We start from the raw sequence: 576,716 nt of genomic DNA, 5'->3' as shown, positions 1-576,716 counted from the left end.
CCCCACTTACCATCAGCATCACCGTTCTGAACTCTCCTGGGCAGCTTGGAAAGAGAGAAACACCTCTATTAGACCAAAACCTTATTGAGCCCTACAGGAAACTTTGGCAAGCAGATTTAGAGTTTTGCACTGCACAAGGCTTCATGACATTAACAAATAGCCTTTTTCAAAAGTCCCAGAGCTTTGCGTAGTTTAAAAACTTTTAAAGCCCAAGTTTATTTTGCCACACTGGTAACGAACTGGTTAACTCCTTCTCATCAATTTACTTGTACATTTCACTAGGGCATCAAGTTTGATTTTGGAATGCCAATAGAAGACAATCCCATTGACTCAACTGGAAAAGAAAAGTGCTGTCTTAGCAAAAACTTTTTAAAAAGGAAGTCTCTTAATTCTTCCCTGGGCCACCGTGAAAACAAGTGTGATTAAAGTGATTGTTGTTCCTCAAACTCAGTGAAGCATAAATGGGTTCTATAATCTTCACCAGAAGCCTGCCACCAAATGAGTGGTGCTTTTTTTTTTTTTTTTAACTTAACAAACCTCCAACTCAGGATACCCTGTTACAAAGGATTTCCTGTAATTCTCTGGGAATACGCAATAGAAGAAAAGTCACAGAATCTACATTTCTGAAAATGCACAACTTAACTGCCCTTCTTCAAATTCCTCATTTTGGCAAGAAACATCTTTGCTATTCTGGTTCTCGATGTTCTTTCTAATCCTCTCAATCGTGTTGAAATCACCCCACACTCAATGGAGGTCTTAATTCTACAGCTTCCGCATTTCCCAATGGCTTTTTTCCTATCACAGTAGAATGAGAATATTGAAACCGCAATCATTTCTTTGATTAATCAGTTCACTCCACATGTGGAGTCCTTCAAGCAAGTGTCTGATCAGCACACCTCGTTCAGAGAAAAGCAAGTCTGCACAAGACATTAAACCGATGGAAGCAAGCAGATCATATCGGTTTTCAGGTGTTTCCTGATGTCACCATGAATGACTGACATCCTACGGTGACTAGCATCTTGAGAAGCTTCCTCTCCAGAAGAAACTGCTTCTGACTCTGTTAGTAAACAGCTCTTGCCAAAATGAAGCGTTAGTTGGAAATGCCCAGTTGTTAATCAAACACTAGAATCTAATGTTTATTTGTACTTAAGTGGGGCATCCCGCCAGATGTTAAATATTTTAGGTACGGTTTTTGCTTTCAGAGAAGACGCCTCAGTTGTCAATCAAGTGGTTTGGAAGCTACCATAAGCCACAGTTTGGCGAGGCACTCGAGCAGGACAGTTCAGTGACTCTGACTATACGTGCTCCTTCCTTCTGGAATGCCACACCTTGCAATGTCACCTTCCTTTTCTCTTAGCATGTGAGTTGTCCCCCAACTAGCCACTCTTCTCTTCTATAATAAAGCAATCCTCAATTGTAACCAGACATACGGCTGCCCATACTTAAGATGATATCTTTCCGTGCAATAAGAGAGAAGGAGCTTGGGTCCCTATGAGCAGAGAGCTACCTATTGGCCTTGGACCTACTCAGACCTGTGAGTTCTGGCAGTTGAATCCAACCCCAACCCATATACCAAGCATACTATGTGCATGAGATCTGGAGTTGGTCCGTTGGGCACTGATCCCAGCGCTGCCATCGATTAAATGGGTGTCTTTGGACAAGAGATCTATCTAACCAGTATTAAACGTCAGTTTCCTCACCTACAAAATGGGGATGGTTGTGCACAAAGTGCTTGTGGGCATGAAATTAGTAAATGTACGCAAAGCCTCTAGAACACTGCCTGGGCTGGGAAGTGCTCAGTCAACGTCAGTGGTCATTGCCATTGCCACCTCCACCACCATATCTATCTGTCTTGAGTCTGCCATTTCTCAGTATAACCAGAAGGCAAAGCTTCATACCCATTACCTTGGTTCTTGTACTGCCTCACCCTTCTCCCATGCCGGCTCCCCAGATGCCCTGCCCCTTCCAGGCTCCATATGGCTTATTTAGAATTTCCACTGTATTCCTCACAGCAGACTCCGCCCACTGTCATCCTTCTTCATTCTGACTGTTCTCACAAAAAAAATTCTAGCCTATGTGACTTTACATCTGTATATTTTTCCCACTGTGAGAATTTAAGTACATGCAGGAGTATTACAAAATTTCCACTGGGATTTGGAAAGGGGGAGCACTGCAATGGAGGAGGAAGGAAATCAAGCTGATGCCAGCCCTCAGAGGGTCCAATTGGCCAAACAAGAGCAAACAGAGAATTCTGGATTGTACTTCGGGGTTGGTGTGAGGGGCGGGGGCATAGATATGGAATGCAGGAGAGGGCGCACCAGTGTGTGTTCTGGTAAAGCGATTGGAGTTGGATCTAACGCTTTTGAACCTCTATGTGCCGTAGAGAGAGATTGAGCTTGGGGGTTGTAGCTTATACAAAGCCTGACTCACCTCAGATACCAAGTTACCCCACCTCCGAGCAAGGTGCAGACTTGGAAACAGAGGGCAACTTCTTCAAATCATGAAATCGAGAAGGCATGTGCATGCATTAGATGAATGATGGAGAGGAAACTCATTTTGTATCTAAACTCATTGAGAACCGATTTGCCAACATGTTATTGACAAGACCAGTACGTCCCCAGATTCATTTGGGAGCCCAGTGTGCTTGAAAATATTCTTACTTAGATAGGAATCTAGAGTGTAACCTGGTCGGTCATTCATTCAAGAGAGCACAAACTCTGATTTTCATGCAACTATTTTCCCCTAGTGTTCCCTCAGTGGATTTCTTTAAAGGATTTCTTTAAATCTCACTATTCGTAGTAAAAGCTCTTCGAAGTAATCTCAAAGGGGAGGTGTACTGCCCGGAAGTAAAACGACAATACTGTTTTCCCATTCCCTAGTAGACCAGAGTAAAAGTAAGAAACCCTGAAGGGCTGACCTCCACAGAAGGCGAAAGAGAGTCTGGGGGGAGGGGAGGAAGTCCTGGGGAAGCAGCCCTGGTGAGGGCCAGCTTCCCTTCGGTGGTCCCCTGCCCCCCATCAACCCTTGCTGGCTTTTCTCTCTCTCCTGGGAGCCCCTGCCTTGGAGACTGCCAACAACAGCGGCTTGGTGACAAGGGGGAGATCTCAACTGTCCATTAAGCGGCTGCTAAAGGCCAAGCACTGTGTCAACAATTTATCTGCTATTATTATGTGCTCATGACAATCCGATGCCGTAGTTACAACTGTCCTCCTCATTTTCCGGAAGAAGGAGTAGCTAGGAAGTAGCACAGCTCACAGTCAAGGGCGGTCCGTTCAACTCTGGAAGTATGGACCAGCTATCTTTATTCCCTGCTCAAGGCGACAAGAAATGGAATTTCACATCCTCTGAGGCAAGAACAGCAGGTTCAAAAATGGCCTCTTCTAAGTTAGAACTCATCGAAGACACCAGCCTCAGTTCTCCGGTACATGTAAACATAAGACAGAATTATGCCTCCACTACATGATGAGTCGGGGGGGGGGGGGGCTTTCTTCCATTAGCCCAAGATCGCAATCACCATTTCTAACATTTTTATGGAGTTGTCTTTCAAAAATAAAATTTTAGGATACAATTTCTCTACTCATTCAGTTACATGTTGCAGGGCCTATGATGTACTTGGGATGTGACAGTCAACACATCAGGCAAAAAAAAAAAAAAAAAAAAAAAAAAAAAAAAAGCTCCGCTCCAACAGGGAAATTTAGACGGAATAAGAACAGATATTAATTAAGGTAGGCATATTAATGAATTGGCGGTTAGGATGGAAGAGTGTGCTTATCAGCTGGAAATACATATTAAATATTTATGAGTAAAATAACATGAGAGCTGAGATTTGCTTTTACTACTCCAAAGCAGAGGAGGGAAGTTCAAGGGGAAACAAGACTGGTAAAAATGTTTATAGTCGTTCAATCTGGCAGATGAATACACGGGGGTGCGCTATACTATTTTCTCCACTCGCGTTTATTTGGAGATTTCTTTAATTAGAAGAGGGACTCCTCCCTGAGGAGCTTAAAAGGATACATAGTAATTTACAGCGCGTCAGTCAGACAGATGTACGTGCTATGCAGAAAAATGAAGCCACAAAGGGAGGAGGGAGACGCCGAGAAGAAGGTGCCTCCTAGGCTAGGGAGGCCAGACAGCTTGTCCAAAGTCATGCCAGCTTTACGTGGGGGAATCTGGAGTGGAATCAGGTAGCCTAGTTCCAGAGCCTAAGCATGTAACCGTCATACCACACTGCCTATTTTGATCGGTAGGTAGCATTTGGATAACGAAGGATAAACGAGGAGACCTACATATCAAGCAGTGACTTGATGATGTTCTGAGCGTCTGCTACCTGCGAGAGGTTGTTTGGGGCTGGGCGCACCGTGGAGGAGGGAGGCAGGGTGTGGGGAAGCAACCTGAGTGGAGTGGAGGGCAGATATGGGAGAACAGTCAAGAGTAAGGTTTTCTGGGTAAGATGGGGCTAGAGGGCAGACCTGGCAGGCAACCGGCCCAGGGGGACCTCCTGAGCAAATGTCTTCAGAAGCCCGATGAGCACAGGAATGGAAGAGGGTGGCATCACAGAACAGGTTCTCCACCCCGTCTCTTCCTAAATACCCACCCATCCACTCACCCACATCCACCCACAGCACCTTAGGCGGCTGATCTCACTCTAGAATGTGGTCTAACAGTAACGGACAGCCAGAACTTAACCTTACTAGAGGCAAGAGATAGCAATGGTGAAATTGATTTGTTCAAAAAATGTGTCAGCTTCACTCTGTGCTGGGCACTGTTTTTAAACATTGGAAATACGGTGAAAGCAACACAAAGCCTCTCTTCTCATGAAGAACAGACAAGAAACAAACATCTCCTTTGTTATGTGTTGATAAATGCTATGAATAAAAATGAAGTAGGGTAAGAAGGATATGGCTTGCAAGGTGCGGGGGGTTCCTATTTTATAAAGCAATATGAGGAAGAATTCTTTGATAAGGAGACACCTGAGCAGGGAATTGCAAGAAGGGAGACAGTAAGGCTTTGATACCCAGGGGAGAATTTTCCAGGCAGAGGTCATAAAAACACTCTGAGGCTGGAGCTTGTTTGGTCTATCTGGGAACTGCAAAGAGGCCAGTGAACTGAGACAGAGTGAGCATGTGGGGAAGAGCAGGCGATGGGGTCAGAGAGAAAGAGTGGGGCGGGTGCCAACTGGGGAGGTTCTTGGAGGCTGTTCCACAGATTCGCTTTTGACTCCAAGTGAGACAGGGAAACACTGAGGGAGTCTGAATTAGCCCGCCCCAGCCTATGGCCAGGATCACTCTGGCTGTTGTGTAGAAAAGAGATATTAGACAGCATGGATCTAAGCAAGGAGACGAGTTCCAAACTTATTGGCGCTAATCCAGCGAGAGAGGGCAAATGAATTGGACCCAGTGGGAGCAGCAGGATTCTGGATGTTTGGAAGGTGGAGCCCACGCAGTATGTCTCTTGAAGCTGAGATAGGAGCAGGGGAATGTGACCAGAGAAATACTAAAGGCCCTCTACCTAGGACTTTTATCTGTGCCTTAAGTTCTACCATCAACCCTTCCTTTGGGTTAAGCCATTAGAAGAGGCCCCGTTGACAATGCATTCACCGGTCAGATTTGTGTTCTAGAGATATCAGTGCTGGCTCAACAATTCTTCTAATGGTCTAGGCAAGAGCTGAGTGTCTAAAAGGATGGGAAAGGGGCAAGGATAAGTGCATATGGGCTGAGAACTATTTAGGAAGTTAGCGCGAACTGACTGGACAAGGCAGGAGAGAGAAGGAAAATGACTTGCTGTGACCAGTGGGTTATGGTGCTATTAACTGAGAATTGGAAAAGGCGGGAAAAAAACAATCCCAGGAAGTTAGAGGTGGGTCTGGAAAGAGAGATTAGGAGCCCAATTCTGGGTGGGTGACTTTGAATCAATTGTGCAAAGGCCAACAGATAAATCCCAGAAGGCATGTGAATAAGTGAGAGGCTCAGACAGGCGGACTGCACAGTCTTTCTCTTGATTTATTTTAAAACACAATAGGGCCTCATTACTTGAGCCAGAAAATTTAAATCAGAATATTCTGAAAGAAATTTCATTTGGTTATTTCCTAATAGGCCTAGTAACTAAAACTAGGCTACCAGAATCCATTCCCTTTTAACACAAAGGGAGCCTTCGAAGACCTGTCTTAATAAGTTCAAGTTGCAAATAAGAGGACAATCATTGCACCGCTGAAAACAACACTAAACAATGTGGCTTAGCCATAGTCATTTTTTTTTTTTTCCCAGGGAGAGTGCTAAATTCTGAATATGAGAGTAACAAATACAGGTTTCTGAAACTTGTTTTTACGTGCCTAAGCTCGACGTCGGTAAACTAAAGTTAAGGTTTTCGTCCAAAACCCACGCATCAGCGCTGAACATCAGACTTCTCGATTCCACTTTACAGTGGAAATCGAGAACTGGACCAAACTCCAACCGTTAATTAAAGGTCAATGGCACCTAGTGACTATGATCTCTGCTGGGAATTCGAGGATGAAGAGGACACAGTCGCCATGCCCCAGGAGATTCACGACCTAGCAACAGGCCTGAGGTGCCCTCCCCATGCATTAGAAAGTGTGTTTATGGAGTTGGCATAGGGCTCATCTCCTGTCTGGAAATGCCCAGCGGTCACTCAACTGCTGGAACATGAGAGAGACTTCTTGCCACTCCAGTTTCGCTGAGAGTTGTTTCTATTCCAGAATAAGCACGGGTGAGCTTCCAAGTGCTCTATAAGCCAGTGAAAGGCAGGCAAGGAACATACATATTCATAGAGCACCGCGCTTTCTACAGACCCATGCAACTTTCAAACCAACAGCTCCCGGACGCCTCTTGCAGAAAATCAGTAGAACACAAATGCCTTTCCAAAGAAGCCTTCGTGAAGTGTTCAGTCAGAGCCCCTCCGGGTTTCTCCGGTGGGTCTCCCTCCCCTTCCTTTTCCACGTCTTTCACTTCCTTCTCAGTTTTTCTCCTTTCCATCCTTCTCCCCGTCTCCTTCCTTCTCCGCCTTCTTCTTTAAGTATTTAGCTACCTACTCGAAGCCTCCTTTTTTAAAACGAATTTGTGAAAACAAAGATTTCTGCCCAGATTTCTTAACGCTCACTTCAACCAGTAGAAGGCAGATTATTTTGTTCAAATATTTGCTCTCAGGGAGCTCACCGTTGTGCGAGGGAAGGCAGACCAACGAAACGGTTTTCAAAAATACCCCACCGTACGTACTAGAAGTGAGGTCAACAGGACGCTGAGGAGCTGGAAGGATGGGGTATTTGGCTACGAAGGAGTTTAGGGGGAGGTGAGCTGAGCCGTCGTGGCTTCACAGGGAGAAGCAGCCACTCCTAGGGGAGCCAAAAAAGAAAGGGCGATGGAACTGAAAGATGGAGACTGGGAAGCACATAGGGTGACACAGTAACAGTAGCCACGCTCCTTCCCGATCCGCATACGTTCCTTCAGGGCCTTGGGCTGTACCATCTTGGCTGGCGTTCCAGTTCTGAATCAACCCACTTCCCGCCACCTCCTCGGCTAGCATCCCCTGTACCACTGCAACAGCGTCCCAACTGTTGTACCTGTTTCCAGAACTTTCCACCGAAGTGCTTTCTCTGCACAGCAGCCAGAGTGATGACAGGGCATCAATCAAATTATGTCACTCTCTTGCTTGGAACCCTCCGGTGGCTTTGCGTTGCCCTTTTAAGTCATGGGAAAGGCCTTTGATATTATAAAGGTCTACACAATCCAGGTCCTGCCTACCTCTCCGGCCTCATCATCTCCCACCCACTGCGGCTCTCCTATTTCACACACACAGCCTGCCTTTCTCTTCCTAGAACTCACCAAGCTTATTTCTCTCTTAGGTCCTCCTCCCTTTTTTTTTTTTTTCCCCCTCTGCCTAGAATAGAATGTTCTCCCCTCAGATCTTTTCAGGGTCACTTATTATTTAAACCTTGGCCCCATGTCACCAGCCCCACCCCCACCCCATTTCCCTATTTTCTTTTCTTTAGGGAACTCCTTACAGGGAGTTTCCCCTTCACTCCAGATTTGGTCTGCTTTGTTCCACGTATCCCCAGAATTCAGGAAATTATCTTTGTTGAATAAACTAATTCTAATCGGAATGCTCAAGTATAATGAATATCGTGTCTCCATGACGGTAACACAGACCCAGAAAAATGTGTTCTTCTTCCCTCTCTCTTCACCACGGGCTTTTGTTTGAGTTGTTTTCGCGTGGGCTTGTCGTTCCTGTGTCTGGCAGCAAGGACTAAAACAGAAGCGTGACACCCAGTGAACGTACCAAGAGAGCCACTATTTAGCAAGGACTTATTTACTAGGCACTATCCACACATGGTACCTGGAAATCTCATGACCTCTTCGTTATATGGTTTTAGCCCCATCACAGAAGGCATTTTCAGATAACTTCCAACTGACACACAGAGACTGCCCAATTCCAGGCTATTCCCACATCTCAAGTCTGAGGATTCAGACCTCAGAAAAACAAGTTTATCTTCGCCATGCATACGATTCCCCCCACAACGAATGCCACAGAAACAGTGTTTGAACTAGGAGCATAACAAGCAAGCAAAGAGAGCAAGAAAGTATGACATTTGCTTGCCATATCTGTTATGCATACTGGAGTGCCCAATAAGAACCTTCTCTTTCAAGGGTAGGGTAGATAGCGTCCGAACATTGGCAAAGCGTGTTTATTGTACCTATTAGTGACCCCAATTAGGATAGCCGTTGCTAGCTATTATGTCTTTGCTGGCACAGACGTGAGCTCTCTTCGTCCCTTATAGAAGAAGGTTAAAGCAAACACCGCTTAACTCCCTATTTGGAAATTTCTTGAACTATAGTATTAGAGTAGATGGGATCGCAGCTTGATACGGCAGAGCATAGAGCGAAACAAATCTCTTTTCGTTCCTCAGGGCTCTTCTGGATTTTGAAGCGTGTTGCTATTGCGGCGCTCATGACAACTTAATTTTTAGAACTTCCTAGTGTTTGCTTTCATAGTGGGGTCGCTTCTAAAGAGAAAGGCCTAACACGAAAGATAAGAGTGCTTTCGAATAAGGACACTTTCTGGAAGTCATCTGGATTCTAAGTTGCTAGCGGTAACGTCTTGTGGGGACAGGGTACGGGGTTCCATGCGCCACAGACACATTATTTTCACATTACTCCCCTTAGCATGTTAGCTTCAAGATCAGATATCGTTAAATATTGTGATTAAATGGCATTCCTTAGAGCTTAACCCAAACGACTGTTCAAGGCGAGAAGGGGAAAACAAGCATTTATCTGGTATACACAGCGAAGAGTGGTGGAAAAAAGCCAAGACCACCAAGATTTTGCTCCATAGCTATATTCCAAAAGCCTCCAAATAGCTCCCCAAGCGCTTTTCTGGATAGAGGCAATCCCAGGCAGCCCATCCACGCGCCCAGTTCCCATCACTTCATCACCCTTACAGCCTCACCCTCATCGTTCCTCAGCAACTCCCCACAAGTTCTGATCTATGATGGGAAAGGCATGAGGTAAGGGAAGCTTTTCCTTCATTTTTTAAACATTTATTTTGAGAGAGGGAGAGCGCAAGCGGGGAGAGGGGCAGAGAGAGAGGGGAAGAGAGAGATTCCCAAGCAGGCTCTGCGCTGTCAGGGCAGAGCCCGATACGGGGCTCGAACTCACGACCCACGAGACGGTGACCTGTGCCGAAATCAAGCGTCAGACGCTCGACCGACTAAGCCACCCAGGTGTCCCCGGGGAAGGTTTTTCTTTTAAAACATCAACTTTTAGAGGTTACATCTCCTCCGGTATGCTCTGCTGTCCCCCACTAGGTAATCCTATCTTCCCGAGTCTGACTCTTGGGGTTCATAATTCAGGTGTTCAGTTGAGTCACATTGTAAGAAGTGTGAGACACCTGAATATTTAAACCGTAAGCTGTTTCAGACCAGCTCCCGGCTCCTCCTTGGAGGCAGCGATAATATTTCAGCACAACACAGATGCTTAAACTAATAACAGGTTTACACAGTTTAAAGGGAACAAACACAGGATCGTGTATTTATGCTCCAGATTACAGTCTTCCCTCTCTCCCAGCACATCAGAGAAGCACAGATGCTAGTCTTTGAGGACCGTGTGTCATCACACAGCCCCGGGAAGCTGAACTCTGATGGCCTCGGTTCAGTGCCCCCACCCCTTCCTCGCGGCCTCATGTCCCCCCCCCCTCCCCCCGCCACCAGCTTCTAGTCCCAGGTTGGAACAGCCTTAAATCATCCTCAGGCTGGACTGTGGTTAAGGTGCATCCCTGGAATGCCTACAAATGACCTTCCCTTTGCATCTACTTGTTTGCAAAGACTCATATTTCAGCTGGAGTTGGTATTGATTCTGAAGACCTCCCAAAACATGAGGGCTTCAGTCACAGGAGAAGGTGGAGGGAGGAAGAAGGGGGCCCCGGAAGGGAAACAGGTCTGCACTTGGCTTCCTGCACAAACCTCCTCCTTGGCCAAGCACTGAGGACCCCCCTCCCCCCTTATCAGGCACGGTGTGGAAGGGGACTTTGCTGGGCCTTCAGTCGACTACTGGGAGAGGGCGGGGTCCAAAGGAACAGACTCCAGGAAGGTCTAAGGAAAGGTGTGCTCACCGCGTGCACTAAGGATTTGCACGCCATGTTGAAGTTAAAACCCGAGCCTCACGGAGGACACTTTACGACCGCTAGAAATAGCCGAGTATTGTCAAAACTCTCATGGAGTCATCCATCCAGAAACTGAGGAGTTAAAGGAATCTTGGACAGGTGGGGAGAGCTGGAGAAGGAGAGACAATGAGGCTCCAAACTGGGTACAGAAAAAAAAAAACTTGATGAAGGTTCAGAATTTAGAGGGTGGTCAGAAAGCAAAGACTTAAGCAGCATGTTACCCTCTGAACAGGGAGGAGGGTGGGAAACTGTGGGAAGAGAACATTCCTTGGAGTGTGAAAAGCCGGAGGTTTTCCAGAGGAGGAAAGGGGTTGACTCTATATGGAGTCCCTTCCACTTCATTATTAAGGACGTGCACAGTCAGAACAATGATCGGCCCCTTGGGAGACAGAGGAGAGGAGCAGTTATGTTAAATTAACTCTAGAAAACAGAAGAACGTAAACTCCAGCTAATGCCTTCATTACCCCCTAGAAAGGCATTTATGTGCATTAAAGTTTCACACATCCCTGCAGACAGCTGCCAAAAGGAATTATCCAGATGCAGAAACTGCTCGACTTCACTCCTACCCAAGGTACGTGTAGGTCAATTCCACTTAGACAGGATTCTCTAATATGCTTTGTTCATTTAAATGACCAAAGTGGATGTTTTAAACTATTTAAAAAACACATTAGATCACAAATATCCTACACTGTCTCACAATATTTTAATTTCCTGTATTCTTAACTTATCTTTGGCAGATCTGAGTCAGTCTTTCAGAGCTAGGAAACAGAAGAGAGAAACTCAGTTGGAATGTAAACCATTGGCGCCCAATCTTGTATGCAACCACGGAGGAGCACGAATGTGTTCGATGCACATTTATATAGCAACAAATACCAACAAATTTCATTTGATGTTACGATGTACATTTTTCATAACTTACGGATGTATATTACAGGGGATGGTGTCAATTTCGTTGACAGAATTTCTCCTTTCTTAGTGGAACATTAAAAAATGGCGTATTTCATAAGTATCTCGGATTTGATGAGACAGGAACTCGTCAATATCATTAAAGTCACAGTTCAAACGTTGCCTTCTCTGAGAGGCTTCCTGGAGTGCCCATCTAAGGTGGCCCACCCTTCACCCTGAGTCTTCTCCCTCAGTCATCACGTCTCTACAGAGACTACATCTCTGTGTTCTAGAAGAGCAGCAGGTATCATTCTAGACATGCTAGCCTCTCAATAAACAGCTCTGGAATGGAGGAAAGTTACCGTTTATTGATCCATTCCTACATGTCAGACTCTGAACGGAATGCTTTACGGAGGCAAATCTCATTTATTCCTAGCATTTACGAAGTCGTTCTTATCATGTACCTTAAAGATGGGACGGCAGAGAGCAGCTTAAGTGCAGAAGCCAGGACTAGTCCGCGGCGCATCCTGACTTCAAAAACCAGACCCACAGACCCTAGGCTGTTCCGTGCATCACATACAAAGCCCGGAGACAGTTCTGTACCTGATTCTGTGATCTGTCCAAAGATCTGTGGGAAGATCCCTGAAGCTACAGAGAAAAATAAAACTCCCCCTCATCCTTGAAAAGTACTGTTTGTCTACTCGGGATCACCACATTCCTCTGTCCTTCCAAGTGCTTCGTGTTAAGGTCCTGTGTTAACAGGGAAATAAGCGCAGGTGTCCAAGTCTCTGCCTGGTAAGGTGAGGAGAGGCCCTGTGGAAGTAATGGATATTTAAGCTTTGTATGGAAGGATTCCACCGTCAATGAGAGACAGCACAGCCCGCTCAGGGCTCTGCGAGGTGACTGATAGGGACGTCGAGTACACGTGGGAGGGGCTAGAAGAAAAGTAGGTAGAGGGCCTTGGGTGCCATGCTCGGGGGTCTGAACTTCCTTTCATATCATTAATCCTCTTCATCAATAACCCATTTCAACGTGGGCTTTATTCCATCCCAGCCAAGCATCTTTCCCATTCAGCATCTAACTCAAGGAAGAATACTGGACTTTGGTACTGTCATTCCTACGGGAACTGAAGGCTACGTCAAACAGAGACTTGTAAGGCTAGTGTAAAAAGAAAATAGAGCACAATCAGAAAAAGGCACAACAAAGCAGACTTGATTATAAGTCCGTTTATATTGAGTCAGCTTCGATAGAGCCTATTAAATTCGTTATTCTGGGTCTCTGCAACAACACTGAAGGACAGCACAAACACAGTCTATTTCATTTAGGACCGAGGTGGCCAACTACTGGGACAGGTCAAAGCCAGCACGCAGCCTGTCCTACCCATATGCCACAAAAGGAAAGACTGGCTTTTACATTTTCAAAGGACGGTAACCAAACAACATCCCCCAACCCTCTCCATCAAAGTATATATGGCATAGGCATACAGGGACCAGAAAATACTTTCCACCTGGCTCTTTACAGGAAAATGTGTACCACCTCCTGATCTAGAACAACTTCTTTACAAAAAAAAATTTTTTTTTAATGTTTATTTTTGAAAGAGAGAGAAAGAGACAGAGTGCAAGCAGGGGAGGGGCAGAAAGAGAGAGAGAGAGAGACGCAGAAATCGGAAGCAGGCTCCAGGCTCTGAGCCATCAGCACAGAGCCAGATGTGGGGCTCGAACCCACAAACTGTGAGATCGTGACCTGAGCTGAAGTCGGACGCTTAACCGACCGAGCCACTCGGGCGCCCCTGGAACAACTTCTTATCACTCGCCTCCATCTGTATTCCGACACAAGTCACGTTAGTTAGTGCCTAATGTGACTACCCACGTAGAGAACTAGATCCATTTACCACCTCAAGACTTAAAGCCAATTTAATGGGACGATAATTTATTGAGGTAGTCATTCCTCTTATGTGAATTCTAAATTTTTAGCGATTATTGGACTCACACCAATTTCAACTGTGATACGTTAAAAAGATGTCCTCCTTACACTTAAGTGCCTCCTAGCTTTTGGCCAACTGCTGTTAATGGTTTTACCTTCCTAATACTGGTGGTAAGGAGCTTCTGTGGGCTTCATAGCATCCTGTTATTAAAGCTTACGAAAACAACTTTCTTAATTGAAGACCTGTGAAAACCCCGACTCCCCTCCCATCGGGTTAGAACATCAAGCCGGGGTAGCTCGAATCTTTTTTCAAAATTTAGCCTGGCATCCTTCATGTTCCTTTTTTCTACAGGATCGTATGGGACGGCGGGGGGAAGGAAGAAGAAGGTTCTGGATTTGGGGATCCATGATTACATCATACTTTAGCTTCCATCACCAAGTAATTCAATATTTACCAAACGATGTTTAGGTTTGGAAATTTTTACTTGGCTTATATCTCCTCAGAAAAACATGTTTTTGTTAGTAACCTTGTGTATACAGATTGAAAAGATAGCAAAGCATGACTCAAACACGAAGACTATTCTAGATACACAATCAACTCCTGATCACTGGGATGGGAATCACCCAGGCGTATCTGAAGCTGTTCTGTAGCGTCTGGATAACCTGTGGCCCAGTTATCCTATAACAAACCTGGGCTCCCTTACTAGGAGGATTAGCCTATGTTTCTATTATCTTTGCTAAAACATCTGTCGCTTTTCACCAGCATGAGCAATAAAAAGCTGGACGTGTAGTTATCTCTTAATTACTTGAAAGCTGGTTCTACAGGCATAGGTTCTACTTGGCACAGAGCCCACGGCCCTGGCTGCCCAAATGGTCTGGGGTCAACTTTTCATTTTATGAAGCAAGACTGATGTAGGCTGTGACGAAGCATTAGTGATGCCTAACACATACAAGTACTAAGTTGCTTACAGTCTTTATCTAGAAAATGTTTCCATTTCCATCCCTGCTAAATACATGACCATTTTGCTTTAGACATCATGTTTTTCCTAAGACAAAAGAGACGTGATTTTTTTTTTTTTTTTCTGAAAGAATGAACCATTACACTTGTTAAAAAAAGATATGCCTTGGGGCGCCTGGGTGGCTCAGTCGGTTGAGCGTCTGACTTCAGCTCGGGTCATGATCTCACAGTCCGTGAGTTCGAGCCCCGCGTCGGGCTCTGTGCTGACAGCTCAGAGCCTGGAGCCTGCTCCGGATTCTGTGTCTCCCTCTCTCTCTGCCCCTCCCCTGCTCATGCTCTGTCTCTCTCTCTCTGTCTCAAAAATAAATAAAAACATTTAAAAAATTAAGAAAAAATATGTCTTTATACCACCATCACTTCTAGGTAGTGAAATTTGGGAGAAAGACGCGTGAACCTGGGCTAAATCACACTTGTGCCAGTCCAGAGTAATGTAACCTCCAGCAAAATCACTCACTCCTGGGACTTGGTTTATCAACAACAATCATCTTTACTTTTTTTTAATGTTTATTTTATTTTTGAGAGAGAGAGAGCGTGAGAGAGAGAGGGAGACACAGAATCTGAAGGAGGCTCTAAGTCCCGAGCTGTCAGCACAGAGCTGGACACAGGTCTCAACCCACAAACTGTGAGATCATGACCTGAGCCGAAGTCGGCCAGCCAACCACGCCACCCAGACGCCCCCTAAATAATCATCTTTAAAGCACACAATGTGCCAAGCACTCACAATGAATTATCTCATTAATAATCAGCAATGCTCAGTGTGACTCCACAGGAAAGGGCCATTATTTCCTAAATTTACGCTGGAAGAAATGAGCAAAGGTGAGATAATCCAGAGAGAGTGACCAGCCATAATTGTTACGTTCTCCTGATTCCAAAATAATCTAGGTCTAAACGATTTCCTAAGAGGGGTCAAGGTCTCCGTGCTAATGAGCTGCAGAGAGGCGAACTTCATTCACAGGTCAGTTCATTCCAGAGAACTTGTTCTTCACCACTAGCACCTTCCCAAACCCTTAAGATGTAGCGTCTGAACTAGATCGTCCAGGATCCATCCCAGCTTTAATATTCCAGGCGTCTAACCATCCCTGCAGAAGGATTAAAAGATGACAATTATTTGAAAGACCAACCACCCACCATGAGAGCGGGAGGGGGGAGCAGCCCACAAGAAGCAGATTGCAGCCGTGAAGCATCCGAGCATAGACCCAGGAATTGCTTTTGTTTACTAAGAGCTCAAAAGATGCAGTCGTCCTCAAGCATTCCCCACATGTACGTGTCCGACTACGAACCATTACATCTTAATGAAATCCCTTGAAAATCATGTCCTCGCAGGAGAACAAAAGAGTGCTGGTTTATTCTTGGGTTTGAAAAACTATGTTGCTGCTTTCTATTGTTTCTTGCAAAGTGTCTGTTTAACTTCTCCGAAGTACAGATCGGGTCTCCCATGGAAATAGTGAAGCTTGCACTTGGTGGCTTCATCCCTACCAAAGTCACCGAAGGAACTGGTGCCCAAGAGGAAGCTGGAGATGAGCAGGGAAAACTGATCAAGGCAAGCATGTGTAGGGCAGGCACGGGGCTGCTAGATAACGGTTTCTCACTTTGTGCCTCCACAGGGAGCTTCGGAGAACGGATGCGGGAGAGAAAGGCAAGGTCAAGCAGTGATGGCTGTGGCCGACCCACTAAGGATGAGGTCAGCAAGATGGGACAGACTCTGGGCACAACATTTCTTCAGGTGGTTTGGTGGCGTAGACAGGGGCCTCAGATCGGATAGAAAGGAAAGTGAAGAATTAGGAATCCAGACGGTAAAGGATCAGATGTCAAGCCATCACTTTTGTATCTAAGTCTTGAATATTGTAACGCAAATAAATATCACTGGGTGCAGCGATGAATGTGAAGCTTTAGGGACTATCTGGTTCATGTACATCGCTTTATAATGAGGGAAGCTAAGGGCACACGGCTGTGCTCAGATCTCAAGTCAGAACAGTGTTTTCTTATTCCCCACGCGATGGGCTCGGAAATGTCTTAACAGCGTCTAATCAAAGTCCGAAGCCTATAAATTCTTTAATAAAAGTAAGCCAACTACAGAAACTGACAAGCCAGAAGAAGGCGACTTTAATGCTTGATAACTATTTTCATAGCACTGCACGACCTATCTAGGCCTGGAATTCTGTGAGACGACCAATTCGACCTCGAGTCAACGTTCTGGACTCCTCCCGGTTTAAATCCGAAACACAAGGTGGTTCTGTATCCGATCCGTTGGACCCTCCACCCACCCCCCACCGCCCCCCACACCAACTCTCCCTCTCAGATCGACATTGTCTTCCGCGATGCAGGCTGGAAACAGCCTTCCACGGACTCCCACTCAGCGATTTCAAAAACATGTGCACTAGCCATGCCCCCCCCCCCCCCCCCCCCCGCCGAGGGTGCTACAAAGGGAGCGTTAAGGACCAGCACTTAACGAAACAGGGCTCCGCCGGCGCCCTTAAAAAAGTCACCCACCGCACCGTTTCCGATGAACGGAAAGAAACTTTAACAGCTGAACTTCTCCCCCTTAGAACCTCCTTCGGCTTCAGGTTTGGGAACCAGATTCTCAACAGAGGACACAAAGAGGGGCTGGGCTTCGGGCATCACCCGCAGTCCCCGCGAGGCCAGGAAAGTCGGCGGAGTCCCAGCGGACCAGGTGTTACCATTTACCCCCGTTACGGAGGAGGCGCCTCAACTTCCCCCCCCCCACCCCCACCCCCACCCCCCCACGCCCCGCCGCCCCAAGGGAGCATATTTGGGCGCCGGGACACCAAGCCTAGTTCCTACCAAGGCAGGGATCCCCTAAGCCAAGCTCAGCACCCTGGCCTCCGACTCCCACCGCGGTTCGCGGGTCCTGGGGGCGCGCGAAGGGGGGGGGGCGGCCGCCGGGATGGCTGTTGGGGAGTCGGCTTCGGCCGTCTGGCCGTCGTGTCCCGTTTTCGGACGGTCCCGTTTGAGCTGTGGGGCTGGGTTTGGTCACACGCCCGGGTGCACGCAGAAACCCGTTCTCGAGCGGGCGGAAGGGTGCGAGCGCGGGGCCGGCGGTCGAGACTCGGGGACCGGGAGCCCAGAGCCCGGGCGGCGGCGGCGGCGGGTCGCCCCCTCCAGGCGGCGGCGGGCAGCGGCGGGCCCCGGGTCCCCGGCGGCGGGGGCGCGCGCCGGGACACCGTCCGCCCCCCTACCCCGGAGGGAGCGCGCCGGGGCAGAGGGGCCCCGGGCGCCGCGCTCCGGCCGCCTCCACCTGCGGCTTGGGGTGCCCGCGGGCCGAGGGTCCCCGCGTCCCCTTCCCGCCCCCCCCCCGGGGGCTCCCCACGAGCCGCCCCATCCCTGCAAGGGGACCCCGGGTGGCGGGGCGAGGCCGGCGCTTACCGGGAGGGGGGCGGCTCCCGCGCCGGGGGGCCGCGCTCGCAGGTCGGCGGGGACGGCGGGGACGGCGGGGACGGCGCGGCTGCGCGGCTGCTGCTCCGGCTCCGGCCGAGCTCCCTGCGCCGCCGCTCGGGCTCGCACTTCCTCTTCCTCGGCTCGGCCCCGCCGCTCGGCCGCGCTCCCCGGCTCGGCCGCGCCCGGGCCCGCCCCTCCCAGTGCCGGGATGCGGGCTCCGCCGCCAGCCGCGGACCTTCCGTCCCTCCTCCCCGCGGCCTGGGGCGAGCAAGGTGGGGAGGCGGGGTGGGGGGCGGGGGGGCGGAGAGCCAAGGAGCGCGACGAAGCCCTTGGACTTGTCACTGGAGCCTTGCCAGAGAGCGCAGTCAAATTACAGCCCCCCGGGGGGGGGGGATTTTTTTTTTTTTTTTTTTTTTTTAAATCCCAGCTACCGTTTTCGCAGACGCATCATTTTTCTTCATTTTCCGGGATCCTTGGGTCCAGCTTTCTCCTGGACGTGATAATTTCCCACACGATTTCTTTACGAGAACACCCGAAATAATTTTCTTTAAGTCAACATGCTACTATTACACAGAAGCTTTGGGGTACTACCATGTAACAAGAGAGGGGATCTCAGAGTTTCAGGCATCATTACCCTAATCACCTAAGTTAATGTACCAAATAACCTTTGCTTAGAGAAAGTAAAAGTGAAAAAGGCAAAGAAGACTAACCTTTGTAATAGCCAGATAAATGTTTAAAGGCACCGGCTGTGTAGTAAAATTCTGACTTCAGCCAAAGGTGCCTGGTGACCCTTAAAGGCATCCCGAGTGATTTCTTCACACTTACCCATCCTGGCAAAGGCAGACATACGGTTTGCCTACTGACTCTAGTAGGTTACTTGATTTATAGGAATACGTTCTTATATTGCTTGTTTACAGACCTTCAGCTTTACCAGTGACTAGCTGTGTGGCCTTGAGCAAATTAGCTAACCTCTCCGTGCCTCAGTTCGCTCATCTGTCAAATGGGGATCATAGCGGTAGTGTTGACCTCATAGAGCTGCTGTGTGTGATTTAAATAAGATATGCACCAGGCAGGCTTGGAGTCTAAGCCCGGGTAATAAAGCCTGGATAAGTGTTAGCTGTTATTGTTGTTGACTTTCCCCCTTTTGTCTACTTTTATGCATGTACATGATTACGGAGATCACAACAAAGATTTGAAAGGAAGGCTACGGTGTCACAGCTCTCTCCCTGCAACGTGCAGTTTGTGTTCAGTTTTGCAGTTTATTTTGTCTCCACGACTGACTTCTGTTGCCTAAAGCTCTGAGACTGTTTTATGCTTGGACTACATTACCGTGGAAGATTTGCAGCGGGACTCAAACTGCAAGGTATCTGTCGTGTTCAACGCATTGTTTGCGTTGGTCTCGACATAACCTCGCGGGGTCGGCAGGGCAGGTGCTAGGTCCTGTTCGCAGACGGGAAATGGAGGCCCGGCTTCGTCAGGACCCTTTCCGGTAGGTGGAGCTCACACACAACCACGTGTATCACCCCATCGCTCTATGTCGTTAGGGTGGGAGTGAGGAGGAACACATCACACGTGTGCAGCACGTGTGAACTAGCATCACATCCATGGTCTTTATCATTCCTGTAAAGTAGGTGCTGGTCTCACCTGACACTCGGGGCCTCAGGCTCAAAGAAGCTAACTGGTGTGTGTGTGTGTGTGTGTGTGTGTGTGTGTGTGTGTGTGTGTGTGTGCGTGCGCGCGCGCGCGCGCGCGCGCGCGCGCGCACACCAGATGCGGTTTTGGGGACAACTTGGAGAAGAAGGGAGGAGAAATGGGGTTTCCTGATTCCTAGCTAAATGCTCTCTCTGCTACTCTAGTCCCTGACGGCACATAGTCACACATTTCTTGGCACAGGTGACTTAGAGAAGGAGTGTGATCTGATCGCCAGCTGCAGACTCTTGTCACTTACGAGCGGCTCACCCTTAAGCCCATAACAGTTCTGAACTTTGGTTCTTTATCTGTGGAATGGTTACTGTTCGCTTCACCTCGGCTCATTAATGAGGTAAGAGGTGGGAGGTAGGAAGTAGAAACGGGAACATGAAATCCCTTTTGTTGATACTGAGTGCCAAGTACAGCACCGGGCACCTGATCTGCACTGTTATTCCCGAGTCCCAAATAAAGGCGCTCCGCCCTTCAGATCATTGGAGAGTGATCTCCAAATTACCTGGGCTGTGACCCTGTGTATCTAGTTTATCTGTGTGTGCCCAGCGCTTTGCTCACCTCCTGACACAACAGATGTAAAAAGTTCTGTGGGTGAGCAGATGGCCGGCTGGATGAAAGAGTAACAGCCACAGTGGTGAACTTGCTATTATGTAGCAGTCCGTGTTACAGTCCCCTTCAAGGTAAAGAATAAAATGGAATGACTTTTTTTTTTTTTAATGTTTATTTATTTTTGAGATAGACACAGAATGCAAGGAGGGGAGGGACAGAGAGGGAGACACAGCATCCGAAGCAAGTTCCAGGCTCTGAGCTGTCAGCATAGAGCCCCATGCGGGGCTCCAACCCACAAACGGTGAGATCATGACGTGAGCGAAAGTCAGATGCCTAGCCGACTGAGCCACCCAGGTGCCCCCCCCTCTCTTTTTTTAAATGTCTATTTATGTATTTTGAGAGACAGAGAGTAAGCCTGAGCAGAGAAGGGGTTGAGAGAGAGGGAGAGGATCCCAAGCAGGCTCCACAGTGTCAGCACAGAGCCAGGCATGGGGCTCGATCCCATACACCATGAGGTCATGACCTCAGCTGAAACCAAGAGTCCGACGCTCAACCAACTGAGCCACCCAGGTGCCCCTCGAATGACTTTCTAAAGGCATCTCCTGTATCTGGAAAATTCTTTGGGTGAGGTCTTCTTAGTACTAATTCCAATATAAGTCAAGGTCAAAAAAGGGAAACAGAAACCACTTAAAGTATTTATGAAAGAGAGATTTTATGCAAGGACTTGACTCTGCAGTGATGGAAGGAACCAAGAATCCAAAAGGAGAGATGATGAGACAGTCCAGAAACTATCAACAGCAGAAAGCCATCAGGCTGGAGGGGCAGGAAGAGGAGGTGTTACAGATGGAACCTGTCTTTGAGAGCCAGAGAAATAGCCATTGCCTTAGGTACTTGCAGAGGTGGGGAGGGGCAAAGACCTGGTTTCCCCCTTCCTTCGCCCCACAATCCAATGTGGGTTGAACCCAGCTGACAGGGAACCTGGAACGCTCCTCCTATAGGGTGCCCCATGGCCAGTCCTGTGATAGTGGGCAGGAAAAGGCCCAGAAGGATCCGAGGACAGCCAGCATCGGCCTGGCATATCCCTCAAAGCATACCTTTCCCTTCTCAAATAAGATTGGGTTTACCAAATATACTTCTGCCGAAGAAATGTTTTTGCTTTTTGAGATCATTGATCGTCCCCCACAGCATCTCATACATTCTTCATACAGACCTGCTAAGATAGATCCTATAATCGCTAAATTACACACAAGGTCCCAGAGATTCAGGAAGTTTCAGTGATTCGGTCAAAGCCACACAGCCATATGTGACGGAACAAGTTTCAGCTCTCCTGTGTGTCCCACTAACTCCTGTTTCTACTGAAAAGCTGTGCAATCCGTACACGGTCTTGAATAGGATCGCCTTTCAGGGTCACCCAGTCCATCCCCATATGGGAGTGAATGTTTGCAAGGCTTACAGAGTTAAAAGGCTGGATCACACCTTGCTTTCATTTTATGACGTATGGTGATAACTTTTATGATGCCGATGATGGCTATACTGAATTTATGATCACACAAGATCAGAAACATCATGGCTATTGGATCATAGGGGCACCTCAGGAAAAGACATAGGTATCATTGATTGATTGATTGATTGATTGATTGGTGAAAAGCTATTTCAGTTTCCAATTGGATTTTGGGAGGCTTTCAGAAAATGATCTAGAATATTCGGGCCATTTTAGAGAGATGAGAGGAAGAGAAGGGACTTTGGGCATGGTCTCATGTTGGGAAGACAGAAAACCAAGAGCGGAAGTAGGTGCATGGTAGGGTGATGTGTGCCTTCAAATTCTCTCCAGCCAGGAGTGGAAATCAAGAGTCTGCGTTGGTTGCTACCGGTGATCCTTTCTCTCAAGTCACACATTAGCCAGGAGATTTAAAAATTAGGAAACTGTGCTAGCCTCAAAGAGTGAAAGATACAAATAAGAAATGTCCTTGCTGAGCTGGGTCCTCCTACATCTTTCGTAAAAGACACGTAATCAACATAGGTGGTGTGAGTGTGAATTCATTACCTATCAGAGGATGATATACTGAAGGATTAGCCTGCCAATTATTGAACTAGAACACATCTTCTTAAAAAGTGTAACTTCCTGCTGGGAAAGAAGGTCCCGGGAGAAGAGCTGGGCCCCAGATATCAGCCAGGGTGGGGGGAGGGCAAAGGGACACCAACGAATGCAACATGAGAAATGTGCCTGGATGACAGAAACCTGTGAAAATAGCCGTAAATAGCTCACGGTCAGCATCATAATTTTATCTATTCCTCTAATTGCCTTTGTTTCCTCAATTCTGACTGATACAGCAGAGTAAAGTGTATATGTGCATGCTTTATAAATATTGATATTGATCGTCTTGGTTAAACTTAATCCCATATTATTTCATGCAGATGGCCTGAACATCTTTGTAATAGAGACCACTCTTAATTGTATTATACGAAATGAAGCAATACTGAACAGTTCATGCTTCTGCTTTAAAATTAGCCTTGTTTTCAAGTCTATAACAGTACATGAGTGGAAGCTTGTAAACTTTAAGGTATTTTTTGAGTTGTGTTCTCTAGGTCGGATGTGGTAGAGGGAGGAGGTGCTTACAGCTTTATCTCTCAAAAATATCATATTTAGAAGTTCTCCGCAAGAGTAGTACCACACCCCTCAGTGTCATTTAGAAATGTGTGTGTTGGGGGGTGGGTGTTTTGGGTTATCGTGGGAGGTGCGGTCTACCCGCGGTAGGGTGCCAGGGTTGATAAAGTTCCTGCAATGATAGGATAGTCCTGCACCACGAAAGGTTTCCCATCATAAATACCAAGAGCAGCTCCTTAAGTGCCCGCTGGTGGGGGGGAGTGCCTTTAGACTGGGCACCAGGGGCGCCTGGGGGGGCACAGTCGGTTAAGCCATCCCACTCTTGACTTCAGCTCAGGTCACGATCTCAGTTTGTGAGTTTGAGCCCCACATCGGATTGTGCACTGACAGTGCGGAGCCTGCTTGGGATTCTCTCTCTCCCTCTCTCTGCCTGCTTGTGTGATCTCTCTCTCTCTCTCTCTCTCCCTCAAAAATAAATACAAAAACTTAAATAAATTTAGAATGGGCATCACAAATTGAAATACCTTCTGGGGCTAGGCCAGTAAAAATTTGGTTCAGCAGCGCAGAGCTGTGAGGGTGTGGTGCACGCTTAAGGCGTCTAAATTCAACTTTTCTTAACCACTGCTTTGCACCAAACATACCTTCCCTAAAGCCAGGATCTTCTTGTGGACCTTCCCTTTCACGTCCATTGCTTTGGATAACTTTTCAGGTAAAAATCAAAGGAAGGATCCTTCCTCCCTCCTCTGTCTCCTCCTGCGTCTTTCGTAAAGACACGGAATCAACTGCATGGGGAAGGATGGAGAGAAAATGCTTTTCTCCGCTAAGAATCCAATGCCGTGGATGCTCTAACTGAAATGACAAAATGCGTATGTGTGTGTGGGGGAGGGGAGGGGAGTCAGACTATGTTTAAGCCTGAAAAATTGAGTTAATGAAACGTTTGAACAATAAACTGATGGCAGAGGCTTGCAAGCATGTTGGTTCCTCTTCCTTCTGTGTCTCCTCTTTCCTGATGTTGATAACACACAGCAAATCCTTACAAGTTAGTACACAGAGCAGTGAGTTCTACTGGATGCTGAATATCTACCATGTCCTAACTCTACATCAGGTGTTCTGCATGACTTATTTAATCTTCACAGCTAAGTGTATGGTCTTCATTTTATAAGTGAGGACACCAGGGCTGAGAGAGCTCAGGTGATGTGGTCAACGGTTCAACAACACTAAGAAGCGGCACCAGAATTTGGAACCAGGTCTGTGATCCCAAACCTGTCCTAAGTGCCCCGTGCCACTGAGGTTTGTCGGTACACGATGAGTTTCTACACACATCGGCCATGTTCATTCTGGTCACCTTCTATGAGTTTGCGGCCAGGAGTCATGACTTCTATGACTTCTAGACAGTAGTTCATGGACTAATGCACACACGGGCCCCAATTAGATACTGTGAACATCTACAGCCCCAAATCTTTTCCCCTCAGTTCTGAAATGCAACAGCTCTGCAAATGGGAAGTTTTTCCTAAACCATTTGTACCGACGTCTGTCCTGACCTGAGCTCATTTTGTAAGAAAAACCTCACCTTCAGCGGCTGGAGACTTTGGGTAGTTTTTGCTTTTAATTCCATTGAGTGTGAATTTTTCAGTTAACTGCAGAAATATTAGGGTGCTTGATTTTGGGGTGCCGTCCCAGACGCCTGCAAGGCTACTACATAATATATGATATATGCACTGTGTTGCCTTTCTAAAATTCCCCACCAAAAAACCCCTAAAATCTTGAATTAGAGATTATGGATCTGAAGCTTCAAAAAGCCCACATGATATTGAATGGGTACTATTAAAACTATATTTTCTGAACGGTAAGAAGCAATGGCATGTTGGCCTTGGCTTGTTATTAGTTTGCAAGAGCTGGTTGTCACAGTTTCCAGAATTTGGTAAGCCAGTGGACGTCAAGTCGGTAGCCTGAAATCAGCCAAGGCAGGAATATTTACATCACGGAAACTGGAAAATGCTGCAAATCAGACCTCCCTCCTCCGCCTTGCCCCGAAGCTCCTGTCTTGCCCTGAAGCTCATTGTTAAACATTTACCAGCACACTGTTGAAGTAGGGGTGAGATAAGAAAGGGGGAAAATGCTCCCCTGAGCTCTTCCCAGTCTGTCCTCCCTGCAAGTCAGAAGGTGACAAGGGAGGGTCTAGGATGAAGAGAAAATTATTGGCTCCACTGGAGCAAAATACTTTCCCTGGACCATCTTAACCCTTTTGTCTTGAGGATAATTTTGATGGCGCTGGAACAAGATTGTTAACGCCCTGATTGAAGCTTATCAGGAAATAAGGGCTTGGAGACTTGGGTAATGCGGCCAAGGTTTTATAACAAGTGAGAAACAGAGCAGGAATTTGGAGATGCCAGGGAATAAGGAGTTACGTATTTGAGGTATATTTTATTGGTGCATCAATAAAAGTATAGATCCTGTGGAATTGCCTTAGAATGTCCATCTGAGTTCTTCCCAGGGAATTCAGGATTGTGAAAAATTATTGCCGCCATGATGGGGCAATCTCAGTTTTACAAGTTTTTTGATAAAGACTAAGATGTGAATTTTCTCCCCCTCCTCTACCTCTCCCTTGTAAAGGAAGACATGAAAAATGGTAAGATTAAGATTTGACCGTGCAAAGATGATTCTCCAAAGACCACTTGAAATACAGGGGCTCTGCAGTGTTGTGCCCAAGAGGAGCAAAGACTTCACGATGCTGCCAGCCACGAGGATCCCTGGGTCCCCTCCCTTCTACAGTCAACCAGGCAAGATGTTTCGATCTTATGTGCCACGCAGAGTATATGGATTGAAGGAAGAGCACATGGGAGACTCCGTACATGAACCAACACAAATTTGGGGGGGAAAAGATTTTTAGCCCAAAGAAGACTTTCTATGCTGCTACGTTCACATGGAGTCTCGTGATTATCCAGTTCTCCTTTGTTTACATCTTTAGGCTAACTCTACTACCTGCGAGGAAAGAAGTCTTACATTCAAGATCTGAATGCACATGCCGTAGAAAAGAATAAAAGGGGAACTGAATAATTCTGAAGAACAAAGCGATCGGCAGAAAGGGGGAAAGCCCCATAATTATTCTTACTCATTTACGCCGGGAAAGGTCTTTGAGACTGTAAATTTGCAGTGCTCTTTCAGGCACTATCATCTTAGAAATAATGATTTAGGGCCATCACTGATGACTCTATAACAACTCATCCGAAGCCGTTGGCAAATTTGGAGACTTGGGACAGTCGATAAAATGTCATTGCTTTTTTTCCTTTCCATTTTAAATGGTGGCAGGCAATGTTTCCTGAAGAATAAAACATACTTATTGCAAGCAAAAACTCTAGAAGGAAAGGTTCCGATGAAACCAGGCTTTCAAGGCTGTTCTCACGTCAACTGCAAAATGTTGTTTCAAATGTCTGGTAGTAGAGATACAATGATCTAGGACTGGGTTTTCATATTACACATATAATAAGTTAAACCATGAACTTCGAACTAGCGCTCAACGTAGCCCAATCCTGTAAGACAAATGCAAGATTAAAAAAAAAAAAAAAAATTAAGTCCTGTGAAATTCTAGAAAAAAAAAAGGAAGAATTTATTTTGATCGGGAAACATTGATATTTGAAAATATGAAGACCTGAAATTTAAACAGAGTTTAACGATGAAGGAAGTTATCAGTAGGCTGATAGTGTGCCTGCTGTTTTGGAAGAACAGGAGGACGATATGGGGAGGAAGAGGGAATCAAACAGCCAATGAAGATGAAAGATTTCTCTTTCATCTCTGGGAGCTCCTTGGAAAAAGGTGGATTGGACAGAGTATCCTTCTAACCCCAAGATAGTTTTCTTCAAGTCAGCATGATCAAGCTTTGTAATTTGCTAAGATATTTTGGTGGACTGAGTTTTTGCCATACACACAATTTATAATAAAGATATCTCATGTTTCCCCCCCTCCTAATTTCTTTGTTATGAAACTTGGGAACAATTTCATCCATCACCTTTAGCAGTCAGACTCTGTTAATACAGATGATCCTGGATAAACTTAAGAATTATTAAGAATAAATCAAAGATCCTTACCATATCTTAGTTTCTTCATGCTTGCTCAGTGAACGACACATCCCAAATATGGAGAATCACATTTGCATCAATTAAAAACTGGTGCGATCTAGCTGTTTCACTTGTGTGTATCAACCTCCTCAGAACGGAAACAAAATCCACCTCCCATCACGATCACATTTGCATATGTATTTGTGCCTCTTTGTACGGGTCGTTCTTCCAGGCTTCCTTTCTTTTTTTCTCTTCTTTTCTGAGTCCACTTCTGCCAAAAAGCTCCGCTTCATTCGCATTATGAAAATCCTTACTCCCATTAGCATTTTTCTTCCAGCTGAATTCAGCAAAACCTGATTACATAATATTCACATATTGCATATAAATTCTGAGATGATCCACTTTCGTTGGAATTTTGTGACAGAACAAATTAAACCAGAAGCCAAAGAAACATCATGCTTTTTCTTTAAAAAATCATTCTTTTGGGGCGCCTGGGTGGCGCAGTCGGTTAAGCGTCCGACTTCAGCCAGGTCACGATCTCGCGGTCCAGGAGTTCGAGCCCCGCGTCGGGCTCTGGGCTGATGGCTCAGAGCCTGGAGCCTGTTTCAGATTCTGTGTCTCCCTCTCTCTCTGCCCCTCCCCCGTTCATGCTCTGTCTCTCTCTGTCCCCCAAAAAATAAATAAAATCGTTGAAAAAAAATTTTTTTTTAAATAAAAAAATAAATAAATAAATAAAAATAAAAAATCATTCTTTTAAAAATTGATTTCCTAATTTTTATAATTTCCTTTACTTACTCACCATGGCCGGACAACTGACATATAGGAATGGGAGAAAAGCACCTGTCAATTACCTAGACAAGATCTGATAGCAGGTGGAGAACCCATGAGTTACACGGACTCAGCTGCCTGTGTAGATTCCAGCCTTTTGTAAAGCCATTAACCTCAGGCACTCTCCATATATCGGTTTCAAAGTCACTTTTTTTTTTTTTGGAAAAAAAAGTTACTTCATTGTTTATGAAGAACCCAATTTCATGATCACTTTCCAGCAACCCAATACTTTCCTGAGAGCTGATTCCCACATTCCTAGCAAGATGGTTTGAGCTCCTATTTCTCTTAGGAATTGTATCCTTTCAAGAACTGAAGGGGTCTTTTAAAAGTATCCAGCAAGTAAAAACCAACCAACCAACCAAAAAACCTATCCGTCAAAAGAAGACAGCCTTGCTGTGGGCTAATTAACAAGCATCTGTAATCTTACCATTCCAAACATTATACATAACGTTGAAGTCACTGCATACCGCCTAGGAGCGCCAACATCTGTTTCTTCTTTCGGTCCTTGTCCTCCGGATTTAGTTCAAGTCCTCATCATGCCCCAACTGAGGTTTGTCCACTTCCGGGCTCCACACGCTCTATATAACCTGCTGCCAGCCTGATCTCCATAGGATACTGTTTGCATAGCTGAACAACACATAAAGGGCCCCCAAATGGTTAAAAGCAGAATCAGGCTGTGTGCTCAGGAAGGACTTGGAGAGTGTGACCCAGGGATTAAGTAAACACTCAAAGTCCTCTGAGTAGTGGGGAGTCTTGCCCAGTGGCCCGCAGCCTGTGCGTTTTCTTCTCTGTCCATCCTAACTCCTGGTCACCGTTTTTCCCAGGCGCGTCACACCTCCCCCCCTGCCCCACTCCTGACGCTCCTGTCCAGAAGGGAAGCTGGTCCCTGGGCAGTCACTTGGGGCTGGGACAGTGGTTTTGCAGAGCTCCCATTGGAGGAGAACACCTCTAATTAACTGTCAGTGTTGTCGCGACCCGCACAGGGGTTAAGTGGGAAAAGATGCTAGAATTTGGGATTATTGTTGAAGAAGTTGTTCTGCTTGCACCCTTAGCTTTGAGTAACGGTAGACTTGATTGGGAATTAATCTCCGAGTTATTTGGGTTGATTTCTTTTTTAAAAAATTGATTTATGTATTGTGAGAGAGACAGAGAGAAAGCAAGTGAGGGAGGGGTACAGAGAGGGAGAATCCCGAGCAGGCTGCATGAAGTCAGTGCGCAGAGCACGATGCGGGGCTCGAACTCAGGATACACCAAATCATGACCTGAGCCGAAATCAAGAGTGAGACGCTCAACCGACTGAGCCACCCGAGCGCCCCATTTCACAAATTTCCTAGTAAGGCAGGCTCAAACACTGGGACTCCCGCATACTCTCTGTAGTACGTTGTCTACATTCTTGCTTACATCATTGCTTTTTAAAACTGTATATACGTTATCCCACAATGTGGAGATGTTAATTTCCGACGAATTTCTTGTTTGATGACGTCATGATATGACGTATTCCAAGCATCCCTCAGGATTGTTAAAGAAAGATGCTTAAACCGTGGGGACCCCACTCTCAGTCTGATACTCAGAGTGTACAGGCCAGGTAGGGGACAAATGCCCTCAGGCCGGAGAGGGCGGGGAAAACCTCAGTTACACGCACATCAGCCAGCCCTTGAACAAACTTCAGTGGCTCCCTACTTTAGAATCAAGTTCAAATTTCTTAGCCCAATATTCAAGGCCTATTAATCTAGCTCCTAGCTGACCATTTTGCCTTTTCTTCTTCTCCTTCTACCGCAAGTTTTCAGTCCACAAAACCCACCCGTATCTGTAGCCCCCTATCAGAGCATCTCATTATCATGGGACTTTGTGTTTGCGGCTGGAACGTGCTTTTCTGTGTGTTCTTTGAGATGTACTCTTCCTTCAAAAAGCAGTTCTACTTCCTCGTCTTGTGTTAGGTTTTCCTAAAATCTCAGGGAAAAGTTCCCCACTCAGAATGCCCAAACCACGCCTGGCGGATCTTGTCTTCCCCGCGAATGGCAACAAGGGCCCAAATCCCCTATGCGGTGTGCACTCAAAGTGCAATTATTGACTTATGGAATAAGGCAGGTGAGCCTTTAATGTCAACGTGGTCGGCTTGCATGTACACGAGTTTTTGTTTTTAAATTGATATAATTGAAGGTAGTTAGTCATGTAATAAACTGAGTCACTGATGGGTTCTTTAGGGCCAGAGTCTCTCTCCTCAAGTTTTTTAAAATAGCCAACGGGGCACTTGAGTGGCTCAGTCGGTTAAGCATCTGACTTCTGCTCAGGTCATGATCTCGTGGTTTGTGAGTTCAAGCCCCATGTCGGGCTCTGTGCTGACAGCTCGGAGCCTGGAGCCTGCTTTGGAATCTGTCTCCCCCTCTCTCTGTCCCTCCCCTGCTCATGCCCTGTCTTTCTCTGTCTCTCAATAATAAATAAATGTTAAATTAAAAAAAAAAATAGTCAACTAAGTAGTTGGCAGAAGCATAGGGATTAAATAGGTTTGGATTGGATTAAAAGTAACTAGTGCTTTACTTGAGTCCCTCTTCCAGAAGAAGGCATTCTCTATGTTGCCGTATAATTTTCTGGAATCTGATGCTGTTCGCTTTCATTTTAATGAGTGAGACAATGCTGTAAATCTGTAGCTGCTACATCTGACGTGCAAAAGCACACGATTTTTCAGAACTGGAAAGAACTTAGAGACTGTCGGCTTTTCAAACAATTTTCCAAATAACTCCTGTCAAGAAAATAAGATAAAAATGCCAATTTATTCACGAATGACTAATACAGAGAGCCATTTTTTAATTTTTATTTTTATTTTATTATTTATTTATTATTATTATTATTTTTTGAGAGACAGAGAGGGCACAAGTAAGCAAGGGGCAGAGAGAGAGAGAGAGAGAGAGATAGAATCCCCAGAGGGGCAGAGAGAGAAAGAGAGAGAGAGAGAAGTGGGGCTCACCCAAAGCAGGGCTCAGCTCACTGGAAGTGGAACTCCAACTCACGAACTGTGAGATTGCGACCTGAGCCAAAGTCAGATGCTTAACAATGGAGCCACCCCGGTGCGCTGGAGCTGTTTTTTTATAACTCAATTCTGCTGTGAGAAAGGACAGACCCAATCATGGAACTAATGGTCTACACAGCAGCTTCCAGCGTGTGGCTGGGTTGCAGCCAGTCACCTGGCAGCAATGGGGGTGGCTATCTCTCAGCAGAGAAAATCAGAGCTATAAATATAGGGAGGTGGGGGGGCGCCTGGGTGGCGCAGTCGGTTAAGCGTCCGGCTTCAGCCAGGTCACGATCTCGCGGTCCGGGAGTTCGAGCCCCGCGTCGGGCTCTGGGCTGATAGCTCGGAGCCTGGAGCCTGTTTCCGATTCTGTGTCTCCCTCTCTCTCTGCCCCTCCCCCGTTCACGCTCTGTCTCTCTCTGTCCCAAAAATAAATAAACGTTGAAAAAATATATATATAGGGAGGTGGGGAAAGACCAGCCCCCCCAGCCCATGCAATGGAGGAAGTAATTGGGAGGTACAGGGTGCTTTCCTGTCAGGATCGCAAAGTGTTTTTTAGTTTTGGTTTGTTTTAGTTGTAGGCGCTGGGGATGTAAAATTTTTACTGGAAAGGCCCTACGCTCACTTCTGGTACATGGCAGAGAAATGGTGCGGGCAGAAAGATGCCGTCTCATATTGCCAAAGTGCCCTCACTATCTGACAACTTGGAGGGGCAGTCTTTGACATAATCGCCTGTCTACATAGAGTGGCTACATTATTTCATTCATGAATAAATGCATGAACACACTCACTAATTCATCTGACATTCTCTGAGTCCCATGTCTGTGCCAGGACCGTGCTAGGCACAGGTGAGCAGAAGGGATGCTATCCTAGTCCCCATGGAATTGTCTTATAATGGGTAGGAAAGACGTCGATGACCTGATCCCAAGCCAGTATATATTGCCAAGCTTTGAAACTAAAGAATGCCTGCAGGGAAATTAACATGCTCTAGAAAGTCAGGGGAGCTGTCGCCAAAACTGCCATTTGAACTGGGATCAGAACAATGAGTTGGAGTCAACATGGTTAAGGGAAAGAGATGAAGACAGAGAGAGTGTTCCATGCAGGGAGAGCATTGGCAGCCAATTCAAAGGGCCTGGGGCAGGATGGTTAACCACTAGGGAAAGCCTCGAAGGCCTAGAGTGAGGAGGGGACCCGAGTCATAGGCTGTAGCTTGGACAGAGGCTGTGGGTGCCGGATCTGAGTTATTGGCTGCAGGAGGCAGAGAAACTGGGGTCAGATGGCTGAGGGACAAGGAATTCTGGGTCAGTGGGCTCTGAGACCAGGAACCATGAGGCCAGAAGATTTGCAACCCAGAGCATGTAACTCCATTTTCCTGAGTTTTGGTTCCTTCCTTCCTTCCTTTCTTAATGTTTATTTATTTTTGAGAGAGAGAGAAAGAGAGAGAGAGGGAGACAAAGCGTGAGTGGGGGAGGGGCAGAGAGAGAGGGAGACACAGAATCTGAAACAGGTTCCAGGCTCTGAGCTGTCAGCAGAGTCCAATACAGGGTTCGAACCCATGAACTATGAGATCATGACCCGAGCTGAAGTCGGACTCCTAACCGACTGAGCCACCCAGGAGCCCCTGCGTTCTGGTTTCTTAACCTCTACAAAAAGATTGCATTTGGAGGAAAGACTGGTTTTCCTCTTACTTACTAATCAGGTGACTATTACAAAAATTCATTACCCACCGTGCCCTTCAGTTTGTTCATCCAGAAAATGGGTATGTCCCTGAAGATGAAGGCAGGGATGGGGTGGACACAAATACGAAACTGAGAGCTAATTGTTCTAATCCGTTATGCAAATGAGGTAGTTCTTTATTTCATGTTAATCTTAAAGCCAGTTTTGTTAGAAGGTTAGAAGTTGTCTTATCTATTTGGTTGGAGCCAAATGCAGCCGAATTTGAATCTCAGCTCATTTAATTCATTGCTGTGTTAGTTTTCTTTTGTTTTTTCTTTAATTTTTTTTTTAAATGTTTATTTATTTTTGAGAGAGAGAGAGACAGAGCATGAGCAGGGGAGGGACAGAGAAAGGGAGACACAGAATCTGAAGCAGGCTCCAGGCTCTGAGCTGTCACCACAGAGCCCGGTGCTGGGCTCAAACTCACGAGTCACGAGACCGTGACCTGAGCCAAAATTAAGAGTCAGATGCTCTAACGACTGAGCAACCCAGGCACCCCTGCTTTTTTTTAAATGTCATTTTATTTTTTAATGTTTATTTATTTTTGAGAGAGAAAGAGCACAAGCCAGGGAGAAGCAGAGAGAGGGGGACAGACGATCCGAAGTGGGCCCTGAGCTGACAGCAGCCAGCCCTATATGGGGCCCGAACTCATGAACTGTGAGATCATAACCTGAGTCGAAGTCGGATGTTCAACTGCCTGAGCCACCCAGGCGCGCCCTGTTGTATGTATTAGTTTTCTATTGCTGCATAACAGATTTTCACAAAATTAGCACATTAAAACGACACCCATTTATTGTCCCGTAATTTCCCTAGGTCAGACACCCAACATGGCTCCCCTGCGTCTTCTGCTGAGGACCTCACATGGAAAGCGTTCTCATTTGAGGTTCTGCGGAAGGACCTGCTTCTAAGCTCGACTAGGTTGTTGGCAGAAGTCAGTTTCTTGTGGTTGTAGGGCTGAGGTCCTGGTTTCCTTGCTGGCCATCAGCCAAGGGCATTGTCAGCATCTAGACGCATCTCTCTAGATGCTCACGTGGCCCTTCCCCATCCCCCATCTTTAAGCCAGCAGATGTTCCTCTGGTCTCATGCTTTGAATCTCTCTGATTTCTCTTTTCAGTGGAGGCAGAGAAAGCTCTCTGCTCTTAAGGTTTTATGTGATTCAATCAAGTCCATGGATAATCTCCTTATTTTAAGGTCAGCTGAGCCCTAGGATATAACCATGGGAGTGATATGTCAATATACTTACACGTTTCAGGGATTAGGGTATGGGATCTTAGGAGCCATTCTCAGAATTCTGTCCACTGCAATTTCTCAAGATGACCCTGAGGAGGTTGTTACTTAACTTGTGTTGCTCTTAGTTTCCTCATCTGGACCATGGAGTGGAATCCACGTTGAAGCATTATTATGTTGGTAAGTGAAATAAGATAGATGCTGTGTCTGAAACATAGCAGATATGTAACAAATGTGAATACGTTTTTCCTGGTATTTCACATTCAGTTTTGAACATTAAAAGCCTGGCTAACTCCTAACGCCAAATGAGAGCTTCTATAAGAAAGAGGAAAGGATCCTCTCCCTTACAACTTTGGAATGTTCTTTCAGAGTTGTATGCTACTGTATTACATAACCAGGATTTGATTTCTCTTAAGTAGCTGAAAACTGATGTATGCTGCATATAGGCATAAATTAAGAACTTGGACAAGAGAAGAACTTGCCAGAATTCAACCTTGGGGTGTTTATGTCTGATCTCAGAAAAAAAAAAATTATGTCTTGGCAACAAAAGTAACTTCTTGGTGATGGTGGCAGTTAAGAGGAAAACAGGACTGCATATATAATTGCCAGAGTTTACTTTATCCTGCAAATTTTATGGGTAAATTCCCTCAAAGCCCATTTGCTTTCAAGGCTGCAGAAGCTGATGAAAGAAAGCACGGTTCTACCCTACTGTTTCAGTTGTGGAGACATCATAATCCGTGCCCTGCAATGCTTCGTGCATTCATTCCATGCAACAGCACGTTTTTATAAAGCCCCCTTCTTTATTAATATGAATTTCAACAAAAGACCAAGGGCCCTTAAATCCGTCAACTGGCCATAAATCCAAGCAGCTGTATTATGAGTGAATGGGCTACTGTGTTTGCATGCAGGAGACGGAGCACACCCTCCCTGAAATAGTCATTCTTCCCCAAATCAGTAATATGCGGGCTGGGGGAAGTCAGAGCACAGCTTTTCACAAGTCTTCAAAGACAATATGGAAGGTGATAGGGGATCCACGGACCTAAGTCCTGGAGAAGCCTGGCTCCTGTTATAATTTCAAGTGGCCTTTCAACTGCTTGCTCTCCCTCATTTCTCCAGCAGCGAGAAGGAATTAGTTATCTCTGCATATTAATATTTGCCTCCTAGGAGTAGCTTCAGGGTTAGCGGTATAGCGTGAGCAAAAATGCTTTGAGTGGGGCATATTATCTGGTGATTATGCATTTTCCGTGCTCTACTCCAAGACTGAAGCCATAATGACTAGTGACACAGTCTCGGAGGACAGAGGAAAGAAAGACGATGTATGCTATTTCAGCCACATGCAGCCAGAGACCTTCTGGTGCACACATGTTCTTTGCTCAATGCCGTCAAGTCTGGATAAAATGAAACCTCAGGAGACAGGACGCACTGAATTTTCAGGTCACCGGGACTCCCTTTCCTTTGTAATACGTTATGTAGAAAACTGTCAGACATGTTGAAGCCTAAAATGGTTATCTTAAAATAATCGCTTTTGCTCACTGATACCGATATTGTGTGAGCTCGGAGTTGCCTTTCTGAGTATTTATTCTGAACTGTGTAACGCCAGGGGTGACCGTGCCGAGGGGTGACTGAACTGACACTCAGGCCTCATCACAGAAGTCACTTTAAAATATCTCCACATCTCTGATAGGCTATTTTCCTTAGTTTACTGCTTTCTCCATCCATGGGATGCACGCAATTGATTGATTCAGCTGAGGTCCATTTGGTGTCTGGATGGCTAACATGAGTTCTGACATCCTGTTGTCTTGTATTTTTTAATAATTAAAAAAGGACGGGGGCGCCTGGGTGGCTCAAGCGTCCGACTCTTGATTTCAGCTCAGGTCATGGCCTTCCGGTTTGTGAGATCGAACCCCGCATCGGGCTCTGTGCTGACAGCCGGGAGCCTGCTTGGGATTCTCCCTCTCCCTCTCTCTGCCCCTCCCCCACTCATTCTCTCTCTAGATTCTGTCTCTCTCTCTCTTTCAAAATAAACGAACATTAAAAAAAATTTAAAGAGGACAAAAATACAGAATATGTAAAATTCTGCTACAGAATATGTAAAAGAATGTGGGAGGTGGAAAAGACATTTAACAATGGCTGCTGTTTACTGCGAGATCTCTATGGTGCCGGGCATCACTGCTAGGCACGTTGCTTGTATGATTTCATTAGAATAACAAAGCAGCCCATGAAAAAGGTAACACATCGTCATCACTTTCACTTCTCTGATAAAGAAACGGAGCCCTAGAGGGGTTGGGAGTTTTCCCAGGGCCCCCCAGCTGGAAGGCGCTGGGCTCAGATTTGAGTACAGTTCTGTCTGACCGACGTGCTCTGATGCCTGTGACTTATGTGCTCTGCACTGGTACGCACTCTGATGTCATACGCCGTAGCCTCCTGGTAGAAGGGAAGCTGTGCTCCGCAGGCAGACTGGACTGACCGAAAGGGCTTTTCTTCAGAAGAGGAAACCACACCAGCCAAACGAGGGATGTAATGCCAGTGACTCTTGGGTTGGGCTTGGTTGAGAGCCAGCTCCTGACAGGATGTGGCCCTGCCAGCCTTTGGGGAGTAGAGACACCACGATCCCCTCGCCCCCGGCGGTAGACGCCAAGGAGGGGCCGTGAGGCGGCACTTAGGGTAAGCTCCTGGGAACAGGGTGCCCTTTCGTCCCCTCAGCCGGGCCTGAGGCAAGGTGGGTGGGAGGCTAGGGTGGAGGGCCAGAGCGGTGTTCTTCCCCGGGAAGGAGCTGGAGAAGCCCCGGGCAAGGGCAGTGTTCACGGGGCACTGCGGCACCGCGCCTTCTAAGATGCTCCCGAGGCACACGTTGAATGTGCTTGCCATTCTGAGGCACGACGAAGGGGACCACAGACCCCTTCCTTTCACTCATCAGGCTTACGTCCCATGGAAAGAACTATTTTAATATAAATCCTGAACATTTTAACATGAAGATTTAAAAATCTGGCACAACTTAGACAGTTGAGTGTAATCAACACGCGGTAATGTACGAGGCTGGGGGAACAAGCAATGTTATTGCAGAACAGCACAATGCTCCCTCTTTTAACATATGTTTTCCTAATGCTGCCGTATCAGATGGGACCTCAGATTCCAAGATCTGCATCTCTGTGTCACCACTCACGTGCAAGAGGGCAGCTGGAGGAGGCAAAGGGCCGCCTGACATCAAAAGCAGGTGCTGCCGTTGGGACACTATCATCAGGCACGGTTTATATACTGATGGGGAACCATGTTCGGGGATTAGCAGAGACGCACTGCTCCATAGCACAAGAGAGGCGAGAGGGAAGATCGCTCTCAAGGATTATAAGGTCATGTCAGAGGGGCGCCTGGGTGGCTCAGTCGGTTAAGCATCTGACTTCGGCTCAGGTCACGATCTCACAGTTTGTGAGTTCGAGCCCCGCGTCGGGCTCTGCACTGACAGCTCAGAGCCTGGAGCCTGTTCCGGATTCTGTGTCTCCCTCTCTCTCTGCCCCTCCCTTGTTCGCGCTGTCTCTCCCTCTCTCTCTCGCTCTCAAAAATAAATAAACATGAAAAAGAAATAAGGTCACATCAGAAATAGAATTTTTGAGGAAGTTTGAAACTCAACAGCAGTTTCCCTTCATATAGCAAATCTCAGCAGCTAAGACTTCCAGATTTCGGTGGAAATCCTTTAAAAGAGATGGTGGAAGAAAAACATCGGGTGCACCTGTCCTATCCATATCCCTGAGCTATGAGAATATCCATTTAGTGACCTCAAGTGAGTGGCCTCATGTGGTGGTAAAGACGTGCCTGAAATCCATCAGAGGATCTTACCCTCTTCATAAAACCTGACCCCAAAGCAATTTATCAATTGCCTTTACAGTGAAAGCAGAAGAAGTCTTTGTAATTCTTTGATAATACCCAGTGTGGACCCTGAGTGCCACAGGGAGATAAGGAGGAAGACAGATATCGTCAGGGGAGGATGTGGTACCCTCAGCTTGACCTGTAAGGAAGTCATCACAGGTGAAATGAGCCATGTCACTTCCGGAGAGCCAACCAAGGATCCGTAGTTAATTCATCCAGAGTGAGAGCTGATCGTTGACAACGGGTGGTGTGAAAATTCGTTCTAACTTTCCAAGTTTTATGCTGTGTGAGTTAACACTTTTGGTAGTGACAGGAAGCGCACAAGAACGCAAAAGTGTCAAAATGCTGTGCTTCATCATCCAAGTGAAGAAATCTTCATCGTTAAATTTATTAGTCATTCAGCTAACTGTATCCAATCTATGAGTTATCTGACTTTTCCTGTTAATTTTCTGGACGGAAGGCCTCTATCTGCAAGGATTTGAACCCTGTGTCTCCTGGTATAAGAAGAGATTTGGGGGCACCTGGGTGGCATAGTCAGTCGAGCGGCCAACTCTTGATTTCTGCTCAAGTCATGATCCCAGGGTGGTGGGGTTGAGCCCCACTCTTGGCTCCAAACTGAGTGTGGAGCCTATCAGGGATTCTCTCTCTCTCTCTCTCTCTCTCTCTCTCTGTCCCTCTCCCCTGCTCATGCTCTCTCTCTCTAAATAAAGAAATTTAAAAAATCAAAATAAAAAAATAGATTTTGAATTAAAAGAAAGCAAGAGAACTTACACCATATCACTATCGAACCAGAGATCTAAGCGAGCCGTGGAGATGAACTCCTGCACCCCTGGGCTGAGATAGGTTTTCCTTATCGAAGTGGGGGGTGCAAGTGTCGGGGGGCCCGCAGCTGCCAGTGTCCCTGCAGCAGGTGGGGGTTCCTCCACCCCCCTGTGAGCAGAATGAGTGACGGTCCCATGTGAGTTTCTTCCTCTGCTAATGCTTGTTAGGTGCGCTAATGGTCGCGTGGGGTGGGGCATACGGCAGAGATTTCCCAAAGGGGGTAAGAAATCCAAGCAGGAAAATGCCAGATCAACTTTATTTTTCCACATCTTCCTGAGCATGAAAGGAAAATCCAAGTGCCAAGTGGACAAACGCTTTATTTATAGAATATAAGTTTCCACTGCGGGCGTGCGCTGTGTTCTGTTGACTTTCTGCCTTCAACCCTTTTAAAGTTAATTTTGAAACTACGCAAGCAATACATTGAGGTATATGAACACTAAACATGAGTATCAGTTTTCTAAATATGCAAATACACAGGAAAAAGTTCTGGAGATCTGTCTATCTATCTATCTATCTATCTATCTATCTATCTATCAATATACATTTGGCAGCATGTAATGGTCGACTCAGCAGCAGAATGGGGGAGGATGGACGGAGGAACAAGGTTGGGGCAGAGGCTGACCAAAGGGGACTTTAGCCTTGTCAGCCTCATAACATTTTACTTGGAGAATATGTTTTACTCATGTGCCTTATTCATAGACACTTCTGTAGGCTTGCCGATTGTTCTTAAACTTCAGCTTTCTCCACTTGCGAGTCCATTGAATAATTCAAATTTGGGGAGTGGAAGATATGCTTTTTGACCAAAGGTTTGTGTCATTAATTGTTACTAATAAAAGAAAGCAGTCTATTGGAGTTTGATAGAATCGTTACATCCCCCATAGAGTCTCTCCACAAGTAACAATCCGTTCCCTTCCCCACCTACGGGGAATGACGTCCCCGAGCCTGATTTCTGGTTCTAAATAGAAAGGCATTGTTGCAGGCTCCATGAAGTCTGGTTGCCAGCACAGATAGGAGGCCAGGAAAGTCCCTCCATCCACTTAGTGCGGAGGAACCGATTCTCGGAACCCGGTGGAGAAATGGAAGCGGGACTGTGTGGAAGGCAGCCAGTCCCTTTCACCTTGGCCTTCCTGCTGCGCCATCCAGCCCGGCGCTGCTGGGGGTGCTCACGTCCTCGTCAGCCGGGTCCGGGCACCGCCCTCACTCTGGCTTCTACTGCTCTATTATATGTCCCTTGTGCTCCGGCCAAAGGAAACCACCTCCTGTTTCCTGAATATTCCCACGCTTTCCTGGAGCATGTCTTGTTCACGCCTCTTCTTCCTGCTGAAGTCCTACCTGTCCTTCAAGACCCATCTTCTAATACCAGAGTTTTCATCCAGTGTTTCTGAATCTGCCCAACCGGGTGGCGTTTCCCTCTCTTCCTACCCATGTCATCGTTTGAAGCTTCCCTATATATGCTTAGAAATGCCGAGAGAAGGGGCACCTGGGTGGCTCAGTTGCACGACCCTTGGTTTCGGCTCATGTCATGACCCCAGGGTGTCGGGATCAGACTTTCTGCTGAGCATGGAGTCTGCTTGAGATTCTCTCTCCCTCTCCCTCTCTGTCTCTCTCTCTGCCCCTCTCCCCTGCTCTTGCTTGCTTTCTCTCCCTAAAAATAATAAAAATAAAAATGAAAGAAATGCAGAGAGACTATGTGCCCCACGAAGGCAGGGTGGTGTTTGAGTTACACATTCCACTTCTCCTTCCTTTCCGTGTGCCAGTGCTTATTCTAGGAGTTAGAGAAATAAACGTGCTCGAGGAATTGTCTCCATTCTCTTGGAGCGCGTGGTTTAGACATTCAGATAATTACCAACATGGACGGGTGAGGAAGCAACCCTACGCTCCCAAACTCACGGTTCTGCCTCTTGAGCCATGCTTGGGACACGTGAGCCTGACCGCTTTGCAAATTCCACATCCCAACACTGAGAGGAAGACTCATTCTGCACGGACACAAGGGGCCTGGACAAGACGCTGGAGGGGAGCCCACCTTTCCAGGGGAGGAGGGAAGAGGGCAGGGTAAAATAACAGAGGGGAGCAAGCCAGTCACACGAGCGGCCATCAGTAACTTACCTGTGTGATCACCGGGGGGGGGGGGGGGGGTGATGAAACACAGCAAGTTCTCCGCTCCCTGTTGTTTGTGTTGGTGCACGTGTTTCTGTATGTGTGTGCACGTGCCTGTGTGTGCATGTGCCTGTGTGTGTGTGTGTGTGTGTGTGTGCATGTGGTAGGCAGGCATCTGGCTAAGAGAGTGCACCCTGAAGTCCAAGTGCCTGGGTTCAAATCCCGGTTCTGTCTCCTAATGGCTGGGGGCTCTGCGGCAGCTAATTTAACAACTCTGGGCCTCGATTTCCTTATTGTGAAATGGGAACACTAAGTAGACCTTCCTCACTGAGTTGCTGCAAAGGCTTAAGGGTGAAGTGCTTAGAATGGCACTTGGCATGGAGTAAGTATTCAATAAACGGTAGCCGTTTTATTGGACTAGGACACAATAAATATGAGATCGTATCTCCTACTTCTTTCTGATGTAGTATGACCAGGCCAAATTCAGCCCCTGTCATTCTGCCCGACAATCTGCTTTGCCTATCTTTGGGCTGACTCCAAATCCTGTCCCCCTGCCCCCTGAGCTGCCCAGGACCTCTGCTGTCTACTTGGCCGGCCAGGTAAAGTGCTCCCCCTGGGCGTCCAGCCAGGGATGCCCTCACAGGGCAGAGCCCTGATTCTGGAGTCAGTGTATCGGCATCTATCTGCCCTCTCAGAATTTTAGAAACTCTTTGAGGACAAAAGCAGTGCCTAATAAATCTCTTTTCTTTGTTGTTGTTGTTTTCACAACCATTTTTAAACAGCTCCCTCTTCTATGTCAAAGGCACAAACAGTTGTTTTTCATTTGTGTCACTCTCTAGGAAGCTATTCTTAGTAAAGAGCTAGGGTTCAGTCATGCTAATGATATAACGAAGTTTCTCATTTTAGCCTGGAACTTTTGCCTTATATGAAGTGAAGGTGGCGTTTTAGGAATCAGGTGCTGGCTAGCGAGAGGGCACGCATGCCAGGTTTCTGGGTGGGAGGTATAGAGCTGGGCTGGAATGATTCCTGCTAGCACTGAGTCACCCCACAGAGGCGGCCTGCGACTCTGCTGTCGTAAAAGTCACCCTTGGTCTCAGGTCTGCTTGGCAAGCCCCAGTTCCCGCACCCACCGAAGGTGATTTGAAATAAAATGAGTGTGACCGCATTTCAGTTTTAAGTAACTCCTGTTTTTATATCCTAAGGGGAGGCTGACGGCGGCTAACATCAGCATCCCAAGAATGGCAGTTTACTGGGAAATGTTTTGTAAGTATTTCGTTGGAGGCGTGGGTCGGGGATACATTATCTTACCCATTTTGCAGATGGGAAAACTGGGGTACGGGCCTCTCGTGGGAGCCTTGAAGTTTTGGAGATGCTGCATGTAGTGCCTATTGGCCGTGGGAGGTGCTGGGATAAAGGTGGACGGGAGAGGGGTGCACGTGAGCCTGAGGTGACTACAGAGGGGCACTGGCATTGGCCCGCAGGGGACAAGGCCAGCACAGCTGTGGCGATGACGCGCCCCTCCCCGACAGGCTGAGCAGGGCGGGCCCCCTGTGTGCTCTCCTGGTCTGATCTGCCTTCAGACCCAGGCTGCAGCCGGCTCTCCGAGGACTTGACCTACAGCACAGCCGCCCCGGATCAGCCCCCTCGCGGGGGAAGCCGGACCCCGCGCTGCTGCTGCTGCCGCTGCCCCGCGGAGAGGCCTCTGCCTCTGCTCCTGCCTCCTCCTCTGAGGTTTTCAGCTCAGAGGCCACCACGCAGGGCTGCCGCAGACGGTCTGGACTGCCCTGTGGCCGCTGCTCCCCTGCCCTGCTCCCGCCGGCTGACGCTGCTGACCGCGCGCAGCCGGAGAGGCCCCCACCCCACCCCCGCCCCGTGACGCCGGGAAACGGACCTGTGACCCCTGCCTGCCGAGGGTCGCTGAACTTTCTGGCGGCGCACAGGTCAGTCAGAACAATGTTGGCCGGCCAGCGGGGAAAAGTGCTGACAGTCGTGGACATTTGCCCAGCGGGCTCCTCCCACGAAAGACCGATCGCGATCAGCCCTTACCTGAGCTTCCCCACCTTCCACCTGCCATCGGGGCCCTGGGATGAACAGACTGCGGGCGACGTCATCTGAAATTAACCGATCACACTCCCCAGGGCATTTTCTCAAGGAGAGGGTTTAACCCAAAGAAAGGGGTGTACTCTTTGCTTCTCTTGGTGTTTCCCTCCACATGTCTCTCTTCCCTCTGTTATTTATGGTCTGATGCCTACCCTACCTATCCTATTCTTCCTCTGGATTTACTTTCCTATGCATGTATTTAACCGCATGTGCAATCGTGCTCTTATACATATAAAGACTACTCTACTTGTACAATTATGATGTGTTTAGACGGGTGCCAGGTGCTGTTACAGATACAAGGAGGTCTCTGCCCCCGGGAGAGTGCAGTCTGATCGGCCCCTCGGATACATGCATAAGTAACCACAGCACAGCTAGGACACGATGAAGGTCATAAAAGTGACACAAAGACACTGCTATTGCGGCATAGAGGAGAGTAAGCCCACCTGCAGGCAAGTGACCAAGGTCGCTCGGGAAGTGTGACGTCGGGTCCTGGGACCGAGACATGGCATTGATTCCTGTGCAGCCTCCGGTGCAAAGTCGATGCTCCACAAATTCTAGGCAGAAAGAGCGGCATGAGTGAGAATGCAGAGACAATAAGTGATGAGCAGCCTCACTCTCATTTGTTGGTTGATCTGACAAATGCTTACTGACCATTTACTCTGTACCAGGCACGGTTCGAGGTGTTGGGGATGAGAGAGTAAACTAAGCATACTAAGTCCCCACTCTCACTGAGCTCCCCTTCAGTGGCAGGAGAAAGACACCCAGCAAATGGGACCGTAACACCAGGTGGTGTTAGGCACCGAAAAGGAAACTATGGCAGGGTAACAGGTGGGGAGTGACAAGGGAAATGTTCTTTTAAAGAAGGTGCGGGCGCGGAATCCCTCTGACAAGCGAAAACCCGACGGAAGTGAGAGAGGCGCCATGCAGATTTCAGTGGCCGAAGCACCCCATCCAGGGAGCAGCAGGTACCAAGGGCCTGCAGACGAAACATACCGGGCGCGTCGGAGGAGCACAGGTGACCCAATGGGGCAAGCGCTGGAGGAGGTGAATTACAGGCTGTGAGGCTAGAGAGAGTCTTGGGACCAGATCACGTGATGTTTGCACACCATGTACTTCAGTATCTTATTCTGAGTGCAGTGACATCTCACGTTTCTAAAAGATGACCCTAGCTACTGAGAGGGGGTAAAAACATAAAATGCGCTGAAGCTAGGAGATGAGCTAAGAGTTGCATGGGGTCTCTTTTCCTGGAGTCTGGTGTCCAGATAAGGAATTGCATAAGGAATTAATTGCTTCAGGAAATAAAGCTGGAAAAGTAATCTGGAACCAGGCCATGGTGGTTCCACCTCGAGAGCCAGGCTAATGACATTAGACTCTATTTTGTAGACAGTGAGGAGATTGGAAGATCTAAGTGGGTCCATTGGAAGGTTTAAGGGGATAAGTGACGTGATTGTTGTTTGGCTTACGATTGTTGTAAGCGAATGCGGGGCTCAGATCCTGGGACTGGAGGGACACGGGTCCTGCCCCACCAGCTACTAGCCCTGAAATCTTGGACCGCCACTGAACCGTCCGAAACTTCAGTTTCTTTATCTGCATCTCTTCTCTCTGTACTGCGAAAGGTTATTATGAGGCTGACATGACAGGGATATATACGAAAGCCTTCAGTAAGCAGGGACACAGAGCACCATAGCAAGGAGGAGGAGGAGGAAGGGGAGGACGGTGGATAGAAAAGGGCAGCTGGGACGAAGACTGGTTGGGGAGTTTTGCCGCTGTCCGGGTGAGCGTAGAGTGGGCCTGAACTCAGGTGGTAGCAGCAGGGAAGCGAAGGAAGAGGCAAGTATCGGGGACATGGCCAAAGAAGGATCTACAGCTCTTACGGATGGGCAGCAAAGGATCTGTGAGGGTTACAGTTGGGGTTCAAACACAGGCTACTGTGGCGGCATCCTGCAGGGAGACTTGCGAGTCCCCGTGCAGAGGTTACAGCTTGCAGTAGCCACTCGAACTTACTGCAGTGATGCCAGAGGGATGAAGATCAAGGGCCGTAGCGTCGGGTAGAAGCAGCAGACATAGAAATAATTGTCAAAGAGGAAAGCAACCAAAAGCAAATGGCAGCTGGGGAGCGGGAGCGAGGAAAGACTGTATGAAGAGACCAGTTGAAGTGGGAAACATGACAGCTTGGGTATGCAGACTGGGGAATAGGAAAGAGTCACATGTCAGGGCTTTTAGCCTCAAAGACAGGAGGCTGGATGATTGGGTACCGGAAATGGAGCCGCCGAGAAGGGCAGGTAGTTTTAGGAGGGGAGATGGCAAGTTTGGGCATTTTTGGCTTCCCAGGTCATCAGGAAAAATAGTGAGAGCTATCTTGTAGGCAGTAGGACCCATGAGACAGGTACCCAACAGCAGCTGAGTGGGTTGGACGGACTGTAATAGGCATGTAAGGGCTCAATATTGAAGGTGAGGACTTTGATGGAGCTAGAGAGTTGAATGAAAAGTCTTGGGAAGAAGCTGGCGAGGGGAATTAGTGTCTACACGGTAGAGTAGAACGTAGTCGCAGGTAAGGGGTGGGAGGAAGAAGGAAAATGCAAAAGTGACATCTAAGAACTTAGAAGTCAAAGGAATTATTTTTTTTAATGTTTATTTTTGAGGTGGAGAGATAGAAAGAGAAAAGAGGCAGAGAGAGAGAGGGAGAGAGAGAATCCCAAGCAGACTCCATGCTCAGTGCAGGGCCCGATGCGGGTCTCAATCCCACGAACCTTGAGATCATGATCTGAGCTGATATCAAGAGTTGGATGCTCAACCGATTGAGCCACCCAGTCGCCCCAAAAGAACTATTTTTAAAAGGATCTCGTGGTCGAAAGTGTCCAAGCTCAAAGGGCTGACAAGAAGGAGACATTGACTGGTGCACGGCATTTGAATTTGGGAGAGAGGGTAGGGGAGAGAGCGGGGGGTGGGGGGTGGGGGGGGCAGGTGGGGGGAGATAGAGAGAAAGGAGGAGGAAGGACAAGTGGAGGAGGAACGTGAGAGAGAGGGGGTCATGGCGGACTTTGAAAGGCATGATCTCATCTGGAGGTGGAGGTGGAAATTTCAGGTGTTGAAGAGGGGACCGAGTGGACGGATATAGACTTGAAGATTTTAGTGGGAAAATGACAGTGGCTGGGTAGTAGGTAGGTAGACAGGGGTTAAGTTTCGGCAAGGGAGAGGTTTTGGGATCCCTGAAGACGTCCACAGAGGAAGGAAAGAACGACTACAGGCTTCCAGCAAGTGGCTAATGCTGTTGACCACCCACCTGAACCATTCAGGCTCTAAGCAAGGCTCATTCCCTACGGGCCTTGTGTTTCTGGCCTCCTCCTGATGTTTAATAATAAATTATGCTAAAATATCCCAGGTAACTAAGTGTTCCTTTTCAGGTAAACGGACATAAAGAAATATTGATTTCTGACCAGAAAACAAAAACCTTAGCCTCACGAAACAATTTTTCTTTCATCCTTGTGGCCACATGGGTTACTGACAATTCCCCAAACTCCGTAACGGGCTTCTTATCTGGGCCGTTCGTCTCAAACGGCTCCCACCAGCCACCTCATTCTTCACAGCTTTCATGAATCCTGCCTCTTGACATCTCCTGGTTCTATGGCCCCGTAGATTCCCCCTTTCCAGAAACGGGGCATCTTGTTCTCATTACCGGCTGGCTTACAAAGGAACTGACTTCCGAGCAGAATACACCCACACTCGCTCACTCTACAGTTATTTGGGATCAACCCCTTGTCTGCTGCTCCACACCAAGGGACACAAGAACATTTTAGAGTCTCCCGTAGTCTGCAACCTTGAAGTGGTAGCCACGATACAATAAAAACCATACAGTTTCCTCCTTCAGTTATGTGAGGTCGTTTGGAGTTGCGCTTCTCTGTGTGGTGACACTCAAAATCAGTCATTGTCGGAGATTCTGGTGTGTAATCTGAGGATGAACGTACTAGGAAGTTTAAACACGTGTTGTTGTTGTTTATAGTTATAGTCAGTTATAGTCCGTTAAGGGTTCCTGAAACAAAGTCGTCATCCCCGTCTACGGGTTTGAAAGAAAGCGGCACATCCCTTTCATTGGCCCTGCGGAAAGGACAGGCCGCACAATAAGACAGGATTGCTTGGCTCACCTACCAAAGCACAGCGACTTTTTCCCTGAAACTACCATGAACGCATTAGGACGGGTGATTCATCCAGGTCCTGGGGTGGCCAGTTAACCCCACAGTACGGGTGCTCCAACATACCGAGTCAGACCACGATTTTGAGTCCCATCCTGTGAGCGATCACCCCTCCCCCCCACCCCCCGTTCCCTTCTTTCTCCCTCCCCCTCACCCCCAGCATCCTGAAGCCTCCAGAAGGACTCTACGAGGTGTCTAGGAACTTCCTGTCCACGCCTGAAAAAGACTCATGCCCATCAACAGGGCCGCAGCTGTCTTTACCCCAGCTGGATGCGAGCAGAAGGAACCTTCCAGCCTTTCACCTGCTGGCATATAAGACTTAGCCTCCCTCCCCAGCCCCCGTGCCTGTCAATACGTCTGATTGATAACACGCAGGCCGCAGGTGAATTGCGTTCCTGTCTACTGGATGACAGCTTCTGTCACATCCCGGGTGGCAGGGTCTCTATCATCCTCCCTGCTCCTTGGGGCTAGAGGGTGACTCCAAACTCACAGGCAAACTCTTTTTCTGCCGGCTGAACCCTATTTGAGGTGCCACAGGGCTCTCCATTAGAAAAAAAGAGAAGCGTCGATTCTGAGATCATTTATTTGGACAAGTTTCTCTCATCTCTAGATACAGGCTAGGGAATACTTTGAATTTATAGACACAAAACTATACAGTGTTTAAAGTATCTGCTATCCTCAGAAATGAAACCCCAGCCTTTGCGAACTCACTTTATGTTAAGAAGCAGTGTCCAGAAACACTGGAGCTAGGCCAACACCATTGTTCGCACTGCCTTTTAGTGTCACTGGAGTCAGAGAGAAATTTGTTTGAAGGATAATGTACCACGATTTTACCACAGGGCTTTCACAGCGAAGCGTGGGAAGGTGGAGGTTTCGTGCTGTTCAGGACAAGCCCTTTCGCTCTGTCTTGAGGGACAGAGCTGTGCCTGAAAAACTTGTGAAGGCTGCAGGATTTTAGTCTGTAGAATACTAGCATTTATCTTTGACTATGTGACGTGATAAACACATTCAAACTGATAAGGATTTATATCTACGGTGGAATCTTAAGAGTGTCTCAGATAGCAAAAGTTGTTGGAACCTCTAGCTTGCTAAAAAAAAAAAAAAAAGATTCTGGATAAAATCTCATGGTGGGGGCAGGGAGATGAGGTTACAGTTTAGTTTGGAAAGGGGAAACAAACTTCCTGAGGAAGGGAAACCAATTCTTTGAACGTTTCTTTTTTCCAACCATGATTTTCTTAAGAAAAGTTAAGGAATAAAAGAACGAGTCTTTTTGCAAATGAGAATCAACCCAACAGAACAGGTTGGTAAGGTAAGATATTAATAAAATAAAGATAGTTTGGGGGTGCCTGGGTGGCTCAGTGGGTTAAGTGGCCGACTTCGGCTCAGGTCATGATCTCACGGTTCATGAGTTGGAGCCCCGCGTCGGGCTCTGTGCTGATAGCTCAGAGCCTGGAGCCCGCTTCGGATTCTGTGTCTCCCTCTCTCTCTGCCCCTCCCCTGCTTGTGCTCTGTCTCACTCTCTCAAAAATAAATAAATGTTAAAAAAATTAAAAAAAATAGTTTTGTGTTGGAACTGGAACTATAAAGTATAGGGAAAGATGAAAATAATCTTTTAGGGAGACACTTACTTGTTACGAGGATGGGCTTTCCCCCTACCATCCTGTTTCTTTCCTAATACTTATCATCAGCATTTAAAAAGTAGCCCTCATTTCTCACCATTGAGTATGGAGAACAGAAATGTGGACACATAATTGAGAGACATCACAGAAAAGGGATGCGGCTGGGGGTTGAACCCCAACAAAGAGCTGGGGGAAGGGACAAGTGCTGCTTCAAGATGGCAGGTAGCTTCCAGAGCCAGAAAAAAACCCCAACATACTCTTGGGCCATGCTGAATGAAGGTGGGTTGCAGAGCCAAGATTTTGAGCCTTGGAAAGGCAGACCCAGACACAGGGGTTGACAAGCCACGCAAGTGCCTGTTCCACGCAAGTAGGGGTTACGTGCATGGTTCCCCTACTGTTCCACGCAAGCAGGGGTTACGTGCATGGTTTTGGTGCCCACTTGCCTGGGTTTTAAATCCTTGTGCCCTCACTCATTAACGCAATTTTCTTGGCTTCTCTGGATCTCATTTTCCCTGCTATCAAACGAATAAAGTAGAGCCTCCCCAGAAGTTGTTATGAGAATTGAATAGGCCAACATACGCCAGGTGCTTAGAACAATGTGTCACACATCATGGGTCATCAGCGTCAGCTATTTTGAGTTTAGACATGGCTGGGTCCAGGCTTGGTGGCGTCACGAGAAAGCTGCCGGGCAAGTGTCTGGTCCATGAAGGTGCCATGTGTCTGGATTCCATCATGGTCTGAAATGTAAGGCGGGTTTAGCTCACAAGGCCGTTTGGTTTAACTGGCATCCAACACTCAGAGGCATCGAAGGGTTTTGAATATGGGCCTGCAGAGGTCTAAGCGTTCATACTAAGAAGACAAGTATGGAAGGGAGAGACGGGAGACAGAGACCCCGCCGGGAAGCTGGTGGTGCGGGTTGTCTCTGGTAGGGCCTACCCCGCAGGAGGCTGACTGGGATGGACCGTGAGATGGGAGAACATCATCGGAAGGAGGAATAACACGTTTCCTAAACCAGTAACGTCGAGCTCTCCTGGGAGTGTGCCAATTAGCACAACCAGAAGTGTGTCCTTTCTAAATTTAGCTGAACCCCCAATATGGCTCAGTTTTCCTTTCATTTATCTCTTCCCGTTTCCGGTGGTGAATGTGTCAACTTTGATTGCTTTTTTCTTAAGACCCTAAGCCTGATTCACAACGTCTCAGCATAAGATTTTGCTCTGTTATCAGATGCAACCCCCCTCCGCTTCATTCCCCGAACTTCCCACGCTTCCTCTATCCTTTTGTAGGTCCCCATCTTTAACTTTTTTTGAGACTCCGAGGGGGAAAAGTCATTCTTGTAAAAGATGAGCGCGTCCACATATATACCCCCTTTGCTCTCTCAGAAGTCCCTCCTTCAGAAACTTTTTAAAGCAGTGCTTCCTCATTGTAACCATTTATTTCCTGTAGCATTCATGTTTTCCCTTCACTGGCTTTAAAACAATCAAAATAAGGGCACACTCAAATCCCTTTAATCCAAAAATATCTCTCGGCAATCTTAACTACACCCCAAGCTTCTTCATTCTTTGCATTCTTCCTTTTAGCAGTGAACTTGTTGACAAAGAGGTCTACACTCCTACTTCCTTGGCTTCCATTTATTCATAAATCCCTTTAAAATATCTTTTTGTATAAGTGAATATAGAATACACGCAGAAAAAGGCACGATGAGTCATCGTGAAGTGAACACGCTCCAGTAACAACCTGGGTCATGAGATAGAAGTTGTCAGTGTCCTAGAAGCTCCTTTCATGTCCCATTCTGGCTGTTGTCCCTTTCTTTTTTTTCCCAAAGAGAACGGCTATTCTGATTTCCAATGTCCTGGGTGAATCTTACACCTTTAGTATTTTATATAAATGGCATCATACAACATGCAGACCTTTGTATCTGCCTTATCTCCCTTAACATAAAGTTTGGGAGACTCGCTCATGTTTCCTGCTTATCAGAGCAGTTCATTCCTTTTCACTGCTATATAGTAGTCCGTCATATGACTATAGCACTAATCATTCTGCTAGTTAAGGTAAAACAGGTTGTTTCCAGTTTTTTGCTATTGCTGCTATGAGCGTTCTTTTGGTGCATGCACGTACACGTTTCTGTTAGGTATTTATTTAGAAAAGGAATTTCTGTGCGTCAAAGGTTACACATATGATGAGCGCCAAAGAGTTTCCCGGAACGATTTTATCGGTTTACACACTCATCGGCAGTGGATGAGAGTTCAGTTGCTTCCATACTTGGTAACACTTGGTATTGTCGGTGTTTTTAATTTTAGCCATTCGGGCACATGTGCAGCAATATCTCAATGTGTATTTTTTTCCTCTTTTTAATGCCACCTTATTGAGGTACAATTGACCTTTAATAAAATGCCCCTGTTTTAGTTCCATGTGTTTCAGATGTATACATCTGTGTAGCCACTATCCAATCAAGGTGCAGAATATTTCCATCATACCAAAGTTCTGCTGTTTCCCTTGCAGTGAATGCACCCCATTTTTGGTACGAGGCAACCACTGATCAGCTTCTTGTCGCTACCTTGATTTCGCCTGTCCAAGGATTTCATAAAATAAGACCAGATGGTATATTTTAAGTCTGTGGCTCACTTCTTTTGTTCTCTATAATGCATTTGAGCTTTAAAATTTTTTAAAAATATTTATTCATTTTTGAGAGAGACAGACGGAGCATGAGGCAGAGAGGGGCAGAGAGAGAGAGAGGGAGATGCAGAATCCGGAGCAGGCTCCAGGCTCCGAGCTGTCAGCACAGAGCCCGATGCGGGGCCCGAACCCATGAACCGTGAGATCATGACCTGAGCTGAAGTCGGACACTTGACCGACTGAGCCACCCAGGAGCCCCTACTCATTCCTTGTTGCTAGACATTGGAGTTGCTCCTACTTTTTGGCAATTACGAGTAAGGCTTCTATCAATATTCATTCCAAGTGTTGTTGTAGACATGTGTTCATTTTTCTTGGGTAACTGCCCAATTGTAGAATTTAGAGAACAATGTTAAGTGCATGTTTAGCTTTGTAAGAAACCACCGAACTGTTTTCAAAAGTGATTGCATCATTGGCATTCCCTGTAGCGATGTATGAAGGTTCAAGCTCCTCGCCACACTTGTCAACACTTGTATGGCCAGTCGTTTTAAGGTTAGCCATTCCGGCAGATATTCACTAGTGTCTCATTATGGTTTTAATTTGTATTTCCTCCAGTGATATTTATCTTTTCATTTGCTTATTTTCTATTTGTCCATCGTCTTTGGTGGAGTGTTCGTCAAATCTTCTCTCCCTTAATAAAAAAGTAGGTTATCTTCTTATTGTTGAGTTGTAAGAGTTGTTTACATGTTCTGAATACAAGCCCTTCATCAGATACACGTTTTGCAATACGTTCTCCCCAGCCTATGGCTTGGATTTTTATTTATTTATATAATTTTTAAGTAGGCTCCATGCCCAATGTGGGACTGCCCAATGTGGAGCCCAATGTGGGACTTGAACTCACAACCCTGACATCAAGACCTGAGCTGAGATCAAGAGTCAGATGCTTATGAGAAAGAATGAAATCATGCCATTGGCAGCAACATGGATGGAACTGGAAGGTATTAGGCTGAGTGAAATAAGTCAGTCAGAGAAGGACAGATATCATATGTTTTCCCTCATATGTGGATATTGAGAAACTTAACAGAAGACCATGGGGGAAAGGAAGGGGAAAAGATAGTTACGGGGACAAGGGTTGGGGGAGTGGGAAAATGGGTGATGGGCATTGAGGAGGGCCCTTGTTGGGATGAGCACTGGGTGTGGTATGTAAGTCAATTTGACAACAAATTATATTTAAAAAAAAGAACAACACAAAAAGAGTCAGATGCTTAACCAACTAAGCCACCCAGGCATCCCTTGGATTTTTTCTTCTTAATCATGCATTTAGAAGGGCAAAAGTTTTAAATTCTAGTTTCTGTCTAACCTATCACTCTTTTTTCTTCTATGGTTTATATATTTGTGTCCTATCTGAGAAATCTTTGCTTAACATTATGTTTTCCTGCTTTCTCCTAGAATTAAAAAAAAAAAAGTTTCAGCTCTTACATTTTGGTCTATAATCCATTGCAAATTAGTTTTTGTGCATGATGTGAAATAGAAGTCAGGATTTATTTTTTCTCCCTGTATGAATAGCAAGGTTTTTCAGTACATTTTGTTAAAAAGACTAGCCTTACCTGGGGCACCTGGGTGGCTCAGTGGTTAACCATCTGACTTTGGCTCAGGTCATGATCTCACTGTTAGTGAGTTCAAGCCCCACGTCGGGCTCTGTGCAGACAGCTCAGAGCCTGGAGCCTGCTTCAGATTCTGTGTCTCCCTCTCTCTCTGCCCCTCCCCTACTCACTCTGTCTCTCTCTCTCTCTCAAAAAATAAATAAACATTAAAAAAAATTAAGAGACTAACCTTTACTTATAGAATTCCTACAGTACCATTGTCAAAGCCAACTGACAATATATATATATGTGTATAATATTTTGAGGCTCTCTTGTATGCCATTGACCTATTGGTCTCTCCTTAGACCAGAGTTGGTGTATGGTTTTGATTACAAGTCTTGAAAATCCATTGTTGTAAATTCTCTACCTTTGTTCTGATTTTTCAAAATTGCTTTTTGAAACAATATTCAATAGGCCAATATTCAAGGACCAATTCTAGGTCCTTAGCATTTTTGTATAAATTTTAGATTGGGCTTGTCAAGTTCTACAAAAACTCTACTAGGATTTTGATAGGAGTAATATTAAATGTGTCAATCAATTTGGGAAGAATAGATATCTTAACAATATTGAGACTTTCAAGCCATGAATATATGTCTCCGCTTACTAGTTCTTGAAAAATTTCTCTCTGCAATGTGCTGTGGTTTACCGGGTTCAGGTCTTGCTCATATTTTTGTTAAATTTATATGCCAAGTATTTTATTTTTTTGATGCCAAAATAAATGGCATTGTTTTCAAAATTTTCTTTGCTGCTAGAATATAGGACTAAAATTATGTTTTGTGTACTGACTAAATATCTTGTGACTTTTCTAAATCCTCTTATTAGTTCTGGTATTTTTAATAAAATTTCATAGAACTTTCTATGTACATATTGACATTATCTGTGACTAGAGAGGGTTTAAAATTTTTCTTTTCAAACGTATTGCTTTTTATTTATTTTTTCTTTCTGTATTGCATTGGCTAGGGCATCCAGTACACCGTTGAACAGAAACTGGGAGAGGAGACGTTTTAGCCTTGTTCTCAATTGTAAGAAGAAAGTATTCAGGCTTCTGTCATTAAGTTTGATGGGGTAATTGTAAGCTTTTCTCCATCTCAGAATGATGAAGTGTAAGCTTTTCCCCTGTATCAGAATGATGAAGTTTCTATTTTTAGTTTGTTTACTAGTTTTTTAGTTTGTTTAGTTAGTTTAGTTTGTTTGTTATCATGAATAGGTATTGAATTTTCTCAACTAATTTTGCTACATCTATTAATGAGGTCATATGGTTTTTCTCCTTTATTCTGTTACTATGATACCTTGCATGGGTAAATTGTTAAATGGCAAACCAATCTGGCATTCCTGGAATAAATCCCCATTTGTCATGATAATAGTATTCTTTTCATATATTTCTGGAAATTGATGTGCTAATATCGGATTAAGGATGTTTGCATTTATGATCATAGGGGCTGTATGTCTGTCGTTTTCTTTCTTTGTTATAGTTTTGTCTAGTTTTTATAACATGGTGATATTGCCCTCATAAAATGAGTGTAGAAGTATTTAATACTTTTCTATTTTCTGGGAAAGATTTGTAAGAGAGATATACTACTTTCTTCCATAGACACTTGTTAGGATCTAGATATGGAGTTTTCTTTGTAGAAGGTTAATGGGCTAGTCAGGCTTTTTATTTCTTCATGAGTCAGTATTGATACTTAGTGTACTTCAAGGAATTTGTCCGTTTTATCTAGGTTGTAGAATTTGTCGGACTAAACTTGTTTATAATGTTATCTTATTTCCTTTTAATGCCTGTATTGTCTGTAGGAGTTTCTTTTCTGTACACTTCATGTTGATAATTTGTGTCTTCTCTCTCTTTTAAAAAAAAATTTTTTTTTTTAACATTTGTTTATTTTTGAGACAGAGAGAGACAGAGCATGAATGGGGGAGGGGCAGAGAGAGAGGGAGACACAGAATCGGAAGCAGGCTCCAGGCTCTGAGCCATCAGCCCAGAGCCCGACGCGGGGCTCGAACTCACGGACCGCGAGATCGTGACCTGAGCTGAAGTCGGACGCTCAACCGACTGAGCCACCCAGGCGCCCCTTCTCTCTCTTTTTTTGAGCGATCCAGCTTGAGTGTATCAATTTTGTTGGCCTTTTTAAAGAACCATCTTTTTGTGTAATTGATTTCTCTGTTGTTTCTCTATTTTCTATTTCACTGCTTTAGCTGCATATCACATTTTAATTTTCAAATATTTAGAGATCCTCCAAATATCTATTTGTTATTGATTTCCACTTTTCTTCATTATGGCCAGAGAACATAGTTTGGATACTTTAATTATTTTGGATTTATTGACTTTTTAACAGCTCAGCAAAGGATCTATATTAGACAATGTTCAATGTGCGCTTGCAAAACATAAATATTCCATAGCTGTCAATTAGGCCAAATTGATTGATAGTAATGGGCATTTGTTCTTTCAACAATTGAAGGAGAATGTTAAAATATCAACCTGTATTTCTGGATTAGTATATTCCTGTTTTTGTCTCTGCCATTTTTTGCTTCATGTAGCTTGAAGCTCTGTTAATAGCTGCATGTATCATTAACGTTGTTATCTCTTCTCGATGAATCGATCTTTCATATTTATGAAATGCCCCATATTTAAGACTGCCACTTTGCTATTTGTTTTCCATTTATCAGAAAGCATTATTTGTTGTTTTCTTATTTGCCTCCCTTCTTTTGAATTAATTGTATATTCTGTAATATTGTGGTTTTTTTCTCGTCTATTGGCACATCACCTGTACCTCTTCATTTTATTTTTTTAGTCATTGCCCTGAAAGTTTCATTAGGCTTCTTTAAATACAACCCGCCCTGAATTAATATTATACTACTTCATGTATAAAAGCCTCAAAAGAATATAACTCATTTACCCCCATTTTTTAATGTCCTGTTGTTTTACATTTTACTTCTTTATAAAACCAACAGGATGCTGTTACTATTTTTGTGTTAAATAGTTCAGTTATCTCTTAAAGAAATTAAGAGAAGACAAAAAAAAATAGTTCTAACAAAGTTACCATTTCTTGTGCTCTTTATTTCTTCACGTGAATCCAAGTTGCATTCGGATGGCTTTTCCCTTTAGCCGGAAGAAATTCCTTCAGTATTTTCATGGTGGAGTTATGTTAGAAACAAAATCTCTCGGCCTTTTAAACTCTAAAAATATCATATTGCTTTCTTTTTTTATTGTGGTAAAATACACGTAACGTAAAATTTACCATCTTACCCATTTTTAAATGTACAGTTCGGTGTTGGGAACTATATTCACATTGTTAGGCAATCCATCTCCAAATATCTTTTCATCTTGCAAAACCGAAACCCTGCATTCATTCATCTCCCCATCCCTCTCCTCCTAGCCCCTGGCAACCACCATTCTGCTTTCTGTCTCTATGAATTTGATTACTTTAGTCACCCCAAATGAATGGAGTCATGTAGCATCTGTCTTTTTGTGACTTTCTTATGCCACTTTGCATAATGACTGCCAGGTTAATCCAAATTGCAGCATGTGTCCACGTTTCTGTCCTTTTAAGGTTCAATAATATTCCATTGTCTGTATACACCACGTTTTGCTTATCCATTTATCAGTTGATAGATTCTTGTATTGCTTCCGCCTTCTGGCTATTGTAAACAATGCTGCTGTGCGCATAGGTGTACAAATATGTTTTTCAGACGCTGCCTTCAATGCTTTTGAGTCTATACCCAGAAGTGGAATGGCCAGATCATGTGGTAATTCCATTTTTTATTTTTTGAGGAGCTGCCATACTCTTTTTCATAGCAGTTGCCTTGAATTTCATTCCCACCATTAGTGCACAAAGGTTCCAAATTTTCCACATCCTTGCTAACACTCATGGTTTGGTTATTTTCTCTTTTTTGGTTGTTTGTTTGGCAGCCATCCTAATGAGTGTGAAGTGATATCTCATTGTGTGGTTTTGATTTGTATTTCCCCAATGATGAGCGATGTTGAACATCTTTTCATGGGTTTGTTTGCCACATGTGTATCTTCTTTGGAAAAATGTCTATTCAATTTCTTGCTCATTTTTAATTTGGGTTGCTTTTTGTTGTTGATAAGTTGTAGAAGTTCTTTATATATTCTGGATATTAAGCCCTTATCAGATATATGCTTTGCAAATAGTTTATCTCATTTGGTAAGCTGTTTTTTTAACTCTGTTGCTTGTGTCCTTTGATGCACAGAAGTTTTAAATTTTGATGTAGTTCAATTTACGCATTTTCACTTTTGCTGCTTGTACTTTGGCATCATATCCCAGAAATTATTGCTAATCCAATGTCATAAAGCTTTCTCCTATTTTCTTGTAAGAGTTCATAGCTTTTAGTTCTTACATTTAGGTCTTTGATCCATTATGAGTTAGTTTTTGTATATGGTGTGAGGTAAGGATCCAACCTCATCATGTGGCTATCCAGTTTTCCTAGCATCATTTGTTGAAAAGACTGCCCTTTCCACACTGAATGGTCTTGGCACCCTTGTTGAAAACAATTTGACCTATATGTGAATATTTATTTCTGGGCTCTTTTATTCTATTTGTCTGTATGTCTTTATACCAGTATCACACTATTTAGATAGTGGTGGCTCTATTGCTTATTTTTGATAGATATTTTCTTTGGGTATATCATTTTAAACCAACATGGGTTTTTGTTTGTCTGTTTGCCTTCTTTTTTTGGCACTGTAAAAATGTATTATCGTTGTCTGGTGAGAAGTTGTTACTTGTGAGAATTTAGCTACCATTTTTGTTGCTGTTTTCTTTTATGTAATGTTTCTTTGTTCAGTAAAGGATGTTGGCAGTTCTGCTGAGATATGTAGCCAGCAGTGAAATATTTGCTTGGAGTTGTAGGTTGCAAAATTGATTAAAGTCTCTGTATTTTAGCTTTTTACTAATTCAAGAAAAATTACTTTCCCCAATTTGGCGGATGTGGTGAAAGTTTACTGAGTGTATATTAAGTAGCCACTTAGGATAGATCCTGTTTTTAAAATACATTGAAATACCCGAGTTGATTTCCAATGAACCATATATCTATAGGTAGGTATTTATATGCATATGTCCCCGGCATAAGAACAATACCTACTCCAGAATTATTTGTAGAGCTCTGTTGTCTGGTAGCATTTCAAGAACGGAGCTGAGAACTATTCTCTGGTCTTCGTGGCAGATGGAACATTTAGATTGACAAGACACTATTACTTGAGAGAGGCATCACCAAGTCCTCATGTTCTGCCTTCACACTGCCTTCTGAGAATGATTGGAAGTCCAGACACCCATTCCCTTTAGCGACCCTCCTTCTCCCCGCGACTCATCCACAGGGTATAGTCAGGGCCTAGAGTATTCTTCACAAATATCAGGTTTCACATCTTGTGTGCAGCACCAAATCACACTGGGGCATCTCAACAGCAAGTCTACTGAGGCGAAGAGCTGCCTCTCCTGCATTCCTTCTTGCCCCAACCCCCCCTCTCTTGAAGAATGTTCATACATCCTGCATGTTCACAGAAACAAGCATCAGGTAACAGGCATATGTGAAGTCCAGACGTTGAGTGGCTCATACACACCTCAAAATGGAAATCCTGATTGACCCCTACACTCTCTTCAAACTGCTATTCTTTGGGTTTCCCATTTCATGAATGACACTCCACAAACTCTGTGATGCGTGAAACCTGCCGCTCATTCTTAATTCCTTCTTTCCCTCACCTCCCCCGACCTCTGCCCATCTAACACCTCAGTGACTCCTACTGTATGTTTTCCTTCAGGAGCCAAAGCACCTCGTATCAGTTTATTGGTCATCCCACTGGTCAAGTGACCGTCTCCTGCCCAGACCCAGCAATTACTGCCCCAATGGTCTCCATCATATACCCTGGCCTCCCTCTGACTTCTTCTTCCCAGCAGTCAGTTGTCCTTCCTAGATATAAACTGAACACTGTTGCCCTTCTGTTTAAAATTGTACAATGCGGGAGGGGAGAGAGAGGGTGGTGCCTGGGGGGCTCAGTCGGTTAAGCATCCAACTCTTGGTTGTGGCTCAGGTCACGATCTCATGGTTCACAGGATCAGCCCTGCCTCAGCCTCTGCGCTGACAGCATTGAACCTGTTTGGGATTCTCTCTCTGCCCTTCCCTCCCCGCCCTTCTCAAAAAATAAAATAAAAACATAAAAAATTTTTTTTAATTGTACAATGGTTTCCCATATATTTTTAAACTTTTTTTAATGTTTATTTATTTTTGAGGGAGAGAGACAGAGTGTGAGCGGGGGAGGGACAGAGAGACAGGGAGACATAGAATCCGAAGCAGGCTCCAGGCTCCGAGCTGTCAGCACAGAGCCCCACACGGGGCTCAAACCCATGAGTGGTGAGATCGCGACCTGAGCCGAAGTCGGACACTTAACTGACTCAGCCACCCGGGTGCTGAGGCTTCCTGTATGTTCTGAATGGAATGTAAAGCCATTCCCATGGCTTACACAGTCCTACATGACCCGATCTCTGTCTACCTCTCCAATGTCATGTCCTTCTACCTCACCTTCCACCTCACACACTACACTTCAGCCACCTTCATTTCCTCGAACCAGCAAAAGCTTCCCCGTAACGTCCCCCGCCCCCTTACACGTGTTGTCTCCTTTGCTCAGAACATCCCCCCCCCACACACACCTGCCCGCCATGTGTCACGGGCATATTTTCACTCTTCAGGTCTTCCTTTCCCTGAATAATGAACACTCTGTCTAAATTGAACTTCTTAGATTATTAACCATCATGGATCCTGCTTGTTTCCTTCAGAGCAATTAAATATGTGTTTGATTACTTGCTCATATTTATACTTCAGCGCACCTGCAAACTTCTAGATGGCAGAAACTGCTGTTTTGTTCACCATCATAAGCCTGGAGACTATAGGTTTGGCACTTAGTCAATATTGGACAATTGAATTCATGAACTATTAGTGGCCCAATAAAACAGCTTTTCCCCTAAAAAGAACGCTCGGCCCTGATGTAAAGTCAAGCCCTTACACTCAAAGCAGCACCTGCTTGCAACTCCTCAGGTAGAATTTTTGTTCTAGCTTAAAAAAAATGTTAAGGACTATTCTCCGCAAGACACATTGCTGCTACACTAGGGAAAATAAGACAGATAAATTTCTTGTCTTGTGGGTATGAATGGCCCTTTGGCTGAATTGCCCATTCGTCCTGATCAGAAGCAATCGTCAATATCAGTTAGTGTCCAGAAGGAAGTACTGTGCCCACCTTGACCCGCCCGTGGCGGGGTGTGGGGACATTCCCACTGCAAGGTTTCACCTGCCCAAAGACACTTGTGACTCATCAGCACTAGAGATTCTGCCCAACTGGCTGGAGGTGAGCACGATCAGAAATGCTGTTGTATGTGACCCCCAAAAATGCGTATATGAAAAATGCAATGGTAGGTACACGTTGGATGAAGAAGGTGCTGGTGCTAGTGTGTGTGTGTGTGTGTGTGCGTGCGCTCGCGTGCGTGCCATTAGCACCCTTGAGAAATTTACTTTGGTTCAGAGAATGTTAGAGCTTAAAGGAATTCAGGGAGTGACAAAACCGACGAAATCTGTGGGCAGATTAGAAGTCAAAGGCCAGTCTTTCAGGGAGCCGGCCATATTCGGTGAAAGCAAGGACCTGGGGAAATGAGCGACGGGGAACACCAGGGCAGGGAAGCGGCCACGTTAGGAGAGTTGAGCCCAGGGGTGCGTGGCATCATTGGGAGACCTGATCAGAACCCGAGCAGGGCAAGGGAGGGCGCGAACTAGCCTCTTAGCCTTTCCTTTCCCTGGCAATCCTCCCTCCCACCCACTCTTCCAGACAGGTTCAATGAAGAAGGGCTAGAGTCACCCTGAAAGAATTTTCCAAGGCTGTGAGTGGATCGAGAGTAGTGCACTTAATTAAAGAGAGAGCACCCAGATGGGCTTTCTAGTCACTGGAATGTGAAGAACTTTGTTATAGAGTGTGACAAAAAATTCACATAAACAGACTCCCTGGGAAATGAGGTCATTTTTTCAGAGTGCAATAATACAAAGACGGCTTGGTGGGAGCTCCAGGTACTTCCTCCCTCTCCCCACTCCCCTGTCATGCCTGTTCTTTGCTTTGTCCTCACCCCTCACCCTTTCAAAATCTCTTGTGCAAGCAACTGGAAGGGGAGATGCTGAGATAGAAGGAGAGGTGGTGAGGACCCAAGATGGGAGAAGGGGGTTTATGCGGGGGCCAGCAAGAGGATGAGGGCCGAGAGATGTAGGGGGGAGGGAAGAAGCATGACAGGTATTCCAATAAGGTTAGGCCTACAACGTCCTCCTAAGCAGCAAAGTATCAAAACAAGGCTGTAGCCACCACTCTTCTCAAGGGACACTTTCCTCTGAAAAACTACAGAGAATGCCACCTAGAAGAAAGCTCTCCGGCTAGGCGTGGGAGTCCACCATGGTGGTGCTGGTCCGGCATGATTGGCCACGTGACCCTGTGCAAATCTGTAGCCTCCAATCCTTGTAGAAAAGGACAAGGTTGGATGGGAGAGCTTGCGTGGTCCTCTCAGCTCTGATATCCGACACTTCATAGTACGAGATGGAGGAGAAGCCGGCTGGGAGGGAAGGCCCCAACAAGCATCGTCCTTAGGACCCAGGCTTTTATACTGTAGTAACCCCTGTGCTGTGAAGCAGTCCAGGAAGCCAGAGCCAAAAACTCTTGTCTGGCCAAGACTTGAAAGTGACTAAAAAGCACATCCTCATGTGTCACCAACTCACCAGAGCAAGAAAACCCTGTGAGGCCAAAGGTCTAAGAGGATTGTTGGATTGAGATGTGAGGATGGGACTGGTCTGGGTGGTTTTAGATCCTCTGCCAAGACTTTCATAAGCTTCTGGTAGACTCTTTGGTGGGGTTTTTGAGCCAGGAGTTTCAGAGGCAAGATGCATGGATGTTTCTCAGTCCATGGTTGACCCAGATCTCCACCCCCAACCTCCCCTCCCCCAGGGCTCCAGGCCTTGGGCTGCTGCAAGGTGGGATGGGCCCAGCAGAGCTGTGGCCCCCTCAGACACTGAACAAGAGCCCCTTCACCCTCTTCTGATGACAGCTGCAGGCACCGGTGCAGGCCGGAGGTGGTGCCATGAGGTAAAATGGGCTCGTCCTGCTGACTGTTCAGGGCATGAGATGCCATCTCCATCTATGGCATAGAGTTGGCAATCCCTTCAGCCCCCAGGGCCGCAGAATGAAGAGCTAGGCAGTATATTGGATCATCTCTCTTCGCTCTTCTAGATGCATTTTCTACTATGAATCACCACATGCTGGGTCTCAGGAGCTGCCCCTTATGGACTCACCAACGAGCCCTCTTGTTCATAGGCACCTGCTGGGCATGGTTAAAGGGAGACGTTGGCAAGAACGGGAAGAGAGTGAGACCTGGGTCCAGCCTCCATACTTTCCGTTTGCCCCTCCAGATCCATTTCCCCCCATCTCTAAGGAGATGTCTAATGAGAACATTACTTTAAAATACTACATAGAGACCAGTCACGCATATTGTAAATGACATAATATGTGTACAACAATCAACTCATGGAATTCGGGAAGGCTGATTAGAATTGACATTGACAGGCAGGTTTGAAGAATTCTGTCAAATCTATGATTTGCTGCCCACCCCACGTTCTCATCATAAATACCCCTTGGGTTTTTCCGAGGGCCTCCCTCTCACTGTTCCTGGCCATTTTAGTTTATTCCCTCATTGAATACCAGTCAGCCCAACTTTCGATGCACCACCACAATGGGTGACTTCCCATGGTCAAGGGGGCTTCAAGTTTTGGTTTATATTGAAGGTAAAGTCAAAGGCATGCGTGCAGAGTTTGAGCTTCAGGCCGTACAATTAAGAGTCTCTTCATTCATGCTGCCACTCCTGTACTGAACCTCCCACTGGCCACGCTTACCAGGCACCTGCATTTTCAGCCTGGAAAATATATGTAAGGATTGACTATGAGGCATCCCTCTCTGGTCATGAGACGTCTCACCCTTCTGAAATACTACCTCAAAATCCACCCAAAGTTTAGGACTTCAAACTTGTCCACAGGGATTTCCTTCAGAGCTGGTTTCTAGGCACATTAGAAATTAGTTTCTTGTTTTACAGTCAAACATACACTCCTTTTATCTTTCCCTCCACCTTCAGGGATTCCATGCCCTGTGATGACTCCCTCCCTCCCTCCTTCTCTCCTTCCCCGTTTTTCCCCCTTCCCTTTCTCTCTTCCTCCTTGGACACAGGCCAGAGGGCATGGAGAAATGAGTTGTGCAGTTGTTGGTGTGGAAACGGGGTCCATGTGGAGGACTGGACTGCGGGGTCAGCCTGGTCTTGGAAACGTAGGGATCACTTGACAAAGAGCAGCCCTTCTGAAAGCCGATGGTTACATCTATTTTCACATCTTCCCAAAGGAGCATGAGACTGGCTGTCTGAGACCAAGAACCCAAATCCGTAGAGAATTAGGAGGGAGAAGCTGGACGACGGGCTTCCTCTCTGTTAAGACTACGTGCAAACAGCAACTTCCGGCCAAAAGGAAAGGAGAGAATCCCGGACAAAACACAAGCCATCAAGCCAACCTAAGGGGGGTTCATCCTTGTGCAGGGGACTTTGAACAAACATCCAAGACGCCTGATCACAAATTTGCCCCTCTTCTGGTTGAGCGGTCTGTTCATTTTTGGCCGGGCCTCCATCCAGGCTGAGTGAACTAAGTAAACAAGAAGCAGCAGAGTTTTTACTGCTAAGCAAATACACAGGAAAAGAATGACCATTAAAAGCTTAATTATTGGCTGTAAATTACAGACATTAAAAGCTGTCGTGGAGGTGTTTGGAGACACAGGAGAAGGGGCTGATACCTAAACTCCAGCTGTTCAGTAGCTCTTGACCATGGTCACAAAGCCGTCCCTGAGCCTCAGAAACGTCCAACATGAAATCAGATGGCTCGCAGGTGTAGTGGCATTTTTTTTTCCCCTCTCTTTTTCGGGAGATGTTCTCTTAAGGGGGATAACTTATCTTCTGGTGGCCCATGTCAAGAGAATCAATGTCAGGAAAAAACAATGTTTGTTTCCTTTGTATTTTAAGACTTCCTATTTTTGGCATCCTTCCTTGAGAATGGCTTTATCTCAGTGCAGAGACCAGGAAGTCAATTGTGTTGGCTGGAGCATCCTCTGGGCCAAGCCATGTCTTGGGCTGCAGACGGTCCATCTGAATTCCTGCAACTCTGTCAGTGTGGGCAAGCTCCACTCTTTGTGTCGCTGCGAGCAAACGAGATTTTTTCAGTGCTGTTACTAACAATAGAGCAAACGACATTGTCAGTGTCCAGGGAGTTGTCGTGCAGTGGGTGGATGGTCTGATGGCTATAACTAACAGTACTGTTTCATTTTATTCTCCAAATTCAGTTGTTAACGAAGATCTTAAAGAAATGCCGTTCTTATCAAAATGATTTAGAAAAATGACTTCATCGATTGGTGGTTGCTCTGTAAAAAATGGGTATTTACCCTCAGATTTAGCGCTGCCTGATTTAAATGGTTTTTTATGTTTTTATTTTTGAGAGAAAGAGAGGGCAAGTGGGGGAAGGGCAGAAAGAGCGGGACAGAGAATCCAAGGCAGGCTCTGTGCTGACAGCAGCGAGCCCGATGTGGGGCTCGAACTCATGAACCACGAGATCATGACCTGAGCTAAAGTCAGATGTTCAACTGACTGAGCCACCCAGGCACCCCTACCAGTGCCTTAATTTAAAAATTTTGCTCTGTAGGGGGTGCTCAGTCGGTTAGGTGTCCGACTTCTGCTCAGGTCATGATCTCATTGTTTGCTCAGAGCCTGGAGCCTGCTTGGAATCCTGTGTCTCCCTTTCTCTCGCCCCTCCCTCGTTCATGTTCTGTCTCTCTCTGACTCTCAAAAATAAATAAAACATTAAAAAATTAAAAAAAATTTTTTGCTCTCTAGAATGGTCTTTTTCTTATATTAAAAAAAATTGAGTTCTAGACATAGAAAACAAAGAATAATATCATACCACACATATTTCCATCACCCAGAGTCATCAACTTAATATTTACTGGGTTTGCTTCTGGCTTTTTTTTCCCCCTCCTCCTTGTTTTTCATTTTTTTAAATAACTGAAGCATCACTGAGGCGGTGAAAGTTTGCTTTAACCACTGTTTTGGTCTCCCCACACAACTATGCAATGATACCATAAGTTTGGTGTGTGGGATCCAAGACCATTTTCATATCTGACATAAAATATATCCCCAGAAGATACAGGATACACTTTTATGTGCATTTTGCTTTTTTTCTTTAAAAAAAAATGTTCTATTATACTAAGAACACTTCACATGAGATCTCTCCTCTTAGCAAATTTTTAACAAGTTTTAATTTTAAGTCTAGTGAGTTAAACATAGTGTTGCATTAGCTTCAAGGGTGCAATGTAGTGATTCAACAATTTCATACACCACCCAGTTCTCAGCATGACAAGTGCACTCCTTAATCCCTATCACCTGCTTAAATTTTTTTTTACCAGTCTGATGGGGGAAAATGGTATATTGTTCTTGGTTATACTTCTCTGATTACTACTGGAAATGATGTTTGCTAGCACGTGGATAGCAGTTGGGGCCAGCCACCTTTCAAGCAGTTAATTTGTATTAACTCATTTTATTCTAAGAGGCAGGGAGCTCTTTTGCTAGTTTAGGAAAACTGGACACAGAGGTCAAGTTACCTGCCAAGGTCACTGACCACCACATTTCCTCTACTATAAATTTCCTGTTAATAACCTTTACCCAATTTTTTTTCTATTGTGTTGCTGATCTTTTTTCTTACTGGTATCTAGGATTTTTGAAAAATGGAGTCCAATCAGACAAAGGGTTAGTATCTGAAATCTGTAAAGAACTTCTCAAACTCAACGCCCAAAAAACAACTAATCCAGTGAAGAAATGGGCAAAAGACATGAATAGACACTTCTCAAAAGAAGGTGTCCAGATGGCTAACAGACACATGAAGAAACGCCCCACATCACTCATCATCAGGGAAATACAAATCAAAGCCACAATGAGACACCACCTCACACCAGTCAGAGTGGCTAAAATGAACAACTCAGGAAACAAGAGATGTTGGCGAGGATGCGGAGAAAGGGGACCTCTTCTGTGCTGCTGGTGGGAATGCAGACTGGGGCAGCCACTGTGGAAAACAGTATGGAGGTTCCCTAAAAAATTAAAAATAGAACTACCCTATGACCCAGCAATGGCACTACTAGGTATTTATCCATGGGATACAGGTGTGCTGTTTCGAAGGGACACATGCACCCCCATGTTTATAGCAGCGCTATCGACAATAGCCAAAGTATGGAAAGAGCCCAAATGTCCATCGATGGATGAATGGATAAAGAGGATGTGGTATATATATACAATGGAGTATTACTCACCAATTAAAAACAATGAAATCTTGCCATTTGCAACTACGTGGATGGAACTGGGGGGTATTATGCTAAGCGAAGTCAGTCAGTCAGAGAAAGACAAATATCATATGACTTCACTCATAGGAGGACTTTATGATACAAAACAGATGAACATAAGGGAAGGGAAGCAAAAATCATAGAAAAAGAGGGAGGGGGACAAAACAGAAGAGACTCTTAAATACAGAGAACAAACTGAGGGTGGCTGGAGGGGTTGTGGGTGGGGGGTGGCCTAAACGGGCAAGGGGCACTGAGAAAGACACTTATTGGGATGAGCACTGGGTGTTCTATGTAGGGGATGAATCACTGGCTAACTAACTTGGATCTAAATTAAAAAATAAAAGTAAATAATAATAAAAATGTAGTCCAGATGCTTTTTTTTTTTTTTTTTTTTTTTGGTCTATTACACATGTTGCAAATAACTTCTCCCGGTCTGCCACGTACTCGTGGAGCTTGTTTATAGTGGCGTCTTCACATTTTCCAAAGCATTTTCCACTTGTGCTATGTCAGCCTTTCATTCATTCATTCATTCATTCAGTATTTATTGCTCACAGTGCGTGGCGCCAATGAAGGTGCCATGGGGAGGTCTGACTCGTTCCAGTGGGAGATACGCCCAGCAACAGGAAACTGTTGCAGGAAGTACGCCAGCAACCAAGGAAATGTGGGTCTGCTGGTGAGAAGTTCTATGGCAGAAAAGAAAATAGGAGAAGGGAAGAGAGGCTACTGAACGTGAGTGGGCTAGGGCTGGGGGGAAGGAAGGGGGGAAGTCATTGCTCTTGTATATCAGGTGTTTGGGGAAAGCCTCACCAGTGGAGTGGCACTGGGTGACCCGAGGACGCACGGGAGCGAATCTAGCGATTTCTTGGTGGTGAGTGCTTCCGGCAGAGAGAGGAGCCAGTGCCAAGGCCCTGAGGTGGAAAGCAGCCAGTGTGTCTGCGAAACAGCAACAAGGCTAGTGTGGCTGGAAAGGGGGGTGCAAGGGGAAAAGCAGTGGGAGATGAGGTCCCAGAGTAGAGGAAGGGGGTGCATAGGGCCCTGGAAGCCACTGTACTTACTTCAAGTGAGCTCATGTAAACCTTCTCAGGCTCTGGGAAGTTCTGTAAATTGCCAGGATCACATAGTGGCAGAGCCCAGTGTGAAGTCCCTTCTGATTCCAGTGTTCTTATATCACATGACAGCTGCCTGAAGTCCTACCTTCTTTCTTTGTTACAGAAAGAAACTAGGAGGAGAATGCCTACGTAAATGCAAAAAAAAAACCCAAATTCTGCTGGGTCACCACCTGCCTTGATTTGCTGGGTACCAAGGGTTTCCTGGGGATGCCTGTCTTTTAGTGCTAAAACTGGGACAGTCCTGGCCAAAGTGGGGTGGGGGGGTAGGTGGTCACCCAACAAGTTGACTGAAAAGTGGGGAGCATGTACCAGTTTGTTGCTTTAAGCCTTGGACTCTCCAGAGTGCTATGCCACCGCTTGTAGAGAATGCCCAAGATCTGGAACCTTCCCAAGCCAACCTCAGGTCAAGAACTCAGGGTCGCTGCTGGAACTCTCACTTAAATGTCATTGGATACACAGGGGTTACCTGAAGGTGGTGGGATTACACAAAGTTGTTTTATACTTTAAAATTTGCACTATGAATATCTATTACATTGTTGACCAGGAAAAATGTAATGCGGTAAAGTATTCATCTTTATTATATTTTAAAAGATTTTTTTTGGCAGGCTATCTTTTTTTTCTTTTAAAGTTTATTTATTTTGAGAGAGAGAAACAGTGCATGAGCGGGGGGGGAGGGGCAGAGAGAGAGGGAGAGAGAGAGAACCCCAAGCAGGCTCCGAGCTGTCAGCACAGAACCCGACGTGGGGTTCAGTCTCATGAACCCATGAGATAATGACCTGAGCCACGATCAGTAGTCGGTCACTTAACCAACTGAGCCACTCTGGTGCTCCCATCTTTATTCTCATTATCCTGAATGCACACTTCCCAGCACATAGTAAGTGCTCAATAAAATTTTTCTGAATAGCAAATATAGCTGTATAGAAGAAGACGCTTCGTGAAACACCAGTTATGCGTGCAGCCTCTGAAGGACTAATGTTATTCATGGTTCTCAAATGTTGTTGCACCAGAATTACCTGGGGGACATGTTAAAACTTGAACTGTTGGACCCACCCCCAGAGTTTCTGACTCAGTTGTCTGGGGCAGGGCTCCACAATCTGCATTTCTAATGCGTTTCCAGTCGAGGCTGTTGCTGCTGCCCATGCTGATGGGGTGGGAGGGAGAAAACCACAGTTGAGAACATCCCATCTATATTAATTAATTGGTTAACTAAATATTGGCTAATTGTTTTTCGGTGCTAGTGTGGTCAATGAACCATCGAGTATAACCTTGTTGAAAGGTCTCCACTGATTCATGCAAGAATTCATTCCTTCTTCATTCTTCCAGTGAGCAATCATTTCTTTCCCTCTCTCTGACAGGAGACACCCAGAGGTGTAGGAAACACACGTATTGCCCTTTAGGTGCCGAGAGACTTCAAGACACGTTAAGTTATATTGTTTGGTTCATAACTGCCCTAGTAAGGAATTAAATTAAGGAAGAAAATTAAAAAACAAACTTTAAATAGAATATGTTGTTTCTTGTCAATTCATGAAAATTGACTGGCTTTGATAAATGTTCCATAGGCTTAAATGTACGTGTGTGTGTGTGCGTGTGGTGGGGTGGGGGCAGGTGCCCTTTATGAATTTAGCTGTTTAGAGTATAGGGCAAATGGGGCCAACTCCATGGACTCAGGCCAGCCAATCACATGGAATCACAGGTGGAAAATAACCAGAATAAATGTAAAGTCCTGTGTTTGAGCTTTAAAACGCACACACACACACACACACACACACACACACACACAAATCCCAGAACTCAAGGGCAGCTGATGTGAAAAGACCTGGGAGTTTTCACTGGCTTCTATCCAAAATTCATGTATAGCAAATCAACTTATTTAACTTCCTAGGGATTTATTTTACAACTAGTTTATGTTGGAAGGTTAACAGGGAGAGAGGAGCACTTCTATGGACTCTTTGTGTACCCACGCACGTACACTTCTACGCACAGCGAGCAATCTGTACATTTTGCTTTGACGAAGTTTCTTGGCGAAGTTATCACACACAAGTGCTCTCTGGTAGTGCTTCTCAAAGTGTGGTCTGTGGATCACCAGAGTTAGCATTGCCTGAAAACTTGCTAAGTGTACGGATTCCTAGGTCCCGCCCTTGCCTTCCGAAACCAAGATCCCCAGGGATGGGTTCCACACTCTGCCTCACTTTAACAATCCCAGGTGATTCCTTTGCACGCTGAAGCTTGAGAACCCTGCTCTGGGTCCGAAAGGCAGTCTTCTTAGGAAAATCTTGGGTTTACCCACAGGTATGGGGTCAGCCCACCTGTGGCTAGTCTGTCATCTGACTGGGTTTCTTAACTTCCATGTCAACTCCATTCTTTCCCTTTTCCCTCCCACTCACTGTTAACCATCGACAGAGAAAAGCTGTCTTCCTGATTTTCTTTTTGCTTTAGTTACTGGGGAGCTCAGTCACAAAATTGGAGCCTTGCAAGTGCACCGTCCCCGAGTTTATGGCGAACATTTTGTGTTACAGCATTACTCTTGGTTCCATTCTCTTTTCCCATGCTGGTTTCCCTTTCCATCCTTTCACTGAAAAATTCTCCTGTCCTGTCCGCATGTCTGTAAACCTCCTCACACACTTCTCTTTGGCACAGGATAAGGTAGAAAGGAACAATACAGAACCCCACACGTTAGTATTTATATGTTGTTAGGCAGTTATGTATTGAATAAAACAAGGTCTGCGACTCGTCCAATGAACAAAGAATCACATGAAGATCAAGGAAGAAAAACTGCGTGAGACTGTGATTTGCACCCATCAAATGACTTATTCGTTTTTATCTTCTTCTGGGAACTGGAGCTGAAAGAGAAATTGTACTAAGAGTCCGAGTAACGAGCTTACTCTTAGCAAGCTTGATGCTTATTAGATGCATCATCCGTTTCTATGGTGAAGCCCTATCCCCCCCAAGGTAACTCTATTTGGAGAGGAGCCCTTAATGAAAGAAATTAAGGTTAAATGAAGTCCTAAGGGTGGGGTTCTGATCCAATAGGATTAGTGTCCTTATAAGAGGAGACACCAGAGACCCATCCATGAAAACCCACGAGAAGCATATATCTGAAGCCAGGAAGACAGCTCTCATCAGCAACCCACCATCCTGGACCTGACCTTGGACTTTCTAGTCTCCAGAACTGTAAGAAAGAAATTTCTGTTGTTGGAGTTACACAATATGGGGTTTTGTTACGGCAGCCCAAGCAGACTGATGTGTGTGTGTGTGTGTGTGTGTGCGCGCGCACGTGTGTGTGTGCGTTTAAATGGACCAAAGAGTAGGGGCGTCTGGGTGGCTCAGTTGGTTAAGAGTCTGACTCTTGATTTCAGTTCAGGTCATGATCTCACGATTCCTTAGTTCGAGTCTGGCATCTGGCTCTCTACTGTCAGCACAAGAGCCTGCTTTGGATCCTCTGTCCCCCCCTCTCTCTCTACCTCCCTTGCTCATCCTCCCTCTCTCTCTCTCTCTCTCTCTCTCTCTCTCTCTCTCTCTCTCCCTCTCAAAAAATAAAATGAATCCACATTTTTTTGAAAGTGGACAAGAGACTATGAAAGGAAAATAATATTAGTTTCTTATTATTGAATGTCTAACCAAAGAATTAGGCACATATTGAAAGAAAATGAAACTAAGAGGAAGAATATGCTACTTGTAACAACTCTCAGGAGTTCTGGGTTGAAGTTTATGGAAATTTCCTCTTCCTCTTGTATCCACAAAATAAAAACCAAAATAATGAGCCTATGCCTTTTCTTTAGCAACCTGCAATCCTCATTCAGCCACCTGTTTTAGTGGAACAGGTGCTTCCTTTGGTCTTCTAGAGTTGAATCTGGCCTCTGTCTATCCTTAGATGCCCATTAATCAGACTACATATAAACAGGTGATTGCCTAGAATTATTTTCTTTTTTAAAACAATTTTTATAGGGGCACCTCATGCTCTGTATCTCAAAAATGAATAAATGTTAAAAAGAATTTTTTAAAATTTTTTACAAATGTTTTTTTTTTTTAATTTTTTTCAACGTTTTTTATTTATTTTTGGAACAGAGAGAGACAGAGCATGAACGGGGGAGGGGCAGAGAGAGAGGGAGACACAGAATCGGAAACAGCCTCCAGGCTCTGAGCCATCAGCCCAGAGCCCGACGTGGGGCTCGAACTCACGGACCGCGAGATCGTGACCTGGCTGAAGTCGGACGCTTAACCGACTGCGCCACCCAGGCGCCCCTACAAATGTTTATTTTTGAGAGAGAGAGACAGACAGACAGAGGTGAGCAGGGGTGGGGCAGAGAGAGAGGGAGACACAGAATCCCAAGCAGGCTCTGGGCTCCAAGCTGTCAGCACGGACCCCGACGCGGGGCTCGAACTCACAAACCGCGAGATCATGACCTGAGCTGAAGTCGGACACTTAACTGACTGAGCCACCCAGACACCCCAGAGTTATTTCCTACCTTTGATTTTGACAGGGGAGCCCAAACTAGAAAGTGGGTCCTGTACTGAATCACTTCCCAAGGCAAAGAAGGCCATCCTGGGACTGCTGGCTTCTCGAATCACTGCCAACCGTTGGAGCCACCAACTAGGCTTAGAGCTTTGATCTGCAATCAAGTTGTACCAAACAGATTGGAAAAACGCCTGATCGCTCCCTGATACTCCAAAAACACTGAAAAATGTTCTAACAAGGAGACCACGTTGGGACAAACTGACAGGAACCTCTTTTCGGGGCTAATAACCCCCTATATAGACGTCCTAGAATTCCTGTTTCTGACTCGTGATTAGTTGAACGTCCTCCCGTGGGTGTGCATTTGCTTTTAACTCCTCTGCTCACTCCCCAGATCACTCCAGGGAAGTGTGACTCCCTTGTCAGTTCATGGAGAAGCTAAGGTGGTCAGGGACCTCTGGCCATTGAAGTATCCCTCGGGCTCTGTGAAGCGTCTGTAACAGTCCTAGAGTCCACAGAGAAGGAGCGAGATGAGTCCTGGGAAGGAAAGAACTGAGAGAGAAGGTTTGCCGATGATGCAATCAAGGGAACCGCAATCAGGAGGGAAGTAACTTTTCGCTTTTCTTGGTGTCGTTCTCTACGCCAGTTTCTTATGCTAGCCGTTTGCTGCCTAATGCCCACCCCAACTACCCGATCGTCCCAGGAGAGCGGTAGTGACGAGGTGAGCCCCATCTGTAGCATTCTAGACAAAGGCAGAGATTCTCCTAGTTCTTAATCACTCGCTTTTCTGCCCGAGCACCCCTTCCCCCATCTGTGATCCTACCTCTCCTCAACTTTCACGGAAGCCCTGGCTTTATTTCATATACTCCTCACAGCGCCTGCATAGACACTACTCTTCTCCCTTCTCATAGGGGAGGAAATAGTGACTTGCCCAGACCACGGAGTGAGGCACCTGCACTCCTGACCCAGCCATACCCCCGCCTCGTCACAGTGGGAGCACTGCTCCTTCGACAGGCACTCGTCACCACCTGAATGTTCCCTCCACTGTTCATCCTCCCCTGAGAGGTCAGAAAAAAAGAGGGTGTTTCACCTCTGGTCTAAAACTAACAAAATGCTTTCCCTTGATTCAATCCTTTTCTATTCTATGAAGTGTTCCTTTTTTTTTTGTACCTTTGACCCTTCGTTCTGGACTCGCTCTTTTTCATGAAAAAACATATGGTCCTTTTCACCCCCTTGTGCAAAATAATATTTTCCATTTCAGTGATTTATGTAGCAGAATGCTGATGCCGTGAAACTCAGACTCTGGAAGGGGAGATGAGATATGGATTAGTGTTGCATGGACATTAGATGCATAGAGTTCAAGGAGGGAGAGGGCGCTTATCACCAGAGAGGTGGTAGGTTTTCGTAGAGGACCTGGGCTAGAAGACTAGCCTTCTGGGTGTCTGGGAGAACTTCTGGGAGAACTTCCGCAGGCAGAAATTGGAAAGGGGGCACCGAGCAGGGTGAACAACATAAGAAAAGGCATAGAGGCAGGACAGCCTACAGAATACCTGACAAAGGGTGTGTGACCAGTTTGGGTGGGCACAGAGAACACTGGGGAGAGGTAGAAGGTGAGGTTTTATCCTAGGATAGCAGGTAGGAACGTGGCATTGTGACAATGTGAATTGGGGAGATTATTCTGGTGGCAAAGTTTAGGATAGATCAGAATTCGGTACACTGAAGGTGGAAAGGACTAGTTGAGAGGCTACTGCAATAGTCCAGGTAAGAACTACTAAATTCCTCTTCTGTCCTCGAATAGTAACAACAGCATCGGGAAAAAACCCGGATGTTTGAGAGACATTTTAGAGGTGAAAGTCACTGTTGTTCGGGGCAAAGGGAAGGGGAACTCAAAGATATCTTAGCCTGAGCTCATGTAATGTGAAGATGGTGATGTTGAACAGAAACAGAAAGTCATAAAGATGAGCAGGCTTATAGGAGTAGGGCCCGAGTTCGGTTTTGACCATGTTGAGGTACAGCTGTCAGTGGGACATTCCTGATGAGACTGAATCCAGCAGGCATGTTGAAATCTGGCAACTCGGGAAAGCAGCCAGAGTTGGAAATACACAGTCGAGAACACTTTGCACGTAACCAAAAGTTCTTGGAAAGTGCAGAGCATTTAGTAAGGGTGCAAGTGGGAGAGACGTGAGATTGAATAGAAACCATGTTGTATTAATCCCCTCAACCCAACCCCATTCTTGCTTGCGATGGGGGCTCAAGAAATATCAACGAGATAAATGAATTGTGAGATGCTCACTATATGTTTGCTAAGTTAATAAATGAAAGAAGTAAATAAAAAACCCAAATGACGGATGATGAATTTACGAAGCGCTGTGTGAATGAATGAGAAGATAGTAAGACTCAGGGCATACTATTGGGAATATAATGTGGAATGTATTTTTGTGAGATTTCACCAGAGCTTGAAGACATTTTGATCGGAAAGGAGCTGGCAGGCTATGCCGCAAGCATGCTTACTCGCATAGAGTAGCCAATGTGCCCTCTCTGCCCCTGGGGATTTCTGGGACATTGCAGAAGTTTTCTGGCTTCTGAGCCTCTGTTTCCTGGCTACGTCCAGTTCTGGGCCATCTTTTGTTTCATTCAGTCTCAAATCAGAAGATCCTCTTGGATCCTGGCTCTCAGCTGGGAAATGGAAACTATTTGTGCTGCCATGAAGGAAGCTTTCTGCATCTGGCAGGGTCTCCGGGCTGGAACCAGCATAAAGGGAAAATGAGGAAATAATCAAGAAGGCTGTGCTCTTGGTGTATTTCATTGTTAGTATTCCAGTTACGGGGAGGACATCTAAAGCTCTTCCTGGTCTACTGCCTTAAACATGACACGCAAAAATAATCTCCGCAGAGTTCAAGTCCATCAACACGAGTATTCCAGCAAGAAAATATGTGTAAGTATCTGTGAATAGTGCAAGAGGCATGGGCGATAAACATGGTCTGTCAGGGCGTTTTTCCATTTGCTCACTGCTCTTCTGGCACAGGCCCGCGGGGGCAGAACAAAGACGATTTTGTGCCTCCCCAAGCACCCCTGCTGCACTTTCGAGGGTTTTTCTCTTCCCCCAGAAGTCTGCTTGAGGGATTTTTTAGCCCTTTCCTTCAAAGAACTAAATTAGGCCACTGTTCCGTTGGCATTTGGTATAATGGAGGGCAGTATCTATCTCACATTGATGATCTTTGCATCTTCGGTGGAGGAGGCAGAAATCTGTGCGATACACTTAAGGATGAAGAGAACTCCTGCTCCAAAATGTGTCCCCAACCTAGGTGCTCAAGTACCTGAAATACTGCTATGACCCTTAGAAAGCAGAGGCCTTCTATCCACTGCTCCAGCAGTGGTCCAGCTCATCTCTGTCACCTCCAGTGAGCAGTGACCCGGTCCCGCTTGGGGACCTCCAGGGACAAGACAGCGCCTCCGGAGGGAGCCTGCTGCGGCGACAAACGGGGGTCATTATTTTAGAAAGTTCCAGCTCATAATGAATTAAAATCCACCCCCCTGGTGTACATTTCGTATTTCTTCTACATAACCATCCTTTAAGCCATTAAAGAGGACTGGTGTGTTTCCATTGGCCGAACAAAATATCATCAGCTGTTTCCCACCGGTCATGATCACCAGCCCAGATTAAAGCGGATGCTACCCTCCTCGCTCTCCTTCTCCCTCCTTGCTCCTAGTCCCCTCCCCACCCCCACATGCAATATTCCTGCATCTGTATGATGTGTGCCAATCGCTGTGCTGGACGGCCTTCCCCTCCACTTGTGCACCATGTACACTTGTCTCTTAAAGGCAAGTGGGGCACGCATCCTAGACTGAATGAGGTCACGGACGACCTTGGAGGTACCTGGATCTGAATTCAAGCTCCAGTTCTGTCCTTCCGTTTAACTGTAGGGATCCAGTCAAATTTCTTGACCAGGATGAGAATCAGCACGGGGACAACGGTCTCTGTTTTGTAGGGTTAGAGATAAGATGTGCAAACTGCCGGGCACCTTACCTGCGCTGAGCAGGCACGCGGTCACTGAGAACAACGGGGCCCATTTATGCTGTGCTATGAGGTCAAACGAGCATGGAACAGTGTTGATCGTCCAAATCTATCGGCTACAAACCCAGCCATCTGTGAGCTTGTTCAACGTGCCATCTGTGTTTTCCCTTAAGTTGCTGATAAAAATGTTGACCAGGATGTGGCCTTAAAAAAAAGCCCTGTGACCCTCTGTAGGGACATCGTCCTCTTGTGCCTTCTTTCCTTAACAAGCATTCCTTGGTCAGGGACACAGAGCAAGTTATAAATAGAACTGTGCTCTTTTCTGATCTATGCTTCTCCATCTTTTCCACGTGAATATTGTGAGAGCTTTTGTCAACCACCCTCCTGAAATCCAGAGAGTCTATGTCTAGAGGATTCCCCTGGTATAGTAATAAAAAGATCCCATCTCCCATGCATTCTCTTTAGAAAGGCAAACCCTCTTGGGAGAGCTAACATGTTGTGTTCATTCACACTAACTTGGTGGTGCCCTGACAGACTCATTCCTAGGCTGGAAGCGAAGAAGTCACTGGATGCTGGAAGAAGTAAAGGGAGGGTTGCTGATAGAAGTGCAAAAATGTTTAGTCATAGCAGAATGGAGAATGAAAATACATTTTATTGACTTAGCCGATGAGCTCAGAATGGACCCACGCACAGATCCACGCTTACAAAGAGATAAAGACATGAAACCGACTACATTACCTCTGAGGATTCCAACGCGTGCTCACACATTTTCTCTTCTCTCCCCTTCTGTTCTACGAGTCACCAGATTCAACAAGTGTCAAATGCACTTTACATTAGGCCCCATCAGCGACAGAAAGGCTGGCAGGTCCCTGTTGCTACAGATGTTCAAGTTCAGCCCAACCCTAATATCCCCATTAATGGTGATAATAGCAGCCAGCATTCATGGAGGGCTTACTTACACGTGTTATCTGGTAATCCTCACAAGGGTCCTATCATAGAGGGATTGTCGTCATCCCTATCTCACAGCTGGGGAAACAAAGCCTCAGAGAGTATCGACAGTTTGCTTAAAGCCACACAGCTATCCAAGGAACAGAGCCAGGTCTCTGCCCCAAGTCTTCTTCACTTGAAAGAGCTCTTAATATTTAGACAAATAATTCCTACCGGTCTGGTTTGAGAGATTTCTTATTTGAACAACAGTGGCTGTACTAGCAAGGGGTTAGCCCGGAGAGATGGCGCCACTGAGCTCTTTCAGCTTCCCTCTACCTGCTCTCTCTAGCCTCCTGGATATCCCATGCTCCTATGTGTTCTCCTAGGTGGCCTCGCTGCAGCTCCGATGACCACAGTAATCCAGAGTGGACTCCCCCAGTTTAACTCGTGGCTCACACCCAAGGAGACATCTGCCCTGGAATTCATACTGCTGGGAAGCCGCCCTCAAAATTGTTTTGGAAATGGGCGGTGGTGTCTTGGAACAGCTTGACTGGGGGCTGAATCTCATTACTGACATAATTGTGACCTTTCAGCAGAATATGGAACATGCCATTGATATAATATGCAAAAATGATGTCAGTGCTATGATATGGGAGGGAAAGGGATGGCCCGGGTGGGATATTTATTTTAATGATATCACCATCATTTGTTATGTGGTTCCAATTAAATAGAAGTCTTTGAGTCTAAACGCCACCAGTGATCTCTCAAAACATCCCCTTGTTTTGTCTGGTGTCATTTAGCACCCAATCTGCTGCATTTCCTGGCTGAACAGAGTCCCTGATATGATTTCTTTGTTCTGATGACTTCAACTCAGAAATAAGGGGCCTTTATCCTCAATCAGTTTGGACAGATAATGATCCAAGATGCAGGCATTCTACAATGAGAGTAGGAAGGAATGTGTCTTCAATTAAGGAGACAGGTAAGGTGGAGGGAGCCCAAATTATAGATGACTTAAGTGGTCTCACACACACACACACACACACACACACACACACACACACTGAAGTTGAGATAAAAGTGTTCAGTGACAAACAGATTGCAAAAAATATGAATACGTTTATATGACCCATTGGCAAGTGTCCAACGTGTGGCTGCTGGGTCGGATCTGAAGGCCCTTCCCTTCTATCAGGTGACAGAGCTCAGTGAAGCAGGTGCTCCTTTGTGGGCTCCCAGCTGTTGCTCTCCCCCAGCTGTAGAACCAGCAGGTTTGCTAATAACAGCCCTAACAATAAAGTGAAAACAATAGCCCACATCCCACCTTCCATTTGCAATGGATGTTAATGCTCTTACTCATGCGATCCCACTTGACTTTTTCAACATCCCTGTGTAAGAGACAATTGTTGACATGATGAAGGGCATTAATGTTTCCATTTTACACGTGAAGAAACAAACCCAGAGTGACGGCATTCTCCTTCAGACACGCGTATAGTTAGTGGCAAACACTGGAACCTTGAGTGTTCGGCTAATGCTAATGATGCCCTCCCTCCCCGGCTGGACGGCAGAGCACAGAGAAGCATGCTGTCACCTGAGTCAGGACAGGGCACGGGGGTGCTCTGCACAAATGGCCCATCACGGAAAATCTCATGCACCAACCCCACTCTTAAGCCAGTGATGTGTTGCGATAGGAATTGGCAATTACTTTGGGCAGAGCTCTGTATAAACCTCTCAAGGGTGGGCGCAGGCAGAGGTACATAGTGTATTGGTTAGCTAGGGCTGCCGTAACAAAGTACCACACACTGGATGGATGAAGCCACAGAAACGGATTCTGTCATGGTTCTGGAGGCTAGGAATCCAAGATCAAGGTATCGGCAAAGTCAGTTTCTTCCGAGGCCTCTCTCCTTGGCTTGTAGATAGTGGTCTTTTCTCTGTGTCTTCTCATGGTCTTTCTTCTGTGTGCATCTGTCCTAATGTCCTCTTCTTATAAGGACACAGGCTGTTAGATTAGGATCCACCCTAAAGACTGCATTTTAACTTCCTTCTTTAAAGACCTTATCTCCAAATATGGCTACTTTTTGAGGTACTGGGAGTCAGCACATTAACATACGAATTAGGGGGTAAAACAAGTCAGCCCTTAAGGGCTGCCTGGGTGGCTCAGTCAGTTGAGCAGCTGACTTTGGCTTAGGTCATGATCTCGCAGGTCGTGGGTTCGAGCCCCGCGTCGGGCTCTGTGCTGTCAGCTCAGAGCCCGGAGCCTGCTTCACGTTCTGTGTCTCCTTCTCTGCCTCTCTCCCACTTGCACTCTGTCTTTCTCTCTCTCAAAGATAAATACACATTACAAAAAAAAACAGAAGAAAAAAACAAGTCAGCCCTTAACAGACAGCAAGCAGTACACAAAGCGTAAGGAGAAACAGAGGTGCATGGGGGCCGTGCTTCATTTATTCATTTCGCAACTTTGCCTGTTCTGTGCCACGCTCTTTGCTCCAGGGACTGTTGGCCCGTCACGGCCCAAGAGGGCTCCTCTGAGGGCTATGGGACTTTTACATGTGCCAGCAGACCTCCACCAGTACCGGTTCCACAGAGTGGAGAGAAGACAGACGTAGCACCAGGTCTCTTCGCGGTGCATAAACATCACTTGGAGAACGTGTTAAAGCCCAGATATTCGGGCCTCACCCCAGAGATTCTGATTCCGGGTGGGCCCAAGAATCTGCGTTTCCAACAACCTCCCAGATGAGGCTGATGCTGTTGGTCCACGGACCACGCTTCAAGTAGCATTGCCAAATACCGCACCGGGAATTTGTCCTTCCCTCTCGGTTCGGACTCCACTTATATCATTTCACAGGCGCAGGGTTGCCAACAGTATCCTAAGAGCTGTTTTCCTCAGGTTGAGCCATGGGTGCAAACCAAGATGAAATGTCCATTTTACAGACACGACGGCTACAGTTGTACGCAAAGCATGTGCAACCCGTGACCAGTTCTCCAGAAATGCTTTTAATCCTTTTAATGTTTTTCTACAGGACAAAACAATGAGGAGCTGAAGAGTGCTGGTCTCCATGAAGTCAAAGAACATGTGTTACTGCTTGTTGCACCCATATTTATCTTTTTGCCACGTATCCAATAGGAAGACCGTCAACATTGCTGCTGAAGAGAACATCCCGGTGTTGGCAGGACGCCCTTCCTGAGCGCTTAGTTTTGAGTACTTGGATTAAAAAAAAAAATTTTTTTTAACGTTTACTTATTTTTGAGACAGAGAGAGACAGAGCATGAACGGGGGAGGGGCAGAGAGAGAGGGAGACACAGAATCTGAAACAGGCTCCAGGCTCCGAGCAGTCAGCACAGAGCCCGACGCGGGGCTCGAACTCACAGACCGCGAGATCGTGACCCGAGCCGAATCGGATGCTTAACCAACTGAGCCACCCAGGCGCCCCGAGTACTTGGATTTTAAAGAGGGATCTGTGTTCTGAAACTTCATCTGAAAGCAGGCCATTTTGTATTTAGAACAGCTTTTCCAAAGAAATGGTGATAGTTCACAAAAGCCCACTTAACCTGCAATATGGTTATGCAATATTAACCTGCAATATGGCTGAAGTGTTTACATCATTCCTAAACACTGTTTTAGGAGTAAAACAGATTTGAAGTTCCAGTCAAGAATACTCACAGCAAACATTTCCCTCAGGGCCTTGGGTGGGGGAAGGGGAAGAGAGAACCAGTAAGTGGAACTGAGATGACAGAGGGTTAACTTTTAGTGGAATCAATTGGACATGCCAGTGAGGTGTCCCTGTTTCTGGCCTGGCTGTGGTAGCTTTGCTCTTGGATAGTCCGCATGTTATTCAACTCTAAAAACTTTTAACTTCAACCACTCCTTAACTTCAGGAGGTAAAAGAAATGGTCTTAACTATATTCCTTTTCTGGAAAGGCTTGTTATACGGAAAAGAATGCTAACCTAGAAGTCAGAATACCCGGGTTCTGATCCCTGTTCACTCTCATTGCATGATTAAGGAATTCAATTCACCTCTTGCTATCTCAACTGATGATCTTCCAAGTTTCTTCCAGCTCTACTAGTCTGTAAGTCTACCATTACTCTTTGGAATTAACCAAAGAAAGAATATTAGAGAAAGTGATATTAGACAAATAATATTAGGCAGGGGCGCCTGTGCAGCTTAGTTGGTTAAACATGTGACACTTGATCTCAGGGTTGTGAGATCAAGCCCCATGTCAAGCCCCATGCTGGGTATGAAACCTACTTAAAAAAATTTTTTTTTAAATATTAAGGAAAGGGAAAAATAAACCCATTGTTATCATTTCTATTCAACATTACACTAGAGGTTCAAGTCAGTGTATTAAGGGAAGATAAAGAAACAAAATGTACAAGTTCTGAAGAAGAAGAAGAAGAAATAAAACTGACATGATTACATGCAGATTTATGTATAAATCCAAGAAAACATTCAACATTTAAAGTTTATTTATTTATTTTGAGAGAGAGAAAGAGTGAGTAGGGGAGGAGCAGAGAGAGAGGGAGAGAGAGAGAATCCTAAGCAGTCTCCACACTGTCAGTGCAGAGCCCAATGCAGGCTCGAACTCATAACTGTGAGATCATGATGTGAGCCGAAACCAAGAGTTGGATGCTTAACTGGCTAAGCCACCTAGGCATCCCTCAACAAATATGTTATTAGAATAAATAGAGTTAAGACTGACCTGGACCTTGTGACAAACTACAAAAATCAGTATCATTTCTATATGCCAGCAGTAAACAGAAAATATAATTTAAAAGATTCTACTTAAATTGTGTCAAAACTATAAAATGCTTAGCACTAAATCCAACAAAGATGTGTAATAGTTCTTTGTAAATAAAGAAGCATTATTTTTTTTTTAATTTTTTTTTTCCAACGTTTATTCATTTTTGGGACAGAGAGAGACAGAGCATAAATGGGGGAGGGGCAGAGAGAGAGGGAGACACAGAATCGGAAACAGGCTCCAGGCTCTGAGCCGTCAGCCCAGAGCCTGACGCGGGGCTCGAACTCACGGACCGCGAGATCGTGACCTGGCTGAAGTCGGACGCTTAACCGACTGCGCCACCCAGGCGCCCCTAAAGAAGCATTATTAAGATAATTTTTTAAAAACCTAAATAAATGGGGGGATATACCATGTTCATGGATTGTCGATATTGTAAAGACAATAGTCTTCCTCAAATTGATGTATGTATACAATGCAATCCCAAGCCCAATTTTAAAAATACCAACAAAATTTTTTAATTAAATAAATTTCCTGTATCAAATAGAGACTATAATCCACAGTCCTAGAAGCCTGAAAGTTCAGAAAGGAGAAATACTAAAATCTGTACAAGGATCCCTCTCAAGGTCCCCTGCACGACTTGTCTGCAGACAAGGCGCCAGTCTCATAAAATATCACCTTCTGAAGGACTATCCCACAACTCTTCCCAGATCTCCCCCTGGAGCCTCCACATTGTGAAGTGAAAAAGAGGGTGAAGGGTATAATGCATTATTAGGTCCCTAAGAAAGCAAGGGGTCATGGGATACATCTGAAGCACAGGGGAAGAATTAACCTTAGATAGCCTAAAAGAACTTCTGAATATGTTCCAGGTCAGGAACAACCAGAAATCAGGCTGCCTTCCCAAGCAAAGGACGAGATCCTTTGAGGGGAATCCAAATATAATACTAAGAGGCTGCTCAAAGAATAGAAGCTACTCAATGTTGGCACTAATGGCTCATTTTTTGATTTTTTTTTTTTTTTTTTTTGCAGGCAAGGAGGAATGTGTTCTTCTCCAGAATTACTCTTGGAGAAAAAGCTAGAGGGAAATTCTAACTCCCAAATTATCTTTTGAAATGGGTAAATGGATAAACAGGATATAGTAGACCTATTAAGAGATGAGGTGAAGTTAAACCATTAGGAAGGGGTGGAATGAAATTGTTGACTTATTGACAAAATTCTGCAACTTCAATTTTATAGGAACACTGTGCTTTGTAGAGAACTGCTGAACCATCACTGTTATTTATATCCCTAGGCAGGCACTCAGGGGCACCCTGTGAGCCAAAAGCTATGACTCAACTTCCAGTCTCGACAAGCTGGTCAGACATAAATATTCTCCTGATTTCCACAATCCCCTGCACATTAACGCTCATTCTCAATAAACTCTAGTTGATTGACTGTTTGACCAAAGGCCTGGAGCCCTTCCTAAGCACAGGATAGATTTTAAAAATTAAAATAAGGGGTGCCTGGGTGGCTTAGTCGGTTAAGCATCCAACTCTCGACTTCAGCTCAAGTCATGATCTCATGGTTGGTGAGTTCAAGCCCAACATCGCAGCTTGGGATTCTGTCTCCCTCTCTCTTCCCCTCCCTCCTCTTGCTCTCTATCTCTCTCTCAAAAATACATAAAAATAAACTTAAAAAAAATAAAAATTGAAGTGATATTTCAGAACCTTAGAAATTTTCACACATTTATTAGAAAGAAAAGAGAAGATGCACAATAAATTTTCAAAATGTGCAAATGGTACTAATCATGTTTATATACTCACATGTTAGTCTGAGGATAGTAAACCAGAAAATCACTGGAGACTCAGAGAGTGGCCAGAAGAATAGTGTTGAGTTTGCATGGGGATGTGCCCAAGTTAATCCATACAGGGAAATGACCCTGTCTCATCTGCTGGAACTAGAAGAAACAAAAAGCCAAATGGTAAACATTACTAGGAAGAAAGTGGGAAAACCATGATTGTTCTAGTCTACTTAATTTTCTACACACTTGAAATTCTACAACAAATAAATTTACTTCCAGAAAAGATCAGAATGAACATATAAATATATTTTTACAACTTGTTTTGACTTACTTCTGCAGAAAGGGCAATGGTAAACCTGGAACAGAGAGGTCTCAAGCAAAGACAGTTTGGAAGGGGCACTTCTTGAGGGAGGGCAGCCAAGACGGAGAACCAGAGCCTCGGTTGAAAGGAGACGAGGCACGGGGTAGGAAAACTGTACAGAGCATCAAATTAGAAGGATAAAGACAGGAGGGAAAGACAGAATGGCTGTGTAAGAAAGCACAACCAGGAATGGAAGATGGGAGGAGCTTGGGATCATTTGGATGGAAGACAGGTCAGGAGTAAGGTCATAAACTTCAGTTCTTCTTTATGATATGGACGTGGCGGCTGGCCGAAAGGGTGTATAGAGAATTTCAGGGCCATATTGGATTATTAAGGAAAATAGGTACGCAGTTTATAATCCTAACATTTGAGAGATGATAACCGTGTCTTCCTACAAGGTGTAACTTATAGCCTTTGTCAGACACCAAGCTCTGATTGGATGAGACGAGTCTCTGTGGCCATATGGACATTATTATGGCAAATGGAAATGTGAACTCTTAAGACCTAAGACACACCTTTATTTGAATATGGACAGAAAACATGTTTGAAATAATTGTAAATTCTTTGGCTCTGCACTCATCTGGCTTCCCCATACTCATGCGTCCTTCATAGGACAGGAAAGAGAAACAACTAAAGCTCCTTTTTCTTTCGGAATGATCACATGCTTTGGCCATCTCACATGAAGAGAGAAATATTTTCTCTTTTCTGCTCTGGTGGACAATTGTACAGCTCTCCCTGCTGTCTGGTTGCCAGTAAATTGCATGTAAGGTGAATCGATGAAAGGCAGCCAGACTGGCTCCTAGAAACCCCACAAAACATTCGTTAGATGTCCTCAGCTTGGGGAATTGCGAGGTTACAACTGCTGCTAGGACTTTTCTTTCTTGGTTTATGTCTGTGACCCAAGATAATGGTAAAATGATGTGACATCTCAGTTAAAGTCACATTTTTACATTATTTGGCAACGCTCTGTGTCCTTGTGGCTAATTTCTTCTGCATATTTCTCTTTTAAGCACTTGCCCCTTGTCACATGCTATAAGGAAACAGTCCTGCTCTTTTTGAGATTTTTTTTCCCATTTTATTCCTGCCTCCCAACTGTATTTGGGAGTCAGAAAACCCTAACTTGTCTCTTCTGTTCTGGAATGGCAGCGATTTCAAGGTTTTATTTTATATATGTATATCATAATATTACACATAATATACATATGATATACATAATAAAACATATATATTATATCGTGCCTATTAAATATGTAGTTCTTAATAGAGTAGAAAGAATATTTGTTGATCTCTATTTATTGATTCACTTTTAAAAGTTTATTTATTTATTTAAAGAGAGAGAGTGTGTGTGAGAGGGTGAGGGGCAGAGAGAGAGAAGAGAGAGAGAGAGAGAGAGAGAGAGAGGGAATCCCAAGCAGGCTTCACGGTGTCAGCACAGAGCCCAATGGAGGGCTCGATCTCACGACTGTGAGATCACAACCTTAGCTGATATCAACAGTCAGGTACTCAACTGACTGAGCCACCTAGGCGCCCCAATTATCTCCAATTTTTATAGAAAGAAAATATCTTAATTGTTTTCCAAGAGTGAAGATGACTTCTCTCGGGATGGATATCAACTCCCCAAATCTTTGAAATTAGTGCAAATGAGGGGTTTGGGGAGAGAAAATGACTATATCTCCTTAGTAGATGAGACTTCCAGTATAGAATTGGGAATCAGAATCAATTTCTGAATACACTGAGAAGGTTCCTCAATGTAGGAGAGAGAAGGTTCCTTTCTGGAAAAAGAAAAACAAACAAAAAAAACCAAAACCACAAAAAACAAACAAGCAAACAAAAACCACTCCAGGAGCAGCATCTCTGCCTAGACGTGAGAGCTATTCTAAACCCAGATCTTCTATGACCCCAGGGAAGCAGGAATGTAACTGGCTGGTGTGATTCAGTTCATAGCGGGCACCGCTATGGTGTGAAGAGGCAGCAAATGCATCTGGATACGGATGCCAGCTGTAGTCACAGGTACTCATTATACTCAGGTAATATCCCTTTTTAAAAATTAAATCTGTGTGTTCATATTCCGGGACCCCCTCTGGTGTTTGTGGCTACACATAATTCACACGGGGTCACATGTAACCCACCTTTGTTTGTGCTGTCTACCAAAGCAAGATCTCTGGAGAAGCATGCTTACAGGGAACATTAGCAACATCAAGGAGAAGACATGGGCCTCACGCCATCTGACTGGGGGTCGGGAACAGAGGTGGAGTGCCCCTTGGGGGACTCTGCAGAAATGTGGAATCCTAGGGATGGGTTAGTCAAGGAGAAGCGGGTTCTCGGGATGTTAGAAATCAACATAAGAAGGTGGGAGCCTTGAGGTGAGGCCACGAATATAATGTTTGTTAAAAACAGAGCACTATGAGGCCAGGGGCCAAGTTTGAGGATGGTAAGTATTCTGGGAGACACAAACTAGGATGCTTGCCCTCTAGTTTGGAGACAAAACTAGTGAAAGAAAAATAAGCCCCGTTGGGGAGCACAGAAAACGACATTTTATAAAATGCTAGATTACGTGTCTGATGATTCTGTTTCCTTAATTAAGACTTGCCAGGTTATCCCTCCAAAGTCTTATCCAACCTGGTCCACACCAACTGCGTGGCAACTCCTGGTGGTGTCTGGGCAAAAGCCTTGCGGGCCAGAGGGATTCCTTCCAGACACAGGACTGTAGACATTTTCCACCAATGAGATATGATTTTTTAAAGTGGAAAACAGAAAATAAATTTTTTTTTGTAAACCAACTTGGGTCAAAATTTGATAAAGTTTCTAATTATTGTATTTAAGCCAGAAGACCCACGTATGGGAAGATTTTCAGGGCTACCCGTGGAAGATGTCATGAGCTAGCCTTGTAATTTTCAGCTGTGATCAATTACTGGTCAGGTCAACCTCTCTAAATGTGTTTTGTGTGTTATAGAATGCTTGGGGGATTGCTCCTAGTTCTTGACCTTGTGGGTCCTCCATCGCCATTTTGCTCCCAAAGTGCCCTCAGAAGCTTTCCATCCAGCCTGTGCTTAATCCACCCGCGCTATGGGTGAGGAAGGACCCGTGTGTGTGACCTTGTTAGGGGAAAGCACTCATCTACCCTTGGCCGGTTGCTTCCTCCACCTCTTTTGATCTACTTGGAAGAGAAGGGAGAACTTCGGTTTCAGAATAAAACCTTCGATTTTGCTGTTGTTACTGTCAGTTAAAACAAACGTTTTAGAAGCTCTTGATTAATTCATTGGAAGCCTCCTCCGCTACCCACAAGCATCGCTCAGTATACCAGCTCTCAGAGGGTCCTGGTACATAGAGAATTAGTCAGATTGACATGACTTATATTCAAATTATTAAAAATTTTATTTTAAAAACACCTTTATTGGGGCATCCGGGTGGCTCAATCAGTTAAACGTCTGACTTTGGCTCAGGTCATGATTTCGCGGCTCGTGGGTTGGAGCCCCGTGTCGGGCTCTGTGCTGACAGCTCGGAGCCTGGAGCCTGCCTTGGATTCTGCGTCTCCTCCTCTCTCTGCCTCTCCCCTGCTCATGCTCTGTCTCTCTCTGTCTCTCAGTAATAAATAAACATTAAACAAAATTTTTTTTAATGTACTTTTATTGTAACAATTTTGACAAATGCATGTACCCAGGTCACCTACACTCCTGGGGAGTTAGAGATCACATCTATCATCCCAAAATGTTCCATTTGCCCCTTTGCAATCGTTCCTCAGCTCCCAGACAGCCAGTGCTCTCTGTCGCTGTAGATTAGTTTTGCCCTTTCTAGAACTTCACATGAATGCAATCATGCAGTGTTTACTCTTGTGTCTGGCTGCCTTTGTTCAACGTGCTGTTTTTGAGATTCGTCCATGTTGTATCAGCAGTTCCTTCCTTTTTGTGGCTTTTTGTGTGTATATGGGGGAAAGATGCTTCCTTGCACAACTGCATACTGGCTGTTAAGATTTTAATGAAGGTCTGATTTTTGTCTTTGAAGGCATTCTTGCACATTCTAGTAAAACAGAGTAAAATTCTACGATGTCTCTTTTGCCTGAAATGAATGGACAGTTCCATATGGCTTAAGGTATACTGAAATACCAATTAAACCACTGGCTTAAAATAAAACATATGTGTTGAATTGTAACGCACTGATTTTAGAACGTATTTTTACTGTCAGTTACGGTTATAAATGACTTGACGGTCACGTGAAATCTTTTGATCTCAGAATTACCCAAAGCTACAATTTGTGGGTGCGACCTTACAATCTTTCTCTTGATGTCCTTAGGTTTTGTGTTTAGAGGATTGGGCCCCATGATTTTTGTCAGCAACTTTAAAAGTTTTTTTTTTCCCCCTAATCCATTATAAGGCTTTAGAATGTAATTTTCATGATTTGAAAAATGTTGAGAGGGGAAGTAGAAAAACTTCAACAAATTTTTTTTTAAGTTTACTTATTTATTTTGAGAGAGAGAGAGAGAGAGAGAGAGTACAAGTGGGGGAGGGGCAGAAAGAGAAAGGGAGACAGAATCCCAAGCACCCTCTGTACCACCAGTGCAGAGCCCGATGTGGGACTCGAACTCACGAGCTCATGACCTAAGCTGAAGTCGGACGCTTAACCAGCTGAGCCACCCAGGTGCCCCAACAAGTATTTATTAATCATTTAGTGGAAATACAAACAGTTGAGCTGTTATTCTGTCTCTCCGTAAGTCTATAATCTACTAGGGGCAAAAGCCATCGAGAAAGAGCTGTCACACGGAGGCCTGTAAGCACTGAGTTTGCAGGGGGACCGGCAGGGACCACTAGGGAAATTCATCCAGGAGAAGGACCGGCTCGAACTCAGGGAATAAAGACGATTTCATAGGGAAGGGCTGACGCTAGAACAGAAATCTAATAGGAAAGCAGAACTTTCAATAAAGGAGAGGGAGGCTGCCTTCTACGAGGTGATGACCGTGTGTCAGGACTCTGTCCCTGCCCAGCACAGGTGGCCTGGGCTCTCACAAGGACTCTCAGACTATGTCTTATTTATTAGCCCTGCTTCAGGGATGAGGAAACTGAGGACCTCAAGTCCCCACACACATCCCCATCTCTCCCATTTCCTTTTTGGCCAAATTTCTTGAAAGAATATTCCATATTCTATACTTGACTCTCTCTGTTTCATCAGCTCCTTTATTACTCTTATTCTTTGCCCTCCACTGATCTACACAAAGCATAGACGTAGTTCTTACCACAGTTCCCTGAAAGGCAGCTGGCAATCGACTCAACTGTTCAATAAAAGTTTCATGAAAGCTCGGCTCTAACATATATGGGGATTATAATGCAGGAAAGACCCATTTTATCTGAGTGATCTTCAGCAAGTTACTTAATCTCTCTGTGCCTCAGCTTTGTCACCTGAAAAGCGGGCATGATAAGAGTCCTTTCCCCTTAGAGTTGTGAGCCTTGCACCGCCTGGCTTATGTAAAGTGCTCAGAGCAGCACTTCGGCAGTGTTAGTCTTTATTATTTCCGTTGTCGATGGTAGTTGAGTAGAACTGGTAAGAAAGGAGAACAAGTCAAAATCAGGTATTGCCACCAAAGCCCACGAGCCTCCTACTGGCTGTCTTTCTGTACAAAGGACTCTCCAACTACAGTGGCTTGTCCCTGTCCTGAGTCTCCGCCCCTCCTTGATTCCATTCGGAGGCGGGGGGATACCTACCACCCGCCTGATCCCTGCAGAACTTTAGCTCCGCCCACATGTTAGCGCTCCGGCTGTGTGGAACACCTGCACGTGGGGTTCGCTGGTTCAGGTCTTCCCCAAGGACAGAGCGGACTCTTGCCTAACACTCTCGTGACTAAGGGAGGGAGGATTCTTCACCTCCATCCCCAAACACAGGGTCACTTGCAACCCCCACTCCCAGATGACAGTGGGTCCACCCTGCCCAGACCCACCCACAAGAGTAGGCATCATTGCTCTGAATTTGCAAGTGAGGAGGTGCGGAGAAGTTAAGAATAGCCAAAACCCCAGAGCGGGGAAAGGTGATGGGAATTCCTGTTGTGTCTCTGATGAGAAATCTTTCCATTCTCGGATACCCAGCCCGGCTTCATATCTCATAAATTAGGGTGGAGTTATTTTAAACCAACAGAAACAACTGTGGCTCTCAAGATGTAAAGTTAATGACAAAGGTTGAATAAGAGTGACATTCCTTAAAGGACTTTTCTTGCAGATTTGGCCAACTTCTCAACTAATATTTACACTTACTTTTCTTGTGTCTCCTTCAGGTGAGAGAAGCATGTTCCCTCTCCTCTGTGCACACAGTGTTCCTTAATTGCTGACAGTCCGGAGAGAAGCCTTTCATCATCATGCACAGGTTTGCTTAGATGTCACCCAGCCAGCTCACACAGAGAGAGGAACAGGCATATGTACAGGTATACATGGCCATTTTTTGTTTGTTTGTTTTTTAACATTTATTTATTTTCAAGAGACAGAGAGAGAGACAGAGTGCGAGTAGGGGAGGGGCAGAGAGAGCGGGAGATACAGAACCAGAAGCAGGCTCCAGGAGGCTCTGAGCTGTCAGTGCAGAGCCCGACGCAGGGCTTGAACCCACCAACAGTGAGATCATGACCTGAGCTGAAGTCGGACGCTTAACCAACTGAGCCACCCAGGTGCCCCCTACATGACCATTCTTAAGTCAATGTTACCCAAACCTTCATGATCAGCCAAGACTTTTGCTCTGAATTGTGAAATCCTATATCTAAGTGACCATTTGGCATCTCCCTTGGGATATCACAGTGTCTCAAAGTTAAGGTGTCCAAATGCAACTTCTGATTTTATTCCCCCACCCCCAGAAACACGATCTTCCCCATTGTTTCTGATTTCAGCAGATGGCACCACCATGGCCCAAGGAGACAGTGAAGGGTTTAAAAAATATTTTTTTTAATGTTTATTTTTAAGAGAGAGAGAGTGTAAGCAGGGGAGGGGCAGAGAGGGGGTGACAAAGAATCTGAAGCAGGCTCCAGGCTCTGAGCTGTCAGTGCAGAGCCCGACATGGGGCTCAAACTCATGAACTGTGAGATGGTGACTTGAGCTGAAGTCAGACGCTTAACTGACTGAGCCACCCAGGCACCCCATAATTGGTTTTAATGTTTGTTTAGTTTTGAGAGAGAGAGAGAGAGAGAGAGGAAGCACGAACAGGGAAGGGGCAGAGAGAGAAGGAGATACAGAATCCGGGACAGCCTCCAGGCTCTGAGTTGTCAGCACAGAGCCTGACGCAGGGCTTGAACCCACTGGCCGTGTGATCATGACCTGAGCCGAAGTCAGATGCTTAATCAACTGAGCCACCCAGGCGCCCTGACAGTGAGGGGTTTTTATTAGAGAATGGCATGGCTAGCTTTATCTATTTTTAAGAACATCATCCTGGCAACAAAGTGAGGTCAGGATTTTATAGTTGAGTGGAGAGAATTGAGTTGGTGGCCATTAGGGAGTTACTTTCTTTATGTTAACAAAATATGATATGTAAGAGTAAGATAATGAAATGTGTTTCTAGAAACTGCTATTAGGTTTATCCATATGAAATGATCATTTATAGTCAACAAATGTTGAGCAGCAGCAATTTTGCACGATTCGGTTAATATGTTGAAGCACAGCAAACAGGCATCTAGATCAAAAATACTCGATATCTAGGGCACCTGACTGGCTTAGTCGATAGAACATGCAACCCTTGATCTCAGGGTCGTGAGTTTGAGCCCCACATTGGGTAGGGAGCCTACTTAAAATAAAAAAAATAATAAGATATCTAATTCCAGTAAAAGTGTTGGAAAACAAACATAAGCATTTACTGCTGCTGTAAGTACAGATGGTGGAAAACTTTCTGGAAAGCAATTGTATCCTAAGTCTTAAAACCGTAAAATTTCACAGTTATTTTACTTGAGAGAATAAATACCAATGAAAACACCAGTGTGACAGAATTCACCCCAGAATTGTTTATAACAGGAAAAAATGCAACTTGTCCAAATGTTAATTTACAAGAGACTTGAAATAAGCAAGTGGCATCTGTTTGTGAAATAGCATACAACTATTAAAGTGATGATATAAAATATAAATTAAATGTCATGCGAAGATCTCCACAATATATTTTTGAGCAGAAGGACAAGATATAAAACAGATGTCTAATATGATAGTATTTTCATTAAAAAATAGAATTCTATATCTAATTATTACAATCTGCAAAGAAAATAACCTAAAAAAAGATATTCCTATTAACAGAGACTACCTCCGAGTGGTGGACTTTTAGAAGATCTTTTTAAAATATCACTTCTAGTATTTTATAAAAAGTTGGGGCAACCTCATATTATTATTTTTATTTGTTTTAATGTTTTATTTATTTTTGAGAGAGAGGGAGACGCAGAATCCAAAGCAGGCTCCAGGCTCTGAGCTGTCAGCACAGAGCCCGACACGGGCTCGAACCTACAAACCGTGAGATCGTGACCTGAGCCGAAGTTGGACACTCAACTGACTGAGCCACCCAGGGACCCCAACGTTATATTATTTTTACAATAAACCAAAAGCTACATTCAAAAGAAAAAAGCTTCATAAATATTTACATACGTATAGGAACGAAGAATTCTTAGGGAAAATCCCTGTGTTCAGACGAACCTCCCTGATCTTTGTCATTAGCAGTGACTGATACCTCCCTACCTTTTCCATGATGCCAACATTAAAAGCAGAGAATAAGTCCTTCCACAGATGACATTCCGTGCCTGTGAATGATGGGGGTACCACAGGTTTTCGCGGGTACATGAAGCCTGCAGACCTCGTAAGACATTAGCAGGTGTCTCGATTTCTCGCAGACACGAATCGCTCTGCCGGTTGAAAGCTACACTATTGAGTCTGACGCCATTAACATAAATTCAAGTTCTGAAGAAAAAGCGGCTCGTTCATCAACTCTTTCTCTTTCTCTGATTTCCGATTCCTGATTTCTACTTTAAAAGAGGGTGATGCCGTGAGCCTGGTTTGAGGGCTAAGTAAATCTAGGGGCGTGAGATAACCTATTAATATTCTTCCGCATGTGAGAGCCTATACGTAATTAAAGTTTCTACTAGCCACATTAAAAAAATAGGCGGAATTCCTTTTAATAACATATTTTATTTCATTCCGTACCCAAAATGTTAGTACCTCAACAGGCAATCGATGTACAATATTATTGAACTGTCTTACGTTTTCATTAATTCTTGTTTTATTCGAACATGACCTTAAAAAATGGGTCAATACTTGTTACCGTTTATATTCCCTCCCCTTCTTAGCTAACGTTGGCACGCTGACACGGTGTTCCGCACCTAGCTTTGGAGGGCATGCCATCAAGATATGTAGATACCAAGAACATTTGAGCATTTTCAAAATTTTACAATCACTGGCTGCTGGACAGAAAAAGAACTTTTGAGCTATGTTCCTCTGATGGCAATAACCATCAGAAGACACTTACCTCCCTCCCAGGAGGTCGCACCACCTCCAAGGGAGCCAGGGGTTGCTCTTAGCCTGTAAGAGAGGATAGCTCCCCCTCTGAGTTATCTTCACTCTAACTAAGCTTCTCAAGGATGAGGAACTGTTATGATCCCAGAAAAGGATCTCAAGGAGAAAGATATTTGCCTTTATTTAGTCATTGTACTGGGTAGTCGAGAGGCGGTAGTCTGTAAAAGCGTTGGAAGCTGGAAGACAGCCCACAAAGTTAATTTTAAAAGTTATTTATTGACTCTTTGATGGGCGGGGCCTTGTCTTTCTGTGGTACCTCCCCAGAAAGTCCTGAGCTTACGTCTAAAAACAAAGCTTCAGGCTATCCCAGCTCTTCCCAGCTCGCTGTGTGAAAAGCTAACATGGCCTTGAGCGCCGGCTAGACTTGGCTGGGAAACCTCCTTCTCCTGTCTGGGGTGCGATTCTAGCCAGCTAAGGAGCCCAGGTGATCCCCCATGGTTGGGGACCAAGAAGACGTAGTTTGTGAATCCAGGTTAAGCAGTCACTGGCTGTACCCACGAAAACTCCAGAAAGTGCCGCCATCCTTGAGAAAAATCTGCCTTCAGACTGACCGAGGTGCTGATCGATCCATTCCGCAAAGGAGCTCTGGGAAGTGGGAAACTTTTGCCAGAGGACAGACTGCAGAAGGATCCAAGAGTCACCTTTGCTCAGGTTTCTGCTGGAGTGAACTTACTCGGTAAGTATTCCCCAAACAAAAGGCACGATAGTCACCTTTTGGCTTTATCAGGTGTTAACATTTGGCTGCAAATAGGATAAACCACTTGCACCACCCAGGTTCCTGGCTTCCTCAATCGGAGGGGTTCTTGGGGCGGCAGGTGCTGTGGATGGCTCTTTCCGCATGTGCCCGGGCTGCCAAAGGACAGACAGGTGATGCAAGGGCGATAGAAGGTGCAGCACATTAGCTCCGTGGTCCATGCCGGAGGTGAGCAGTTTCAACAAAGCCAAGGGAGAAAATCTACCTGACGGTGGTACGCCGTCATTAAAGGGATCAGACCTCTAAGGGGAAGTTCGTGGCTGCGGGGGCTTTGGAAGCCCCTCTCAACGAGAAACTTCTGTAAGGATTCTGACCCCATCCTTCACAACTTCTCAAGCAGCTGAGTTCATCAGACTGGCTGAGGCTGAGGACGCTCTTTGCAGGAACATTCTCTGGAAGAAGACTCAGGCAGCATGGTGTGAGAACCTGTTCTGGTCTGATGTGTGGCCCCTGTTCTGATGCTTGATGACACTTCTCAACTCCTGAAGAATAAGGGGTGCACCTTCCCCCCCCTTTTTGTAAATCACAAATCAACAGGACGTAATATTTCCAATGCCACTTCTCTTTCTTTCCAAAACTCCAGCTTCTGTCCCTTCCAGAGTTCAGTCCTAAAAGAGCACTCAGAAGAAGTATTCAGAAAATATGGATTTAGCACAGAACAAAAGTAGCCCAACTCCACCCCTGGGTAGTCATTAAAAGCAGTAAGCCGACAGCTAATCTACAACACTGAACAGTAACAAGTACCTGTTCTGTAAGTAATCCAGGGAGCCTGAGTTGATGTGTGTGATTTGGGGCAATCGCGAGTGCTTTCATTCGGGGAGAAGTTCATGCTTGTGTCAAGATGAAACCTCACGCCCTCGGAAAATGTAAAGAATGCTGGCGTGTTTTCGTTAGTCTGCTATAGTTTTCACACCAAGTAAAGACTGTAGAATTTACATGTATTGTTATTATTCTAACTGAAAGCACACCAGCGCCCTGTTTGATAGGTATTATGCCTGGAGTCGTTTTAAAATACTGGGTCATGTCTGGAAATGGATACAAGTTCCTACATGATCACACTTTAAAAAATCACTTAACTGTTTGCTTGGGTTTTCACTAGTGGGGGAAAAGAGAAAACATGATTTAAAAATGTAATCATTACAGACGATGTACTTGACGGTGGGGAGGTATGGAAACCATACTTCCAGCCAGTTACACTTTATTTTTTTTATTTTTTTTTTATATTTAAAAAAAAATTTTTTTTTGTTAACGTTTATTCATTTTTTTGGGACAGAGAGAGACAGAGCATGAACGGGGGAGGGGCAGAGAGAGAGGGAGACACAGAATCGGAAACAGGCTCCAGGCTCTGAGCCATCAGCCCAGAGCCCGACGCGGGGCTCGAACTCACGGACCGCGAGATCGTGACCTGGCTGAAGTCGGACGCTTAACCGACTGCGCCACCCAGGCGCCCCAGCCAGTTACACTTTAAACAAAATGTAAATACACATACTTTAAGACTCAGAATCCAGACAAGCATTTACATAGCAATGCACCAGGAATTTAACATATGTTAGAGAAAACCCCAGGCCCCAAATGGTGTCACTTAGACCAAGTTCCCAAACCCCAGGGGCTTAAAACCCCTTCTGACCGCAGTTTCCATCTTGCCCAAGAAACGTGGCCTCAACCAGTCAGTCAGGAAAAATTTTCTTTCCATCAGTGGCAACTGGGGGCACTGGGTCCTCTCCATCTCCCAAAGAAAGATCAGGGAATCTGTGTGAGGAGACACCTTGCCTTCCTTCCTAGCAAACTGCCTGGTCTGGAACAATCATTCCTCACCGTCTGTCTCTAAAAACCTTCCATTTTCTACCATTTCTCAGGACTTCCCTCCACTTGCTAGGTGGGGCGCTGCCTGATTCAGGAATGGCTTGGTTGAGCCAATTAGGTCTTCAAATGTCCCTGGTTGAGTTTCATTATTTAGCACATATGATGAGTGATATGTATTTTCTTTCCTGAAGTGGGGTCCCATTTCCTCCCTTCCTTCCTTCTTTTCCTTCCTTTCTTCCTTCCTCCTTTCTTCCTTTCTTCTCTCCTCCTGCCCTCCCCTCCCCTTTTCTTTCTCTTTGTCTCTTTTTGTCCCACAAAAAGACATCATCTCACAAAAATGATCTCTTCTTTTCAAACTAGGCTTTTGGGGGGGGGAGGGGAGGGGAGAGTGGTTACCTTACTTGCTTCTTTCTATCCCCAGGGAACTGTAGGTCTGTTCCCACTCCCTCTTTGTGGGTGTAGTTCGAGCAAACAGATTCCTTTCCCCCCTCAAACTAAGGGCCTTCTAATTTTTACGAATTATAGGAACTTAAGTAAAACTTTAGTAGATTAGCTCATATAAATAAATATAATAAAATTCATATGCCAGACAAATCCATTTGTGTTCTGGAGGGGCTCAGACTTACACAGCAGGTAAGGAGCCTCGAGGCCACACCACCGCATCTGGCCGGCCCGCCTCTTGCAGACAGACCCACAAGCTCTGTGTCCCCCAGTGCCCTTGCAAGCCGGCTGTCTGCTGGGAGGTGCGTTCCACACAGTCCTAGCCTAGGGTGTTGCTCCCTCGGGAAACAAGACAAAACATCCAACCAAATTAAAGGAAAATCCAAACAATAAGCGAAGGCATTTCCTACAATGCTAGTCTCTTTTAACACTGATCAAAAACTTCTAACATTATCAATCCGTTTCCTCTATTAACAACATTGCTTACTATTTATTTTGTTTCTTTTTTTAAAGCCTACTATTGTGTGTGTGTGTGTGTGTGTCTGTCTGTCTGTCTGTCTGTGACAGAGAGAGAGAGACTTGGAGTTTTTCTGCTATAAACACTGCTCGTAACTCACATTTTTCTCAATATGACACTGCTTTTCTAACTTTATAGGATCTTGCACTGTGCCTAAGTTTTAAATTTTTCTGCAATCAGTCCTGAAAGCATAAAAATAAAAAATAAGTTGATGTCCTAGAAGGTTGCAAAAATGGCCACAGGTTTTCACTCCTTGTATCCATTCCCTTTGCAATGCAACTTTGCAGCTTCGCCCACTGCCCCCGTCAAGAAATTGACCTGTTTCCGCACTTGTGACCCGCGCTGGCCAATGGAATGCGGTAGAAGTGACCGTGTACGCCATTTGCTCTTTCTTAAAACCCCACCTCTGCCACGTGAAATGTCCAGGCTGGCCCACTGCTGGATGGGAGGCCGTGGCCTCGTTGCCCCCACCCCTGCCAATATCCAGCCAACCGGTAAACACGTGGGTAAGGTCATGCCGCTCGGTAAGGCCCAGCCCACCTGCCAGTTGACCTCAGTCTCATGAGCGAGCCCCGCTGAGATCAGCCACACCTGGCCCAGAGGGACAGAATGGCCCAGATGACCTGCAGACACGTGACTAACGGTAAATGATCGCAACTTTGCGGCACTAACTTTGGTCTGGGGCCTCAAATACCTGATTCACTTACATTTTCTTTGAGCATGTTTTGTTCTTAACTCTAACCCATATAAAGCCTACTTTTTTTGCATAGGGTGAGGTAGTTAAGGGGCTTTTATTTGTTTTAGCTATATGTGTGGCCAGTTTTCTCAACACTATTGAACTTCCTTTCATCACTGATTTGAAATGCCATGGTTTTCATTAACTAAATCCCCACATGCACAAGGGCTTGCTTCTGGACTGGCTAATGGGTTCTGATGTTTTATTTTCTGTGTCTGAGCCAATAACACAGTGTTTAATTCCTTAATCTGAGAGTATGACTTGGTATCTGGAATGTTCCTGTGAAATAATGCAGGGGCCCAATTATTAGAAGTAAAGGGAGGGGATGTTATCTTAAATACTTTCGTATTTCCTCTAGAATCCACGTAGCTCCTGTGGACATGGTGGTGACTGCAAAAACATTTGGTTTTCTGCATTGCAAATCTGTGGCGTTTAACATACTAGGAATAAATTTGGGAGCCTGTGGTTTACAGAGATGATATTTATGGTCCTGATCTCTTTTTGTCTTCACCAGTCTATCAGGTACAAGGTCAGCAAGCTGAGAAAGGCTATATCACCATGATGGTGGAGGAAGAAGCAGGGAAAAGAAGGAAAAGCAGCAGCAGAAAAGGAGGAGAAAAAAACTAACATCTACCGAGTGTTTACTCTGTTAGTGTCTATACCAAACGCTGTACCTGCCTTGCCTTCTTTTCAACGTTTATTTATTTTTGGGACAGAGAGAGACAGAGCATGAACGGGGGAGGGGCAGAGAGAGAGGGAGACACAGAGTCGGAAACAGGCTCCAGGCTCTGAGCCATCAGCCCAGAGCCCGACGCGGGGCTCGAACTCAGGGACCGCGAGATCGTGACCTGGCTGAAGTCGGACGCTTAACCGACTGCGCCACCTAGGCGCCCCTGCCTTGCCTTCTCTACAGCTTTGTGAGGTTAGTGCTATTTATATATCCAGTTTTCAGAGGAGAAGGTGAGAGTCCGAGAAGTTATGTAACGAGTTCAAAGCCACACAGTAAATGAGTCAAAATTCTCAATGAATGTGAATGCAAGGAAAACAAAAACAAACCTGGAAGAAAATCCACTTCATGGTTAGCAGTTGACTGGGATGCCGTGGGATTCTGCAGTCACACGGTGGGCGGTTTTCTCTCTCACAGCCTGGCTGGACCAGTAACCAAGGGAGGAGGCGGCGGCAAGACATGTTCTGCGATCGGCCTCACGGAGCTGTATTACCCAGCCTGCCCCACGCCCGTCTCGCCTGCCCCGGTCTCCCAGGACATTGCACTCTTGCCTAGGATCCGGCTTCTGGATGACTCTCCAGTCCTTACCTTTATAAGGGGTGGAACCAGATCAATGAAAGAATTTTATACAGAAAAGAATTAATGAGAAATAGGTGACAAGGACGTTTAGAAGGGACAGGAAAAATTCAGTTTTGCCCTTTACTTCCTATTTCCGCTTCTCAGGCTCCCTGTCGCCCAGGTGTGCACACGTGGTGGGTGTTGGCCCTGTTTGGCTGTGTTCGTTATATTGCAACGGTTAAAAAAAAAAAAAAAAAGGTAAAGGTTGGATTATGAATATCGGGACAGAGGTGATAACCTTTTTTTTTGGCCCAATAGAAAAACAGAATAGGACTTCGGCAAAGAGAAGAAAATAGGGGGAAAGCAATAACTTATAAAAAGAAGAATAGAAAGGACAAAAAAAAGTGAAATAAATTAAAGTCACAAAGATGGAAAGAATAACACGGAGTTGCCGGTAGGTCCGTTAAATAGGAATGGACTGAATTCTAGTAAAAGACTCAGACAGGCATTTTTCATTTCATTTCATTTATTTTTAAAAATATTTTTGAGAGAGGGGTGCCTGGGTGGCTCAGTCGGTTAAGCGTCCGGCTTCGGCTCAGGTCGTGATCTCGCGGTCCATGAGTTCGAGCCCCGCGTTGGGCTCTGTGCTGACAGCTCAGAGCCTGGAGCCTGTTTCAGATTCTGTGTCTCCCTCTCTCTCTCTGACCCTCCCCCGTTCATGCTCTGTCTCTCTCTGTCTCAAAAATAAACATTAAAAAAAAAAAATTTTTTTTTTTTTTGAGAGAGAGAGAGAGTGCATGCACACAAGCAGGGGAGGGGAAGAGAGGGAAACAGAGGCTCTGAAGCAGGCTCTGTGCTGACAGCAGACTGCCTGATGCCTATGAGGGGCTCGAACTCACTCATGAACGGAGAGATCGTGACCTGAACGGAAGTCAGCCAAAGTTTAACCAATGAGCCACCCAGGTGCCCCTAGGCATTTTTCATTTTAAAAGACTACACATAAAGTTAAATGAAAAAGAGAAAATCAAGGAATGCATATGTAGCAAATATACGACATTCTTATTTGCTTTTTACTTGTACCTGATGAGGTGAAATTAAAGGTTCAAGGTCAAAGACAAAGGTTAGGGTATTGGGCTGCAACCTAAGGCAGCAAAGGTGAGCATCTGGACGGATGGGTGCTCTTCTCTTTGTTTCGTCTCCTCCTTTTTTTCCCTTTCTTTTTATTTTTTTAACGACAACAGCTAGTTTTTTGTTGAACATTCACATCTCATAAAAATAAGTACTGAGATGATCCAGGAAGCCAGCTTGAAGTGAGTCGCTTAAAGGTAAAAACAATATTGTTCTGCAGGGTTAAGATTGTGATTAGATTCTTAATTGGATTCTGACTACATCCAGTTAAATTTATGCACAGTAAAGTTAAAAATTAAAATTGAGATGTTAGCTACTCTAGGAACAGAAATAGAGTGTAGAGAATACTACCTCTTCCAAACAAGTAGAAGGTAACACATAAAAAAACTAAAATAAAAGCTCAAGCCAAAAAAAAAAAAAAAAAAAAAAAAACACAAACAAGAAAGGAGAAAAAAAATGAATGTACAAATGTAAGATTGTAGGAAAAACACAAATTCATTCATTCAACAGTTATAGTATCGAGGGCCTACTAGAAACCACATATTTTGGGATACAGCAGTAAACAAAACATGGGAAATATCTGCCTTCATGAAGCTTCTGTCCTAGTCAGGGGAAACGTAATGGTTCAGATAAATGAACAAATCATGCGACATGTCTTACGATGATAAACACAAGACAAATAAATGCAATGGATATGTTAAGGGTGGAAGAAAGCTTGTCAAAAATGGCCTCACTGAGAAGGTGGTTTTCAAAAAAAAATATGAGGGAGGTAAAGAATTGAACCATGTGGATATGAGGGGGAGAGCATTTCAGACAAGGGAAGTGCAAATATCCTGGGGCTAGCCTGAGCTTGAGGAGGCTACACAGAACAGAGGGGAGGGTAGGAGGAGGTGAGATCAGAGGTGAGGCAGGATCAGATCATTACAGGACCTTTCACTTTAAGTGAAATGGGTAGTCTTCAGAGGATTTTTTGAGAAGAGGGAGATGATCTTTTTTTGTTGTTGTTTCTTTTTAAGAGGCTCATTCTAGATGCTGCAATGCGAACAGACCACAGGAAGAAACAGCAGACGGTGATTGGGTGGCTCCTGTGTAATCCAGGTGAGGGACCGTGCAAGTCAGAGAGGTGAGGTGGTGGGAAGGGAGGGGAGTCTGGAGAGATTGCAAAGAGGTTATCCACAGGATTCGCCGACAGATTACAAGTGCGGTGCGCAAGAGATGAGTCGGGGTGGTGTTTATTAGGCACTTGGAACCGTGCAAGCAAATTAAGTTTATAATTGCAATTAATCCTAAATCTGAGATATATGCCATTATCATCCCCAAGTGAGCTGGAGGAGCCAGAGTTGCTGGCAGGTCGTTGGCCAGTGCATCACCCTGCGGTGCGCTCTCTCTCTTCCTTCCTTTCAGAGAAACCTCCCAGGTTGCCAAAGCCAGGTTTGCTTGTTCCCTACGACTTTGACCAAACCCAGATGCCCTGGCCCAGAGGGAGTGTGTGTGTTTGGCAAAACTGCCCTGCACTACATAGAAAAGTGAATGTTGCTTAAGAAAAGCCAAATGCAGGGCGCCTGGGTGACTCAGTCGGTTGAGCGTCCGACTTCGGCTCAGATCACGATCTCTCGGTCTGTGGGTTTGAGCCCTGCTTCGGGCTCTGTGCCGACAGCTCGGAGCCTGGGGCCTGCTTCAGACTCTGTGTCTCCCTCTCGCTCTGCTCCTCCTCTGCTCGCGTTCTCTCTTTCTCTCTCTTTGTCAAAAATCAATAAACATTAAAAAAATTTTTTAAAGAAAAGCCAAATGTGATCTCTTGGCTTTTAAGCTTGTCTCGCAGAAAATCATCATGTCACCTTGGAGGAGGTGAAACTGGTGAAGGCAGCAAATGATTTTACTTGGTACCACCTTACAAACGAACAGCCCCATCTTTCACGAATCAATGAACATTTATGATGGAGGAAAAATCAGGGGATGGCACATATCTCATGTTTAGGATTGACTGCGATTGTAAATTTACCTGTCACGATTCCAAGGGCATAATAAGTGCATTGCAAATATTAGCTGTCATCATGACCAAATAAGTAAAATCTTTAACAGGTGTTTTTTTTTTTTTTTTTTTGAGAAGTAATGAACTTGGTAAATGTTAGCATTCGTTTGCAAATTGTCTTCTCCTCCATCAAAGAGACGGGGACTGAGACCTGGAAATACATAAAAGCTTAAAGGCTAGGACCCACCACCGACTGAGAAGCCACATAAATGATGCAAAACTCCTCTAAAATTATCATGTGAGTCGGTGAAAGATAAGAAAATAAAAAAAGTTCTGCCACGTTTTCCCAAATCATTATTTTTTAAATGAAGAACATGTGCTCGATACTCAGAATTAAAGTCTAATTTAGCAAAGAAATTAGAACAGCATCCTATCATCGGAAATGCTTCTAGAGTTCCTTCCCTGTGATGTAGCCTCCTGAGTGGCTTTGCACCTGCCAGTCTATGAATGTCCTCACCTGCTTAAGTGCTTGGCACCTTCCCTTCCTGGTACCTACGCAAGAGTCTCCTTACCACAGCCAAAGCCTTCCCCATACAAGTTTCTTTCTTATCCCCAGTTCACCGCTCATCCATGAAACCGTGTCCCTTCTCAAGCTTCGGCATCGATAAGATTCATGTGAGCAGTCTGTTCAAATGCAGATTCCCGGGCTTCAGCCCCGGACTCCAGATTTAGTAAACAGGTGAACATGGGACTCTGTTTTTTAACAGATGACATTCTCATACACATTGTCCACTGACCGTCCTTGGAGAAACATTGTTTTGAGAATAGTGTGCATCTTGGTGCTCAAAGCGTGAGCCACAGGCCAGCAGCACCTGTAGTGTTTGGGGCTGGTTCGAAATGCAGAATCTGGGGCCCCATCTGAGACCTTCTGAATCAGGATCTGCCTTGTGACAACATCCATAGGCGCTTCACATTCATGTTAAATTTTGAGGAGCACTGATTAGATCAGACAAAAGAAATATGTTGACTGTATGTTTTAGTAAGGGCTTTTTTTGTACTTTGAGGCTTTAATTTTAAAGTGGTTTTTTTTTTTTTTTTTTTTTTTTTTGAGAAATCATAGACACTGTTTTCCACTCCTCTGATTTGGTTCCCTTCTCCAGAACATGAAGATTTCTTACGGAGATTACTTTATCTTTCCCTTTACAAAATCAGTTTTGAGGAATTTCTGGCTCATCAAGAGAAGCAGGTGCTATTTTAAACCTAGTATAATTTTCTCAACCGTGCATAGACAGTTCGTGCAGTTACTAAGTATGTACGTTTGATTTGTTTGCTTCAGCCATGACATTGGGGTCATCCTCCAGACAAATATCTCATCTCGCCTGATGAAATCAGGAAGGTGCTTCTGGTGTCCAAGGGATGAATGTCTCATCTCCTGGGAGGGGACTGAAGTCCTCGGCCAGGGGAAGCCAGAACATCTGTTACAGGCATGATCCAGCCTGCTGGCTGAGCGGAATCTACGGAGGCACTTAGAATAAAGCCTTGGGTCTTCATCAGAAGACATTGCCGTGGTCATCAAGCCATTTGCAATGGAATCCAGGATGCGCTCATAGGGACTAAATACGCTTATGAAAAAATGGTTATTAGTATAATAGTGGGTCCAAAAAGCTCACTGTCTCAGGCACTGACTTTCCTTTGGCTCATTTGAAAAAAAAAGATGGGGCACCTGGGTGGCTCAGTCGGTTAAGCGGCCGACTTCGGCTCAGGTCACGACCTCGCGGTCCGTGAGTTCGAGCCCCGAGTCGGGCTCTGTGCTGACAGCTCGGAGCCTGGAGCCTGTTTCGGATTCTGTGTCTCCCTCTCTCTGACCCTCCCCTGTTCATGCTCTGTCTCTCCCTGTCTCAAAAATAAATAAAAAGTTAAAAAAATTTTTTTGAAAAACAAGTTTTTGTTTTTTTTTTTTTTTTTTTTTACTCACTGGAAACAGACTTAATATTTCAGGAAGAACATTTTCACGAACAGAAATTAATTTTGCAGATTCAACAGAGCAGTTCAGATAATGAAAAAGACTGGAAAGACAATGCAAAAGAAGTTTGACTTTTGTTCCCAAAGCACGGTGGGTGCTCCAGCTGGTACTTCTCTTAGAAATAAAACTTGAGGGGCGCCTGGGTGGCACAGTCGGTTAAGCGTCCGACTTCAGCCAGGTCACGATCTCACGGTCCGTGAGTTCGAGCCCCGCGTCAGACTCTGGGCTGATGGCTCAGAGCCTGGAGCCTGTTTCCGATTCTGTGTCTCCCTCTCTCTCTGCCCCTCCCCCGTTCATGCTCTGTCTCTCTCTGTCCCAAAAATAAATAAACGTTGAAAAAAAAAATTAAAAAAAAAAAAAAAGAAATAAAACTTGATACTTGGCATTTTGCTTCTCTATCCCGTTTTAAATTCTCTCTCCCACCTAGTGGGCTGTCGGGAAGACCCGCAAGGTCATAATCATGAGCAAAGATGGAGGCTACACAGCAGTTGGTGATGTGGGAGTCTTGACCCTCTATTCATGTAGCTTCCTTGAGAAGTCCCCTTCTCTGATCTCAGCTTACCACCATGCTATGACATATTGCTGCTATAAACTTAGGATTTGGTGGACCCAACAACACCCAGCTATGGTCAAGCACTTGTCTTTTTTTTTTTTTTTTTTTTAATTATTTTAATGTTTATTTATTTTTGAGAGACAGAGACAGAGACAGAGAGAGAGAGAGACCACAAGCAGGGGAGGGGCAGAGAGGGAGGGATACAAAGAATCCGAAGCAGACTCCAGGCTCCGAGCTGTCAGCCCAGAGCCTGACGCGGGGCTCGAGCCCACGAACCATGAGATCATGACCTGAGCCAAAGTTGGACACGTAACCGACTGAGCCACCCAGGCAGCCCTCCGTTCACTCTTTCATACTCGTACGAGTCCTAAATAATTGTAAGCATCGTAAAATGTGTAATTTGTAAGTCAAAATTTCTAAATGATTTTTAAAGATAACTAACTCTGGAAAAAGAGAATATGGAACCAATGTGGACGATCTTGCCCCAGGAGTCCCCAGACCACTAGGCAGGACTTGGGGGAGCCACCTAATAGCTGTTGAGGGAGGAAACATTTTATTTCTTTGATGTTTATTTATTTTTGAGAGAGAGACAGAGCACAAGCAGGGGAGGGGCAGAGAGAGAGGAAGACACAGAACCCGAAGCAGGCTCCAGGCTCTGAGCTGTCAGCACAGAGCCCAAAGTGAGACTGAAACCCATAAACCGTGAGATCATGACCTGAGCTGAAGTCAGACACTTAATTAATTGAGCCGGGTGCCCGAGGGAGGAAACATTTTAAATTAGTAACAGTCATCCTTATAGCCGACTCATACTCAAAAGCGGTGCCTTATTTCTCAGACTGAAGAAAGCAAATTCCAGGATACTTTTTCAGTGCTCAGCAGTCCTTCCCATGAACAGCTCACATATCCGGACCCACCACACTCTGTTAGTCCTACAAACAGACGTTCTGAGGCCAGGACATGAGTCACGTGCATGGGGACAGTCTCCCGCCTCAACACTATTAGCTTGTTGGGGCCCAGATTTCGTCCTCAAATGAATGCTGTGGGGGCAGGGGGAGGGTCCTTTGTGCCCAGGCAGCCCCAGCCTTCGCCAGGCACTTACCCCCTCTCTCCTTCCCTCTGGGTTTGCCAAAGTTTACGTTCCTTTGTGTTTCCCCTGCCTATTGTTCAGATCCCTTCTGGGATAGGGTCTTGTGCTAAGCCTTAACCTATTTCACCAGAACCCTTGTGTAAGCCATCAGAGTCATGTGGAGGCCTTATCGGAACACAGATTGCTGGGCTACCCCACCCCCGACAATTCTGACTCAATAAGGCTACAATGAGGCCCCGGAATTTGCATGTCTCAAAATTCCCAGCGGAGGCCTCTACGGTTGGCCCGCAGACCAGCCCCACTGGAGAGCCACGATGAGATTGGCTGTTTGTTCATCCAACAAACACTTCTTGAGGCTCTGCGCTGTGTCACCCACTGTACTAGGGGCTCAGGATAAAACAATCAGAAGAGAAATGGAGTTTATATTCTAGCTGGATAGGTGGATGTAAATAGTTGCAGGCATAATTATTTAGTTACAGTTGTGATGGGCAAAATTACTAGATATTGTGTCACCGAATAACAAGGGACTTAAGGATATCAGGGAATGCATCCATTTCAACTAAGTTCCAAAGGACACATTTATATTTTTCACTCATTCATTCATTCGCCATCTTCACTCAAGAAAATAAAATTTCTGGGGCGCCTGGGTGGCTCAGTAGGTTGAGTGTTGGACTTCAGCTCCGGTCATGATCTCACAGGTCTTGGGTTCGAGCCCCTCCTCGGGCTCTGTGCTGACAGCCCGGAGCCTGGATCCTGCTTCAGATTCTGTGTCTCCCTCTCTCTGCCCACCTCCCTCCCCCCGCTGCTTGTGCTCTGTCTCTCTCTCTCTCAAGAATAAATAAAACATTTAAAACAAAAAAGAAAATTTCTTCATTGAAAAGAACTTTCATGAAATACTCTTAAGCTTTAAACAGTATTGATAATGGGAAATGATTTTCCCCCGGAACCCAGTTTTAGTTTCAGTTGACATGCTATTAGAAAAAAGGAGTAAAAGGAAGTTGGGGGGAAGGGGTGAGCCGAGAAGGCTTTGGGGCCTTGGGTGCCGTGCGGCTGAACAGTGCTGTGGATCTGGTGTCAGCGCTAGAGGGTGGATGTGTAGGAGTCAGCCCTCGAGGTGGGCTAGTCCCGGCTTCCCTTCCGCAGGGGAGGGAGCTGGATCCCAGGGGGCCCCAAGACTCACCCAGCACAGCCAGTGTCCCCAGCTATGACCCCAGCTATGACCCCAGCTATGACCCCCTGCTCTGCAGGACTCTTTGCCCCAGCTGCCTCTGCATGGCAGGGCATGCCATTGGAAGCAGGGCAGGTACAGATGGGCACCATGTGGGAAACCCCACCAGAGCTGAGATGGGCTGGGCTACAATTATATGAAGGACCGGAGAGTCCTTGAAGGCAGGGCCAGTGAGAGGGTGGGGCCAAGCAAAGGGTGGGGCCATTGATAGGGTGGGGCTATTGAGAGGTGGGGCCATTGAGAGGTTGGGGCCAGGGAAGGGGTGGGGCCATTGAGAGGTGGGGCCAGGGAAGGGGTGGGGCCATTGAGAGGGTGGGGCCAGGAAAGGGGTGGAGCCATTGAGAGGGTGGACCAGTGAGAGGGTGGGGCCAGGAAGCACTTTGTCTTAAAATGTATGGTGAACCAGGGAATAGTTTATTTATTTATTTCCTTATTTCCTTATTTATTTACTTTAATATTTATTTATTTTTGAGAGAGAGAGAGGGAGACACAGAATCCGATGCAGGCTCCAGGCTCAGAGCTGTCAGCACAAGGCCCCACTCGGGGCTTGAACCCACGAGCTAACCGTGAGATCATGACTGGAGCCAAAGTTGGAGACTTAACAGACTGAGCCACTCAGGTGCCCCTGGAATAATTTTAAACAGGGGTGTAACAAGTGATCAGCTGTGAGATTTGAGGCAAGTCACTTAATGTTTTTAAAACTCTGTTATCTGGAGGACACAACACCTTTCTCACCTCCTTGGAGAACCTGGAAAATCTCAGGTGAGATTATTAGCCGTAGAATATAATAAATGCACACGAAAGACATTATTCCAGCGGGCTGCCCTGTATCAGCAGAATTGGGTCCCGTTACTAACCAATGAGTCATCTTTCTGGTGCCATTTCTTTGCCTACATAAAATACAGTTTTGACCAAATGAACTGTATGATGCTTTCTAATCCCAGTGTATTCTAATCCTAGGTGAGTTGAAAAAAATGATTTTCAATTGTTTTTATTATTATTATTTTTTTTTTTTGGCTTGTTTGACCCTTGGTATGAAAACATCACGGATGCACACTCATTTCTTAGATTCTGCAAACCCCTCAAGTGCCCCAGGGTCTGGAGCACCTGGTGAGAAGGAGGTCAGTGGCTATACCCTGCTGTCCCCCGATTTTCACACCCCTGAAAAGACAGGCCAGAGGTTTCCCGTCTTGAGGCATTGGCGACGTGATCTCCACTAAGCACGTAAAGTTCTTTTTCAAAAATAACATATGCCGGGCCGCCTGGGTGGTTCAGTCAGTTAAGCGTCTGACTTCAGCTCAGGTCATGATCTCACAGGTCGTGGGTTCCAGCCCCGTGTCGGGCTCTGTGCTGACAGCTGGGAGCCTGGAGCCTGCTTCGGATTCTGTGCCTCCTTCTCTCTCTGCCCCTCCCCTGCTCGTGCTCTCTCTCTCTCTCAAAGATAAATAAATATTTTTTAAAAAATCAAAAACAAATAACATATGCTCCTGAGCAAATGTGATTAGGGGTCTCCAAAGGTTCAGGAAAAGCCGAGGTAAGAGTTCAGACTTTCATAATCTTGTAAGCGCACTTGGCAAACTGGGTTAATAACTAACTGGGTTAAGTGACTCAGAGAAAATTCCCACATCCTACTTGTGGTCACCGTAGTGGTGCTGCTCTGAGGCCTGTGTTTGGTCTTAAAATAGTGCCTTGAGATCTTTGACTAGCCTTATCTCAGAGTTTGAATCACCTTTGGTCTCTTCCTAAGGTCTTTGTGAAATTAGGAGCACTATTTCACTCATTTTGTGGACAGTGAAAATCACTAGAAGTTTCAGGTAAAGCTGAGCTGTGATGCTGTCTCTATAGGGCCTTAGCTGACCCCAGACAGTTTTGAAGCTGGGATGACCCTTCACAGTTGTCCCCAGTTGTGGCCAGGGGATCAGGCCTTTATTCTCCCCCATCTATCAGCCATTGCACGCTGGCCTCTCCGGGAAGAGGGTGTGGCCTTGAGCAGGTGGCTCTCTACAGAGATAAGCCCTCCAGGCAGCAGATGGTGGAAGGCGTCTTTCAGCAGCACTCCAGCGACCGAGACTGTCTTTGGTCCTGTGTCAGGGCATCCCAGTGTCCACCATAGGGAACTCGAGGAGAAGGGCATAATCCTTAGCTAAGAGAGATGTGACGTGCCATTGGTGCCTTCTGCCAGTCGTGCAAGTGCGAGCTCATCCCTGGCGGGGTGCTGTTGGGTTTCCTTCACTGCAGTTCTTTGCAAGGCTTTTCAGTCTAGCTGCCTGTGGTTCCCACACACACTCCCCGGTGCTCCTTTGGAAGGACACTCTTTTCAAGATGACCCATTACTAGGTCCTGTCTCCAGAGTCCACATTCTGTTCCTTGGAAAAATGTCTTTGCTTACTCTTGGTGACCAACCAGCGTGGCTTTGTCCTGTTTTTAGCACTGGAGTCTCACATCTCGGGAGGTCTTTCAGTCCTGGATGGATCGGGACGGCTGGTCACCCCAGAACCTACAGATCCAAAGCAGCTACAGCATCACACATTTAGACTTTTCCAGTGCGAATCAAACACCCATTTCCATGCCCGCCAAACTCTGGAGACTCATGCAAAATCTTCCAAGTGGGCCCTGCGAAGCCTTGGCACTAGGCTTGAGGCAGAGGGGAAGTGTATGCTCCCGTCTCCCTTGAAGTGGGAAGCAGAACACAACAGCTAATGCTCCAAAGAAAGCCTGTCTTGGGCCAGCATTTCCATGTCCCTTAACATCTTCTTATCTAGCCTAGAAGTGGGTCATGAGCTACATCTTACAAGATCTGTTAGCTCATCTGCTTAGGATGGAGTAAGGTAAACTCTCTGGGTAGGAGTCCCCGAGGGACCATGTGCCGGCAGGAGACCATTCCTTGGGGGCCTGCTGGTAGTTTTCAGGAGGTAAGTTGGACAGAAATCCACTTCTCAGCACTAGCGTTCATTTCAATATTTCTTCTTTCGGGCTCGATGGCCTTGGGCCAGAAACTTTAAGAGTTAGGCGCATAAGGCTCACCCAAGGATTCTGTTAAAAATGTAGATTATCTGAGCTTAAACACGAAAAGATGCTCAACTTCATTTATGATACGAGAAATGCATACTGAAACTCACAGAATACCATTCTAACTGTCCAACTGGCAAACACGTGACACTTTCTTTCAGCAACACTAAGGGAAGAATCGGGGCTCTCATACGTTATTGGCCTAGTCCCTGTGAAGAAATGTTTGGCAATATCTAACGAAACTACAGGTGCATTTACCCTTTGATCTAGAAACCCCACTTCTGATCATCTGTCCCACAGAAACAACTGTACACATAACTGACTTACATAGTCATTTATTGTGACATTGTAATAGCAAGAGATTAGAAAAAACCCAAGTACAAAACAATAAGAGACCTGTTATTAAACCATAGTAGATTCATACAATGGAATATCATACAACAGTATAAAAATATATAATGGGAGTATCTGTACACTCCTAACATGAAGAGACCTTTAGCATGTAGTGTTATGTGAAAAAAATTAAATAACAGGTTGCAGATATATATATTTAACTTTTGCAAGAAAGGGGGAAATAAGAATATATTTGCATGTTTGCATTAAGGAAAAAAGGATAATATAAGGGACAAGGGGGAAAGAACGTGATGGGGGAGAGGGACTTAGGAGAGTAGTCTAAATGCTTTGCTATGTTGGGGCGCCTGGGTGGCTCAGTCGGTTAAGCGGCCGACTTCGGCTCAGGTCATGATCTTGCGGTCTGTGAGTTCTAGCCCCGCATCGGGCTCTGTGCTGACTGCTCAGAGCCTGGACCCTGCTTCAGATTCTGTGTCTCCCTCTCTGACCCTCCCCTGTTCATGCTCTGTCTCTCCCTGTCTCAAAAATAAACGTTAAAAAAAAATTTTTAAAAAAATGCTTTGCTATGTTTATGTCCTATACACTTGATTTTTGAACCATGCAAACTGTGTGCTATTCAATAAAGCAGTTTAGAACGATGTGGATTTCCAAACCTATCCCCTTACCCAATTCTAATTTACTGATTCTAGGGCGGGACACAGAATTCTGTATTTTTGTAGAGATTTGGAGGCAGATGAGCCAAGAAACACACAAGGAGAAAGATGCTCTACATGAACCTTCTCCTACGTTATTTTACTAGCATTTGGTTTTAACCATTCAGTTGAACTAAATTAATAAATATTTGATGGCACATCGTGTTCCAGGAAAGGCCACTGGGGAGGGACCAGTAGAATTGACCGGAGGACCCTAATGGCATCAGTGGATGTGTGGTGCAGTATGGAGTGAGGTCGGAAACCCATCTAGAAACCGGTCACATGGCCAAGAAGGCTGTCCAAGTGGTAGACAGCCCATGGGGAAGCTGTGTGCTCCCACCTGTCCTTAAAGAGTCTAAGACATTTCCGCAGGAGTATCTGCGTTCTCAATGTTACGGAAGCAGCAGACTAGAGGAGAATTATTTAAAAAATCAAGCATTGGCAGCTGGGGCAATGTTCTGGGTTGAAGTGTGTCCCCCAAAAAGATGGGTTGAAGTCTTAACCCCTGGTATACGTGAATGTAAACTTAGTTGGAAAGAGGGTCTTTGCAGGTGTAATCATGTTAAAATGAGGTCACAGGGTGGGCCCTAGATTCCACATGACTGGTGCCTACGGAGAGGGAAATTTGGATACTGAGGTACAGCGACACACAGACACGTAGTAAAGAAGGCCATGTGACGACAGGCACAGGTTGGTATGATGCAGCTGTAGACTGAGGAGCACCGGGTGTGCTGGCAACCAGCTGAAGCGAGGACGAGGCAGGGAAGGATTTGTCCCTAGAGCTTTCAGAGGGAGTGTGGGCCCTGCCAACACGTTAATTTTGGATTTCAAGCCTCAGGAAGGATGAGAGAATAAATGTCTATTGTTGTGAGCCCCCCATTTTGTGGTAGCTGGTCACGGCTGCCCTAGGAGACTGATACACTAATGCAGGTGGTGAGGAAGAAAAGTAAAGGCAAAAAGAATTCCAGGCCTCACGAGCTAGAGAACAGGGATCCCTCTAATCCCTGGCTGGAGGGATTAGAAAGGATGGGGAGCTGGGTTTTAACTCACCAAGTTTTAGGCACAAGCAGGCCTAGAAGAACTGATAGATTCTGTGAGGAATTGCCCACGATGTCAGAAGGGGGATCAGCGTGTATTCTGTGCATCACCGTCTATCAACCAAGGGTTCGTCGATGCCTTCTAGCTCCACAGCCCTGCGTCTCTGAGGGTGCTAAGGAGGTAGAAGAATGAAATCCCTCCCCTCAGGAAGCTCATGTCATACAATTGAGAGATGGGGCCTACATATGGGAAGAATAAGTCATCTTAAAAGGAGTAAATACCTCACAAATGGGTATAAGTTTACACTTTAGAGGGAGTGTTGTGCTAGCAAATATTTAACAACTGGCTTTCCAAAAAAGGAAACTCTGATATGTATTGTTTGACACTGTTTTATTATTTTGTTTTATTTTATTTTATTATTTATTAATTTTATTTTATTACTTTATTTTGGGGGGGGGGTGGCAAAGAGAGAGGGAGACAGAATCCCAAGCAGATTCCGTGCTGTCAGTGCAGAGCCCAATACGAAGTGGGGCTTGAACTCATGAACTGTGACATCATGACCTGAGCTGAAACCAAGAGTCAGACGCTTAACCGACGGAGCCACCCAGGCGCCCAGTCGGCCTTTGGAGTCCGTGTGAGCTGCTGTGAGCTGGCTCCAGCACCCCACCAAGCTGAGAACCCTGAAGCCAAGGGAAGGAGGATTGCAGGAGGAAACAGAAGCTTAGCAAGATCTCAAGGACAGGCAGATTCAGGAGGAAGGGAAGAACCTTCCACAAGAAGCAGCTTGAGTGAGATTCAAGAGAGGAAATGGAGAGAAAGGCTCTGAGCCAGATGGGTCTGAGGTCAGGTCCGAGCACAGGCGCTTATTAGCTGTGTGAGCCAGACCTCCGCTTACTCATCTGCAAAATAGTACCCATTACACAGGATTATATGACACAGGCATGTTACTCGGTATATAATAGACACTCAAAAATGTTGTTGCCCTAAGCAGTGAGCTGAATGGTTTTGTTGAAGTGTCGTAGGGATGTAGTGATAAAGCTCTAAACACACACACACACACACACACACACAATTCATATATACATATACATGTATATATACACACATATGAATATGTGTACGTATATATTATACATACACATATGATTACAAACATATAAATATACATATACATAGTTCTCCATTTACTAAGACAAGGCTGCATGGTCAGGCATGGGGAGGTATTTCGTTCTCCTTGAATGTAGGTTAGGAGACCTCCAGAGCATTACCTCATTCCTGTTTAGTTCTTCAAGGACAGCCGAGGGATGAGAACTTAGGAGAGAAACATCCTGCCCAGGCCTTTGAGGCAACAAACAACTCCGGCAGGACCGGAAAAAGTGCTCACGTGAAGACGGGTTCTTTCCAGACTTGTTGACAAAAGGGATTTTAGGTCAGCGTTTATCCTTCAGGAAACAACAGGGAAACAGGACCCATTCTGCATTCTGTCAACGAGGTGAGCAACCATTTCAGAACTGGAGCAAATTCCTGGCACTGAACAAAAGCAAGTGTCATTTGAGGTTGTGATGGAGTTGAGCAGGGGCATCGGAACGTGTCTTTTGATTTGGGTTGAGTCACTGGGTAGACAGAAAGAGCTCCTCTGTAGTTCAGTTGTTTCTAGTTTAGCAACTCGATTCAAAATTAAATTCTCCAGCTACAAGCTTAAGTGCACATCATGGCTCATCCAGGAACTGGGCTAGATGAGTAAATTGCCCTGTACAACCCATCACCACTGCGAGAAAAACGATGGTAGTAATCTTATGTTTGTTGTCCCACTTACTTGTACTCACCTTGTGAGTTCAAAGAATTAAAGGAGACTTTTGGATCTGCATGGCCACTTACGCCAAAACGTGTGAAGATTGGTTGTCCCTGGGAGGAAATCAGAATTGCTGAAAGCCAAGGATGATCTGTGACAAAGAACAAATGAGAAAAAAAGTCCAGAACCAAGCCATAAAGGTCATTCCCATCAAAGATGAGCTGAAATGGCACCTAGGACACAGAGGGTTGACAAGGGAAGGCCCGGGAATACAACAGGATTATGAAGGACACTTAGAATATGAGGGAGAAGAGCATACCAAGCAAATGGAACAATCTGAACGCAGCTAGAAAACAAAAATGGCAAACTCAAAAGGCTATGGGTGGTGTAGTGACGGGCCAGGTAGGAGGCAGGCCAGGCTGCTGCCATTATGTCCAAGCTTAGTGCCTTCAGCTGCTGTCTGAGCTTGATGCAAAGGCTACGTGAAATAGATGTGGGGGCCACAGAGGGACCTCATGCCACCAGCTTTCCACCTGAGATGTGGAGGGAGGTAGGGCTAAGCCTAGTTCATGAGGTAGGAAATGGGAAGACAGATAGCATTTGTGGGACGGGGCTGAAGGCAGGGCTGGGTCCTACAGCAGGGGATGGGAGGATGAGGGAGATGCTGGCAAACGTGATGATTAAAAATATTCCTGCTTCCTTTGTGTTACATTGAAACTATATATTTAAAAAGAATTATGGAAAGAGCCCAGATGTCCATCGACTGATGAATGGATAAAGAAGATGTGATACACACACACACACACACACACACACACACACACACAATGGAATACTCCTCAGCGATGAAAAAGAATGAAATCTTGCCATTTGCAACCATGTGGATGGAACTAGAGGGTATTATGCTATGCTAAGTAAGTCAGTCAGGGAAAGACAAATATCATATGATTTCACTCATATGTGGAATTTAAGAAACACAACGGATGGGGGCAGAGTGTCTGACTTCAGCTCAGGTCATGATCCTGCCATTCGTGGGTCGGAGCCCCACAGCTGGCTCACTGCTGTCGGTCTGTCGGTAGAGAACCCACTTTGGATCCTCTGTCTCCCTCTCTCTGCCCCTCCCCTGCTTGTGCTCTCACAAAAATAAATAAATATTAAAAAAAAAAAAAGGAACACAACAGACGAACGTAGGGGAAGGAAAGGAAAAATAAGACAGAAACACAGAGAGAAGCAAACTGTAAAAGACTCTTAAATACAGAGAACAAACTGAGGGTTGTTGGAGGGGAAGTGGGTGGGGGATGGGTTAAAAGGGTGACGGGCATTAAGGGGAACACTTTTTGGGATGAGCACTGGGTGTCATATGCAAGAGATGAATCACTGGGTTCTACCCCTAAAACCAAGACTACACTGTATGTCAACTAACTTGAATTTATATTAAAAAAATAAAAAAATGAAAAAGAATTATGTTTTCCAATGCAAATGTGTTCAGAGCAGCAAGGTAGGATAAGTGAACATTTGTATACTTTAGCTGGACATTGGTGTTCATCTATGTATTGTTTTGAACAACAGAGGGCCTGATTTTGTTGTCAATTGTGGAAGAAAATGCATACACGTGGGTGCCTCTCTTGAATTTCCCTGATTTAGTCATCTTAAGTGTTTTATACAAAAGGAAGGCCTCAAAACAGACAAAGTGAACCAAAGAAGTAACATCCAAGGCGCCTATTTCAATGGCTTGATTTTTATATAAGGTCATTTGAAAGGAACAAAACAGTTGAATTCTTTCTTTGGGAGTAACAGTTCAAAGGGGGAAGAAGAAGAACTTATATTTATTGTTATACCTATCAAGTACTATTCTTTTGACTACATATTTTAAAGAGATCATTTCATCTAACAGGCATCGTAATTTAAAAAAAATCTATAGATCAGGGAACGAAGATCTCCTGTGTTTTAGAAATTTGCTCAGGATTAACACAGTCTGTGGCAGGGCATGTGTGTAATTGGGACGGCTGGAGTGGAACACCCTGTGAACCATGTAAGAGGCACATGGTTTTGCTTTTGGAGTTTTTGGTCTTGGTCTAGGACTCAATGGTTAACAGCAGTGAAGCCACTGGCTTTTGTTGTTGTTAGTCAAAACTTCCCCTTTGGAGTTTAAAATTTCATGATGATTTTCTTTTGCACCAGCCGGGGTTCTACCAGAGAAATAGAACCAGTGGAGGATGGATGGAGGGATGGATGGATGCATGGGTGCATGGATGGATGGATGGATGGACGGACAGATAGGTTACAAGGAATTGGCTTACCAGGGCAGGAATTGGTAATGCAGTCCACCGATGGAATTTCTTCTTCCTCAGGGAAACCTCAGTTTGGCTCTGAAAGCCTTCAACTGATTGGATGAAACCCACAATATGGCAAAAAGATAATCTCCTCTGCTTAGAGTCAACCGATTGTAGGTGTTAAATACACCTACAAAAATACAGCTGACCCTCGAACAACATGGGTTGGAACTGCACAGGTCCACTTACACGTGGATTTGTTTCAACAAGGGTATCAAAAAACCTTTGTTGAGATTTACCACCATTTGAAAAAGCTCGAACATGACCTGCATAGGCTAGAAATACCAAAAAGCTTCAGAAAAAGTCAGGTGTGTCCTAGACTGGTAAAATCCCCAGTCTATTTTACCATTTACCACCATAAAGTATCCAAAAATCTATCATAAAAGTTGAAACTTACAAAAACGTATGCACACAAATACGTACAGACCGTACCGGGTGCCGTTTACGGTCAAGAGAAATGCGTACAAACATAAAGATGTAGTATTAAGTCACGACTGCATGAAATCAGCTATAGGACATGTGGGACCACTGTAAAAACTTCACACCACTTCTTGCACACCACTCACGATAGCTTCACTGCTATTGTAGTGAGCTCAGGTGTACCAAATATCCACTTAAAACACACTGTGACATCGGGGCGCCTGGGTGGCTCAGTCGGTTAAGATGTCGGACTCTTGATCTCAGGCTCAGGTCATGATCTCGTGGTTTGTGAGATGAGAGCTGAGAGCACGGAGCCCGCTTGGGGTTCTCCCTCTCCCTCTTTCTCTCTGCCCCTTCCCAGGGGCAAGTGCCCCTGCTCGCACGTGTGCTCTCTCTCTCTCAAAATAAATCGATAAACTTTTTAAAAAGTGTTAAGATAACAGGAGAAGCAGCTTCTGTCACCCGAAAGGCAGCAGACGAGTTTCCAGATGACATGAAGAAAATCATTGAGGAGAAAGACTATTTGCCTGAGCAGGTTTTTAGTGAAGGTGAAAGTGCCTTGTTCTGGAGAAAAAAAAAAATGCCACAAATAACATTTGTAAGTAAGGAAGAGAAGCGATCGGTAGGATTTGAGGCAGGAGGGGATAGGCTCACTACTGTTTTGTGCAAATGAAGTCAGGTTAATGATGAAGACTGCCCGTATCTCTAAAGCTAACTCCTGAGCCTTGAAGGGAAAAGATAAACGCTAGCTACCAATCTTTGGTTCTATAACAGGAAGACCTGGACAGCGAGAACCCTTTTTCTGGATTGGTTCCACCGATTCTTTGTCCTTGAAGTCAGGAAGTACCTTGTCAGTAAGGGGTTGCCTTTTAAAGTTCTTTTGATATTGAACAGTGCCCCTGGCCACCCAGAACGCTGTGAGTTCAACACCGAAAGTGTCAAAGTGGTCTACTTGCCCCAAAACACTATGTCTCTGATTCAGCCTCTAAAGCAGGGGCTCATAAGGATCTCTAAGGCTCATTACACATGACACTCTATGGAAAGGATTGTCAACACTGTGGAAGCGATCCCCAGTGGAGAGAACATCATGAAAGTCTGGAAGGATTACACCAGTGAAGATGCCATCACTGTTACAGAAAAAGCCATGAAAACCACCAAACCTCAAACAATCCATCCCTGCTGGAGAACACTGTGTCCAGATGTTGTGCACGACGTCACAGGATTTATGAAAGAGATTGTGGCAAAAAGACGGTGGGGGCGGGGGTGAGTGGGAATGAAGGATTTTAAGACGTGGATCTTACAGGAATTTAAGAGCTACTCGGCACAACACCAGAGGAACTAACGAGAGGGCTTGATGGATGCGAGCGCTTCCGAGCTGGTGTCAGATGATGAAGAAGAAGAAGATACAGAAAGAAAAAAACAGTGCCAGAAAACAAAGTGACGTTACATATTCTGGCAGAAGAGCTCTGCTTATTCAATGGCCTTTGACTTCTTTTATGACATGGATCTGTCTATCACATGGGCACCAAATCTAAAGCCAATGGCAGAAGAAGGGTTGGCAGGGAATGGAGACAATTTTAGAGAAACAATACAGCAAGAAAGTCCGGCAGAAATGATGACGTAGTTCCGCAAAGTTGCCCCGAGTGTGCCAACGTCTCCTGCTTTCTTTCCCTTCTACCTTCCCCACATCTTCTGCCTTTGCCGCCCCTGGGGCAGCAAACCTAACCCCTCTTCCTCTTCCTCCTCCTTCCCAGCCTACTCAATCCAAAGACAACAAGGATGAAAACCTTTATGAAGATCCACTTCCCCTCACCGAAGTCAATAATCAATATGCCACACAGTGAGTAAACGTATCTGCTGTGTGTGCCCGTGTCTTTGTGTGACAATCTAGTAACTGCGAGGCAAGAACTGTATGAGACGTAAGAACATTTTTCTTTAACTGAAGTGTGATTGACACACTATGTTAACACTGGTTTCGGGTATTCAGTGTAGTGATTTGACAACCCTGTAGTTATGCCGTGTTCACCACAAGCGTAGCCACCATCTGTCACCATGCAACGCATAATACCATTGGGTATATTCCCGATGCTGTACCTTTTATTCCCATGACTTATTCATTCCATAACCGGAAGCCTGTATCTCCCACTCCCCTTCACCAGTTTTGCCTATCCCTCAGCCCCCTCGCCTCTGGCAACCACCGGTGTGTTCTCTGTATTTATAGGTCTGTGTCTGCTTTTTGTTTGTTTGTTCATTCATTTGTTTTGTTTTGTTTTGTTTTAGATTTTCTTTTAGATTCCACAAGTAAGTGAAATCATCTAGTGTTTTTCTTTTTCAGCGTGAGTTGTTTCACTGAGCATAACACCCTCTAGGCCCATCCATGTTTTAACAAATGGCGAGATCTCATTAGTTTTTCTACAACTCAATGCCAAGAACCAAATAATCTGATTAAAAACGGGCAGAGGATCAGAATAGACATTTTCCAAAAAAGACTTACAGATGGCCAACAGACACTAATTATCAGGGAAATGCGTACCGAAACCGCATTGGGCTGTCACCTCACACCGATCAGAATGGCTGGCAGAAAGAAAGAAAGAAAGAAAGAAAGAAAGAAAGAAAGAAAGAAAAGAAAGAAAAGAAAAAAGAAAGAAAGAAAGAAAGAAAGAAAGAAAGAAAGGAAAGAAGAAAGAAAGAAAAGAAAGAAAGAAAAAGAAAGAAATAACAAGTGTTGCCGAGGATGTGGAGAAAAGGGAACACTTGTGTGTTGTTGCACACAAGGGAATGTAAACTGATGCAACCATTGTGGAAAACAGTATGACGATTCCTCAAAAAATTAAAAAGGGAAATAACAATTGATCTAGCAATTCCGCTACTGGGTATTGACACGAGGAAAATGAAAACACTAACTCAAAAAGATACGTACACCCTGAGTGTTTATTGCAGCGCTCTGTACTGTAGCCAAGATATGGAAGAAACCCCAGTGTCCATCGATAGATGAATAGATAAAGACGCTCTGGTACGTGTACACAATGGAATATTACTCAGTCACAAAAATATACGAGACGTTTTTGTACCACCATCATTGCCTAAGTATTCATCTTGTAGAACATGGTGTGTGAGGCTTGTATGGAAGCGGAGAGCCTGTCCTTACAGAAGCGTAAAGTGAGTGATATTTAATATAAAATTAACAGTGTTTTAGCTTTCTTACTGTTTTATAACTTTGCTTTCAAAGAATTACCTGACGGCACAGCATGCCTCTTGTTTATAATCGGAGAAACCGCGTATCAGCCTATCATCACAAGAACGTGGTTTGTAAGAAAATGTAATGATGTTTCTAGCACAGTATTATGGCTATGACCGTCATACTGTATGCCGTTAAAATTTTATAATAAGTCACTCCTTAGTGTATAGGCTGGGCTACCTTGAAGCAATGGCATCGACTGCACTAGACTATACCGTAAAGCAACCATATTGCTGCTTCTTCATTACTAATGCATGAATCATTATACCTGTCAATAAATATGAATTTCTTTTTCATGTAATCTTTTCCTTTTTGATGCCTAGTGTTAGTAATACATATAACATCTCCAGTGATTTGTGTCACAGAAGACTATCGATACAGGTACATCATGTACACAGGCGATTGTAGACTTATTGCCACGTTGATAAATATGGTTCTGTCCTGTGAATGTATTTTCTCTCCCTTATGATTTTCTGAAGAACATTTTCTTTTCTCTACCTTACTTTATTGTAAGAATACAGTGTATAATACATATAACAAACAAAACATATGCTAATTGACTTTATCAGTGAGGCTTCTGGTCAGCAGTAGACCATTAGTAGTTAAATTCCGGGGGAGTCCAACGGTATGCGTGGATTTTCCACTTCATGAGAATCTGTGCCCCCAACCCTTGCGTTGTTTGAGGGTCAACTGTATTTTGACAGAAAGCACCGGATTAGTAATTGGTGGAATATCTGTAAACTATAGCCTAGCCAAGCTGACACATAAAACTAATCATCGTATCCCCAAACTCACATAATTCTGTTTTATAATGCAAAGATAATCCTGACCGGGCAAAGGAAGCAGTGATGTTTTATGACACGTAGGGTCCTCTTCGTGGTCGGGAAAGATGTTTGGTTTCTTGCCACTCCGCGTGAGGGATGTTCCCAATGTGTGGCTTAGATGTGCCTTGGCGACCTGTGGCCCGGCCCAGTCCTAGGCTCCCTATCTTGGATTTTTAGAGAGAGGATCTGTAGGTATGCTAGCAGTTATTCTCACTACTTTTCCAGGAGGTTGATTTGGTTCATCAAGGAATCTAGAGCTCTTAGAATTTTCTATCATTGACCCAAATAGGAGCCTCAACAATCACAGCCTGGTTGTAGTGATTGGCTCTGAAAACCGATGTGCCGCCCCCACAGGACTTTCCTTCATAAATACAAATGAACCCAATTTGGAGAGTCCTGATCTGCCGGGACCCCATGCCCCAATGACCTTCAGGAGCTCAGGGGGGGCTAAAGTGGGTCAGTGACTTCATACGCTGATTGCACAGCTTTGAGAAAATGGTCACATCACCCGAATATCTTGTCTAGTGTCTGCTTGACTATAAACTCTCAAAAATATTTCCTAATGATGGTTACTTCTTTTTTTTTTTTTTTTTTTAATTTTTTTTTTTTCAACGTTTATTTATTTTTGGGACCGAGAGAGACAGAGCATGAACGGGGGAGGGGCAGAGAGAGAGGGAGACACAGAATCGGAAACAGGCTCCAGGCTCTGAGCCATCAGCCCAGAGCCTGACGCAGGGCTCGAACTCACGGACCGCAAGATCGTGACCTGGCTGAAGTCGGACGCTTAACCGACTGCGCCACCCAGGCGCCCAAATGATGGTTACTTCTGAGAAACATCTATGACCAGTACTCAGTCAGCAAATACTTCTTCCTGATAGATCGGTATCATTTTAAAATGTGCGTCGAGGCGCCTGGGTGGCTTATTCGGTTGAGTGTCTGACTCTTGATTATGGCTCAAATCATGATCCCAGCGTCATGGGATCAAGCCCCGCGTTGGGCTCCACCCTGAGTAGGGAGCCTGCTTCAGATTCTCCTTCTCTCCCTCTCCCTCTGCTCCTCTCCCCCGCTCATGCTCTCTCTCTAAAATTAAAAATATAATGGTAAATTAAATAAATAAACTGTGCACGTGCCCGGAAGTGTATTCACGAGGCAAAAACTAGTTTCTTGTTCTTGCTTTGTGTTTCTGCTTTCTTTTTTCTTTCTTGCCTTGCTCCCTTTCTTTTTATCTCTACATTGTTGTTCTTTCTGTTAGAGGCTTCTAGTGGGCCGAGGGGGACCGTGTATTCATACACTAGTATTTGTTTATAGTACCTCAGTAACAATTTACATAATTTTATTGAAATTTTTACTACAATGGAATTGTATGTGGAAATGTGTAAATTTCTATGTGGAAATGCCCTTTTAATGCTATTTTATTGACAATATTAATTTTCCTGGATGATGATCTGACAATTATCATATGACGCTTCTCTTCAAGAGCCATCTGGAGTTGCCTGTTGTCTGTGCATTAAGTCTGCACCACCTGCATGGATTTCAAGGCTGGCAATCATCTAACTTCACCTCTCCTGACAGCTCCGTGTCCCATGAGCCTCCAGCATGATTTTTCTCCCCTGCTACCTGCTCACTCATGGCTTTCTTCCTGTCTTGCTTCTGTGGTTTCCCACCTAGACTGCCTTCTCCTTGGCATTTCATTTTATTCAAACCCGAGCATCAAAGCTGCTCTCAATCCTCACCTTTTCTCTGCAGCATTTTCCCTCCCATGCTAATTCTTTCTATTTTCACCTCTTCCTTTCTGACCCCCAAAGTATTTATCGCCTTGTTGTACGAATCTGGTGCTTGATTCTGTCTTTTCTTGTCCTCTAGTCCAGTGCTTCTCAAACTTTGATGGGCAGAAGAATCATCTGGTTTCTCAAAAAATTAAAACTTAAATGACCATATGATCTAGCATTTCCACTTCTGGGTATTTCCCCACAAGATTTGAAGGCAGGATCTTGAAGAGATCATTTGTACATCCAGGTTTAGAGCAGCACGATTCACAATCGCCAAGAGGTGAAAACTGTCCAAGTTTACATAGATGGATGAATGGCTAAGCAAATGTGATGCACACACACACACACACACACACACACACACACAGGAATATTACTCAGCCTTAAAAAGGAAGGGAATTCCTAAACACGCTACAACAGGGCACTCTGCTAAGTGAAATAAGTCAGTCACAAAAAAAGACAAATACTATGTAATTTCACTTCGATGGGGTGTCTAGCGTAGTCAAATTCATAGGCAGAAAAAAGAAGGGTGGTTTATAGGGGCTAGGAGAAGGAGAGGGGGGATTTGTTTAATGGATACAGTGTTTTAGATTTGCCAGCAAAAACTGTTCTGGATGTTGGTTGTATAATACTGGGAATGTAAACACGACTGACCTGCACACTTAAAAATGGCTACGATGGTAAATTTTACTCCATGTGTATTTTCTCATTATTTTCTAAAATAAAAGAATACTCTGGGAAGAGAATATAAAGGTTCTGAAGGTTCTAGGCCCACCCCCGAGATTCCTATATTTGGTGTTTTTGTCTGGGTGGGAGGAGGAGAGGAATCTCCATTTTAATTATCACTGTCAGGTGCATGGAAGCTGGCGGTCTTTAGGACAAGGTCAGAGATGCCTCTGGCTTTGGCACGTATGTTAAGCGTGGTCCCCACGACGGCTGATGCTTCACAATAAAAGGAAGGAAATCAGTATTTCATGAATACCTAGATGTGAAGCACTTAACTTTCACCGAAGCAGTTGAAATTATGTACATTTTGTATATAAGACAACCGAGGACGAAAGCTGTAGTCTGCCCATGATCACCAAGACGAGAAGCCGAAGAGCCGGGAGTTAAACCCAGGTGTGGTGGAGACACTGTCAGGTGTCTACACGTCACTTCCTGTTCTCGGGCACACAGGGATGCTGGGCTTCCAGCCTCAGTGGCACTTGCACTGTGGCTCCCGCCATGTGACTGAACTCTGGCCGGTACAAAAGAAGCTTCCAGACCTGGCTCTTAAAAACATCCTGCTTAGTCCCCCGGACCTCCCTTCTTCCATGGCCAGTGTGAAGGATGTGAGTTCCGGACGGCAGTCCTGTGACGTGGAGAGTGGTCCGCAGACCTGCCCCAGACTGTAAGGTGAGTCAGAAATGGGTATTTACTGGGTTAAGCCAATGGGATCTTGCAGTTTATTTGTTAACACAGCGTATTTTATCCAAGCTAAATCCATCCTTGTCCTTTTCATGGCAGTAGGTCACTTCCTAAAGTCTAGAAAATAAATATCTCTTGTATTTCCCACAGCCCCAAGGATGGTGTTCAACTTACAGAAGTTTCTCCCCGCCCTTAAAAAAAAAAACCCAGGGCGCCTGGGTGGCGCAGTCGGTTAAGCGTCCGACTTCAGCCAGGTCGCGATCTCGCGGTCCGTGAGTTCGAGCCCCGCGTCGGGCTCTGGGCTGATGGCTCAGAGCCTGGAGCCTGTTTCTGATTCTGTGTCTCCCTCTCTCTCTGCCCCTCGCCCGTTCATGCTCTGTCTCTCTCTGTCCCAAAAATAAATAAACGTTGAAAAAAAAAAAACAAAAAACAAAACAAAACAAAACCCAAATAACCTTTTGGCACCGAGGTGGTTTATGAAAGTGACAGAAATTCCAGGTCGTAAGAGGATGAGCTGGAAAACCCACCCCTCTGGCAGTTGGAGTGGCCCATTTAAGTAGTTTGTAACTTCAATTTCCTACTCCCACCTATGTCCCCAGTTCTGTTTCTCCAATTGCTCGTGTCATTTTTCGAAACTCTCAGGAAGCCAGTGTTTTAGTTTTAGCCAACCCAAAGCGAAACAAAACACTTAAAAAAACATTCGTGATTATTTGCAAATAAATTATTGTGGCCAAATGAGTCGGATGCTCAGAGCTGAGCTCATGTAGAGCAAATTAGATACATTCCGGAATAACCAAAGTCATCTTCAAGGCCGTCTGTGGAGCGAGCCTGCCAGGCTGTAGAGCTTCTGATGAACACATGGCCTCACACACGAAAACAGGAAATGGAAGTGGGAGATTTATGTTTGGGCAAGTGGAAGAAATGAGGACAAACAAGGGCAGCTTCCCAAAAGCTGGAGTCCTCCAATGTATTATTTTGCAAAATGTTTTCTGGCATTGTGTCTTCTCTTTGGTATGGGTCCATGTGGCAAAGACATCAGTGAGCCCCAATAGCTATTTTCCCCCTTTTCTTCAGTAGCAGGATCACCAATACTTAGCCGGGCACACGGCCCTACTAAATATAGTTCCCAGTCTCATCTGCCAGCTGTTTGCAGCCACAGAACTAAGTTCTGGCAAATGGGATATGAGAGGAAGTGATATCCACAAGATCTAAGGGACAGGGGCCACTTCTGTCCCTATTACCCATTCAGCATTGGGATAATAGGTCTGATGGCCAATGATCCGTCTTGGATCATAAGAATGAGGACCAGATCTTTGAGCTGGTGGAACAGAAAATTGGAGGCACTTAGGGCCCAGATGATCCTAGAGTCACCATAAAAGCCCTGAACTGTCTACACTCAGACTTTTCACAAGAGAAAAATGGCCTCTCTCCCCCCCATCATGTTTGAGCCGCTATGATTTGGAACCTTAAAGTTAGTGGTAAGTTGGGTCTAACTAATATAGTGAGCAAATTTCTGGCTTGGTTAAATGTCTTGTTTATTGTCTAAAACGCACATACTTGATCCATAATGCAGAAACAGGTAAACGACGCATGTGTGTCAATCTGTAGTTTACATTAAAAAAAAAATAGTCAAGTGCTAGAAACTAGTTTGGAAATCTTGCCACTGAATATTTACACCTGAACACTGTAAACACACATCAAACTCATAGTTTTCATGGCAGTAAATAGTTTATGCCCCAATCAAAATTTAAAAAGGGTTAGGGTTTGTATTACACCGAAAACCAGGTTGTAATTTTTAAGCTATAAACAAAAGCATCTTTGCTCGCAGCACTATTTTGTTTCCTTAATTATTATGAAGTTAATGCTTGACGACAAAAAGTTAATGAATCAGAGGGGGAGTTTCCAAATGCAATACAAGCTCACATGTACACACACACACACACACACACACAGGCATACACAAAATTAAAATTGTGCATTCTTGTTTACATAGCTCCAATTCAGCTGGAGAAAAAAGAAAAAGATGTTGGCCTATGACAGTTTTACTTTGCAGATTCAGAATGCTAAATGCTATTAGCACATAAAGTCTTCTTTGAGCTCTGCTTTTTGTCATGTGAGAACAAATACATGTTTTATGAAAGAATAAATGTGTACATCTCAGCCTGGATTTTTTTTTTCCTCCTTTCTTAACGACAGAATCAGATTCATCTAAATAACGAATTTAGTTCAATAATCGTTCCTTGAATTCCTATGTGTGATGGGCTATAGGCAAGCCCCTGGTGACACGAAGACAAGTGAGTCGTGGCTGAGACCGTGTCCAGAGTGCTCACAGAGGGGCCAAGGATGCAAAGAGCCGTGTATGATACACAGGGTCTCTGCAGTCCAAAACCCATATTACGAGCAAAATGCTCTGGGAACAGAAGGAAGCAGTTGATCCCATCTGGGGTGAGAGGAGACCCCCCAAGGAAGTCTTGCGGAATGAATAGAGTATCTGCTGGCACAGGAAGTGGAGGAGATATTCCCAAGAAAGAACAGCAAGCGTGAAGCAGTGGAGGGTTGTGAGTGCACATCTCTCCTGGGAAAATGGGACGCAGCCAGGAGGCCTCGGCCATCACTGGTGGCCAGGAGAAGGTGCGTCTTGATCCGGAAGGTAGGAGCTGGGCGGCCATCTCCACACCCAGCACCCACTCCACCTAGAGACGGAGCATTTAGAAGCTATTACATGTTAGAAAACATGGTTTTCTGCTTGAGACTTGGGAGGGGATAGAATACATTGATGACAAACCTGTAAGGGCTCTTCATCGTAACCAGGCAAAAGTCTAATCCCACCGTGAAGCCCTCAGGCTCACTTGAATCTGGTGCCAATCTCACTCAGTCTCATCTTCCGCTACTCTCCCTCTCTTCCTTCCCCAGTGCAGCTGCATTGCCAGATGTGGTGTCCTTGCTAGAGCAGGCCAACACAGCCTCGGCTTCAAGGCATGCAGCCATTGATGTGGTGAATGGTTTCTTTTCCATTCTTTTTCCGGATCAGACACGTTGTTATTCATGGTGGATGGACAAGAGTCTATGTTTATGGTGTTGCCCCAGACCTATGCTAACTCTCCTGCCATCCGTCATAATATCTCCACAGGGACCTGAACCACTGGACATTCCACAGATGACCGCTCATGGTCTGTTACACCAACGACATTATTTTAACCAAATGAGCAAGACATGCCTGGCAGATTGGAGGCCTTGGTGTGCTTCTTGAAAGTGGGAGGCGGACTCTAGGAAGATTCGGGGATCTGTCATGTCAGTGATGTGTTTACGAGTGTGCCAGAAAACCCCGTGGAATTAAAGGACAAATCATTGCATCTATTACGTCTCAATACTACAAAGGTAGCCCAGCTCTTGGCAGGCCACGTCTGGCTCCGGGACCGGCACGTGTCACAATTGAGGATGCTCTCTGACCCATTTACTAAGTACCACGAAAGGCTGCAAGGTTTGAATCAGGCCCAGAGCAGGAAAGGGCTCTGAATAAGTCCAGACAGAAGTACGAGCATCCCTGACACGTAGGCTGGTTGCTCCAGAAGACACCATCGTAGTTGAAGTACCTGTGGCGGGAAGAGTCACTTTGTGGAGCTGGAGGCAAGCCCCAGTAGAAGCGTCTCAATGTAGACCATAGAGTTTTGGGGAAAGCTCATGCCTTCTATAGGAGGGGATTCTACAGCAATGGAAAACATCTCTCGGTGTGCCACTTCCTCTGGTAAAGATAGAGCATTTGACCGTGGGACATCAAATGTCTAGGTGTTCAGAGCCGCCCCTCGTGAGCAAGGTCCTGGGAGGCTCACAAGCCAAAAGGCTGGACAGATCCAGTAGCAACCCACTGTAAAGGAGAGGAGGACATTCAGGACTGACAGTGAGCAGGGCCAGAGGGTATAAACAAGCTGTAGGCCAAAGTCATCGAAAACAGGAAGGTCTGAGAAACTGTCACAGCCAAGAGGAAACCAAGGAGACGTGACGACTAAATGTCATGGGATGCGTGGGATGCTGGAACGGAACAAAGACACCAGGTAGACACTAAGGACATCTGAATAAACTAAAGACTTTAGTTAATAATAATGTGGCAGTATTCACTCATTAATTGCAACAAACATACTAATAAAAGATGTTAATGATGGGAAATGGGGGCACCTGAGTGGCTCAGTTGGTTAAGCATCAGACTCTTGATTTCGGCTCAGGTCTTGACCTCATGGTTCATGGGATCAAACCATGCATCAGGTTCCACACTTTTTTTTTTAAAGGGGGATATTGAGTATAGGATATGGGTGTTTTCTATCTTCTCAATTTTTCTGTAAGCCTAAACCTGTTCTAAAAATTAAGTCTATTAATAAAAAAAAGATGTAACAACCAACTAACTAATCTTTGATTCTTATTTCACACCATATATAAAAATCAATTCAAAATGGCACTAAATGTAAAACCTAAAAATATAAAGTTTCTATATATAAAAAAATATAAAACAGAGGAGGACATGTTTGTGACCAGGGGTTAGACAAAGATTTCTTAGGACTCAAAAGGCACAGATCATATAAGAAAAAAAATGATCAATTGGGCTTCATCAAAATGAAAACTCTACTTTCAAAAAATATTGTTAAGAAAATGAAAAGATGAGTGACAGACTGGGAGAAACACTCTCAATACATATTATTAACAAAGCATTTGCATCTAGAATGTATCAAGAACTTTTATAATTCAAAAATAAAACAAACACTATAGTTCAGTGTGGGAAAATGGTCTTTTCAAAAAAATGTTTTAGGGGGCGCCTGGGTGGCTCCGTCAGTTACCAACTCTTGATTTCAGCTCAGATCATGACCCCGCAGTTGGTGAGTTCGAGCCCTGTGTTGGGCTCTGTGCTGACGGCCCGGAGCCGACTTGGGATTCTCTGCCTCTCTCTCTCTCTCTCTCAAAAATATATAAATAAACATTTAAAAAATAATAAATGGTTTTAGGTTAGTTAGAGATCTTAAGGGAAAAAAAAGAGAAACTTTGACCCCTAGTTCACACTGTATGCGTATCTATGTATATCTTCAATTAAATAAAATCTAATAAAATTAAATTAACCAAAATTTTATTTTTTCCTTCAAAAAATTAATGAAAACACAAATCATGAGCTGAGAGAAAATATTCTCTCTCTCTCGCTCTCTATGTATATGTATACATATACATATATATGTATGTATACATACATACATACGTATGTATACATATGTATGTATATGTATATGTACTTTGGATGATATATATACATATATATGTATTTTGGATGATATATACACATATATATGTATGTATACATATATATGTATATGTATGTATATATATGTATATATGTATATATGTATGTATATGTATGTATATATATCATCCAAAATATTTTCCATAGAAATAATATATAAAGAATACGCTGATCTGATGTTTCCCCAAAGCTAATAAACATATGAAAAGATGTTCAGCATTATTAGTCATCAGGGAAAGGCACATTAAAAACACAATGGGATCCTATTACACATCATTAGAATTGTCTGTGAGAATGTTAAAAGGACAATCAGGTTGGAAAACAGTAATTCTGGAGGCTGAGAAGTCCCACAATTTGCTGTCAACAGCTGGAGACCGGGGAAAGCTTGTGGTATGATTCAGTCCAAGCCCAAGGGTCTGAGAACCGGGGAGCAGATGGCAGTTCGAGGGCCGGAGAAGATGAGATGAGATGTCTCCCCTCACAGGATGAGGCCGAAGAAAGAGATGGGTTCTCCCTTCCTCCACCTTTGGGTCTGTTGTAGGCCCTCAACAGATTGGATTTTTGTTCCCTTGTAGGCCCTCAACAGATTGGGTGATGCCCCCCTACACTGGGGAGGGCCATCGGCTTTACTGAATCCATTGATTCAAACGTTCATTTCATCCAGAAACACCCTCACAGACAATAAGGTTTGATCTGGGCACTCTGTGGCCAGTTGGGTTGACACAATCAAAAATGGAAAGTACGTAAAGTCAAGAGCCACAGCCATTAACCTTCACAGGTTTACCAAGAGAAATAAAAATATGCATCCACATGAAGACTTGTGCACAAATGTCCATAGCAGATTTGTTCATAACATAACAGAGACTAGAAACAGCATACATGTCCATCAGCAGGTGAATAGATAAACTGGGCTTATGTATGCAATAGACCATCACTCATCAATAAGATGATACAGGCAGTAACATAGATGAATCTTAAAACCATTGTACTGAGCTAGTGAGAGAAGCAGGGCACAAAGGATATATACATATGGTTCCAATGACAGGAACTTCTAGACAAGACCAGTCTAATCTATGGTGATGCAATGGTTGAAACAGTTCCTACTTCTACCAACATATAAGTGTCCCTTCCTTGGTACCCTCTGTATCTCCAGTCACTGCTGCACCTTTATTTTTTGGCCATTCCAGTGGATGAAAAGCATAATTTCCAAGTTGTGAGATGACCTTTTTTGTATACTATGCAGTAGGAATCGCGACCGAAGACCACACTGCAGACTTACGTCCTAAAAGTCATTGCAAACGCAGCTTTCGCTGGTGAGTCATTAGGGTGATCCTTTTATGCCTTTTCCTGTTTTCCATTTCTAGATAATTATCCACACATTCTACTTTTCCCTAAGAATTTCAACGATTTCAGTTTCGTTCCAATCTCGTAGTCAGTGTTCATCTTTTAGTTCTTTGTTTATTTTTGTCACTATGCTCATGCTTACCAAATCCTGGATCCGTAGAAGGACGGCAGAACTTTAGGGCTGAACTGTGCACGTAGCACTGAGGGTTGCTGTAACCCAAGCACCTGCATCAGAACGCCCTCCCCATTTTTTGACGCGGACGATGGCTGTTTCCAGCATCTTATAAACAGTGTGCTATAAATGCAGCTTCACAACGGGCCCCGCAGCCTCGTCCCAACCCCGTTGCTGTCCCTAAGCTGCTCCTTCCATGGGAATGACAGAGCCATGGCTGATGGTAGTCCAACCGTCGCATAGTCCAACCGTCGCATAGTCCAACCGTCACATAGTCCAACCGTCACACCCCTAGACGACCGCCATTTCTAGTCCTCTGCCTTTTCATTAGCAGCATTGTACTGTGTCTGAGGCCTTCACAGGGGGTGCCCAGACTTGCAGTTCCCCACACGGCAAATCTTTGGGAACTACTAAAAATATGTGATGTCGTGAGCTTAGCCAAAGAGCTTTGTCAGAAGAAAAAAAAAAACGCTTGTGATTTTTTTTTTAATTTTTTTTCAACGTTTTTTATTTATTTTTGGGACAGAGAGAGACAGAGCATGAACGGGGGAGGGGCAGAGAGAGAGGGAGACACAGAATCCGAAACAGGCTCCAGGCTCCGAGCCATCAGCCCAGAGCCTGACGCGGGGCTCGAACTCACAAACTGTGAGATCGTGACCTGGCTGAAGTCGGACGCTTAACCGACTGCACCACCCAGGCGCCCCCGCTTGTGATTTTTAAGATTTAAGAAACAAGGAGATAATGCCCTGGAAGGTTCCTGAGTGACAGCTGTCACTAGGGCGGAAATATTTGTTTGTGTCGTACAATGATTGTACGTCTGCTTAGAACAACCCCGGGTTCTGACTTTATCCTGGCGTAATTTTTAATAGTGTCTTCTTTCCCTCTGAAAAATGTCCTGGCTTGAAAGATAAATTATATTATCACTGTAATTACGATGGGATTTCTAGCTAATAAGCAGTCTTGTCTCATCTGCTAATTTTTTATTACTAGAAATAAGGGGTTGGGGAGAATGGCTTGTATTCAACTTCTAAGACACAGTAAGTTAGAAAAAGATAGCACAATTCTTTTACTATTTTAGAAAAAACAAAAAACAAAAAAAAAACCTCCGCCAACTCAGTAGCTCAGTTTGCTCAAGGATTACCTGAAATGCTGCTTTAGAAAACCTCTATGATTCCGAGTGTCTGTCTATCTATTCTTCATAAACCAATTACAGTTCCACTTTGGAAGAAAATATTTTGATAGAATGTAGTATGAAGGCCCATCAAATTTAACTCGCATGCAAATCGAAGGGTCCCGAATCCTGCTTTCCATGCTGTACGTACATATTTGTGAACTCTCTTCTTGTTAAAATGTTTGGCTGCGTACAGACGAAAGGAAAGCCAGCTTGCAGCATTCTGGGTGCAGTGAACCTCATGCCAAGAGACCAGGTCTGCAGGGAGATGTCCCTCCCGGGCACGCTGTTTCAGGGCACGGAGGTCCTTAAGACGAGGAACTCTGACATTCTCTTCTCTGAATCCCCCATTTATTAACCACGGTGCTTTGAACCAAGATTTCCCCTGAGTGACATTATTCCAGTGAGGGACACTCTCGTTCAGCACATGTTCATGAGGGCAAGGCAGTGAATTAGTTTCTGAGGGCAACCATCATCCACACCACAGGGTGGGTGGCTTCAGCAACAGAAATTTATTTCCTCATTGTTTTGCAGCAAGGTGTTGGCAACAGGCTTCCTTCTGAGGCCTCTCTCCTTCGCTTGTAGGTGCTCAGCTTCTCTCTTTGTCTTCGCGTGGTCTTTCCTCTGTATGTGTCTGTGTCTTAATCTTCTGCTCTTATAACGACACCAGTCATCTGGGATTAGGGTCCTCCCTACGGACTTCATTTTAACATAATTGCTACTCTAACAGCCTTATCTCCAATAGAGTCACGTTCCTAGCTACTGGGATCTAAAGCTTCCACGTATGAATTGGGGGGGGGGGGCACAATTCAGCCCATAACAACAGGCAGCAACTAGGAGTTTTTAATTCACCAACCTGGCAAAGCACTGCGTAACCCTGTCTCATACGCTTCTCACTGGGCACCTGTGGGGGGGGGGGCAGGGTTGTGTCAGAAAAGAGAACGAGTATATTGATTCGCCCACGGTACAGATGACAAGCCAGGAAGCATGATCGATCCAGTGTGTCCCCATGAGGACCATGGCACACCCTGGTGCTCCGTCCAGAGAGAAGAAATGCTCACTAACGCAACACCTGCTTATCCTCCGAGATGAGGCGCGAACACCGTCTCTTCCTGAAAGACACCCTTGATGGCTCCCCTCCTCAACCTCGCCTGTGCCCACGAGAGAGGTGGGAGAGAGGCTCTCCTAGCATCTGTCGTCTAGCGCTCAGCTCCTTCGATCGTCCGCATCACGTCCTCTTGTTCTACTGTACATTTGCTTGGTTGTCTTCCCGACGGGACCAAGTCTTTTCTTTCTGTAGCCCTACAATCTGGCCCGGGGCCGACACACAGTAGACAAGAAATACATGATTGAATCGACAAACAGGTAACTTGCTTTTCCAATACTCTCTCTCAGTGCAGGCGGGCAGACATCCAGAGGATACACGCGTGGAGACAAAATGTGTTCGCTAGCGGAGTCCTTCATCCAACCACGCGATCGTATGCGAAGCTATCCGAAGAGCTGGAGAACATCAAGATCCCGTCTGGACCGCTGCTGGAATGTGTTACACACGAGCCCCCCTGCGTAGCAAATGTGCCCACGGGTCAGGTTGCTAGTTTCTCTGTGATGGTTGAGTGAGGCGCAGGAATGGGCGATCTCAAAACTGTAGCTCAAATTCTGCCGTCCAGCTGCTGGGGCTCGAGTCCCAGCTCTGTTATTTATCGGCCGCGTGGTCCTAGGCAAGTCACTTAACCTCTCTGTATCTCAGCTGCCCTCATTTGTAAAACACAGGTCCCTGTAAGATCTACTTCACAGGGCTGTTCGGAGGAAAAAAAGAGTTAACGTATATCAAGTGGCTCAGGTAGGACCTGCAGTGTAGTAAGTGGTCTATGTGTTTGCCCCTATTGCTGGATTAATACTGTCACTGTTATTATTGAGAAAGGGGACATCATTTAGTTTCACACCGTCCTTATAATTCCAATCAACCCCCTGAGTGCATAGCCCTGCGAGGAGCTTCCCATGGCCCTCCGACCCTGTCCTCGCTGCATCCCTCCCCGGCTTCCCCCGCCTGGGTGCCCACCCTCCAGACCTGACTCTCCACCGGTGGCTGTCCTGGATTGAGGTGGCCGGTAGCTGTCCGGGCCACAGACACCCTGGGCACAGAGCCCGCAGCATTCCTGTGTGTCCTGTGGGGTCGGAGGCAAAAATAGTGGTCAAAGCGGCTCCCTCCAAAAACACAGGGAGGGAGAGAGATAGGAAGTTAAGGAAGAAAGACTTTGTGCTTTCAACATTCAGGCACCAGCCGGGGAAAGAATGGGATGGAAAGAAAGGAAAGGAAGGGAGGGGAGGAGAAGAGAGGGGAGGGGAAGGGAGAAAGAGGAAAGGGGGGGAAATGGGAGGAGGAAGGGGAGGGAGAATAGGAGGGGAGGAGAGGGAGGTGGGAGGAGGAAGGGGAGGGGGAAGAGGAAGGGGGAGGGGAATGGGAGGGGGTGGAGAGGGAGATGGGAGGAGGAGGGGAGGGGGAAGAGGAAGGGGGAGGGGAGGGGAATGGGAGGAATAAGGGGAGGAGTGGTGGGAGGAGAGGGGAGGCAGGAGAGCCCACAGGAGCCAGGGAGGATGCTCCAGGCCGGGTTTGGGAGCTTTTCCAATAACTCCCCACATAAAAACAACTCATGGACACCAGCTTCCCCAGCGCCAGCTGTTTCCACTTCCGTAACATATGTTCACTCACGTAAACTGTTTACTAACTTCACATCCAGCATTTTTCAAAGAGAGGAAAACCCGACGCTTGTCTACACCAACCGCAAGAGTAGAGATAAGGGGGAAAAATAACTCAGCCACACACAAAACGAAAAAGCAGATTGAGACAAGGGAGCCTAAGCTGAACCGGGACGTCGCCTCTCCCTCCACTTTTATGGTTTCCTGAATGAGGCCGAGCCTCGCCTCTTCTGGGGCTGCTGCATCAGGTTGACTTGGCACAGGGTACCGACCTCCGCAGCGAGCTGTGCAACCGACAGCAGAGAAGAACAGAGTTCGTCTACACAACCCGTGGCCAGAGCGTGGAAAGTGCCGTATTTGAAAGCCTGGCTCAGAGCGAGGGAGCACTATAGTTTGTGTTGTGTCCCGTCGAGAGCACGGGGTTCCAGGCCAGACTGGTTCCAAGTCTGAGTCCCAGCACCGCCCCGTGGGATCTAAGTAACTCATCTGAACTCACCTGAAGTGAGTTATTCAAGCCCCCTGCTTTTGCTTTATCCTCTGTCGAGTGGGGATAACGTCAGTATCTATCTCACCGGTTGTTGTGGAATCAAATGAGTACAGATGAGGCATTTAGAGTAATGCCTGTCACTCGCTGATATTGTGTAAGTGGTTGCTGATTTTATTATATATGCTGGCGAACTTTTACCTGATTGTAAAAGCTAGAATTTGTGACCCCTCTCTGATATTCACGACGTAGGATTTATCATAGGATTCTGATCGACTATGCGGTCAGGCCTGATATTTCTGACCTGTCTTGTGCCAACTTCCATGAAAATACTATTGCTTTATCCTCCTACCTCCCAAATCATACAAGCTCGCCCATTTCCTGAATATTAAATGTAACAAAAGGTCACATGCCAAGAGCAGATGGAGTTTCTACAAACAGTATTATCAGTACAGATGAACTGAGAGGTCGCTTCTTGATGCTTCTGTCCCGGGGCTGTAATCAAGGGAAGAGAAATGGATTAGAGAAAGCAAAGGAAAAAATATTTGCTGTATGTTTGCACTAATTATAAAATCAGAAACGTTAATATTGTAAATAGAACGGTGCAACCAGACAATTAGGCTAGATTAATATTTCGATGTGGGGAAATTGGACTATAGAAATAGATACCATTGGAGTAAGACTGACCAATAGGGTCATCTCGTTTTTCTCTCTGTTATCTCCTGTGGAATCACAGGGAGGTACGGTTAATAAACTGTCCTCCAAGTGCCCTTGATGGAGCAGATCTCCTCAACCATTTTTATTGCTGAAATGCAGTGTCTTCGGCAAATATTCAGTGCTTTGGCTATTTAAGGATTGAAGGAATGTGGCTAGAAATGTATTTTCTGCTCATTCCGGGAAGATAAATACTCTCCTAGGGTTTTAGACCAACTGACATCTCACAACACCTAACTTTTGTTTGATTTTCAGCTTTTAGTTTTTCCCACATGCTTTTGAAGAGTGTATGTTCTGCTGGGGGGTTTAGGTATGACCGTCATACACAGCGTTTCTGACCATTTTTGTGGATTCGATGTTCCTTTGAGAACACATCTGTGTTGCGATCGTAATTGAGAATGGTTCGGATCTGACTGCCAAGGGCACTGTCCTCAGGAGAGGCAATTTCTCCCTTAAAGACAGTGCTCGTTAAGGGGCGCCTGAGTGGCTCAGTTGGTTAAGCGCTGGACTTCGGCTCAGGTCGTGATCTTGCCGTTCCCGAGTTTGAGTCCCGTGTCAGGCTCTGTGCCGACAGCTCAGAGCCTGGAGCCTGTTTCAGATTCTGTATCTCCTTCTCTGCCCCTCCACCGCCCGTGCTCTCTCTCTCTCTCTCTCTCTCTCAAAAATAGATAAACATTTAAAAAATTGGGGAAAAAAAAGACACTGCTCATTAAGAATTTACCTATCAAGGCGGGTACCTTTGGAAGGCAAATCAGGGTGTCGGGTGTCCTTGGGTCCCATTATCTCCTGATCACAAAGGGAAAAGAACTTCCATCCACTAGTTACTGATTCATATCAGAACAGGGGTTCACCCATTCGTTCACCTAGAAAGCCCTTGCCCTTGGGAGCCTGGATCCTACTCAGGGAATCTGAAAAAAAAAAAATAATAATAATCAAGGCAATAAATATATAAAATATGTTGTAAGAAGTGGTAAGTGCTAAATCAGCCAATCAACCAATCAATCCTAATAATACATAAATGAAGTAGGAACAGAATGGAGAGTAAGGGAAGGCCAGATGTGCCAGATCTAGTCAGTCGTCTGCCTGAAGTCCCCCCAGGGTTCTGCATTTTGCCCTGGTGCAAAATGCTGTATTCCTACAAGGTCCTACTTGACCTGGCCCTCCCCTGCAACCTCTCCCACTTCGTCTCCTGCTTCTCCTTCCTTCTCTCATTTCACCAGCGACACTGGCCAAAATGCTGCTGCTAGAGCCTGCCAGGGGAGGGGGGTCACTCTATTGCCAGGCGCGTTGCTGCGTCAGGGGGCTAAGCTCTCGCAGATTCCTCAGCTCGGGGCCGTCTTCCCCAGACGTCTGCTTCACGAACTCCTTCAGTCACATCTGCTCACATCTTCTCAATGAGTTCTGTCCTGACCACCCAATCTGATGATGAAGGTTGCTCTCCTCCCCTAGACCCACAATCCCAATTTCCTTTACTGTACTCCTTTTCCCATAACTGATCATAGTCCAGCACCTTTTTTTTTTTTTTTCAACGTTTATTTATTTTTGGGACAGAGAGAGACAGAGCATGAACGGGGGAGGGGCAGAGAGAGAGGGAGACGCAGAATCGGAAACAGGCTCCAGGCTCTGAGCCATCAGCCCAGGGCCCGACGCGGGGCTCGAACCCACGGACCGCGAGATCGTGACCTGGCTGAAGTCGGACGCTTAACCGACTGTGCCACCCAGGCGCCCCAGTCCAGCACCTTTGACAATAAACTTATTATAAGTATTAGCGTGCTTTTGCTTCCACGGGCCTACACCTACCAACCTTCTTCAGAGCCTGCCTTTGGGCAATGGGACTATCCACCACTGTAAATACCTGGGAGCTTGCAACCCCCTGGGCCGTCCTTGGCCAGTGGCTGAGAAGTGCAAGGAAGTGAGAACCTAACTCCTGGGCTTTCAGGCGGGACAAATCCAAGCCCTCCGTGACGCTCCAGAGTTCTGAAGGTCAAACTATGCTCTACGGGATTTTGTCTGAAATTGCACCCTTCTTTGGTGTCCCCTCGCCCTGTTCTGCCTTCCCCCCTTTTCTTACTGGTTCCTCCTTGGAGTGTTTTAACAAATTGCTTAACCCAAACCCTCATCTCAGGGTCTGCTTCTGAGGAACCCAAGCAAGAAGAAGCTGGCCTTGGTGGGGAGCAGGGTAGTGTCCCATGAATGGGAAAGTCATTGGAAAGTCCCTATGCAGTTTAAAATCCATGTACAGGGGCGCCTGGGTGGCGCAGTCGGTTGGGCGTCCGACTTCAGCCAGGTCACGATCTCGCGGTCCGTGAGTTCGAGCCCCGCGTCAGGCTCTGGGCTGATGGCTCGGAGCCTGGGGCCTGTTTCCGATTCTGTGTCTCCCTCTCTCTCTCTGCCCCTCCCCCGTTCATGCTCTGTCTCTCTCTGTCCCAAAAATAAATTAAAACATTGAAAAAAAAAATTTAAAATCCATGTACAACTTTCAACTTCCCAAAAACTTAACTATTAATTGGTCAACTAATTGGTCAATAGTAGTTGACCAGAAGCCTTCCTGATAGCGTTAAACAGTGGATGAACACCTATTTTGTATGTTATATGTATTATGTGCTATATTCTTTTAATAAAATAACCTAGAGAAAAGAAAATCATAAGGAAGAGAAAATATATTTATAGGACTGTCCTGCATTTATAAAAAACCGAAAATCCACGTATAAGCGGACCCATCCAGCACAAACCCATGTTGTTCAAGGGTCCATTATGGTTATCTGGGAGAGTCAGAGATCGAATGTTCTAAGGAACTATGGTAAGAGCGCTAGGCAGTGATGACTAATGTTCTCGAGTCAAGGGAGCTACTTGGGTGTAGGCCTAGAGAAGGTGGGGGTAGGATTTAATCAAAGGTGAGGTTATTTCCAGGAAAGGAAGCTTTAGGGAGAGAGGAGGGTAAAGGGTGTTGGGGTATAAGAAGGGAACGGTTATGAGGAAGTGATATGGAACCTTTGTAGGGTACATAACGAAGTGAGAACATTGGAGGGGTGGCCTAGAAAAGAGGGCAAAGACAATGGATCGTAGATCCTGATACAGCTAAAGCATTGTCAGCTGAGTCACAATAGGCTGTGATGATAGGAAGTGGAGGGCAGAGGGCGGGGAGCCTGGATGTGCCAGGGAGTGGATGGCCGACATGGGGTATAGAGTGAGATCATGGGCTGTTAGAGCTCTATTATCTCAAGCTTAATAATGGAATAGATATTCTATATATTTGCTTTTTTTTTTTTTAGACCCTAGCAAGAAAAGGAGGAGGGGATACAGCAACGCTCAACAGACTTCCCCCAGCCTGTTCTCCCCTCATTGAGTCTGTGCACCCAAGTGCCCTGGAAAGCAGCCATCCTCCCTTCCTCCCTCCCTGAGCCTGACGCCTGGACATGACGTTCAGTTTCCCCAAGAATTGTCTCAGTTTGGATGCTAATTCCTCAGGTCCATGACCTCTGCTTTCTATCGTTTTCTCCAGGTTGGTTTTAGTGGAAGGAGTCAGGAGTCTGTGTCTCCTTCTCAACCCAAATAGCCTCGTAGCAATTACTCTCCAGACCTCTTTGAATGCCAGGCGTATGTCTGCAGTCTCCCTTCATTTCCAGAATACTTCAGCCGTTTAGAAGGAAACTCCTCTTCTCTCTTACAATCGAGTGGGCACTGACAGATGGTACTCAGTTTTGGCCTCCAATGTTCTGGCTAGTTCTGTCTGACTGTGTGACACCAGGAAGGATTTAGAATCTCTTTCCTCTGCATCCCCAAGGCAAGTTTCACTTGCCCCAACATGCACACACACACACACACACACACACACGCACACGCACACAGAGTCTTGTGGGTATCTAGCACAATCCCAGCAATCAGTCTCCAATGTGCAACCACTGAGCAGGACAGTTAAATGGGAGAGCATGGGTTTGGAAGTCAAGAGAAATGGATGCTCATTCTGACTGTCTCTCCTGGTTTTCTGGGAGAAAAATTCATCTATACCATGAATCTTCAACTTCTGTGAGGCAGAAACATACAAAATTCCCCCCCCCACCCAAAGTCTTGAGTCTGCCATATAGAAGGATAAGGCTGTAGGGTCCCCAAGACTGGGTGCTTGGCTTTCCCACCAAGCCAGGAGGAAGGGCCACCATGTGCCGGCAATAGCCAACCTCAAGAGGTCCCTGGTAGTGCTTTGGGCATCTCCATAGATATTCCTCCTGCCCTCCTACCAAGCACGTGTTGGGGATTAGTAGGATGTGGACTGCAAAGATCTTCTTCTTCTTTAGAACATATGCCTATCTAATATGGCTTTAAATGAAAATTTATGTCTAAATGGCTAACGTTCTCGAGAACCTAGTGTGTGCGGCAAATTCCTCGGCACAAGCAACAGTTTGGGCAATGAAGTTATTTAACATGGATCACAAGAACGTTGGAAGAGTTTCTGAGGTGAACTTTGCCCCGGGCCTCCAAACAGAACAGCTGACACCATCGGGAATGACATTTTTCTCCCAGCAGCATCCCTGTATCTCACAGAGGATGACGGAAAAGATGGGGAAAGCCCAATTGTCACTCGAATAAAGAGGTGCCCCACTTCTGTCTTGTCTAAACATACAGTAGACACAGTTCTTTGTGTACCACCCACTGCGTGGCCTCAGCCGTTTGCCTGTATTGACTATAAATATTGTACAGACGGAATGTGTTGTCCCATATTTACCCAGGTATAGGCGTAGCCAACGCCCCATGATCTGCGGTGCAGGTTAACCATCTCTTCATGCCTGAAGCCTGCCCCAAGCCTCCCCCAGTCCCCACAGTGCCATGTGTTGGATGTCTACTGTATCCACTTGGACACACCTCCCCAAAGGGCCAGCCACCCCTACAGAGAGGGTGAGATAAAGGCCTGGGAGGTGGAGGGCAGGAAGAAGTGAGGGCTGGTTACTCACCACCCTGGACCAGTTTCATGATTTCTTCTTCCTCATTATAGATAATTAACATACGAACACATGTTCTTAACATGTTACCTCCAATCTTGTTGAAATTACCTGGACTCTGTGTTATGTTCACATTAATTTCTTCCCAAAACCTGATGTAGAACCATAAACGGAGAAGTACATAGTATGTGTTCTACTCGATGGCGACATTCCGGTAAAACCACGCAGCCTCGTCTGACTGTCGTCGAAAGGTTCGCTTCAAGTTGCATCAATGGAAGGCGGGTTTGGCTCATTTGTACACAATTCCCTTGTTTCCCTTTGAGCGATTGTTAAGTGTGCCACTGCCCTTCAAATACAAAGAGGGTTGGGGTTTGGCCTGGACTGTCAGTGTGGATTTGGCAGCATGAATTGCTCCAAAGAATCCTGATTTCTTATGCATGAACTAATGACCCCAGCCCTGGAGCCTGGAGAGCAGGACGGGAAGGAAGGTGAACTCCCGCTGATTCAGGCTCCCCCCCACCAACGGGCAGCTTTTCCACTGTATCAGCATTTCACCTCACTTCCCTCTCCTCCCTCTTCCGCCCCACCACAGTCCTGTCCCTGGAAGCAGTATTCAGTTGCCAGGAATCATGAACATTGGGAAACAATCCAAAAAGCTGGGTGGCTCCTAATTTTCCATAGCCCACATGATAACATGTGACCCCGGTTTTAGCATCAGGTCATAGGTGTGGACACAGTGTGGCCCAAAGGAAGGAACCAGGCCAGTGTGTGACCGGACAGCCAGCCTTTCCTAATGGCTTGTCTGGGTGAAGACAGAGGAATGTCCTACATGGGTTTCAGAATCTTCTCTAGTTCCATTACTTGGAGAGATGCTTCTTGATGTTGAAGCTGCCGCTCACACATTCAGTTGGAAGACAACCTGCCCCCCCGCCATGGCAATGTCATTTCCAGGAGATGGTAATGAAGCAAGGAGGAAAGTCCCAGAGGTCAACACGCCTGCTCAGAGAGGATTACAGGAAACGTCCTAAAAACCAGTACTGGGGCCTGAGCTGGAGAGACATCTTTGATTTCATAGCATCGCCAATGTTCCACTGCGCAAGAAATATTTCGCTCGCCCCAGTGGGAAAAAGGGCTCCAGAGGCCCACCGGTGGATGCTGCTCTCATCCAGTCCAAGCAGCTGTGCAAGAACCTGCTGTTACACTTCATTAGCTCTCTGACGACAGGGGGAGCTCAGCTTTTATGTCAAGCAAGGAGGAACTCAGTTGTGTGAGCAAGCATCCCTCATTCGCATTTGACAAAGACTTCCTTCATCCGCAAGGTGATGAAACGTTCCTAACTTCTCTCCAGCAGCACATCTTCCCCACCCCAACTGCCTCTGCACCCCTCATCCTCCCAGCCCAGCTCTGTGGCTGCAGAAGCTCTTTGCAGCTCCCCTCTGCTAGTGGCCTTGGTCATCCAAAGATGCCCCCCTAGGTGGCCCACAAAGAGCCCTGTGTGCGAGAGTGCACAGCCGTCACTGATGAAGCCAGTGGGTGGTGAGCAGTTCTTTTCACGGATCACATCCTGTGCCAATCCTGCGATTTGAGTGTGAGGCACCTGCTTGCACGGCCCGCCCTCATCTGAGAGTCTGCCTCTTAGACACCTGGGCAGGTTGAAGTCTTTCACTGCCCTCACTCTCCCCTGCCCTTAAAGCACCAGCTCGCCCCTGAGTTCTTCTCTGTGTCAAGCTGGCACGTCTCTTCTGTTGGCTAAAATACTCACCGGAACTAACCAATCAAATCACCCATGGAAGTGTTTTCTGCACTCTACTTTTAGAAAGGAGAAGCTAGGTGACCGAAAGGGAACAGATGGGTATTATGGCTTTTGAAGAAATAAAGCAACAACAAAGCATCTTCCAGAATGTGTTGGGTCTGATTTCTTACACTCCTTGCATTAACACGTACTCAGTAATCTTTCATCCTTTTTTTTTTTTTTAACTAACCAATTTAGCTATCAAACAGTGACAATGCCACAAAATTAAGCATTGTGTGTTTGGTTATGCATTGAACCCTCTAACTAATGAACAACTTTAATATGATTTCTCCTGACGAAGGAGCGGAAGAGTGCCTTTTTTTTTTGTCATACCATGAAGACAAGTAAACATGTTTGGTCTGAATACAAAGTTATGTTAGCTTCAGATGACAACAAGGTATTATTGCCGTATATCAGACCATAAAAAAAGAAGCAAAAGTCAGCATTAGTCCCCGATGTTTTATGTAACAGGGTTGCAGTGTGGTTTCTAAAAATCATGATGTCATGTGCAAAATGGCGGTAGCTGGGCAGGAATTCTGTAACTGGACCAAGTTATGCGAGCGAAACTGGTCCACATTTCAGGTAGCACAGGAGGCAGATACCGTGGCCCAGAGTTCCCAGAAGAAATTAGTGAGTTAAATGTGTATGTTTATGAGCACTTTTTGGTGCTTTTAGTCTCTCAGAGCACCTGGTATGGGCCTCAGCTGGAGACTACACACAGCATAAACAGGTCATTGTTTGTAAGTACTCAAAAGGATGTTTCTAGAATATGCTTCTGTAAGTGAATAAAGCTGGTTATTGTGGAGCCTTTCTTCACCAAAAAATAATAGCACTGATTTTTGTAGGCAGATTTGGATAAAAGCCTAGTAAAATCTGTTGCAGAGTTAGGATCTACTTTGAAAAAAATGTGTCTGTTTTTAGAGGCACGCTGATGGGGTGTTTTCTTCCTTGAAGTGATATTTGTGAAGCTGCTTCAAGTCTCTTTTGGAATGAAATGGAGAATTTAAAAAAATTTATATAATAATTACATTTCATAAAATATAGTTCAATAATGCCCATGTTCTCTAGTATCCAGAGTACTCGATCTGTTACAAACTTAACAATAGTAACCATTTCTTATGCTAAAGTCTAATCTGTTATGAATCCATCCAAGGAAATAGTAATTTTTATAGTAATGGAATAAAAGTGCTTCCAACAGCACTTATGTAGCTGTGCTTGACCAAAATTAAATTCTGGGAGTAGCCGCGAGTAGATAAGTGGCTGAAGGGAGGCTCATTGGGCAACCTGTGAATAGATTAGCCACAGAAAACTTGGGCCTCGATGGCTGCAAATTCTCATCCTGGCCCAACCGAATGGCAGCATGAAGTTAGGAAGGGCTTGTAAGTGCACCAAAGTCCAGCAGGTTAAAAGTAGACTTTATTTATTTTTCAAATACTTACATAGTTTACTAGGTGCCAGCGCAGTGCTTTGTTGTTAGCGCATTCAGTTTTCATAACACGCTATTTATTTTAGAGATGGGGAAACCGGGCACGCTAAGATTCCGGAGATCACGCATGGCCAGTGCTGGGGCCAGGATTCAAACCCAGGCAGCTGGGTTCCACTCTTCACCCCACCCCCCCACCCCCCCCACGACCGTGCTAAGCACAGCCTTCCGGATTCGCCACTTGTGGGCTTGTGAACACTGACAAACTGGCTTGCTCTCTAGGTACCTGACCCACTCTATCTGGCCGAAGATGCCTCACCTGCCCATCTGATTCACTTCCAGAAAGTTCACGTCAGTGGAGGAAGTATTGTTTCTAGAAGGACACTACTGCAATGGACGTGTATTAACTGGGAGGGAGAATTCCAAGGCCATTAGTATTTAGTGACATTCAGCAGGGAATTGTTTTCTTCTCAGCTATGAGTCATCGGACAGAGGTCAGGGCTTTAAGAAATGAAACACAAGATAACTTTGAAGGTAAAGGAGGCACACGAATGAGCTCACAGCAGGTTCTACCAGCAGGAGGAGGGGGCGGACGGACGGGAATTTGGAAAAGAACTTTGTCCCAATGACACCTGTGAAAAATTTACAGAAGCTTTAGTTTAAATAGTGAGGAAAGCTGAAACACCCAAATATCCATCCATGGGAGATGGATTTTTTTACATTCACAGGATGAGCTAATCCTCAGCATTGAAAGATGAGGTTTTATACCTTAGGCAGGGTAGAAGCCATTTACTAACTATGTATATAAATTAGCATTGCAGACGCATGCAAAAGTCTCAGGAGAACATAGACTAAAAGGACTGTTATCTTTGAGGGGCAGGATTTCTGGAAATTAGACTTCTTGTGCTTTATATTTCAGAATTATTTGCGTTTTTGTAATGAATGTGCATTACTTTTATAATCATAAAGAAACGATTTGTTTTTTTTCCCTAGAGAAGGTAAGTATGTGTGCTAAGCAGGGGGAAGTAGGGAGATTTGCAACATCATCAAAGGGCTCTGTTTAGAACATTTAGAAGTTGCTTCGCTGTCCCTGTTGGGCTTCCTTAACCCCACAAACACTGCTGGGATTATTCTGCACTTTGATGTTATCCCTTCCGCCTCTAGAGGAACATGAGAAACAGGTGCACAAAATTCACCACTATATCTGCTGAAGAAGATGTGGGGGTGTTGTCCCATTACATCCTGGTTCCTCCCGTATGAGAATTCGCAGGAAACATCTATCTTGGCCCTTGTTATCATGGAAAGCTACCTTCCTGAACAGCTGGGCGTCTTCTCTTAAGGATGCTGTGATTCTTGTGAGTAATCTTTTATATCTCTTTGCTTTGGCTGCTGGGAAGCTCAGAGACAAAAATTCTGTCCTTCTGTCCTGTCTAGCAGCTGTATAGAATCTGCTGATACAGAGTTGGGTATGCTCTTCTGATAGCTGACTTTGCTCTGGTTCATTCCTCTCTTTGGGTCTTTTGCATATTATGTACCTTTGCAAGTTGCTTCAAATAAATACATTGCAAAGGGAAGTCGTTGTTGAATGCTCATCTAGTACGAAGTGTGCCACTTTTCCACACCTTTGGAAAGACATTGGCTTGCCATGAGAGGAGCCTCGAACTTCACGCAGGTGTCATAAAGACCACCTCTGCGTGGATCTGTTCTACAGACTGGAATTATGAGTGGAATTTCAGTTCATAAAAGGATTCCGCTTCTTCACAAATAGGCTGAAAAACCTCTGAAGTGGAAGCACAGTCAGATTTTAATACATGAACTTGAAATCTTTTTCATAGCAAATCTCAAGTATTCAGTGTTCCATAATATCCTCTCATTATTTACAAGACCTTCCCTGTTCATCTTTGCTCTTATTGAGATCCCATCCAGAACATTAGTTTCTGATAACAACCTTCCCTACTCTCGAAGATCTCTTACTTCATGACTTAACTATCATTCAAAGCACTTAGCACATATTTTAAGTATACCTTTACTTGTGAGATTATGGGTTAATACTTGTACCCATGCTAAACTGGCAAGCGCCATATTGTAGGGAAAATGCCAGCTATTGTTCATTATGACATCTCTAGGAACCAGAACAAAATTTGACCTCTGTAAGTGCTTAGGGAATATTTCTGGAATGACTGATTAATGAAATAAACCCTGCTTGCTTTATACCTATTAGATATTAATTTGTTTTTTACTAGACGCTAAGCGATACGAAATTTTTTGTTAGGTTCTAGATCCGGTGTCATTTTGGTATGTAACAGGTTATTAGTAGATTTGAAAAGGAGATCAAAGATATTACTAAACTTTAGAAAATTTTAGAAAATTTTAGAAAGCTTTAGAAAATTTGGGATAGCTAAAGCAAATCTTTGAAGGCCAACATTGCCTCATGCTTTCATCTTTGTGAGCAACATTAATTGACTACCCAGCACTTCTCTTCCTAGCCCTCTTCATTTTAGATTACGGGTCACTATATCACCTAGATTGTGTATATCACCTCATTTTTGTTATGGGCATTATAATGGGTGAAGCAGCAAAATAATAGAAAAGGATGATTCATTTGTTATAAAGACTTAATGGTGGCCCTGCTGCTTCTTGTTCTGCTTATCCCAAGTCTTCAAGACTTTGACGGATGGACATGTTATCTGTACAATAGATTTTGAGTTGCTCTGTGTGATTTATTAGAAGACCGGCTTTCCATTTATCTGAGAAAGTGCCATAAGTGGAAACAAAGTACCAAAACCACATGAGAGCCTGGGAGCTGCCAGCCACTGAAACACAAAACTAGTCCTAATACAAAATCATGTCCCATAAATTGATAAATTGAACTTCATCAAAATTAAAAGGCTCTGATCTTTAAAAAGATACTGTTAAAAATGAAAAGAGAAGGCACAGATGGGGAGACTCCTGTTGTGAAATCACAGATCTGATAAAAAAAATTTTTTTAAAAACCCCTTGTATCCAGAATATATAAAGAACTGTCAAAACTAAATATTAATCAAACAGCTCAATTAAAAAATGAGCAAAAGCATTGAGTAGACACTTCTTCAAAGAAAATATACTTGCAAATAAGTATATGAAAAGATGCCTGACATCATTAATCATTGGGAAAATGCAAATTTAAACCACAATGACATATGGGGCTTCTGGGTGGCTCAGTTGGTTAAGCATCAGGCTTTAGCTCAGGTCATGATCTCACGGTTCATGAGTTGAAGCCCCGCATTGGGCTCTGTGCTGACAGCTCAGAGCCTGGAGCCTGTTTCAGATTCTGTGTCTCCCTCTTTCTCTCTGCCCCTCCCTGGCACTCTGTCTCTCTCTCTCTCTCTCTCAAAAATAAATAAACATTAAAAAATTTTTAAACCACAATGAGATACAACTATATTAGAATGGCAAAAAAAAAAAAAAAAAAAAAAAAAGCCAAACCAAATCAAACCAAAACAGAACTGACCCTATTAAGTGTTGATGAGTATGTGAAGCCACTGGAACTCTCATACATTATTGGTGCAAAATGGCACGGACATTTAACAATTTCTTGTAAAGTTAAACATGCACTTTCCATACAACTCAACAATCCCACTCCCACATCTTGATTCAAGTGAAAATGAAACCTTATGTTCACACAAAAATCTGTACGTGATGGTCTATGATGGCCTGATTGGTAAATGCCAGAGACTGGAAACAAGCCAAATGTCCGTGAACTGGTGGATGTATAATCAATCTGTAGTACATCTATACATAAAAATACCACTCAGCAATAAAAAGGAACCAAGAACTGGTACATGCAGTAATACAGATGAATCTCTTCTGTCCTCTGTGCCCCAGGAGGATATCAAGTCAGAAGCTCAAGTTCACCTGGACTGGCAAATGCTCTCAGAGCAAAAGCGTCTTTGGTGCTTCTCCCTACCACTACAGGTTTCAGATTTCACTTACATTTTTGGCCTGATCATTCCTTACTATCTTCTCATTGCTTGGACGCTTTCCAGAAAATACCCCCAAATCCTTTTATGGAGAATTTTTGGTTTTCAGCAGAGGTGCTGATCCCAATAACATAGGCTACCATAGTACCAGAAACAGAAGTTGAGGAGTTGAATTTAATAACAGTCAGAGAAAAGACTTGGTATGGGTGGATTTCAGGAAACTGGACAGAGTCAGGAGACTCTTTCCCCTTTAGGGAAAAGGGATGCTTTGCCTGTGCTCACCACAGAGGAGAGTAGGTCCTCATAGTCCTGGCAAGACAAAATTGCCATGCAGAAGGGGCATCCTTTAGGGAACAGCATCAGAATGATCTACCACGTGTAATGAGCCTGATCCTATAATTTCCATTAATTCATCACCATTTCTCCCAGTTTCTGTAGTCAGCACTATGTGAAAATGGGACCATGATGCCCTGTCTGCTGGTGGCCTCAGTCTGCTTGCTCCAGCTCTGCCACCGCACTGTTCTCGTCCTGGCCCTTCAGACCCAGTTTCCCTTTCTCCCATCTGGAGCTTCTTTTGCCCTGTCACACTTGGTACTTGCCACTTTCTTCCACGTGGCTTTGGCTCCCCTCCCCAGGTCTGTGCTCCCGCTTCCTGGGTCTGCCTCCCTGGGTGTGACTCTTCCGACATGGCTGCTGGTACCTTCATCCGAGCCATGGGCAAGACCCAGATGCTCCATGCGGGTCCCCTAGCCCCTTGCACAAGAATGTTCTATCAAAATTCATATACGAAAGTTAAATAATTTCAATCTCCAGAACCTGTTTTCACTGCCAAGTGATTCATTTCCAGGGTCGGTGGCGTTTTATAGGCTCCTGGAAAGTGTGAGTTTCAATTTCTTACACTTTAGTGCCTTATGTGATTCATTTAAAAATTTTGAATGGAAATGGGTCATATGCCACTCCGACTTTAATGCCTTTTACATGTAGTCTCTACATCTCATCAAAACCTTGCAGTCATCAATCACTAAGAGCTTCAGAGATCAGCTCTGGGGACATCGTACAAGGATAAACAGCTAGAATCATATTTGGTTGGAGCCGAAATAACTGTTTCCCAATAGCTGACGGGCTTATGCAATAAAAATGTATAATATCATAAAGTGCTAAGCCTGGAAGTAGATGGCCACAGGTTAGTTCAGCCTTTCAAGCAGCGTCCCACTCTCCCCAGCTAGGAAGGACATCCTGGGGGCGTCACAGAGCTCTGGGCCCCCAGGCTTCCCGCCCCCTAAGGCAGCAAGAAGGAAATGCCTTCCTGCATAACACAGTAGAAACATAGCAGCACAAAGTGAATGGTTTAAACAATGGCAACATGGCATCTGGAGGCGGGAGGCCAGCAGTCAGGATTCAAGCTGTCAGCGAGTTGGTTCCTTCTGACGTTTGTGAGGGAGAATCTGCTCGGCCTCTCTCCTTGACTCATCCATAGCTGTCTCCTGTCTCCTGCCCCTGTCTCTTCATGCTGTCTTCCCTCCGTGCATACCTGTCTCAGTCCTGATTTCCCCGTTTCATGAGGACACTAATCACCCTGGACTAGAGCTCACCCTAATGACCTCATTTTAACTTGATTACCGCTGCAAAGGCCTTCTCTCCAATAAGGTCAGATCTGAGGTACTGGGGCGTAAGACTCTAGCATGTGTGTGTGTGTGTGTGTGTGTGTGTGTGTTAGGGGGAAACGTTTCAACACAGCCCGCCCCTAAATCAAATACTAGAAAGGGGGAATTGCCCTGCTTGGCTCCAACCAATCAGATTCGTGCCCTGGGGTCAACAGCAGGGCCCACGTTCCCTGACTACGGGGCCACCAGAAAGAACTATTTTTTTATAGATGTGGGGGAAAGGAGCGGCCGTTGGGTGGGAAGCTGACGGGGTCTGCCTTGTGCACCCATGTGGTTTACTCACGAGAAAATGGAGGCCCAGGGAAGCGAGGTGACACATTCAAAGCCACATAACCTGTTAGGACAGCCCAGTGCGTGCTCTTTCTCTGACACCATGCTGAGACATGCTGGATTCATGTAGGAATGACCAGCGCTTTCTTTTCCTGGAAACAGGTTCTCTCTTCCGTTTCCTCCTCCCCGAAGACATCTATACGCAGGGTAGATTAGGGGAGGAAGAGGCCCCAGTTATGCCTTAGTAACCTCTTCAACCTGCCCCAGCCCCCCAAAGCCATCTCACCTCCCCATTTGCTTTTTTCATCCCAGTGACCCCTGAGACATTACTATGATCGAATTCCAAGTTTTGAGACAAAACTCATAAACAAGACCACATAACCTTAGAGTTTCTACCTGGTGCATAAAGATAGAAACGGCCATTGCCTTGATGTCTCCTGACCAGAATGAGGTAATACCCAAGCGAGTAAGAGGGAAAAGTATTGACCAGACTGCAGTGTCCTGTGGCTGAGACATCCTGCAGTGGGGAATCTCTAAAATAGAATGATGCAATCAAGTGTCGCAAGCTGTTCTCAAAAACGAAGTCTTCAAAATTCAGCTGGACCTGCTGATCAGCCCATGCTATCCTTAAGCCAGCTACTAATGTCCCTCCCCAGCTGTCCTGCCTTTCAATGCTCTTTTCCTAAAAGCGGGAAGCACACATGTGCGCAGCTCCCCAGGCTCGATGTGGATTCTCAGGGAAGCCGAACAAAACAGGAGCAGAGGAATCGTATGCGATGTACTTATCTTTATGATTAAGTACAGATGCTTAAATAAGGCAGGTAGTTCACACTATATTGAGTTATCTCCTGTATGTGTGGCACTCCTTGAACTAAATGATGATTTGGTCCCAGAGTATCCTCAAAAACCCTAGTCTGTAGTGCTTCTGAAGTATAAAACTGTGTGTGTATGTGTATATGTGTGTGTGTGTATGTGTGTGCATTCATACTAGTTATACGAGCATAAGAGTATGTATACGTACGCGTGCACACGCTTATTACGTACTGAAGTATAGAAGGAGAGATTAGAGATGCCGGCTATGTGAAGTGGCCCCGTAAAAACTTCTGCCCATGCTTTGTCCCTGGCTGTTCCTCATCATATCCAATCCTGCTCCGATTCTCATCGATCTCTAGTCAGCTGAGTGAAGACAGCAGTTGACTTTCTCCCGTGCATGCTGTCAACAGAGCCTGACTCACGGCCACCAGCTCTTTGTTGTATCTCACGAAGGAACCTGTAGCTCTAAAGAGCATGCAATGAGAGGTTTATTTAGAGGTAAATAAACAACTTAGTGCCTTAATGACTTCAGGCCACTTCTTCGTTATTAATTTCTCTGCCCCATTCCTGACCTATCACCACCAAAATTTTTAATATTAAGATCTGCTTGGGGTTATTTAAAAGGATCGTCTCCTAAAGGAAGACGACACCCAAGATGCAAATAATTGAAGAATGTAAAAGCAAAAAGAGAGTATCTCTCTTACATTGGTATTGTCCATTTTATTTCTTAGGCTTATTTAGAAGTGACATGAATTGATCTCTCAATGTATGACCTCTCGTCTTTGGTGCAATTTTATTTAATTTTATTTCAAAAAATTTTTTTTGGTGTTTATTTTTGGGAGGGAGAGAGACAGAGCATGAGTTGGCGGGGGGGGGGGGGGGAGCAGAGAGAGAGAGGGAGACCCAGAATCCAAAGCAGGCTCTAGGCTCTGAGCCGTCGGCACAGAGCCCAACGTGGGGCTTGAACTCACAAATGGCAAGATCATGACCTGAGCAGAAGTCTGCCTGAGGGGCAGGTGAAAACCTGATTGGAATAGTTTGAGAAGAGAATGAGAGAGGAAGAACTGGAAACATCAAGTATGGATTATTCTTTCAAGAAATGTTTCTGGAAAGCCAGCAGAAGTTACTGCCTGGAGATATCTCTTCCTAGGGAACAGTCCTTCAATTGCTTCCTCTGATCTAAGCAGCTGTTTTCTTGAACCAGGTTCCTCTTTTCTTGTCTGTCCTGCAGCACAGAATAAGACACGCTGAAACTCTTTTCTTTTTGGTGGGTATCTTCCAGACTGGGTCCAAATTAAATAGTAAACGGGGCTTTTGAGTTTACTCAAAAGGGGCTTTATACGGCTCTCTCTTCATAAAGTTTTTGTCCAGCACCCTTCCTGGCCGCGTCATGTTCACTGTCACAGGGCCCAAGGTAAAATGGGGCTGGGTTCTTTTAAACTGTTGTTGGAAACAGATGAGATTTCATCTTAAGTGAATTTAAATACTGTCTTTTCTCAATTCGGTTTGAAGTCGAAATTTGAGTGCAATGCAATGTCTAAACATAAAGTGAGTCTACAGATTTTATCCTCTTTGAGGGGGAAAATGCTCATTGTGCATTAGACTTCAGAGGAAGAATGAAGAGTCTTAAAGCCCCTGCAAATGTTCCCAGGCAAGTCAGGAGCTTGGGAAGTGTTGTCTATCCCGTGGATAAGGCTGAGATCCCTAGTAAGATGAGCAGGGGTAGAGGGACAGGAACGACCACCGTAGGGGGTCCATGCCCCCCAAATTCACCTGCCTCACACTTTTTAAAAATGAAAACAGGCAAGTAAAGAAAAATGAGGCACTCTTCTCATTTTTGAGCCTTTGACCCTATTCGAATAAACCTAAGCATTATTCAGGAATAGATTGGAAAAAAAAAAAAAAAGGAGTATCCATTATGGAAGGGGGGCCAAGAATGCAGAATCAGAGAAGGCTAGAGCTAGGGAGGTGAGCTTCCTCAGCTATCATTCAGCTGACCCCCCTCATTCCACAGTGACAAATGGAGGCTAGATCAGGAAGCTCTGAGCCCGGCCCAGCCCTCCCCAGAGGGCAGCACCTCGGGGAGGAGAACGAGACACCTGCCCGGAAGAGTCTCATATAAAACTGCCATGACTTTCATCTTTCCCTTTGTAAACATTGTTTTTAAAATGTTTATTTTTTTAATGTCTATTTTTGAGAGAGAGAGAGAGAGAGAGACAGGTGGAGGGACAAAGAGAGAGAGGGGGACAGAGGATCCGAAGAGGGCTCTGTGCTGACAGCAGAGAGCCCTAAGCGGGGCTCGAGCTCACAACCGTGAGATCGTGACCTGAGCCAAAATCCAGAGTCAGATGCTTTACCATCTGATTCACCCAGGCGCCCCTGTTTTGTAAATATATTTTAAATTGTGAACTAGATCACATATTGCAAGGAACACTCATGGCCTCTACGCACAGTTCCCTCCTGCTTCTCTTTCTGCATCTTTACTATGAAAAAGAAAAAAAAATCTGGGATGCAGAGAAGGAGCCTTTTGCCCTCCAGTGCTCAGAAGGGAGTGTGGCTAATAGGAGGTGAGGGAGCCCCCTGTTCTTTGCATGTTAATACCGACCCCGGGACCAGAGGGCCTAAGTGCACGAACCACCGCCCAGCGCACACCGGCTCAGCTCCCTCAGCAGCCCCCCGCCCCCGCCCTGCACCCCTGGCAGCTGGCTCAGCAGCGGGCCAGCAGGGCAAGGCTGGAGCAGCCGCAGTTCTTGCCATTGTTAAAACTGTGGCGTCTTCCTGCAGGACGGTCCGGGAGGTCATGGCCTGAAGGAATTCCCACTAATCTGTACAGCCTAATGCAAAAATTTAAAGGTACCGTGCACATATAAATTGGTTATTTGCTCACCGGAAAAAATTCTAGAACCCCGGATCCTGATGCCCAATTCACATGGCAGAAGCCCTTTATTGATTGGGAGCTCTGAACATTATTGATTAAGGGCTCGACTGGTCATCCAATTAAAAAATAATCCAAATAAGTGGATTGTACAATCCTAACGGCATTACAGAAGGTGCCCTTTGATTGATTCTTAACAAGCCCTGTGATTCCCACTGGTAAATGGGGTGATTGTCCCAGGGGGCTGGGTGCCCTCGGCAGCTGCCTCCACACTCCTGGGCCCCGCACAGAGCTTCCAAAAGGACCTTCCGACCAAGACATATCCAGGCCCCGTCTCTCCAACCGACATGTGTCCTCTGTTGCCAAACTCGCCCTAGAATCCACCTGCCGCCTCCGCCCTGATCAGCAAAACCTGCCTTTCTCCACAGGCCTGATTCCCCTCTGGTTCCAGCTTCACGGGCCTGGGAATGGACAAATGATGATGCCTCACACTCCAGCCTTTGGGAAGCTCCCTGGGGTGCCCAGACGCCCTCACTCAGCATGGCCGCCTGGCTCGACGTTGGCCCATCGGCGGCTCCTGCTCCTCCCTGCGGTGCCCCCAGCACCAGGGATGCCAGGGATGGGTCCCTGCTTTTGCCCTTTTGCTATTCCCAGCAGAAGAACAGGTCTTTTAGGTATAAACCAGAACAGCTGTGTCTGGAGGTGAGCACCCCTCAGAACCACCCTGCCAGCTTATTTACAGCAGTCCCTGGGGACAGATGTGCACCACGGCCCAAGGCCTTCCGGAACTTTCTCCATGGGCCAGGGTGTGTGAAAATGAGCTGGGGAGGGAGGCAGAAGCCCTGGTGGGAAGGCCTCACTCACCCTGTCGTCAATCTGGATTATTCTAGATTCTTTGTTCCTCTTGCCACGTGACCACATAGTGGACTAGCTGGCTGGCATCGGGTAGGGCCATGTGAATTATTTCAGCCAGTGAAATGTTAACAGGTAGCCTGACCGGAGGCTTCCCTTAACTCTGGGGTTTGATGCATCCTCTTGCTGGTCTTAAGTCTGCCCTTTCTCTTGGTCCCATGCTCGCCTCCTGCCTCAGTTACCTGCCTTGGGTGCAGGGAGGCGTGGGAATACAGAGGATGACTCGCCTGCTTGCCAACTGGTACCTGAGCTCAATCCCTGGGTAGCCGTCCTGGGTGCCCCCTGGGTAGCCGTCCTGGGTGCCCCCTGGGTCCTGGGTGCCCCCTGGGTAGTTGTCCTGGGTGCTCCCTGGGTAGCCGTCCTGGGTGCCCCCTGGGTAGTTGTCCTGGGTGCTCCCTGGGTAGCCGTCCTGGGTGCCCCCTGGGTAGCCGTCCTGGGTGCCCCCTGGGTAGCCGTCCTGGGTGCCCCCTGGGTAGCCGTCCTGGGTGCCCCCTGGGTAGCCGTCTTGGGTGCTCCCTGGGTAGCCGTCCTGGGTGCTCCCTGGGTAGTTGTCCTGGGTGCTCCCTGGGTAGCCGTCCTGGGTGCCCCCTGGGTAGCCGTCCTGGGTGCCCCCTGGGCAGCCATCCTGGGTGCCCCCTGGGTAGCCGTCTTGGGTGCCCCCTGGGTAGTCGTCCTGGGGGCTCCCTGGGTAGTCGTCCTGGGTGCCCCCTGGGTAGCCGTCCTGGGTGCCCCCTGGGTAGCCGTCTTGGGTGCTCCCTGGGTAGCCGTCCTGGGTGCTCCCTGGGTAGCCGTCCTGGGTGCTCCCTGGGTAGCCATCTGGGTGCCCCCTGGGTAGCTGTCTTGGGTGCCCCCTGGGTAGTCATCCTGGGGGCTCCCTGGGTAGTCCTGGGTGCCCCCTGGTTGGCCATCTGGGTGCCCCCTGGGTAGCCGTCCTGGGTGCTTCCTGGGTAGCTGTCCTGGGCGCCCCCTCCTCTGTCTCTACTGCCTCCAAGGGCAGGACTTCCTGGAGTTTTCCCGTCTCTTGGGGGATTTCTCCTCTGCGGGCTCCTCCCCCACGTCCAGGGCCGCTCCCACCTTCTTTAACCTGATCCCACATCTGTGTTAGCTTTCAAGACCTGAAAGATTTGTGTCATCTACTGACCCTCCGCTTTGTAGCAAAAATCACACTAATTTGTGATTAGTGACTTGTCCTCATACTGACTTGTCAAATAACTTCCAATAAAGCACGTGAATAGACAAAACTTTTGAGTGAAATAGCAGATAGTAGCAAAAAAAAAAAAAAAAGAACTTATGAAAGGAAAAAGCAGCTGAGGAGATGGGATTCCTAAATATCTGAGTGTATGTTCCAGACCCCGTGTATCAGTGGGGTTTTCTGTTTGTTTTTTATGAAAAAGTACTACAGTTCCAAAGCATGTTAAGTCCTGCTCACAGGGGGATATTTGCAGCCACATGTGGTACTCGAGTGGGTCTTGATGACTTTCCCCAGCAGGAGAATATCACTGACAAAAGCCTGAGGCAGATTCGTTCCTCTGCAAGCTGAAAGAAAAATTATTTCAGGACATTTTAATCTTGCTCTCGAAGACAAACTCTTAGTGGGTAAATCAACTCTCTTTGAGTAAATTGGACACATCTCGAAAGCTGCTTTAAACTTCCATGCGTGTGTGACCTGTACAGTTGCCCAGGGCCTGCACTCTGAAGAGCCTTCTCCTGGTTTAAGGCTCTGCTCTCAGAATTCTTAATAATTTTGAACAGGGAGCCCTGTGTTTTTCATTTTGTCCTGGACCCCACAAATTATGTGGATGGTCTTTGCTTCCAGATCATGCTAGAAGAGAGAGGTGCTAAATATTACTTCGGTATCTTTTGTTCTCTGTCCAATTGCTGGTTAATTCACACGCACCCTTGGCATCTACTTCAGTCCCTGAAACCCTCTAGGACAGTAGACTGAGTTTTTTGTTTTTTTTCCCCCACGCCTTTTAATTGTGGTGGGAAGGGTCATGGGGGTTGCTGTGATGTCACTGGTTTTCATGGTCAGTGGACATACCATACTCCCTAATCAATTGGAAACACACACCCTTAGGGTTTTGTACACGGCCCAAAGCCTGCTCTTCTGCGGCTTCCCTCCTCCCAGATGTAAAACGGTGAGAATTTGGGAGAAATGGCCAGTTCGGCCAACTCAAGTTTGCGTTTGTGGTAATAGTTTGGAAAGGAAATTGACAAAGTGAGGAAATACGAACACGGGAGGCAGCGCTGTGGCTCGCAGAGCCCGTCGGCCGGAGACGGGGGTGTGGACGCGGGCCCAGGGTCAGCCTCCACCAGTACGACTGAGGTTCCTCTGCTGAGAAGAGGGAGCCGGCCACCTCCTTGTGGAAGACGGCCCATTAAGGATGTGAGACTGTGTTTATGAATATTTAATTGGTGCCTTTTAATGGGTTGCGGGTTTTATTTTTATCATCTTTCTTATTTAAAAATAAGTCTGACTTCATCCCCTCCCCCGCCCCCCCCTCTAAGATAAAAACGTAAATGAAGGCAAAATAGCGCTGCGAGAGCATGTCATACGGCTTCCAAATCATCGTGCTTGTTTGTCTGCCCGGACACAATGCTCCTTGCGTATACTTGAGGTTAAAGATTCTCTGAAGTGCTCCATCCTTCCTCGCTCTCCTCCCGCACTCCCTGACCTTCGCCTCTCTTACTGGAAGAACGGGCTCAATGATTAATTACCACATACGAGCTGGATTAGCCATGGATCTCTAGTCTCTCCCCGCCGCCCCGCCCCTAAAATATGGGGTGTAACTATCCAGAGAGCTCATCACATGCTCTGGGGCTGGTGCCCTTCCTCGCTGAACGGAAGGGACTGGCGAGAGTAACCTGTTTGCCGAATCAGCAGCCCGGGAGCACGACCACGTGCTAAAAGTCCCTCAAAGAGCGACCCGGAACGAGCTGAGAGGAGGCGCCTCTAGGATCAGTTGCAAAGGGTGGTAAATACCGAATGAAGAAAAGACAACATTTAGCCATTTAAACCGTCCCGCAGTGACCTGGCCCTGATTTGGGCTCAGTTGACCGAGAGCAGCTGGCGTTTACAGGGCGCTCTCCTGGGTATTAAGTGCCTTGACGTACATGATCGTATCTTCAGGTCCCTGCTCTGAGAACGTGCGAAAGAGCACCTTCGCATTGGAGCCACTCATTAGAGACTTGGGAGAGAAATAATGAAGCCGAGACCTCTATTTATACACGCTAAGCGTCTGTAAGAGCAGCCACTGCCGGCTGCGAACGCCTGGGCAGTTGTTCTTGCAAAATTGCCTGATGAGCAGGGTTTCCTCCATCATTCTTTGCTCCTTTTGTGTGTTTTTTGTACTTTTCTTCTACCTTTGGGCCTCCGGCCGCTCAGACTGATCAGTGGCTGACTGGCTACCTGTCCCCAACTTGACCTGAGCGTTAGGCTCTCATTGCTACCTTTCCCTGTTTCCCAGAGCTCGCCATTATACACAGGGCAACCTCCACGCGAGGACCACGGCCAGCTTGATGCTGTTCCCTCGGCCCCATCTCCCTGCCTTTCCCCACCTCACCCTCCTTGCTCTGATAACACTGCTTACAGCAGGTGGCTCAGAGAAGTTTCCACCTGGATGGAAGGTGGCCCCCCTTGTGCTATCTGTCAAGGGCCAGATAGTAAATATCTGAGGCTTTGCAGGCCACACAATTTCTGTGGCAACTGTTCAGGTTGTGAAAGCAACCACAGACAATACATAAACAAATGAAAGTGGCTGGGTTCTAATGAAATTTGATTTATAGACTAGCCTTGGCCTAGCATTCCTGCCCTTGGCTTGTATAAAAACCTCCAACTGCCTGGATTTGGCCCACGGGATGTAGTTTGCCAGTTCCCGACATAGACTAATACTAGCTGTTCACCGCCACGCCAGATGTGGCCTTCGTCAGGAAACTTCTCTGAACGCTGGGCATGTCGGGGAAAAAGGCCCTTCGCCTGGGCTCCCGCGGAACCCAGTTCATCCTTCTTTTTCAGCTCCTTCCATAGGATATCGAAATGATCTGCTTCTGGGTCTGACTTCGTGCTAACAACTGAGTCCCTCGGGGCCGGGCTGGTGTCTCCCTGTTCCCGGGGCTCCAGGCCCTGGCTGGTGCAGCCAGCTGAATCAGAGCCCAGGCTTGGAGTGGCACTGAGCGGAGCTGGGTGTTGTCTGAGCCTTCTCCCCTGATTCGTCTGGGCCCCGAGGCAAACGGACCCCCGGAAGGGAGCGAGGGTGTGAGAATACACTGCGGGCCAGGCGGCTACCTGCCCCGGAGAGAAGGAAGCGGTCATTGTGGAAAGCGTGAGAAGTACTTGGAACACGTGAGCGATCTGGGAAGGAGAGCAGACCCTCCGCAGGTGGGGCATGTGAAAGGGAGGGTGCTTCTCTGCTCTGAGGTTCTTCCAAGGGCCAGGGATGTCCATCCACCTCAGAATCTCCAGCCTCACCTCAGGCCTACAGCTCAGAATTCCCGTGGAGTCTGGGGAGCTGCATTTTCAACCAGCGCCTGGGAGATTCTTCCACACGTCGCCGCGGGATGACCTTGTTGCGCTGCTTGGACACAGACTCTTGGTTGTCCCTGAAGACTGAGTCGGGCTCCATCAAAGTTGGGGCATGTCTTAGTCAGTTGGGGCTGCTATAATAAAATACCACAAGCTGGGTGGCTTTATAAAGAACAGAACTTTATTTCCCATAGTCTGGAGGCTGGAGGACCAAGATCAGGGATCCATTGTAGTCAAGTTCTAGTGAGATCCCTCTCTCAGGTGGTAGGCTTCTCATGGTATCGTCACGTGGCAGAGGGCAGAGAGGGGGAGGCCAGCTCTCTCGTGACTCTTAAAAGGTCCCCGTCCCCAGGACCTCATCTAAACCAAATTGCTTCCCAAAGGCCCACATCCTAATACTATTAACATTGGGGAGGTAAGACTTCAAGATATGAATGTGGGGATGGGGGAGACACATTCAGTCCATAACAGAAACATTAGGAGAAATAATAGTCTCGAACCCATATAGCGCTGGCAAGGAACATGGCCACCACGTGGGCATAAACAGCTGGCAGACAGGCATCAACACAAGTGAGCTGAGCAACAGAGGGCAGGGGTGGAGTGGGCGTTGATGCGGAGGGCAGGACACGAGAAGGTGTGGCCAGGAGAGAGGAGGGCAGAGGGGGAGGGGGGGCGGTCAGTTGCCTATGGCTGATATTGCAGAATACCACAGACTCGGGGGCTTCAACAATAGACACTTATTTTTGCACAGTTTTGGAGCCTGAAAGTCCAAGATCAAGGTGCGGTGCGGTGTGGTCTGGTTCCTTTTAAGGCCTCTCTTCTTGGCTTGCAGATGGCCACCTTCTTGTGTCCTTACATGGTCTTTCCTTTGTGCGCATGTGTCCCTGATGCCTCTTTGTGTATCCAGTGTTTCTCTCCTAAGGACATCAGTCAGATTAGATTAGGTTGCACTCTCATGGCTTCGTGGTGACGTAATCACCTCTTTAAAGTCCCTGTCTCCAAATACCGCCTCGTTCTGAGATGCTGGGAGTCAGCACTTCAGCACATGAAGTTTGGAGAGACACAGTTCAGCCATAACAGGGGGTTAGTAGACCAGCAGATAGAGGACAAACCCAACTTTGTCATTTCAGTAGCCTGGAAAGGTACACAGCCCAGGTTAAGTGCATAGACCGTAATCAGGTAAATCATAAATGTAATCAGCTTCTTGGGCTTGGGGTCCCAGCTTTACCGCTTCCTAGCTGGGTGACCTTGAGGAGGGTACTTCACCTTTCTTTGCTCTCATCGGTCAAATAGCATGACAAATAGCCTGACAATAGCATGACAGTTCCTACCGTGGGTTTGTTGTGAGAATAAAGTGAACGAATACACGCGAATGAGTCAGGATAGGATCTGACATATGGTGAGTACCACACTGTCATTACCATTATTATTATGACCATTGAGAATCCACAGGCTGGGGGTGCCTGGGTGGCTCAGTCAGTTAAGTGGCCGACTCTTGGTTTCAGCTCAGGTCATGATCTCATGGTTTGTGAGTTCGAACCCCACGTGGGGCTCCGTGCTCGCAGCGCAGATTCGGAGCCTCTGTCTCCCTCTTTCTGCCCCTCCCCTGCGTTCTGTCTCTCTCTCAAAAAATAAATAAATGTTAAAAAAAAAAAAAAAGAATCCGTAGGACAGTAAGACTTAAGGGCACGATTTACCAACTTGGAACTTAGTCAACAAGTTACTGAACTGCCCTGAACTGACTTGGAACTGAAAGGTGTGCCCCTCACTGCCCAGCATGTTCCATGCTCCAAAACAGACCTTGTCCCCCTCTTGGGGTCTCTTTCCCAAAGCTGGATTTTGCGCATGCCTGACTGGGTTAGCATTAGTGGAATGGCTCGAATGAAGGTATGAATGTCCTGAGAGACACCTGCCCAACTGGGACGAGAATGAGAGATAAACATTTATTGCATTAAAGCCACTGAAACGTTCAGGGTCTTCTTACTGCGTCCAGCATTTCTTGTCATGGCTGATGCCAAATATAAATCGCAGGTCAATCTTTGCCATCCCTGAATGTAATTTGGTTATTCCAAAGCTGAATCCACAACTACTTTCTTTAATATTTGTGTTTTCTCCTAGGACATACCAATTTTTACATAACAAGAGCACCGAGGCCCTAGTCCCAGGCACAAACGTATAATGCCATAACTGATTACGTGACATCTAGATCAAAAGAACAGAAAGGTGGGGTTAAAAAAAAAAAGGAAATAAGGATTATAAAAAACGCCATACTATATAAAAATTGATCCAGCGTATTCAAAAATTGAAAGGACTCTACTTCTTAATAAATGTCAAAGTGCCACAAGGTTCTTTTTCTATCCCAAGGACAAAGCCAGTAAAAAATAAATAAATAAATAAATAAATAAATAAATAAATAAATAAATAAATAGAACTTCCACATACACTTCTAGAAATAAAGGTCATCTCTGGAGAGCTCAGTAACATACTTATAAATAGATCCTAAAACCTTGTCAACACAATTGAGGGATGTTTCTTTGTCCTTTTCTAGATCCCACCCTTGTTTTGTAGTTTAGACTCTATTATTTTTTACTTTCCCCCTTGTGGAAAATGAGCAGCAAAAGAAAATTGAGGGAAGGCATGCTAACGTGTCTATTCTTACCCCCTACACCTTCCAACTTCTTGGGTCGGCTCTGCTGCCCTTTCCCTAACACCACCCACTCCAGATTCCGTGAGGTCCCACACGCCGGCATTTTTTGAGACAGCACCAGGGACCCAGCCAAGAGGTAGAACTCCCAGCCTCCAGCTTCAAGCCTTTGGGTTGTTCTGGCTTTGCAATTCCCCCAAGGTGCCTCGTGCTGGCCATGTTTGTGGCACTGTGACCTCAGGCTAAATAATTCTCATTTCTCTCTTCTTGCCCCTGAGCCTCTTGCATTAGCTTCCATTGTTGGCTCTGGACTTGCTCCAAATGATGCCCTACTTAGGTTTCCTCTGGGGGCCTGAGTGCGTCTGGCTTTGGAGGGGGTGCTGGCTGGGGTCAGGGGTAGAGTGGGAGGTGGCTCGTCTCAAGTGATCACAGGACACAGTCCCACCAATATGCCTGATCTCGCTGGTTCGGCTTCTGACTGTGAATCAAACGTTTCCTCTAATTTGGCTTCGTTTTCCCAAAGACAACAACAAATAAAGCTGGGTAAAGAAAGCAATTGTTTACTTTGTGTCTTGGGCCATTTTTTTTCTCGTTCCAAAAGCCGGAACTCCCCACCACAGTGCAAAATCAGATGAGCGACATCTTGAAGAGGGCTGGGAGATTGATGTCCCGGACAAGAATTTCCAGGACATTCAAGGCAGCGGTTTCCCTCTCCATCATTATGTGTGCACAGGATCAGCGGTCCGTGCACTGAGGTAACCGTATGAAAGATAAAGGAATGTGTGGCAAAAGAGTCGTCAAAATGCTTGAACTGAAAACAAAGGGAAATGGTCAGTTATACAGCCCAGCTTTAGTCACCGAACAGTTGATTTGAATGACTGGCTCTAGCACGTCTGCATGTACACGATCTGGAACACAGAGGAAAATTCTAGGAGGGAAAAAGGGAAGTAAACTACAGCTCCTCAAATATGTGATGACGCGGTCTAGTGAGATTCATTCTGATCTCTGGGGCGTCCTCATCGCGTCTGGCAACACGGCGCCATCTAGTGGCCGTGCAGCAACGGCCTCCAGAGGGAATTTCATCCGGTTCAGAAATGTGCTTTGAATTTCTCACCGGCTACAAGAAAAAGGGGTTCAGGGAGTATTTCCATGGCACCCGCATCTAGCTATTGCCAAACTGCCGAAGGCAATGGAGTGAAAGCTCATGCACTTCACCCAAATGCCTGATTTCACGCCACTGATTCCATCACGTAAGAAGAGCATCCACTCAGTGCCAAAATGTGTATCAAGGGCTGTGTATTAAAAACATCGACCGGCTCTGTAGATGCAGTCACTGCCCTCCAGAAGCATAAGCGTGGAGGAGAGGAGTTCCAGACTTCTCTTTCCTTCTGTTTATAAGGGGCTGAGAGGTCACAATAGGATCAATAGCAATAAAGATACAGATGAAGAATGCCCAAACCCCGTGGACAGCCTTCAAAAACCGAAGGCTGATGTTCTTTAGGAAGCAGCAACCTTGACCTCCCAGAGTTTCTGCTCTGAAATTTGATAATCTTTGCTAATTTCAGCTTTAAATGGGATGCCTCGCCACACCAGCCTTTGGCTCTCTTACTTTACCTGGAGTCCCTCCTCCCTGTCCTGTTCTGAAAGCCATCAGTACTCGCCTTGGGTTGTCCCCAGCCCTCATATTTCCCCACGTGTGCCTTTCTCTGCTCAGCCATCTACGCTTTGAGCGTGGCGCTGGGATCAGTGCTGACCGCAGGGAGAAAGTCAGAAGAAACTCGGGGAGGAAAAATTAGAAAACAGTGTTCGTAGTTTATTTTCTAAGTTGCTTTGAAACCACTGGGCATTTCACAGAGATCTACAAAAACATAGAAAGGTACAGAAACTAGCTGAGCCAGGCAGGGAGCCAAGCTGGGGCAAAAGCCTCTGGATCCTTTGGAAAAGTTGGGAGAATCAAAGTGTGTCAGAATCGTAAAAACATACTCTCCGTTGGAAACCAGAACATTCCAAACAGTTGCTTTTATTCCCTATTGGTATTGTTTTATTGAGATACGATTCGCATGGCATAAAATTCACCATTTTAAAGTGTACAGTTCAATGCTTTTTAGGTCATTCGCAACGTTGCGCAATCATTGCCTGAAACTAATTTTAGAATATCTTCATCACCCCCTTTTCCCTGGCGGTCACTTCTTACGCCCTCTCCCCACTCCAGCCTCTGGCAACCAATAATCTGCTTTGTTTCCCTATGGATTTGCCTGTCCTAGCTACTTCGTATAAATGGTGTCATGCAGTATGTGGCCTTTGGTGCCGGTCTTCCCCCTCTGAGCATGTTTTCCAAGTTCATCTATCTCGTAGCATTTACGCTACTTTATTCCTTTTTATGGCTATGATATTCCAGGGTGCAGACATATTGCACTTTACCCATACGCTCAGTAGTTGTTGGGAACTTGGGTCGTTTCTACTTTTTGACCATAATGAATGGTCCCGCTATGAACGTTAATGTGCAAGTTTTCACACGAATGTATGTCTTCAATGTCTCTGGGTCTACATCTAGGAGCGGAAGTGATGGGGCACATGGTACTTATATACTTGACTCTTTGAAGAACTACCAAGCTGTTTTGCACAGTGGCCGTACGTTTACATTCCCGCCAGCAATGGGGGATGGGTCTAATGTCTCTATGTTCTCTCCAACACCTGTTATTTTCTTTTTAAAAAATATTGTTGTTATTGTTGTTATTATATGATTATAGCCATCAGAGTGGGTGTGAAGTAGTCCCTGGCTTTTAAGAGCAGGTATTGAGGCAAATATAGACTGGAAAAACACGGATGATGTTTGGGCATAGAGAAGATCTCAACGGGTTAAGGTCAAGTGTGTGCTTTGACCTTACCTAACCCAGAGGAGAATGATCGCACGGCTTGCTACACGCACATTCTGCTTCCAGGGAGCCTATAGAAGCAGAGAGTCTCAGGGTCACAACTGCCACCAGGAGATTTCTCCGCCGGATGCGAGAAAGCTCGCCACAATGTACCTGACAGTTTATTTCATTCAATCCATCCGATGACGGGAAACTGTTTTCTTCACAAGGCTTACCATTTTATTTATAATTTCTGCAATGGTCTTCCTTACGTTTAAAATCGGTTGTCTTACAGCTTCTTGTAAAGTGCGAAACCTCGTGAAAATTCTTTTTTTTTTTTTTTGAAAATTCTTAAACTATGTCAAGCTAACTGCCATGTCCCCGCCCTCAGTATATATCCCCACTAAGCTATCTGTAGACCTTTACCTTTTCTATAGATTCATGGATCCCATTCCTTTACCACCTGCTTCAGTAAAGTGTGTCAATATCCTTCTAAACATGTATCCCTCAAATGTGAGCAAAATGTGCTCGGGGCAGTGGGGAATAGGATGAGAGCATTTTTTCGCTGTAACACTAGGCTTCCTCTAATAATGTACTCTAAGACTATATCGATTTTTTCAACTATGTCATATACTGGCTCAAACTGTGCCTGCACTGATCAGCTAAAGTTCCTGTTGTCAATGACCTGCTGTTACCCCAGTGTTCTCGGGCAGTTGGTTTGTTTTAATGTTTATTTATTTATTTTTGAGATAGAAAGAGAGCACAAGCAGGGGAGAGGCAGAGAGAGAGAGAGAGAGAGAGAGAGAGAGAGAGAATCCCAAGGAGGCTCCACACTGTCAGTGCAGAGCCCGACGTGGGGCTTGAACCCATGGACCATGAGATCATGACCTCAGCCAAAATCAAGAGTCAGATGCTTAACCGACTGAGCCACCCAGGTGCCCCTTGGGTAGTTGGTTTTGACAGTTTGTGGGACTTTGTATCTATCCCTATTAAATCTCATCTTTTACATTTTAGTCTTTAATTCCAGCTTATTAGAATCTTTTGGACTCATGAATGTGTTTCCAGATCAGCTTTATGTCATTTGTATATCAGAAAGGCATTTTTCTTGGTCTTTGACCGGTTCATTGTTATGACCCCTACAAAAAGTGCTCCCTCCCACGTAGTATTTATTCTCTCGTGCAGCACCATGATGCAGTTAAAATACCCCTTCATTTGTCTGCCTCTCTGATGGGACTCTCATTGTTTTTATAAGTATTAGTCACTCAATATGTGTCTGTTGAATCGAAATGAACTGAATCTCTCTTTCAAATGCCAGCTTAGAGCTTAGCTGATAGGACCACTTGCCAAAATGTGAGACCCCTCCTGCCTCTTGCTAAAATCCCACCGTTTAGCTACGTTCAGCCATAGTCAAGGAAAAAATAAAAAGCTGTGCATTGACACATCGCCCATGCTCACAACCAAAAGGAAATAAACAAATGGTTGACAATGAGTATTTCTAAGTTATAATATCTTGAGGGATTTTTTTCAGACACTTCATATATGTTCCAAATTTTCCAAAGAAAAAATAAAAATTTCTTTTACTATATCCTCCTTTGTCTTCCGATGTTATAGCACCGATCTAGAAGTCAAGTGCTCTAACACAGTGTTACCCTGAAACACTGTTAAAATTGCAAGTACTCTAGATAATTAACTGTCCCCCAACTGCGATCAAGTACATCAAGGCCGACAGCATCGAGTGCCTGTTGTCTAGTAGACCATCGTGTCTTTCTTGACTTTGCTTCTTCCTGTTTTTGTCAACTTCTCTCACCTTCCAAGTCGCTATTTAATTTATTGTATGTTGGGAAATCGAATAACTCTGTTTTTTTGACATGTTTGTAAAATAAATAGACTTTGAGTAAAGATCCGAAGACCTATGCCGTGGATTCTTCTGGATCTTTAGAATGGGTTTTGTGACAGCTGTTTAAGACCGCTAGGGGGAAAATTGATCGATTATAGGTTAGAACTTATGAACCAGAGGGTCGAGGTTTTTGTAAATCCAAGCATTTGTCAAATAAGTCATTTCCATATTTGATATAAACTCTACATACTTCTCATTTTTACCTTTTGACAGTGTGTGAAGAAATTATCTGCTTGCTGCTGAAAAGTAGTTCCTTACAAATCAAAACCAGTTGGGAAGACATTAACACTTTTTTCTATTTCCAGACTTTATTGGAGGATTAAAGTCAGTCTTCTGACTTTTTAATCCAGCAATTTATTTGGAGCAAATTCACTTAGCAATTTGCTGTCCAGTGATCAAGTCAATTTGGACCAAGACATAATACATTGATTTTTGAAAAGTACTCTTTTAATATATTAACTAATTAGGGAATTAACATGTTATTAAATATATAACTATGCAGTTGTTGAGTGTTTAAGATGTATGTTGGATGGTTGTTTATATTTTCCCCCAAGGAGCCAATGGTTGGATCTATTGTGTTTTGAAGCTGCAAGTTATTAGAAAAAGCTGTCTTTTGATTTTCAGACTTGATGGGATTATTTTGACTCATTCACTTGCTTCCTTCACAGCAGAGGGCAATGATACATTGATTCCATTTCACAGGAACATACTTTGGGTCATTTTTTGGAGTAAGAATAGTTTGCATTGAATCTCCAATATTTCTGTCCCTACTGTGACTATCACATCCAATATATAAGTGGTGCTTTATAGTTTCAAAATATAAAGGATTGCATTTGAGTCTTACCATGAAAAGGAGTAGGCGTGGTTCTTATTATTCACCCAAAGAGGAAGAACCCAGGGGTTGTTTCCTGCCTCTTGGTATAGGAGGCTTTTGACCCTTCAGAGTAGCTGACAACATGTGTCCTTGAGATAGCAGATTTTCTGTAATCAAAGGATCCTGCCTGACCCATGTTGGCTCTACAGTTTATATATATATTTATATATGTATATATGTGTATATATGTATATAGACATATATATGTATATGTATGTGTACATACATGTATATATGTATACATGTATATATACATGTACGTATACATGTATATGTATATCTGTATATGTGTATATATGTATATATATGTATATGTGTATATAGACATATATGTATGTGTACATATATACATATGTATATATACATATGTACATATGTATATATGTATATATACATATATATGTATATGTGTATATATACATGTATATGTATATATGTATATGTGTATATATGTATATATACATACATATATTTGCTTCTTAATTGTCCGTTGTGATAAAGAATCCTTGCCACGAGGCTTCCTGTTATAAATTAATAATTACAAATAAGGAATAGTGAACCCCACACATGGTTTGTTATCTAGAAGAAGGTCAGTGAGCTGTCAGAATCTCTCCTTTCTAACCTTGGCTTTGAAAAGGATAGATCTTCTGGTAATTGGCTGGCACATATTCCACTTTGCTTTTTATGATCAATCATAGAAATATGGCTCATAAAAAGGAAAATGGCATTTTAAATCATATCTATTTGTATGTAAGGCTTGGGGTTGTTTTAATACTTCACTATAATTCATCATTTTGAAGTGGGCCATTTATCTCAATGGCTCTGATCTATAGCTTTTTCTATGACTGGTATGTCACGTGGCAGATTGAAATTGACTAAGACTCCAGTTTTTCGTGATGAAGGGCAAACCCTAAAGTATTCTTTAGAAGAGGCTTTCCGCATTCAGACTATTTTCAGGGGTTCTTATGTCGAGACAACAACGCAATGTCATCCCCTTCAATTCTATGTATTTGCACCTAAGAATGCTAGAAAAAAATATCTCATTAGAAGATGTCTTTCTTATTGTCTTTAACTTTTCTATTTTTTTCTGGGTGTATTTGTTTGCAAAATAAGTTTCCATAGTGTTAGCAGTTGCTTTAAAGCTTCATTGAAAGTAGAGGTCAAGGGGCGCCTGGGTGGCGCAGTCGGTAAAGCGTCCGACTTCAGCCAGGTCACGATCTCGCGGTCCGTGAGTTCGAGCCCCGCGTCAGGCTCTGGGCTGATGGCTCAGAGCCTGGAGCCTGTTTCCGATTCTGTGTCTCCCTCTCTCTCTGCCCCTCCCCTGTTCATGCTCTGTCTCTCTCTGTCCCAAAAATAAATAAACGTTGAAAAAAAAAAAAAAAAAAAAAGAAAGTTGACGTCATGAAGCAGTAAGTAGGAGGGCTTCACGAATTTAGCAAAGATTCCTATTGTTATCGAGTGTAGACTTGGCCGTGAAAACCGGGCTTTGGATGTGAAGTCTTAAAGGGTTAAAGCTATCGTCTACTAGCTTCGATTTTCATGTCCCGTGTTAGTCTCAGTGAGTGGACATCTGCCTCTTTTAAGCTTTATTTTCTCTCCAGCTTCTCCCCCACCATTTTCCCCTTACAGGTCACTGACAGAGTTCACCCCGGCTCTGGTTTAGTTTCTGCCTCTCAGCTAGGAAATTCTGAGTTTTACATTCAACATGGAAAAAATTCATGCTTGGATGGAAACTGGCCTCGGTTAAATCACGTCATTTCCTTAGACCTCAATGAAGGGACTTGCCGAAGTGGTAATTTAATTACATTTAAACACCTAATTGAAAACCAGAAGTCCACTAACTTGTAGGGACACAAACAGTTTGTGATAAAAGTTTCACAAGTCTCCATTCCAATGAACTGGATCGTCGATACTTGGGAGGTCTCATGTATTTGATACAGTTCTTTTTTTTCCCCAGTGGTTAAAATGTTGAGGATAAGCCTCTGGGATCTCTAGCCCACTTCTTATGTTTCAGGAATTAATACTGTAACTTTACTTTTTTCTTAATATGAGATTTCTTGTCAAATTGGTTTCCATACAACACCCAGTGCTCATCCCAACAGGTGCCCTCCTCAATGCCCATCACCCACTTTCCCCTCTCCGCCCCCCCCCCCCCGATCAACCCTCAGTTTATTCTCATAATACTGTAACTTTTAAATACCAAGAAGCAAGATCGTACAGAAACAGGCTTTGGATGAACAGGCCCCACCTGCCCACCTGGAGAGGGGGCACATGGTAACAGTGCTCTCGCCCCTGCAGGGGTGCTTTGGGCCTCTCAGCCCTCTGGCCTGGCGCTCGGGGGGTGGGGATCCATTGCATGCTGATGCCCGGGGCCCTAATTCCACAGGTGCAGCACATTAACCCTGATTTGCGCCGGGCTGGCAGCCGAGCCTGGCAGGCTTTGAAATGCCATCGTGAGACAAAAGAGGGGTTTATTTTGTCTCTCCTCCTTCCTGCTGCCGGTTTAATTGGGTCCTCACCACTTGACATCTGGCAGGCTGCCAAGACAGCACTCGCCTCCCACTGGTGGAAATAGTGTGTGTTTGATTAAGGGCTGAAAATGGGTGATATCTGATCTCCGAATCCAAACATTTCCATAGGAAAAGGATTGCCGTGGCAGGCTTTCTGTTTTCTGGAGTGCGCCAGGAGACAGTGGAGGACCACAGGACCACTGAGGAATCTTCTGGGGGATAAGAGCTCCTGTGTTGCTTGCCAGTCACTGTCCTAAGGCCCTTAAGTGGGGTAGCTCCATAATCCTTACAATAACCCTGTAAGGACTCCCGTGGAGCCACAGATGGAGCACTCCATGACCAGGTCAACTCTTCCCCAGGGGCACCCGGTCAGGGAGTGGACCTTGAACGTGGACTACGTTGCCCGCCTCCAGGGCCCATGCTCCTGCCCCCGGGCCGCTGCCTCTCAAGTGAGACCAGAATGTTCCCCTGCAGTGTATATGCGTGCTTTGAGTCAGCTCTTCAGTGCCATCAGGGCTATGGGGGCAATATAGTTGTTAGTCTTCCATTTTATTTTATTTTATTTTATTTTATTTCTTTTATTCTATTTATTTTATTTTATTAATTTAATTTAATTTATTTAATTTAATTTATTTAATTTAATTTATTTTATTTTATTTATTTAATTTAATTTTATTTATTTAATTTTATTTATTTTATTCTACTTATTTTATTTTATTTATTTTATTTTATTTTATTTATCTAATTTAATTTATTTTATTTTATTTACTTTATTTTATTTATTTTATTTTATTTAATTTATTTTATTTATTTTATTTTTTAATTTAATTTAATTTAATTTAATTTAATTTTTTGAGTTTATTTATTTTGAGAGAGAGAGAGAGAGAGAGGATCCCAAGCAGGATCTGCACTACCAGTTCGATACGGGACTCAAAACTCAACAAATCACAAGATCATGACCTGAGCCGAAGTTGGACGCTCAACCGACTGAGCCTGGCAGGTGCCCCTACTTTTATATTTTAAATGCGCTACTTTCTTTTTTTAGATGTATCTAGAGAGCTCCAGCAAAGTTTTCCCTGTTCTTAAGTTTCTTTTTGGTCACAAAAATACGGAAGGAAGGAAGAAAGGAAGCAGAAGGGAGGGAGGGAGAAAGAAAGGCACAGCCAGTTGGAAGCACTGGTGAGAATCTGGAGAGTGGGAGGAATGTAGTCAGAGCACTTCCTTGTGGCCGTGTTGCCTCGTGGCACCAGCTGATACCTGGCCTGATGTCCTGTTCCCCGCTTCCTCCAGGTGGTCCCCTGCTGAGTCCCCCACCTCCCACCCCTCAAGCACCCAAGGTGGGGGGCGGGTAGGGGAAGGTAATGCTCATCAACCATTGCCTTACCATCTCCTTTGGTTTTCCAGTATTCCCATTACCTGTGCAACCAATTTCTTATTTTATCCCCTTTATAGAAATACCTAGAATGGTATCTATTTGCCTGGCTGGGCTTGTCCAATACACCCTGTAATGCCTTTCTTAGAAAAATATCTTGTCTCATGCGGTAACCTGGGTGCCATCCATCCCTTCCAAGGGCAGAGGGTGGCCTTAGAAAGAGGTTTTCGATTCCTTTTTTTAGTCTAAAAATTTATAGAAAATGTTGTTTAGTCAGCCCAATGCTCGTGGCTTGTGACCAGAAATTAAACTATGAACTCAGAGTGCCAAAGAGTGAAGAGATTGTGCTTAGTTTAATCCCATCTCACCATCCCACCCTCCAAACTCATGCCCTCGCTCTGCCCACAATTGTGTGGGTTTTGTTATAGCTCGTTTATCTAGCCACCAAATCTGAGAGACTTGGGCTCTTCGTTTTTTCCTAGATTTGTCACCAAAGATGGAGAAAAGACTTTGGTGCAGCCATCCAAACATCTGGTGATAGCATCAAATTGCAGGGATTCTCTGTAGTACTCTGTAAGTACTATCAGCCAGTACACCTATCATGGGCCAGGCTGGGGGCTAGATGTGGAGAGGACTCCGGAAGCTGAGAGTCTAGTAGAGGGCTTGACCCAAGGAAGAGGATGGTGAGTGCCACCGGAAGGGATGCTTCGGACGCTCAAAGGAAAGCTACGGGCCCAGCCTTGGTCTTCCCTAGTGAAGTCTGGAGAATCTGAGGAGACTTCCTCATCAAAGTGACAGGAAGTTGAGAGGATAAAGCCGGAGAAGTATAGAAAGGTATTCTGTGTCTGGACAGGAAGGGCAGCCATGAGGGGTTGACTAAACCCAACCATGAGGGGTTGGGACCCATGAGCGGGACCACCTGAGTGAGAGTCAGACACCCTGGTGCTGGATTCTTGGGCTTGCTCTCTTTCACTCATGCTCTGTACACATGCTTAGTCTAGCATGCTCTGTCTCTCTGTCTCTGTCTCTCTCTCCCCCTCCAAGTATCGAGTCTGGCACAGCTGGTCTTCGGGAACTAGGAGACACTCACTGCTTCAGTGACTCACACCCCCAGCTCCTCTCTGCAACCCCCCCCCCCCACGCCCCCTCTATTCTTCTCCCTCTCCCCTTTCTCCAATTGCCCTTTCTCAACCCCACTTTGGGGGTTTTCTTTTCCATCCCTTTGGTGGCCCCGCTGTTTGCTTGCTTACTACGTGATTGATACATTCCAGGCTAGATCCAAAACAGTGTGGGATGAAAACCAAATGCAAATCAGCTAGAAAGAAAGGCCAGAATAAACACAAACTTAATGACCTCAAACTCACAGCTTCCAAGGCTGTGCATCCATCTGGCCTGCCCGCTGCGCTCCCATGAACTGTCCTCACCAAGGACGTGCAGGGACCTCGTTGCATTCCCTCTTTACCATTTTAAGATTGGTGTGATCTCAGGGCTTGACCAGGGAGCCTCTGCTGGGTCAGCATTCCCTCTGCCATAGGAATGGCCTGCTCCCCACTGCTCCCTCTCCTCTTCAGGGGTCCCCCTACCACTGCAGCCTCCCCACTTCCTAGCGGCTCTGTTCCTGCACACTTGGGCCCAGAGCCTCACTTTTGGAAGACTCTTCAGAAACTATAACTTCCACCTGCACTGGGAGCCTGTGTCTGGCCCACATCAGCCCAGGCACCATGGGAAGTCCCATGGGTTAATGAGGGTGAGCTCATTTCAGACTTTCTTCCTGTCTTCCTCGGGGCAGGACCTTTGGACCACTGGTCAGGGGATTGTATTAACAATAACTGCTTCCTCTTAGTCAGGCTTTACTGAGTCAGCAGCCTGGGCTCAAATCCAAGTTTTCTCGCTAAGATAGTTTTGTAACCCTGGGAAGGTCACTGCACATTTCTCGGCCCCCATTTCTTTAGCCATTCAACAAATAGCCATGTAGCAGCCTCTCTTCTAGGCACTGAGGATATAGGGGTGGAAATGATTTATAAGATGGCTTAGAATGTACAGTCTGGTCACGGAGATAGTCAATAAATGAGCTTAAAACACCAGGGGACAGGTGGAAACCCTTAGGAGAACAATTTATAATATCTAGTTGAAATATGAATGCCCTTTGACTCGGCAATTCTATGCCTAGGTGTATACCTTAGGGAAATTCTTAAACATTTGCACAAGGAGAAAGAATGAACTTGAAAGAATTTAAATGCCGACTCACCAGAGAATGAATAACCTGTAATATATACACAGTCACGTATTGCAGTGAAAACGGACAGTGTGGCTATCTCACAAAGAACCTTGGCTTAAAGAAGCATGTTGCAGGGGCGCCTGGGTGGCTCAGTCGGTTGAGCGTCCGACTTTGGCTTGGGTCATGATCTCGCAGTCCGTGAGCTCCTCGTGGTCTGTGAGTTCGAGTCCCACGTCCGGCTCCGTGCTGACAGCTCCGAGCCTGGAGCCTGCTTCGAATTCTGTGTCTCCCTCTCTCTCTGCCCCTCCCCTACTCATGCTCTGTTTCTCTCTCTCTCTGTAAAAAATAAATAAACATTAGGGGAAAATTAAAAAAAAAAAAAAAAGCATGTTGTAGAAAAATATGCCAATTATGATGCCATCTATGCGAAGTTAAAATATGCAAAATTATATTATATATCTTTAAGTGGCAAAAGTATAGTTTTATTTATTTTTTTTTTAATTTTTTTTTTCAATGTTTATTTATTTTTGGGACAGAGAGAGACAGAGCATGAACGGGGGAGGGGCAGAGAGAGAGGGAGACACAGAATCGGAAACAGGCTCCAGGCTCTGAGCCATCAGCCCAGAGCCCGACGCGGGGCTCGAACTCACGGACCGCGAGATCGTGACCTGGCTGAAGTCGGACGCTTAACCGACTGCGCCACCCAGGCGCCCCAAAAGTATAGTTTTAAATATGGGGAATGAATGACACCAAATCCGAGTTAGTGCTTTCCTTACTAACAAGGTGGCCTGCTGGTCTTGTGGGTGCTGGCTGAAGACATGAGACATCTGGGTCAGACCCCAGATTTTATTATTCATGGCAGTAGGCAGTGCGAGCTCCGTTGGTTCTCCCTGCCCCCTTCCCATGGGCACTGTTCAGAGGTAGAGTCTGTAAGTCTTGCTGATGGCTTTGGATGTAGGGGATAAGAGAATGATGGGAATTTAAGATGCTTTCTAGATTTGGGACTCCACCCAAAGGAGATAAATTGAAGGCCCATGCAAGGGGTAACAAGGATACGTAAATACTACTTGGAGCGTGTAAATGTTGAGATGCCTAAGAGACACCTACGTAGAGAGGCATAGAAACCAGTGGGTGTAAGCATTTAGAGGAAAGGTCACGGCTGGAGATGGAGGCTAGGAGGCACTGGCAGATGGCAAGTACTCACAGCCGTGAGATGGAAGGGTCCATGAGAGAACGCTGTCCATGTTGACCAGACTCACCTAGTCAGCAGAATCACCTGGCGAACTTGTTAAGATCACAGATTCCCAGGTCCTGTTCAGATCTCACATTCTAAAATTTTATGATACATATTTTCTATCGTACATAAATGATAAACATTTATGATATGTATTGCATAAATTCTGTCTCACCCAATACCGACTGAGTGCCTATTATGTTTCAAGCACGGCACTGGGTTGTGATGGGTAAAATTAAAACACATTCCGCAGTCATGAAGAGAGGCCTGGAGAACCACTGAGATTTCACTGAACTGATGAAATTCAATCCACACTGGTCATGACGAGGGAAAGGTAACCCCTATTTATTTAAGCCACTATGGTTGGCGGTTTTTGTTTGTCACTTTCTGTCCAGAACACTCTAAGTTAATACACAGTTTAAATAAAATAAAACTAATCACTTTGGGGAAGAGAGGCTTTGATTGGCCTTTGAATAGTTCGAATGTAAACCATCAGTCTCCTTTGTGAAGATCGTTTGTTAAAATCTCTTCGACATTTTAAATTCCTTGGATAGACCGATCATACTTGCTTTTCTGTTTTAGCACTTCAAATAACTGACCTGGCAAGTTGACAACCAATTAGGCCAAATGTTCTCATACCTTTAAGCATCTTTTCTCAATGTGGTACACTGATAAATATAGTGAATCTGTTCTTTTTTTAATGTATAGATCATTTTAAAAATATTTTTATTAAAGTATAATTGACATACCGTGTTATATTAGTTTCAGGTGTACAATATAATGATTCAGCAATTCTATGCATTTCTCGGTGCTCCTCATGATAAGTATACTCTTAATCCCCTTCACCTATTTCACCCTTCCCCCCACCCACCTCCCTTCTGGCAACCACCAGTTTATTCTCTGTAGTCAAGAGTCTGGTTTTTTTGTGTGTCTCTTTTTTTCTTTGCTTGTTTGTTTTGTTTCTTAAATTCCACATATGAGTGAAATCATGTGGAATGCGTCTTTCGCTAAATGATTTGTTTCACTTAGCATTATACCCTCAGGGTCCATCCCTGTTGTTGCAAATGGCAAGATTTCATTCTTTTTATGGCTGAATAATATTCCACTATATCTATATCTATCTATATCTAAATCTATATCTACATGCCACATCTTCTTTATCTATTCATCTATTGATAGACACTTAGCTTTCTTCCATATTTTGGCTGTTATAAATAATGTTGCAATAAACAAAGGGCATATTTTTGAATTAGTGTTTTTGTTTTCTTTGGATAAATACCCAGGAGTGGAATTATTGCATCATACGGTAATTCCATTTTTAGTTTCTTGAGGGAACCCCCTACTATGTTATAGTGAATCTGTCCTAATACTGCTAGTGAGTAAAGTCAAACTTTCTTACACCTTTCAACTTAAAAGCACGAGCCTAAAATCAATTTCGCATTTTAAACTGGCATCACAAATTGTGTAAAACATTTCAGTCACTTAAATAAGAAACATCCACAAGATCATTCCTAAACTTAACGTGAACGTATCAATATTATGGGTTGGATTTATTTCATCATCTCCATATATAATTATAAACATTCCCAGACATCAAAAATCACTTAGTCAACAAAACCACAGATTTTCTTTTTTTTAAAATTTTTTTTTTCAACATTTATTTATTTTTGGGACAGAGAGAGACAGAGCATGAACGGGGGAGGGGCAGAGAGAGAGGGAGACACAGAATCGGAAGCAGGCTCCAGGCTCTGAGCCATCAGCGCAGAGCCCGACGCGGGGCTCGAACTCACGGACCGTGAGATCGTGACCTGGCTGAAGTCGGACGCTCAACCGACTGCGCCACCCAGGCGCCCCAAAACCACAGATTTTCTACCTCAAGGGAGTCAAAGTTCTGCGGGTTAAAAACTCATGACAGCAATATGGTGGACATCCCGGAGAAGCTGAGGTTGCTAAGGAGCTAGAGTCAGAAGGAAAATGAGCACCATGACCCTTTTTGTGGTCACCATGACGACGGTGGACCCCCTTTGGAGGGGGTTGAACTTAGAACCTTCATGCCCGTTACCTCTTAGTTATTCTCTATTTTTAATCATTAGAGAAGAAAGAAGTCTGCCCCTTCACCCCCACCCAAGTTAGCGAACTTCCTTTGTTACTTCATTGGCTCCTACGTTTACTTGGCCCTCTGTAGACACTGCTGGTGTATCTTCGTGTTGCTCTGAGGGCATTTTAATGCTGTGGAGTTTAATCCTGAACGCTGGCTCCGTGCCGTGACTTTAAAGTCAGGATAATAAAACAAACCATCCCCTTTCCTTGTGCCGTTTTAGGAATTCCCAAACTGAGATGATAACATCTCACATTTCATCAGAACTACTGCATTTAACTGGACAGGATCTCTGCTTCAAGGTCTGTTCTCCTTGGAGTCCGCTGCTGGCCATCCTGTAAGTTAGCCTAGGCCACCCACAGGGGACGCTGCTCCGATCTCAACCTCAGATGCACTGACCCATTATCTCCACTTAGCATTCCTGCCTCCCATCCTCTTTACTTACCTCTCTGTAAAAGGCAGAGAAGTACTTCCTTTTTGAGTGTCCAGCCTTTTTTGTGTGTGAAACTGTGGGCAGCACAGCAGCAAAGCTGGAGCAACGTCTGTTTTAGACCTTTTATTGCTTGTAGATACGTGTGGATTGCAACATCACGACTCTTCCCATTGCACCAAATTACACTGGAGCCCTCTGCTGATAAGTTACATTTCTCAAGACTCTCGGGCAAAATATTCGTTGAATATTTTTTTTCCAGGTTATAAACATTTCTGAAAGATCTTTACAAAAACTTGTTTTTAAATATCGTATCAGCTTGGCTACGCTTTTGAAAACTGTAATATTTACAGGAATCCATTGGTAAATCATCCTCCTAAGGTGAACAGTCACCCCTAATTTGTACATTTGACTTAAAGTGGAGTGTTCTTCGGTGGGTTCTGAACCCATGTCATTTTCCCCCAATTGCATGGACCAGAGAAGACCCTTTGCCTTTCACAGGGTTGAGCAAATAAGAAGTGAAAATGAGGCCTTGGCCTCAGCACTTCTGAGACAGAAGCTTCCACTCTGTGGGCAGAGGCAGGAACATTTAGGAAGAAGAGAATTGTAATTCCTTTCTTACCTACCTGTATTGATTTTCTTGGCCCAAATGGATACTGCATTTGAAAACTGCATATGACGAATAGCAACCAATTTAATGTTAATCGTTCAGGAGAGAACCTCCGTGCCTTTCACCAACTTCTTCAACTTTCCATTCCCACCCTTCTTTTGTTATGTTCAATTTTATTCCCTGAGTTCAAAGTTCCTTGTTCTTGGGGAAGAGGCTTCTACTGCTTATCCACATCTGGGTCTCCTCCCCTTCTTGGACACAGGATGACATTTCCCCACCGGCTGGTCAGGCCATGGGACTCGTCCCAGCCAATGGGCTGTGAGAGTGAGGAAGTCACTCCTGGACCCCGGTGTATGACTGCTGGGGCAAGCACGTCCCTGAGTAAGAAGGCAAAGTGCTGTGGGTGGTGCAGCCACAGCATAGCTGAGTCACCTGATGGAGAATGATGGTCTTGGAGGGTTGCCGGGACCTGCAGGGGACTTTGCCCGCCCAAGAAATACAATTTTATCCTATTTAGTCACTGAAGTGTTGGAGTTGTTCATTGCCACAGCCCCCTGGTTCTCAAAGTGTGGCCCCTAAGCAGCACAGGACATGTGCTGGGAACCTGTGAGCAATGCAACCTTGGGCACCACCCAGTCTTACCAAATCAGACCCCCTGCAGGTGGGACTCAGGGTCTGCATCTGAACAATCCCTCCAGGTGGCCGTGATGCGGGCTGGCATTTGAGGACCACGGGTCTGGCCCATCCTGGCTAACGTGGCTCTCAATTCCAAACCCCCCCTGGCAAAGTGGGAGTCCTTTAAGCGAGTCCTAGCAAAAGGACACAAATCATTTTCTGAGCTTCTTCATTAATTATTCTTTCTCACGGTGATGAAATAATCCAATGATTGCCCCCCGGTCTTAGGGCCTCAAAACCACAAGAGGATCTATAAGCCTTCCAGATCACTCTTTCTACTTTGAACGCCGTCGTTACAGGACCGTGTTTAATGAACACATAAAAGAAAGTAGAAAAAAGCTTGAGGCTACAGAGAGAAGAAAGGAAATTATCTTTATTTTTCCAGGCACAGCCACTGGCTGGGGGCTGGGCTGATCTGCTGAGATTATGATGCAGCAGCAGAAATTCGTGTGAGGTGTGGCTGGGGCAGGAGGAATGCCAGATATAACCGGTTTCCCTGGAAGCCTCCCCAGCCCGGGAGCCGGCAGGATGAAATGTTTTTCCATTTTTCCCCCAAGTTCCTCTCCCTTCCTTCGCTCTCCAATAGACTCCCTGCAAGCAAGTGAAACCTCTGGCCTTATTTCTTCTATGATTCCTGTCTTCCCACCCGAAATGCATCTCCTTGGGGACACTCCAAGATAAGCCAATGAAACAAACATGAGCTCCGGTGCCTTCAGCAAATCTCTAAACCTAACAATGAACTTGGCAATTTTAGACAAATCCTTTCTATCAGTGGAAAAAAATGCCTATTTACATGGAGCATTTCCATTCAGATCTAATTCTGAGTGTTTTTGTTCCGTCATCTTTTTGCTTTGGAAAACTCCAAACACACAGAGAAGTTAAAATAAAAGTATAAGGAAGGAGTGACATCAGCAAGGTGGCCAAGTAAGATGTCCCTCATTGTACCAATTTGGCATCCATCCACGGACACCTTTTGATAGGACTCACTTAAAAGACTCCCACTTTGTCAGGAGGAAGAGAGAGTCTTTGTGGGAGAAGACTCCCACTTTGTCAGGCTCTGTAATCAAGAGCTGCGTTGGCCAGGATGGGGCAGACCAGTGGTCCTCAAATGCCAGCCTGCATCACAATGCCGCCGTGGGAGATGTGGGGACACGCTTTGAGTGGCAAGGATAGAAAAATGACCCTTCTGGGGCGCCTGGGTGGCTCCGTCGGTTAAGCGTCCGACTTCAGCTCAGGTCACGATCTCGCGGTCCGTGAGTTCGAGCCCCGCGTCGGGCTCTGTGCTGACCACTCGGAGCCTGGAGCCTGCTTCGGATTCTGTGTCTCCCTCTCTCTCTGCCCCTTCCCCACTCACATTCTGTGTCTCTCTCAAAAATAAATAATTTTTATTTTTTTAATATTTATTCATTTATGTTAAGAGAGAGAAAGAGAGAGAGAAGCAGAGAGAGGAAGAGAGAGAATCCCAAGCAGGCCCTGCACTATGAGTGCAAGGAACTCAGTGCAGGGTTCAAACTCATGAACCTCGAGATCATGACCTGAGCCAAAGTCAGATGTTTAACTGACTGAGCCACCCAGGTGGGCCCCTAAAGTATTTTAGATTAAGGAATGTACATTGGTTTTTTTTAGACATAATATTATTGCACACTTAATAGACTTCACTATAGCATAAACAACTTTCATGTGCCCTGGGAAATAAAAAAAAATTCATTTGACTTGCTTATTGCAATATTTGCTTTATTGCAGTGGCCTAGACCCAAACCCGCAATATCTCCGAGGTATCCCATATTGTAAACTGGGAGTTAGCTTTACAGGTTTCATTAGTTTCCCTTTGGACGTTTTCGCCCAAAATGCGAGGCTGAACCCTTCATGTCGTATCCCTAAGGGAGGCACTTCATGTCCGTTTTCCTTCTACTGGCGGTGTGTCCTAAGAGTTTGTCACTGCGTCAAGGTGACGGCCCCACCTTCCCGCTGGAAGTTTGAAGTAAAAAAAAAAATGTTAAGGTTAAAAACGCATGCAAACAGACAACCTCATTGCGTATCAAGTTGGCAACATTAACCACACAGAGGGAAAAGAGAATTCCCAGCGGTGGTCCCCACTGAGGAGCTCTGGGAGGGGACAGGGGGTGAGGCGGTTGGGGGGGGGGGTTGTTGGGGGCTGATGCAGCTGCCATAGTCAGGCTTCTCCCCTGAACAGGGGGGTGTCTCTCACCCACGCTTCTTACCTTCGCTTACCCGGATCCCAGAGCAGGGCTGCCTTACGATGACGGTGGTATCTACCACCACCCGCACAATAAAGACACCTCCTGTGTAGGAATGCTGGGTACCAGGGACTGTGCTGAACTCTGCAAGGTAAGTATGACTGCCGCCATTTTGTAGAGCAGTTAAGAGCCTCCATTAACATGGGACCCAGGTGAGCGAAGAAATAAGACTGTTCTCTTGGGATCTCTGGTAAGACGGGGATTATCAACCCAGGCCGTGTGGCCCCTAAGCTCACGTGCTTAACTGCTACGCCCACCGCCACCCTTGTTTCCTAGACGTGACCTTGAAGGTCATACTGCTATCCAAGGCTGCACCAGCTCCTCTCCTCTCCCTGACCGGCTGAGGAAAGCCTCCCCTCACCTGCTATTATTAGGCCTTTCAAACCAGGATCAGAATGATGTGTGCCGGAGGTGGGGGAAAGCCCGAAGGGCTGGAAGGGCCAGCTGGGTGTACAAGGCTGAAAGGTGAGAGAGAAAAACAGACACAGAAAGCGGGAAGGAACAAGGGGTATACGAGGGCCCGTGTAGAGAGAATGTGTGCAAAGCGTTTGAGACGATTAACGAATGGCGAAGATACGGACTTTGGGAGCGGCTGCCCCACTTTGTTGGTTAGACCCGGATTTACGTATTTAGAGGTACGTATTTAGAGACAGGAAGAAGGGAGGGAGGCCTTTAAGTTCTGGAACTTCCTTTGCTGTGTCGTCAAGCGAAGGCAATAAAGATATTAATTGCTTGTCAGGTATTATTGGCTACGCAAGAACCATCGGATGTTTCTTTGGGAGGCAGCTATGCTCACCGCTCTACCACCGACGCCTGTCTGATGTTTCTTTGAACACAGCCCCGCGCGTAACTGGACTCCATGGCCGGGCTGTGTACTCATCACACAGGCATCTTCAGGAGCAGCTCCGGAAGCTGGGCAGGAACGTAAGCGAGGCTCTATGGACTGGGACCTGGGGGGGCAGACTCCAGACCACATTGCGCTTGGCCTCTTTTTTTTCTTTTTTTAATTTTTTTTTTTTTTTTTTTTTTTGCCTCTTTTTTTCTGATATTGATTGTCGTCATGGGATCTTACTTTACGTCCTCGGCCCTCCTCCCTGAAAATGGGTCTTTTTATGACTCGTGAAATGGACCCCTGTCGAGTTTCCCAGAACCCAATCAGACACAGCCCAAGTCAAGCCGAAATGCTTAACACCGCCTAACTCAAGCCAAGATAGCAGATACGTTTCTTCCGCAGTGTAAGACTTTTTTTTTTTTTTCAACGTTTATTTCTTTTTGGGACAGAGAGAGACAGAGCATGAACCGGGGGAGGGGCAGAGAGAGAGGGAGACACAGAATCGGAAACAGGCTCCAGGCTCCGAGCCATCAGCCCAGAGCCCGACGCGGGGCTCGAACTCACGGACCGCGAGATCGTGACCTGGCTGAAGTCGGACGCTTAACCGACTGCGCCACCCAGGCGCCCCCGCAGTGTAAGACTATTGAGTGCATTAACGACGAGATTCTTAAGGGGTGTCGTTTATGTTTTTGCTGAACACTCGCAGCACCTAGTATTAATAATTGTAAGAATACCTTCTCCTGGGGCGCCTGGGTGGCGCAGTCGGTTAAGCGGCCGACTTCAGCCAGGTCACGATCTCGCGGTCCGTGAGTTCGAGCCCCGCGTCGGGCTCTGGGCTGATGGCTCGGAGCCTGGAGCCTGTTTCCGATTCTGTGTCTCCCTCTCTCTCTGCCCCTCCCCCGTTCATGCTCTGTCTCTCTCTGTCCCAAAAATAAATAAAAACGTTGAAAAAAAATAAAAAAAAAAAAAAGAATATCTTCTCCTACCACCTGCTGCCACTGCTCCTGCTGCTATCAGGAGCCAACGATCAAGGCTAAGCACCAAGTGTTCCCTCCCGGGTGCTAGGAACTAAGTGACTCATCACACACAATCGCCCGATATCCCAAGGCCAATGCCGCCTTTGCTGTCATTTTGCAAATGAAGCAAATGAGGCCTGAAAAGAGCCAGTTTTTCATGGCCACCCAGCCGGTGAGTAGAAGAGAAACCAGGTCATCTATGCTATGCTGTCTAGACTAAGAACCACTGTTACAGTTGACTCACGAATGGCACAGCGGTTAGGGACACTGACCACGCACCGCCCCCCGCCATCGCACAGCCCAAAGTCCACATCTAGCTTTGGGCTCCCCCAAACCTTTGCTACAGATATCCTGTTGGCAGGAAGCCTTACCAATAGCATAAATAGCACATATCTGGTGTGGTATATGTTTTATATACTATATTCTTACAGTAAAGCAAGCTAGAGAAAAGAAAATGTTATTCAGATAATTATGAGGAGGGGACACCTGGGTGGCTCAGTCAGTTAAGTTCCAACTCCTGGGATCGGCTCAGATCATGATCTCACAGTTCATGTGTTCGAGCTCCTCATGGGGCTCTGTGCTGACAGCTCAGAGCCTGGAGCCTGCTTCGGATTCTGTGTCTCCCTCTCTCTCTCTGCCCCTCCCCGACTCATGCTCTCTCTCTCTCTCTCTCTCTTTCTCAAAAATAAAATAAACATTAAAAAAAATTTCTTAATCATTTAAAAACTAAAAAAATCATAAGGAGGAGAAAATACATTTATAGTACTGGTGTATTTATCTAAAAAATCCGTGTTGTTCAAAGGTTGACTGTAATTCCATCCTCCTCCCCGAACCCGAAGGGAATGGCTATAGTGCTTCCAGACTATGTGCCTTTGCACATTTGCTCAGCGTCTATGAAAACCAGGGCTGTGTCTCTGGGCACAGTGATCTGGAAGGTTTCTAGGCCTTCGGAGTCTGTTGCCTGAGGGCTCCTGACTGGTGTGGCTGGGCTTTCTCTTTCCTCTCAAGTGGCTCTGTACTTAAACTTGCACCCAGACTCCCACCACTGACCTGATTCCCTCTCACCCCACACTCCGGAGGCAAGATTCCCTTATACACCTCAGCCCTCCTCAGCGGAACTAAAACCAGCACATAGCTCTCTGGGCTCGAACAGTTTCAACACATGAGAAACGGAAGTTTATAAATATAACTTCAACTTCTTTGCATTGTTCTTTTTGTTGTTTTTTAAATATTATTGTTTTTATTATTATTTTTTTAATGTTTATTTTTTGAGAGAGAGACAGAGCATGCTCCCAAGGAGGGGCTGGGGGGCAGAGGGAAAGGGAGACAAGGAATCCGAAGCAGGCTCCAGGCTCCGAGCTGTCAGCACAGAGCCCGATGCGGGGCTCGAACTCACAAACCGTGAGATCATGACCTGAGCTGAAGTCGGCTGCTTAACCGATGGAGCCACCCAGGCGCCCCCCCAATTTCTTTGCATTGAAACGCCAAAGTCTGTTTATTAATCTGATACTTGGAATTCAGAGTATCTTTTCCCTATTTAAAAAAATCTGAAATAAGGTGGTTAGGGTCCCATAGGCTCGCAGCCCGTGTAAGACTAATAAGGCCATAGTTAGTTAAAACAATGCTCATTTACAATAAAGAGTACAGGACAAACACCTGTCACAACACTAATTAAAAAGCTGGAAACAGATGTAAGAAAATTTTCATTTAGTAAAATCTGTAGCCTTGGGGAAAAGCATGTTTAGAGAACAATGAAAACACAGATGGAAGACTTTGGAGATTCCAAAGGAGACTTCTAGATCCTTCGAAGGACTTGGGAGGTCGAGGGTCACAGGTTCTTGTAACATCTAATTATATTTTAAGGGGGGGGGGGGAAGTCCTCCTTTGATACAGGTTTGTCTCCAGCTCTAACTCTTGTCAAAAATACCAAGGGCTTTTCCTAAATTGTGTACTCTCACGTGGAATGAAAAGAGGCCGAAGAGATTTTTCTTGAGGAAACTGAGGAAAAAGAAGAGGAGAAGGGTGGTGGAGGGGAGAAAGAGCTGTGTAGGGCTGCTTGACAAAAACGGATCTGAGCTACATGTGCCTGTGTGTGCAGAGTCCCGGGAAGGGAAGACGGAACGACCGGTGAAAGATGGGGTCTGGCGTTCCCAGCCTAACACCTCGCACCCCACCAGTCCCAAACTGCTTGAGTGCCATCTGCACAAAAAGGATGCGTCTTCTGTGGTCTGGAGCAGAAAAGAAGAGAGACACGGCTCAGTGCAGGGTATGGAAAACAGTGCTCTTCGAGAAAAATTGTAGTATCAGCCAACTGCGGTGGTACAAATACTCCCACCACGGGAGATTCCAAGCAGCAAATGGTTTAACAGCTGGCTCACCAAATTCCTGAATATTGAACAATCCGCTTCCGCAGGCTGGGGCGAGCCAGCTCCAACACACCGCCGGATGACACGACTGTCCCCTTACGTGTTCGCATGGTTGCCAGTTCAGGTTCACCTGCTCGGCGTGCACTCGTCTGTTCCGGGCCTGGGACGCTTTCATTAGTTTGCTAGTTGCTTGCTAAAAACTGGCAGGATGACCATGAAGTCCAGTAAAAGAGTGGATCTCAAAAGCCCATCCGTGGCCTAAGAGCCGCCAGAAATCAGAGGGCAGAGGCCAGTATCTGATTAGTCTAAATGTAAATTCAAGAACGATCACGTAGCTGAGTTCTTGGGGCCACATTAAACTCTCTGATGAATCTTTGCTGTATACGAGCTTTTAGGGTGTAAGAGAGAAAGAATCACCAGGGATTTTTCTGGAACAATTTTAAAATCTTGAAATTGTTCTTAGTAAAATTTGCATGCATCCCCAAAGCAGGTGGGAAATGGAAGACAAGCACCTGTCGTCCTCTTACTATAATATGTTCACCTCGTCACGCTAGGAGCTTCTCAGACTCCTGTGGAAAGGTTTCTTGAGCGGAGGGAGGTGCTGGGGAGACCTAACACCCGTGGGAAGAGCAGCCCGCAGACCCAAGAGGGACAAGAGAGGACCAGGCCGTCGTCTGCCCGCATCCCAGATGGGCTCCCGCCTACACGGTCACCCTGATCTGATCCACAGGCTTCCGTGTTAGGTTGGGCACCGTGGCCTCTTTGCTGGCGTATCCCACAGGGAGGAGCATCAGCAACTTTTCGTTTGTGGGGCGGCCCAGGAGCACCCTCAGACGGGGACCACAGTTGAGAGGTGTGGTGGTGACAGTCACCAGTCCCGCATTCTACGACAGAAGGGGAGAGGATACAGTGTCAACTCAATGGAAGTCACGACTTTGCTTGTGGCCTGGGGACATTCCGGTCCCCATTAGGCCTGCTTGTCCCATCATTTCCCTGCAGCTGGGCAGCAAAGAGCCTGCCAGCTTGGGCAGGTGGACCTTAAACCTCACCTGTTCTCCTCAACCTCCCTAGTCGCCACATGCTTTGAACCAAACAGTAAGAAGCTTCTTGAAGAAGAAAAATACTCGTCCTATTCATCATTGATGGTTAAGACACAGGAATGGTTATTTCATGGAAGGAAATTTGGGGGGGTCCAAATATACCCAAGGAAGGGGTATACCCTCAAACAACAGGGAGTTCCTATGCTTATATAACCAGCAATGCAGGCGGAGGACCACCCCAGCCGAAAATACCTACGTCCAGTGGCAGAGGCTCAGTAGCTTGGCATTACTCCCTCAACCTGTCTACGAGCCCCTCCGGATAATAAACACCTAATAAAAATCACATGCAGCTTCAAGATGCTTCCCAAGCTACCTCCCTCCCCTCTAATTTCCCAATCAGAGGGTCACCGCTAAGCCTGAGCTAGACAGAAGTTCTAGAACTGCCTTTGAGAGTCCTACAGGACAGGCTCTTTGGTCCGGTCGCTATGCGATCTGTGCAGATGGGGGGCATCATCAGGAAGATTCCTCTTTCCTCCCTCGCAAATAGGACCTACGCTCAGAATCATGCCTGAGGCGACGCTAGAGGGCAGCAAACTCAACACTAACGTGACAAGGCTTCTGATTCAGAGCTCAAAAATCTCTGCACCGTTTGCTTCGTCTGGCAGATGAATGAACGAACGGTGCGTCCGCGTGGTCCGACGTTGCACATCACTTCCTTTATCTGCATGCTCACAGCATTAGGGAGGAAGTGAGATGCCACTTTCTCTAGGTAAACTTTTCAAGTAATCTAAAAGCCTATTCCTCTTCTGTGTTAGCCACGACTGTATTTTGCAAGGTATTTTCGCCATATAAAGTTTGCTTCGAGTTAGTGAAGAAGCGTGTAGTTTTTTGGACTCGATTGTCGCTTGGAAGTATGATCACTCGCACTTACCATCTTGTTTGCCTCATTTCTTTTATGTGCCCACTGTCTCTCTCTACCCCAGGACCCCAGTCCCCGCCAGAATGCACACACAGTTCATGAGGCAAGACCTCCCTGGTGCCCTCCCCCCTCCCCTCGGACCTGCCACACAGAAGGAGTTGAGTGAATGAACTGAATCTTGTAAAAGGTATACCTCAATCTGCTCTGTTTCATGCTTAGCATGGCTCCAGTGACCCCCACATACCGCAGAGATGGAATTGTTTAAAGGACATAGATGTCTTTCCAGTGCCAGGCCACATAAGCTCGACTTTCCAGGGAAGGAGCTCTAGGAGAGCCTTCTCTTTATAGCTTTTTAATCACGCCACCGGCTCGGACGACAGCGAGCCCAGCAAGGCAGCATGCCTGCCGAAACCCTTGGAGCTTCGTGTCGTTACAGACGAAGGCAAACGCAGTGGGCATTTTTCTGAGCCTCAAGTGATGTTTCCAGAAGAGGATTCCAGCGCGTTGCAGTAGCATACCTACCAGTCCAGGTTTCCAGGGGCATTTTTCACACCAAGCTACGTGTCTTAGGCGTTCAACTTTAGATGGACAGCTTCCAAGTGTCTCTCAAATAGAAACTCCGCTGAAATTTGTGAATAAGGCCACTGTTTGGCTTTCCAGGATCGCTCCTCTCTTTGGGGCGGGATGGGGGGGTGGGTAACATACCTGAAGAGCAGCCAGAAGGAGGCCACAAGCAATGGAAACACTGATCTCATTGTAGTAGTGGACCTTTCTTTTGCCACTTGCCGCAACGCCATGTACTTGTTTGAAAATCAGAATCAAAACAGGTGCTGTGTCCAAGTACTCCTTAACCCAATTGGTTCTGAAGGGAAAGAAAGATAATCCAGAGACTCTTTGCTCTTAATGAGTTTCGGTCTTTTTTTTTCCCTTTACAACCTTATCTTATTTACATCTAAAATAAAAGCACTTTCCTGTCCTTTATGTTTAAATGGAAAAAAAAGGACTTTCGGTTGTTTATTTGTGTCTTCGCTATAGTGTTCTGTCCAAGGTCGTTCAATTCAATAAGCATGTGTTAACGAGGGCCTGGTGTAGCAAGGCACATGAAATGCAGAAAGGCACAAACAAGGAGCCTATAACCCAGAAGGCAGTGTGTAAAATTTAGCAAGCGAAAACCCGGTAGGTGATATTAAAGAAATATAAGTCAATTGCATTAGGAACTCTCCAAATGAAGTGTTGGTAATTTTGAATAAGAATATTACAAGAGCGTTTCCAAAGTTTCCCTCGAGGTGGGGTGCTGGAGACTGGACGGAGAGGGGCACTGGGGAGGACATCTTAGTGAGTCAACGAGTAAAGGCAGAGTCAGGACGGAGGACGCTTGGCAGGTCGGGGAGTTTCCAGAAGCCCGACAGGCTGGAGGATGCGGTGCGAAGTAGAGCACGGGTGGGCTGGCAGGTTACGCACGGATTTTGCAGAGTCCTGGACTTCGTGTGGGAGGTGATGGAGAGGGACTATAAGCTTCTGAGCAGAAGCATCACGTGATCAGATCTGTTTTAGGAAGAGGTAGATTGGTGTGGGCAAGGGGCAAGCTCAAGGGGGACCAGAAGGTAGACGATAGCAATGGGCCAAGGGAATTCGGGAAGGCGTAGAAGCTGGAGCTGACAGGTCTGGTACAGAAGCAAAGGAGAAGAAGAAGGTGATGGTGAAGTTTAACCAAAATGACAGGTGCAAAGATGGTGACGCTGCCAGCCCAGTGATGGAGAAAAGGAAGTGAACTTTGTGAGAGTGGGAGATAATTCACGTGAGGTATAAATACGAAGTTGAGAGTTTTGCTTGCCAGCTAAGGAGCATATCTTTCTCTATCCCGTTACCCTAATCCATACATTTGGCGAAAGCTCTATTCTAGCTCAGATACTCAAAGTGCTACTCATGCAATGATATACATTAGAATTTTTCTTGGGACACATTATGTCATTAATAAACAGGAGGTGATTTCACCTTAAGCCTAGCTGTGCGTCACTATTTTCAAACATACTAAACTCACTTGTGCGGTTTTCTATGGTTCCTCTTATGCTATTAACTTCTACAGGTCACATTTTCCAAGCTGCCTTCTCACGCTTCAGCCAGTTTCCTCACATTGGGCTGTTACCAATTCTTTGTCCTCGCGGAAGAGGAAGAATGCTTGTTGTTCAGAAAGAAGATAAACTCCGGGAGCCCACGGGTTTTGCCATGCTGGGCAACATGCTTGACCTCCTGTGGCTCAGTTCCCACATATGTAAAACGTGCTGTCACCTCATACAGTGATCGTGAGGGTGATATCAGTCAAATATATTAAGGGCTTAGAAAAGCACCCAGTACACATTGCTGTGTGTGTGTGAGCATTATTATGGTCACCGATATTATCTTGCAGTGAATAATTCAAAAGAAATTAATGTAAGACAGAGATGAAGCAGTGTGCCTTTGTTCAAACGCAGATTAATACTTTTTAATGATTTTTGTACTTATTTTTTTTTCTTTTTGGTCTAAATGCACACTGGTATCTAATATTTCTGGCTTGCTCAGGTTCACAAGAATTTATTATGACATCACATGACCGTGGATAAAAACACGGCAGTGAGACTTATTAATAAAGGGACAACTAGCACCTTCTGCCTAGGATGTCAGGATATATGTTCACTTGCAACTCAATTTAACATTTATTCAACTGCCTACTCTGCAACCGCACTACGCTCGATGGTGTAAGACATTTTTAAACCTGGACCCCTAGCGTTTTATGTATATATGCGCGTGTACGTATTGCCCGCAAAGGAAGTCCATAAGGCTTCTAAAATATCGCCTATGCAATGAGAAGAAAAGCAAGCCAATAAGCAAAATGCTATGTGATGAAATGGCCATTTTAGATGCACAGGAGGTACCTATTAGGGGCTTTGAGCACAGAGACAAGAGAGCGACTAATTCTGCCTTCATTGGGCAAAACGTCAGGGGCCAGCAGCGTTTTGTAAGCACTGTGCACGCATAGAGCAGGACATCTCTCTAAGGGTAGGAACTCAACTTTTATCCATCCCCTTTTTCCCATGAATATGCAGTGAGATTTTTATATTTATTATTAATAGTCTGTGCTGGTTCCAGAGCATGGTAATAAGTTACACTTCCATAAGGGCGTCTCTTTAATTAGGGTTTAAACATCTTAGGAAAGAAAATGACCTCTGGGGCCAAATAAATGAAACAGGAACAGAGCCAAGAGACCCTCTTCCCATCACCCAGCCCTGAATACTCCTCCCTTGCCCCCAGGGCTGCAATCTGGTCGCCTTTTCTTGCTTTTCTCTTATCACAAGCTTGTGTCACACTGGGGTGTCGGATAACACCCCATAAAACCCCAGGACTGGCCACCGAAGGCCTGCGGCTGGGACCAGCGGTGTGAGCGCCCTTGCACTCCAAATGCCAAAGACTAGAGCAAGCTTCCCTTCTCAGAAAGAAAAACCAACATCTCTGCCCACTGTCCCTTCTCACACTCAGCCTCAGAGCGCGCTGGAGGGGAAAGGAAGTGGCCTTTGTGGGGAGGGCCATGCTTATAAAGAGGACTCCGTAAATGACAAAGCAGAGTCTAAACAATGGAAGGTGACGGGCCGTGATGACAAAAGTGACAGAGAAGTTATGGAATGCATCTGAGACATTATGAGGGATGACTGCCCCTCCATGGGCAAACAGGCTCCACGCGTGGCTGGCAGGGGCAGCTATGAGAGAAAATGGACACCTGCAGGGCCTCCCCCAGGGTGCGAGGGCTCAGGCTTAAACCTAGTTACGGTGAGTTTCCCCACGCTCCTTTCCTAGAGATAAGGAAGCCCACACGGTTACTGATGCCTAAGAGATGCCATATCTGCACGGATTGTTTGCTCTTGCTAACCATGTGCTAAGATTACTTGGAAGATGTTATCACTTTAGCAAATGTAATTTACTTCAGTCAAGGTCCCGAGACATCTTTATGCCACGATCTTACACTCTAGATGGGAGAAAAGCGAAGTGAGTCCTCAAAGGTGTGTTTACGACTACTTGGGTGGAAGCCTGTTTGTTTACCTATGATGCCACTTCCTACTTGTCATCACCATTCTATGTGCTTACAAGCAGGCTTGCACATTCAATTTTCATAACGAAGTAAATCCTAGGTAGTCCCGTTTTCCAGATGAGGAAACTAAGGCACAGAAGAGGTTAATCATCCCATCAACTCTTGTACCTTAGTTTCTTCAGGTCTGTAACCCATTGGCGTCCCATCCTTTTCAAGTAGTTTATTTCTTCCTCCTCCTCGATGATCTCCCGAATCTTATGTTTCACGTCCGGGTCCTTCACAACCACAAAGGTCCAGGGCTCCGTGTGGGCCCCACTTGGGGCAGTTCCTATCATCCATAACATTAAAGGCAGAAATGGAAACACGAAAATGTGAGAATGGTCATTAAGAATGGGTATAGTAACTCACACTCGCTGAAAACGAAGTTCAATCACCTGCTGAGCAAAGTGCTTGGTCACAGATTCTGGTATGTGGCTGTCCTCTCTGTTTCATTCTGCATCACTTTAGGGGCTACAAACCAACTAACTGAGGTCGAGGCCAGTGGTTCCAGGGCTATGGGGATTTATCGCCACTTCTCTAAGTATGTGGGGGGGAAAACATTCCTATGTAAGGGAACTAAGGGAACCCAGAAGGGAAATTCTAACAGCCCAAATGTTCCAAAATGTTGTTTGTTTTGATATTATTTTTCTAAGTTGATTTATTTGGAGAGAAAGCATGGTAGGGAGAGGGGCAGAGAGAGAGGGGGAGAGAGAGAATCGATGTGGGGCTCCAACTCACAAACTGTGAGATCATGACTTGCACCGATACCAGGAGTCGAGCACTTAACCGACTGAGCCACCCAAGTGCCCCTTGATATTCTTAGAAAAGGATAGAGTCATGAAGCTCGTTGAAAATGGTAACATTGAAATGGTCAAATAGCTTTTAAATTTTTTTTTTCAACGTTTATTTATTTTTGGGACAGAGAGAGACAGAGCATGAACGGGCGAGGGGCAGAGAGAGAGGGAGACACAGAATCGGAAACAGGCTCCAGGCTCTGAGCCATCAGCCCAGAGCCCAACGCGGGGCTCGAACTCACGGACCGCGAGATCGTGACCTGGCTGAAGTCGGACGCTTAACCGACTGCGCCACCCAGGGGCCCCTCAAATAGCTTTTAAAACACCCATGAAAGGGACGCCTGGGTGGATCAGTCAGTTGGGTGCCTGACTCTTGACTTTGGCTGGGGTCATGATCTCGAGGTTCAGGGGTTCGAGCACGGTGGTGAGCTCTGGGCTGGTGCAGCCTGCTTGGGGTTCTCTCCCTTTCTCTCTGCCCCTCCCTGGCTGGCTCACTCTCTCTCTTTCTCTCTCTCTCAAAATAAATAAACAAACTTTAAATAAAAGGAAAACACCACTCATGAGAAGTAACTCAACTATACATTGTTTGGTACCTGTATCAGGGACGCTGAAGGCAGCACTGTGGGGTTTGTGGTCCCACTGGAGACACATGAGAACTCTTGGCCCTGGGTGCTCAGTACACGAGAGCCTGTCTCCCAGCTCTCATGGGCTACGGGAAGCCTCAGCCCACACTTGGATCAGCCCCAGGATCCTGGTACAGAGCTTAGTAGTGTATCTCAGTGCCCAAGGAACTAGAATCCCCTTTCAGACTCCAACCAGGCCCAGCTTCTGATCTAGGTGTCACCCTGCTGTCTTAGAGATGGCCCGCCGTTCCCAGCCAGAGACCACAAGGACCCACGAATAGGTTATTTCAGAAGCAACTATTCCATTCTTCCTGGTGAGCAATTTAATGTCAGAAGCTCTACACCAGGGGGGTCAGGACTGCCTGCTTGATGGGGCTCTTGTTGTCACCCACACTCCCTACAGTCAAGACAGCATGATTGGATTGTGAAACGCAAGTCAAGAGCTAAACGTAAAGCCCATTCACAATGGCCATGCAATAATCTTTGCAAATGAACTTAAATGTGATTTATATAGGAGTAATACTCCAATCAGAGGAGACTCTCAAATAGGGGATTTCTCTGACATCTCCTTCCCCCCTTTTTTCTATAATTCTTTTATTTTCCTCTGTGGAAATATCAATTCGTGTTGAAAATGGGTTTGTCTTGGGGCGCCTGGGTGGCTCAGTCCGTTAAGCGTCCGACTTCAGCTCAGGTCATGATCTCACGGTCGTGAGTTCGAGCCCCGCGTCGGGCTCTGTGCTGACCGCTCAGAGCCTGGAGCCTGTTTCAGATTCTGTGTCTCCCTCTTTCTCTGACCCTCCCCCATTCATGCTCTGTCTCTCTCTGTCTCAAAAATAAATAAACGTTAAAAAAAAAAAAAAAAGACAATGGGTTTGTCTTGCTGTGGTTTACTTTGCAAATTCATGTAGGTACATTTTGCCAGTTTATTAGAAAACAGTACTAGAGCATGTAATCTAAAAAATTTGGTTCCAAAAAGAGAAATGCACAAATGTGAGTGAGCCTCTGTGTGTGTGTGCATGCGCGTGTATGTGTGTGTGTGTGCGTGTATTTTAAGAGGGGGGTAAACTAAGGGGATGTTTCTCTTCCAATGCATAATAGTATGTTCAGAAATTTTTATTCTTTTAAATTTTTTTTTCAACGTTTATTTATTTTTTTGGGACAGAGAGAGATAGAGCATGAATGGGGGAAGGGCAGAGAGAGAGGGAGACACAGAATCGGAAACAGTCTCCAGGCTCTGAGCCATCAGCCCAGAGCCTGACGCGGGGCTCAAACTCACGGACCGTGAGATCGTGACCTGGCTGAAGTCGGACGCTTAACCAACTGCGCCACCCAGGCGCCCCAGAAATTTTTATTCTTAATAAAAGATCCTAATATTCAATAATTTCAGAAGTTTTAAACTGTTGTCACATCTGGTCTCAGGTAGTTTGTAATAGTCAAAAGTTTGTAGAAAGCAGAAATCATGTTTCTGGCAGTCAGTCAACACCAGGGTAAGATTTTGTAAATAAACAATCACTCTAGGCTTTATTCAGTGTGTTTGAACTTCAGCAGTGCTCCAATATTGTGACTTGCAGCGGACATTCTCAAAAGCACAACGTACAGTTACAGACCTGCTGTTTTGATGACATTATCAATGACTTCCATGGGGACTTGCTCATTACTTATGAATCTCACAGACCGTCTTTTACTGAGAAGTGCATAAAATTCCTGGGATCTCTTCACCATTTCCTTCTCAGGATACCGGGTGTGGGAGAATGGAATATGTTCGACATCTTCCTCTGACTCTTGCCAGTCATTGGCATCTACAAATAAGAACAAAAAAGGCAACAAACTAAATTGCACTTCTTGGTCATGGAGGAGAGCAGACTATGTCACCCCATGGTACGCCTCTTTGGCATAAGGATTATTTTGAGCCGATAATTTTTAAGAAACAAAAGACACAAGAAAAGTGTTGAAAACCAGAGTAGAAGTTACCTTTTTGTAAGAGACGTGTACTTTTGTGAAGGAAATCCCCACCCATAAGCCTTCCCTGTACCAAGAAGGAAAGGATGACCCTGGCAAGAAAGTCTTATCAATGGAGAAGGTGGACTTAAATCTGTACAACCACCTTACACCAGCTTAAAACACTGTGCTTTTCTTGATAACCTCCCCTAACTGGATCCCCTTCCCCTAACGTCTTTCTTTTGTCTTTAGTTGAAAATTGTATTTAAGTAGTGACTTGGGCCATTTCAGGGACTTACTCAAGTTTCCTGGGCCTGTCCCATGTATACGGTAGGTATACATGTGATTAAGCTCCTATTTCTTTTTCTCCTCTTAATCTATCTTTTATTATGGGGGTGGGGGATGGGGGAGGGGTCTCAGCCAAGAACCTAAAAGATAGAGGGAATATTATTTCTCCTCTCCTACAATCGTAAGATGGCCAATGGGGAGAAAGACATAAAGTTCTCAAAAATGTCTGCAAGATTATCAGCTCAAAAGAGTCAATAAAAAATGAAAAGAATTGGTCTACAGAATTCTGAACTCTGGTTTTGACTACTGACTATCCAAATTCCACTGGTTATAAATCAAGAAAAAGAAAGTTTTACCTACACAAAGATGAGGAATGAAAATTTCTATCAATGGTGAACTAGTTTGTTTGAAACAATCTCGCATGAGCTGAAAACCAGTAAAATCATGAAATAAAGTACTTTTAAAGTCTTTAAAAAAAAAAAATCAGTATATTGCTGACAGTGTAGTAAGAAATTCCCAAGCCAAAACTGAAGGGAAATACGAATCTGCAGGTGGGTAAGCACAGAAGCCACATTTCTTCTGACAGTACTTGCCAATCTCTACATATTTGAATTTTTATTTTCATATTTTCAGGGATTGAGGATGATAGGAATCAAAGCCCAGGCCTATACACCATGGGAAGGCTAATAAGCTGGGACCCCAAGATAACATCCTCAAAGAAAGAATGAATCCTAAATAAATCAGCCCCCAAGGGGTAACACCGTTTGGTGGGTCCTGCCTGTAACTTGAACTTGGAATTAGGTGGTCCTGCCTGAAAATACCTCCATTGCCTCGCAAAAGCAAATGTCAATACACAAGTAATTTTAAGTACAATTACCAGCAATTCACCAAATACAATCAGACATAAAAAGAAACAAAACATTTTGAGCAAGAGACAACAGAATTGATATTTAAAAACAGAATCAGATTTCCAATGTCTCCAAATATTGGAATTATCAGACTCAAAAGATAAAACAACTACGATTACTATGTTTAGAACTCATAGATCTGTCGGGTACAGGAAATGATAAAAAGTGACAAAGAAAATATGAGAAACTAAACCTCTAAAACTGAAAAATAAAGTAACAGAATTAAGAACTTAATGGATGGATTTAAAGCAGGATGGATTTAGGATTTATACATACCTAAAGAAAAAAATTAGCGAACTGGAAGATAACTCAGAAGGAAATATCTAGAGCAAGGAGAAACCAATAGATAGAAAACATAAGAGTGAGAAAAAGCAAAGCAGAGTGATATATATATTGGAGGGAGACAAAAGTGAAGTGGTCGAGACACCACTGAGAAGCCAGGGCAGAATGCTGGCCCGGACTAGGTGGGCCACACAAGAACGGCAAATTCTTGGAGATCTTGGAGATACAAATGGTAAGACCTGCTGAGGTGTGTGGTCAGGAGTGGTGGGAGAGAGGGACTAGAGATGAGTCCCAGGGGGTGGGCTTTAGCACCTGAGGAGAGAGTGGGACCATCTACTGAGACAGAGGATGAGCAATGAGCCATCTGGGGGAAGTAGGGGTATGAATCATCAGTCTATCACATTAGAGATGCCTGTGAGTTGTTCAAGCAAAGATGTCAAGCGTGAGGGGCGCCTGGGTGGCTCAGTCGGTTAAGCATCCGACTTCGGCTCAGGTCATGATCTCGCGGTTTGTGGGTTCGAGCCCCGCATCGGGCTCTGTGCTGACAGCTCAGAGCCTGGAGCCTGCTGTAGATTCTGTGTCTCCCTCTCTCTCTGCCCCTGCCCTGCTCAAACTCTGTCTCTGTCTCTCAAGAAGTGAATAAACATTAAAAATATATATATTTAAAAAAAAAAAAAAGATGTCAAGTGTGAAAGTAAAAGTCTGGAGTCCAGAAGGTGGGATGTCACTTTGGGAACCCTCACATAAAGATGAGAATGACAACAGGAACAGAAGAAAAGAGCAAGAGGGAGCCAGTGCCTGGCCCTGAGGGTCTGGGACGTTCCCGGTGGAGTTCAGGTAGAGAATTACCTTTCTCCTTCACTCGCACGCACATACTGTACTTCACTCCTCGCTCTGTACTTCACTCCTCGCTCTCGGAAGACTGACCCGGGAGGGAAAGTCAAGAAGAAATGACTTCAAAGACGCTGAAAACCCCAATGACAGTACCAGCAAGTACTGTGGTTTCCTCACCACTGTTAGTGAGAAACTCCTTTATCTGGATAAAGTTTACTAGCCAGGGCAGTTCACACATTTAATGAGAAGGACCATCAACAGTTGCTCAGTTAAATGAAGCGGGTATGACGGGGGAGGGGCAGCAAACACCTACAGGTTTCTAGCAATCGATTCTGAACCCAACCCAGATGTCATCAATGCCAACCGTGAACTTAGCAAATGTGTAAACAGACTTTTAACGCCCGTGAATCCTTTCACGTCATTTGTTATGAGGTCTGACGACTTCTGTCCTTAGCAAGTGGTAAATGAGTAAATGCATGAAATGCCTCACTAACCGTGTGAGAGACAAGTTACCCACTTTTTTTTTTTTTTCAACGTTTATTTATTTTTGGGACAGAGAGAGACAGAGCATGAACGGGGGAGGAGCAGAGAGAGAGGCAGACACAGAATCGGAAACAGGCTCCAGGCTCTGAGCCATCAGCCCAGAGCCTAACGCGGGGCTCGAACTCACGGACCGCGAGATCGTGACCTGGCTGAAGTCGGACGCCTAACCGACTGCGCCACCCAGGCGCCCCAAGTTACCAACTCTTAATATCCATTCAGCATTTGTGTAAACTAAAGGCAGCCCAGGTTCATGACTTGGCAGTTTCCACAGCTCGTAAAGTCCAAGGTAAACATTCCCACTGTAGCAGAATGAAGCAGCAGCTGCCTGGATGTTATCAGCGAGCAGGGTAGATGAATGGCCAGTCAATGGATTGTCCTGAAAGGCTTGCTGTTCCTGGAGCCTCTCCCAGGGCAGATGGTCTACATTTTGCCGGTGGAGGGGCAGGGGGGAGGAAGGGGGAAGGCTTGGAGAGAAAGCACCCAGGGAGCTGCAGGGCAGTGAACCAATACCAAACGTACCACTTTTTCCCTTCCCCCTGACCTCCTCACTCCAAGAGGAGAGAACAGCCTCTGTAAACTCTAGTCATCCTGCCTCCACGCTACACCAGCCAAGCCTCTCTAGAGGATTCATTCGAGCATAAAGCCCACATATTTCAAAACAAATGGATGCTATTATAGTCTACGTTTTGATCGCAACCTATACTGCCACACTTGGGGTTTGGTATTGACACCCAGGACAATTCACCTTTCATCATTGCTTTAATGCCAAGGATCTCTAAACTGCACCATTAGGTCCAACAGCCAAGAAGCTCTAGGCCATGTGTATTCTCTTATGGTTAACACAGAGGTATTTTTGTGTTTGTTCGTTTGGGGCTGCATCTCCACATAAATTGCTTTTGTGTTTTTGGAGTTCTACTTCAAAATCTTTGCAAATGAGCCAGCTAGTTTCTAGCTATGAAGCTAGAAGGCCAATTTGTGTCACATCATCCTTGTCCCCTTCTTGGCATTTTGGGGAACATTGAGAAGCAATATTAATACGGCTGAGGGGGAGGCAGCTCTTGCAGGAGACAAATTCTGAAGGTGAGGATGAAGCGAGGTCAGGGCTCCACACCTGCCCTGAGAACACCTCCTTCCCAGCTGCCTTAGCCATCACTCTGTTTCCACGTAGGGCTGTCAATTGTCCAGCTCCCTGCAGTATATTTCACCAGCAGCTCCCGAGGTGTGTGGGGCCTGAGGAATCGGGGGGGGGGGGTGGTTAGTGGAAAGTTCTTTTTAAAAAAATTTTTTTTTTTCAACGTTTATTTATTTTTGGGACAGAGAGAGACAGAGCATGAACGGGGGAGGGGCGGAGAGAGAGGGAGACACAGAATCGGAAACAGGCTCCAGGCTCCGAGCCATCAGCCCAGAGCCCGACGCGGGGCTCAAACTCACGGACCGCGAGATCGTGACCTGGCTGAAGTCGGACGCTTAACCGACTGCGCCACCCAGGCGCCCCGGAAAGTTCTTGAATAGAGCCATGCTTTTGTAGGGACTCAGGGCAGGGCAGGCTGCCCCAAAATGTGCCACAAGGGCATACCGATTATTTTGAACTGAAGCTACTTAGGAAATAGGCAGTACAGAAAGGACACTCTGACCTCCTCTGTCTCCCTGAAAGCAGAGAGTAAATCTCTCATATGAAAGGTACTCTCCCTGTACTAGAAAGTAGAGAGAGATCTTCATCGCCAGAGACATGACCTTGACAGCCAAGAAATCTTTAGAAACAAATCTTGTTACTTTTTACTAATCTACTACCTCGGCCCAAATTCTGTTTAGCATTTCTTACTAATTGCAGCTCCCAAACATTTCTTTGTCCTGTTGATTCCTCACAAGTTTATTGTCTCTGTCTAAAATGTGTAAACTCTGCCTGCCTTGATCATTTCTTCGGGTCTCAATTTTATTACTGAAACTGTAGGCACGTGTAATTGTTCCCTCCTGTTAATCCGTCTCATGGCAATTTAATTCTCAGATCAGATGTAAGAATCTTGACGGGTAGAGAGAAATTTTTCCTCCCTTGTGCTATCCTGAATGAATTTGACAGAACTTGTTTCTGAGCCCCATCATCTCTTGTGATATCCCCAGTGCCCCCTGTGTTGGTCCACCCTCCCCCCTAGGGCTCCCCCGGACTTGATCTCAAAGACAATGAATCCATTCAAGTCCTTTCCCTTTGCTAATCTCTCATCTCAATCTACCTGCCCTTTGCCCTAAAACCTTAAGGTTTTACAGGAATCTTGGTAAACTAACCTTTTAAAATTAGCCATGTAAAAGTATTAATGGGTGTATGTGTCAAAGGATAATGAAATGCAAAGACAAAGCCAGACTTGTTCCTTCCTATATCGAAGGAGAATCTCTGTGAACACAGTAGAGTGTTGACCTTTTATAATATTTTTGGGTATTTTTGGCAGTGGTGTGCTGGCAAACCAGCCCCAGGAGAGGGGTGAGGAGGCCTGATTTGCAGCACTTGCCAATTTCCATTGAGCAAATACTCCCATCATGGCCTGACGTTAAGCTGATGAGTGAAAAATGGCTCACCATGTTCCTGAATATTTAACAGTTGGTTCTTGCTCCTCCCATTGTCTAGCTCTTGCCCACCACTTGGTTGAGAAGCTTGGAGTTCAGGAATTAGTGGATTCCCTGGAGTGTAAAAAGATTGATATCATCTGTAGGAACAGTGTTACTTGTTTGAAACTGTTGTTGATTGGTTGGCGCCCAGAGGGGCTGGTACTGAAGTGAATCCATCCTTGATTGGCTTTCAGAGGTAAGAGGCTGCCACTGATTGGTGGGTTTGCTAAGCTTTTACTGAGGTGAGTTGTCCTCTATTCGTTGAACAGGTTTGAAACCTCTTCCAACGGCTGCTCATTATCATGGGTACATAAAAAAACTGTCCTTCCCCAAGTCTGTGGGAACATTTTAATTCTCAGGTGTTACCCACACAGGCCATAATTTTAACACAGGCCTTTTTTTTTTTTTTTTTTTTTTTTTTTTTAACGGCCAGCCACAAACCCTGAAATTGCTTATTACCATTCGCTACATACAAATATATCCCATACATATACATATGCATACAGAGATGTATCAATTTGTGTGTGAGATTTGTAAAATTAGGCCTTTTTTTTTTTTTTTTAACGGTCAGCCACAAACCCTGAAATTGCTTATTACCATTCGCTACATACAAATATATCCCATACATATACATATGCATACAGAGATGTATCAATTTGTGTGTGAGATTTGTAAAATTATATACATATGCATACATGCGTATCTATGTACATACATCTATCCTCATCACTGAGCTCACTTTTCTAACACATGGTTTTTTCTTGCCTCTCTCCTCCACTACCTTTCCTGCTGTCCACTGGTATGACTGAGTTTTCCCCATTTTATCTTTTCTCACTTGGAAGTTACACAGTGTGTTAGGTAGAACCATATAAAATTGCTAACACAAGCCTTTCCTTTAAAAAAAAAATTTTTTTTTAATGTTTATTTTTGAGAGAGAGAGAGAGAGCAAGCAGGGGAGGGGCAGAGAGAGAGGGAAGACACAAAATCTGATGCAGGCTCCAGGCTCTGAGCTGTCAGCACAGAGTCTAATGCGGGCTCGAACTCATAAGCTGTGAGATCATGATCCGAGCCAAAGTGCGACACTTAACCAACTGAGCCACACAGGCACCCCTAACACCAGCCTTTCTTAGTAGTGACTAGACAATCCGGGACCAAATTTCAATGAGGACAGTAGTTTTTGGATGGTCAGTAAAGCTAAGTGAAGACATATCCCCACCAGTATTAAAACAAACACATCCTGATGAGATGTGTTCCCTATATCTTCTCTTCCTATCTCCATTTCCATGAGCTTCCAGGAACCTGGGCCTGACTAGAGCATGTTTGTACAGAATTTATGGCTCACTTTAGGGAGACCATCCGAGCCTTCCTCTTTGTCATTTCTCCTCCTTAGACCTCTGCTACAGTTAAACAAGAAAATATTAACAAGACACATGTTTGACTGCTCCCTAAAGGAAGCCTGTGCCGAATGTCTATTTATTCTGAATTATGCCGAATTTATTCTCCAAGCAGCTCACACGCATGCTGATTCGGTGGAGTAAGAATTCTTTGCGAGCCAAAGCTGGAGGAGGTTGGGTTGGTACCCATATTTTCCTTAACTCGCACTAGAATGGCCTATAATCCTTATTTTATTGTTTTGTCTCTTACAATTAATTTCCACATGGTTTGAATCTGGTATCCATTTGCCGTCATCAAAAGCATCTCCATGTTTCTTCAGTGATGGAATCCTTTTGGTTCTCCAGCCGACACCCCTACCCGGTCCCCTCTGAACCTTCAGTGCCAGCACTGAATCCTCTCTTAGACCATATCCACCCATCCAGGGGTTAGACACAGGGACTTGGGTGGCAGAGAAACCTGGGTTTAAAAGTTGCTTCTCACCCATCACCTCTGAGACCTCAGTAGGTGTCACTTAAGTGAACAAGAAAAATTCCGACAAGGGACTGAACCCTACATTCTGGGCAGAGGTGCCCGTGGCTGCTGAGGAGGCCACTAAAGGTGCAATTTATTCTTCCATGTGAGGAACAAAGAAAGAGGCAGAGGGTTTTGCAAAAATGAACAAGCAGAACGAGACAGGGCCATACAGCTTTGCTCTGTGTTCCCAACGTTCAGTCGAGCGCCAGGTCCCTGGTTCCCCACCAGCCTTATCAATCCCTCTTGTACTCCCAAAGTCTGCAGATTGAGTGGCCTTTCCTTAAGGCACACTACCTCTGATCTCGCAGGGAATTTTTAGGCCCGCTGGTCATCTCCTGCCCTCTCTCTTCTAGCTTATTCTCCTATGAGAAATGCAGTCTAACAGCTGGCTATGTGCCTGGGTCCTGGCTCTATCACTACCTACTCGGGCAGGTGACTTAGCGGATTTGAGCCCCAGTTTCCTTATCTTTAATATGGGGATAATAATAGTGCCCACGTTGCTCTATTGACTTGAAGACTGAGTGGTTTACTGTACATAAAACGCGATGCTAAGTGGACACAGCCAGTGTTCTGTTAAGAGCCTGTTGTTGTCCATATCCCGGGGTTCCTTCCCCAGGTGGTCTTTTCTGCGGTCCCTTTTTCCCACCACAGACCCTCTCAGTTGCGGGTGCCCCCCGTTCTATGCTCAGTCTTATCACCAGCAAATATCCCGTTAGAGAACTCATCAGTTTTATAAGTTCCAAGTACCACCCTGTGCTGGGACTATCCAATCCGTGTCTGCAACCTGGATCCCTCACCTGGACCCCCTCTTCCTTTCTGCTTAGGCGTGTCATCTTCTCAAATCCAACACGTCTTTGTCTATGTTCAACATCCTCTCTTGCATAGCTCTTCTCCCCTCCCCCATGTATGATAGGGTCCTTCCACCTCTGCCAGCCTCCAGCGCTTACCTTCTCCTTCTCCCCAGATTCAATTTATTACCAACCCCCGTTGTTCTTTCTTTAACTCCGCCCTGACTCACTCCTTCCTCTGCGTTCCCACTGCCACCACCATCCAGGCCATCCTTACCAGGGCAAACCACCACACGGCTTCATAACCGATGTCCCTTTGTTCAAGAAAAGTGCTTCTCAACTGGGCAGGATTGGCATTCGGGGGGGATGTCCTTCAGCGAGAGAGTGAGAGGGAGCCCTGCCAAGAGGCCGCCTGGGCTTGAATTTTCTGCAGTGCATTCAGCATTGCTGGCTCCCCGCACTGAGCGCCAGCTGTATACCCCACCCCCAAATCCTGAGATCAGGGCAACCCAGAACATGTGCACACATACGTGCCCATACACGAACACACCCACACACATGTCCACGTGGCCTCTTCCGAGGCGGGGGCATCACCGGTCCAGCTGAGAATCACTGAGCCTCTTCCAAATCGAGTCCATCCCACGAACCCACCTCCGAGGCACATCCAACACTGATCACTCAAGGCTCCTCAAGAACGTCTCCCTGCCTGCTTCCTTACCACCTCTTCATCCTCAGATCAGCCAGGACTGGGCCCATGGTCACCACCCCATTTCACTTCCCCCCTTCCCCCCACCGCCTTTACCAGTGAGGTCTTCCCATCTCCTCCACATTTTTCTCAGAGGGTCCGTCCCTGCTCTTACGCTCGTTCTGGTCCTCTCATCTGAGGTGCCTCCTAACCATTGCTCTTCAGGTCCTATTAGTTGGCCAGGCCCGATTCGTCCTCTCCCTGTCGCACCCCCACGCTCCCCGCACCTCTTTGAAGGCCCTGATGATCCCTTCAGCCCCTCATTACTCCCTGATTGTTGCCTACTTCTTGCCTTGTCCACTAAGTTGAACACCCAGCTTTGGGGACACAGGGCGACTGGAACAAGGAAGAGTAGTGAGCCCCTAGATCGATGCCACATTTTACATTTCCAAGTCCTTGATTAAAACCTGGCCACTCTGGGGGCACTTGGGTGGCTCAGTCAGTTCAGCGTCTGACTCCTGATTTCGGCTCAGGTCGTGATCTCGTGGTTCGTGAGACTGAGCCCAGTATCGGGCTCTGTGCTGATAGCGCGGAACCTGCTTGGGATTCTCTCTCTCCCTCTTTCTGCACTCCCCTCCTCTCAAAATAAATAAACATTAAAAAAAAAACAAAACCACGACCCCTTTCCCCATAGCCACCACCAGCCAGTGATGTGCCCCTTGGCCAAGATTTTAACAGCCAGAGCAGGAATGGAGCTAGGGAAAATGTCAGCCTCTCAACAGCTCTTTACTGACTCTTGATCCAGAAATCAAGGGTGGGTTGGTGCCAGCAGGTGTCCCCTGAGAGAAATGATCTGTCTCTGATGACATAGTAGAGGCTGATGATGAAACTGACCTGCACGTGTTTCCTCCTCCCCAGAAGCCCTGCTCATCAGAAAAACGCAAACGGGAGAAGCTCAGTAGCCTGGCCAGTGTCCTTACCTTCTTCCCCTTGGTGGAGATCAGTATTGTCTTTTAGGTCCTCATCCACCCAGGGACGAACCTCGGCCCTGGCTCTGGGCTCCCCCTTCCGTCTCTTGCTGCTGCCATCACCATTCTTAAAGATCCACACGATCAAAATGCAGACAACTGCTACCAGGACTGGAGTCAGGAAAAACATGGTCGTAAGACTGACTCTCACTCTGAACAGCGCACACACTTCCCACACTGCCCTTAAACAAACAGAGACAGGAACGAGGAATGAAGGAAGAGGGAGCTGTGGGAGGGACAGGGTGAACTCTGTGACTCTCAGAGGACTTTGCAAAGGAGCAAAGATCACGGCGTGTGCACTGGGGGTGTGTTGTGGGTTTGGTAATGCCCAGGTGCATTCGCTTTTTAAAATCGTGTGCCCAAGAAATATAGGCGTAGACAATAAGTTCCAGAATGTGAGTAAATACTCGAATGCGCTAGGGGTTGCTAACAGCGGTAGAAGGTGTTTAATCTTCCTCCTGTTTAACTTTTCTCCGAGAGCAATGTGTCCTCAACTTGCCAGAAGCTAGGAATCCCCTGGGGAACTTGTTTTTAAAAGGGGAGATTTCCAGGCACCAACTCACATCTAGTGAAAGAAAATTTCCAGGAAAAAGGCCTGATAGTCTGCATTTTAGAAACATCATATTTGTGAAACCCTGCCCCGAGGTTTTGATATATATTTTTTAACAAAGGCAACAGATAGAGCAGAAAAATGGTCATATTTTGCATTGGAGAAAAACTATGATCCAGGAAAAGTGACCTAAAAAAACCCTAAAATGACAGTTTGGTTAATTAGGTAACTTACGTAGGGTTTGTTTGTTTGTTTGTTTTTTTTTTTTTTTAATTTTTTTTTTCAACGTTTTTTATTTTTACTTTTGAGACAGAGAGAGACGGAGCATGAACGGGGGAGGGGCAGAGAGAGAGGGAGACACAGAATCGGAAACAGGCTCCAGGCTCCGAGCCATCAGCCCAGAGCCTGACGCGGGGCTCGAACTCACGGACCGCGAGATTGTGACCTGGCTGAAGTCGGACGCTTAACCGACTGCGCCACCCAGGCGCCCCTTTTTTTTTTTTTTTTTTAATTTTTTTTAAATTGTTTGTTTTGGTTTTTAAGCAAATGTCTTAACATTTGTTTAGCAAATGTTGGATTGGGTCGCTATAACAAAAATATCATAGGTGAGGTGGCTTAAGTAGAATTTTTTTCCCCCCACCTTCTTGGAGGCTGGGAACTCCAAGACTTTTCTCACCTTCTTGGAGGCTGGGAACTCCAAGGCTTTTCTCACCTTCTTGGAGGCTGGGAACCCCAAGGCTTTTCTCACCTTCTTGGAGGCTGGGAACCCCAATACTTTTCTCACCTTCTTGGAGGCTGGGAACCCCAAGACTTTTCTCACCTTCTTGGAGGCTGGGAACCCCAAGGCTTTTCTCACCTTCTTGGAGGCTGGGAACCCCAAGACTTTTCTCACCTTCTTGGAGGCTGGGAACCCCAAGACTTTTCTCACCTTCTTGGAGGCTGGGAACCCCAAGACTTTTCTCACCTTCTTGGAGGCTGGGAACCCCAAGACTTTTCTCACCTTCTTGGAGGCGGGGAACCCCAAGACTTTTCTCACCTTCTTGGAGGCTGGGAACCCCAAGACTTTTCTCACCTTCTTGGAGGCGGGGAACCCCAAGACTTTTCTCACCTTCTTGGAGGCGGGGAACCCCAAGACTTTTCTCACCTTCTTGGAGGCTGGGAACCCCAAGACTTTTCTCACCTTCTTGGAGGCTGGGAACCCCAAGACTTTTCTCACCTTCTTGGAGGCTGGGAACCCCAAGACTTTTCTCACCTTCTTGGAGGCTGGGAACCCCAAGACTTTTCTCACCTTCTTGGAGGCTGGGAACTCCAAGGCTTTTCTCACCTTCTTGGAGGCTGGGAACTCCAAGGCTTTTCTCACCTTCTTGGAGGCTGGGAACCCCAAGACTTTTCTCACCTTCTTGGAGGCTGGGAACCCCAAGACTTTTCTCACCTTCTTGGAGGCTGGGAACCCCAAGACTTTTCTCACCTTCTTGGAGGCTGGGAACCCCAAGGCTTTTCTCACCTTCTTGGAGGCTGGGAACCCCAAGACTTTTCTCACCTTCTTGGAGGCTGGGAACCCCAAGACTTTTCTCACCTTCTTGGAGGCTGGGAACCCCAAGACTTTTCTCACCTTCTTGGAGGCTGGGAACCCCAAGACTTTTCTCACCTTCTTGGAGGCTGGGAACCCCAAGACTTTTCTCACCTTCTTGGAGGCTGGGAACTCCAAGGCTTTTCTCACCTTCTTGGAGGCTGGGAACTCCAAGGCTTTTCTCACCTTCTTGGAGGCTGGGAACCCCAAGACTTTTCTCACCTTCTTGGAGGCTGGGAACCCCAAGACTTTTCTCACCTTCTTGGAGGCTGGGAACTCCAAGACTTTTCTCACCTTCTTGGAGGCTGGGAACCCCAAGGCTTTTCTCACCTTCTTGGAGGCTGGGAACCCCAAGACTTTTCTCACCTTCTTGGAGGCTGGGAACCCCAAGACTTTTCTCACCTTCTTGGAGGCTGGGAACTCCAAGACTTTTCTCACCTTCTTGGAGGCTGGGAACTCCAAGGCTTTTCTCACCTTCTTGGAGGCTGGGAACTCTAAGGCTTTTCTCACCTTCTTGGAGGCTGGGAACTCCAAGGCTTTTCTCACCTTCTTGGAGGCTGGGAACCCCAAGGCTTTTCTCACCTTCTTGGAGGCTGGGAACTCCAAGGCTTTTCTCACCTTCTTGGAGGCTGGGAACCCCAAGACTTTTCTCACCTTCTTGGAGGCTGGGAACCCCAAGGCTTTTCTCACCTTCTTGGAGGCTGGGAACTCCAAGACTTTTCTCACCTTCTTGGAGGCTGGGAACCCCAAGACTTTCCTCACCTTCTTGGAGGCTGGGAACTCCAAGACTTTTCTCACCTTCTTGGAGGCTGGGAACTCCAAGACTTTTCTCACCTTCTTGGAGGCTGGGAACTCCAAGACTTTTCTCACCTTCTTGGAGGCTGGGAACTCCAAGACTTTTCTCACCTTCTTGGAGGCTGGGAACTCCAAGATCAAGGTGGGGGCCAGTTTGATTCCTGGTGAGGGTACTCTTCCTGATTTGAAGGTGGATGCTTTCTTACTGTGTCCTCATATGGCAGAAAAGTGAGACTCTCTCTCTCATGTCTTTTTTTGTAAGGGCACTAGTCTTACTCAGGAGGGCTCCACCCTTATGACCTCACAGCTTCACAGAAACCTAAGTCACCCCCGAAGGCCCTACCTCCTCATATCATCACATCCCCCAGTCTATAGCAGCAAGATATGCAATTGTGTATAATATGAACCATCGGAATAAAAACAGCAGAAAATACTACATATTTATATGTGCTTGTATCTTCATAACATTTTATGAAGACTTATACTATAAATTTAAAACAGTGGTTATATTGGGAGTTCTCTGTACTAGTTTTTCAATTTCTTTGGAGTCTATATTTATTTAAAAAAAAAAAAGGTTAAGAAACAACAGTGGCTACTTCTTGTGGATGGGGTGTGGCATTGGATGGACGGGGACAAGGGTGGGAGAGAGAATTGTTACTGTATACTATTCCATAATTTTTGAATTTTTAACTGTTGTGATCATATTACCTATTCAAAAAATTTAAATAAATGCTATCTTAATAGTCTTTCTATGTTTTAATTTTATTATATATTTTAATATTTCTTTTTGCAATAGACAACTATTCTTTTAATGTATACGATATTGGTTCTAACTCCAGAGAACTGTGCAAGATTGTGGACATTTACGATGGAAAAACTGGACTCCATAGGAGACACTGTCGCTGGGGTGGTCCCGCTGCCATAAACGACTCAGTAACAAGAGCGGAGCAGGTCAAACATGCAGAGAGAGGCAAAACCTGGAAGTAAGATGTACCTTGCAGGTCATGTGGAAAGACAGAGGGAGGGGCCGTTGGTGGTGAATGCGTCAGTCCCTGCAGGTCCCAGGTCTAGCTTTGTTTCAGCCCACATGGCTCCTTATCCTCAAAGAAGAGGAGTGATCCGCTGTTTTGGTAACCACAGAGCCCAACTCGTATCAGTGCCAGGCCAAGATGAAGCCAAGGAAATGGGGAGGGGGGAGGGGGAAGAATTTATTATAGCACACTGGTAGGTACAGGGCATGGGCAGTCCCCGCCCACCCCCATCTCAGGAGGGAGTACCGGTCACAAATAATATACACTGAGTGGCTGGTTGGCTCATTAAGGTGTTACTTAAGCCTCCTTGGTTTCAGATCATGTGCCCAGGAAAACAAGTCTTTGGGAGAATTCTGAAACAATCCAAAACCCTAAAGGATAAAAAAAAAAAAAATGTAAGGCAAACCATGCTGGATAGATGCTTTTTATCATGTTTGGCAACTTGCAGTGGGAAAAGAAGACCCTTACCCTGAATTGCTTGGCTCAAGGCAGAGAAGAAAAGTAGGGTGATCATTTGTTCCCTTAGCCATCCGCTCACTCATTCATTCAACATATGTTTAGGATCAACGTGAAAGGTATTGCGTTATGTGCTGGCGATAAAATGGTGGGCAGAACAGACAGTACATGCCATGGTGGAGCCATGGGCTAAGGGGGAGACAGACAGGTTCAGACGTCACCAATTAATGTCACATTTCAACTTCCATAACAACTATTAGGGAAAAGAATAGAGCACGGTTTGGCTAATTCAGTGAGACTGGAGATTTCCTAGAGGAAGGAACATTTGAGCTGAGGTTGGAACCCTGAGTGGGAATCGATTAAGTAGCAAGAGGAGGAAAGAACCTTCCAGGCAGAGGGGCAGGTGTAGTTAAGGCCTGTGCTTTGGGAGGAGCTGGCACCTCCGGGGATTGAAATGGTGGCAGGCACAGGGGATGCAGGGAGCCAGCTGATGTTAAGAGGATGCTAGGTAGAAGATGCTAGATGATGCTGGGTTCTGTGGGTCACTTAGATTATTTTCTTTACCCTAAATGGAATGGGGAAGGGGGTGACAGGTGAGTAACAGCTGACACTTACTGAGTGCTTATCAGGTCGTCTTAGCCCTTTATACATATTAACTCACATATGCTTCACCACGACCCGTGCAATAGGTCCCGTTACACAAACAAAGAAAATGAAGGACAAGGAGATCAAGTAATATACCTAAGTAAGGTCAGTGTTATATAAATGGGCTAGAAATAACCCTTGTGTGTTAGCCTAAAATCTCTCCATGTCATTTACTTTTCCATAGCAAGCTAGGACCATTACCTCAACATGTACTGGAGCCCAACGGGTTTGACTGGGGAAGGGAAGGTGGGGATTTATGAACTGAATGTTTGCATCCCCCTCAAATTCACATGCTGAAACCCCGATTCCAATGTGATAGTATTTGGAGATGGGGCCTTTAGGAAGCAATGAGGTCATGAGATAGAGCACTTATTATGACATTAGTGCTCTTAGAAAGAGAGACCACAGAGCTAGCTAGCTCTCTCTCCACCGTGTGAGAACACAGCATGGTTGCCTGTGAACCAGGGAGCAGGTCCTCACCAGCCACCAAATCTACTAGCTCCTTGATCTTGGGCTTGTCAGCCCCCAGAACTGTGAGAAATATATGTTTATTGTTTAAGTCACTCAGTATTTTTGGTATAGCAGCTTGAGCTAAGATGGCGTCCCATGGACTATGCTTAGCTTAGGGGGAACACAGACAAGAGGTTTAAAAATATGTCCAGCACAGAATAAAGGAATTTAGCAGTTGTTTTCAGGTAGAAGGTGAGAAGGAGGAACGGTGCAGAGGAGCTGAGGCAGTGAAAGGTGACGTCCGGAAGGCAGGCACACAGCTCCCAAACTTCAAGACCCAAGCCACCTTTTATCCCAAAGCACCTTGCGGTTCTGGTCTCAGTGAAGGGTGGCCTCCCTAAGGCTCTTGTTCTTAGATTTCTTCGTGACTATCCCCTTTCACTTCATGTGAATCCCTACTATACTTACCTGAACCAGGCTGAATGGGTCCTCACAGCTCTCTACAACCAACACAATCCCACAACCAGGCTGCCCACTCATAATAAAGTCAGGACAGTAAAATTCTCCATAGTTACCACCAGGCTTTATAGTAAAGGCTTCTGATAATATCATGATTTCAAATCAGTTTTACTTGAGAAACAAAGCCTGTGGTGTTGGGAGTCAGAGATGCTATACTGCTGATTTGGGGGAGGCCCAATACACCTCTCTACTTTGAGTAGTCCTAAAGCATCCTGGGATAATCGTTGTCTCAATGCTTTGCCTTATCAGGTTAGGAGCTGGAAATGGGTCCTGAAGGCAGATGCCGTGCAGGATGTTATGAGACACTTTCCACGATTTATGATGATGATTTAAAAAAAAAATTAATGTTTATTTATTTTTGAGAGAGAGGCAGAGAGAGAGGGAGAAACAATCCGAAGCAGGCTCCAGGCTCTGAGCTGTCAGCACAGAGCCTGACGCGGGGCTCGATCCCACAAACCGTGAGATCATGACCCGAGTGGAAGTCGGATGCTTAACTGACTGAGCCACCCAGATGCCCCTATGGTGATGATTTTTTATGACTCACTTCAGATTCATTGTCTGCTTTCATTACTTCATTTCCACGGAGTGGCAGAAAACTTCATTTTGCTATCAAGACAATTCAACCTCTGCCATTTTAAAATGGAGACAATTAGAAATGTCTTTACCCTCCCTTTCCCTGGGTACCCTCAGTGTGCCCTGATATAAGAGAAGAGGTGTCTGGGCCTTGAGGTGGGCCCCTTTCTCACTGGATTTCACCAAAAGGTACAGTCTCAGACAACAGGCATGGTACTAGCGGCCTCCACACGAAACACCCTGTCTCCCTACTTCTGTCCTCTCTCTTCCAAGCCCAGAACACAATTCTCAACCAATCACCTGCCCCTTTGCGTAGTTCCAGAATCTCCTGGGACATTCCCCTGTGGTTTGGGGGACTGGGGGCGGAAATACCTCTCTCCAGCCTCTCATTGACTGTTTGCCTTCCATATGTGTACAATATTTGAATTTATTTCAACCAGCACTTGATAAAGTATAACAACATAAAATTTACTATTTTAGCCTCTTTTAAGTTTATTTATTTATCCTGACAGAGAGATTGTGAGTGAAGGAGGGTCAGAGAGAGAGAGGGAGAGAGAGAATCCCGAGCAAGCTCCATGCCATTAATGCAGAGCCCGATGCGGGGCTTGAACTCATGAAACCTTGATACCGTGACCTGAGCCAAAATCAAGAGTCAGATCCTCAACCCACTGAACCACCCAGGTGCCCCTATTTTAGCTTTTTTTAAGGGTACCGTTCAGTAACATCCAGTACACTATTAATATCATCCACCCATCACTACTATTTCCAAAACGATTTCGTCATCCCAAACAGAAGGAATTAAGCAATAACCTCCCAATTTCCCCTTCCCAGCCCCTGGTAACCGCTACTCTGCTTCCCATCCCTGTGATCGTGACTACTCTAGATACCTGAGACAAGTGGAATCGACAACATTTGTCCCTTTGTGCCCGTGTCTTTCACTTAGCATAAAGTTGAAGGTCCATCCATGGGTTAACATGTATCAGAATTTCATTCCTTTTTATGGCTTAGATGTGCTATTTTTATAACTAAAAAATAGATACTAAATCGATACTACATACATACTCTGTGATACCCTAAAAAGACTATTACAATACCATCAGATGAGTGCTATAATTAGATGTGCTCTCAGGGGCCCTCATTCGGCCTGAGAGAGGACAGGATCCACAGAAAACATGGCTTCCACTGAGCTTTGACAGACTCTTCTGGGACAGTGCTACTCAAGGAGCTTGTGCCCAGAGTGACGTAATCAACACGTGGTTCTCTTCCTTGAGAAAGTCTTATTACAAAAAAAGTTGGGGGGGGGGGGGGCGGAGGGGAGATCAGTTGGCCCAAACAGTGTGTGTGGTAACTTGGTTGGTTTATCTGAATTTACATCCCAGCATATGCCTCGTATCTCATGTTGTGACTCATAACCAAGAATGAACGGGCTGGCCAGTCCACAGGCCATACTGTGAAGAACTGTATTCTAGAAAACACATTTTTCATTTTCAGCGCTGATGTTAAATCTGATTAACTCCGTCCCCATTTCGTTCCTAAATCCCACAAGCGTATTTGCAGAAGTCAAATGAGGTGAAAGAGAACTTTCCAGGAAAGCGACTTCTCGGGGCATTGAGCGAGGTAACACCGTTCTAATGATTCACTCAGCAAACTGTTACCAAGCATTTCTATCACATGCTCATTTAGCAAGTGTTATAGAAAGTGTTCGAGCCAAAGGTTTAAAATAGGATATGCCTGTGTCTACACCAGAATCTTATCTCAGTTCAAGTGTGAAGTTGGAAGACAAAAAGAAAAATTCGAAAATGTTTTATTCATTACTTTTTTTTTTTCTTAAAGTAGGCTTCAAGCTCTCTACACTGTATGGAGGAGCGATGCGTTGTAAACATCAAATGTTTATTGAAAGTTTTTCCTGTATGGTGTCTCAGTAAGGCACAGGATCCTGCACGTACTAAACGCCCAGTAAATACAAATTCAAAGTTTTAAGAATGGAAGTGATGCTTTTAAACCCTCATTAGGGAAGATGAATATGGCGACAAAACCAGGTGCTGATAAAGACCGTGGCCAGAAAGGCCAACTAAAGAGTGAGTGCAGCCTCTCAGAAGAGAGCTCACGGAGTCTAATGGGGGAGTGGGGGGTTGGGGTGGGGGGCATGGGGGGATTGAGGGGCTGGGAAGAGCAAATGGCCGCACAAGATCTGGAGGAGGTGGAGGTGAGAAGGTCTGGACATGGGGGTTGGAGAGTGGGAATCAAAAATTACAACCCCCCCTTTCTTTCAGCAGATCACATACTCCAAGCCATGCTTTGTCTCACTCCCCACTTTCCCTGGGGGAGAGAGAGTGGGGGGTTTCCACAGGTTTCCTGTGGTATTTAACCCAGTGAGCACTGAAGTGGAGTCAGTGATGATTTCCCTGGGGGAAGAGACTCTTCACTAGGAAGAGCTCTCAGGAAAAGAGCTTGAAAGAAAATACGGCTCTCGCAAAGCTGGGGATCGTTCCGGAATGTGACTCTTCGGGTGTGACTGTCTCTGCCTTTATCAAAACAGGACCTCTGAGGTTGGGGATTTTCCAAGTGTTTCTTTTCCTCGCCCGAGCAACATCCTACCACACAACGCTACCAGGTCACGGATTAGGGTCCACAAAAGAAAAATGACAGGAATTCCCCAACCATTGCATTATGTTCTCTTTTCAGAACAATGTCTTCATCTGAAAGAACTCAGTCACAAACAAAATTACACCTATTCTCGACAAGATGACAAAAACTCTGGGATGATATTGGTCGCAAATGTTGTTTTAACGGGAAAATGGCATGTTCCAGAGCAATATCGTGCAGCATTTACCAATACTGTATTTGCTTTCCCAATAGAGATTTATTATCACTTTTCTGCAAAGTAAAAAAAAAAAAAAAAAAAAAGTCAGATCAAGTAATTGTTTCTCAATCTTCTCCTCTGAGAATAAATTATGAGGCATTATTTTGACAAAACAAGGTGGCTCTTGATAAAGGCATTGGTTGCTTGGCTTTTAAGGTGATGCCTCGTATACCGGTTTCCAGGGCTGTTGTAACAAAATATCCCAAGCTGAGTGGCTTAAAACCACAGAAATTTGCTGTTTTACAGTTGGGGAGGCTAAAAGTCTGAAATCAAGATGTCCACAGGATGGTGCTCCTTCTGAAGGTTCTAGAAGAGAACCTTTTCCAGAGCTTTCTCTGTTCTTGGTGGCTGCCAGTAATCCTTGACCCTCCTTGGTTTGTAAATACCTCACTCTCGTTTCTGCCAACAGATACACATAGAGTACTCCCTGTGTGTCTTTATATCACCATTCCTCTACAGGTCTTGTCTCTGTGTTTCTTCTCTTCTTAAAGGGACACCACTCATTTTGGATGAAGGCCCACCCTAATGACCTCCTCTTAACTTGATTATATCTACAAAGACCCTATTTCCAAACGAGGTCAATTCACAGGTTCCAGGTCAACATGAACATATCTCTTTTGGGGACTCATTTCGGCCCATAATACCTGGGCAAATGGAAGTAAAGATACTTCAGCTTGTTTCCTTTGAGAATAAGTTCAGGGGCGCCTGGGTGGCTCAGTCGGTTAAGCGTCCGACTTCAGCTCAGGTCACCATCTCGCGGTCCGTGAGTTCGAGCCCCGCGTCGGGCTCTGGGCTGATGGCTCAGAGCCTGGAGCCTGCTTCCGATTCTGTGTCTCCCTCTCTCTCTGCCCCTCCCCCATTCATGCTCTGTCTCTCTCTGTCCCCAAAATAAATAAACGTTAAAAAAAAATTAAAAAAAAAAAAAAAAGAGAATAAGTTCATTGAGATAAGGGAACTGCTGGGTCACATGGTTGGCAAACGTTCGGCTTTGCAGCATAATGCCCAACAGGCTTCCTGTAATCCTATTAGCAGACTATAACGCCAAAGAAAAATATTATTCCAGCATTTGTTAAAGATGGTAAGGAAGACTTTATCAAAGGACCACCTCAGTGGGGGCTTTGCATTAAAGGAGTGACCGGGCTCCATTCTGAATACAACAAAGACAAGTAGGGATCGATACCTAAGACGCAGGGCGGGTCAGTGGATAGAAAATTATTAACAGGATACCTCAAGGCTAGGGGGATTCTTGCTAGACCCAAAAGGATTCTTCTGAAGGCAGGCCAGATTAGAAGATATTGAGGGTGGGGGGTGAGGAATAATGGTTATACAGAAATTTAAAACATCTATATATCAAAATAGCATATACAAAATTAAGAGGCAACCAAATCGGAACACAACTATAATGACACGACCAAGAGAAGATGTACTTCACGTGCTGAAAGTGTGAACAGATAGATAGAAGAAAACCATCTAGATCCAAATAGTTCAAATAGGCAAAAACAACAACAGAAAAGTAGCACAAGAGAAACACATTTATCTATAAATAAAAAGAATGTTCAAACTCAATAGCAAAGTCACATAAATTAACAAAAGAACACCAGGTCTAATTTACCGAATCAGGATACCAACCCAGCCAGACCTTAGCTCCCTCGTCTGAACCACATGATACCCAAGCTTGGCCAGACTAGGGTAAAAAGTCTTTCTCGTTTCAGACACATCTGAAGTACGTTAATTATATGGCTTTCATAACAAGAAAATTTCCAACATTCATGAATATCTTTAGAAGAGGAATTTTAAACCAGAAATTTCTCTTGCAGAAATCAACCGTAAAGAATCTGAAACACGGAAGTAACTGTTTACACAACATGTGCATTTGACTATTATTTATAATGACAGGTTAAAAACAATAAACAGCAGAGATATACAAGTGATTAAGTTGTGATAGACTTAAAAAAATTAAACTTATGTGTTATGATTATTCAATAATATGGGGAAATGAATGGAAAAATCTACATGAGTAAAATAACATTAAATTGAAAAGAGCATTAAGTGAAAATATTATTTTATAATTTTAAATATAAGCTGTAGCATAGTATAACATTTTAAGTTATACTATATTTTAATATTAGAAATATGCATAGAAAAATACAGGGCATGCATCAGAATATGAACACCAACAATCTCTGAGTGGTACTGGTTTTTAATGTTCTTGAGCTATATTTTTCTTTTTTTTTTTTTTTTAATTTTTTTAACGTTTATTTATTTTTGAGACAGAGAGAGACCGAGCATGAACAGGGGAGGGGCAGAGAGAGAGGGAGACACAGAATCTGAAACAGGCTCCAGGCTCCGAGCTGTCAGCACAAAGCCCGATGTGGGGCTCGAACTCACGGACTGTGAGATCATGACCTGAGCCGAAGTCGGACGCTTAACCGACCAAGCCACCCAGGCGCCCCTTGAGCTATATTTTTCAACATTTTCTGTATTTTCAACCATCAATATGTAACATTCCTACAAATTCTAAAGGCTATATTCTCTCTAAAATAAAAGCTCAAATACACAGGAATTTCTTTCGTGACGTTCTGGAGTCGAGAATTATTTAGAAAAGCAGTGTCATGTGATGCTGAGTGCCTACACTCTGGGCCAGACTGCCAGAGTCTCAGTCCTGGACTTGCCACCTACTGGCAGTGTGACCTTGAGCAAGTCACTTAACCTCTTTGTGCCTCAGGTTCCTCCTCTGTAAAATGGGGGCAACAGTAGTCCCCACCACCTGGGATTGCGTGAAGATCAATCGAGTTAATATATGTGAAGTGCATAGAGCATGCCCTACGGAAGACTGCTAGTGTTATTTACAGGAAAAGAAGAAAGAGTTCTCAGTTAGCTTGCGTGGTCCTTGAAAGCAAGGCCCTGGGTGGCTCAGTGAGTTGAGTGTCTGATTCTGGGTTTCAGCTCAGGTCACGATCCCAGGGTGGAGAGATCGAGCCCTGCATTGGGCTCCGTGCTAAGCATGGAACCTGCTTGGGATTCTCTCTCTCTGTCTCGCTCTCTTTCTCAAAATAAACAAATAAACATGAAAGAAAGAAAGACCCATTTCTCTTAGTTCTTTTACATCTTTAATACCCTCTACACACCCCCCAGGCAAAAAAAAAAAAAAAAAAAAAAAAAACCTCGACAACAGTGCTGAGCCCATCGTGATGTTCTCATAAAGGGTTGGTAACTGCTTCCGTTCCTCTTACTTTTATACTTGAGTGTTGCAAACATCAGAAGTGACCTTCCCGGCATGGGCGGTCAGTCTGCGAACATAGCTCCACCATCATCATCACCATCATCATCACCATCATCCTACCATAACATAGTAATTATTCAATATATTCAATGAGATATTAATGAAAGCAAATCCCCAGTCAGCCACTTTGCTTTTTATCAAAATGTTCTGCATTCCTTTTGCCCTTATATCAACACCACCACCTGCTGCCTACACAAAGACTGTGCTGACCAGGGGCACCTGGGTGACTCAGTCGGTTAAGCATCCGACTTTGGCTCAGGTCATGATCTCACGGTTTGTGAGTTCGGGCCCCGCGGCGGGCTCTGTGCTGATGGCCTGGCCTGGAGCCTGGAGCCTGCTTTGGATTCTGTGTCTCCCTCTCTCTCTGCCCCTTAGAAAGAAAGAAGAAAGAAAGAAAGAAAGAAAGAAAGAAAGAAAGAAAGAAAGAAAGAAAGAAAGAAAAAGAAAGAAAGGACTGGGTTGTCCAGGGTCTCTCCTTACTGTTGTGAATGGAGAAGAGCTATTTGACCATGGGTTCTGGGCAAGGAATCCTAGAATGTGACCCAAAGAAGGTGGCAGGAGCGTCTGTTCTGGATTTCAAAAGTTGGTGAGCAGTATGTGAATAAGATCACATTCAAGGGGACATGTTGACATCTAGGAGAGAACCAAGTTATCAGAGAAAAATGACCTTGAGGATGATAATGGGAATCTGAGTAGGGAGCTGAAGTGGGGGAGGAGAGGTCAATAGAGACAGCTATTGAGCACCAGTACTGGGTACCGCCATCCATGCTGGGGCTGTGGTCACGGACAACCGATGGCATGATATGATGGGTTTTTCTTTGAGAGTCCTAGGGGTGCTGCCCGCACTCAGTCCAGCTGTCAGCCCTGGTGACTCTTGCACAATGTCACACAGACCACATCCAACTGTTGGCTGTGTAGAGATCCAATGACCTGGGCCTCCGGTCCAAATCTGGATAATTCTAAATAGTCATCCCATCTTGATTCCCTGTAGGGCACCTGTTGAGATGGTATCATCGCCCAATACCTCCCTCTGCCCAGTCATGTCTCTCCCTTCCCCCTTCACAACCTTGATCCCAAGAAGTCCCCAGTAAAGGCTTGCAGGGACATCTCCACCTCAGAGTCTATGACATTCCCCCCCACCCCTCCCACAGAGCTTACATCCTAGTGGGAGATCTGGAATGCAAACAAGCAAGCAAACCAATCAATAGTTTCCAAAGAAAATAAGTACTCAGAGGAACATAAAATAGGGAAAATTGATAAGCCGGGATAGGATAGGGGTAGGGGAACCAGGGAAGGTCTCTGACTTTGGGTTGAGACAAAGAACATTGGCGAAGTCAAAGGTCAGGATTAGCAGGTGTTTCCAAAGCAGAAAGAAGGCACTGACCCTGGAGTGGAGCCATCCAAGGTGAGCTGGGGAACACAGAGCTGGAAAGGGCCTTTCCACGTGGAAGCTTACAGGCCTGACAAGGAGTGTGGATTTCATTCTGGCTGAATGAAAAGACCCGGGAGGGTTTTAAGTGCTCCAGAGACCTGATCTAATTTAGGTTTTTAAAAGATTATTCTTGCGGCTTGGTGGAAAATAGATTGCAGAGAAGTAAGAATAGAAGCAAGGAGGCTATTCAAGAGATTTCTGCTTTAATCCAGGTCACTGCTTCTCGAAATACAAGTTGCAGCCCATTAATGGGCAAGGCAATCAATTCAATGGTTGTGAACAACATTTTTAAAGGACATGGCCTAGGCTAGATTTGAATAGAATAAGATAGAATAGAAAATTGAGTGAGAAGCATTCAGTAAGAGCAAATACCATTTGATGATACTTAATGGGGTTAAAAATAGGTTTGTTCCAGTGTATTGATTAATTGATTGATACCTACAGGCTGTGTCAGTTAATCAAGACCAGAAAAGATGACTTCAGAAGGAAGAGGAGTTGACAAAGGACCAAAGGAGTGTGATGTCCTGGAGTAGTCAGTGGGATCAGAGACACCTGTAAGAAGAAGCAGGGAAAACAGCACATGGCCTCGAGGTATGAAGACCAGAGTGAAGGCCAGAAGAAGATGAGGTTGCTCAAGAAGGTGGAGAGCAGCTGGAGTGAGCGGCTGCCTCCGGTAGGTTGTGCTTTGAGGTAGTTATCAATCCCGGCGTAAGCAAAATGCTGTATTTTATTTGGAATTAAAAAGAAAGAAAAATGTCTGCCGGGGGAAGGCCGACCCAACCACAAGATGGCAGAACTGCACTTAGGGAGGGTCCCAGTTTCAGTCCAGACCCACTGAGCGGGTTCGCTCAAAATGCAGGGCAGCTCCTCTCGTGGTGGCCAGTTTTCCAAGGTTGTCCAGGAAACTGAAATGGAAGAACAGGGGTGTCGGAGGCTGCAAGACATTAAAGCGATGTTGGCAGCAACATTCAAGGAAAACTGGAGAACTCCATCAGTGGGCACTCCAGATGCCTAAGGGCACGTTTCACAAATACATTCCACAGGTCATTCTCTTCCATGAAAAGTACTCTGGACACATACACTGGGGGAAACTTGGGTCCTGTATCCTCTCTTGTTTTGGGTTAAATTGTATCCCCCAGAAAGCTATGCTGAAGTCCTAATCCCAGGACCTCAGCACCTGACCTGATTTTTAAGTAGGGTCATTACAGATGTAATTCGGCAAATTAAGACGAAATCATCTGGGGTAGAATGGGCCTCAAATCCAATATGGCTGGTGTCCTCGGAAAAGGAGGAGAGACACAGAGACACAGAAACGCAGGAAGACAACCATGTGATGACAGAGGCAGAGACTTGAACGATGTGTCTTCGGGCCAAGGAAGGCCACGGATTGCTGGGAAGCACCAGGAGCTAGAAGAGGCAAGGAAGGACTCCTCCCTACAAGCTTCTGAAGGAATATGGCCCTGCCGACACCTAGACTCCGACTGGTAGCCTCCAGTGAGACAACACAATTCTGTTGTTATTAGTGACGGCACTTTGCTAAGGCAGCCCTAGGAAACTAAGACACTAGGCATCATCTTAGATGCGAAGCAACCAATGCCTTTTGGAAGGAATATACATCCCAAGAGTCACAATTTACATAGCACGTACTGAGGGCCTATGAAGTCCATGGCTTGAGACACAATGACCTATCGTTACTTATAAGAGACCATTCTCTTTTTGTCGTGGTTTAAAGCAATAATAAACATGTGTTATCTCACACACCTTCTTTGGAGCTGGAATTTAGGAGAGGCTTAGCTGTGTGCTTATGTCCTGGGACGGGTCTCTCATGAAGATGCTTTTAAGATGTTTGCCTGGAGCTGCAGTCTGCTGAGGTCTCCGCTGGTGCAGGAGGATCTTTTTAAATTACTTATATATAGGATCATTAAATTAAATGTAATGTAATTTAAATTAAGTAATTTAATTAAATTGTAAATAACGTTGCCATAAACACAGGGGTGCATATATCCCTTTGAATTAGTGTTTTCTTATTCTTTGGGTAAATTCCTTGTAGTGTGATTGCTAGATCATGGGTAGCTCTATTTCTAAATTTTTGAAGAAACTCCTTTCTGTTTTCCACGGTGGCTGCACCAGTCTGCAATCCCACCAACGGTGCGCCAGGATTCCTTTTTCTCCACATTCTTGTCAACACTTACAGTTTCTTGTGTTCTTTATTTTAGCCATTCTGACAGGTGTGAGGTGATATCTCATTGTGGTTTTAATTTGCATTTCCCTCACGATCAGTGATGTTGAGCATCTTTTCAGGGGGCTGTTGGCCATCTGTATGTCTTCTCTGGAGAAATGTCTGTTCATGTCTTCTGCCCATTTTTAAATCGGATTGTTTGTTTTTTGGGTGTTGAGTTTTATAAGTTCTTTGTATATTTTGGATACTGACCCTTTATCAGATATGTCTTTTGAGAACATCTTCTCCCAATCCATAGGTTGCCTTTCAGGTTTGTTGATTGTTTCCTTCGCTGTGCAGAAGCTTTTTATTTTACTGTAGTTACTATAGTTCATTTTTACTTTTGTTTCCCTTGCCTCAGGAGACATATCTGAGGAAAGAAAGAAGTTGCTATCGCCAATGTACAAGAGGTTACTGCTTGTGTTCTCTTCTAGGATTTTTATGGTTTCAGGTCTCATCGTTAGGTCTTTAATCCATTTTGAGTTTATTTTTGTGTCTGGTGTAAGAAAGTGGTCCAGTTTCATTCTTCTGCAAGTTGCTGTCCAGTTTTTCCAGCACCATTTGTTGAAGAGACTCTCCTTTTTTTTCCCATTGGATATTCTTTTCTGTTTTGTCAAAGATTGATTGACCATATAGTTGTGGGTTCATCTCTGGGTTTTCTGTTCTGTTCCATTGATTTGTGTCTATTTTTGTGCCAATACCATATTGTCTTTTTTTTTTTAAACATAGGGTTTTATTTATTTTTATTATTTTTTTAATTTTTTTTTAACGTTTATTTATTTTTGAGACAGAGACAGTGAATGGGGGGAGCGTCAGAGAGAGAGGGAGACACAGAATCGGAAGCAGGCTCCAGGCTCCGAGCTGTCAGCACAGAGCCCGACGCGGGGCTCGAACTCGTGAACCACGAGATCGTGACCTGAGCTGAAGTCGGACGCCTAACCGACTGAGCCACCCAGGCGCCCCCATATTGTCTTAATCACTACAAATTTGTAATATAACTTGAAGTCTGGAATTCTGATGCCTCCAGCTTTGTTTTTCTTTTTCAAGATTGCTTTGGCTATTCAGGGTCTTTTGTGGCCCCATACAAATTTAGGATTGTTTGTTGTAGCTCTGTGAAAAATGCTGTTGGTGTTTTGATAGGGATTGCATTGAATGTGTAGACTGATCGGAGTAATACAGACATTTTAACAATGTTTGTTCTTCCAATCTGTGAGCATGGAATGTTTTGCCACTTCTTTGTGTCATCTTCAATTTCTTTCATCAATGTTTTGTAGTTTCACAGTACAGGTCTTTCACCTTTTTTGGTTAAGTTTCTTCCTAGTTATCTTTTTGGTTTTGGTGCAATTGTAAATGAGATTGTTATTCTTAATTTCTCTTTCTGCTGCTTCATTATTGGTATATAGAAATGCAACATATTTCTGGACATTATATTTTGTATCCTGTGACGTTACTAAGTTTGTTTAACAGTTCTAGCAGTTTTTTTTTGGTGGAGTTTTTCAGGTTTCCTATATATAGGATCATGTCATCTGCAAATAGTGAAAGTTTTATTTCTTCCTTACCCATTTGTGGTTTTTTTTGTTTTTTTTTTAATTTTATTTTTTAACATTTATTTATTTTTGAGACAGAGAGAGAGAGAGCATGAACAGGGGAGGGTCAGAGAAAGAGGGAGACACAGAATCTGAAACAGGCTCCAGGCTCTGAGCTGTCAGCACAGAGCCCAATGCAGGGCTTGAACCCACAGACCGCGAGATCATGACCCGAGCCGAAGTCGGACGCTCAACCAACTGAGCCACCCAGGCGCCCCATCTTCCTTACCCATTTGAATGCTTTTTGTTTCCTTTTGTTGTCTGATTGCTGTGGCTAGGACTTCCAGAACTGTGTTGAATACAAGCGGTGAGAGTGGACATCCTTGTCTTGTTCCTGACCTTAAAGGAAAAGCTCTCAGTTTTTCCCCATTAAGGAGGATATTACAATGGGTTTTTCATATATGACCTTTATTATGTTGAGATATGAACCCTCTAAACCTACTTGTTGAAGGTTTTTACCATGAATGGATGATGTACTTTGTCAAATGCTTTTTCTGCATCTATGAAATGATCATATGGGTCTTATTTTTTCTCTTATTGATGTGATTTTTATGTTGATTGATTTGTGAATATAGAACCCCCCCTCGCAACCCAGGAATAAATCCCATTCAATTGTGGTGAATGATTTTTTTTTAATGTATTGTTGGATTTGATGTGCTAGTATTTTCTTGAGGATTTTTACATTTATGTTCATCAAAGATATTGGCCTGTAGTTCTCTTTTTTAGTGGGGTCTTTATCTGGTTTTGGTATCAGGGTAGTGCTGGCCTCATGGAAGGAATTTGGGAGTGTTCTTCCCTTTACTATTTTTTGGAATAGTTTGAGAAAAATAGGTGTTAACTCTTCTTTAAATGTCTGATAGAATTCACCTGTGAAGCCATCTGGTCCTGGACCTTTGTTTGTTAGAGTTTTGTTTTGTTTTGTTGTTTTTTTTTTTTTTTTTTTTTAACGTTTATTTATTTTTGGGACAGAGAGAGACAGAGCATGAATGGGGGAGGGGCAGAGAGAGAGGGAGACACAGAATCGGAAACAGGCTCCAGGCTCTGAGCCATCAGCCCAGAGCCCGACGCGGGGCTCGAACTCACGGACGCGAGATCGTGACCTGGCTGAAGTCGGACGCTTAACCAACTGCGCCACCCAGGCGCCCCTGTTTTGTTTTGTTTTGTTTTGATTTGGTTTTTATCACTGATTCAATTTCTTTGCTGGTTATAAGTCTGTTCAACTTTTCTATTTCTTCCTGTTTCAGTTTTGGTAGTTTATATGTAAACTAGGAATTTATCCATTTTCTTCTAGGTTGTCCAATTTGTTGGCATATAGGTATTGATAATATTCTCTTATAATTGTATTTCTGTGGTGTTGGTTGTTATTTCTTCTCTCTCATTTGTGATTTTATTTGAGCCCTTATTCTTTTTTCTTGATAAGTCTGGCTAGAGTTTTATCAATTTTCTTAATTTTTTTAAAGAACCTGTTCCTGGTTTCATTGATCTGTTCTATCACTTTTTTAAAATTTTTTTTTTTTTCAACGTTTATTTATTTTTGGGACAGAGAGAGACAGAGCATGAATGGGGGAGGGGTAGAGAGAGAGGGAGACATAGAATCGGAAACAGGCTCCAGGCTCTGAGCCATCAGCCCAGAGCCTGACGCGGGGCTCGAACTCACAGACCGCGAGATCGTGACCTGGCTGAAGCCGGACGCTTAACCGACTGCGCCACCCAGGCGCCCCTGTTCTATCACTTTTTAATTTCTATATAATTTATCTCTGCTCTAATCTTTATTATTTCCTTTCTTCTGTTGGCTTTAAGCTTTGTTTGTTGTTCTTTTTCCAGCTCCTTTAGGTATAAGGTATAAGGTTAGGTTGTTTATATGATATTTTTCTTGCTTCTTGAGGTAAGCCTGTCTAGCTATATACTTCCCTCTGGTGACCACTTGTGCTGCATGTCAAAGGTTTTGAACTGTTGTGTTTTCATTTTCATTTGTTTCCATGTACTTTTACATTTCCTAGATGACTCATTCATTGTTTAGTAGCATGTTTTTAAACCTCCATGTATTTGTGGTCTTTCCAGATTTTTTTCTTATGGTTGACTTCTCGTTTCAAAGCAATGTGCTCTGAAAAGATGCATGATATGACTTCAATCTTTCAGAATTTGTTGAGACTTGTTTTGTGGTCTCATATGTGATCTATTCTGGAGAATGTTCCACATGCGCGTGAAAAGAATGTGTGTTCTGCTGTTTTAGGATGGAATGTTCTGAATATATCTGTTAAATCCATCTGGTCTAGTGTGTCATTCAAAACCATTGTTTCCTTGTTCACTTTCTGTTTTGATCATCTGTCCACTGATGTAAGTGGGGTGTTAAAGTCCCCTACTATTATTTTATTATTATTGATTAGTTCCTTTATGTTTGTTATTAACTGTTTTATGTGTGTGGGTGCTTCTATGTTGGGTACATAAATATTTATACTTGTTAACATCTTTTTGTTGGATTGTCCCCTTTATTATTCATGCCCTTAAAAAAAAACTATTTTTAAAAAATGTTCTAATCTCAATCTCCATCTTCTTTTCAGTCTGCATACTTTATTTGGTATACAACTTCTATGATTCTACATCCAAGTGCCCAAACAGAAGGAAAAAAGTTCAACACTCAGATCGTATTTCAGAGAGAACCCTGGAAAACTCAGAGGTGTGGATTCACAGCCTCAGATCAAGCTTCCACACCATTTCAAGGTTCACCAAGCAGTAATGATTTCTTCCCTTCTCTCTTGTCACCTACCAGGGAGGCTGCCCACCCACCCCATTTGCCTGTCGGCAGCAGAGAAGTCACAAGAGAAGCCCCCTCGAAGGATGGTGTTTGTGTCTTCACTTCACACCGTTAATCTGGGTGGGGGGAAGAGCAGAAAAGAGGTCTTTTTTTTCTAGAGAGTATACACACATGGATGACAATAGAGTGAGAACCAGGAGTCATCCTCATGCATCGGATCCCAGTAGAATGAAATTAAATCAGAGGGTAAAGCGTTTCAACAACCCGATAGAATCGAGCTGTCTTTTACCTAAGATGCTTCCTGCTGGGTCGTCCATCTGTTTAATAGAGCGTTTACATCAATTACCACTGCAGTGCGGTAAAAACAAGATGCTAAAAGCAGAGCTGCCCCGGGAGACAGGCAGGACCAGGGCTCCCCGGAGCTGCTGGTGGTGACTGCCTCACCCAAACAAATCCTTTTCCTCACAGGGATTCGAGATGGAGCTTATAACGTGAACTTAGTTCTTTGTTTGTTTCTCCCTTCTGGAGGTGGGGGGGAGGGGTTGGTTACCATAGAAATCAGGACTATTCAAGAAGTTGAATTGCTAAGCCCCCAGAAAGGTTTCGTTTTTTTGGGTCAGAAACAACACTGGCAGGAAGGGAACTGAAGGAAATGTAGAGGTGACTTCAGAGGGGGTGACATGAAGTCCAAAGTAACCACAGCATCCAGAATTCAGAATTCAGACTGTAGCACCCACGTGATGCTCATACCCTGAAATGGTTGTTGTCCTAAGGAAGAATTGTAGGTAAATTTCACTGTTGCTCCGCAAGACATATGCGAGATTCCTGCCCTGGTGTAATCAGGCAGCTCAGAGCTTAACTTCGGATTTAGGCAGCACAAATTACCTAAGGAGGTTTGGGGTACTGAGGGATTTTGCTGATTCCCCGGTGATTTTTCAGCAAATCTGTACTTACAGAGGGAAAAAATGAAATCTCACTGGAAAATATTACCCTGTATTCCTAATTTCCATGCCTGACAATTACTTACCGGGGATCAGTGGGAGAGAAAAGTGGATGAACCACCTCCCACCACCACAGAGTCACGGAACCTTGGAGATCCCGGGTCACCCCAGCCCCTCACTTTCAAGTTGATGAGCGGCTTACAAGGGTTGTACCACCCGTAGCCTGTAGACCTAAAACCTTAACTAGGTCTTCTGAAAGTTCTCCTGGAGAACTCAGTCCCGGAGTCAGATGACCCAAGATTAAATTCTCGCTCAGCCACTTACGCTGTTCGATTCTAGGAAGGTCACTCAACCTCTCCAATCCTTATTTTCTTCTCCATAAAATGAGGGCAATAAAACCTGTTCTTTCGGGACGCCTGTGGCTCAGCCGGTTGAGCACTGGACTTTGGCTCGGGTCATGATCTCACGGTCCGTGGTTTCGAGCCCCCCATCCGGCTCTGTGCTGACAGCTCAGAGCCCGGAGCCTGCTTTGGATTCTGTGTCTGCCTCTTTCTCTGCCCCTCCCCCACTCACTCTCTGTCTCTCAAAAAATGAATAAACGTTAAAAAAATTAAAACAAACAAACAAAAAACCTGTTCTTTCTTCCTGCCTCATGGATGATGGTGAAGCTCAAGCAAGGTACGTAAAGAAAGTGCTCCTAATTGGCAGACATATTTACAAAGGGAAGATATTATCAGGACTTCCTGTCTGTGGAATAAGGCGATGGCAGGCCCCAGGGCTCTTGAGTTCGGGTCAAGAAGATGCTAACAAAAATACCCCAACACTTTGGTCCTTTTTTTTTTTTTTTTTAAATACCTTAATGTGCAAGAGTTTGATTTGAGTTAGGAACGTCAGGCTGTCGGGACAGCAGACACATCAGAGTTGGTTCCAACAGATTTGTTGTCAAACTTCCTAAAAAGACACATGGAGCGGCCTCCATTTTCCCACTTCCTCCAGGCTCCACAGGCTCTTCTCGTCAGCACCCCCTTCACTAGCACCCGCCAAAGGGCCAAAGAGAAAGTGGGCAGGACGCCTCTCCTGCATTATCATTCTCTGTGGCTTTATCCTTTCAGCCAGACTTGTATCTTCACTTCGAATGTAAGAGACAAGACAGTGACTCTAGGACAGGAGCAATCTTCCTTTGATTTCCATTCGTTCTCTGTAAAATAGTGCCAAGAGTAGTATCCATTTTTAGAACACGTGGTAAAATGATCAGAAAGCATTATTATCTGCGTCATTTTGTGCTGCCAATGCCTGAGTCTCAAATGAAATATACTTTCAGAGGTGTTCCCAGTGCCGCAGATGTTGTTGGTATTTTCTAGCAAACTGGTGTTGGCTTTCTATTTTCACTGGAAAGTTTGAAGATTACACAATTCAGTAACAATTATAAACATACACTATGCACAAAGAGGTTTCAATTAAGAAATTATAGACAAAGAAAATCCCGAACCACTTTCTAAGGATTTGAGGCAAACTGTGGCATCAGATGAGAAGATACCATCATAATCGGAGTAGGAATTATATGCAAGCCAGTAAAAGTCTCCAACACCCTCATCATTACCAGGAATATAAACGCATTCACTTATCTGAAGCGATTCAAGAAACCTCTGTCATTGAACTTTTTAAATAAAACGTTTAAATAATATTCTCTTAAGTTTTGTACCACACATCCTACTGAAAGAACTTAAGACAACTTACGCATCAACGTAAGTCAAGACACAAGACATTGCATGTAGAGAGACAAAACACCAGATTGTACGTGAGGTAATACGCACTTGTGGTCCCCAGAATAAGGCAACTTGGTGCCCCTTGGTAAAAATACCAGGTTGCCAGTTTTCTTATCCGCTAAAGCAAATTAAAAAGCCCACAACTAATCAACAAATCCATTTTTATCTAGAGGTAGGGTTTTGCACATCCATCACGTTTAGAAATTAAGAGATTCTTTTTGAAAATTCAGAAGAACAAAGAGTCAAGCAGAGAATGTCTCAAAGGCAATCACGGCCAACCAGTTTTGCCTAGTGTCCCCAAGGCATCGTATGATGGTACAACATGTGAATGAAGTTCCTGGTCCCCACTGTCCCCCCCCCCACACACACACCTCCTCTCCTCTCAATTTTAGTAGCATTTGCGGCCACCGAATCCCAGTTAATCTGAAGATTTCACACACCCCACTCTGTCTTCCCTGGGACTGGGTCTAGAGTCCAGGGCGTCCCACAGTGCATGTGGGGAGGGGTCCAGACAGACGCTGAGATCGCTCCTGGGCCCCGGAGGTCAGGGCTGGACAGTCCCTCCACTTGCCCACATGAGACCACATGGCCTGCCGGCCTTGCTGACAGGCCTCCCGACGCCACACCTGCCCGATTCCCAGGGACTCCCTACCTCCCAGCCCTGGGGTCTGCAGGAAAATCGTGACCCTCTAGCAGAGTCCTCAATGCCTGTCCTCCTGTCCCTTTCCTCACTTAAGAAATTCTTTTCTAGCTTGAGGGAAGGGCACCTTCTTCATCTTTTGATATTTCTCTAAACATTTTGCCTGATTTCAAGTCCTTTGCATCCTCCTAACATTTTTAAGGAAACCAAAGCCGGGAAAAGCCTTGCCAGCTTTTTTCTGTTTTCTTCCTTGTCCCCTTCCTCTCTTGAGTGATGAGCAAAAGATCTCCTTGACAACAGAAAGGTGGCAGGGGAGCCTAGTAAATGATCTGTCCCCTCCCCAACGTGGCCCTCAGAACCCTGCATCCTCCAGCTTTTACCTACCCCCACTGGGCTGCACAGCCGGTCCCCTCCCTGCACTGCAGCCACAGTGGTCTTTCCGTGGCCCTTGGTCCCATACTCAGGGCCTCATACTACAGGGCCTTTGCACATGCTGTGCACGCTACCTGAAAGACGCTTACCCTCTTCTCTAGTAATGAACCATTCTCAGCTCAGCTGTCACTTCCTCGGGAGCCTTTCTGTGCCTGTTTGTCCTTTTCAAAAATATTCCATATCACAGTATTCCCCTCCTAGTAGCCATTATCCCACTGGATACTTTTTTTTTTTTTTTACTTTTTTTTAAATGTTTATTCATTTTTGAGAGAGAGAGAGAAAGCAAGCAGGGAGGAGCAGAGAGAGAGGGAGACAGAATCTGAAGCAGGCTCCAGGCTCCGAGCTGTCAGCACAGAGACTGACGCAGGGCTCAAACCTACAAACCGCGAGATCATGACCTGAGCAGAAATCGGATGCTCAACTGACTGAGCCACCCAGGTGCCCTAATATTTATGTACCCACCTCTCTTCATAGCCTGTAAATTCCATAAACTCAGGCTGTCTGGCTTTGAGGTTATTCTTGCTTTGCATAGAATCTGACACTTAAATAAATGCTGAACTAAACGAATGAATGAATGACGAACAAAGGAATTCAATAATAAGTTCAGCAAAAAAATGCTGAGTGACTGAATGAATGTGCTACGCTGCCTCGTTTCTCCTTGGTTCTCTGAGCCCCTGCGATTCAGCTCTTAAGGTATCATCTGTCAATGAGATTTTCCACTAAATGGTAAAATAACCTTCTGTATCCCGTTCCTTTACACCTCCCATCTTGGCTACTCTTAGATGATTGCACCCAGGAGCTTCTTGCTTAATTTTGGATTCGCCATTGAACTCATTTGTGGGTGCTATACTTAGCCAACTCCTTTCAAATAATTTCCTTCTTTTCTTTTTTTTTTCATGTTTATTTTTGAGAGGGAGAGAGAGCCCATGCACGTGAATGGGGGAGGAGCACAGAAAGAGGAAGACAGAGGATCCCTCTGCTGCCAGTGCAGAGCCTGACGTGGGGCTAGAACTCGTGAATCTTAAGATCATGACCTGAGCTGAAGTCAGAAGCTTAACCGACCGAGCCACCCAGACGTCCCTCCTTCTTTTCTTTTTATTAAGCTTCTGTAAGCGTGAATTGTGCATTCCCACCTGAAAGCTTGAATACTTTTTGACCTTGCTTTAGCCTGCAGTCTTAAGGGTCATGGGAATAAGAAATTTGAATTGCATTCAATTTTCAGCTAAAGGAAACCAACTTTTGAGTTGAGTCTTGCAGACCATGCAGTTGAGCCCGATGAATGGCCTACTTTGTTCAGTGACTGGCAGGCCTGTGAGTCATGGTAGTGTAATTAACTAGATCACTCACCCAGTTGATGTGCACCTTGTCAAAGTAGTAGCCATAATCACCTACCAGAAAGTTCTTCAGTCGTCCGGTCAGATCCATAAACATCAACACTCGTCAAAGACCAAAATGATGTCAATGAACTAGGATTTAGGAGACCTTTGGCTAACTTCTGCAAGTGGGGTTAGGCTGGATATTAGAAGTGGTGGCCCCAAAATTTATAGAGGAGAGAATTCGGGGCAGCAATCTGGTTGGAAGATGAGGTTTGAAGCTGTTGTTTGTGTAGGAAATGTCAAATGTCTACATCATATAATGGGGAGGTGGCTCGATGCAAATTACCGGAGAGGAAAGGGAAGGCTGAAGGGTCCCCATTCCTCACCTCTTGGCTCCAACTGGCGTCTGACCTCCTGAAAACAGACTGCTGGGTTTTTTTCTTCTGCCCTCCCCCTTCGCTAGCCCCCTCCTGGAATGGTGGTCGCTTTTCATAATGCTAGTTTGAACCTTCGGAGTCCACAATCTGCTTAATTTACCTTACAGTGCCCAGCACGAAAACAAAACGTACTTTAATAAATATATCTCGAGCATGAGAAATACAGTAAGACACAGTGGTTAAAAATAGGGTATCCATATACTTGTCTGTCATGCATATTAGACAAATACATTTTACTTTTGGGGCCATTTCAGATTTATCACTTTCAGAAATACTTACTTTTTGCTGTTTGTAGTTTAGTAGGTTCTGCCCATCTGCACTCTGCCTGTCTGTCTCTCTTGCTCTCTCTCTGATTATTCTGATGCTCCCCAAATTATTGAAAACTAGTTTTTTTTTTTCAACGTTTATTTATTTTTGGGACAGAGAGAGACAGAGCATGAACGGGGGAGGGGCAGAGAGAGAGGGAGACACAGAATCAGAAACAGGCTCCAGGCTCTGAGCCATCAGCCCAGAGCCCGACGCGGGGCTCGAACTCACGGACCGCGAGATCGTGACCTGGCTGAAGTCGGACGCTTAACCGACTGCGCCACCCAGGCGCCCCTGAAAACTAGTTTTTAAAAGATCCTCCTCTCCTCTTTAGAAATCAACCCACGAAAACCTCCCAAGCCCAAAAGGTAGAATTTTTCACAAATTCACAAAGGGCTTCAGGCGCGATACCAGTGGTAAGTTCCCAGGGTTCCAAAGTGGTCAAGATTTTTCATTGGACAGTGAAGAACTCGTCCTCTGAGACATTTACTACCATTTCATGCGACGTGTAGATTTCCAGAGGCACAGGAAACCGACCTGCAGTTCAGGTAAATGACCACTAGGTGGGGTGAGCACTACAATCAATCCCAAATGGAGGCTGTGATAAAAGTTTCCCCGTAATGTTGAGATGAACTTTTTATTTTTCCACTGTGGAACTTCCTGCTAAGACAGTTGACCCTACATGATCGTATTGGATGCTATTAAGACAATGCCACTTCATATCCCAAGGTTTTCCACAAAATAAAACATAAGCCTTGAAAGTGTGATTATTTGGGTACCTATACTCCCCACTAAACAGGAAACTCCCAGGGCAGGACCATCTCTTGTCCTTCTGTTCCCAGTGGTATTGAGGGCACTTCAAGGACTTTGCCTGCCCTGGAAGGGGCTCGCTAGATGCTTGCCGAGTCGAGGCCTTCATCATTGGGAGGAATCGTGTCGTAGCCATCAAATCCTGACCTGATCGTGTCTGACCTGCCTACCTTTCCTCCTGGGTCCTTCTCTTGGGCCCCTGCCTTTCTGGGATGACTGGAGCGAGGCAGTGCAGACGTGCAGAAGGAAAGCGTTTCTTGTATTTAGTCTGAGACTCTTGCTCTCCTCCCGCGGTCCCACGGCTACTTAAGCGGACAAAGCAGAAACCGCTAAAACTCCAGCTCAGTTCAAGGATAATCTGATCTTTGACACAGAGCCTTGTTACTCAGAGCGTGGTCCAAGCCCAGTGACACCGGCCTCAGCTGGGAGCTTGTTCGAGTCTCAGACCCCCACCCAAGGCCTCCTGAATCAGAATCTGCATTTTATAAGATCCTAGACAACTTTCCTGCACATGACCTTGTGAGAGGCCCTGAGACAGGCCTTTTGGGCACAGTATTCAGCCTCTCCTAGATACAAATGCTAGTCTCCTAACCTTCCCTCCCCTGCCTCTCTCTTCACCTTGGGTGCATCTGGCCAGGGAGTCCTCAGGGATGAGGTCTGTCACAGGCGTGCCCCTGGAGTACTAGGCCTCACCCCGCATCACAATACAGTAAACCTGGCAAGTTTCCCACTTGGTCCAGTTCATGGCCACCCCCCAACCCTAACACTGGCCTCCTTGCTTTCAGGTGTAGAACCTTCCTCTGGCAGGACCTACAAGTGACTCACAACTACTTTTGGGTCCTGCCTGGGCCAATTAAGAAACTCAAGGAAGCTTGGGAAAGCCCTTCCTCAGAGCCCCATCCACCTGAATACACCTGGCTACTTTGGCCTCCCTCCGCCTGGTCACGGACCCCGCAAGCCAGCCCTTCCCCGGGGAGAGGGCGGCATCACCCGACTTCCACACACTCCTGCGTTCGTCCGAAATGTCTTCCCCACGGTCAAAGCTCAGAGAGGGGAAATCGGGACACAGACACGGAAAGCTTCCTGTTCGTCATCTTGCCATACGTTTCTAACCCTCCGGGATTAGACGGATGTCTCAGGAAGCTGAGGGCCACGCTCAGGTGTTCCGGAAGTTTAAGAGGCATGCACATCCATCGTTTTATTTGGGCTCGCACAATGACGCTTGCTACCTCACTGCTGAACGGCCACCTCATATCTGCCGGCTCTATTTCCGGATATTAGGTACATGAACCAAACGCACAAGACACCTTGCATCGTAGGGAGGTGAGGGAGACTGAGATCATGAATGGACGTCCAAAAACGTGGTATACGGTAACTGCCAAACGAGGGCAACCACCTCTCGCTGTTTGGTGTTTATAGTTTAGAAAGCGGTTTTACATTTAGCGTCTCATTCGATTGGTATGACAGTCCTTTGAGTTGGGCGGAGCACGTACGATTGATTCTCGTTCCTGGTGGTAGTTAAGTTCTATGAAGTCGCTACAAACACCGAATCGGCAAATCCCAAACCTAAACTAGGTTCCTGCGAGCCCCCGGTCACATCATTTTCATCAGTTGATCATTACATAAACCGGCTTCACGCATGCTTGTGCTTAAAGACACCTCATTTAATACATATTGTTGATTTACTAGCTGAGCTCTTGGCCAACAGCACTCTAACTCATGCTTGGATGCAACTCATCTAAAGACAGGCATTTTTCCCATAAGGCACATCACTTTGGAGTAGTACACAGCCTCATTACTAGGCTTGAGGCTGTTTGTTATTTATTTATTTATTTTTAATTTTCTTAAGTTTATTTATTTATGGGGGGGGGGCAGAGAGCACAAGAAGGGGAGGGGCCGAGAGAAGAGAGACAGAATCCTAAGCAGGCTCCACGCCAGCAGTAAGAACCCGACGTGGGGCTCGAACTCATGAACTGTGAGATCACGACCTGAGTGGAGACCGAGTATCGGACGCTTCACCAACTGTGCCACCCAGGCGCCCCAGCTTGGGGCTGTTTTAAACAGCAACATCAAAATGCACATTTTTTTTTTTTTTTAAATGTAGCACTAAATAAACCCGGCAAAAAGGACACTTGTTCGCAGTATGGGAGCAGGAACAAAAAAGCGGGGTGTTGCCTCGTCGGACGTCATTTAGGAACGTGTGCATCAGACGACTCAAAAATGTCCCTGCTCTGCATAAACCCTCCCATGATCGTGAAAGTGCCACGAGCAATGATTTGGGGGGTTCAGATACATCTTAGAAGGAGGCAGACTCACAACACAAGAGTCCCTGAGTAAGGAGGTTCGACTGAAATGTAATCCCCATTTCATGGGAACAAACACTAAACCGTCACGGAGGTATGTTGCAAGTGAGCCACACGTCTAGGGTGTGAACCAAGGCTCTTGTTCCAGCTGCAGCTTTTCTCCAGTGACCACTGGACCTCTCTTCCCTTCAGCTGCCAGCGGCCACTCGCCAGTTCAGCTGCCAGAAGTTCAAATCCTGATGAGAGCTTCCAAGGGAGGACCCTCAGGGGACACCTGACTTCCATACGTGGGAGGCTGAAATGAGCCGGAGGAAACCTCAGCGACCATTTTTTGGTTTCCCGTTGGACTACCACACGGAAATATAGGCTGAGGTTATTATACTTCGTCTGTGCAAAGAAAGGCGATAATCTCATTTGTGGTGATTCTTTGAATCCGCTTCACCCCAAGTCCTCCTGGGACAAGAGGCAGATATCCTAAGATATTCTATTCTCACTGTGGTGAAGGACAGCAGGAATACCAACATGGATAAGAATTGAAAAACAGAAAGAGAAATACCCGATGGGGAGAAGCCGCACCCAATTCTCAGGCTCGTGAATCCGTACCCCAGCATTTTCTTTCTGCCATGATCCGCCAGTCACATTTCAAACTGGGGACGGGTGTTCATGTATCCAACAGCTTACATAGCTTCACACACTGGCCATTCTCAGTGTCTGTCTGAACTCCAGGTTCTCTGGGTGGAGCCAGCTGTGCTGACAGCTCAGAGCCTGGAGCCTGCTTCGGATTCTGTGTCTCCCTCTCTCTCTGCCCCTCCCCTGCTTATGCTCTATCTCTGTCTCTCTCTCTCTTTCTCTCTCTCTCTGAAAAATCAATAAACATTAAAAAAAATTTTTTTAAATAATAAAACATAAGTCAGATCACGACACTGTCTCAACTTTTGGGTGGTTCCCCATCTCACTCAGAGCAAAAGCCCAAATCCTATAGGCCCCACATTATTTCAGCTGCCTTCACCCCCTAAACTCCACCTCTCTTCTTGTCCCCATACTCATTCTGCTTGGTGCTTCCGTGAATATGTCAGGCCTCCCACCTCAGGGCCTTTGCACTTACAGTTCTCCGTTTGTAAGTTTACCTCTCCCTACCACAGATTGCTACAGACTCACTTGCTAACCTCACTCAGGTCCCTGCTCGACTGGCACCTGTTCAGTGAGGCCCTGCCTGAGCACTCTATTTAAAACTGCAACCTCAAACGTTTTGGGCCTCTCTGCCCCTTTCTCCGCTTTATTTTATTTTTTCGTGGCTTTTGTCATCATCTGACATTGTCGTCAGTGTCTCCCATCAAGTCATCAGCTCTGTGAGGGCAAGAAATGAGTTCCCTTTTCATCATTATTATTCAGGGAAAAGTTCCTGGTTGGTTAGAACCTGAATGTGCCGATGGAGAAAGGGCACTGCATTTTTGGGTCGGAAGGAGTTTCAAAATGGCTCCCGGCTCTGCTCTCCCACTGAGTAGCCGGCGTGCCCCGCTGTCCCGGATGCCCCAGGCTGTGGCACACGGGGGCCGGAGAAAGAAAACAGGGGGCTGGCTGCAGGTTTCTGCTCCCCTGGACACATAAAATGTGTAAGAAATGACTGAGCGATGAAGCTGTCCTTAAAACAGGGGCTGGACGTGGCAAGGTGTCTCCATTCTCTGCAGCCTCCGAGAAAGGCCGATGAACAAAGGTAGGGCTTCATGGGAAAGTCTGCGTTTGGCCATCATCACAGAACAGTCATCATGGGTGGGGTCAGTGAGGCTGGGGGGCTCCAGGGTGTCTTCGCCTCCCCCCCCCCCCCGCCGCCCTGGGCTCCCCTCTCGTTCTGTTCTGCCCTCTCAGCAGCCCCTGAGCTTGTCTCCAGTTCACCCCTGGCTCCCTTTGTTCGGAGTTCCCTGGTCCTACGGTGTAGATGGCACCACCACAGGGACAGGACTCACACACCGCTGGGAACATCGCCAGGCTGCCTTGCACCCCATTTGCGTCCAGAAGGTCCCCATGGCTACTTGAAAGGGGCCCCATGTGAAGGGACCCACGACGCAGAGGAGCCGGGCTCACTCCTGCGCTGTCAGTCCCTGTGGCAGCGTCTCTGAAGTCATTCGGCAAAGTCCTGCACCCCACACACGGCTGCCACCTGTCAGCAGCCCCTGGTCAGAGACTCAGTGGGGGGGGGGTACGCGGGAGGGGGCAGCCGAGGTTTGGAGATGATTCAAGGGGACGCACACCCGAGACCGCGGGACCCCACGGCAGAGCATGAGCAGAACCCAGAGCCCCAAGCTCCACTGTGACAGAAGCTTGGGGGGGCTGCCCCCTGGGGGCCCACCAGCTCCACGGCTCTGTGATTGCTTCTGCCCTTCGGTCCCGAGGTGATCGTAGAAAACATCACATATGCTAACTCCAGTGACTCTGTGTCTCTGCTTCATGCTTGGCCCACATCTGAGATCCGCGATCATTGTCACTGACATCTTTTAAGCGGGACTCTGGGCTAAGTGCCGTGATGGCTGTGGTCAAACGGCCCCATTGTACGGGGGAGGAAACTGAAGCTTAGGGGAGTCAGGAGACGATGCCAAGGCACTGGGACAGGTGCAGTCCCAGAACCCTATTCTGCCACCTCCACATTCCCAGTTCTCCCCCAGCACCGTCTACTTCACGTCCTTCTGAACAGCTGAAAGGAAAATAAACATACACCTGAGTTCTGAGCAGCCCCGGGAGGATTTGCAACGCATAACGGTCTGAAATGAAAAGAAAGAAGAAAGAAAGCAAGAAAGCAAGAAAGAAAGCAAGAAAGAAAGCAAAAAAGAAAGAAAGCAAAAAAGAAAGAAAGAAAGAAAGAAAGAAAGAAAGAAAGAAAGAAGAAAGAAAGAAAGAAAGAAAGAAAGAAAGAAAGAAAGGTTTCCAGACCCAGATTATCTCCCACAGAATCACAGCCTTGGTGAGGACAGAGCCGTGGCTGTGACAGGAAGGAAATGAAACCCTTTTCCCAGCAGTCTCCTTTCAGGGGAAAAGGGGAACAATACAATAGGTCCTATTGTACTAATTTTTTAAGTGCAATTAAGAAAACACTTTTAAGTGCAGAGATGAACCAGCAGCGTGAAATGATCTTGAAAACCCAGACATTGTTGCAGGGAGAAGTCAGGTGGAACTCAGCCAAGCGGGAGAGGTGGTGACCTCCAGACCCCTGCCGGGGCGTCTCCCTCTGCCCCGGGCAGTTCCTGCCCCTGCGGCCCTTATCTTCTTGCACTTTTATCAAGGGGGTGCCAGCGCACCTGAAACCCCCAGATTTGGCAAAGAAATCACCCGTGACCTCCTGGTCACATCTGCTGCTGGAGAGTCAGGAAAGGAGGGGAAGCTGGCCCCTCGGGCATAATTTATGGAGGTTCTACTCCTCAGCAGGAGGTCTCAAGTGCCAGCTTTGATTTTTGTTCAAAGGACAACGTGGAGGGAGCCGTGCTTCCCTCAGAGGTCACAGCACTTCCCCTCCCTCCTACTCAAGCTGGCTTTCGCGGGACCCAAATCTGTGCGCCTGGTTGCAAATTACGCGTAACTAGCACCGGCCTTCATGTTGTGCTGCAATCGCCTGTCCATTTATCTGTGCTCCCTCGCTGGCCCTGGAAGTTTCTAGAGGCCCCAAACTTAGGTACCTTTTATTTTTGTGTCTCTCATGCCAGGCGTGACCCACAGCAGTCCCAATTAACAGGCATCTGACGAGGTCACGGATTAGCACCGAAGTCCAGATCGCCTAAGCGAACACGGGGCAAGTTCACAGGACCTGCACGCCTCCGACAGAGACGAGGCTGGAGAGAGCGTGAGCCACCCTCGTGAGACAGAAAGTGGCAAACGTGTGGAGAAGCGGAAAGCGGCTTTCTTCTATCTCCTGGTCTCGTCCAGAGCAGTTTCCACACAGCAGTGGTGTCCTCCACGGGAGACGTGACCGGCAAACCCCACACGTGAGCCTGTGCTTCCGAAGGCCCGTGTCATTTCAGCCGAGTCCCTCAGTCTGGCGTGACTAGAGACCGCTCCCTCTGTCCCAACAGTGGAGGCCCCATTGCCTTCCGTGGTGGCTCTGTGAAATCTGCACCGTGTTGCTGGCCTGTGGGCACCGTGTCTTCGGTGAGTTTGCCTTATTCAGGAGCACTCGATACCCACGCGTTTGGGACTAAACCTAAAAACTGCCATCAGTCATGAAGTCCTCCTGTTTGGCAGTGGCTGAGGACGCTGAGACAAATACTCCCAGGCAGTATTAACTATAATACGAGCCCACACTTTTGCATTCAATACAACATCATCCTATTTGGAATATTTATTCTTAGTAGATATAGGGAGAGATGGGTTTGATACTTTTCTTTTTTAAAATTTGTTTAATGTTTATTCATTTTTTGAAAGACAGAGAGGCAGAGCACAAGCAGGGGTGGGGCGGAGGAGTGGGGGGGGGGGGGGGGGACACAGAATCCGAAACAGGCTGCAGGCTCTGGGCGGTCAGCCCAGAGCCCGACGCGGGGCTCGAACTCACGAACCGCGAGATCACCACCTGAGCTGAAGTCGGATGCTTAACCGACTGATCCACCCAGGCGCCCCGGGTTTGACACTTTTCTTAAGGACACAAAATACAATGCAGAAAAAGAAGCAGAACCACCTGAACCATGTACCAAAAAGGCAACTTGATAAAGAACAGAAAACACGACTTCCCTTTTCAGTGCCTCAAAAAGTATTGGATATAGACTTTTACCAAAAAAAATTACAAAAGTCTATACCTTTGGATTCTTGAAGTATTATTTATGTTGAGTATAAGGCCATTATTCTTTTCAGAAGATGAGATTTTTCTCTACATACGTAACTACACAGTTCCTTCCCACCAAATAATTCGGACCCAGAGTTGTCCTGGCAGATTCTGGATGTTAGGACATCAATCTGTCCCTCAACATCATTCTACACGATTACTGCGTACCAGGCCTGGGAGTCCATTCTGAAGGGGTAACTGTTGACAAAATGCCTGCCTTCGTGGCATTTATGTCCCCAAGGAATAAAGAAACCAGGGAGCAAATGTATGGAAGAGGGCCCAAACCAGGGTTCTACGATGGAGAGTAAGTGGTCAGAGAAGGCGATGTGGACAGTGGCACCTAAGGAAGGATACGCCAGCTGAGGGAAGAGCCAGGAGCAAAGCCGATCAAATGGAAGCAGACACAGCTGTCAAAGCTCTGGGGGGTTCGTGGAAGCGACAGGAACAGAGCGCGGTGGTCTGGGAGGAAGCCGAGAAGTTGCTCGGGCGGAAGTTTGCGTGTATTCTAGAAGGATGAGAAGCCCCTGAAAGGTTTCAGCAAGGAAACCACATGACTGACATACAGGTTTTAGAGATCATCATCCCCATTGTGATGGTGGTTACATGCATCCGCACGTATGACTGCAGACGCACATAATGGTGTGAGATGTTATTATTGGCGGAAATCGGGTGATGGGTGTACAGATCTCCTTGCACATTATTATTATTATTATTTTTTTTGCCGTTTCCTGTGAATCTGTAATTATTTCAAAAGGGAAATAGTTTAAAAGCATCATTCTGGGTCCAGGGTGGCGAATGCATGGAAGGGAGATTTTGCCACAAATATGACAAGAGCCACTGGTGGGGCTTGGAAAGGCAGAGGCAGAAAGAAGACGAAGGATTGCAAATGTATTTTAAAAGTAGAATAGGACCTCTCAACAGATGAGATGTTACGGAGCGAAGGATGGGGCAGCGGGGGAGGGGAGATGATAACTCAGATGGCTGTGGCTTCAGCAACTTGGTGGATGGTGGTAATCCTCTGTAAATTTTTTCTGGGGAAAGAAAAAAAATCCTGGGGAGAAAATTTCAAAGTGGCTATCCCTTAAAAATAACAAACCTAAATAAGCCTCTTAGACATAATGTGTTATTTAGTAATACTGGAGATAAAATTTTTAAAAGAGAGTAGATTTTAGACAGTCCAGGAGTGAAGCGAAGTTAGAAACTCTGGACTCTAATCAAGGTTTTGCCCTGTATTGTGTGACCCTGGGCACATTTCATTCATTTCATTCCCTCGGAGCGTCCTTGCCCAACTTGCAAAAGAAATGGACGAAACAGAAGATCTCTGAAATTCTGCCTTTCAAACTCCGTGCAACGATAATGAAGCTGGATGACTCTTCACGTCTTTCCTGACTTCAGGCATGCTAAGTAGCGCAATGGTGCCTGTTTTCTCTGCACACCAATTCTCAGAATGTAAGTCGCTTTTAATATCGTATCTATGCCAACCTTGCGTTACAGGAAGAGCCCCCGTGTGGCTCCTGGTTCAAGAAAATCAGCACCTTTGCAAAGGATCCCAACCCACGTATGCTCGGTAATAGAATAACACCATGGACCCCGGGATGCTTTTGTATTTCGTTTAATTTAAGCTCTACACGGTCTGCACCGGATTAGCGGAGAGACACGGGGAGGCACTGCTGACGGGGCTGAAACTGTATCTGGGGTTCACGGATACGGTAGGTGTACATTTAGTGCGTGCCTGGCTCACTGCCAGGACATGCTGCTGCCTTCTGCCTCCTCTGCTGCTATAATTAGACCATGTTCCTCCCTTCCTGTCCTGAACTATGGGCAAGGGCCATCTCCCCGGAGGCTATATTTTGAGTCTGATTTGATCGATACACTGCATTTATCACACTCTGGGTGTGGCCTATCCACCAGGCTTGCTTCTAGTTCTCCCTTTCCAGCCTCAAGTCAGTCTAAAGCACTACCTACCCAGCCTTGGGCTGTGTCCAGAGTGGACCCACCGTGACAGCTCAAGAGTAGTGGACAAGGACACAGTCACTGGTAGTCCCTGCTACTTAGAGCTCATCGCATCATCCCCTGGCACACAGGACCGTGGCGAAGACATTTAGGTAGGAGGACTGGCGAGCTTTGTCATTTTGCAACAAGGAATTCTAGGCATTCCCAGAGATCCCCAAAAGGACCAAGTCATCAAGCACCAGGCACCGGGACTGGCGTGCACGGAAGCAGGGGTAGACAACGGACTGGCCACTTTGGTCCGGACAGCCCAATGTGCGTTAAGTGAGGTTCCTAGGGGGCCGTGTTTCTGGCTGCATGAGTCTAAGGAACTTAGGGAAAGGACTGTCATGACGCTAAAGTCTCCCCAGAGGGGCAGCTCTTCGGTCCTCCCGGCCCTGCCAGACAGTTACAGAGTGCTCACCAGTGAATTATCCCCAAATGTCCTCCAACGGAATCCAAGTCTGGTCAACACTCTTGTCAAAGGAGACGGCTTGTGCTGAAAAAGATTAAGGGTCATCACGGTCATGCCGTTTTCTTTAAACAAACATCGGTGACACTCAAATACTTTACTTACCTAAGCTCGGGGGTCACATACTTCTCAGCTGTTTTATTCTAAAACCAACCTGGACATAGCAATAGTTTGATTTCCCAAAACTGACTGTAGACACCCTGAGTCTGGCTGCCGTGAGCCAGGCAGGGCACAGAGCCTCCAGGGGCCCCATGTGTGTGCCCGGCCAGACTTCTCTCCTGGGGCAGGGGCCTCTATCAGCTGTTGTGTGTGCTTTGAGTAAAGCCCGGGAGGTCTGGGGACAGCTGGCCAACAACAACAGCGGGGCTCGGCAACAAGGGACGGATTTGGCATATCACCCGTGAGGACGGAGCCGTGGAGGTACCTCTGAATGTCCAACGATGTTGGATCATTATCTTGAAAATGGTGAACACTCCCTCTTCCAGCTAAATTTCCCTTCGCGATGGGGTGTCTGAAAGACTAGCATCCCCTGCAGCCTGCCCCGATTTTTAAAGCAAGAAAGGAGAAAAAGCAAGTCAGGAGCAACTTCCTGTGATTATCTTATGAAATAATCTGAGATTCTATTTATAAACATTGCTCAACATGCCATCTAAAATAATAAACACGCACACTCTCTCCCTAGCCCCACCAATGCATTACTTTTCTTCTAGGCATTAAGACCATCCCACATATCGTACAACGTATACGTATTATTATTTATATAATACTCATTATTTACATAATATACTAATATTGATTATTAAATATAAGGCATTAAGATCATCCCACATATCTTATAAATAATATATAAATATATAAATGTACTATTATTTATATAATACTAATTTTCATATGATACATTAATATTAATTATTAAATATAAGGCATTAAATCATCCCACATATCTTATAAATAATATATAAATATATAAACATATTATTTATATAATACTAATTATATATTAATATTAATTATTAAATATAAGGCATTAAATCATCCCACATATCTTATAAATAATACATAATACATACACATATTATGATTTATATAATACTAATTATTTATATAATATATTAATATTAATTATTAAATATAAGGCATTAAATCATCCCACATATCAATAAATAATATATAAACATATTATTTCTATAATACTAATTATTGATACAATATATTAATATTAATTATTAAAATATTGTAGAAATAATATTAATTGGGGATATTGCCTGGGCGTTCTGACTATGTTGCTCAATAATCCTCATTGAATGACTGAATGAATAAATGAATTAACAGACAGACATCAAGTCAACCATAAATGAACTCAGAGTCCACCACTGGCTGGACATCAAGGCTCTTCTCTTTGGTCCCTTTTATGGACCAAATGCTTTCCCCAAATTCATATGTTGAAACCCTAACCCTAAGAGTGGCTATATTTGGATATGGACCTGTAAGGAGGTGGTTGATGTTAAATGAGGTCATAAGGGTGGGGCCCCAATCCAATAGGATCACTGTCCTTATGAGAAGAGACACCGGACAGGGCCCCCGCCCCCACCCCTGCTCCCATGAGTGGGGAGCTGCCTGCAAGCCGAAAAGAGGACCCTCACCAAAACTCAACCATGCACCTGATCGCAGGCTTCCAGCTTCCAGAACTGAGAAATAAAGGTCTGTTGGGGCAGTCTCCCAATCTGTGGTATTTTGTTATGGCTCCGGAGCTGACTAGGACAGTCCCTTCCCCGTGTGCCTCCTCCCAGGCCCCTCCAGTCTTTCTGTTTTTAGCCCCCGGGTTCCTGGCTCTTGTCCCTTGGGGTCAACCTGGAGATGCCTGGCTCTAAGCGAAACATCTGTCAAGTCTCAGCATGACTTTAATGTGTTATTCTTCCTACAAGGTCCCTGTATTTTCTTTTCCTAAAACCAAAGCATTCATAGCAAACGGGAGAACTATCAGTGAAAAGAGAGAAGACCCCAGGCTGCCACGCAAGGAGTCAAACTCCTGTCCTGCTCCCGCCTGCCCCGTGGCCCTTACCTCTCGGCCTCCCTGCCGTCCGCTCCCGGGTCACGCGCGGCCCCTCCCCGTGTGCGTCTGCAAGGCTTTCAGCAAAGACCCATCACCAACGAGCGACTTCTACCTGGTTCTCCAATGCAAGTTCCAGAAGCAGGGAGACTCTGGTTGAGCTTTTTGCTCCTCTCAAGTAAGGCTGTAACCCCAAGCCCCTCACAAGCTGACAGCTAGCCCGGGCTGCACCCCCTGGTGGCCGGCATTCTCCCCAAATCCAGTTGTCTCAGGGGGGTGGGACCGATCAAGTGGGGCTGGGGCTGGGCCTGGAGTTGGGGGGGGGCGGGCTCAACTGGTAGGAGGTGGGGTCTGAGGAGGGGGTGGTTCTTGCGATGCCAGGTGCACAGCTAAGGACACATGGTGGGTGAGCTGCTTCCAGGAAGGAGGCTGCAGACAGCTGGCATGCTGAGCCCCAGGCCAGGCTGGTGCGGAGGAAGCCTCCCGTGTGTCACTGGGAAGGACACTCTGACACGAGGGAGTGGCAGACCCTGAAGACAAACCATCTGTTTCGTAGCTTCAGCTTGGGCTTGAACTACATGGGAATGTACCCAACCTGTACCATTTTCCCTTCACCACGCTTTCTAGATTCACTCTATGGATGTGAAATATTCATACGCATTAAATAAGCAGAATTATTTGTCCTGGTTCTGGAGGTACCTATTTTTTTTTTTAATGTTTTTGTTTTATTTATTTTTTTATTTTTTGAGACAGAGAGACAGAGTGTGAGCAGGAGAGGGAGAGAGAGAGAGAGGGAGACACAGAATCCAAAGCAGTTTCCAGACTCTGAGCTGTTGTCACAGAGCCCGACACAGGGCTGGAACTCACGGACCGTGAGATCTTGACCGGAGCCAAAGTCGAAGGCTTAACCGACTGAGCCACCCAGGCTCCCCTGGAGGTACCTATTTTTAAAACTAGCCTTGGGGCGCCTGGGTGGCGCAGTCGGTTAAGCGTCCGACTTCAGCCAGGTCACGATCACGCGGTCCGTGAGTTCGAGCCCCGCGTCAGGCTCTGAGCTGATGGTTCAGAGCCTGGAGCCTGTTTCGATTCTGTGTCTCCCTCTCTCTCTGCCCCTCTCCCGTTCATGCTCCGTCTCTCTCTGTCCCAAAAATAAATAAACGTTGAAAAAAAAAAAAATTTAAAACTAGCCTAAGTCTGAAGGTCAGTGTACAAAAGAGAAGTGGCCCAGGAATTCCAATAGCCACATTCCCACCCTCCCCCAGCTAATGCTACAAGCCAAACCACGATGAGTGCCATTAAGAGGAAACCTAAATGCTCTCCAGGGACGCAAACACTTTCCTAGCTTCTATTGCTCCGCCAATGTCTCAGACGATAGGGCTGATATGGCTTGAAACGACTTCAACTTCTAAAAATGGCTCTTTCAAAAAAATGTCATGGAAATCATCTAGGCTGGGCCACATACATGTCACTTCAAAAAAAGAAAACCGCATCACTGTCCTTTCCTCTTTCTCTTCCTCCTCCTCCTCCCTCTCGTTCTGCAGGTGCTCTGAAATGTGAAGTGAAGTTCCCAGCTGGAACAGGGAACTAACAGCATTACCCCCCACATTAATGGATCATGAGCCAGGAACAGCCAGGGATTTAAAGCTCTGTATGATCATTCTCTTCCTGAGCCCGTAATTCCCCCATTTGTCTGCTGAGATCAGGTCTGTCATCAGCATTAATGTCCATTTGAAAGATTTTGAGATGTTATATTTAACAAAAGCAACTTGCCCTTCATCAATAAAGGTCAAGAGAGTTGGCTTTTCTCCAGCCATTTCTTTAAAAAAAAATTAAATGGGCAAATATCTTTGAAACTGCCCAGAAATGAGCTCTTACAATCCTTCCTGTTGAACAGAATTGCTCAGGAGATGAAAGAAGCCAACTGAAAGTGGGGAGAATCTGCTCTCCCATCAACACGCATTCATTCACCATGTGCCTGCCCTTAGCTAGATGTGGAGAGGACACCAGACATGGCCACCGATCTCAAGGGGCATCCGTAATCCCATGGATAGTAACAGCCAGCTCTTACTAAGCACCTATTCTGTGCTAACAACTTATATACATTGTCCCTGATCCTTATAGCAATCTTCTAAGGCAAGTGACAAACAGTGTAATTGGGGAACAGGCCGAGCACATAAAGAAATAAAAATATAGAGAAATATATGTAAAGTTTCAAACACATGGTAAAGAAAAGCAAGTTTCTAGAGTTTAGAGAAAGGAAGTCAACTGGGTTCTCTTTTGAGGCTTCCAGAAACTATGACAGCAGGAGAAAAAGAGGAAGGCCTTCCAGTAAAGGAAGAAGTAGCCCGGGCCAAGTGTGAGAGGCAAGTTTGTGAACATGCATGGGGAGAATGGGGATCTGTGGGAGGTGGTGAGGGGAGCCATTTTTCCCCTGGGTTGACCAGATCGCCCACATTTCTCTGTTCATAACTCTGAGCTAGAGAGTTGCCCAGATATACTGCAGCTGGCTCAGAGCTCCCAGAGCCACCTTTTCCAGGCTGAGCTGGTCTCCCTTCCCAAGAAGTCTTCTCTATCGGTTCCATCTTATGACATCTCTCCTTGCCCGACCACCTACAGCACTTAGGGTCTGGAGAGCCCAAGTTATCACGTGGTGGTTTTTATAGCCATGAATTCCTTCATGCAGTACACGTTTAGTATCTCTGACAAGATGCCAGTCTCCTGGAGGTCAGAGGTGGCATTTTACACGTTTAATCTTCTGGTCCCTAAGTCTGGATTTGCTAAGGGCTCAACCCTCAGTCCTCCGATCTTCTCCATCTATAGCATTCCCTCAGTGTATCTTTCAGATGCGTTTTTATCTACCATTTATTTGCAGTTAATCCCTAAACCTTTATTTCTAGTTGCTCCCTGTCGCCCAGGTTCTGCTCCCAGATCTCCAATTGTCCCGAGGATGATCCCACAGCCATGCCTTGTCATCATCTCAATATAATATACCCCAAATAGAATAATCCATGTTCATGGCAGACCAGCTCCTATAGCCAACTTCTTCACCTTTGTCAGATGTATCTTGATGTACTCAACCATAAATCCTTTTTACAAAAATATAATTGATGAATAAAAGGTTTACTTGATTGAATTCCAACACACTGTGTGGCTCTAGGTGGTCAATTTCAACCACGTGTAGAATAGGTCCAAGAGTTCAACAGCCTGTAACATCTCTTTTGTGTGGCCATCACTCATCCAACAGCCTCCACTACCTCTCACGTATCTGGGGGCCCAGAAGGGAATCCCAAACTGTCAATACATTTTTAGTGTTATTAAGTTACTAAATAGTATTTAGTATTAATAATAGTTATTAGCCAAAACGATGCCTCACCCCCCAAAAAACTTAAGATCTAAAGTTTATAACTTTGCCAGTAGGAGAAGCTTCTCAACGTCTCACTCAGAGTCTATTTACTCTTACTTTACATTCAGTTTTAACAAATGTGGTTATCTGGTTTACAACTCATCATAGAAGCTTTAGAAGTATCAGGGAGAGAGGTCCCCAAAGAACTGAGCAGCGGAAGGAAGTCTCTCAAGGGAGGAGAGGTTTTTAAAACCATGAGAGAGGCTCAAAAGAATAGCAACTTAAAACCATCTCAGATAAAGGCAGGAGGCCTTACCTCATTCTGAGAGCAGTGTTATTTTGCAGTAGATCATGAGTTATTGTGTCTAATAATAGCAAATATTTACCTAGTACTTTACATTTTGCAAAATGTTTTCCAAACTGTTTTGTCTGCTTCCTTAACTGTCTTTTCCTTTTTCTTCTTCCCTCCTTCCTGCCCCTCCTTCTCTCCCTCTCTTCTCCCTCCCTCCCTTCCTCCCTCCCTTCCTTCCTTCCTTCCTTCCTCCATTCCTTTTTCCTTCCTTCCTTCCTCCCTTCCTTCTTTCCTTCCTTCCTTCTCCACACTTTACACTAAAACCACTACATACATCCAACCAGCCTAGGATGAGCAGAATTCAGTTCCTGAAAATCCATTACACATTCACCCAGAGAAGACTGTTCTGCAAAAATCCTTTAAAACTAATTACAAACTAAGGCTTCCAACCTCATAAACTCTATTTACTTTACTCCAAACCCTCTCTCGATATTTAAAAATGAATACATGTTTTATGGAGCTATAATCAGTGTGTTCATGCTATTTTGAGTTCTAGGCTTGTTTTTTTTAACTCACTTTTTTTTTTTTCCAAAGACAGTATCCATATTAATCAACATTTTCACACAGCATCTTATTAGCTATCCCATATTCCATTATGTTCCCATACCATAGTTTGCTAAATCGACAAAATACCCTTTAAAATACATTTTCCTCATGCTGCGTGGGGAGGGATGCCCTCTGCACTGACCTAATGCAGGCCCCGCCAGGGAGGAAACCCTGACATTTCATTTCTCTTTCACAGCCACTGCCACAAACCTTTGTGAAGTGGCTGCCTCCAGCAAAATGCCAGATTGCACCTCAAGCATGGGGTGGGGGGGGGGGGGGGAGTTAATTTCCACTCCTGTCTTTCACCTGTCTCTTTCTGTTAGAAGCTCAGTCGAGGCAATTCTACTCCTGGGAGAAGAAAGTCAGGCTGTCTCTTGGTGCTTGATTTTTATACCCACCCATGTCCTTTTGTGCTAAATGTCATATCAAAACCAGACTTGGGGGTCATTTAGCTCCCATGATGCTGGAACACGCTGGTGTTCCTGAGTGGTGAATGGATGGAGTCCTCCCATGCTTTCTTTTTTTTTTTTTTTTTTAATTTTTTTTTTCAACGTTTATTTATTTTTGGGACAGAGAGAGACAGAGCATGAACGGGGGAGGGGCAGAGAGAGAGGGAGACACAGAATCGGAAACAGGCTCCAGGCTCTGAGCCATCAGCCCAGAGCCTGACGCGGGGCTCGAACTCACGGACCGCGAGATCGTGACCTGGCTGAAGTCGGACGCTCAACCGACTGCGCCACCCAGGCGCCCCTGCCCCCCCATGCTTTCAACATGGCCAGCGGAGACATGCTCCAAAGTCCCAGGCCCACACTTCCTCCATCTCAATGCCCCTGACCTCCATCTATTCCACTTGGACATGGAATCCAAAGTCCCCGGGAACAGCCAAGAGCCACCTTCTGAAGGTGAACACTGCAGAGGCATCTGAAAAAAAAACTGACCGCAAGAAACCTCTACTGAACACATGCGTGCCGGGAACCTGGGAATGCAGACATAGATCATCTGGGGTCGAGGTGTTCACTTTCTAAGGGGGGAGACAAGAGCCCCTGTATAGAAAGCAAGCGGTGGTGAATGCTGCAGGGGAGGTGTCCACTACGTGTGAAGGGAAGCGCGGCACCCACCCCTGCCCTTCTTCTGTCATCCTGGTATCTGAGAAGTCACTGCCTCACTGTCCCCAGCCAGGCAGGTGGGTGGAGCTGACCCCACCACCAGCTCCCAGGAAGCAGGGAAGCCTGAGTAGCCTCTGCTGATTACTATTTCTCATCATGCCAGCCTCATCGATCGGTTCGAGCATAGACACTTGAGCCAAACAGTCAATCCGGTAGGGTCGGTCTGGCCTGGGGAAGGGAGAAATCTTCTTCCCACTGGAACCACCTGCAAATGGGACCAACATCATGAAAACAGAGCAGAGGGAAGGAGAGAGGTGAGGACCAAGTTACATCACGCGAACCCCGAATGGAGCCAGACCTCGGGCCAAACCCACAATCGGACCTTTCAGTTACACGAGTCAATAAATTATCACATTTCACAAACCCACGACGCGGCAGGCTGTGCTATTAGATGCTTATACCTGAAAAAGCAGGGGAGGAAGTGTCAGATGGTCTCAAAGCTCCATGTCCCAGGTTACTAAGGTGGAGGTGTCTGTAGTCACGAGCCCATACACAAAAGGATCTCTGTCCCAGAGTTTATCTTGGAAGAGGCAGCACACATCAAAGCAGGAAGGGTGAAGGAAGGGGTGGGGTGGAGGGGGATCCTCCCAAATTCTTAGATGGGAAGTGGGAGGGGCAGCAGCTGGGGGGGGGAGGGGGGAGGGAGGGAGTTAATAGAACAAATGATCGATTGCCAGTGCTCGGTTAATATTGTGCTCCCCTGTGAATGTAGTCTTACAAGGAGAAGGAGGAAGAGGAAAGAAATCCTAGGAATAATATTTTCCACGTGACAGGGGATAGGGTGAAAATGACAAGGGAAAACAATGGAGGGACTCAATTTTTTAAAAAAAGATTGAAAAAAAAAAAGTCCAAGTTAGGATTTAGGAAAATAAGTGGAAGGTAGCTGAATACGCCACCCCACGTATGTCACTTTGGCATATTGACTATTTTAATTTTTTTTTAACGTTTATTTATTTTTGAGACAGAGAGAGACAGAGCATGAACGGGGGAGGGGCAGAGAGAGAGGGAGACACAGAATCGGAAACAGGCTCCAGGCTCCGAGCTGTCAGCACAGAGCCCGACGCGGAGCTCAAACTCACGGACCGCGAGATCGTGACCTGAGCCGAAGCCGGACGCTTCACCGACTGAGCCACCCAGGCACCCCAAGCATATTGATTATTTTAAACTGTAGGCACTTCAAAAACAGCAAATGCAGGAAGAGGCTTTCTCTGAACTCCCTTTATGTGCCTAAAGACAGATTGGTCAGCTCTGAACTGGTAGATACCTTGGACAATGCCCTCAGAGTGAGTCCCCAGGGGTCTATACTTTCCTGAAAAGAAACCAAAACTGTGACTTTATTCACAGATTTCATATAGAAATCGCCAAGCCTTTAGAGGGAGAGTTATATTTTCCACTGGTCCATGCCACTTTGCATTTAAAAAAGGATGCCAAGGGGCGCCTGGGTGGCGCAGTCGGTGAAGCGTCCGACTTCCGTCAGGTCACGATCTCGCGGTCCGGGAGTTCGAGCCCCGCGTCGGGCTCTGGGCTGATGGCTCGGAGCCTGGAGCCTGTTTCCGATTCTGTGTCTCCCTCTCTCTCTGCCCCTCCCCCGTTCATGCTCTGTCTCTCTCTGTCCCCCCAAAAATAAATAAACGTTGAAAAAAAAAATTAAAAAAAAAAAAAAAAAGGATGCTAAGGGTCCTGCTAGGCATATATGCAAACTTGGAGAATGGAGCTGGCTTGTCTTTTCCACCAGCCCCCTGCCTACTTGGGGCCAATGTCACCACCTAAAGACCTATGTTTCTGATTCCTTTTCTTCGGGCGCTGGCTCCTGTGATGAGAAAAATGAAAACTGTGCCCAAGTGCCTTTTGGTGGAAACTGACTACATCACTTTAACATCTCTTCAGTTAGCCCCAGAATTGGGAGTGGCACACCTCAAACCTTCAGCAGGTTCTGAATAAGGAATTAAACCCCTTCTGTGCTAAATTGTATAAGCGAGCAGATGGAAGGGAGTTACAATTACGAGTTTTAAAGCCATTTTAAAAATCAATAATTTGTTCCCTTCTCAGAATACAAAATGAGCACACCCCAGTGATGACAGGGAAAAGCTTCGATTTTCTGGTTACAAATAAAATGCACCTTCATCCTTGGAGTTCAGAAGGCAAATAAAGTTGTCAAAAATGGTAGCCTAGGTACAATCCCCTGTGTGCATTAATGATGATCACAGCAGATTCTGATTCTGTTCGTCTGGTGAGGATCTAGGAATGTGCATCTTCCTTTTTTTAATGTTTATTATTTATTTGGAAAGAGAGAAAGAGCGTGAGCAGGGGGGAGGGGCAGAGAGAGAGGGAGAGAGAGAATCCCAAGCAGGCTCCCCACTCATCACAGAGCCTGATGCAAGGCTCGATCTCCCAACTGTGAGATCATGACCTGAGCCGAAATCAAGGATGCTTAACCTACTGAGCCACCCAGGCACCTTAGGAATGTGCATCTTTAACAAGACTCCAGGTGATTCTACGTCAGCAGTACAGGGACCCAGCACTGAGTAATCCCTGGGAGGAAATGTTAGCAAATCAGATAGATGGGCTTACCTTGTTGAGAAAAAAGAAAAAAATGCCAGAAGCAGGCTGACACCTTGTCCTTCTGGAGTTGACAGTTTACTAGTTGCTAATGGTTGTTAAGGAAAGACGAGTCTAATTCCATGAGACAATGTATTTTGTTTCCTTAGCTGTTTTAGAGCCATTGTCCCCCATCTTTTTACTATGAAGTATTACTTTTATTATTTTTTCCAATTTGTTAATGCAAGTAATAGTCAAACAGAACTTCTGATCAACGTGACACAACCAGTATTTTAAAGTAACCCGAGAGAATTCACACCCAGAGCAAAGAATCTTGATTTTAGTTCTCGGGTTGTAAACTCATGCTAACTGGCAGGTAATATATAATCAAGCCCCCAGGGGTGTGAATCCATAAGGCAAAAGTCAGGATAAATTGTGGCTGACACTGTATTAGTGTCAAGGAGACAGTAGGAGATAGTGGGGTCTGTGGCTACGTAGAACAGGAGACACCCCATCTAAAGAAGGCTGCCGTGGCCAGGCCTTTGCCCATGGTTGCCACGCAGGCATGAGGATCCAGGGGTGGCCAGACTGCCCAACTTTTCAACAGTAAAAAAGAAAAGGCAAACATTCTTTTTATTTATTTTTTTATTTATTTATTTATTTATTTTTTTTTTTTTGAGAGAGAGAGCGTAAGCAGGGGAGGAACAGAGAGAGAGGGAGACAGAATCCGAAGCAGGCTCCAGGCTCCGAGCTGTCAGCACAGAGCCCGACGCGGGGCTGGAACCCATGAATGTGAGATCATGACGTGAGCTGAAGTCGGATGCTCACCCAACTGAGCCACCCAGGCGCCCCAAAACAGACGTTCTTTAGTGAAATCTCCTGCGTTGGAAATGTCGATGATTTTTGTAAAACGCGACTGTGCTGTCCTGAGAAGGCATATGTGCCGGCTGGATCTGACTCTGAGCTACCGTTCGACGTGGCCATGGAGGTCGGTCTCTGTTGCCATTCCAGCGGTGAATGCACAAGTACCATTTGACCTTAGAACTATCAAAAAGACCTGGCCCACGGACCCCTGTTCTAGGGCAGGGATCGGAAAACTCCCTTTAAGAGGCCAGATAGTAAATGTTTCAGGCTTTGCAGGCCATTCTGTCTCCATTACAACCGTTCTGGTCCTCCTTGCGGCCTCAAAGCAGCCACAGATAATTCGTCAACGAATGTGTGCAGCTGGATTCCAATACAGCTTTATTTATAAAAACAGGCTGCCAGCCTGTGGACTGTAGTTTGCTGACCCTTTCCGTAGGGTGTCCTGTTCGGGGGCTCTTTGACATTTATTTACTCAGTCTGGTTTGTCTAATTTTGGAAAGAGAAATCTATTTTTAACTCTTTAAGCCAAAATCCATTGTGATAGGTACCTTTCAGAAATAGCCGGGCACCTCATGTGCCATGTTGTTGAAATAGATCACACGGGGGGTGCAGTGAAGGGGAAAGCTGGCCCCCGCGGGGCTCCAGCTGACCTGCCGCCTTCAGTCCCAGCTTGGAGACCTGCTTCCTAACAGCCCCCAGCTCTGCTCGTTCTCTGGGCCAAATAGGCTTCACACCCTCTATTGTTTTCCACCACCGACGCCAAGGCCTTGCTGCTGGAGACTGTGCTTAGCATCTTGCCTCCTTGGGATGTGATTGCCCAACACCAATAAGGCAACATGCTAAATTTAGCACAGCCCTGCCTGTCGAATCAGACAGAACTGTCACCCAGTAATTGCCGTCTGCAACACTTCCTAACTGCTTGATTCCTGCTGACTTTCCCTGGGGTCTCGCTTGCTTGCAATAAACCTGTTGCGGCTGGCTTTGATCTTTGTCCCCAGAGCTGCCAGAGCCCCTGGCGTATGCCAGCGGGTCTCCCGCTGCCCGGGAGCGGCCCCCAGCGCATCAGCTGAGATGGATTGTTGGCCCAAGGTGGCAACAGATGCACATAGTTCTCCTCCTGTAGAGATGGGGGTGGGGTGGGGGTGGAAGGTTAAATCGGGACCACCCATTTAACTATGGTCTCAATAACTGTCTTGTACGGGCTGTTAGCTGGAGGATGAGAGGGGAATCGTGGCCAGGATCGAAGGGCAAATACGAATATCTGAAGCCATTAGCACCCTGCAGATACACCCGAAGGGCCCATGGAGCCTGGAGCTGCGTGTACTGTCTTCTTGGCCTCCTTGTGGAACTATCCGGAGCCCTGACACAGGAGCAACACAGAAAGCCCATGGCTGCTTGTGAATGATTCATTTTGTAAGTGCTTGGTTCTGTATGGCCTCTGTTCCTCCAGCTCAGCCTTCAAACAAGCAAGTCACTGATTCGTAGGATTTACTGTCAGGGCTGATTTGACACGAACACGTCTCCCTGAGATTCTGAAAAGCTGACGCTAATAGGTTGGCGATGGCCGTCAACTCGGCCTCACCAGCGAACGGCCTGGAGTCCACGCCTCGCCCATGTGAAGGCTTCTGAGACCTGGCGAAGTGAAAATATGGGTTCCACTGGCAGCTAAGGGTTCACTCTGTTCGGGTGAGCTGAGATTGCCCACAGGGAACAGAAGAAAGTGCGCAGGCTCTCTGACCCTATACGTCACAGGAAGCCTAGTTTCCAAGAATCCAGGCCGGCTGCACCAAGCCGCTGGGTGCCCTGAGCCAAAGGCTCTCTGCACAAATCATTTATTCCTCCAGAAGGGGGGGTTCAGTGTTAGCAGGCCTCTGCTGTACCCCGTGTCACGATGGGAGTAAGGCTTGGGGTGTCACAGGGCATAGGCAGGGGAAATCCACTAGTGGCCCAAACAATCCATTGCCCACTCCTTGCCCTCAGGTCTGCGGATGGAAGGAAGCTTCTGGCTGGGTAACAGCTCTGAACGGGTGAGCCCTGCATGTTCGTGGGGTATGTTGGGACAAGGCAGCTCGTTGTCATATAGAACCTTGCCTGAATCTCTCCGGTGTATACCACAAAGAGCACCAGCCTACGGGTTGTCTAGTAGGATGTCCAGTCGCAGACTTGCCTCTCATAACTCAGAGGGGATATCAGTTTACCTCCTAGCACCTTGGTTTCTTATCGGCTGGTGTTGTTGGAAGAGAATCATCCTCAATCTCCATACAGGAATGACTCTACCATTTCATACTGGTTCTTGCCTGGAATGTTACCCCAGAGCACACAGCTACATGTCCGGTCCATGGAAACGATGCCGGAGTTCTTAGAAAAAGAAAAGCGACCACTTAATCTGTATCTTTTGCCCATAAGTAGTTTTCCCTCAACCCTCTTTTTGGCAGGCCTAACGTACCGTTCTTCCTTGCTCTGTCCCATAATCAGCTGTGAGTGGTCGAGAAGTAGGTCACTCTCAAGCTTTCGGTTGCTAAAGGCCTTTCATCTCACTTGACATCCTCTCTGTCAAGTTGCCAAACCTCTTGCCTGGGCAGGTGTTCATCCTCATAAACGAGAGCTCTCTGGACCCAGGAAGGCAGCAGCTCTGCTCTTCAGAACTGTCTCAACCGAATTCATCTCGTCTTTGCTCTGGGGACTGTATCGTCCCCTGCGCACTCCCCGGGCCAACTCACCAGCCGACTCTCCTCTTTGCTCAGATCTACTATGCTGAGCCCTAGGCTGGCCCTTGACGACAGCTACAGAAGGACGCGTCAGCTTAGAAGGCTTTCCCTCAGTATCCAAGCCCCGTGCATGCTGCCTCTCACTAACAGGAGGCAGCCACCCGGAAGTAAGATCTTGCCAGCCGCGGCCGACATCTTGACTGCAACATCCTGACGCTGAGCCAGAACCACCCAGCTGATCGCTCTTAGATTCCTGACCCACAGAAATTTTGTGAGATAGATGTTGTGTTGAGCCACAGAGTTTTTGGATGATTTGTTAGATGGCGACAGACTAACGGATACACGAGTCAAAGTTTTAAGAGACTTGGAGTCCAAAGTCTAGAGTGTGGCTCATGCGTGGCGCCTCACGATATTCCTGAGGAGACTGACTCCCTCAACAGAGTGTGAAGGATTTCTTTGAGGGAGAAGGCCAGACACTCAGAGCGCACTGTGGGAGACGGCAAGGTACGGTGGGAAGGGTAGAGTGAACACTCTGTCCGTACTTTCGTTCCGTGAGGCTCAATTCTCTAGCGGTTGTCCGACAACCTAGCAGAGCCCCTGACAAATGCAGTTTCGCTCCAAAAGTGCTAGAGCTCTGCTGTCATCTGTTAGAAATTTCTGGCCCAGCCATTTGCGGTTGATATGAAAATTTGGTCTCAGGCAGCCGTGACCTAGCCCTTCCCCATCCCTCCAAGGATCGCAGTAATTTCTCCTCAGACTCCCTGTCTGCTGCCCAGTGCGCAGGAAATTTGGATTTAGCTGACAAACAAAATTGGGATTTAACAAAGAAAAGCACAGTCATATCGGAATGTGGCTTCCCACAGCGTGTCAGGGGAACTCTCAGATATTACTCTCTTCAGAATCTCTGTGAGAAAAAATAATTGTTTTCTTTCACACAACAATAAAGTGTGAATTGTGTTGAGTTATGACAGAAGGGGTCGAGGAAGACCAGCAGAAGTGATATTTGGTGTGAGTGAAGACTGCTCCTCCAGGCATGCTGCTTGACATTCTGGGTATGACAGCTGAAGGTCCTGTTCCATCACCGTTATCCCGTCCCCAGTGGCCATTGGGCCCAGGGCTCTGCTCCTAGAAGCACAGGGAGTGCTGTGTGGCCTCTTTCTTGTCACTGGGATCAAGAGAAGCTGGAGAAAGAGACATTCCCTGCAGCCCGTGTTTTCCATTGCTTCTGAAGAGCTCCAAAAACAGAGAGCGAGGGGTTGGGGGAGAGGCTTAATAAACTGGCAACATAAAGTGAACTCTAATGTCAACCCCTTTTAAATCCCTGGCAGGGCCCAGGAGGACAGTGGGGCTGTCAATACAAATGACGTAGCTCAGAGTGGCTGGAGGAAGTCTGGGTGGTTTGTAGCACACAAATATGTCCTCGCTGGCCCCCAAGATATTTTTTCGCATAGCCCCAGACTTATTCGCAAAGGTGTTGTCTATAAATAGATCTGTCCTGGGGCACCTGGGTGGCTCAGTCAGTTGAGTACTGTACTGTTGGTTTTGGCTCAGGTCATGATCTCACGGTTCGTGGGTTTGAGCCCCGTGTCAGGCTCTGCACTGTCGGTACAGAGCCTGCTTGGGGTTCTCTCCCTCTCTCTCTCTCTCTCTCTCTCAAAATAAATAAATAATTGAAAGAAACAAATAGATCTGCCCTCACACCAAAAGTGTGAGTCAACAAAAGGTGAGAAATGGGAAAGTCATACAAACCTAAAAAGCAGAAGCAAACATTTCAGAAAGCAATCTGTTGGCAAACAGTTTCCTATACACACGTTTGCACGTTCCTGTCTATATCTGCTGGCCGTGGGAAGCCCGGAGGCTGAGAGAGTCTGGTTTCAGGAGACACCTGGCCGTGCAGGGACGTACCTTCCACCCTCAGCAGCGTGATGACGATCCCTGTGGTCCGTGCCCCGCCCATCGTGGCCTCACACCCAGGCTCCCCCACGGCCACTCCACCTGCTGGTCTACTTTGCCAGAGGCCACACGCTCAAGTCCCAGCTCCCACAGACCACCCCTGCCTTCCTTGCCTGTTGCCTGAGGGCCGCCTCCCTGGCCCTGCACTGCATGCGTGTGCCTGGCTCCTGCACTCATAGAGCAGTCGCTGTGCTCTGTGACGTTGGTGGCACACACATCTCCGTCCTCATCACATCTGGAAACTAGTCCTGAAGTTCGATGAGGCAGGTTTTCTAGTCTAGGCTGGCTTGGCTGTGCTGGATTGTCTCTAATGGCCTCTCCTTTTCTGGGGCCTCAGCTGGGATGGTTGGGATCATTGGGACCACCCATCCTCCAGACGGACCCAGCCTTGTTCACATGGTGGGAGAAGTTGCCAGCAGAAAGACAAGGCAGGACCTAATGTCCGCATACTTTTTCACCTTCTTCTTGTGTCATATTTGCTATTGTCCCATTGGTCAAACAAGTCACATGACTATGCCTGCACCCATTTGGGTAGGAACCAATGCAGAGAGGCATCAACAAGCCAGCGCCACTCAGCGACAGACAAGCTACCCCAGCAGACATTGTGTTTCTCATTGTCACATCTCGGATGGTCCTCAAGTATGTCCTTAATGAATAAATCTACTTACACTACAACATGAATAAATATGACTCGTTGTTTATTAAGTAAAATAATAATGCTTCATTTATGATTAATAAAATCTTCAGGATCAGATCAGATAGGTTATACAAGCACTTAGGAGAAGTTAAGTAAGCTTGATGGGAAAACCAGAACTTGCATGGGGTGGGGGAGGATGTTTACAGTGGGAGAGGCAAGGAAGATTGCACTGATGAGGCACCATGCAGGCTCCACTGAAAGGCAGAGCATTTTATTCTTTACATTCTGAATGTGCAGTCAGTCTCCATTTATTCTCTAGATCTACTACCTACCTTTCACTTCTGACCTAGGAAGACTGAATCTAGAAAATCTACAGACCCTGGTGTGGTTCCCCAGTGGGAGGTCCTGGCAGGGTTCAGAGGGAAGAGAAGAAAGCAATGGGGCATTTATCCCCCCTCCTCCATAGAAGCCACAGCTTTGACCAAAGTGGAATCCTAGACCACAGACCCTGCTCAATAGCCCCTCCCATCGTTGAGGCTCTCACCGGGTTCCAATGACACCACTTCCTCTTTGTGTCCCTCAAGCCCCAGAGGAGATATAAATAGAAGAGCTATGTCATTATGAGGCCTAGTCAAAATGAACATGCAGAGCCCATTGTTTAAAAATTAATCCATCAATGGATGAATGGATTCAAAACATGTAGTATATATGTACAATGGAATATTATTAGTCTTAAAAAGGAATGATATTCTGAGACATGGTTCAACCTGGATGAGCCTTGAAGACATTATGTTGAGTGAAAGAAACCAAACACACAAGGACAAACAATTGCATGATTCCACCCACGTGAGGTACCTAGAGTAGTCAAATTCAGAGACAGGAAGTAGAATGGTGGTTACCAAGGGCGGAAGGAAGGTCAAGTGAGAATTTAGGGTTTAAGAGGCAAGTGAGAAGTTAGGGTTTAAGAGTTTCAGTTTGGAAAGCTGGAGATGGTTGGTGATGAAGGTTACATAAAAAAGTGAATGTACTAAAAAGCAAATAGTGGATTTTTGAATACACACGGTTTTTTACTTTAAATAGAAATTATTAAAAATTTCAAGAATGTGGGCAGCCTGGGTGGCTCAGGCTGGTTGAGAGCCTGACTCTTGGTTTCGGCTCAGGTCACGATCTCACGGTTTGTGAGTTTGAGCCTCGTCTTGCTTGGGATTGATTCCCTCTCTCTCCCTCTGTCTCTTTGCTCCCCCCCCCCTTTCCAAATAGATAAATAAACTTAAAAAATTTTTTTCAAGAATGTGAGAGCAGAGTATTAAACCTAATGTGGGGAACTCCTGACCACAGGCCCCTGAGAGATTGCACTGGCCACACCTCTATGAAGCCAGCCCCGGGGTAAAGGCTTGCCGTGCTGCTACCCCGTCCTCCTTCCCTGTGGGTTCCCATAACCCTGCAGGGACCCAGGCAGATAATCCCTTCTTTAAACTTGGCCCGGTTAGCCTGTTGAGGGTGCCACCTTTCCCTGATGGGACTTAGATGGATGTAGATATTCTAACCTGTGACCGAGAAGAAAAATTCTTCAAGAAAAAATAGGCACAGAGCAAAAAGTGAGGGGAAACACCGGAACCCTTCCAAGCTGGTAATATTAGTCACAAGAACAGTAACATCTCTTCACAATGTAATTTTACACATATTTGATTTTCACGAGCAGTCCTGTAAAGTAGACATTATATCCTCATTCACGCATGAGGCAACAAATTTTTAAAAAGATGAGTGATTTTCACAAGGTCACCCAGCTAGAAAGGAGCAACAAAATTAAACCTAACCCTTCCGATTTTGAACTTGAAGATCTTTCTGCTTTAGCCGGATCAGAAGAGATCAGGGTTGGAAAAATCATATAGGAAGGGTCCCTTGCTGTTTCAGGGGGTGTTCATCAGGATGGTTACATCTTTAGGGGCACCCTAGTCCAGTTTCCAAAACTTTCTTGGTTTGTGAAAACTTTAGTGTCTTAGTAACTTTTTCACAGCATCTCTTGTCTAAAAGAAATACCTAAAAGTTTCATTTATTGTTAGGTACAAAAACCTTAACAAATACCTAAGTCTTAATATTTTAGTAGTCTTTGGGAAAATAATACACACATGGAAAGAAAAAATAATATATTTGTTTTATTCTTAAATAACCCCGCAAGCTTATCCCTGGATATGTATGCCTATTGGACACTGCACAACTTCTGAAATCTTGGAATCAGGGCAGAGACCACAACTGTCATTCCCTGTTTCACACTAGTTTTCACACAAGACTTGCCTTGCAAAAATTTGCTGTCTTCAATAGAAATAAAGCATAATCTAACGCTGAACGCATGAACCTCGTTGACCTAGTCATTCTCTCGGTGTCTGACAGATATCACTGGTTTCCCTCAAAATTTTAAAACACTTTGTGGTGCCCTGAGTTTTGAGGCACTCCTGGGTGTTTCGGTCACAGTTTAGGAAACGCAGCCCTAGATCTAAATTTTGCACTTTTGGAAACAGGATTCCATGTACTCTAACAGCTAAGGCTTTAATATTATTAAAATGTCCATACTAACCAAAATGATCTAAAGATTCAATACATACCTTTCAAAATCCCAGTGGCATTTTCCACAAAATAGAAAAAAATAACCCTAAAATTCATAAGGAACCTCAAAAGACTCCAAATAGCCAAGGCAATTGAAAAAGAAGAACAGAGCTGGAGGCATCAAACCTCCTGATTTCAAACTATATTACAAAGCTATAGTAATTAAAACAAGTATGGCATTGGCATAAAAACAAACACAAAAATCAATGCAACAGAGTCCAGAAAGAAACCCATGCATACATGGTCAATTAATTTTTAACAAAGGAACCAAGAATAAATAGTAGGGATAAGATAGTCTCCTTAATAAATAGTGTTGCGAAAACTAGATATCCACATGCAAAAGAATGAAAATGGACTCACATATATAAAGAGTCCACTCAAAGTGGACTAAAAGTTGAATTTAAAGTTTGAAACAATAAAATTACTAGAAGAAAACTAGAACAAAACGAGGGGTAAGCTAGCTTACATTGGTCTTGGCAATGGTTTCTTGAATCTGACACCAAAAACAAAGACCAAAAAAGAAGCAAAAATAAGCAAGTGGGACTCTATCAAATTAAAAAGTCTGCACAGCAATGAAAACCATCAACAAAATTAAATGTCAATCTATGAAATGAGAAAAAATATTTGCAAACCACATATCTGATAAGGGGTTAATATCCAAAACATACAACAAACTCATACAACTTAATAGCAAAAAACCAAATAGCCCAATTGGAAAATTGGCAAAGGAACTTAACAGACAATTTTCCAAGGAATATAAACAAAAGGCCAACAGGTACATGAAAAGATACACAAAAATCACTAGCCATCGAGGAAATGCAAATCAAAAATCACAATCAGATATCACCTTATACCTGTTAGCGTGTTTATTGTCAAAAGATAAGTAACAAATGGTGGGGATGTGGAGAAAAGGGGATGCTTTTATACTATTGGTGGGAATGCAAACTGGTACAGCCACTGCAAGAAACAGTATGGAAGTCCCTCAAGAAATTAAAAATAGATCTACCATATGATTGAGCAATCCCACTTTGGGGTAAATAGCCGAAGGAAATGAAATCATTGTCTCAAAGAGGTATCGGTACCACCATGTGCATCACAGGGTTTTTCCCAAGCCAAGGTATCAAAACAATTTAATTGACAGATGAGTGGATAAAGAAAATGTGATCTATGTATATCTATACACACACACACACGCAATGTGATGTTATTCAGTCTTTAAAAAGAAGGAAATCCTGCAAGTTGCTACAACACGAATCAACCTAGAACACATTATGCTAAGTAAAATTAGCCAAAGACAAATACTGCATGGCATCGCTTACATGTGGACTCAGGTTTTAAAAAAAGATGAAAAAAGTGGAACTCCTAGAAAAGTGGTTGCAAGGGACCAGAGGATGGGGGAAGTAAGAAAAACTTGGTAAAAGGTACAAACTTGCGTTAATAAGATGAGTAAAATCGGAGGGTCTAAGGTTTAACATGGTGACTATAATTAATCATGCTGCATTGTATAATTGAAATCTCCTAAGAAAGTAGAACATAAGTGTTCTTATCAAAAAAATTAAATTAAAAAAAAAAACAGGTAAATGAATATGTCGGGTGATGGATGTGTTAATGAATTCAATGGGGGGGATCGTTTCACAATGCAGACATGTATCAAATCATCATGTTATACGCTTTAAATACAGTCCAATTTTATTTGTCAATTATTCTTTGGTAAACCTGGAAAAAATAAAATACATTACAGGAATAATAATATTACGATTTTAGTCTTTATTTGAGATTCAGCCGTCTTCCCAGAGTCTCACCTCTAAATGGGTATCGTCTCACTTCCCTGCTTGATCGTGCACCTGCTACACCCCCGACACATTTAGAAATGATACGACCATTCTCATAGTTGATTACGAGAATGAAACAGTGGCCTTCCTCATAGTTACCTTCTTTTTCTCTGGGAAAGCACCAGAATGTTCTGTGGTAATTTTAAAGGATCAATTTTTAGTTTTTTTATAAAGAGATGAGTTAATTCTTTGTAAGCTTTAGCTTTCATAAATTTAGACTTGGTGCTGTCAGTCTTTTGGAGAAAATACCAGAGAAGTGTGCTTTACATAAGTCACCGTTACATAAGTCTTCTCGTAGCTCAAGACATAGAATGACCAGAAAAAAATCTTAGAAAAGCCATTTCCAAACATGCAAAATTGACAACCACCACCACCATCTTAAAAGAAAAACAGGAACAACAACAAACCAGAGAAATCCTCTGTTCTCATCAGAATGATAAAAGATGCAGATCTGGCTCAACCCGGCCCAGGCTAACCTCTGACCCTGCCTGGGCATGCTGGCATGTGTGGGTCCTAGAATGAGTCTGGTCCACTCTGAACGGAGGTAAATGGCATCTTTGCTTCTACTCTAGGCTCATTTAGGGCAGACCTCATAAGACTCAGAAACCAGAGGTACAGGTAGAGGATAAATGGTTTGGACCTTGCGAGAGAAAAAAATTGTAATTTAAAACAAGAAAAAAAGAGACATTTTTAAAAGTTGCTGGGTCACACTACTAGGAATACAAACTAGAAGGCTTAATGCAAATGCCTCCCACCAACGGTGTAGGGTTTCTCCCATCCAAGCCTACGGACTTGCTCACTCAGTTCCAAGGCAGATGCTTCCTCCAGGTCCTCCTGCCCTTTACTGGCTTCCATCTAGGCTGCAAATGCCCAGCAGTCAGCAGCATTGCTTCTCCCCCAGGAAAGTTCTGCCGTTCTCCCCAGTCCCAAATATGAAAGCTTCAAGGAAATGAAGAACATCTCTTCCCCACAAAATAATCTTAGGAAAGCACAACGAACTCTCTTTTCCATAACCCTTGAGGCAACTGGGGGCATTGGATCTCATTTGAGCCTTCAGTGCTCCAGTATTCCACCTGGTAGGAATGGGTTCATAGAATGGGTGAGTGCATACCCAGACCCCTTGATCTACACAAATACACATGCTGTGGTCTCAACTCTTCCATCTCATAGAAATCGTTTTATAATGTAATCCAAAGAATATATCCCAAGCCAATTATTATATTCCAAAGCTTTCTTCTGAGGGGTCAACCTTGCCTTTAGTATCCCAGCAAATTGGCACTGTATAATTGGAAAGGCAGATACCAAGCAGTGCTACAGAAATATAGGTGCTTCTTTTTTTTAATTTTATTTTATTTTAGAGACAGAGTATGTGAGCACAAGTAGGAGAGAATGCAGAGAGAGAAGGTACAGAGAGACAGAGAGAGAGAGAGAATCTCAAGCAGTGCCCATGTTCAGTTGGGAGCCCAGTGTAGGGCTGGAGCCCAATGCAGGGCCTGATCCCATGACCCTGGGATCATGACCTGAGCTGAAATCAAGAGTCAGATGCTCACCCAACTGAGCCACCCAGGTGCTCCTATAAGTTCTTTTTTTCTACTCAACAAAATGGATATCTTTTGAGGACCTAATATGTGAAAAATAATGTGGGTGTCTATAAAGGTAGAGATCTTTTTTTAGGTGATCGTCTGGTCCTCAAGAGCTTCTTTTTTTTTTTTTTTTAAACGTTTATTTATTTCTTTTGAGAGAGACACACACAGAGAGAGTCAGAGAGAAAAGGAGAGAGAGAATCCCATGCTATCAGTGCAGAGTCCAACTCAGGGTTGGATCTGACAGTTTGTGAGCCCGGAGCCAAAGTCAGGAGTTGGACACTTAACTGACTGAGCCACCCAGATGCCCCTTCAAGAGCTTTTCTCACACAGTGAATTTTCTTTCACTCGTGCGCCAAATCTCAAAACGGCAGCACACCAGGGGCAGGTGGGAATTCACCTCCTCTAGAGGCTGAGAGTACAAAGATACAGGGGCAAAGTGACTGTGAATAGTCAGGGGTGAAATCTAGGACTGGATGCCAATGCCTGATTCTCTAAAACATCAGGATGGCCTGCGTTCTGTAAGAATAATCATATAAATTAGTGGATCATTTATCTGCTGTTTCTCCAGGCTCTCAGGACCATGTTACCTCCCTCCTCCTGTCTGTGAGCTTTTGTCGTCACATTTTGCCCACGGTAGGCGTTGGCAAACCTGTAAGTGTAACTGAAAGCTTCAGTGACGTGGGATTTAGCTCCTCAAGGCTCAGTTACCCCATGAGGAATGATCCCACCAGCATTCCTATGAAGTCTCAAACAAATCACATTGGATTCCCAACAATTTCTGATGAAATCAGATGAAATAAAGTGAACAATGAAAGTCCAGGGAAGAAAGAAAAAAAGGAGACATCTTATCACGCTCTCGACAGGGGTGACTGGAAAGACAAGAAGACTCTGCTGTTGCCAGGCAACCCCCTCCCTCTCTGAGCTTCGGGTTGGGGCCCTGACTGTGGGAATAACTTCCTTTGTCCTCATGTGTGCCTCCCTGGCTCTCAAAATGTCCTCTGGCAGCTGAGATCACTCCATGTGTGAGACCAGAATCTCTATCCTTATTTGTGCTACCCTAGAAATGTCTATTTCTGAGCTTCTTTCTTTCCCAGGAACTCAAAGCCATTCTCTGCATGTCATGGATATTATACCATCTATATGCAGACAGCATATATGAACACATTACACATGCAAATTGAGCCAATTCCTTGGAAGTTCTCTGTTCCTTCCTCGCCAGCTGCCAGATTTGGCAGGCCAGCTGACACCCAGCCAGGCCATTTTATTCATCACTGCACAAAACCAGGGTTTGGCCCCTCTCTTCCTAAGAGTCACAGAATATAAAAGCTGGGGCAAGCTGGAGGTAGGGAGGTCCCTCAGTTCTCCCTTGACAACTCTAGCCCTTTCCTGGGGGTTAAATGAAGCATTTGGCCCCAGCTATTGTAAACCTGTCTTCCCTGTGATGGAGTACTTGTGGCTTTATTCTTTGGGGAGCTCTGAAACAGTGTCTAAAGAACAGCTGGATATATATGAGATGCGGGGCAGCCTCAGACTCCGGGAGGAATGTCCATCAGGCCCAAGGTTTCTATATGGCAGGAATATGTGTGGTGGGATATAAACTCTTGCATTTGATAGAAAACTTATGATGCAATCTAAGTGTCTGCATGAGCTGTCAGTTCCCAAGTCTTCTGTGTGCAAGGGTCACCCTTTCCTTTAACATCCAAGAAAAGTAGCTCAAGCCCATCCTACAATCATTATGAATCCCAGTGCTCCATGTCTCCTGGTAGTCTCAGAGGGGTTGCATTCCTCTTGGCGTGTTCTCTCTCTCTCTCTCTCTCTCTCTCTCTCTCTGTGTGTGTCTCTCTTTCTTCTCTACTTTTTCCACTGAATCCTTCATCTTCAGGCAACATCACTTCACCCTATGCTCTCCTTCTTCATTCCCCAAAGCACCATCAACATAAGACTAGTATGTGTACAACAAAATTTAGTGAAGTTTGGGACAATGGAGGGAGAATTAGAGCACACTTCACATGACATAAAATTGAGCATTAGACACTACAGTCCTGGATTTCCTGAACCACCTCTGCCAGAGAGAGTTTCTCATGGGTATTCCTTCCATTTAGGGCTCCTCTTTGCTGACATTCACAGGGATCCTGTGGACTTCTCCTTTAAGTTCCTACCAATTACTTCCTCTCTCTCAGGTTTTGAGAACCTAACCCAGAAATCTTGCTACTTGTAATGCAGAAAAAGTCTGTGTTTTTTCCTAAGCCTCTTACACACAGTCATGTATCATATTGCCTTCTGGATTAAAAATATTCTAACCTATTTTTTACCCAATCTAAAAATTAAGTATGTTCATTCCTACTTATATTCATCACTAGAAAAGTCTCCTAAGAAAACCATCATGGAATCACTTGCAAGATGAGAAGCCTTCAGACAGCTTTGCTGTCCAAAAGATAAATGGCACCCCTCCCCCAGAAAGGAGATATATAACAATCTGTGTTGCTGTATTTGTTTTTACTAACTTTTAAAATTCCAACTGTGTTGTCTTAATACTAATAGAATCGCTAAAACTCCCAAGAAAGCAAATCACTGCATTTCTCTCACAGAGTACAGGCCTGAGGAAAATGAGGAAATCTGCAAAATGAGAGAGTGTGGACCAGATGATCTCCAAGATTTCTCTAGCAAATACTCTTCTGCACCTTCTCTTTCCTACCCGATTTGGATGCTGAAGTAGAAGACGGAGGTGCATGGGCAGGAAGTGAATCCAGCGGGCTTGAATGCACTGTATGTTGGAATTAGTCTCAAAGAATCAACTGGAGAGTTTGCTAACTGAAAAAATAAGTTGCCACGTCTCACTTGTGGAGATCCTAATTTAGGAAATCAGGCATGAGGTCCAGTGTATTTAAAAAAAAACATTTTTTTTTGTATTTTAAAATAAACTCCACAGGTAATTCTGATGAGCAACAAAGTTTAGGAACTTCTGGATTTGTATGATAATTGACAGTAATAATGTAGGTGAAAACCAAAATGCAGGTTAAAACAATCAATTTAAATACCAAAGAGGAAAATAATATTAGTCTGTTTCAATGGATTTAGTAAATGTATAGAGTACAAGACAGCACAAGCTGGCTTTTTCCAAAGGCTGTATCCAAAAACAAGAGTCTTTCAAAAGGTGTATTCATTAAATATTCATCAAAATTCAAGTTTCAGCAAACCCAAAGGCAGAGCTACAGTATACCCAAATACATAACTTTGACTAGCAACCAGGGGTTAGCGAGTTCTCTTTAGGACTTTTGAATAACATATCACTTCTCAGCCTTTTGGCTAGGATCAAGTGTAATACTTTTGAATAACCTAACATAGCTCTTTATCTGATGTCCCTAAATTAAGACATTTTAGAATAAAGGACATCTTTGCAAGCAATCTATTACTTCTGGATTAAAAATAATTCAACCAATACTTTCCCTATTCAAAAAAAAGGAATACATATTTTATTACTATTTATATCATTAGTAGAAAAACCTCTCAATAAAACTATAGAATTTGAAGCATGAATAAAGTATGATGTCACTTGTCTTTGCCTTTACATTAGACATAGCAATATTCGTAATTTCTTTACATCTCAATTTTCCTGAAAATAATAGAAATTTCTTAATTAACACAGAAAGGGATCATTAGAAAACAAGAACTAAAAACTGCTTTTGAAAAACCAAGTAAAACTTTTTGTTTCAACATATATTTTTCTAGGGGTGCCTGGGTGGCTCAGTCGGTTGAGCGTCCGACTTTGGCTCAGGTCATGATCTCACGGTTCGTGAGTTTGAGCCCGGCGTTGGGCTCTGTGCTGATGGCTCAGAGCCTGGAGCCTGCTTCAGATTCTGTGTCTCCCCCTCTCTCTGCTCCTCCCCCACTTGCACTCTGTCTTACTCTGTCTCAAAAATAAAATAAACATTAAAAAAAATTTTTTTAAACATATTTTTCTAGCTTTTGTATTAGTGGTCATTGTTATATACTAAATCACACCAAAATGCAGTGACTTAAAACAATACGCATTTACAATCTCACAGTTTCTGTGAATCACAATTCTGGAAGTGACTTGAGTGGGTGGCTCTGACTCAGGGTCTCACACAAGGTTGCAGCCAGGGCTGCAAGATGGCGGCCAGGGCTGCAGTCATCTGAAGGCTTGACTGGGGCTGGAGGATCCGCTTTCAAGTTTGTCACTCATATGCCTGGTTGTTAGTCCTGGTTGTTGGCAGAAGGTCTTAACTTCTTGCATTGATCTCTCCATGGGGCTGCCTGAGTGTCCTCACAACAAGGCAGCTGGCTTCTTCCAAAATGGGTGATCCAAAAGAAAACAAGACAGAAGCAGCAAGGGCTTTTGTGACCCAACATTGGAAGTCACACTATGTAATTTCCATAGTGTCCTATTGGTGGCACAGGCCAGCCTTCTTCAATGTGGAAGGGGACTCACAAGGGTGTGAATATCAGGAGGCAAGAATCACAGGGGACAGGGAGGGGCATCATGAAGACTGGTTACCACACTGCTTGAAACTAACATCAGACCTCAATAAAAAACTGTATTTTATTGGGTCTAAAATAGCATTGACTATGGAATGCCTGGGTGACTCAGTCAGTTGAGCGTCTGACTCTTGATTTCGGCTCAGGTCATGATACCAGGGTCATGGGACTGAGCCCCATGTCAGGCTCCACAGTAAGCATGGAGCCTGCTTAAGATTCTCTCTCTCTCTCTCTCTCTTTCCCTCTGCTCCTCTCTCCCACTTCATGCTATCTCTAAAAATAAATAAAATACAATAAAATACAATAAAATACCATTGACTGTATAAGACACATTTTTGTTTTATGTAACAATAAGAAAGAAAAAATTGGCCAGTATTGGGATACTCTCCAAATAAAGCTGGTCTACCAAAGGCTATGCCTTCAGTGTAGGGGGAAATGAAAATAAATCTACAATACAAAAAGGAACAGCAGAAGACTCACAAGTCTCAACTTGCACTGGGTGAAGGTGGGGATAAAATAGTCCCTCGAGAATTTGAACCCAAGCAGGTAGGACCTCCCCCAACTGAGACAATTGTAAATAGAACTATCTGCACATCCACTCTTAAGGAACTTGATTTCAATCCAGGATGAATGCGACTGGCAGAGGCTTTCTAATTTTAAAGGATGTTAAAATGTAGGAAAATGCACATATTAAAATTAAGAAAGCACAGTAAGTCATATCAGTAAAGACTCAGGTAAAATGTACAGAAATAGTTTAGAGTCAGCATTCTTTAGGGCCAGCTGACAAAAATGGAGACTTATTTTTGAAAACAGAACAGAACCTTGGTCCATCTGCTGTGTTCTGTTGGCCAATACTGTGTCCTTTCTCACATCAGTTTCTTAGACTCAGCTAATTACAGAAGCAGAAAATGAAGCAAAAAGTTAAGATGGGAATCCGTGGAAATTGGATGAACTTTGAATTAGACCCACTGAGGTCCAGGCTTTCAGAGCTTTGTGACCTCGAGCGAGTGGCTTTACCTCTCTGGGTCTCTAGTCTTACGACCTTTGGGTAAGGTCCAGGCAATGATCTACCTTGCAGAATTGTAAGAATTAAATAGAAGTATGAAGCATCTAGCATGGTGCCTATCATATTTGCTCAACAATGATAGCGAGTTTTATGATTATGACTTACCAGTTCCTACGACTACACTCCTTTTTTGAGACTTCTTTCCTTTTTTTTTTTTTTTTAATTTTTTTTTTCAACGTTTATTTATTTTTGGGACAGAGAGAGACAGAGCGTGAACGGGGGAGGGGCAGAGAGAGAGGGAGACACAGAATCGGAAACAGGCTCCAGGCTCTGAGCCATCAGCCCAGAGCCCGACGCGGGGCTCGAACTCACGGACCGCGAGATCGTGACCTGGCTGAAGTCGGACGCTTCACCGACTGCGCCACCCAGGCGCCCTGAGACTTCTTTTCAAAGGCTGAACAAATAGGAGCCCTAGTGGCCAGGGAGGACTACCTTCCTCCTGCTGCTCATTCAGTAACAGCTGTAAATATTGATGGGGTTCTCAGTCTTAATTGCACATGGGTCCTGGACTTAAGTATTATTTCAGCCGCACCACCTACGCAGCCCTGCCTCCTTCCCACGGAACTGTAAAGAGAATGGAGCTGGTCATCAGGGCTGCTTTACTCCAGCCAAAAGGAGTCCCACTGAGTCTCCATCCTGGAGAAGTCACCTTCATTGATTTGGAGTGAATGGTTCTTCATTCTGCAAACATTTACTAAGTATCTTCTACATTCCAGACTCTAAATCAGGTTGCAAGGACATAGAGATTAATACACGTGGCCAGTGACCTTGAGAGGCTAATAATCCTGTGGAGGAAAGAGCAGGGAGAATGAATCATGACAAGTGAGAAGTCCCATGAGAGATGTAGGTGGAGGTTGTGGGAACAACTAGGACACGTTGACTCCACCTGGCGAGATCAGGGAAGGCTTCAAAGAGGAGGTGATGCCTGGTAAACCTTAAAAGATGAACAGTATTTTGCCACATCGATGCTATTGAGGTCTTAGGGATTTAACACTCGACATTCATTTATTTTTTTCCCTTCTCGGGTATGGAATCAATCGAGAAATAACACATAACAGATAGATCAGTGGAGGTCAAAATCTCAGCTTTATTGCTGAGAAAGCCAACTGGAGAACACGGCTCTAGACCTATGGTCAAAAAAGGCCCAAAATGAGTAGCATTTACAGTGGAGAAACCTGAAACACACACCACAGCCAGGTGATCAAGGTCAACATCAGCATAAATCATGTGACAGCAAGTACCCGTGATATGATCGGATGAGAATCACACGTCACCTTGGGGGTCTTCCTCCCCCAAGCCCACAACCCCGGTCTAATTGTGAGAAAAACCTCAGACAAATTCCAGTTGAGGGACTTTCTACAAAATACTTAACCCGTCCTCCTCAAAACTGTCAAGGTCATCAAAACAAGGGAAATCTGAGAAACCGCCACAGCCAAGAGGAGCCTGAGAAGACATGACGAGAAACTTCAGCGTGGTATCCTGGGTGGGCCTGGGGAACAGAAAAGGGACATGAGGTAAAAGCTAAGGAAATCTAAGGGGACTTTCGTTAAGAAAAACGTATCGATTTTCGTTCGTTATTTGTAAAAATTTACCATGCTAACGTAAGATGTTAATAATAGGGGAAAGGATATAGACTATAGGCGCATTTCTGTACTGTGTTCTCAAATTTTCTAAAATTTAATACTGTTCTAAAAAATAAAGTAATCGGAAAATCGAGGCGGGTGGGTTTCCAGTACCCCCCAGCCCTCCATCCAAGTGTGGACAGCGGGTGTATATTTGGGAACTGCCGAGCAGACCCCCTGACCCAGCACGGCTGCCCAGGACAACCAGGAGCAGAAACTGAATCCCAGAGACCTGAAGGCATTTCATTGGTTGGCCCCACCCAATTGTGGCCCACTGTCTGTGACCCCCCCATTCGGGTCATGAAGGTGGCCTCCATGCAGGACCCAGGAATGTTTCCGAAGAGGCCCTGTGGCAAAGCAGTCAGCGCATGGGTGTGGAACGAAGCCATCTGAGCTCAAAGCCCGGATTTGCCACTTTCTACCTGTGCAACATTGACAGGTTGCTTACCTTCTCTGAACCTCGGTTTTGTGACCCGTAAGAGGGAAACGGTAATAATATATACCTCAGTGGGCTAGAAGATTAAATTAGATGCTATAAGCAAGGTAGCTGGAACAGTCCCTGGTATACAGTAAGTGCTCAATAGGTGTAAGCTGCTATCGTTACTCTCATGGAAACATAAAGCCAGATGACTGCAAGGTCAGGGTCCGGTGCCCTCCCTGACGTTACAGTCATCTTGGTTGAGGACACGGGGCACCCAGGAAGCAGCCCCTACAATGGCAGGAAGTGAAAGGGAAGGGGGTCAGCATGCAGGGGCTGCAGCCCCGGGTGCACATGGGAAATTGGGTAAGATCAGACTGGAGCACAGCTGGGCTTAGCCACACGCCGGTGAATGCTAGGACTCTGGACTTTTCTAGGGATCGACAGGAACTTTTAAAGCTATGGGAGGCAGATTTTTTCTGTAAAGGGCCAAGGAGTATATACTTCAGGCTTTGTGGGCCAAGGGGCGAAATCAAGGATATTATGTATCCTTGTTATATAACTACAAATAAAAAAATATATGTACATACATATATATAAAGCTATGCATATTATATAGACATATAGTAAGTTGCATAACAAGAGATAGCATTTTCCATTAACAAAAATGGATTCCAAGAAAAATCGCTGGAACAGCTCTTTTTGAACATGAAATAGGTATTTGAAAACAACCATTAGGTGAGCCTAGTGCAGTTAAATAGCCAAATTCCACCCCATCTCAATCTCCAACCCCCTGTAAGCATGAATTTAAAAATGAAAACAAGCAAGGTAAATTGTGGAGTTCTTTGGTCTACAAGGTCAGCGAAATCACCCACATCCCCTAATGAGTTGGAACCCATTGCCTCAGATTCACTCTCCCACTCTCCCGCGCCCTGTAATTTGAAGCCTTTGGAATAGCCGGTAATAAAAAATAAAATGAAAGGTCCTCGTATGGCAGCAGGGGAGGAACCCCAAATGCTGCTGAGTTACAACTGCATCACTACAATTTATAACGCACCAAACGGTGGGCATGTATTTTTGAGAGAGAGAGAGAGAGAGAGAGAGAGAGGAACTGCTGGGCTGTTAACAGCAGAAAGCAGCCGTAGACCATACGTGGGCAAATGGGCATGGCCGTGTTCCAATAAAACTTTATTTGTGGATACTGAAATTTGAATTTCATATACTTTTCACATGTTGTGAAATGTCATTCTTCTCTTCATCCCCGCCACCGCCCCCCCCCCAACCCCCCCCAGTCATTTGAAAATGGAAACACTATGCTTAGCTTCAGGACCCTACAAAAACAGACATCAGGCTAGATTCTACTCACGGACCAGCTTACCCTCTTCTGGGTTGTTTTTTTTAAATTATTTTTATTTATCTTATTTTATTGAAATATAGTTGACACGCAATGCCTTTTATCCCCGTGATGCCCACGCCTGTTTTAAAGGATGGTCCTAAATAAACGCTGAATCTTATCAACTCATCAGCAAGCGAACACATCTAAAACCTCTTCCCTCCATGTTCTAGGGCTGATGGGCTCTCTGTCTCCAGAGCTCGGGAAACCCCTGCAGGCTTTCCTCTGACTCACCCTCTTTCTGGTAACATTTGCGGCATTTTACCCTCCCTTTCACAGCAGGTGCTGTCTCAGATGGCAGCAGAATGAAACTCAGAAAAATTCTCATCACTCTAAACTGAGGGCATCCCCGGCTCCTAGTACCATTAAGAAAGAACTACTTTTAGCCTCATGACTATTGCCGGAACTTAATGAGCTCAATTCACTTGCTAGAACTCACTTCTACAGCATCCCCCAGCTATGCAAGGTGTTAACACTAGATGGATGCTCTGGGCTCCCAGCCTCCAGGAAAGGGACGTACAATGTGCTTGAAAGGGACATGAAGACAAAAGGAAATGAAACACTAAAGAAACAATATGTCCACAGTTAAATAGTCTTTGATTTGTTATCGAGTTTGTTTGTACATTGAAAGGAGTTTTGAGGGGTGCTTGGGTGGCTCAGTCGGTTAAGCATCCAACTTCAGCTCAGGTCATGATCTCACGGGTCATGAGTTCGAGCCCCGCATTGGGCTTTCTGCTAACAGTGCAAAGCCTGCTTGGGATCCTCTGTCTCCCTCTCTCTCTGCCCCTGCCCCACTGGCACATGCTCATGCATGCTCTCTCTCTCTCTCTCTCTCTCTCAAAAATAAATAAACATTAAAAAGAAAGGAGTTTTAAAATGAGTAACAATAATCATAGGTGCCACCATTCACAAGTTGGTGTAGGAGGAGGCATGGGTGCTGAATGAAATGGGGAGAGAACAGAAAATAAGAAGAGAGACTACAGCACAGTCTCTTAGTGTCTCCTTAGTGCTGAGCCTCAGAACCGTCCTGGGGTGAGGACTCTGCTCCTTTGACGGAAAAGAAGACAAGTCCGCAAAGGCCAGTGGGTCTGCCAAGTTTCTATAGCTGGCAGGTGGACCTCATTGTCGCAGTCTGGCAAGGACAGATCAGACAGACTTCTATGAATGAACTGGCCGAAATCACAGGGTTTACCTCGGTTTGCACTGACAGTCTCGAGTTCCTCCTCGAAGTGGGCATTCGGTCAGGTGCCCCATATAGTCTCGTGTACATTTTTGTCCAGTGTGACCGACAGCATCCTCTATGCTCTCAACGGCGTCCGGCTGAACATAGATTAAATGGTCACCCTACTATTTGGCTTGTTAATGGAAGTAAAGAACTTAAGGTTCTGGACATGCCTGAGAGTATCTGCCAGGCCTCAGGGACAAAGAAGAGGGAAGGTGTCCCCAGGCCCACTGGGATGGCCCGAAGAATGTGTTCCTCACGCATTTGTTTACTTCATCCAGCTCTCGCCCAAAGTATTGGTCAAGTTCAAAGAGTCTTGTTTTACACTCTGCAGCCATTTTCTTCATGCAGGCAAAGCTCATAGCTTGTGTCCAGACAAACCAGTTCCAGAGCAAAAGCAGACCAAGTGCAGACAACACCTTTCAGCACACCGGAACCTGCCCCTTGGAACAGCCCAGACCCTTCAAGCAGTCCTGGAGAGCAGTGACACCAAAGCCTGAAAACCCTTCCGCCCTTGAAGTTCTGGCTTGACGTTGGGTGCTCTTGGGGAAACAAAGATTAGAAATGTTTGGTGTTGAACATACTTGGTGTTGAACAACAAGTACCTAAGTCCGGAAAGGAGAGAGTTAAAGGTAAACATTAAATAGTCCCCAGAAATACTCAGGTGATTACAAAGCATCCTGACATTCAGTCAATAAAGGGAAGAGAGATGGTGGACGACGCTGTTTTGAGCAGGTTTCCCGAAGTGTGAACCGAGGACTTCCTAGGGTGAGTGGAAAGACAGATTCCCGGTCTCCATCCTGGAATCCGAGAGCAAGGTCAGAGGCTACACCCACAAAGACCCCAGGCTATTCCAGTACGCAACACATGCTTGAAAGAAACTGATTTAGAAACATATTTCAGTACATATACTCTGACCATTCTCTTTGTACAGTTTACACTACCTTGTGCTTGCTTAATGGGCCTTTTTCCTGAGATTCCCTAAAGACAGATTTCAATTAATGATGGAAAGAATCAATCGATCAATCAAAAAGGGGCAAAGGGGAGGAAGGGAGGAAGGACTCAATCATGTGAACATCAGTCTCTTGAAGAACTTAAAGCTGCTCTATAATGAACAGCCCCTGCCCCTCAGATAACACAGCTGACTGGGCTCATGGGATTCAGAAGGTTCCCGTTGTAGGGTCCTGGTGGGTTACAGGCCTGATCTCTCAGGGGTCTGGCCTTCTGCGTGTCCCGTTTGCTACAATATGCCGTCGGACATCTTTTTTCTACTCATGCCATGATACAGAAAAGATTGGGAAGCACGGAAGTTATTTCACCACAGACGTGTATGTTAGCCTTCATGATTTTGCGCCAATTCTAATGTGTGGGGGGTGGGCACAGGGACTCCCCACTGACAAGCAACTCTCCCACAACAGCTGTGTGTTATAGAATTCAACTCAATTCTGATGCTGTCTACCCAGAGATAGCATCAGATCCCACAGGTTAAGGACTCAGTCCACAACACTGCCCCCCGTACCCCACCCCCCCCCACACACACACGCACTTCAAATGCCAATTGCAAGCCCGGGTGGCCACCTGTGCTTCTAAGTGACTGGCCATGGATTGGAACTTCCAACGACCCCCTCCTTAGATCCTACTCATTTGCTAGAGTGGCTCACAAAACTCAGAGAAACATTTCACTTGGTAGATTAACAGTGTACCATAAAAGGATGCGACTTAGGAACGGCCAGGTGGAAGAGGGGCATAGGGCAAGGGAAGAGAAAAAGGGCACAGCTTTCAGGCCCTCTCTGGGCACCATTCTCCCTGCATCCTCCTGTGCCCACCGATCCAGAAGATTTCCAAACCCTGTCCTTCAGGTTTGTAGAGAGGCTTCATTTCATAGATGCAACTGATTAAATCCTTGGCCATTAATGATCGACTCAACCGTGAGCCCCTCTCCCGTTCCCGAGGTTAGGGGGCGGGACTGGAAAGGGTTGGCCAATTCCAGGGTTGGCCTCTCTGGCCAGCAGCCCCCATCCTTCTGGTTCTCTGGTGGGGGAGGGGACTGCTTTCCAAAGCCACCTCATCAGTAGAACAAGAGATGCCTGTATTGCCCTCATCACTTAGGAAATTGCAAGGGTTTTAGGAGCTCTGTGCCCCAAACAGGGATGAAAACCAAATGTGTAATTTTTATTATAAATCACCATATCACACCTCCTTCACCGGTCGCTTTCGGGTGGAAAGTGCCCTCAGCGTGCTTGCCACCGAGCGGGGCAGGGAAACAACGTTGTCCTGGCCGCACGTGTTTTTTGTCAAAGTCCAGCCATCAACACAAGCCTGGTTTATCACCAGAACAGATGGAAGGCTGCACGCCTGCTCTGCACGCGCACTTCAGAAAAGGCTGAAGCCCACAGCGCTAACCTGACCTGAATACCTCGGCTCTTCAGCCTCTCTCCTCTCCCCCTGCTTTCCTGCCGAGTTAACTTCTCCGGGGCCATGTTTCCTGGAGGCTTCCGCCGGGTCAGCAATAAAAAGGAAAGGGCGGGGGCGGAATCCCAGTGGAGAGAACGAGAAGAATGGACAGTGCCAGGGCCGAGTGGCTGGTTTTGCCCCCGGCCCGTGCTTTTCTGCAGGTCCGTCTCCTCGGGAAGATCCGAGAAGCCAGTTCACGGCAAAACCTTTTATGTCTCTGCAAACCGTGCAGCCCCGGGAGAGAAAATGGATGTGCTTGTTTGTTTTGTTTTGTTTTGCTTGCCCCCTCAAGAGAATCACTTTGAGACCAATTTGCCCTTTTGAGACGCCGAAGGGTGACTCTAGAAGAAGTGCGAGGCTATATTTAACCTCAAACCCAAGGCCAAACCCTAGCTGCCGCCGGGGTTGGCTGTTCAGCCTAGAAATCAGCTGGGATTGGCCTTCCCACTCACCCGCCACGGGGTCAAGCTAGGCCAGGCCTGGTGGGAGCCCGCTGAAGGATCTTTATTGATAGCGATGCTACAGACGCTCCTTTTTCCAGAGCGAGGGCCACGGCAGGCTAGCACACAGGCCCCGGCCTGTTGTGTTTCCCCTGGGGACTGAGAAAGAAAGCCATATGCTAACTTTCTGTGGGCTTACATCGCAGAGGCAGAACATATGTCAGGGGAGTTGTGGAGATGCTTCCCGTTAGCACAGCCTTTGTCCACACACTTTTTGGAGCACAAAAGCCCTCATTAATTCAGCGCACCTCCTCACACCCGCCAGACACCAGCCAGCCCCTTGGTGATTCTAGCAGTTTCTTTGTTGACTGGAGAAGACTGTGGGCCTTTCTTCATACCTTCCAGACAGCGAGGGCCAAATGTTACCTATCACCATGGGCAACAGCCTAAAAATATGGGCTATACCTATACCAGTTTATATATATATATATATATATATATATATATATATATATATATAAGTTATTTGTAAAAAAAAAAAAAGAATTTTCTCCAAGTGATGAAAGTTGCCAACGGTCAAGCGGTGATGTCTGCCCGCTAACGTCTCTACGAGAGGAGGCATCGACATCCACATGATAAAACCCTCGCTCAGATAAATGCAGACCTGTATTGTTGGATTGGTTTAAGAATGCCATGACTGTGAGAAAAAAAGACGAGAAGGAGAAGTGCCCAAAATGTTACTGTGTGGTACAACAATGAGTTGTTTTTCCCCCTCTTCCTCTTGGACATATTTTCCAATATTCTAAGAAAAAGCATTTGGTACCTTTATCATCAGAAAAAGGGAGCTGTGTTGTCCCAGCCCTGGGATAGCTGCAGACTCTACAATGCGAATCCGTTAACTTAGTGGTAGGTTCCTTTTTAGGGGTGGGGGAGGGCGGGCACGGAGGCGTCGCTTCACGGATCCTGCGGCTGGAGTCCAACATCAAGAAGTCTCCCACGACGTGGGTGGAGCTGCCCTCCCTCGGGAACCCTAAACCTACCTGGCCCTGGAGCTAATATGGACGCAGAGGCTGGCAAGGTGTCCCCCAGCCCCGCTTCTAAATCCTGTTAAAGGCAGGCTTCCGGAAACCTTCTTCAAAGTTTGAGAACCTCAACTTTAACGAGAGCTACCATCAACCATCCCGTCTTGGCGAAGCAGTCTGCGAACAAGATTTGAAGAGAAAGAAAGGGAGACCGATGGGCTGCCTTTGACTCATCTGACTCTGTGTCTCCGGCCCACAAACGTGGCCATCGTCAGAAATTATCGTGGGGCTTACCCCAGACCGACCGGTTTAGCAAGTCATTTCTCCCAACTGTGGTTGCCTTGAGCACACACACTGGAGACAGCGGGCAGAGTGAGTGTTTGGACCTTCCTGGGTCGATGTGTTAAACCACGTATGTTTCAAATAGGAAGCTAATGAGAATTTGCCCTCTTGCCAACTCCCGGCATTGGGCTTTAACAGCACAGACTGGACGGAGGAATATTCTAGATACTTGGTGCAGCAGAAATGGTCACTCGCTCTTTATTCCAACATTTTGCTAAGGACTTTCATATATTACAGTCATCCTGGACAGATTATAAGCAGATTTTCCCAGACCCCCTGCAACTAGTGTTTCCTAAGGGATTGGGATTTGCCATTCAAATGCACTCATGCAGCCTTGAATAAGGGACTGAGTTAAGTGGGGAGGGAAGCAGGGCTCACAGGCACGGTTTAGTTTTGGGGCCGACAGGCTTGATGGTAGGTTTTGATCCCAGGACCAAAGCTGGGACAGTGTGTCCCTGGAACCAGCATTTGCAATGGCTACTTCCTGATCCTTGGAGTATGACTAAGGGATAGGCCCTGGAGCCTTGCATTTGTTACGGTGGTTTACCAATTGCCCGGATTCCTGAAGTTCACTTAGTGTCGCTGTCCTGTGCACACATTCTCCTGTGACCCATTCCTGGGGGCCCAGCCTAGAATCCCACTCCTTTAGCTCCAACAATTCTGTAAGCAGCTAATGCCCTGCATTAAATCCCTTTCTACATAAAATAACTATAGTGGACTCTGAGGGCAACTGAACCCCAACTTTCAGTAGAGATATGCTGAAGGCCCACAATATGCCAGGCTCTGTGCTACCCGTGAGAGTATAGACATGAATTCATCTGTATTGAGCACCTCTTATGTGCCACAGATCACTCTGAGAGCCCTTTCCTTTAAGACCTTATGGGTGATAATTACATTTGGACACCCGTGAAAATAATGACAGATGGTACATTATGATGCAACCAGTTAGGGCTATAACAGGAGATCTAAATAAAGTTATGGAGGAGCAGAAAAGACAGAGCAAGAGTTGGATAAGCCTTCAGAAGTGGGGTTCTACACCCCCTCAAGGGAACACTTCTATCAACTGCTCCTAGGCCTGCTTCGTTCTCTGCTTGTCCACCTGCTGGGGCTTACCACCCTTCACTCCAGCCCGGTTGGTCTTCTCCTGATTTCTCACCTCTCTGTCTTTGCTCATGTGACTCCCCAACACTGTGAGTGTTCCTCTTTGCCCACCAGAATTTCATTCCTCGTTCTCTGAATTCCTACAGCACTTGGGGGCCACACTCAGAGTTTTGCGCTCGGTCCCTGCCATGCGGGGCCTAGATAGTTAGTAACTGTCACCAATCTGCTTATTCAGCCTCACCGGCCCTTGGAAACAAGGGACAATTCACTAAGTGTGTGACAGTCGCTGGATAGGCAGCTAGATGAATTTCATTTGTGAGTGGCCTCCATTGAGTGAGTCACCTGCTCGTTCTCAGGGCCCTCAACCTTGCTGTCCTGAAATGACACCCACAGAAATAGGAGTTCAGGAAAGATGCAGGGACAAGTTTAAGGGTGCAGAGAGGACAAGAGAGGCAGGGAAAGGGGAGGGTCATACACAAGAAGTCAAATGCAAAAGCGAAAGGAAAAAAATTCTTTGCGACTGGCTGGCTCAATCGGAAGAGCGTGCGACTCTTGATCTCAGGGTGGTGAGCTTGAGTCCCACGTTGCGTGTAGAGCTTACTCTAAAAAATAAATAAATAAACTAAAAAAGAAACCTTGCCTTAGGCTAGACAATACTTTTCTGTCTTCATTTGGCAGTATTTCCATTCTAGATGGTACCAGTTTGACTTTCTAAGTACCCATTCTATGAGTCACGTTCGATTCTTTTGATGCTCACGTAAGGGTAACAACAGAGTCCAAGTTCCCAAGAATGCTCCCACATGAAAAACCCCAGCCTGTCACTTGCAACCCCCGTCGGCTACGGCTGCACAAGCCACTGGAAGTTTCCAGGCATTTGCTAGAGTTCTATCAGCTCGGTACCAAAAACAAAACACTGTCCATGCTTTTCTGTCTGCCATAATGCAGGAAAACCAACGCGCCTCTCTTCTTCTTGTGAGCTCAGCAAAATAAAATGTTTCTCCTGAGGACAAACTGGGATTTGGAAGGCTTTGCAGTATTTTTTTTAATTTACGCACCTTCACATATCCCCGTACAGAGCAGTACACTCGAACAATGAAAAGGTCTCGTGGGCAGCAGACCCGCACAGAGTATGAGCATGGGTAAATACCAACCAGCACATGGAGACACATGGGTCTTAAATGGGTCCAAGATTTTTGAACTTGGGACTCAGAGGCCCTTGCTTTCAACACAGAGACTCTTGCTCATGCTGTTGTGATTCTTCCCCGGGGAATCTTCCTAGACATCATTTATTCTAGACGCTCCCAAGACAGAAATAACTCCCTCGATGTTGGGTATGCCAGGAAGGCATCCCCTAACTCTTTGAGGCCACTGGAGACTTATTTATCACATGTTGCCGACGATTGCTCCTGAGAGTTGTATTCACGCACCAAAGGTGAGGTGGGACCCGTCCCCGCACGCACACCGGGCCCTGCCCACCAGCCCCCTTCAGATCACCAGCACGCCTCCCCTGACCCAGCACGCCTCCCCTGACCCGGCACTGGGGGTTCTCAGAGTCGGTCCAGGCAGCTATTTCCCTCATTTGTCAAATGACAAAAAGAAACAAAACAAACCAACCACCACCACCAAAACCTAGGCCCAGATGGCGTTAATACCCCAGCCAAGGCCACACTGCTGGATAAATTCCAGACCCTCAAGATCGTCAGGGGTTCCCCATTTGGATAAAGTCCAAACAGCTTAACAGTGCACAGGACGCTCGTTGTGACCTATCCAGCTCCAGCCCTTCTGACTCTTGCTGACTCCTCCAACCCTGCTGAAGTCGCTGATGTCTGAGACTCACGGTGCCCGTTCTCAGTCAGACGCTCGCTAGAACATCCTTCTCCAGTGTCCAGCCCTACCGCCTCCTATGCCTTCTCCTGGCTCATTCCCACTCATCTTTTGGGTCCCAGCACCTCATTCACTCCATCAGTTAATCCACAGGCGTTCTGCTAGTTCTTACCCCACACACACCACGGCAGGTGCCGAGGATACGGCAGTGAACAAGCGAACCTGGTCCCCGCCCACCCAGAGTTTGTGGCCCAGTGAAGAGACACAAACAGGCAGTAATAAGATTCTGAGATGCGGTGTGACAGGCTGTGTATTCAGGGTTCTCCAGAGAAACAGAACCAATAGGCAATAGAAGGGGTGTGTGTGTGTGTAAAGAGATCTATTATAAGTAATCGGCTCATGGAGCCAGTTGATTACGGAAGTGGGCAAGTCTGAAAATCTGCAGGGGGTGTTGTCAAGCTAGAGACCCATGAGAGCCAATAGCGTTGTTGTTGTCCAAGTCTGAAAGCCGGAGAACAGGAGAGCCAATGGTATGGTTGCAGGCCAACGGCCAGCAGGCTAGAGATCCACAAAGAGCCAGAATTTCAGTTCGCATCCAAAGGCAGAAAAAAACTCAAGTCCCAGTCCTAAGACAGTCAGGCAGAAGGAATTTTCCTTTACCTGGGGGAGGATCGGCCCTTTTTTTTTTTTTTTTTTTTTCCTGTTCGGGCCTTCAATTGATTGGGTGGGGTCCACCCACACAAGGGAGGGCAATCTGCTTTACTTAATGTACCAATTTAAATGCTAACCCCGTCTAAAAACACCTTTGCAGAAATACCCAGAGTGATGCTTGACCTAATATCCGAGCACCCCTTGGTCCAGTCGTGTTTATACAAAAAAGTAACCTTATCATATCATAATGCCTGTTGGCTTGCCTGCCTCTCCCGCTAGCCCGTAAACCGCTCAATGTTCCTACAGTGCTGTTAAGACCTTGCTCTGAAGTCACACCAACTAGGTTAATGTCCCAGCTTTCCTACTCTTAGCTGGATTCCTAGTCAAGTTCTCTAACAACCCTGAGGCTCAGTTTTATTTGTGAAAAGGGATAGCAATGGTTCCTACCAGTCTCACAAGAAAGTCATGAGGATTAAACGAAGTGATACATGGGAGGGGCACCTGGGGGGCTCAGTCGGCTGGGCGTCCAACTCGGTTTTGGCTCAGGTCATGATCTCACGGTTCGTGGATTCGAGCCCCACGTCGGGCTCTGGGCTGGCAGCACGGAGCCTGCGTAAGATTCTCTCTCTCTCTCTCTCTCTGCCCCTTTCCTGTTCGTGCTCTCTCTTTCAAAATAAATAGACAAACATTTAAAAAAGTAATACATGGGAAGTGCTTAGTGCTGTGCTGGCCCATAGTAGGTCCTCAGAAAATAGGGGCCATTTCTATCATTTCGTGGCTGAACTCCAGCAGCCAGCAGAACTTCCTGCATGTGACAGGCTCTCGATTGGACTTGCTCGGCACCCCCCTGCTTCCCGTTTCTTGACTGGCCAGCAAGTCTGCCTGTGCCCAAGGGCATCTAAGGCCCTAACGTTGTATAGTTCCCTCCAGACAGGTGCAGCAAGAGGGGAAAGTGTCTGATCTCGTCTGAAGGAAGATGATGACAAGATAGACAGATATTTGTGTGAGACTGTGGAGTGCCTGGAGCAGCTAGACCAGGAACTATTCCCACCAGGTGACAAACGTGTTGTCTGGAGTGATTGGCCCCGCCCAGCTAAGATCTTCAGTTAACAGCAAGACTGACTTCAATCAGGCAGTTGATGTTCAGCCACTTTTTTTTTTTTTTTAAGACAGAGAGAGACAGAGCATGAGTGGGGATGGGGCAGAAAGAGAGGGAGACACAGAATCCGAAGCGGGCTCCAGGCTCCGAGCCGTCAGCCCAGAGCCCGACGCGCGGCTCGAACCCACGGACTGTGAGATCGTGACCGGAGCTGAAGTCGGACGCTCAACCGACTGAGCCACCCAGGCGCCCCTGGCCAATCACTTTTGAAAGGAGGAGACCTCAGGATGGTCCACCAGTCAAACATTTGATTTCCACTTCAAGGAGAAATAGTAGTCAGCGGAATGACTCAACACTGGGCAATTTCATCTTTTTCCATCAGTAAGAATGTTTCCGTCTTCCTCAAGGGCTTTAGAACCAGTTCCTTGTTAGGGTTAGGGTTAGGGTTAGGGTTAGGGTTAGGGAACTCAGTGGTGTGATAGTGTCTCCTACCATGATCTTCCACCTGTGGCCATGGAATGAGTCCAGGATGGGATCGCCAGGCTCTGCCTCCCATTACTCTGTATCACAGTCACTGCACCTGTAAAAAAAAAATGGGGACAATCACCTTCCCTATACTTCAGGGTGATATCTTGTGATATGACATCTGTGCCAAATAGGCGCTACTCGTGAAAAGGGTAGGAAGAGTACACGGTGTTACACATATACACGGCGGTAGCATTCCCTGGGAGGAATTCAGCCCGAAGGCCTTGAACAACCAAAACTAATTCTTACATGGGAATAAATGTAACGTGGGAGATATAACTTGTCACAGCATGTAAATCAACAACCATGTAGTAAGGCTTTAAGAAATTATCTGGCATTATCTCTAATATTCCAGCGAGCTCTCTTCCTTCCGAAGCAAATAGCATCGTGCATCCTGTGTGCTCGGCCCTCGTCATAGCTTTTTGTTCCTATTTTTCATTCCAACCCATCCTTCAGCACGAACACCACCAACTACATGAGCTAAAGATAAACAGATAAGCTATAAAAAAGATGCTGAATTAAAAAAAAAAAGATGCTAAATGATAACCACAGTAAATGTTAAAATAACTCTACTGTGGCCCCCAACATCAGTCTGGCTGGGGGCCGTGGGCATATACCACAGTGAAGTTTGGAATTGGCAATTTGTTTTTCAGCTACAGGGCACTGCCTCAGGAGCAGAGCGTAAACACAGCTTACAGTTCGACAAGCCCAGTACGAAAGATGGGTGCTGTGGGTTGAACTGTGTCTCCCTTAAAAGATTTTGAAATCCTAGCCCCGACCCCATACCTGTGTATATGACCGTATTTGGAAATAGCATATTTGCAGATGATCAAGGTATGGTAAAGTCATTAGGGTGGGCCCTAATCCAATATGACTGGTATTCTTATAAGAAGGGGAAATTTGGACACAGAGACAGACAGACATAGAAAGAAGACAATGACAATGTAGACACACGGGGAGAAGACGGCCATCTACAAGCTACGGGACACCTTGGGCTCCCAAAAGCTAGGAAATCTTCTCCTTCACACGCCTCAGGAGAAACCAACATTGCCAACACCTTGATCTTGGCCTTCTGGCCTAATGAACTAAGTAAGAGAGAATATGTTTCTGTTTAAGGCATCCAGTTTGCAGCAGCCCTAGCAAACTAATGTATTAAACTTACTTTTGATTCTTTTGGGGGGATTCTCCTCCATAAGGTAGTATTTCATCAATTATTTAAATGTCATGCTGGAGCCCCCGGGGTGGCTCAGTCGGTTAAGCGTCTGACTTCGGCTCAGGTCATGATCTCACCGCTTGTGGGTTCGAGTCCCGCGTTGGGCTCTGTGTTGGCAGCTCGGAGCCTGGAGCCCGCTTCAGAGTCTGTGTTTCCCTCTCCCTCTGCCCTTCCCCTGCTCACACTCTGTCTCCCTCCCTCTCTCAAAAATAAATAAACATTAAAAAAAAGGTTTTAAACAAAACAAAAAATGCTGAAGTTTCCCACAGAAGAGAGGTTCTGCCTCAAAGCTACAACACTAACTCTTGCTTGGGTTCCCAGCCTGGCATTCTGTCCAACAGGTTTTGAACTTTCCAGCCTCTACAACACATAAATAAATTCCTTAAAATGATAAATTATACACACACACACATACACATCGAAATACACATACACATAGACATACACATAGACACCTATGCATATACAGACACACGCACACGTGTATTTATGTGTCCTTGGTTCTGTTTCTCCAAAGGGCCCTGACTGAAATGTTATTTGAAAATCACAGGATTAAGCATTGAAGATCTGGATCTGAGCCCCAGACCCATCCTGTACCGGCTCTGGGAAGTTCAGAAATTTCTGGGAAGGCCTAACACCTCTTCAGAAATTCTCCTCGAGCTTTAAATCCCTCATCTACAAAGCAACAGTACAAAAAATTTTTTTTCCGAATAATCCTGCTTGCCTCACCTACTCGATAGAGTTGATGCGGATACCAAATGAAAACACGTTTTAAACACTAGAATGCCACGCTGGTACCCGTTATTAAATTCCAAGGGCATATTTCTTACCGATGTCAGGCATCTATTTCTTTTCTTTCAGACCTTGCAACATCGGCCTCAAAATGGGACACTAAAGGAAGGCGCTCAGCTTCATCTGGAAAGAATAAAGACAGGGTGGCCTGAGGTCACTGAGAGTCAGTTCGAGGGGGTAATCAATACGCTGCCACCGGGGCTGTCCTGGCAGGTGGCTTGGGGAGGACAGAGGAAGACAGACAGCACCTGTACGCCCGCTGTTGGCATGGAGACAGAGGAAGAAGCTCTTTCCCATCAGTCGGCCCATCTCTTCAGAGACACACGAGCAGGAAACCGAACAGGCGTTGTAGCTGCTGTCGGTCCCCGGTGTCCCAGGCTGCTGTCCCCGGCGACACAGAGCCTGTGTGGGGTGTCCTCAAGCACCGCCGAGCAGGCCACCGTGTGATGTCAGAGGCGGGGAGGGAACCGCCTGACCTACCCCGGAGCAAGACATGGGCCTTTGGACAGGTGTGTGGCATCTTCACAGGAGGCCCGGTGTCACCTCGGAGGAGCGCCGCCGAGCTGGTGCCTCCCTGGGGGTTAGCGGACTGAGAAGTGGCCAGAGAGGGGAGGGGAGTGCGGGATGCGGGCCCAGCTACGCACAGTGTGTGCTCGTGAGCCAGCGTCCGGGGCGGGCGTGCGGGATGGGAGAGTGTGGACACGCCAGCTGGGAAACTGGCAAACAGCGCCTCTCCTGGCCGTGCCTGGGACTCGCTCCAGCGTCCTCCCTGTCCACGCAGACGGCAAACTGCTGGTTTCGTGGGGCTCCTCCGGTTGCCCCCGGTGACTTTCCCTTTGCTCCCACGCCCCCCGGGGGGAGGGGGTTGCAGAGAGCTCGGCCGCCACCGTCTCCGCCTTCCCGAACCCTCCACGCCTACCACTTCTCTTCCCGTGTCCTTCCCAAAGCCAGATGATGCGGCACCTGTAGGGCCACAGGGCCATTTAGAATTTCCCTGGTCTCCCGGGATGCCAGGTTTTATCCGGGCCAACAGACTTTGTGAGAACAAAATCCTTTCTTCGCAGATTCAGCAGAGCCAACCCATTCCTCTAACATTGTAACTCTAACTTTTTTTTTTTTTTTTTTTTTTTTAATTTTTTTTTTCAACGTTTATTTATTTTTGGGACAGAGAGAGACAGAGCATGAACGGGGAAGGAGCAGAGAGAGAGGGAGACACAGAATCGGAAACAGGCTCCAGGCTCTGAGCCATCAGCCCAGAGCCCGACGCGGGGCTCGAACTCACGGACCGCGAGATCATGACCTGGCTGAAGTCGGACGCCAACCGACTGCGCCACCCAGGCGCCCCTGTAACTCTAACTTTAAAACGTGTCCAGGGTGACTGCTGTGAGCTTGTTCGAAGCCCCACTGCCTATGGCCAGGGATTTCCTCGTTTTCTCGGAGCTCCTTACCAGACATTGTCATCATAAAGATGGACCTCGTACTCAGCCCCTCGAGACCTGTCACACTTCTATATTTTCAAGACTGTTGTGTGTTAATATTTTCTTTGTCTTCCAGGATTACCTCCATTCCCCATATGTTCTCCACCCCCCAGAGTGTCATAAAAATCAAAAGCCTTAATCAGCTTGCACCATTACTATGCCAAGTAGTTCGCGCCCTACTTTTCCATAGTTTTACGGAAACTACTTTCCCGTAGTTTATGGCTACGTTTCCAACGAGCACCGCCTCTCCCATTTGTCCCCATAACGGCATCTGCGCTGGAGCTCCGCCCCCTAGAGGCACGAGACAGTTCCCAGGCTGCCCCCCTGCCCAGGCCACCCTCGGGTTTCTGGAAGTGGGGTAAGCCTCACTCTATTAGAACTCTATAGAATTCTTCAGATGTACGCGATACGCATCTGAGCGCAGGCAAGAAGTTCCGTATGGAAAGACACGATAAAGGTTTGCGGAAGCAACATGTCAAAAGGAAGGAAGGGAAGAAGGGAGGGAGGGAGGAAATCAGTCATCCTGGACTGTCGGGCAGAAAGGGGAGGTGACAGCTTTTGTGCTTCTCCAGAAGCACATTTGATGATATCTAGTAAGTGTAGAGGCACGGAGAGCCTTCTTCCCAGCAGTCCTCAGGCCAGGGCTGGGCACGATGCCAAGATGGCCAAATCCAGCGGGCACAGCTCTCGAGTTAGAAATGGTTTTTATGTTTTTACAAGGTTGTAAAGAAGGTGGCAGGAGGGAGAGATGAAGGGCAGAGCCTGTCAAAAGCTCTGTGGCCCGCAGGGGTGCCTGGCCGGCTCAGTCGGTTAAGTGTCTGACTCTTGGTTTTGGCTCAGGTCATGATCTCGCGGTTTGTGAGTCTGAGCCCCATGTCGGGCACTGTGCTGATAGCACGGAGCCTGCTGGAGAGTCTCCCCCTCTGCCCCTCCCCTGCTCTCTCTCTGTCTCAAAATAAATAAATAAACTTAAAGAAAAAAAAAAACAAACCTCTGTGGCCCACAGAGCTTAAAATATGTATGGTCTGGCCCTTTCCAGAAAACGTTTGAAAAGTTTGCCCTGGAGTTTTCCAAACTTGTCTGATCATCTCACCTGTGGACATTATCACACATACAGATTCACACTTTCGACCAGCCCATCGGCCATCATCGCATTGTTCGTAATCACTAGAAGTCAGAGCTGACCTAAATCCGCGAGCAAATGGACGCCTCCCTTAGAATAAATGTGGTGGCCACGAGCATTAAGACAGGAAATTCTCACGTGTAAAAAGCACGTTGCAGATAGAGAAATGGAGTGTGATCCTATTGACGTAAAGTTCTTCACGTAGTCACATTTGTGGAACTTCCATAAGTAGTGGAATTATGGGGAACCCCATGGGAAGGACAAATATCAAATTCACGTTAAAAGCTGCCTATACAGATGGAGAGGCAGGGGTCAGCCAGGGCTTCGATATAATCTGGAATGACAAATAGATACATAGATAGATGATAGAGTGCGATAGAGCAATCAGTATTTTGATATCACTCCCTAGATTTTTCTGTACACCAGAAATAATTTACTTTAACGGTTTTTTTTAAAAATTACTCTCGACCTTCCTAATAGATATTCCAGGAAGCCAAATCCTTTTAGGGTTAATATGTGGGTCACGTGAAAGAAAACTCCCTATTTTCTGGCTCCTTTTCCAATGATTCATCGAGCGATGAAGATTTTAAAAATCAACTGGATTTTTCTGGTTTTAGGAGGAAAAGTCAGCAGGGTCCATGTTTGATGAAGGAGGGTCTTCTTCTCCTAAAAATGCTTTTCCCCCTGAGACTTTCTGGCTAAAAAAGGGAACGTTGCTTCCTTCTGGGAATGCTGGGCAACATCTTCATTAAAATACTGTGGACAGATAGAGACCAGTTCAGGGAAGAGCCAGGAGAGATAGCCAGCAGGGGGGGGGGGTGGGGGGCAGGCGGAGGGGGGTTACGAGAGAGCAGCCTCTGCCCTTAGCTGGCTCACAGCCACAGGTCGCTGGGAGAAGGAAGAATGCAAGCTGAGGCAGCAGGAAAGAAATCCTACAGATGACGCTTCCAGAAACTGGAGCTGCCAGAGACAGGAGAGACCTACAAATGAAACCTTGAGGCCAGAGGGAGGTCTCTGCTAATTGGAGTATATAATTCAAGAGGTGAACACAGCACAGAGCCCTAGAGGGGCTGACTGCAGGTGTAATTAAAGATGCTATTCCATAACCTTGTCCTTGATTTAAGAACACTGGCCCCGAGAAATGCTGGGGGAACACAGGTGTGCCTCGTTAGATGAATCTCTCCTTCTTTGAACTCGGGTATATGGAGGGCCATTTCCCACCTGTACTTTGGCCCACCGGGATGGCTTTTGGATTAAGGATTCTTGCTCAGCTTGCCGCCTTCATACACTGGCCAAATGTGACCCCAAGAGGGAGAAATAATACAAATACATTTGAATAATAAAAGTAGAAAGTCTGGGGGCGTCCGGGTGGCTCAGCTGGTTTAAGCGTCCAACTTCAGCTCAAGTCATGATGTCATGGATCATGGGTTTGAGCCCTGTGTAAAGCTCTGTGCTGACAGCTCAGAGCCTGGAGCCTGCTTCGGGTTCCGTGTCTCCCTCTCTCTCTGCCCCTCCCCTGCTCTCTCTCTCTCTCTCAAAAGTAGATAATAAACATTAAAAACATTTTTCAAAAAGTAGAAAGTCTAATATGCAGATGACAAGGATCAAAACTCTAGTATCTTCCACTCCTCTGAGCATCTAACTACAGAATTCGAGAGCCTGAGATTTCTGGGGTACAGATGCTTGTCCCTCATGGGCAGGTGCTCCAGGCTTACTCCTAGAGATGGCCTTGAAGACTTACCACGCACTCTCAACTCCATTGAGCTCCCCCCGGCTTCACCCGACTGTGGTTTGGCAGAATCAGACGGACCACGGGAACCGACCAAGAAGCAAAAGGGAAGAGAAAACACAAAGGTCTTAAGGGTAGTGATCATTATTTTTTTTAAATCAGAAATGAGCAAGAAAAGTATTCTAAGCAGCTACATGCAGTATTTTCCTAATCACAGAATAGTAACAAGGCACTTTGTGTCTACACACAGGGCTTAACACACATGCAAAATCTAATGCTGTAATTTCCCCACTTTATAAAGGAAGCAAGGGACGGGCCTTAAGGCAGTGCTGAAAATCACAGAGAGTGAGCAGCGTTCAGGCTTGATTCCCAGCCCAGTGCTGTTGGGGGAGGGGGTGAGAGGCACCGCATCTGCGCAGCGTCTCGAGCTTCCAATCTGATGAACATACTATGTTGCTGCTGCAGGTGTTTATCCGGGGCTGGACTTTTTGGCATCAATTGCTCGTTTGCTCCTTTCTATGCCTGGGCAGAATCACCTGCCCAAGGACACCGGCCTGGGTTGTGACAGATCCGAACGTTCTTCTCACTCTGTCGACCTCCCAGAGCCCACCTGATGCCCACAGGAGAATCACAATAAAGACCAGACCCTTCCGCACCTGCTCCCTTGCAGCTTTCTGTCTCACGGCCACTAGGGTGTTTTTCTGAGCCAGGCCCTTCCCTGCCGTATTTGCCTCGTGTGAAGAATCTCGTGAAGGAAATGTTCAGATGAACAAATGAGAATCACAGACTGCTTAATCTAGCGCCCAGGGCCTCCCTCAATATCGCTAGCTTTTATTGTCAATGCTGAGAGATGCCCATACTTTGGAGAGGCCTGTATCACAAGACAGGAGCCAAAGGACATGACGGCCCCCACTTCCTAGCTCAGAGGGCCGTCCAACTTGGAAACTTGGTTCGATTTATAACTACAAACTACACACAGTTGGGCAGAATTGGCTTTGTACTCAGACGGCCAACCTTGAAATGGAATCTTTCCCATCCACTGACTGCGTGGCCTCAGGCTATTTAACCTCTCCAAGCCTCAGTTTCCTTATCTAGGTAATGGGACCCACAACAGCTTCGTGAGGCAAGTACAGCTTGTATCCAAATGCATCCGCATAGAGGGGACTCAGTGAAAGGTAGCTGATGTCGCCATCATTTGCTCGGGGCGGGGTTGGCAACAATGACCGTGCCCCTGGGTAAAAGCATGTAGCCATGGGCGCTGGCCGGGCAGAACACGCAGACGCCAGAGGCACGCTGCCCGGAGTTATCCGAGATGAACAATGGAAGAACCATCTTGGGCCCGCTCCAGCCACCACTGCTCTGGGACCATTCTGGGGGAAAACACAAACCCCTCCCCCTCCCCCCAATTCTTCACCATGTCTTTAGGGATAAGTTTTACCCCCTGCACTCTCGGGGTCTGCCCTAAACTTTCCTGCTGGAGCTGGATGCTATTTTCTTTTTAAATTTTTTTTTTTTCAACGTTTATTTATTTTGGGGACAGAGAGAGACAGAGCATGAACGGGGGAGGGGCAGAGAGAGAGGGAGACACAGAATCGGAAACAGGCTCCAGGCTCTGAGCCATCAGCCCAGAGCCCGACGCGGGGCTCGAACTCACGGAGCGTGAGATCGTGACCTGGCTGAAGTCGGACGCTTAACCGACTGCGCCACCCAGGCGCCCCTGGATGCTATTTTCGTCCTGTTTTGTCACATTCCCCACAGACGCCCTTTGGGGATCAGGAAACTGGGTTCCAACTGACCATCGGCCTCTTCTCTCAGAAGAAAAGTGCCTCTGGCTAAACCTTCTTGGCCAGGGCCTGATGGAAACTTCCAGACCGTCTGTGCAGTCCCCCGGGCCCAAGCACACAGTCTAGGCAGTGCGGACCATGCTTGGCCAGCCCCGAACATAGGTACGAGGTTCCCAGGGGCACTGGGTGAGGCACCTTGCACAACGATGTCTTACTCAATATTCGAACGCTACAGAAATGTAATCAACCGTAGGTGGTCTCCCCAACAGCTGACCCTATATGCTTACCCCAAGATAACTATTGATGACAAAGTATTCTTCCACTTTTTAAAATGTATATAATCTTATGTATATGGGATTTGCATAAAAAATGGGATTACATTGGGGCGCCTGGGTGGCTCAGTCAGTTGAGCATCCGACTGCAGCTCAGGTCATGATCTCACAGCTCATGAGTTCGAGCCCCGCATGGGTCTCTGTACTGACAGTTCAGAGCCTGGAGCCTGCTTGGGATTCTGTGTCTCCCTCGCTCTCTGCCCCTCCCCTATTCATGCTCTGTCTCCGTCTCTCTCTCTCAAAAATAAATAAGCATTAAAAAATTAATAAAAAATAAGATTATATTAAATCCTTTGCTATAATTTCCTCTGCTCTCTTGGTAACCAACACCCTGTTGGTGTATCATTCTTCTTAAAACTACATGTTTATTGACAGGCATGGGTTGGTTTCCATTTTTCTCTATTACAAAAACACTGTCACAAAGAAAATATGGGTATATTTGTACAAGTATTAGTTACATTTTTAAAAATATAACTATTGAAGCAAAAAATATTAACGTTTTATATTTTAATCAATATTTCTATTCTCTTTTTGAGAGAGAGAGAGAGAAAGCATGAGAGAGGGAGGGGGAGAGGCGGAGGGAGAGGGACAGGGAGAATCCTAAGCAGGCTCCAAGCTCAGCACGGGGTCCAGTTGCAAGGTTCGATCTCACCACCCTGGGATCATGAACGGCGCCAAAATCGAGGGTTGGACACTCAACTGACTGAGCCACCCAGGGGCCCCTTAATAAATATTTCTAAGTTGCCCTCCTAAAGTATGGTATCAGTTTATATTGCCTATCCTGGTCAGTCTTTTGGCAAAGAGTTTGACGTTCTCTCAGCTTGGCTCCTAATTTTATTTTATTTATTTTTTTTTTAATTTTTTTTTCAACGTTTATTTATTTTTGGGACAGAGAGAGACAGAGCATGAGCCGGGGAGGGGCAGAGAGAGAGGGAGACACAGAATCGGAAACAGGCTCCAGGCTCTGAGCCATCAGCCCAGAGCCCGACGCGGGGCTCGAACTCACGGACCGCGAGATCGTGACCTGGCTGAAGTCGGATGCTTAACCGACTGCGCCACCCAGGCGCCCCATTGGCTCCTAATTTTAAATGGGACATCATACTGCTCACATCACAGGGCTGGTGCAGACAACTGACATTCAATGGCCATTGGTGGTCCCCATTCCCCACCTTTAACTAGCCCTCCCAGCCTCACGTACCCAGGCCCTCCCCCTCAATAAGGAATTGGACGAAAGCAAAGATGATTACAGTTTAAGGCTCCTCCCAGGGGTATGTGTGGGCAACGTTGAGGGGGAATGGATGTCCAATCAGGGGGTCCCCAGCACTGATGTGGTGGGGGGACTGCAGTATTCCAGAGGAAGGAGGGTGGGGCACGAGACCTCCCTTGGCAGCTGAATCCTCACTGGCTGGTGCCTGCTAACACCACCAACTCTACCAACTCTAAGCCTGTTCCCTAGAGGATTCTTTCTTTCGAAACACGGGACACATAGCTTTGCCTCCGGGCCACCATTCAGGAGAAGGACAAAGGGAGTTGTAGCATTATTTTAAAAGCCTGACATGTGGTGTGGTGGGCAAGCTTCGCCCACCTTCTTGAGGAAACGGTTCACTCTGACACCGACAGGTAATTTATTTATTTATTTTTTTTAATTTTTTTTTTTTTCCAACGTTTATTTATTTTTGGGACAGAGAGAGACAGAGCATGAGCCGGGGAGGGGCAGAGAGAGAGGGAGACACAGAATCGGAAACAGGCTCCAGGCTCTGAGCCATCAGCCCAGAGCCCGACGTGGGGCTCGAACTCACGGACCGCGAGATCGTGACCTGGCTGAAGTCGGACGCTTAACCGACCGCGCCACCCAGGCGCCCCAACCGACAGGTAATTTAAAAGCTTTTATGGAGCCTTGAGTGGAACCCAATGAAACCTGCGATCTCGGCCAATTCAATAGAAGCGTCTGAAAATTTGGTCACAAAACATCCTTCCCTAATCCACAGCAGACAGTAACATAGACTTTCCTGATTGTCAATGAATAACCTCCAAGGACTTTCCCAAAAACTGACAACACAAAAATTATGACTCCCTTGTAATGAAGTTAGTACCTGAGGGAGATATTGGGTTGATTACTGGTTATGATTTGAAAGCCCCTTTATTTCCGCTTGTTTTTCCCTGGACAGTCATCACTGAATGAACATGAAGTTTGATACTTACTGTTGGTCACAGGGGGAGTTCCAGCTCTTTCAGGGCCTCTGCCTTCAGGCTCTGGGGCTCATTAGAGACACGGCTTTTTCTGGTTCATAATATGGGTGGATGAGGCATTCTGAATCACAGGCGGTAGAAGGGTGAGCAAGCACTTAGACGGGGCAATTTCTGCCGCTAACGTTACATATGCAACTGATCTGTGTAGTGGCATTAAGAAGTACCTTGGGGCACCTGGGTGGCTCAGTCAGTTAAGTGTCTGACTTCGGCCCAGGTCATGGTCTCACAGTTCATGAGTTCGAGCCCCGCATCGGGCCCTGTGCTGATGGCTCAGAGCCTGGACCCTGCTTCGGATTCTGTGTCTCCCTCTCTCTGCGCCTCTCCCCAGCTTGGGCGCTCTCTCTCTTTCTCAATAATAAATAAACTTTAAAAAACAAGTTTAAAAAGAAGTACCTTTAGTATTTCTGCCATATTAAGATCATAAATGATGGAGCAGTGCTTTGGATTAAATGAGACTCATGATAATACATGAGCAAAAACAGTTAAGAGCTTACTTCCTCTTAGAAGGTATCAAATATTTTATAGAATTTAAATTCCCGGCCCAAATATAACACAAGAGCTTTCTTCCTTCGCACACCTATGAAACAACAAAACAATGCACAATAGAAGTGGTTTGTCAAGGGGCAAGTCACTGTTCTTACCTTCTTTTCCTCCCCCCTCCCCCCCCCCCCCCCCGGGACTGTTTACCAGTATTCACAGGCTTGTCTCAATTTGCTTGATCACCTAAACAAGATTGCAGACGTGAGTGGGAGTAGGGGTTAAGGTGTGGAAAGATTTTCCTGCAGGTGCCCTTTCACAACACAGGGTGTGCTGCTTAGGCAATGGCATCGTCAGTTGAAATAGACTGAACCTGAAAGAGGGGGAAAAAATTCCGACAACGTGGATGAATCTTTTTTTATACGCATGAATTTTTTTGCTTATTTCTTTATTTTGAGAGAGAGAGAGAAAGAGAGAGCACGAGTGGGGCAGAGGCAGAGAGAGAGGGAGAGAGAATTCCAAGCAGTCTCCATGCTGACATAGCGCAGAGCCCGACGTGGGGCTCGAACTCACAAACCGTGAGATCGTGACCTGAGCCGAAATCAAGAGCAGGGTGCTTAACCTACTGAGCCACCCGTGCGCCCCACAGCATGGGTGAATCTTGAAGCTATTATGCCCAGTGAAATAAGCCAGACGGAGAAGGACAAATATGAGATTCCACTTACAGGTTGGACCTGGAGTGGTCAGTCTCAGAGCGACAGAAACTACTTTGGTGGTGACCTTGGGTTGAGGGGAGGGTGAATGGGGAGTTACCATTTAATGGGCAGAGAGTTTCAGTTGGAGAAGTTGAAAAAGTTATGGAGACGGATGGTAACTGATGGTTGATTATAATAATGTGAATGTACTTAATGCTACAGAACTGACGCTTGAAAATGGCTAAAATGTTACATTTTGTGTTACGTATATTTTACCATAGAAAATAAAATTGCCAAAAAAAAAAAAAAAAAAGAGAAGAGAAATAGACTGTGAAGCTGGGCATTTTGGAGGTGAATCTACTCGAAAGCCTTGTGATCAAGGGAACCCATGCACGGAACCAATCCCGGAAAGCAGAGGAGGAAAGACACCTGGAATCTACCTCCTGAACAAGCCGGTGCATGCACACGAGGGGGTACGGGACCAGCCCCCTTCCAGGCGTCTCCGCCAGGCGGGCTGGGAGATTCTATCATCTCTGGGAGATTCTATCTTCCGTGAAGGAATTCAGCAAAGTGGAGCATCTGAGCATGAGGGGGAGGAAAGGGATTGGGAAATCCAGGCAGGGGAATCCAGGAAGGAGATTGGATTGGATCCCCATCCAGGAGATCAGGAAACGAGGCCAAGGAGGGGAGGCTGGGCTTGCCACCGGCTATTCTGGAACACCGGCTTCCTGCGTGGCTGTGGCCTCCAGACTTCCAGGTTCTTCACCAGTTCTAGGTATGGACATTTTGAGAACCCAGTGATAGCACAGACCTTCTTGTCTCCAAACTGTTCATGCCTCTCTGCCACTTTCCGTGTCCTTCCAGTTTCTGGCACTCTCTCTGGCACATGATCTCTCTTTGTTGCTCTGTGTGTGGCTCTCTCTCTCTCCTGCAAAGTTTCGGAGGTCTTGAGGACCTCCTAAGCCTACATGAGCTGTAGCAATAGGAACTCTTAGCTTAAAGACATTGGCAGGGAGTTCTCTGCACACATGTTTGGAACAGAAAATAAGATTCAAGAGTGAAAAAAAAAAACTATGCTTTCCCCCCCCCCAAGTTTGGGAGGTTTTATTTAACTTCTCACCCATCACCAATTTCAGAAAGAGGTAATTCTCTAGGGCTTTGGGGTATGCTTTTGAAATGATGCAAACCTACACTATAGATTGTACATTTTGGGTCCCCCTGTTGGGATTGCCGCTAAAAAGAGTGAGGTTCCGTGTTAAGTGCCGTAAAAATATTTTTTAAAGATTAATGATCTGGGGTGCCTGGGTGGCTCAGTCGGTTAAGCGTCCGACTTTGGCTCAGGTCATGATCTCACAGTTCGTGGGTTTGAGCCCCGCGTCGGGCTCTGTGCTGACGGCTCGGAGCCTGGAACCTGCTTTGGATTCTGTGTCTCCCTCTCTCTGCCCCTCCCTCACTCGCACTCTGTCTTTCTCTCTCTCAAAAAATAAATAAAACATTAAAAAAATTTTTTAAAAGATGAATGTTCCTATCTCTCTCTGTATCCACAAGCGATCAGAAAGGGGGCTTTGTCAGTAATGTCCCCTTTTACGAATCTAATCGACAGCAAGGGAACATTTTCCTGCTACTAACAATAGAAACACCCAATAGTAAATCACTTCCTCTCAAGCAACTCGTGACCCAGAAGGGTGTGTTGGATCGCACTTTCTATGAACCACCCTGCGAACTGACAAGAGCCAATCTGGTAGCACCAGATACTCCATGAGCTCATTTTCTATTTTTAGTTTCATAGACGACTGGGTGGACTGTGATACACAAATAAATTATGGTCACAAAATTGCTTTGGGAGTTTAATTTGGGAACTTCAAAATAGCCAGCAATGATGTGCTGCTCAGATTATTTAGGCTCATATTTAAGAGAGAGATTTGGGGGCGCCTGGGTGGCGCAGTCGGTTAAGCGTCCGACTTCAGCCAGGTCACGATCTCGCGGTCCGTGAGTTCGAGCCCCGCGTCGGGCTCTGGGCTGATGGCTCAGAGCCTGGAGCCTGTTTCCGATTCTGTGTCTCCCTCTCTCTCTGCCCCTCCCCCGTTCATGCTCTGTCTCTCTCTGTCCCAAAAATAAATAAACGTTGAAAAAAAAAAAATTTAAAAAAAAAAAAAAAAAGAGAGATTTGAGGCAAGAACTGCCATTTGCTGGCCTTCTCCATTTCACTCCACAGTGCCCTTTTGCTGGGAAGCAGGTGTGCCCCTCTCTTCCGTCGGCCCGTTTTCCCTACCCTCCACCAGACAGCGTTCCTTCTTTGTTGCTAACAAGGAGGAAGAGAGAAAGTGGCTCTTGGGAAAGTAAACTCTATCCACAGAACAGCCATTTGCAGGCATGAAATCTCTTTAAAAGAAACTTCTGACCCTACCTAGTTGAAAATGATTCCTCAAATTAGGGTCTAAACCTAGGAAGGTATCTACTAGTTATAAAAATGATACAAGTCATACTGAAAGAGACCGAGAAGAATGGCCATCGTCTACACTCGCGTAGGGTCTCAGGTTTGACCCTCCCGTGGCTGGCAGGTTGGCCTGCCACAGTTTCATGAATGCACCAGACATAACACTGCGGGGTCAGAGAGAAGAGATGGTTTGTTACTCACAGCAAGAGCAGTAGCCAGAGGAGCAACACTTTTTGGTGTCAATTTCTCCAGAGCCAATTCCCCCAGGGGTTTGTAAAGAAGACTAGATGACATTGTACATGCAGTGGGTGGCATCGTAGGAGAAAACTCCGCACTGAAACATCCTTTATAACAGGCAGAAGCCTGCCTGCTCTTTGCTCTAGAGGGAGGAACTTTATCTCTATCTTCCAGTCCTGATGTTAATTAAGACCTGCAGGAACATAAGAGACCTGCGTAGAACTGTCTTCCAACAACGGTAACGCTGAATTAAAAATATGCATATAAATGAGATCAAGTCTATACAGCCGTGGTGTGAAAAGTGCACTTTAATTTACCCTCGTATCCTTGTTAGGACTACCTACCCCTAGAATCTATCAGAACAAGGTCGGCCCAAAGAAGGCCATCCAGCAGAGTCACTTAACACTCTAATTAAAGAGCCGCAAGCCGAAGGGAAACTGTACCAGAGATGAATCTGGTCGTATTTATCCAATGGATCCAATGAAAGCACCAAAACACCAGATTTCCAGAACCTACTCTGTAGTTGGTTTGATACCAGTATTCTATTGAAATGCCTGTCCGCCATGTTGTGTGGGAACACCCGCAGAGCCAAGAAAAGGGGTGAGCGATCCAGTCTTATACAAACAATTCATCCCCAGTCAAGAGACACCACGGTGGCGTGAGACCACTGAGAAAGTGAAACATTTCCGACAGTTGTGTCTGAATAGGGGTAGAAGGAACTTCGTGAAGTCTGGACAGGTCTCGCTCAGAGAGAACTGTGAGAAGCAACCCACTTTTTCACAGGCAAATTACAAACACACAGTGATATCCCAACTCCCAAAGGAAACGGCACTCGTTCTTGGTAGTAACTCTGCAGGATCGTTGGGGGTAGTAAATTCAAGAAGAGGAAAACAGTGGAGGGAAACTACTGGTCTTCCTAGCTGTGTCCAGTTTGAAAATGGCTTTCGCAAAGTTCTAATCGCCAAATACATTGAATTCTTTTTCTCTTTTTTCAGATCGACCACAGACCAGGGGTTCCCGCCTCCCTGACACCTTGTTCCTGGGGCGGCGTCTACTTAGTACTACATCTACAGGCCCCCTTAGGCCATTTATGCCATTAGAGGGCCCTGAGTCTAGTGACCAAAGACAGGGGAAATGGAGGAGACAATGAGGGTGGGGGTGGGGAGACAGCACCTTCAAAGCGGCGTCACTCACGGAAATTTCCCTGAGAAGAAGAGGGAACCCCCAGGCCTTTGACTCAGAAGCAAAAACAATGTGAGAATAGAGATGTGTCCCCTCGGCTGTGGGGCCTGCCTTTCCCCAAGCTGTCGGTCACATTGGAGGCTGGCCCAGGGCCCAGGTGTCTTGCTGAACGACACTGGAGGGACAGCAGGAAGAGTGGCAAACACCATCTCAGCGGGCTGGGTGGGAGCCGAACTAAGCACTGAGCCATGGGGCGAATTTCTGGCCCCCACCGGCAGTCTTGCCTGTGGCATGAAAGGGGAAGGGGCCATCTCCGAGGCTCTCCTATCTGCTTCCCCGAGCGGTGGCCCAAGTGCCTGGGCCAGCCTGGCTGCTCTCGGCGGTTGCCCCTTTGGTCAGTGTCCTTGCGGACATGGTAGTCATGGCTCAAAATCAGCTCATGTTTCCAACCACTGTGCCCCTTCCTAGAAAGAGCCGATGTCATCACGTGCCCGTCGATTGTTGGTAGTGATTCTGCACAGCACATCGTCTTTTATGGGGACTTTAGATAGTAAATGGAACTCAGGTATCTGTGTGTTACAGGAATGGAAAAGCACTGTCCTCAAACTGTTCTTTCTCCCGATTTGGCCTCCTCTGGGAACTGATGGGAAGTACTCCGTGCTGAGCTGCCAAGGCCAAGTCCAGGAGATTTTTGTCAGGGGAGAAGGCCGGGGAGCCTGGAAATGGAGGCGCAGCACGGAGTCTGGCTGCACTGACCGACCCTCAGGAGCCGGAAGGCTTTGTCCTCAGGAGGGAGGGAGAACCCGAACGTGGCCGAGGACCTGCTCCCACCACAGTTTCCCACTCCCCGCCCCTCAGCTCAGGGGCTCAGCTGGCTTTACATGCAGCTCCTGGCTTTCGCTCCGGCGGGGCACCGGAGAGCAACCCCCCGCAAGGGGCAGGAAAGCCTAATGGTTGAGGGGCGTAAAGTCAGACAGCAGCCCTCCGGTAAACATGTGACCTCCGGTAAACTGTTCAACGTGCCTTTTATTTTCTCTTCTGTAAAATGAGGATAATGCAACCTATCTCATAAGATGAATATCAGGGCCGGGCACCCAGGGGGCTCAGTCAGTTAAGCATATGACTTCGGCTCCGGTCATGATCTCACGGCTCATGGGTTCGAGCCCCGCGCCGGGCTCTGTGCTGACAGCTCGGAACCTGGAGCCTGCTTCCGATTCTGTGTCTCTCTCTCTGCCCCTCCCCTACTTGTGCTCTCTCTCTCTTTCTCAAAAATAAATAAATATTAAAAGTTTTTTAATGAAAAAAGCTAAATATCAGGACTGAGATAAGGCATGTAAGTGCTTAGCACAGTGATAAATAAACAGATTTCTCAATGCTCGGGTGAGTACTGAACTAGAAGCTGGATACTTTGGAGTCATTCCCCTTAGTGCTGGGCTGTAATTCCTCTCCAGCAGAAGACAGAATGAGAAATAGTTTATGCTGTGACAGCATAAACATGGCTGGCTGAGCTCAGTAAGGTCAAGCTCGTCTACACAAGAATGATCCAATGGGCCAGCTGGTGCTCAAGCTAGGAGTTTGGGGGGTAAAAAAAAAAAAAAACACGTAAGGTCTGCTCCTTCAAATTCTGATGAAATTGGTCAGAACTTTTTAAAGCTTCCCAGGTGATCCAAATGCACATTCAGGCCTAAGAACCACTCTCCCAGCCAGGAGAGAAACAGTTGAGTTTTCTTGAAGAATCTTGTATCATATGTATTCAGTGAGCAAACACGTATTGATCTCTTTGATGGGCCAAGTTCAGGAGCGGGTGCCTGATTTCTAAGACTCAGTCCCAATCTCAAGGATCCTAGAGTCTAACGGAAGAGACAAAGAGGTGAATAGACAGTAATAATACCGTGGGTACACTCTGTGATGGGGTAAATACTAGAAGCTCTGGACATACTTAGGAGGAGATCTAAACCAGCCAGCCCATCACTCAGGCTGGCCTAATGGAAACCCTGCAAATTCAGTATTTTTCCGTTTATAGGGTCCACGGCATTCTAACAATAATTGGAATATCTGATTGATTTCTAATTTTCTTGAGACTTTCTATCAGATGGAGAAAAGGGCATTTTAGTTAAATGCAAAGCGCATAGCCTGAGAGAGGGTTGGCATGGAGTCCAGACAGGACCAAATACACAGAGTTCATCGGTTTCCTTCCCGGCCCAGGAGTGTTTTCCAGCAACTCTGCTTCCATCAGGAGAGAGCCAGGATCAGATGCCCGAAAACACCTCGAAAACGAAAAGCCAGATGGAAGTGCTTGGTACCCCTGTCCACAGAACACCTCACAGAGTCAAGTGATCATTTTAACATGTTTTGCAATGAAATGTGCATGCAGAGTTGTAAGCAGCTCCATTTATTTGAGTAAATAGCTTGTAAATAAATCATTGGTAAACATTACAAAATTAAATACATTTTCGAAAGCTTGCCAGTATACATAAAATTCACAAACATAGTTCTTTTAAAAAATAAAATATGTTCAGAGCACCCTTGATAGAAAATGTTTAACCCTTGTCCTCGGACAGGGCCACCTAGAGACGTCTTACAGTAAGTGGGGTTTCTGTGGGGAGGCAGTGGAGGCCTCCTGGGGGGAAGGAAGAGTTTCTACTCTGACCTTTTACCCAGCCCACATCCATCTGAATGTTGACCCTTCTCCAGGGAGCTGATATATAACAGAGAGGGGCAGGGCTGGTGCCCCATGCCTAGCTCCAAGCAAGGAGCCCGGGGTGCATGATTAGGGCCCGGAGCCGGAATCCTCACCACATGCCAACGAGACAACCAAAAACACAATCTCCACCCCCCTTCCACACGAGCAAATGCCCCTGGATCAACTCTCTTGAGAGAAGGTGAGGCTTTCTCACCTCTACGGTGTTCAACACTCAGTTCGCCTGCTCTGGTCTAATGCTGTCCAGGGACGGAAGGGACCAGATCTACTTCTAGGGAGGACGATACCCAATTTGCTAAGTTTCCTTACGACCTGCTTTCGTGGGGAGAGAATAATACACAGTATTTGGTTGAAAGCAGAGAATTAATTGCTACACGGTGCTTCCTTTTCCCACTGCAAAACACCACTCAGCATGGGCATTTCTCTAGACATCTGAATAGTTCTTCAAATTAAGGGTTCATAAAACTTTAAAAGACCACAAACGAGGCAATAAGGACGTGACCTGGCAAAGCATCCCAAATAATGAAATAATATAAAGTCCATGAATTAAGCCCTTGACCAACTCGACTTTTTGTGGCGTAGCTCATGAAAATAACGGATACACTGACTTCGTTCACTTTGGTGCATAAAGTGAATGTTGAAGGTCAGCAGCAGGTCACGCGAAGACGGTCTTGTGACCTCTTGAACACACAGGTACTGTGACCTCCAGTGAAAGGAAAACCACAAGTTTATTCCATCGGTGTGAAATAAAACTCACATCTACATTTTAACTTAGTCGTGTGGAGATATATACAAGAAATTCGACATCTGAGACAGTTGTACAACTTAGGAAAAAGTATTACCAAACTAGCTGTAAGAAAACCATCATCCCTGTATAGTTACGTCCTAAACCTCTGATTTCTCAAAGAAAACGGTGCCTGGCCCAGCCCATTCTTCCATGTCTGCCTGGTTTGATATCCCTGGTTGGGCTGAAACCAGAGTCGTGATATCCTTGCTATTAAAATATTACACTAGCAAAACCTTTTAAAACAAAAAAAGAACACTCTTGAATAAATGTCTAATAGACACCCCCTCCCCCAAAAAAAAGGTTCTCATCAGGGCAACTAGTCTTTAATAAATGTCTTCATGAAGCCCAAATCCCAGGACCCCTTCTTCGTCTCTGGGACGGTCCACCCTGTGCTAGAATTATACAGTCTTCTTCTGCGGAGGACTCAGTTTTCTCATGCCTCTTATCCGACAGAGCAGCTCCTGGATAAATTCCTAAAAGAGAGCAGAAGAAGTTAATCTGGCAGGCTTGCTCTACCAAAATGTGGGGTTCAAATCTGCTTGAAGTCATTGAGGTCAACTGCAGTTAACTGTAGGTGATGAGTCTGGTTGGATGGGCTAACCCTCGCTGGTTCGCTACAGGACATTTTTTTTTTCCAACGTTTATTTTTGGGGACAGAGAGAGACAGAGCATGAACGGGGGAGGGGCAGAGAGAGAGGGAGACACAGAATCGGAAACAGGCTCCAGGCTCTGAGCCATCAGCCCAGAGCCCGACGCGGGGCTCGAACTCACGGACCGCGAGATCGTGACCTGGCTGAAGTCAGATGCTTAACCGACTGCGCCACCCAGGCGCCCCTGCTACAGGACATTTTTAAACCAATGAAGCATAATTAAACCTCACATCGTGATGCCTTCTCGCTGCTGCTCTCTTTGGGGGAGAAAAACACAGGCTGCTCTCAGTCACCGACATTATTGATTTGGCCTCCAAAGGCACATGTGGTTTAGATCAGCTTTCTCAACCTTGAATCAACCTTTACTATGAGCATACGAATCACCCAGAGAGCTTGTGGGTTCTGACTTAGTAGGCCCAGGTTGGGGTCTGAAAGTCTGTATCTCTCACTGGCTGCCAGCTGATGCCAGTGTCAGTCTCTGGACCACCCCCGGAACAGCAAGGCTTGAACAGCGGTTCTCGAATGTAAGTCCTCATCAGAATCACCAGGGGACTTATTAAACCACAGAGTGCTGGGCCCAAGAATTTCTGACTCAGTAGTTCTGGGTGGGGGGTGAGAATGTGCATCTCTGACAGGCTCCCAGGTAACCTGCTGCTGGTTCCACACTGAGAACCACTGATCTACATCTCAGAAAGAAGAGTCTTTTGACTTTTTTGACTACAGATCAGTTTTCTTCGAAAGCCACACACATTTTATATTTACAATCCAGTACATACAGACACATACCTGAAATAAAAATCTAAAGAACAAATACTTAATGTACATAATACACTCTATATTTTCTATTCTTTTTTTTAAACATTTTTTTTAATGTTTACTTGTTATTTTGAGAGAGAGAGAGACCAGGCTGCGAACTGTCGGCACAGGGCTCGACACGGGGCTCGAACTCACATAACGTGAGATCACACAGGGCTCGAACTCACATACCGTGAGATCACGCAGGGCTCGAACTCACATACCGTGAGATCGTGACCTGAGCCGAAGTCGGACGCTTAACTGACCGAGCCACCCAGTCGCCCCTTTTCTATTCTATTCTAATTTCATTTAAAAGCCCATTTAAAAGTCATAGATGGACACCCAAAGATCAAAGAACAATGTAGAACAGTTCCCACTTGAGGCCTTCAGGAATCTTTCATTGTTGCCTTATGACTTAAAATTTTTGGCTACTCCAAAAATCCCATTTATTAGGTAATAATTACCTTGTCTTTCCATTTTATATTTGTCACAGAAGAAGCGGACAGCCAAACTTTCTGACCAGCCAGTAGCAGTCAGTGAATGACAGAACCGAGTACGTTGGGAATTTACCAAGAGAAAAACCACTGAGAAATCTTCCTCTCCACTTGGCCTTGTGAGGAACCACTCTTAAATTCTCCTACCAACCACAACGCTTAGTCACGGCCTCCCAGGCCAAATGATCTCTGCAACCACTCTCCAGCTCTAAAACACAAGAAGCTTAAACATTTAGGATTTTGTTAGCCACCAAATTTCTTTTTTTTTTTTTTTTTTGGTAATGTTTTTGCTATTATAAAGTTATATGATTTTCCTAAACAACTTAGAGAATATAAGCCAGCAACAATTACTCCTCAGAATGAACCACTAATATATTTTCTCCTATGAAAACTGTGTTTTACCTAATTGAGATCACACCGTATAAATATGTCCTTTTATTCAATTTAGCATTATGTCATTATGTCAGCTTTCTCCCACAACATTAGTCTTCCTAACAATTGACTTCAGTGGTTATATGATCCTTTATTATATGGATATTCTACACTCCGCTTAATTTCTCCATCACTGGATGTTTGGTTGGTCCCTGACTTTCCAGAATTATAAACAAAGCCACAACTAACATCTCGGTGCCTGAATCTGCAATTTAGATTATCCTCTTTGGAGAGCTACCCAGAAAGGGGTCAAAGGATAAAAACATTTTCATCCCTGCCACTTCTGACCTTGGGCAGAATGGAACACATAAGAAGTAAAATGAGGCCCTATTTTAACTTTGCGAGCACTATTGTATCTAATCTAAAGAGTTTTCTAAAATAATGCCGAGTTTTGGGGGCGCCTGGGTGGCTCAGTCGGTTAAGCGTCCGACTTCAACTCAGGTCATGATCTCACAGTCCGTGAGTTCAAGCCCTGCGTCGGGCTCTGTGCTGACAGCTCAGAGCCTGGAGCCTGCTTCGGATTCTGTGTCTCCCTCTCTCTCTGCCCCTCCCCTGCTCATGCTCTGTCTCTCTCTGTCTCAAAAATAAATAAAAACATTTTAAAAATTTAAAAAAAATAATGCCAAGTTTTCACACTTATTTTCAATTTTCATTTTGTTAATTAAGTGCACATCTATTTCGCCCCCTGCTATGTGGTTTAGACAGTGTAATGTGAAACACACAGTTTCAGTTTCATTGTTTTTGGGAAGTGTTACTCAAATGACTGCTGTATGAACTTTAACATTTCAGTGTAGATTTCCTTTTTCTTTTTCTTTTATTGCCAAGGTCAGAATTACAAATCCTATCATTTATCCTACACTATTTCTATAACATATTTTTCATAAAGTTCATTATAAAAATAAAGATTAAATATCATAAGGAATAATATACCCTAAGCTACCGACCTTTCTTCTTCAAGACAAAAGCAATTTGGTAATTTAAATCACATTCAGATTTTCTCAAAAAATCTATCATGATGTGCAGTAATCTTACTGATTAAAAATTTCAACAAATAATTTGTATTTATAATATATTAACATCAACAAATCTCTGAAATTTTATACTAGTGTAATTTACGCCTGTAACCTAATAGACTGTATTATACATATTTCTAAAGTGTTCGTTAAATTTGCATAATGAGGTGCTCATTAAGTTAAAAAAAGGTGCTCATTAAGTTAAAAAAAACAGCAAGACCAATATTTATTCTCCATACAGAAACCTGCACTGAAGGATTTTACTGATTACAGATAATTCTCAAAGAAGATTCAAGAATCTGTAATCAAAAATACTTGGATGTCTCTTGTTCGTATTACTGAAAAACTCTCTGCGTAAGTAACAATATATCTCATTTACTTCCGAAACAGATCACTCAGACTTGGGTTGGGGACACTAATTTAGTCAGAGAAAGGCTGCCCATTGAGGGAATGATATCTGATGCGAGATCTAAATTAATAGAGAGGCCAGCTCAGGGGAAGTCTGGGGGCCTGGGTCATCACACATGTGCAAAGGCCCTGCAGAGAAACAAGCAAGGGAGTGGGTGTTCCTGGTATGGAAAGGCCAAGATGAGTGGGGTGCTAGGGTCAGCTTGCCAGGGCCTTACTGGCCGTGTAAGGTGTTGAGAGAATATTCTTGATGCAATGGAAAGCCACTGGAGACTTTCAAGTAGGGAAGCAACATCATCTGATTTCGGTTTTTAAAAGATCCCTTTGACTGCCACATGGAGAGTGGATTTTATAAAGATAAGAATGCAAGACGGGGCGCCTGGGTGGCTCAGTCAGTTGGGCATCCGACTGCAGCTCAGGTCATGATCTCATGGTTTGTGAGTTCAAGCCCTGCATCGGGCTCTGTGCTGACAGCTCGGAGCCTGGAGCCTGCTTCAGATTCTGAGTCTCCCTCTCTCTCTGCCCCTCCCCATTCATGCTCTGTCTCTCTCTCCTTCAGATATAAATAAACATTTAAAACATTAAAAAAAAAAAAAAAAAAGAATGAAAGAGAGGCCAGTTTGGACCTGTTACAGAGATCCAGGCTAGGGATGCCAGGGCCTTAAAGTTTATGGAAATCGAAATGGAAATTAAGTGGATCCATTCCAGAAGCAGAGCCAAAAGACCTTGCTAGACTGAATGTGGGGCCCCAGTAAAACAGGAAGGAGACAGGGAAAAGGGGGATGAAGGCCTCCGACCCTCATCAACTGGAAGATAGGTGGTGCCATTATGCTGAGATGAGGGATAACTGGAGGGGGGAAAAAAGCAGGTTTACAGACCTGCGGTGCCCCTTACATACGTGAGGGGGATCTTAGGAAGACAGATAAACATGACTTGGCGTCTCAGCTCCCGGCTGACGACATAAGCAACAGGCATCACTAGCATTTAAATCGGTGGCTTGCAACTAAAAAACACCCCCCCCCCCCCACAAAACCACATGTGATCCACACAGTTAGAGGAACCTCGTCCCCAGAGACACAGGACCAAAATAAAAGTGTCTTGAAAAAAATATAACTCTTACTATATGTGATTCCCCTTGATACTTTATTTTGAAAAAAATAAAGGTCAAGACCAGCTCATGGGTTACCGCCCACAGTTTATAAACACAATGATCTAGACTAAAGTTGATTGCTGCAGTAGCCCCCAACCACATATACAAGTGGTATAAATATAAATAATATAAATATAGATATTTATAGTATATTTATATGCAAACTATATTTCTATATTCTATAATAGAAATGATATAGTGTAGTTATTTAAATGTAAATGAATGGAAATAAATACACCTTAAAATTCTGTTCCTTATTCACACTATGGTCCCATTTCAAATAGTCAGTAGCCAGATGTGGCCAGTGGCCACCATACTGGTCATTGGGCCTATAGAATATTTGTCATCTCAGAAAATTCTGTTGGACATCACAGGTGACAACACTTTGAATCACAAAGCTTGATGAGATAAACGTAGAGGAAAGCGTAAACAATAAAAGGCGGCTGAAGACCAAGGCCAGAGGCCCCCTAACAAGTGAGTTCTCGGGGAAGTTTTGGGACCAGCAAAGGAGACTGAAAAGGAGAAACCAATGAGAAGGCGGGAAAACCCAAGAATATGCTGTTCAGCAGTCAAGAAAAGAACACTTTTCTAGAAAGAAGAGACATTCAATCAAGCCAAGTGCCAATGAGAGGTTAAGAAAGTCAAGACAGATTCAAAGCCAGGGTTGGCAAGAAAGGGACCATTGTGTTCTGGCTGGGAGAAGTTTCAGTAGAATGGCTGGGGACGGAAACTCCTGCCACTAAAAGGTTCACAATGACTTTCTTTGGATAAACAGCTTTATTAAGGTATAATTGGCAGGCCATAAACTGCAGACGACCAGCACAAGTCCACCATCTGTGCAGTCAACATAATGGACACATTCAATTCCTCCACGAGTTTCCTTTTGCTCCTTTGCAATCACTCTCTCCTCCCCCTGTTCCTCTCATTCCCGGGGAATACGCTGTCACTATTAGATTAATTTGCATTTTCTAGAGTTTTATACAGCTTTGCGCAGTGGCAGTATTGTAGCCAATGAGGTTTATCCGAGGCGCGATTATTGCTAATTGAAAACTCTAGAGTTTTATACAAAAGGAACCATGACACTATGTACTTTTTAGTCTTCTACTTTTTTGGTTTCTTTCATTCAACATAATTATTTTGAGATTCAGCCACACTGTTGGATTTATTAATAACTCATTTCCTTCTTTCTTTATTTTTTTAAGCACTGGGTAGCATTTTGTTGTATAGGAATACCACGGTTTATTTATCCATTCAGCGGTTGATGGGAATTTGGGTTGTTTTTAGTATGGGGCTATAATAAACAAAGTTGCTTAAAACATTCATATAAAAGTCTTTGTATGGAATATACTTCCATTTCTTTGGGGTAAATACCTAAGACTGGAATGGCTGAATTGCTGATCTATTTGTTTGTTTTATTATGTCTCTGTCTGGTTTTAGTAGCAGAGTATTGCTTACCTCATAGAATGAGGTGGGGAAGTATTCCTTCCTTTTCAAGTTTCGAAAAGAGTTTGTACAGATTTGGCATAATTTCTTCCGTAAATGTCTGATCAAAATTCCCCTGTGAAGTCAGTTGGGAGTTTTTTGTTTTGTTTATGCCAATACCGCACTGTCTTCTAAGGATAGGTTTATAAGTTCTAAAATCAGGTAATGTTAGTCTGCCACCTTTGATGATCTTTTAAAATAAAATTGTTTTGACTGTTCTAGGTCTTTTAAATTTCCTTAAGAATTTTAGAATCAACTTGTAAATTTCTACCAAAAAAAACCAAAACCAAAACCAAAACCAAACTCCTGCTGGGGTTTTGGTTGAGACTGCATTCAATCTATAAATCAATTTGTGAACATCAACAATGCCTGTTCTCAGCAACGTTTTATAGTTCTCTGTGTACAGATACTGCACATTTTTTGTCAGATATATTTCTTTTTTTTTTTTTTTTTTTTTAATTTTTTTTTTTTTTCAATGTTTATTTATTTTTGGGACAGAGAGAGACAGAGCATGAACGGGGGAGGGGCAGAGAGAGGGGGAGACACAGAATCGGAAACAGGCTCCAGGCTCTGAGCCATCAGCCCAGAGCCCGACGCGGGGCTCGAACTCACGGACCGCGAGATCGTGACCTGGCTGAAGTCGGACGCTTAACCGACTGCGCCACCCAGGCGCCCCTGTCAGATATATTTCTAAGTGTTTAATATTGTTGATATTTTTATAAGGGGTATAGTTTTATTTCAATTTCCAATTGTTACCAGCCATAGATTTTCATATATTTACCTCATATCCCGCAAGCTTGTTGAACTCACTTGTTAGTTACAGCAGCTTTTTGCAGACTTTTACCTTTTGCAGATGTTCTTTATAGAGCTTAAGAATTTCCCTTCTATTCCTAGTTTGCTGAGAGGTTTTTTTTTTTGTTTTTTTTTTGTTTTTTTTTTACCAGGAATAGAGATTAGATTTTGCCAAATGCTTTTTCTGCATCAGTTGACATAATTATAGAAAGGGCCTTTTCCTCCTGGTTTCTTAACATGGTGACTTACCCTGATTGATTTTTGATGTGTGTGTGTGTGTGTCTAGATATAGATATAGATATAGATATAGATATAGATATAGATATAGATATAGATATAGATATAGATATAGATATAGATATAGATAGATATAGATATAGATATAGGTATAGGTATAGATATAGACATATAATGTTGAATTCAATTGACAAAATTTTCTTTAGAAATTTTGCAGCTATGCTCATGTGGAATACTTGCCTACATTTCGTATTATGTCTTTGGTTTTAGTAGCAGAGTACTGCTTGCCCTGTATAATGAGTTGAGAAGTATTCTTCCTTTTCAAGTTTTGGAAAGAGTTTTTACAGAGTTGGTATAATTTCTTCCATAAATGTCTGATGAAAATTCCCCTGTGAAGCCACCTGGGTCTGGAGTTTTTTGTTTTGTTTTGCTTTGCTTTGTATGTATTGGTGGGTTATGTCTTTACAGACATTTGTCTATTTCATGTAAGTTGCTGAATTTATTGGCATGAGGTTCATAACATTTGTAGACTCTAGAGTGATGTCACCTCTCTCATTCTTGATATTGGTAATTTGTCTCCTATCTTTATTTCCACTTAGACTAGAAGATTATCAATTGTATTGCTCTTTTCTGAGAATAAGCTTTTGCTTCAATGATTTTCTTTATTGATTTTCTGGCTTATATTTCACTGATTTCTGCTTTCGTCTTCATTATTTCCTTTCTTCACCTTATTTTGAGTTGAATTTGCTCTTCGCTTCCTAGTTCCTAAGGTAAACTCTAAAGTCATTTATTGGAAAGCTTCCCTAATACAGACATTTCGTATCCTATGCTCACCTCTAAGCACTGCTTTGGCTGCATCTCACAGGTTTTTGATATGATTGGTTTTCACTTCCTTCATTTCAAAATAGTTTCTAATTTCATATGTGATTCCTCCTTTGGCCCAGGAGTTATTTAGAAATATATCATTTAGTTTCCAAATATCTGGGGATTTTTCAGACAACTTTCTGTTACCAATTTCTAATTTCATTATATTATTTAAAGAATGTACTTCGTATAACTTGAATCTCTTAAAATTTGAGACCTGCTTTATGGCCCAGGATGCGTCTGTGGTGGTGAATGTTCTGTGTGCATTTATGAAGAAGAAGGCTAACTTCAAGCAGGCCTCTTACCACACGACTTATACACATACAGAACATGCCGATAAAAAGGATGAACAAAGTGGTTCCCCAGATGCAATATTTCCACAAGAAAACGATTCTGTAACCACAAAGGACATGCTCTTTTGTGACACTCAAAAAAGGGCATTCCTGACTCCTTTTTGACCTTTTCATCCCCCGCTAAAAGGATGGACAGAAAGTCCCTGGTGGATGTGGGTTCTGCACTAGGTCTGGCATGGGCTGGGCTCAATCTAAAGAAAAGGAAGGGAATGAACAGTTATTGGAGGCCTTCTCTGTGTAGCCTATTGCCTAGTAGATTTTACTATGTTGAATCTAATGTAGTAAGTTTTATCATTTCCATTTTATAGATGGGGAAATTGGATGTTCTAGTTCATTCTAAGTACTTGTCCAAGCTCACAAAGAAAATATTTGAACCCAGGTCTCTTGAAGCCAATTGAGCTCAATACAGAGGCACCAAGTCCCCACCACGTGCCAGACTCTACCCTCCGTGCTGGGGCGCAGAGAAATGGAGAGGCTCTGCCTGACAGGGGCCCCCAGGCCAGCGAGGCAAGCAGACATGGAAATAGGCTCTGTCAACGTGAGACATCGCTAAGTGTGCACGCAGGGTCTCCTGGAGGGCAGATGGTCAGCGCACGCTGCCCTTGCCCAGTCCAGGCCTGGGACCGCTCTTGCCTCTCCCAGTGGACGACAGGCTGAAAGAAGGTCATAATTCCAAGACACTTTGAAAGATGAGAAGCCCTGTGTCAATACAAGGAATCTAGAATCCAGAATCAGTGCTCTGGAGCCATGGCCCGGCTTCCTCTCCGTCCTTCTCCTCTCCCTCCCCCTCACTCCTTAAAGGAACACCGTTCATTAGCCAAACACCTCTCTACCAGTTTTTAAGACCTGGTCATTCTGGTTTTCTAATGTGGGAAACAGGATTTCAGCTAACCGCCAGAAGTTTTAAAAGGCAAACAGACATTGCCCTGACCCATCATTCGAGACAAGTGGCATCTGTTTTTTAGGCTACCTCAGCAGCTTTGGTCCAAATGCTCTTCAAAATGCTCCCTGACATCCTGAGTCTTCGACCTGAGAGCATCCCCCGGCGGCAGGGCTCCTGTGGGCTGCTGAGGGCCAGGCCCTGAACTGCAGCTGGACGAACTGCGTCACACACTGGCCTCTAACAAGAGGCTGGGGCCCTGTGTCCCCAGGGCCGTGAATGCCTTGGTGACGCAAGGAGCAAGGAAAGAGAAGAGAAACAAAGATCTTGGATTACAGACACAGGAGGGTCCTTTGAAACAAATACTAAAAAGATCTCAGATGGGTCCCTTCCTATAGAGAGAGAGTTGCCCTCTGCACACACAGCAGGAAGCAGGGTGGCCACGTGGTTAAGAGGGGGACTCTGTAACGGAGTGGGGGAGGACGGGGGCTGGGTTCAAATCCTTGTGCACCACCGCAGGGCTAACTATTTTCTCTGTGGCTCAGTTTTCCTCACGGCAAACTGAGAGCGACAATAATAAAATGCCCCCTCAAGGTTGGTGGAAGTATTTAAGGATTTGATGAATGAACAGAGGTGAGACGGGAAGGCGCTTGGACCACAGGCAGCAAGGCCGCAAGTGCTGTGACAAAATCCACGCTGGCCTCCCTCATCCCGCCTGGTCTGGGGTCTCAGTTCCCACAGCACCTGCCTCGGGGACCCCTGCCCTTGACTGTGCACACGCACACACTCAGGCACACACTCAGGCACATACACAGAGAGGCACGTACTCACGCGCGCGCACACACACACACACACACACACACAGCAGCAAACACGCCGCCTCCCACCCTCCTTGAGCTCCTCCCTCTCCTAACTCCTCTGGATCTTTGAACAGGGCCTCTGTCCCGCTGCAGGCGCAATCCTTACCCTCCCTCCACCTAACTCTCCTCCTTTAAAACAATGCAAAGTTTTGTCTCTTAATAAACACCTTTCTAAGTGACCCTGGGCCCCTCCCCCCACCTCAGTCCTGGGCACCACTTTTGTATCTGAGAATGCCCTGCGTTCACCTCCTTAGTCACGAACTCACCTGGGGACGACTCTTTCCCACAGTGTGCACCTCTTACTTCGTTTAGCATAGTGCCAGGCTCTCCCGGGCACTGAAGGCCTGGCTGGGGTTCAGACACAACTCTTCTTTACTGGGCACCTTTTATGTGACAAGCACTCTGGGCAGTTTCATGTACCGTCTCACTTAATCATTATAAGCGTCTGATGACATAGGCTCAGAGAGGTGGAGAGGCTTTCCCCAGGTCACACAGCTACTGAGTGGTCAGACCAGGATTCAAACCCTACATTTAAATAAAGCCATGAGAAACCCGGACTCAGCTCCTGGGAACAGGTGGTACAATTCCCTCACTCCGTACCATGGTGCCCAGGGTGGGGCGGCGGTGGGGGTTGGGGGGGGATCTTTTTTTATTAAGCAACCAGCATAGGTAATTTTAGTCTGATTCCAAACTAAACTAGAATGACTTGAAGTGTGTGTGTGACAGACACAGCAATCTTTTAATTTTTACATATGGGGGAAGGGCTGACCAGGTATGTAAAGGACTGTGTTTCCCAGGTAAGCTCTGGTTCCCCCAGACCATGAACCTTCCCTCCCTTCTGATCATAGCCTCTTCCCAGCACATAAATAGCTCAAAAGCCCTAAATAGCTGCCTTCTCTCATAGCTAACTTATAAATTAGAAAGGAACGAAAAGAGGAGGAGGAGGGGGGAGCTAAAGGGGGAGAAAGAGAGAAGGAGAAAAGGGAGAGGAGAGGGAAGCTAGAGTGTTGACCTTTCTGCCCACTGAAATCCAGACTCTGTCCGGCCAGCGCTCCTCACGGCCATATGCCCTGACCAAGGTCTCTTCGTTTGACAATGCTAAGGACAACTTTCCTTCCTTCCTTCTTTACTCCCTTCCTTCCTTATTTTCTTTCTTTCTTTTTCTCTTTCTTTCTTTCTCTTTCCTCTCTCACTCTTTCTTTCCTTTTCTTTCTTTTTCTTTCTCTCTCTTTCCTTCCTTCCTTCCTTCCTTCCTTCCTTCCTTCCTTCCTTCCCTCCTTTCTGCTTGCTTTTGGTTATCAACTTTATTGAGAAATAACTTATGAACAATAAATGTGAAAGAGTTCTTGGACCCACTTCCAATGTGTGTGTGTGTGTGTGTGTGTGTGTGTGCACATGCATGTGAAGACTTCCCCACATCAACAAGCAATTCTGACACCAGCAGGGTGTCCAAGAACTCAACTCAACTGTGACACTATCTACCTGGTGACAAAAGTTTCAGTCCCACAGATGCCACTTCAGATGCCAATCCCAAGTCCAGGTTGTTACCTGTGCTTCTGACAAACTGGCTATAAATCAGGGGTTCCCATGACCCCTTCCTTGGATTTGATTAATGTGTTAGAACTGTTCACAGAACTCAGGAAAGCCCATTTACTCACTAGATTACCAATATATTATAGGATACGAATCAACAGCCAGATAAAGAAATCCATAGGGTAAGGTCATGAGCAACGGCACTTCTGTCCTCGTGGAGCCTGGAGCCCAGCACAGTAGCACAGGGAAGCATCTCCAAACCCTGTCCTTGCAAAGTTTTTAGGCAGGCTTCATCACTAGGCATGAATGATAAATGCACTGGCCATTGGTTCAACCTCCAGCCTCTCTTCCATCCCGGAAACCAGGGAGTAGAATTGAAAGTTCCAGCCTCACGGGCATGGTTGGTTCCTCCAGCAACCAGCCCCCATCCTTAGGTGCTTTGCAAAAATCTCCTCATCCACATAAACCCAGTTATGGTAGAAAGGGGCTTGTTAGGGGCGCCTGGGTGGCGCAGTCGGTTAAGCGTCCGGCTTCAGCCAGGTCACGATCTCGCGGTCCGTGAGTTCGAGCCCCGCGTCAGGCTCTGAGCTGATGGCTCGGAGCCTGGAGCCTGTTTCCGATTCTGTGCCTCCCTCTCTCTCTGCCCCTCCCCCGTTCATGCTCTGTCTCTCTCTGTCCCAAAAATAAATAAACGTTGAAAAAAAAATTAAAAAAAAAAAAAAAAAAAAAAAAAAAGAAAGGGGCTTGTTATAAATAACAAGACACCCATTTCACCTTTGTGGCTCTGACGCTTTTCAGGAACTGAGGACAAGAGCCCAACCAAGTATTATAGCAGAAGATGTCCCCATTGCTTTATGGCTCGGGAAATTCTGAGGGTTTGGGGACCTGAGTCAGGAACTGTAAATAAGCAATATGTTTTGGTCATCTGAATGACCAAATATATATCTGTCTTACAAGTCACAATACTATAAAATTATACCTATTTAAAGGTCAGATCAGGGCGCCCACGTGGCTCAGTCGTTTAAGCATCTGACTCTTGATTTGGGCTCAGGTCATGATTTCACAGCTCATGAGTTCGAGCCCTGTGTTGGGCTCTGCGCTGACAGCATGGAGCCTGCTTGAGATTCTCTCTCCAACTCTCTTTGCCCCTCCCCCACTCACTCTAGCACTCTCCCTCTCAAAATAAACATTAAATAAATAGATAGATATAGATAGATAGATAGATAGATAGATAGATAACAGATCACTGCCATTACTCTAAAATTTCTCATCTCCCTCTATAGCTCATCCCCCCTCCGCCCAAGCCCTATTTTCTATCTACAGTTTGCATTTTATGTAACTGGAATATTAATTATGTACCCTTTTTGCCTGGTTTGTTTCACTCAACATAATGTTTCTGATTCACTCATAGTGTTGTGTGTATCAGTCGTTCAGTCTTTTATATTGTTGACTAGTACTCCATTGCATGGATGTAACACAATGTGTTCGTCCATTCACCTGCTGATGGGTATTCCGGTTTGTTTCAAGTCTTTGACCATGGTGAGTAAAGCTACTACGAATATACACGTACAAGTATTTGTGGGGTCATATTTTTTTCTTTCCTTTGGGCAAATGTTAGCAGTACCATGGCAGAGGTGTATAATGCACATTTAACTTTTTAGGAACACCCAAACAGTTTTTGAAAGTGGTTGTACCATTTCACACTCCTGCCGGCAGGAGTACAAGAGTTCTATTTGTTTCACAGCCTCGCTAACACCTCGTGTTCTCAGTCTCTTCAGTTTTTAGCCGTTCTAGTGAGTGTGGAGTGATAAGATTCTCCTTTTTCTCTTCTCTTTTCTTTTCCTTTCCTTTTCTCTTCTTTTCTCTTTTCTCTTCTTTTCCTTTTCTTTCCTTTCCTTTCCCTTTTCTCTTCTCTTTTCCTTTCCCTTTTCTCTTCTTTTCCTTTCCTTTCCTTTCCTTTCCCTTTTCTCTTCTCTTTTCTTTTCCTTTCCTTTCCTTTCCTTTGCTCTTCTTTTCTCTTCTTTCCTTTCCTTTTCTTTAGGGGCTTGCCCTCTCTCCTCCACATTGTCTTAGCAAGTCTTTGACTTTCTCCCCTCGCTCCCCTTTGCTGGCCACCTACTTCCACCCCGTGACCTGCAGATGGGACGCTGGTATTCTCCAAAGCTTGGGTCCCAGCCTCCTCAAGGCATGATCTCTCTTGGCCAGCCATTTCCCTCATATTCTCAGATCTCCTCTCTGCCTTTACCCCTGAGATCCAGGCCTGCATTTCCTGTGGCCCCCAGATGTCACCACAGGGACGTCACATGGGCACATCCATCTCAAAATGACCAAAAGTAAACATACTGTTACCTATCCCTTCCTCAAACCTGTCCCTCACCCTGAGGAGTTCACAGTTTCCATTATTGTGTCCTGAACAAACCACCATATAGATCTTACATTTGCCTCCGAATTAATCTATAAGCTTAATGAAATTCTGAGAAAAATATCAATATTCAAGAATAGTTAAGACAGTTTGAATAAGAAGATTATGGGGTCGCCAGGCCCTTGCTACGAACTGATTGTAACACAAATGTCACAGTGTGCAGTGATAGACAAAGAGCCAGAAGTCAGTCCCACGTATTAGAAAAATTTGATATACAAGCTGATTACATATCCATCGGGGTAAGGACAGACTGACTGCTCACTAAATGGTACTGGGACAACATGGCAAATGTAAAATTAGATCCCTATTTCACACCGTACACAAAAACAAATTCAAGATGGTTTGAATACCTGGGGGTAAAAAGTAAAAGAGAAAAGTTTTAGAACAAAATATAGGAAGACTATCTTTCAGACACTAGAGTAGCACAAGATTTCTTAGGCACAAATCTTTAAAAAGCACAAGCCACGAAGGATGTCATTGATAAATCTGATTTCAACTAAAAGGTAAAGCTTCTGTGCACAAAAGACAACACAAGCAGAATAAGGGCCACAGTTTGTGAAATATATTTGCAACCTACATAAAGGTCAGAGGATGGCCATCCACAATATATAAATAACTCTTCAAAATCAACAAGAAAAACACAAGTCAAAGGAAGGTGGACAAAGGATTTGAAACAGAAATTCCCGAAGATGGAAACATGAGCACATGCAAGAAAAATGTGTTCAACCTCACTAGCTAGCAGTCAGGACAAGGTGTGTTAAAACAACGAGATATCATCAGATTGGCAAAAATTGCACAGTTTGGCAACGCCGGGCATGGGGGTGATGAGGTTAAAAGAGAATTCTCAAATCCTGCTGGTGGGCATGCGAGCTGGTGCACATATTTCCACGCAATTCCATTTCTTGGCATATTCTTTGGACACACTGTGTACATGAGTCAACAGATCCAGAGTTATTTTATGCGTCATTATTCATAACAATAAAAAACTGGACACAGCCTACGTGAGTATCACCAGAAGAATGGATACGTTACAGTAATACACAGGGACGCTCCACAGCAGCAAAAATGAATGAACCAGAGCCTTCTGCGTCAACACGGGCAAATCTCAGAAACCTACCGTTGGGCAAATAAGCAAGCTGCAGAAAATCTGCAAAACATGACTTACGCAGTTACAAAGCATGCAAGACCATCTACGTGCAGATTTGTGACTCCTACTTAGTCGCAGGAGCCCTATCCCTCTGTTTCCCTGGCACGGTGTTCAATACACGGGAGGTGTCTGGCGAAGGTTTACAAAGTAAAGGAATACATGCACGAAATAACTTAATCACACAACCGTGGCCGTTAAGTGAAGGAGCAGAGAGAGGAGACACTAGAATCTTTGTGCACTAATTACGTGTGTGTGTGTGTGTGTGTGTGTGTGTGTGTGTGTGCGCGCGCGTGTGTGTGAGGCGGGGATTGTAGAAAGTATCGGCTGGCCCCAGCTGCTATGGAGGAAGATTCTAAAGGTTCTCCTTTAGGCGCTGGAAATCTACACAACCTGGGGGAGCTGGGGAAGGTGAGAAGCATTTGGAGAAGGGTGGAGCCTAGCATGCTTGTGTGCACACACGAAAGATCAAAGAAGCAATAGAAAGAAAAGCAACATATCCAGTGCCCCGGTAAACCCGACTTTATATAACACGCAGCCACCTGATTCATGAGAGACTTGTAAGAAAGCAAACAGCCAAAGCATGTTTCTCTGGGGCTGGCCTGGCAGCAGCCGTGAAAGCAGAAGGTCCCTCCTCCCCCTGGAGTGTCTGCCGTGCGGCGCTGTCATGGGGCACGGCATCCCAGTGCCACGCTCTGCTCGGAGCTCTCGCGTCCCCCCCGTCCCTCCTGGGCCCTGTGGCTTTTAGCTTCCACCCCCTCCTGCCAGCTCTGGTCTGTGCCAGAGGCGGCAGGTGGACACCCATTCTGTAATTATCACCATGGCCAGGCGTCTGGGACCTTTCCCTCGTCACCCAGTGATTCATCTGTGACGCTCATTGATGATCCTGCGCCGCTCGGTCCAAGACGGGCCCATCAGAAAGTCGGAAAAGGAGAAACCACAGCATCGCTGCAAATCACCGCTTCGTGCATAATTGAACTACACTTCTGTCATTCTTTCAAGCGCTTCGAGTCATTTCGAAAGACAAATGGATACCATGCGGTAGCCCTCTAATTAGAAGGGCTTCCCCACAAAAGGATTTTTGGAAGATACGCCTAACCCTGCTGCTCAGTGAGTGCTGTCACCAATCCCCATAATCGTGTGGATCATTCAAGCTCCCAGAGAGGACGCCCAGCCGAACTCTGGGTGCTCAACCTGCTTTCCCAAAAAACATCACCCACCCCTGACACGAGTCCAAGGCGGAGTGAAGAGAGAAACAGCAGGTGAAGATCCTGAAAGTTGGGATCTGCGTGGGTCAGTGACTCCCCCGGGTACCGCCCCCTCTCTGTCACCCCAGTCGATGCACCGGTCCCTCCCTTGAACACGCACATTCACGGGGGGGGGGGGGGGGGGGGGGGGCGGGCATCCGCTCCAGATCCTGAGTCTCACTGCCCAGTGACAGCAGAGCCCAGTCAACCTACACAAGTTTTACAGAGCTACCTGACACTCCTTCCCAAAAGTCCGACATCCAGCAGAGGACATGGGGATCAGGCAAAGTGTGATCAGGGAGAGGGAAGGAAGAATTTCCAAATCCACCGAGCTTGCCATAGGTGGGGGCAACGGAAGGGTAGTACTTGTCTCTTTTAAAAGCGACGGCAAGGGGCGCCTGGGTGGCGCAGTCGGTTAAGCGTCCGACTTCAGCCAGGTCACGATCTCGCGGTCCGTGAGTTCGAGCCCCGCATCAGGCTCTGGGCTGATGGCTCAGAGCCTGGAGCCTGTTTCCGATTCTGTGTCTCCCTCTCTCTCTGCTCCTCCCCCGTTCATGCTCTGTCTCTCTCTGTCCCAAAAATAAATAAACGTTGAAAAAAAAAAAAAATTTTAAAAGCGACGGCAACACCTGAGAATCGTCCCAAATGGCAAAATGTCCTCACCCAGACAACCAGCTAAGCATTTAAAAATCACCCTGTGAATCTTTATCGGCTTGCATATCCAGGTCCCACAGGAGGCCAGACAGGCAGGCAGTGAGTCAGCACTGACAAACAGCTTTGGGTGGGGAGAACGTTGCTTATCTTTTTAAAAATTTTTTTTTAATGTTTACTTATTTTGGAGAAAGAGACAGAATGCGAGTGGGCTAGGGGCAGAGAGGAAGGGAGACGCAGAATCCGAAGCAGCTCCAGCCCCTGAGATGTCAGCACAGAGCGTGACGCGGGGCTCGAACTCCCAAGCCGCGAGATCATGACCTGAGCCGAAGTCGGACGCTCAACCGACTGAGCCCCCCAGGCGCCCCGAGAACGTTGCTTATCTTTAGAGAGTTTCATTTGCTCACAGTGCACACCAGAACTGATCCTGTTTTTCGTGATGTGAAAAGAGGTTTGTGAATCTGTTACGGGTAAGGGTTAGGGCCTGCTGTTGTTATAATCACTCCTGCCAACATAAATTCCTGAAGGTCTTACCTGCATCCTGGTTGTCTTTTTTTCCCTTCCTTTAACTTAAAACCACCTGACACTATCTTGTCCATTTATTTTCTTGACTATCTGCCTTTAGAGATTAATTTGTTGTGCTGGTGAAAGCAGCCCCATTAATCTATTTTAGAGACTCGGACCACTGCTCTTGGACTAATTATTTTGTACCCAAATCCTCACCTTTATTTGTACACGGCAGAACAGTTCGTTGGCCCTCACCGTATTCAACCGTACTGGCCTTTAATTCTTCCTTCATTTACTAACAGGCCTCTTAGAACCTGTACACTTGATACTCAGAAATGTCAACTAAAGTCCACATAAATAATCCCACCACAGTAAATAATCAGTGGAGGAAATCCAGCACAATTATAATCTCTTACTTTATAATCACTAGGAAAGCTAACTTGATCGAGGGTCCCATTAGCAATGAGGGAGAATATTATTTGCTACAAACACCTGAATCTTGTTAAGATAAAATCTTACTGAATTTACAAACTGTGAGGTTTGTTTTTTAATTGTGACTCCCTTTGCTAAAGATACAGAAGTCCAAAAGCCAAGTGTCAAATTGCCTTTAATTCGTGTTCTTTCTTCCGTCCAGATAAGTCTAAACACAAGAAGAGAATGTGGCACTATTTATAACTGGGGTTGATCAGCTTTTCAAACATGATCATTCATTCTGAATGTAATGAAAAAAGAAAAGGTCATAAAATCACAATCAGACATTCGAAAATGCCAACCATTTAATTTTTTTTTAACATTTATTCATTTTTGAGAGAGAGAGAGAGAGAGAGAGAGCGCGTGAATGGGGGAGGGGCAGAGAGAGAAGGAGACACAGAATCTGAAGCAGGCTCTAGGCTCTGAGCTCTCAGCACAGAGCCCGGCGCAGGGCTCGAACCCATGAACTGCGAGACCGTGACCTGAGCCGAAGTCGGACACCCAACCGATTGAACCACCCAGGAGCCCTGAAAATGCCAACCACTTAAAGGTCCACTGTCCTTTAAAGCCTGTATGTCCTCCATCATGTGTTTTTAAAAAACAACAACCATTAATTACTGGGGGAAAAGCATCCAAAGCAAGACCCATGGGGCTCTTCCTATAATAGCAGCTCCTTCTTTCCTTGGGTCACAATTATTGCTGTCATCATCATTTTCACTATTTTCACGGTTATTCTGCTTCTAAGAGCGTGCAGTAAAGAATTTCACTTGCCCAGAAAGAGGGCTAGTCTCTGCCCTCAGCTCCTGGAGGGTTCTAAGCTCTTAGAATGTCTGCTTGATAAAAGTGTCTTTGTTTACCTGGGGGCCTTGGGCCATGCTGGAGAGTCTAACAAGGTGACTTAGGGTGGGGGCTTTGGGTCATCTGATGTCAGCTCATTATACCAAGGGACTGGAGACTGAAGTCGGCCACGTGGGCAGTCTACTGTGTCTCTGTGACCAAGTCCCAATAAAACCTCTGGGCGTCAAGGCTCAGGTAAGTTTCCCTGGTTGCCAATACTCTGAACACATTGTCACACATCAGAGCTGAGAGAATCAATACTCTCCAGGACTCTGCCAAAAAAGGACAGCTGGAGACTCTGTGTTTGGAACTTTGCTGGACTGTGCCCCACATACCCTTCCCTTGGCTGATTTTCATCTGTAACCATTGACTGTACAAAAATGAAATTATGGGTATAGAAACTCTCAGTGAGTGCCATGGGTCCTTCTGGAAAATCATCAAACATTAGTATGGTCTTAGTGACCCCTAAACTTACCATTGGTGTCAGAAATGAGGATGGGCTTATAGACTGCTCCCTAACTTTGCAGAGTGCTGAATAAAGACCAAAAAAGAAATGCAGAGGTTTGCTCTATGACTGCATGCCTTTGGAAAGTTTACCTAACCCTTCTGGGTTGATTTTCCTCCATGAAGACAATCTCTTTTTTTTTTTTTTTTTTTTTAATGTTTATTTTTGAGTTGGGAGGGAGGGTTCAAGAGAGAGGGAGACACAGAATCTGAAGCAGGCTCCAGGCTCTGAGCTGTCAGCACAGAACCCAATGTGGGGCTCGAACTCACAAACCATGAGATCATGACCTGAGTTGAAGTCGGACGCTTAACTGGCTGGGCCACCCAGGTGCCCCTCCATGAAGACCATCTTAATCAGATTTAAAAATATTCCAGAGAGGAGCTTGTGCTGACCTAGTGAGAATTCACAAAAAGGCAGTGAGAAATAGAGCACAGGGTATAGACTCAAATATGGGTCCAAATGCTAGGTCCAGCACAACCTGGCTTCTTGTCCCTGGGCAGAGGGGTCCCGGTGCATAAAAAGCCCTCGTGAAAGTGTGCGATCAACTGGCATACTGGGATCAAAATCCTTTTGGCTACTTGGAAAAGTTATTCTTCTTTCTGATTAGTAAACCCCAATCCTTTATTACTCACCTTCCTAATTACGCTAAAACATAGTAAGGCTCTACTAGCCAATGGCTACAACCACTAGAATGTCATTTGCATTGATTTCAGGCTTACTTCGAAAGCTCTCAGTTCTCTCACTGTTCAGAAACATTGTTCTCAAGGTGACAGCTTCCAAAGGGCGTATTTCAACTCATTCATCCAGCATTCAAGCTCTCTTCCTCATCCCAGCTCCAAATTGCAGTCTTTTTGGAGGAAACCCCATGAGAGCCCGGAAGAAAAGGTTCCTCTGCAGGTGGGCACTATGACCCATTTAAACAGAGTGAAACGGCCACTTCCTTGGATTTATCACGTATGGATCCCCTGAAATCACATTCCATTTGGCAGTTTGGTAACTCACTTAGAAAACCATGGGATAAGCAGACACCCTGGCAATTCTGTCCTTTTATTCTGATTTTAATACCCTTTAAGCACTTAATTCTCACCATAGTTAACTGTGAACTTAAGAGAGGCTGTTTTTTTTTTTTTTAAATGTTTGTTTATTTTGAGAGAGAGAGAGAGAGCATGAGTGAGGGAGGGGCAGAGAGACAGAGAGGGAGAAAAAGAATCCCAAGCAGGCTCCGCGATATCAGCACAGAGCCCAACACGGGGCTCCATCTCATGACCTTGAGATCATGACCTGAGCTGAAATCAAGAGTCAGACGCTTCACCGACTGAGCCACTCAGCTGCCCCGAGAGACTGTTTTTTAAAAAAATTTTTTTTTTCAATGTTTTTATTTATTTTTGGGACAGAGAGAGACAGAGCATGAACGGGGGAGGGGCAGACAGAGAGGGAGACACAGAATCGGAAACAGGCTCCAGGCTCCGAGCCATCAGCCCAGAGCCTGACGCGGGCTCGAACTCACGGACCGCGAGATCGTGACCTGGCTAAAGTCGGACGCTTAACCGACTGCGCCACCCAGGCGCCCCGAGAGACTGTTTTTTAAATGGGCACACAGGTTCACCGCTTTATTGAAGTCCCTAGATTAGTTACAGGCACATAGATGTTCAACAAACATTTGCTGAGCAAACGAAAATGCCAAGGTGTGTGTCCTCTAGTCGCACATAGCCTGTGTTGTAAATACCCAGTTTATATTTTGTCTCCACTGCAATCAGCTCAGAACAGGAGCTCCGAGGGTTTCCATGCACCTCCATGTACACATAACTGAACCATGTTTTGCAGGACAGGTTGAAATGCTAAATGGAGACAGAGCTGATGTGAGCAGGATAAGTTAACAATGGCGCCCACAGAAGTTGGTCAGAAAAGCAAGATGGAGTCACCATGATACCACAGAGAAAGGAGATCCCGCCTTCTTCCCATTGACACGGGGAGAACAACCAAGCAGGCCCGACTTTTGAGAAACGCCGGTCAATTTCTATTTGCGAACCATGATTACACATCCATTTCCTGCACTATCCTGGTTCCATGACATTTCCATGACCCAGACGATTACCGGAACCCAATGAGATGCCTCTCACCACCTACTCACAGACTTAGTCATCCTGCATGAAACCCTGACGCATATCGACCTACGGACTCTGATTGCCAAAATCATATGTAACATCGTAACCTCTCTTTCAAATAATGAAATAAATGCACAGGAAAAAAAATATGATGTTTATCAGAGAGCAATGGCACAGCCACTGTCAACTATAAAAAGAGATGTTTAGAAGTACACTGACTGGACTGACAAGTCCCCTAACAGATGGTAAGACAGAGCCCTCGAGCCCGTATTAAATACATTTTCTGTCCACCATATCAGTACAAGGGAAGTGCTCCTATGTGACCCTAAGATTTGAAAACCATGCAGTCTAAGAGTGAGAAATAAGAAAAGAAGCTCTTTTCTGGCCCGGCTAACTGGCCCCAACACCTTACCTCAGAGTTCTATGATGCCCACCCGGCTGTCACTACTGATCACTCAAACCCACGTAAGAACCAAAATTAAATTACTCCTTCTCTTCTTGCATTCTATAGAAACCTTATTTTTCTACATTTGAATCGGCTCTATTTGAATGGCAGCCACATCAGAAATGGCACTTACTCAAGGGGAAAAAATTAAAACACCATTCTTACCAATCAATCACAAACACCACAAACAGTGTGGTGACGACAATCATGTTGCTATGTTTTGAAGGGTCCGAGTCAGAAAAGATGTGCGCATCAAGGGTCCACAGCTGGGAATGTGAACCGAAATTGGGAAAATACAAGTTCTTTTCTGATTAGCCAGGCTCCCACATAAAATGAAACCGTGGGCCCAAAGCATGTGACATGAAATTAGCACATTCTGTAAGGTGTACTCTTCAAATTGAATAATTCAAGAATATCATCCTTGATGAACTGGGGCATTTTGCATGTTTAATATGTAATGGAGAAGTATTACCTTATAAAGAACCAGACTCACCTAGCATGCTTACCCTGACTTCTCCAATTATTAACTATATTACCTCGGGCAAGTGACAAAGCCCTTCTATGTCTCAAATTCCTTACCCGATAACAATTCCTCAACCTCACAGCTTTGTTGGGAAGAAGAAATAAGTTAATACATGTAATCTATTTAGATCAGTCCCTCGCATATGCTTAATTATTCAGCTATTATTATTGTTACCGCTAAAAATATTATCAGTGCAAAACCATCAGAGAGGAGGAAACGGAGGCTCAGACAAGTTGAGAGAATTGCTTAAAGTCACACACACGTAGCGCTGGTGTTGACATAACACTCTGGTCTTGAAGTCCAGTCTTCCCACCACCCACCCCACCTCTGCAAAGAGGCTATAAATAAATATCCCCGAATCAGCAACGACGTCTTCCTTACATTTCTAACTTCAAAGTGACATAGAATTGTATGTAAAATCCTTTGATCAAAAAATAGCACCTCCAGAGAGGACTATTTTAAAAAGAACATCATTAATTGGTAGGCACTTAGTTGAGATAGGACAAAGTCCTTTAATGTCCTAAATGTGTTGTCACGTAGTTTAGGAAGCCAGACGGGGGGAAGAAAGAGCACAAGATCGGGTGTCAGAAACTCGGGGTTGAATCCTCCCTTTACTCACTGCTGTGAACTCACAGACAAGATAACCCAACTTCCTTCTTCAAGTGCTTGTGAGGGTTAGATAAGATAATGCTTGTTACTGCAATGCGAACTCCAGAGCTTTGGAAAAATAATAAGCTGTGGTTTTTATCGTCACAAGGCAGGTGCCAACCTTTTCTGAAATGACCCTTTAATGGATGAGTGAACTTATCTGCAGTTCCTTAGCATTTCACACCATTTCCATCTCCGGAAACCATGAGCTAGAGAACACACAGATGTTCGCTTGTCAACTCCACTGCCTTTCCTACTTTCTTCCTTTAGAACTCCAAAGAACATCCCAATATTACATGCTTTCATCTCTTAAACCTCCTTATAAAAACCAGATGAGGAATACTTTTGTTCTGGGGGAAGCAAGACTCACCGTCTTCACTTAACTGCCTGGCTGTTCACAAGTGTGAACATTTTGCTTCCCAGATATTCCAACAACTGGAGGCGAATAGGGCCCATGAAAGTGCAACCTTTCTTACCTAACTACCAGAACCTGAACTGTCCCCCTGGGACAAGAAGTAAAGAAGGTTAATGATTCAGTGAGTAACTGACATGTCTACACCAGACAGTCTATAACCACTCTTGGCAGCTACCCTACGACTCCCAAATAACACGTTAATTCAGTGACACAATCCGTCACCTTTCTGATGACTAAATCCTAATGACCTAATGACTAAATCCTACTATTCTTGTCTAACCTTTCACAACAATTTAATGTAAGTTTCCAAATAGCTTCTTATTTTAACCCTTATGTTAATTCCCAAAGTAATTATAAATCAAGAAGCTCTTTTCCCAAAAGAGTTCATGATGAGGTTGCTTGCCTCCATCCTGTCCTTGCTTCCAGAAGGCCTCTAATCAAAGTATCAACTCTTCAAGGAATTTAGAAAGTCAAACTCTTAAAAAAAAAAAAAAAAAAACTCTCTCCAGTAGAAAGCTGTCCAAATAGTGACATTTTGAGTAGCCCCCTTGTTCCGTACACACACATATCGCTGAAAAAAAATCTGGTTTGCAACCTGGTCACTCCACAGTGAGACCCGCCAATGGACAAGCTGTGCTCACACTACAACAGATTCAATCAGCTTACTGGCTCCTAACACTCAAACGTGGACACACTGCCAAAAGTCAGCAAAGACAAATAAAAACAGAAAGAAAAAAGGTGAGATTCAGAGAAGACAGAGACAATGCAGAGAACCGAAAAATCTTAAAAGCAAAAACAAAGAAATCAAACATTTGATTAATATTCCCAAAGAGAAAAGAAATGCATCCACAAAACAAGAAATATGCAAACAGAAAATGCACCCCCAAAACAAGAAATACGGAAACAAAATAGTGAACAGAGATCAAGAACGTGCTCTTGAATATTAAAAATAACACAGCTGAAATTTTAAAATATCACTAAAAAGACTGGAAGATAAAGTCAGAGATATCTTCCAGAAAGTAGAACAAAAAATCAAGGAGATGGGACAACAAAAGGAAAAAGATAAGAAATTAGAGGCTCCATCCAGGAGATGTAATATCTATATAACACGAGAGACAGTATTATAGGATACTAAGGAAGAAATTAATAAAAATCATAATAAATAAATAATAAATAATAATTTTTTAAGAGCTGAAAGACATAGGTCTTCAGACTAAAAGAGCTTGCAAAGTACCCAGCCATGAATTAAAAATGGACCTACACTGGGGCACCTGGGTGGCTCAGTCAGTTAAGTACCCAACTTGGGCTCAGGTCACGATCTCACAGTTTCTGAGCTCAAGCCCCACGTTGGGCTCTGTGCTGATGGCTCGGAGCCTAGAGCCTGCTTAGGATTCTGTGTTTCACTCTTTCTCTGCCCCTTCCCCTCTCATGTTCTGTCTCTCTTTCTCTCTCAAAAATAAATAAGCATTAAAAAAAAAAAAAAGAGGACCCACACTAAAGCATATCACTGTAAAATTTCAAGGTAAGGAGATAATCCTAAAAGTTAATTGAGGGGGGAAATACAGGTCACATACAAAGGTCTGAGAATGGAAGTGATATCAGACTTTTTAATACTAGAAATGACAAAATTTCTAGTATTAAGGCGATGCCTTAAATTTGAGGGGTTTTTTGTTTGTTTTCTTAAGTTTATTTATTTTGAGAGAGAGAGAGAGAGAGAGAAAGAGAGACAGAGAGCGAGTAGGGGAGGGGCAGACACAGAAGGAAAGAAAGAATCCCTAGCAGGTTCTACACTGTCAGCACAGAGCCCTACATGGGACTCAGTCCCATGAACCATGCAATCATGACCTGAGCCAAGATCAGGAGTTGGACACTTAACCGACTAAGCCACCCAGGTGCCCCTTAAAATTGAGTTTTAATAATGACTTTTATCCCAGAATTCTATGCCATCCAAATTATTCATCAAGATGCATTTTCATACATGTAAAGATTCAAAAAATTTACCTTCTATTCATCCTTTCCCAAAAAGCTACTAGATGATGTACTCCCACAAAAATGAGTAACACTGAGATTTAAGAAACAAAGCATCTAACAAACAGAACAGCAGTGAACAGAAATCTCAGTACAGTTAGCTACTCAGTAGATCCAGAGAATAACTCCTCCAGATTGTTTCATAGGAGTGTCAAGAGGAAAGTCTGGGGTGGGGGCATAGTAATGATGGGTTTGAGCATACAGAAAATATACTACATGTTTGACAAAGATCTTGGAGAGTTCAACAAAAAATAGCAATAGGTACTAGACAAGATAAAAGACAAGATAGTTATCAATTCCAGGAAAAACAAAGGGTTATACCACAAAGGAGCCATGGTCATATCTCACTGTTTGGCTTAGCCCTGAAAAATATTTCTTTAAATCATAATAGTATAAACCTTGACCACTGATTCAACAAAATACTGGTCAATAACTTTATTAAGGGGATGGGAGAAAATAAATTTTGCAGACAGTGAAAGAACTACCATATTTCCCCTTAAGCCACTAAATGAAAAAAAAATAGTAAATGAATATCTGGGGATATAAGAATAAATAATAGGAAAACAGCCTATACAAATATATATATATTTGTATATACATATATATATGTATACACATATACATCCTGTAACATATATATATATACAAATATATAAATCCTGTAATACATATATATACGAATATATAAATATAAAATATATACCTTTAGGAAGAGGAACTCAGGGATGGGAAAGGCAATGTTATTTTTTCTTTATAAGCCTAATTGTATCTTTGGCTTTCAAAACTATGAATATATATTGCATTAATTAAAAAATATATTTAATAACTTTAATTTTTAAAATTAAAATTAAAAATCTCTGAGTGTGAGATGCAATCAACGTAAAGGAAACAGAAATTGTAAGATTGAAGCTCAAGTAAGCACTTGGCCTCAAGCCAAATGATCACAAAACACCCTAGTCATTTAAATCTTACACACTTTTGTGAAAAAAACATCTAATGAATCTCCTAATTTTTCTGATTGATCACAGGAACAAATGAAAAGGACTTCAATTACCAATCTTTTTCATAACTGATCAAATCCTCAATTTCTATACTGTTTGTACCTTCGCTCTTTAGAGTATATATGAAATGCTTTGGTCTAATCAAACTAATATCCATTGTTCTTCACGCTAATATTTATACACTTGATGATAAATATACAAACAAGGTATAAAATTTCTTCTTCCAATAAAAGTAATTCTTTTCAATGACAGAATTTGCTTTTAGCATCTCAAAACTGCATATCTATACACTAAAAGAATGTATTCTCCAGTTATAAATCTGAGGCTTTTGCTAAAATGATTCCAAACCCTCTCACGAGTACCTTTGAATTTGGTTTTTATATAAAAACAAGCAACACACCCAATTCCATTTGTTTTGAGCCTTCGTGAACCAGACATGCTTCGACACACACTTAAGGAAGTTTAATACTGCACTTCACTTGCGGATAGTAACTTCTGCTTAGTATACACATAACCAAACCCATGAAGTGCCGTTTAGCTTTAAAAATACACAGACTGATTTCATAACAACGATTTCAAACACGGCATTTAGGAAAAGTGACTCATTTACCTCTGTTGGTTTGTAGCAGTCTACAAGAGCTTCCTAGAAGAAAACACACAGAAGGTAAGTTTGATTATCTTAAAATTCAGTATCATTTAAAAAGTGAAATTAGGGGCGCCTGGGTGGCTTCAGTCGGTGAAGCGGCCGACTTCAGCTCAGGTCATGATCTCACACTCCATGAGTTCGAGCTCCACGTCGGGCTCTGTGCTGACAGCTCAGAGCCCGGAGCCTGCTTCGGATTCTGTGTCTCCCTCTCTCTCTGACCCTCCCCTGTTCATGCTCTGTCTCTCTCTGTCTCAAAACAAATAAATAAATAAAAACATTTTTAAAAAAGTGAAATTAAAAGTCCTTTATTTGTACGGTATTCTTCTAAACATGGGCAACCCAGATTTCATAGCGACAATCTAGAATCACACTTCATTTCAGCAGCTGTTGCTCATCTTGAAGATATCAAAAGTTGTACCTTCCTGCGCAGGACTGCCTGGCACCCGTCAGAACACAAACGCACACCTCTCCTCTGGGCTACCAACTTGGTTAATAATAAACTGTGTATACTGAAGTTGAGACAGCCTGTGGGAAATGGTAAGAATCACCCTGGACATGGAAAGCCGGGCACCCGGCTGTGATTCAACCACAACCCACCTTGTCACACCTCTGCAGGTCTCAGTGTCCTTGCCTGGAAACCAAAGCAGATGGCCTGACAGTAGCTAAAGCCCCTTTCAAGTCCTCTATTTTATTGTTTTTAGTTTATTTATTTTGAGACAGAGAGAGAATGAGCTTGAGTGGGGGAGCAGAGGGGGCAGAGAATCCCAGGCAGGCTCTGTGCAGTTAGAGCAAAGCCCGATGTAGGTCTCAAACTCACGCACCATGAGATCACGACCTGAGCTGAAATCAAGAGTTGGATACTCAACTGACTGAGCCACCCAGGCACCCCAAGTTCTCAATTTAAAAAAAAAACCTTTTTTATGTCACTATATTTTCTATAGAACTGGTGCCTGTTCTGTATTCTTTTAATTTTCATAACTAGATGCTATCATTTCCCAGCTAAATTTACCAACAACAAATAATCATTAAACTGAGACTTTTCACCACTCAAGGGACTGGTAATTATTAACACATTGAACACATCAATACATTAAAATATGCCCTTTAATTGCCTTTAGAGATCATCTGCCATTGGTGATAACCAACAGCCATTAACAGTAATTATCAGTGAACATTAAGAGCAATGACAAGCCAAAAGTTAATTGGCTTTAGAAACTCCCAAATGCAGATTTTAAAATGATAGATTTGACCTCCTAGGGAAGGGAAATAATGTTGTATTGCTCTGGACTAAGGAAACATGGGACATCTCAGTATCCATTGTTGTACTAGAATGCTAACAGGTGAATATCCTCTAATAAAAGACCTGTTATTAAAGAGAATTATGTTGTAAACGATCTTTTCTAGAACTCTCATTTCATGGGTGATATAATCCATAACCGTGAGACCAGAGTCCTGGGCTTGGATACTCCAGGTCTGGCTCAGCACCTCCCCCTTCTCACATAATTGTGGGGCGTCACCCCCTTCCCTGGCAAATGGACCTCTGGAGATAGAACCAGCTTTTGTTCCAAGAAGATGTTGGCTACGGAAGCTCACACCCATTAGGTGGTTTGAGAACTGACTGTAGTCAAGAGCTGCTTTACCATCAGAGATGCAGTTCGTGACAGTGAACACCTACCACTCCATCGCTTTCCTCTCTGCAAACTGTCAGTGCTCAAGTCCTGGTGCAAGCCCTGCCGTAGGGTGGGATCAGCACATGCCCTGGAGATCCGAGTGCATTCAAGCATCCATGACCGGCAAGTTCTAGATTTTGAAAGCTGCTTACCCGTAACTTTAAAGCTCTCTCTTCTTCACTGTCTGCATCAAGAAGGTCATCAATGTCAATTTCTACTTCTGGCATTTCTTCTTCCTGGGGGGGGGGGGGGGGGGGAGGGGACAAATGGGAAGGCATTCTATTTAGTGAGAAACTACATTGTATCAAACCAATTTAGTTAAATAAATGAGCAGATCATCAATTAAGGGAGGGGGAATCAACATTTGGGGGGAAAGAGAGACTGGAAGAGGAGGGAAAGGAGAAGAGGTAGAGTAGGAGGAAGAGAAAGAAGGGAGAAAGGGGAAACCAGAAGAAAAAGGAAGAAGAAAAGGGAAGAGGGAAGACAAAAGAAGGAGGGGAAAAGGAAGGGAGGGGGGAGAGGGAGCAAAGAAGATTTAAGAGTTCCAAAGCAGTCGAATGTAACATTTCAAAGATAACAATTTCCTACTTTCTGGCAGAAAACTGCGATTGTGACAATCATTGGGGCTCACCAGATGACAGAGCAGTGAGAGTTGCAGTTTCCTATCCAACATCTACTCTTTGCTTGGTGGCTACCGGGTCTTTTTTTTTAATGCTTATTTAGTTTTGAGAGACAGAGACAGAGCACAAGTGGGGGAGGGGCAGAGAGAGAGGGAGACACAGAATCCGAAGCAGACTCCAGGCTCTGAGCCATCAGCATGGAGCCGGATGCAGGGCTCGAACTCATGAGCCGCGAGATCATGACCTGAGCTGAAGTCTGACGCTTAACCGACTGAGCCACCCAGGTGTCCCTGCCTGATCTTTATTCAGGGTCCACATCTCCCTTCACAGCTCTGGGTCTGGGGAACCTGATTCTGAAGATTTCTGACGCATGGTACTTGGGTCAGGACCACCCCAGCTCCAATTATCGGCTCAGGAGGGGATGGGAGATCCAACTGAGACTGATGGGGGCACTGGGAAAAGATCCTCTGTCCACAAGAAGCATCCCTGTTCACTCCTTCTAAACTGCGAGTGGAAAGAGGAAACTTAGCCAGAAATTATTGGCAGGCATCACTGAACCAAGAAGGGAGTGAGCCTGACTCACGGTGGGCAGAGTAAGGGGAAATAAGAAAAACCAGGGTTCTGGACAAGTCACTGAGTCACTGAGTCGAACCACCTCTGAAGCCCCCCCCCCCCCCCCCACCTTTTAGTAAATGCCTATTCCTGTTTCAGCCAATGTGAGTCAAGTTCAATATCCCGGAAACCAAAGACATCCAATCCAGAAGAGAGGGCAGAAAGTCCAGCTGGAATGTGGTGAAAGATGTCACTAATTTGGATTCCATACTTCTACAGCAAAGTAGATCTTTGCTATCTCGCCCTTCTGTTATCTCACCTTCCCCATTCTGAGAACATCGACATAAAATTATATTTAGGAAAGTGCTGCGATTTTGTATTTCACCTTCCCATTATGAGTCACCTCCTTTCCGGTGCCTCTCCGCCATAGTGATGGCCAAGGAGGGTCTGCAGAAGCGAGAAGCAGAGCTGTGTGGGGGACACCTGGGCTTAGCCACTCTGTGGGTTGCATCACCTGGTCTTCAGGGGCAAGGCTGACTTCCTATTTCCTCTCTAGTAAAACGCATTTACTAAGAGTGCTTTCAAAAAGAATCCTTTTTTTTTTTCTTTCTATTCCAACACAAAAGAGGATCCAAGCTTTTGGAGGAAACTGAGGAATATTATATAGTGCTGTGAAATAATAAGAAATGTATATATTGGTCTCTACCCCTGGCTCCTGGCCCAGAGCTCCTAAAGCATGTGTGAATGGGGGTACCAGGAGAATCTTTTGTTCTAACAGTCTTTGAGCCCCCCATTCCTGACACAGAACTTTCTGGCTGGTAGGTTCATCTTTAGTTCTAACGAGGTAACTCTTGTGGGCTCTTGGATGGAGGCTGGTCACAAGGAAGACCAAACCATGAGTAGAAGATTGGAACTTTCCACCATTCCCGTTACCCGTCCTTCTGGAAGGGGAGAGGAGCTGGAAATGGATGTGGGTACGGATGTGACCTCCATCCAGGCTGAGGATGCCGGGAGGATCCCGAAGCTGTACTTGTAGTCAGGACTCTGGGAAAGACCACACGGGATGTGCATGCCGCCTCCCTCCCTCCGCGAGTACCAGCCTCCCTGGCCACCACCACTTCCCCTCCACCATGCTGGCACTCTGTCACTCTATGCTGCCTGTGCCCCACTTCCTATTTTTGCGTATATGTGAAATCCAGGCTGAAAGGAGTCATTTAGGAGGCCACAAATAGATGACGGAACAGATCTCAAGGGTCTACCAGACTTTCCACAGTGAAAGGACGGATGGGGACTGAAACGCCAACAACGGAACTCACTATATTATACAACAGTCAGCAGCCCACAAACACAGACCACAGCTGGGGAGCCACAGTGTGGTCAGAGCCCGTGGGGCTCCCCCCTGCCCCGGCCAATGAACACCAAAGTGATGGCCACGGTCCCCTGGAGAAGATCTCAGCACACACTGGGTTGTGTTCCGGAAAATGTGGCTAAAGATTAATTCAATTACATCCTCAGCACTGGGTGGCTTTCAACACCACCATATAAGGGCAAAGTACCCACAGCCAGCTTCGGCTGACTCCTCTCAAGAAAAGCCAAGCAAAAAAAGATAAACCCACAAGTTTCTATCTAACGATCTACACAGAATTGCCCTAAGTTTCTCCACTCCTCCCCCAAAACGGTCCTTTGGGTTTGGCATTTATATTTGGTGTGGACACACAGCATGTATCTGGTGTGGACGCAGAGTATGTATTTTAAGTCATGGTTCGATGTAGTCAAGCACAGGAAACAGATATAGAACCTGCTCAAGGAGTCACAGCCAAGGGAAACCCAGCGTCTGCTATGCTATTTTTTGTAAGTTTTTTTTTTAATGTTTATTTATTTTAGAGAGAGAGAGACAGAGAGCGAGTGGAGGAGGGCAGAGAGAGAGGGAGACACTGAATTCTAAGCAGGCTCTGAGCTATCAGACGGAGCCTGACGCGGGGCTCGAACTCACGAGCCACGTGATCATGACCTGAGCCAAAGTCAGCCACTTCACCGACTGAGCCGCCAGGGTGCCCCTCAGTGTCTGCTGTTCTTAGTGGAAATGATGCTCTCCTCAGAACAGTACAGCAGTGGGTTTCCCTGCAAACATTATTCAGCTCTGATGCCCTGCCGGGTTTGGTCGAACAGGCTTTTACTTGTGCAGCAACACAGAGTCCCGCCCCTACGGGACACATCCGCAATAAGGCATCCTCTCATTAGGATTGCACACCGCTCTCCCCCAGGCACTGCATTTGACCCATTTTCTCCAACCCTGGAGATCTGGCCTGTCCAGTATGGTGGCCGCATGTGGTTATTTTAATTTAAATTCACTAAAATGAAATACAGTTAAAATTTCAGTTCCTCGGTCGCGTTAGCCACAATCCAGTGCCCGACGGCCACATGTGGCAAGCGGTGAGTGGCTCCCGAGATGCAGAACTTTGCGGTCCATTCGACAGGACTGTCCTAGAACCACTTACCCACCCCCCCCCCGGCCCAGACATCCGGAAGCAAAGCCTCCTTCCCTCTCAAAGGAACTTGACAGGAGTAAAGAAAACGCCCTCAAGGATAGAATTCTGTGTATATGCGGTATTTCAAATTTTCAATGAGGAGTGCAGGAATATTCTTGAATACTGATTGAAGTTCTCTTTAGCTCTATTTGATGTATTGAGCAGCATCACGGAATAGATAACTTTAGGGACAGATTACCTCATTCACAAGGAAGTAACCACAGCCTCAGCTGACTCTCCTACCAGAGTTTAGTTGTGTTTGCGGATCTCCCCACATTAAAAATCAGTCCCCAAACAGTGGTTATGGTGACAAAGAGTGAACCAATCTCTTCAAGGTCCCTGGGCTGAGTCATCAGCTAACATATCCCTCATTTAGTCAGAGGCCTTCCTGTTACCCACAGACCACGCCCCTGGATCACTTCTGTGCATCTTTCTGGTCACAACATCTGCTGAGAATCCACAACATGCGAGGCATCGCGCCTCGGGCGCTGTCACACGCACCCAGGAGGGACTGTCAGCCTAAGCTCAAAGCAAAACAACAGGCAATGGCACCAAAAGAGAAAGGCAAACCCCGTGTGCTTTAGTAATTAAGGGGAGGGAACATTCCCACCCTGGGCTGCCTGGGAGGGTTTCGCCAAATAGCAGGATTTGGACAGGTTTGGAGGGGGACGAACAACAGCCACAACTGGAGAAAACATGCAAAGAACATTCCATTCCCGCCTAGCGTGACCTGCCTTTTAGGAACACGTGCCTAGTGCTGCCACATTTTCTAGCTTTTCAGGAAAAGCTGAAAATCCAGATTTTTAATATAAAGATATCACGGCATTTTCAAGGTTGGTTAACAATTCCTTAAAACACTGAAACGGACAAACAAAATCCCTCACCCTGGAGGCTGCAGTTTTTCCCCAGCCTGCAGAGACGAGCCCCGGAGGGCTCCCGGGCAAGGGTGGGAAACGCCAGAAGGGGAGCCAGCCCGCTGTAGGGCCCTGGGGAGGATGGAAGGGAGGAGACGGGGAGGGTGGAAGGGAGGAGACGAGGAGGCCGGTGAGAAGCACGAGCTCATCCCAGTGTGAGTAACAGGGCTTGAGTGCCAGTGTGGCGAGAATGGAAAGATCATAAACCGTGACTAACAGGGAGGGAAAACAGATGGAATTTGGAAATGAACCGGGTGGATGAGGGAGAAGGAAAAGGTAAGAGACCATCCAGGTTTTGAGCCAGCCAGGTTCTGGAGAAAGATGCAATCGGAAGGAGCACATCCGGGGCCTCGAACGCATTGCACCAACAAGCAGCTCGGAGGTAAGCCGTCCCCAGGACCCTGTCCCCCGCCAGCTTGTGAGCAGACGCGGGACCCCCACGCCGCCACCACAAAGGGACACACTGCTGTGCTGAGCGGAGGAGGCACAGCCCGGTGCGGGCAGAATCTGCAGCGGGTGGCAGCAGCAGTGGCCGCGCGCTCCCGACGGGCCCAGGCACGAGGACGCGCTCATGCAACCCACGCAGGTTCCCGACGCGCCGCCGGCCTGAGGTGAACACACACGCTCTCCTGCATACACGCACACACTCCTACATGTGCGCACACTCTCACGCACACACCTCTCGTGCGCACACACTCAGGTATGCTCACTCCTTCACATGTGCACACATTCTCATGCACACACACACTCTCACATGCTCACGGGCTCTCTCACACACACCCACACACATACACTCATGCGATCACTCTTACATATGCATACACTGTCATATGCACACATGCACACACTTGCACACGCTCTCACATGTGCATTCTCACATGCATACATTCCCACACATATACACTCACACACACTTATGCACAACTCTCACCTGCACACATTCCCACATGCATACACACACGCACACACTTTCATGTGCACACCCACGTGCACACTCACACACACACCCATATATGCACTCATGTGCACGTGCACACTCACGCACTCATGCACACACACACATATGCACACTCACATGCTCACATGCTCTCATACACACCCATATGCACACACGCACACCCACGCACATACACTTATGCACTCACTCTTACATATGCATATGCACACACATATGCACTGTCAAATGCACACTTGCACACACTCACATGAGCATACGTTGTCACATGCATACAGTCACACATACGCTCACACACATTTATGCACAACTCTCACATTCCCACAGGTATACACACGCGTGCACATACACTTCCACGTGCACACACTAGCACACACTCTCACATGTGCATGTACACACCCATACATGCATACACACTTTCACATGTGCACAGTCACAGGTGCATACACACTGACAAGCACACACAGTCACAGGCACTCACACACTCACATGCATACACTGTCACAGGCACACACTCTCACGTGTACACACACTCACGCACACACTCTCCCATGTGCACACACATACTCTGGTATGCGCACACACACTCACACACTCTCGCATGTGTGCACACACACACTCACATACCACATGCACACACTTCTAACGGGCCAGGAAATTGACACCCCGAACCCTGTCAAGAGCCATGTCACGAACATTTGTATTCTTAAAAAATACAAATGCTCACTTCCCTGCACAGCAGTGAAGGGGGCAGGGAAGCTCAGGCTAAAACAGCTTGAACATGGATTCTGGTTGTCAAGCTCTGTGACACACGGCCAGACGGCTCCCTGAGAGTGCCAGAGGCTCACGGTCCTCAGCGGTCTCCACCTCCAGTAGGGATGTGCAGTCCCATGGGATTAGAGCCTGGGACACGCAGGGCGGCAGGGGTGAGGCTGGGAATGGCCGGCACTTCTGAGCACACACCCCTGCTGCAAGCGCACAGGGAAACTGGCCTAGGAAAAAGCTGCAAAGAACAGAGAGGCCCGCTGAATCTGAGGGATTCTGTGAGTTCCCCATGAAGATAGTTACATTTCATGTTGCCATTTTAATGACAGTCCCCAAAACTTCTGTAAAAGCAAGCGTATTTCTTCTAAGAATTGTCCGGTTGACCATGCTTTAACCAACCCAACTCTGTGTTTACACACTGGCATGGAGCAGAATTACGTTCATTGTCGTGGGCTAGTGAGAAAAAGGCCAAAGATTTAATAACTGTTCGATTTATACCTCAGTGACTTATGAACGCCAGGTGAAGCCAGAAGGCATCTGCCACAGGACACTGAGGGGCAGGGCTGTGCCTCCTTCCCAACAGCAAAAGGAATGACATTAGCTTTCACACTAAATTCACGTTCTATGCCTTATGGATGATTTGCAATTTTGATTTGATATTATAATTGGAAGAACCATAAGTATAAAGAGTTATACTTGGTTTTAAGTCGTACATTTTTAAATATTATAATATTAAAATGTTTGAATTGGCCCTGGAAAATGCAAGAAGTTTTTTTCTACTTAAAAAGAAGCCTAGCCTACCCTACAGCGCATCGTTGTGGAATTTCAAGACATCGGGGATGGAGAGGAGATCCTGGAAGCTTTCAGAAGGAGACACAGGTCACACACAGGCAGACAGAGAGTCAGCAGCATCAGGCAAGGGGGCAGTAACTTTAAAATCCTCAGGGGAAACAATTTCCAAACTGGATGCCAGCTAAGGGGGCGCCTGGGTGGCTCAGTCCGTTAAGCGTCTGACTCTTGATCTCAGCTCAGGTGTTGCTCTCAGGGTCGTGAGTTCAAGCCCCACGTTGGGCTCTGTACTGGGCTGAGAGCCTTCTTTAAAAAAACGGAGAAAAAAAACAACCTGCCAACTAAGAGTCAGAGAAACACCACGGACATTTCAAGACTTGTCAGGTCTTATGTCTTCACGATCTGCCTCCCATTTGGGGAAGCAGTGCTCCAGCAAAACAAAGAAACTAGGAAAGTCATCTGCAGTTGTCTATTGTGCAGACCAGAGGGCACACACGAGAATCAAGACCGAGGAGGGTACCCGGGAGGCCAAGAGGTGAAGAACAAAGCAAATGGAGACTCAAAGGCTGGGAAGCTGAGCAGAAGGAATGGAGAAGAGCCTAATGTTTAAAACAGGCATGGGGTTCGGCATACCCCTGCCTGGGCGGCTGGACATCCAGAGGGGCTGGAATAGTATGGAACCAAAATGGCGGATGTAAGTGTAGGTCAACCCGGCTCCAACACCCTTGGTGAAGGGTATGATCCCATATCACTAGTATTTCCCTAATACCCACTTATTTTGAAATTTAAATAAGCTTCAACGGTGGAAGCTTGCTCAGAGCCAAATGGCAGTATCTCCCCAAAATCTTCCTTTAAAAAAAATGCAATAGCCTAAACCAAACTTTGTCCTGTAGCTAAGGGAAGGGATATTTTAGATAATACCCACAGAGCATGCTATTTTTGGCCACCCAGAAGAGCAAGTCCGTACCTCCCTTTATCCCACACATCTCACAGCTAAAGTTCATTTCTGAAGCGCTCAGAGCGCAGACGCCAGCTGTGGGAGAGAAGGGGGAAAACCACAGGACATCCACTGTTACCACCCACATCCATCTAGCTCCCCACCCAGAGCGCCACCCCTTTCAACTGGGTCAAGACAACACGATGTAATATGAGTGAGCAGTAAGGACATGATTTAACACACACCACGAAATATGTTTCGGGTTTTTGATAGTTCCCTTGCTTTATTTGGTACTTTTGACTATCGTCATTGAGCAAATTTCTTGTGACACAGCCTCATGTCACAGCAGCCCAGGGGAGAGCTACTGCCCTAACAATCAACGATATACTACATTGAATAGCAAGGCATAGAGAGGAAGAGTCACTTTACTGGTCTCGTGAGATTATTCTAGAACTCCGTGCAGCATCTATTTGCCGAATACCTGCTACCTGCCAAGCACTTTCTGGATGTCAGAGAGAAAGAACTGACAAAAATACTGTTCTTGTGGACATCAAACCCTGATTTTGGAAGACAGACCATAAACACAGATGTACAATATACAGCATAGCAAACGGTGATAAATACTTAGGAGGCAAAAAGAAACTAAGCAGAGGGGAGGGACAGGGAATAGGAAGGCTAGCATGTTATGTGGGGTGAGAGAAAAACCCGAATAAAGACTTGAAGAAAGTGAGGAGAGCCATGTCGATGTCTGGAGGAAGTCATCAGGGGAAGGGCCCAGGCGCATCTGAGAACCTGCTAGGAGCCTGAACTCCTGTAAGGGGCCCCTGTCAAGACTCCGACTTGTCCCCTGAGCGAGAGAAAAGCCACAGAGAGTTTGAGCCAAGTGATGGCGTGATCTGATCTACCTTTTAAAAAGGATCAGGGGCGCGTGGGTGGCTCAGTCGGTTGAGTGTCCAACTTCGGCTCGGGTCATGATCTTGTGGTCAGCGGGTTCGAGCCCTGCATCGGGCTCTGTGCTGAAGGCTCGGAGCCTGGAGCCTGCTTCGGATTCTGCGTCTCCCTCTCTCTCTGCCCCTCCCCTACTCATGCTCGCTTTCTCTCTCTCTCTCTCAAAAATAAACATTAAAAAAATTAAAAAAAAAAAAAAAAAAGGATCACCCTGGGCTGTGGGAGGTGAGGGCGTGAAGAGTCCATGTAGGCGGCGACAGAGATCACCTGGTCCGAGACAACGCTGCCTTAGACCAGGCAGCTGTAGCACCATAGACATTCTCTTCTTATTTGGGTCACCGCGAATCTAGATCTCAAAGAGCAAACGGACACGTTCATGCAGCTACAGTGGCTGCTGAGGCTGGCTGAGCTGGCGCCTCCTGCAAGGTGCAGGTGTCCAGTGCGACACCTATTATACAGGAAGAGCAGGTGGGTAGGGTGTTGGGCGGGGGCCGCTGGGGCGCAGACTCGGCTGCTGAGGACCAGCATCCGGGTGAGGGGCTACCTGGGCTGAGAAGTGGGGGGAGGCCACTGAGATGCTAGGGGCAGGAGCTGTGTGGGAAAGCATCAGGACAGCACAGAGCCAAGCCAGGGAGGTGCTGTCCCAAATCTGAACCCCGCCTCCCAGCCCACCCCCCGCATGTAAACTGTTCCTCGTCCGCCACCCCCAAATCTCTGCCCTTCCTAAAACCTGACATGTGGCAATTCATTTTCAAATGAACATCTCTGGAGAGACAGTCATAGGTCTCCAGACATGTTTGTTTATTTATTTAAAAAAAGCGGGGGGGGGGGGGGCCTCAACGTCAGGGAAGAAAAATGTTACATATCCCACCCTTGGTCTCAATGGCTCATGAAGCCACGTCTTTCTGTGATGAAAGGACCCCGGGGAGTTTAGGTGAACAGAGCAGAGAGTGGGAATCCAGTGATGCAAACCTCCATCTTCCCTGCTTCTCAGCCCAAATGAGACCTGTTGGTGCATGGAGGTTGGCAAGAGACAGACTCCGGTTCGGTAGAATTCCTTCCACTTAAAACCTCTGTGAGCTGTCACCCTCCAAACCCTTATTTCCTATGCCTATAAAATGAGTCCAAATAGAAAAAGCCAGCACGCTGGTGCCTGGGCTGGGCATGTCACACAAAACTCAGGGATCAGTAACATGACCGCAGACATGGCTAAGGTTTTTGAGCACGGTTGATCAGGTGATCCCTCTTTAAAAAAATTGAATGTAAATGTCTCTTCCAGGGAATCGTTCACTCCTTATGCCTAAAAATTGCATGCGAAGACCTAACGCATCACCAGCTTGTTCAAAACCACAAGGATTAAAGGGGGAGAGAAAAAAAAAAATAAAAGAAACATAAGCAAAAATCTCCAGAGGCAGAGCTTTCTGGAAACAATAACACTTTGCTCTGCATTTCTGCGTATGAACACTAAACGTGCACAGCTGGTCATGAACAATGCCAAAGTGACAAGAAAATCAGAAGTTGTTATCCCAACAAGGTATTTGAAAATAAGTGAGAGCTGGGGCAGATCGTAAGATGGCAAGGACCAGCTTCTCGGCTTCGTCATAACGGATGCCTTAAAGGTTCTGGCTTCCGTGGACAGACGGCCGCCGTCCTCCTGCTCCCTGTGCTGACTCACAGCAGTGTGATCCGTCTAGACCTCCAGCTGCCCCACAGCAGCGCCCACATCACAGGGAACACCACTTGTAAGCTCCCCAGGCAGTACTGGGGGAGCTGGTGGACACACACGTTCAGAGGTACATTAAAACAAAAGGTAGGAGGGATCAGGCAGGTCAAGGACGTGCACGAGGCGGCCCAGCAATGAGCTCAAATTGCTACTGGGCTGCAGGCAGCCAATGAGGACACTGAGAGAGAATAAAAGGGTGTTCCAAGAGAGGGCTGGTGTCCCCCAAAGAGAGCAAGAGGCAATGGCCGTGCAGCCTCTCTCTAAGAAGTCACCCTCGGCTATCTCTTGCTTCCCATCTATTTAGTAATATGGTGCAGACTGTCTTTGATAGAAGATGATCCACAGCCACTTTTTTAGGAAAACTGCTCAGGGGCCAAGCAGAACTCTTTCGGCTGGAAACACTCAGACCCGGGGTGCCACAAAGGCAAGTGCCTATGATAGCTCAGCTCTCACAAGGCAGCTCTCTCATACCACACGACTCACGACCGAATCGTGCCAATGGGAATCTGGGTGACCATGGTGTAGGGTTTCCAGAGCGCGGAATACTGCATCTGGACGTGTTCCCATCTCCTATCTTGGGCAGGCTCCTAAATCTGCTATGGCCACATGTGGTCAGGGCCGACAGGTGCACCGAAGAGTAAGACTGAGAAGACGAGGAGCGGCCATTTGGAAGAGATGCCAGGCACCGAAAAGACGTTGGAATTGCCATACGGAGGCCTCCAGGTGCAGACAGACCGAGACTGTTGTTGCAATGAGCTCTCAAGACTCAAAACGCCATGGGGGAACCTTGTACACATTTTGCTAAGTGAAAGAATCCCAATGTGAAGAGGCCTATATACGGCATGGTTCCAACCACAGGACATTTTGGAAAAGGCAAAACCATGGAGTCAGTGGAAAGATCAGTGGTTTCCAGGGGCGGGGGGAGGGGAGGGATGAAAAGGCGGAGCTCAGGGCATTTATGGGCCGTGAAACCGTATGACATTGTAATGGCAGACACGTGCCCCAGAACGTACAACACGAAGAGTGAACCCTAATGGAAACTATGGAGCTCACCTATCAAAAACGTGTCAGTGCTGGCTCATCAGTCATAATAAACACACCGGACTAAGACTAGATTTAACAACAGGGGAGGCGGGAGGGGAGGGGAAGCCGAGGGGGTGTATGGGGGTACTTGCCATTCAGGTACCTTCTGGGGAACAGGTGAGAGCTCAGGGCCACCCACCGAGACACTCTGCCTGAGGAGGAGAAGGTGCCAGAAGTTCCTTTCATTACTTCCGTCACACAGTAGAGAGGGGATGGGAGAGGGGAACTCTTGGTCCAAGGGCCACGCTGGGGTCAGAGGGCAGGGCCCAGGGCACACGGGCCCAAGTGACTTGGGTCAGATTCCAGTCTTAGTGAACAACAGTTGCCACAAGCAGTTACGTGTAAGGGGTGCTGCTCTGCAGAGGTGGTGTGACCATTCTAGAACGCCTGGCCCCGGACCCTTCTTCTCCCTCTGCCCCCCTCATCCAATCCATCACCAAGTCGATCAGTCCTCTGGCTTAAATGCCTCCTGAATCTGCACTTTTACGTCCTCCACCACCCTCCAGTCTGCACTAGGTCACCTTTTGCCTCAATTATTACAGGTTTCTTCCAAGCATTGCCACACACTCATTCTTATCCCTCAGTCCAGTCTCTACTCTGTAGCAGCTTCAAGAACACAAAGGTGTCACTGCCCTGCTGAGGACCTTTCCGTGGCTTCCCATCCCTCTTAAAACCAACGTTCCCTGACCACCCCCAGCCCCGATCCATCAGCGTGCTCCCCACTTAGGCCTCCACGGGGCCTTTGCACCTGCACGTACGCAGGGTGGTCTTCCCATGATCTGAAGTCAGCAATCACTTCCTGAGGGAAAACTTTGTGCTCCCACCCGTACCAAGGTCAACCTCCCAACCCCTGAAAACTGCACTCCTGATACCATGCACTTCTTGGGTGCGTGTACCACACGGGCACCGTCTTACATTTGTCGGTCTCCCTCCCTAAACTGGAAGTCCATTGCGTCGTGCCTTTCACAGTGCCCGGCACACAGTAAGCCCTTAATCATCGTTTTTTTGGAATTAAAAAAGGAGCAATTCACAGAGGTAGGTATTACCATCACCGCCACTTCACAGAAGTGTTTGATTGAGCACCCGGACTGGGGGGCTGAGGGCTTAGTTTCGAACTCAGACCACCTGACCCCAATACCTACGGCTTGATGCCAACGTGTGTTCCATGCCTTCCTTCCAAGAGGCAGCGGTGCTGAGCGAGACGTTTGTCCCTGCTGATTGCAGTGACTTTGGGAGCAGCCAGAGGACTTGGACCCTTTGAGTAGTGCTGGACCTCAGCCAGAGAGCCTTCCGCCACGGCTCCACGGCCTCCAAGGGGTACCCGGGTGGCTCAGTCGGTGGAGCGTCAGCCTCTTGGTTTCGGCGCACGTCATGATTTAAGATCCTCTCTCACTTACCCTCAGCCCCCCTCCCCACTTGCATGCGCTTGCTCGCTCGCTCTCTCTCTCTCAAATAAGAAATGAAAAATCAAAGAGCAGCCAAGGCACCCACCAATCTCGAACCCAGGAGGTGAGTCCAACTTTCCATCGAACACACCCTCTGTGGAATACCCATGAATGGACTCAGGGTTTTAGGGCAAGTTTGGGAAATGACTAACCATTTCCAGAGAACATGCTAAACCCCTAGCTGGAGGCCTGAGCTGCAGAGATGGTTGGTTCAGATACCGCGAGTCTCTGGGCGTCTCACAGATGAGCCCGTGTCCACACCTGAGAATGTGATTCAAAGGGACAGGCAGCCAGGGTCTGGGCAGGAGACCACTGTCTGTACTCGTCTACACACTACCTGCCAGTCGGCAGGGGAAAGGGAGCGCTCCCCGGACCGGGAACAGGAATGGGGCAGATCTACCCTCGGGTGCCAAGGATAAACCTGGGTCTTGGATAGGGAAGGATTCAAAATTACAGGGGAGGAAAAAAAGGCCAATTGTTCCACAGAAGCCAGTAATCAGGAGCCTGACGCCTTGAGAAGCGGCTGTGATACAGTGCCTGGGGCTCAAGCAGGGTTTACTTAAGAGCCGATAGCTTGGAGACTTAACTGATCTTTAAATGTACGTCTAGTAATTTTTTGGTTGCTGTTCTCCTATGGAAGTGCTCCGTTTTTCAAATGTCAACCGGTTTCAACCATGCCACTGAATATTTAGAGTGTACTCAAGGAGAATGGTAAGTGTACCCACGGGACTCGACGGGGAGGTACAAAAGAAATCAAAGATGTGGAAAATTCCGGGTGTGTGATCAAAGCAGCAGGAATGAGCCAGAGTTCCTTCTTTGACTGTTGACTCCCCACTTGGAGAGCCTGTTTCCAGAGCTCTCCGCAGCAGGCAGCACGAAGTGCTGTTTCTCAAGTCGTGACTCACAGAATGCCCGCCCAGCGGCCCCCTGTGAAAGTGCAGATCCCTGGGCACTGCCCCCCCCCCCAACCATTGGACCCCGACACGTGAGGAGGGGCTCAGAGTCTCCATAGGTAACAGGCACCACAGAGGATTCACAAACCAATTAGAGTTTGCAAACCACGGCTCCCGTTTCGAATGTCTTTGCAGAAAGGGGAGACCTTCCATGACAGACGGTGACAACAAAAAGGAAGAACCACTCCTCACGCATGGTCACCGATTCCCACACCCCTCGTAGAACCTTCATTCTACGGTCACGGGCTAGGTGCTGAGGACTCCACCGTCAACCAGACCCGAGACCCCCACCCGCAGTGGGGGAACATGACAAAGGTAAATGGTGGCCACCCAAAGGAACACTGTGGGACACGGCTCGCCGTGGAAGCAGAGCTCAGCCACACGAGCGAGAGCCGGCTGCTCCATCCTGACTCAAACGAGGGCCACGCGAGGACCAGTCCCGGCCTAAGGCCATCGTCGCTGGGCCCCTGCTCATCTCTGCTCCTCCTAGACCCTCTGTGAACAGACAGCACTGCTGGGCTCACCTGAGGGTTCCTCAGCTCCTGCTGGGGCCTCCATTTTCAAGACGAATGAAAAAAAAAAAATGTCCACAGCGTTTGTAATCGTACAGGTCTTAAAACACAGGATGGGGCAAGACCAGTGGGAATGCCAAGGAAATACAAAGTTCTGGCAGGGGAACTGAGCCGTTCACCGCCTCTCACCAAGGAGCAGCCCTTCTCTCCCTGCAGAGGGAGGTTTTCTGCCATGGTGTCGCCAGAGCAGGGCACACAGAACCCTAAAGCCAGTCCTCCTCCTCACAGACAGTGGCACAGGGGACGGTTGTCATAACCAGATTGTCTCCACGACGGAGAGCTGTGCTTTGGCTGCTTGGGTACCCACGGCCACACATCCCTTAACAGTCTGGTAGCAGTGGGCAGCCTGCCAACCAAGAAAACAACCCTTGAACTTTGGGGCTGCCCACAACCATCTCCCCAGTCTCACAGATCCCAGGCAAGCAGTAAACATTCAATGCAACTCAAACACGCAGTGCCTTCCACACGCAAGCCAAAGGCCCTCTGGAGCCACCGATCCACGGGCACGTCTTCTGGGAGTGAGGCCCACGGCATCACTTCCTAGACAAACACCAGGAACCAGAAGGTCAGTCTTCACTTGAACTGGATCCGAGGCAGGTCCCGCTTGAACTCAACAGGGCACATCCGAGCCTCCTACACTGGGCTCTTCTGACCTCTTCCTCCCCAAGAACATGCTCCCCCATCCCCCACCTCTCTGAGGCCCGGGGAAAGCAAGTGCAGGAGGTAATCCTTGCCAACGTGGCTACGGTCCTTCCTGGACTGAGATTTGAGCCCCCCGCCCCTACCACTAAGTTTATGTGTCTGGGAAGTAAAAGGGTAAAGCGAGTCACAGAAGCTCAGGCCTCCATCCGTGGTGGGTGGGCAGTTCTGTTTATGGGGAGGGGGTGGGGAGGGAAAGAGACGGCAACCAGACCTTCCTCAAACCGAGAAAACTCTCGCCTTCCAGAATGCTGTGGACCCTCATCATGAAGAGTTTCACCTTCGACTCCAGGCAAGTAGCTCACAATCCGATTCCAGGCATTCTGAAAACTCCAGTTCTGTTATTCTGACTCCGTCACAAAATCGCTTCAACTAGGAAGACAGCAAGGACCCACCTACATCTGTCCCTTTTGCTGCTGGAATCGACACCCATCTTAGATCACGAGTCACGGCAGATGCACAGAAAGAAAGGGATGCCAGGCCCCATCTGTAATTTCCACAAACGAATGGATTGAACTACGGATACATTTTTCAAAGGAAAAAAAAATGGTCATAAATAACAAGGGTGCAAATCCCTGATGCCTTTTTATTTCCAGAAAGAGGTGTTGCTCGGTCAAATCTTTCCCAAAATCTTTATTTAGTTTCTTCTGGGCAGGGAATAATCTGGATCCAGGATGACTTACTCAAAACAGCCTTGCAAGTTAAAAAAACAAAAACCAAAATAAGTCCTTGGAACAGAAATTAGATTCAAGAATCTGATGCCCTGCTACTCTGTTAACTACGGACATAAATGAGAGAGGACGCAGAATGCCTCACACCTAGTGGGCACTCCATAATTGTCTGCTGAGTGACCGACTAAATGATTTATTTTGAGTCCCCACGGCTCTTTGCGCTAGCTAGAGCTAATTCAGTTGTTATAAAGGCAAGCAGGGTTGAAGATTTATGATTGCCCAATTACCCCGATTCACCATAAATCCTTGCCAGCCTCTAGGCTGTTCCAAGCTGCTCAGCACGCGTAATGACGGCATATTGCGACGATTCCCTCTTGAAGGCCTTGGCGGTACTCTTATTTAGAAAGCGGAGGTCTACCAGAACTATAGTTCTCGGTCTCTATAGCCCAGAATAGGAGAATCCCATTTCTCCACTCACGGAGCCAGGTTCTGCAGCCCAGACAGGGACCAAGCTGAAGCACCTCACGTCTCCTGTACTCCATAATCAGCGCGTGTCAGGAGATGAGGAGATGAGGTGAAGGTCATTCGGGCTGACCATTGCCCACGACCAGATGCTGCATTAGTACCTGGATGTCCTGTCCTCTGGTCTCGCACAACCCTGCAGTCACTGGCACATTAAATGTCATCATGATCACTAGCACATTAAAGCCCATCAAGATGTGTATCTGTTGGCCTTGGCTAGCGCACAAAGAGCTCCTTGAGGGCGGGGACGGTGTTTTGTTTATTTTTGTGACCTCCATACACAGCAGGCTATCCAGACCACAGACATGCACAGTGAATTTTTATTAAGTGAATAAACCGAAGCTCTCACCAAAACAAAATGTGTAGGCCTACCGCCACCATTAGGCACCTTTTTCTAGAATACTGAGGTTAAGAACAAGAGGGACTCCTACGATTGCATGAATACTTAATTTCCTCTTGAAATTGACCCAGAATTGGAGACAAGATGGTTGTGCAGGGCTATCTGTAAGAAGGGCTATAAACAGCAACTGCCCGAGGCGTGGAAGCAAAGAAAACGCACACGGAAAGCAGACGTAAATTCCTCTTATAACTCTTGCCGTCATCGATCAAGAGACAGTGAGACAGAGTCTCTTGGATCAATTATTATATTTATGAACTGGCTCAATCTCACCTTTAAATTGCTTGTCAATAATCGTATTCAACGTGCGTGAGTACTTAAACAAGCACACCTCCCCCTTTACGCAGTGAGATGCCGGGGAACAGCAAATTTCTACCACCGAGCAATTTGTTTATTTTTTTATTTATTTATTTTTTTACTAAAGTGTGGTTGACATACAATATTATATTGTTTCTGGTGTACAACACAGTGACTCCACATTTATATACGTTACAAGGTGATCACCATGGTAAGTGCAGCTATCATTTGTCACCATACAAAGTTGTTACTTGTGACTAACTATATTCCCATACATTGTATCCCTACACCTTATGTATTTATTTTATAATGGGAAGTCTGCACCTTCTATTCCCCTTCTTTTTGCCCATCTCCCCCTCACCTCACCCTCCACCGAGCTCTGGCAACCACTGGATTGTTCTCTGTATCTATGAGTCCGTTTTGTTTTTCATTATTGTTCATTTGTTTTGTTTTTGGTATTGGTCTTTCTCTGGCTTAATTCACTTAGCACGATACCCTCTGGGTCGATGGCAAATGGCAAGATTTCATTCTGGTTCGTGGCTGGGTAATACTCCATTATGGATATAGATACAGATATTGATATAGATATATAGATACAGATTTATAAATACACACACACACATACATACGTACCACATCGTCTTTATCCATTGATCTGTCAATGGGCACTTAGGTTGCTTCCATATATTGGCTACTGTAAATAATGCTACAATAAACACAGGAGTCTGAGGGCTAATCCCTGAGCCCTCCAATGGGTAGAAATAAGATGTGTGAGAACCAGCAAAGGGAATGGGAAGAGTTTGGTGCCTGGGAAGCTAGGAGAACATGACTTAAGGAGGAGGGAACGATCAGCTGCGTTGAACCCTAGAAGTAGGACAACGAATGAGACTGGGCCACTGGATTGAGCAACACGGGAGTCACGGTTACCTAACAAAGCATCTTTGGAGCAGTGCTGGGGCGGAAACCCAGAGTCGGTTCAAGACACAAAGGGAGACTGGGGCTGGATTTGGTGTTCAGGAATGCGGCCGTCCCACCCACCACCTGCAGTTTCAAATACCTGTGTTCCACCGCAGTCTGGAAGCAGATGAGCCTCTGAGCCAGCAGCAGCAGGTCAACGGCAACCTAACACCATTTCACAACGCTTACGTCGTTCCCTTTGTTTCATCTCGTCACACGGGTGTGTTATCATCTCACCCCATCACCAGAAGAAGGGAGAGCGCAGTACAATAAGATACCGTGAGAGAAAGCGACCACCTTCACAGACTTTTTATTCCAGCGTGTTGTTACAATTGTCCTATTGCATTGTGAGTTGTTGTGGTTGACCCGTTACTATGTCTAATTTGTAAATTAAACTGTATCGCAGGCATGTGTGTATAGGAAAAAAAGTAGTACCTACAGGGTTTGGAACGACACACAACTCCAGGCATCCACTAGACGTGTCGGGATGTATCCCCTGCAGAAGGGGGGTAGGCACTGTAGAGGAAACGTTTTCAAGGAGTTTTGAAGAAAGGGAAAGGGCTGTAACTAGAGGGGGAAGAGGGGTCAAGAAAGGATTTCAGATTGTTTTTAAGGATGAAGAAATAATAGCACATTTATACTCTGATGGGGATGTATAATGCAGGAAAGTGAGGAGGAACCACCAGAATGATATCCCTGAGTAGGCAAGAGGGTAGAGTCCACTGCATCAGGGACGGTCCCTTTCTTGGGCCGCAGCCAGCTTGTCTGTCGCACTAGATGAGTGATGTGTGTGGGCACAGGTGCTGCTGGGGCAGGGGGGTGGGGGTGCGGGGCACTGGGAGCCCATGGAAGTTCCCTCCAATTGTCTCCATTTTCTCGGTGAGAAACCAGAAAGGAAGGTCATCAGCTGAGGTGAGGCCAGTGGAGAAGGTGTGGGGGAATGTATTTGCCATCTAGGAGAATGGCAGAGTGGACAGACGGGACAGCCGTCGTGCACGTGCTGGGCCTGCCTGTCATTGGTCGTCATGAGTTTACAGCGCGTCCAGGCAGAGTGGTAAGAACGGACGAGGGAATGAATAAATCTCTCAGAAGAGATCAACAGACCAGAAGCCACACAAAAGAAAGTTCGGCTAGCCCTCTCTTTTCCTCCACAACAAACAACAGCAATGCTGGAGACGTGTAGCTGGACACTGAAAGCAGGCTCCTTTCCGCTGGGCCCCAGGCACCACCTTGCCCATGGTTATCGCCCCACTAAATAGTTGCTCTCAAGGGAATATTCAAATCCAACGTCATTCTTACCTTTGAGCAGTAAGAGTATGTCAAGAACACAGACATTAAGCCAAGCAGCCCAGAGTTTTGGTCCCAGCTCTGCCAATCACTAGCTGTGTGAGCTCAACCTCTCTGTACCTCGATTTCCTCATCCGTAAAATGGGAACAAATAATAATAGAACTTTCCTCACTGGGCTGTCCTAAGGATTCAATAGCATGTCCTTTGCCTAACACAGTGTCTGCCTTATGGTCAGCGCTTCACCAACAAAAGCTACTGTAAGTCTGAGGAAGTCAACAACAGACCCAGGCCAGCGAAAAGATTAGTCATGATCCAAATTCCTTATCATACCTGAGTGATGCCTTTGTTTTCAGAGCTTAAAATGTAAGTGTTATTGTGCAGTTGTTAACGGTTACTGGCCTCTGTCCAGAAGATTGCTTCTGTAACCACCTGATCTACACCCTCTAAGAATCAGTAAATCAGTTCCAGAGCAGGGACTATTATGTCCATTGATTAATAATAAAAAGACAAAGTCTTGAACCATGAATCTCCAATGAAAGAGTGACTTCGAGCCAATGTGTTTATTTTCTTTAAGACACCTGTCTAAAACACAAATTATCACAGAGTACAGTCCTAGGTCTGGGCAAGAAGTACAAATTCGAGTAAGACATTCCTCTTTTCTTCAAGATAATAGTAGTTAATATTTATTAGTACCACGGTACCAGGCACGATGCCAATAACTTTTATAACCAAGAATTTAATAGGGACGCCTGGGTGGTTCAGTTGGTTAACCAACTCTTGACTTCAGCTCAGGTCATGATCTAACAGTTTGTGAGATCAGGCCCTGCATCGGGTGCAAAGCCTGCTAGGGATTCTCTCTCTCCTCTCTCTCTCTCTCTGCCCCTCCCCTGCTTGTGCACTCTTTCTCTCTCTCAAAAATAAATAAATAAACTTAAAAAGAGTTTAATTACTTCTCATCTCAACCCTTGTAGCAGGTGCCATTATTACAACTGAGGAAATGAAGACTTCAAGAGGTCATAGGCCTTGTCCTGGGTCAGGCAGCTTGACCTGACAGTGGTTTGAACCAAAACCGTCTTTCTTCCCTCTTGAACCTGCAAGTGAGATGGGCCACCAAGGTCTGGCTAAGAGCCTGGAAGGCCTTGCTGAACAGTGACCCTCTTGGCATTCTGCTTCCTGCAGCTTTTTCCTGCAGGTGCTCTGTGTGGAGGAGAGTCAGGGATTACAACGCAGAACAGATCTATCTGTGTGATTCAATTCAGTGAACTAGGATGAGGTGAGGTGGCAGCCGTTAGATTCAGTATCGCATCAGCCACAATTAAGATTTCAAGCTGTGGTTGTTGATGTTAAGGTGTCCGTGGCTTTCAAACTCTATCCAGAGGCGTGCTGGAAAATAAAACCTTCCATATTGGTCTGAAGGAAGGTTTTATAGGTTCCAAATGAGAGTAGCCTAGAATGTGGAGTCAGAAACCGTCCCCACGGAAAGGGAAGCTAAAACAATCAATATCGACACGATGAGCTCAGCCATCACCAGAAATCCCTCCAACATAAAAGATGTTTTGATAATATATTGCAGATGAGACTTGGGCAAGGATCCTCCACAAGGAGACTAGAACTGTTGCCAAATTCAATCAGGGACACCCAGGTGTCTTCCTTATCCAATCAAGAGACCAGAGTCCCCCTCAAATTCAATAACAGTGACCGTGAAAAATGGCATGGGGATGTCAATTAAGTCATCAAAGAACACTGCAAATCTTCTCTATTGCATTATGACCACTATCTGAGTGGGCACTGTGTCAACGGAAAGAAATCCAGGGGGGTGGGGAGTGAACACAAAACATTTTAAATGCGCCACTCTTCACCAGGCCCTTTTGAGGAAAAGGGACTGCACGGACCCTCGAGGACTGATTTCGGTTACATCCAGAAAAACTAACTCCAAGGAATAGGAATTTAGCAAGGAAATAAAGGGTAACTGAAATGTTGCGGAAGAAGGTAGCTCCTTTTGTTCTGTTCACCGCCCATCAGGCTTCTGATCTCCGTTCTTGGTTCCCAGGTGCACCGCCTACCAGGACAGCAGGCCCTGAGCAAATGTGCCTTCCTGTGAGACGTCGCACCCATCCACAGGCAATCCCGTCAATCCTACCTCCAAAGGGCGCTGTATCTGCCCACCCCACCCCCATCCCCACCCCCACCACCTTGGCCCAGGCCATGTGGCTCCCTCCCGCCATGTCACTCTCTCTTGACCTTTAACACTGCCGGCGTGGCCCACACAGCAGCCACATGGGTCTTCTCAAAATCCCAATCTGCCTTCAATCGTTTAGGAACAAGACTCATAATTTCAGAAATGGTATAAACGTTTGTCTGACCATCTGATTAAGCTCTCAACGAAAGAAGATTCAAAAAAACCAGATCATCTCACCATAAAACCGACAAAACCAGAAGTAGACTCATCTGTTCAAAATCAGAAACCCTTGGGGCGCCTGGGTGGCGCAGTCGGTTAAGCGTCTGACTTCAGCCAGGTCACGATCTCGCGGTCCGTGAGTTCAAGCCCCGCGTCAGGCTCTGTGCTGACAGCTCAGAGCCTGTAGCCTGTTTCCGATTCTGTGTCTCCCTCTCTCTCTGCCCCTCCCCCGTTCATGCTCTGTCTCTCTCTGTCCCAAAAATGAATAAACGTTGAAAAAAAAAAAGAAAAGAAAAAGAAATCAGAAACCCTTAGCGCTTTAAATCCACACACACAAAGTTAAATGTTGAGAGGACAACAAATTGTAGCAACCACCTCAGGAAATAAATAAATCCTGACAATAAATAGATCTCCCCGCTGTGACTGGATCTAGGATAGAGTATAATATTCTACTTCAGGTTTTCCACATTGCTGAATTTTCTGTGTAGGTAAAAAAAAAATACTGGAAATGATCAGATTTAAACGTGGTTATCCAGTATGAAATAGGACTTGCGGTTTAAAACAGAAACACTACAGAGAGTAATTAGTTGTGGCAATGTAAATCATACCAAAAAGTAAGGCATGTAGAAAAGAACGAACAAATTGAGCATAAGTTAAATTTAAAAATCCAAGGCATTTTGTTTTGAGGCATCTTTGAGCTCGCCGAGCAGACACTAGAAGCAAAACTCCCCTCCTGGGATGGAAAAATTTATGGGCAAGAAGTTACGGTCACAATTAAATGGTGGCGGACAAGGCCAAGGGGGATTTGGTCCCTTTATGAGTCTTTTGATGGATGAACGCGTGGGGACGGCAACCAGTGGGCAACAGAACAATGTGGGAAGGGTGATAAAGAGAGGAAAGAGCATCGCCATGACAGAAGCGTTGGCTAGAGCAGGGACAATGGCTGGGTTCACCAGAGAGAGTGCTCCCTTCCACAGCACCTGTTTATTATCATATAAAAATCGGGTTGTGCGCATTTTCCTATTGAACTTCTTTGTGAAATCAACTTTTATAACACTAAAAAAAAAATAAAATTCAAACCTGACCACCGCAATTCCTCTGCTTCAATGGCTTCCAACTAATCTCAAAATTCTGACTCCCCGATTTGGCCCACTAAGTGCTCACAGCAGGACCCCCTCCGTGGCTCCAGCCCCTGCGGCCACAGGGCCTGTAACCATCTCCTGGACCACATCCTCCTCTTTACCTCAGGCTAGCTGATTTCTCAGCCTTCCAGAATCTTCTGGGGGAGCCCCCCCACCCAAACCTGCTATCACCTCCCCTCATTCTCAGGCACAACACTCCCCTTTACTTCTCCTTCTCTCAAGCTGACATCCTTTTGTTTATGAGTGACTCTGCCATATAACCAGGGAACCCCAGCTCCTAGCTCAGTGCTGAGCCCAGAGGGGCTAGTCCCCAGAGGCTTATTTAGGCTTCCCACAAAGATTATCAAAACAGGAGCTTATCCGCACAATGACAGTCCACATATGAGCCAAGATTAAAGGCCCCATAAACCCTGAACACATGAAGGGTCTCAATAGAACAACTGATTAACTGAGGGGCTTTTCGTGTAAATCACTCCCCCTTGGAAACCCAGCTCTAGATTATCTGGGACATTTTCTCTTCAGACAGATGGTTATTTCCTTCACAGTGGATGAGGAAATTGTTCCTGAGAGCTTTGGAAGATCGTCATGAAGGAAAACTCCAGTTGTTAGGCTCCCTGGGATTAATGCCTTTTGTCCCTAACTAAATAAAATAATTATATTAACCGAGGATGGAGGGCGGCATGGAACAACCCTTTCAGAGAGTGACAGTAACAATCAGGCAGCACTCCCTTTATCTGCAAAATCTCACAAGTGTTCTCGTGGTTCCTTCCAGGTCCCAGGTAGGTCTGTGCTGTGCTGCTCCCTTAAAAGCAAGACGTGGAGTGAGGCTTGCTGCGCCAGTGGGCTAGGAGGCGGATGTGAGGTGTGCCCTTTCTGGTGGAAGCTTTAGGAACCCACGGGTGCCTCCCAGGGCCCTCGCCCTGCCCTGCTGGTTATAGAAGCATGTTTCTAGGCAGAGCCTCATGGGTCTGGGTCCCTGAGTGACAGTAAAGAGCTGAACCCCCCATCAGTCAACACTGGATACAGAGCATTAGTGGGAAATAAGACATTATTTTTAGCCACTGAAATTTTTGATCGCTCCTGACCGCGACGTAATCCAGCCATTCTGGACTGACACCGTGAGCTGACCTGTCACTGGCAGCTGGAATTGTAAATGGTCATTAGGCTCCTATCACAGACAGGAGGCTACAGGCCCTCAGACGGTGGAGGCTGGAGCCCCACACCCATGAGGAGGTGAGGCCAGACTCTCAGCATCTTCCAACCAACAGTTACTCATGGATATGCATTATTTGTCAGACACTGAGCTAAATGCTAGGGATACGGCAGACTGTTGCTAGAAAATTCCTATGGACGCCATGAGGAGGGGCCCCCTGGCAAGCTGAACAAAGTCAGGAAAGCAGCGAGGTAGCCGGCAAGGCAGAGAGTAAAGGAGAGATGGCCTGGGCCTCAGGAGGAGCAGCTCTGCATGTGGACAGGACAGTACGGGTGACTCAGCGATCAGACCGACTCCTGCAGGCACTCTCCCAAGTGCTTCCTGTGCGGTCACACCCTGTGTCCTCACAGCGCCCTAAAAGACAGGCCACACCATTGCTGTCATTTCATAAGCAAGGAAAGTGGCAGGAAATTGGAAGGAAGGAAGGAAGGAAGGAAGGAAGGAAGGAAGGAAGGAAGGAAGGAAGGAAAAGAAAGAAAGAAAGAAAGAAAGAAAGAAAGAAAGAAAGAAAGAAAGAAAGAAAGAAAGAAAGAAAGAAAGAAAGAAAAAGAAAGAAAGAAAAGGAAAGAAAAGAAGGAAGGAAGGAAGGAAAAAGAGAGAGAGAAAGGGGAAAGAAGTTAACTAGCACCCCAGCTAAACTGAAAGGCAGGAAAGTTAAGAACACATACATTAGAGGGGTGCCTGGGTGTCTCAGTCAGTTAAGCATCCGACTTTGGCTCGGGTCATGATTTCATGGTTCCTGAAACCATGGTTCGAGCCTTTTGTCGGGCTCTGTGCTGACAGCTCAGAACCTAGAGTCTGCTTCGGATTCTGTGTCTCTCTCTCTCTCTGCCCCTCCCCACTCATGCTCTTTCTTTCTCTCTCTCTCTCCAAAATAAATAAACATGAAAACAACTTTTTAAAAAAAGAACACATACGTTAGAAATTAGGAATGGTAGAGTGTTGCCTTGGCGGAGTGGAGACCAGCCCTCTGGTTGGAGGTATATGTAACACACCGACTTACTGTGACCTAGGGAAGGCTGCCAAAGATGACTTCAACAAAGGCTATGGATTTGGCTCGGTCAAAGTACGTCTGAGAACTAAGTCATGTAGGGGAGTGGAATTTTCTACTTCTGGTCATGCTTACACTGACACAGAGAAAGCGTCAGGCAACCTAGAGACCAAGTATAAGGTCTGTAGCTATGGACTTGCCTTCACCCAGAAATGGAACATAGACGATACTCTTGGAACAGAAATCGCTTCACAGAATAAGTTGGCTGAAGGGTCGAAACGTATTCTTGATACCGTATTTGCACCGAACCCAGGAAAGAAGAGTGGGAAATTGAAGGCCTCCTACAAATGGGATTGTTTCAGTCTCGGCAGTAATGTTGATGCAGATTTTTCTGGACCATCTTTGGCTTTGGAGGTTGGCTTGCTGGCTCTCAGACAGTTTTGACACAGCCAGATCCAAACTGCCACAGAATGGTGTCGCCCTGGGTTACACAGCTGCCGACTTCCAGCTGCACATGCATGTGAGTGATGGCCCTGAATTTGGAGGGTCTGTCTACCAGGAGGTTAATGGGAAGATTGGAACATCAATAAACGTTGCTTGGATGGCTGGCAGTAACAATATCCAGGCTGTAGAACTTCTCTATCTGCTACAGGAAATAAGACGAGCCCGACCGGACTGGGTTATACTCAGACCCTTGGACCAGGAGTCAAACTGACCCTACCAGCTTTCACGGACAGAAAGAACGTCAATGCAGGAGGCCACGAGGTTGGGCTGGGATTTGAACGAGAAGCCTAATGTGGTTTTGAGGGAAGCATCTGATGTGTCCTTGGAGGTGAAGAGAACCCACTATGTTTTGGCCTTAAAATTCTTCCGTGAAATTTCAAAAGTGTGAACTTCTCATTCTTCCAAAGAATTGCAATCCTCCCCACACTGAAGTGTAAAGATCGTAAGTGCGTTGTAAGGAAGGAACTTGAAGGCGTGCCCGAAGGTTGTCATACTTGTGCCGCGTTGCAGGTGATTTCTACCGTGTTATTTTATTTTATTTATTTTATTTTTATTTCTATTTGAAATTTTTTTAATGTTTATTTATTTTTGAGAGACAGAGACAGAGCATGAGCTGGGGAGGGGCAGAGAGCGAGGGAGACACAGAATCCGAAGCAGGCTCCAGGCTCTGAGCTGTCAGCCCAGAGCGTGACCTGGGGCTCGAACTCACGAACCTCGAGATCATGACCTGAGCCAAAGCCGGACGTTTAATGAACTGAGCCACCCAGGTGCCTCTCCTCAGTGTTATTTTAAATGCGCTCATCAGGGAAACTGTGGTGACTGTTACAAAGGAAATGACCTGAGCCTCCAGCTTGTACATCACAGCCTACCTGCCGCACACCACTTTTTCATGACCTTTGGATATACTGGTCTCTGTGCTGTGGGAGAATCTTTGGTCTTCCGTCAGAGTAAAATAAAATAAACCCATCACATTTGGAACACAATCCATCATCTGACTTGCTAGGGATGGTTTTCTTTCTTTTTTTTTAGCATTTTTTTTTTGTATTTTAGAAAGAGAGAGTGCGAGAAGGGGAGAGGGGCAGAAGGAGAAAGAGAAAGAGGGAGAAAGAGAAGAGAATCTTAAGCAGGCTCCATGCTCAACATGAAGCCCGACACGGGGCTCGATCCCACGACCCTAGGATCATGACCTGAGCTGAAATCAAGAGTCGGACACTCAACTGACTGAGCCACCCAGGCGTCCCTGGGAATCTGGAATTAAAAAGGGGGAAGGAAGGCCTGCAGCAAAATGTGACGGCCGACACCCAGCCATGGGTGGTACCATCAGCTAACGGAAGTTGCCGGGTGCCCAGCCAAGGGATCAAAGGTATGAAAGGGGAATCAGCTGTTCCCACCTCTGGTAGATGAGTCAAGACCGTCACTCCTTGACCACGGGTCTCTCTGCTGGCCCATGTGTGCCCAGCTTTGGTTTGCTCAAAGACATAAATTCATTCCTCCATTTAACTCCTTCACAAATTCTCTGGGACACCTGCCATGTGCACCTGTGTGCTCTGAGATACAATAATGAATAAACTGGTGTCGTGACTGCCCCAAAGGAGCCTTTCTTTCCAGTGGAGAAAACAGACCCAACCGGGGGTGAGAGCCCCCGGGCAAAACAGGGGTCCCTCATACACATCTTTGGCAGAAAGAAGCCCAACGCTTGTCCCCAAAACGCAAGCTATGGCGAATCACACCCTGTGGTCATAAAGGGAATGAGGTGGGGGAGGAGACAAAGGGGCAGGCATCCATGTTCACCAGAGGGTGACCGGACCTGCCTGTGAGCCAGAGAAGGAGCCAGAGAGTGAGACGGCTCCTCCCTACTCCACAGAAGAGCCACCTCAGCCCAAGATCATAACAGGCCAAATGCTGGGCATCACATGCTGTCTGGGATACCTGTATCCCAAGTTCGGCATATACAGCTGCACCACTGCACCTGCACGTTAGTTACTGGAGAGCTCAGCCGTGAACTTCTGAGTCCATCTATATCAAAGAAGAAAATTATATTTAACCTGCCCGAGTTAGCTCATCAAATTTTGACAACCAGTCTTCTTCAAAAGCCTGAAGAATCTCTTTGACCTGATCAGAAGGGACCACTTAAAGTTGGCAAGCAAAACCACCCAAAACTTGAGAAATGGGTGAAGAGTCAAAAAGTGAGTATTACACCATAGCACATCTCTTTAGCTTTTTGAGATGCTTAAAGTCAATAGGCTAATAAATGTTCGCGTCAACATGAGATTTTACATAAATCACTGAAACTTTTCTGCTTTACTTACTCATCTAAAGAAATTCCCCAGGTTGATGACTCCAGTAGAAACAAACACAGAGGTTTGTAATGACTCTACCGTGACATTTGGAAGCACTTTTCTGAACATTGAACTTGCCTGAAGTCCTGAGACAAAATACAAAATTTTATTTTCCATTCTATTTCTTTTCTGCCAAGGTAGAGCGATAAAGTTGAATTTATATGCCCATTTTCACCAACTCCTTTTCCTTTTTATAATTTTAGGGCTAACTGTACTATAGAAAATCCAACCGAAATTTATAACTAACATCAGCCACGGTTGCTTGCTAAGAGTCCAAGAAAACTCATTAAAAAAAAAAAAAAAAATCACTCCCTTTCAAATGCGAAATGTCTAAGTTACCACAGCAATCACGAAAGCTATAATCCACAAACCAGCAGAATATTTATGCTTTAAGTGGGTATTTATAGATTTCTATAATATCGTGCTTACTTGGTGACAGGTTCCACACTGTACAGTTGAAGGCATATGTATAATCGTCTCATTTGCTCATCGCAAGGACCCTATAACATAGGTACACAGCTACGTTATTCCCATTTCACAGTTGGGCAAATAGAGAGGTTGAATAGCTTGTTCCAAGGTACACAGTGTGGAATTAGTAGAGGCAGATTCAAACCCAGCAGGTCTGGACAGAGAGTATGCACCCTTGACTACCATACTAAAACTGTCCCCTTGCTGACCATAACCTAAAGATCTATACACAGAAACCAATTTGGTGAAAGTGGCTGGATTCAGTCAAATAACAAAGTTAGGTTTTCTTTTTCTTTTCTTTTTTTTTTTTTTTTTTAATTTTTTTTTTTTTCAATGTTTATTTATTTTTGGGACAGAGCGAGACAGAGCATGAACGGGGGAGGGGCAGAGAGAGAGGGAGACACAGAATCGGAAACAGGCTCCAGGCTCCGAGCCATCAGCCCAGAGCCCGACGCGGGGCTCGAACTCACGGACCGCGAGATCGTGACCTGGCTGAAGTCGGACGCTTAACCGACTGCGCCACCCAGGCGCCCCTCTTTTTTTTTTTTTAACGTATATTTATTTTTGAGAGAGAGGGTGTGAATCAGAGAGGGGCAGAGAGAGAGAGAGGAGGACCAGGGCTCCAAAGAAGGTTCTGGACTGACAGCACTGAGCTCGATGCAGGGCTCGAACTCACAAACCATGAGATCATGACCTGAGCCAAAGTCTGATACTTAACTGACTGAGCCACCCAGGTGCCCCTTCTTTTCTTTAATATCACTTATTCCCAGGCTATTTGGCTATAAAACCCATATCAGACTTAGCATTTCCAAAAAACTAATTCACATTCTACCCCCACGTCCTATTTCCCACTTTATCTAGTAACTGCTATGGAAGAAGAAGGAAGAGGAGGAGGGGGGGAGGAGGAGGGGGAGGACGGAGAGGAGAAGAAAGGGTAAACATATTGCAAACCATTCACTGCACAAAGTAATTTTACTTCAAGTCTCAAATTAGAGAAGCAATGAAAAAGAAAACCTGTCATAGCTCCAAATCAAAAATAAATCAAGTCACATTAATGAAAGACGGTAACAAAAATACACTCAAAGCATGTTCTGTTTGTCGGGAAGATGGTTCCCACAGACTCCAAGCAGCCCCCAGTGGCTCAGCGCTCCAGCGTGCTACAATTAAGGCGAAGGACAAAGCATCTTATTATATCTAGAAACCAGACAGCTAGGCTCATATGTGACATTTTTCCTAATTAAGGTATAGGCAAGAAAACCATTATGTGCAAGAAACCACTTTGATACTTGGGAAGGGGGATACCTGGGAAAACAGGAAATGGAGAAAAAGGGAAGAGCGAAGGTGACAGAAAAGAACAATGCTAATTCACAGCTAAATATTCAAGATTTTTTTTTTAATTTTTAAAAATGTTTATCCACTTTTGGAGGAGAGAGAGAGAAAGAGTGCAAGGGGGGAAGGGGCAGAGTGAGAGAGGGAGACACAGAATCCCAAGCAGGCTCCAGGCTCTGAGCTGTCAGCACAGAGCCCGACGCGGGGCTCGAACTCACAGACCGTGAGATCATGACCCAAGCCGAAGGCGGAGGCTTAAGTGACTGAGCCACCCAGGTGCCCCTAAATATTTAAGATTTTTTTTCAAGTTCTGCCATACTATTAAAATGTGTCCTCTCAGGACAACCTGAATCCTGAAGCAGAAAGGAAGAGAAAGGTCCACCTGTGCCCCCCTCCCTGAAAAAGCACCCAACAACCGTCGCCAAGGTAGAGATGGGTTCCATGGCAGGCTAGGCAGCACTCGTGAAGAAGCTTTCCTAAAATGCCAGCCTCGCCGGAAGCAGCCAGCCACTTCTTGGCAAACAGATGAAAATAGAGGGAATAAAAATTGCAATTCTGAAGACAGAGCTACTTGAGTTCCCTTAAAAAACTAGACAAATAGATACAGAGAGAGAACATAGATCACCTCGGTTAATTCTCACAACATCTCATTACCACCAGTTCTACAGATGAAGAAGCCAAAGAACAGAGAGGCTCGGTAACTTCCCCAGGATCACACAGTCAGTAGGTGACTCCAACCCTCGTCTTCCTGACACACCATGCGTGGTGTTATTCTTGGGTTTCATCCCACCCACTAAAAAATAACAAGGTTGCTTCATTTCACAAATGTAAGAGTCATCATGAATATTTGTATCAGTCTGAAAAGCCGCAAGATTTAACAGGAGACAAATACTTGAGGACTCAGACTCTAACAAAGGGTAAATCTGCAGTTAGTTTCCATTTAAAAAGATAGGTCCCAGGGGCGCCTGGGTGGCTCAGTCAGTTGACCGGTTGACCGTCCGACTTCGGCTCAGGTCATGATCTCTCGGTCTGTGAGTTCGAGCCCCGCGTCAGGCTCTGTGTTGACAGCTCAGAGCCTGGAGCCTGCTTCGGATTCTGTGTCTCCCTCTCTCTCTGCCCCTCCCCTGCTCACACTCTGTCTGTCTCTCTCAAAATTAAATAAACATTAAAAAATTAAAAAAAAAAAAAATAGGTCCCTGTGGCCACGCCCCCAAGTCTGGGGACTCTGCCCCTGGGCAGCCCATGCCCCTCACAGTGGGGATGAAGGCCTGTGTGCAGGCCGTCCCTCCTCCCTGGGTCTCTCTCCAGGCCTCCCCACACTGGCCCTACTCTCGGGACAGGCAGACACCACAGGAGGAAGTGGATTGGGAGGGTATTTTAGGAAGTAGAACAGAGCTTTCAAAAGGACTACACTCATAATAACAGACAGGCTCTAGAAAGCTAACAAGCACAGCTGGCTGACTTTCCCCAGAGAACTTCCTCTGCCTGCAGCACACACGTCTGGAGCCAGTCATCCAAAAAGCACACGGATCTCATTTTTTCTCCTTCTCTGTGAATGAAGAAATTAGTCACCTGTGAGATTTGAAAATCCACATATCAGAGTGTACCTATATGCCTCCCTATCTCCTCTGGCTGGGTCAAGGGCATTGAGACAAACAAACCGCGGCTAGCGACGTCTTCCTCTCGGACGATCACTTCCAGTCAGTGACACGACCACCGACAGCACGAAGATCCCCTTTAGAATTTCTGACACGGCATTTTGTACCACCACGAGAATTTTGAAAGCCAGGTATCATTTTCTCTCTAATGATCCCGCAAATCAGAAGAGGAAACAAAGCAATCAAGGTGATGCGTCCATTTCTGTGCTTAGGTTAGACATATCTCTTTGGTTGAGCTATCTCCGGTAGGTCTATAAATCAATCATACTGACTTTACTTAAACTGAAGAAGTGAACTAAAAGGGCTGGTCATGCATATGAGCAGAGTCACAAATCTCTGCCAGCTGTAACTCCCCTTCCTTCCAGGTGTAGCCCAGAGTCTCCAGAGATTCCTGAGCGGGTCCCCCACCCTCTCTGTCATCCCGCATAGGGCTTCCATGGACCCTGTGGCCCCAACACACTCCCCTGCCCACACTTGGTGTTTCCTCCAGCCTCCTACATGAGCTGACTTACCAGGCAGACCATCTGGACCCTTCATCCAGGCCCCCCAACGTGGCTTCCGGGTGGGCCCAAGACAGGTCACTATAAGCCTTTCCAGTGAGAGGCCAGCCCCCGATCACAGGCTGCAGACAGACAAGGAGGGCACAAAGCCTGTGCCCAAAGGCCGCATAGTACCCGCTGGTGTGGTGAGGGGCCATCTTGGGTGCCAGGAGACACACACACAAAGCCCTCTAGGAGATTATGGTCACAGCGCTCAGCCATGGGGGAGAGCATGTTTCCAAGCGAGGTAAAACTTGACTGTACAGAAAACAGGGAAAACACAGACAGCAAAGAGAAGCCCATCTTCTTGGCTGGAGATGCAGCCTTGGTGGTAACGTCTGTCCCGATCTACTCACTGGGAGAGTCACTGGACAGGCGGGCCGCTGGGGTTCTGATGCACGTCCCATTGGCCCAATAAAGTAGCTCTCCCCACCCACTCTCTACCCCCCTCTCTCAGGAAGAGAGGGACGGGAGCACACAGAAAGGAGAAGAGAAGGCATGGTTAGGCGTGAAATCGCTACATCTCCAGAAACGTTCCATTGCCCCTGGGACGCTCCACATATGACCCAGTGTTTACACTCCTTGCTGTCAATAGACAGAGTCCAGTCCTCAGTCACACTGGCAGGAATTCGCACTCCTTATCTACCAAGATAGTTCCCTTCCCAATATAAAACTGGCCTCAAGGCGCCATTAAGCGAGACCCATATATAGGCCCAAACAACCATGTCGATTCCCATCTCTTCTCCCCAGATCGCATCACAGAAACAACAAAAGCGAGTACATCTTAGTTTTTCTGGAACTTGCCAGATGCATCTCTTGAAGCAGAAGCTCATTCCCCTTCTGACCGACACACGGTGTGTGTTGGGGGGGGGGGTGGGGGGGTGGGGAAGGCCTGCATCCTTTCTGCTGAGGGTTAAGACCAGCTTATCGGTGTCCGGAGGGCAAAGTGATGTCAGCAACTTCTACAGCAAAACCACCCCGCAAACAATGTGTGGGGAGCTAGGCCCGACTTTGCAGGCTGGGAGGCCCTTCTATGAAACGAAAGGGTGTGTGTGTGCACGTGAACTAGTTGAAGATGATCGTAAAAAAACTCCACTGGCTCCGAGAGGCCAATCCACGAGTCCACCAAAACACCACAAAAAAAGAAACAGCTTGCGAGTGACACCAAGAACTCGTCCTTCGAACAAACTAAGAAAGTTGTTACAATTACTGAGCCCAATGACTTTTTTCGGTATTTCCAATAAGACTGCGTAGAAAGAAACAGGATGCTGTTCTCCCGTCATCCCTTTGGACAGACAATCAAGGGGAAAGGTCAGTTTAAACTGAGTGATAAGCCTTGACGCAGGAAACAAGACTTGAGGTAGTTGCAAGTGAACCAGACACAAAGTGTGCCAAGGGTACCCTGCCTCGAGCTTAGTTTTTAGGAGCAGTTCCTGGCTTGGTAACGCACGGAGGCCAGGGGCATCCCCGTAGAGATGACAATTGATCCAGGCTGTCCTGTCCAGCCTGGCCAACAGGGCTGGCTGCAAGCATTCATTGCATGGGCTCCACCCCCAACCCCTATAGCCCCTCACCTAGTGGAGCCCGACAGGGTCCCTCCCGTTCACTGCTATCACGAGAACCCCTTCTCCAGAAAACTAGGTAATCAATCAAAGGATACACCTACAAGAAAAGGAAAAATAAATAAATAAAAGAAAGCACAGGCCATGTCAGGCCAGCGTTCTAAATACCCACAGCAGGGTTTTTAATTGTTCTTCAGTAGAATAACTTATGACTTAGGTGTGGCAGGTCTGAGGATCCTGTTATCAGGGAATCTTGGCATGTTCAGGACCCAACGTGGCCATCAAGGCCAGCAAACCCAAACATCAGTGAAAAAAATACCACAGGTATGCTTGCGGTTAAACTGCATTTCCCAAAACAGGCCAGGGGTATGATGTCCAGGTTTTATTTTAACCGAGAAAACAGCAGCCTCAAACCTAGCAGAGGGAAAAAAGCCATGTGTTATGGTTACCCAATAACACACGGTTAGATGCTATAAAATGATTAAGCACTAGAACAGGGAAAGCACACAAGGTAAGAGTTCTGGCAATTACCTACCCCCTGTCCTGGGGGGAGCAAATCACCACCCAGAAAATGTCAGAGCGACTTTCTTGCATTTAGAAATGCTCTACACTTGGAAGCTTGCCTTCCTTTGTGCTTTTAATGGGTAAAATAATATTTTACAAAGGAAATTAGCGAGCGGTCATAAAGAGCAAGGAGTGAAAGACTTATAAAGGTTCACAATGGTAATGAACTCACGTTTTCAAAAAATACACTCAGCTTATCAGAGTTCTTAAGTAAATGACCACTCTGACTTCACGAAAAGAGGAAGGGACTCCCCTGAAGCAGATGCCCAATACCCAGCCTACAGGGGACAAACCTACCTGCTCCACCAGCTCGTCTGTGCCGCTCAGTGAGGTATTGGATCTTTCTAAAGATATTTTTAATGTTTATTTATTTTTGAGAGGGAGACAAAGTATGAGCCGAGAGGGGCAGAGAGAGAGACACACACACACACACACACAGAGAATCTTAAGCGGACTCCAGGCTCTGAGTTGTCAGCACAGAGCCTGACGCGGGGCTCAAACTCACGAACCGTGAGCCGAAGTCGGACACTTAGTCAACTGAACCACCCAGGCGCCCCTAATGGATCTTTCTATGCCTGGTTTCCACCCTTTTGAAACAACACTGGTGAAAATACCCAGCTCAGAGATTTGTTAAGGGGATGAAGAGTTCATGTGGGAAAGGACGTTGAATAAAGCCCAGAACCTAGTAACCGCTATGTGAGTTACCATTATCATTGCTGATTTGGACTGTTATCACTTGGTCAAGAGTAATCAAGTTCCATAGCAGCCCCAGAGGCAAAGTTTAAGCCATGAATAATATGTTTCAAATAAAATGAGACTCTCTTCACTATTAAGTATCAAACGATGTTCCAGGAAATCACACTTATTTAAAACACATTTATTCAACAAAGACTATCTGCTGGACTTGGAAAGTCCATATCCTCTAGGCGCTTACAGTCAAATTGGGAAGATTAGATGCACGCCCATAAGAAAGCACATCGCAGGCAGCATATGGTAAGTGCCAGCTGAGAGATACTGAATTTATTCTAATTGATTTATAAATACTAAGAAGCACTGGGTAAGCAGACTGGTTACAGCTTAAAATGAAAAAAAAAATCATGGAAATGAGGTTTCAGTTGGGCTTTGGAGGATGAGTAGGCTCCTCACCAAGAAAAAGGAAGGGTTTGGGGAAGGAATATTGGGAATGGCATGAGCAAAACTCATAGGGCCATCTTGAATTTGAGATAAGAGACTAGAGTGCTTAAAAACCTAAGGTCTACAGACTGTCTCAGTCCAAATCCTTATTCACCAAGATACTGCCTGTGTGACCATGGCCAGTTACTTACCCTTTTTGTGCCTCAGTTTCCTAAGCGGCCACCCTTATAGGTACTGTCCAAAAGACTGAATAAGATAAAGCATGAAAGGAAGACACAGATTCTACACATGGAAGGACTCAAGACTGGCCATTGTGTGGTAGGAGACAGTGTCAAGGAGGCTACCAAGAGACCCGCCTGTCCGAAGGACTCTAGAAGGCTGGAGCTGAACCTGGAAAGTGGTGCAAAGTCATGTTGGAAGGCTAGAAAAGAAGGCGTGGAGAGTGCAGCTGTCATTCAGGGAGAGTTTTGAGCCACCTGATAAGAGTCAGTCTTCTGATGGCTCACCTGGCAGTTCTGGGCAGCTTACAAGGTCAGAGAATCTGGGGACAGGAATCCAATAATATGACAGGGTCCACATGTGGGTAGTAAGGAGCTGGGGCTAAGTTCACGCACTTTCACAAGAATGGAGAAGGGCAGGTATAAGGGACTGGATTAGATGGCTCAGCATCGGTGACACGTGAGAGAAGTCAAAGACAAACTCCACTAGATGCGATGTGATACCCTGGATTAGGTCCCGCCAGAGAAAAAAGACATTAGTGGGAAAAGACAAAACAAAAAAAAAACCAGGGGAATCCGAATAAAGACTGTAGTTTAGCTAATTGTAGTGTACCAACGTTGATGTCTGGGTTTTGATAAATGTACATCATAAGACATTAACATTAGAAGTAGACAGGTGACGGGGAAATGGGAAAACCCATCAGTACTGTCTTTGCAACCCTTCTGTAAATCTAAAATTATTTCCAAAACGAAATAGAACTATTTCACTCTTTTGGAGCGATTCATCACACCATCAATAAAAAGAGGAAAGCCACAGCAAGTGCCACACTGGCCTTGAGAGGATCTGACTGAATGATGTAGACAACAACATGACTGCCGTGAGACCAAGGGGACACCCAAGCATGGGATGTGATAACATGGCCTTGTGCCCACATCCAGCCATGTGAGGAATCTAGATGAATCTGGACCCTTAGGGATGTGGAATGGCCCGACTGCCCTCTCAGCTTCCCAAGCTCACATTCCTTGCCAGGAGCCCATCCCCCCCACCCATTACACACAGCACCCACACAGCCACTGCTTCCTGTTATGCAACTGTGCCCACCAGGAAAGGTGTCAGCATTTCCAAAGACCTTTACCCTCAGACTCAGGAGCTTCTATTTTGAGGCCCATGACACACCAAGTCTTCTTAAGGAAAGACGAAGTATCCGTAACACCAACTTCCAATAGTGCAAGGGAAGAACGATCACCAGCTGGTGAGCAGCAGAGCCGGGCTTGAGATTCAGGCCTGCCTCGCTCTGTCCTTCCCACCACACCACGGGGCCTCCTACGGGAGCCCTGATACGGTCTGCCGCATTAACACACACACACACCAAGATACAGCTTTACAAAAGAGCTCAAAAACCATGTCATACAGGCACCAATGCCCCAGGGTTAGAAAGAGCTTCTAAAAACCTGTCTCATCTCCCTGGCCCAACAGAATCGCATATTTCCGATCTATCATAACTTGAAATATTAGTTCTGAATGTCAGAGATACCATATAATGAGTATATAGGTGTATGTACATACATCCATATAGGTTTTACATATACACATACCTGTGAATAAATATACAATAAGCACATATGGGTTAAATAAAACCTGTACGATAAATATCCTTTATAGATGGGTGATGAATTGGTAAAATAAATTCTTCATCAAAAAATAGGAGATACTGGGACGCCTGGGTGGCTCAGTCGGTTGAGCGTCCGACTTCGGCTCAGGTCACGATCTCGCAGCTCGTGAGTTCGAGCCCTGTGTCAGGCTCTGTGCTGACGGCTCAGAGCCTGGAGCCTGCTTCAGATTCTGTGTCTCCCTCTCTCTCTGCCCCTTCCCCGCTAATGCTCTCTCTCTCTCTGTCTCTCAAAAATGAATAAACGTTAAAAAAAAATTTTTTTTTAACTAGGAGATACTGAACACCTACCACATAATAAGGGCTAAAAACCATTTGCTGATTTTACTTAACGACGTGGCATTCTTTAAATTAATCCCTACAAACACAGCATGTCTGTGCCACATTATGAAATCAGGAATCAGGTTATTTTCATGAGAACGAAGTTGGAGAAGCAGCAGGAGGAAGAGATTAAATTCCAGTCCTGGTTTGGAGGCTGACCAGCCCGTGTCCCTTCACTTTCAAACGTCTTCATCAGTCGTGGGTTCTGCACCCACGAGACAATCCGAGCAGCGAAAGCCTGGGACTATCCTTTTACTGGGCTATAGACAGAATGAAAATGGCAGGGAGAGAGGTCAGAATGGATGATCGCTGAGCTCTCTTTGAACTGTGAGCGTCTGGGATTGTCTTCGAGAGCTATTCGGATTGCAGTTATGCTCAGATACGGTGGCACGGTATCCCCCGCCCGTGAGGGGCTGGGTATGTGCTGGAAAGGGCTCACAGCTCATGAGAGGCAGCTGTTAAATATCCAGGAATTTCATGACCCAGCTAGTAAGTGGGGGTCATTAAAAATTTAATTGTATAAGCATACAAGTAGCGTTTCAAGTAAAACGACGTTAATAAATACTGCAAACTTACTACTTTTAATGACTTTATCACATTTCACTCTTATCTACCCTCTTGAGGGTCCTTACATCTATTGTCTCTGGATGGAAGAAACCCTCGTCCCTGCTCCACGCTCAGTGACTTCCCCACGGTAGCCTGAAATCAACCATGGACGGAGATTCCACAGCAAGGAAAACTTCAAATGCTATCAATCAGGGTTTGTTTGTTTGTTCGTTTTCCTGAGAACCAGTTGGTGAACATTTACCAGCAACCCACCAGATATCTGTGCCCTTCAAAGACAAAGATAAGCGGGAAACTGCACTGTGTTGGGGGTGGGGAGGGGAAGCAGTTAGGGGAGACAGGGAGGTGGGGGAGAAAGGGATAAAGAAGGGTAGGGAGAGGAAGGGGAGAGAGAAAAAGCAGGAAAGAAAGCAAGAAGAGGGAGACAGGAAGCGGGAGAGAGAGGGAGAAGGAAGACAGGGAGGGAAAGAGAAAAATATTTACTATCCCGGGGGAAACAATGGTTCTACGTAAGCAAATTATTTCAGATAACCAACATCTGGACTCTTTTTCTGAAAATCTCTCTAAATGTATTACTCATGTGCCTGCCTTCTGAAGCAGAGGCTACCAACAGAATTAATATTTTCTTAATGACTCAGGTCAGTCCTGTGAGCAGACGTTCTATTGTGCTACATGACCTTCCAGGCCACTGACACTCATAGAGCTCTTTTTGTCTTCCATGAGTTGGCTCCAATCTTCTGAGCTTTTTATAGATTCTCTGTCAACCCCCTTACTGTCAGGCTGTCAGCTGTCACGTGTAGACTTTCTCCCAGTACTTCTATCGAGCAGCCTCGTTAGTATGTTGCTTCTAAATCGCAGTGAACTGAGAAGTCAGGAGACGAAGCTTTTTAGAATTGTGGCAAAAGTTAACAGTAAACGTACTCTCGCAAGCCTAAGGCTCTCTCCGATAAATAAAAAACATAAACCCCAGGGTGGCTCCTCTGGTTCTCGAAGTTACCCATCTGCTCACAGGCTCGTCACTATGTTCCAAATGGTTAAGGTTGCAGAATTAGCGACCTCTGGATAGCTGAGATTTCCACTAAGTATATAAAACATTGAGTGAGACAAACTAAAAGCTAAACAGAGACAACATTAACGAATATGAAGGCGAGTAAAAGTTCTGTCATGTAAGTGATACTCTACAGCACAGACACCCTGTTCTGTGGCCAGTCTGTTTCCTATGTCTGAGGCGGAGGGCAGAGCCGGCCATGGCCCAGCTCCACGGCTGCCTCTTCCACTGTCCCATCTTCCAGCTAATGCCCAGGGCTGGCCCCACCTTAGACCATCTGCCCACCCCACCGTTCCTCATTCACATCCCTGGAGGGAGGCAAGGAGCAGAGAGATCCAGTGCCATGAACCAGGACACGACGATAACTGAGCAAGATGGTGGCTGGGGAGAAGCCATCGATAGGCTCCCCAAAGGACAGGTACCAAGGCAACAGCAGCCTCCTGCACACCACCCACTTGTAGTACGACCTGATAGAAGGACACTGACTGGCCCCTTCTGGGCACAGTGCCAACCTCTTGAAAATGCATGTCTCTATTTCCCTGAATGTGGTCTTTAGGCTGCCACTAAATTCTGAAACTAAGAAAAGTATTTAACTGCTCATTGAATTCACTAGATGAATTAGCGTGCTTAAAAAAAATTAACCTCTTTCCTTTTGTAGGGTTTTATGTGTTTTTAAAATATTCTGATAGCAACATAAAAGTTCTAATCCTTAGGCCTATTGCCTGTTTACCCATACTGTCACACACACACACAAATTAAATAACTATAATAGAACAGCAAAGCCATCCCCAAAATAGAAGAAAATTCCAAAAACTCCCCTTCTTGTGCAGAGTATTTAACTTGTAAAGAAAGAAGCATTTAACTTGTAAAGAAAGAAACAACAAACATTCTAAAATTAAAAATAGAAACTCCGAAAAGAATCCCATTATTGAACAGTCCTACTTTATACCTGGCACATAGTAGGCCCATAACAAAGTGGGTATCCTCTTTGTGAAGTGGATGGATGGTTGAATAGATACAGCACTACTGACCAGATAGTCTGAGGTCAGGACGTTGAAGTTCAGGAATTTGATCAGCAGGATGGGTCCAAAACCATATTTGGGCATGGTGAAGAAATAGAATTAACTAGTCAAGTAAAGTCTTTTCTAAAATGAAATCTGAGTATCTTTTCTTTGAGCCTGAGCCCAGGGATTTTAAATACTCCTGCCTTAAGGCAAGTTGAGACCTTCTCCTTCAACAGCTGATATTTACTAACCAGTTACCATTTTAGCACATGCGCCATTGTGCCAGGTAATGGAAATGGAGTATCGTGAGCAAGAAGGGAAGGCCCAACCCAACATTAAAACACACTCACCAGAATCTATAGTAGAGACACACAGAGGAGGTCCCCTGATTTGTGACTACAGTGCACTGGGGAGAAGATCATCTCCAATGAATGGTACAGGGTCAACTGGAGGGAAAGAAATGAATCCGATCCCTACCTTATACCATACACAAAAATCAATTTCAGCTAGATTACCAATCTAAATATAAAAGGTAAAACAATGACGCCTCCAAAAGATAACAGAGGAGAACATCTTCATGACCTTGAAGCAAACAAAGATTTCTTAAACAGGATGTGAAATGCCCTAACTATGGAGCAAAAAACTGGTCAACTGACAATATTAAGAACTTCTCATCAAAAGACACTTAACATTAAAAGAGCAAAAAAAGTCGGGGCGCCTGGGTGGCTCAGTCGGTTAAGCGTCCGACTTTCAGCTCAGGTCACGATCTTGCGGTCCATGAGTTCGAGCCCCGCGTCGGGCTCTGGGCTGATGGCTCAGAGCCTGGAGCCTGCTTCCGATTCTGTGTCTCCCTCTCTCTCTGCCCCTCCCCCTTTCATGCTCTGTCTCTCTCTGTCTCAAAAATAAATAAAACCTTAAAAAAAATTAAAAAAAAAAAGAGTAAAAAAGGCAACTCACAAAATAGGAGGAAATACTCAAATAACACATATTTCTGACAAAGGACTGATAGCTAGGGTGTATAAAGATTAGTAGCCAGGATACATAAAAATCAGTACGTCAGACAACCCAACACAAAAGATTTGAACAGGCACTTCACAAAGAGGATACCCAAAGTATCAAGAGGCATATAAAAGGGGCTGAACTTTCGAAGTCTTCAGGTAAACGTAAATGAAAACCACAATGTGGTAGTGTACCACACAGTTAAAATGAAAAAGGGAAAATACTAAGTGTTGGCAAGGATGGGACTTTCATATACTGCAGTGGGAATGTGAGTCCGTATAACTGCTTTCGGCTGCCACGTAAAATCTTCTGGAATTACCCAGGAAAGCTGAACATACACACATCCCACAAGCCAGCAGTTTCACCACTACGTACATGAACCCAGCAGAAACGCAAACAGATGTTCACCAAAAGACATGTGCAGTAACGTTCCCAGCAGCTCAATTCAGCACAGTCCCAAACTGGAAACCTCTCAGATGCCCATCAAAAGCAGAACAGATTAAAAAGAAGTGTGATAGATTCACACATGGAATATTCCATGGCAACCAAAATGAATAAGCCTCAATGGCACGCAACAACCTGGGTGTATCTCACGTCCTTAATGCTGAATAAGAGAAGTTCTTTAAAAAGACAAGTGAACCAGATTAACTCGCAGTGGGGTCGAGGGCTAACTCCTGTGGTGTTACCAGTGTTCCTCCACTTCTTGATCTGGATAGTGGTTACATGGTGGGTTCAACGTGAGAATATTCATCAGCCTATCCACTCCGGATTTGTGTGCCTTGTATGTTACGCTAAAAGAGAGGTTCTTCAAAAAATACTTCCATTCAGGGGCGCCTGGGTGGCTTAGTCAGTTAAGCATCTGACTTTGACTCAGGTCACGATCTCACGGTTCTTGAGATCAAGCCCCGGGCTCTGTGCTGACAGCACAGAGCCTGCTTGGATCCTCTGTCTCCCCCTCCCCCGCTCGTGTGTGCTCACTCTCTCTCTCACTCTCTCTCTCTCTCTCTATTTTTTTTTTAAAAAATACTTTCATTCAGGTGGCACAGTTGGTTAAGTGTCCGACTCTTGGTTTTGGCTCAGGTCATGACCTCCTGGTTCATGAGATCAGATTCCACGTAGGGCTCTACATTGACAGCATGGAGCCTGCTTAGGATTCTCACTCTCCCTCTCCTTCTCCTTCTCCCTCTCCCTCTCTCTCTCTCTCTCTCTCTCTCTGCCCCTCCCCCCACTCATACACACACACACACACACACACACACACGTGTACTCTCTCTAAAGAAAAAAAAAAACAACTTTCATTCCTGACGTCATCTCTCATTTCTTTCTGTCCCTAGTCCCTCAACCACGTCCAGGTCCATCCTGCTTCAGGGTCTTAGCAGTAACTGAGCCCCCCAGGGAGAAAGCTCATGCTCCCTGATCTCTGCACAGCTGGTGTCATCTCTCATCACGTAGGTCCAAGTTCACATGTGACAAACTTCCCCAGAGATGCCCTTCTCATGACCTGAACCCACTTTGGTTTACCTACTGTGTTTATTTATAGAACACAGGGACTTTGCTTCTTGGGTTCACCGCAGTATCCCTAGCACCCATACCCTTAGCATCTCAAAATTCATCTGGCATATTTACCCAACTGATTTGAAACTTATACCCACATAAGAGTCTGCCTGCCCATGTTTACATCAGGTTTATTTATAACTGCCAAAAACCTGAAGCGACCAAGATGTCTCCAGTAACAGGATGGACAAATAAACTGTGGTACGTTTATACAATGGAACATTACTCAGTTATAAAAACAGATGAGCTGTCAGGCTACAAAAAGACACACATGAATACTAAATGCATACTGCTAAGTGAAAGAAGCCAGTCTGAAAAAGCTATGTCCTATATGGCCCCAATTAGATAACATTCCAGAAAAGGCACAATGATGGCAATGCTGAAAAGATCAGTGGTTGTCACGGGCCTGGGGAGAAGTGGAAATAGATGAATGGATGGAGCACAGGACATTTTTTAGAGTGATGAAACTATTTGATGTGACATTGGAAGACAGTCTACATGACACTCTGCATTTGCCAAAGCCCACAGAACTTTATGGCACAAAGAATAAGTCTTATGGGTGGTTCAGTTGGTTAAGGGTCCAACTTCGGCTCAGGTCATGATCTCACGGTCCATGAGTTTGAGCCCCGTGTTGGGCTCTGTGCTGAGAGCTCAGAGCCTGGAGCCTGCTTCAGATTCTGTGTGTGTGTGTGTGTGTGTGTGTGTGTGTGTGTGTGTGTGTGTCTGTCCCTCACCCACTCACGCCCTGTCTCTCTCTGTCTCTCAAAAATGATGAATGTTAAAAAAATAATAAATCTTACGATGTACAGTTAAAAAAAATCACTTAGGAGCCCGGGGGATGCTAGGCGGGAATGCAGAAATTGACAAGGCAGTCTAACTGTAGTACAAATGCATGAGACAACCTCACTGAAGGAAGGAGGTGCTGACCTGAGCAACTGGAAACGAGCGCAGTCTGTAAGAGCGAATGCAAAAGAAACCGCCCACGGGCGCCACGGTCGAGTTCATAACGTTGTTTCCCACGGCAGTCTAGCCACCCAAAAAGATAAGGACACCCTGATTTCCAAAAGCATTCTGTATGCTTATCCTGCAACGTAAAGAATGGAGTATGACAAAAATTGTTAGCTTACTTTCTCCTTAATTAATTGCAATTAAAAATAAAAAACCGCCTGGCGGCCTCAAAAAGTGAAGGCTGCTCTTAATATCGTAAAGCCCTGTGACAGAAGAGCACACGTCACTGAGGAGCGGGGAGCCCTTGTCTTTCCGGTGACAACGGTCGGGATAGCCACACCCACTTTTTTTTTTTTTTTTCAAAATAACTTTCGATTTCTCATATAAAAGGAATACGTGTTCACTGTACAAAACATAAATGAATAAAAATTACCCATAATGACACGAAAACAGCATTATTAGCATTTATCGCGGATTTTTGCAGCCCTTTTCCTAGGCACAGATGAAAGAAACCTATGACACGATTTTTATCCAGAGTGAATGTTATATGATGACAGATATATTATTACTTAACTCCAACGTGATAATTCTCTTGAACTAAAAAGGTAATTCTCTTAAAGCAGCCCAACAAGATTTTTCTTTCTGAGACATTGGACTGGGTTATTCTATATTCATAAAACCTGGTGTGTGACCAAATTTTGCAACAAAGGCCTAAACCCCATCAAAAAAAAAAAATAAATAAAAATAAAAACAAAAAATTCCAAAAGCCTCTGTTCTCTTTTTGGCCAAAGAGCGTACCTTTAATTTGTTTTTGTTTTCTGTTTTTGTTTTTTTAATGTTTATTTACCTTTGAGAGAGCGTGTGTGAGCAGATGAGGGGCAGAGAGAGGGAGACGCAGAATCCGAAGCAGGCTCCAGGCCCTGCGCTGTCAGCACAGAGCCCCGCGTGGGGCTTGAACCAACGAACCGCGAGATCGTGACCTGAGCCGAAGTCGGATGCTTTACTGACTGCGCCGCCCAGGCGCCCCGATTTGAATATTTTTATTAAGAAGGCAGAATCGATCATGGCAAAAAGAGCATAAATGTTGCTAATGGCGCTTTCATAAATATCCTGGGCTTTTCTTGGGATGATTTTTTTACATTAACAATCCTCAAAACGCCCCTGGAAGGGCTGTTATCATTTAAAGGGGGAAATTAGGGGCGCCTGGGTGGCGCAGTCGGTTAAGCGTCCGACTTCAGCCAGGTCACGATCTCGCGGTCCGTGAGTTCGAGCCCCGCGTCGGGCTCTGGGCTGATGGCTCGGAGCCTGGAGCCTGTTTCCGATTCTGCGTCTCCCTCTCTCTCTGCCCCTCGCCCGTTCATGCTCTGTCTCTCTCTGTCCCAAAAATAAATAAACGTTGAAAAAAAAAAAAATTTAAAGGGGGAAATTAAAGGAAGCCGAGGATGCCGACTCACAACCACATTGTGAGCAAAGGGCGCTTCGGGGAGCCCGCCTGGAACTTCTGAGCAGACCAAGCCCATTCCTGCCCCAGGGAGACGGGAGCATCTATCCTATAAGGCAGCGCCGTGCACTCGGGCATTAAGCGTGTAAAAAGAACCCTATGAGTGCAACCAGCAAGGGTCTCTTCAATGAGAGCACCTATTTTCCACCACCAGCAAGAAGCCATATGTAGGAACTTCTCCCCTTGTTTCGATTTTGTACAGCGGGGCCAGAGGGGAGAAGATGGTCCGAATTCCTCGAGAAGAAGGGCTAGGTCCACGCCACGCCCACCAGGCCGGCTTAGCGCTCACAGCCTTGCCCCGCTGGAGGCGGAGTGGGCCAGTGTCTTCGTCATGATGGCTGTGTGGAGAATTTGCACCTCACTAAGTGTTTTGTATGTTCTCGGCATCTCCTTCACTGTCTTAAGTGGCTTCGTGCGGGGCAATTTACGGTAAGGTGTCAATTGATAAATACAGCAGTTTCTCATCTTCTTTAGAGTAATGAGTTCACTCGAACTTGGAATATTTCACTTATAAAATACAGCCCACTATCCCTCCCTGAAGTTTAACATGAGAATATCCCAGAGGTTTGAGACATGACTGGCAGCCAAATGCTTTTAAAGTCTCAGGCTAGGGGCGCCTGGATGGCGCAGTCGGTTAAGCGTCCGACTTTAGCCAGGTCACGATCTCGCGGTCCGGGAGTTCGAGCCCCGCGTCAGGCTCTGGGCTGATGGCTCGGAGCCTGGAGCCTGTTTCCGATTCTGTGTCTCCCTCTCTCTCTGCCCCTTCCCTGTTCATGCTCTGTCTCTCTCTGTCCCAAAAATAAATAATAAATGTTGAAAAAAAATTAAAAAAAATAAAATAAAAAATAAAGTCTCAGGCTAGTTTAGATGATGGTCTGTTTACCAAAATACACACGTTTTTATTTAAACATCCATCCATAGAAACTGCTTCTGGCATAAGAGTACTGAATGCTGAACCATCTGGGGTTTGATGAAGAAATGGAATATTCTAGCTTAACAAAAGGCACTTGTCTACCAGAGATAGTACGTGTTATTTTTTTTTTCAGTTGTAATATTTGTAGGCCATTTTCATGATAGCAAGCATAATCATGTTTCAGTACCAAATCAATGACTCATTTTCTCTTGACTTGTTAGAGCGCCACACCCCATCACAAACACAAGAAAAACCAGTTGACTAATTAGAATTGTTATATGGCGTATTAGCTCATAAAAACTGAGCAGAAAAGTCATCTTTTCACCAATCTGAAATCTCAACACCTTACCTGTTTGGCCTGAAACAGATTTGAATCTATTAACATTTGCAGAAATGAACGAACAATCTGTGTCAGTTGTACTTGTGACATATAAAATATAAAAGTTGTTAACAGATGATTGACCAAGCAGCTCAGGAAAACATATATATATATATATATATATATATATATATATATATATATATATATATATCCTTTATCAGAAGCAAAAGAAGTTGTTAAGGGCTTTGCACATTTTATTTTAAAAAAAATTTTTAACATTTATTCATTTTTGAGAGGGAGGGAGAGAGCGCGCGCGCATTAGAGGGGGAGGGGCAGAGACAGAGGGAGACAATCCGAAGCAGGCTCCAGGCTCTGAGCTGTCAGCACAGAGCCCCACCCGGGGCTCGAACCCATGAACCATGAGATCGTGACCTGAGCCGAAGTCGGATGCCCAACCGACTGAGCCACCCAGACACCCCTGCACATTTTATTTAGAAGCATTATTTCTTTACTTCTATCATGGGAAGGGTAATACCTGATGCTTTCAAACACGTAGGATAAAATATCCACTCTGTAACCAATGTTTTATTTAAAGTGTGTTTCTAATTTTTAGCCTCAAAATTCCATCTACGTGGACAGCTAGAGAGCATGAGGGCTCCAATACTAACCATTCATGCAGAGCTGACAATCCAAGAAATAAATAGCACATTTCCTACAATATACACTCGGGAACTGATGGATGAAGAAACTAAACTATTATCTAAAGAAATAGCTGAATCCCATTAATGGTTCATGTAATAAATTATAAACAAACACAAGAGTGGAATCCTATAAACTGTTCAACTAAAATAAAGCCTACTTGCAAATGTATCAAATAAATTAAGCAGAAGAGCCTTGCCCAGCGTGTGTGGCAAACATACAAGGATAGGTGCAGATGACCGGGGTGGGGAGGGTGACATTGATGGTCACTGTTTCCGGGTCCAAGTCCTGCTGGTAATTTAAACTCAGGCCTGGAACTAAGTCCTTCTGAGCCTCAGTTCTGTTGTTTTAAAAATGAGGTAGCTCCTTACATCACAGCGCCTTTGTGTGGATTGAATGGGATTACTGATGATCCTTTATGGATTCCACCATCATACAAAATAAACAAATATTAAGAGCAATAAATTCTGAATTTAAGATACAAAACAGATGAACATAAGGGAAGGGAAGCAAAAGTAATATAAAAAACAGGGAAGGGGACAAAATATAAGAGACTCTTAAATACAGAGAACAAACTGAGGGTTGCTGGAGGGGTTGTGGGTGGGGGGATGGGCTAAATGGGCAAGGGGCATTAGAGGACACTTGTCGGGAGGAGCACTGGGTGTTATATGTAGGGGATGAATCACTGGATTCTGCTCCTGAAATCATTATTGCACTACATGCTAACTAGCTTGGACATAAATTGAAATAAATAAATAAATAAGTAAATAAATAAATAAATAGCAATAAATTCTGCTTTCCACTTCCCACCAGGACTGTCCATGAAAAATATTGATTTCTTTTCTTCTATTCTGTCCTGCTCATTCTGACACTAACTATAAAGTGACATCCCAGGAATAATTCCCCAGTGAAAATTAATTTGTTTATACGGATTTATTCAGCCTTTTATTTAGGCTACTTTGTATCCTTCACTTTTTAAAAATTTTATTTCCTGGGGCGCCTGGGTGGCTCAGGCAGTTAAGCATCTCACTCCTGGTTTCGGCTCAGGTCACGATCCCAGGGTCATGGGTTCGAGCCCTGCGTCAGGAGCCTGCTTGAGGCTCTTTCCCTCTGACCTTCTCCCTGGTTCATGCGCTCTCTCGCTCGCTCGTTTGCTCTCTCTCAAACAAAAAAAATAAATAAAACAAAAATTTTATTTCCTAAGGCTACTACTATTTTCCCTCTCAGGTGCTCGCTTTATATCTCAACACAAGTTAAGATAAATACCACTATCAGTTAATTATGAGCTGCCGAGATAAAGGACAAATAATAAGAACAGGAAAGCACTACCCTCCCCTCAACAGTCAGTATTATAAGTTATACACCGAAAATTTTTAAGCCAAATATTCCAGTTCTTCTTAAAGGTTAACCCAATTAAATTAAAAAAAAAAAAAAAAAGACCAAACAGGGGCGCCTGGGTGGCTCAGTCAGCTGATCGTCCGACTTCGGCTCAGGTCATGATCTCACGGTCTGTGAGTTCAAGACCCGCATCGGGCTCTGTGCTGACAGCTCAGAGCCTGGAGCCTGCTTCCGATTCTGTGTCTCCCTCTCTCTCTGCTCCTCCCCTGCTCATGCTCTGTCTCTCTCTCTCCTTCAAAAATAAATAAAAACATTAAAAAAAATTTTTTTAATACATAAATAAAAACAAACAGGGTACCTAGGAGATCTGCACTATCCGATTTCAAATTTAACAGAAATCAGTAGTAATTAGGAAGTGCTGGAGGGGAGGAGGGTGTTCTAAAAACATCTTCTCAGTCCGATTCTTCCTATCCGAGCCACATCACACGAGAGATTATACCAAGAGAAGGATGGACACACTCTCACTTTAGCTACTAGAATTAGCTATGCAACTAAATGATCCTTTGGTGAACCATCCTGATGCTTGTCTCACGTTTGCTTTGAGAAAGACTCTTCCATTACTGCTTTAAATATCACCCTCTCTTTAATAAATCTCATTTTCTGCAGTGTAGGGCCACCTTTCGTATAGAAGCTCTAAAGGGCAGAGCATAAAAACCCAGACCACCCTCATTTTCTCAGGTAAGGACAGAAAACCCGAAAACAGAAGTCTATCATGAGTAGGACTTGCCAAGGTCATCGAGCTAATTAAGCAGCAGTTCAAAGCAGATCAAGTTCCACAGGCCGGGGTCCTTCCCGGGACATCCCAGAAACCAGCAACCTGTTTTGATTTTATCCATTTCACAGATGCCAACAAGGTCCCACAGCCCACAAATAATAGATCCTGCCCCGGTTTATCAATTCCTGAAGTTCAGCTGATAAGAGGTTACTTTCTCTTACTTAAGACCTTACTTCCTATTAAAATGAAAATTAAAGTGGTTCTCGTCATTTACGGTATAATGTGAATGACTTTATTGCACCCTTTCCTGAAAACAGACTCTGAGTAAAGGAAGACGCACAGAGCCAGGATGCGGTAAGTAAATGTACTGAACACACTAACACAGCTGTGAACAGGACATAGTCTGTGCCCTCAAAGGGCTTTCAATCATACAGATGCCTCCCTCCTTCTCTTGTTACAGAAAGGGTTTCTTTCTTTTTCTTTTTCTCTTATATAATTTAAAAGGATGAAGGCTTCTTATTCCTCTTTCCTCCTCTTTGCAAATATCTGTTGGAATGAATGAATGAATACTCCTGCCCTCTAAGGTTCCTTCCACGCTTTGCCCTGAGGATTCTTTAAGAAAAGCAAAAGCCCTCCTTTGATCATTTCTTCCTCAACCATAAAGTAACGTTGTGGAGACTAATCCACAACTCTGGTTTCTTCTTCTTTTTTTTTTTCTCTCAGCTTTTACACAGTGGAGCAGATTTCCAAAGTGCCAGTGCTGACTAAGAAAAACCTGGGGAGAGTTTATTGGCCAGAACCTTGAAGCAGAGGCAGGAATCCTGGCTCTCGTACCTTGTTCTATTAAAACCTGTGTGAGCCTGTCGCTCTGAATCTTATCTGCTGGTGGAAAAGCACTCACCCCTTCCTCGCCCAGCAAGCATTTCCACTCTCAGAGAAATGAGCAACTATGGTGCAAATAAAATAGGATTCTTGTACATACCGAAAAATTTAAATTACAGACAGAAGTGGCAGCAACCTGTGATTACTCCCTTTGAAGACTTTCATCGCCCTGTACCTGTGCTTTACGCCGTCACAACTTCCGTTCAGTCCACAGGTTCAAAGGACGGCACGGATGTAATTCACAACCAAGGGAAAGAAACAAAACTTTGAGTCAACAATGAAAGAGGAGACTTCGAACACAGGCAGAGCCAAATGGCATTAGTGCAGTTAAGTGGGGGCGTGTATTTCTGAAATGCACAGTTCCGGAACATGGTCTCGAGGGCCGGTTTCTATCACACTCACCTGCCAGCCAGGTACTGGACACCTCAGTGCAGCCAGGGGCCTGAGAGACACTGGGGCTGCAGGGACCACGAGATCCTGCCCTCGCGAAGCTGTGCGACTGGATGACAGACGGTGCGCCAAGAGCGGGGCAAGCCTGCAGCCAGCCTGCCGGTGAGGGGATGTATCAGAGATGCTCCGTAGAGGAAATACAAGGGCAAGCCCCGGAGCCCTTGCTGCAGCCTATGGGCTCTTGCTTTGTCATGAGGGCCCTGGAATAATAGGATCCAGTCTGGATTTCAGAAGACACTTTGAGTCACCGCAGCGAGGGGTGGATGGAGGAGAGGCTCACGGGGGGAGGCCCCAGCCCAGGAACCAGAGACAGGTGTCCGTTCCGGACTCCGCCCCTTGCAAGTGACGTGGCCTCTAACCAGGGGTTGCTCAAGCTCTCAGTGCCTCAGTTTCTTTACCTACCTTGCAGAGTCATGGCGAGGATGGGCCTATGAAGTAAGAACTCAATAAATGGAGCTGCTGGGCGCAATGGCTGCATCGTGGCGAAGGGACTCTGCAGTCAGGACGAGCTGAGACAGGGACACGTAACAAGTCGTCTGGTCTCAGTCTCCTCCGCCACAAAATGAAGAAATGCAGATGATACCACAAACCCCCCCCTAAAGTTACTGTGAGGTTTGACCATGGGAGACAAAACATACAGATCACCTGGCCCTCAGCCGGGAGCTGTATCAGTGGCTGAAGCAAGCGGTCATAACAGCAGCAGCAAAGCAGGGGGCTGCTGGTGGTGGCAGTAATTTGAGAGACCTGAGACGGAAGTGTCAATTGGTGAGAAATTTTAAGGAGCTGCACAAATGGGGGGGGGGCGGGGGGGGGGCAGCGAGAAGTCCAGGCACCAGGTTACAGAGCCGTAAGGAGCGAGGGTCAACATGCAAACTGGTGCAGCCACTCTGGAAAACAGTGTGGAGGCTCCTCAAAAAATTAAAAATAGATCTACCCTCTGATCCAGCAATAGCACTGCTAGGAATTTACCCAAGGGATACAGGAGTGCTGATGCATAGGGGCACTTGTACCCCAATGTTTATAGCAGCACTCTCTACAATAGCCAACTTATGGAAAGAGCCCAAATGTCCATCAACTGACGAATGGATACGGAAGATATGGTTTATACATGCGATAGAATACTATGTGGCAATGAGAAAGAATGAAATCTGGCCATTTGTAGCAACATGGATGGAACTGGAGGGTATTATGCTAAGTGAAATAAGTCAGAAAAAGACAGATACCATGTTTTCACTCATAGGCGGATCTTGAGAAACTTAACAGAAGACCATGGCGGGGGGGGGGGGGGGGGGGGGGGAGTTACAGAGAGGGAGGGAACCAAACCATAAGAGACTCTTAAATACTGAGAACAAACTGAGGGTTGATGGGGGGGTGGAGGGGAGGGGAAAGCGGGTGGGGGGCATTGAGGAGGGCACCTGTTGGGATGAGCGCTGGGTGTCGGATGGGAACCAACTTGACAATAAATTATATTTAATATATAAAAAAAAAAAAAAGACTTTGTGACTGCGGGGTGTGACCTGCAGGGCAGAGGCAACAGAGAGGATGCCTGCAGAACCTCTGGCCGGGACATGTGTGGACAGCGGCTCCTGCCATTCCCTGAGGGAACAGGGGAAGAGGAGCAGGTTTGCAGAGGAAGGTAAACTCGGTTGCAAACCGGTTCACCACGAGGCTCCCGTGGAGCCTCTAAGTGGCGTTGTCCATTTCAAAACTCTCCGAATATATCTGGTCCTCGGAAAACAACTCTGGGCTAAAAATACAGATTGAAGAGTTGTCAGCATATGGACAGCAACTTGAAACCACCAGGAATATTCGTATCATGCAGAAAGAGCATGCGGCGGGGAGGGGACCCAGAAGGCAGAGCAGGAGCCCAAAGACAAATCCTGAGCAACACCAGACTTCAGAGAGATGGGCAGAGAAAGAAAGCCCGGAAGGGGACTGGAAGAGTAGATAGGAAACAGCGTGAGGTCCTGGAGAGGCTGTCTCAGAAGCCCAAGGCTTCCACGGGGAAGGCCAAGTCAGTAAAGACCCACACAACACCCCAACCCCACCCCGGAATGAGAAACAGCAAGGTCCTCAGGACAGCGGTGGTGGATAAACAGCATCTGTCGTGGGTAAAGAAAGATCCAGAAAAGTGGATGGTAAGAGAAGAACAAGCAGCAACCAGAGGGGATACAGGACTGAGGAAGACAAGCGTTACTCATGGCAGGCGATTGCTGTTGCTGTTTCTAGCAGGGGAGAAAGACTTGGGCTCATGCACCTGCTGGGGTCCAGGGGCCCGCAGGGAGCAAGGGAGGGTAGAAGCCCCACAGCAGAGCGGCTGCACTGGCTGGCCTAGGAGGAGGCTGCAGGCTGGGCTGAAGGGGAGGGAAGAGAGCAGAAACGGTGCCATGAAAACACCAGTGACGGTTTGAAATAGCCAAGTCCTGCATGAGGAGACGAGGGACTAAACTACAAAATGCGATCGTGCACACAGCGCACGCACCGCGTGGGAAAAAAAAAAAAAAAACAATGCAGGCTTTGCTCTGCCGTCATCTAGAAAGAGAGACTCCTTTGAGGAGAGCCGTCAATTAGGCCAGGTTTGCCGTGTGCAGCCAGGTAGTTCCAGAGCTGGGAGAAAAGCAGAAGACCCTAGAAGCGAAGGCGGGTCAGAGGCGAGAAGCAGAGGCAGAGCTAGCGTGTCAGGGGGCGCAGCAGAAGCAGAGGAAAAGAGGGTGGGCGGGAGATGCAAGGAAGAGCGGGTTCACAAAAGAATTCTCACAATCGAAGCTGAAAAATCAATTCGCTGTCACCACGATCTGTAAATTCCTATTTGGAGCAAGTATGTCAATGACGGGGGGGGGGGGTGTGCTTTTCAACAATGCTGAAATAAAACAGTAATAACGCAAGAGTAGGATATAGATTATTGCTGCAAACCATAAATCTATTTTTTTTCTAGCTGTGATTCCAATAAAGAAATGCCACCAACGAATTCAACTACAACGCCAATGACTTGTAAAAGGTTGTCTGAAGATTGACTCTTTTCATTCAATCAAACAAACGCTTCACGGTTGAAGAACTGTCCTCTACCATATTAGGACGTCTACAAAGAAAATGAAGACAGAGCCTGCCTTTCAACTGACGTCTAATTTCTCCATACACATGAAAACCCACAGGAACTTCCAGAGTGAGGAAGATACTAGAAGAAAGGGGAATGATACAGAGAGTATTTGCCCACGTTCAAGTTCCAACACATGCCAACATCCCGACCCCAAGTACCTACGCATCCTTCTCCAAATTCTACCGCCAGATAGATGTGAATGCCTTGTTTTCTCTTCCTTCCTGTCCTCCGCCCACATCGTAGAGAATAAGCAATAGACAGTGGCTACGGTTCAAAGTACACGAGTGACTGAACAGCGACAGCATCCCAGCTCCTACGTTCCAGGTCTTTCCCATCCAGTCCTCCTAACGACCCTGCAAAGAGGGCCGGGTGACTCCCTTAAACATGAGGGGAAGGTGAGGCTCAGAGATGTCAAGGAAATTGCCTACTCACTACTACTACTGAAAGCTGGGGCTGGGGCCACAATGTGACTTCAGCTCTTCTAGCGTCAGAGCATTTACTCTCTTAACCGCTGCCTCCACACCGAATTTCCCCAGCCACTGTTCCGAAGGGAAACGGTTGAAGTACTTTCTTTCAGAAGGTGCCTGGCCCCGTCCCGCCTTGAGAAGCAGTGTGGCACCGTGGTGACATTGCACTGATTTCCTGGACACAGCCCTGCCCCACCACGTTACAGCTATGGGCTCTGGGGCGACTTTTCGACATCTCCATGGCTCAGTTTCTATACCCATAAAGTGAGAATATCAGAAATTGTTACTCGGATTACACGAATCATCCCTGATGCATAAAGAGCACTCAATAAACGCCAGCTAATTCTGGCTTTTCAAACTGCATGCCACTGTCCCGAAATGTGTTATGAAATCAATTGGGAGGGTCACAAACCAGCAATTCTGGAAAACGAAATAGAACGGAATATGGTATTTAAACATGAATAGTCATATTTTACATTACCTTTGTAATTTTTTTCTTTAGCGCACGCAGTAATGTTAAATGATGCTTTGTAAGTCCATGTGTCTTTCACACATCCATGTGTCTGTGTGACAGGCAGCAATCTAAAGGGTATTTCTTTCCAGGGTCGCCATCAAAAAATTTGGAAAAACACTTGATTTGCAGAATGAGCATGACAGGGAGTCAGGGAAGATGAGAAGGTATAATATGCCAGAAAACACTTTCTAAAATGCAGCTAAGGGAAAGCCCTCCCGGATGGACATTCAGGATAACCCAGGAAAATGCCCTCAGCGCACAAGTCTGTTTACGGCTAGGCTGCTACAGGCATTTCAGTAATCTGAGGTTAACAACAGGCTTTTATTTCCAGAGCAAATCAAATTGCAAACCTGGAAGTACAGATGTTATCTTGATGCTGGGCAAGATGAGAAAAATTGATATGACTTATCCAGTAAGCCATCTTGCAATACTTGTCAAAGTAGACGCTATGCCAGATTTCAAACGCTCTTAAAAACTGTCTGGGTTTGGAAGAGATAGGAAAATCTCTCAAAACAGAAATTTTTTTTTAATTTTTTTTTTTAACGTTTATTCATTTTTGAGAGACAGAGAGAGAGCATGAGCGAGGTAGGGGCCGAGAGAGAGGGAGACACAGAATCTGAAGCAGGCTCCAGGCTCTGAGCTGTCAGCACAGAGCCCGACCCGGGGCTCGAACTCACGAACTGCGAGATCACGACCTGAGCCGAAGTCGGACGCTCAACCGACTGAGCCACCCAGGTGCCCCAAAACAGAAATTCTTAAATGTGGATGTAGATTCATCCTAACAGGTCCATTATGACGAAATCCCTAGCTGAGATTTAACTATCCATACGAGATGATGAAATGGGAGATAACTATCGACATAACTAAGCTTAGAATTTATAAACCCATGTATCTTTATATCCAAAAGGCTGTTTGATATGGTGTTTGCTGATACTACCCATAGCCTGGATAAGAAGGGCCACAGCCCTGGGCTCTAGTCCTTCTACACCCAACTTCCTGTGGCGTTCCTGGGACCAACTGGACCCACACACCCATGCGGTGACCTCCGTCTCTTTTTAGGCTCCACTGCAGCCCCGCACAATCTCATGATCAAATACGAAGCCACTTTCAGGGCGCAAACCGGCTCCTCCCAGATCTGTCCTCCCAAGGGGGTCTCTGCCACTGGTCTGAGCTAAAGGTATGATGAAGGGGTGGCAGAGGGTGTAGACCGAGATGGGGTGTGCAAGTGGACACAATGCTCTTCACCAGGTGGGACCATACCACGGGTGGGAAGAAAAAGGAAGGAGGCCTGGGCGGGTGGATTCTCCAACTACATTCCAGCTTGGAGTCTTGGGAAGTCTGAGAATTCAAAATTCAAACCTAGCCTTCCAAGCCACTGTGGAGATATCAAGGTAGGTGGATAGAACACATTTTACAAGATGCTGGTTACAAATTCATTATTTTTATTTATTTTTAATTTTTTTTAACGTTTATTTATTTTTGAGACAGAGAGAGACAGAGCATGAACGGGGGGGCGGGGGGGGGGGCAGAGAGAGAGGGAGACACAGAATCAGAAGCAGGCTCCAGGCTCTGAGCCATCAGCCCAGAGCCCGACGCGGGGCTCGAACTCACGGACCGCGAGATCGTGACCTGAGCTGAAGTCGGACGCTTAACTGACTGAGCCACCCAGGCGCCCCTCATTATTTTTAAATATCTACACATACACTACGAGGGCCTCTATCGGTTCTCTTACACCGGACCCTGCAGAGTTACCGGCACACCGCAGGAGCCACACCGCCGTGGTTCGTGTTCCCACCCCCACCCCCTGCCATTCACCAGTTCTGTGAGCTGTGAAGCCTCTTCCTCTGTGTCTCGGTTTCCTTACCTGTAAAACAGGGACAAGAGCACCCTCTTCATAGGGTTGTTGTAAAGACTAAATGAATCAGTCCATACAAAGTGCAGAGAACAGCACCTAGCACGTAATAAGGACTCCAGAGATGGTGCCCTTATATTATTCTCCATACAAAATTGATTGGCCACTGCAAACTTCTAGAGAAGGCCACGGCCAGGAAGTTATTCTGTGTCTTCCTTCTCTCCCACCCCTAATTTAGAAAGCGCACGTTATCTCCAAAAGATCACTATTTTCTACTCCGCAAGGGACGAGTCACCTCACTGCCCACCTGCCTGATAGAAGTTCTTCTGAAATTAAATATACGCTCATCCTGTCCCCCAACCTGGCAGAAAGCTCAGGCCTCTGGCCAGTTTGAAGCCTGGCAAATTTGCTTCCTGTGTCAGTTGCATGCAATCCAAATTTAAAACCTTACCAATTTTAAGTGTAAAAGGGACATTCCCGTCCCCTTATGTTCATGAGATTCAGAGCTATTGGCCAGGGTAAGGTCCTCCTAGGTTAAAAAGCCAGAGGCTGAAATACCTGAGGCTATCAGCGAGGAAAGGCTACCAGACCAGAGAACTTTAGCTAAAAATAGAGTCCTACCAGTGGAGAAATAGATGGGAGAAAACAATTCGTTATATGGCTACTGATTAGTCCACACACTTTTTATTATTATATAAAAGGTGTATCATTGGCTTAGTAATTGCAAACTGCCAACAACCTCTCAATGACCAATATTCCTTCAACCTAAAATGACAGAGCAAACAACTTGAAGAGAAATACTTGTCACATTATGACACACAGGCAGCAAATAGCGCGCACTCTCTCTCTCTCTCTCTCTCTCTCAAAACTCCAGTTGTTTGCTGCACATCAGAAGGTCTAAAATAGGAGAAGAGATGTACAAGGGAAAGATTCAAGGTCGTGTTTACCCTTTAAAATACGTACCTAACTTACATGTTCAATACAGTGAACATTCGATCCACCATTTTCCCCCATTTATTCTGAAGAATTTTCAAAATATTTGATTCGCCAACCTGCCCAAGGGGCTGGAACTCTCTGGTTTCTCCAACTGCACCTAATTAGTCTTCCGTAAAAGCAGCACTGCTAAAGCACTGTTAATTTTTTTTTTAATTTTTTTTTCAACGTTTTTTATTTATTTTTGGGACAGAGAGAGACAGAGCATGCACGGGGGAGGGGCAGAGAGAGAGGGAGACACAGAATCGGAAACAGGCTCCAGGCTCCGAGCCATCAGCCCAGAGCCCGACGCGGGGCTCGAACTCACGGACCGCGAGATCGTGACCTGGCTGAAGTCGGATGCTTAACCGACTGCGCCACCCAGGCGCCCCAGCACTGTTAATTTCAACAGTAGTTTCGCTATTAACTCAACTCTTCTCCAAATCCAAAATGGAGTATAAAGATGAGTGTGAAATAAATGAAAATTAATTGGATTCTACAGAGGCAAGACTGAGCACATCCATCCACCCAACAGTAATCCCATCGAAATCAAACATAGTGTTTCTTGGAAGAGTTTTGCCAACTTCCTATTAAAAAAAAAAAAAAAAAATCCCAGGAACACTTCCTATTTTGGCCAGTTTTTATTTACGCAATTAGCATGGCTTTTCATAAGAGCCAGGCTGGAAACAATATATTTTTACAAGCCCATTAGTCATATAGTCAAGCTTCATTATATCACAATCCTTCATCAGTAGTCCGTAATAAGAATGCTGTTGCCTTGTGCAATGACAACGTTTAAGGAAAGGATGCGTTCACAATAGGCCATAAAATGTGTGAAAAACAGAATACCCCAAACCAGGAGACAAGCCAATGAGTTCATCTGCCTTTCATTTTTGCTGAACAGGGTTAAGCGCAGTATGGACACAAACCTAGTTTTGACTTAGAAGCCATATCCTTAATTACTAACCCCCTTCATTCTCCCACCCTTCCCACACTCCACGCCCTTAAGAGAAGTACAACACTTCGACCACAATTGCTGTTATTAAAGAATCTCCCCGGGAATCATTTTGGCTTCAGTCGTTTTTCTAGCAGACGTTTGTTACAGCTTATTCTCACCATTTCTCCTAACATCAAGCATACGCACGTCCGGCAGACTTGTGTGTAAGCCTTAGCCCCTGAACTGTGGGAAGTCACAGCGTCGTGGCGGAGGGGAACCCGGTGGGTTCCGGCATCTCGCACACCGCCCGCAAAGCTGCCTGCCTTTCACCCAGGCACCCTTCCAGGTTGCCAAAGGCTCTCCATTCTGCGCCCATCAACGGGAGTAACTAAGCTTGGCCAGGAAGGAAGCAAGCTGCTTCAACAAAGCCCAGCGTGTGCAGCTTCGGTAAATGCAAGGATGAATTATGGGGACACGCGTCGGGGCTGGCTGCAAAAGAGAACACGCGTTCACCTCATGATTTTGATGTGGAATTTCAGGAACCGAGGGGGTCTCTGAGATCCCCAGAACCTCTCCTCTCCGTTAAGCAGCTTTCAGGTCCCTTCCCTGCTCCCTCTCCGCAAAAAAATGCGGGATTGCCAGGATCTCAGCAGTGAGTACTGTTCTTGCTGGGTTAGGCGCATCTGGGGTGAGCCCTGCTGAGCCCCCCGCTTCGTGTGGCTGCAGCTAGAGCCTGGAAAGGCTCTGAGAAAAGCAATGCGCTTAACCAGACCTAACCCTCCCCACTGCCATGAAGAGGGCCCGCAGCTCTCCGGGCACCCGGCACCAGACAGGGGCTCCCAACCGTCGCGCCCCGGCGCCAGAGGGCACCCTGGAGAGAGAACGCCCTGCGCCTCGCTCCCAGCGTCGGGTCCCCAGGAGTCGGGGCGGTGCGCAACCGAGAGCCGGAGCTGGAGAATCCCCGTGTGGGCACAGTGGGACACGAGCGAGGCCCCCAACCCTCCCGGCCCCGCGCCCAAGTACCTCGCAGCCGTAGAGCTGACCCAGCTGCTCCACGATCCACTCCTCCAACACCAGCCGCTTCCGAAGCTCCTTGCGATCGTATTTCACTGTCACTTTTCCCTGCTGGTGGCGACGTTGCTGCTGCTGCTGCTGCTGCTGCTGCTGCTGCTGCTGAACCTGCCCCGCAGCGGCCGCCGTGGCCACGGGCGCCGAGTCCTCCCGGGAGGAGCCCGAGCCACCGCTCGAGCCGGGGCTGCCGCCGGCGCCGCCCCGGGGACTCTGGAAGAAAACCCGCGCGCCGCCGCCGCCGCCGGCCCCACCGGCCGCCTCGCTGCTGCCCGTCGCCACCGACATTTCCCCGCGCGCGCCGGAGCCCGAGTGCGGCCCGCAGGAGGGGCGGGCGGAGCGCGCCCCGCGCCGCTACCACCTCCGGCCGGGCAGCGGCATGCGAGGCGCTCGCCGGCACCTGCTCCGCGCGCCGCGCACGCCCGGCAGCCCGGCTCGCGGGGAGGTCGGGAGGAGCCGCGGCCTCCGGGAGGAGGACGGGCGGGGGAGGGCGGGGAAGAGGGAGGGGCGGGGACCGCAGCCTTAAAGACGCCGCGGAGGACCCTCTCGCTCCAGCCCCGGGAGGCGGATCTGGCGCCCGGCGGGCCGAGGGGCTGGGGCGTGGGAGTTGCGCGCGGAGGCGGGAATGTGTGCGCGGCGGCACGCGCGGGCGCCCGCGTGCAGACGCCCGAAGGACCGGCTCGGGGCCGGTGCCAGAGACGGTCCTACTGCGCGGGTGCCGTGTTCTCTCCTCCGGGGGACGGGGAATTGCTCTTTCCGCCTCCAGCAGTCTCAGGGCGCAGGAACCCCGCCGTCCCCAGCGGCCTCGGCCGGGCGCTGCCGGGGGCAAGGGACCGCCGGGAGAGGGACGCGGGGAGGGACCGCGCCGCAGGTTCCTGGTGAAGGGTTTCTTGGCCCTCCCGCCTCTTCGGATGGCGGGGAAGCGTCTCTCTCCCTCCTGTCCCCACCCTCCAGCGCCAAACACATTCCTATTCATGCCACTTCCTCTCTGGGATTGTGAGAAAAATTGACGAGGCGATGTTTGTGCAATCAGACAATCAGAGCGCCTGAGAAATTCTCTTCAGACCAGTTTTTCTCTCCTTACAAAGCGTCTGTTCGTTCATAGGCAGAGCATTGCGATGTCTTTATATCTAAAGGGCAGAAGGCTTGATCATCGCTTAGCTAAGGGGCTGGGGACATACAGCAAACATTTCTCTAAAGGACTCGGTGCTGTTTACTGGTCCTACATTTCTAGTGTTGCATTCCCTGACTAGCCAGCTTTCCTCTCTCTCAATACCATTTCCAAGCTACCTCTTTTTACCGGGGAAAGCAATTGAACTAATTTTACTACTCTAAAAACATCATGCAGCCAAGTAGAGTTACAAATGAATGAGCTTATTATAAGGTTTCGGGCAAAGAGATGGGGAGGGAAGTTATAAACAGAAAGCTGCGTGTGTATGTGTGTAAAATTATAGGGAGACACTAATATATGTCTGTTGTACACAACATTCCATTTCTGTTGAGGCAACTGAAAGAAATCACAAAGATGCTCAAACACAGTAAGTAGCCTTTATGAACTTTTTTAAAAAGCTGGTGAAGTTTACTCGTAGCTAGTATTTTTAAAAAAAAAAAAGTTTCGGGGCGCCTGGGTGGCGCAGCCGGTTAAGCGTCCGACTTCAGCCAGGTCACGATCTCGCGGTCCGTGAGTTCGAGCCCCGCGTCGGGCTCTGGGCTGATGGCTCGGAGCCTGGAGCCTGTTTCCGATGCTGTGTCTCCCTCTCTCTCTGCCCCTCCCCCGTTCATGCTCTGTTTCTCTCTGTCCCAAAAATAAATAAAAAACGTTGAAAAATAAATAAATAAATAAAAAAAAAAAAAAGTTTCTCAGAAGTAAAATAGGTCATCAGGTTAATTTCTTCTGAATATTTTCTATGATGGAGAAGATTCTGCGTGGGATTCTAGACCCACAGCTATAAAGGCACAGGAAGTAAAGGAAGTAACCAGCAACTTTCTCCTGGACTTCTGGCTCTGCAGTCAACCCACATTCGGGTCTGCTCTACCCAGATTTATCATCTGCTTTGTTCTTTCCGTTTAAGGTTTTCGCCAAGAGCCTGAGGTGGGATTTTCCCAAAGAGTTCCATTCCTGAAAGTCATCATCAGGAGAGGGCAGGCCCTGAGGAGTGAAAGGAAAGGATCTAGTGGGAGATTATGTGAAATGGGATGGGGCTGGAGTCCTTTCACAGTTAGAGGGGGCAAGGCTGAAACACATCTGCCCCATGGAAGACGCCAGCTGTCCTCAAGGTGAGTTCCCCACCCAACTTTTCACAGACAGAGGAGCTAGAACTACTATGATTGGCTCCTAGAGATTGGTGACTACTCTCCATGTCACCCCCACCCCCACCTGCTTGGGGCGTGGAGGTTGTTCTACACCCTGAACACGTAGCCAAGAGGGTGGGCACCTAGTTGGCCAAAAGGTAGATGATGGAAGGCAGTGGCGAGGTGGTTAAGGACAGTCTCCCCACACAGAGTAAGCTTGTCTTGTTCCAGACATCTGGCACTTGTCCAGGTTAGCTAGCACCGGCTTTAACCGACCGAACCAACCAGGAAAATTTCAATCAAAACAAAAACAGCTAAAATTATAGTAATCATAGAAGGAGAAACTATACAAAATCTCTCCCTCGCTCTGGCACTAGGACCTGGCTCTACCAGTATTTTGAAAATTGTGCCTGTGATCCAGAAGTATGGCGAAGACTGGGAAATTCCAAGTAATTCCAACTCCTTTGAGTCTTTGGACAATGAATTCAGTCATTCAAGAGCAACTTCAAAGAAGTTATTAAAATGCACTAAGTTCTTTCTGAGAAGTTCTTGTGCCATTTTTTTTTCACTGTGTAAGAGACTTTTTCCTTTGTGCTTAAAACTCAGTATTCACTTACAACTTCAAAAATGACAGGTACTAAGAGACATTTAAGAAGAAATTCAGGGTTTTAGGCATCTTAACTTATAGAAAAATAGCCACGGAGGAGTCAGTCTTTTTCCATGCATACATTGACCTTCGGATGCCCAAATGAGTCACCTTGACTTGCAATTAGTTGAACTAACATGACAGTTCCTCTTCCTATAAATCCACTTGCTCCACCCAGGACATGATTTACACTTGAAGTGAGCTCACCACCACCACACGCACACGCGCACACATGCACACGCACGCACACACACACACACACACTTCATTCCATGTTTCAAAATATTTGGGAATAAGGGGATTATTCTCAGTCCTGAGACCCTTCGCATAGATGACTGTTTAAATTCAGCAAAACTAACAATACTTCTCATCCTCAACACTATACATTTTTGTTCAAGGCAAACACTTTCACTTCTAACCCATTTAGACAAGTTTTTCCAAATGCTGGTTAATCAAAAACAATGAGTGGTTTTTCGTGAATTGAATGGTCTGAGAATTTTCTAGAACACAAGAGAATTTTCTAGAACACAATTTTCTAGAACACAAGCTTCTACCTTAAGGCAATTACTCACTGCTATGAAAGCAGCCTAAGGAAGATTCGTCAATATCCTTTCTTCATGGCTTTGCATTTTCTTAAGTTGGACCTTTTTTACTTGCTTTCTGATTTGGGGAAAGTTTCTTTCAGGTATTATAGATGGTTCCTTCATCTCTGAAAATGATCTTTATGCCCAAATCTGTTAAATAAGGTGACTTAATCAGGGGTCCCAGCTTTCTTCCCTCCCCCAGGGAAACAAGGATCAAATACAAATATTTATACTCAGATGCAAATTTCCTTACTCCTTAAAGACTAGATATCACAATAATTATACAACACCTGGTAATCTACTTTGAGGTTGTGATAATTACAGCCCCAAGGCCCACAAATCTGAGCATAGAATTCTTATCTTGACTAAGAAATGTCAGTGATAAGGTGCCTACATCCTAATTCTCTCAAACATTTGGTAAAGCAAAATGACAAGTCAAAAGTAATTTCAAGTCTGGTTTTCATCATAAAAGTAGAGGAAATTTAATCTGTCCTTTTGGATTCTATCAGTTACCCACGGTATCTTCTGTTTTCCAAATACAGTCCATTATTTCATTATTCTTTGTGCAGCGACAGCAGTAATGTTGTTAATGGTCTATCAATGTAATTTTTCTTTTGGCTACTGTTTCATACTTTTTTTTTTTCCCTCCTCCTAACTAGGGGTTTTTAATTGTATCGTGCACATACAATTATTTTGGAATCACAATTCCAAAATAACCTTAACCATTACTTGTATAAATAACCAGAGCAACAATAGATTTCATCATAATTCTAAAATTTGGTCTCAGCAATTACCAGAAATTCTTACCCGAGTGTTCAGAGCATGAAAACTGTTGAGAGTAGGGGGTGGGAATCCATAGTTTCACCTCGTCTCTAACAGAGGTGAAATGTCCCTACACCTTCCCGTAAGCCTAGCTTGTGAATATTTTGTCTTTCTGTAACACTAGGGTCAAATTTGTTTCCGGTGCAAACCCATTATCCCCTGTCTAGCCAACTCCCCATTTCATTGGCCAAACATTTCGAAAGTGCTGCCCATTCCCCAGTGTGTCTGCCTTCCATGCTCACCATTCAGTCCCCCACAGTCCGACTGCTACCACTGAACTAAAGGCACCAACCAACGTCACCAACGTCACCACATTGCTCAATTCAGTGCGTGCTTTCCAGCTCTTACCTAGCTTGACCTCCTGCCTTGTTGGACAATCTTGAGCCTCTCCTTGCTCTTCAAACTCTCTCCTCTCTTGGCTCCCATGCCAACACACTCCAGGTTTCCCTCCCACCTCTTTGTCCCATTGCAGTGGCTCTTGGGAGCTCCTTTTCCAATATCCCCGCCTTAAAGGTAAACGGCTTCCCAGATTCTACCCTCTTCTCTTTCTTTGCTCATTTACACATCCTTTCCAGGTGATTCTGTCACCTGCTAATGCTTCCACTTTGACAACCTACCATCTACCTGCCACAACCCCCCAAATCATGAGCTAGAGCAGATTTCTGGTCCAAGCTTCAGATCTACAGGTGTACCGTATTTAGCACCGATATACTATGCAAATATGTTTAAAGTACACAAATGTACACCTATATCAGTTCATTAGAGAAGAAAATACAATAGCCCCCCCCTTATCCACAGGGGATATATTCTAAGACCCCCACGGATACCTGAAACTGCATATAGTACCAAACCTTATACGTACTGTGGGGGTTTTGATACGCACATTCTTATGATAAAGTTTAATTTATAAATTAGACATAATAAGAGATTAACAACAATAATGAATAATGAAATAGAACAATTATAACAATATGCTAGAATAAAAGTTATATGAATGTGGCATGTGTGTCTCTCTCTGTCTCTCTCTCTCTCTCAAAATATCTTACCGTACAGCACTCACCCTCCTTGCGATGACGTGAGATGATAAAATGCCCACGTGATGAGGTGAAGTGAGGGGAGGGACTGAGGCATTGTGACCTAGCGCTAGGCTGCTCTTGACCTTCTGACGATGTGTCAGAAAGAGGATCATCCATTTCTGGATGACAGTTGACTGAAACCACAGATAAGGGGGGCTAGAGTAGTACAGCGAATATTTCAGGGGTGGGCAGGGAACCGCACAGTAAAGGGTGCTCGAGCTCAGCATTTTCAAACGTTTTTTTAAACACAAACCACAATAAGAAATATATTTATGTCATGACCCAAGTATATATCCACACATATAACATACCCATATTACACATAATATACCCGCTACACATCCTATTCTATCCTGCTCTGTTTCATTATTTTGAAGGAATGCTGTTTCCAATCTACTCAATTGATTTCCCAACCCACTGAAGGGTTGCAATCCAGAATTTGAAAAGTGCTGCTGTCAGCCAGAGCTGTGCCTGTGAGAAAAAATGCTGGCTCTCTTTAGTCTTAATGGCACACTCCAGGCTGGTTATTTATTTCTCTGGCACTCTCTTTCTGTCATTATTAGGTTATCAAGTGTTCTGGTAAACAACTTTGACCCAGAATGGCTGACATAAGGCATGTGGGTGAGCCTTCAGAAAGCGCCACAAAAGAACTAAAGAGGAAAAATATTCTGGACATAACGATAGACCTTTTCCTGGACCTCCATGCTCCTCCTCAGGAGATAGTGGAAGGACTAGAAGGTAAAGACCAGCAGGACACCAGACATTGGTAGAGCCTCCAGTTTGAGGGCAAGTATGTTGTGGTGATTACCAGCATAAGCCCGGTGTCCCAACTGCCTGGACTGAATCTGGACTCTGCCGCTTAGGCACTGTGTGATCTTGACAAGTCACTTTCAAGATCCTCTGTGCCATCCTTTCTCCTTCTAGAAAATGATCAGTAGTACTTATCTGACAGGTTGTTCTGAGGGAAAATGGATTACTGGAAATAAAGCACTTTAAACGTTGCCTGCTGTTATGTGTGAATATAACATGCCATAAACAGAGCAGAGAGGACTGACTTACCATTGTTCCAACAATATCCCAAAGAAATTATGGCCACAGGCACATCCTGACTTCAGAGATGTGAAGCGAGCGGTGGGATATCACCTCCATAGGCATCCCGCTGCAACTCACCATATAGCACAATCCAGTGACCGTCCCCATTGGCAAATCCCAATAAATGGAGGTAAACGCACACACCCAACCACTTACTCCGTTGGAACCTCCACCTGGATGTCTTGCAATCACTCCAAACCTGCAAATTCCACCCAAAATATCACCTGCCCAAGCCAAACATGCTTCACTTCCAATCTACCTTTTGCTGGGACTGTTGAACACCATTCACGTCCCTGTTAAGCCCAGAAACTCTTTCTTTTATCCACCGTGTCCAGCCAACCCATAAGCAAACCCTAATGATCGTACGCCTGTCTGGGTCTCAGATCTGCTCCCTCTACTCTACCCGCACACCCTCATCTGGGTTTCTCCTGTGGCCCCCTCGCCTGTCTCCACACCCTGCCTTCCACCCATTCTTTCTATAGCTCCCACAGAGATATTTCTAGAAGCAAATGTGATCATATCACGGGCTTAAAATTCCCTCCATATTCCCCGGGTCAAGGGAAGGGTCGGGCTACTGCCCGAATGACTTCACACTGCACATGGGGCTTTTCTTACTTTCTTTTCTGGCGTCTGTGCAAACCCTCCCCACCCCCCTAGACACACACCTCAGTCTTCCCAATACCTTGCAGAGCCTGGGGTCCCCAAGTACGGAGCACTCCCTTTCTGCTCTTTCCTGTGCCTACAGCCTCATCTGTTAGCTGCTCATGGAGCCAGCCTAACTCTTCACACCCCCATCTGGGGTTGGCCACATCCCTGACTAAGCTCTTCCCAGTTTCTGGCAAGGTGTCATTCTCCTGTTTACCCCTTGGCCACCGACTATCTCTCCATCACATCGCCCATCAAGCCTTTCTGTGATCAAGTCTTTGCTCAAGTTTCACCTCCTCAGATAGGCTTTCTCTCTGTACCTCTATCCCCTTGCTCTCTTTATTTCTCTCCCTCACTCTTATGACTACTTGGAAACTATATATAATGGTATATTATATTTTATATATTACATATACGTTACATATGTATTACATATATATGGCAGAAGGAGTCTGTTGCGTCATCTGCCCACCTCCCCCACTAGATTATAAACCCCTGAACACAAGTATGTGACCAAGTGGAATTTGTATTCTCGGGACCAAGAGCAACGCTTACAGCAAGCAGGTGCCCCAAGACAGTAGATGAGTGAAGCTCTCTCCGCTTCTGGCTCTACACATTTTTTTCTTGATTCTCCAAACGCAGATCTCTCTCATTGCTCCTCAACAGAGGCTCGATCTGGCACTGGCTGTTCTTTTAACTCAGAGGAAGTCACACTTCTCCCCTCTACGGAGACACGCCTGGGTTTTTACGGGTTTTTACTACGTTTCCGTAGTAAACAAAGGAAACGGGTGGGTACCACTCGGCTCTCCCAAGGTCCTACATGTGAGCTGGATCTCTGTTCGCCTTTTCCTCCAGCATTTGGTTTCGGCTTTCAAACGTCTTGCTGGTTTGAGGCTAAAATGAGCCGGCGGCTGAGGAATCAAATGTAAGATCCAATTGTCATTCCGACTGTACTCTTATCAGACTCTGCCATCAGCTGGTCACAATCTCCCCCGGTTGTTGTTTTCGCAGCCGCAAAAGTAGAAATGGGTGTGAAGGCCACCGCCTCAGGCCACCTGTGGGGAAGCACCAATTTTGTTTTCCCCCAGGTCATTGGGGACGGAGGCGAGGTCCTGACCGACACAGATAATCTGCACCTTGCACCGCCTTCAACACACCACGTGAGTGTGAAAACACAAGGATCGGTCTAAACCCTGCTGACACCGGTCTATGCTACTCATTGGCCCTATGACAATGTCAAATGTCTCAAAAACGTTCCAAACACCTATTCTTGAGTTCTGTACTTGCCACAGCGTGGACCAGAAACAAACAGTCCACCGGCTGGTACCGGTTCAGGAGCCACACTCCGAAAAGCGCTGTGCCATTTTGTCATTATGAACGGCTTATAAACTTTAATAACTATAATAATAGCAATCATAATTAGCCATTGTTCTCTAAGCTTGAGAGAATGAGACACTGGTTTTATTTCCTCTTCTGGAAACCTTTTGATAAAAATAGAGCTGAGTCCAAAGCTATAACTAATTAAAACAGTATGGTACCGACATCAAAGCAGACACATAGATCAACGGAACAGAATAGAGAGCCCAGAAATAAACCCACATATATATGGCCAATTAATTTATGACAAAATAGCCAAGAATACACGATAAGGAAAGCACACTCTGTTCAATAAATGGTATTGGGAAAACTGGACAGCCACATGCAAAAGAATGAAACTAGACCACTCTCTCACATACATGAAAATTAACTCAAAATGGATTAAAGACTTGAACGTGAGACCTGGCACCATAAAACTCGTAGAAGAAAACATAGGCAGTAAACTTCTTGATATTGGTCTTGGTGATGTTTTTCTTATTTTTTTTATCAGACAGCAAAAGCAAAAATAAATAAGTGGGACCACCTCAAACTCAAACTAAAGCACTTCTGCACAGCAAAGGAAATCATCAACAAAATAAAAAGGCAACCTACTGAACAGGAAAAAATATTTGCGACTCATGTAACCGATAAGGGACTAATATCCAAAATGTATAAAGAGCTCATACAGCTCAAAAGCAAGTAAACAATCCAATTGTTTTAAATGGGCAGAAGATGTGAAACGACATTTTTTTCAAAGAAGATGTACAGTCAACAGGTATATAAAAAGATGCTCAGAGGTGCCTGGGGGGCTCAGTCGGTTGAGCATCCGACTTCAGCTCAGGTCATGATCTCACAGTTTGTGAGTTCCAGCCCCACATCAGGCTCTGTGCTGACAGCTCAGAGCCTGGAGCCTGTTTCGGATTCTGTATCTCCCTCTCTCTCTGCCCCTCCCCCACTCACACTCTGTCTCTTTGTCTCTTAAAAATAAATAAACATTAAAATTTTTTTTAAAAAGATGCTCAACATCATTAATCCAGGGAAATATAAACCGCAAGATATCACCTCCCACCTGTCAAAATTAGTGTATCAGAAAGACAAGATAAAAGATAAAAATTAAGACGAAAGGAGGGGTGCCTGGGTGGCTTATTCGGTTAAGTGTCACAACACTTAACGCTCAGTCTTGGCTCAGGCAGGTCTTGGTCTCGGGGTCGTGAGTTCGAGCCCCATGTTGGGCTCTGTGCTGGGTGTGAAGCCTATTTAAAAAAAAAAAGACAAGAAATAATAAGTGTTATTGGCAAGGATGTGGAGAAAAGGAACCCTCAAGCACTATTGATGGGAATGTAAATTGGTGTAGCCACTATGGAAAACGGTATGGAGGTTCCTCAAAAAATAAAAATAGAACTACCATGTGATCCATAAATTTCACTTCTGAGTATTTAACGAAAACAAAAAAACTAACTCAAAAATATCTGCACCCTCATGTTACTGCAGCATTATTTACAATAGCCAAGATACCAAAACAACCTAAGTGTCTGGTGATGGATAAATGGTAAAGAAAATGTGATGTGAGATAGGTGATAGATAGATAGATAGGTATACTAGAATATTATTTAGCCATAAATAAGAATGAAATCTTGCTGTTTCCAACAACATGGGTGGAACTTCAGGGCATTATGCTAAATAAAGTAAGTCATACAGACAGAAACAAACTGTATATCTCCCTCATATGTGGAATTTAAAAAAACAAAACAATTTCATAGACACAGAGAACAGATCTGTGATTGCCAGAGAGAGGTAGGCATGGGGTGGGGGTGGGGGTGAAAGAAATGGATGAAAGCGGTCAAAAAGTAAAAAGGATGAATGAATGAATGAAGTGCATTAGTGAGTATTACCAGAAAACAGTTTACTATTGGCCAGTAATCTGTGACCGTGTCCTATGTTGTTAGGGAATTTAGGCAACACCTAACTTCCTTAATGGGCAATGGAACTTTTAGAAGAAATCTGGGAGATAAAAATGCACTGGAAGAATCTGTTTAACAGTTGATTAAAATAGAGCATTAAAATAATAGAGGGATCCCAGTGACTCAGAAAGATGTTCATCTCCTGATGAGGCCATGTGGCCTTCACACTGTTTGCACATCATTGCTGTAGCGGATGGTGCGGGAGTCCTTGCTTTAGCAATTAACATCCCTGTTCCCGTGTGTGTCTCATGACTGTGGGGGTTGTTGTGTTGTGTTGTATTATGTGTCGCATCAGGCTGCAGTGAGCTCCACCCCAGAGGGCAGGGGGCTGGTCATTTATGAAGGGCTTGACATTCCCAGTGTCAATTGTGTCAATATCTGGAAGGTCCTTGGGGTGCCTGGGAGGCTCAGTCGTTTGAGCATCTGACTCTTGATTTCAGCTCGGGTCATGATCCCAATGTTGTGGGATCGAGCCCCGTGTCAAGCCCCTCATTGAGCCCCGCATAGGGCTTGGCTCTCGGCATGGAGCCTGCTTGAGATTCTCTCTCTCTCTCTCTCTCTCTCTCTCTCTCTCTCTCTCTCCTTTCTGCCCATCTGCCTCTCTCCCCAGCTTGCACACGCATGCTCTCTTTCTCTCTCAAAAAAAAAAAAAAAAAAAAAAAAAGGAAAGAAAGAAAGAAAGATCTGGAAGGTCTTTCTTCTGGAAACTGAATTCTTTACATGCTGCAGAGGAAGATGGGAGAAAAGGTTTTTCCTTGACCTCGTGATCACAGTGGAGATGTCTAGACCTAATTCTGCTTTTGGGAGCCTCCACGGGGGAAGAATGAACCCACAACACGGTCACCAGGTCCTGAGCTAGTCTTATCTGGAGTAGATGACCCAGGTTGATAATAGTTTGGATCTAATAATACCAAAAGCTACCCCTCATTAACATCTATTATGGGTCAGGCTTTTTATTATAAAGCCTATCTCATTAAATTTCCCACAACCATGCACGATAATCTACCTGCAAGGTTAATGACTATGCTTATTTGAAAGATAAGGAAACAAAACTACAAGAAGCTAAGTAACCCCTACCTCCAGCCTAAGGCTTTATGGGTAGTGGCGCTGAGATCTTACGTTGTATCTGTTGGCCTAGTTGTTAATAAAATCTGGCTTGAATATTCCAGTCTCCCCTCAGTTCTGTGCAGGGGTGTTAGGGCAGGGCTGTGTTTAGGGCAGGGCTTGGTGTAGCCTGGAGGCTCAGAAGAACATGAACCCACCCTTCACAAGATTGCTGGTCTACTTCTAAATCTAGAGCAGCCAAGTTTTGTTTTTATTGATGAAAGCAGCTTTCCTTTTCCCCACTCTGCTCTGAGAACCGATAGCTTCTGAAATAGATCAGCAATTATACATGGCATCTGCTGGATGTTCAGTTTCATGTTCCCTGCCACATGGGAGGCAAATCTGATGCTGGGCCCACTCCACACCAATTAAGCCAAAGCCTCCAGAGGCCAGGACTGGGTGCTGGTGCTGTTTAACATTCCCAGGGGATTCCTCCGTGCCACTAGGGTTGAGGACCACTGCCACAGACCATCTGGGGACAATCCTATGTGTGACAACTTTCCCAGCCTTCTTCCATGCCTTCCCGTTCCTAACTACTCTCTCTCTTCTGTAGCTTTCTTCCACAAAAAGCTCCAACTTAATCATCATCAACCCTCCAAAACTGCTTAACTAAATATGTCAATTTGTAAAGAAATGCACTATTCAGGCACAGTGTGAATTTCATTGTACAAGCAGAACTCGTAAAAACAATTTGGCAACTGTTTTGAAATATAAAGAGTGGATATTTATTGATAGACAAAACACCTTGATTATAGAATAAAGGGATCAGATATAGTTATGTCATATATAAATAAGTAAATCTATCATACCACCAAAAGTGTAATTACCTAACTAGAAAAAAAAAAAAAAAAAAGACTTACAGAGTATGGTCTGCCAGAACCTTGTGTAGAGAATTATGTTGATCCTAGGAACCAAAATATGTTGAGAAAGTAGAGAATGGCATTTCTTTCTAGCGTTTATATTTAAGATAACAGAGAAATCACTTGCACGGTGTTGCATATATAACATTTGAAAAACAGACCAAATTGTAATGTTAGATGTCATGGTACAACAATAATGCTACAGCCTAGGAAATGAACCGAGCAGTAAGTGTGCATAATGCCCTCAGTGTAGACAGGAAAGCAATACGCTGAAGAATAAGTAATAAATGGCATTAACCTCCTCTGCCCCAACCACCCAACCCACAGAGAGAGAAAATTATTAAAAATTCCACAAATGCCTTTTGGCTGTCTGAACCCTTCTAAAGGTTTTATATAGAAGAGCCCAGAACTCCTGTAGAGCATAATGAATGAAGATAAGCCTTAAGGTACTTCCAAAACTGTCACTGTACGTTTCGCAGAACTGCGATTATAATCACAGCCACGGTTTCAGAAAATAAAAATGCTAGTAAATTCGTGATTCTAGTGAACCAAGACATGTGGAGTCTTTCTGGGAAAGAGGGTCAGAATCTAATTTACCTGTTGTGCTGCATCCGTTATTTTGTACTGTATCCCCTATTCCATCCTGTAAAGGCAGTCGGGCTGGGCAAGGAACTGGGCAGACCCCACACATGGGGAGCTCAGCTGGGCCATCAGCGGTTGCGAATCCTGGAAGGCAGTCGTGGGTGGGTTCCAGGCTGTGAGCCAAGCTGTGAGTGGGTGATATGCATCCTTCCTCCTGATTTCTGGGTCCCCTACCTCCCCCAGGTACATATTCCCCATGCTCTGCCCCTCGCTCTCAACCCTTCACTGTCAGAGCTACTCACACGGCTTTCCCCCCGCCACGTGCCTTCTACTCATCACCTACTCCCCACCCCACACCACTTCCCATCCCCAACCCCCATCCTCGCAGCCCCATCCCCGTCCTCCACCAGCCCTCTCTCTCATCCTTCAGCACCCAGGTGGCAACCATAGGCTGGATAAACCAGCTGCGTGATAATGACGCAAGGCAACAAGCCTGTACTCCCCAAAATTCATGTCCTCCCTAGAACCTCAGAATGTGACTTTGCTGGACATCGGATCATCACAGATGTCATTAGTGAGGATGAGGCCACACTGAAGTAGGGTGGGCCTTTAACCCAACATGCCTAGTGTCCTTACAAGAGGAAAAGAAACACAGGGACACAGACACCCGCAGAGGGAGACTGAAGAGATGCACAGAACGCCATGGACGATAGAGGCAAAGATTGGACTAACGCTGTCTCCAAGCCAAGGAACACCAAGGATTGCCTGGAACCACTAGGATTGAAGCTAGAAGAGGCAAGGAAGGATCCTTGCCCAGGGCCCTCAGAGAGATCGTGGCCCTGCCAATGTCTCCATTTTTTATCTTTGAGCCTCCAGAACTGGAAGAGAGTAAATTTCTGTTGTTTTCAGCCACCCAGTCTGCAGTGCTTTGTTAGTCCAGCCCTAGGAACTAATACAGAGCCTTTAAAAGTAAGTGTGGCTAACTATAGCCTCCTGCAGACTTGAGGTGGAAAATAAGCATCATGTCAAATGGGAGCTGATGTAGCTTCATGGGGGCACTTAGCACTAGGGCTTGGAGTTGGGCTGTGAGGCCGTGTCCAGACTCTGCAAGGAGGAATGACATTGGGCACTGGCCTTGTCCATCATGGACCCCCAAAGAGAGAACGATAGCTCATGCCAGCCCGGCTGGAGGTACTTGCCAGGGCTCACAGCCCACATTTTCTGGTCAGTGACTCCCATAGTCATCCGCTATCCTACCATGTGGAAAAGTTTTCTGTCTTTCACTTTATAGGGGAAATAAAAAACAAATAAACACGAAATAACACACTTAGAATTAGAAGGAAACTTTTTCAGATAAATCTAATCTTTAAAAAAAGGTGGAATTATTAATTCTGATACAAATGCACTGAAAGTCAGCTGATTTCTTAATTAATGGAAATCAGACCCAATACCTAGTTAGTAGACTAAACAATGTAGCAGAAAAGGCCCTGAAAGAAAGGACCAGCTTATGTAAGTTTAAATATTTAAGATACAAAGTCAACACTTCCATAAAATTTGTGCGGCGGGGAAAAACGGCCTCTAATCAATAGGGTTTAGATGATAAAATCTCAGGAGAAAAACAAAGAATAATTTGGCTTTTTGTATCAACTTGATATCCCTACTACCTAGCGTTGTATTTGGCAAGTAGTAGATTTAATGAATAAATACATGACTACATACGTTAATTTTTTTACAAAAGCATATATTTAAATATCAAATGCTATTTGGACATAAAATACCATCTTTAAAAAAAATTTTTTTAATGTTTATTTATTTTTGAAGGAAAGAGAGACAGAGCGTGAGCTGGGGAGGGGCAGAGAGAGGGGGAGACACAGAATCCGAAACAGGCTCCAGGCTCTGAGCTGTCAGCACAGAGCCCGATGTGGGGCTCGAACTCACAAACCACGAGATCATGACCTGAGCTGAAATCAGTCGCTTAACCGACTGAGCCACCCAGGCGCCCCAAAAATGCCATCTTGATAAGCTGTAACTCTCTAGACTCTTCCACCCAAGCTTATTAAGAGAGGAACGTGGAAACCCACGTCAACATTCTGAAAGTCAACGTCCAAGGAGAATATTAATACTATCACTGTAATAATAGCAACACTGATATAACACTACTAAATGCCAGCTACTGGCACGATTGCTACTTTTACATCTGCTATTCAATCCTCACAACTCATCATTTTGCGGTAGAGGCAATGGAAACACAGAGAGGTCATGTAACTTGCCCAAATCACACAGCTAGTAAGGGGCTCCACCAGCCAGCATAGCCCCTATGCTATGCCGCCTCTCATCAGTCCTTCCAGCAAATGTCTGTGAAGCAGTCATTGCATGCAAGTCTGGCCATTCCGCTGAGACAAAGGGTCTCTACAGGGAAAACTCTTCCTGGTCACACGACACACTCACATTCCTGGAAACCCGAGATTCTGACACCCCACACGTCCTTCATAAAGCTGATGTTCAAACTCAGCAAGCCTTCACTTAGTTCTCTCTCCCCGAGTCAGGAAGGTACAGAGAATCCTTTCAAACGTAACATGCCATGAACAGGGTGCGAATCATGGTGTAATCGAAAAGGACCTAGGGATGTGGCATGTCTTCCTACAGGGGAAAGGGAGTGCTTGCAAATAAATTAATTTAGTTTATCTAAAAAGCTGAACTGTTTGTACGCTTAAATAGCTATCTGTCCAGATGTCACATTTCCCCCGGACACGGTTCGAATGGCCAGATTTAAATTAAATTTTAAGCAGACATGCAAGGGCATGGCCATGATGATTCTATTTGCAGGATCGACTGATGACTTCCTTTTGCCAAGCCTCCTGGAAGCTCTAGTATATTTTTTGAGTGCAAATGAGAAATTCAAACGGGATTGAGAGAGTTCTGTTAATGGGAATGCTTTATCTGATGTGGCCAAGATAATATGCAGATCATATTTATTTATAGACTCTTTGAACCACCTCCCAGGCTATAGCTAGTTAACGGAGCCTTTATTGGCATTAAATGATATCTTAAAGCTATTCACAAAAACTTCATATACATAAATATATTTTTTAAGTTTATTTATGTTTGAGAGAGAGAGGGGGGGGCCATCAGGGAAGGGGCAGAGAGAGAGAGGGAGACACAGTATCCGAAGTAGGCTCCAGGCTCTGAGCTGTCAACACGGAGCCTGACGCGGGGCTCGAACCCATGGACCGTGAGATCATGATCTGAGCCGAAGTCAGATGTTTAACCAACTGAGCCTCCCAGGTGCCCCCAAGGAAAACTTTAATCAATATATTGATTTTCCTAAGAAATAAATACCATGCATGGATTTTACATGTCACTTGTCTCCATCTGGCCCATGAGCCACACGCTCTGCTTATGCACCTGCTTATGTATCAGTAATGCAGTGTGTGTTCATTAGAATAGCTAACTGCTATGGCAAAGACCCAAAATATGGAATGTTTCCATCACTACAGAAGTCTATTCTGTGCTCCCATATTAATTCTGGATAGATGAACAAGCCCTTCTCCATAGCAGCCCCGCTTCGTGCAGTCAGTTAAAAGAGACTCAGGCTACGAAAACTCTGTCATCTCTAATGGTGACTTTCAAGGTAGTCCCAGGTGTTGAAATCAAGCCTTCAGAAAAGGAAAGCCCAGAAGACAGCATGGGGTAGATTTCGATAAGCCAGGCCAGGAAATGGCACACAGCGCGTTCTATTCGGTAGGATTCAGAAAGATGTACCACTCCTAATTGCAAGGTGTGAGATTTGGATTTATAAGAAATATATATTTGGTCATTCAGATGTCCACGTTCCGCTCTCATAGCTCCCAAAACCCTTGCAAGGTCCTAAGTGTTGAGAGTGATCAACGTGCCTTTTGTTATGTTAATACGATGGCTTTGGGATCTCACATGGGATGGGAACTGGTGCCAGTGGAGCCAGCCCTGTGATTAGAAGGTTGGAACTTTTGGTCTCACTCCCTTGACCTCTGGAGAAAGGAGAGGGGCTGGAGGTCGAATCAATTGTCAATGGTCGATGATTTAATCAATCGTGCCTAGGTAATGAAGCCTCCATAGAAATTCTAAAGGGCAAGGTTTGGAGAACTTCCAGGTCCGTAAACACTTGGAAATGTGGGGAGAACAGTGCCCCAGCTTTCCCTCCACCTTGCCCTATGCCTCTCTTCCGTCTGTCGGTTCCTCAGGTATATATCCTTTTATAATAACCTGGTGATCTAATAAGTAAAATGTTTCCCTGAGTTCCATGGCCAGTCTTGCAAATAAATCAGACTTGAGGAGGTGTGGGATCCACTCATTTATAGCCAGTCAGTCAGAAGCATGGGTGCCTGGGCGCCCGGCTGGCTGTGTCGGTTGAGCGTCCGACTGCAGCTCGGGTCATGATTTCTCGGTTCATGGGTTCGAGCCCCACATCAGGCTTTATGCTGATAGCTCAGAGCCTGGAGCCTGCTTTGGATTCTGTGTCTCCCTCTCTCTCTGTCCCTCCCCTGCTTACCCTCTGTCTCCATCTCTCTCTCTCGCTCTCAAATAAACATTTTTTTTAAGACTTAAAAAAAAAAAAAAGAAATATGGGTGACAACCTGGGCTTGGGACTGGCATCTGGAGTTGGGGTGGGGTGAGGGGGTATGAGCAGTTTTTTAGGACAGTTTTATAGGACAGAACCCGTAACCTGGGAGATCTGATACTACATGGGGTAGACAGTGTCAGAATTGAGTTGAATTCTCAGACACCCTGCTGGTGAGGCAGAATTGTTTGGTGTACTGTGGGAAAATCTCTCTCTCTCTCTCTCTCTCTCTTTCTCTCTCTCTCTCTCACACACACACACACACACACACACACTGGAATTGGGTCCAGGGACCCAAAGACAAGGACACCTGGGAAATAGAGTTCAGCCATGAAGTCTCCAGGGAGAAAAGGGGAAGATAGGTTTTGATGAGCCCCTAATAGTCTTTGCCCCATAGAGTTGTGAGCTATGGGTAAACCCTGAACTCTATTTCCCACTTTCAATAAAGATATTCTATTGCAAACAATGAAGGCTACAGGAAGAGTTCCGGTTACTCTTTTAAAGTTCTGCTTTCGGGGCTTTTCTGGACAAATAAAAACTAACAAAAATCTTAACTACTGCAGTAATCCCTATCAGGCCCTGTTGTCAGAGAAACCTGGATTTGAATCTGGGCTTGGTCACTTAGTAGCTGATCTGGGCGAGATATTACATTTTCTTCGCCTGCGTAAAATGGGGACAAGAAGGGGCGCCTGGGTGGCTCAGTCGGTTAAGCGTCCGACTTCAGCCAGGTCACGATCTCGCGGTCCGTGACTTCGAGCCCCGCGTCGGGCTCTGGGCTGACGGCTCGGAGCCTGGAGCCTGCTTCCGATTCTGTGTCTCCCTCTCTCTCTGCCCCTCCCCCATTCATGCTTTGTCTCTCTCTGTCTCAAAAATAAATAAACGTTAAAAAAAATTATAAAAAATGGGTACAAGAATATTACCTATCGCAGAGACGTCTTCTGAGGATGGGAGGCAGTCCCGCAGCTAGACTCTGTATTACAGAGTGATCAGCACAGAGTGGGCCCTTATAACAGGAATCAAATCACGTTTCACTGAGACCCCGAGTGTCGACAGATACCGCATGCCTAAGTAAGGTGTGAGACCACCACAGAGCGTGGGGGACTCCAAAAGGAAGTGGGGGGGAAAGGTCCTGCAACTCTCAAACCAACCGCTCTCTCAGGGTTGGAGCTAAGGGGAGGGGCTAAGGGAGGAGCTAAGGGAGGAGCTACGGGAGGAGCTACGGGAGAGAGTGATTGCTGGGAGCCCCCTCCTCAACCACGTCCAAGGGGGCAAGTTGAAGGGGCTTGGCCCCTGACTGCAAAGCCACGAGGCGGTAGGCCTCAACAGTACCGCTCAGGAACACGGCGGGTTAGCCCCTGACTCGGGCCTGGGGAGCCTACCTGAGTTGGCTGGCCGGCCGCTGGACCAGCCAAGCAAGGAGAGGCAGCAGCTCGAGGACGGGCCACTCTGCCAGCATTTGTCAAAAAAGCAAGAGCGTTTCCGCGAGAACCGAAAGTAGAGTGCTAGTGAGGACCGGGTGTGGCGGAGAGAGAGCGGAGGCAAAAGGTGGTCATGGATCCGGAACAAAGGGGCCTCGCGAAGGGTTTGGGAATCTCAGCATAACGCCCCTGGGGAATTACTTCCGGGTGACCAGGGGCCGTGGGGCCATGACCAACGAGAGGCAACGGAGATGTTTCACCCACATGAAGAGCTGTAAGTGGTACGAATTTGGGACTGGACTAGGGGAGGGGGAACTCCCACCAACTCACAAAAGGACACAAGAGACAAAGTTAGCTTTCCACGCCTGTCAAGCCCAGAGGGTGATGCACATCGCTTTGTTTCACTCAGACATTCCTTCCGCAAACATTCATGAGGCGTCTATGATTGCCGAGCATTCTTTTCCAAGCTTGGGGTATATCCGGGAACAAAACAAAGCTCGTGCCTTACAGGTTAGCAAGAGGAGATGGAAAGCAAACAATGAACATAGCAAATAAGTAAAATATAAAGTATGTGAGAAAGTGATGAGTTCCAAGGGGAAAAGGTAATTATTAACAAAAACCTGTGGCGCAGCCATTTTTAAACTTTTTTTTTTTTTTTTAACATTTAGTCATTTTTTGAGCGACACAGAGAGACAGAGTGTGAGCGGGGGAGGGACAGCGAGAGAGGGAGACACAGAATCCGAAGCAGGCTCCAGGCTCTGAGCCGTCAGCACAGAGCCCGACGTGGGGCTGGAACTCACCAGCATTGAGATCACGACCTGGGCCGAAGTCGGACGCTCAACCATCTGAGCCACCCAGGCGCCCCATGGAGCAGCCATTTTTAATCATGAAAAGTCAGCTTTCCTGCTTCTCTGACCTCTGCCTGCCCCAAATTGCAAACCCTGGAGTTCTCAACACCTACGTAGCTGACTGGGGTGGAGCCCTAGAAACCTCAGGTAGAGACGGAGAGATGTAGGCCCACACCCGCAGTGAGCCTCACCAACACCACCACCAGGCGGGGGCAGGTTCCTAGCCTACTCAAGACCAGAGCTGCAGGAAGGAAAAACACCTTTAGAGAAGGGTCAAGCTTTGATATCATATCAACCTGAACCTGTTAATTACTGAGTTGTCTGGTCAGCTGAAAGTGACCAGAAAAACTCGAAAAATGACCGGAAAAGCTTCTAGCTCTTTCCCCTAGAGCAGGAGATAAGACCAAGCCCACAGAGAAGTTTAAGGGATGATAAGAGAGAAAAATGATGCCGCCCAGGATTACATTCCAGGATTCCAACACGTTCACTATCGTAGTTACACCCTCATTAATGACAGCCATTTTTTAATGGAATACTCACAGGCTACTTTAGAATCACTCCTTAGTACTATAGTACTAGGTACTACTGTATACATTAAAAATACTGAAGTTTAGGGGCGCCTGGATGGCTCAGTCAATTGAGTGTCTGACTTCAGCTCAGGTCATGATCTCACCATTTATAAGTTCGAGCCCCTCATCAGGCTCTATGCTGACAGCTCAGAGCCTAGAGCCTGCTTCTAATTCTGTGTCTCCCTCGCTCTCTGCCCCTCCCCCGCTCATGCTCTGTCTCTCTTTCTTTCTGTCTCTCTCTCTCTCTCTCAAAAATACATAAACGTTTAAAAAAATTTTTTTTAATACTAAAGTTTAGGGGCACCTGGCTAGCTCAGTCGGTTAAACTTCTAACACTTGATTTCAGCTCAGGTCACGATCTCACAGTTCGTGGGTTCAAGCCCTGCATCGGGCTCTGCACCAACAGTGTGGATCCTGCTTGGGATTCTCTCTCCCTCCCTCCCTCCCTCTCTCTCTCTCTCTCTCTCTCTCTGCCCATCCCGTGCTTGCACACTTTCTCTCGCTCGCTCTATCAAAATACAAATAAATAAATAAACTTTAAAAAAAAAATACTGAAGCTTACTTAAGCCACAAAAAATCGGAAGAGCTTAACATGAGATCTAACGATCTCAAAGTACAGAGAGCCTCTTTTTAGACTCTAAATGCAGACATCTGGGAAGAACTAAATTTACCTAAAAGAAACAAATATATATTTGAGGAATACCTATGCACTGGTATCCAGAGCTCCTGTGTCAAAATACCACACGCCGAGTGCCTTCGAGCAACAGAGATCTGTTCTCTCCCAGTTCCGAGGTCTAGAAATCCAAAATCAAGGTTCCTCGGAGCCACACTCCTTCTGACATCTAGCAAGGCAAGCGTCCTTCCCTACCTCTCGCGAGCTCCTGGTGGTGGCCTTCAGGCCTTGACATTCCTTGGCCTGTAGCCTCAGCAAGGTGGTCTCTGTCTCATCATCATGACAAAGCCCTGTCCCTCTGTGTGTGTGTGTCCTCCCCTGCCCTTATAAGGACACCAGTCATACTGGTGGTGTCCATCCCTGTGCAGGATGACTTCATCTAAACTAATCACAGCCCTGAGAACCTATTTCTAAATCAGGTCACATTCTGAGGTCCTGGGCGTGAGGACTTCAATACACCTTTTGGGGGACACAATTCAACCCGTCACCACCTACAAGGTCACTTCTTAATTACTATATGAACTAGAAAATTTAGCCAGAGACTCAAATATAATACACTTGCAAGAATACTCCATTTGGGGCGTTTATGTTCTCAAGACATTCAGTGAGCGAATGCTGTGGTAGCCGGATATTTGCGCTGTATTCCTGTGGAAGGAAGGCAGCAACCCCGAGGAGATGACTCTCCAGAGGCATCCAGGACATTTACCTGGGCGCCAAGGCTATGAGGAATGACAGCTTCCTACCGTCGTTCACTCCACACATGGTCCTCGCTGGCTGCGGTCCGCACCCCAACAGTCCGCCCAGAAGGCGCGATCTGGACCCTCCTTGAGACACCAGTAGCTTTCTGGTCACTTGGCAATGTGTTCAGTTGTTCCCCCATTCCCCTATGAGCCCTACCTTCAATCGACCGGATTCTCTGATGCCACTGATTAGCATGGTATCACACGAAGTCACTCTCTGCTCAGAATAACCGAGTCACATGGCATCCACCTACACTACATCTCTTTAAAGCACCCAGTCTCCAAAACAGCCTCTTGATCTAGGGCACCTGGGTGGTTCAGTCGTTTGCGCTTTCCGACTTCGGCTCAGATCGAAACTCACAGTTTGTGAGTTCAAGCCCCGCATTGGGCTCTGCGCCTGGAGCCACCTTCAGATTCTGTGTCTCCCTCCCTCTCTCTCTCTCTCTGCCACTCCCCCGCTTGTGTGCTAGCGCTGTCTCTCTCTCTCTCAAAAATAAATAAACATTTAAAAATGTAAAATATATATATATATCCTCTTGATGAAGTTGGGGGCCCCACTTTGGTTAAGCTCTACCAGAATTGGCTATATAATCTGGGGAGGGTGCATGGGGCAAAAATGAAACTTTGGGGCCCTTGTTCAAAGATGAGCGATAATTTCAAGACAACATTAGCAGAGCATCAAACCCAGCATGAGGCCCTTCCGGGCATGGCTTGTGACTGCTGAGGTCACACACCCCTGAGACCCGCCCTGAGCTCCACCCGCCCCCCTACCTCCCCAGAACTGATCTCTCTTGACCTCCAAGAAACTTCCCGAGCAATACAGCTTCTGAGTCGGGAGGAAGTGTTGACATCAGCTTCATCGTGAAACCATGTTTATTCAGGTACAACTCATCACTTATTTCTGTCTCTGTCTTTTGATTCCAGGCATGCAGGTTCTGAGCAGAGAACCCTGACTCTGACTTCCTCCAGATGGGCACCAGGCACCAGTCCCCCGGGGACCTGGCGGATCCTCACCTCTACCAGCAAGGCCTTCCCCAGCCTCCAGCCCTCAGGGCCCCAGGGAAGGGCACGCACGCCCCCCATTTGCACGTTCAATACACAGAATGTTCTTCACATCCACCAAGATCTATTCAGGCCCCATGTGACCACATCTCCACCAGAAACACAGATTTTATAGTTTTTTTTTTATTTTTTTTAAATGTTTATTTACTTTTGAGAGAGAAACAGAGACAGAGCGTGAGTGGAGGAGGGGCAGGGAGAGAGAGAGGGAGACGCAGACTCCAGGATCTGAGCTGTCAGCACGGAGCCTGACGCGAGACTCGAACTCACAAGTGGTGAGGAGATCATGACCTGAGCTGAAGTCGGACACCTACCCGACTGAGCCACCCAGGCGCCCCCAGATTTTGTTTTTTAATGTGAAGTCTCCTAATTCTGAAATGTTGACAACCAAACAAAAGTTTAGGAGAAGTGCAAATAGAACGAAAGACGCCTGCCGGCCTGCAAGCTGCAGCTGGCCGACTTGGTCTCGCCTGAGATTAGCTGTGCAGGACCCGCCCCACCCTGGAGATGCTTCCCAGGTCCCGCCACCCCGAAGGTCCCTCCGTGAGGCTGCACCGGCTTCCCCCACTGCCACGCCCGGGCTGCAGGAGGTGTGGATGTTACAGGTGCGTAGCGAGCATCTTAGGACGTCCGGCTGCTCCCTCAGGCTGTGGGGTGCTGGCGGGAGAGCCAGGAGGAGAAGGTGAGGGGGTGAGGCCCGCTCGGTCCTAGCAGACCGGGGCGAAGGCGGTTCCCGCTGAAACCTGCTGGCCTGGGTAGTGGGGGGCAGTGGTGACAAGGGGTGGTGCAGGGAACAAGAGCATGGGAGAGAAGAGAGAAGAGGAGAAAACCTGGAAAGGGTGCCTTAGGGCGGGAGGTCTCAAAGGAGAGAGACCAACAGGACAAACCCACCCACTCTGGGCTTTCGCCCAAGGCTGTCCTTCGGTGTCCCGGCCACAGCAGAGAAGGGGTCGCAAGAACAGCCTTTGGGCCGCAGGTAGATGGATTGCCCGCCTGGAGAACAGTGTTCCCTTGCAGACGTTCCCTAGAGAGCAGCAGGGACAGGACTCCTGACCGAGTTGGCGTGCTAGCCGGAGGGCCCCCGGGGTGTCGCCCAGGGTAAGCAGCACAGAACACTCTTCTACGCTGGCAGCCTCCAGGAGGAGCAAACACTTGTAGAATTTGTTCATACTCTCACTGTGGGTTTCTGTTTGATGAATTCCGCGTTCCCAGGAAGTGCCGGTGGCAGTTTCAATAACACGATAGCTCTTGTTGAGGTGCAGTTGGGGTGGGATGGGGGGGGACCACTTTGCCAGGCACCTGAGTGACACCAGGAATAGGAAAAGGCAGTTGGCACCATTCTGTCCCGGGCTGTGCCTCAAGGAGCCAGCCTGAGCGTGCCAGCCCTGGGGAGCGGGGAACGGAGGGCGGGGGGCCAGGGGGACAAAGAGCTGACCCTGCCCCATAGGCTGCTGGCTTTCTAACCCAGACTGTGGGGCCTAGGACATTATGACAGAGAGGTTAGAGCGATGTCCAGGTGGGCCGGGACTTGACCATGATCCTCGGAGAAGATCTGAGCTTCCAAGGAGGGTGGAAAGGACCAGAACCTTCTGTGGCCCCTTGGACCCCGGGGCTCAGATAAGTTACCAGGACTTCTTTGGACCACCTAAGGCCACTGTCAATGGACACTTAGCCAAGTTTGACCTGATCATTCTAAGTGAGCATCAGTAGATTAAAACCCTAAGCGATTTGAGGTAAGCAGTAACCGACGTTGTACGTGTCCTTATAGTAAATTATTGATATCTTTCCCAAAAACCTATCTGTGCCAGACAGAGTCAAGTGCAAATTTGGCAACTATGGGATTTTGCAGATTCACTCAAAGTAGCCGAGGGCTATTTTCTTGCCTAAATTACCCGGTATGGTTTGAACACTGAATACATTAACCATACAGATTTTCACTTTCATTTCTCTCTAAATGGTATAGATCCATAGCAAATGTTTAAATTAGGGATGGCTTGTGTTTATAAACATCTTGTAGGAAACACGCATACACTTAAAGTATCTGTTTCAGTTTTTATCTTCCTAAAGTAATAGAATTAATCCTTACAGCATTTCACGAAATGTTTTCCACACTCCTTGCCTCTAAAGCAATGCAGAATTTCCACTAATTAACTAGGTGCTTCGAGTGCACTGTTCAGAATTGTAAAGAGCCATTTTATAATGGTGCCCATGTGCAGGTAAGAGTGTAGACAAGGAAGAAAGTAGAGAAAAGGAGAACAGGAGAGGGGGAAGATTCAGTGTCTCAGGCAGGTGACTCCCCCGGTCAGCCAGAGCTACCTTCTGAAACAGATAGGAGTGGGCCAGGCCACCTTTCTCAAGGCCAGAGAGAAGAAGTCCATGACCTGATTCTAGCTGTGTTTGTCTCCAGGTGGACTTTTCAAGGAGATATTCTGCCACGTCGGCATGCAAGGCCAATCTTGGGCAGGTTAGCTTTGATGGGTTCGCCTGCTCATTCAGGTAATGGTGTCGAAGAGGCCTCCCCCCCGCATTGGGTCAGTGGGTGGCCCTGAGTCCTGATGGCAGTAATGATGCACCTGAGAGAAGCGTGAGGGTGGTTAAGTGGAGGGAACAAAGAAGTCTTGGATGAAGCAGGTAGGGGGGAGTATCCAGTTCCAGGGGTACAGCCACAACGGAAGCAAGAAACTGAAGCAAGAAACTAATCTGTCTATGCTGAGCATTTGAGCAAAACATGGTGATTTTTTCCTTACACCATCAATTTTTGCTTCTACTATACAAAGGGTCATACGCTACATATTGCTAAAAATAGAACTGAAAACTGAAACTTTGTGGATTCACAAAGAACTGGTAAAAATCAAACTGCATATGCCATGTGTATTATTTATTGCTGCACAGAAAATTACCTAAAAACTTAGCAGCTTAAAACAAATAGAGCATTTATCATCTCCCACAGATTGTGGAGGTCAGGATTTGGGGAGCAACTTGGCTGGGCTGATCTAGCTCCAGTCTTTCCCGAATTAAAGACAAGAGGTCAGTTGAGGCTGCAGTCATCTGAAAGCTTGGCCAGGAATGGAGCGTCTCCTTCCAAGAGGGTTCACTCACATCACTGCCGGGTCAGTTGCTGGCTGTTGGCAAGAGGCCTCAATTCGTGGCCACATGGGCCTCTCCAAAGGATTTGTCCAGGTCCTCACTACCGGGAGGCTGGCTTCCCCCAGAGCAAGCGATCGAATACAGCAAGGTGGAAACCAGAATGTCTTTTATAATCTAGCCCGGGAAGTTACACCTCATCACTTTTGCAATATTCTATTGCTTAACATGGGATTGCTGGCCCGGGTACCTCACTGGCTCAGTCCATGGAGCATGCGATTCTTGATTTTGGGGTGGTGAGTTCAAGCCCCACAATGGATGTACAGTTTACTTTAAAAGCAAGCATATAAACATGGGATTGTTCCCTTATTTAGTGTGGGAGGGGACAGCACAAAAGCATAGATACCGGGAGGCAAGGACCCTTGGAGGCCATCTTGGAGGATGGCTGCCATACCATGGAAAGAATTCAATGAACACAAATACCTTCTTGAGGAAAAATGATCACTTGGAATCCTCAGAAAATTCTGTTCAGGTTTCAATTCCAACCTGCATTCAAACCAGGAACACTTGTAGCAAGAGTGACCAAACTCCACTTTCCTTCAGCTTCCTGCCCACCCATGAGAGAAGAGGCCTGAGGCTTCGTTAATGCTCAAAGGTGAAATTTGCAGGGGAAAAAGGCAGGAACACCATCCTTCTCTTTCCTTTCAATGTGCTGGAACGTCTATCACCACATGCTTGAAAAGTACCACCCAGGATAAAAGGCTGCTCTTAATCAATAAATCAAAGCTAAGAAATAATTGAAATCTATTGAAACTCAGCTGTAATATAAAAACCAAAGGAGCAATTTGCTAACATAACACAGACGAGAAGCGATAGCATCAAATCAGAGAAATGAAAGCAGATGGGGGAATGAAGAAAAAAATGTCCTGATGTTAACAAAGTCACTTTCACTCAGTATGATTGGGAATTCTAAGCCATGGTGGCCAAAGTGAGAAGGGGTAACATTATTATATTCTGTTAAGTAGCAGTGCATTCGAGGAAAGTTTCAATTAATTACAACTCACATCTACAACTCCACAATTCTGTGCAATGCACTGGTGCTCATTATCTACAGACGGGATCTAAAGACAAAGAAAACATGGTCCCAGTGCTCAGGGAGTTTATACTGCATGGAGAAAGATACACACACACACAAATAAGTGAAACATGAGTGCCCAAAGGGAAGTATAGGCAAGGAATTATGGGAGTGTTGAATGAAGATGACCCAAGAAAGGCTTCCCAAAAGAGGTAGCAAATGAGTGGGACATTGCAGGACACATGGGATGTAGATACGAAGGACCAAGGGGGAGAGGGAATGGGAAATAGAGTGATTCTGATGGAAGAGCCTGAACAATGAAACAGGTTGGAAAAGGCAGGACTGGTTTGGAGAAACAATCTAGCTTGTCACTAGAGTAAAAGGTTGGAAGTAGTCAGGGTAGAGGGTTGTCCTTGATGGGAGAAGAGAGTGAGCAGGTACACTGGGATTAGACCTTGAAGGGACATTAATGCCATGAATGCCATTTATTCAAAAGCAATGGAAACCAGATTGACGATATTCAAATCCCAGCTCTGTCACTTACAAGTTGTGTGAACTTGAACGAGTTACTTAAACTCTCTGTACCTCAATCTCTTCACCTGCAAAGGGGGATAATAACAGTACCTACCTCATAGGTTATGAGGTTCGGTGACTTCATATATGTAAAGCCCTACAGCAGAGCCTGGAACAATGGTCATCATCCTCACTATCATTTGTTCAGGGAATGACAGCAGCTCTGTGAATGGAAAGTAGGGACAGATTTGTGCAATGTTGCAACAGTAGAATGGAAAAGACTGATGATCTATCGGATGCGAAATTATGAAGTGAGGGGAGTCCAAGTACGTGGTTAAATTTACATTCCCAGGTGAACTAAGAGGATGGAGCTTGTACCGGTCATGCATGATAAACACAGTTGAGCTGAAGAAACAAATTAAAGCCTCCGAATCCTAGGCTTAATACAGTCATGAGTTCCTTCTCACCTGGGAGACATCCCCTACCTTGGCTGATGGGAGGTTTTGTTCCAATCAGTCTTCCAGGGACCTGATGGGACCCCCACCATCCTAGAGGTCTGCCTCTGAAATAGTAGCCTCCTTGGTCACTGTGACAGGGGATAAGATTGGTGTCGCCCACAGACCAGAACTACCGCATGGCGCCATCTAACTACGGGTCCACAGGGCTTTCAGGGGAAATTATATGGATATTCAGTGAGCAGTCAATGCCTTTGCCACAGAACAAACGAACATGGGTTTGAACAAGGAAATAATAAACTTGACTTTGGATGTTCTATTAGTCTACTAGGGCTGCTGTAAGAAAATGCCAAAGACTGGATGGTTTAAACAATGGAAATTTATTTTCTCACTGTTGTAGAGGCTCGAAGCCAAAGGTCAAGGTGCTGGTGGCTCTGTTTTCCCCTGAGACCTCTCTCCTCAGCTTACAAATGGCCTCCTTCTTTCCGTGTCCTCGCTTGGTCTTTCCTCCGTGCCCATCCCTGGTGTCTCTGTGTGTGTCCAAGTTTTCTCTTCCTACAAGAACACCAGTCAGGTTGGATTAAAACTCACCCACCAGCTTCATTTTCACCTAATCAGCTTTTTAAAGGCTCTATCTCCAAACACAGTCATAGTCTGAGGCATAGGGTGTTCGAGCTTCAATATATGAACGGTCAGGGTGGGAGGCACAATTCAGCCCATAACACAGGCGCTGAGTTTGACCTAACTGAAGCAATCATCTAACGTTTGTTTTAAGAATAAACATTTTTGGGGGCGCCTGGGTGGCGCAGTCGATTAAGCGTCCGACTTCAGCCAGGTCACGATCTCACGGTCCATGAGTTCGAGCCCCGCGTCAGGCTCTGGGCTGATGGCTCAGAGCCTGGAGCCTGTTTCCGATTCTGTGTCTCCCTCTCTCTCTGCCCCTCCCCCGTTCATGCTCTGTCTCTCTCTGTCCCAAAAATAAATAAATGTTGAAAAAAAAATTTAAAAAAAAAAAAGAATAAACATTTTTGTTAGGTGTTGAGAAGTTTTGCCCTGAGCCAAATGAGTCCATTCAACCCAAGGAGCAGTGATCATAAATGTTATTTTTGTTCAGTTTTTGACAGAGGCAACAAGTTACGTACCCTAACCATGAAACAAAAGGGAAAATGCCTGTTAGGTAAAGAAAGAAAAATCTGACCTCTGGAATATGCAAATGTTAATGAAGAATGGAACTCATTCACAGCTGGGAAATAAGTAATGGATTTAACCTGGCATTCATTAAAGAAATTGAGGCCACACTGATGATTCTAATTAAAAGAAAATTAATCTCCATGTCATACAGTAAACACTGATGGAAGGCAACGCGTCCATGCTTATTCCCTTACGGCTTTCATTAACCCACGATTGGAATCTCTATCAGGGATTTGCAGTGTCTCAGTCTACAAGCTGCCAACATTTGAAAGCACAGTTTAAAATTCAATCATGCAAAGTAAGCAAAAAAACAGACAGCTGACGGAATGTCTCTCCCTTCCTTCCCGTGTTTCAGAATCACAGAAAAATAGCCAGTAAACTAGAATGACCAGAAAAGGGGGGCGCCTGGGTGGCGCAGTCGGTTAAGCGTCCGACTTCAGCCAGGTCACGATCTCGCGGTCCGGGAGTTCGAGCCCCGCGTCAGACTCTGGGCTGATGGCTCAGAGCCTGGAGCCTGTTTCCGATTCTGTGTCTCCCTCTCTCTCTGCCCCTCCCCCGTTCATGCTCTGTCTCTCTCTGTCCCAAAAATAAATAAACGTTGAAAAAAAAAAAAATTTAAAAAAAAAAAAAAAGAATGACCAGAAAAGGTGCCTTGTGAACCTTCGGTCGAAACTCCAGGCGGGTAAGATGTTCCCTCACCATCCTACTTTATGAAAACCAGGCAAATGCACTGGATATGTTGTGAGCTACAATTCTAAAACACAGTCTAAGGCCAGGGTGGTTCTTTTGCAGATCTTGTTCCATGACTGGCTCTTAAAGACGCTGCAAAATCTCCTCCAACAGCCTCTATCTCTGCCCCTACATTTCAGCCCTGCGTTCTCTGACCTTGTACTTGGTCCACGTATATAGGTTGCCCCCTGCATTTTAGGGGAATATACCTTCCACATTTTATGTCTCTCAGTGCCTCCACTCAAGACTGAACATAGCTGGCCCACAGGAAATCCATATTACTGCAACATTAGGCGATAGTTTACATGTTATACTGTGCTTTCCAATAGTCACTCAGTTAAATTACCCCCGACCCCAGAAGTTTAACCAAAATCATCTTTTTTTCCCCTAACCAGCAAGTGGGACAGGAAATCAAAGCTGGGCTAAGAGCCAGGAAGGTCCTGCTGGACACTGGCTCCTTGGGTGTGCCTTCCTGTGGTATTTGTGGAGAAATGTTCTGTGTTGTAGGTCCAACATCACCCCCAGATCTCCAGGCACCACTAAATGCACACAGTCACGCTGTAGCACGTCGTCAACCCTTGCTTATGGGGGACGAAGAGCAGTACTGAATGTCCAAGAACGCACCTCCCAGCAGGTTACAGGTGAAGAAGTCATGGCGGAAAGGAGAGGGAATCACATCACTACTGCTGGTAGACTTGGAGAACAAGCAAGAGCCAATTTTGGTAATTGTTAGAAACCCTCAGATCCCACCTAGACACCTGCTTTTCTGTTGGTTGAGAATCAGCAGACCATGTGACTTCTCCTGTCCCCCTTGGTCTCTGGGCAGTCAGTGATGTTCCCCCAGAGGATTGGCAGAAGCGACCGAAAGGAGAGAGACAGTCAGGAGGCCATTTGTGGCTGTAACCCAGGCCAGAGGAGGCGAACAAAAGAAGTCACTTCAGAGAAGAGAAAAAAGACGGCAGACCAGGGAAGAGAAAAGAGAGGGCACAGCTGCAGATAGGAAGGGGTGGACTTGGAACTTCACAGCTGATCGACTGTGGGAAGGGAGTGAAGGACAGAGGAAAGAAAAGCATCAGAGATGACTCCCTCCCAGCCCTGGCCCTATGCATTCCAGTCATATAGACTAACCAGGCAAGAGGGCGAGATTTCAGTGTTGATTTCTGTCGCAGGTTATATTGCAAGTTATGTTGCAAGTTCCTATGGGAAGATTCTTAAAGGTAATAAACTAAATGGACCCTCGGTTCAGAAGGGAAGCTGACATGGTAATTTCGCGATGGGAATCGTACAGACATCCAGGCTGTGGATAGGATCTCAGAGAGAATATGTGCCGTGCGAGGAACCACCATGCAGTGGCGTTCAGAAGTGAGGTGTGTTGATAGATCTTCAGCTGGAACTTTGTGTTGTTTTTTTTTTTTCAGCTCTGGGCAAATATAGTAAGAAGACTTTACTGTACTAAGATTACTACTAAGAAGAAACAAAATTCAAGGCTGAAGTCGATGTCTAAATATTTTCATTCTCCATCTTTCTGACCAAAACACTGTCCCAAGGAATAACCTGTGTGGTGTTACTGCTTCACCATTTGTATGGGACATCTCTTATTTACGACTTTGGCCCCCCTCAACTTCACTTATCTTTTGTTTCAGCCTTCACTGGGTACTCACCAACAGCTCCTGTCATCCCCACTTACACCTCAAGGCTCTTCACTGCCCGCACCAGCGCCTCTCTGTGGACACAGAGTGGGATGCCTCAGGAACCCACTTGGTGCCCACAAATCTCCAACCTGGAAGATGTGAGAGTTAACATCTTACAGGCAAACCTATGGCCTACAGGGAAGAGAACTTGGCAGGCAATCCTTCCACTTTCTTCCCCTGATGGCCAGTCTTCAGATTCATTGCAAATGGCTCCTCAGGGGGTCCGGCATGATCCTGCCACCAGGAATCAGTGATTGCAGATAATTGCTGCAGGCAACTCAGTTACACAACATTCCTTATTTCCTGGAGCTCACACTCCCCAGCAAAATCTTCAAGAAGCCTGTCTTCTGCAGAACCCAGGCTAAGACACAATGGAAACAAACAAGTAAAGAAAGAAAACCGTCAACCTGCTTTTAAATATTCAACTATGTGAGGAAAAGAAAAGAGAAAACATACTTTTGGGAATCCATAGTACTAACTCATACTAAGCAGATCAAATCATTTCCAGCAGAGTAACAAACAGAGATACGCAAACATGATTTATTTCATGTTCTAAAATTCGTGATTTCAGAATGTACATATTGCCCAATGACCCCCTTTATAAAATATTAAGATCTCTTTAATCGTTTTCAGGGATTTGCTCATCTAATATTCCGTTCACTGTTCAATGATAACAGTAAATATACCCTCCTTTTCCTTCCCTTGCTGTCATGTTTACAATAATTATCTATGCTCTATTTTTCTTTCTCTGTTAATTTCCTCTTTCCTCTGACTGGTCAGACTGAGAGCCAACAGCTTGCGCCAAGTCCCTGGAAATAGGATCCAGGTAATCGTTTACTTTGAGGGCCCTGGCCAAAAGCCCACCAGTCAAGCTCCAGCCCCTGGCCCTTTGGGAAAGAAACAGATGAGTTAGAAACCCAGGAACCAGGAGGAGCAATCATCAACCAGCCCTGGGCTAGGCCCTGACCTGTCCAAGAAAGTAGAAAAAGGACTTCTGAGCAGAGGGAGGCACATCAGGACCCCTTGGTGACAGAAAGTTCACATTCATTCATTCTACAGATGTTATCGCATACTCACTATGTCCTAGGATATGTCCTTTCAGCTTGGTAAGGGCAACAATTGTTGACGGGCAACCTCATGTGTTTGTGGGTTTTATCATCTAGTGAGGCCACAAGATGTTGCTTTCCATGGCCAGGAATTCCAAGAAGATATAAGACCCATAAGATGATTATTCCCAGGGTTGTTGTAGACTCCAGCTTCTTGCACTCTGCCCTTCAGACTCACCCTCCACCTGTTGGCCACATCAGTCAACCTGGCCTGAGGCTACTCAGCTCACTCACACAGAGGCGGGAGTCAGCCCAGAGTGATGTCCTGATGCATGTCCTGATGCATTGTGGGGATCCCTTGGTGAGACCGCACCTGGTCTCCTCTCTCGAAGGTATTGTCTGGGGATGAGAGCCTCTGTAATCCACTGCGGAGATCTAGGGTCCCACCCTGGGAAACTACCAATTTCCATGTGTTCTTTTCCACCAGCCTGTCACTGTCCTGTCCCCTGGAATCAGTGACTTTCAGACGTTTCTTATCTTGACCCACAGAAAGAAAAATATTTTACATAGTGTTAAGGAAACTTTTTATCGATCTAATTATGAACACATTTCAGAGTTATGTTTACAATCTTGCTGTTCAAAAAACAAAAGGTCTGTAGTAAACCATTCAAAGATTTATTTGTGGTGGAGCCGTTTTATGGAAAAACAAAGTAGCTATTGTTACACTAACAAGTAAAAAAAAAAAGAAAGAAAAAAAGAAATACAGGAAAACCTTGATTTGCAAGCATAATTTGTTCCAGAAACATGCTTGTAATCCAAAGCACTTGTATATCAAAGTGAATTTCAAGATCCATTGGCTCAGTTGTTGTCATGTGACATTTGACATCATGTACTCCTTGTATTGCAAGACATGGCTCGTTTATCAAGTTAAAATTTATTAGAAATGTTTGTTAATCTAGCAGAACACTTGCAGAACAAGTTACTCACAGTCCAGGGTTTTACTATATTTGGATAAAGGTCACTAGATTCTTAACTGATACTGACAGTCAGTTGGGTGAGTAGGTAACCCATTTCCTTGAGCAAGACTTAATCCCATTAACTTCAGAAACTCTTCAGTGCTTTAGCAGGAATGTTAGTTTCTTCCCAGAAAGAAGATTCCATCACTCAGGGCTCGGGACAATTTTCTCTTTACAGTTATAACCCAGAAAACACTTGGCATGTATCATTGGAACAGAAGTCTGCAGATAACAATTCTTGCCCTTACCGAGCTGAAAAAATTTGAGTGTTCCTCTTATGTTCTATTTCCTCACAAAAATTTTTTCTTACTTTACAACACACTGGTGGTTCCCAATCTGCAGTATGAAAAATGTTGCTGGGGACTATTCTGCTTGTGTGCCAAAGGGAAAAAAAATGCCAGAGCCTGGCTTTACGATGTTGTGATTTACTTACAAGAATGATAGCGTTTGAAATTGTCGTTGTTCTCATATCACATAAAGGGTTAGTATCCAAAATCTATAAACAACTTATCAAACTCAACACCCAAAAAACAAATAATCCAGTGAAGAAATGGGCAAAAGACATGAATAGACACTTCCAAAGAAGACATCCAGATGGCTAAGAGACACATGAAAAGATGCTCAACATCACTCATCATCAGGGAAATACAAATCAAAACCACCACGAGATACTACCTCGCACCAGTCAGAATGGCTGAAATTAATAATCCAGGCAACAACAGATGTCGGCGAGGGTGTGGAGAAAGAGGATCTCTTTTGCACTGCTGGTGGGAACGCAAACTGGTACAGCCACTCTGGAAAAGAGTATGGAGGTTCCTCAAAGAATTAAAAATAGAACTACCCTACGACCCAGCAATTGCACTACTAGGAATTTATCCAAGGGATATAGGTGTGCTGTTTCGAAGGGGCGCATGCACCCCCATGTTTATAGCAACACTATCGACAATAGCCAAAGTATGGAAAGAGCCCAAATGTCCATTGACAGATGAATGGATAAAGAACATATGGTGTATATATATACAATAGAGTATTTCTTGGCAATCAAAAAGAATGAAATCTTGCCATTTGCAACAACGTGGATAAAACTAGAGGGTATTATGCTAAGCCAAATTAGTCAGAGAAAGACAAATATCATATGACTTCACTCATATGTGGAATTTAAGATACAAAACAGATGAACATAAGGGAAGGGAAGCAAAAAAAATAAAATAAAAACAGGGAGGGGGACAAAACAGAAGAGACTCTTAAAATTTTTTTTTTTTAATTTTTTTTTTTTTCAACGTTTATTTTTATTTTTGGGACAGAGAGAGACAGAGCATGAACGGGGGAGGGGCAGAGAGAGAGGGAGACACAGAATCGGAAACAGGCTCCAGGCTCTGAGCCATCAGCCCAGAGCCCGACGCGGGGCTCGAACTCACGGAGCGCGAGATCGTGACCTGGCTGAAGTCGGACGCTTAACCGACTGCGCCACCCAGGCGCCCCAGAGACTCTTAAAATTAAAGAACAAACTGAGGGTTGCTGGAGGGGTTGTGGGGGGGGGGGGATGGGCTAAATGGGGAAGGGGCGTTGAGGGAGACACTTGTTGGGATGAGCACTGGGTGTTATACACAGGGGATGAATCACTGGAATCTACTCCTGAAATCATTATTGCACTAGCTTGGATGCTAACTTGGATGTAAATTAAAAAATAAAAAAAAAAATTTTAATTTTTAAAAATTCTTTTAAATTAAAAAAAAAAAATTGTCGTTGTCCTGTGGAAGCCTTCACTTGAATATTTTATGTTTCCTATTACTCGTCAAGGTCAAAATGCCTCTCAGGAAACATCTGAAATTATATAATAGAAACCAATATTAAAGGATAAGAGGAGCACCTGGGTGGCTCAGTCGGTTGAGCATCCACTCTTGGTTTTGGCTCAGGTCACAATCTCACAGTTTGTGAGATCGAGCCCCACATCAGGCTCTGTGCTGAAGATTCTCTCTCTCTTCCCCCTCTCTCTCTGCCCCTCCCCTGCTTGCACTCTCTTTCTCTCTCAAAATAAATAAACTTTAAATAAATAAATATAAAGATTAAAAGGTTCAGAGCAGACTTACTTACAATAGCTGAAAACCAGAAATAGCCCAAATGTCCATCACCAGGAGAATGGCTGCTATAGGCTGCCGAATCGTGGTAAACAAAGGAATACTCCTTACTCCATTAAAATACTCCAAAACAAAACAAAACCAAAAACAAACAAACTCCTGGCACACACAGCCAGAATAACTCTCATAATCATTATGAAAACAAATTAAGCCAGACACAAATGAGAACCCCCTGTACAATTCTATTCATGTGAAGTTACAATATAGGCAAAAACGAATCAGTGGTGACGGAAATGGCAACCTCTGCAGGGAGGGGGTGTTGGCTTGGAAGGGGCATGACGAACCCTTCCAAGCGCTGGACACATCGATCCTAATCTGGGTAGTGGCTACATGGAGATAAACACGTGTAAAATGTTGTACTTCTGTATATTAAATGCCCCCCAAATTAAAAAACACAAAGAATATGCTCTAACGAAATTCGCCTTAAAGGCAACTTTTTAGGAGCGAGAAGATGATCAATTTCTAAGTTTCATTAACAGCGTCTCACACTGCGTGATGGCACGTGCCTTTGCACCACGCCTTGCCTGTGGTGCCATCACATAAATATGCGTGGGCTTTTATTGCCCTGTCCCATCCTCACCAAAACTCTGGGCAGTGCAAAGAGTTGGGCATTATCCTTCTGCCTTTATAAACAAATTAAGGCTTACGAAGATGGAGAGACTCATTCAAAATGGCACAATTCACTCATGACCAGCCAGAACTAGTCCTTAGTCGCCTGAATCCAAATGATTGGTGCGTAGCAGTTATCTGGTAGCTATGGCGAATATGAATAAAAACAAAACCAAAAAAACCCTCATTTTAAGTGGAGTGGGCAAGCCCTGAAGGCGGAACTTTCCAGCACTGCCACTTGCCAGACCCCAGCAGAAGAAGCCTACCTTGCATTTTCCAGCTGGAAGAAAGAAGAGTTTCTCCTGACCCAACAACAACCCAGCCAATGAGAAGTCGCCACAACCCCCAAGCTCCTGCTCTCCTCCAATGGACTTTCCTTCCAAACGGCCCCTCCCGACTATCTCCTTTCCTCTAGAAAAGCAAGCCCCTCTCCTTTGTTCTCCAGACTTGCCTGTGGGTTACCATGGGTTGCTTGTCCCGCTTTGCAATTCCTCTGTTAATCCTGAATAAATGCATTTTGCTGGCAAACCAACTGGGTGTTTTATTTTTAAGGTTGTCACTGTACCTAAAGCTACCACAACTTACACATCTATTACATGCAACTAACATGTTTCCATTGTCATTGTTGGTTTACGCCTCTCAACAAACTTATGGGCATATTTATCACTGCTTTACAGCGGACGTAACAGATGGACAGAGACTGGGTAACCTGCCCAAGGTCACACAGCAGGTAAATGGGAGGCCTGGGATGATTCAAATCCAGGTCTGCCTGACTTCAAAGTCTGAGTTTAAATAGCAATGCTCCTGCCTCTGTTAGGACACTCCTGCTTCCTCTACCAGGTTTTAAGAGGAAGCAATTTTCCTTAAAGGCATGCAACTGTGTCCCATCTCAAACCTGTGGAGCCCCAGTTCTCCTCCAGCCCGTGTATATAACTATCACCTAGTAGATCTCTGGTGTTTGGATCCCAAGAAAAGAAATCCCTCTTGATGCAGCATGAAAATGTCGACAGGGTTGGAAGGAACAGAGAATTTAAGAAGGCAACACTCTTGGGGGCGCCTGGATGATTCAGTCGGTTACGCATCCAACTCTTGATTTCAGCTCAGGTCATGATCTCACAGTTCATGGGCTCAAGCCCCGTGTCAGGCTCTGCACTGACAGCATAAAGCGTGCATGGGATTCTTTCTCTCCCTTTCTCTCTACCCTTCCCCTGCTTGCTCTCTCTATCTCTCTCAAACATAAATTAACATTTAAAAAAAAAAAATGAAAGCAACGCTCTTGTCAACATTTAAGTAAACCTGTTTATTTGTACAAAATTAGAGAAAAATTATTCCATGTTCCCATACAGGTAGTAGCAACTAAATTTTTAAATGCAAATTTCACCTCCATAAAAGACTCTTTATGTGTTAAAAATGGAGCCTACACTTTAGGTGGTTTGAGGTGAGACTTTTCCATGTGCTGCTCAAATATCATTCACCTGGCTCCTATAGTTCACCCAAATCATGGCAGAAGCCTCCCCTCAGCTGTCTGTGATTTGTCGGTGAGAAACAGAGAAGCTCTTGACCTTCAGGAGCTGGCCTGACACGCACAGCTAGACCCCGATGTTCTTCGGTTGAACATAAGCAATTCCACAGAACATCAATACCAGACAAAGCCATTGTGTGACCAGGATAGATCAAGTCGAAACCTAAAACACCTCATAGTCCTCTGAACAGAGACAAAAATAAGAACATTGCTTAAACAAAAATGACCCCCATCTTCCTGTCCCTGGTAATATGAATGACTGTCATTTCCTTACCAGTCACACCTCCAGCCTCCTCTGTTCTTTTTGCCTTCTCCATAAGAATTACTAGGATACCCAACCACAGGGGCACCTGGATGGCCCAGTCGGTTGAGCATCTGACTTCAGCTTAGGTCATGATCTCATGGTTCTTGAGTTTGAGCCCCACATCGGGCCGTTGTCAGCACAGAGCCTGCTTCAGAAACTCTGTCCCCCTCTCTCCCTGCCCCTCCCTCTCTCTCTCTCTCTCAAAAATAAAAATTTAAATTAAAAAAAAAAAAACAGAATTTTCCCCATTTAGTGACAACATCCAATGCAGAGCAAAGCTACTCTTCATCAAACCCTCCCAAAAAGCACTGAACGCAAGACCAAATGCTATCCTTCCTTTCTCATGCTCTCTTACTGAGACACCTCAAGATTTCCATGGCATGTGTCCTCCCCACCAATGAGTAACAAACCCAACCTGTTCAACCACAGGTGAGTTCCTGGGGGTCTTTGGCTAAAGAGCGGCATCATCGCCTACCTGCCTTCCCATTCCAACATCATTGCAAAGAATAATAAATTTAGAAAACAAGATGAAACATTTTTCAGTATACATTAATTAACCTTCTTTAGAGACTGAGACTTCTATGTAACTACAGTATAAACCAATGTCAAAGCGTGTCAACGAGCCAGCAAGTGCTCTTATCTATTAACAAGAACCTTAAGGAGCCACCTATTTAAGCAGGTCCCACTTCCGCCTTTTATGTTATGTAAAGCTCAACATAAGATGAAGGGAAAAGAGGGATGATAAAGAGTGTTCATATCTGGAGGTCAGACCTCAAGGAGGGGCATGCACAAAGCCTAACCCAAGAACTAGAAGGAGGTAAATTGTAGGTCCCACACTATCCCAGGCATGAACACAGCAGTGAAGCCAGGTGGACAAGGTTTCCGCTCACTGGAGGCTGACATTCTCATGAAGGGACAGATAATCAAGAGGCAAACAAATAAACAGGATAATTTCAGAAAATGAAAGGCAAATGAGATTAGGGGATAATAAGAAAGAGGCTCCCTTACGTGGGGTGGGCTCATAAAGGATCGGTTCTAAATAGCTAGAGAGTTCTTAAAAGATGATGAACTGTATCTTTTCCTTATGATGCATAGATGCTGGACTTCTGCAACAGACTTCTGGAAATTTCTATGAGGAATTCTAGATAACATAACAACACTTTTAAAAGTGTTTTTAGGGGCGCCTGGGTGACTCCGTCGGTTGAGCGTCCGACTTCAGCTCAGGTCACGACCTCATGGTCTGTGAGTTCGAGCCCCGCGTCAGGCTCTGGGCTGATGGCTCAGAGCCTGGAGCCTGCTTCCGATTCTATGTCTCCCTCTCTCTCTGCCCCTCCCCCGTTCATGCTCTGTCTCTGTCTCAAAAATAAATAAACGTTTAAAAAAAAGTGTTTTTAAAGTGATAAAGTCATCTTATCTTACCACATGAGGAGTTGGAGCTGGTTGCCAAGTGGGAGCTCAGCGGGTGACCAACCAGGGACCCAGTCTGACTGAGCACAGTTTTAAATGCGTGTTATTCATCCCTCATCCCTCCTCAGAATGACTATGGATGATGGCACTGAAGCACACTAATATTCAACTTCCAGATAACACTTCATCGTACTATAAGATTGCTCACCCTGTGGGAAAAAAACAACACTTAGGAACACAATTGATTTGGTCATGATCATCTGGGTCATATTTTTCCACAAATTTGCTCAGAATCACTTCATCTAGTTCCTCAGAATTCCAGGGTGGAAGGTCGGTGTGACCGGGGAGACAAAGTTGCCATAGCAAGAACAGTGACTACTTGTGTGTGTTTAAAGTCTATGCCCTACCAGGCAATTCCCTCGTGCTTAACGTGTAAACGCTTCACAAAAAGAGGGCTGTTCGGCTTCCAAATACTAAGAGTGAAGTCTGAACTGGGGCAAGCAGGGTCCAGAGGAAACCACCACTGAGAAGCAGTGATGGGGTCAGAAGAATCCATCACCGAGATGCCTCACAATGTCTCTGACCTTGGTAACTTCTTTGTAACTTCTTTCCCATGCAGAGTTCTTTTCTCAGCAGTGGCCACTGCAGCCTGAAGCAGCCTACAATCAATTACATTGATGACATCATCATTCGCAGTAAGCAGGGGAAGGTAGACTTCTGCAGTCCCCCTAACTCCAGAGCATTATCCACAGGCTGCACACCACTTCCTCCAGCCAGCTATGGACAAGCCGAAAGCTTCCAGTGTCTCCCCGTTGACCAAAATGGAATTCAAAAACCTCCAGATCTTGGATTGGAACGTCATTCCAAATAACTTTCTCCCAGTCCATATCAGGCCTCCTTTGGCCCAGGCTCTCTTCTCTTGTTGAGCCCTGCGCTATCTCATCCCGTGCCTTGGTCCTTGACGTTCTCCCCGCCAAAGACGTCCCGCCAGGTTGACGTGGCCAAATCCCACTTGCAATTCTTCAAGACCTAGTTCTCAGGCCTCCTTCTCCCCAAGCCTTCCCCATACTGCCCCAGCTGAGACGGACCCCTTTCTCTGAGTCCCATGGCACTGGCTCCGAACCTCCGTCTCCTACTTCTCACCACCTGCCTCTGTTAGGTAATTTAACTCCCCTACTGGACCCAGCTTCTCCAAGTCTAATTCCTATATGCTTCATCCAGAGGAAACAGTGCAGTTAGTTCCTAGGCACGGAGGAGTATTTAATAAATACTGACTAAATGGGAGACTGTAAAGTCATTGCATATGATAAGACACATGACACTGAAATGATGTGTCTGTGTTCTCTCTTTACTGTTTCTTCCTTTCTTTGTTTGTTTTGCTTCTTTATTTGTGGTTGCCTTCCTTCTAAACTAAAGAAGCCTCTGTTCCCAGAGCTTCACCTTTAAAGTCCACCTGTTCCAAGAAATCTGTTTCCTTTTCTCCCTGCCTTAGTTCCATATAAAATAGCAATCTTTGACTAGAACGGATAAAAATACGAGGAATGCAAGGGCCACAATTCGGGAAGGAGATGTGATTGTACTAGGGTATGTCAAGATGCCATGAACTTCACTAAGAGTTTACAAGTATGTTGAAGATCATGGTAGGATTCACATCAACTCTAATCTGGTCTTCCCACCATTGAATATCAGAGACCCCACGTTACTCCCCATGCTGTTATCTTTTGTTAGTTCAGGTGACATAGAGTCAGGCTGCTCTTCTCACCTGCCCTCAGGGCTGTTCTCTCCCCAGTTCCCTAAGATTCAACCATCACCACACGACCTCCCCCTCATCGTTTTTTGTTGTTGTTACCCAGGAAGCACTAGCTAAGCAAACACAGAACATACATAGAGATTCCAGATGTTCTTATGGCTATGGTTCCTGATCTCTGGGACATGACCCTCCACTTCTGAGCTTGCGCTTGGAGCTCCCCACTCCCCACTCTCTTCCGCAAGCCCTTTCTTCCATCACAGCCCCTGTTCCTGAGACAATCAAGTGGAACAGCCGTGACCCCCTCTATCAAGTGGGCAATCCTTTGTCCATTTCTACTTAAGGAAAAATCATTATTAATGAATTCAGGGTTTCCAGGTGGGGGGATTCAATTTGTTATTAGAAATAATCACCCGGTACCTCATCAAGATAAAAAGCTTCTGCACTGCAAAGGAAACAATCAACGAAACTAAAAGGCAACCGACAGAATGGGAGAAGATATTTGCAAATGACATGTCGGATAAAGGGTTAGTCTCCAAAATCTATAAAGAACTTACCAAACTCAACACCCAAAAAACTAAATAATCCAGTGAAGAAATGGGCAAAAGACATGAACAGACACTTTTCCAAAGAAGACATCCAGATGGCTAACAGATACATGAAAAGATGCTCAACATCACTCATCATCAAGGAAATACATATCAAAACCACACTGAGATACCACCTCACACCAGTCAGAGTGGCTAAAATTAATAACTCAGGAAACAACAGATGCTGGTGAGGATGTGGAGAAATGGGAACCCTCTTGCACTGTTGGTGGAAATGCAAACTGGTGCAGCCACTCTGGAAAACAGTGTGGAGGTTCCTCAAAAAATTAAAAATAGAGCTACCTTATGACCCAGCAACAGCACTACTAGGAATTTACCCAAAGGATACCGGAGTGCTGATTCACAGGGGCACATGTACCCCAATGTTTATAGATAGCAGCACTTTCAACAATAGCCAAATTATGGAAAGAGACCAAATGTCCATCAACTGATGAATGGATAAAGAAGATGTGGTTTACATATACAATGGAATACTACTTGGTAATAAGAAAGAATGAAATCCTGCCATTTGCAACAACGTGGATGGAACTGGAGGGTATTATGCTAAGTGAAATAAGTCAGTCAGAGAAAGACAGATATCACAGGTTTTCACTCGTATGTGGAACTTGAGAAACTTAACAGAAGACCATGGGGGAAGGAAGGGAAAAAATATTTTCCAACAGAGAGAAAGGCAAACCATAAGAGACTCTTTTTTTTTTAAACCATAAGAGACTCTTAAATACAGAGAAGAAACTGAGGGTTGATTAGGGGTGGGGGAGCAGGGGAGAAAAGATGATGGGCATTGAGGAGGGCACTTGTTGGGATGAGCATTGGGTGAATCACAGGAATCTACCCCCAAAACCAAGAGGACATTGTATACATTGCATGTTAGCCAATTTGACAATTAATTATATGAAAGAAAGAAAGAAAGAAAGAAAGAAAGAAAGAAAGAGAGAGAAAGAGAGAAAGAAAGAAAGAAAGAAAGAAAGAAAGAAAGAAAGAAAGAAAGAAAGAAAGAAAGAAAGAATCACCCAGCTGTTGCAGGAATGCCTGGGTGGCCCCAGTCAGTTAAGCATCCGACTCTTGATCTTGGCTCAGGTTATGATCTCACGGTTCATGAGTTTGAACACCACATCAGGCTCTACGCTGATTGTTTGGAGCCTACTTAGGATTCTGTCTCTCCTCTCTATCCCTCTTCCACTTGTGCGCATGCGCACTCTCTGTCTTTAAATAAATAAATAAACTTTTAAAAAGTTTTTTAAAAAAGAAGAGAAAAACAAAGAATCACCCAGCTGATACACACCAGCTACAGAGAAGCGATTCCTGGGATCTTCTACTCCAGGAAGCTTTTTAAACTGGTAGAATTTCATATCTCTGGAACAATTAGATATGTCTGTCCAAAGCCAGGGAAATAAAGGAACCAGTTGTTCAAAGCCTCCCCGCTTCTCAGCAACCACCATTTATGTTGACAGTTTTCTCTTATTTATTTGAATATCCATTCCATCTAGCCCACGGAAGTGTCTTCTTCACCACTAATTTGTCATAACATGCGTCAAAGCCGTTGGGAGTATCCCAACAGAAACACCTTTAAGAGACCACGGGTCACATAGCCATGGATTCACTGTGGCAGAGGGGCCAATGGGTGGGCCGGCAGTTACTGAGGAAGCCGTTTTTACCTGGAAGGCATCCAGGGAATCAGGCAGAACAGTGCAAAAATGGGAGACCATCCCGAGAAGGGGAGGGGCTACCTAATCACTCGAACGTGGGCTACACGTTGAACTTCCCACCAGGCTGAAAGAACACAGGAGCTCTGTACCCAGCGAGCCCATCGTCTCCCTTGGGAGCAAACATTTGGACGTTGCTTTAGAGCAATTAGCTGTCGGAACAATAAATTTTAAAAAGAGAGACAGCTTCTGTAGCCTAAAAGTTAAAAGCTCACATAGTCTCGTCTTGAATTCTGGCTCCAGCACTCGACCCCTTGTCTCAGTTATTCAACCTCAGAAAGTTTCATCATCCTGATTTACAAGTAAGAATAAAACAGCACCCACCTGACAGCATTGCCGTGGGGTTTGAAGAAGAGGAATCCGTGTGGAATACTTAGCCCAGTTGCCTGCACATAGTCGGGGCTAAAACAAATGGCTGTTATATTGTCACAATTGTTGCAATTATTATTTGGTCATGTCTATGATGCTCCCTGGAAGTTCCAGCTTTTTGGGGGGGGGGCAGGTAGAGAGAAAAAGAGGATTTGTCCTTGGACTGAACTGGGAAAGTAGCAATGGATTAAGAAAAATCAAAGTGGCCACGCATGCTCATACAGAGGCCACTGATGTCTCAGTCCTTACGCCCCACGGCTGGACTTTTGGGGGACTAATTATGTTACAGTGTGACCAGAGAAAAACCTGGACAATAATCCCAAACCTTTAAAGAGTTTTCTAAGCCTTTTCTTCTCCTTAATTGTCAAGTTTTAAAACAATACCATGACTGTAATCGAGAACCACATTAAAAGACTTGAATTGGGGCGCCTGGGTGGCTCATTCGGTTAAGCGGCCGACTTTGGCTCAGGTCATGATCTTGCGGTCCGTGAGTTCAAGCCCCGCGTCGGGCTCTGTGCTGACAGCTCAGAGCCTGGAGCCTGTTTCAGATTCTGTGTCTCCCTCTCTCTGACCCTCCCCTGTTCATGCTCTGTCTCTCCCTGTCTCAAAAATAAATAAAACGTTAAAAAAATAATAAAAATAAATAAATAAATAAATAAAAGACTTGAATTAAACTAGACCTCAGAGTCTCAGTGAATAACCTAACTTTACATTTACCCCTCTGAGATGCACGCAAGCCTTGGTTGGAGCAGCTGTCTCCTTTCCAGGGTAAGCAATAAACCCAGCTTTGTCTTATAAGAAAAACAAAACAAACTTAAAACAAAAAAAACCCCACAACAGTTGGGTGTGCATTGACTCTAGGACATATCCCTCCCTGTTTCTCAGACTGAAGAGAGTCAGGGTGCCACGGACTCCTGAAATGCCCCTCTTGGGGGCCTTGTAAAAAATATTTCCACATTCTGCATCATTTTTGACAGTTTAACTATGAAGTGTGTGGGCAGATTGAAATAGAGACCCAAAACTGGTTGGTTTCCAAAGAAAATTACTGTAAATTGGAAACCTGAATATAGCTATTCATCCTTGGGCCTTGGGATATGAATGAATCATTAATTAGGGCCAGGAAAAAAAAAAATGGTGCTGTCTCAGACAGGACGGCAAAAAGGAAAGACTTTCCCTAACCAGTGTGAGTTCCTTACAGGCAGGGACCTTGGCTGGTGCCCGGCCCAGACCCAGACACATGCCCGATGATCCACAAATGGGGAATGAATGAAAACCAGATTGTTGTCAAAAGATTGGGGTTTGAGTCCCTGCTCTACCATTGCTAGACAGCACAGTCATAGAAAAATCCTTCCAAATTCCAGACTTCCACCTCCATAAAGCAGAAGTTAAAAACAACACACATCTCTTAAAATCACTATGAGAATTATATAAGCGAATTCAGATGAAAATGTTTTACAAGCCACAAGAACAGTTTGCAGAAGAAAGGGAGAAGGGAAATTAACATTCCCTGGATGTCTGTTACTTGCTAAGCACATTGACAAAGACTTTTCATATAGGTTACTTTGTATAATAGAAAACAATGTGAATTACTAGTAAGTATTCATTAGTGGCTACTGTGGATGGACTTGTTTTCTAGGTGGATTCAGTTCTTTCCCCCAAATCTATCATCCCTTTGCGGATAAAGTGGGCTGCTTCTAGACTGGGGCTGCTTCAAACCTGCCTGTGGCTCGCACTACATGAGACAAGCAGCATTCTACAGTGGGGATGCCAGGAGCTGTGTCCCTCCCGCCCCCACCACCCCCTCCTCCGCCACCAGGTCGATCAGGTGCCCGAATGTGGGGAGGCCGAGTACAACAGGAGTAACTCAGTTGAGGGGAGCTGTATCATGGTTTCTCATAAAATGCCGAGGGCTCTTGATTTCTGACAGCTTCTTTTAAATCTAAATTTGTCTTGGGAGGTAAAACACACTGGTCAAATGAGCTGTGAACAAACAGTTCAATAGTGAGCCTGAAAAAGACAACCCAACTTACCTTTTAGGCTCAAACGAAACATTTGGAAAGATCTGTTTGGCTTCCTCATGTTACCTGCTTTTCACCCATCCCCACATTCTCCTCCCAGAAGGTGGTGAAAGGATTACCAGCAAGTGAGATACCTAAACTTGCTCGAGAGGACAAACACCCACCTACCAGCAACGCGGTAAGAACTAAACTAGGCAGTATATTCAAATAAAAATAATAACTCCCATTTACGAAGCACTTGCCATGTGCCAAGCACTGTGTCAGGTGTTTTGTGTGCCGGTGACATCTCTAGAAACTACACATTATCCTCATTCTACAAGTAAGGAAACGGAGGTCCAAAGCAGGTAAATCGTTCGTCCAAGGTCACAAAGGTATATTAAGGAACAGACCTAGAACCGAAATCAAATCTGACTCTCAAATCTGTTCCCAACCAAAACACCACTTCTGTGGCCCACCCATTGCCTCTTGCATTTACAACCACTCAGTAAATGTTACGTCTGCTCTCCCCCCGTGGACGTGCCAGTAAGGGAAAGCTTAACCAATTCCCTTCATGAAAACGTGCCAATCGATTGAAACGTGTGTGTGTGTGTGTGTGTGTGTGTGTGTGTGTGTGTGTGAATACGTATACGTGCGATCACTATTGATCTCTCTGATCACTGATGTACTTGGAAATGGTTTTCTCACGAAAGCATACACCAGACAGGGTTTGGCAGTCACCCAGATTCCAATCACTTTTTTGGGGGTGTGGAAGAATAAATAATGGTTTACAGCATCTCAGAGATCCATTTGAATTCTATCTCCTCCCGGCTCTACGAGGAGGGGTTTCGGCTGCACAGGACAGAAACCATCTCTGGTGGAAAGAGCCTATTGAAAGGGGGTCTCTCAGGACCGATGAGAGGGCAGGAGATCCAGGCTTGTCTATACTGCGGGGGCCAAACCAGGCAAGGCCCAGCCAGGACCCCCCACATAATATTCTGCTTAGGAAGTCACACTTGCCCCACTGGGCACTCACTCCACGCCGCTGCTGTGACTAATCCCTGGCTCTTCCTGTGCCCGAGGGCCTCTCTTTCCAAGTCAGAATCTCAGGAGGGAGCATCAGTCAGCTGGCTCAGGCCACAGCTGCCAGGGAACTGGAGGACAGCATGTTTACCCTCGAAGTCTCCACTCCTACTCTGGAGCTGGATAGGTCACCGATGTCCCATAAATGTTAACTCCCTTCCCGCCTTTCCCCTCCTGGCCCCATCCCCGAGGGTGAATGAAGCCCACTGAGTCCACCAGTCTTCTGCAAACAGCTCAGCCCCCGGCCAGCCTCCGAGAAGGACAAGTCGGTTGACGAGAGCCATCCCATCTTGAGACCTTGTCCCTTCTTTGTTAGGGTGGCTGTTTGCTTCCCCGTGGCCACAGGATGTAAGGTTCGTGTAGTCTCTGAACAGTTGTAAACCACTGGCCACAAAGGATGTTATCAGCATTCTGCTAGAAGTTTAATAACAGAAAGGCAGCAAATCAGCGCAGGAAGTACTCTGAGAATTTCTTTCAGAAGGAAAAAAGAGAATGCATTCAGAAGGAATGCAGAGAAAGCATTACATTTGACATCAAGTGATGTAAGTTCAAGCCTGACGTCTCCTGCCAACCAGGCTGTCCTTGGACTTGCCGGGTCACCGTTCTATGTCTGTTCTCTCACCTGACAAAGGGAGGAAATAATATTTCCCGACCAACTTGCAGTACAAGAGTCAAGCGAGTACCGTGGGAGGAGCTGCCCAAACACAAGTTTGGCTTTGCAAGGGCAGAAATGTGGTTGTGTAAGGGAGGGGCAGACAGTGGGAAGGCACCAGAGCTTGTACCTCACCCTTCCCTGCTCAGGCCAGAGGCAGATCTGATACAGGTTTCCCTGGCCATGCTCCCCAGCATGCCTCCGTTTACAGATTTCTCTCTCCCCGTGAACAGAGGGCCTGTGCAGAATCCTGCCTCCTTAAAACTAGAATCAGGGGCGCCTGGGTGGCGCAGTCGGTTAAGCGTCCGACTTCAGCCAGGTCACGATCTTGCGGTCCATGAGTTCGAGCCCCGCGTCGGGCTCTGGGCTGATGGCTCGGAGCCTGGAGCCTGTTTCCGATTCTGTGTCTCCCTCTCTCTCTGCCCCTCCCCCGTTCATGCTCTGTCTCTCTCTGTCCCAAAAATAAATAAACGTTGAAAAAAAAAAATTAAAAAAAAAAACAAACTAGAATCAGTCTCTCCACAGAGCTTTCAATAGCTCATCCTGAGGCATGAGCTTTAAAAAGATGTATCATTTGGGTATTTCTTTTCCTTTTGCTCTGGATACATCATCCTGGATCTCACCGTGGGATAGTTAACGTGGCTAACACAGGATGAGAGAAACTGCACTTAATCCCAGATGACCACTTATACATTCTCATTCATTCACACATAAATAGAGGGATCATCTATTAAGAAGAATAAATTTACGCCCACTGGCCACCTCCCCCCCCCCACTCCAAACTGGAACGAAGTAACCATTTCCAGAAGAAAAATGCACAGCACCAATTTTGCTTCTTTCTGAAGCTGGAAAATAGTTTGATAAAAATGAATGGCACCTCAAATTTTAAATGAAAAAAACGGCTTAGGTCTTCCTAAGGATGAACTGCAGTGGAAAAAAAATAATATTTCTTCCCTTTTTAAGATACCTCAGGCTACCTTTTTTTTCTCAGAAGTCCAACTTTTACATTTAAAAACATAATAATTCGTATACCCGTCAACGTTCTAAATTCCAAGTTGCTATGTTCACACTTTCATTTCCTCCCGTATGGTCTACTGGAATCAAATAACTTGCCAGCTGCATATTAGAAAGGAAATAGAAAGAAAACAAAAGATCCACAATTGTTACTAAATATCCACTGCCCCTCAAGTGACATTTTTTTTTTATTTTTTTAAATTTTTTTTTCAACGTTTTTATTTATTTTTGGGACAGAGAGAGACAGAGCATGAACGGGGGAGGGGCAGAGAGAGAGGGAGACACAGAATCGGAAACAGGCTCCAGGCTCTGAGCCATCAGCCCAGAGCCCGACGCGGGGCTCGAACTCACGGACCGCGAGATCGTGACCTGGCTGAAGTCGGATGCTTAACCGACTGCGCCACCCAGGCGCCCCTCAAGTGACATTTTAAAAACACAATTTTCAACAATACGAATCTTTTCAAAACACAGACTTTAAGAGGAAACAATGACCCATCTCTGACAAGACAACATAGAGAGAGATGGGGAAAAAAATCACTCGTTGAACAATAATTTTAAAAATCATCTTCAGAGAAGCTCTACTATAAAACTTTGCTTAATACATAGAATCAGAGACTTTCAGAGCTGAATGAAGCCTCGCTTCATATTCAGGTGAGCAAATTGACTCGTAACGCTCAAATGACTTGTCCAAGTGTTACCGAAGCCCAAGTTCGGCTGTTCATCACTTGAAAGCACTCAAGAGAAAAGTGTTGATTGGGAAGGAATATGAGCTTTATTCAGAAGGCCAGCCACCCGGGGAGAAGGCAGACTCCTATCCAAAGGCCAACTCCAAGGTATCTGCCCGGCCCAGTTTCGTAAAGGTCTTTAACCGGTTAAGGGAGTGCAGTGGTCTGTGATAGTTCCTGATTACATGCAGACTGGAACATGTCAGCTACAAAGTTATCTCTGTGCTAGGAGGTTATACAAGAACTTCTAGTTCCTTGGTGTCCTGGGAAGAAGGGGGTAGACTGTGTAAGAAGGTCTGGTTCCTTGGGCCCCAGGGGTTGTCCAAAAATACCGTTCTTTCTGCAAAGGAGGGCAAGGTCTACAGACGCACAAAGGGAGGTCAGTAAAGTCATTTGCATGACCTTAAAAAAGAAAAACATTTTGCTAAAAGATTGCGGGGCTAATCAAAAAGCTAAGGGGGCTTCAAACAGACTTGCTGGCCTCTCTGGCCTGGGGACGTTCAGGTCCATCATTCCCCAAGGCCAATGGTCTGCAAATCTCGAAAAAAATAAATTAGTTCTTTTATGCATCAAGGGTCTTAAGTCAGCAAGCGAGGAGTGTGTTACCTTGAAGCAAATTAACCCTTAAGACCAACCTGAGTGTTGTTACACCGGGTCCTCTACCAATAGTGACCAAGGGAGAAAGGGGATGCACTCATATCTTCTGTCACGGGGATCCTTCCACTGCCCCACCTGTATACAGCAAGAATTAGTTCATTATCACACACACTGCTACATAGAAGGTGAAATACCTCAAAGGCACTATACCAGGACAAATGAAGCTCACCTAATAAAGAGAGAAAGGTCAGAAAACATTCGGCTGGAAGAGAGTCATTTCTGGTGGTGAAGGATTTTAGTCTAATTTGTACTAGAGAAGGAAGAATGTATAGATTTATGTTTTCTCTCAACTTTGTCAGACCGCTAGCTTTTCATTGTCCGACATACCCATCTGTTTAGTGTTCTGGCCAACCCTAATTTGTGTTTGTAGGTATTTCAACAATCAAGATTTTAAAATTTGCTTTGGACCTAAAATCATTAATATTATTATAACCTCACTTTTTAAACAGGTTGCATTCAAAAGTTCATTTGCCCACCATTTATTTTATTTTTTTAATGTTAAGTTATTTTTGAGAGAGAGGGGGAGACACACACACACAGAGCATGAGCGGGGGAGGGGCAGAGAGGGAGACACAGAATCCAAAGTAGGCTCCAGGCTCTGAGCTGTCAGCACAAAGTCCAATGTGGGCCTTGAACCCACGAGCTGTGAGATCATGACCCGAGCCAAAGTTGGACGCTTAACCGACTGAGCCACACAGGGTACCCTGCCTGCCATTTTTTTTAAGATTTTTATTTTTAAGTAATGTCTACACCCAACGTGGGGCTAAAAGTCACAGCCCCGACATCAAGAGTTACATGGTCTACCAAATGAGCTAGCCAGGAGCCTCTGCCTGCCATTTTTAGAATCCAGAACTTGCCTTCTATCAGAAACCATTCTACGAGTGGGAACTGGATTCCCAGCGTGTTCTTCCCAAGGGTCTAAATCCATGTTGCACTAGAGTAGCTCAACTATAGCACAATGACTACACGGGGCCCTGGAATGGGAGGCCACCTTCCCTTTGCCCCCTCCTCTTTCATTCCTCTGAAGAGCATTACTATTCCCTTCCTTTCTCTATCCCAGCCCTCAGTTAAAAACATTTGTTTAATTGAATAAAGGAACAAAACAGGAACCAGATATGAAATTCCACCTGTCGGATCAAAGTTCGAGCAAATTCTACAGTGGTCATGCGCCAATTTTTTTTTTTCAAACTTCCCCTTCTGCTCAGACGGGTGGGCTGTGGACCTTGTGCGTTAGCAATTGAGGAAGATTTTGTATTACAAAGAAGGTTCCTGAAAATTCCGTCACTTTTCTCCTCAGTCCAAGATATTTAGTTAAATAGCTTATACGTGCCACAGTGTATGCAGGTATATACAGACCCATATAGGCTTCGGAGTCAGACCAAACATGAGCTTAAATCCCTGCCCCACCACTGGCTAACGTGCCACGTATGGAGAATATCGAACACTTGGAAACACTTAGGTCTGGTGTTTGGTGTTTCCTACGGTTTGGCGCCAGTCTCCCTTTTGAAATTCACCTTCCGTCACTTTGCTGCAAGGAGCCACGACAAGCTCCTCCCCAAACAGGTCAGCTTCCGGTATCACTTCTTCTCTTTGGCAGGCATCCCTGACACATCGTGTTTACTTGCCCTCCGATTCCTACTTCAAGCCTACCTCCCCCGTGCAGCATTTCTGATTCTTGTGTGATTTCTCCAGGCTATCGTGTTCTGATTGCATTCTGGTTGTGTATGCTACCCGTGTTATTTTTTTTTTTTTTTTTTTTACTAAATATCGGATCCCTGAAGACAGAGCCTATGGGTCGCACATCCTGTTCTTTCTGCCATGGCTCACACACGGTCTTTGATGCCATGGGTATTCACCAAATAGTTGTTGAATTGAACTGAATCATGAATTAAAGACTCCTAATTTACACTGCGACTGGTAAACGCCCTGTCACCAATGTGTTCACCCCAATTAGAAAGGAGAGGAAGGTTTTAAGTAGTAACCAAAGGAATAGCAATCTTTCGAAGATTTCTTTCAAGCCTTAATTCTTCACGGTCTCAGCTCTCTTTCGTAGGAGACTGGAGCAAGAATGAAGAAAAGGCAAAATCTGCTATCCCCCTCCCTGCCCCGATTGGGGCCCCCTGCTCACCAAGCCCTATTCTCATTACAGATTGGTTTCCTGAGTGTGTTGAAAGCAACAATCACAAATACTTTCTGCACCTAGGAGTACCTTGAAAATCCTTCATCTGCCTATTCTTCATCCTGCCATCAAAAGTACCTGGAACCACCAGGGATTTTCCCTGCACTAACTAGGAAGGACATAAATCTAATCATGTGCGATTTGTCAAATCCCACCTCAGATGCCATCACCCCTGTAAGCCTTTGCATGACTCCTCATTCATTGGACAACCGTTCGTTAAGCACCTGTAATATGCTTAGTGCTGGACGTACAGTGCTGAGCAGGATGAACGTGGTTCATACTCTGTGGATTTCATGTCTAGTACAAGGTGATGTAGAGGCTTAAAACAGTGGGATTCAACCTGGTGGGAAATCCCAACAGGTTTCTTTGAGGAAGCAGTGTTTTCTACTCGGCCTGTCTCTGGATTGTCCTTGCAATTAACAGATTACTTGCAAAGTAACAGATTACTGTTAACAGCAGTAATCACGGAGTTTGGGGACTAGGGACCCAACCTACCTGTGCATCAAAGATAAGATCACATGTCAATGACATAATAACTTCAGGCACGTGGCATTGCCCAAAAACTGAAATGAGTGACCCAGCCCTGGGCCCAGCCCTGGTTCACAAGTAGACGATGGCCACCTGGGGAGGACAAATATCAGCACATCATATCCCTAACAAATCAAAGAGATGTCATGGGTGAGTTTGGAGGGGCGGGGGGGGGGGATACTTAGAAATGGCTCTGTGTGACCTTTCCACCAAAGCCAAGGTGAACTTGCATCGCAGTCACTTAGCCAATGGGTCATCAGCCTCTTGTCCTGACACAGGCGTGGCCATAAAACAATGCCTTCAATTTGAACGGTCTGACTTTGAGATTAGAAGGAACCCACACCTCAAGAGTGTTAAAGACACGCTCTGCCCCCAGCATGTCCCTTTCCCACTCATTGCCAGCAGCTAAGGTTTGTGGATGCACAGCTATGTTGTTCTCTCCTTGGCAGGACTGCGTGGGTGATCAGTCAAGTTACTGCCCTCAACGACCTTGCAAAGTAAGGCCCATGCGCAAAGCCGTTTCTTGGCCTGTCTATCCGTCCCAGTTACTTTATCCCGTACAAGGAAAGAACTCTTGGGGGCCATCAAAATCCTGTCTGATACCAGCACAACCTCCAGAGAAATTGCTGTCTTTCTAAAGGACGCACAGAATCAATTAGTACTAAATTAATTATGGAGGGCTGAAAACAACTGCCAACAGATGAATTGTTTAAACTGGCTTGTTTGTACTCAGATTGTGTGTTCTTCAAGAGACCCTGCTCCATCAAGGGGCTTTCCAGCATCAGGCTTAGCAAAGACCTTGAAAAGGTTGAATGGCCTGGAGCCAGCAGGAAGTGAACAAATTCCCCTTTCTAAATCTTGTCTCAGTGGATTTGAACTCCTACCAGCTGGGACCGGGCCAAGACTGTCAATAGCTGAAAAGAGAGAGGTTTGGTAAGAAATTCTAGAGAATCGTAAACCACAGTGAATTTCTCATTTGGGGACCTACTATTTTAAGGTATGTATTTATTTGTTCATGCATTCGTTCACTCATTTATTCATGGATTTTCCAGCGTTCCCTCTGGCAGATTGCACTAGGTGACAGGGACACAGAGCCATTTATGCAGAGCTCTCCGTCCATCTCAGGAGACAGAGGCACAAACACTGGGGAGAAAAAAATGAGGAAACCACGTGCACCACCTTGCAGGAGCACCAAGGAGGAGTTCGGAAACTGGAGGGTTCCTCGGAGAGGTGACACAGAGCTGTGCTGTACACGGGGGACAGGAGTTCACCAGCCAAGAATGGAGGCAGGCATTGAAGATACAAGGACACGTGAGTAAAGCACTTAACTGTTATCTTCAGTTTCTCTAGGTATAAAGTGAGAGGCGTACCCCCAGCCTACTGAGGGGATTAGAGTGCTTTGGTGAGCACAATGCCTGACAATCACAGATCCTCCAGAAGATCCTAGTTCCCAACAGCGGGGGATGGATTGATGGGGATTCCTTCTTGCTTTACCCATTCCTGCTGGCGGCCTGGGTGTGTGTTTCTAGCATTCGTGGCTCAGAATTAGCCCGTAGCCAAGCAATAAAACAAAGCTTAGCAGTGGAAGCAAACTGATGAATCACAAGCCATAGACCATGCAGACAAAGCGGCAGTTAAGTACACGGCTTGAAATTAGAATTGTTCGCGGTAAGCCCGCATCCACCCCTCAACAAAATGCCTTCAGGCGCTGGATTCTAGTGTTTGGGCTCCATCTTTCTCTCTCTTTTTAATCGTGGTACAATACACATAAAATTTGCCATCCTCATTTTGTTTCATGTTTATGTATTTAGTTAGAGAGAGAGAGAGAGAGCAGGGAAGGGGCAGAGAGAAAGGGAGAGAGAGAATCCCAAGACTCCGCACTGTCAGTGCAAAGCTTGACGTGGGGCTCGATCTCACAACCCTGGGTCATGACTTGAGCTGAAATCAAGAGTCGGACATTTAACTGACTGAACCGCCCAGGCGCCCCCACCAGCTTCATTTTTAAGTATACGGTTCAGTGGTATTGAATACCTTCATGTTGTACAACCCTCACCACCAGCCATTCCCGTAACTCTTTAGCTTCTCAAACTGAAATTCCATACCTATTAAATAATAACTCTCCATCTTCCCCTCCTTCCAGGTCCTGGCAACCACTGTTGTGTTTTCTGTCTTTATGATTTTGACTACTCTGAACTTTCTCATGTAAGTGAAATTATACAATATTGTGTGTGTGTGTGTACATGTGACTGGCTTATTTCACTTAGCATAATGTCCTCAAGATTCATGCATTCTCTTCTTTTTCTAGGCTGAATAATATTCCAGTGTGTGTGTGTGCGTGTGTGTGTGTGTGTGTGTGTGTGTCCATATTTTGTTTATCCTTTCATCATTCGATGGACATAGACTGCTTCCATGTTTCAGTTATTGTGAATAATGCTGCTATGAACATGGTGTACAAATATCTCTTCGAGACCCTGCTTTTGGTCCTTGTGGGTATATATTCAGAAGCTGAGTTGCCAGATCATATGATAACTGTTTTTAATTTTTTGAGGAAGTGTCATACTGGTTTCCATAGCAGGTATACCATTTTACATTCCTACCAACAGTGCACAAGGACTCCCATGTTTCCGCGTTCTCGCTAACACTTATTTTCTGTTCATTTGTGGGTTTTTTTGTTTTCTTAAATATTTTATTTTTAAGTAATCTCTGCACGCAACATGGGACTTGAGCTCCCAACCCCACAATCAAGAGTTGCACGGTCTTCCAACGGAGCCAGCCAGGAGCCCCTTTTCTGTTCTTTTCATAGTAGCCATTCCACTGGGTGTGAGGTGATATCTCATCATAGTTTTGATTTGCAATGATTAGTTGAACATCTTTTCATGTGCTTACTGGACTTTTGTGTATCTTCTCTGGAGAAATGTCTGTGCAAGTCCTTTGCCTGTGTTTAAATTGGGTTGTTTGTCTTTCAGTTGTTGAGTTTTAGGAGTTCTCTATATATTCTGGATTGTAATTGTCAGATACATAACTTGCAAATATCCCCCTTCATTCTGTGGGTTGCCTTTTTACTCTTTTGATGCACAAATTTTTAAAATTTTTATCGAGTCCAATCTGTTTTTTTCTTTTGTTACCTATGCCTTTGGCGTCATATCCAAAAAAATCATTGCAAATCCAGTGTCGAGAAATATTTGTCCTATGGTTTTTTTCTCAGAGTTGTATTGTTTTAGGTCTTACATATAGGTCCTTGATCCACTCTGAGTTAATTTTTGCGTATGGTGTGACAGAAAGGGCCAGCTTCATTCTTTTGCAGGTGGATACCCAGTTTTCTCGGCACCATTTGTTGAAAAGCAGATTCTGTCTCTTTTTACAGCACTCCAAACTTCACATCTGTTGCCTGGTTTGATCTTTCTAACAATCACGTCAGGCAAATACGATGAGTACTTTGGTTTCTTTATCGGTAAGTGTATGTCTTTATTGCTGAGGGACTGAGAAATCACATCTCTGTTCAAGTCATACAGTTGGTTAGTGGCACAGCAGGGACTAAAATTATAGACAGCACGATGTTCTTCATTCCCACTAGATCGTGCTTTTCTGAACTTTTTAATTGGTTATGGCTGAGGTTAGGAGAGGGAGGGGATAGCCAAGGTTAAATCAAGAAGGAAGGTATGTAAAGCCCAAATCACATTCATAAATTAGAAGATTTTTCTTTTTTTTTTTTTTTTAATTTTTTTTTCAACGTTTATTTATTTTTGGGACAGAGAGAGACAGAGCATGAACGGGGGAGGGGCAGAGAGAGAGGGAGACACAGAATCGGAAACAGGCTCCAGGCTCTGAGCCATCAGCCCAGAGCCTGACGCGGGGCTCGAACTCCCGGACCTCGAGATCGTGACCTGGCTGAAGTCGGACGCTTAACCGACTGCGCCACCCAGGCGCCCCTAGAAGATTTTTCTTTGTGCTTTTGTTTCCTTGGAGGTCAGATAAGATTGTTAAACAAGATTTCTGAATGTTTCCCCTGAAGTACTGCTAATGCCTGAAGAACATGACGAAACATTTGCTTTACGTCGAAGAACCAAGAAACCCAGCCCAAAGCAGCCCTCTGCAAGACAGAAGTTTCTTTGAAATTCCTTGTTTTCACTGATAAGAAATCATGGGCAGGTCTGCATTTTGCTCCAGAATATACTCGGATTAGTTTTAATATAAACATAAATTAGTGAGTTTATCCCACACAAATCTCTGAAATAGATTCTCTAGAGCGATACATGGCCTTTTCCTGTGCGGTTTTTTGTACTCCCTGTCACTTTGCAGTGTACTAACAGGTGCACACGCCCCAGTGTGAGATGCAGACAATTATAAACCTCTTAAGTCTCCATCCCCATATCTTATCATCCTCTACTTGGGCTTCACATAAAAAGGTATGAAGTCAGGGCACACAGGTGGCTCAGTTAGCTAAACCTCCGACTCTTGATTTCGACTCAGGTCATGATCTCATGGTTCATGATCTTGGGTCATGGTCACGGTCATGATCTCAAGTCATGAACTCATGGTCCAGGAGTTGGAGCCCCATCCCAAGTCAGGCTCTGCACTGATATGGCAGAGCCTGCTTCGGATCCTCTGTCTCTCTCTCTCTCTCTCTCTCTCTGCCCCTCCCCTGCTCCTGCTCGTGTGCTCTCTCTCCCTCTCTCAAAATAAACACACACAAAAAATGTTTTCAAAGGTGTGAAGTCACACTCATCTTTGATAATGAGTACTGAGTGAACAATTAAAAGTAATGACTTTTACACTTATATAAGCTCCAAAATGAGAAGACCCCCCCACGTGTGTCCGTACCAGCCTGGCCTAGGACCCAAGTGTCTCCTGAGAGAGGATCAGCCAGGGGTCAGGTAAAGAGTTGCCTGCCTAAAAGTAGGTTGTGCTCCGTGCTCAATGAAGGAGGACGCCATCAATCTGCGGAGTAACATCAACAGTGAGGACTTCAGATTAAATGTGAACTACTCCGTCACTTACTAAGCACTAAGCAAGGCTATCATCAGCTTCTTAAGAAAAGCACCCATGCTTCTTCTCATACCTCTGAGTAACCAAAAGGATGTCTTAAGCTCTTCCTTTCATGGAAGTCCCTAGAGCATGTATAGGCATCTGCTCAGTTTGGGGAATCTTCCTATGTCAGAGCCCAGTCATAGCTGCTGAGACTTTCCAGCCATCCAATTTTCTAAACGTGCAGTTCTGAGATTACCATGGAGGGTGATAGTTAATAGAAACCTTTTTCAAATCGGTGAGATGCTTCGTTTGCCTGGATTTTCATTCGTTCTAAACTGTAGGGCAGTTTAGTGTATTATAAAAGGTCCTTTGCATAAAGACATTTATTTGTTCCCTTGAAATTATGTTAAAAGGGAAAAAAAAGACTCTAGGACAGTATACAAACCCTTTTCACATAAACAGATATTGAAAGGTAATCTAAGAGCCCTGTATAGCATTTAATATTCATGAGGTTCTGATCTCTATGAAGCTGCTTATATTTCCAATTTTGAAAACGGATCATCTCTGTAAGAGTTAAAAGTGCTTCGATTAAATAATATAATCTTAATTAATTATGTTTCAATTATGACCCATCCATCTTTACCCATCTCTGATGTTTATTATGGTCTAGTGTGCATTTCTTTGAAAGTAAATTTTCCTTTGAGACCGAAGTCACTGTGTGTATAGAGCCACAACGTTAGTTCCTCGGGTCATCTCCCCCAGGTATTAAGCCCGTAGTATTGGCAGACACTGTAAATAAGGGCATTTTCTCACCAAAATACTAGAATCCTGCAAGCACTTCTCACTGCAGAAAATAAAGTTGTTTTGGTTTTATTAATGTGACTCGTTAAGCTTTATAAGAACAATCCAGATGAGGGTAACAAAACCATCCACAAGCATTTTCCCAAGGCATGCACATCCAGGTAGCTGCAGACTAAATTAAATAGCATTTTTTCACTTGGTTGTCATAGAAGACCAATGTCCTAACCACTTGAACCTGCAGGCCTCTGCTCATGCTTTTTTTTTACCCTCTAAAAACACTGGCTACATCCAACCTTACTTTCTTCCACCTCACTCTTTAACAGAAGTGCCCTCTGGTGTTATTCTTGATGTTAGCAACCAAAATCATTGGCTTTTAGGCCCTGTGTCAACGTGCTTAATGGTGGTAGTTTTATCCTGTTTCTCTTAAGTAGCACCTAGAGATAAGTTAGGAGTATAAGACGTAAAGTAAATAAGTAAAGTGAAAAAAATATAAAATAAAATAAAATAAAATAAAATAAAATAAAATAAAATAAAATAAAATAATAAAATAAAATAAAATAAAATAAAATACTGCCTAGAAGCCAGACTCTCTGACTTACTTAATAAAATGCTGAAAATATCTTCTTCCAGTGCCTCAGACTCTCCAGTAATGGAACTTGGAGGTAAGACAACTTCCTCATCTGAGAGACAAAGAAATCAGGACACAAAGAAATTAAATGATTTGCCAAGGTGATATAATGAATTGGGTTTATCATCTAGATCCTCCGCTACCATATAATAAAAAGAGCTAAATTTCCCGCATGCTTCTCATGAGCCAGGCACTACGATAAGTCTGTTACACACATTCTCTTATTTGAGCCCCACAGCAATGTTCTGAGTAGGCGCTATCATTAAACCTATTTTACAGGTAGAGAAAAATAAGATTGGCGAGAGGGCTTGAGGAAACTCGTGTGCTCGGGGTCACACAAATACAGATTTGGAATTAGGCAGCCCGATTCCAGAACCTACTGTTTGAAGCCACTGCTTATCTCACTGTCTTTATAGAAATTGGATGCATAGGTGTTGATATATGGCTACCTAGGTCCAGATATGTGGATATGCATGTACTTGTGTATATAGGGTAGACCAAAAAGCAAGATAGAATATTATTTCACATATTTCAAAATGTAAATAAATAGCATCATATTTTAGAATGAAAAAAGAGGGGCGCCTGGGTGGCGCAGTCGGTTGAGCGTCCGACTTCAGCCAGGTCACGATCTCGCGGTCCGTGAGTTCGAGCCCCGCGTCAGGCTCTGGGCTGATGGCTCAGAGCCTGGAGCCTGTTTCCGATTCTGTGTCTCCCTCTCTCTCTGCCCCTCGCCCGTTCATGCTCTGTCTCTCTCTGTCCCAAAAATAAATAAACATTGAAAAAAAAAATTAAAAAAAAAAAAGAATGAAAAAAGAAACAGAGGAAGGAGGAAATTCATGGATAGAAATGGATTTAGTGCACACAAACCCTTTTTTTGAGTAGGGAAGTCTAAACTATGTCTAAGAATGTTTGCACTTGGGCACAAACATAAGGACTTTAGGGGAAGGAAAGGGGTTGGGTCAGGATGCTGTGCTGGGGCAGCCGCTGGGATGGCTGGCAAAACTCTGTTTCTTAACCTTGATGGTGGACACATGGGTGTGTTTTCCTTACAACAAGTCACTGAATTCAGTAAGAAATACCAAAAAATAAATAAAACACAGAGTAACTGCACGCACTTGGGGTAGATGGCAGCAGGGGGAGGGGGCGTGGGGGGCGGGGAAGAAGTGCCTAACACCCATCCCATCTTCTTTCTAGTGCACCTTCCTGTGCTAGGGAGACGTAAACACTAAAAACTGTATTTCCCAGGCTCCTTCCCAGCCAGAGTCCTGGTTGTGGTTTAGATTTTGTCAATCAAATGTAGCAGAATTGGAGCAGAGGCCAGGCTTCTGTTGCTCCTGCTGGCAAGCCTGGTTGTGAAGACATGTGGGTTTTTTTTGTAGCAGCATCGGCAGAGGTCCTGGGCTCTGGTCACTGGCTTTGAGGTGTTGAGAGCAGGGCACAAGACACAGGGCGTCCATTTGTGCGGCTCACCGCAGGCGCAGTGTGGGTCTGGAGACAGCAGCAGCTGCCGTGGCTTCTGATTGTGGTGACCGCCTGATGACAGTAGTTTCTCATCCTTATCTTGGTGGCTTCCCAATTGTGGCAATAGTGCCATGGTAATGGAACCCGCAGCTTTTTGATCGTAGACGGAGTAGCTCCCTTGGCGGCTTGTGCAGGCTTTGGACAGACTCATGGAGCCAAGCAAACAAATATTGAAGTCCAGGGCTTGCTCAGGGTGGGGGGTGCTGATGAATCCCGTGCAGTTTGGATGGGAGTCCTGAGGGTAGGGTGACCCGAGGGTAAGGTGAACTACAGTAAACCAGTCCTCAAACGGACGACGGTTCACCTTCAAAGCTTCTACAGAGTCAAAAATATCTCAATTCCTAAAATGCAATGAACGTGATCTGGATACATAGCTACAGAGTGCCTGATATAAGCAAATAAAAGTCATTTCTGGGGAAAGGAGATACCAGCCTAGACTTCTCATTGTTTCAGCAACAGTTTTCAAAATATAATGCCCAGCACACTGACAAAGATAACAAAGCACATGAAGAAATAAGACAGTGAGAATGAGAACCAGCAAGAACATACAACAGCCACAGAAAACACACAGACTATCTAGATCACTGCTCTAATGGAACTATGATGTGGGCCATATGTGGAACTTTAAATTTTCTAGCAACCACATTGAAAAAGTAAAAAGAAACAAGTGGAATTAATTCTTAAAATAGTTTGATTTAAATCGGTATATTTTAACTCAAATTTTTATTTAACCTAAATGTTTATCTCAACATGTAATCAATGTAACAATTAATAATGAGATCTATGACATTTTTATACTAAATCTCCAAAAACCCAGTGTGCATTTTACCCTTACAGGACACCTCAATTCAGGCTAGCCATATTTCAAGGGCTCGATAGCCAACGGTGGCTACTAACTACTGTATTGAATCCTGAAGCTTTGGATTTTAGAATTATCAGGTAGGGATGTTAAAAGAACTATGCTGACTATGTTTAAGGAGATTTTGAAAAGTGAGATTGAAAAACTTCAATACAGAACTGAAAATTATATAAAAGGTGACCCAGGATATTTGAAATATGGAACAACCTCTAACTGTAAAATTGAATAGCTGAAATTAAGAATTCCGTGGATGCCGTTAATAGCGGATTATACATGCCTCTAGAGTGAAATCGGTCGACTGGAAGGTGGATCAGAAGAAATTATCTAGAATAAGGCACAGAAAGATTGAAGAGTGGAAAAAATATACGAGTAGGAGCCACAGCAGACACGGCGAAGTGGTTTCCCCCACGTTTAACTGGAATCCTAAAGGGACAGACAAAAGAAAATCAGGAATAAGTCACATGTGAAGAGATAATAGGTGAGAATTTCTCAAAACTGATTAGAAGTCTCTTGTCAATTTGATTGTCTTCCCATTGAAGGGAATCGTATCAATAGTTGCTTTTACACTCTTTCTCCTTTGTCTCTTGGAAGATCTGGAAGATTTCCTGCAATTTTGCTGCAATGTGCCTAGGAGTGAGTTTATTTTTATATGTCCTACTTGGGGATTAGTTGTGTTTCCAAACAGGGAGGATTCGTGTCGTGAGATTAATTAATGCCCTCATTTAATTTAATATCAATTAAGTCATGAGGTTTCTTTGGCAGGGCTAATCTGTAGGAAATCCCTGCAGTCTATTTGAGGTTGTGTTCTGGATGGATAATCACATATGGATCTCTACTAGTCAGAAAGAATGCACAAGGGGTCATTGTACGAATCACAACAGTGCATCGTCTGCTACCTCTATCCTCTTGATGATTCACGTAATTCTGTCTCAGGCTTCTTCTCTTTTTCCCCTTCTCCCCCTCCCTCTTTTCCGGGGCAGGTTCCTGATGACTCATGCTGTGACCCCATTCCTTCTCTCAGTGCCTCCCGCCAATGGCTGCCAAACCGACGGACGATGAACCCTGGCTTTGTGAAAAAAATGAGCTTCCCTTGCAGTAAACTTTGATTTGGTCATGGAGTACCAGTGACTGGTTGAACGTTTTCTAGGAGGGGAAGCAGAGAGACTATGAAAAGTGCAAAGATGACTCCTTTTTGACTAAGAATGGAGACCGAGAAGGGTCTTTATAAAAAAAGAGGGAGGTAAAGGAGAGTTCAAATAACATCAGATTAAGAGTGTTCTGGGGCGCCTGGGTGGCGCAGTCGGTTAAGCGTCCGGCTTCAGCCAGGTCACGATCTCGCGGTCCGTGAGTTCGAGCCCCGCATCAGGCTCTGGGCTGATGGCTCGGAGCCTGGAGCCTGTTTCCGATTCTGTGTCTCCCTCTCTCTCTGCCCCTCCCCTGTTCATGCTCTGTCTCTCTCTGTCCCAAAAATAAATAAACGTTGAAAAAAAAATTAAAAAAAAAAAAGAGTGTTCTGCAAGCAGAAACCGAACAGAAAGCAAGCACACTCCTTTGAGAATTAGGTTTACCGTTAACAAGAGATAAGAAATATTTTGACAGTAATTAAAATGGATGACATTTCCCGACAGGAGCAATTTTTTAAAGTGTCCGATACGGTAGGAGAGAAAAATAGAAGAAAATGTAACACACCCACAAAATCAGAAAAAAAAATTGGAAAGTGAAATTCTTATCTGATTAGTTACAGGTATAATTAAATATTTAGCACATGCCTGCTGATAAAGCAAAACATGCTCATGAAAAAATGTGTATCACTAGTTTTTCATTGTATGTCCACACACCTTTGTGATAAAGGTATTACAGATAAACGTGAATTTCCTTTCTTTTTTTTTTTTTTTAATTTTTCTTTAATGTTTATTTATTTTTGAGACAGAGAGAGACAGAGCATAAGCATGGGAGGGGCAGAGAGAGAGGGAGACACAAGAATCCGAAGCGGGCTCCAGGCTCTGAGCTGTTAGCACAGGGCCCGATGCAGGACTCAAACTCACGGACCCTGAGATCATGACCTGAGCCGGAATCATTGGGCGCTTAACCGACTGAGCCACCCAGGCGCCCCGTGAATTCCCTTTCTTGATAATTTTCATCCATTACCGTTGCTTGTCATTATTGCTGCTCTTCTGTGCTTGTTCGTTTGTTGGGAGGCAACAGGCACCTTCCCCAGAATGCTTTGCAAAAACAAATTTGAAATCATCTGATTTCTAACAGAAAGATTTCCCGGTTTTCCTGTTCTGCTGTTGCTACTCCACGTGGTATCTGCCAGCTGGAGCGGAACAGTCAATTATGCAGTTTCTAGGCAGAAAAATGCTCGCGTTGCAAGGAGATGTCTAAGCATCCCATGGTAACTTTGGTGATATGTATTTTCTTTACTCATTTGCACTCTTAAGGGTACAATTCTTCTGACCTTACAGATTTTCCTATGGTGCCACTCTGCATGTTAAATCCAAGATTAATGATTTCTTCCTCAAAGGCTAAGTGGTACTACAATTCACACAGTTTAGGTATATTTTTTAAATGTATTTTAGGGGCGCCTGGGTGGCTCAGTCGGTTGAGCGACCGAATTCGGCTCAGGTCATGATCTGAGCTCGAGCCCTGCGTCGGGCTCTAGAGGCTGTTTCTGATTCTGTGTCTCCCTCTCTCTCTGCCCCTCCCCTACTCATGCTCTGTCTCTCTCTGTCTCAGAAATAAACATTAAAAAAAAATTTTTTTAATAAACCTATTTTAAACTATTTAACCTTATTCATTAAGCTTTATATTAGAATTCTTAACCCTTAAAAACCTTAATTTCTGGTTAAAATTAAGAAGTAAACAGTTGTGGGGGCACCTGGATGGCTCAGTCAATTAAGCGTCCCACTTCGGCTCAGGTCATGATCTCACAGTTTGTGAGTTCGAGCCCCGCGTCGGGCTCTGTGCTGACAGCTCAGAGCCTGGAGCCTGCTTTGGTTTCTGTGTCTCCTGCTCTCTCTCTCTGCCCCTCCCCTGCTCATGCTCTGTCTCTCTCTGTCTCAAAAATAAATAAAACATTTAAAAAAAAATTTGTTTTAAAGAAGTAAACAGTTGTGGACTGTCTCTTATCCTAGCATTCCTAGTGGATTGGCAGATTTATAAATACTTTTTACAATTTTTAGAAACGCATGCTTTCCCATAGTAAAATTTTTGGGGTGGCACAGGACATGCTTAGACACAATTGTTTTTAGTTCCTCTGTAAAAGGAAGCCAAAAGTAGACAAATCTATGTTCAGTAAATTTTAAAATAAATAAATGTTAAAATCAAATAATTCATTAAGCTTGTTAGAGTCCTAAAAATATCTAGCAATATCTGATTAATTCAGCTGAGTTCGTTTTTTTTTTAAACATTTTTATTCATTTTTGAGAGACAGAATGCGAGTGGGGGAGGGGCAGAGAGAGAGGGAGACACAGAATCCGAAGCAGGCTCCAGGCTCTGAGCTGTCAGCAGAGTCCAACGCGGGGCTCGAGCCCACAAACCGTGAGATCGTGACCTGAGCCAAAGTCAGCCGCTTAACCCACTGAGCCACCCAAGGGCCCCTGAGTTCAGTTTTTAAAAGTGCTGTCATTTTACAATGTGGCTATTTATCTTTTTTTTTTTTTTAAAAGACACATTTATTCAGTGTCATGATCAGACTATTACATTTAGCAATCAACAGCATGGGTGCAAAAAAAAAAAAATCTACATTAAAACCCTTTGTTGGAATGCTTTACACTTTCCACAGAACAGAAACTAAAATAACCTGTTATACAGTTAGTCACAAATACAGTCCTCGAGTTTTTTGCCCATACACATGAGTATTGTCTAAAACATGTCTTCTTTGTAGCAGCTAGGCCCTGCCACCACTGTGCTTGGCTAAGCTACAGGCTATTTATCTTTCAAAGCCTAGAATTAATATAAGTGCTTCCAGTGACAAAAGGGGGTTGGATACTTTATTAGCTATCATAATATATCTAGCATTATGTGAGCTGATTTTATGAAATTTATACAATATAAAATTGATCCTAAGTGAAAGCGACATAATCTAGCTCCCGCACTCGCTTGGTCTATTAGCTGAAGTGTGTTCACTGAAAAAAATCATTTGCTTTTTTTCCCTTCTGCAAACCCGAAGATAGTGCTGCTTGGAAATATGATTCTCTGTAGAATTTACAGGTTGCTAAAAGGATTCATGGCTGGTGTAATATCATTCATCTGTTTTGGCTTGCATAGCCTGAGAACGTGCCTTATAATTTGGCCAAATGTCTACGTGCTTCTCATACACTTCCAAAGAGAAGTGTGTTCGAAAAGGAGGAGAGGATTGCCTCTAAATTATATCTCAACAAATTTGATTCTTATAAGAGGTGGAGGGGAGGAAAACTAGTAGCACCTGAACGAAAGGGAACGCAATGAACTTGTCATACCCATCAGCACATCTATCTATCTGTTGGTTGAAAAAGTGTTTAAAATCTTCCTCCAACTCCACGAAGCTGCAGCTGGCAACCTAGTGTGGTACAAACTCGACCAGATGGAGGTAACAAATGAGCAGTCTTCTGGCTCCCTCCCGCAAGGGAGCCCTTGGAAACTATAAAGGTAAGAAGGAACGACATCAGCAGCAATCTTCTCAACAGCCGTCCTGGCTGCAGGAGAACCAAGGGGTATGATCTCTCAAGTGTGGGAGAGAAAGGGCTTTGGGCCTAGGATTTTATATCCCGTCAAGTTCTCACTCAGGTAGGAGAGTCTATGTATTAGTTTTTTACTGCAGCCATAACACATCACCGCAAACGAGCTGCTTAAATCAACACGTGTTTCTTTTTTTTTTTTTTTTTTTAATTTTTTTTTTCAACGTTTATTTATTTTTGGGACAGAGAGAGACAGAGCATGAATGGGGGAGGGGTAGAGAGAGAGGGAGACATAGAATCGGAAACAGGCTCCAGGCTCTGAGCCATCAGCCCAGAGCCTGATGTGGGGCTCGAACTCACGGACCGCGAGATCGTGACCTGGCTGAAGCCGGACGCTTAACCAACTGCGCCACCCAGGCACCCCAACACGTGTTTCTTATCACACAGCTAAGTACGTGCGATGTCTCAACTGGCTCAGTTTCTCCGCTCTGGGCTTCACAAAGGCACGATCAAGGCATCGGCCAGCTGGGCTCTTAGCCAGAGACACTAGGAGGAACCTGCTTATTCAGATTGCTGACAAAATCCAATTTCTTGAGTCTCTGGACTGAGAGTCCCTCTTCTTTGCTGGCTGCCAGCTGGAGGCCCTCCTTCACCCCTGTAGGGCCTCTGCCTTGCATATGGCTCCCTTCACCTAGGAGCCGGCAACAGGGCACCAAATCTCTCCACTACTTCTCTGCCACATCTCTCTTGCCTTCAGTCTCAGAAAGTCCTTCATTTTGAAGGGCACATCTGGGCCCACTCAGATGACCTAGAATAATCTCCCTATCTTAAGGTCAAGGGAGTAGTCACTTTAATTACATCCACCAGGCCCCTGCATAACAGTACCTAAGTTAACATTTAATTGAGAACCAAGGAACATAAAAGTTGGGGGAAATCTTCAGAATTCTGACTACCACGGTGTATTAAAAATAGTTTTGAACAGGCAAGTCTGGGTGGCTCAGTCGGTTAAGCAGCCGACTTCGGCTCAGGTCATCTTGCAGTGAGTTGGAGCCCCATGTCTGGCTCTGTGCCAACAGCTCAGAGCCTGGAGCCTTCTTCAGATTCTGTGTCTCCCCCTCTCTCTGCCCCTCCCCTACTTGTGCTCTAGCTCTCTCTCTCTCAAAAATAATAAACATTTAAAAATTAAAAAAAAAAAAAAAAAAAAGGCTTGAACATACAAAGCCTAAGAAATATTTTTCCCGGAAAGATCCAACTTGAAAATACCTTTTGGATAAAGTATTCCAATAGGAAGAGAAACACATCCAGGAGATGTAACAAGAGAAATAAGGAGAATGAGTAACCAATTTTACTGAAATTTTAATTTGTTAAAGATGGTTAAAATTTTGTTTAAAAAACAATTTTTAATTGTTAATTTGTTAAAGATTACTGTTGCCTTATAAAAGGGCAGGAAGGGTGAGGGAAATTTATATCACAGAGAAGAAAAAGTATAGCAACAACTCAGAAATGAAAATCTGGGTAATATCAGGGAAATGGGATGGGAGGAAAAACACACAAGAGATGTGAAAACATGCTAAATATTTTGTTTTTTGGGATGAATGAAAGCAATGATAAATAAATAAATGTAAATAAACATTAGTATGGATCAAAGGTTAAAGGTAATGATTCTAAGAAAAATAGAATGTATAATGTTCAAACTAGCAGAAGAAAGCTCAGACAGTAAAAAGAATGCAGATATGGAGAGGGAATTTTTTAAAGCATAATAAATGAAAAATATGACGGCTGAGATAACTCCTCCTGTTTTAGTAACCACAATAAAAGGTAAACTATTAAACTCTCCAATTAGAAATTCTCAGGTAAGATTTAGAAAAGAATCCAATGCATATACATTGTCTTCGCGCCTGGGTGGCTCAGTCGGTTAAGCGTCCAACTTTGGCTCAGGTCACTATCTCACAGTTCGTGAGTTCGAGCCCCGCGTTGGGCTCTGTGCTGACAGCTCAGAGCCTGGAGCCTGTTTCACATTCTGTGTCTCCCTCTCTCTCTGCCCCTTCCCTGCTCATGCTGTGTCTCCCTCTGCCTCAAAAATAAATAAACATTAAAAAAAAAAAGACACCCTTAAAATGAAAAAGATTAAAAATAAAAGGTCTGATCTGGTTGCAGGCTAGGTCCATTGCAGAGCCAACATTAAATGCTGAGAGGCTTACAACTGAATGTAAACTAAAAATAAGGAAGATGGTAAATGTTACGTGGTTTGATCTCATTTAACATTTTTTGAATTTTTTTTTTCAACGTTTATTTATTTTTGGGACAGAGAGAGACAGAGCATGAACGGGGGAGGGGCAGAGAGAGAGGGAGACACAGAATCGGAAACAGGCTCCAGGCTCCGAGCCATCAGCCCAGAGCCCGACGCGGGGCTCGAACTCACGGACCGGGAGATCGTGACCTGGCTGAAGTCGGACGCTTAACCGACTGCGCCACCCAGGCGCCCCTTGAATTTTTTTTTTTTTAATGCCATTTGTATTCCTCACGCCATAGGTCCAATGTGGATCAGCAAGAAGATCCTGCTCATTAAACAGAACAGCACTGAGAATCTGCAAACTTCCAAGAACCCTTGCCCAATTTTTCCGGACGCGTGCGCGCGCCCAGGTCCAGCCCAGCCAGGTGAGGGAGGGAGCGTGGGGCGGGGCAAAGCCAAGGTTCCGAGCTGCAGGGCAGTAACTCAGCTCTCCCTGCGCTCCCTCCCCGTGCACACGCGGCTCCGCCGCGCTTGGCTCGTCCCGGGGCTCCGGGTCGAGATGGCGCTCATTGCGGCCACCAACTTCGGACTTGGCCTCCTGGTCCTGTTTGTGCTGTCCGACTGCACCTGCGGGGCGCGAGGCGGAGGTGAGTTCCTGGGCGCGGCGCGCGAGAAGACAGGTGAGTCCGGGCAGAGCTTTGGGACACTGGTCGCGGGGTAGCGCCGCCGCGCCGCCCTCTCACGTCCCCGCCGCCCCCTGTTCGGCTCGGCGAAGTCCGCGGGGCGGGTCACATCCTCCACGACGAAAAGAGGAGACTTGGGCAACTAAGTGCTGCCTGACGCTGGGGGCGAGGAGCGCAGGGTAGGGAGCGGGGCCGCGGCGGGAGGTCTGCGGGCGCTGCCACCGGGCGCCGGCCGCTTGGGGAGCCTGAGCCCGAGCCCCTGCGGCCCAGGACTCGGGCCGGACGGACCGCGATCCCACGGGGCCTGGACCCCAGGAAATCCCCGACTCTGGCCGCTCACACAACTCTTACCTCATGGGTTACCGTCCCCACTGCTGTCCTCCCTTGCACTACCCAGCACACGGGGGCAGTAGTTCAAGGCACACGCAGCGCCACCGCCCTAATTCGCCAGCCACATCTCAGTTCAGAGTCCGAAACCTCCCGGCAACCAGGCCCTGGACCACCTGCAGCCTCTTACTCCTTGTGACTTTCCCTGCTGCAAGCGGCACTGCCTCGCTTGGACACTGTAAGGGTCTCTTCCCCACCTCCAATGGGGATGTCACAGAGTGCACAGAGCACGTTTTCCTAAAACAATACCTCTGCGTCACAATTCTATAGGGTTATGTGACCTAAGAGGCCGGTTCAGCCACATTCCTTCATCCAGGGATTGTTATGGCCGCTTCCCTGCTACAAGAGCACTGTCGGTTACTTACAGCAGAGACCTGGGAAATATTTAACAGATGCAGAAAATCTTTGCACCGGGCTGGCATTTAAGTGAAAATACAAGAGGGCTCCTTCATGCCCTTGCATTCAGAGAGGTTTTGATGTTGGTACTCATCTCACTGCATCCAGGATAAGTACTTTTTAAACATTCTGTTTGGAGAGAAGAGAAGGCCGTGTAAGAGTACTGTACTTGAATTTCCTTGCAACCTAGCCCCCTACCCACAAGTAATTCAACTGCAAAGATTTTCACTCCTGGGACAAAGGTGGGGGATGCGAAAGGACCACATGGTGATGTGGGTACCTGAGCCAAATGATGTCGCTGTGAACAGGGGCTGGGAGAGGTGTCTTTTCATTATCTGGGGCACCCCCTGCCCTGCACCAGCTCAATAACAGGGGCCCCTGAGGACGCTTTCGATCCCTGTGGATGGTGTCAACTCACGCAGTAGGTTTACGCAGTGAAAACGTCCGGGTGGTCTCTGCTCCCCAGAGTACGCTCACCCCTGTAAATGACCACATGGCTCTTTGGGGAAGGCCAGCAGGAAGCATTGCTCTTGCTGTTGACCTGAAGGGTCCCTCCTGATTGGAACCTGGCTTCTGCTTCTGGTAAAGAGTTGCAGTTCTGAGGGGCGGCTCCGTTCTGGAACCTGGGCAGAGGATCCAGAGTCTCTGTGGGGTCACTGCTTTCAGCTTCCTCCTCATCCATCTTGGGGATTGGTCTTTGCTTTTATTGTTTAACTCCAGCAGTCTTCGGGTTGGCTGTCCAACTACTTTGCCTTTACAGTCATGTGTTCTGTGAGCCAGAGGGATGGACAGCTTTCTGTGGGTCAGGCCCCCGGCTGCTTTCCCGTGTCTAGGAACATTCTAGGATCATTTCAATCGTTGCTGCCTCCCTGCTTCGGACAGTTGAGCGCCTGTACCTCAAATCTATTATATCAGGACTTCCCACCGCCAATACCACTGGGAGCCTATTTCTGCAACACCGTCCCATTACCGCCAAGCTTCTGCCTTCAAAGATAGCCATCACTAAGCTTCTTTTGTTTTAATTTCTTGAGAGAGAGAGAGACACACACACAGCGCAAATGGGGGAGGGGCAGAGAGAGAAGAGAGACAGAGAAGGAGAGAGAAGGAATCCCATGCAGGCTCTGCACTGTCAGTGCAAAGCCCGATGCAGGGCTCGAGCCACAAACTGGGAGATCATGACCTGAGCCAAAGTTGCACACTTAACTGACTGAGCCACCCAGGCGCCCTGCCATTACTAAGCTTCTTCAGGATTTTGGTGCCTTCTCACCATGCATTGTTTTTTGGTTTCTGTTTTTTGAATTTTATTAAAATCTAAGCTAACATGGCGTAATAATGGTTTCAGGAGTAGAATTTAGGGATTCATCAATTACATGTAACACCATGCTTGTCCCAACAGGTGCCCTCCTTAATGCCCCCCACCCATTCAGCCCATCCCCCCACCCATTACCCCTCCAGCAACCCTCAGTTTCTTCTCTGTATTTCAGTCTCTTATGGTTTGCCTCCCTCTCTGTTTGTATCTTATTTTTCGTTCCCTTCCCCTATGTTCATCTGCTGTGTTTCTTAACTTTCCACATATGCGTGAAATCATATGATATTTCTTTCCCTGACTGACTTATTTTGCTTAGCATGATATACTCTAGTTCCATCCACAGGCTGCAAATGGCAAGACTTCATTCCTCTTGATCACCAAGTAGTATTCCATTGTGTATTTCTACTAGATCTTCTTTATCCGTTTGTGACTCAATGGACGTTTGGGCCCATTCCATAATTTGGCTATTGTGGATAGTGCTGCTAAAACACTGGGGTGCATGTGCCCCTTAAAATCAGCATTTTGGTATCCTTTGGAGCGGTACCTCGTAGTGCAACTAAGGGGTCATAGGCTAGTTATACTTTTAATTTTTTGAGGAACTTCCATATTGTTTTCCCTAGTGGCTGCACCAGTTTGCAGTCCCAGCAGCAGTGAAAAAGGCTTTACCTTCCTCCACATCCTTGCCAATAGCTGATGTTTCCCGAGTTGATGATTTTCGCCATTCTGACTGGTGCGAGGTGGTATCTCATTGTGGTTTTGACTTGTACTTCCCTGATGATGTGTGATGTTGAGCATCTTTTCATGTGCCTGTTGGCCATCTGGATGACTTCTTTGGAAAAGTGTCTGTTCGTGTCTTTTACCTCTTTCTTCACTGGATTATTTGTTTTTTGGGTGTTGAGTTTGATAAGTTCTTGATAGATTTTGGATAGTAACCCTTTCTCGGATATCTCATTTGCAAATATCTTCTCTCGTTCCGTCCATGGACTTTTAGTTTTGTTGAATGTGCGGAAGGAAACAGACCTCGTCTTGATTAGGTCCCAACGGTTCATGTTTGCTTTTGTGTTCCTTGCCTCCAGAGACATGTCAGGTAAGAAGTTTTTGCAGCCGAGGTCAAAGCGATTGTAGCCTGTTTTCTCCTCTAGGATTTGGATGGTTTCCTGTCCCACATTTAGGTGTTTTTTTTTTAATTTTTTATTCATTTTGAGTTTATTTTGTGTATGATGTAAGAAAGTGGCCCAGGTTCGTTCTTCTGCATGGGCTGTCCAGTTTTCCTAACACCATTTGCTGAAGAGACTTAATTCCCACTGGATAGTCTTCCCTGCTTTGTCAAAGATTAGTTGGCCATATGTTTGTGGGTCTCTTTCTGGGTTTTCTGTTCCGTTCCTTTGATCTATGTGTCTGTTTTTGTGCCCGTACCATATTGTCTTGATGATTACAGCTTTGTAATACAGCTTAGAGTCTGGAATTGTGATGCCTCCAGCTTTGGTGTTCCCTTTCAACAGTGCTTTGGATATTCGGGTCATTTCTGGTTCCCTGCAAATTTTGGAATTGTTTGTTCTAGCTCTGTGAAGAATGCTGGTGTCCGTTTGATAGGGATTGCATTGAATATGCAGGTGGCTTTGGGTAGTGTTGACATTATAACAATATTTCCTCTTTCAATCCACGAGCATGGGATGTTTTTCTACTTCTTTGTCCTCTTGAATTTCTTTCCGAGATTTCTGTACTTCGCAGCATATAGATCTTTCACCTCTTTGGTGAATTCATTCCTAGGTATTTTATGGTTTTCAGTACCATGGGGTTGATTCCTTGATTGCTCTTTCTGCTGCTTCATTATTGGTGTAGACAAATGCCACAGATTTCTGTACATTGACTTATATCCTGCAACTTTGCTGAATTCATGTATCAGTCGTAGCAGATTTTTGGTGGAGTCTTTTGGGTTTTCCACATAGAGTATTATGTCATCTAGGAAGCATGAAAGTTTCCTTCTTCCTTGCTGATTTGAATGCCTTTTATTTCTTTTTGTTGTCTGATTGTTGAGGCTAGGACTTCCAACGCTATGTTGAACAACGGTGGTGACAGCGGGCATCCCTGTCATGTTCCTGACCTTAGGGGAAAGTTCTATTTTTCCCCCTTGAGGATGATATCAGCGGTGGGTGTTTCCTACCTGGCCTTTGTGATCTTGGGGTATGTTCCTTCTATCCATCCTTTCTTGGGGGTTTTCATCAAGAAGGATACTGTATCTTGTCAAATGCTTTTTCTGTATCTATTGAGAGGATCGTGTTCTTGTTCTTTCTTTTATTAATGTGAGGCATCATGTTGATTGATTTGTGGATATTGAAGCAGCCTTGCATCCCAGGAATAAATTCCACTTGATCGTGGTGAGTACTTCTTTTAATGGATTGTTGGCATGGGTTGGCTAGTAACTTGTTGAGAATTTTTGCATCCATGTTCATCGGGGAAATGGCTCTGTAGTTCTCCTTCTCAGTGGGACCATGCATTTTTTATGAGTTTCATTGAGAGTCCTCCAGACCGCTCCGTGAGCATAGTTGATGGGCATATTTTTGGTTTTGTTTTGGCATTTCTTACTACATTTGTTCTGTCATATGCACTTCTCCGGGCCTTTTTAATCCCTTACCACTATCTGTCATGGAATTCCTGATATTCTAGTCTGTGCCGTGTGGATCATCCTTTTTTCCAAGCCTCCAAGGCCCATCCTAATGGTAGATGATCACCATGACCAGGCCTGTGCTAAATGCTGGGACCCAGGATTGCAAATCTCTCTTCTCTGACTTTGGATTCTATCCTCACCCTGTCCCGCCCTGACTCAGCTCCTCAGGAGTAGGCCCCCTCACGGTCTCTCATCTTATTAAAAACATTTTTTTAATGTTTGTTTTTATTTAATAATTTAATTTTACAATAATTTTATTTAATAATAATTTTCTTTAATAATTTAATGTTTAATGTTTGTTTATTTTTGAGAGAGAGAGAGAGAGAGAGAGAGAGAGAGAGAGAGAGCATGAGTGGAGGAGGGGCAGAGAGAGGGAGACACAGAATCCGAAGCAGGCTCCAGGCTCTGGGCTGTCAGCACAGAGCCCGACGCGGGGCTCGAACTCACGAGCCGTGAGATCATGACGCGAGCTGAAGTCGGACGCTCCGCTGACTGAGCCACCCTGGCGCCCCTCATCTTCTTCGAGACACTGGGATAGATCCTGACCATCAGCCGGCATGTAGACGTCTTCTTCCCATGGCCAGCGTAGCACGTGCCTGAATTGATTAAAGACTGAGTGACGCTGGATATCAGCCTGGTAGACACAGGGGACATGTCCCTGGCTGTATGGTTTCTGGTCAGGCAGAGGAATCCCGATCCTTGGTCCTTTTCCAAGAAGGGAAGTGCGCCAGCCTTCAATTGTTAGGGGGGAGGGGCTGTGCAGGGGCCGCCTTTGCTCTGCTAGGCCAGCCCTGCAGAGATACAATGACTGTCACATGGGTGGGAGAGGGACGCCTCTGGGTCTGTTCTTCCAACCCCAACCCTAACTTACGTTTTCATTTGCAGATGCTCTTTCTCCTGCCTTTGAATTCCCCATCACACCAAAGCCCAATCCTGGACAACCATGGTGTGAGATTCGAGGCAAGGTCAATGGAAACAGGTTTCTGTATTACGCCTGTGGGAACAAGAAGGTCGAAGTCTTTGGTCCTCTGGGGAGGAATGTGAATGACATAGTGTTTTGGGAGAGACAGACCGAAACTCTGAAAGACCTGGCAGAAGAGCTCAAGAAGAAACTACTTGACTGGAAAGCAGCGGATCTTATACCCAGTGGTAAGTCGTAAAGGCCCAGGGCAGAAGTAGAACAGTTTGTAGGGCCAGGGACCTATTGTGTTCATGTACAACTTAGACATGGGTCCCACACACGTGGCCCAGCAGCCAGGGCAGTCAAGAGGGACCGAACAGGACCAAGAAGGGTGAAGGGGAGCTGAGGAGTGGACAGCGGGTGGGACAAGGGATCGGTCAAGACCAGAGGCTGACCTCATGCCCATGGTGGGGGTGGGGGACAGATTCTCTCTCCCTGCAGGGCAGGCTGGTGTGTGTGCGTGGGGACAACGGACGCACCAGCGGATCCTGGGAGTTTGACATCAATGAACAGATATCCTACTTCTTTAACTCAGAGAGTGGAAATTGGACACTTCGTCCTAGAGGCCGACAGATAAAGGCCTCATGGGAGAGTGACAGAGATTTGACCAATTCCCTCATGAAGATCTCAGTTGGAGATTGTAACAAGTGGCTTGAGCGAATATTGATGCACTGGGATGAACTGTGGGAGACAACAGGTAACTCAGAAGACTGGATGAAGTTGTTCTCTTGAAATCGGGCCTACCTTCTCCACTGTAGTGTGCGTGTGTGTGTGTGTGTGTGTGTGTGTGTGTGAGAGAGAGAGAGAGAGAGAGAGAGAGAGAGAGAAACAGAGCCAGAGAAGGTGATCCATCCATGGTGAACTTCTTTTGGGGAGAGTAATGGCCACAGATATGTTCTAGCATCCTTCCTTTCCCTTCTCATCTCCTGAAATCTCTTCCTTGCTACATGTCCTTTAGTTTTCTGGGATTTCTTGGATTCCCTCTTGGCCCCAAACATGAGGGTGTCAGTCTGATTCCAGAGATTCCTTCTCGCTCTTCCCTTTTCTGAGAATCATTGATCTTCTCATCTCATCTTGTCTCTGGCCGGGGATCATTCCTGGCCACGTGCACTGTTAGCTCCAGAGAGGGGGTCAACTGTCACCACCCTCGTGCTCCGTGACCACCTCTTCTGCCACAGCAGGAGTGACCAGTTATGTTGGAACCCGTGCTTCCCCCTTTAGCTGTGCGAGGTCCTTCGGGACAGGTCCTGAGTCTTTCCTCGGTTCCCACTCCAGAACCTGTCACAGCAGCTGCCACAATGTAGAGTGACAGAAAGCATCTGCAGTGTGGGATCATCTGGGGCAGGAGGAGCAGAGGGGGTATCTCTTCCGATTTAAGACTGAAACAAGATTTGGGTCTGAAACCCTCTTGTGTTTCCATTTCAGCCCCGCCAGGCTCGCAGCAAGTCACGGCCCAGTCCGGGGCCACGGCCCTCAGACCCATCACCTGGATCCTCCCTGTGATTCTCAGCCGCTTAATCATAATTGGCATCCAGGTAGAGTCTTTTAGAGTGACAGGTACTGAGAGGAGATGGAGCGGGAAGGGAGGGGCAAATGGCCTAGTGTGAGGACAGGGACAGGTGACTCCCCCACTCCACCCTCCCCACTCACTGAACCTTGTCATCACAGAAGTGAGACGAGGTGATGAGTTCCCCTGTCAGTTGTTAGCAGTAACGTGGACAAGCTCAGCCCTGAGTTGTCATAAGGCCTCACTGTTAAGGCCACTGGGAAAGGGGAGGGGCCCCCCAATGCATAAGGCCTGTTGACGCTAAGGAGATGTAGCAAGGTCAGGCCTGACTCAGACCTGATTCTAGATCGAAGAGAGCCAATTTGGCCCAGTGCGGGTGGTGTGCGGGGAGAGGGACGCACAGCTTGGGCAGTACTCACACTGGAGCACGCGAGGCGTGGTGGCTCCACGTGATGTCTCAGGGGAGGCGACTCCATCCAGGGGCCTACGAGGAGAGGGAGGGGGAGGGAGTGGGAAGGCCAAGCAGAGGCAACTCCAAAGCCTGGAGTTGAGTGCTGTGTTCCCCCAGACAGTGGCTTGGGTCTTAGTATGTGAGGCAGAAAGTGAACAGTAGAGACTGTGCGTGGCAAGATGTAGAAGCGTGGGGAATCCGGCTCAGGCTGCTGCAGGCACTGGCAGCTCGCTTCCTGCAGACCTCAGATCCGGAGCCACTGAGCACCCCTGCTTGGAGCAGAGCTGACCCGGGAGATGGGGGGGCAGAGCTGACCCGGGAGATGGAGGGCCAGAGCTGACCCGGGAGATGGAGGGGCAGAGCTGACCCGGGAGATGGAGGGGCAGAGCTGACCCGCAAGATGGGGGGGCAGAGCTGACCCGGGAGATGGGGGGGCAGAGCTGACCCGGGAGATGGGGGCCCGAGCTGACGCAGGAAATGGGGGGACAGAGCTGACCCGGGAGGTGGGGGGGGGCATGGGGGAGCAGAGCTGACCCGGGAGACTGGGGGGGCAGAGCTGACCCGGGAGATGGGGGAGCAGTCCGTCCCTGCCTCTATGGCCTTCACACCCATCGCCTCAGGTTATCACCATGATCTCTCTGGCCATCCCCACATGGAAACCTGAACACGTCCTTGCCTGGTGTCTAGGCGGGCAGGCGGTATTGTGGGCACAATGGGGGGGACATAGGGGACCAGTGGTCCCTGACTGCTGGGGAGGTCTTAGCCTGGTAGCAGGATGGGGAGACCCCCAGACTCTCATTCTGCTCGATCCACAGACACCTTTTCCCATTCAAGGAGAAAATAGACTAAGACCTCCTACTCTACACAGTCCCCATGTAGAAAAATGAATTCCAAGTGACCATCGTCTTCACGGTCCTAAGGCTGTGGGAAAGTGGATGAAGCCCATACTAGTGTGCTGAACCTGTCTCTACTCAAGAGCATAGGGAATAGAGCAAACTCTGTGATTTAACAGATATTTAGGAAATTAGTTCTGGGCAGATTCACTAGGAGCATATTCAGGAAAGGCAACGCTGTGTCGTTTGGAGGACGAGACACTCAAGGGAGGGTATTATGCTAAGTGAAATTAGAGAAAGACAAAAATCATATGACTTCACTCATATGAGGACTTCAAGAGACAAAACAGATGAACATAAGGGAAGGGAAATAAAAATAATATAAAAACAGGAACGGGGGCAAGACAGAAGAGACTCATAAATATGGAGAACAAACTGAGGGTTATGGGAGGGGTTGTGGGAGGGGGGGATGGGCTAAATGGGTCAGGGGCGCTAAGGAATCTACTCCTGAAATCATTGTTGCACTATATGCTAATTTGGATGTAAATTTAAAAACAAAATTCAAAAAACGGATGATTGCTATGACTTCAATCTTCTTGAATTTGTTGAGTCTTGATTTGTGGGCTAATATGTTATCTATTCTGGAGAATGTTCCACGTGTACTTGAAAAGAATGTGCATTCTGCTGTTTTAGGATGGAGTGTTCTGAATATACTATTAAATACATCTGGTGCAGCATCATTCAAAGCCATCATTTCTTCATTCATTTTCTGTTTAGATGACCTGTCACTTGATGTGAGTAGGGTGTTAAAGTCCCCTACTATTATTCTGTTATTATCTAATAGTTCTTTAATATTTGTTATTAACTGTTTTATGTATTTGTGTGCACCCATTGGGGTGCATAAATGTTTACAATTGTTATATCTCCTTGTTGGATTGTCCCCTTTATGATATTATATGTAATTATATATAATCAATATATAATTATATTAGTATTATATAAATATGTTTATTAATATCATTATCATATTCCTTCTTTTTTTCTTATTATTTTTCTTTTTTTTTAATGTTTATTTATTTTTGAGAGCAAGAAGGACAGAGTATAAGTGGACAAGGGGCAAAGAGAGAGAGAGACAAAGAATCTGAAGCAGGCTCTAGGTTCTGAGCTGTCAGCACAGAGCCTGATGCGAGGCTTGAACCCAAGAACCGTGATCACGACCTGAGCTGAAGTCGGACGCTTAACCGACTGAGCCACCCAGGCACCCTGCAAGTGCACAAGTCTTAATTCAATCTGGATGAACAGCAGTTAGCTGTCTTATCATCTATGTTTTCTAGCAGATTTTTTGCCCTTGCAGCCAGACTTGCAGGCAAGCAATGGGGAAAAGTTTGGGGCACCTGAGGGAAGAATTTATATTGCCATGTTTCCTTACCAGTGAGGTGCCAAACCCATCTATACTATGATCTGATTTCACCTTCTACCTGACATTTCCACATGTTAGCTTTAGCCTACTTTAGCACCTTCACTTTCATACTGTCTCAATCATGCTGCCATTAAACCAACATTTAAATAACTTAAAATCGGGGCACCTGGGTGGCTCTGTCGGTTAAGCATCTGACTTCGGTGTATGTCATGATCTCAGTTTGTGCATTCCAGCACCACATCGGGCTCAGCTGCTGACAGTGTGGAGCCAGCTTGGGATTCTCTTTTGCGCTCTCTGTGCCCCTCCCCCACTCACGCTTTTTTCTTTCTTTCTCTCAAAATAAATGCATAAACTCAATAAATGAATACATAAATCTAGATATTGATTCATAAATAACTTAAAATTCACAATTCACACCAATGTGGTGATGAAGGGGAAAGTCTTCACCTCTTGAATCTGATAGAGTTCTGAATCTTGGTTAGGGCTCTATTTCCACCTACCCAAAGAGACTCCAGTGACAGAGATGTTAAGGAGGGCTGCCCATCCTTCACAGCAAGAGAGACCCCAGCCCTGGCCTTCAGGGCAGGGAGGGCTAACACCTGAATTAGGAGACCGGGGGTGGGGGGGGGGCACCCTCAGCAGGAGCAAGCACTGGATTATTGCATCATCTCCCACTAATGTCTTATTTCATTCCTACTTGAGTTTAGGAAACCACCCAGCCAATGACTCATAGTTCTTTTTTTTTTTTTTTTTTTTTTTGATTCATAGTTCTATGCAGACATTCCTCCCTAGTTGTGAGTGTATGACCAAGAGCCACTGGCTCTCCTGGGCTTTTGTATGCTGGCCCACACTGCAGCTTTTGGAGTCGGCAGCCTCCCTAGTCACATGAGCCAAGCTCTTCTTATCTGTCTGTCTACACCTCATACTGGTTCTGTCAGGGGAGCTCTGACTGAAATAGGAGGGTAAGGAAGACTGAATGGAAGGTAGTATTTGTGCCCCGCTTTCCTGAGTTCCAGGCTGTTGGCCCATGTAATCCAGAACACCTGACAGAGGAATGTGCCAGAACACAAAGCCTAGAGGCATGATGGTGAGGACCTCAGGGTATTTGTTGGAGGGTAAGAAATGGGATGGGAGGCTGTGAGGGAAATCCCTTGGCAGCCATGAGTTTGGAGCAGGAAAGTATTTGGGCACACGCACGTACACACATACACACACGCACATACATACACGTGCATGCATGCACACATGCACCCCCCCCACCCCACCCCACCCCCCACACACACACACACATACACGGCTTGGAGGGCGATCTCACTGCAAAAGAGCTGATTCAGTTGCCCGCCCTCTCCTGCACCAAAGTGAGGGTCGGGCTCCGTAGAGATCAGTGTGCACAGCTCCGATCCGGGACTTAGCGGCTTTCCTGTCCACGAGGCCCTGGGCTGGCCATGCTGAGGACGTGGAGGAGACAGAAGCTGCCGGAGCACAGAGTCCGAAGGGAACAAAGAGGGAGGACCCGCCTTGAAAAAATGACCAGGCTGTGTTCCGAGTCACTCACCTTGTCACATCAAATTCTGAAACACGAGTGGTCCTTAAATTCCCATTTTTTGGAACGATAAAAATGTTTGAAACAGGCCTGAACTATAAAGAAGTTGCGAGTCCTGTACAGACGCTTCTCTTCCTGAACCGTATGACAGTAAGCGGTCACACCGATGTCCTCCCACTTTTCGTGATGTCCCCTGATGCCACACACTTTGGGACGTATTTCCCACCCACCGGGACATTCTCCCGCATCACCACGGATCATCCCATACTGAGTCAGGGCCCCCGACCACCGCCTCGTCCTCAGACTCTGCTTCCAGTTGTCCCAACAACGTCCATCATGGTCACAGACAGGGATGGACTTAGGCATTTTCCATTTCCTGGGTGTGCTGAAAATGGGGGCTACAGAGTTTTATGTGCCTTTTTGGTTGATTGCTTTAATTTTTACACGTGGTAGAGAGATTTAGATTCACGAGGCCACTGTTAGGGGATGTCAGCCAGATGTCCTCAAATACACATTTGAAAGCTGTGTTCCCCTGGTGTTCGGGTCCGTCTTTGTATCACTTTGGAAAGTACTTCCGATTAGTCTTTTTTTTTTTTAATTTTTTTTTTCAACGTTTTTATTTATTTTGGGGACAGAGAGAGACAGAGCATGAACGGGGGAGGGGCAGAGAGAGAGAGGGAGACACAGAATCAGAAACAGGCTCCAGGCTCCGAGCCATCAGCCCAGAGCCTGACGCGGGGCTCGAACTCCCGGACCGCGAGATCGTGACCTGGCTGAAGTCGGACGCTTAACCGACTGCGCCACCCAGGCGCCCCCGCTTCCGATTAGTCTTAAGCAGAGAGAAACAAATCTCTTAACATGGTGTATGTGTTGTACTTCACTCGGATATCATATTGCTAATGGTTGCTACGGCACATAACACCGCAGCGAAAACACATACATCTCCACGCTTTTTGGTCTCTGTGTTTTCCAGCCTGGAAGGAACACTGGGATTGCCGTGCAGTGGGCTGAACATCAACTACTGTCTGGACGTGGTGAAATAGAGGGCAAATGAGTGATTCCATTTATACTCCTACCAACACCTAAGAGAACTCGTGTTAGTCTATTTCCTGTCCACTTGCTATAGATATATTTAGGATGTTGTCAAAAAGTAAACCAATAATAAAATAAAATTTTGTCCGTTTGATGCCTATGTGGGGCCTCCCATTGTTATTTGTGTTATCTTGATTATTGAGGATGTGTTCAATGATTTCATAGGCTTATTTATCATCTGGAACTTGCTCTAAGCCCTTGCACAACTCTTAGAATGACTTATGTATCTGTAGGAGCTCTTTATATATTCTGGATACCAATCCTTTGCTCATGGAAGAATAACTTAATTTTTAGAAGCAGATCTGTTTCTGCCAGGAAGATTCACTGTGCACTGAAGGAGGTGACTCAGCGGGGAGAGACGACAGGAGAGTCACTCCTGTAGATGGGGGATCAGGGGAAATCAGAAAGATTCTCGATTACTTCATATTCAAATGTTTGTTTGCAGTTGGCATGTTGGATTTGCATTGTTTGCACTGAGACCCACAGATGGCTCCTTGAAATGTGATTTTTGGAGTGAGCCTTAAATTCTCTGCTTCCACAAGAAATCTAGCAGAATCACCAGTTATATTTACCCCACAAAGTGAGGAAGAGCAAGGAGTTCTTTAGGGGATAAAACACAAATTCCAAGTTAACTACCATTTTTATTACAGTGATATTTTATTTAAATATATTTACATAGAAATTACTGAAGAGAACTATCACATATATATTGTTCTCATTAGACATCAATGAGGTCATTTATCAGAAAAAAAAATCCCTGAGTTTCCATAACTTCAAATGATATTTTTTGGCACAAGTGTCTGCAGAACAAGGCCAAAGTGCATAGAAGAATCTGATATTCCACAACCAAAGGACGAGATGGAAAACGTTCTCTTTGTTGAGATTCCTTAGTCAAGCATTTAAACATTTCAGAGCAAGAATTCCATCACTTTGGGGCGCCTGGGTGGTTCAGTCAGTTAAGTGTCCGACTCTGGCTCAGGTCATGATCTCAGGGTTCGTGAGTTCCAGCCCCACGTCGGGTTCTCTGCTGTCAGTGTGGAGGCTGCCTCAGATCCTCTCTCTCCCTCTGTCTCTCTGCCCCTCCCCCGTGCATGCTCTCGCTCACAAGTAAAGAAACATTTAAAAATAAATAAATAAAATGATTCTATCACTTAGTATCAAAAGAAAATGAAATAACATACTAAGGAAAGTGCTAAATAAAAGTGCATTCCCCAAATGCATGAATGGACATGGATGTTACATGTGCTGCACCATGTGGTCTGATTTCTCTGGATTCTTTTTGGTTTTTTCATTTTTTTTTTAACGTTTATTTATTTTTGACACAGAGAGAGACAGAGCATGAGCGGGGGAGGGGCAGAGAGAGAGGGAGACACAGAATCTGAAACAGGCTCCAGGCTCCGAGCAGTCAGCACAGAGCCCGACGCGGGGCTCGAACTCACAGACCGCGAGATCATGACCTGAGCCGAAGTCGGCCCCTTAACTGACTGAGCCACCCAGGCGCCCCTGTTTTTTTCATCTTTTTTAAATTTACATTCAAGTTCGTTATCATGTTAATGCCCCTTAGCCATTTAGCCTATCCCTCCTCCTACAGCTCCCACAGTAACCCTCTGTTTGTTCTCCACATTTAAGAGTCTCTTATGTTTTGTTCCCATCGCTGTTTTTATATTATTTTTGCTTCCCTTCCCTTGTGTTCATCTGTTTTGTATCCTCAAGTCCTCATATGAGTAAAGTCATATATTTGTCTTTCTCTAATTTCGCTTAGCATAATACCCTCTAGTTCCATCCACGTGGTGGCAAATGGCAAGATTTCATTCTTTTCGATTGCTGAGTAATACTGCATTGTGTGTGTGTATAGATATATATAGATATATATATCTATTTTTAGTTTTTGGAGGAACCTCCATACTGTTTTCCAGAGTGGCTGCACCAGCTTGCATTCCCACCAACAACGCAAAAGAGATCCTCTTTCTCTGCATCCTCACCAACATCTGTCATTGCCTGAGTTAATGTTCCCCATTCTGACAGGTGTCGGGTGGTATCTCATGGTGGTTTTGATTTGTATTTCCCTGATGATGAGTGATATGGAGCATTTTTTCATGTGTGGGTTGGCCATCTGGATGTCTTCTTTGGAGAAGTGCCTATTCATGCCTTTTGCCCATTTCCTCACTGGATTATTTGTGTTTTGGGTGTTGAGTTTGATAAATTCTTTATAGATTTTGGATACTAACCCTTTATGTGATATGTCATTTGCAAATATCTTCTCCCATTCCGTTGGCTGCGATTTAGTTTAAAAAAATTTTTTTTTAACATTTATTTATTTTTGAGACAGAGAGAGACAGAGCATGAACGTGGGAGGGTCAGAGAGAGAGGAAGACACAGAATGTGAAACAGGCTCCAGGCTCTGAGCAGTCAGCACAGAGCCCGACGCGGGGCTCGAACTCATAGACCACGAGATCATGACCTGAGCCGAAGTCGGACGATCAACCGACTGAGCCACCCAGGCGCCCCGGCTGCCATTTAGTTTTGCTGATTGTTTCCTTCGCTGTGCAGAAGCTTTTTATTTGATGAGGCCCCAAAAGTTCAGTTTTACTTTTGTATCCCATGCCTCTGGAGACGTGTTGAGTAAGAAGTTGCTGCGGCCAAGATCAAAGAGGTTTTGGCCTGCTTTCTCCTCGAGGATTTTGACGGCTTCCTGTCTTACATTGAGGTCTTTCATCCACTTTGAGTTTATTTTTGTGTCTGGTGTGAGAAAGTGGTCCAGGTTCGTTTTTCTGCACATTGCAGCCCAGTGTTACTAGCACCACTGGGAAGAGACTGTCTTTATTCCATTGGATATTCTCTCCTGCTCATTCGTTGGCCATACGTTTGTGGGTCCATTTCTGGGTTTTCTATTCTCTTTCATTGATCTGAGTGTCTGTTTTTGTGCCAGTACCATACTGTCTTGATAATTATGGCTTTGTAATAGCTGGAAGTTGGTGACGTCGCTGGATTCTTAAAGTCTGGTCTAAAAACGAACAGCAAGTGATCCAAAGGTAGTCTAGCAAAACAGAATCGCTAAGCAGGACGACACTCTCGGGGGCTTCCTGGTATAATCAGCAGCCTTGAGAAAAGAACAGGTGTTGGTCTCGTGGCTGAGAACTTCCTGGGCCAGTTGCCCTGGGGCTGCCCTTCCCCACCTACCCCCGCACCCAGAGTCCAGCCCTCATTGAGGGACATGTACTTCCCTCCAGCCATCTCCCCAGCCCTGGGTCCAACCGCCTTTACAAACCTCCTCCCTCTGGAAACAAATCACTGAGTCATCCCCAGGCGCTGTTACCAAGGGTTTGGGCTCAGGAAGTAACAAATCATTCTGCCCACTTGACTCGGGTTCTAATTCTGCCTCTGATGGGCAGTCCTACAGGACCTGGTGAGGGATCTGACAGCAGACAGGGGCCTGCGCTTGGTACCTCTAACCTTGCGGAATTTTGAAGCAAAGATCCTTTCCTCTCCCTTCCCTCCCAGCCTCCCAGCTAGCAGCACTCAGAGCCCTTAGCATGATGCTCCGTCCCCCATCCCGTCCATTCCTGGTCCGGCTCAGCTGGGAGCACCCCCAGCAACTCAGCCCCCCATCTCCAGGGTCAGCTCTGCACCCGCATCTCCCGGGTCAGCTCTGCCACCCCATCTCCCGGGTCAGCTCTCCCCCCGCATCTCCCGGGCCCGCTCTGTCCCCCCGTCTCCCGGGTCAGCTCTGCTCCAAGCAGGGGTGCTCAGTGGCTCCGGATCTGAGGTCTGCAGGAAGCGAGCTGCCAGTGCCTGCAGCAGCCTGAGCCGGATTCCCCACGCTTCTACATCTTGCCACGCACAGTCTCTACTGTTCACTTTCTGCCTCACGTACTAAGACCCAAGCCACTGTCTGGGGGAACACAGCACTCAACTCCAGGCTTTCGAGTTGCCTCTGCCCGGCCTTCCCACTCCCTCCCCCGGAACAGAAACTGGTGCCTCTCCTCGTAGGCCCCTGGATGGAGTCCCCTTCCCTGAGACATCACGTGGAGCCACCACGCCTCGCGTGCTCCAGTGTGAGTACTGCCCAAGCTGTGCGTCCCTCTCCCCGCACACCACCCGCACTGGGCCAAATTGGCTCTCTTCGATCTAGAATCAGGTCTGAGTCAGGCCTGACCTTGCTACATCTCCTTAGCGTCAACAGGCCTTATGCATTGGGGGGCCCCTCCCCTTTCCCAGCGGCCTTAACAGTGAGGCCTTATGACAACTCAGGGCTGAGCTTGTCCACATTACTGCTAACAACTGACAGGGGAACTCATCACCTCGTCTCACTTCTGTGATGACAAGGTTCAGTGAGTGGGGAGGGTCGGGTGGGGGAGTCACCTGTCCCTGTCCTCACACCAGGCCATTTGCCCCTCTCTTCCCGCTCCATCTCCTCTCAGTACCTGTCACTCTCAAAGACTCTACCTGGATGCCAATTATGATTAAGCGGCTGAGAATCACAGGGAGGATCCAGGTGATGGGTCTGAGGGCCGTGGCCCCGGACTGGGCCGTGACTTGCTGCGAGCCTGGCGGGGCTGAAATGGAAACACAAGAGGGTTTCAGACCCAAATCTTGTTTCAGTCTTAAATCGGAAGAGATACCCCCTCTGCTCCTCCTGCCCCAGATGATCCCACACTGCAGATGCTTTCTGTCACTCTACATTGTGGCAGCTGCTGTGACAGGTTCTGGAGTGGGAACCGAGGAAAGACTCAGGACCTGTCCCGAAGGACCTCGCACAGCTAAAGGGGGAAGCACGGGTTCCAACATAACTGGTCACTCCTGCTGTGGCAGAAGAGGTGGTCACGGAGCACGAGGGTGGTGACAGTTGACCCCCTCTCTGGAGCTAACAGTGCACGTGGCCAGGAATGATCCCCGGCCAGAGACAAGATGAGATGAGAAGATCAATGATTCTCAGAAAAGGGAAGAGCGAGAAGGAATCTCTGGAATCAGACTGACACCCTCATGTTTGGGGCCAAGAGGGAATCCAAGAAATCCCAGAAAACTAAAGGACATGTAGCAAGGAAGAGATTTCAGGAGATGAGAAGGGAAAGGAAGGATGCTAGAACATATCTGTGGCCATTACTCTCCCCAAAAGAAGTTCACCATGGATGGATCACCTTCTCTGGCTCTGTTTCTCTCTCTCTCTCTCTCTCTCTCTCTCTCTCTCTCTCACACACACACACACACACACACACACACACGCACACTACAGTGGAGAAGGTAGGCCCGATTTCAAGAGAACAACTTCATCCAGTCTTCTGAGTTACCTGTTGTCTCCCACAGTTCATCCCAGTGCATCAATATTCGCTCAAGCCACTTGTTACAATCTCCAACTGAGATCTTCATGAGGGAATTGGTCAAATCTCTGTCACTCTCCCATGAGGCCTTTATCTGTCGGCCTCTAGGACGAAGTGTCCAATTTCCACTCTCTGAGTTAAAGAAGTAGGATATCTGTTCATTGATGTCAAACTCCCAGGATCCGCTGGTGCGTCCGTTGTCCCCACGCACACACACCAGCCTGCCCTGCAGGGAGAGAGAATCTGTCCCCCACCCCCACCATGGGCATGAGGTCAGCCTCTGGTCTTGACCGATCCCTTGTCCCACCCGCTGTCCACTCCTCAGCTCCCCTTCACCCTTCTTGGTCCTGTTCGGTCCCTCTTGACTGCCCTGGCTGCTGGGCCACGTGTGTGGGACCCATGTCTAAGTTGTACATGAACACAATAGGTCCCTGGCCCTACAAACTGTTCTACTTCTGCCCTGGGCCTTTACGACTTACCACTGGGTATAAGATCCGCTGCTTTCCAGTCAAGTAGTTTCTTCTTGAGCTCTTCTGCCAGGTCTTTCAGAGTTTCGGTCTGTCTCTCCCAAAACACTATGTCATTCACATTCCTCCCCAGAGGACCAAAGACTTCGACCTTCTTGTTCCCACAGGCGTAATACAGAAACCTGTTTCCATTGACCTTGCCTCGAATCTCACACCATGGTTGTCCAGGATTGGGCTTTGGTGTGATGGGGAATTCAAAGGCAGGAGAAAGAGCATCTGCAAATGAAAACGTAAGTTAGGGTTGGGGTTGGAAGAACAGACCCAGAGGCGTCCCTCTCCCACCCATGTGACAGTCATTGTATCTCTGCAGGGCTGGCCTAGCAGAGCAAAGGCGGCCCCTGCACAGCCCCTCCCCCCTAACAATTGAAGGCTGGCGCACTTCCCTTCTTGGAAAAGGACCAAGGATCGGGATTCCTCTGCCTGACCAGAAACCATACAGCCAGGGACATGTCCCCTGTGTCTACCAGGCTGATATCCAGCGTCACTCAGTCTTTAATCAATTCAGGCACGTGCTACGCTGGCCATGGGAAGAAGACGTCTACATGCCGGCTGATGGTCAGGATCTATCCCAGTGTCTCGAAGAAGATGAGGGGCGCCAGGGTGGCTCAGTCAGCGGAGCGTCCGACTTCAGCTCGCGTCATGATCTCACGGCTCGTGAGTTCGAGCCCCGCGTCGGGCTCTGTGCTGACAGCCCAGAGCCTGGAGCCTGCTTCGGATTCTGTGTCTCCCTCTCTCTGCCCCTCCTCCACTCATGCTCTCTCTCTCTCTCTCTCTCTCTCTCTCTCTCTCAAAAATAAACAAACATTAAACATTAAATTATTAAAGAAAATTATTATTAAATAAAATTATTGTAAAATTAAATTATTAAATAAAAACAAACATTAAAAAAATGTTTTTAATAAGATGAGAGACCGTGAGGGGGCCTACTCCTGAGGAGCTGAGTCAGGGCGGGACAGGGTGAGGATAGAATCCAAAGTCAGAGAAGAGAGATTTGCAATCCTGGGTCCCAGCATTTAGCACAGGCCTGGTCATGGTGATCATCTACCATTAGGATGGGCCTTGGAGGCTTGGAAAAAAGGATGATCCACACGGCACAGACTAGAATATCAGGAATTCCATGACAGATAGTGGTAAGGGATTAAAAAGGCCCGGAGAAGTGCATATGACAGAACAAATGTAGTAAGAAATGCCAAAACAAAACCAAAAATATGCCCATCAACTATGCTCACGGAGCGGTCTGGAGGACTCTCAATGAAACTCATAAAAAATGCATGGTCCCACTGAGAAGGAGAACTACAGAGCCATTTCCCCGATGAACATGGATGCAAAAATTCTCAACAAGTTACTAGCCAACCCATGCCAACAATCCATTAAAAGAAGTACTCACCACGATCAAGTGGAATTTATTCCTGGGATGCAAGGCTGCTTCAATATCCACAAATCAATCAACATGATGCCTCACATTAATAAAAGAAAGAACAAGAACACGATCCTCTCAATAGATACAGAAAAAGCATTTGACAAGATACAGTATCCTTCTTGATGAAAACCCCCAAGAAAGGATGGATAGAAGGAACATACCCCAAGATCACAAAGGCCAGGTAGGAAACACCCACCGCTGATATCATCCTCAAGGGGGAAAAACAGAACTTTCCCCTAAGGTCAGGAACATGACAGGGATGCCCGCTGTCACCACCGTTGTTCAACATAGCGTTGGAAGTCCTAGCCTCAACAATCAGACAACAAAAAGAAATAAAAGGCATTCAAATCAGCAAGGAAGAAGGAAACTTTCATGCTTCCTAGATGACATAATACTCTATGTGGAAAACCCAAAAGACTCCACCAAAAATCTGCTACGACTGATACATGAATTCAGCAAAGTTGCAGGATATAAGTCAATGTACAGAAATCTGTGGCATTTGTCTACACCAATAATGAAGCAGCAGAAAGAGCAATCAAGGAATCAACCCCATGGTACTGAAAACCATAAAATACCTAGGAATGAATTCACCAAAGAGGTGAAAGATCTATATGCTGCGAAGTACAGAAATCTCGGAAAGAAATTCAAGAGGACAAAGAAGTAGAAAAACATCCCATGCTCGTGGATTGAAAGAGGAAATATTGTTATAATGTCAACACTACCCAAAGCCACCTGCATATTCAATGCAATCCCTATCAAACGGACACCAGCATTCTTCACAGAGCTAGAACAAACAATTCCAAAATTTGCAGGGAACCAGAAATGACCCGAATATCCAAAGCACTGTTGAAAGGGAACACCAAAGCTGGAGGCATCACAATTCCAGACTCTAAGCTGTATTACAAAGCTGTAATCATCAAGACAGTATGGTACGGGCACAAAAACAGACACATAGATCAAAGGAACGGAACAGAAAACCCAGAAAGAGACCCACAAACATATGGCCAACTAATCTTTGACAAAGCAGGGAAGACTATCCAGTGGGAATTAAGTCTCTTCAGCAAATGGTGTTAGGAAAACTGGACAGCCCATGCAGAAGAACGAACCTGGGCCACTTTCTTACATCATACACAAAATAAACTCAAAATGAATAAAAAATTAAAAAAAAAACACCTAAATGTGGGACAGGAAACCATCCAAATCCTAGAGGAGAAAACAGGCTACAATCGCTTTGACCTCGGCTGCAAAAACTTCTTACCTGACATGTCTCTGGAGGCAAGGAACACAAAAGCAAACATGAACCGTTGGGACCTAATCAAGACGAGGTCTGTTTCCTTCCGCACATTCAACAAAACTAAAAGTCCATGGACGGAACGAGAGAAGATATTTGCAAATGAGATATCCGAGAAAGGGTTACTATCCAAAATCTATCAAGAACTTATCAAACTCAACACCCAAAAAACAAATAATCCAGTGAAGAAAGAGGTAAAAGACACGAACAGACACTTTTCCAAAGAAGTCATCCAGATGGCCAACAGGCACATGAAAAGATGCTCAACATCACACATCATCAGGGAAGTACAAGTCAAAACCACAATGAGATACCACCTCGCACCAGTCAGAATGGCGAAAATCATCAACTCGGGAAACATCAGCTATTGGCAAGGATGTGGAGGAAGGTAAAGCGTTTTTCACTGCTGCTGGGACTGCAAACTGGTGCAGCCACTAGGGAAAACAATATGGAAGTTCCTCAAAAAATTAAAAGTATAACTAGCCTATGACCCCTTAGTTGCACTACGAGGTACCGCTCCAAAGGATACCAAAATGCTGATTTTAAGGGGCACATGCACCCCAGTGTTTTAGCAGCACTATCCACAATAGCCAAATTATGGAATGGGCCCAAACGTCCATTGAGTCACAAACGGATAAAGAAGATCTAGTAGAAATACACAATGGAATACTACTTGGTGATCAAGAGGAATGAAGTCTTGCCATTTGCAGCCTGTGGATGGAACTAGAGTATATCATGCTAAGCAAAATAAGTCAGTCAGGGAAAGAAATATCATATGATTTCACGCATATGTGGAAAGTTAAGAAACACAGCAGATGAACATAGGGGAAGGGAACGAAAAATAAGATACAAACAGAGAGGGAGGCAAACCATAAGAGACTGAAATACAGAGAAGAAACTGAGGGTTGCTGGAGGGGTAATGGGTGGGGGGATGGGCTGAATGGGTGGGGGGCATTAAGGAGGGCACCTGTTGGGACAAGCATGGTGTTACATGTAATTGATGAATCCCTAAATTCTACTCCTGAAACCATTATTACGCCATGTTAGCTTAGATTTTAATAAAATTCAAAAAACAGAAACCAAAAAACAATGCATGGTGAGAAGGCACCAAAATCCTGAAGAAGCTTAGTAATGGCAGGGCGCCTGGGTGGCTCAGTCAGTTAAGTGTGCAACTTTGGCTCAGGTCATGATCTCCCAGTTTGTGGCTCGAGCCCTGCATCGGGCTTTGCACTGACAGTGCAGAGCCTGCATGGGATTCCTTCTCTCTCCTTCTCTGTCTCTCTTCTCTCTCTGCCCCTCCCCCATTTGCGCTGTGTGTGTGTCTCTCTCTCTCTCAAGAAATTAAAACAAAAGAAGCTTAGTGATGGCTATCTTTGAAGGCAGAAGCTTGGCGGTAATGGGACGGTGTTGCAGAAATAGGCTCCCAGTGGTATTGGCGGTGGGAAGTCCTGATATAATAGATTTGAGGTACAGGCGCTCAACTGTCCGAAGCAGGGAGGCAGCAACGATTGAAATGATCCTAGAATGTTCCTAGACACGGGAAAGCAGCCGGGGGCCTGACCCACAGAAAGCTGTCCATCCCTCTGGCTCACAGAACACATGACTGTAAAGGCAAAGTAGTTGGACAGCCAACCCGAAGACTGCTGGAGTTAAACAATAAAAGCAAAGACCAATCCCCAAGATGGATGAGGAGGAAGCTGAAAGCAGTGACCCCACAGAGACTCTGGATCCTCTGCCCAGGTTCCAGAACGGAGCCGCCTCTCAGAACTGCAACTCTTTACTAGAAGCAGAAGCCAGGTTCCAATCAGGAGGGACCCTTCAGGTCAACAGCAAGAGCAATGCTTCCTGCTGGCCTTCCCCAAAGAGCCATGTGGTCATTTACAGGGGTGAGCGTACTCTGGGGAGCAGAGACCACCCGGACGTTTTCACTGCGTAAACCTACTGCGTGAGTTGACACCATCCACAGGGATCGAAAGCGTCCTCAGGGGCCCCTGTTATTGAGCTGGTGCAGGGCAGGGGGTGCCCCAGATAATGAAAAGACACCTCTCCCAGCCCCTGTTCACAGCGACATCATTTGGCTCAGGTACCCACATCACCATGTGGTCCTTTCGCATCCCCCACCTTTGTCCCAGGAGTGAAAATCTTTGCAGTTGAATTACTTGTGGGTAGGGGGCTAGGTTGCAAGGAAATTCAAGTACAGTACTCTTACACGGCCTTCTCTTCTCTCCAAACAGAATGTTTAAAAAGTACTTATCCTGGATGCAGTGAGATGAGTACCAACATCAAAACCTCTCTGAATGCAAGGGCATGAAGGAGCCCTCTTGTATTTTCACTTAAATGCCAGCCCGGTGCAAAGATTTTCTGCATCTGTTAAATATTTCCCAGGTCTCTGCTGTAAGTAACCGACAGTGCTCTTGTAGCAGGGAAGCGGCCATAACAATCCCTGGATGAATGAGTGTGGCTGAACCTGCTTCCTCGGTCATAGGACCCTGTAGAAGCTGTGACATAGAGGTATTGTGTTAGGAAAAGGTGCTCTGTGCACTTTGTGACATCCCCTTTGGAATATCGGGAAGAGACCTTTACAGTGTTGGAGCCAGGCAATGCCACTTGAGCAGGGAAAGTCACACGGAGTAAGAGGCTGCCGGTGAGGTCCAGGGGTCTGGTAGCCAGGAGGGCTCTGGCCATAGGATATCAGACCTGCCCACTCTGAGCTGGGAGGTGCTGGGACGTGGCTGGTGGAAGAGCTTCTGGAGCCGGACGCGGGGGGGGGTGGGGGGGGGAGGGGGGCGGTGAACTGAGAAGTCCAAGTGCTCCGGTAACGGGAATGGAGACTCGTGCGGGCAGAGTTGTGTGAGCCGCGTCGCGGGGCAGGTTTATCTGGCAGTTCCTTTGCTGAAGGATCGCCCTCCGTCCTGCCCAAAGCCCGGGGCTCAGGGGCTGAGACTCAGGCTTAGGCTCCGCGAGGAGGCCGTCTTTCCCTCCCCCTGCTCCGGCTCTGCTGCCGCGCCACCACCGGGTCCACCCGGCCGCAGCAGCGCTTTCGGAGGAAACTGCCCATTTACAGTTACCTCTCCGGGTCCCGGGAACCCGCGACCCGCAGACGCCGCGGACGCGGAACAAGCCGGCCGGGGAATAATTGAGGAGGAGGACGGAACGCCACCCGGCGAGAAGGCTCCAGAACCCCTCGGGGCACACCGCAACTCCTTCCAAGTCTTAATGCTCCTCCCGACCGCCGCACTGCCCCCCGCCCAGGTTCTACCTCTGGACTCACAGCCGCGAGGCGCTGAATCTGTTAGCAGAAACCGGAGCAGGAGACAAAGACGGAGGGTGGTGTCCCCAGGCCGAGCCATGGTCGGCAGCGACAGGGCGGCGTGAAGAGCACAGCAGGGCGGACGGGAGTGATCTACCAGCTCGCAGCTGGAGGGAACCGGCGTTTAAGAAGTCCCGACTTCCTACGTGCTCTGAGGGTGGGACAAGTGCAGTTTGCCCTAATATGGGTGTGGGAGGAGTAGAGGTTCCTGTGGGCGGAGCCAGTCACCTGCTTAGCAGCCTTCCTCAGCCTCTTCTGCCCTGGCGTCTCTGGACCAGAAGACGGAGAAAAAGGGGGGCGCCTGGGTGGCTCAGTCGGTTGAGCGTCCGACTTTGGCTCAGGGAGTTCGAGCCCGACGCGGGGCTCTGTGCAGACAGCTCAGAGGCTGGAGCCTGCTTAGGATTCTGTGTCTCCCTCTCTCTCTGCCCCTCCCCTCTCTCTGCCCCTCCCCTCTCTCTGCCCCTCCCCTCTCTGCCCCCCCCTCTCTCTGCCCCTCCCCTCTCTCTGCCCCTCCCCTGCTCATGCTCTGTCTGTCTCAAAAATAAATAAAACATTTAAAAAAAATTTTTTTTAAAGAAGAAAATGGAGAAAAAAAAAGAAGATGGAGAAAAGGGAACTTGGTCGAAAAGTACTGCCAGCCAGGGCGCCTGGGTAGCTCAGGTCCTGATCTCTGTCATGATTTCTGGCTCAGGTCATGATCTCACGATTCCTGAGTTCTCGCACCCGCCCCTCCCCCCCCCCCCCCCCCCCCCCAGCCCCAACCCGAGCTCTGCGCGGTCAGTGTGGAAGTGTCTGTTTCGAGCTGGCTTGGGGTTCTCTGTCTCGCACACTCTCTGCCCCTCCCCTGCTCTCGGGCTCGTGTTCTCTCTCTCTCTCTCTCTTTCTCTCTCTCAAGAATAATTAACTAACCGTTAAAAACAGAAAAAGAAGTACTTCCAGGAGATGGGAGCGAGAGGACAAGGATGGGAGTGCAGGGTGGGAAGCTAAGTCTTAAGACCTCTTGATGCTAGAGGGTTGGGTTTTTTGTTGTTTTTTTTTTTTGTTTGTTTTTGCTTTTGTTAATTGCATGTGCTGTATTAGCATCTGTGTTTTGCTTGTTTTTAAGTTTATTTATTTTGAGAGAGAGAGAGAGAGAGAGAGAGCAGGGGAGGGGCAGAGAGAGAGGGAGAGAGAATCCCAAGCAGGCTGCACACTGTCAGGGAGGAGGACCCCGACTCGGGACTGTATCTCACAAACTGTGAGATCCTGACCTGAGGAGAAACCAAGAGTCGGATGCTTAACCGGCAGAGCCACCCAAACACCCCGATGCTAAAGAGTTTTAGAAAAGCCAGCCTGACTCAGCACAGATTCCTTGGGGGAGGAGAGGGGTAGGCACACCTGTCAGGGGCATTACTCCCATTTGGTGGGAGCAGCATGGTGGCTCCATGTGAGGCACCACTGGGAAGAGAACTCCATCCAGGAGCTAAGAGGAGAGGGTCCAGGGTTTAAGCCCAGGGAGAGGATGGGATCACAGCATACACAGCCTTCGGGAGGACCTCGCCCCAGCCCCACAAGGGATTGCCACCTAGCTGGCACTGTAACTCAGTTTTTAAAAGGCCATTCTACCATCCTGCCAAGCCGGCTGCTTCGGAATGGAGAACATGGTAAGACCAGTGGATTCCAGGAGCGTGGGCCCATTGCCACATTTTGTCTCCTGTGAAGTGAGTTCCTTGATCAGAAGCAACAGCGCATGGAACACAGTGAGAGCGGATAAGGAAGTATACAAGGCCATGGACGGCAGTTTTGGCAAAAGCACTCCATGCAAAGAAGGCAAATCGATATCCACGGTGTAAGTATCTATTTCAAAAACGAGAATGCTGCACCTTTCCATGATGGAAGTGTTCCAGTGGGATCCACATGCCAGCTGGCTCATCACCCTGAGGAAGGGAGCCATGTCACGGCTCAGTGTTAGTCTCTGCTGCTGGCAGATTGGGCACTCAGCAGTGGGCACAGCCAGGTCAGCCTTGGGGAATGACCAGTGCATAACATCCATTCCTGCCACCATAGCTGCTTTGTTCATGAGCCCGCTGGGCAATGCGGGGTGCCTGGGGAGACAGGCTGACTGATATCCACAGAATGGGTCATCCCAGCCATTTGATTAAAATCCTCCTGTCCTTTGGGATGAGCACTGGGTGTTGTGTGTAAGCAACAAACCACGGGAGTCTACCCCAAAAACCAAGAGCACACTTTTTTTTTTCAATATATGAAATTTATTGTCAAATTGGTTTCCATACAACACCCAGTGCTCATCCCAAAAGGTGCCCTCCTCAATACTCATCACCCACCCCCCCCCACCCCCCACCAACCCTCAGTTTGTTCTCAGTTTTTAAGAGTCTCTTATGCTTTGGCCCAAGAGCACACTTTACACACACTGTATGTTAGCCAATTTGACAGTAAATGATATTAAAAATAATAAAATAAAAATAAAATCCTCCTGTTCTGAGGTCACCCTTTGGTGAGCATTCACATGACACCCAAATACCCTTGTGTTTTCAGAGAATTCTCTCCACATACCTCTCCCCCAAATCTCTTTGTCACCAAGTTTCCAATTGGATTTTCCAATCCCTGGCCATCCAGCCAAACCATTGGCCACAGCCCAAAAATTGGTATATAATTGCATATCTGTCCATTTCTCCTTCCAGGCAAAGTGTACAGCCTGGTATAGTGCCTCAAGTTCTGCCCACTAAGAAAATTTCCTTTACCCATTGTCCTTCAGGAATATTCCAGAGAAAGGCTGTGATGCTGAAGCTGTGACTTTCAGGGGGCACCTGCATATCTTACATAACCGTCTGAAAACCAGGCCCACGTCTTCTCTTCCTCTGTCCACTGACAGTAGGGAACTTTCCATGAGACGTTCGGTGCAGGCTGGGAGAGAAAAGGCAGTGTGGCAGGAGTGGGGACCGTGGGCTTTCAGGCAACTTCTTCGCATAACTTCTTTGTGCCTTCAGGGCCTGATCAGGCCAGATCATGCACGTCCCACTTCCATTTGATGATGGAAAGCTGCTGCGTGTGCCCAACTTTATGGCTTGTTGGGTCAGAAAACACCAAACTGATAATGGGCAGTTCAGGTCACATGGTGATTCAAGCCCCCCATTAAGGCCCAGCACAGGCCAAGATTTGTTTTTCAAAAGGAGGGCAGTTATCTGTAGGTGAGAGCAGGGTCCTGCTCCAAATCCTAAAGGCCTACACTGTGACCTACCTATAGAGGCTGCCAAAGGCTCCAAATAGCATCCTTAATTGGAATAAGATGTGCATTGTATCAGGGCCAATATCCTGGCCGTGACACTCCACCATAGTGTTTGTAATCTGTTACCTTTGGGAGAAACTAGAAAAAGAATACCTGGGATTCCTCTATATTATTTCCAATAACTGTATGAATTTATACACATAATATATAGTTATATCAAAAAAATTTTTTTTTAATTTTTTTTGATGTTTATTTATTATTGAGAGACAGACCCAGAGTGTGAGCAGGGGAGGGGTAGAGAGAGGGGGAGACACAGAACCTTAAGCAGGCTCCAGGCTCTGAGCTGTCAGCACAGACCCCGACGCGGGCCTCGAACCCACAAACTGTGAGATCATGACCTGAGCCGAAGTCGGTTGCCTAACCAACTGAGCCACCCAGGTGCCCCTATTATATCAAAATTTTACAAAAATTCATTTAAAAACTGTTAATCTAAAGGAAACCTGCTCCAATGTGAAAAATGGGGGGAAAAAAGTCATCCTTATCTGCCATTGATACTTCAGGTACCATGAAATCCCTCGGAATGTACGCCTTATGAGCAAGCAGCTTGTACACAACGTTGGGTCTGTCCCAGAGTATTTTCTTATTCTGCACCCCACTAAAAACTAATAATAACTACCTCTTTTGTGCTGTGTTGGGGTGTAAGGAGAGAAAATATATGTTAGGAAATGCAAAAATGGATGGATGGATGGATGGATAGATGGATAGATGGATTATTGTTGGGATGATTTGTGGATTTTTCTCTGTGCAGCATCTATGATTCCAGACATCTCCCACCTATCCTCCTCATACCTTTCTTCTCTGTAAGATCTTCTTCCACAATAACTCAAGATCCAGGTATCCTGATCTTATTCAGGATTCTCAGATCATGGATGCCCCTAAGCTCTTTAGTATGTGATCATCTCTATCTCCAGAAATCACTTTCCCCATTTTCCCACCTAGTTAAATGTTATTTCTCCCCAGGATGCACCTCGCATGAAGTCTTCACTACCCTCTTGGAGAGAATCAAGCATGCCTTCCTTTGTGTCTTAAAGTCTTGGCTGATGGCTCAGAGCCTGGAGCCTGTTTCCGATTCTGTGTCTCCCTCTCTCTCTGCCCCTCCCCCGTTCATGCTCTGTCTCTCTCTGTTCCAAAAATAAATAAACGTTGAAAAAAAATTTTTAAAAAAAAAAAGTCTTTGACCAGAGTAGTTTCACAAGTTGTACTGTCTGTCTCCCTCAGCAGATATATCAGTTCCTTTAGGTTTTTGAGAACAAAGGACATCCTCCTAATACAAAGGAAATATATGGCACAAAAACAGACACATAGACCAATGGAGTAGAATAGAAACCCCAGAACTAGACCCACAAAAGTATGGCCAACTAATCTTTGACAAAGCAGGAAAGAATATCCAATGGATAAAAGACAGTCTCTTTAACAAATGGTGCTGGGAGAACTGGACACAACATGCAGAAGGATGAAACTAGACCACTTTCTTACACCATTCACAAAAACAAACTCAAAATGGATAAAGGACCTGAATGTGAGACAGGAAACCATCAAAACCCTAGAGGAGAAAACGGGAAACAACCTCTCTGACCTCAGCCGCAGCAATTTCTTACTTGACACATCCCCAAAGGCAAGGGAATTAAAAGCAAAAATGAACTACTGGGACCTTATGAAGATAAAAAGCTTCTGCACAGCAAAGGAAACAACCAACAAAACTAAAAGGCAACCAACGGAATGGGAAAAGATGTTTGCAAATGACATATCAGACAAAGGGCTAGTACCCAAAATCTATAAAGAGCTCACCAAACTCCACACCCGAAAAACAAATAATCCAGTGAAGAAATGGGCAGAAAACATGAATAGACACTTCTCTAAAGAAGACATCCGGATGGCCAACAGGCACATGAAAAGATGCTCAACGTCGCTCCTCATTAGGGAAATACAAATCAAAACCACACTCAGATATCACCTCACGCCAGTCAGAGTAGCTAAAATGAACAAATCAGGAGACTATAGATGCTGGAGAGGATGTGGAGAAACGGGAACCCTCTTGCACTGTTGGTGGCAACGCAAACTGGTGCAGCCGCTCTGAAAACAGTGTGGAGGTTCCTCAAAAAACTAAAAATAGACCTACCCTATGACCCAGCAATAGCACTGCTAGGAATTTACCCAAGGGATACAGGAGTGCTGATGCATAGGGGCACTTGTACCCCAATGTTTGTAGCAGCACTCTCAACAATAGCCAAATTATGGAAAGAGCCTAAATGTCCATCAACTGACGAATGGATAAAGAAATCGTGGTTTATAGGGGCGCCTGGGTGGCGCAGTCGGTTAAGCGTCCGACTTCAGCCAGGTCACGATCTCGCGATCTTGTGGTCGGTGAGTTCGAGCCCCGCGTCGGGCTCTGGGCTGATGGCTCAGAGCCTGGAGCTTGTTTCCGATTCTGTGTCTCCCTCTCTCTCTGACCCTCCTCCGTTCATGCTCTGTCTCTCTCTGTCCCAAAAATAAATAAACGTTGAAAAAAAAAAATTAAAAAAAAAAAAAAAGAAATCGTGGTTTATATACACAATGGAATATTACGTGGCAATGAGAAAGAATGAAATATGGCCCTTTGTAGCAACATGGATGGAATTGGAGAGTGTTATTTAAGTGAAATAAGTCATACAGAGAAAGACAGATACCATATGTTTTCACTCTTATGTGGATCCTGAGAAACTTAACAGAAGTCTATGGGGGAGGGGAAGAAAAAAAAAAAAGAGGTTAGAGAGGGAGACAGCCAAAGCATAAGAGACTCTTAAAAAACTGAGAACAAACTGAGGGTTGATGGGGAGTGGGAGGGAGGGGAGGGTGAGTGATGGGTATTGAGGAGGGCACCTTTTGGGATGAACACTGGGGGTTGTATGGAAACTAATTTGACAATAAATTTCATATTTAAAAAAATTTTTTTAATTTAAAAAATTAAAAATACAAAGGAAATATATTTGTTGGGGGTGTTTTGTTTTGGAACAAAATACAGGGCCAGATACATTGGTTGTTGTGAGGAGAAGCTCAGGAATTCTGAGGAGATTGAATTGTGGTATTCTCTAACTCTGAAGATGGGAGAAGTTCTCGGGTGTGCAGAGACTGGAAAGAGCCCAACCCCAAGCAGAGTTTCCCTAGGCCCTTCAACAAACACTGTTTCTCGACTGAAGACCTGAGGATGATGGGAAGAACAGACCTCAAGTCATGTCAATAATAATTGAAACAACTGGAAGCCATTGCTTCACCTCCTCTTTCTCTCCTGACCACGGGGAGTTGTCTCTCATCCCACTGGGGGGTCCTGGTAATTGCCAGCTCTTAGAGTGACTAAGGCACTCTCTATTGATCCCCTATGTGATCCTACTAGTTCAGGGTACGTGGAAAAAAAATTTCCTTATATTTTCCTCAATCCCAATCCCACTCCAAATGACTCCTGTTTTAAGCATTCCTTCTGGATTCTGAGTCCTGCTCCTGCTGTGTCCTGCCCCCCTCTGACCACAGGGCCAGACCCACAAAGACAAGGATGATCCCAGTAAAGGAATGGTGGAGGCTGGCCCACAAAATGCCTCCTGGCATCCATGCTCCCATGTAAGCTCCTCTCAGGCTCAACAGGGATGACATTGCAACTTTCAGGATATAATGGAAATACTAAAACATGACTTCCAAGTCCAGATCACAGAAGACATTGAAGTGTCCACCATTCTCGTTTGGTTCTCTCACTCTAGGGAAAGCCAGCTCTCATGTCTTAAGGACACTCAAGTAGTTCTATGGAGAATTCCTTGTGATGAGAAGCTGAGACCTCCTGCCAACAGTCACAGGAGTGATCCAGCTTGGAAGCAGATGCTACCACCCCAGTCAAACCCTCTGATCATTGCAACTCCAGTTAGCATTTGGACTGCAGCCTTATGGGGGACCCTGAGCCAGAACCTGATAGCTATCGTGTTCCTGAATTCTTGACCCACAGAAACTATGTAAGATAATACATCATTATTAGAATTCTAAGCCACTAAACTTGAGGGAAGTCTGTTAAGTCACAACAGGCGATTATAACAGATTTGTGTACCTGGAAGTGTGACAAAACATGCAGGTGGCTTTGGAAGTGGGCAACAGGTGGAAGCTGGGAGGACACTGAGATAAGAGTCAGGGAAAGCCTGCAGAACTTTGAGGACACAGTCAGAGGAGCCTCATGGCATCTGAGGAAGCTGCCAGTAAAGGCTCCAAGGAAAAGTAGAGGACCAAGACTCTTCTCTCCCACTCAGACCCAAGGTTGCCCAAGACATGAGGATTCTGAGGAAAGAGCAGGAACTCTTACATAGCTTGTTAGTTATAGGTCAAGAGGACACTCAGTAAGGAAGGATGGTGGGGTGGAGGGGATGGGGGTGGGAGACTCAGGAGAAGGGAGAGGTGGTTAGGGCCATGGACTGTAGACCTGAAAGACATACAGTGAATGCGTTTGTCGAATCCCTCACAGCATGCTACCCTCAGATGCTACCCTCGGCACCCACTACCTCCCAAATAATTCAATACACTAGTTCCTCACACATTCACTGAACATCTCGGATGTGTCACTCTTCTCCTAGAAAGTCAAGGCAAACACGCATGTGCCCTTTCCGAAGAGAACTAATCAACCCGGTGTGAGAGCCATATAGATGTATACCTGCCTAGAACACAGAATGGTATTCTGGTATTCGGGCAGCAGCAGCCCGAACTTTTAGAACATAGGAGAGAGGAAACGAATTCCATCAGAAATGGCTGGGAAGACTTGATGGAAGATGACATTATCTGGGCCCTGAAGCAATTTGACCCCTAGATGATAGAAAAAGATCATCTAGACAAAGGGACGGGCAGGAGTCAGTACAAAGGTGCACACCAGTGTGAGAGCCAACGAGCAGGCTGCACTCAAAGGCCTGGCTACGGAGCAAATGTGCTGATGTACTGTCCTCCATTGGCTTACCTTCCCCTTCCTCTGCGGAGGACGGAAGTCTGGCCTCATTCTACACAATGTCCCTTCCATAATCGTAGAAGCCAGCAAGAGGGGATCGTGTCTACACAGAAACACTGTGAAGATCAAATTGGAAAAGCTCAGGAAACTTGAAGGCAATATTCCAGCATTAATTACTATTTTATTATGATGACTGTGTTGTAGTTAACTGTTGATATTAACGATTGATGATAACCTGCTCATCGTAAGTTTCCCTGATTCCTTTTGGTCCCGGTGTTGGTCCTCAGAATTTGGTCCTCAGAACAAGTCTGCCTCCAGCTCTCTAAAAACCAAAGGAGTTCTTACCCTGCCTCAAAAGCACTAAGGAAGCTACAGGTGTATGGCATTTTATCCGTCGCGAGCAGAAGAACCCAGCACCCCAAAATGGCGCACCCCAAATATACTTCTCAGGGCTAAGAAGCAGCCTTCTCCCTTGACCCTCCAAGCCATTTGAAGATCTAACCTCTATAACTCTACAATTCCTCCCGTGCAGGAAACTAAGATTGGACTCATTGTTTCCCTAACTTTGTTCTCAAAGGTATTTGACTTCTAGTCCCCTGCTACTCTCTGCTCTGGGCCTGAAATAAACAAGTGCTAGATCTTAGCTCTCGAAGAAAGAAAAAAAAAGTAAGGCACTGGTATCCACCCGTTATCTGGCTTCCACTCTTTCTTGGTTCTAACAACTCAGGTTTATGGCTAGACTCTGGACCTTGCATGATTCACACCTTGTTTCCCCAAGATTCCCTGTACATAGGTATAGTCATGTAACCAGGCTCTCATCAAAGACCTAAAACAAAGTATTGTGAGAAATCCTCCCAAAAGACATCTGATGTAAGTCCTTTCCCCCTTCCTTTCTCTCCTTCTGGCTGCCTAGAATATAGACAAGATGTCTCAAGCTCAGGTAGCCATCTGGGAATGTGGCATGAAAAGCAAGGTGAGGGGCGCCTGGGTGGATAGTCAGTGAAGCATCCAACTCGTGACTTTGCCTCAGCTCATGCTCCCGTGGTTCATGGGATCAAGCCCTGCATTGGGCTCTGTGTGCTGACCAGGCAAAGCCTGCTTGGGATTCTCTGTCTTCCTCTCTCTCTGCCCCTCCCCTGCTCATACTCTATCTCTCTCTCCTAATTAATTACTAATTAAAAAGAAAAACAAACTGAGGCTAATGGGACAAGACAAAAGGAGTCTTAGATCCTCGACTCCATGATGAATAATCAGAGCCCAGGGCAACCTCCACACTCCTATGTGAAAGTGAAATAAACTCTGTTCTTAACCATCCCTCACTATTGTCTCATGCCCAAATCCAACCGTACACAACATGTAATTCCCTCCTGTGATTTTTGCACAGTTGGTTGCTATGTTCTGGCTGAGTTCCAGAGCCACAATTCCTACAGTTCTCCAAAACTGAGATGGGAACCTGGTCAATATACCTTACCCTGAAACATTTTGGAGATGACAGTTCTGAACAGGACTAACGCTAATAAAAATGGGAGAGCAATGAAAGTCTATTTTGATTCCTGATCCCCTTAATCAGACCAGAGCTCTCCCTCCTATAGCACTTATGTTGGGGGAAGGGGTGTGGCTCCAATAGTGGCCATTTAGTGAGAAACTTAGTGGCCATTTATTCTCTTAGCGAGAATAGAAACCAGTATGTCTTCACTTCTATTAGGGGTAATTGAATTTTAAACCTTAATGTTTAAACGCTAACACTAAAGACTTTATACATTCCGTTAAAGGAAATTTGGCAACATTCATTGGATAAATATTAATACCTACATGTTAGAAAATGATCTAGGAAGTGAAGATTTTTCATGAGGATGACAGAGACAGACCCTGCTCTTCAGAAGTTCAAGATGTCATGGGGAAACTGAGTGCAGATTCAAAGGCAGATGAGAATTTTAGTTACTGAGATGCATGCTGAAACATTCAGGGCAAATTTTGTAATATCTGCCACTCTGAAATGCATCAGAAATAGGGTACATTGATGAAAGAAGGGAAGGATGGGCAGGCAGATAATATGTGATAAAGCATGTTTAGTGAACGGTTAACTGTAGAATCTTAGGGGGTCAGTATATTGGGGTTCACTATAAAATTCTATCAATTTTTCTGTACGTTTAAAAATTGTCTTGGGGCGCCTGGGTGGCTCAGTCGGTTGAGCATCCGACTTCAGCTCAGGTCACGATCTCAGAGTTTGTGAGTTTGAGCCCCCCGTTGGGCTCTGTGCTGACAGCTCAGAGCCTGGAGCCTGTTTCAGATTCTGTGTCCCCCTCTCTCTGACCCTCCCCCGTTCATGCTCTGTCTCTGTCTCTCAAAAATGAATAAACATTAATAAAAAATTATCTTATAAACATTGGGGGGGAAGCACACACAGTATACTACTAAAATTACTCTGGCATCGACATAATACAATTCCCTTAGAGCTCTGAAGGAACAAGGTAATTTCTGCTAAATAAAAGCACAGTCATGCGCAACAAACATGATAGCTTTCAGAAGGACGACATGGTTTTGAAATGTAGAAACTTATCATGGATGTTAACAGGAGAGATAACCCATGTACATCTATACATACCCATCATCAAAGCAAAAATTGCACTAGACAGCATTGAACAGGCAAGGAAAACTTCATTGAAGGCTACTGTAAAGAGGAGGGAGGCCAGAACTCAGCCTGAACTCCACTCCACTGAAACAAAGGACGGGGCATTTTAAGAGGTAGGAGAGGTGGTGGAAAGTATTGGAGGTTGATCAACAGGATGTGTTATTTCCTGAACTTGCCAATGTTTTTGTCTGTAATTAGGCCATCTATGTTTGTTAATTAGCTCCCATCAAAGTCAGTTTCTGTAATGGACAGAGTCTATGACAAAGTCATAGGTTGAAGCCCTAACCCCCAGGGTAAGGGTATTTGGAGACAGGGCCTTTAAGGAGGTACTTAAGAATGAATGAGGTCTTAAGAGTGGGGCCCCAATCCAATAGGTCTGGTGTCTTATATGAAAGGTAAGGGAAATCAGAAGTGGGTGCCCACAGAGAAAAGGCCCTGTGAGGACACAGCAAGAAGGCAGCCATGAGGGAGACCAGGAGAGAGGTCTCAGGAGGACCAAACTTGCCAGCACCTTGATCATGGACTTCCAACCTCCAAAACTATGAGAAATACTTCTGTAGTTGAAGCCTTCCCATCTCCTTTGATGTTTACATTTCAAAGAGATCGCTCCCAGGGCCCTGAGAATGACCATCCATGGGCTGTAAATAGAAAGAACTTACAATTACAAATTTCTTTAAAAAAGTATTCTAACGGGGCGCCTGGGTGGCGCAGTCGGTTAAGCATCCGACTTCAGCCAGGTCACGATCTCGCGGTCCGTGAGTTCGAGCCCCGCGTCAGGCTCTGGGCTGATGGCTCAGAGCCTGGAACCTGTTTCCGATTCTGTGTCTCCCTCTCTCTCTGCTCCTCCCCTGTTCATGCTCTGTCTCTCTCTGTCCCAAAAATAAATAAACATTGAAAAAAAAATTTTTTTTAAAAAAATAAAAAAAAAAAGTATTCTAAGAAAAGGGATGTTAGGGGCTAATGTTAAGATTAGTCTAGCTGGGAACTAGAACATTAAGGCCATTTTGGTGATGGTCATGACTGAACTGAGAACTTAAAATACACACAAGAGTGGAGCTCCTGGCTGACTCAGTCGGAAGAACATGCAACTCTTGATCCTAGGGTGGTGAGTTTGAGCCCTGTGTGGGTGCAGAGATTACTCAAATAAGTAAATCTTTAAACAAAAAATACACAACATGGCGACCGCACATAAGGAGGTAAAAATTTTCTTCAGCCAAGATAAAAGGAAATCAAGTGAGTTAGTCCCAACCCAGTCTCCAGAATGTCAACAAAGACTAGCAAATGACGATGATGATGATGATGTTAATGGATGAGTTTATTTGTATGGCATTTGCATGATGAAAAAATGTGGGTTGACATTTAGTCTCTATGTGAATATCTTGTTCCCCAACAAGCTTTCTGCCCATGGTTTTAGCATCTACTGATGATCCAGGACTGGCACCCTTTTCATTAATTCTAGAAAAGGGACATTTACCGAACATGCGTGTATTCAATAAATATCTACTAGGAACGGTGGCAGGGCTGGGAACTGGGCAGGCAGGGAGACAGCGGCTGCCCTTACTGACCATCTAATCTCCTCACACAGTGTGACCCCAGGATCTCTGTGTCAACTATGGCTCCTCCTGAACCATGGATCACAGGAACTGCCTCAGTGAGCACTTCCTCAAAGCTCCCATCGAGGATGCATAGCCAGAACCTGTTTTAAATGCTTAGGTGGGCAGTTTATTCATTACATAGAATGGCTTCATTGCATACTAGGGTTTCTTCCAATTAATTAGGTTGACAAAACCAGGTAGAAAGAGAATCAGTCTCTTTAAGAAATTATTTTCGGGGCGCCTGCGTGGCGCAGTCGGTTAAGCGTCCGACTTCAGCCAGGTCACGATCTCGCGGTCCGTGAGTTCGAGCCCCGCGTCAGGCTCTGGGCTGATGGCTCAGAGCCTGGAGCCTGTTTCTGATTCTGTGTCTCCCTCTCTGCCCCTTCCCCGTTCATGCTCTGTCTCTCTCTGTCCCAAAAATAAATAAACATTGAAAAAAAAAATTAAAAAAAAAAAAAAGAAATTATTTTCAAAGTGTTAAGTGCAGACCATAGGAAATTCTATGCAACTGTTAAAAAAGACGAAGTAGACATGTGTGGGACAGGGAAGGATGTCCATGATTCACTAAGTGAACCGAAGTGCCGAACAGCAGGACAGCTCTCTTGGCAAATACTTACACTGAAAACACAGTTTGCTAAGCTCTGTGTCAAACTGGGAAAAGACACTTGGAGAGTGAGAGTCGAAGAGAACAGTGGGTGAGCAGGGATGAACTTTCTTTGTGTTCCAGTTGACTACTCAGTGAGCATGTACTTTCTTAGCAATTAAGAACTCTGGAGAGAAAGGCTAAGGGCCCTTGCATCCTGCAGGCCAACAGAGAAAATATAATCCTGGAGGACCAAACTGCCCAGAAACATTTCAACACCCTACATGTGACCACTCTGGGGCAGGGGGGTGCCTCTCCCATCTGGAGCCTTAAGTTCCCTGTCCCTGGTGACACCAGGTAAGTCCAAACAAGCCGTGCTAATCTAAAACATGACTAGGTTAGTCCCAAGCCCAGAGTCCCCTCTTTGCCTCCTGCTTCTCCTGCCGCTGGGGGGGTCCCACCTCCCCCCCAAGAGAGAAGCAGGGCCTGGTAAACCAGGAGGGAGCGATAACCTCAGACCTGGCTTCTCACACTGAGTCCCTCTGACCCCTAGATGATGACATTCTTGCTATTGCTTCGGCTTGCAGGCATTGCTGTGGGTGCTTCTTCGAAGGCACGATTTCTTTTCTCGCATTGGACATATCATGCTTCGGCTGTGCTGTGTCCTGTCCTGTCCTGGAGGGGAAGTTTTGGTCTTGGCGCAGGAAGACAGACAAGTACTCTTCATCCTTTTGTAAATCCTGTGACCCAGATGCTTCGGGCTTTGCCTCTTTCCTTGTTCAGGTCTGTCTGTCTGTCTGTCTGTCTTCCACATGTGTTCTAGTGGGGCTTATGGATTAACAGGGAGGTGGCCAGGGAAGCTGTTCCTCCCCGGCTCCTGGAAAGCCCCGCCCACTCTCTACCTTGGACTCTTATCACCCCAACGAGGGAATCATTCCTCACCCTGCTCCCCCACACTCTCTGGACATTCTGGAAAACAGAGGCTTGATTCAGGGCCCCTGCTTGTCATCTTCCCGCCCTTCACCTGTTCCGTCGCGAAGTCCTGCCTTCTTCGCAGGAGGCCTCTGACCTGGCCGTGCCTAGTACTCATGTACCACGTTCCCAGGATGTTTTGCCTGTTCACTTTCTGCTAAGCCTCCTGTCAGCCAGATGGACCGTAAGCCCCTGGCGGGCAGGAGCCACCTTATACTGTTGCTACTTGCCCTGCACCTAGCCCCATGCTCTGCACACAGTAGCTGCTCCCCAAAAACGTTTGTCAAAGGAATTCATCTGGTAACACACTCAATGGTCTATAGAATTTGCCGCTACTCCTGAACCCCAGACAGTTGGAGGGGAGAGCGGGTCGAGGATTCAGGAGCTAAGGATGCGGGAACAAAGAAAGGAGCTTCCTCCCTCTCACAGTCCAGCCCTTCGGAGCCTTCCTTGTGCTGTCATGGAGACCCGGGAGTTAAAAGGACCATTTCTCCCCATCCAGCCCTCAGCTGATCCTGTCTCACGTGCTCACTCTCTTTGCTACGACTCCACTCATGACGCAGTCCGGACCTGGACAACCTTGTTTAACTTTTATGCTCCCCTTCTTATCTTTCTCCTTGGACTTAATGTCTTGAAGGAGCAAGATTGTCCTATAGAATTTTCATAGTTTGGACTTGGCTGAATGCATCCCCATGCCTGTTTCTGTTGTTCTGCTGACAATGTTTTCTATCAACCAGCTGTTCAATTCAGAGGCCTGATCAGTTTGAGGTTCACTTTTGAATTTGCAAAACTACTTCTTAGTTGGTGTTGAAAATAAGTATCCTATTACGTTACATTAAAGATTGGGCTGGGCCTTCAGGTGGGATGTAGGACACACGGGAGCCTGGGGGCCTGGGAACAAAAAATGAGGAGACTGGGGTGGCGGGGTGGCTCAGTCGGTTAAGCGGCCGACTTCGGCTCAGGTCATGATCTCGCGGTTCGTGGGTTCGAGCCCCGCGTCGGGCTCTGTGCTGACGGCTCGGAGCCTGGAGCCTGCTTCAGATTCGTGTCTCCCCCTCTCTCTCTGCCCATCCCCCACTCACGCTCTGTCTCTCTCATTCTCTCAAAAATAAATGAACGTTAAATTTTTTTTTTTTTTTTTTAAGATTATGAGGAGTTTTCAGCTGCTTGGGGACAGACAGCATCCACTTCAAAGACTTTGCGGTGCTGTCGAGAAACATGAAGTTCAGGACCATCCTCTGTGTGGAATGAGAAATTTACTCGAGAACGTGTTTACAAAATAAGCTCCAACCTCGGCTTATTGATAGTTTTACCTCCCTACGCCTTTCAGATCAGAACTGGTGCTTTCTACCTCTTTCCGGATTACTGTGCCAACTGAAACAAAGAATCAGAATTGCCCTAAAGATGTGAAATATTTTCAAGATTTGGCAAATGAATAACATTTGGATGCAATTTCTATTTTAGGGAGCTCTGACTGAACAAAACGTGTTATTGTACATCATTGCCCAAACTACTTCTCTAGAATGAAAAAAACAACACAAAAAAAACTCAACGAGCTGAATTGACCGAAGAATTTGAAGGGCCCAAATCACGAAGTCACACAGCTTCTCACTTTTGATGTATCAGAGGAAATGTGGAATGTTAGTTGTTACCAGAGCACGAGATATAATGAAACAGAATTTCAGCCGTCAAATCCATCTGACTTGGGTCCTCTGAGAAGCAGAAACCAAGACGGGATTGATGTGCAGGCATTTCGATGGGGGAAGCCCCTGTGAGAAGAGAGGCAGCACCCTGGGGAGGCTGCGGTTCAGACCCCACGTGAAGGAGAGAGGGGCGGGAGTTTGGGTGGCGGTATCCTGACTGCTATCCAGTCTAGGGAAAGTACCACAAGGCCTCAGGGGAGTCTTTTGGTAAAAGTAAAAAGGTAAAACAGTCCTCACATAAAAGTAAAAGAGAGGAGTCCCATGTCCCCCAGGAAGGACCTGCCTTAGTATCCCGTCAGGCTCAGTCACTGCCTGGGAACAGCCTTGACACATCCATAGCAATGGACCTCAGAGCACGGCCTGGGGCCTGTGACCAAGTGAGCACCTGTAGGCGAGGACCCGAGGGTCATATTCTCGTGCCACCACAGCATAAGCCAGATAAACCCTCAGCTTGGAAAAGGATGATTTTTTTTTTTTAATATTAGTATTATAGGAGAGAAAAAAATAGTTTTCTCCCTACCCTTCCAAGTTCTTGGCCCAGACCCCAGTAAGAAGACAGACTAACAAGAGAAAAAGAAATATAAGTTTATTAATATGTATACCTTGTGTACACATGGGAGAGGCCCAGGGAAAAAGAGTAACTCCCAAGGCAGTTTAGAATTGCCTTAAATACCATCTTAATAGGGAAAGGGGGGTGGCGTCTGGGTGGCTCAATCAGCTCTGACTTCGGCTCAGGTCATGATCCCACAATTCGTGAGTTCGAGCCCCGCGTCAGGCTCTGTGCTGACAGCCTGGAGCCTGGAGCCTGCTTTGGATTCTGTGTCTCCCTCTCTCTCTCTCTGCCCCTCCCCCATTCATGCTCTCTCTGTCTCTCAAAAATAAACATTAAAAAAAATTTTTTTATTTAAAAAAATAGAGAAAGGGGGGCGTGGATGTAGGTCTTGCAAGGGAGAGTGGGTACATGATATTTAGGAAAGATGAATGGGCCCTGAGAAGAACAGAAGGGAAGCGTGAGAGTCTGTGACCAAGTTTGGATGTGGTGTTGACTTTGAGTTTCCTCTGCAGTGAGAAGAGTCCATCCTTCCTCTGATACCACTACACAGGTGAAGAAATCAAAGGGCAAAGACTTGTCAAGTGCACATCAAATCAGCAGCCAGATCTGGCTACGCTAAGCTCTTACAGGGGAACGCCTGTGAGAAAACTAACCCCTTTGGATGCCACTGGATGCTTCCACCAAGATACCCTTCAGGCCCCTGCAGTGACGTGTCTCCCACTTGTGTTATTGGCCTGGACAAGAACAAAGAGACCCCTGTGAGTAGGCTGCGTGTCCCTACTGAACTGTAGTTTTTCCACAGTAGAAGTTTCTGATGGGGGCTGACCTAGACTGGGAGCTTCTCTAACTCCAGATGCCCACTGAATATGTTCACATGGGTCTGTGAAGAAAGCCAACACGTTTGGTTTCTTGGAGCGTCAAAATTCGTAAGCATCTCCTATTCAACTCTTTTCTAAGAATCCCTTGGTACCTGGCCAATACCTTAATCACAGCCTTGTGGGACCGTGGGCAGAAAATCCCACCACATCACACCAGACTTTTGACCTACAGATCCGTGAGCTAATCACTGTCATTGAGGCAGATGAGTCGGCGGTAATCTGTCGCACGGCAACAGAAGACTAATACACATCCCTTTAGGCGGTGAGGAGAGGTGCAAAGAGAATTATTTCATGACTAGAATAATTTCCCCTTAGGGGCAAGTGGGTGGCTCATTTGGTTAAGCGTCCAACTTCAGCTCGGGTTATGATCTGGCGGTTCGTGAGTTCGAGCCCCACGTCAGGCTCTGTGCTGACAGCTCAGAGCTTCCAATGCTGTGTCTCCCTCTCTCTCTCTGCCCCTCCCTGCTCATGCCCTGTCTTGGTCTGTCTGAAAAATAAATAAACATTAAAAAAATTTTTTTAATAAAATAAAATAAAATAATTTCCCCTTGGACCAGGCTCAGCTCCATGCTTTTCAAACCATGTTTCTCTTTCACGACCCACATGTCCAAGCTGGTACCACAGGACATGCAAATATTGCAATGCATGCTGTGGCTCTGTCCCTCTGTGTGTGACATCCCAAGTTCACCACAGCGGACTGGTCCCACTTGGAAAGACCAGCAATTACCTAATTATATATGAACCTGTAGGAAATCAAACTGCCCCAGATTTGTCAGTGTTTTTATAAAAAGCCCTAGTCTCCTGAGACACAGAAATGTACACAATACACACGTAGGAAATGTTCCTTGTCATTTCCCCTGGAAGCATTTTACTCATCAAATACTATGAGAATTAGAAATGAAGCCGTTTGTCTAGTAAATTGCTCTGTTCTCAGAGGCCAACGAATTACGGCCTGAACTTTGACCTTAGGCTAAGCCCCAAAGTATCAGGAAGACTGGAAGCCTCCTCTCCAGGCACTTCGGTTTCATAGGGTATAGAGCCCGGTTCTCGGAGGTCTCTAAATTGAAAAAGCACGACTGAAGGGTTAGAGGAAGAACCTGGGCCTGGAGAGATTGTACCTACATTCTGATTGTAAGGACTGAGAACAGTAAGGACTCAGGGCCATTATGATTCCAAAGAGACCAGGACGGAAGGTGCAGCCTGGTCGGGGCGGGGCAGGATGGCCACAGATCCCCGCCCCAGGGACCACTAGCAGCTGCCACTCCAGGAGGGGAGTGAGAAGGGGGAGGGAGCTGGGCCGGGCGTCTTCCGGGGTCTTCCCCAGGGTTGTGTCAGAAGTCATCAACCTTGAGTCCTCAACGGGGTGGGGGGAAGGGGACTGCAGGCTGTTGATGAAAGGGTTGATAATCAAAGACCTATTTCTTTGACCTTGCTCCTCATGCCCTTGGAGGAGTTTGCAGCAGGCAGGTGCACACCAGCTACTCCTAACTGATGAGAAGAACAAAGGCAAAAGAAATGTAGATCACATTAAGTGTCCTTGCAGCCTGCAGCCCATTGACAAATATTCGAGACAGGTGGAGACATTCCTTGGGGAACTGACAACTGCCTTACTGTTAATGCTTTGCTAGAGGCAGAAAGCTCAGTATTAGCCAGACCGCCAAGGTCCTATTAGTCTTCTTTAAATTATGAAACCCCTTTGGAAACTTCCTTTATCTCTGCCCCTCCCCCGCCCCAACTAAAAAGTATATAATCAGTCACCCTTCACGATCCCAGAGCAGCTCTTTCTGCCCATGGATCCTGTCCAATGCCTTAATAAAAACGCCTTTTGCACCGAAAAAAAAGTCTCAAGAATTCTTTCCTGACGGTTTGTTCCGGGACTGCACATTACATCAGTAATACTTGGATTTTCTTTTTTTAATTTTGTTTATTATTTATTTTTTAAATTTATTTTATTTTTAAATTTTATTTATTTATTTATTTTTAAATTTATTCATGTATTTTATTTTTTTATTTTATTTATGCATTTATTTTGAGAGAGAGAAAGAGAGCAGGGGGGAGGGGCGCAGAGAGAGAGAGGGAGAGAGGGGAGAGAATCTCAATCAGGCTCCCCGACAGAGGGCTTTATCCCACACCCCTGCGATCTTGCCCTGAGCCCATATCAAAAGTCAGGCAGTCAACTCAACTCACTGAGCCACCCCGGCGTCCCGTTACTTAGATTTTCTTTAGGTCTTGGATGCAACAGGATTGTTGGACTGTATTATAAGCCATCTTTTGTAGATTGACCAGGGGCTGTCTTCAGCTAGTTTGGTTAACATGGAGGAGCACTTGAGGAGGGCAAATCTTAATCACTTAAGAGGAAAGGGTTTGAACAGTTAAGAGTGGGAGAGTGGAGGTGAGGAAATATGGGAAGATGGTGGGGGAGATGGGAAGGGCAAGGGCAAAGAAGGGAGGATGAGGGGAGAGGAAGTCGGTAGATGGTTAGGAGACAAAGTTGGTGAAAGTAAGAAGTTAATGGAAGGTGGAGAGAGGAAGATGGTGGCAGTTCAGGAGTTGTTTGTGGGAGGCAGAAGGAAGTGGGTGGGAGGTGAAGAGAAGTTGGTGGGGGGCAGGGAGAGGAAGTGGGCAGGAGGGGGAGAGGAGTTGTGGGGTGCAGGCAGAGGAAGTGGTGGGAGGTGAGGAGAGGAAGTTGGGGGGGGAGAAGAAGTGGGTGAGAAGTGAAACCTGGTGGGGCCAGGGAGAGGAAGTGAGTGAGAAGAAGAGAGGAGCTTGTGGAGGGCAGGAAGAGGAAATGGGTGGGGAATAGAATGAGGAAGTGGGTAGGAGGTGGAGAGGAGCTGGTGGGGGGGACAGAGAGAGAAAGTGGGGGGATGAAGAGAGGAAGTGGGTGGGATATAGAGAGGAACTGGTGGAGGGCAGGGAGAGAAAGTGGGTGGGGGATGGAGAGATAAAGTTGGTGCTTGAGAAGTTGCCGGAAGTGGAGAGAGGAAGTGGCTGCATTTGGAACAGGAACTTGGTGGGAGTTGGGAAAAGGAGAGCACATAACCTCCGACAATTCTGCTCACACCGGAATAGCTGTTTTTGGTTTTAGTTTTTGGGTTTTGAAGGTGTTTGTTTTCATTGCTCTGGACAGGGGGCAGAGAGCTTCTTCGTAGTGAATTTTGTTTTTGGGTTTTGGTTTTTTAAATTTTTTTAATGTTTTATTTATTTTTGAGAGAGAGCGGGAGAGAGAAAGAGCAAGCAAGCAAACAGGTGAGGGGCAGAGAGAGAGGGAGACACAGAATCCGAAGCAGATTCCAGGCTCTGAGCTGTCAGCACAGAGCCTGACGTGGGGCTTGAACTCACCAACTGAGATCATGACCTGAGCCTACGTCAGACACTTAACTGACTGAGCCACCGACGCACCATGAATTTTGTTTTCTTTAAGTCACATCTTTGTTTTTATGAGTAACATGTGACTACTTACAAAATACTCTTTTGGTATCATCGTACTTTGCAATTTCAATAGAGCCTTCGGTTTTCTCAAAGTGAAGACGGCACAGTGCCCTTGGGTGAATGTGTGTAGACACATCCGAGTAGGTTGCAGATTTTGTTCCCAAAACTGCTCCAGGAGGACGCCACTGGCATCTCTCAGGGCAGGTCTTCTTTTTTTTTTGGATACTACTGCTGATGGAAGCCTGGAAGACCCTGGGCCATGTGATTCCCCAGAGACTGCCTGGGGCAGGGGGTGGGGGTGGGCGCTCACCCACATTTCAGGTAAGCAGCTCTCCCTCACCTGCCAAGTCCCACCTTCTCCTCCACGAAGCCTTTCCTGGTTGCCCAGGAACCATCCTGAGTTAGCCATGTGTCCTGTGGTGTCTTTTCGGTTCAAAGTCCTGTCTGTTCAGGGGCGCCTGGGTGGCGCAGTCGGTTAAGCGTCCGACTTCAGCCAGGTCACGATCTCGCGGTCCGTGGGTTCGAGCCCCGCGTCAGGCTCTGGGCTGATGGCTCAGAGCCTGGAGCCTGTTTCCGATTCTGTGTCTCCCTCTCTCTCTGCCCCTCCCCCGTTCATGCTCTGTCTCTCTCTGTCCCAAAAATAAATAAACGTTGAAAAAAAAAATTTTTTTTTTAAAAATTAAAAAAAAAAAAAAAAACAAAGTCCTGTCTGTTCAGCTAGATTTCAAGTCCCAGGAGGGCAGACACTGCCTTGTACTTTTATTACCTGAGACCTTGGCAGAAGTCACTAAAAATACTTGCCAGACGTATCCTCCGGGTGACAGTCTGTGTGTCCGAGGGGTCTATGGCATCCAGGCACTTTGCTAAAGCTCAGGCGGCAAGAGGTGGGGACTAAGGACGCAGAAGGTTGAGGAGCTGGAGTGGAGACCCCTCCCTCTGCAGAAGGACCTTCTGAGCGAGCGTCGGGGCCTCGGCTCCCTTTCTGTCTCACAGATACTCACTCTCTCTGCCTTGACCTCACCGTCAAATCTCAGTCTGGACCTGGACACCCTTGGTAGGAAGTGCTCAGTGGACAAAAAGTCCGTCATTCAGTATGACGGTGACAGCAGCGAGGTCAGACCTTCGGTTGTCTCTGGATCATGAGAGAGCAGCGATGTTGGACCAACAACATTGCCAGTCTTGGTGGCAAAAACTGTCATTGAGGACAGTCTGGCTGTCAAACGAAGTCTTCCAGCGCAGGTGGCTTTGCTAAGAAGCTAATGAAGCTTCGGCTTCAGAACCTTCCTTTGCTCTGGTTCCTCCCATAGCCCTCGAAGGAGCTTTACAACGTGTTGACTTGGTCATGTTGAAAAATTTGCAAAAGTAATATATTTGCTGACAATTGATTAGAGGCCTGACAGTTTTACTCTGACACCCTTTCCCTTAGACTTCCCTCCGTGTCAGGTGGAATTGGTGGCATTTTTTTGGTTTCAGTTAAGAGGAAAATGAGGGATCTACATATATATATATATAGTTAATTAGTTAGTGAGGTATTTTATATAGTAACGGTTACCTTTCTATACAACGGAAGTCATTGCTATTGATTTGTGGCCAGAATTGTGTGTCCTCACATTCATATGTTAAAGCCGTAACTCCCCAGTGTCTTATAATGTGATTCTATTTAGAGATAAGGCCTTTAGAAACATAATTACATTAAAATGAGGTCATTAGGGTGTAGTCCTGATCCAACCTGCCTGTGCAGTCCTTACAAGGAGAGGAAGTACACCAGATATGTTGCACGGAACGCCCAGTGAAGACGTGGGAGAAGATGTCCATCTATGAGCCAAGAGAGAGACCTCAGAGGAAACTAACCTTGCCGGGACCTTGATCTTACACTTCCAACCTCCAGAACTATGAATTATTAAAAACTATGGGAAAAAAAATTTGTTGTTGAAGCTCCCTGTCTGTGGTATCTTGGTTTGGTAGCCTGTGATATGACATAATAAGAAATATATACACGGTCTTAGCACTAGGTCGTGGTATAGAGTTTCTTTTTTTTAAGGTTTTTTTTTTTTAAGACTATTGTCTTTATTATTTCTTTTTATCTATTTTTAAAAAAAAATTTTTTTAACATTTATTTATTTTTTGAGACAGAGAGAGAGACAGAGCATGAACGGGGGAGGAGCAGAGAGAGAGGGAGACACAGAATCGGAAGCAGGCTCCAGGCTCTGAGCCATCAGCCCAGAGCCTGACTCGGGGCTCGAACCCACGGACCGCGAGATCGTGAGATCGTGACCTGAGCCGAAGTCGGACGCTCAACCGACTGAGCCACCCAGGCGCCCCTCTATTTTTTTAAATCAAAGCCTACCTCCAACTTGGGGCTTGAACTTGACCCTGAGGTCAAGAGTCACATGCTCTACCAACTGAGCCAGCCAGGCCACCCCCTCCCCTCCAGCACAGTTTCTAAAATGCTTGTAAACTTCCTGAGTGGTAGGTGTGAGAGGAGTACCTTTTGTTACTCAGAAGAGGAACCTAGCAGCAAATAAGAGTTTGTGCTAATGAGCTGATCTTGGAGACTGGAGGATGGATGTCAGAGGAATTATGGGTAGAATTTTCATCCACACACACACACACACACACACACACACACACACACACGCACCCCTTCCCTCCTGGAAGGGAAGAAGGGCTGGGGATTGAGCTAATTACCAATGGCCAATGATTTATTACATACCTATGTAATAAAGCCTCCATAAAAGCCCTCAGGGTGCCTGGCTGGCTCAGTGGGTGCAGTGACCAGTAAATGAACACATGGAAAAGCAAAGGTGAGGGGGTGAGCAGTAGAGGGGCTTCTAAGCCTGTCCTTCCTCAGCCCTGGGGTTACCGTAGGCCATCTCCTTACACAGTCACTTTTATATTAAAGTCCTCCCCTTTAAATCATGGTGTAGGGGGCACCTGGATGGCTCAGTTGATTAAGCATCCGACTTCAGTTCAGGTCGTGATCTCACGGTTCATGGGTTCGAGCCCCACATAAGGCTCTGTGCTGACAGCTCAGAGCCTGGAGCCTGCTTCAGATTCTGTGTCTCCCTCTTTCTCTGCCCCTCCCTCACTTGTGCTCTGTCTCTGTCTCTGTCTCTCTCTGTCTCTCTCTCTCTGCCTCTCAAAAATCATGGTGTGTTACCCAAGGGATACAGGAGTGCTGATGTATAGGGACATTGTATCTCAATGTTTATAGCAGCACTTTCAACAATAGCCAAATTATGGAAACAGCCTAAATGTCCATCAACTGACAAATGGATAAAGAAGATGTGGTTTATATATACAATGGAATACTACTTGGCAATGAGAAAGAATGAAATCTGGCCATTTGTAGCAACGTGGACGGAGGTGGAGGGTATTATGCTAAGTGAAATAAGTCAGGCAGAGAAAGACAGATACCATATGTTTTCACTCCTATGTGGATCCTGAGAAACTTAACAGAAGACCATGGGGGAGAGGAAGGGGGGGAAAGTCACAGAGAGGGAAGGAAGCAAACCACAAGAGACTCTTAAATACTGAGAACAAACTGAGGGTTGATGGGGGTGGAGGGGAGGGGAAAGTGGGGGATGAGCATCGAGGAGGGCACCTGTTGGGATGAGCACTGGGTGTTGTAGGGAAACCAATTTGACCATAAATTATATTTAATATAAAAAAATAGGGGCGCCTGGGTGGCGCAGTCGGTTGAGCGTCCGACTTCAGCCAGGTCACGATCTCGCGGTCCGTGAGTTCGAGCCCCGCATCAGACTCTGGGCTGATGGCTCAGAGCCTGGAGCCTGTTTCCGATTCTGTGTCTCCCTCTCTCTCTGCCCCTCCACCGTTCATGCTCTGTCTCTCTCTGTCCCAAAAATAAATAAACGTTGAAAAAAAAAATTAAAAAAAAAATAATAATAATTAAAAAAATCATGGTGTGGTATCTGCCTCTTGACCACGGGCAGACTGTTATTCTCACCCCTGTCACACTCTGCTGAGCCCTTTCCCCATCAGGTTGAGAACAGTTGACTAAGATCTCCTACTTCATAGAGCCATCACTTGAGTAAGACATGCTCTAAGTTACAGAGTCCACACAGTTCGTGGGTCTTTAGTCTATCCCAAGGCTTGGTGCCCTTTCTGATTTAGAGCTAGGCAGTGGGTTGAACAGGGCACTCTGTGAATTTTGGTGTACAAGGGAGCAATGAAAATTCTGGTCTGATTCAGACTCCCATCTCTATCCAGCAGGGGCCAATGGTGGGTGGTGAGAATCACAAGATGTGAACAGTCCTCAGACTTGGGTGGGGCAGCTGCAAAGTGGGTCCCCACGATCTGTTCATTCATTAGGAAAAGACTCCCAAGGGTAGGGCTGGAGGGGTGTGGCTGGAGTCCAGTCCTCTGAGAGGAGGAAGCTGGGAAGGGTGTGGCTCTCCCTAACCTCTGGCTCAGGTCATGATCTCGCGGTTTGTGAGTTTGAGCCCCGTGTCAGGCTTTGTGCTGACAGCTCTGAGCCTGGAACCTGCTTCAGATTCTGTGTCTCCCTCTCTCTCTGCCCCTCCCCTGCTCTTGCTCTGCCTCTCTCTGCCTCAAAAATAAATAAAACATTTTTAAAAATTAAAAAAAAAAAAAAGAAATAGGGTTGCAACATCAAAAAGGAGCAGATGTTGCTCTAGCTATGTTCTAGGTACACACCTAATGATTTCAGACTCAGCCCTGGGCAGAGTGCCTGGCAGCCAGCCAGCCTCATCGCAGAACTGCCCTAGTGTGGACTCTGAGGCTGCCAAGGGACCCTGTGCTTAGTGGAGGACTGGTAAGGTGTCTGTGTGTGTGTGTGTGTGTGTGTGTGTGTGTGTGTGTGTGTCTGTAAGTGAGAGATAGAAAGAAAGAGAGGTGTGCATGATGGGAGGGGGCCGGAGAGAGGAGAGTGCATATGTGGCTTTGACACTAACTTATTTGTGACTGAGGAAGGGTGAGTGTGTACACTGGGAGAGTGTGTTGGGTGTGAAAAGGAGTACAAAGAAAAAAATCCTCATTTAAAATGGAGTCAGAAGGGGCGCCTGGGTGGCGCAGTTGGTTGAGCGTCCGACTTCAGCCAGGTCACGATCTCGCGGTCCGTGAGTTCGAGCCCCGCGTCGGGCTCTGGGCTGATGGCTCGGAGCCTGGAGCCTGTTTCCGATTCTGTGTCTCCCTCTCTCTCTGCCCCTCCCCCGTTCATGCTCTGTCTCTCTCTGTCCCCCAAAAAATAAATAAACGTTGAAAAAAAAAATTTAAAAAAAAAAAAAAAATGGAGTCAGAAGCCCTGAAGGGAACGCTGTCCTGCACCTATCCTTCCTTGCAGGCTGCATAACCAGCAGAGGGCAGGAAGATCACGCTTGTCTCTCCAAAGGCAGCCGCTTTCACACAGGAATTGATCTCCCGCTTTTTTTTTTTTTTTTTTTAACGTTTATTTATTTTTTTGGGACAGAGAGAGACAGAGCATGAACGGGGGAGGGGCAGAGAGAGAGGGAGACACAGAATCAGAAACAGGCTCCAGGCTCTGAGCCATCAGCCCAGAGCCCGACGCGGGGCTCGAACTCACGGACCGCGAGATGGTGACCTGGCTGAAGTCGGACGCTTAACCGACTGCGCCACCCAGGCGCCCCGATCTCCCGCTTTTAAGAAAAAGAAGGAAGATCTTCCCCTGCCCCAGCAACAACCCACTGAGTACCACCAGCCAAGGAGAAATCTCCACAACCTCAAACGCTTGCTCTTCTCCAATGAAACTGTTCAAAATAACCCTCCCCTGATTCCTACTCAGCCCTAATAAAAGCCAACCTTCCCTTTCTCCCTGCAGACTTGCCTATGGGTTGCCATAGGTGGCTTGTTCCAAATTGCAATTCCCCTGCTATTCCTTTTTTGTTGTTGTTAAGTTTATTTATTTACTTTGAGAGAGAACAGAGATAGCAGGAGTTGGGGAGGGGCAGAGAGAGGGAGACGAAACCGTGAGATCAGGATCTGAGCTGAAACCAAGAGTCAGAGGCTTAGTCCACTGAGCCACCCAAGCTCCCCCTCCTCTGCCCTTCCCAAATAAACTTGTTTCGCTAATAAAATAGCTGGCTATTTTACTTTTTTTTATTTTAATTTATTTATTTTTAAATTTACACCCAAGTTAGCATCTAGTACAACAATGATTTCAGGAGTAGATTCCTTAGTGCCCCTGACCCATTTAGCCCATCCCTCCTCCCACTACCCCTCCACCAACCCTCAGTTTGTTCTCCATATTTATGAGTCTCTTCTGTTTTGTCCCCCTCCCTGTTTTTATACTATTTTTGTTTCCCTTCCCTTATGTTCATCTGTTGTGTCTCTTAAAGACCTCATGTGAGTGAAGTCATATGATTTTTGTCTTTCTCTGACTAATTTCACTTAGCATAATACCCTCCAGTTCCATCCACGTAGTTGCAAATGGCAAGATTTCCTTCTTTTTGATTGCCGAGTAATACTCCATTGTATATATACACCACATCTTCTTTATCCATTCATCCATCGATGGACATTTGGGCTCTTGCCATACTTTGGCTATTGTCGATAGTGCTGCTATAAACACGGGGGCGCATGTGTCCCTTCGAAACAGCACACTTGTATCCCATGGATAAATGCCTAGTAGTGCAATTGCTGGGTCGTAGGGTAGCTCTGTTTCTAGTTTTTTGAGGAACCTCCATACTGTTTTCCAGAGTGGCTGCACCAGCTTGCATTCCCACCAACAATGCAAAAGGGATCCTCTTTCTCCACATCCTTGCCAACATCTATTATTGCCTGAGTTGTTAACCTTGGGTATTGTTAATAGTGTTGCTACAAACATGGGGGTGCCTGTGTCCCTTCGAAACAGTACATCTGTATCCCTTAAATAAATACCCAGTAGTGCAATTGCTGAGTCATAGGGTGGTTCTATTTTTAAGTTTTGGAGGAACCGCCATACTGCTTTCCAGAGTGGCTGCACCAGTTTGCATTCCCATGGCTCTTTCACTTTTAAGGTGGGTATGGGTGTGTGTGAGGGGCAACTACAACTTGTGTGAGAGAACTCTGGGGAGTTTTGTTGTTGTTGCCGTGTGTGTGTGTGTGTGTGTGTGTGTGTGTCTAGTATTTCCCAGAAGTGTGTTGAGAAACTATTGTATTTTCGACTCTGCACAGGTCCAGCATGGGATGGAAGGGGAAGGCGTGTGTGTATGCAGAGTGAGGGGGTAGGATGCGCTTGGGTGGGACCATGTGTGTATGAGGACCTGTGTGTCAGAGAAGTGTCTGTGACACCAATGTTTCTGGAGATGACTGACAGTGGAAGTGTGTTGGAATCTTTTGTGTGGAAGAATTTTGTAGAAGATGGGCAGGACGTTGTGTTGAAGGCGTGTGGATCGGGTGTGAGGGAGCAAAGGTAGGTGGGGAGGGGGAAGCCAGTGTGTCTTTGTAGAGGGTGGGGGCAAGCGGGCTCGTGTCTGTGGGAGAAAGTATGTGTGGTGGGGGAATGGGTGTGCAGGGCGGTCAAGGGGGGTGTGAGGAGACCTTCTGTGTGGAAAGCACGAGGAGGGGTGATTTGTATGTGTGTGGAAGGAGGATGAGTAAAAATGAAGAATAAGTGGGGGGATGTGTTTATCTGAAGGGTGTTGGGGAGCAGCCGGTATGGAGAGGGACAGTCGGGATGGAGGGTGGGTTATCGTGCACAGTGTGGGATGTAGGGGTGCGTGTGTGTCTGACTACGGAGGTGAAAGCGTGGGAAGTGAAAGTGGGTATGGGAAGGGTAGGCTCCTTGTGGGTGACAATTTGGGTAGGAATGCTACTAAGGAGGCATGGGTGGTCGTCTGCCCCCTGGGACTTGTCCTGGCCTCCGGGATCAACAACCTAGACCGGCTTCACCGTGAAATTCTTATGGGACCAAAAGAGAAGAGGGACAATGAAAAACTGGGTGGCTGGTGACATTCCTTTTATCCTTTTGGGTGTTTTTTTGGGTTTTTTTTTTTTTTGACTTGACACTCAAGAATCCCCACCCCGATGCTGACTGATGGGACAGTTGCTAGGTGGCGCCCCAGAGCTTGCTCCCACCCAGCAGGTCCCGCCTTTGCCCAGGGTCTGAACTGGTTTTTCCACTCTCGGGGTTTCTGCTCCTCAGAAAGCCCCTGCCTGTTGCCTGAGCAATTATATTCCCTTCAATCCATTCCATCCTACGAAGGGCAGAAGGACATAATCCCCCTGCAGCACAAGAAGGTAGAGGGGGCAAAACACCAACAGAAGGGGGATGTGCCTGTGTTGGGTGGGAGGAGAGGAAGTGAGGAGAGAGGGTGGGGGAAGCGAGTAGATTCCTAGCGGGATAAGGGGAGGAGGCAGGGGAGGTGGAGCGGGAAAGGGGGTCTGGAAATGAAGCAGGGCATTCAGAAGCGTGCCTGCCTGAACCCTGTACGGAGAGCCCAGCACTCAGGAAGCTCGCCCCTCTCCGGGCCCATGTCCCCATCGCTGTCGTCCCACTCTGTTGGGGAGTCTTCCTGTCCTCCCTCCACAACTCCTTTCTATCCCCCTCGCCCTGCTCCTCAACCTCTCTGCCTTTCCACTTTACCCCTCATCCCCGGATTTGTTGAGATCTCCTACCCCCTGTTCGTCTTAAAGGGGGAGGGGGCGGCGGGGGCGTGATGGCAGTGGCTGGACTGGATGGGGAGGGGACTGCCTGAGCAGGGAGCCCCACCCTTAGACACTCACGGCCAAGTGCGTCCCGGGGCACCCTCCTGGAGCAGCAACATCCACTCGGGTGAAAAGAGAATTCCAGACCCTGGGCCAGCGCTGGTGAACAGCTCTACTGGGCACACTTGTCAGGAGGCTTATAAAGTTAACATCGCACACCGCACCCATCCTCCACCCACTTCAGGGCTGTTCTCCCAGGCCTCCTGAAATGCTAGTCTTGGCCAGAAACCATGCAACTCCAGGGTACTTATAATATTTGTGTATTTTTTTGTTTGGTGCTTAATTGTTTGCGGCTACGTTATTAACTGCTGAAGCTTAGACAGGATCAGCTATTGTTGTGCCTTCCCTGCACTTGGCCCTGTTCTTCCAAAACAGTTGACGTCTTCCTCAAATATTTGTTAGATCTACTGTGCTGGCAACAGTATGTACACCCGGAAAGTACTCGGTAACCTCTGGGTGGGCTCTTTTGTGTCTCTTACAGGACATCGGAGGCTTAAAAGGAGGCATCAATTAGCACCGAGGGAGAAAACACCTCCCTTCCTCGCACCCACCAGTCCTGCCTTTCAGAAGAATGGTGCCCAGAGCCGCCAGGGTGGCTCAGTCAGTTAAGCCTCTGACTCTTCATTTTGGCTCAGGTCATGATCTCACAGTTCATGTGTTGGGAAAGTAAATCAAGTTTTCCACCATGAGATGGTCGATGGGACTAAAACAAGCTCTGGTCTCTAGCTTGGAGTCCCCTCTTCCGGGTTCTTCTCGCCCTGTTTGCTGTCTGCGTGAAAACCACCCCCCCCCCCCCCCCCCGCCCGCAAAGAATATGGAGGCTGACAATGATAAATTACCCTTCCCGCTTGCATTCAGCGCTCAGATCTTTGGAGACACGGTCTCCTGGGAGCCCGCCGGTGTTAAAGAAATCTCCGATGCACCAAGATCTCCAAGTGCCGCTTGGTTTTTCTGCCAGCGTTCCAGCCTGGTTCCGGAACAATGAGTTTAAGCCCCGAATCAGGATCTGCCCTGACTGGGATTCTGTCTCCCTACCCTCTCTCTGACCTTCCTCTGTTTGCTCTCTCTCTCTGTATTTCTCAAAAATAAATAAATAAATAAATAAATAAATAAATAAATAAATAAATAAATAAATATTTTACGGAAGGAGGAGGAGGAGGAGGAGGAAGAGGAGAAGGGAAGGGGAAGGAGAAGGATGGTACCTGGCGTCCCAGAGACTAGAATTCTGATAATTCCCTTCTTCCCTGTCTCAGTCTGATGGAACACAGACTGGCTGGCTTATACACAACAGAATTTTTTCCCCCACAGTTCTGGAGTCTAGGAAGTCCAAGACTAAGGCCTGGGCAGGTGTCTGGTGAGGGCCTGCCACCTGGCTCATTGACAGCTGTCTTCTCACTGTGCCCTCACACTGTAGAAGGGTCGGGGGAACTCGAGGTTTTTTTTATAAGGGCACCGGTCCCATTCGTGGCCTGTCTTCTCAAAGGCCCCACCTTCCAATACCATCACACTGGGGCTGGGATTTCAGCATGTCAATTTGGGGGGGACACAAACATTGAGTCTGTGGCACTCCCCTCCCAGCTGTCATCTGTGCTTTTCTCGCACAGACTCGTAAGGTCTTTCCTGCGACTTCACTGTCACCTCTCAGCCCAGGCCTGGTGTGAGGTGAGGGGCTCCAGCAGAGGGCAGTGAGTGACGGTGACACTTTCCCCTCATTGTGACAGTGACAGCAACAGGTTCGAACCCTTGGCTCTTCTAGAGGAGAAGTAAATGCCACCAAAGTGTGGTCAGAACAGAGCCAAACTCTAGGGAAGACGTGAGGCAAGGACTCAGGACAATCCTGATCCTGACGGACATTCAGCTGGAGAAAGGGTGGGCCCAGGGGAAAGAGTGGTGGGAACCAGGCCCCGAAGACCATGGGGGTGAAGAGGAGAATGGGTCTTGGGGGAGGGAGACAGGTGGCTTTGGCCGCTCTCAGTAAAAACCAGAAAGGTCCAACTCCAGGGACCCAGGAAACCCAATTGGCAATAAGAACAGGACTTGAGCAGCAGCTTGGAACGTGCACAGAGAGAAGCACATAGGTGTTCAGGGCACAGGAAGCATAAGGCCATGTTGGGCAGTAAGGACTCCCCTGAGTGATCTCTGTAGATGTTGGAGAGAAGGTCCTCCCGCCTTCCAAGTCAAGATGCTTTGTAAACTTGATGCAGATGTGATGAGGTTTTGGGGGGATGGGAGTGGAGCGTAGAGCCCATGGCCAAGGAAGAATTCTCAGAGACCATCTTGGGTGCACAAAGGTGATTTTACTAAAGCATGGGGGACAGGACCCGAGGGCAGGAAGAGCTGCACTGGGGCTGTGAAGTGACTCTCTCTCTCCTTCTCTCTCCCCTTCATGGGATTCTCTCTCTCTCTGCCCCTCACTCACTTGTGCTCACTTGCTCCCTCAATCTCCCTCCTTCTCAGAAAAAGAAAAAAAAAAAAAGTAAGGGCCTCCTATAGCAGAGTAACCTTGACCTGGGCAGGCTCACCTCTAAGTCCTGATGAAGCCTTACTGTCTTGGGGCAGTGGGAAAGGGCTGGCACCGCTAACAAGGTTCAGGCTTATTTCTATTTTAAAGCTGGACTCTGAGGTGAAATGTGAACATGCTTGGCAAGTTATGGTTTGAGTCAGACTAGGTTGCTGCCTTAAGGCTCACCTAGTGAGTACTAGGGTGGCAGCAGGAACACAAGGAATGGACATACCTAGATATGGGCAGGGGCAGCATCATGGTGGGTCCAGATGATCGCTTTTCACAGGGTAGGGGAGGCCATGCACTGGGCTGCAGGCACAGGGGTCTGGCTTTAACCCCTGATGGAAGGCGCCTTAGGACGCACCTGCCTCAGCCAAGCAGGCTGGGGTTTAGGCTGCAGTCCCCGCAGCAAAGGGGATTGGTGAGCAGGGAGGAAGGCAGAAGACCAGTTTTAGAAACCACATCTCAACAGTGAGGATTTAAAGGGGGGCTGGGAGTCCATGGACACTTGGGGTTGAACTCAGCCAGCTTCTTTCTGGCCACCTGAACCTGCTGTTCAAGGGCTACATGTCTGGACAGGGACGGGACAGGGTTCAACTGGTGAATGTCAGTGTCCAAGCTGAGCTGAGGGGAGGTGGGAGGTAGGTGAGGCCCAGGGAGGGGTGTGTGAGAGATAAGGAGTAAAAAATGGTGGAGCCGGCCACAATGGTGGCAGCCAACCATGTCTCATAGTCTTCCTGGCAGAGGAAGGGTCAATGGAGGGTTCACACTCATCGTGGAGCCCTACATAGGGCTTGATCCCATAACCCTGAGATCATGACCTGAGCTGAAATCAAAAGTCTGATGCTCATTTGATGGAGCCACCCAAGAACCCCTCATAATCCATATTTTAAATCAATTTCTTAGATAAAGACAGAAGACACAATTGTCCTCTAAGGTGCTACAAAGCCAAAAGGGATACAAAGTATGTTAGATGAGCCACCTGGATGGCTCAGGAGGTTAAGCATCTGACTCTTGATTTTGGCTCAGGTCATGATCAAGAGTTCGAGCCCCGCATTGGGTTCCACGCTGGCAGTACAGAACCTTCTTGGGATTCCCTTTCTTCCCCTCACCCATGTGCATGCTCTCGCTCTCGCTCTCTCAAAATGAATAAACTTTTTTTAAAAAGGTATATTGGATGACAGAATCAAACTAAAACTTCATGATACGATGGACCAATGGACTAAAAGAAAATAGTGCTGGCCAACAGTTATAGAGTCTATACCATGCCTTTGCCATTGTTCCAGGTGCTTCAAATGCTTTGCTTCCCTTAACCCTCACAAGCATGAGAAGTAAGGTAATTAATCATTTCTATATGATGGATGCACGTTCTGGGGTGAGGGCTCAGAAGACCCTTCTGCACACCTCCAGATCTCTTACCCTGTAGCTCTCTCCCCTCTGGTACTCCGCCCCGTGGATTCTAGCCACCTGGCCCCTTTAAATTCTCAATGCCACTTTCTCTGCTCGGAGAGATTTCCAGGCTCCCTTTGGGTTCCCCTCCCAGCCCTGCAGTCTGGAATCCCTCTCCGGGCAGGAAGCCAAGGCAGTCAGAAGGATCACTTCCTTAGTGTCCCTTGTCCTGGGTCCTGCACTGCCTGTTATCGCTGTCCAAAGCACATTGTTTCTTTTTTTAAGTTTATTTATTTATTTGGGGGGAGGTGAGGCAGAGAGAGGGAGAGAGAGAATCCCAAGCAGGCTCCATGCTGTCAGTGCAGAGCCCGACGCAGGGCTGGAGCTCTGGAGCCATGAGATCATGACCTGAGCCTAAATCAGGAGCCCATCACTTAACCAACTGAGCCACCCAGATGCCCCTGCGCGTTGTTTCTTTTTAATTTTTTTCTGGATTTTTCATCTAAGTTTGGAGGTTAAACCCAACCCCTTTACTCTAACATGGCTGCAGCAGAAGTCAGAGCCTGTTTTGTTTTTTTAATGAAAAATATTTTATGACAACCTCATCACAAAAATTTCAACTGATACGAAGTCTTGTAAAGTAAAAAAGTGAGTATTTCCCTCCACTATTCCCATCTCACACCACAGAAATAACCAGTGTTAACGGTAAACACATTAAGTCATTTCTACTTTTCTCAAAAGGACCCTCTTGTGAAGTTATAAAGGGGGAAGCTTTGGTAGTGCTGGAAGGATTAGAGATGAATGCTCCTGAGAAATGCTGTCCCTGCCACCTGTCCCTCATTGTCTCCCCCATGGAACATGTGAGCTGGGTCTCATTCTATACGGACTTCCCTTTCACTGACTGCCCCAAAGGCAGGAGTGAGGGCCACATGTCCATCTTAAAATCTCTGTGAAAGCCATATGAATTCATGTACACGAAAGTATTGGCATACTTTGAAATCATTACAATCGTTAGTTAATATTATATCGCACTATCATACATGTTTATGTTTCATAATAATTATTATTATTATAATGGAAGATTTGATGCTGCCTCCAGGGTCCATTCTTATCACAAGTAAAAGTTTCTCTTTATCATAAGCCTACTGGTGCTCTCTGAGGTCTAAGAAAAAGGAATGCTTATGTTGTCAAAGGTATCTTTAAGTGGCTTCAGTTGTGTGGGGTGACTATCTCATAGGTAGAAAAACCAGCTGCCCAGGCTATAGTCCAGACATAGCCTTTAGTGCTAAAAGGCCATTTTTTTTCAGCCTCAAAGTCACTCACATACACACCCTCATGAACTCTAAGAATTTCTCTTTTCATGGAATAGCAAGAAATACTGGGCTATGTTTTCTTTTTTCTTCTTTTGTATTTTTACCTTCTAGTTCTATCTCCTCTATTCTAGATCTGAAAGCAATAGGTCCCTAAATATAAGCTCTAAAATTTAAAATGTATATGTATATATCAGAAATTGCATTTTCCTATCCAGTTATTTTCTCTTTCCCTCCTAAAAAATACAGACATTGAACAATGTACAGATTACAATGTTCATGTATCCAGTCAAAAAAACTTCTGGATGTGCCAAAAAGCAAGAAAATGTGATCCACAATCAGGAGAAAAAAATGAATCAAGAGAAAGAGAGTCTGTCTGAGATAAATAAGTTGTAGAAGTTGCTGGCAGGCAGTTAAAGCTCTCAGATGTGGTCTCCAGTAGACTGGATTTTCGGTAAAGGGAAAGATTATCTGCGAAATTTCATTCAATAAAGATAAATAAATAAATAAATAAATAAATAAATAAATAAAACACAACTCCACTAGAACTCCACTATATCTCACATGATCTAAGCTGGAAGGCCTCTCTACACGCTGAATAGAGGTAACTCATCAGGTCCTCCTAATTGGCTGTGTTCAGATTTCCATAAGTTTCCCTTATGGAAAACATAAGGGAATGTGACTGCTTGATTTTTATATATTTCAACAGCGTTGCCAGCCCTATGCTACCCAAGTGCATCTGGGGAACCTAATGTGTAAACAATCGGGGACGCTGGAGGTGAATGAAGGACTGAAGACTGGTGGTTCCCTGGTTCAAGTCCCTTTTCTTAAGCAGACCCTGAGGTCCTAATGATTTGAGCTTCCCCTCTGAGCTGACACTCGAGCAGGTCTCGCTCGTTAATGAAGCCGGGTGGGTCTCAGATGCAAAGCCTGCCCAGGCTTGGAGGGCTGTGGTCGGCCTAAGAACTCTCAGGGCGGCACCCCCGGAAAGCTACCCTACAGGTCTCTTTCCCGCGCCCTCCCAGCTTGGGAGGAGCCTGCGGTAGGGTGTGGTGGGAGGGGTCAACGCGAGCAAGGGGCGGGGCGGGACCTCGGCGCCGGGGGTGGGGGGCGGGGCTTGACGCGCCTCCGCCCCCGCCGCGGCCACTGTTCACAGCCCGGGTGCTGATCCGGTCCGAGGCCGCCTAGCCGCCTCAGAGTGCGCCCAGGGTCCCGGTCCCGAGGCGCGGGCCCTCCCGGAAGCCTCCAGAAAGGACAAGGAGCGGCGCCCGGCCCGGCTGGCTATGCCTCTCGTTGCTGCGGTTCCCGCCGACGACCGCGCGCCCGCGGCCTCAGGGGCGCAGCCGGGCCCCGGGGAGGCCGCGCTGTGAGGCGCCAGGGCCTAGCGGCCGCCGCGGTCGCGCCGGAGGGGCACGGGGCCCGCGCTCGCCCGCCTTCCTCGCGCTCTGCGGCCCCGCCTCGGCTCGCGGCCTCAGCCGCCGGCCGCCATGGCCTTCGCCGCCGGGGAGAGCGCGGGCTCGGGGCGCAGGCGGCCGCCGCGGCACCGGGCGCTGCGCGGGCTGCTGCTGCTCTGCCTGTGGCTGCCGAGCGGCGGCGCGGCCGGGCCGCCCTCCGCGCCGCTGTCCGAACTGCACGCGCAGCTGTCGGGAGTGGAGCAACTGCTGGAGGAGTTCCGTCGGCAGCTGCAGCAGGAGCGGCCGCAGGAGGAGCTGGAGCTGGAGCTGCGCGCGGGCGGCGGTCCCCAGGAGGGCTGCCCGGGCCCGGGCGGCGGCGGCTACAGCGCCATGCCGGACGCCATCATCCGCACCAAGGACTCCCTCGCGGCCGGCGCCAGCTTCCTGACCGCGCCGGCGGCCGTGCGGGACTGGCGGCAGTGCGTGGCGGCCTGCTGCTCGGAGCCGCGCTGCTCCGTGGCCGTGGTGGAGCTGCCCCGGCGGCCCGCGCCCCCCGCCGCCGCGCTCGGCTGCTACCTCTTCAACTGCACCGCCCGCGGCCGCAGCGTTTGCAAGTTCGCGCTGCACCGCGGCTACAGCAGCTACAGCCTGAGCCGCGCCCTGCAGGGCGCGCAGGAAGACCCGGACGCCTCGCCTCCCATGGGTGAGCACTCCGCGGGAGGCGGCTGGGTCAGACCTCTTCGGTGCGGCCGCCCTCGCACCTGTTGGGTGGCTGCGTCCGGGAGACCCGCTTAGGCAGTACAGCCAAGTGAGAAACGGAACAGCTACGTTCCAAGTTATTTTAGTTCGCGGGCATCCAGAGGAGTGGCTGTGATTTGTCTTATGGATGGTTTCTGAGAAACCTTAGTAGATTGGGCAGAAGAGGGCACCGTGGGCTGCTTCTGGAATTTTTCTAGGCTCGGGGAGGGAGGCTGACCTGAGAGGAGTCACAGAAATTCGATTTAAAGGAGAAAAGCTCGAAGGGGGAAAAAAAAAAGTTTATTTTAGGCCCAGAGGTTTTTTGTAAGTCATGGTTTGTGTCAAGAAATTACAAAAGCAAAATCTAATTAGATGCCAGCTTGCTCATAGCACACCCGTTTCTTAGCTCGGTTCTCACGACTCATGATTCCGTGTGTAGTGATTTTCATCAGACAAAAATGGGAAGGGGAAACTTGGTGTCAGGTATTTTTGAAGTGGATCCAACTGATTCCCATGAACTACAGATCCCTTTTGTAAAGAGGGAAAGGAAGGGATTTGATTTTAGTTGAGAATAAGAAAGTTTAAGGCATGTCCCTTTTTAAAAAGAGCTAATAATGATGCTTTTCATTCTATAGTTTTACTTCCTGCACATGTTCTGAACGAGAGTCAAGGCATATACAGAAGGCACAAGAAAAATTGTAGCCGTTGGAGATTAAGGCCGTTGAGGGAATAAAACCTTGATTGGGCCCAGGTGTGGTTCACTGTGTGTTTGATTCCACTCTGTTGCTCTTTGATTTATAATAACATAATGATACCATTGCAAGATTGGGGCGGGGGGGGGGGGGTAGCCTCAGCTGCTTTGGAAATCTGGAATCTCCCAAGACCTGAAGGTCCAAAGACAAGGGTCTGGGAAACCATATCCACAATGGCCCACCTCCCTTCCCACCTGCACCTCAGAGAAAGCTCAGAACCCGTGTTGGGGTAGCAGACATCAAAGGTCACCCTGTGACTGCTCAGCCTTGAGGCAGACATTGGGAAGAACACCAAAGTGTTCTCCCTGAAGTGGAGGCAGGAAGCACTTTCACTTGGACCCCCACCACCATCACTGAGCCTGCCCCATGGTGTTATACATCCTTCCTCTTGACTCAAACACAGACCAAAAAATCCCAGCAGCAAAGAAACAAAATCCCTTTCCCTTGTTCTCAATGCACATCTGGAAAAAAAACCAACATTGCCACAGGAAGCTTTCTTATAAGCCGGGGGATAATAGAAGGAAAACAAGGAATATGCTCGTGGAAATTAAAAAAAAAAAAAAAAAAAAGTTAGGTTTACTAAGTAGAAGTTTCTGAGTTTGGGAATTCAATTATATAGATGGTCAGGGGTGAATACAGGTGACTGCAGGGTTTGGTCCTCATTCTGGAAAACACTGACATGCTCACACTTCATATCCCCAGCGACATGGAAACTAGAAGGGTGTGCGTAGCTCAGGCCCCAAGGCACCCTCATTCTCTGCAGCTAGGGCAAAGGTTACCTACCCACATGCCCTGTGTTTGCCCTGCCCAGATGCTTAACCGTTTGAAGTTCTTTATGCTTCCGAAACGTCTACGTTTTTCTTTCTTGAATCGTCTCTTTTTTTCGGACTTTTTAAAAAAGTTTATTTTGAGAGAGAGCACGCGTGACTGTGGGAGAGGCCGAGACAAAGGGAGAGAGAGAATCCCAAGCAGGCTCCATACTGTCAGCTCAGAGCCCGATGTGGGGTTTGATCTTACCACCTGTGAGATTATGACCTGGGCCGAAATCAAGAGTCAGATGCTTAACCGACCGAACCGCCCAGGCATCCCTTTTTCTGACTTTTGTGAGCATACAGAGTTGGAAGCCAAAGGAGCATGAAAATGGTTTAGAAAAGCTCTTACAGAGAATTTGTTGGGAGGCCATGTGAGGTGAGTCAAAACGTCATGAAATGGTGAGGGGGTGGTTGGGATGGGATGGCACAAATTTATAGCAGAATCCATCAGCTGTGTTTGTTGCTGATTGAGTTTGGTATTAGGCATTATTATAAGGTCCTTAGACACAGGAACTCATTCTCCTTACAACAGCCAAAGATCTGGGTTCTGTTATAATCTCTCGTGTACTGGAAGGCTTGGGGAGAGAAAGTAACTTGCCCAAAGTCTCGATGCTTGTGAATGTGGAGCTGCGTCATACAAGTGTCACGCAGGAAATATGTGGCAGAGACCATTAAAATAGTCATCCGTTCTTCTAGAATAGTTTTTGTAGGACAGTGATCCATGCTAAAGAAAAAGGAGCAAAAATATTTATTGTGGCATCATTTATAATGGTGAAAAAAATTGATAACAAAGTAGATGTCTATTACGAGAGGTTAAAAATCAAAATGGATGGGGCACATAGATGGCTCAGTCAGTTAAGCATCTGACTTCAGCTCAGGTCATGATCTCACTGTTTCCGAGTTTGAGCCCTGCATCGGGCTCTGTGCTGACAGCTCAGAGCCTGGAGCCTGCTTTGGATTCTGCGTCTCCCTCTCTTTTTCTGCCCCTCCCCCACTCGTGCTCTGTCTCTCTTTTCCTCTCTCTCTCTCTGTCTCTCAAAAATAAATAAACATTAAAAATATTTTTTAAAAATAAAAATGGCAACTGTGAAGTTTATATAGTAACATGGGCAATAATAGAATATATGAGTAAATATTAATAAATAGAACCTATTAATAAGTTAGGTTAATTCAGGATGTAAATTTACATTTCCTGTAACTGGAATACACTTTGGGTACCCCCACAGTATACTTAGAAAGATCTGGGCAGACATCAGAACTGACAGATTTATCATTTGTATCATCTTAGGCAACTTAGCCTCTAAATCATTTCTTCTTGAGTCTGATGCAGCTGATAATACCTACCTCAGAGACTCATGAGAGTTGAGTGACATTATGGCTTACGAGCACTTAGCACTTATGCCACCCAATAAATGGCACCTCTTATTATCATCAGCTCGTATAGAGAAAGACTATAACAGTACACACTAAAAATGATGATAATCAGATTGGGGTTATGAATAATTCTTTCCTGAAGTGTTACAATTAAGAACACACAATGAAAAAAGAAACCACAAAAACCAATCAACCAACCTCATGGATTTTGACACATAGTATCTAAGCCTCTTCCCTGTATCCTGACTTCAAGAGTCCTTTCTAATTCCTCAACCTCCGCTATATCATTTGTGTCCACACAGTACGGATCCAGATTCCAGAACCTCCTCCTTGTCCTTAAGGCTCTGTTTACAGCAGTGTGTTGTAAATCAGATTAGTTAACTGAACAATAATATTATTCTTACCTGTATAAAATGCCACCTTGATAGGCTTCATCAAAATTGGTACGAGTCTTATTTCGCCTCTGTAGATCTTACCAAGTGTGTCTGGTTTTCGAAAGAAATCAATGCTTCCAGAGTACTTAGCATTGCTTTATTATATTTTGATGATGAAAAATGCAGATTTACCTTTGTCATGTTCTTTATCAGCAAGTCAAATATTTTTAAAAATTTTTTAATGTTTTTATTTATTTTTGAGAGAGAGAGAGAGAGAGACAGAGCACGAGTTGGGCAGTGGCAGAGGGAGAGAGGGAGACACAGAATCTGAAGCAGGCTCCAGGCTCTGAGCTGTCAGCACACAGCCTGACACAGGGCTTGAACTCGTGAACCACGAGATCATGACCTGAGCTGAAGTCAGACGCTTAACCAACTGAGCCACCCAGGCAACCCATCAAGTCAAATATTTTTTTAAATGATAGCACACTCCTTTCCTCTTCTTATTGTCGCTTGTTTATTTTTAAGGCCTGTTTCTGGGTAGATAAGCTCTGGCTTATTTTGAAATGCATTATGCAGTGTAACTTTCCTGGACTTGAACTGATGAAGAAATGTATCTCTCTTATTTCAGTTACAATAGCAATCAATGTAGAGGATATGAGGATTTCATTGTGCTTATAAATGGTATCTTAAAGCTTACCTAAAGAAACGTGAACAACTAAAACAATGATTTTTTTTTTTCTTCCAGGAGGGGTAGAATTAATTAGTTTTGTAATATGTGGGGTATTTCAGAACTTACCTGATTTTTCCATCTTAAGTCTTTGTGGTTACATCTTTGAGGGCTTAAAAATATATTAAAGCATTCATTGTTTATATCCTATAGGTTTAGTTTGTTTACTTGTAAACAATACTTTAAAAATAAATTTTCATGCTAATTATAAGGTATTACTGCAAATTATAAGATGCTTTCCAGATTTATAAAGTGATAAACTACTGTGTGGAAAGCAATGGAAACTTCCAGAACCAAAAGAAATATCTGTGTAACACTGTGTAAAATGGCCTATTAGTAATGAAATTGTCACCTCTCTCCTTATCTGGGAGAAGCAGAATAAAGACATAAGACACTGGGTCTTTGCTCAGAGGTGGAAGAAGGCAGAACAAATTTCTTCTTAGGCAAAGGTTGATTGTGTGGCTTATTTAAACCTAAGTTATTAGTCCTCATTCTTTTAAATGACTATAAAAATGGGACTCTTCTCAATAGACAAATGTAACCATTGGCAATAGCAAATGTGCTTATGCCCTGTAAACATGCTCATAAAAAAAAGTCATCTCTTTTTGAGATGAACAGCAGCGTTCTTATTCAGAACAGCCACAGCTCTGAGAGCTGCCCGCCCCTTACAGAAATTCTGTTTCTGGGTATTGGGAGGATCAGTAGAGTAGAAGATAGGACTGGACGAGCAGGTCTCTGAACATCTGAAAAGTCATGGTAACTTGTTGAAGGGTTTTTCTTAAGCATGGAAATGACCCAATCAGATTAGAATTTCAGAAAAGTCATTTTAGCTGCAGTGTGTCAAGAGTGACTACCTGTTATTGCCTAGTGAGAAACCAATAGGATTGCTGCTAGCCCCAGACCTCAGGCCCTGCGACATCTGAATTGGCTCTTAGACATTTGCTTAGGAAGCAACTGGGCTTTGGAGGAAGAGAGCAGTGCCTCAGCAACATCATTCAGCAGAAGTTAAGGAGGAACAAATCCAGGCCAGCATTTGGACAGAGCTTTGGCCCTGGAGTAGGGAGGAAGTAGCAGATACCAAAAAGATATATTATAAGAACCTATAGACTTTTTCCCAGTAGTGTTACTAAGTTTCTTTAAAATATATCGGGGTGAATGAGTGGCTCGGTTGGTTAAGCGTCCTACCTTTGATTTTGGCTCAGGTCATGATCTCAAGGTCGTGGGATCCACCTACATTGACTCTGCACTGGATGTGGGGTCTGCTTAGGATTCTCTCTCCCTCTTCCCCTCTCCCCCACTCACACAGGTATGTTCTCTCCCTCTCTCTCTCTCTCTCTCTCTCTCTCTCTGAAAAAAAAAGAATATATATATATATACACACACACACACACACACACACACACACACATATATGTACATTTGAGTAAGTTTACTAATAAGCTTAAATCAATAAAATATTCATAATTCTGCACTTAGAAATGTTTTCTGTATGCAGCTTCTCCTATCAGTCACAACTGAAGCAGCTACCAGTTATAGATTAGTAGTTAGTGAACGTAGTTAGCCTTAAATTATTTAGTACTATGCCAGATCAAAGGTAAGCATATTTGTTTTGCTATTATACAGAAACTCAGTGTGCCAGCTTCTGTTATAAAAATTAGTTGTTAGAAACCGAATGTTTTCTATTTTCCTAGATGAAAAATTGTTTTCCAGAGAATTGCTAAGTTAAGCTTTATTTTGTGTGAATCGAAGAACTTGCCTTAACTTTCCAAATTTAATATTAGCTTTAAAAAAATTTTTTTAATGTTTATTTATTTTTGAGAGAGAGAGAGAACAAGCAGGGGAGGAGCAGAGAGAGAGGGAGACAGAATCTGAAGCAGACTTCAGGTTCTAAGCTGTCAGCAGAGAGCCTGACGCAGGGCTCAAACCCACAAACCATGAGATTATGACCTGAGCCAAATTCGGACACTTAACTGACTGAGCCACCCAGGCGCCCCAATTTATTTCCTATATATAGAATACTTTATACCTATTTTAAAAACTTGAGGATGAGGAAAAAAATCTATATCAGAGGTGGATGTTTTTCAGATATGTTTCAAAAGTCCTTTTTTAAAAAACATTCATTTAATTGAACCTTGAACTTAAATTATTTATGATTTAAATGAAACTTTGACTCTAGGGAGTAAAACTGCTACTCCAGATTGGATGGCCTACTACTTTGTCTTGTACCCACAATTTTGTCCTAGCTACTGCTAATAGCTGATTCTCCACACCTTCTCTTCGGCATGTGTTAGAGCTAAATTCCATATTCTTAGTAAATTGCTATTTTATTGTTTATTATATAAAGAGAATACATGAAAATCAGTAAGAAAATAGCTTTCAGTTGCTATACATTCTCACACTAGTTGCTTGCTAGACTACATCTATTCTAGCAAACAAGATACTGCTTTAAATACATTGTAAAAAAAAATAGGCGGTCATCTCCTGTGAATTATTTATTTTCTTTCACAGAAAAGGATGAGCCTCCACTCAGCAAGGCTGGACGGGATGTGGTTTTGCACCTGCCTACAGATGGAGTGGTTTTGGACGGCCGTGAGAGCACAGACGACCATGCCATAGTCCAGTATGAGTGGACAATGTTGCTGGGTGACCCATCAGTGGACATGAAGGTAATTCATGATGTCATTGTAATGACACCAAATATTTCCACGAGGTGATCTCTCATAATGTTCTTCCACTCCCGTTTCCAAATTATGAGTAAGCTAGCAGAAGAGCTATAAAATGGAGAAAGCATAAAAGTGGTTGTTGAGGGGCACCTGGGTAACTCAGTCGGTTGAGCGTCTGACTTCGGCTCAGGTCACGATCTCACAGTTTGTGGGTTCGAGCCTCACGTCGGGCTCTGTGCTGACAGCTCAGAGCCTGGAGCCTGTTTTGGATTGTGTGTCTCCCTCTCTCTCTGCTCCTCCCAGGCTTGTGCTCTGTCTCTCTCTCTCTCTCTCTCTCTCTCTCAAAAATAAATAAAAACGTTTTTAAAAAATTTTTTCAAAAAGTGATTGTTGAAAAAGTTGGTTTATTAATATGAACTTACCTTCTACTGAGTAAACAGTGATCCTGATAATTTGTTTTGAAACTTATTCTCATTCCTTTTCTTTTTTTCTTTCTTTCTTTCTTTCTTTCTTTCTTTCTTTCTTTCTTTCTTTCTTTCTTTCTTCCTTTTTGAGAGTGAGAGATTGGGCGTGAGCAGAGGAGAGGGGCAGAGAGAGAGAGAGAGAGAGAGAGAGAGAGAGAGAGAGAATCTTAAGCAGGCCCCATGCTTAGTGTGGAGCCTGACACAGTGCTCGATCCCATGACCCTGGGATTACGACCTGAGCTGAAATCAAGAGTCAGATGCTCAACTGAATGAGCCACCCCGGCTCCCCGAAGCTTTCTCTTTTTTTGCTAATTTTTGGCAAAACACTTGAAGGGAAAAGACTCATGCTTTGTTTTAATGACTCAGGTTACTTTTTCCTTTTTTTATTTTTTATTTCATTACATTTTCAACATTTTTTTTTTTTTACATTTTTTATTTCTTCTTTCCTTAGTTCAAGGTTCAGGCAGAAAATTTGAAAAATATAAAACAATATAAAGAGGAAAATAACAATAGAATACATGAATTTGTCACATGATCCAGAAAGCAGCTATCTCACCTAGCAACGAGGCCTGCTTGAGATAACTGAGTTTGTAAGTGAGGTGAAGAGTGACCTCAGACATTCGGGTTTGGGCACACGCAGCACTGGTTTTCCCCCAGACTTATTGGGCTGAGCAGGAATTGCTACAGATGGGAGTGAGTCACTGGCTCAGTGACGGTCTAAACACAAGAGTCTTTCTGTTGTGTTGTGTTTTGTTTTGTTTTGCCTTGTTTGAGCTGTGGATAACATTAGTCTAAGAAGAACAACATAATGACTGGATATTGTGAAATGATCACAACAATAATTCTAGTTAACATCTCATGGTAACACATTTGTTTTTTGTGATCAGGTCACGATCTCACAGTTCGTGGGTTTGAGCCCCATATCAGGCTCTGTGCTAACAGCTCAGAGCCTGGAGCCTGCTTTGGATTCTGTGTCTCCCTCTCTATGCCCCTCCCCCACTCGTGTTCTGTCTCTGTGTCTCTCAAAAATAAGTAAACATTAAAAAAAAATTTACTCTCAGCGACTTTCCTTTTTTTAAAAGAATTTTTTTAAGTTTATTTATTTATTTTGATAGAGTCAGAGACACAGTGAGTGGCAGAGGGGTAGAGAGAGAGGGAGGGAGAGAATCCCAAGCAGGCTCTGCACTGTAGCACAGAGCCTGAGGTGAGGCTTCAACTCATGAAACTGTGAGATCATAACTCGAGTCGAAATCAGGAGTTGGATGCTTAACTGACTGAGCCACCCAGGCGCCCCTACTCTCAGCGACTTTCAAATATACAGTACCGTATTATTAACTATAGCCACCATGTTGTAATTACCTCCCATGACTTATTCATTTCATCACTTTACTCATTTTGCCCAACCTTCACACCTTGCCTCTTGCAACTACCCATCTATTCTCTGTATATACAAACTCAGTTTTTTCTTTTAATTTTTCTTTAAGTTTATTCATTTATTTTGAGCGGGAGAGAGCAAGAGCACAAGTAGGGGAGGGGCAGAGAGAATGAGAAACAGAATCCCAGGCAGGTTCTGTGCTGTCAGTGCCCAGCCCCATGCGGGGCTCGAACTCAGGAACTGCAAGATCATGACCTGAGCCAAGATCAAGAGTAGGATGTTTAACTGACTGCGCCACCAAGGTGCCCCAAACTCATTTTTTTCATGTTTATTTTATTTATATATATATATATACATATATATATATATATTTTTTTTTTTTTTTGAGAGAGAGAGAGAATGCGAGGGAGAGGCAGAGAGAGAGGGAGACAGAGGATCTGAAGCAGGCTCAGCTCTGACAGCAATGAGCTGGGTGTGGGGCTTGAACTCACTAACCACAAGATCGTGCATGACCTGATCCGAATTTGGATGCTGAACCAACTAAGCTACCCAGGTGTCCTGGAGTTCAGTTTTTTGTTTAGATTCTACATATAAGTGAGGTCATAAGGTATTTGTCTTTCTCTGACTTATTTCACTCAGAATAATAACTTCCAGGTCTATTCATGTTGTCACAAATGGCAAAATTCTTTTTTATGGCAGAATATTTGTATACCACTGTTTTTTTATCCATTCATCTGTCAATGGACGTTTAGGTTATTTCTTTATCTTGGCTATTGTAAATAATGCTGCAGTGAACACGGGGGCGCATATGTCTTCTCAAGTTAGTGTTCTTGCTTCCTTGAAATTAATACCCAGAAATGGAATTGCTGGGTCCATAAAAGGCATCCTGAGTTGTGAGACTAGTCGCTTTTTATTAACTCTTTCAAGACCCTTCCTAGATAGCAATATTTCCTGGCTTAGTCAAATAAACTTTGTCCAAACCACTTTAGTTAGAGGAGGCACAAAAAGTCAATATTGGTTTGCTAGAGCTGCCGTAACAAAATACCACAGCCTGGGTGGCTTAACCAACAGAAATTTCGCCCAGTCCTGGAGGCTAGAAGTCCGAGATCAAAGTGTCAGCAGGGCTGGCTTCTTCGAAGGCCTCTCTCCTTGACCTGCAGTTAGCTGTCAACTGCTTCCTCTGTCTTCCAGGGTCTTCCCTCTGTGGGGAAGCACTGATTTTATTCTGTTGGAACAAAACCAAAAACGATAATCAGCTAGTCCTTCAAGACTGATTTAAGTCCATTATTTAGTCAACAATTATATAGTCGTAGACTTGCCCGGACCCTTGGTCAGCATCTTACCCTGCTTCCCACCCATAGAGGAGCCCCCACCATCACATCCCTTCCAGTGGTCATCCGCTCTCTGCCTGATTTTTCCCGAGGTGAAAGCTTACTAGTTCACATCATGTCCTGTGACATCTTCCATCAGCTCTAGTTATTAGGGAAGTGGGATGTGCCTCCTCTTACATCTGTGCCCTGGTGCTGGATCTTCTCTTTGGAAAAGCACTGAATGCATCTTCTTTTTATTCTGTGTATCAGCCACTTACAATTTTGAAAAAAATGAACGTCGACCACTTGGAATGCTCTTCTCAGAATTCAACGCTCTCAGTCTTTCAGATTGTTCCTCATCAGTTGATTTTTCAGATTTCACATTTACCATTCAGCATCTTCTGGATTTTCTCAAGACTGTTCCATGCCCTTCTTAAAATCTGACACCCCTATGAATTCCATATGTAAACTGTGGTTCTTCCTGACACAGACTATCACCTCCTGTGATTCAGGCATTGTCTCTACTTGTATTGATGAAGCTTAATTTATATAAGCTATTTTAGTGGCTGCTTCACACAATAGATTCATGTTGAGTTTTCCATTAGCAGGATTACCTAAACCTGCTTCATCTTTCCGCATGAACTGCTGTCCTGATAGCCTCCCCATCCCGTGTTTGTGTAATTGATTTACTGAACCTGAGTACAGGACCTTATGTTTATCCTTTTACATCCGAGTCTTTTGGTTTTCATCTACAACAGAAATAATTTTGAACTTTAAGTGTCATCCAGCATATTTATTATCCTCCAATGCATTGTGTCAGCTGCAAAATTAATATCTTTATTGCTTTGATCAGAAAAGGTACATGGACAAGCCATTGATTATACCACTAGAGAGCTCCCTTGAGATGGACACTGACTGTTAATTGGCACTTCTGGGACATATCTGTTCCAGCAGCTATAAATCTTCCTCCATTATCATCTAGCTTCGTGTCTTTGCTATTAAAAGCTTTATTCTGTAAGCAATGAATTGCATAGATGAGTGCTGAATAAAAATACTGCTGATGATTCAGTATTAATTTACTGAAGATATTTATGAAGAAGTAACAAAATTAGGCACTCCTTGTGGGCTTTTAGGGCTGACTGCTCTGCCATCAAGAGGAAAATGTGGACCAATTCCCCAGCCAAGTGTATAATGTATTGGCAGATGGATCTAAAGTTATAAAACCATAACCCAAAAGTGACAAAGTTTACAAGAAAAGAGCTATTTGCTACCAAACGGACCATCTTATAATGGTGTACATGGATGAATGCTCTCAAAAGTAAATTCTTACCCTACTATGACTTCATCATAATAAAGGCGCCATTAATTGAGCCCCCCACTCAGTGCCAGGCAGTGTAGACCTATCTGTAATCCTCAGAATAACCTCACAAGAAGGCACATCCCCACCTTGTGGGTGAAAATTGTAATAAAATATGGTGAAAGACTGAAATGGCAAGAGATGACTTAGCGCCTCTCAGTGGAGTGATAGGGGCTGCGGAGCAGATCCTTCAGGGTCGCCATTGGTACATTGTAGAAAACAGAGGGTGGGGCTCTCAGGTCATGACCTCACGGTTTGTGAGATCGACCCCGCTGACAGTGCAGACCCTCCCTGGGATTCTCTCTCTCTCTCTCTCTCTCTCTCTCTCTCTCTCTCTCTCTCTCTCCCCCCTCCCTCCCTCCCTCCCAACCTCTCAAACATTAAAGAAAGAAAAGAGGTGGGAATGAGAATTATTCTTGTCCATTAAAATGCAAATAAAGTTTTCATATAGAGATAAAATTGATTTCTGCCCTGTGGAAAAGTGGATTTCAAGCATGACATTTTAACACCCGAAGGTATTAATCTGTTAAGACATTCATTTTGGTGACTAATAGTTACTAACAGCAAACTTGTTTCAGCTTTGCATCTCCTGGCAACTTCACTTAAGCATTCATGACTCCTTGTATCTTCCTGTTCTTCAGATTCGCCTTTGAAGCTGTGGGATGCTTTATTGGTTTTCTCTTTAATTAGAGAGAGCTAAGTAAAATCTTTGATGCAGGTTCATATTAGATTTGTGTGAGATCTTAACACATATTCATACCCGAGAATAAGATACACAGGTATTTTCAGGCCATTGTGGAATTATACTTTGCTTACAATGCACCCGAGTGAGAGGTTTTTAAAAGTCTCTGATTTCAGAGTGATTCATTTCCTTCCAAAATTAAATATGTACATAAGAACAACAACAATGAAGATTTGTGTGAGAGTCATAGTTTAAACATTTTGAGAATTTTCCTTTAACAGTAATGAACATCCTTCAGGGGCCATCCCACGGATCCCTTTGACTTGGGCGGCCTGATTTTACACCCCACAATTTCTTTTCTCAAGTTTACTTTGTCTATTAGTCTCTACACAGGTGTGGGGCCCAAACTCACGACCCCAAGATCAAGAGTCAGTGCTCTTCCGACTGAGCCATCCAGGCACCCCTATACCCCAAAACTTCTGACAGAAAAATTGGGACTCTCAAGTCAAATTCTTTTCTGAGAATGGGATCCAGCTGACTGGAATGTTAATGCAGTCGTCCTTCAAGCTGCAAAATGGGGCTCACTTGGAAGGCTAGCACAGTAAAACAGTTAAGTTAAAACCCAATGTGGGATACACTTGTTCTTATGCCCCTGACCATTCCTACCCCTCTAGGGCCCTCGCTGGCCAGGCTTTCCACTGGGTGCCTCTTCTGGACTCCTCCTCTCTCCTTCCGTCTTCCCTGTTCTCCATCTGCACAGGCTCCTTAACTCCTTCTCTCATTAGAGAGAAGCTTTGAGTAAAGGCCTGGTGGGGGGGGGGGGGGTGGGTAGAAGTGTCAGCCCTCCCTTTGTCTTGAAATACCTTAACACTAGGTTGTAGGACTATCTTTTCACGTCCAAAAGACCCATTCAGGTATTCACAAAACAACAAAAACCAACTAGGTCCTTATTGTAAGAGAGGAATTATTTCTGCCAACTTAATAATAAAAAAACTTAGTCTAAGTATTTTTAGTACTTAGCGTGTGTATTCAGTGCTATACTAAGCAGTTTACTTTGACTAAACATATGGGAAAGCTTATGTTCCTGGCTTGGTTTCTTCATTTATGAAAAAAGAATAGGAAAGATGATTGGTCAGAACGAAGAGTCTACCCGCTGGACTTTAAAGTTACATGTTTTGGGGCGCCTGGGTGGCTCAGTCGGTTAAGTGTCCGACTTCGCTCAGGTCATGATCTCGCGGTCCGTGGGTTCGAGCCCCGCGTTGGGCTTTGTGCTGACAGCTCAGAGCCTGGAGCCTGTTTCGGATTCTGTGTCTTCCTCTCTCTCTGACCCTTCACCGCTCATGCTCTCTGTCTCAAAAATAAATAAACGTTAAAATAAATAAATAAATAAATAAATAAATAAATAAATAAATAAAATAAAATAAAGTTACATGTTTTCTGCCCTTGAACAGGATATTCTATATCTGCTTAACTGAATATTAATCTGTAATACAAAATGCAAATACAAAAGGACGCATTTTCTTAAATGCAAAAGGACACATTTTTTTAGGCAGCCCATTAGATGACACTGAGTTCACGATTATTCAATGCAATACATTTTTTTTCAACATAAGACATTTAAATCTGAAGTCAAAAGTAAAATATGACATTTAGGAACAGGATACAGAGTACAAGGATGTTCAAATGATTTTAGAATAACTAAATGACCTTAGAATATCACATGTAACGGAAGTTTACTAAAGAATGGATATGGTTTGGGGACTTCTGGGTGGCTCAGTCAGTTGAGCATCCAACTCTTGATTTCTGCTCAAGTCATGATCTCACAGTTTGTGGGATTGAGCCCCATGTCAGGCTCTGCGCTGACAGCACAGTGCCTGCTTGGGGTCCTCTCTCTCCCTCTCTTTGTGTCCCTCCCCTGCTTGCACACATACTCTCTCAAAATAAATGAATAAACTTAAAAAAAAAAAAAAAAGAATGGATATCGCTTACATCAATAACTTCATTATGAAATTAAAACCATTTGCACACTGGCTTGCCTGCTGCACATAATTAATTTTTGAAAATAGATTATCATCTAAATTGGGACCTATTGAGGGGAGGGGGAAAGGAGGTGGTATTCCCAAATCTTTATTTTTATTTATTTATTTATTTATTTATTTATTTATTTATTTATTTTTGCGAGAGCAGAAGTGGGGGAGGAGTAAAGAGAGGAGAACAGAGGATCTGAAGCGGGCTCTGTGCTGACAGCAGCAGGCCTGACATGGGGCTTGAACTCACGAACCATGATATCATGACCTGAGCTGAAGTCGGATGCTCAAGGGAGGTGGTATTCCTAATTACACCAGGACCACAGAGGAAAATTGGAACATGGGTCCTTCTTGATAAAATCCAAGTTTCTTGAGACGGGATGGTCGATATGGGATCTCCCAATTAGACTCATTTTTAAACCACCCCCAACAGATAAAAATGGTATTTTATAACTCAACCTTAGAGTAAAGGTTTCCAAGAATATGAATATAAATAGAAACAAGACTTGACTTTTTGGTCATAGGGCAAGAGAGCACAAAATAATTGTTGAATTTCAAATTGCATTCTGTCTCCTTGTATAGGAACCGTTTTGTCACTTACTCCTCCTCAGTCAGATTTCCTGAGATATGATTTGGGTCAGTACTGAAAATGCTCACAAAAGGAATGAATCGTTACGTGTTAAGGAGATGACTTAAAAGCCTATTGAAAGATTTTATAAAAATTTAGCAAGGATTTTCAAGACAGCCTGCAGTTGTCAAACCAATACCCAAGTTTCCAGAGGACCTACTGTGGTCTTAAAGATTAAACACTAACTGTGTCCATAGTCTTCTGTTTTCTACATGTCTTCCTTGATGTGTAGAAAGAAATACATAAAATCTGTAATATCACAACAGAATTTATAACACTGAGGAGGGATTTCTTTAGAAGTATTTTCAGTGAGGGAAGGAACAATGAGCTGAAGAGGGATTTTACTGCCCACAGATGCTTCCAGAAGGCCCTGTCTCCCTTCTCATTCCTTGCTCCCTCCCTCCTTCCTTTATTCCTTGATATTTTTTCCCTTTCTCTCTTAAAGCTTAGAACTGTGACAATACTTACGAGGATTCTAATAATACTTGCTAATTAATTGCTTCTGTCTCTCTCTCTCTCTCTCTTGTTAAGTAATTGACTGCTTAGCTAATCTTTCCAAAAGTGCTCTTACAGCCCCAAGATCTGTATCATCCTTAGCGTGGCCAGCAGAACATTGCTCAGCACTCTGGTCTCATACAGATACTGCAAAGAGCTGTTATGTGTCGTCTGACAATTTCTTTGCCCCCCATCAAAGGAGATCCTAGGCACACATAAGTATTATTATTTCTTGGCTATTGGAGAATTTCTAGTCTTCAGAAAAACAAAATGTAAATCACTTCAATAAAAGTTATCCCAGACATCCTAGGCCTCTGGTGGGAGTGGGCAGAGTGATGGAGAGGAAGCTGTTTCTTTTTTTTTTTTTTTTTTTCAACGTTTATTTATTTTTGGGACAGAGAGAGACAGAGCATGAACGGGGGAGGGGCAGAGAGAGAGGGAGACACAGAATCGGAAACAGGCTCCAGGCTCCGAGCCATCAGCCCAGAGCCTGACGTGGGGCTCGAACTCACGGACCGTGAGATCGTGACCTGGCTGAAGTCGGACGCTTAACCGACTGCGCCACCCAGGCGCCCCGATGTTTCTACATTTGAAAAAGAGAAAAATGGTCATTGGGTACCTGAGAAAACTTCGTATCAACTTCATCTATTTCCTTCCTCCTTCAAGTGAGCCAATTTGTCATGAATGAAAGACATCAAACAAGTAAAACTTCTGACAGAGCATCTGCTTGACTGTGGTTTTTGAATCCTAGCTCTACTACTTCTTGTGTGGGAGACCTTGGCGGATGATTTAAACCACTTACAAGATGAAAGGAACAGGAGCCCTTTCAAGGCATTATTATTGTGGTCAAATAAGGTTGTGCAAGTAAGGCCCCCGGAGCAGTGAGCAGCACATAGCAAACATTCAAGCATGATGATACTATTCAATGTATCATGAGATTATTTTTCCTTCCATGGTATTCACACCACTCTTGATAGTCTTGTCTTACACCCAGCAAGACTGTGTTGCTGCCTGGGTGCTGTTCTTTTAGAGATTCTCCCAAGGAAGCCCAAACCCCAAATACTCCATGTGCTCACCAGCGCACAAAAAGCCTTCAACAGGGAGCAAATACTCACTCCTCAAATGTCTGAAGAGGCAACGCTTCAGACTCTGATCTGAGGCCAGAAAGGACTTTGATAAAAGGAACAATTTTGGGGCACCTGGGTGGCTCAGTCGGTTGAGCGTCCGACTTCGGCTCAGGTCACGATCTCACGGCTCGTGAGTTCGAGCCCTGTGTCGGGCTCTGTGCTGACAGCTTGGAGCCTGGAGCCTGCTTCATATTCTGGGTCTCCTTCTCTCTCTCTGCCCTCTCCTGCTCATGCTGTCTCTCTCTGTCTCTCAAAAATAAATAAAATAAACATTAAAAAAAAATTTTTTTTTAATTTAAAACGAGCAATTTTGACACTGAGAAAGCCAGAGGGCTAGGCGTTTCCTGGGAGTGAGAACAAAAGCAGGAGAAGAGAAGCGAAACATACCACGTTCCAAAGAACTGAAACAAGGCTGAACTGCCTCAAAATTTCAACAACATCCGTGCACCTCAGCCCTCCCATTCACCCAAATCTTCGAATAAGGGACAGAAAGTAATGGCAGCCCACAGGGCATTTTCCAGACAGAGACGATTCCCCATACGGATTTCCTAAGTAACACCTGGGGATAAATTGGTGCCCATGAATGCATATTCCATTGTGGTTTTGAGGATTTCTTTGTGAGTGTCTTGCTTCAAAAATGAAGAATGAAGACAGGAGAAAAAAACCAGTGAATCCTAGAACTTACTGCTCTGATTAAGGGGGAAGACACTTCAGAGCATGCAAGATGGGGATAGTTCGTACCTGTTGTGTTTCAGCGTCAGCCATGAGCCTAAATGTAGCCTGCCCTGACTTAAGTGGGAATTCTTTTTACATTATAGCTCAAGGGCTTGAATATTTAATTGCAGTTTTTTTTTCTTTAAGAAAATTACTTATAATATTACTTACTATATTACTTATTATATAATTACTTGTAATTATCATTATAAGGAAATGAAAAATAATCTCCCTGGGGAAGAAAAAGTATGTAATTCAGGAAAAATAAATCTGGGTAAACTGAACTAAGAAAGATCTATTCCAGAAAGGGCAGAAGCTTTGAAGTTCTTTGCCTGTTCAGAAACAAACACACAACTTCCCAGACAATAATTGACAAGCCAGTAGGATTCCAGAATCACAGGAGTTGACAGTCAATCTGTGTGCTTCTGGTCAAACGGGGTTTAAACCTGATTTACTGTAATCTACTTTTTTTAGACCATGACAGCTGGCCAGTCTGTATATAAACTGTGCCTGGGTTCTTTCTAAGAAATGGTTCTTGGAATAAGGACCTTGGAAGGCCTGAATCTGCTGACCGAGATTGGAGTGGCTGTGCATATGGAATTTATAAATGGCCTGGATTCAAACCCAGTTTTGCCAATTCCCTAGCCGGGTGAACCTGGGAAAATTATTCCATTCTTTAAGCTTCAGCTTCCTCAATTGTAAAGAGGATGATACAACCTGATAGAGTTTCAGTAAGGGATGAAAATAGGAAAACACAAATAAAGCACTTAGCATATTTCAGAGCATAAAATGAGCATTCCCGGAGGGGCACCTGGGTGGCTCAGTGGGTTGAGCTCTTGGTTTCAGCTCAGGTCATGACCTCACAGTTCATGGGATCAAGCCCCATGTCAGGCTCTGTGCTGACAGCGTGGAGCCTGCTTGGGATTTTCTCTCTTCCTCTCTCTCTGCCCTTCCCCTGCTCAAGTGTGCTCTCTCTCTCTCTCTCTCTCTCTCTGTCTCTCAAAATAAATAAATAAACATTTTAAACAATGAGCACTCCAGGAGAGGAAAACTATTACAGTTTTATCTAAATACCTTGGGATGTAAATATTGGGCTATTTTGACCAATACATTAACTGAATTACTAACAGAATAGATTCACTCACTTGTATATAAACAAAAAGTTATGAGGGCCTTTCAAAGGCAAGAAGCAAGGGAGTAAGGCACTGTGAAAAACTTGTAGGGAATATTGCCCTCAAGTAACTTGACACTGGTTGAGATTAGATATGCACCTAAATAACAAAAATACCAAGTAGAAAGTGGCAAGACTAGGGTGCCTAGTTGGCTCAGTTGGTCGAGTGTCCACCTTCAGCTTGGGTCATGATGATCTCGCAGTTCATGAGTTCAAGCCCCACATTGGGCTCGCTGCTGTGAGCTCAGAGCCCGCTTCAAATCCTCTGTCCCCTTTCTACCCCTTCCCCACTTGCCCTCTCTCACAAGTAAACATTTAAAAAAAAAAAAGTGGCAAGGCTATAAAAGAATGTGGATAAAGTGCTACTGGGGTTCAAAGGAAGGAGAGATTATAATCTCATTGAGAGAAGTCAGAGAGGACTTTGCAGATGAGGGCCCTGTGGTATATGTCTCTATAACCTGAATATTTTGATAATAGGATAGGACTTACAAAAGTCTTATTGACTTGAAAAGATGCACATTGTATGGTGCAAAAATTTTGGACATGTCTGAGAGCATTCAAATTCAATGTGTATTCTCTGATATGGTAACTTAGGGCCATAAAATCACTATCCAGTTAAAATGAGAATCAGCTTTGGCTTTACCCAGAGGATAGATAGTTGGCCATTTGCCCACTGGTCTGTACAATAACATACTTTTACTTTTCTTTCTAAAAAACAGTACAGAGGAGAGTGCCTGGGTGGCTTAGTCAGTAGAGCATGAATCTCTTGATCTAGGGGTTGTAAATTCAAGCCCCATGTTGGGTGTAGAGATTACATTAGAGAAAAAAGGAAAGAGAAGAGAAGAGAAGAGAAGAGAAGAGAAGAGAAGAGAAGAGAAGAGAAGAGAAGAGAGAAGAAAAGAAAAGAAGGAAAGAAGGATTCAGAGAGATCTTGTCTACACTTTACCCACATCTTGCCACACCAAGATATCGTATTGATCTTCCCTAGACTCGAAAGGAGAGAAGGGCAGTAAGAGAAGAAACAACAGGGAAGCAGTACTAATCTTTTGTCTGTAGAAACTCTGCATTATGGCCAGATGTCAAGAAAATTGGCTCATGTGCTCAGGGAATGTTGTCCTACTCTTGGTGGGAACAATGAGAACTTTTGTCTTATTCTCTTTCTCCTCTGCCATATATATTTTTTATCCTGACACTTAGGAAATGTTTGTAAAATCCTTTCCAATGTCAAATAAACATGAGATATGGAAGGATCACCTGGATGCTTGAAGTTCGGAAACCATTCTAAATATTCTAAATACCTGATTTCAAGGAAAGACACCTTTTGTTAACTAAATGAATAAAAAGGCCAAGGAGAGGATATTAACGTGAATAGATCTAAATTTAAGCTCATCCAGGACTTTGAAGGTTATTACCATGACCTTGATCTGGATCAGTGTTCCCTGCAGCAGAGAGGAGGTGCCTAGGAAGGCAGAGAGAGGCATCCACAGCCCAGGTGGACAATTGCCCTCTTAGATAGTGGATGCCTGTCCTTCCAGCCCAGCATTGAAAAGAAACTTCCCGTGGTCCCTGGATGGCTCAGTCGGGTAAGTGTCTGACTCTTGATTTCAGCTCAGGTCATGATCTCATCAATTGTGAGATTGAGCCCCACATCGGGCTCTGAGGTGAGTGTGCAGAACCTGCTTGGGATTCTCTCTCCTCTCATGTAGCTGGGCAGCAAACCTCTCAGCTGCCGGCTTTCTGCAGTCTTAAGTCTGCAGGCAGACCCGCTGTGACAAAGCTTCTCCCCTCATAGCACCTTACTCCCTTACTCAAGGCTGCAAGGCTCAGTCAACACATTCCAGCATGGCCATCAGCTGCCACCATGTACCCATGTGTTCTAAGTCCCGGAACTAGTGGTCTTATCTATTACACCACTGCGACCTAGGAAGGCCTGCCTGATGCCGAGCCAGAGTTGGAGAGAGTGAGAGTCTGTCACCAGCGGCAACCTTACGGCCTCTTGCCCCCTGCAGTCATTGGCGCCCCTTGGTTCAGCCTCACACTCCTCCGGCCATAGGGAGAGGTTATAACTCACCCTTCCCTTGCAATCATGTGGACAGGGGTGGAAGCGAAAGTTTCCAGAATAAAGGGATACCAGTCCCAGTCCCACTGGAGTGCAGGTCTCTTGACCCCTGCAGTGACTCAGGCTAGAGACAGGGTGGGCTCAGACCAGGATGGTGACAATGGACCTGATGAGAAGCGCTTAAATTCGAGATGCGTTTGGATATGGAATGTGAAAGAAAAGGGGGGTTTGGTATGACCCTGAGTCCCAAGCCACAGTTTTTGTCTCATTTTAAATCTCACTCGTCTGAATCTCTGATGTTCTCTCCTTGTTCTCAGACATCGAGAACCCTCTTGTTTCTGAGGATCAGTTGCCTGCTCCAGACTCTCACATTCTCTTGTCATCTTCAGTTTTCTCTCTGCATGGCCTTTAGGTAGTGTTGTAGTTCTCACATAAGTGGACCCCACTTAATAAGAATAAGTTTGATATTCTCTTGTTGTAGTTGGGCCTGAAGATCATGTAACAGTGTGGCGGTGAAAACTGCTTAACATCTCTTTGAAATACACAACGAAGGACTGGCTTGCTTCTTTGCCAGCTCTCCAGCTTACAGCTTTTGCAAGGAGAGTGATGGGACCACTTATTGACGGTTTTACACCTGGACATCTCGATTCTGTCTCTGTCTCAGTGAGTGAGAGTCACGTTATTGAGATTTCATTTTCCTGTCTGTAAAAACAGGGTTATTCAGCTTGAGATGAGAACTAACCAATGGAGACAGTTAGTTACATTTAAGCATTTACTACGTTATGCCCTTTCGATATTTAAAAAACTAAACTTGTATTTTATATTTAAAACTTATATGTAAGCCCCACATTAAGCTCTCTTTACATAGTTATCTCATTTGATGCTTACAAGGTAAGTGCCATTATTATTTCCACTTTACAGATGAAGAAACTGAGGCTTAAATAGGTTAAGTGGCTTGTACAAGGTCACAGAGCTGGCACGCAGTAGAGCTGGCATTCAGCTCTGTTGGATGCCAGACTCCGTGCTCTTAACCACTTCACCCACGTTTCTTGCAGTGTCATTGGTGAATCATCTGGATGTGCCTGTTGTGTGCAAATTCCCAGATCCCACTCTCAGACCCACTGACTCAGACTCCGAGGCTGGGCTGAGAAACCTGTACTTAACAGGAGCTCTGGGTGATTGATTATTGATACAACTGTATCTCCTTGCATTGCCCCCTAAAGTGATCGTAAAGCATTCTGTTCTTGTGCATATATAGTTCTGACAAAGCCTCCAAGCCAAAATTATGTGCAGGGATCTAAATTCTAGGATTTCATAAATACAAACAAGCAGCTAATAGTTCTTTTTTTTTATTTTTTAATTTTATTTTTTATTTTTTAAGATTTACATCCAAATTAGTTAGCATATAGTGCAACAATGATTCCAGGAGTAGGTTCCTTAGTGCCCCTGACCCATTCAGCCCATCCCCCCTCCCACACCCCTCCAGCAACCCTCAGTTTGTTCTCCATATTTGTGACTCTCTTATGTTTTGTCCCCCTCCCTGTTTTTATATTATTTTTGTTTCCCTTCCCTTATGTTCCTCTGTTTTGTCTCTTAAAGTCCTCGTATGAGTGAAGTCATATGATTTTTGTCTTTCTCTGATTAATTTCACTTAGCATAATACCATCCAGTTCCATCCACATAGTTGCAAATGGCAAGGTTTCATTCTTTTTGATTGCTGAGTAATACTCCATTGTGTGTGCGTGTGCGTGTGTGTGTGTGTGTGTGTATATATATATATATATATATATATACCACATCTTCTTTATCCGTTCATCCATCGATGGACATTTGGGCTCTTTCCATACTTTGGCTATTGTTGATGGTGCTGCTATAAACATGGGGGTGCATGTGTCCCTTCGAAACAGCACACCTGTAATCCCACAGATAAATGCCTAGTAGTGTAATTGCTGGGTTGTAGGGTAGTTCTATTTTTAGTTTTTTGAGGAACCTCCATACTGTTTTCCAGAGTGGCTGCACCAGCTTGCATTCCCAGCAGCTGATAGTTCTAATAGGGCAACTCTCTGTACTCTTAAGTCTGGTAATGCATCAATGTAATGAACCATGTAATGGTCAGAATTCATTTGTAGTGAATATCCAGACTAGTTCATTTAAGCAAAAAGGGATTTTTTCCTAGAAAATAGGACATTCAGCCATTATAGTATCTTTGAGAGAGCTGAAAAATATAGTAGTTGGATTGAGCATCCAAAAATGACTCCCAAGATGACAACGTAGTACTGACCCCAGAAGCTATCATTCTTGCCATGATTGGGAGACTGCCTGAAAAATGGCAGAGGAGAATGGGGGGTCAAGACGGGACCCTGGGTTTAGGGAGTAAGCAGAAGTGAAGTCCATCATGGTGATCATCAAGGAATAGCCAGGGAATTCAGGCACAGAAACAGAAGCCAGGGAAGTCGAGAGTTCCAGAAGCCAGGAGTGGCTAACTTTGTAAAATACAGTAGGACAGCCAGTGGAGGGGGAGTGGGAGGAGGCAAGGCTAACAAGTCTCATTGACCTTGACAACTTGGTGATCTTTGCTAGATCAGCTAATGAGTTTTTCCAGCAGTTTCAGGGGAATGGTGAGGAAAGAAATCAGATGGGTGGGATAAAGAATAAATGGGAAATGAGCAAATGGAAGCAGCAAGTGCGGCATGAACAAGGCTTTGAAAGGTAAGTTGAAATGGGAAGGAGATAAGATTGTATGGCTGGGATGATCTTGGACTATAGGGTTTTTTGTTTGCTGTTGTTTGGTTTGGTTTTTTTGGGTAGAGAGAAACTTGAGCATAGTGATAGCAGAGGCATTTGAAAGAGAAATTACTTGATGGTCAGTGTTCCAAAGGTCATAGGGGCACCTAGGTGGGTCAGTTGGTTGAGCATCTGACTTCGGCTCAGGTCACGATCTTACAGTCCGCGGGTTCAGGCCCCTCGTCGGGCTCTGTGCTGCCAGCTTGGAGCCTGGAGCCTGCTTCGGATTCTATGTCTCTCTCTCTCTCTGCCCCTCCCCCACTCATGCTCTGTCTCTCTCTCTGTCAAAAATAAATAAACATTGAAAAATTAAAAAAAAAAAGGTCATAGAGGGAAGGGGTCAAGGCCTAGATGGGGGAGTTGGCCTGGAGTGCGGGAGGGACAGCTCATCTTATTATGGCTGGGGGAAAGTAGCTGACAGCAGATACAGATACAGGTGCGTTCCCAGCATAGGAATGAGTGGTAGAAACATAATCATGGCCATAATTATGTCTTAATTTTCTTCTCAAAGTAGATGAGGTCACCTGCTGAGAAGGAAGGGACTAGATACTGGGTGTGGAGCTTGGAGAGTTACAGGTTTGGAACATCAACTGCTAAGGACAAGTGAAAGACTATTGTTAGTCAAGGAGATTGTCAGCCCAGATAAAATTGAGAATTGTGAGTTCAGAGTAGGGCAACCTGCCCAAATGGTGCATGCTTTAGGATTTCCCTTCCTTGGCCAGGAGTGGACAGGTGGGACATGGGACTGTTCCAGGGGTAATGCTGATTTCCAGTTCAGGATGATACTGGACTCTGTGCCTCAGATCTCCTAACTATATGTGCTGTTTCCTGTTTGGGTGTCAGGTACCTCAGTCAGGAACCCTGAAGCTGTCCCATTTACGGGAAGGAACATATACCTTTCAGCTCACTGTGATGGACACTGCTGGACAGAGAAGCTCTGACAACGTCTCAGTGACAGTGCTGCCCATGACCTTCTCCACAGGAGGTGAGAGGAAAGTCCTTCCTTTGCATTCACAACGGTCGACAGAAACCAGCTACTTACAGAAAGATGGTATTGGATTAGCATTTTATATTCTTAAATTTTTTTTAACGTTTATTCATTTTTTGATAGAGACAGAGTGTGAGTGGCGGGGGGGGGGGGGCGCAGAGAGAGAGGGAGACACAGAATCCGAAGCAGGTTCCAGGCTCTGAGCTGTCAGCACAGAGCCCGACATGGGGCTCGAACTCACAGACCGTGAGATCATGACCTGAGCCGAAGTCAGACGCCTAACCGACTGAGTCACCCAGGGGCCCCCACAACTGTTTACTTCTTAATTTTAACCAGAAATTAAGGTTTTTAAGGGTTAAGAATTCTAATATAAAGCTTAATAATGTTAAATAGTTTAAAATACGTTTATTTAAAAAAAAAACTTTTTTTAATGTTTATTTCTGAGACAGAGAGACAGAGCGTGAGTGGGGGAGGGGCAGAGAGAGAGGGAGACACAGAATCCGAAGCAGGCTCCAGGCTCTGAGCTGTCAACACAGAGCCCGATGCAGGGCTCAAACTCACGGACCATGAGATCATGACCTGAGCCAAAGTCGGATGCCCAACCAACTGAGCCACCCAGATGCCCCAGCAGTTTATATTCTGACTTCATTCCATGGGCTCTTCCATTCCATTTTTGGTTGTTGTTGAATTAAGAGTCTTTTCTAAACATATGACAATTTAAAACAAATTAAAATTTATAAAGTGCATGTGTCAATTTAAAAGGACTATTTAGGGACGCCTGGGTGGCTCCGTCGGTTAAGTGTTCGACTTTGGCTGAGGTCATGATCTCACAGTTTGTGAGTTTGATCCCTACGTCGGGCTCTGTGCTGACAGCTCAGAGACTGGAGCCTGCTCTTTCTGCCCCTCTCAAAAATAAACATTAAAAAAAATAAAATTAAAAAAAAAAACCATAAAAGGACTATTTAGCTCTTTCTGCCCACAGGTCCTGTCCCCATGCTTTAATAAAAACACTATTGGGGCGCCTGGGTGGCTCAGTCGGTTAAGCATCTGACTTCGGCTCAGGTCATGATCTCACAGTCCGTATGTTTGAGCCCCACGTCGGGCTCTGTGCTGACAGCTCAGAGCCTGGAACCTGCTTCAGATTCTGTGTCTCCCCCTCTCTCTCTGCCCCTCCCCTGTTCATGTTCTATCTGTCTCTGTCTCAAAAATAAATAAAAACATTAAAAAAAATTTTTAAAACACTATTGGGCAAAAAAAAAAAAAGGGCTAAAATTTTTCATGGACACGTTAACACAAATACTAATAATATAGCTTTACATACATGTGATGGTTCTCACTTTCAGTTGCACAAGGTAAACTCATTCTTCTCATTTATCTATGTTTCTTACCTTCCCAAACATCTGCATTTCTAAGATTAGCTCATCAAGTTAAAATATATATATACATATATGTATATGGAACTTGAGAGCACAAAAGACATAGAGGTATTGCAGGGGGAAACCCCCCACAGTCGACTCCAGGGAGAGGTACAGAGATGCTGTGTATTTGAGGGTCTTGTCGTTCAGTCCGCGGACTCTGTCAGTGTGTGCGGGACCGCAGGGTGCACAGGAGCTGTGCGAGGCACTGGGCATACAGAGGTGCTCACCCGCGCCCACGTGGTGAGCCTTCACATTCACTAACCATGGCTCCAGAAAACCCATCCTTCGCATGTTTTCGCCATCCCTGATAACTCAGTCAGTGGGAGAATAAGGGTGAAAAGATCAGAGAATGACTGCATATGGCTGATCTTGTCTTCCATCCAACGTAGGTCAGGATGCATATTGAAAATGAAGCAAGACTTGAGAATCCTAAGGACTTGGCACCCCTGATAATTTGCCTTCCACAGGGACACAGAGCGCAATCGGTGTTCGGAATGTGACTGGCTGACTCCCCGTCCAGCCGAGGTTCCAGCCTCCTATGAGGAAGGAGGCTGCTGCCTGTGGCCTGGTGTGACACCAATTTCCTGCCCCTGTTGCCCTCTGAAGCAGTGATGGCAAGTGAGAGGAGCCGTCCGGGTCAGGAGTCTGATCCCGCCCAGATTCCAGCAGGGCCGTTGATTTATGGCAGCTGCAAAGTAGAGCCAGACAGCTACTCAACACATTTTTGAGGGGTGCCTGTCTGGCTCAGCCAGAAAAACGTGTGACTCTTGATCTCTGGGTTCGAGCCCCACATTGGGCATAGAGGTTACTAAAAAACAAACTTAAAAACATGTTTTTAGTACCTCGGTGTACTGGGCATGCACCAGGGCCATGGGAAACATGGCATCGGCCCCAGCCACTCCCTCCCTACGGAGGACCACTGAACCCAGCGGGCTGTCCTGGGATCAAGTGCTTGCCTGGGCAGGAGCCAAGTCAGGTGCTGATTATTGGAAGAAAGAGCTCATAGGAAGAAGGCATGGATATCCCGTTATCCCTATAGAAGTTTGAAAGGGATTTTGGTTTGTACAACCAAGGTGCCTGGGCGGGAGAGAGGGATAGAAATGTGAGTACAAGCAGAGAGCTAACACTGCACCAGCCCAGTGTTTGCCTGGTTTCTTGACTTGGGCCAGTTTTCCAGGGCTCCAAAGATAAATTGCCAGTTGCACACTTCCGGCCTTTCTCCAAGATGACAAAATGTATCTGAAGTGGCAGAAAGTTATGTGCATCACTTTTGATTACTGAAAGGCCACTGGAGTATAGATCTTATATATGTAACTTTTTATAGAAAATTAAGGGGCACCTGGGTGGCTCAGTTGGTTGGGCATCCGACTTCGGCTCAGGTCATGATTTCTCGGTCTGTGAGTTTGAGCCCCACATCGGGTTCTGTGCTGATAGCTCAGAGCCTAGAGCCTGCTTCAGATTCTGTCTCCCTCTCTCTCTCTGTCCTTCCCCCACTCACACTCTGTCTCTCTCGAAAGAAAAGAAAGAAAGAAAGAAAGAAAGAAAGAAAGAAAGAAAGAAAGAAAGAAAGAAAGAAAGAAAGAAAGAAAGAAAGAAAGGAAGAAAGAAAAAATTTAAAAGAATGGCTGTGTTATTAACTGCTATCTGGAATCACTCTCTGGCTAGATTGGAATAACATACTATGAATTAAAGTAATAAAACATCACATAGAGACATTGAAAACCAGAAATGGGGACAGAGAGGTGGTTCTCTCCCTTCTATTATAAATATATATTGGTCTTGCAGTTAATAACCCAGCTGTAATGGTAACCAGGGGTGGCACCATCTGGGGGACATAGGCAAGCATAGTACCCCTGCTGATGTGATAATTTGGGTGATCTTTGGATATAGAGGCTGCATGTTTTCAAGCTTTGAGAAAAATAATCTATTCAAATGCCAAGCCACCAAACACTTCCAATATGATCTAGATCAGTGGTCTCCAAAGAGGAACCCCCCCACACACAGATAAAGGCATTTGTAGGATGGAAAAGAAGACACCTGAACTTATATTTTTAGTAATTTTTAATCTCCTCCTTGAATTTTTAGTATATTTTATATCATGTTTAATATGTTAGTATGCTGGTACATGCATATTATTTTTAGATGGAGATGTGTGTTTATTACACCATATGCATAGTATACAACACTATATGTATTGATCAGATGTATGGTCAAAAAAGTTTAGAGACCACTGATCCAGTAATAAATGGATACGTTACAGACATCAATCTATCTCCAAAAGCTACCAAGTAGTAAGTAAAACCTTGACATATTTAGGATTTCCATGTCATGAACTGAAAAATGTGAGCAGTAACTGTATCCCGCTTGGTATTCAGGGTAACACAGTTTTCCTTCACTTTTCCTCCGAGTTCCTTTCCTGGAACCGAAGCAGATTCTCCTTTCCAGGACCAAATTTTCAGTCATAACTGAGGCCCTTTGCTTCCTCTTCTTTCTCAGGAGCTTCTCCCACCATTTCTTCTCTTCTTCCTGGATCAAGGTATCTTCAAATTGCCTTGTACCCAGATAGACTCCTTTCCCAGGCCCTTGTTTAACTGCATGCAATGGAATATGTATCCAAGATTTCACTTGGACTTATATACTATGCTCAACCATTTGCCTCGGTGGATTATCATAATCTACCATTCTCCCATGTCCTGAGAGAATTGTCTAGTTCCTTGTGTCCCTGGGAAATTAGGAAGTTCCTCACGACCTACGTCTAGCCTGATACCTTTACTCTGCATCAACCAGTGTCAAAGTCACCCAGTTGTTGTGTAGCTAAGTCTAGTAAAGTTGGCTTAATCTGGAGTAGGGGAATGCCTTTCAAGAAAATACATGTAGCTCCTTTACACTGTAAATTAAAAACTCCTAACAGCTTCAGGGCCGCCTGAAGCCACTTCAGGGGCGCCTGGGTGGCTTGGTTGGTTGAGTGTGTGTCTTTGGCTCAGGTCATGATATAGCGGTTTGTGGGTTCAATCCCCCCGTTGGGCTACATGCTAACAGTGCGGAGCCTGTTTGGGATTCTCTCTCCGCCCTTCTCCCACTTGTATGCATGCTTGCTCTCTGTCTCTCAAAATAAGTAAATAAACTTAAAAAAAAAAAAAAAACCAAACCCCTGGGGTGCCTGGTGGCTCAGTAGGTTAAGCATCCGACTTTGGCTCAGGTCGTGGTCTCACAGTTCGTGAATTCGAGCCCTGTGTCAGGCTCTGTGCTGACAGCTCAGAGCCTGGAGCCTGCTTCAGATTCTGTGTCTCCCTCTCTGTCTGCCCCTCCCCTGCTCACACGCGCGTGTGTGTGTGTGTGTGTGTGTGCAAAATAAAAATAAATAAACATTATAAATGTTTATCTCAAAAATAAATAAACATAAAAAAAAAAACTAACAGCTCCAAAAGGGAGACAATTTCATTATTTGAAGAAAATAAATTCATACCAGCCAGTAGCTAGAGATTGTGTTTATTCTTTATGGCGGTAGGGATGTATGGTAGTCAACAAATAGGGTTCAATAGTCGAAAGTTAATCTCAGTAAAAATGATCACTTAGAAAACAAGAATGCAAGACATAGCATGTCTAAAGACATAGCATGTATAAAATGGTGTCTCTAATAAAACACATTCAGCCAGCCAAATGCCATGCGGGATGGGGGGCAGTGTTAGGGGGCCCACAGAGTCGACGGGATGAACAAAGGAACGCAGAGTGAGACGTGAGGGAGCAAACCCGGGGCTGGCTGGGGAAGACCAGAGCTGCTGCTCGTCTGTTCCCACCTGGTAGGCAGCGCTGGCCTGGAGAACAGCCCTGTGACCAAGAGCCCATGTGATGCCTCAGAGTTAAGTCAGGGGGTCAAGGAGGCACCCCTTTCTCGCAACCTTTTGCTCCAGCTCAGACTGTTGGTGTCTGCCCCCATTATGTGCATCTCTCTCCCCCAAAATGTTCCATGTACATTTAGTCTTACTTAATCGTGACACAGCGAAGTGTTGACGATATGGCACTCCTGTGACTTGAGACTTGTTCGCAAACAGGATGCTCGAACGTTTGCTCACGCTATCACTTCTCTTGTGATGACGGCTGCTGCATTGACATCATGCTGGCTTGCGATGGAGTGGAGCAGTGTCCTGATGGGTCCGATGAGGCTTTCTGTCATAACTGTGAGTCAGCTGCATGGCCTTTTCGGGCAAGGCGGGGAGACGGGATGTCTTTATTTTCACGATAAAATGCAAATTCAGTATTGTTCTTTTTCTGCCCAGTTTTAGGTATAAGTTCATGTGAATAAGCTATGCCTTAAATTAAATGACCATTAACTATAAGTCTCTAATCTGAGTTGCAAATGTCAAATATTTTATATTGCTTACCTTCTTCAAAATTTGCTTTGTTTTCTAAAAGACTCTTCCTCATCCTAAAAATGCTGTGAGGAATATGCTTTTAAAAAAACTAAAGTGAGTTAAGATTTTGTTTTGATAAATTTTTTAGAAAAAAAATTTTTTTCAATATCTATTTTTGAGAGAGAGACACACAGAGCACAAGCTAGGAGGGGCAGAGAGAGAGGGAGACACAGAATCTGAAGCAGAATCCAGGCTCTGAGCTGTCAGCACAGAGTCCAAGATGGGGCTCGACCTCACAAACCGTGAAATCGTGACCCAAGCTGAAGTCAGACAGACGCTTAACTGACTGAGCCACCCAGGCGCCCCTAGAAAAAATTGTGACATACTAGGGTGTAGCTAAGTCAGGACTGTAAACCAGTCTTATAATGTCACCTACATACACAAAAGGGTACTGAAAGAAAGAAGAAAAACTGCTGGTTTTGAAGCAGGATGTAAAATCTCAAAACCTTAGGCTTAAGCTTTGTTGTTGTTATTGTTGTTTTAATTTTTTTGACGTTTATTTATTTTTGAGAGAGAGAGACAGGGCATGAGTGGGGGAAGGCGCAATGAGAGAGAGGGAGACACAGAATCTGAAGCAGGCTCCAGGCTCTGAGCTGTCAGAGCAGAGCCCGATGCAGGGCTCAAACGCACAAACCATGAGATCATGGCCTGAGCCAAAATCGGACGCTTAACCACCTGAGCCACCCAGGCACCTCTTAAGCTTTGTTTTTGTCAATTTATTTGTGACATTTAGAAAGCCAGTTATTGGAAGAAGAGAAAACAGTTTACCCATTCGAAAAGAAGAGAGTAATTTTTATGGGGCTCTAACGTGGCTTAGATGGTTATTATTCCCAAGTATCCATGGCTTCGAATCTACTGCAAATTTAGTGCTTTTAATTACAGTTCAGAAAAGAAACCCAGCAGCTAACGATAGCTCCTGTATCCTTCAGTGAGCCTTGACCGGAAGACGGTGACCCACACAGCAACTGCCCAGCCTAGAATCACAGGACCAATCAAAGATGTAGCAGGAGGCTCCTTCTTGGAAAAGTCCCAGAAAGTGACTGTCCCAAACCAGCCACTGGTGGTATCAAACACAGAGAAGAGGAATCATTCCACTTTTTGGGGACCAGAGAGTCAGACTGATCCTGTGATGCCAGGTAAGGACCTCAACAGCTTCTCCGCAAACAGCCTCATTTTCTCCAGTGACGCTGGGCTCAAAATGAAGGTTATATTTGAAGAGTGTTATGGAAATAAAACAAAGAAGAGAGTTAAAATGAAAACTGTGGCCAAAAAGGAAAAAAAAAAAAAACCCACCCCATCTGACATTTGCACTGATTATTTATACTAAGGAACACCTACTAAATACATTCATACATTCATATATACTCCAGGGCTACCTGTACATTTATTAGTAAGTACGTTCGAATTAGGAAATTTCAACACCTGTGTTAAGAAAACAAATGCCCTACGTATGAAATTTTAGGTTATTTTGAGATGAAGCAGCATAACCCTCTTCGCACTAAGCTAGTGAATGTGAGTAAAGAGAATCTACATCATATTGAAATGGTTGCTTGTGCGAGCACTTCAGTCCTATGTTCCCAATTAACGAAATCTGTAACTTTTTTGTTTTCACTAATAAGGCTAATAAGAATCTTGTCTACGTTCACACTGCTGAAACATTAACATTCTGTCATCTTAAATTTGTTTTTGCACATTTGTATTGTTTGTGACAAGAGACAGAAATATAGAATATCACATTTCTGTACGCCTTTGTAAATGTCTTTTCAGTACTCAAACTCTGCATACCTTATATACAGAAATAATCTGTCGCTACTTTAATAACTTCTTTATGAAATTCTTTTGTTCTATGCAGAAGATGCAAATAATAAAAAAGGAAAATAATTTAAAATACCACTCTTTACTGAAAACAACTCTTGGTATTTTGGTATATTTTTTTCTAGTCTTGTTTATCTAATGTTTAGTTTTTTTCATATCTTCTTTTTTTTTAATGTTTGTTTATTTTTGAGGGAGAGAGAGAATGTGAGCGTGCACGCGCGGGTAAGAGCACGAGTCACGGAGGGGCAGAGAAAGGGAGACACAGAATCTGAAGTTGGCTCCAGGTTCTGAGCTCTCAGCAGAGCCCCACGCGGGGCTCAGACCCACGAACTATGACATCGTGACCTGAGCCGAAGTCAGATGCTTAACTGACTGAGCCACCCAGGCGCCCCATCTACTGTTTAGATTTTAAGTGCATCTGTACAGATATGTCCACAGAAATATTCCATGAAGGGTATACTTTTGGACAGTTTAGACTAGGTGCTTTCAAATGCCTAAGCTGGGTCTATACCTTTGTTAGTACTGCCACCTAATGGGTAAATCAGCCCATGTAGCAAAACTCACCATTAATATTCTGTTGCATTTTTTCTGGTCACTTTCATTTATACACATACATGCACACATTTATTCACTGTTTTATCTTAGCATAATTAATATACAGTGTTATAGTCTCAGGCATACAATATAATGATTTAACAATTCTATGCATTGCTCCCTGCTCATCATGATAAGTTTACTCTTAATCCCCTTCACCAACTTCATCCATCCCCCAGCCAGTTCCCCTCCCTCAACCACCAGTTTGTTCTCTGTATTTAAGTCTGTTTTTATTTTTGTTTTTGTTTTTTCTTTGTTCACTTGTTTTGTTTCTTAATTTCCACATATGAGTGAAATTGTATGGTATTTGTCTTTCGCTGACTTATTTCACTTAGCATTATACTCTCTGGGTTCATCCATGTTGTTGCAAATGGCAAGATTTTGTCCTTTTTATGGCTGAGTAATATTCCATTACATACACACACACACACACACACACACACACACACACACACACACGTCTTTATCCATTCATCTTTGGAGGGGCACTTGTGTTCCTTCCATATCTTGGCTATTGTAAATAATGCCACAGTAAACAGGGACACATATATCTTTTCAAATTAGTGTTTTGTTTTCTTTGGGTAAATACCCAGTAATGGAATTACTGGATCATATGGTAATCTATTTTTAATTTTTTGAGGAACTTCCATATTGTTTTCCACAGTGACTTTACCAGTTCATGTTCCCACCAACGGAATACGAAGATTCCTTTTTTAACGTGTCCTCATCAACACTTGTTATTACTTATCTTTTTTGTTTTTAGCCATTCTGACATTGTGATTTTGATTTATGTTTTCCTGATGATTAGCTATGTTGAACATCTTTCCATGGGCCTGTGGTTCACTTGTATGTCTTCTATGGGAATATGTCTATTCTGCCCATTTTTAATCAGATTCTTTGTGGGCTTTTGGGGGAGGGTGTTAGGCTTATTAAGTTCTTTATATATTTTGGATTTTAACCCATTACTTGATATGTCATTCACAAATACCTTCTCCCATTCAGTAAGTTGCCTTATCATTTTGTTGATGGCTTCGTTTGCCATGAAAAGCTTTTTACTTTGGTGTAGTCCTAATACTTTTATTTGTTTGTTTGTTTTTCCTCTTGCCTAAGGAAACACATCTAGTAAAATGTTTCTATAGCTAGCATTAAAGATATTACTGCCTATGTTTTCTTCTAGGAGTTTTATGGTTTCGGGTCTCACATTTAGGTCCTTAATCCATTTTGAGTTCATTTTTGTGTATGGTGTAAGAACGTGGTCCAGTTTCATTCTTTTGCATGTGGCTGTCCAGTTTTCCCAACACCATTAATTGAAAAGACTGCCTTTTCCCCCTTGTATATTCTTGCTTCCTTTGACCATATAGTTGTAGGTTTATTTTTGGATTTTCTATCCTGTTCCATTGATCGATGTGTCTATTTTTGTGTTCGTACCATACTGTTTGGATTACTGCAGCTTTGTAGTATATCTTGAAATCTGGGATTATGATACCTCCAGCTTTGTTCTTCTTTCTCACGTTTGCTTTGGTTATTTGGGATCTTCTTTGATTTTATATAAATTTTAGGATTATTTGTTATAGTTTTGTGGAAAATGTTATTGGTATTTTGAGAGGATTGCATTAAATCTGTAGATTGCTTTGGGTAGTATAGACATTTTAACAATATTTGTTCTTCCAGTCCATGAGCGTGGTGTATCTTTCCATTTGTTTGTGTCAGTTTCGTTTCTTTCTTCAGTGTTTTATAGTTATTGGAGTTTAAGTCTTTTACCTCCTTGATTAAGTTTATTCCTAAGTATTTTATTCTTTTTGGTGCAATTGTAAATGGGATTTTTTTCCTTAATTTCTCTTTCTACTACTTCATTATTAGTATTTATAAATGCAACAGATTTTTGTATATTAATTTTGTATCCTGCAACTCTACTGAATTCATTTATCAGTTCTAATAGTTTTTTGGACATTTATTCACTTTTAACAAATTAGGAACACATTATGTTTATGAAACTTTTCTTTTTCTCAGGAGTATTTATGTGTGTTATTACATGCCCATCAAAGACCAAAACTTCTTTCTCAGTGTTTATTTCTTTGAGGGGGGGAGGGGCAGAGAGAGGGTGATGGCAGGATCCAAAGCAGGCACTTCACTGATAGCAGCAAGCTCCATGTGGGGCTTGAACTCACAAATAGAAAGACCGTGAGACAAAGTTGGACGCTTAACCACCCAGGAACCCCCAAAACAAAAACTTAAAAAAAAAATTTTTTTTTAATGTTTATTTATTTTTGAGAGAGAGACAGAGACAGAGTGTGAGTGGGGGAGGGGCAGAGAGAGAGGGAGACACAGCATCTGAAACAGATTCCGGGTTCAAAGCTGTCAGCACAGAGCCCGATGTGCGGCTCGAAATCATGAACTGTGAGGTCATGACCTGAGCCGAAGTTGGACGCTCAACAGACTGAGCCACGGCAGGTGCCCCAAAAACAAAAACATTTTTAAGAAACAAAGCAAACAAACAAAAAAGGAAACAAACAAAGGGACTCCTAAATACAGAGAACACGCTGATAGGTGCTAGAAGGGAGGTGGTTGGGGAAATGGATGGAAAAAGAAATAAAAGCCTGGAGGCTGCTTCTGATTCTGTGTCTCCCTCTCTCTCTGCCCCTCTCCCGCTTGCACTCTGACTCTCTGCCTCTCTCTGTCTCTCTCTCTCTCTCTCTTAAAAATAAATAAAAATGTTAAAAAAAATTTTTTTTAATTTTTATTATTATTTTTTTTTAAATGTTTTTTTTTCAACGTTTTTTATTATTTATTTTTGGGACAGAGAGAGACAGAGCATGAACGGGGGAGGCAGAGAGAGAGGGAGACACAGAATCAGAAACAGGCTCCAGGCTCCGAGCCATCGGCCCAGAGCCTGACGCGGGGCTCGAACTCACGGACCACGAGATCGTGACCTGGCTGAAGTTGGACGCTTAACCGACTGCGCTACCCAGCCGCCCCCCCAAAAAAAATTTTTTTTTAAATGCATCACCAGAGCGCCTGGGTGGCTCAGTCATTTGGGCCTCCGTCTCTTGATTTCGGCCCAGGTCATGATCTCATGGTTTGTGAGTTTGAACCCCGGGTCAGACTCTGTGCTGACAGCGTGGAGCCTGCTTGAGATTCTCTCTCCCCCTCTCTCTCTGCCCCTCCTCTGCTCTCTCTCAAAATAAACAAACATTTAAAAAACTAATAAAATAAATAAATAAATAAAAATGCATTCCTATTTGTGACCTGTGCCTGGATTTTACAAGGATCATCGGCTAATATAATAAGGACGAGTTGAATTTTCTGCCACTTCCTTCCCCTACAGACATCTCGTAAGGATAAAAAACTTAACTCACTGAAGATATGTTAAAGAGATACTATCATTAATACTGATAATATAGTACAGAAAGTAATGAGATGCGGTTTTTCACCTTGGCACAGGTGAAAAACTATTATTACCTTGCCAATAATATGGAGCCAATAGTATGGAGCACAGAGAAACAAGACTCAGGTGCTCTTGGTGGGACTGAACCCAGTACAATCTTCTAGAGGGCAGTTTCTGAAGCATTGAATCTGTATGCGCCCTGATTCAGTTATCCCACACTTGGGAATTCATCCCAAGCGTGTTACTAAGGATAAAATTAAGGACCTGTGCCAATATCCAGTCACACAGTGAATGTCCGCTCGCCCGCTCAGAGCCGCGGTGGTGCCTGCGTTTGTTCAGCACGCAGTGACTCAATGGCTGAACTGTTGTGAGATGTGGCTGCATCTGTAGGGCCTGTTCCCTGTGTGGCCCAAGTCATTTATTAACAAGGCTGTCCTCTTTCTATCGGAGCTGGCCGGAGGAAAGAAATCAGATGTCCAGCACTGCAGAGTGCTTGAAAAGTGGTGTATCCACATTCACAGTGAATCCTTTTTTTTTTATTATTAAAAAAAATTTTTTTAACGTTTATTTATTTTTGAGAGAGAGAGAGTGCACGCTCATGCGTGCACACACAAGTGAGGGAGGGGCGGAGAGAGGGAGACAGAGGGTCCAAAGCAGGCTCGTGAGCGAGGAGCCTGAAGTGGGGGCTCGAATTCACGAATTGTGAGATCAGGACCTGAGCTGAAATCGAGAGTAGGCCGCTTAACCAAGCTACCCAGGCACCCCTTGAATCCATTTTTTTGGAAGTTGAGAATTCATGTCCAGCCCGGCAGGTCAACCAAGTTCTTTAAGGATCCAAACTGAAGCATGGACTTGGGAGAATGCCTGGTCTCTGTATGGACACATGGGGTTCTGCCTGCACTGTCTCCGAAGTCCCTGCTAAACATGCCAAAGCCTCACTGTTTCACTTCTCTCCGGAGGTAGCCAGAGTGAGCACCTGCGACCTTCGCATCGTTACGGGAGGTGTTTTATCCAGAGAGGCTATCCTTATAAAGGATACTCAAAAGAGTTTTTTCATGTGCCCTGTATTTTTCATGGCTATTTCATTTTTTCGTTCTGCTGGACTGTCTCCTCTTATTGAGAAGCCATTCTGAACTTATGAAATAACACGTCTGGGAAGGTAGTTTGAATTTGTTGAAGCCTGATGAATAACATTATGCTCCCACATGATGGCAGGAGTCAACTGTTTCCTCAGATGAATGGATCTTGTCCTAGTATAATCCAGAACATTTCCTGAAGAGAGCTCCTTCTTACCTACTCTGTTGACATGCGGTGTGGTCTACCAGTGAATAGTGAGAAAGAACGATTCTGTTGTCTGTGTTAGTTGGCAGGTGGTCACAGGAAGCCATAGTACATTCTGGAAGGCAGGCCCGTATTGTAATCACTTTTCTAGCTAGTATTTCCACCTTCCTTCCAGAACATGCTTGCATGTGCAGTGGTGACTGAAAATAAATTTAAAGCAACTTCTGTGCAGCTTCCAACTCCTTCTGTGAGTGCATGGCTATGCATGGTACACGTTAACACAATAGGTCATTCAGAAGAGGGGAAAAATAATTTCCTAAGACATTAACTTTTCTAAAAGGATCATTACCAAAATGAGTTATTTGCAGAAGCAAATTCCATCTTTGTCTCGTTTGTTCTGACTTGCCACTCTGGGGAGAGCCTATGATAGCACGTGTGGAATGAAGCATTTTCTCTATGGTGTTCCATACGTTGGTGTCCAGGAAAAGTGAATCAGGCAGTCTGGAAATGACAGTGAATTCCTCCCTGAAATGTAGAAAACAGAAATTCACATTTCAAATACCAACTCGGGCAGGGTACGTCCCCTGGAAATTCTAGAGTCTGTGGCAACTGTGGCTTCTTAAGTCTCCTGTGTGTACTGTCCTCTCCCTAATGCCTGAGCTCACCCACCTCCCACAGCACTGGCTTCCTCTCCCCAGGAGTGAGGGCATTTAAGAAAATACTCTTCAAATTTGACAACTGAAGATCCAGAATGAATATGTTTACTTTCAAATGAACCCATCTCCAAGGCAAGATCCCCTTTCTAACTACAATTAACCTATTTCTCTGCTGCATCCTTAATAGAGAGCTTTATCTCAGACTTCCTAAGGAAATATTTCAATTTGTGATTTTGCCTAGTTATTTTTGATTTGCCTGGATATGAGTAAATGGATACAGTATAAACTCTAAGTTCTTGGATCTGTGACTTTGAGAGCAGTTTGGTTCAGTAGAAAATTCCTGCTCTGGGTGCCCGGGTGTCTCAGTCGGTTGAGCATCTGACTTCAGCTCAGGTCATGATCTCACTGTTTGTGAGTTTAAGCCCCATGCTGGGCTCTGTGCTGACAGCTCAGAGCCTGGGGCCTGCTTTGGATTCTGTGTCTCCCTCTCTCTCTGCCCTCCCCTCTCATGCTGTCTCTGTCTCTCTCTCAAAAATAAATAAACATTAAAGAAAATATTTTTTAAAAAAGAAAGACAAGCTCCTGCTGTGGATCGGTCCTGGGTTCTAATCCCAGCACCACCTGGTACTAGTGTCCAGGTAATTAACTTCTCCGAACTGTGTTTCCTTGCTTGAAAGAAGATAATCATATCTTCTCACAGTGTTGCTATACGTAGTGCGTGAGATATCGTACGTAAATATAATTTATGTCTCTCAGTAACTGTTAGTGCTAGATGAATTTTCGCTGGAGCACTCACTAGGAAACTCAGGTAAGAGAGCCACAAGCTTACGAGATAGTTAATTCTAATAAAAAATAGAAACAGCACAGTGGTGGTCCCAGTACTGAGTTTCTCTTCAGAATTAAGGTGAAGAATCTCTCATCTTTGGTGGAAAGATGGGGTGGGGGAGGGGATTGTGAATGTGGTTATTTCGTATTTTTACATTGGATAGAAGACAAACGAGTTAATCCTCTGAAAAGAATTGGACGTTGGTAAATTTCAGTGTTTTTATTCCTGGCTCATTATTTTTAAAAAGTAGGACATGAATTCCCAGCCATGTGATCTTCCCACTTCCAGATTTATTATTGGAAATAGTACTTACTGCCTGTCACTGTGGACTTCTTTGGTCTTTTTTTCCCCCCTAGTTTATTTATTTATTTTGAGAGAGAAAGAAAGCACGGTAGGGGCAGAGAGAGAGAGAGAGAGAGAGGCAGGGAGAGAGAATCCCAAGCAGGTTCTGCACTGCCAGCCCAGAGCTCAACACAGGGCTTGAACTCACAAACTGTGAGATCAGGACTTGAGCCGAAACCAAGAGCCGATGCTCAACCAACTGAGCTACCCAGGCGCCCCTGCTTCTTTGGTCTTAATAGCAACCTGGTGATATGCAGAAATCATTAGCAGCATTTTATGGATGAAGACACTGAGTCACAGAGAAGTGAAGAACTCAGACTGGGTCACACAGCTAGGAAGTGATAAAGCCAGAATTTAACTCAGCGGTCTAACCCCAGCCCCAAGGGGATGATGGCTTCGGCAGCAAGCCTCACAGTGTTCAAGGATCTTTTCTCTTAGCTACAGAGACAGGAAGCAGCTACAGTTCCCTTAAGACCTGCTTGTATGGTATTTTATGTTAGGGCATTAGAAGCGCAAAAGGACGAGAATCTGGGGGCACCTGGGTGGTTCAGTCGGTTGAGCAGCGAGCTCTGTATTTCAGCTCAGGTCGTGATCTCACGGTTCAAGAGATTGAGCCCGTCAGTGCAGGGCCTGACTGGGAGTCTCTCTCCCTCTCTCTGTGCCCTTCCCGTGCACACTCTCACTCTCTCTCTCTCTCTCAAAATAAATAAATAAGCTTTAAAAAAAGGGAAGACATCTGTGAGTACTAGAGTAGTCAGGATTGGCTACTTGTAGATCTGCATTATGACTTTCATGGGCCTGTTAAAGAAAACCCCGAAATATTAAACTTTATGACTGTGTTGGTGTAGAGATTAATATAACACAGGCTACATTCACTATCATATATGCATTATTATTATTATTATTGTTATTATTATTATATCCATTGTTCTCTTGTGATTTTTTTGAATGTTTATTTAATTTTGAGAGAGAGAGAGAAAGAGTACGAGCAGGGGAGGGGTAGAGAGAGAGAGAGGGAAACACAGAATCGAAAGCAGGCTCCAGGCTCCAAGCTATCAGCACAGAGCCCAACGCGGGGCTTGAACTCAATGAACCATGTGACCATGACCCGAGCCAAAATTGGACACTTAACCAACTGAGCCACCCAGGCACCCCTGTTTTCTTGTGATTTTAAGAGAAATTAAACTGAAACATTTTTGCAAGCCCCAGGTTCGATGCCCATTGTGCCTGGTGGACAGGTGGTCCCCACCTGTGATAGGCATGGACATTCTGCTATGCTGTGAAGAATGGGCAGAAAGAGTTTGAATACATGGAAAACAAGGGCTCTAATTAATAGCCTGAGAAAATGGGTTTGAGAGTGACAATTATTGAAGCAGGAGATCCCAGCTACCCAAAGTGAAGGGAGTTTGCCGGGAATAGAGGGCAATATGGAGAACCTTGAAAGCCCTGCTGAAGCATCTGGACAGGTGGAATCAAGAAGGAGAGGAACAGGGCACCTGGGTGGCTCAGTCAGTTGAGTGTCCAACTTCGGCTCAGGTCATGATCTCGTGGTTTGTGGGTTTGAGCCCCGTGTGGAACTTTGTGCTGACAGCACAGAGCCTGCTTCTGATTCTCTATCTCCCTCTCTTTTTTTTTTTTTTTTTTTAATTTTTTTTTTTTCAACGTTTATTTATTTTTGGGACAGAGAGAGACAGAGCATGAACGGGCGAGGGGCAGAGAGAGAGGGAGACACAGAATCGGAAACAGGCTCCAGGCTCTGAGCCATCAGCCCAGAGCCCGACGCGGGGCTCGAACTCACAGACCGTGAGATCGTGACCTGGTTGAAGTCGGACGCTTAACCGGCTGCGCCACCCAGGCGCCCCTATCTCCCTCTCTTTCTGACACTCTCCCACTCATGCATGTGCTGTCTCTCTCTCTCTCTCTCTCTCTCAAAAATAAACATAAGAAAAATTTTTTTAAAAAAAGGAGAGTAAGAGAATTTGGTCTCCAAAGCCAGTCGAAGAAGGATCAATATCCATCCATAATAAAGCTTTCATCCATTCATGGCAAAATGAGAAAAATAAGGACAATGCAGGGAGTTTTTTTAATAAGACTACATTCATTCAATTCAAAGAGCTATCCTTTTTATGTATTAAACTCTTCATGTTTTGTGGGTTACACATTTCCTTACTTTATAATGAAGTGAAGGCAATGGCCTTTTTTTTTTAATTTTTTTTTAATGTTTATTTTTGAGAGAGACAGAGACAGAATGCAAGTAGGTTAGGGGCCAAGAGAGAGGGAGACACAGAATCCGAAGCAGGATCCGGGCTCTGAGCCATCAGCACAGAGCCCGACGCGGGGCTCGAACCCACGAGCTGTGAGATCATGACCTGAGCCGAAGTCGGACGCTCAACCGACTGAGCCACCCAGGCGCCCCCGGCAATGGCCTTCTTAAATGGCCATTTCTTTTACTGTCTTTATTTGGCAAAATAAAAAATTGACCCTAACTTGGCCCCAAGAATCATTTTGAATTTTGGATTGATCCACAAAATCCAAAGGTGTTGGAATCAGCTTGCCAGGTGGAGGACAGCCCAGGCTCTCGATGGCCCCAGGGCCCCAGCAGCCCCATGGCTTCAATGCAGTATCCCTGTCCCCATCCTGCTGGGAAAGATCTCCAGCTCCAGGCAGCAATCCCTTTGTCCGTGAGCCGAGCAGTCCCAACACCTGGCGGGCCCACCACAGTTAAGAGCCGTTCCCTTGCTGGCTCTGCCCGGTGCCTCCCCAGGGTCACTCTCTTACAGTCTCCCACTGCCTGCTCTTCTTCCGTTCCCTCCCCTCGCCGTTCTGGTTGGGAGGGGGCTTCCAGCACTACAGTCCAGTGGACAGTGATAGCAATCAGCCTGCAAGGTAACTCTGATTCTCTGGCCCACAAGAAATTGCTTCTGCCTTACTCGCATCTCTCATTCTCTTTGGGCCCGCGGTTTATGGAGGACAGCCCAGGTTACTGGCTATCTGCAGGCGGCGTGTATGGTGCCTTTTAGAGTAACGTGACAAAGCACGGCAGAAGGTAGGGAGCCTGCCGTGGCCTTGGCCGTGAGAAGCAAATGTGGGTTAACCTCCTCGCACTGATATGCCGAGCGAGTGGGGATGAGGGGCCTTTGCAGACGTGTTCCAGTAGCAATGTCTGCACGCAGAGTGCTTGAGTGAAAGGTGACACAGACCTAAGGCTGTGGCAGTTGAGGACAGAGAAGAGGCACCGTAGTCGAGGATATTTCAGAGTGTTGTGGAGATGGTCTGTGTGATTCAGCTACTGATGGCTTGCAGGGCTGAGTGAAAAGGAACTTGAAGGATGCCTTAATGAAACACACGCATTTGCAGTCCCTTCTCTTTAACAGCACAAGCACGTGACTGCAACCATCTCTTCAAGTCCTGGCTTTCTGGCCCTAGTAGGTACCTGCAATAACTTTATAATTTTCCATCATCCTGTTGAGTTTTGTGATCCTTAGTAAATCCAGGCATATCACTTAGTACAGATTCCGAAGAGTTTTATAAATACTACCTTTAAGTAGCCTTATTTCAGTTGCAGGTGTTGCGAACAGATCTGTAGATGACATAGGAGTAAAGAAGCTTTAAGCTTTTGCTTCTCAGTAGAATTCCTCATGTCAGCTCATCCTTTCTATTTACTGTCACTGAGGATTATATTATCCCCAAGCTCATTTGAGATCACATCATAGCACGAGGGCAACTCCATTAGCTTAATCATCATCTTGTCAATGTAATAAGCACACAAATGCTGTAAATTCCCGGATGGGAAATGATTCGGTGGTACGGCCATGGCTTATCAGACCTGGGATGAAAGTCCTAAGGTTTGATCTTTCTTACTAGTCACTCTCAATAGTGTAATACAACTGGATAGAGTAAATAATTAACAACATATCATTACACCAGAAATGCTGTTTTCCACCAACAAGCAGTTAGACACGCCTGAGTTTAAATCCCAGCCCTGTGACCTGCTTACTACTCAAAAAGAACCCGGGCAAGTACCAAGCGTCTCTGACCCAAGCGGAAAACAAAGAGCAATGAATACCTGCCAAGTAGGGCTGAGGTGAGAAAGTCAAACGACTTGTCTGAGTGGCTTATGCAAGCTCACTCTTCATTTTTTAAAGAAAAACTTTTGTGGACGTTTCTGCTTTTCATGGTATGGATTGCAGAGATCACCCGTGACTTTTCTAGCTGACGTCTTTCCTTCCTTCTCCAGAGTGCTGGGTGCCTTTTCCCCTTTCTCTGTCCAGCGGTTTTGTTCTCGTCCCATACTCTGGTCATGTTAGTTACCTAGTGTTTTAATATCAAACACAGACCTACATTTACAAGAGTAATAAATTTTACAAGTTCTTTAAATCCATCCTAAGAAAAATAGATGAGGCTATATTTTCATGTCTGTTTCCTAAAGTTTCTGATGTACCTTTGACATATGTTCTCTCTGTTTTCTGTAGATAGTGGTTCCTCAGGGAAGAACAGAAAAGAAAAACATTATATTTTTGAATCAAAGAGCGATCGAGGAGGAGGGGAACACCCAGCCCCAGAAACAGGTAAATCTGGAATTTGGAAATTCATTGCAGAGTACAGACATTTGTAGAACCACATATCCTCCAGTGGAAGGTACCAGATGAAGCTGCAAGAGTCTAGGACAAGAGCAGTGACCAATCCGTGGATCGGAAGAGCTGTTGTATTCTCCCTCTATCAGGCTGCATCTGTGGGCTCTTGAACTAGTAACCTCACATCCTTGGACCTAGGCTTCCTCTTTTCTCAGTTGATTGGACTAGAGGATCACTCTATTTCTTTCCAGGTGTAACATGCTATGGAAAAAGTAATATTCACAGCCTAGAAGTTAAGAACTAGATATTCATGGCCCTAGAATCTGAGGCCGAGGTTCAGACCCTTGCTCCGTCACTAAACTCCATGACCTTTGGCAGGCGATTTTCTCTCTCCGGATCCCAGTTCTCCTCAGTCGTAAGATGGAAATGGCAACTATCACTGCCTCAGACTTGTTGGGGGAGAAATGGGACAATTAACATAAACCGTTTAGCACACGTGTGTGACTCATACATAAATAAATGATAATAAATAGCCACACTGGTTCGGCTAATAAATAATAAATAAGTAAACGATGGCTATTATGCTTGAGTTAGTTATAAAGATCTTATAGAACTACCCTACGACCCAGCAATTGCACTACTAGGTATTTATCCAAGGGATACAGGTGTGTGTTTTGAAGGGGCACATGCACCCCAATGTTTATAATGGCACTATCGACAATAGCCAAAGTATGGAAGGGTCCAAATGTCCATTGATGGATGAATGGATCAAGAAGATGTGGTACATGTATACAATGGAGTTATTACTCGGCAATCAAAAAGGATGAAATCTTGCCATTTGCAACTACGTGGATGGAACTAGAGGGTATTATGACTTCACTCATATGAGGACTTTAAGAGACAAAACAGATGAACATAAGGGAAGGGAAGCAAAAAATAATATAAAAACAGGGAGGGGGACAAAAACATGAGACTCTTAAATATGGAGAACAAACAGAGGATTATTGGAGTGGTTGTGGGCTAAATGGGAAAGGGGCATTAAGGAATGTACTCCTGAAATCATTGTTGCACTATATGCTAACTAACTTGGATGTAAATTAAAAAAATAAATTAAATAAAAATTAAAAAAAAAAAAAAAAAGATCCTAGAGTACCTAGTTCTCTCCAGCTGCTCTAGTGATGGATGAAGACCAAAGACAATGAGGAAAGAGTGTAGGAGGTCGAGGGAATATTTAGTGAGTGAAAGAAGAATACCACAATTCCATAATTATGGTCACTTTTAACTAGAAAGAGAACACTTTTGACTCGGTTCTTCAGAAAGGCAGGTTTTAATCCTAAATCCCACAAACGAATCAGTAAAAGAAGATTTAGGAGAATAAAATATGATTCTTAAATTATAGACCTGAACACGGAGAAGACTTTTTTACCCTAGAGTGTTCTTTGTAAAATCTGGACCACGTTATCGTGTAACCACTAACCAACAAGTGGCCAAAATAATCCAGACATCAAGTGCCTAGATGCTGTTCCGTCTGCTGGACTGCTGGCCTTGCCCCTGTCCCCACATATCTCAATAAAAAGTGCCCTGTGCCCCATCGACATATAAAGGGAAGCCAGGCCTGCCCCTGCCCCCGCCCCCTGCCTAGATGTGTGCAGAAAGCCTCCGTTCTAACTGGCCACTGCCCATTCCAGTTGTTCTATGTTATGAACATCACTCCAGCTCATATGAACAATTCATCTCCTTCGCTGGTTCCTGAGAAAATTATATCATGATGTGTTTTATTAGGGGTTAGAAAATTTTAAATCTCAAATTACCCACGATAAAGACAATGAAGAAACCATGCCGAGTAAGCATTGAAAAGTCCAGAGTAATTTTCAGTATTGTAGCCAGTTTTTTGTGATGGGGGATTTCATTTTCCTTGTCATCAAAGCATTAAACAGGAGTCAGTTCGACGTTCAGCCACCACACGTCTGACTTGGCAAGTAGAAGTTTCCCCTAGATCGTGTGTCTGCTCTGTTGTTACCCCAGCGGCATCTGCACTGTGGCCCTGGGGCTGGCATCTCCAACCACAGCCCCCTCCCCCTGCGGCCTCAGCGCTGGTGTTCATCTTCACACGAATCACACACCTTTAGAAGGGCAGCCTCTGACGCTTCCCCTGCCCTGAACAAGCACAGCGGTCCTCCTCCACCACCCCTCCCCGAACGGGAATAGTCGCCCGTTTGCACCCATTCCCTTCCTATCCTTCAGTACTAAGCGAAGGAGTGTCCCCTCTTTCCACGGTCAGTCTCCCCTGATCTTGAAGCAGCCCCTTATCCCCATCATCGATTAACTCTCTGATGTTTTTCATCTGTTTCTCTACTGGCTCATTGCCCCAACGGCTGCAGACACCTTCAGATCTCTCCCAACACACAAAAACGAAATAACACCCTTCCATCTTCAGTCTCCGCGTAAATGAACTCCCGATTGCCAAGTCCGTTGGCCTCTCTGGGCTTCACCCCGCTTGACCTCTGCTTAGCATCTGGTTCAGCCAAGTGCTTCCTTCCTTGAAGTAATCTCTTCCCTGTGCTTCCAAGGCTCCCCTGGCCGTCCTGCCACCTCTCTGATCCGTCTCCTGTTCTCTTAGCTTCTCTTCTTCTGTCTGCCCTCTTAAACGCCGGTGCTTCCTCACCGACTCGCTCCTGGCGCTCCTTCTTCTCCCTTTCTCTCTGGCGATCTCATTCACTTCCGTGGCTGCGGTCACCACCTTGACGCTACAGACTCTCACATATTTAGGCCAGATAATCCAGAAACCTAATAGAAATTTCGACCTGGATCATCTATAGGCATCTCAATCTGAAAATGTCAGAAAATGAACATATCTCCCCACCCACCCCAAACAAGCTCCATTATTCATTTAAACACGCAGGCAAAACTCTTACGAACCAGAAGCACGAACTGCATCTTTCACATGTGCACTTCCTGTATAATTCCATCATAATAATTACACTTAAGTGCATTTTTTCATTTAAATGTTTGTCCACCCAGACCGGAAGTCATGAACAATAATGCTCTCATTTCCCTTTTGGAGAAGCACTGGACCACGGGGGTTCTGGAGCTGTGCTGTCTGGGGCCCTCTCCTAGCTCCACCCCTGACCATACAGACTTAGACTAGTCACTTAATTCTTTTTATTTTTATGTTTATTTTTTTCTTATTTATTTTTATTTTTTAATTTATCTCCCAGTTAGTTAGCATATAGTGCAATAATGGTTTCAGGAGTAGATTCCAGGGATTCATCCCCTACGTAGAACACCCAGTGCTCATCCCAACAAGTGTCTCCCTCAACGCCCCTTCCCCATTTAGCCCATCCCCCCACCCACAACCCCTCCAGCAACCCTCAGTTGGTTCTCTATATTTAAGTCTTTTATGTTTTGTCCCCCTCCCTCTTTTTATATTATTTTTGCTTCCCTTCCCCTATGTTCATCTGTTTTGTATCTTCAGTTCCATATTAAGGAAGTCCCATGATGTTTGTCTTTCTCTGACTAATTTCATTTAGCATAATACTCTCTAGTTCCACCCACAGAATGAAAGATTTTCATGCTTTTTGATTGCCGCGTAATGCTCCATTGTGTATATATACCACATCTTTTTTGTTCATCTGTTGATGGACATTTGGGCCCTTGCCATACCTTGGCTATTGTCAATGGCGCTGCTACAGACATTAGAGTGCACGTGTCCCTTCGAAACAGCACACCTATATCCTGTGGATAAATCCCTAGTAGTGCAATTGCTGGGTCGCAGGGTAGCTCTATTTTTAGCTTTTTGAGCACCCTCCGTACTGTTTTCCGGAGTGGCTGCTCCAGTTTGCATTCCCACCAGCAGAGCAAAAGGATGCCGTGCATCCTTGCCAACATCTGTTAGTCACTTAATTCTTGCTGTCTTAGTTCCTTCATTGGTAAAATGGGTATACTAATAGTACCAACTCGTGGTGGTTGTGAGGTTTAGATTTAAACCACCAAGCACCTAGTGCGGTGCTGGCACTCTGCAGCACTGGCTTATTGTCTTTGACCGCCCACACTTGAATCAGGGTCAGGCGCATGGCTCCCAATTAACACTGAGGGAATGAAGAAGTGAATGAAATGAAGCGTTACCGAATCAGCTTCTGCAATGGACATTTTTACTCCTCTAATTCCACCAGTTGGCAAGGCCCCTGCAGCTAAAAATGGTTCCACCATATCATCTCCAAGCCTGGCCGGACTCCAGAGTAGACGGGTCTAAGAATAGAGCTGCTGAGCTTGATAAGAAAGACTGATCTGGGGCACACCCTGTCCCTTCCCGACTCCTGCAAGCCTGGACAGGCTGCTTCTAGTCTAGGTGTCTGCGTCCGATCCCACAGGGTAAAGCCTGTGAAGGAGAACTGCAGAGACTTTCTCTTCAACTACCCTTAGCGAGAATCACGCCACCATATTCTGAAGGTCCCTCTCAGCGGTGCTTCTACTGGCTGAGAGTAGGTTCTCTGGATTTAGAAATGAAAATAAGTTTCTTTTTTTTTTTTTTTTTAAGTTTATTTATTTATTTTGAGAGAAAGAGAGGGAGAGAGAGGATCCCAAGCAGGCTGCACGTTGTCAGTGCCGAGCCTGATGAGGGGCTCGAACTCATGAACCAGGAGATCATGACCTGAGCCAAAATCAAGAGTCAGATGCTTAACCGACTGAGCAACACAGGCGCCCCAAAGCGTATTTGTTTTTGAGACGGAAAGAGAGAGAGTGCACAGGGGAGGGGCAAAGAGAGAGGGAGAGAGAGAGAGAGAATCCCCAGCAAGCTCTGCACCACTAGTGCAGAGCCCGATGTAGACCTCGAACCCATGAACCGTGAGATCATGACCTGAGCCAAAATCAAGAGTCCGACGCTTGACTGACTGAACCACCCAGGCGCCCCAGAATTTGGTTTTAAAGACGTCTGGGTTTGAGAACTAGACCTGCCATTTGCCAGCTGTGTGCTCTTAGAGCAATTATGTAATCTGGGTACCTTAGTTAATCTATAAAATGGTGATGGTTCGAGTACCTACTTAATTGACTTGTTCAGATTAAATAGCGTATGTAAAGTGTTTATCATACAGTAAATTGCAGCGGTTATTGTTACTAGTCAGTGACCTGCCCTATTTGTTTCTAACCATTCCACAGGTGCAGTGCTACCCTTGGCCCTGGGTTTGGCCATCACGGCTCTGCTGCTTCTCATGGTCGCTTGCCGACTACGCCTGGTGAAACAGAAACTTAAAAAAGCTCGTCCCATTACGTCTGAGGAATCTGACTACCTCATAAATGGGATGTATCTATAAAAGTGTCACTTAAGTAGCTGGGGGGCGAGGATGTTTCACTTTTAATTCATACATATACTGGGTTCCGGATATTTAGAAACCTCTTTGGTTTGAACTGGGCTAAGAAAAATACCGAAACCCCAGAAAATTCTGAAAACCCCAAACCTTTGTTTTTATTTATTGTAGGAAGATTTTCTTTGGGAAGTGTGTGAAATATTTTGAAATTTAGAGAGGAGTCCGTCTGAGTAAAGACTCACACATCGAATTCTGACTTACGTAAGCTGTCCCTGAAAATAGCAGTTTGCAGTTAGCCACGGCAGAAAATTCAGCGATTCGAGGGGTGGCCTGGGAATGGCGACGTTAACCCTTTACTTTCTGGAGGCCAACCACGGGCCCCTGGCAGCCCGGGGCCTCTTGATACACGGCTTCCTCTTGTTCTGAGGCCCCCTTGTTCCTCACGCTAAGCTTCCCGTGCTCTCCTTTCTCCTCTCCCCTTCAAAACCTGTCTCTAGGAGTGGATCTCAAGTGAGTTTGTACCTTCAATGAGCCGTTACCTATGGCAGGAGTATCTGTGCTAGAGCCCCATGAACACGTCAAGGAGGCCCCGGGGAAGGTGAATGTGAGTTTATCCCAGGGCCTCTGACATCATGTCATTCAGGGGGCTGCCTCATCAGGCTTACCTTTGGGTGAGAAAACCCCGACTTTGGATGACAAATAGCCATAACACGGTCGTGAAGGGAGCTGGGAAATCCTGGTGGAAGAAGAGGTGGCGGGTCAAACATGTCAATACAAACTCAGCTGAGGGCGAAGCGGGAGGAGGACAATTAGTTCTTTCTTGAATCTCCTCAGCACTGCTTGCTGGTCCCGAACACAGCAGCTTTATTTCTGTGGTCGCCGGTTTTCAACACTAGTCTGTGTTGATGGAAGAGGAAGATGCATTCAAACTGGAAAGCAGAACGCTGAGTGGATTTGCAGGTGCAGCTTTTGTAAACATGCCACGTTTAAGGATCAGCAGGGTCTTTCATCCAATGGGATCGAGCCACTCTTCTCCACTATTTACTCAATGCTTCAGACGCTGTAACGTGCAATCAGCTAATGCCGGGCTTACGTATTCCCACAGCATAGAGCCGTCTTGCACAAATTCGTCTTTGCAGAAAACTGGCCGTCTGGCTTTGCATCTTTTCCCTGTTAATCAGTCTGTAGGATTTTTAAAGGCAAATTATTCCCATCATCACTTCATGCCGGGATTATACATGTTGTAGAAATCATTCTCCTTGAGAGGAATGTGGTGCCTGTCTACACTCACACGATGTTACCATTTACGTAGTATGGCTTTTTTCTCGTAAGTGGCAAATCTTCTAAAATGCTTGAACACATTGTAGAACACTTTATTTTCAGACTGAACCTGGGGTAAGTCGTTCCTTTGGCAAAGGGCTTAATTTGGGTCAGAAATATAACGAACCGATTAAGAAATGGCAAGTCAGTTCTAGAAAAACAAAGAAATCGGTTACTTTTATGTCCTGAGAGGTCCAAGCATTTTGTTGAATATTAAGAATTGAGCAAAGATTTCAATCTCCCCTCCAGGGCAGGTTAGAGAAAGGACAGCACGAGTGACCTGAGGCCCTGGGCGCTCTCTGTGTGATGCCGTGCAGTGTCCTAGTCCAGAGAAGGACATCACCTGTAGCCATACGCGACACAATAAAAACTGCTGAGGCGTGCATCTTTCAGCACATCTTTTATATGTGAAGAAATTAAAACACGATTTAGTATTGCTATGGTGTTGAAAGACTTGAGAAAAGATGTCCATATCCACGTGTATGATATCCCTTTCCTAAATTGTATTTTATTCTTGTGACTTTAAACAACCATTTAACCTAATCATCATAAGTTGCTATTATTTACTGAGCTGTTCCTGTATTACCTGGATTTAATCCTATCAACCTTATCTTGCAAAGGGGGAAATTAGGAATTAGAGAAGGAGAATCGGGGTCTACAAAATATTTGTATTGTCAGATGGACTGAATGGGACTTTTGAAAGTCACCTTAACTGTGAGTATCTGACTGAAGGCATTCTGCATCTAAGATGATTTCAAAATAATTTTAGAGAGAAGCTTGTCCACGATTTGCTGCTCAAACATGTTCGTGTGTCTCACGTCTCTTCCTGAGAAAAGGCCCATCTGAGCCACCTTCCAGAAAACTCAGAGCTTCTTTCCTCCCGTCTCTACAAGCAGACAACAGCCAGTCTCCATCCTTCCAGAAGCTTGAATGCCAGTCACTCGAGTATCAGGTTTGTTCTCTTCCACAGGAAAATAACAGAATGTCTTCATCTTTCTCCTCCTGACTTTTCATAATCTGTGATTCGGCTCCATGATTCGCTTTCACACTTCCCAGCCCTCCTCAGTCACTGAGGGCTGTTTCATGTTGTCCTTTATCATATTTTTCCGCAACCCAAACGCGGAGATGCGTATTTCTATTTGTTCTTCACTTTGGCCGTTCAGGGCAGACCTTGCCGATGAATTAACTGGACTTCCCGTACATAAACATAGGACAGTGCGCTGTGCCCCAGGGCACGGGGCCGTCCGGGTCCTCACAACGTGCTGCCTGCATCACAGTCATGATGCTCCGTAACAGCAGCTTCCGGGCCTGGGATTGTCGCTGGGGGTCTCTTAAGTTACACTGTCCCCAGTTCGATGTTTGGGGATTGTACCGTTTTGTTCCTAGCAGAGTGACTCTCAATTATTTGTTCTCTTTACTGGACTCTAAGTTTTGTCTAACTGTTGGTGTTAAAACCGAATGAGGATTTCTAATGAAAAACTGCCCAAGCCAAATAGAAAAGCTTAGTTTGCTGTTCACAAATGTTCACATCTCCCTGGCTTTTTAATTGTGATGCTGACTTTTTTGGGGGGCACTGGCCCTATTTTTCCCAGCTCTTTTGTCCTGCTCAATTCTCTCTAGTATTCTAAATAAAGTGCATATTTTATAGCTACTTTAAGAGCAAGCACAGATTTTTGGGGGGGGGGGGGGTAAATGTCAAACCGCCAGGGATGAAAATACGGTTGGACACACCAAAGCTGCATGTGTTCAGAAATGAACTGAGTGGTTAGGACTGAGCCTCCTCCATTTGCTTCATTTAGGTCTCCGTGTGTCTTCGTTCCTACTCATTTGAATTCTCCAGTCACCTCTGTTTTTAGTCTTTGTTACCTCGCTGTAAATTGGAAAGAGATCAACTTACAATATCATTCAGCTTAAAGATGTTTTTATACAGTTATTTCAAAACATGGGAAACTTCTCAAAACACATTTTTTTTAAACATTTATTTATTTTTGAGACAGAGAGAGACAGAGCATGAACAGGGGAGGGTCAGAGAGAGGGAGACACAGAATCTGAAACAGGCTCCAGGCTCTGAGCTGTCAGCACAGAGCCCGACGCAGGGCTCGAACTCACGGACTGAGAGATCACGACCTGAGCCGAAGTCTGACGCTTAACCGACTGAGCCACCCAGGCGCCCCTCAAAACACATTTTAAAATGAGTTTAACTTTTACCAAAAACCTTAAGGAAAATTGTACTGAGTATATGGACTTAAAAAAAAATTCTTTCGTTTTCATTTCATATGACTGAAGACCCAAAAGTCCAAAAATATCAAAAGTCTATGTTCTCATATTTAAACAAAGCAGTTTCACAGATCAAAACAGAAATTTGGAAAAATCTCTAAATGTGTCATCTCGAAATGTGTGTATAGAAGAATGAAGAAATCAGAACCGTGAACTCTACAATCTGAGATCACGCCTTCAATGTTGTTTGCTGTTGAAGGGGAGCCAATCTGACACTCCTTTAACACCCCCACCTGTAATGTCCGACCTGCTTTATCCAATTCTGTTCCCTACAAGCTAATCGCATAAAGGAGCCAAGATCCCAAAGAAGGGTGGCTCTTTTTCCCCAGAAAATCTCTGTAATTGATTTACCACTGACACGGTCGTGTTCACATGGAAATTCTGCAGTCTCTTTCATCTATAATGTAATTCCCAAGCAAAATCCTGACGAGATAATCACCGCAAAAAGCCTAAATAAACAGGGTTGGCAAAAAAAAAAAATTATTCTATGTGATGTGATCTTTTGGGCGGGGGCATCACAGTGACGTATTTGGGGCGTGGGAACTCAAATATAAATGTCCTTGGCTGCCCCCGGCCCCTGGATTTCTGCTCTTGTATTTAAGATGTCCTCAGTGCTGCAATCACCTGCCCTTTGGACAAAAAAGTATTCTGATGCCTGTCCTATTAGGACACTCTGAGTGAGAATGAGCTCTTCAGCTCCAGCAGCCCTCGAACTTTCTCTCGTCTTGGAAAGGAAGTGAAGGGAAAGAACAAGGGGAAAGAGAGAGGGGAAGAGAGGGATTCACTGCCTCAGGACAGCCTCTATGGGAACTAAAAGCCAGATCTTTTCTCTCCCACCAGACAAGGAGCACTTCAAAAAGAATCCTGGCTCAAACAACACAAAGTCAGCTATAAAGGTGAAGCCTACAGAGGGGAACTAACATCTACCATGAGAGCACTGGTAGAAGGATTAAAGATAAGGAAACTCTTGGACTTGTTTCATTTTTATTATATTACGATACACAACTTCTGTGGGCTACACGGGCCAGCCCGTTTTCTTCACACAGGATTTTTTTTTTAATGTTTGTTTGTTTTTGAGAGACAGAGACAGAGCACAAGCGGGGGAGGGACAGAGAGAAAGAGGGAGACACAGAAGCCGAAGCAGACTCCAGGCTCTGCGCTGTCAGCAAGAGCCCAATGCAGGGCTCGAACTCGGGAATGGCGAGATCATGGCCTAGGCCGACATTGGACGCTCAACCGACTGAGCCACCCAGGTGCCCCTACGCAGGATTTTCTTACTGGCAATCTATTTGAGCCACCCTTTAAGTACAATGGGGACAAAACATTGTCATCTTCCTGAAAAATGATAGGAGAAATTAAGAGACATGAAACTGAAATCTGATCAGAACACTTCTTTTTTAAGTCTATTTATTTTTAAATGTTTATTTTGAGAGAGAGCAAGTAGGAGAGGGGTGGGGAGGGTGGGGGAGGGGAGAGAGAGAGAGAGAGAGAGAGAGAGAGAATCCCAAGCAGACAGCACAGAGCCTGATGCAGGTCTCAATACCACAAACCATGAAATCATGATCTGGGCCACAATCAAGAGTCGGACATCTAACTGAGCCACCCAGGTGTCCCTTTATTTATTTTGAGAGGGAGTGTGCCCAGGAGCAAGTCAGGGACGGGCACAGAGAAAGGGAGAGAGGGAATCCCAAGCAGGCTCTGCAGTGTCAGCACAGAGCCTGACACTGGGCTTGAACTCACAACTGTGAGATCATAGCTTGAGCTGAAATCAAGTTGGATGCTTAACTGACTGAGCCACTCAGGCACCCCAAGATCAGGGCACTTTTACTTTACTAATGTAGTTCTTTAAGAATTCAGTGCATTGTAGGAAATGATTTATACCCTCAAAGAATGTAGCCCTTACCTAAGTTATTGGCCTTCTGAATCCCATTTAGAACATTTAAAAAATTACCCACGTTTGCTATTTCATTTACAACATTAGTGTTCAATGCCCGTTGTCATATGAGCTCTTTTAGTACCACACCAAACTACTGGAAGATTCACTAACAGTTACCTGAAAAGCAGAAACACCTACCTCTCTAATGAAACAAAACTAAGGAGCTTTATTCCTCGGCTCACAATCTAATGCTATAGATGGTTTCAGATTTCAAAAAATTCATGAGCATTAAAATATTACTAAAAAAATGTTATCCTACTTTAAAATACATTGAATTATGGGGCGCCTGGGTGGCTCAGTCAGTTGGGCAGCCGACTTCAGCTCAGGTCATGATCTCGCGGTCCCTGAGGGCTGTGAGTTCGAGCCCCGCGTCGGGCTCTGTGCTGACAGCTCAGAGCCTGGAGCCTGTTTCGGATTCTGTGTCTCCCTCTCTCTGACCCTCCCCTGTTCATGCTCTGTCTCTCTCTGTCTCAAAAATAAATAAATGTTAAAAAAAAAAATTAAAAAAAAAAAAAAAAGAAAAAAAGAAAATAAAATACATTGAATTTTTTTAAATGTTATTTTTTTAATGTTTATTCATTTTTGAAAGACAGAGACAGAGCACAAGCAGGGGTGGGGCAGAGAGAGAGGGAGACACAGAATCTGAAGCAGGCTCCGGGCTCCGAGCTGTCAGCACAGAGCCCGACGTGGGGCTCGAACCCACGAACCGTGAGATCATGACCCGAGCTGAAGTCAGACACTTAACCGACTGAGCCACCCAGGCGCTCCTAAAATACATTGAATTTTTAAGATACCTTAGGATAGGTACATTAAGCCAATTTAAAAAGTGTAATCAACTTTTTTTGAGCAATGGCAGTTTTTAAAAATTAAGGCAATGGATTTTAAATATTTACATGGACAATGATAATGTACTATTTTCCTAAAATGTCATTCCCCGCCCCCCCCCCCCCAATAATGTTACTGATTGGAAAAGAGTTGAAATCCTCATTAGAAACTGGAGTTCTTCATTTTCATTCTTAACTGAGAACTAGGTTGGCCTTTAATAAAATCAAATCTATAAAATCATCTTGTTTCAACAGGAACACAGCAGACTGGAACTTTAAAAAATACTTTCACTGTCCTCTTTATACTGTTTAAAGGAATCACTTCTATTAAGAAACAATGGAATGCTAAAGTATTTTAGCGATTATGAATACTAAAGATTAAACATTTCTTCTCTGGCACATACATAAACTCAGCTCTCTTAAAAAGAAAGCTCTTATACCTAGTTAAAATTCATTTTTGCTTTCTGCCCCTATCAATGCTCCCTTAAAATCCACTCCTGTTGGGGCACCTGGGGGGCTCACTTGGTTGAGTGACCGCCTCTTGATTTCAACTTGGGTTATGATCCCAGGGTTATGGGATCGAGCCCCACACTGGGCTCCGTGCTGAGCAGGAGCCTGCTTGTACTTCTCTCTCTCTCTCTCTCTCTCTCTCCCTCCCTGCTCCTCTCCCACTCATGCACGTGTGTGCATGCTCTCTCTCAAAATACATAAATAAACACTTAAAATTTGTTCACTCACAAAAGTATAAAATCCAACAGTAACGCTTGGCATGGCATTTGTCTATAGCAACCAGGTGGCACTTGGTCCTAGCGTATTTATAACCTGTCGCCTCAAGCCAGATTGCAAACTCCTTGAGAGTAAGGGCTTTTTTTTACATATGGTAGGAATTTAGATATAATAAAATGCTGGCAATCGCTCTGAAGGATACAGACTAGTGGTTAAGAATCAATCTAAAATCCTAAAAGGATACCGGACCTTTGAAACTACCTCAAATGACATGGAGTCCTGGACCAAAAGGGCTCGTGGACTGGATCCAGAAGCGATGCCAACACCAGCAAACCAGCAGGGAACTAAAACTCACAAGTTTTAACTGCCAACTAACGCTAGTTTCCTGTGTGGGATCTTACCCAAGAGACACTAGTGAAAAAACATGTATGTGTGTATATTTTTTTAAAACCATTTTTAAACAAGTAAAGCTTAAGACTTTAAGAAGTGGGGGAGAGGTGCCACACACGCTAAGGATCAACTTGTCAGAATCAGACTCACTTGCACGCCGGGGGGGGGGGGGGTTCTTTTGCTGAGAGTACTAGCT

General features: G+C 45.6%; 6 protein-coding genes, 5 long non-coding RNA genes, 1 other non-coding gene and 3 pseudogenes across 16 annotated transcripts in view; 9 read left to right on the top strand and 6 right to left on the bottom strand.

Moving 5' to 3' along the window:
- PLEKHG1 (pleckstrin homology and RhoGEF domain containing G1) overlaps window positions 1-18,147 on the bottom strand; it is a 234,887-nt gene extending 216,740 nt beyond the window's left edge. Inside the window, exon 1 of one of the 2 annotated variants that reach the window (XM_086708119.1) lies at window positions 17,879-18,147. The gene's annotated coding sequence lies outside the window, so the exon portion shown is untranslated. The remainder of the gene's footprint in view (window positions 1-17,878) is intronic. The other variant, XM_086708116.1, reaches the window with a different exon arrangement.
- An 82,366-nt stretch (window positions 18,148-100,513) lies between these two features.
- On the top strand, window positions 100,514-103,407 carry LOC147581295 (uncharacterized). Its single transcript, XR_015251646.1, has 4 exons — window positions 100,514-100,596; window positions 101,609-101,768; window positions 102,591-102,716; window positions 102,807-103,407. It is a non-coding gene; the product is annotated as an uncharacterized LOC147581295 (long non-coding RNA).
- A 78,768-nt stretch (window positions 103,408-182,175) lies between these two features.
- Window positions 182,176-438,510, bottom strand: LOC147581292 (uncharacterized). The gene is made up of 2 exons (XR_015251645.1): window positions 438,336-438,510; window positions 182,176-184,510 (listed from the first exon to the last, which is right to left on the bottom strand). It is a non-coding gene; the product is annotated as an uncharacterized LOC147581292 (long non-coding RNA).
- Window positions 184,716-203,638, bottom strand: IYD (iodotyrosine deiodinase). The gene is made up of 5 exons (XM_025925727.2): window positions 203,375-203,638; window positions 193,230-193,421; window positions 190,335-190,494; window positions 186,812-186,968; window positions 184,716-185,031 (listed from the first exon to the last, which is right to left on the bottom strand). Exons 1-5 carry the CDS (start codon window positions 203,550-203,552, stop codon window positions 184,849-184,851), a joined length of 870 nt encoding a protein of 289 aa, XP_025781512.2. The 5' UTR covers window positions 203,553-203,638; the 3' UTR covers window positions 184,716-184,848.
- LOC112863031 (U2 spliceosomal RNA) lies at window positions 265,827-265,975 on the top strand (annotated as a pseudogene).
- Window positions 268,619-288,639, bottom strand: LOC147581294 (uncharacterized). The gene is made up of 3 exons (XR_015250884.1): window positions 288,564-288,639; window positions 282,184-282,271; window positions 268,619-269,592 (listed from the first exon to the last, which is right to left on the bottom strand). It is a non-coding gene; the product is annotated as an uncharacterized LOC147581294 (long non-coding RNA).
- PPP1R14C (protein phosphatase 1 regulatory inhibitor subunit 14C) lies at window positions 300,322-390,674 on the bottom strand. The gene is made up of 4 exons (XM_025925197.2): window positions 390,166-390,674; window positions 330,794-330,877; window positions 328,936-328,968; window positions 300,322-301,906 (listed from the first exon to the last, which is right to left on the bottom strand). Exons 1-4 carry the CDS (start codon window positions 390,496-390,498, stop codon window positions 301,832-301,834), a joined length of 525 nt encoding a protein of 174 aa, XP_025780982.2. The 5' UTR covers window positions 390,499-390,674; the 3' UTR covers window positions 300,322-301,831.
- LOC112863033 (U4 spliceosomal RNA) lies at window positions 307,358-307,503 on the top strand. Its single transcript, XR_015251767.1, has one exon. It is a non-coding gene; the product is annotated as a U4 spliceosomal RNA (small nuclear RNA).
- LOC112862154 (small nuclear ribonucleoprotein G pseudogene) lies at window positions 353,393-353,907 on the top strand (annotated as a pseudogene).
- Window positions 355,941-356,851, top strand: LOC112862155 (non-selective voltage-gated ion channel VDAC3 pseudogene; annotated as a pseudogene).
- LOC147581293 (uncharacterized) lies at window positions 390,738-393,047 on the top strand. Its single transcript, XR_015251644.1, has 3 exons — window positions 390,738-391,822; window positions 392,067-392,487; window positions 392,880-393,047. It is a non-coding gene; the product is annotated as an uncharacterized LOC147581293 (long non-coding RNA).
- A 20,836-nt stretch (window positions 438,511-459,346) lies between the features above and the next one.
- LOC112862571 (UL16-binding protein 1-like) lies at window positions 459,347-466,867 on the top strand. 2 transcript variants are annotated; one of them, XM_086705966.1, is made up of 4 exons: window positions 459,347-459,488; window positions 465,170-465,433; window positions 465,670-465,942; window positions 466,671-466,867. In XM_086705966.1, exons 1-4 carry the CDS (start codon window positions 459,401-459,403, stop codon window positions 466,850-466,852), a joined length of 807 nt encoding a protein of 268 aa, XP_086562092.1. In that variant the 5' UTR covers window positions 459,347-459,400; the 3' UTR covers window positions 466,853-466,867. The 2 variants fall into 2 exon arrangements, with proteins under 2 accessions (XP_086562092.1, XP_025781656.2); XM_025925871.2 differs by having other exon boundaries at window positions 459,347-459,521.
- A 7,262-nt stretch (window positions 466,868-474,129) lies between these two features.
- Window positions 474,130-484,129, bottom strand: LOC147581291 (UL16-binding protein 1-like). The gene is made up of 5 exons (XM_086708111.1): window positions 483,907-484,129; window positions 477,889-478,152; window positions 477,380-477,652; window positions 476,541-476,647; window positions 474,130-475,195 (listed from the first exon to the last, which is right to left on the bottom strand). The coding sequence occupies exons 1-5, from the start codon at window positions 483,995-483,997 to the stop codon at window positions 475,184-475,186; spliced, it is 747 nt and encodes a 248-aa protein (XP_086564237.1). The 5' UTR covers window positions 483,998-484,129; the 3' UTR covers window positions 474,130-475,183.
- Window positions 484,130-512,645: 28,516 nt separating this feature from the next.
- Window positions 512,646-514,147, top strand: LOC147581290 (uncharacterized). Its single transcript, XR_015251643.1, has 2 exons — window positions 512,646-512,753; window positions 513,703-514,147. It is a non-coding gene; the product is annotated as an uncharacterized LOC147581290 (long non-coding RNA).
- Window positions 514,148-519,771: 5,624 nt separating this feature from the next.
- On the top strand, window positions 519,772-572,018 carry LRP11 (LDL receptor related protein 11). 3 transcript variants are annotated; one of them, XM_025925896.2, is made up of 7 exons: window positions 519,772-520,520; window positions 527,103-527,260; window positions 544,294-544,435; window positions 549,909-550,034; window positions 551,198-551,404; window positions 563,640-563,735; window positions 568,899-572,018. In XM_025925896.2, exons 1-7 carry the CDS (start codon window positions 519,911-519,913, stop codon window positions 569,051-569,053), a joined length of 1,494 nt encoding a protein of 497 aa, XP_025781681.2. In that variant the 5' UTR covers window positions 519,772-519,910; the 3' UTR covers window positions 569,054-572,018. The 3 variants fall into 3 exon arrangements, with proteins under 3 accessions (XP_025781681.2, XP_086564234.1, XP_086564235.1); XM_086708108.1 differs by having other exon boundaries at window positions 544,294-544,501; XM_086708109.1 differs by lacking the exon at window positions 549,909-550,034.
- Window positions 572,019-576,716: the final 4,698 nt, after the last annotated feature.

This window comes from Puma concolor, chromosome B2 (genome assembly GCF_028749965.1).
Source record: "Puma concolor isolate L17-30 chromosome B2, mPumCon1.1.hap2, whole genome shotgun sequence".
NCBI classification, from domain to species: domain Eukaryota; kingdom Metazoa; phylum Chordata; class Mammalia; order Carnivora; family Felidae; genus Puma; species Puma concolor.
The sequence above is the reverse complement of the archived record's forward strand: the minus strand, read 5'-3'. Positions and strand labels throughout refer to the sequence as shown.

Excerpts from the sequence above, each read along its gene's own strand:
- IYD (XM_025925727.2), bottom strand. The coding sequence starts at position 203,552 with ATGTTTTTCCTGACTCCAGTCCTGGTAGCAGTTGTCTGCATTTTGATC. Across the intron at positions 193,422-203,374 it reads TCTCCACCAAGGGGAAGAAG|ATGCCAATGACTGGCAAGAG; the intron begins GTAAGGACACTG and ends TCTTATTTGTAG. Across the intron at positions 186,969-190,334 it reads ACAGACCTGAAGAAACTAAG|AACCAATTGGGTTAAGGAGT; the intron begins GTACAAGAGTTG and ends CTTTCCCTTCAG.
- LOC147581291 (XM_086708111.1), bottom strand. The coding sequence starts at position 483,997 with ATGGCTCGGCCTGGGGACACCACCCTCCGTCTTTGTCTCCTGCTCCGG. Across the intron at positions 477,653-477,888 it reads AGCGGATCTTATACCCAGTG|ATTCTCTCTCCCTGCAGGGC; the intron begins GTAAGTCGTAAA and ends GGTGGGGGACAG. Across the intron at positions 476,648-477,379 it reads TGAACTGTGGGAGACAACAG|CCCCGCCAGGCTCGCAGCAA; the intron begins GTAACTCAGAAG and ends TTTCCATTTCAG.
- PPP1R14C (XM_025925197.2), bottom strand. The coding sequence starts at position 390,498 with ATGTCGGTGGCGACGGGCAGCAGCGAGGCGGCCGGTGGGGCCGGCGGC. Across the intron at positions 328,969-330,793 it reads AGAGAGCTTTAAAGTTACGG|GAAGCTCTTGTAGACTGCTA; the intron begins GTAAGCAGCTTT and ends GTTTTCTTCTAG. Across the intron at positions 301,907-328,935 it reads ACTGCTACAAACCAACAGAG|GAATTTATCCAGGAGCTGCT; the intron begins GTAAATGAGTCA and ends GCTCTCTTTTAG.
- LRP11 (XM_086708108.1), top strand. The coding sequence starts at position 519,911 with ATGGCCTTCGCCGCCGGGGAGAGCGCGGGCTCGGGGCGCAGGCGGCCG. Across the intron at positions 544,502-549,908 it reads CAGCTACTTACAGAAAGATG|GATGCTCGAACGTTTGCTCA; the intron begins GTATTGGATTAG and ends GTTCGCAAACAG. Across the intron at positions 551,405-563,639 it reads GACTGATCCTGTGATGCCAG|ATAGTGGTTCCTCAGGGAAG; the intron begins GTAAGGACCTCA and ends TGTTTTCTGTAG.
- LOC112862571 (XM_025925871.2), top strand. The coding sequence starts at position 459,401 with ATGGCGCTCATTGCGGCCACCAACTTCGGACTTGGCCTCCTGGTCCTG. Across the intron at positions 465,434-465,669 it reads AGCGGATCTTATACCCAGTG|ATTCTCTCTCCCTGCAGGGC; the intron begins GTAAGTCGTAAA and ends GGTGGGGGACAG. Across the intron at positions 465,943-466,670 it reads TGAACTGTGGGAGACAACAG|CCCCGCCAGGCTCGCAGCAA; the intron begins GTAACTCAGAAG and ends TTTCCATTTCAG.